Consider the following 553,069-nt stretch of genomic DNA (forward strand, 5'->3'; position numbering starts at 1 on the left):
AACACCCAGTGCTGAGAGGATGTGGGGCAAAAGGAGCCTATGACACTGCAGGTGGCAATATAAATGAGGGCAGCTAGTACAGAAAACAGTCTGGATTTATCTTTAAAAACTGAAGATGCAAATCTAGCAATCCCACCCTCGGGCATCTACCTAAAGAGACAAAACCATCAATGTGAAAAATGAATGTTCTGCTTTGTTCACAGCAGCAGTAACAAAAGCTGGGACACAGAAGTCACCTAGATGCCGATGGAGGATGGATCAAGAACACGTGTCATGTCCACACTATGGAATACTATTTAGCCATAAGGAAAGATGAAATAAACCATTTTCAGCAAGGTGGGAGTTTGAGAGAATTGTGTGTAGTAAGGCAAATGAGAATGATGCAAATAAATACAGGACATTTGCATAGCAGATGATTTGATAAAGTAACACAGTTATAAAAACTAGTGGACTTTAGCAAACACCCTGAGGGCTCTGAGGCTGTGAGGGAGGGGGAGAGAGAGGAACAAGGGGATAGGAAGGATGGTGGTGAGAAAAAATAATACAGACAAAATCATAAGGACAATGGATGCTTTCCACCTTTATGAAAATATAAACAAACTTTGTGGGATGTAGGAGAAGTAGAGATAGAGGGAAATTTAGAACATTAATGTCAATAGACAGAGACTATGATGGTCAAGAGCATACAAATTTGCTGGCCAATGTGGAGTGTACAATTCTTTTTTTTAAAAATTATTTTATTTATACAAGAGCTGGGGTACAGGCCAAGGTAGTGGAAGGATGAGAGGATTCACCAGAGACAGAGCAGGGAGCAGAACAGGGCATTAACTGAAATACACTGCTGAGGGAGCGGTGGGGCAAGACAGTAGAGGTCTGCTGCACCAGGTGGGTTATCACCCTGGCTGGGTGCAGCATCAGGAAGGCACAGAGCAGGTTTCAGTGATTGGAGCAGCTGGGTGAAAGAGGAGTCCTGGAGCCCTCAGTGGCTTTTTCAAGCTTTTATTGGGTTTATCGGGTACACAGCAGACAGGAGTGCTAGGGGCCCAGGAGGCTGGCAGGCCTCCTAGTCCCCAGCGAATCTTCACTCTTTTTGGGCTCTCTGGCATTCTCTTGTGGCCTCTGCTTCTCTGCTGGTTCTATTCTCTTTCTCGTTTCCTCCTCTGGTCTTTCTTTCGTTCTCTGATGCTGCCCTTATAAGCCCAGTCTCTCACCCCAGGTGTACCCACCTATGCATGCCCACAACCTGCTCCAGGTGCCTGCCATCAGGCATTCAGGACCGCAGGGATCCATCGTCAATCCTAATGACGGGATGGCAGAAAAGCCTGACAACCATTTACCCTACACTACAAGAGTTTATCAAACTCTTGTAGCAGTGGCTGGCCATAGCTTGATAGCACTGAGACTTTAACCCCTGTGCCACCAGGGAGGTCCCATTTTTATGTTTCGAGAAACCTCAACATTATTTTTCATGGGGCCTGGAAAAGTCTCCATTCTTGGGTGCTATTTTTTTAAAAAAACAAACAAACATTATTTTAGGATAATTTGTAATTTGTGGAAAACTTGTGAAACTCATACAGTTTCTGTAATTCCTATATTTGTATGTCCTGTTGTTAGCCCTTTTTATCACTGTTTTATTTGTACGGCCAATGAAGGAACATTGATATGTTATTACTAAACTCCATGCTTGATTTGGATGTCACTAGTTTGTTTTTCTGTTCCAGGCTCCCTCGTGATACCACACTAAGTCCTAATCATGTCTCCTAAGGCTGCTCTGGCTGAGTCAGTATTTCAGACATTATCTGTTTTTGATGGTCTTCACATTTGGGGAGCACTGCTCAGGTGTATTGTAGAAGGCCACTCAATTTGAGTTTGGTTGTCTGGGCTGACAGGTTTGGGAAAGATCACAGAGATGAAATGCCACTCTCAACAACACAGGAAGGGAGAATAAAATGCACTTGTTCTTGAACAACTGATGATGTTCACCTTTTCCAGCTGGGATTTCTCCCTGTGAAGGTGTTTCTTTACTATGTCCCTTTCCAGTCTTTACACAATGTGCTACCCATAGTTAAGGAGTGGTATGCTACAAACATTTATGTGTAAACAAAAGTTTTCAAGTGAGTTGGGTAAATACCCAGGAGAATGATCAGGGAAGTTGTGTTTAGCCTTATAAGAAACTGCCAAATCTCTTCCATAGTGGCTGTGCTATTTGTATACCTGCGAGCAGTGGCTGGGGGTCTGCAGTGCAAGCAGGCACAGGGCAGGTTCACTATGGCTTCGGGCAGACATATAAAGAGAGTCCCACAGCATTAGGTGGATTTTACAGGCTTTAATGCTTTTCCAGGGAACCAGGCAGGGAGGATGACATGCAAGGAAGCAGGCAAGGGCCAGAGTAGGGGTGGGGGTGTCCTCGAAGGTAGGGGGCAGGCAGGCAACCAAGCCTCCCAGCCCCCCACAACACTTTTTGCTCTTTCTCTGGCCTCCCTCTGGCATTCTCAGTCTCCTGCAGTCTTGTGGCCTTGCCTCTTCTGTAGTTACCTGGCTACTGAGTGGGCCTCCTCCTGTCGCTTGTATCCCAGCCTCTAGACTCAGGTATGCACATTTACTCATGTGCACGTCCATGTTTTTTGGACCCAGGTGTAGAGGCAGGACAGGACACAGTGCAGGTTTCTGATCCAGCAGACCGGGTCAAGGAGGAGTCAGAGTCCTCAGTGGCTTTTTGCAGGTCTTTTATTTAGATTTACCAGGCATATGGCAGGCAAAGGTGCTGGGGGGCCGGGAGGTGGCAGTCCTCCCAGCCCCCAGCAAATCCTCACTCTATCTGGGCTCTCTGGTGTTCTCTCTACTTCTCTTCTCTCAGTTTCCGTTCGTTCTTGGCTTCTGCTGGTGTCCCCGTGACGCCGCCCTTAAAAGCCCAATCTCTCAGCCCAGGTGTACCCACTTCAGGTGCCCGCCATCAGGCATGGATTCAGGACCACAGGGTTCCCTCATTTATCCTAATGGCGGGAGGGCAGAAAAGCCTGATATTTTTACCTTACCCTACACCAGGTGTCCACAAGCAGGCACGAGTGCCCCTCACCTACACTCCAAGTGCCCCTTGTATTGGTCGCAGGTGGTAGCCACAGAGGTTAGTGGCATAAAAAATCCTGATTATCTCATTTACCCTGCAGGGTCTCTGTTGTTCCTAATCCTGGTCCATACCTGTGCACAGTGTCCTCCCTTTATCTGAGGTCTCACTTTCCAAGGTTTCAGTTTCCCACAATCATCCTGCATCAAAACTTTTATATGTGATGAAATATTTAGAGAGAGATCACAATCACATAACTTTTATACAGTATATTACTATAATTGTCTCTTTCCCCCAAATAGATAAACATACATAATTTTAAAAGTCCAATCCTTGTACAGAGCTTGTTGTGAAGACAGCGGTCCCAGTCTTCCATGTTTCCATTTCTTAAATCTGAGACAAGCTGTTTTACTTCTTTTAGCTCATTTTCTACTTGTCACTTTTCTGACTCCAAATACCATCTACCAGGACTCTGTTGAGTTTTGATTCATCTTTAGTGAATTGACTCCTCTTTCACACAAACTTTTTCTCCCAACATAGTAACATTATGTTGATTAGCTCAGCTGCAGTGCTTGCATTGTTTTTTTGAATATCTTGTAATTTAATTTCTACCACAAAAATGTCTAATCATTTGAACAAAACTGATAATTCCCATGGGTGAAGGGACAGTGAAGAGACAGGACAGTGAAGAGACACCAGGATCATGGGGGTGAAAGAATTCATCACAGACAGCACAGAAAGCTAAAAAGGTGCATTTATTGGATTACTGTGGGGAAGAGCAGTGAGAGGAGAAATTTTTCCTCAGGCCACTGAAAAAAAAAGTTTGGCTCTTTTTTATGCTTTGTTTGTAGGCTCTCTCTAAGATTTAAGACACAGGCCTGAGCTAGCTGCTGTCTGCTAGAGTGTCACACCCTAATTAGCTCTTATTTGCTTTAGATTTGTATTAGTGGCCACACTTGGGCTTTATGGCCCTGTCTCTATAGCAATCAGATGGTTCCATGTTGGCCAAGGGTTTTTACAGCCTCGTTCCCATGGTAACTTTTCAGCTCCCCAGTCTTTTTAAAAGTTCTTATCCCTGTCTACCAGGTGCCAAATAGACAGAGATTTTAACCCTATAAACTCCAACAATAATAGCTCTCAGGAGCCAGCAGAGGGAAAGCATTTTCAGACCAGGAGAGAGTAAAAAACATTGTCAGCTGTTGCTAACAATGAGAAACAGCGAAGTGTTGACTAACATGTGGCCACAAGTTTGGTGATGACCAGTCATTGTCAACCTCCTTCAGGACAGGAAGGGACAGAGCAGGTTCTCTATGATCTGAGCACATGGGGTAAAGGAGAGAGTCTTGGTAGCTTTTTCAGGGTTTTATTGAGTTTACCATGTACATGGCAGGCAGGGATGCCCAGGGGCCGGGAGGCTGCTAGGCCTCCCAGCCCCTGGTGAATCTTCACTCTTCCTGGGCTCTCTGGTGTTCTCTAGTGGTCTCGTTCTCTTCTGCTCTTTCTTTCTCTTCTGCTAGTTCTGTGCTTGCTTGTTCACTTCTGGTCTGCTCCATTTGGCGCTGCTGCCCTTATAAACCCCATCTTAGCCCAGGTGAATCCAACCTAAGTATGCCCACGCCCTAATCCAGGTGCCCGCCATCAGGCGTGCATTCAGGATCTCAAGGATCCATTATCAATCCTAATGGCGGAAGGGCAGAAAAGGCGGAAGGGCAGAGAAGGCGGAAGGGCAGAAAAGGCGGAAGGGCAGAGAAGGCGGAAGGGCAGAAAAGGCGGAAGGGCAGAAAAGCCTGACAATCATTTACCCCACATTTCCACAGGCAGGTCCAGCACTTGAGCCCAGAGGAGAAGGGCTGAACAGGAGGGGTCGACAGGGAGGGAGCAGGGATGTGGACAGAGACCACCCTGTCCAGTATGAAGAGCTGTGGGGCCCTGGACAGGGAGGCTCAGGAAAGCAGGGAGCATCTCCTCAGGCCTGAGAGAAAGAATTTGCCTGAGAGGAACAAAGTAAGCTCAATACATATAAATCACTCCTGCTACAATCTAATACTATGTTCCAAGAAAAACAATTTGTATGAGCTTAAATAGACTCATTTTTTAGGCAATACCATCTTTATTTGAAGGAGTGAATGACAAAACTATCATTATATAGATTTAGTTATCTTGTAGGCACTTTCTAGAAATTGAATGTGAGTCTGTCCCCCACTGACAGAGGCCTCCCTGGTCGTGCAAGGGGTTAAGCATCAGCACTACTGTCTGCAACTACTGTCTGCAACTACTGCAGCCAGAGTTTGATCCCCAGCCAGGGAGGTGACCCAGATGGGGAAGCAAACCTCTCCTGTCTTGCCTGCTGCTCCCCAGAGCTGCGTACTTTGGTCAATCTGTCTGTTCTACTTTCCACTCTGTCTCTTGTGAATCATCTCACCACCCTCCCCCACCCCTGCACCTCTGGCTTGTACCCCAGTACTTGTATACATAAATAAATAAATCTTAAAAAAAAAGAAAATCTACTGACAGTTGACAATTGGTAGTAATTAATTGCCTTGATGAAATGCAAACCCAAGGGAAGACCAGGTATTAGAAAATTGTGTCCCATCACTATAAGCTTGGCCACTTCCTGTACCAACTCATTTTTCCTTTGGGATCTTTGGAATATAAAATATATTTGATTTTTAAAATTTGATTCTAGAATAATGAACACAGTGATCATATAGCCTAGTGAAACAATGCATTACTTTTAAAAATCATATTAGTTAAGAGCCATTAATATACAAGCAAGGTCTACAGAATTAATGTAATAGAATAGAAAATATTCAGTGATAGTGTATCAGGTTTCTATTTGCAAATAACATGTGAAAAACTACCACTTGTACAGTTTCAGTTTATTTCAAAGTTGTAACAAAATTGAATACTCACAATTATCCTAAAAGATTATAAAATGCTATTCCTACATATTTCTTTCAGGCTGTATATTATTGTGTTGACTGACCAACAGCCTAAATGCAAAAGAAATTATGACAATCCAACTTTTAATGAGAAAGAGAAGACATTTGCAAAACTATAACTGTAAAAGATCCACATCTCACTACCATGATGATTTTCAGAAAGTTATTTGTCTTTAAAACAGTTGACATGCATTGGATTATTAATAATCTTCTGAATGAAATAAAAACATATTTAAATGATTTTATTTCTTGTATGGTGAAGATCGACAGTTTTATCTGCATAAAATTACACTTGGGGGTCCTTGGGAATTTGTAAGACTGAAAGGAAAATGTTTGAGAATGGGTGAGGCAGTCCCAGGGCCAGGAAAAGTTCTGGGTGCAGAGGGGAGGGTGTAGGGCAAAGTCCCAGGTCCCGGGTGTGACTCTCAGGTCTTGGACCCCAGGGCAGTGTCTCAGGCATGAAGGTTACTGTTGAGGGTTCCCCAACTCCCTGCAGTTTCACTCCTCCCTCTCACCTGAGTGGGGCCCTCATGCTAAGACTCATGACTTACCCCCAGTTCTCACTCCCCATTGCCTGGAGGGTTTTCAGAGCAGCCAATCAGCATCTCAGTGACTCCAGTTACACAGTCTGCACCCACATGCCCGGACTCCTGGCCTCTCAGGCCGGGTAGGTGAGGGCCATGGGGCCGCCGCCTCTCCTGCTGCTGCTTTTGGGGGCCCTGGCCCTGAGGAAGACCTGGGCAGGTGAGTGCGGGTCGCGAGGGAACCCGCCGCTGAGGAGGGGGGAGGAAGGGGACGCCCAGTGGCTGCAGCTGCGGCGCTGGACCCGGTAAAGGCGTGTTTTTGCCATTGCCAGCCCCGGTGTCCCCCCTCAACCCGACCTGTCCTGGCCCCTTTCTGTCCCTTCCAGCCCCCGCCTTCTCTTGCCCCCGGAGTCTCGGCCCTTCTCATCCCGCCGCCCCTTAACAATCTCGGGAGCCCCCTCGCGCCCTCCCCGCCCCGCCCTGTCTCCCCAGCCCGGGTCTCCCTCCCGCCCCCAGGCTCCCACTCCCTGAGGTATTTCTACACCGGGATGTCCCGGCCCGGCCTCGGGGAGCCCCGCTTCATCGCCGTGGGCTACGTGGACGACACGCAGTTCGTGCGGTTCGACAGCGACTCCCCGGCTCCGAGGATGGAGCCGCGGGCGCCCTGGATGGAGCAGGAGGGGCCGGAGTACTGGGAGGAGGAGACGCGGACCGCGAGGGCCACCGCACAGGCGTTCCGAGTCAGCCTGAACAACCTGCGCGGCTACTACAACCAGAGCGCGGCCGGTGAGCGGGGCGGGCCCGGGGCGCTCACGACCCCACTTTGTTCCCTACGGTTTCATCGTCGATTAAGTTTATTCCCGGCGGGGGTGGGCGGGGTGACCAGTGGGTGACGCGGGGTGACGCGGGTGGGGACAGGGTCTCACACCCTCCAGGTGATGTCTGGCTGCGACGTGGGGCCCGACGGGCGCCTCCTCCGCGGGTACGATCAGGGCGCCTATGACGGCGCCGATTACCTGGCCCTGAACCGGGACCTGCGCTCCTGGACCGCGGCGGACACGGCCGCTCAGATCTCCCGGCGCAAGTTGGTGGCAACCGGAGACGCGGAGCGCCTGAGGAACTATCTGGAGGGCCTGTGCGTGGAGGGGCTGAGCAGATACCTGGAGATTGGGAAGGAGACGCTGCAGCGCTCAGGTTAGGTGCTGCAAATCCCCCATGGCTTCAGATCTCCCTCAGGCTGACACCCCAGGAGAAATGAAGTAAATATCAGAACACAGACCACTTTCTGGTCAGAGAGGGAGGAGACCTCCTGGGTTTCCTGTTCTGTATTAGAGAGAGACTCAGAAATCCAGTCTCTCCTGAGCTGGAGAGGAGACCATCCCTGAAATCACCCTTCATTGGATCCTTTTTATCTGGCAGCCCTCTTGGGAACCATCAGTTTCTCACTATGTCTTGTTTTCGGTAAAATTAACATTTTCAGATCTGACTCCAGCTTTTCTGAGTCCCCAAATCAGGAGCATAAGTCTCTGTTGTCCTCCTTGGAGACATGCATTCCTATCCTTACCCTGATTTACCCATTCTAAGAAACAGATTATCCCAGACTCCCCTGGTCAGGCTGATTTATAGGTTTTGTGCTTCTTCCAGACGCATTTCCCTGTCCATTCTCAGGATGGTCACCTGAGGCTGCTTCAGTCTCCATGAAGGAAAGTCCCAAAGTGTGAATGTTCTGACCCTTGTCCTCAGATCCCCCAAACACAAACTTGACCCACCACCCCACCTCTGAGTATGAGGTCACCCTGAGGTGCTGGGCCCTGGGCTTCTACCCTGCGGACATCACCCTGACCTGGCAGCGAGATGGGGAGGACCTGATCCAGAACATGGAGCTGGTGGAGACCAGGCCTGGGGGGGATGGAACCTTTCAGAAGTGGGCAGCTGTGGTGGTACCTTCTGGAGAGGAGCAGAGATACACGTGCCATGTACACCACGAGGGGCTGCTGGAGCCCCGAGTCCTGACTTGGGGTAAGGAGGGAATATGGGCACAGAGGAATCAGGACCCCTTCTGGAGAACCTCAACTGGCTCAGGATGGAGGCCTGAGTGACAGGGTCTCACCTTCACTTTCCCTTCCAGTGCCCCCATCTCAGTCCTCCATCCCCACCGTGGGCATCATTGCTGGCCTAGTTCTCCTTGGAGATGTGCTCACTGGAGCTGCGGTGGCTGCAGCTGTGAGGTGGAGGAAGAAGCGCTCAGGTAGGGAAGGGAGTGGAGATCTTGTCCACTGGGGGTTTTCAAGTCCCAAGAACTTGCCCTACCTGGTTAATGGGAAGTACCATCCACACACTTGTGTGTCGCCCAAATTAGAGCTGATTGCTAACCTTCTTTTGTAAAGCAATTATGAAAGTGAATCACAGACTGTTCACCTTGATAATTCTGGTGATGGGCCCTGACTCCCAGCAAATGGCAGAGGGGAAGGTCCCTGCTGAGGACAGACTCCAGGAGGTGGTTGCTCCAGTCTCCCCTCATCTCCTTTCCTCATATTTCCTGGCTCTGCCCAGAGCCTTCAGTCACATTTCTGGAACATTCCTTGTGGCCCAGATTAGGGGATTCATTTAAGACTTCATGGCCCAATTCATTTGTGGTCTTACAGGATGTTTCTTCCCACAGGTGGAAAAGGAGGAAGCTACACTCAGACTGCAGGTAAGTGTGAATCAGGGGTTTGGTCCCTGAACCCCTGGGGACAGTGTAGATGGAGCCCATGGGGGAGTCACCCACATCAGTCCCTCCTGTGGTCTCATCTCTCATGGCTCTGACCAGGTTCTGTTTTGTTCTCCTCCAGTCAGTGATAGTTCTCTGGATTTTGATGATTCTCTGATAGCCCCTAAAGGTGAGACCCTGGGACCTGCAGTGGGAGGGGTTGGGGCAGAGAGGATGGGATCAGGTGATGGGGAAACTGTGAGGGGGACATTCTGAGGATGCGGTGGGCTATGGAGAATGTCGACACTTCCCTAACATTGTTCATGATCACTTTCCTTCACAGTGTGAGACAGCTGTGGGGACCAAATGATGCAGGATTTCTTCTCATCTTCACTTCGTGCCTTCAACATCCATTGGTTTTCTTGTTGCAAACAGCCTGTGAATTATTCTGTCTTTTAATTGATAGTGTGAAGAGGTGGGGGGGAGACTGGGCTGCTCATGTCCACCATGACACTCCCCACACTGACCTGTGTTCTGTCTCTGATGACTTTATTGCTCCAGCAGGGGCGGGGCTGACTCCCACCTGCCTGTACTTTGTGTTTTCCTGAGAAATAATGTCCACTTCCCAATTGAAAATACTATTACAGCTTTGAAGTTATTTTTCTTACCTTGTCATGTGGGATTGATGGGTTCAATAGTGGAGTTACTAAAATTTGTGATTACATAAATCAGGGGCATGAGGACCAGCCCGAACTGCAGGTTTGCTGTGCTGAGTCTGTGCAGGTGGGGGTGGGAGAGGCTGTGGGGAGCCGAGGGGGACGGGGCCTGTGTCCAGTTGGTGCTCAGTCCAGTCAGTGCGTCGTGAGCTTTGACGTGGTCACTCCTCAGGGGTCATCTCTCTGCTCCTTTGTCCTTGTCCTTCAATAGCACCTGTCCCAGGAGGCCCTGTGATTACAGGGACTCAGACCCCTTGTGGGCCTGTCCTGTCTCCAGGATGTGGGTGGAGGCTCTGTAGGAAAATAAAGTGTTAATGTCGTTTTGCCGGGGACATTGGAAGATGTGCGACCACCTTTTGGCCCCCTGATCCGGGAGCCTGGCCAGCGCCCAGACCAGGAGTGTTCGCAATGTCCGGGACCACCAAGAAATGGGTTGGTTATGTAACTCCGGAGCGTCGTGCACTGAAACATGACCAGCCCACCATGAATCCCTGGGTTTGGATACTGGCCATATCTGACCTTGGGAGATAAAAACATAGTGGTCGCCCAGCTGCTGCTGCTTGCAGCTGCTGGATGTGGATATGTCTCCCATGCTGTTCGGAGTGCTGACTTTTTTGCCTCCGTGATGCTGTTCTCCGGAGTGCTGACTTTTTGCCTCCGTGATGCTGATTTCTGAGGAAACTGTACAGTATGTATGCATGATTATCAGTTTGGTCGGGTTTGGGGCACTGTTTATAATTTTGCTTGTGCATCGCCTGTGTTGCTCACAATAAATCCTTTTTCCTTTAATACAGTGTGGTCATTGAATCCTACGGAATCGAGCCTCCCTTAAACACCTGTGCACAGGGCTAGCAATTATATTTTATTGCTAGTTACAGGCTCATGCGTCCAGGTCTCCCCAGGCACAGTTAGGGCCTCAGTCCTCACACTCTGTGTGTATATATTTTACTTGTTTGGTTTAATTACTTTATGCCTGTTCTTTTTCATGTTTTGAGATCAGGCCTCATGTCCTCTGTGTGTCCCTGTCTCTAAAAGCAACAGGAGGCATCCATCATTGTCTCCACAAGACACAGGTGGCCCCTAAACACAGGAGTATCTGGTGGTAGAGATGATTTTACAGACTCATTTAGTCTGGGGTCTCCTGTTAGGGCTGTTTTCTGTGTGGGGTGGGGGGTGCGGGCAGGAGAGAGCAGCACTTGGGAGAGAAGCAGAGGGGGCATTGTTGTCATTATGAGTGGAGGTGTGTGTGGCATGTGGCCTGAGCCTGGGAACCTGCTATTATGACATGGAGACTGGGCTCTTGCATGAGGCCTATGTCCATAGTCACTCACTAGGGAGGAAGTTTTGTTATAGGGCAGCCCCAATACAAAACGGGTGCCTGACTGTGTGTCCTCACCCGCACGCTTAAAAGGACTTATCAATACTCTACTGCAGGCACATATGAAAGGTTAATAAAAGGTTTATTTACAAGGGAAGGGGAAATGAGGAAATGTACAGCTCAGGGAGAAAAGTGGGAGAAAAAGTTTTAAATGCATCCTACCCTATCCACCGATCTGGAATCCCAAATGACACTCTGAGAGCTGGCCACAGCCAGGAGCCATGAAGCCAGGAGGTGAGCGACAGAGTGAGAGACCCCAAGGCCCACGTGTTTGGTTTTTATACCCAACCTGGCTGCTTAACTCCACCCTTAGGTCCCAGCCACCTTCCCTTTGATGGTGATGGGATTTGTCTTTCCCAATGTCTTGATGGCTTTGGTCTGGAGTGGGGGTGGAGTCCACAAAGCCTGTATGGGATTAGCTCAGAACATCCTTTCCCCCTAACAGTTTGAGGACCTCTAACTTGACAGTGGACCTTGTCCTGCCTCTGGGAGCCCAGGGAGCCTGGGGAGGGCCTGGCTGAGCAGGAGAAAGGGCAGCTCTGGTCTCCTGTGCTCAGCCCTGTGGCCACACGGGGGCGCTGCCGCGCTGCTCCGGATTCTGATGGAGCCGCCAGGACCGGACGGGGCCTGAGGTGGACAGACTTGGGGGTCCTGGAGGGAGGCGTCCTGGGGATGACATGCTCTGTGAGGAGTCAGAGAAGCAGGGTTGAGAGGAGAGGAGACTCCGGAGCCTGTCGTAGGAGTGAGGTTTCCAGCTTTTCCCCGGGACTCCTCTCTCCAATCCCTTCATGGCATTTCCGGGAAAAGTAGATAGTAGATCACTTTTTCCTTCTACAACCTATAACTTTGTTAACAGTATTTTAAAAGATACTGGTAAATTTACAGAAAAGTTGCAAAGGTAGTAGAGTTGCTATATAACCCACATTACTTCCAAACTGTTAACATCTCACACGACTACTAAGTCATTTGTGAAGCTAAGGAAACGATGTTGATGCAGTTTCAATAAACTCCACACATTATTTGGGTTTCTTTAATGTTTCCTATTGTCCTTTTTATGCTCTGACATCCCATCCTAGACACCACATGAAGTCCTAGACCCACCTGGTGTCCTTAACGTGCTTCTGGCTCACAGTTTCTCAGACATGCCTGCATTTGAGGACACAGTGAGGAGCTGCTTGGGAGCAATGGCTCAGTTTAAGGTCTTTGCCCGGGGCCGGTGGGTTTGGGGGAAGAGACCACAGAGGTGATGGTTGTTCAATGCATCAAGTTTACAAATATGCAATTTTTTCCATTTATTTAGTAGTTACTGTTGTGTTTGGAAAGACGTCACCATGGGCAGCTCACACTTAGTGGGTGTTTTGCTGTAAACATTTACTTCCATACAGGGTTTTTTTTTTCCTAATACAAGTTTTCAAATAAGTTGGGTAAACAGCTGGACTATATAGCCTGTCTATAATTGTCTTTAAAAGAAACTTTCAAAAATCTTCCCTGGTATCTGGTTTTGGGTAGGCTACCTGGCTCACTGCAGGGTTATGGTGAGTGTGTGTGTGTTTATGTATATTCTTGAATGTAAAATTTTCCTTTGTGTGCACGTTGTCTTTGGAAGGAAGACTTGTGAAACATTTCACACAGCACATCTGTCACATGATGAACCTTCACATCATCTCTCATGGTCCTTGGCTTCCCTTAATGGTTCTCTCCTGGCGGTGTCCACGCTATGGGGTTCAGACAAATATACAATGGTGTGGACACCATATTGTGTCCTACAGACTAGATTCACTGCCCTCGATATCTTCTGTGCTGCAAGGAAACAAAAGCAAAAATAGGCCAGCGGAACCACATCAAACTAACAAGTTCTTTCTCAGTGAAGGAAACTGTCATTAAATGTAAACACATCATACTGAGTGGAAGAAAATATTTGTACATCATACATCCAAATTACATAAATAACACACATAACAACCAGAACAATTAACCCAACCAAAACCTGGGGAGAGAAGCTAAGTAGAAACATCTCCAAAGAAGATGCATATGACACATGCATCTTCCACAGGCACATGGAAAATGCATATTCACATCATCAGGGGATGCAGATCAGAACAACAACGAGATAACACCTCACACCTGTGATATGGCTCATATTAAAGACAAAAAAAAAAAAACAAGTGTTGGCAAGGGTGTGGGGAAAAGAACCCTCATACGTTGGTGGGAATTGGTCCAGCCCTACCAGCCCTGTGGAGAAAAGTTTGGAGTTTCCTTAAAATATTAACATACACATCTGCCAGGTGACCCAGATTTCCACTCCTTGGTATTTATCCAAAGAATGTAAAACCTAATTTGAAGGGCTATATGAGCTCTGTCTTCAGCTCCTGTGAACAATGTTCACAATAGCTAAATTATGGAAACAACCAATGTGCTTAATCATAGATGAGTGTGTAACAGGGTGGTCCCCAGGAGAAGGGGAGGTTCCAGGTTCCCTGCCCCACCCAAGGGAGGGAGGAGCTGAGCAGGGAGGAGAAGCAGCAGCAAATAACATGTGGTATAATATACACAATGGACTGCTACTAGCTGTGAAAAAAGACGAAATCTTGAATTTACAACACTGTGGATGGAACTGGAAGAAATCACACTAAGTGAAATCAGGAGAACAACAAATACCAGATGATATTCATATGTATAATATAAAGAAACAATGCAAAGGGGGAGATAATACCAAGCCAAATCCTTGGAGTCTGGCTGCAGAACTGAGGCTACCAGAGTTGGGTGAGACTGGGCAGTAGAAGGAGTAAGAAGGTCCGGAGGACTAGGGCTGGAGATTTGGGTACCTTGAAGGTGGGAGTGGTGAGGTAACACCTGAAGAGGTGTGAACCTGTCCCTCTGAGTGATGTACAGGGTGTAAATGGATCTTACCTCAAAAAATACATAATAAAATGAAACTCTTAAATCAAGAGAAAAAATAAATTGTCTCCTCCATCCATCACTGACCTGAAGACTCTGCCTTCTCCTCCTCACTGTCATGCAGGGTGAGGGGCTGGTTTCCCACAAGGGCAGAGGCAGGAGGTGCAGGGACTCCTGGGGCTGCTCAGACACTGCTGAGTAGAGACACTGCAGAGAGGGCAGCCCTGAGGGGGACCAGAAATGGGGTCAGAAAAACCCCAGTGTTGAGGATCTGGTTCCCAGTGTGAGAGGAATGAGTGTGTGTGTGTCACAGTAGAGACAGGGCACACCATATAAGACAGTGGAAGGACAATTACAGGTCAAGCAGGTTGGAGCAGGATCTGAGGCAGCAGAGGATCTGGAGACAGGAGGGGGTTGGGGACTATTCTCATGTTAGATGTAAGGATCTGGGTGGGGCCCTGCTGGGCTGTGGGGGCAGCCCCCCCTGACAGCTCCCTCTCCCCTCCTCTAATGTTCACTCCAAGCTCATCTCCTTTGGGGTCAGGGAGCTCCAGCCTGGCAGCCCCTCTGTTTCCCAGAGGTCACTGCCTCCATGGGCTGCAGCTACTTTCTCTCTAGACCAGAGCTGGAGGGAGTCCCACAGGGGGAGGGAGGAGTGTGTGCCCTGCTGGCCTGGCCCAGGGGCAGGATTAGCCCAGGTCACCCCAGTTCCTGAGCTGAGCCTTTGTCTACAGTCCAGGAAGGGAGGGAGAGATGGAGCAGGGTCTGCCTCAGCTCCTGGAGGAAGGTGTAATGTGGGAGTGGGTGAAATGATTGTTTCTCATTTCCAGGGTTTTCCCTTCTCTCCAGGGTCACCCTCCCAGTGCATCAGGGAGAAAATCTCAGATAAACTCAGACTAGTGCCCCCGCCTCTCTCCCTTCTTTCATCAGGAAGGATGTGTTTAGGAGGAATGTCGTAGAACTGATGGTCCACACTGGAATGATGTATGGAAAAAGACATTGGATTATGGTGTTAGCTTCTGGGATTTGAGGTAAGATTTTTTGTTTTTACTGTAAAATTTATTTTGTTTTTGTTGTCACTATAATGATGTGCAAACTGAAAAATACTGGAAGTGGGAGAAAGTGTTGAATTGAATTTTCAGAGTGCAGATGAAAAAGGGAACAAGAAGCCAACAAAGACGATGAGACAGACATTTGCACAGAGTGTCCAGTTTAACCCATGTATGATCCCCTTAACCCAAGACTATGACCAATTTTGATCTCTGCTCAACAGAATCAGGATGCTTTTTTTCACGTAATGGCCCTTGACATATCTGAAACCCCTGTGTGCATAAACAGGGCAAATCCCAACAAAACACATGGTTGTTTGCAGTGTGTTGGTTGGTGTGAAAGTCCGAACCCGCCATTACTAGAAACGAGAGTCCTCCTGAGCTGCTTTTTATGTCACTTTATTGATTACTTAATTCAAATGACATATATTTAGGGTACCATCCACCAGACATTGGGGTTACAGAGTGAGCAGTCCCAGGACTCTGTGTTTGTAACTAAGAGTCCAGCTGAGGAGGTGACAGGTGCCCTGAGCCCCAGGGGAAACGAGTTGACAGGGAGGTGAGTCACCCCAAGGAGACAGCAGGGAGGGTCCTGGGTGTTGGGCGCGGGGCGGGTCCAGGGCTGGGCATGGGCAGAAGCTGGAGCCGCTGCAGCGGGTTCTGAGGGGCGTGGGCCTTGCCCTGGGCCTGGCTGGACTCCAGCCTGTCCCCGCAGCATGCAGGTGGGACCCACACAGGGACTCACCCCCCAGCCTCAGTTTCCTCACCTGTGTGTGGTGAGGTTAGGGACGCGGTGAGGGCGGTGAGCTGATGCCTGTGAGTCTCAGCTCAGGGCCTGGCACCTCGTGGACGCTCAGCCCCTGTCTGCTCTCCTGGCTGCAGGGAAAGGGGGTGGGGGAGAAAGTGGAGGTGATGCCAGGCCCTGTGAGCCCTCCCTGCCTGGTGTGGGGAGCAGAGAAGGCAGGTGAGGGTCCATGTTGAGAAAGGCCTGGGGCCGTGTGGGGAGCAGAGACTGGAGAGGGTGAGAGTGTGCGGGGCAGGGAGGAGGCTCCAGTGGCCTGACCAGGGCAGGTGTGGTCACCTCCACCCTGGTTGTCTCCTCTTCTCTCCATTTATTCACCTTCCTCCCCTACCTTGCAGCATAGTCATGACCTCGTAGCCACAACTGGACCCTCCTGGCAGAGGGCACCTGCAGCATCTACCTGAATTCATGTGCCCCTGGGAGTATCTCCTATGGCCACAGCTTCTGCCAGGCCGGTCACAGCCGAGTCACACTCACACCCACCAATAGGACATGCGCTGACCACACTGCCAATAGTGACTGCAAGAGGAGACAGCAGCCCCCCTGGGTCCTGATGTGCTTGTGTTATGATCCCCAATACTAGAGCCCTGGGGTGAAAATCCAGCTAGGATATTGGAGTTTGGGAGTGGTACAAGTCAAAGGGTATTTTTCTATCTCTAGGACAACCAGGAGGATGTGGTTTGTAAAGATCTCAAGTACAAATGTCACCCAGTGCTGCAGAAGCAGAATATTCTAGGTCTCATAAAGTGGGTAACCTCTTACTGACATACTGAACTTCTGACAAATCTTTGGTGACTTGCTCCACTAGGACTAATCATTACTATTCTTTTTTTTTTTTTTAAGATTTATTTATTTATTTATTTATTTATACAAGCACCAGGGTACAGGCCAGATTTGCGGGAGGGTGACAAGATTCACCAGAGCCAGAGTGGGGAACAGAACAGGCAGACTGACAAAATACACTGCTGAGGGGAGCAGCGGGCACGGCAGGAGAGGTCTGTGTGCCATGTGAGGTCCTTGCCAGCGGCTGGGGTTTGAGCTGGCACTACAGAGGCTGTGGGCAGCAGCTTCGCAGCCCAGCGCCCAACCGCTGCTCTACCAGGGTAGGCCCTAATCAGCACTATCCTAGAAAGAGAAACTCCTGCATTTTTAACTCAACACGGCATGCAGCACTAGCATCTCCGTCACTCCTGGATCATGTTGGTAAAAAAGACTGGTGGATGCAGATGACATCCCTGCTAAAACTCTAGCATCAGAAGGCTTCGCAATTGCTCCACCTGCAGGACAGAGGAGTTTCAGAGTTGCTCTGAGATGTCGCACACACTCCAAGATCATCTTGAGATTTCTGGGGGTGAAGGATGCATCATTGGACAGATAAGGAAAAGGATAAAATAGCCCTGAGGAGATAGGGCTTTACATGAGCACATGAAAACACCATGTTATTTCTAGAGTATGTGTGACCTGGTATATTCATCAGGTATTGTTTGGCTGAAGATGGCAAATCTCAGTCTTGTCAAAATGGGGATTCACTTACTTATTGAATAAACCAAAGGCAAAGCAGGGGTGCAGGTGCCCCTGCACAGAGCCCGTGGCCCCTGCTCCTCCTGCTGGACGCCGGGACCAGCCTATCCAGGGAGGACTGTCCTGGGCCAGAGTGGTCCCGATGGGAGCTGGCTCTGGGTCAGTATCAAGAAGCCACTTGGCTCTGCTTTCAGCCCTGCCCTCAGTGTCCAGCTGTCGGTTCTAGAAATGACCCCAAGTCTTCTGTCTCCCTCATCCTATTTCCTCATCTTGTCAGGGAGGAGGGTCGGTGCATCAAAGGCCCTTCCAAGGTGACAGCAGGAGGGTCTCTCAGGCTTGGGGACCCTTTGACCCTGACGGGGTGTGTAGGGGTCACCGATCACTGACTATTCTTTCCCTCAGGTGGAAGGGAGTGCAGTTTCTAGTCCCATAGCTGTGTCTTCAATATGCTCACATGACTTATTACCCCCCCATCCATGTACTTATGATAAAACTGAGCTTGGACAAATTATGTGGTTTATTGAAGGTTGCACAAGGAGGAGCAGAGTCAGGAATCCAACACAGTTTTTGTTCATTTGCGAGATCATGCTTTTTGCTGCATCACACTCTACAACTTTCCAAAATGATCTTTGAAGGACAAGGACAATAAAATCAGTAACTCTATGAGCTTAGTGAGCAGGAAGCTGCCTTACTAGGCTCACTAAAGGCAGGTCACTGAGGGCACGTTTCTGCCCCTTGTCCTTCTTTTCAGTGACTCTCCCTCTGCAGTGACCAACCCTCTGTTTCTTCTTCAAGAGGCCACATCGGTTGACTGGGAGCAACACCAGGAAAATCTAGGAGCAGTGTCACAGCAGGAACAAGCACCAGGACCCCAAGGTGAAGCTCCTTGTAAGCTAAAGAGCGTGAGTCACACCCAGGCCATAACCTGAGGAGGGGCTTCTCCTCCCCCTGAGTGATGGTCCTGGGAGCTGTTCAGCCCCCCCCCCCCCCACTCTGTGGAGGCTTCCTGGTGCTGGGATCCCCACAGGCCCAGGAGAGAGGAGCCTCCAGAGGTCCCGAAGTGTCCCTAGGGGTCATTCTCAGAGTCTACAGGCTACTAGACTTGCAATAATGTACTGATCTTGAGAAAAAGACATCTTCGCTACTTCTATGGATTTTGGTTATGTAGGTTTTTAACTTCAGTAGGATTAGAAAATTACAAGTTTGTAATTTTCAGAGCCCCCAAACCTGCCTGCTCTAAGTAAGTTCTGCCATCTGCCGCATCAACACAAAACATATGAGACTTTAATGGGAAGGAACTTTAATACAATTAGGAAACAATACAAGAAAGGCAAAGAATCTAGTTTCTAAATTAAGTACCCAAAGTTACCCATCCCCTCGTAGGTAAAAGTCCACCCAAATGGGATTGGCCCAGAGCAAGGCCCTAAAGTCTGCCCCAAATCCCCCACCTTCTGGTGGGGGCCCACAGAAAAGGATCAGAAATAAGCATACAAGTCTGGGAGGAAAAGAGAAAAATCAAAATCAAGACAAAAACAGCCATTGTCACCTCCCCACGGGTCTCATCCACATCTGTGTCACCCAGTCCACGACCAAAAGGCAAGCGCAGTTTCTTCACGCATCTCTCGACTCCAAGTGCCTCCTTCAGGTCTCCTTCTGGCTCCATCCTGCTTCCTTCCTTCCTCAGTCTCCTCTGCAGCTTCTTAACTTCTCTCTTTAGCTCCACCCTTCTTTGCGTGGGGCAGGGAACCTGTAACTTCCCCTTTTCCCGGGGACCACCCTGTTACAACATTACTAAACTCAGCCTCTTCCTGAAATATTGTCCAGAATTTCCAACCATAACATGTGGAATTCTCACCTGGCAAAACAATTAAGGAGTCTTGACAATAAGCCAGCCTAGGAAATTTCTAAGTATAGTAAATGACACCAAGGTCAAAGTAAGAGAATCAAAAAAGAAGAACTTCAAGGAGAAAATTAGAATTTTATGGAGATTATAAATATGCTGAACTAAATACTCCCTCATGTGTCCAACGGGGTGAATTACAATGTACTGTGGGTCAGGGAATCTTCTGTGGGTCAGGGCCTTTTGTAACAAAGTCTCTTGCTTCATTTCCAGCTGCTGGTTTTCTTTTTTTTCTCCTTGGTCAGCAGGTGTTTTCCTCCAATAACGACTTTGATCTGGGGTCTCTGCCCGCGGAAACCTGCCGCGCTTATCTACTTCCCGTCTCAGAACCAGTGGCAGCGCGCATGGCGCACAGCGCCCCCTCGCGGTGATGCTACCTCCAGTGTTTCTAGCACCACCCACAGGCACCACCCACAGGCACAGGCTGCCTGAGCCTGTCAGTCCACAGCGCATCGGAGGTAACCCAGCGTTGAAGACCGCGCCACTAGGTGAAAAGAATTTCCGAAACACCATAATGAATCCAGGAACGGAGGTCGTTAGGCAGCTTTAGAACAGAACCTCGAGAGGCCATGGGCAGAGTCAGGGAGGCAGGAGAACTGCTCAGGGTGGTAAAGCAGGAGGGTTTTAAAAGTAGTTTCACTTCTGGGCGGGGAGGGGTCCGTCTTAATTATGCAGACCTTGCTCCCATTATGCCGATTTGGAGAGGTGTTGGGTCAGAGAGCGGGGTCCTGGGGTCACCTCTGAGGAAAGTTTCATCAGCGCTCCCCTTTCAGCAGCACAAAGGGATTTTAGCCAGAAGGGCAGGTTTTTTATATAAAAAAGGAAAGGAAGGACACTTGCACTGACAAAAGCGGGCAAAAAGAGATGCCTCTGAAAGTGACAGTTTGTGAAAAGAAACACCTGCATAGTCCCAGGGCAGGGGAACTGCATTTTTGAAATGGGTAAGTGTTATGGGAGAAACACCTTGGTGAAGCCAGAGGCAGGGGGGCGGGTGGTGGTGAATGAATTCACCAGAGACAGAGTGAAGAACAGAAAAGACGCTTTTATTGAAATACACTATTAAGAGAAGCACTGGGCGAGATGGGAAATGCCCCAAGGATTCGGGACTTCCTTTTATAACTTTTTTGTTTGGTGGGGTCTTCGTGACTGGGGGAGTTCTCTCTGCCAGTTTTTATCTGCCGGGACATCAGGTGGAGGTGGCCCTTCTGCACAGGAGATGTCCTCCTGGGGTCTGTTTGCCCAGAACTCTGGCTAGCCCCTGTGTTGCCTGGACCCAGGGCCGGGTGCTATTGCAATTCTTTTGGTTCCCCTTTTCTAGTTTGTGTCCCCCAGCATTGTTTAGCTGAGCAAAATGCAGAAACTAAGTTTTAAATTTATTAAATGGCACCCTGACAGTAAAAATAAGAAGCCTGCATAGTCATAGGCCAGCAGTCTTGGGAGCAGAGCTGCGTCCTCCCTCTGCAGAAATTGAACTGATTCAGTGTTCTTTTGGGGAGGGGTTCACTTCTTTGTGAAATTATTATCTAACATTAAAATACTGCTAAGGTGTGACTCCTTTGTTTCCTGAGGACCAGCAATTGTCTACAATGCTCCTGACCTCCATATCCCACCTCTGGAATGAGCCTCAGGATACTCTCTAGAGCATCTGACTCCCCTGGCCCCCTCCTGTTTCTGGTCTGGTGATGCCTCTATCCTAAATTTTCTACTCTTAGCCTCTATCACCATCACACCTGCCTACTAGTTGGAACTACACATCCATCTTTCTCTCCCTCTCTCTTTTTGAGTCTGTAGAAACTGTATTTAGGGCCTCCCCTGGCGGCGCAGTGCCGCGAACCAGCCGCAGCAGCCTGGATGTTAGGGGTTCCAGAAGGATGGGATGGCATCAGCGCAATTGTGGGAAAAGAGGGGGAGGAGGAGTGAGGAGTGAGGAGACGCAAACACTTGATCAGGGTGCAGACATCATCCTGCTGAGGGTCTCAGCAGCCCTTTATTTATACATTATAAGGTACATAAACATATGTTTTGGAGTAGTAAGATAACAATCATCACATCTTTTTCAAGAACAGCCAAGGCTCTATTTGCCCTTCAGCAGAGGTTGTAACATTTTTTATTTTAAAGCTACCTTACCAATTGTCACTGAAAGGGAACTGTTAAGGAAAGGGGAACTGTTAAGGAAGTGAAAGGGAACTGTTAAGGAAAAAGGGAACTCTTGATGAAAAGGAACTCTTTCCCTGCTAAAGGGCCATAGACATGGAAATGTAAGTACAAGACAAGTTTGCTTCCTTAATCAGCATATCTAAACAAGGCCTGGCAGCCCCTAGGCTGGTTGTTCTCCCGGCCATTCTCTAAGAGCTGCATCCTTCCCTTTTACCTGTGTCAAGAATTTGTATGCTAATTAAGCAATGTTATCAATGAATCACGCAGTGCCCTGTACCCTCAAATTGGTTATTCAGTAATTGATCAAACAGCATTTGCAGTTTTACTTTACTTTTTTGGAGGGGGGCGGAGCAACATGGCGGCGAGGAGACGCTGCGAGTAAGATCTCCCATTAAAAAAAGTTAATAGGGAGGAAAAGCGGCAGGTCCCAGTGAGAACCGGGACACGGAAGAAGAAAATTGCCATAAAAGAGGACCAGAAGGGAGGGAAGCGCAGAACCCTGCTCCCCTCCCCCGCCCACAGAGGCGGCACTCTCCGACCGGCAGAGAGGAGGAAAACAACACACTAAAATGACCAACAAGAACAAACTACGCAGCAAGCGGGACTGGGAGTGGAAAGGAACTATTGCAGCCACCACACCCCGTGAACAGGAGCTGAGGAGAAGTCTGCAGGATTCGCCATGGAGGTGAGCTCCAGGCGCCATTAAAGAGAAACCCCGCCCCCGGGGAGGAGGCCAGCACCAGCACACAGCCCTGGGCCCCCAGGTAAGCATGCGGCAAAGCGGCGCGCTGGAAAAGCAGACGCGGATTGGGATCGGGATCGGGATTGCGCGGAAAGGCGGCGCGGAGCGGAAACGGGATCGCGCGGAAAAGCAGAGCGGTTGAAAAAGCAGTGCGGTTGAAAAGCAAACGCGGATCCGGATCGGGTCGCAACTGCCCAGGTCCCTGCGCCTGCGACCTAGGCTTGCGGGGTGACGCGCGGAGGCCCTCCCTGAGTGAGCAGGAACCAGGCGCCCAGGCACGGGAGCGGGATTCAAAAGGCGCCATTCCCGCGCCACTGAACTGGGCTACAGCCCGCGTCCTGGAACTGAGGGCTTTGGAACTGAGACTCGGGGCACGAAATTAGGGGCGTGCGTTCCCCACGACAGTGGGGCACAAGGCAGACACAGCACCCCAAAGCCGTTGAGGTGTACCCTACCATCCCCGCTCTGTTCCCTGTCCCACGGGGTGGATAATCAGCTCCCCAAGGGCTCTAGGAGAGATCTGTGGCACCACCTAGCGACTTGAAACCAGCAGAGGCTCCTGAAGGAGCTAGTGGCCAGCTGGGGAGTTAGCCCACGCCGGGCCCCTTCCGACCAGTAGTCTGAGCCCACAGGGGGAGCGAGCACCCACAGCCGGGGCAGACCAGGCGCGCAGAAGAGTGTGCCTGAGACTGGACGCGCAGGGAGTGTGTCCCACATCACCATTTTAGAACAGGGACATTTCTTCAGTAAAGACTACCTACAGAAGGCTTCCTCAGGAGCCAGAGGTGAGCGGGGGAAGTTCGCCCATGCCAGACCCCCTCTGGCCTGCAGTCCAAGCCCAGAGGGGGAGCAGGAACCCACCGCCGGGGCAGACCAGGCGCACAGGGGAGTGTGTCCCCACATCGGCATTCTAGAACAGGGACCTTTCTCCAGTAAAAACTGCTTGAAACTGACAGATGACTCCTGGAGGAACCAGAGGGGAGAGGAGAAGCTCACCCAAGATGCCGGCCAGTCCCAACTACACAGTGTCCCAATGCATACGGCAAATTAGAAAACAGACAGTAGGGAGGAGAAGAACCACACGCAACCTAGCTACTCCCCAGGGAAAAAGCACACCACAAAAAGAAAACCAGCCCCCAGATTGCAACGACAGTAACTTGGAAGAACTTCTGAGCCTTCCAGAAAGAGAATTTAAAATTGCCGTGATTAAAAAACTAAGGGAAGTCATAAAGGAAAACAATGATAAGGGAAAAATAATCAACAATCAGAAGAATGAAATTGATTCCCTAAAGAGGGAAAACAATGGTCAGAAGAATGAAATTGAGTCCCTAAAGAGGGAAGTAAAAGAAATGCAGGAGATCAAAGAATTAATGGAGGAACTAAAGAATTCTGGGAAAAGCAATGAAAGCAGAATAGATGAAATGGAAGAACGAATAAGTTCTCTTGAAGACACAGAAATAAAAAGAACCAAAACAGAAAAGGAAAGAGAAGTACGAAGGAAAAAGAACGAAGAAAGACTACGGGAACTATCTGACTCCATGAGGAAAGGAAATATAAGAGTTATAGGAATACCAGAAGGAGAGGAGAGAGAAGTAGGAACAGAGAAAATTTTCAAAGAGATAATTGAAGAGAACTTCCCAAATGTGAAGAAGGAGCTGAAAATTGATATACAAGAAGCAAGAAGAACACCAAACTTCCACGACGAAAGGAAAAATACAGCAAGACACATAATAGTAAAGCTCCCAAGAATCCAGGACAAGGAAAAAATAATGAAGCTGGCAAGAGGGAAGAAACAGATAACATTCAAAGGAAAGCCAATCAGGCTGACATCAGACTTCTCCGAAGAAACACTACGGGCAAGGAGAGAGTGGAGGGACATAGTCAACAGACTCCAAGAAAACAGATGCCAACCAAGAATACTCTATCCCGCAAAGCTCTCCTTCCTCTTTGAAGAAAGAATATGGACCTACTCAGACAAACAGAAACTCCGGAATTTCATAACAACTAAACCCCCACTCCAAAAAATACTACAAGGAGTCCTAAAGCCAGAACCTCAGAGGGATGAATAACAATGAAAGAAGGCCAAAAAAAAAAAAAAAAGGTTATTAAAAGAATAAATAAATAAAATCAAAGGAAAGACAAACACAATGGCAAATACAGATGTTAACATATCAATATTAACTCTAAATGTAAATGGACTAAACTCTTCAATAAAAAGACACAGAGTTGCAGCCTGGATTAAGAAACAAAATCCAACCTTTTGCTGTCTCCAGGAAACACATTTAGCTACAAAAGATAAAAATAGGCTCAAAGTTAAAGGATGGAAAACAATCCTACAAGCAAATGGACCAAAAAAGAAAGCAGGAACAGCTATACATATATCAGATAAAACAGATTTCAAACTCAAAAAGATAAAAAGAGACCCCAATGGTCACTACATTATGATCAAGGGGACAATACTTCAAGAAGAAATAACACTCATTAACATATACTCACCAAACGAAGGAGCACCAAAATATATCAGACAACTATTGGCATCTCTGAAAACAGACATCAGAGAAAACACATATGTAGTGGGAGACTTCAACACACCACTATCAACAATGGATAGATCAACAAGACAAAAAATAAGTAAAGAAACCAAAGCTCTAAATAAGGACCTAGAGCAATTGGGCTTAACAGACATCTATAGAACACTAAACCCCAAAAAAACGGAGTACACATTTTTCTCAAGCACACACGGATCATTCTCCAGGATCGATCACATACTGGGGCACAAGACAAACATCAACAGATACACCAAGATTGAAATCATATCAACCATCTTTTCTGACCATGAAGGCATCAAACTAGAAATAAACCATAAAAAGAAGGCAAGGAACTTTCCTACCTCATGGAGATTAAAAACCACACTACTGGAAGACCACTGGACTAATGAGGAGATCAAAGAAGAAATTAAAAAATTTTTTGAATTGAACGACAAGGAGGACACCAATATCCTAAATGTATGGGATGCAGCAAAAGCAGTAATAAGAGGAAAATATATAGCAATAGAAGCTCACATCAAGAAACAAGAAAGAACTCAAAGAAACAACCTAATCTCGAAGCTCAAAGATCTAGAAAAAGAACAACAAAAAAACCCCAAAACCAGTAGAAGAAAAGAAATAATAAAAACCAAAGCAGAAATAAATGAAATTGAAACTAAAAAAACAATCCAAAAGATCAATGAAACCAAGAGCTGGTTCTTTGAAAAAATCAATAAAATAGACAAACCCCTAGCCAGGCTCACAAAGGAAAAAAGGGAGAAAGCACAAATAAACAGGATCATCAATGAAAGAGGAGAAATCACAACGGACACAGCAGAAATCAAAAGAATAATCAGTAACTACTATGAACAGTTATATGTAAACAAGTTTAACAATCTAGAGGAGATGGACAAATTCCTACAACTCTACAATCACCTAAAGCTAGATAAAGAAGAAATAGAACACCTAAACAGACCAATTACAAGCAGCGAAATTGAAATGGTAATTAAAAACCTCCCCCCAAAAAAAAGCCCAGGACCTGATGGATTTACAAATGAATTCTACCAAACATTCAGAGACGAATTAGTGCCTATCCTTCACAAACTCTTCCAAAAAATTGAGAAGGAAGGGACAATACCAAACACGTTCTATGAAGCCAACATTACACTAATACCAAAACCGAACAAGGACAACACAAAAAAGGAAAACTACAGGCCAATCTCCCTAATGAACACTGATGCAAAAATCCTCAATAAAATTTTAGCTATCAGAATCCAACAATGTATCCATAAGATAATTCACCACGACCAAGTAGGATTCATTCCAGGGACACAAGGATGGTTTAACATCCGAAAATCAATCAACGTTATCCAGCACATCAACAAAAAGAAATATAAAAACCATATGATAATATCAATAGATGCTGAGAAAGCTTTCGACAAAGTGCAACACCCATTCATGATAAAAGCCCTTGAAATTCTTGGGATACAAGGAACATACCTCAACATCATAAAGGCCATCTATGACAAGCCAACAGCCAGTATAATTCTCAATGGTGAAAAGCTGAAAGCAATTCCATTAAGATCTGGAACAAGACAAGGATGCCCACTCTCACCACTGCTTTTCAATATAATACTGGAAGTCCTAGCCAGAGCAATAAGACAAGAGAAAGACATCCAAGGAATCCAAATAGGAAAAGAAGAAGTCAAACTATCACTATTTGCAGATGATATGATATTATACATAGAGAACCCCAAAAACTCCACAGAAAAACTAATTCAACTCATCAGTCAGTTCAGTAAAGTGGCAGGATACAAAATCAACACGCAAAAGTCAGTAGCCTTCCTATACACAAACAATAAATCTGAAGAAGAAGAAATCAAAAAAACCATCCCTTTTGTTATTGAAACAAAAAAAATCAAATATTTGGGGATAAATCTAACAAAAGAGGTAAAGGACCTATACAAAGAAAACTATAAAACACTGTTAAAAGAAATAGAAGAAGACACAAAGAAATGGAAAGACATCCCCTGCTCATGGATTGGAAGAATAAACATTATTAAAATGGCCATCCTTCCAAAAGCAATATACAGATTCAATGCTATTCCAATCAAAATTTCAATGTCATTCTTCAAAGAAATAGAACAATTATTGATGAAATTCATATGGAATCACAAAAAACCCCGAATAGCCAAAGCTCTCCTGAAAAAAAAAGAAGGGAATGGAGGCATCACACTCCCAGACTTCAAACTATACTACAAAGCCATAATCATCAAAACTGCATGGTATTGGAACAAGAACAGACATACAGACCAATGGAATCGAATAGAAAATCCAGAAATAAACCCACAGATTTATGGTCAACTAATCTTTGACAAAGGAGCAAAGACTATGCATTGGAGCAAAGAAAATTTGTTCAATAAATGGTGCTGGGAAAACTGGGTCGCTACATGCAAAAGAATGAAGCTTGACCACTACCTCACACCATACACAAAAATCAACTCAAAATGGATTAAAGAACTAGACATAAGACCTGAAACCATAAAATATATAGAAGGAAATATAGGCGAAACACTACGTGATTTGCACATCAAAGACATCTTTACAGACACATCACCCAAAGCAGTGATAGTGAAGGCAAAGATAAACAGCTGGGACTACATCAAATTAAAGAGCTTCTGCACAGCAAAAGAGACAATAACAAAAACAAAGAGAAACCCCACCAACTGGGAGAACATTTTTGCACCCAACACTAATGATAAACGACTGATCCCAAAAATCTGCAAAGAGCTGATGAGACTCAACAACAACAAAGAAAATAATCCAGTCAAAAAATGGGCAGAAGAGCTTAAAAGAAACTTCTCTGAAGAGGAAATGCAAATGGCCAACAGGCATATGAAAAAATGTTCAACATCACTTGTCATCAGGGAAATGCAAATCAAAACTACCATGAGATACCATCTTACACCAGTGAGAATGGCACATATTAAAAAAACTAGCAACAACAAATGTTGGCGAGGGTGTGGAGAAAAAGGAACTCTTCTGCACTGTTGGTGGGAGTGCAAACTGGTCCAACCACTGTGGAAAGCTGTGTGGAGATTTCTGGACCTACTAAACATAGAGCTTCCATATGACCCAGCAATTCCACTCCTAGGTATTTACCCAAAAGACACAGAAACATCAATTCCAAAGAGCACCTGCACCCCTATGTTTACAGCAGCACTGTTTACAATAGCTAAGCTTTGGAAACAACCCAAATGCCCAAAAATAGATGACTGGATCAAGAAGATGTGGTACATATATACCATGGGATATTACTCAGCATTCAAAAAAGATAAACACATGCAATTTGCAGCAACATGGATGGCGCTGGAAGGGATCATGCTCAGCGAAATAAGCCAAAAAGAAAAAGAAAAATACCGGATGGTCTCACTCATAACAGGAATCTAGAAAACTTAAATAAGGGACCAGGAAAATGAATAACTTTAAGAAAGTGAAAATCAAAATCAACAAAAAACTATGAACCAGAGACACTTTTAGGGGGGCGGGGGCGGGAGGGGAGGGATTGGGGTCAGAATGGGGGGGCTGCAATTGTATGGGGAATATAACAATAAAATTTATTATTTAAAAAAAAATGCAGATTTTAACAATGGTAGAAACTAGCCATAAACAAATGAGGAGAACCTAGCAGGAGTCAGCTAATGAGATTCCTGACTTTTCAGGAATCTGCCCTGTGCCAGGACCCTTGTCATATGACATGAGTAGCATGGCTCCCAGCAGCACAGGTGGTTGAGCGCAGTGCTGTGAAGCTGTCCACAGCCTCTGCAGCGCTGGTTCGATTCTGGCCAGGCAGTGAGGGTCCCACATGGCGCAGCAGAACTCTCCTGTGGCACCCGCTGCTCCCCTCAGCAGTGTATTTCGTCAGTCTGCCTTTTCTGTTCCCTGCTCTGGCTCCAGTGAATCCTCTCACACTCCCATGCATCTGGCCTGTCCCCCGTTTCTTGTATAAATAAAGAAATAAATCTTAGAAAGAAAGAAAGAGAGAGAGAGAGAGAGAGAGAGAGAGAGAGAGAGAGAGAAAGAAAGAAAGAAAGAAAGAAAGAAAGAAAGAAAGAAAGAAAGAAAGAAAGAAAGAAAGAAAGAAAGAAAGAAAGAAAGAAAGAAAGAAAGAAAGAAAGAAAGAAAGAAAGAAAGAAAGAAAGAAAGAAAGAAAGAAAGAAAGAAAGAAAGAAAGAAAGAAAGAAAGAAAGAAAGAAAGAAAGAAAGAAAGAAAGAAAGAGAGAGAGAGAAAGAGAGAGAGAGAGAGAGAGAGAGAGAGAGAGAGAGAGAGAGAGAAAGAAAGAGAGTGTCCGGGCCAGCCGGGCAGATCAAAGGGGTACCTGGGGGAGGAAGCAGGGGCTTGGTATGGGACAGGGGTACGCGAGGAGTGGAGACAAAGCCAGGATCATCGCCAGTCTCATTTATTCAGGAATGTGTACAATGTTATATAGGGTTCAGAGGAGGAGGTCTCTCCTTATCTCTAGCAAGGACAGACCACCAATGCAAACAAGCCACAGTAGCAAGCAGGGGGAAAGGTTCAGTCGTCACAATAGGAAACTTGAAACCTTCCCTGGAGCTAACATTCAGTACCTGCTTCAGGCAAGAACCCGGATGTTCAGGTCTGGGCCTCAGGTCTGGGCCCCGACAGCTGCTCTGCCGGTTTTTCTTTATGGGGTCGTGATATCATGGAATCAATGGAAGTACTGTTAATTACCCCTGACTCAATAGATGAGCAGGCTTTTTATAGGGGCCATTGAAGAACATTTACATGCTGATAAAATTGCTTGGAAAACAGAGGATCCTGTCTGGATCGATCAGTGGCCCCTGACTTCAGAAAAAATCCAGGCTATACAAACTATAGTACAAAAACAAATGCAAAAAGGACATTTAGAACCATCCACTAGTCCATGGAACACTCCAGTTTTTGTTATAAAGAAAAAATCTGGAAAGTGGAGACTGCTTCAGGATTTAAGAGCAATAAATGCCACTATGCAAGATATGGGTGCTTTGCAACCTGGCTTGCCTTCCCCTGTTGCTGTCCCTAAAGAAAATCACATTATTATTAATGATTTACAGGACTGTTTCTTTACTATAAAATTGCATCCAAATGATTGCCCAAAATTTGCATTTAGTGTACCATCTAGTAATTTTCAGAAACCCTGGCAGAGATATCAATGGAAAGTTTTGCCGCAAGGGATGAAAAATTCACCCACTTTGTGTCAAAAATTTGTGGATCAGGCTTTGCAAGCTACAAGAACTCAGTTTCCTGAGGCTTATATTATTCATTATATGGATGACATTTTACTAACTTATAAGTCTAAAGACTTACTTGAGCAAATTTTACAACATTTAATTCAAGATTTAACGGCTTTTGGCCTTGTTATAGCTCCAGATAAGATTCAAAGAAATAGACCTCTAAATTATTTGGGTAAAATTATTCATGATGATTTTATCATGACTCAGAATATTCAGATTGGAGTAGACAAACTCACAACCTTAAATGACTTCCAAAAATTGTTGGGAAATATAAATTGGATTCGGCCTTATTTAAAAATCACTACTGGAGATTTACATCCTTTGTTTGAAGTTCTTCAGGGAGATCCTAACCCACGATCTCCTAGAAGCTTAACTCCTGAAGCGTTGCTGAAATTAAATCTGGTTGAGCAAAAAAATATCAGAGGCTAAAGTTGTTTAACATTCTTAAAACTGTCTACACTCCTACAGCCTGCTTATGGCAGGAGGGCATAATTGAATGGGTGTATCTAGCACATTCACAGACTCACGTGGTTACTGCTTATGCAACCATGTGTGCTTTTCTTATTATAAAAGGTCTCAGTAGATCAAAAAAATTATTTGGCAAAAGTCCTTCAAATATTGTTATTCCTTACAACAGGACTCAGTTTGATTATTTACTACAAAATGATAATAATTGGGGGATTGCTCTATTAAATTTTACAGGACAAATTAAATTTCATTTGCCTCAACATCCATTATTAAAATTTGCAGAAAAAAACTAAACTTATTTTTCCAAAAATTATTAATTCTGAACCTGTACCCAATACAAAGGTCATTTTCACTGATGGCTCTTCGTCTGGAGTCTCTGCAGTTTATAGTCTTGGAGATAAACCTTTACAAAAAGTCTCTAAAAATGTCTCTGCTCAGCAGGCTGAAATAATTACAGTCATTATGGCACTTGAGCATTTTGCTCAGCCTTTAACTTTGTTTTCTGATTCTAAGTATGTGGTCTTTTTATGGTTTCCCCTTCCAAAGTTTTGCCATTTATTCTTTTAAAATAAATAAATAAGGTATTTCTAAATAATAATATTTAAAGTTCATTTACTATTACTAAGGTAATAAAAAATGGTTAAATATAACTATATAACTAAAGGTTTTTATAAAAATATTATAAACCCACTGCAGCAAATGGGTGGGGGCTGCCCCTGGTCTCAACAAGCAGCTGCCTGGACTTTTTCTCCAGTGTTGGGATCACTGGCAAGTCTCTACTGCCTTCCTGCTGTGGGGGACTGAACTGTTTTGGTTCATTCTAAAAAAAAAAAAAAAGTTTGATTTCCCTATGTTTTTTCTGAATTTTAAAGTCTAAATTGTCTAAGGTAAAAACTACTGAGTTACTTTGAATTTGCCTACAAGTTATACAAAATGCTTATTGGTTAAATAAAAATTTTTAATCTACTTATTGGACCTGTAAAAAATTAAGTTTCTTATTAAAATTAATTTATAATAATAATACAAACATATCTGAGCTAAATTCTAACCTCAAATTTTAATAAAAGCCTAAAAACAGACAGACTATAAAAATTTCCCTCTTCTCCTGTTATCAAAATAACAGTGTTCCTTTTTGTTTTAATATATACTTGCTCTCAGTATAATAAAACATTGACAACCTAAAGCCAAAAAATCACTTCTTAAAAATATAAACTCAAAAAATATTCTCTTATCTAAAAATGTTAGTAAAACTGCCTGACTGTTGTGGTCTCGAGCCCAAGGTCTTTGGTAATAATTAATATTCTCTGCACAGTTTTTAGCTTTTAACTCATTAAAAAACGTCAGTGGCATCACAAACATTAATAAAATTACTATCTCTTAAAATATATGCATATGGCCAAAATTTTAAATGTATATCAAGAGATCTCTGTATCTGTTTGTCTTTGTGTTTTGTTTTGTTTTGTGTTGTTTTATTTTGTTTTGTTTTTTATCTCTAGAGAAATAATTATAAACGGCGCCTATATAAATTTTCATAAAAACAAATCTTATAATCACAATCATTTTTGGTAAACAAGAACTAGTTCAAATTTTATAATTCAAAGCATATATGCCTTAAAATTATGTTAAGTATTAATAATTTGCTTTGTTTAGATGTGTTTATTTCAAAAGTCTGGTATAAAAGGTATTTTTGTCTTTCCTATTAAGTCACCTGTATGTAAAAAGGGTACAAAGCTCTAATTTTTTTTGTTTCTTTTTATTAATTTATTTAATGCTTGTTTAATAATGCTAATTCACCCATCTGGTCCCTGATAAATTAAACCAACACCTTGGTTCCTCCTCTTCACTGACTGAAACCTGCAAAGTCACAGATCACCCACTTCTTCACCACTTCCAATGGGACTCATGCTTACTTGAACTTTTTCGTCTTTTCGCTGCTGTAAATACTATCAAACTTTTTAGCACCAGACAAGATATCTACGCCGAATGGAAAGACAATCTTCGTGCCTGCGTTGGATACCCCTATGCATTGCTTTTTGGATCTGCCAACACAATGAACATTTCCCGTCATGGAAATTCCTATTCTGTCACCTGTTCTCAATGTGTGTTGTCTAATTGCCTAACTCCTAATATTGTTCATAATTTTTCTACTATGGTTATGTTGAAAAGACCTTCTTATGTTACCTGTTGATTTACAAAATACCCCTTGGTTTAACAATTCTGCTTTGCAAATTATTCACTAAGTCAATGCCTTAATTCGTCCTAAACGTTTTGTTGCTGCACTTTTTCTAGGTATTTTAGCTTTAATTGCAATTGTAACTTCTCTTACTGTTTCTTCAGTTGCTCTGGTACAGGAAGTTCATACTGCTCATCATGTTAATGATCTCACTAGAAATGTATCTCTGGCTTTAGCCACTCAAAGGGATATGGATCAGAAAATAGAACAAAAATTGGGCCTCCCCTGTGGCGCAGCGGTTGAGCGCTGGTTTGCGAAGCTGCCCGCAGCCTCTGTGGCGCCGGTTCGATCCCCGGCAGATCCCCGGCCACCGGAGGAGGGTCCCACATGGCGCGCAGACCTCTCCTGCCGCCCGCTGCTCCCCTCAGCAGTGTACTTCGGTCGCTCTGCCTGTTCTGCTCTCCGCTCTGGCTCTGGTGAATTCTCTCACCCTCCCGTGCTTCTGACTGTACCCAGTGCATGTATAAACAAAAAACAAACAAATAAAGAAAGAAAGAAAACATGCCTCTATAAAATAAATAAATAAATAAATAAATAAATAAATAAATAAATAAATAAATAAATAAAAGAAAATAGAACAAAAATTAAATGCCTTGGAAGAAACGGTCTTGGCTCTTGGTGAGGAAGTTCAACTTATTAAGAGACAGATGTCAACCCGTTGCCATGTTCAATTTCGTTTTATCTGTGTGACCCCTAAGGTCTACAATTCTTCCCTTAATTGTAATCTTACTAAAAATCATTTATTAGGCAGGACAATGATCTTTCTCATGATATTTCCACTTTGCAATCTGAGATCTCTGTTATCAGTCATTCTCATCTCTCTGAACCTTCGATTTCTTCCTTTACTCAATCTTTTGCTGAGTCCCTGCAGTCTCTCACTCCGTCACACTGGCTTCACTTTCTGATTTCTTTTGGCATTCTTGCTCTAATGGTTCTTGTTCTTTGTGCCTGTCTTCCCATCATTTCTCGCCTTTTGGTGAAGATGATTTTTGGAATAAAACGTGACATGCATGCCATTTAGCTTAAACTTAAAAACAAAGGGGGAACTGCGGCAGCCTCTGCCGCTGAACGCCAGTGAACTTACTGTAAAGAGGGAGGCTTTCACTCAGACACATCCGAGTGAGTAAGACCCCCTTCCCCTGTGCGCTGGACTGGACAGTCAATGACGGGTAAGATCGGGGGCAGACTAAAGAAGACACTGGCCAGCCTCATGTCTGTGACTCCTGACGACCTAAGACAGGCGCAGTCCCCGAGGGGCTTCATCATGATAAACTTTGGCGTTCACATCAAACAAGGCCTACATGCCTATAAGCCTAATTTAGGCAACAAGCCCGCAGTAAATAACCCCTCTTTTGATGGAAACAAGGCTGCTAAGAGCGTCACCTGCAAACAAGCCTGATGGAATTACCTACAAAGCAGTCTAACCATTAACCAGATAGTCATTGTTTCAGAAATAGTAACAACTTAGCAACCTGTCTATAATCATACTACTTTTTCACTTACTTTGCTTTTTCTTTATATGTGTGCAATCAGTTTCAGGAAATGCATGATAAAGAAAATAGTGTGTGGCAATAGTAGTTTTAAAATAATCATAATACTTCTCACATGAGACAACACCATAAAAATTAAAATGCTTACGTAGAGAATATATTGCTCGTGATCACTAAAAGTAAAAGGTGCCAGTAGATAAATATCAATGCTTTCTGATCATTGTGGTTTTGGGAAATGAGTCAAGAAAAGCTAACTTAAAGAATGCTGTTCTGTGTAAACAAAACTGATTGTGTAGATTCAGTACCTTGAGATTGTTTGATGTGCCATGCCATGGAACATCGATCACATGAACATGAATAACAAAGCAGATGTCTTATGCCTTACAAAGTATTTTATGCTGAGAAAGAATTAAATTGTATGAAATCATCTATTGTTAGAAAAGGTATAAAAGTCTATGATGATTTTGAGCAAATTACATTCAGATCTTCACTCTTGAAGTGTGTCTGTCTGTCATTCAATTCTGTGCTGAATCCTTGACCGCCTAGCTCAGCCTCTCATCCCTGGGTCAGCCTTGCTGCTCTGCCACTGCGCAGGTCGGCGGCAGCATGCCATCTAGTGCCTACTGGCACAAAGAACATCCTACTTCATAAATGCTTTGGTGACATTTTTCCCAGAGTTAACCCAAGGATCCTGCTCTCTGAACTCTCTCCAGACATCCTAAGAAGTGAGTTTTCCTGTAGATGCCTAAGTAACTGAGAACTAAGGCTTGTTTCATTTTACCAATTTATTTAGATCGACTGGCTACATTTTTCCAAGTTACTAATCAATCTTTTAACTACTCTATGTTTTTTAATATGTAGACTTACATTTTAACATCTGGGTAAGAACAGAGGCTAAGACCTGCCCAGGGCTGTAAACTCACTAAGGGGGAGGTGAGTCTGTCTGGACCGGCAGGGGCGTGGCTGACTGGCCAGGTGTGGCCTTGGTCATATGGGGCTGGAGCTGTTTTCGTTATAGGACAGGGAGAGGGGCAGCCCAAACCCCGCAAACCTGCCTATTCTAAATGGGTTTTGCCATCTGCCGCATCAACACAAAATATATGAGACTTTAATGGGAAGGAACTTTAATTAGGAAACAATACCGGAAAGGCAAAGAATTTAGTTTTTAAATCAAGCACCCAAAGTTACCTGTCCCCTCGTGGGTAAAAGTCCATCCATATGGGATTGGCCCAGAACAAGGCCCCAAAGCCTGCCACAAGTCTAAAGCATCTTCCAGTGGGGACCCACAGAAAAGGGTCAGAAACAACCAGACAAGCCCGGAAGGAAAAGAGCAAAATCAACATCAAGATAAAAGCTGCCATGGTCACCTCCCCACGGGTCTCACCCACATCTGTGTCACCCAGTCCACGACCAAAAGACAAGCGCAGTTTTTTTACGTGTCTCTAGGCTCCATGCGCCTCCTCCAGGTCTCCTGGCTCCATCCTGCTTCCTTCCTCAGTCTCTTCTGCAGCTTTTCCTCTTCCTACTCAGCTCCACCCTCCCTTGGGTGAGACAGGAAACCTCCCCCTTTCCTGGGGACCACCCTGTTACATTTTCTGTTCACCTGGGATCTTTCATCTGGGTAAACCAATCCCAGGAATTTTCTGGCCAGCATTTGTGCAGCGCCTCTCTCTGGCCATATGGCCCTGTGATTGCCTCTGCCCAAAGCCCCAGGAGTTTTTCTGTGGTGCTTCTATTATGGATAGAAAAGGGCTCTCACATACTCCCCCAGAGGAGCATAGCTGCATTTCTGCCACCCCACAGTCCTCCTTCCTTCCTTCCTTCCTTCCTTCCTTCCTTCCTTCCTTCCTTCCTTCCTTCCTTCCTTCCTTCCTTCCTTCCTCCCTCCCTCCCTCCCTCCCTCCCTCTCTCTCTCTCTTGTCGGGGCCCAGACCTGAGGCCCAGACCTGAACATCCGGGTTCTTGCCTGAAGCAGGTACTGAATGTTAGCTCCAGGGAAGGTTTCAAGTTTCCTATTGTGACGACTGAACCTTTCCCCCTGCTTGCTACTGTGGCTTGTTTGCATTGGTGGTCTGTCCTTGCTAGAGATAAGGAGAGACCTCCTCCTCTGAACCCTATATAACATTGTACACATTCCTGAATAAATGAGACTGGCGATGATCCTGGCTTTGTCTCCACTCCTCGCGTACCCCTGTCCCATACCAAGCCCCTGCTTCCTCCCCCGGGTACCCCGTTGATCTGCCCGGCTGGCCCGGACAAGCAGCAATCACATATGGTTGAAAGCTGCCTGATCTATCGCCCATCTGCCAATTAAGCAATTGAGAGCTCTGTGCCACATTGTTAGCCATACCCAAGCCAATCAATGTGGAAGAAGTTTTAGTAACGGGCCATGTTGAAGGCCAATCTTTTCCTGCAATGCAGGAGCGGTCAGCCCCAGTATCCAACAGGCCCATAATAGGGCGGCCATTTATGAAAATTTTTTGTAGAGGTCTGTCTTTAGTAATTAATTGAGCCCATGTTATTACATTAGTGGAACCAAATCCACCTTCACCTCGGTTGTCCTTTAGGACTGGATTGGGTAAATTTACATAATTTAGAACTAGAATTTGAGCAATACGCTGATCTTTGTGAATTTGAATTGTTTCTTTTAATGATCTAATCATAACTTTTACTTGACCCATAAAGTCAGCATCAATTATTCCTGGTAACACCTCAAAATTTTTCTTATAATTACGTTCAATTATCAATCCTACAGTGCCTTGTGGTAAGGGTCCTTTTAAGTAGGTGTCCACTTATTGGACACTGTCCATAGAAGAAAGTATTACATCTTTAATAGCAGCTAAATCTAATCCAGCACTGCCAGGAGTTGCTCTAGGTAAAGCATTAATATCCACTAAGGTTTGCTTAGCCGGAGCTGGCTCTTCATTATTGCTAGATGGCAGCATCCCTCCTTCTTTTACGGGGCTGAGGGCTCACCCCTCTTCTCGTTTTTTGGGGCAGTGTTCCTGACACTGCTGGAGGTTAGGGGATGATCATCCCTATGCCACTTAGAATGACATTCATTTGCCCAATGATTACCTTTGCCACAGCGTGGACAGGGGCCAGGAGCCGAATTATAGCGTTTGCGAACAATTTTCTGTGATTTATTTCTACATGCCTTACTAAAATGACCAGGTTGATGGCATGAAAAACAAAGTGGACGGGAATTGTACCCTTGTCGTCCTTGGGTATAGATTGAACAAATGAATTAAATGATTGCCCTTTCATGGCTGCTGCATACGCTAGGCCTTGAATAACTGCTGGAGAGGCATCTAAACAAGCCTTTATATAGTCTTGAATAGTGCCAGTCTTTCTGATAGGCCGAATATATTCTTTACAAAGGGAGTTAGCATTTTCCCAAGCCAATTGTTTTAATAACATATCTCGGGGTTCCAAAGCAGGGAGCATTCTATTTAAAGCTTCCTCAAGTCTGGCCACAAAGTCCTGATAAGGCTCATCTTGGCATTGATGAATGCCTGCCAAGACTGTAGATCCACCTTCCTGAGAAGGAAGACGTCTCCAAGCAGCCATAGCCAATTTGGAAATTTATGTTAATATTTCTGAAGGTATGTCCAATTGTTGTTCATTAGTTGCATAATCATACTTCCCAAGGAGCATAGACATAGTGGGCTTAGGCCCCTGATGTAAAAGAGTTCTTTTAAAATCTTTTCTAGACTGATTCTCATATTCAGTCCTCCAGAGAACATAAGCTCCAGGGGAGAGAACAGGCTTAGCAGTTTGATACCAATCATAAGGAGTTAACCACATGGATCCCAACATCTCTACAATTTGAATAGTATAAGGAGAGTTGGGGCCAGAAGTTTGAACCGCTGCCTGTAACTCCTTTAAAGTTTTAAGAGGAATAGCTTCCCATGCAGAGTAATTATCATATTTAATCACAGGAAGAGATAAAGTAAAATCTCCACTTTTTTTAGCCTCTTCTGCAGCAGCCATGAAACCCCTTGAAGGAGAGGCATGTGGATGGCACGGATCAATACCTACATGGGTGATACAAGGTGGCATTCCATCAGTTGGTAATTGTTTAAGTGGCTTCATCACAAAAAAAAATTTTTAATTACAAGTTGATGGTCTCTGGATCCAGCTATTTGATTATTAACTGCTGGGTCCTCCAGATTAGATTGATCTGTATGCTCTAAAATCTCCTTATAATTTTGATTTGGGGGAGAATCATACTGTTCAAAGTCTATTAAATCATTTACTAATGCTGAAGGAGGTGCACTGGCCATATATTGATTTGTAGAGGAAGAGGCAAATGGCACAGCCTTATGTTCACTAAGAGTTTCCTCCTTCCATAAGTCTGCCTCAGTGTTGTCTACCAATAGGTCTCGAATTTGGACCCAAAGGGAAAATGCCTGAGGGGGGACCTCTCTGGGTCCCTGCTGGTCATAAAATTTTTTTATTTCTTTTCCTACTTTTTTCCAGTTTTTTAAAGACAAACTTCCTTCTTCAGGAAACCATGGACTTACCTTTAAAATGAACTCATATAATTCCACAAGTGATTTTTTACTTGCCTTCATTCCTCTTCCTTCGAGCATATGGCCCAAGATGGAGAGAAAGAGGTTTCTATTCTTTGTTTGAGATTGTCCCATGATGCTGGGAATAAATGCACTGGGCCACTCACTGGCGCTGTCCGACTCGCGTCCCTCGCGGGGACTTAGGGACGTCTTAGCTAAGGTCTGTCCGTATCAACCCCGGACCAGGCTGTTCCAAGGAACAGATGACTGTTATGCCATATGACGTTCCGCGAAAATCCGGGAGCAGCTCACTCAGATTCCGTAGCTAAGGCTGTGGAGCCAACAATGACATTCACACACACATGCACACTCACAAGTCTGCTCTCCTGGCCATCTTTAACTGATCATCCTTTATCAGCGAGCCCGCGGCGCTCCGGCGAGGAGCCTATCCTTGACTGATTATTATGAGAAAAAGAAAGAAAGAGAAGATAGCTCGCCAGTGCTCAGAATCGAATTTACCTTCTCTCAGGTCCAGCGTCTACAAACGTCTCAAAAAATTGTGAGCCGAGCCCCGCGTTGGGCGCCACCTGCCGCCGACCGGCGCAGTGGCAGAGCAGCAAGGCTGACCCAGGGATGAGAGGCTGAGCTAGGCGGTCAAGGATTCAGCACAGAATTGAATGACAGACAGACACACTTCAAGAGTGAAGATCTGAATGTAATTTGCTCAAAATCATCATAGACTTTTATACCTTTTCTAACAATAGATGATTTCATACAATTTAATTCTTTCTCAGCATAAAATACTTTGTAAGGCATAAGACATCTGCTTTGTTATTCATGTTCATGTGATCGATGTTCCATGGCATGGCACATCAAACAATCTCAAGGTACTGAATCTACACAATCAGTTTTGTTTACACAGAACAGCATTCTTTAAGTTAGCTTTTCTTGACTCATTTCCCAAAACCACAATGATCAGAAAGCATTGATATTTATCTACTGGCACCTTTTACTTTTAGTGATCACGAGCAATATATTCTCTACGTAAGCATTTTAATTTTTATGGTGTTGTCTCATGTGAGAAGTATTATGATTATTTTAAAACTACTATTGCCACACACTATTTTCTTTATCATGCATTTCCTGAAACTGATTGCACACATATAAAGAAAAAGCAAAGTAAGTGAAAAAGTAGTATGATTATAGACAGGTTGCTAAGTTGTTACTATTTCTGAAACAATGACTATCTGGTTAATGGTTAGACTGCTTTGTAGGTAATTCCATCAGGCTTGTTTGCAGGTGACGCTCTTAGCAGCCTTGTTTCCATCAAAAGAGGGGTTATTTACTGCGGGCTTGTTGCCTAAATTAGGCTTATAGGCATGTAGGCCTTGTTTGATGTGAACGCCAAAGTTTATCATGATGAAGCCCCTCGGGGACTGCGCCTGTCTTAGGTCGTCAGGAGTCACAGACATGAGGCTGGCCAGTGTCTTCTTTAGTCTGCCCCCGATCTTACCTGTCATTGACTGTCCAGTCCAGCGCACAGGGGAAGGGGGTCTTACTCACTCGGATGTGTCTGAGTGAAAGCCTCCCTCTTTACAGTAAGTTCACTGGCGTTCAGCGGCAGAGGCTGCCGCACCATGCCAAATTCAGGATACAAAATCAACACACAAAAATTGTTAGGGGGAAAAGGATGTCCTAAAGCTAATTCCATACAGGCTTTGTGGACTCCACCCCCACCCCAGGCCAAAGCCAAAGACACTGGGAACTCCAAATCCCATCACCACCAAAGGGAAGGTGGCTGGGACCTGAGGGTGGGGTTAAGCAGCCAGGTTGGTATAAAGGCAGACACGTGGGCTTTGGAGGGGTCCCCCATTTTGGCTCTCCACCAGCTAGCATCGTCCGGCCAGCTCTGAGAGTGCCTTTGGGTTTCCAGTTCGGCGGATCGGGTAGGATGCATTAAAGACTTTATTTCCCTATTTTCTCCCTGAGTTATACATTTTCCTTATTTCCTTTTCCCTTGTAAATAAACCTTTTATTAACCGTTTGTGTGTGCCTGTAGTGGAGTATTAATAAGTCCCTTGTAAGCGCGGGGGTGAGGACCCACAGCCAGGCAACCCATTTAATATCGGGGCTGCCCTATAACACTGCAAGAGAATTTGGTTAAGAAATGTCTAATCTATAGATATTGAAAAGCAAATCAGATTTATTCCCTTTTTTATCGAAATACCATGAGCTTTGTTTAGTAAACAACATTTAGACAAATTATTAATATACAACATTATAACTTTTTTTAAAGATTTATGCATGCAAGAACTGGGGTACAGGCCAGAGGTATGGGGGGTGAGATTGTTAGGGGGAAAAGGTTGTCCTAAAGCTAATTCCATACAGGTTTTGTGGACTCCACCCCTACTCCAGACCAAAGCCATCAGGACATTGGGAAAGACAAATCCCATCACCACCAAAGGGAGGGCTGCTAGGACCTGAGGGTGGGGTTAAACAGCCAGGTTTGGTATAAAAACCAGACTCATGGGCTTTGGGGGGCCCTTTTGGCTCTACTGCCATCTCACAGCGCTCGGCCAGCTCTGAGAGTGCCTTTGGATTTCCAGGTCGGCGTATCGGGTAGGACGCATTAAAGACTTTATGTCCCTATTTTCTCCCTGAGTTGTACATTTCCTCATTTCTTTTTTTTTCCCTTGTAAATAAGCCTTTTATTAACCTTTTTGTGTGTGCCTGTAGTGGAGTATTAATAAGTCACTTGTTAAGCGCCCAGGTAAGGACCCACAGCCAGGCAACCCATTTTATATCGGGGTTGCTCTGTAACAAGAGGATTCACCAGAGAAAGAGTGGGGAACAAAACAGCAGATTGACTGAAATACACTGCTGAGGGTGTTACAGGGCAGGGAGAGAGGCAGCCCAAACCCTGCAAACCTGCCTACTCTAAATGGGTTCTGCCGTCCGCTGCATCAACACAAAACATGAGACTTTAATGGGAATGAACTTTAATACAACTAGGAAACAATACAGGAAAGGCAAAGAATCTAGTTTCTAAATCAAGCACCCAAAGTTACCCATCTCCTCGTGGGTAAAACTCCATCCATATGGGATTGGCCCCGAGCAAGGCCCCAAAGCCTGCCACTAGTCCAAAGCATCTTCCAGTGGGTACCCACAGAAAAGGGTCAGAAACAACCAGACAAGCCCGGAAGGAAAAAAGCAAAAGCAAAATCAAGATAAAAGCTGCCATTGTCACCTCCCCACGGGTCTTACCCACATCTGTGTCACCCAGTCCACGACCAAAAGACAAGTGTAATTTCTTCACGTGTCTCTAGGCTCCATGTGTCTCCTTCTTGCTCTCCAGCCTGCTTTTTTTTTTTTTTTTAACTATTTTGGACTGGTTCCTCTTGCCTTTCCCCCCCCCCCGCCCCAGATTTATTTATTTATTTATTTATACAAGCACTGGGTACAGTCAGAAGCGCAGGAGGGTAAGAGAATTCACCAGAGCCAGAGCGGGGAGCAGAGCAGGCAGAAGGACCGAAGCACACTGCTGAGGGGAGCAGCGGGCGGCAGGAGAGGTCTGCGCGCCATGTGGGACCCTCCTCCGGTGGCCGGGGAGCAGCTGGGGATTGAACCGGTGCTGCAGAGGCTGCGGGCAGCTTCGCAACCCAGCGCTCAACCGCTGCGCCACAGGGGAGGTCCACCATCCTGCTTTCTTCCTTCCTCAGTCTCCTCTGCAGCTTCTTCTCTCCCTGCTCAGCTCCACTCTCCCTTGGGTGGGGCAGGGAACCTGGAACCTCCTCCTTTCCTGGGGACCACCCTGTTACAAGGGGAGCAGCCCCTAGTCAGGACAGGTCTGCTGCACCAAGTGAGTAGGGTAGCTCTCTGGCAAGGGATCATACTAGTGCTGCAGCTTCATTGGTTACATTTTAACCCCTTGTGCCACTAGGGAGGCCCAACATTATAACTTTAAGGCATGTTTTGAATCATTAGATTTTCCACTAGTTTCCAAAAATCTTAGATCATGATCTCAAAATATGTTTTTGTCAGAATTTATATAGGTGCCAGTTTATAATTAAACCCCCGGAGGTAAAATAAGAGGAGATTTCTTGATTTGTACTTAAAAGTTTTGGCCAAGTGTACCAATTTTAAGAGATAGTTATTTTATCAGTATTTGTGAAGACACTGATGAGCCTGTTGTTGACTTAATCTTAGTTATTTAGCAACTCCTTTTAATGAAACTTTTAAATTTGCATTTTTAAGATTGGCTTTTTGGCTTTACAGAAGCTGTAAAGAGAATTTACATTATGTTTTTAAGGTCAGAAAAAAATTTCTTTTTAAATCTCAGGAGAGGCTTAGAACACCTTAAACAATCTAATTTTGAAATAACATAGGTTTTAGTTTGATACACCCGTTTAGCTATGTTTTTGATACACATTTTGATAAACCAAGCTTTCCAATGAGATAGAAGTTAAAATCCTTACATAAGAAAAGTATCTAATTTTAACCATTACATAAAACCTAGATGTGAAAACAAAAATTTTAAAGCTAAGCAGAGAAAAAAAACCCTGGGATTGTGTAAGTTTCTGTTTTTGTCCAAACCCGGCAGGGAACCACTTTCCTTAAGACAGAAGAACACCTTTTTACAGACCAAGAGGACAAGAGAGGCAATAGATTAACCAATAAAGTATCCTACATATCCTGTTAGTAAGACCAAAGTATTTTGACAGTTTTTTTCCTAAGATTTATTTATGCATACAGGAACTGGGGTACAGGCCAGAGGTGTGTGTGGCAGGGGTGGAGGGTGGGGAGTGAGAGGATTCACCAGAGACAGAGTTGGGAGCAGAACCGGCAGATGGACTGAAATACACTGCTGAAGGGAGCAGCGGGCGAGTCAGGAGAGGTCTGCTGTACCATGTGGGTATCTCCTTGGCTGGGGATTGAACCCCTACTGCAGTGGCTGAGGATTGCTTCATAGGTTGCGTCTTAACCCCTTGCACCACCAGGGAGGCCCCAGTTTGTATTTTTTTTTTTTTAACAGACCAAACATCTCAAAAGTGGAGGGCATGGCAGAAATAGAAATTTCTCCCTATGGAACAGGCCAGAAGAGATGTCAGGATGAAAAGGAGAAACCTGGTCCCCCAAGGCTGGGTGGTAGGGGACATACCAGTGATCTCAGCATGAACCAAAGGTCCTGACAGCTGCTAGTTGAGAACAATAGGGCGCTCCACACATGTCAGCCAGGGTGGTGTTCCCCACTTTATTTTCCAGCTTTTTTTATCTTTTGTCTCATCCAAAGCAAAGGTGTAGAGAATGCTGTTATAGCTGAGGGTAGTTATGCATTTTGGGTTAATAATGCAAAGATGTCAGGCTTTGTAAGAGAGAATTCAGACTAGAGTCCGCAGGAATGGAGGGAGCAGACTCTAGCACATGAGTGCCTGAAAGAGAGTTTGAACCTGTCCCAGACAGATTACAGTGGGGGCAGCCAGGGGCGTACCCCCATGGGGTGGGGAATAGTCAGGGCATACTCCCCAGGAGATTAGTCCTATTTTTGTGGGTGCCCCCACATTGAGGAGGAACTCCCCTATGCCTGAGCGTCCCCAGGCCTCCCAATTCTCTGTCCCTGCCACTCTCTCTTCTCTGGGTGGAAAGGGAGGCTGTCTCAGGCTCTTTTTCTATTTAGAAATGTTTTTAAAAAGACAGCTTGTACTTGGCCCATGTATGCCTGATCGTAATACCAGTTAACAAGGAAACCTTTTGGCATTTAATAAGATGATTTACAAAGTAGGACCACAGGCCTAGCTCTGAGACTGTAGGATCTAAAATAGCTGCCTGCAGTTGTCTTAGTCCCTCACGAGTCTTAAAGTTAAGGCAGATATAACAAGAACGTTTAACCAAGGAGGAAATCTGGGCTCCATAGCAAGGGACAGAGACTATCTAGAGTACCTGTGATGTAAGAAGGCACCTAAAAGACAAGGACTCAGAGACGGGGAGCTCTGAAGAAGGCACTCTACCCCAGCAAGAAAAAGGCAGGATGGGTTACTGGCTACTTATAGTTTGTTGACTTGCAGTTGATTAAGATAAAAAGGAAGCAGTGAAATGTTGTAGTTGAGTTAGGGAGGAGCAGTAGATAAGAGGTTGTAAAAAGCACCTCCAGGTCTCCTTTTTACAATTCTAAGAGGTGGAGAGCTGTGGGATGGGACATATGGGTATTTATCATGAGTTCCTGCATTCCTTCTCTTGTGGTTGGCGGGACTAGAGCTAACCCGGGGTGCACACCAACTTCTCCTTTCACGGGAGTCTTCTAGAAAGAGGCAGCTGACCCTAGTGGCCTCTTACATGGCTGACCTGTGCCCACTATTTTTTTTTGCGGCTAGAGCGAGACCTGGTTTGAAGACAGAACTCAGGAGCCAGCCCTTTTCCCGAGGTGGAGAGGGAATGGCAGCTCCACTGGGATAGATTAGCAAAGCAGTGAGGCAAAGAGAGAGGCACAAGGCGCTCACCCCGTCAGGTCTAGGGCAACTGGAAGGCCGTTCCCCCACATTTTAGGGCCCGCCAAAGAGTAGCTTTGGCCTGAGCCCCTCAGTCCATGTAGGACAGCCAGGCAGTGACCAAACACCACCTCCTCTCAAAAAAGGAGAGCTTGTATGGAGAGATTGAGTCAGAGAAGTTGGAGAAATATTATCGATGCCATGAAAAACCCCATGTTGGGAGCCATATATTGGGCACCAGATGACATGAAAAGCCCTGCACTGGGTGCCATATGATGTCGTTTTGGAGTCAGTGGGTTTGGAGTGCCTGGTCCTTGGGTTCATTCTGTTGTAGAGCAACCCCGATACAAAACGGGGTGCCTGACTGTGGGTCCTCACCCGCGCGCTTAAAAGGACTTATCAATGCTCTACTGCAGGCACACGCGAAAGGTTAATAAAAGGTTTATTTACAAGGGAAGGGGAAATGAGGAAATGTACAGCTCAGGGAGAAAAGTGGGAGACAAAGTTTTAAATGAGTCCTACCCGATCCGCCGATCAGGAATCCCAAAATGGCGCTCTCAGAGTTGGCCGCCAGCCAGGAGCGGTGAAGCCAGGAGGCGAGCGATCGCGAGCCAGAGAGCGAGCAAGGCCCATGTGTTTGGTTTTTATATCCAGCCTGGCTGCCCAACTCCACCCTCAGGTCCCAGCCACCCTCCCCTTGGTGGTGATGGGATTTGTCTTTCCCAATGTCCTGATGACTTTAGTCTGGAGTGGGGGTGGAGTCCACAAAGCCTGTATGAGATTATCTCAGGACATCCTTTCCCCCTAACAATTCTGGGAAAGGTTTCATCAGAGCTCCTGTTTCAGTGACACGGGGCAACTTTCCTGGGCAAGTTTCCTAGGTGAGTTTCTCCAGGAGACAGAGGTTATTTTTTTTTTAAATTATTATTTTTTTAAGATTTATTTATGCATACAAGAACTGGGGTACAGGCCAGAGGTATGTGGGTGGGGATGGGGTGAGAGAATTCACCAAACTGGGGAGTAGAACAGGAAGACTGACTGAAATACACTGCTGAGGGGAGCAGCGGGTGAGTCAGGAGAGGTCTGCTGTGCCGTGTGGGTATCTCCCTGGCTGGGGATCGAAATGCTGTAGTGGCTGCGGACCGCCTCATAGGCAGTGTCTCAACCCCTTGCACCACCAGGGAGGCGTGTTAGTTTTATTTATTTATTTATTTATTCTTTTTATGTTGTGATTTTATTATTTTCTTATATTGTTGTTAGTTTTTAGACATTATTTGATTTCTCCCCTCAGGTGTTGTCCCCATAGTCCATCTCCTCTGTGTCTTTTTTTTTTTTAATTTTTAAAATTTTTTTACAGCATTGTTCATTTTTAAACAATATTTCCTCCCCTTACCCCCTCAGGTACAGTCCCCACAGAGTTTCCTTCACCAATGCACCCACGTACCATCACCTCAGTCCCCTGTGCTCCTCTCTCTCTTCCTCCCTCTGATCCCTCTCCCTCCTCCTCCCCTGCAGTGTATCTCTAATTTATAATTGTCTGGTTTTACTTTGTTGTGTTTTGTACTGTTATTATTTTTTTACACTGATATCTGATTAGGTTTCCCTATATTCCTGCTATAAGTGAAACCATCCGATATTTTTTTTTCTGGCTTATTTCACTGAGCATAATTCTTTCTAGTTCCATCCACATTGCTGTGAATGGCATGAGTTTATCTTTTTTGATTGCTGAATAATACTCCATTGTGCATATGCCACATCTTTTTTTTTTTTTAAATGTTGACTCTATTTGCTTTTTTTTCCTTTAAGATTTATTTATTTATTTATTTATACAAGCATTGGGTACAGTCAGAAGTGCGGGAGGGTGAGAGAATTCACCAGAGCCAGAGGGGAGAGCAGAGAAGACAGACTGATGAAGTACACTGCTGAGGGGAGCAGCGGGCGGCAGCTCGCCATGTGGGACCCTCAGCCGGTGGCCGGGATTGAACCGGCACTGCAGAGGCTGCAGGCAGCTTCGCAACCCAGCGCTCAACCGCTGCGCCACCCGGGGGGGGGGGGCATATGCCACATCTTCTTGATCCAGTCATCTATTGTTGGGCATTTGGGTTGTTTCCAGGTTTTATCTATTTAAATAGTGCTGCGATAAACATAGGGGTACAGGTCTTCTTTTGAATCAATGTTCTTGTGTCCTTTTGTAACAGGGTGGTCCCCAGGAAAGGGGGAGGTTCCAGGTTCCCTGCCCCACCCAAGGAAGGGTGGAGCTGAGCAGGAAGAGGAGAAGCTGCAGAAGAGACTGAGGAAGGAGGCAGGATGGAGCCTAGAGACTCGTGAAGCAGCTGAGCTTGTCTTTTGGTTGTGGACGGGGTGACACAGATGTGGGTGAGACCCACGGGGAGGTGACAATGGCAGCTTTTATCTTGATGTTGATTTTGCTCTTTTCCTTCCGGGCTTGTCTGGTTGTTTGTGACCCTTTTCTGTGGGTCCCCACTGGAAGATGCTTTAGGCTTGTGGCAGGCTTTGGGGCCTTGCTCTGGGCCGATCCCATATGGATGGACTTTTACCCACGAGGGGACGGGTAACTTTGGGTGCTTGATTTAGAAACTAGACTCTTTGCCTTACCTGTATTGTTTCCTAGTTTTATTAAAGTTCCTTCCTGCCGCAGACCAGCACAGCAGTAGACGATGAGGCCGTCTCAGGGTTGAGAGACTGCGCAGGGTGGTCAGGGATTCGGCTAAAGAAATGACAAACAGACACACTTCAAGAGAGAGTGTAAATCTGAGTGCGTCTTTATTAAGCTAGTGGTCAGTATATATATGTTTTTCTAAAAGCATAGGAACAGTGAACATCAAAGAGATCAGTTTGCTCATAGACTTAGCTTAATTGACAGGGCAGTGATTTATGTCCGAAGTTACATCTGGACCTAGCCTCATTCCTAATTGGACAGGCTATAAATTCTTTCTACTGTTTTATATAATTATTTTCTAGTTGCACTAACTATCATTTTTACTCATAATTAATTATCATGGGTGAATTTATTTTATAATGCAGTTAATATCAAAGGTACTAAAGTTAAGCACATAATAGAAAGATTATTAAACTAACAATTCTATTATAACACAGTGTTTAGTAATGTTTCATTTGCATTAACCTAATTATTAAATTAGGTATGTTTTTTAATTAGCAATCAATGACCAGAAAAAAGGAAAGATTTTAGAAAGACAGTTGTAGCAGAATAAAGTTTGTGGGCCTTGAGAAAGCGAGATAAGGTTCCAGGTGGTCAGCATTTCTTTTAATCATCTTTGTGGCAGCTTCTGGTGGTCATTATTTCTTGGCAGGCATTCGGCTTCTCTGCATCTTAGGGAGTTTGCTGTTCTCCCCCTGCGCGCATGGTTCCTTGCCCACGCCTGACCTCAGGGACCATGGCAACAGCCATTAGCCCTGAGGGTCACTGCAGGGGGGCGTGCAGCACCTTCCCATTAAAGTTTCATGTGTTTTGTGTTGATGCTCGGATGGCAGAACCCATAGACAATAGGCAGGTTTGCGGGGTTTGGGCTGCCCCTCTCCCTGTCCTATAACACTTTGGGTAAGTCCCTAGTAGTTTAATGGCCAGGTCATATGGTAGCTCCATTTTTAGTAAACTGATGAACTCCAGACAGCTTTACATAGTGGTTGGACCAGTTTGCACTCCCACCAGCAATGTAGGAGAATTTCTTTTTTACCACATCCTCGCCAACATTTGTTGTTGCTAGTTTTTTTAATATGTGCCATTCTTACTGGTGTAAGGTGGTATCTCAGTGTGGTTTTGATTTGCATTTCGCTGATGATAAGGGATTTTGAACATTTTTTCATATGCCTGTTGGCCATTTGCATTTCCTCTTTGGAGAAATGTCTTTTAAGTTCTTCTGCCCATTTCTTGACTGGATTGTTTACTTTGTTTTTGTTGAGTGCTGTGAGTTCTTTGTATATCTTTGTGATCAGTCCCTTATCAGTTGTATGGAGTGCAAAGATTTTTCCCCCCATCAGTGGGGTGTCTCTTTGTTTTGGGTAATGTCTCTTTTGCTGTCCAGAAGCTTTTCAGTTTGATGTAATCCTGGGTGTTTATCTTTTCCTTGACTTTCTTTGCTTTGCTGATGAGTATTTGAATATGTTTTTGAGATGTATGTCTTGTAGAGTTTTGCCTGTATTTTCTTCTATATATTTTATGGCTTCAGGTCTTATGTCCAGTTCTTTTAACCATGTTGAGGTGACTTTTGTGCACGGTGAGAGGTAGTGGTCTAGTTTCGTTTTTTTGCATATGCTTGTACAGTTTTCCCAGCACCATTTATTGAACAAACTATCCATGTTCATTGCATATTCTTTGCTCCTTTGTCAAAGATCAGTTGTCCATATAAGGGTGACTTTATTCCTGGGCTCTCTATTTGGTTCCATTGGTCTGTGTGTCTATTTTTGTTTCAATACATAGAGAACCCTAAAAACTCCACAGAAAAACTACTCAAAATAATCAACCAGTTTAGTAAAGTAGCAAGATACAAAATCAACACACAAAAACCAGTAGCTTTCCTATACACAATCAATCTGGAAAAGAAATCAAGAAAACCATCCCTTTTATGATTAAAACAACAAAAATCAAATACTTGGGAATAAACCTAACAAAAGAGGTGAAGGACCTATACAAAGAAAATTATAAAACACTGTTAAAAGAAATTGAAGAAGACACAAAGAAATGGAAAGACATTCCCTGCTCATGGATTGGAAGAATTAACATTATTAAAATGGCCATCCTACCGAAGGCAATATACAGATTCAACACTATTCCAATAAAAATCTCAATGACATTCTTCAAAGAAATAGAACAAATGCTGATGAAATTCATATGGAACCACAAAAAAACGTGAATAGCCAAAGTCCTACTGATAAAAACAAAGGAGAAAGGAGGTATCACACTTCCAAACTTCAAGCTATACTACAAATCCATAATAATTAAAACCGTTAGTTATATTTAAAGAGCAGATTTATTAGGAAAAGGAATGGAGGAATAAAGTAAACTTGCCTAGACACAAGCAGGCAGGAAGAGCTGCCCGGAAAGGGACAGGTTTGCTAAGAGAGGCCTGCATAGTCGCAGGTGGGCGGCCTTGAGGAGAGCTGCCTCTGCTGAGGGAGGTCTGTGAAGAGAAGTCCAGCTTGGTGCAGTTCCAGACAGGCAGGAAGCTGCTGCCCTGCAGAGGGAGAGAGTTGGTGCAGAGGCACCTGCACAGGGACAGGTGGGCAGAGGAAGTGCTGCCCCTGATCTGTGCAGAGACTGCACTGACATAGTCTTCTGTTTGGGAGGGGTCACTCCTTGTGAGCCTTAAGGTTAGTTGCTGAGTTTGTATAACTATGCAAAATCTGAAAGGGACAGGAGATTCCACAAGGGCACAATCTCCATATCTTTACCCTTGGGCCTGTGCTGTAGATACCCCCTACAGCATTCTGATCCCTGCTTGGGTATTATGCTTTGTAATCTAGGCATTGGCTCCTAAGGATCTTGGTTTCCATAGCTGTGTAAATCTGTGCTAATCTCTTCTACCCCCACCTCCTTGTGTGAGGCAGTTTTCCGGTCTTGTGGTGCCTCCTTTTCAGTGTTTTTTTTTTCCGATTCTTCCATCACTCCATCACTTACAGTAAGGAGCAAAAAGTAGACCTAAAAGTTGTTTACCTACAATAATGAAAATAAAGTTAGTTTAGATATTTAAAGTTATCATTAGTTTTTTGGCAGATAATGAAGAAAAGGACAGATTAAAGATTGAGTCACTAGTTGCAGTTTTAGTTATTTTTTAGGACTGATATTCCAAATTGCAGGGCTGTTACTGGAACAATTATATACACCAAGGTTTTTCCAGGGTAAAAGCAAGAAAAATCAGAGATTTAACGTGACTCAGTATGACTGGGTAGTTTGTCCACTTGGCTTTATTTATTTATTTATTTATTTATTTTTGGTGCTGAAACCCAGGACCACTTGGCTTTAGATGTCATCTGTATTTTGGTTAGGACCAGGGGGAAGAAAGTTAAACCTTTTTTTTTTTTTTGAGGAAAAACAAAAGTTCCTTTTAAAGGGATAAGCTGATTTGTGTTCCTGGAAGATAACTTGGTTAAGAAATGTCTAGGTATAGACAGTGAAAAGCAAACCAGATTTATTATATATATATTTTTTTTGAATACCATGAGTTTTGTTTACTAAATGACATTTAGGCAAAGTATTGTAACCTGGTGGTCCCCAGGAAAAGGGGAAGTTCCAGGTTCCCTGCCCCACCCAAGGGAGGGAGGAGCTAAAGAGAGAAGACAACAATTTTAAAGATAAACAGAAAAAAAAAACAACCTAGAATTGCTTTTTAAGTTTATATTTTTGTCCAAACCAGGCAGGGAACCAGTTTCCTTAAGACAAGAGAGCACCTTATTTACAGACCTTGAGAACAGGAGAGGCAAACAGATTAAGATTGCTTATGTTATCTCTTAAGAAATAAAGCACCCTACATAGCCTGTTAGGAGGACCAAAGTAATTTCATAGTTAAGTTTTTTAAACTGACCAAACAGACCTAAAAGTGGAAGGCATGGCAGAAATAGAAATTTCTACCTATGGAACTGGCCAGAAGAGATATCAAGATGAAAAGGAGAAACCCGTTCCCCCATGGCTGGGTGGTGGGGGACATACCAGTGATCTCAGCACAGAGCAAAGGTCCAGGCAGCTGCTAGCTGAGAACAATGGGGCGCCCCATACGTGTTAGCCAGGGTGGTGTTCCCCACTTTATTTTCTAGCATTTTAATCTTTTGCCTCAGCCAATGTGACCAGGATTGAACAGGGATTGAATTTGTGCTGCAGTGGCTGCTGATAGCTTCATCTTGCTGAGACTTAACCCCTTGCGCAACTGGGGTATGTGGAGAGGGGGGCAGTGATGAGTACTGTTTTGATAAGGACTTTCCTATCCCATGCAGTCATTTCGTACCCGTTTTCTATGCTTCAAAAATTTCTTTTGTAAATGAACTTTGAATATTAATGTCAGAAATAGTTTTTCTGAATGCTTTAAAAACAGCAAATGGTAAAGTTTCATGTTAGGGACACTGGCCTCCTCAAAGAATATTTCTCCCTTTGATTGTCATCCTTCATGAAAACATATTTCCTATGAGGGGCTCAACATTTGCTGGAGATGGTGGAGGACCAAGTAGAGTTGGGGCAGAAAGCCCTGGACCATCTGGATGTAATCTGTCTCTCTTTTAAAGATTTATTTATTTATGCATACACAAGCTGGGTTTCAGGCAGAGGTGTGGGGGTGGGAGGGTGGAGGATTCACCAGAGACAAAATGGGGAACAGAAAGGCAGATTGACCAAGGTACACTGCTGAGGGGAGCAATAGGCGAGTCAGGAGAGGTCTGCTGCGCCATATGGGTAGCTCCGAGGTCAGGCATTGAACTCGTGCTGCAGAGACTGCGGATAGCTTCATAGGTTGCCTTTTAACCCCTTGTGCCACCGGGAAGGCCCCTGGATGTAAGCTCTTTTTATCCCCTTGAACAGGTCTCAGTGCTGATCGGCAGAGATTCCGAAGGGGAGACACTGTCACAGGTCCTGCTGATTGCCTCAGCTGCTGCCCTGCCTTCTCCCAGGCTTCCAGATCTAAACTCCCTTCTTTAGGGGACCTAACCATTAGAAGTAATTTATGGAGCTCGCACTTTTTTACTTTGTATCCTCCTGTTTTTAAAAGTTTCTGTAATTGTAATTTATGCTGTTGCTCTTCATGTGCCATTGTGTTACAGGGCAACCCCAATATAAAATGGGTTGCCTGACTGTGAGTCCTCAGCCGCACACTTAAAAGGGACTTATTGATACTCCACTGCAGGCACACACAAAAGCTTAATAAAAGGTTTATTTACAAGGGAAGGGGAAATGAGGAAATGTACAACTCAGGGAGAAAAGAGGGAAATAAAGTCTTAAATGTGTCCTACCTGATCTGCCGACCTGGAATCCCAGTGGCACGCTGAGAGCTGGTGGAGAGCCGAGAGCCATGAAGCCAAGCCAGAGAGACCCAAGGCCCATCCATGTGTCTAGTTTTATACCAAGCCTGGCGGCTTAACTCTGCCCTTAGGTCTCAGCAACCCTCCCTTTGGTGGTGATGGGATTTGTCATTTGCAGTATCTTGATGGCTTTGGTCTGGAGTGGGGGTGGAGTCCACAAAACCTGTATGGAATTTATTCAGGACATCCTTTCCCCCTAACAATTATATTCCCCATAGTTTAAAACCAAAGCAAAACTCAGTTACTCAAGCAGAGAAAAGAAAAAAACCTCCAGGTGAAATACCTAACTTGGCCTCCCTGCAGGCCTGCAGACCAGGCCTTTGCTGCCTGTGCTCCTAACCGGAGTGAAATGATGTCCTTCACCTGTGACCGGCTTCCCTTTTGTTGGGGTCGAGCTTGGAGAGGTCGTCTCAGTTCCCACACTGGATTCCTCACATGGGGCACCTACTGTCTCCTTAGAACGTGTGTGTGGGGGGATTGTTACCGGAACCAGCCATCTCAGCGGTGGGAGCGGCAGGACAGTGATGTCCTTTCCACCTGCTGCTCCACCACAGGCAGTTGTGGCAGCTGCTCCTGAGAGCCCAGTAACTGTCGTTTGTAATGGGCCAGTCAAGGGTGAGCTGGTTGGTGCTAACTGGTCCCCTCAGACTTGTGGGTGACAGGATAAAAGCTTGGGTTGGGGGGAGCTGAGAAAGGCCCCGAAGAGAGAAGAGGACAAGGGAGCTCCCAAAGGAAAGGAGATGATGACCGGAGCCCCCGGAGAAAGAAGACGAGGACCCCAGCCCTGAGAGAAGAGGACAAGGGAGCCCCGAAGAAGGACAGACGACGCCAGAAGCCCCTGAAGAAAAGAAGACGGTTCCAGCCTCTGAAGAGAGAGGAAAAGCAGCACCAGTAGCTGCTCCCCAAGGAGGGAGAGAAGCCAAAGGACTCTGTCACAGACTGGGCCTCGGTTCTTTCCCTGACATCACCTGAGAGGAGCCCAAAGGCCCTGGGCCTGGCGTCTCAAAGAGCTGTTTGTTGGTACCCGGGTGAGCAGCCACCACATATGGGTACAGTGAGCTCTTTGTTCTCCTGTTTCTAAATAACCCCCTGGTTGTTTTTCCTGGAGCCTGAGATCTCTTGCAATTGTGCACACAGGTGAGACCGACAGACAGTGCCCTATCCTCTTGGGCAGTGTCCTTTGTTGGTCTGTAGCTCTTGGTTTTGGTTTTTGGCCATTTGGCCTTTGGGGGCTTTTTGGTGGCTCCCTGGTCTCAGAGACCCTGTGGCCTGTTTAATGACCCTTTCCTTCCCTGTTTCAGGATGAAAAAGGATTACTCAATGAGAAGCTTAGACCGACCACACCACGAAGGTGCAGCCTAGCGCCAAGGGTCGTCTCGTTTATATTTAGAATCAAACAGAAAATAAATAAAAGATCAAAGAAGCAAGCAGGCAAACAGGGAATGCAGAAGTGTGTGGGGGACGGGTCACCAGCTGGCCTCAGCCAAGGTTGGGAAAAAATCAAGGAAGAAAGGGAGAAAGTCAAGGAAAGTTGCAGTGTTTATGCTGCTCTCACCATAACCCCTATTGCTGTTTCTGCACACGCTGTTTTCAGCCTTGATGACCCCACACTCACCCCCATTCTCTCTCCCCATTTCCTGGGGGTGTCCAGGGAAGACAATCAGCATCATCCTGCTCCAGTGACAAAGTCTCCAAGGACCCTCCTGGACTCCTTCTCCCCAGGCCCCTGGATGGGGTGTGATGCCCCTCACCCTCCTGCTGCTGCTCTGGGGGCCCCTGGCCCTGATGGAGACCCGGGCGGGTGAGTGCGTGTCCAGCTGGACACTGTTGCTCCAGGAGGGAGGAGCCAGGAGCCCCCTGCGGGTGCAGGACCCCAGGAAAGGCTCATCTCCCCCCAACCTCTTGTACCCCTTCAGGCCCGTTGTGTTCTGGCCACTTCTGTCCCGCCCTCTTCCCCTGAGTGCTCTGGGCCCCTGAGTCTGGGCCCTTCTTGGCCCCCCACCCTTTTCACTCTCCCGGCCCTGCCCCTTTCTCCCCTCCAGGCCCATCTCCCTGGGCCCTGCGCCCGCGCTGAGAGGAGGGTCAGCCTGGGTCTCCCCGCCCCCAGGCCCTCACTCCCTGAGGTGTTTCTACACCACACTGTCCTACAACGGCAAAGGCAACGTGGAGCCCCGCTACATCCCCGTGGGCTACGCGGACGACACGCAGTTCGTGCGGTTCGACAGCGACTCCCAGGGTCAGAGTGTGGAGACGTGGGCGCCCTGGGCGGAGCAGGTGGGCAAGAGGCTCTGATCCAAAGGAACAACGCACAGCAGTTCGAAGTGCTCCTGAGGGACCTGCGCGGCCGCTACAACCAGAGCGAGGACGGTGAGCTTCGCGGAGCGGGGCGAGGGTCAGGTCACCCCCCATTCCCACCCTAAGGCCGGGGTGTCCCGAGTCTCAGGGTCCACTGACCCCTCGAGGCTGGTGGATCTGCCAGGACCCTCCCCCGGGAAGGGACTGTCCTGCCGGCCTTTCATTTTCAATTTTTGGTTTATTCAGGGTGAGGGTTGGGGGTGACTGTGGGGTGACCTCAGGGCTGACCACTGGACGGGGCTCAGGGTCTCACACTCTCCAGAGCATGTTTGGCTGTGAAGTGGGGCCAGACCTGAGTCTCCTCGGCGGTTATGAAAAGTTCGCCTACGACGGCGCGGATTTCATCTCCCTGAGCGAGGACCTGCGCTCCTGGACCCGCTACTCGGGGGCTCAGATCACCCAGCGCGAGTGGGAGGCGCAGGGGAGGGCCGAGCGCGTCAGGAACAGTATACAGGGCAGGTGCTTCCCGTGGCTCCGCAGACTCCTGGAGATGGGGAAGGCGGTGCTGCATTGCACAGGTAAGAGGGGCCACAAGGCCTCCGACCTCCCCTCTCCTGGCGCCCCACAGGGAAAAGGGAATAATGGGCAGAACAGCAGCTGCTTTCTGGGCAGAGAGGGAGAGTCCCCTGGGTTTCATGTTCTGTGCTAGAGAGAGACTCTCCCAGAAGACACCACTTTTCTGGACAGTTAAGGAGTCCAGTCTCTCCTGAGGGAGGGAGGCCATCCTGAAATAACTTCCCTGGATCCTTGTGACCCGCAGCCATCCTGGGAACCATGAGTTTCTCTTTCAAGGTCTTGTTTTTGGTCTGAGAACATTTCTGATCTGACTCCTGCCTTTCTGTGTCCTTCACCCTCCACCCAGGTCAGGAGCAAAAGTCTGTGTTCTCCTTAGAGACCTGCATCCTCCTACCCTGGGCTCTCACCTGATTATCCCAGATTCTCCAGACCAGGCTGGTTTCTGGGCTTTGTGCTTCCTCCCTCCAAACCAATTGTCATGTCCATTCTGAGGATGGTCAGTGAGGCTGCTTCAGTGTCCAGGAAGGAAAAGCCCAAAGTGTGAATTTTTTGACCCTTCTCCTCAGATCCCCCAAAGACACAGGTGACCCACCACCCCACCTCTGAGCATGAGGTCACCCTGAGATGCTGGGCCCTGGGCTACTACCCTGCTGTCATCACCCTGACCTGGCAGCGAGATGGGGAGGACCTGACCCAGGCCATGGAGCTGGTGGACACCAGGCCTGGGGGGGACGGAACCTTCCAGAAGTGGGCATCTGTGGAGGTGCTTTCTGGAGAGGAGCAGAGATACACATGCAGTGTGCAGCATGAGGGGCTGAAGGAGCCCCGAGTCCTGAGATGGGGTGAGAAGGGGAACGTGGGCATTGAGCTTCTGCTCACAGGTATCAGGAGCCCATCTAGAGACCTTCAGAGGGTCAAGATGGAGGCCTGGGGCTCAGGGTCTAACCTTCCCTTCCCTTCTAGTGGCCCCTCCTCAGTCCTCCATCCCCACCGGGGGCATCATTGCTGGTCTAGTTCTCCTTCAAGCTGTGCTCACCGGAGCTGCAGTGGCTGCATTTGTGATGTGGAGGAAGAAGCGCTCAGGTAGGGAAGGGAGTGGGGGGTCTTGTCCACTAGGGACTTTCAAGTCAGGGGCAACTTGCCCTACCTGGTTAATGGGAAGTACCATCCACACTGGTATTGCCCAGGGGGCATTTGGTCCAGTCCTCCCTTACCTCCTTTCTTCGTTTTTCCCAGCCCTGACCTGGGTCTTTTAGTCACAGTTCTGGAAACTTCCCTGTCCTGCAGGATTAGAAGATTAGGAGTTCTGACTTGACTCCTCCATGGTCTCACATGATTTTTCTTCCCACAGGTGAGTAAGGAAGAAGCTACACTCAGGCTCCAGGTAAGTGTGGATCAAGAATTTGATCCCTGAGCCCCTGGAGACAGTGTAGAGGGAGCCCATGGGGGTGTCATCCTCATCATTTCCTCCTGTGGCCTCATCTCTGACCACGTTTAGTTGTGTTCTCTCCTGGGCAGCAGCAGTGCTCAGGGCTCTGAAGTGTATCTCAGCCCCTAAAGGTGAGACACTTGAGGACTGTAGCAGGGGCTGAAGGGTTCAGGCAGAGAGGCTTCGACTAGATTATGGGGACGCTTTCAGAAGGGCATCTTGAGAGTGCAGTGGACCATTGATATTGTTAACACTCAGGTCATTCACCTGAATTTCTTCATGATTATTTTCTTTCATGGTGAGAAACAGCCTTCTTGGCCTGGGTGTTACAAGATGTATTTTGCCCACATTTTGTGGCTTTATGATCCCCTGGTTTAAACTACTCCAGACCTACGAGAATGGCCAATATCCAAAAGACCAGAAACAAGTGCTGGCAAGGATATGGAAGAAAGGGGACAGTCCTGCGTTTTTTTGTGGATATAGACTGAGCCAGCCCTATGGAAACAGAATTGAGGTTTCCTAAAAGAGTAAATGTGGTTCTGCCATTGGACCCAGCAATTCTACTCACAGAGGATAAATACTCTACTGTGAAAGGACCTGCACTCCCGTCACCACTCAGCAATATTTACAGTAGCCAAGCAACGGAAATACCCTAAATGCCCCAAACAGGTGACAAATCAAGTAGAAGCTGGGATTACATGTATACATCTATGTACATGTATGGGTGATGTGTGTCCCTGTATAATGAAATAGCATCCCCGGTCAGAAAACATAACTCATGCCACTGCGGCAACATGGATGGAAGAGGGAAAAGTCAAAAGGAAAAAGAGAAATACTTATATATGGATGTAGAGAAAGCAAACGAAGGGCCAGATTAAGCCAAAGTTCAAAACTAACCCTTGAGCCCCGCCAGGCCACACCTATTGCTGACCAGGGCTGCAGACCAGCCCAGGCTTCCTGGCTGGATGGTGGACTGACCCTCTCTAGTTTGGCATCAGGCTCATTTGTCAACAAAGCCTGACTCCCGCTGACTGAGTCCCCCATTGTGTCTTGTTGCACCTGCACCACTACTGGATCCCCAGCCTCTGCTGTTTGCTGGGTCTGAGATGGGTCTTGTACTTGATGCTGCAGATTATGACTTTTCAACACCACTTATATATCCCCCGCATGGCCAGAAGGTGACATCTTCTGACATTCTCCTGATAGTAAGAAATCTTGGAGCTTTTATCCTTTATTTCCTCATTGCAACACTGAGTTATTATTTGTCTATAGTTCCCTAGTTCCCTAATGAAACATCCACATTTTTTTAGAGATTTAAAAAAATTTTTGTGTAGTAGAACTGGGTGAAGGCCAGAGATGTCAAGGGCTGGTGGTGAGAGGATTCACCGGAAACAGAGTGGGGAGCAGAACAGGCGGATATACTGAAATACACTGCTAAGGGGAGTGGTAGAAAGATAGGAGAGGTCTGCTGCACCATGTGGATCCAACTCAGGCTGTTGCAGTGGGCCTTCTCAGTGGTAGTGCTGAGACTTAACCCTAGGCCACCAGAGAGGCCCAAAACCCACAATTTTTAAAGAATCAAGTCTTGCAAGAAATTGTTTACTGTTATGTCATTACCATGGATTAAGTATTCCCACCATCTCACTGTTCCTGCTGGAGCTGAGAGGATACAGCAAACTATATGTCAATGTACGAGAGTTTCCAAATGGCTGGATTAGCTCATTATAAGTGCATGGTCCACAAGCTGGCTTTTTTTGGTTGTACATCTTTGTCAATATCTAGATAGTTTCCATTCATGATGGTGATGTTTGTATCTTCAAATCTTAAGACCACTTATTAATGGCTCAGCTCACCATACACACTTTCTCCTCTTCTTTGACTACAACTGTGGACAATATTTTACATTGTGGGATAGAATTGGAGGCTCATTCAAATATTCTTCCTCCTTGGAAGGGAAAGGACCACAGTTATGTGAAGAAGGGGACAGAAGAAAAGCAGAGCAGCCAGCAGGGAATGGTAAAAATGAAAAGTTACTTGATGGAGAAGTTACAAAGGCTGAGCAGATTATTGCCAAATTATTAAATGTTTTTAATGAGGGAAAATAATCAACATCCAGCCAGGACACACAGCAATGGTAGCATTTGAAACTCCGCATTGAGGGCCCTGCTGAGGGATGGTCATGCTGAGAGACCAAGAGAAATCAACCTGAGTGAACACCAGGGGAGACCTAAGAGGTGACTGTGTCTTTCCAGCCAGTGAACCTGTAACTTATATTTTCTCAGCAATAATCTTTAAAAAGGTGGAGAGAAAGTAAATTATGGAGAAGACCAGGTTATATCCTTTTGCTTTAACCCACCACATTCATTAAGAAAAACTCATTGCGTTTATTAACACCAAGGCTCAGCGCCATCAAGGAAACACAAATACAGGATTCAGGTGGTGCCTGGTGTCAGGAGTGAGCTCCGTCTTCCATGCGGATCCAGCAATGACCACTTATACATTGTTCAAGGGGAAGCCTCAGCATGGCAGGTGGTCTGATAGAGTCTAGTAGTGACTCTGCAGTGTTATAACACTTTCATCTCCCTTAACACAGGAAGCTTTTTCTCTGGGGACATTGTTAAATGTTACATGTTACTAATCAGTAAATAAGCTGGAATTTCTAAAAAATATCCATACTACCATGATTCAATACAGATGTGGGATTATTTAACTAAAGATTTTGATGGTTTTTATTTAAAACCATTATGTAATAAGCATAAAATTATGTGAATCTAAATGTATTTAGAAAGGGAAACTTGATGTCCAAGTAGTATATTTGGCTGCTGGATTTTTTTTTAGATGTATTTATTTATGTATACAATAACTGGGGTACAGGTCAGATGTGTGGGGGGTTAGATGATTGACTAGAGACAGAATGGGGAACTGAACAAGTAAACTGACTGAAATACACCACTGAGGGGAATAGTGGGCGAGACAGGAGAGGTCTGCTGCCCCATGTGTGTAGCTCCCTGGCTGGCCAGGGATCAAACTCATGCTCTAGAGGCTGTGGATAGCTTCATAGTGCTGTACTTAGCCCCTTGCGCCACCAGGGAGGCCCCTGGCTGCTGGATTTTTAACTAAACTGATACACTGCACTTTTGCTATGTTTCAAAGTGAAAAACCTATACTTTTCTATAAAAGGAAATAGTTGCCAAATATTTAGGCTTGTCACTGAAGATTGGTTTGGAATGCATAATCTTTTCTCTGAGTAAAATTTGGGATTAACAGACCTTTCTGGACAGAGAGTGACATGCTGCAACTTCTCTTTAGAAGCCCCAGTCTGGCTGCTGTGCAGAATCAAGAAGTGAAGGGTGAGAGGTAGGAGGATAAATGTAGGAAACTAGCACAGATTCTAGGATGGAAAATTTGGTAGCTTTATGGGGTGTGATCAGGAAATAACGGGAAGTGTTTGGATCTGGATATCTTTAGAGATGGACTTTACAGCATTTCCTAATGTAACATGTGGGTTGTGAGAAAGGGGTCAAGATGCCACCCAACATCTCAGACTGAAGTAAAGATGTGGAGCCCGCAGTGACACGGGAAGGCTTCAGAAGTAGCACATTTGTGGAAATGGCATCCGAGGTGTTCATTAGGAGAGTTGAAGCTGAGGTGTATTGGAAATGCAGCGATGGTGGCAGTTGGACAGATGTTGGCAGCCTGCTGCCCTAACGGGAGCCGAAGCTCTCTGGGAGGACCTGTTCACTCTGCACATGGAGTTCCAGGAGGTAGAAGTTCTGCAAACAGAAGGTCTTTCCAGAACTGACTCCTCTTCCCTGAGGAAGTGCTGGCTTGTGTGCATGTTCCTTGCTAATCAGCAAAGCTTGTCCCAGCAGTAACTTATTAATTTGTATAAGCAAAAATACAACTGCATGCTATTTTTCTGTTTAAAAAAGATTTATGCATACAAGAGCTGGGGAGTAGGCCAGAGGTGCGGAGGATGAGAAGATTAAACAGAAAGAGAATGGGGAGCAGAACAGGCAGACTGACTGAAACACATTTCTGAGGGGAGCAGCTGGCGAGACAGGAGAGGTCTGCCACACAATGTGGGTAGCTCCCTGGCCAGGGATCAACTGAGGCCTCACTGGCTGCGAGTAGCTTCATAGTGCTGAGACTTAACCCTTTGTCCCACCAGGGAGGCCCTGCATGCTATTTTCTTGCCCCTTTGTTCATATCTTTAATAAAAGCTTTGGCTGGGAGAATGAGAGGCAGAGTTGCTGTCGATGGCTCTCCCCAGCCTCCCCCTGCTGCAAATTCAATTTAGACTCTGAGTCTTCCATCATAGCTGAGAACTTATCATCTGTCTGCAGCAGACGGACAAGCCAGGAGCACAGGTGAAATACGTGAACTGAGAAATAGATCTGGGAGGTGACGTAAATGATATTTGAAGTCTTGAGTATGATGCACCTCCCAGGGAGTGATGACTAAGGGAAAGAAAGGAGCAGGACTGAACCCCTGAACCCCCTGTGTTAAGACCACCCCCCAGAGCCAACTGCATATTCTGACACCATGTGGAGAAGGCAGGGATACCAGGGAGCCCCCACTTAAGTGAAAACAGGAGTCACCAGGACACTCACGAAGACTCAGAAGGTCTAGAACAGAGCCTGAGAGTCTGTGTGTATAACAACATTGGTGCTGACCACACTTTTAGCAGAAGAACAAGACCAGATTCCTGGCTGTGCGTCAGCCTCCCCTGTAGGGCGTGTTGAGGAAGTGATTCCCAGTTCCCTGCTCATCTCTCTGAGCTGTTGGGTCTGGGAGAGACCTGAGTGTTTGTGACAGGCCCACATGCATCCTGGGGCTCAGCCAGATTGGGGCCCATGATGTCAGGGATCAGGTCGCTGTGAGGACCTGGGAGGGAGGAAAAGACAAGACATGCGCTGGGAGGGGGTCTGTTTTGCTTTCCTTCCTAGGAGGCATATCCAGGTGGACACCAGGAAGTGGTTCAGCTCAGCATAAAGAAATCTGTCACTGTCCCTGGATGGATTTCTTACTCATTTGATACAAATGTACAGCACAAATTTTTCAAGTAAAATTTACTAAAGGCATGAGTAGATACATGTGAATGTATATGTTTGTATATAATAGTTTAGTATGTGACACTGACTCCAGATCCCAGGGGCTTACCCAGCTCTTTCCTGCCCCGAGTGGTGGGACATGCGGGCTTTGTTGGTGCGGCTGCCCCAGTGGGCACAGCCAGAGGCCACTGGGAGCAGGAGTCTGAAAGGGCTGGCAGCAGCAGTGGTGGTTCTAGCCCTGGCACCCTGTGTGTGCGGGTCGGAGCTGGTGGGCACAGCTGTAGAGGTGATGGCAGAGGGCGAGTTTCCTACCAGGGTGCAGGCAGACTTCAGCGGGCCCCTCCCCCAGAGCAAGCCAGGGTTAAGCAAAGGAGGCCCTGAGGCTTAGGCTCCCCCTCCCCTGCTCCCCAGAGGAGCTGCCTCTGGATAGCACCAAGGCCACCCTGCAGTGGGTGCCACAGGACAGCTTTGCTGAGCCCAACTCACTGGGCTAGGGATGAGAGCTGGGGGGCATCAGCTGGGTTTGAATGGACCCCCACTTGCCCCGGCAGGCTCCAGGAGGCCACTGCTTGAGGACGGGGCCCAGGCCCCCCTGACAGCTGTGCTCACTGCACCCAGCAGCGGGAGTGGCGGTGGGTGACAGTAGGTGGGCACTTTACCACCAGCCACCGTCAGTGTCATGGACAAAGGCAGCAGCCAACCTGGCAGCAGAGGCTCTCTGTCCCCCCACCACTGCCCCAGGGCATGCAGCCCACTGGGGTACAGCAGCAAGGTCCCCTTTGAGACCTGTCATTGCTGCTGACTGTCCGGTACCACCTCCTGGTGCTGTTGCCTCCTTCCAGTCTGGCCCTGCGTTCAGACTGTGGCTATGCCTGTTGGGGTGTCTTCTCAGAGGGGAGCACCCCCTGGAAGGACCTTCCGCTGCCAGCGTGAGTTGGATCCTAGCCCAGGGCTTGCGACTGTGCCACCAGCTCCAGGCCCTCCCTGGCGGGACTGTACCACCTTGCACGGGCAATCTTAGTTTGGGACTATTGGACACTGTGGACACTATCTGGGGTGACACAGCCGGCCACTGAGGCTTTAGAGAATCTTTATTTCCCTGCTTTCCTGTTAGCTAAAGAAACTTCTTTGCTCTTCCCTGAGCCTGAGTGGCTGCAACTGAGCACATGGATTTCGAGAACCCTCAGACAGTGCCCTGTCCTCTACCTTAGCTCTGTCCTGAGAGGCGGCCAGGGAGGAAGGGCCCATACCTAGTACAGGAACCTACACACACACACACACACACACACGCACACACGGTGCACGTACATGCTACATGACTCACTATCTGTTTTTCTTGAACGAAAGCTCTTGTTTTAAACTGTGATCCTGCCCTGCTGATGCCCCAAAGAGTGCCGGACACTGACGCCCTCTGATGTACCAGGGGCAGGATACCCAGGAGGCTGACGGCAAGTTCTGGGGCTGAATGTGATGTACACCAGGAGTGTCAGCTGTGACGAGCTGTTCTGATGGACAATTTGCTGAGAACATAAAGGTTTGTCAGCACAGAGAGCACCGGGGGACACACAGGAGAGAGACGTGTGGAGAAGCTGCCTTGCTTCTTGGCTTTGGTTTTGAACCAGAAACTTAGAGACTTGGAAGGTGACACTAGAAAGGACACCGTGATGGCTGAGTTGGATCCCTAGCCAGGGAGTTAACCCACATGGTGCAGCAGACCTCTCCTGTCTCGCCTGGTGCTCCCCTCAGCAGTGTATTTCAGTAGATCTGCCTTTTCTGTTCCCTACTCTGTCTCTGGTGAATCCTCTTACCACTCACCCCACCACCTCTGACCTGTACCCCAGCTCTTCTACGCATAAATAAATAAATCTTTTAAAAAAATGTTTGCATAAATCCAGTAAAGTTCTTTTCCCCCTTCTCTTTGTTTAATAGATAATTGGAAATACGGATATTTTACCAAGGCTTTGTCTGGAATGTTGTGCTTGCAGAAACCAGGCTGATCTCAGAGCCAGTAAAGACATAATAACGGCACCTGTTTTAGGGCTACAAGGGTCTGTCATTAGGGTAAAGAAGGCAACCCCTTAGCAGATCCAGAAACCCCAGATGTCTTGGGAGCCTGGAGAGGAATTTCCCTGAAGGTACAGGTACCGCAGGCCAAGTCTGATGACGAGACCTTGGCGTGGTCCTGAGCCCTGGCTCTTGGCTTTTAGGAGCTTAGTATGAGGGTTCTTATATGAAGTTCAAACAAAGCAAAATTAAAAGGCCTGCATAATAATTTCTGTTCCTGTTGACTGTGGCAGTTAAGTGTGTGGGTGAGGCCAGAGGCTGATAACAAGTTCTGGGGCTGAATGTGCTGGATGCCAGGAGCAGCAGCTGTGACGGGGGCTGTTCTCATGGGCTGTTTGCTGTGACTATCTGTGTGTAACTGATTACAACAAGGCCACCTGGATATGAGATGGGGGAACGGCCGCACCCCATTCTCTCAGATCAATGGCCAGTGATCTGAAAAGTGAAAGAGCTTATAGTTTCAATTCCTGGCTCTGCTTATGACTTTCTGGTGTGACGGGCAGCAGCGCCCAGGCCTCTCCCACCAACAGTTGTAGATATTTGCTGTCTGCCCCTTTTGTTTTATATTCCCTTTTGTTCTCCTTGCTGCAGGGGACAGATCCACAAAGATATCACTGAAATGTGTGTCATGGTGTGTTCTGTCCTTGTTTTCTTCCGTGTATCTTATGGCTTCCGGTCTTACACCCCACCCTATTGTCCATTTTGAGTTGATTTTTGTGTGAGGTGGGAGACGGTGTCCAGTTTCATTTTTTTACACATTGCTGTCCAGTCTCCCCAGCACTGTTTATCAAAGTCGCTTTCCTTGTGAACCCCTCATCTTAACGTTGTCAACATAAACTTTACTGGATTGAACAGTGGAGAAGGGGTTTACTTCTTCCCATCAGTAGTTGTATTTTAAAATCACAATTTGGGCCTCGCTGGTGGCGCAAGGGGTTAAGATGCAACCTACAAGCTATTCACAGCCACTGCAGCAAGAGTTCGATCCCAGGCCAGGGAGAATCCCACATGATGCAGCAGACCTCTCCTGAATGGCCTGTTGCTCCCCTCAGCAGTGTATTTCAGTCAGTCTGCCTGTTCTGTTCCTTGCTCTGTCTCTGGTGAATCCCCTCACCTCCCACACCTCTGTCCTGTACCTCAGTTCTTGTATGCATAAATAAATCTTTAAAAGAATAAAATCAGGGCCTCCCGTGGTGGCGCAGCAGTTGAGCGCTGGGCTTGAAGCTGTCCACAGCCTCTGTAGCACCTGTTTGATCCCCGGCAGCCAGTGAGGGTCCTACATGGCACAACAGACCTCTCCTGCCACGCCCGCTGCTCCCCTCAGCAGTGTATTTCGTCAGTCTGCCTGTTCTGTTCCCCCCTCTGGCTCTGGTGAATTCTCTCACCCTCCTGCGCTTCTGACTGTACCCAGTGCTTGTATAAATAAATAAATAAATAAATAAATAAATAAATCTTTAAAAAAATGTGAAAATACCTTTCTCCTCATTTTATGCTTTTCATTTATTTGTATCAGAAACATTTGTCAGTTACTAATTTATTTTACTCCACCAATACGTGTGCTATGTGCTGTGAATAAAACCGACAAATTCACTGTATTCAGTAAGCTACTTTCATGCAGGAAGCAGTGAATAATAAAGACAAGAAACCCGTCATACCCCACACCTGTAGAGGGGCTGAGAGGAGGGACAGGCAGGGAGCAGGTGGGGCAGCAGGGGAGGGAGGGATGTGGGGGAAGCTGTGTCCATGAAGGGGGTCAGTGTGATGGTGGGATGGGAGCAAAGCCCTGGGGAGGGGGTGTTGCGGGTGAAGGTCCCATGGAGGGAACAGCCTGTAGGGGCCTGGTTGGTGCCAGGTGAGCAAGGACAGAGAGGGTGGCCCTGCTCTGTGCTTACCAAAAGGACATGAGAGGTGAACCTTCAACAGGTGATTTAATGGTCGTAAGTTATATCTCAATAAAATTGCTCTAAAACATTTAAAAATGGGTCTACGAGTTGCCCTGTGTCTGTCCTCCCCTGTATCCACATGAAGGGCTTGTGGGGCAGGAAACTGCCTCAGCCCACGAGGAGCTGAGCACAGACGGCTTCACTGCACAGATGCTCTCAAGGAGCCTCCTCTGCGTGATCCTGAGTCACGTGATGAGATGCTGACGTCACGCTGCTTCTGTGATGGAAGAGACTTTTAGGGGCCTTGGGTGGGAGGGAGTTTATTTTTCATGTGGCCAGAATGGAAATAATTAGTGTCCAGATGGTGATTTGTGTTGATTTTCAATTATCTAAAAATTCTGTGATACACAGGAGGGGAGACAGTTCCCCCCGTGAGTGTGTCTGACTCGCTGGCTCTTCCTCGTGAGGAGAATGGAGCAGAAGGGACGTGCCATGTCACAGAGTCAGGCTCACAGGGGCTGAGACTTCCCGCCCGGGCTATCCCCGGGTCCCTCTCTGGGGTGACTCCCTGCATACGGTGGAACCTCCACTAAGGGCACACCCCCAGAACAAGGACCTGAGGGTTTTCTCCAGGAGCCACATGCATGAGCTCTGAGGCAGGTCCTTCCATGCTGATCATGGCTGTTCAGATGTGATTTGGTACAAACCATTAAAAAACTAAGGTATAAAGTGATCAGTGGCTGTTTTCTCAGAAGAAACAGGTGCACCAGAGTTTCTCACAGGACAGTCAAGGTCCTGTTAGCAATGCGTTGTCAGACAAGGATTCCATGTCCCCTGAAGTGTCCTTCAAAATATGTGATTTTAAAAAATTATTTCTGCTGTTTTTAGATTCCCATTTAATTTTGCTGTTTTGTTTTGTTTTCTTCACACTGTCCCAGAGCGGTGTCTGTAGGGTCACGGCACAGATGGGCTGTCAGCAGCCTGGAGCTGTGAGCGGGACTGACTCTGACCTGCCTGCAGAGAGTGGGGCCCTGGAGCCCTAGAATCAGCCCCCAGGGTGGTCCTCCAGGGCAGCCCAGGCCTTGCTCTGCCCTCCTCTTGGCTCCCTGAATCTGCCTGATACCTCAGCATTGGGGAGTTGGGGTGGATGTTCTGAAACAGGAGGGGGCCTCCTCCTAACCATCTATTGTCTCTTTGTCTCTCTTCATCAACCTGAGTGTGTGTGTTTGAGTCACACCAGCCCTGCAAGGAAAGGAAAGGCCCTAAACTTAAGTAGTTCCCTAGTCAGCTACAGCGCCAACCCCTGAGCAATCCCACCAGGTGAGAACAGAGACTCCCAGCCCCCAGCCAGAGCCCATGTCACCAGCACAGACCTTCCAGCTCAGTGTCCCCCATGCTGCCCCTTCCTGGCCCATCCTCTCTGGTGCCCTCGCCACTCCTTTTGGGCCCCATCCCTTAGTCCCCATTTCCATCTTCTGTTCCATTTCCAGGAGCCTCCCCATCTTCCTAGCCATGCCCTAGGTACGCTCCTCAGCCCCTCCCCTCATTCAAGGATGGAGAATTTTTAAAAGATACATTTATTTATTTGTTTTATTATATGGGTAATCTTTTATTATGTGGTTCCTTTTAGTGCAGCCTTCCCACCAATGATCCACTCCCCTCCCCCACCTCTGCAAGATGTGGATGGATGGTCGCCCACTGGTCTTGGCGGTTTCCTGGTCTTGTCCTTTTCCTGGGTGAGGACCTGGGCTCCTGGGTAGAATTTAATGTTAATTCCCAGGAGGAGGGGCTTTTACACCCTTGGAAGCAGAAGCAGAAACAAATTACAGAGACTCTGGAGTCCAAGGATCCATTCCAAGACTGAAGGAACCTCTCTATTTGGGGGATCTTCCCATAATCTGGGAATCAGCTGTTTTCACTGGAAACCTGCTTTTGTGCTTTGTCCACAGGACTAAGAAAATTTGAGGACTTCTGACCTGACACAGGACTTGGGCGCCCCCTTGTGTGCAGATCCCTGTCCTGCCGCTGGGAGCCCAGGGGGCCTGGGGAGGGCCTGGCTGAGCAGGAGAAAGGGCAGCTCTGGGCTCCTGTGCTCAGCCCTGTGGCCACACGGGGGCGCTGCCGCGCTGCTCCGGATTCTGGTGGAGCCGCCAGGACGGGGCGGGGGCTGAGGTGGGCAGAGTTGGGGGTCCTGGAGGGCGGTGTCCTGGGGTGAGATGCTCTGTGAGGAGTCAGAGAAGCAGGGCTCAGAGGAGAGGAGACTCCGGAGCCCGCCCAGGGTGTGAGGTTTCCAGCTTTTCTCACAGAACCCCTCTCCAGTCCCTGAACAGTGATACCTGGGAAAACTGGAAAAGAAATTTTTTTTTCCTTCTATAACCTATTAAATATTGACAGCATTAAAAAAAAAATAACATTTAAAGAATACTGTTCGATTTACAGAAAAGTTGCAAAGGCAGTACAGGTCTTGTTATCCCACACCATTTCCATTTTGTGAACATCCTACATGAGTACAGTTTGTTTTTTACAACTAATGAAGCAGTGTTGACATAATAACTAAACACCATACTTTCATTTCAGTATTTGCTAATGTCCATTTTATGCTCCATAATCCCACCCAGTTTGCCTGGATGGCAGTTTCTCTGACTTTCCTTTTTTTTTTTTTTTAATAACATTGACATTGGTGAGGAGTGATGTTTGGGTGAGGAATTGGGGTCACACATGGGGGTTCTTGGGTCAACTCTGAGAATAGCTTCACCAGAGTCTTCCTTTCAGTGGCGCGGGCACACACACACACACACACACACACAAGGAAAGAAGATGCTTGCACAGACACAATTGGCAGGTACTGTGGCACCTGAAGAGGGCAGGTGTGTTAGGAGAAGCCTGCAGGCCCAGTGGCAGCCTTGGGATCAGAGCGGCATCTTCCCAGGGCAGAAAGTGCACTGATGTGGTGTTCTTGTTGGGAGGGCTTCATACCTTTGTGCAATTGTTATCTGTCATTAAATTAATTACTTCTATGGTGTGACTAGGCTGATTTGTCAGGAGCAGCGATTCTCTGCCTCATCCCCATATCCCAGCTCTGGTCTGCACCTCCTCATATTTCCTGTAGCATCTGATACTTGCTATAGCAGCTGGCATGAAGCATTTTTCTTTGCTATAGTTCGTTTAATAACTGTGTTAATCACTTCTACCCCCACCTCCAGTTTCTGGTCATGTGACCCCTCCACCCTAAATTTTGTGCTGTTAGCCTCTATCAAGGAGTCCTGCTCAGGAATAGTGTCCTAACAACAACAATTTAGGTTGTTTTGTTTTTGTTTTTGTTTTTTTAGTGGGTCTGTGGGTTTGGGGAAGCAGACCCCAGGGGTTCAGGGCCATGGTCCACTCAACACGTTAGTGCTCATCATGTCCACCTGACTCATCACTGATGGTGTTAACCTGCAACACCAGGCTAAGGCAGAATTTCCCAGATTTCTTCCTGAAAAGCTTCTTTTTTCCATTTCTTCAGATGCTGTTGTCTTTGGGAGGAAGTCACTATGGGCAGCTCACACTTACAGATTTTGTGTTATAATCATTTGCATGCATGCAGGGTTTTAGTACAAATATAAGTTTCAAATTAGTTGGTGACTAGCTGGGGCAGTGATCACTGGGCTTTAGTCAAGCTTTTGGGTTTTCAAAGAAACTGTCAAATATCTTACACAGTGACCAGCCATTTTGCTTTCCTGTCGGCAGCGATGAGGCTCTTTTTTTTAAAGATTTATTTATTTATTTATTTATTTATTTATTTATTTATTTATTTTAAATAATAAATTTTATTTTTATATTCCCCATACAATTGCAGCCCCCCCATTCTGACCCCAATCCCTCCCCTCCCGCCCCCCACTCCCCAAAAACTGTCTCTGGTTCATAGTTTTTTGTTGATTTTGGTTTTCACTTTCTTATAGTTATTCATTTTCCTGGTCCCTTATTTAAGTTTTCTAGATTCCTGCTATGAGTGAGACCATCTGGTATTTTTCTTTTTCTTTCTGGCTTATTTCGCTGAGCATGATCCCTTCCAGCGCCATCCATGTTGCTGCAAATTGCATGTGTTTATCTTTTTTGAATGCTGAGTAATATTCCAGGATATATATGTACCACATCTTCTTGATCCAGTCATCTATTTTTGGGCATTTGGGCTGTTTCCAAAGCTTAGCTATTGTAAATAGTGCTGCTATAAACATAGGGGTGCAGGTGTTCTTTGGAATGGATGTTTCTGTGTCCTTTGGGTAAATACCTAGGAGTGGAATTGCTGGATCATATGGAAGCTCTATGTTTAGTAGGTCCAGAAATCTCCACACAGCTCTCCATAGTGGTTGGACCAGTTTGCACTCCCACCAACAGTGCAGAAGAGTTCCTTTTTCTCCACAACCTCGCCAACATTTGTTGTTGCTAGTTTTTTTAATATGTGCCATTCTCACTGGTGTAAGATGGTATCTCATGGTAGTTTTGATTTGCATTTCCCTGATGACAAGTGATGTTGAACATTTTTTCATATGCCTGTTGGCCATTTGCATTTCCTCTTCAGAGAAGTTTCTTTTTAGCTTTTCTGCCCATTTTTTGACTGGATTATTTTCTTTGTTTGTGCTGCGTCTCATCAGCTCTTTGCAGATTTTTGTGATCAGTCCTTTATCATTAGTGTTGTGTGCAAAAATGTTGTCCCAGTTGGTGGGGTTTCTCTTTGTTTTTGTTATTGTCTCTTTTGCTGTGCAGAAGCTCTTTAATTTGATGTAGTCCCAGCTGTTTATCTTTGCCTTCACTATCACTGCATTGGGTGATGTGTCTGTAAAGATGTCTTTGATGTGCAAATCATGTAGTGTTTTGCCTATATTTCCTTCTATATATTTTATGGTTTCAGGTCTTATGTCTAGTTCTTTAATCCATTTTGAGTTGATTTTTGTGTATGGTGTGAGGTAGTGGTCAAGCTTCATTCTTTTGCATGTAGCGACCCAGTTTTCCCAGCACCATTTATTGAACAAACTTTCTTTGCTCCAATGCATAGTCTTTGCTCCTTTGTCAAAGATTAGTTAACCATAAATCTGTGGGTTTATTTCTGGATTTTCTATTCGATTCCATTGGTCTGTATGTCTGTTCTTGTTCCAATGCCATGCAGTTTTGATGATTATGGCTTTGTAGTATAGTTTGAAGTCTGGGAGTGTGATGCCTCCATTCCCTTTTTTTTTCAGGAGAGCTTTGGCTATTTGGGGTTTTTGGTGATTCCATATGAATTAGCGATGAGGCTCTTGTTGTCCACATCTGTAGCACCTGTGCAGGTTTTGCACTTTTCTGAGCCTACTAGGTGTGATGGAATCACTGTTGTTCTTTTTGTCTTTCTCTAGTGCCCTGGAAGCTGAGCATCTGTTCATGTTCTTCCTTGTTGTCTGTGTCTCTTCTTGGTGAAAAGTCTGTTAGTCTTTAGCCATTTTTTCAAATGAGGCACCATTTACAACACTGTTTTTGTCCTTTTTAAAATTGAGTTATTTCTTTCTGATCATAGTTGCCAAAGTCATGGTTTCTCTGAAGGTTCACTCTGGTGTTGTCAATTCTGTGGGTGTTGGACAAATGTACAATGACCTGTGTCCATCATGTGAATATCATGCAGAGTATTTTCACTGCCCCTAATGTCTTCTGTGCTCCAAGGAAACAAAAGCAAAAAGAAATCAATGGAATCACATCAGACTAAAAAGCTTCTACATAGTGAAGGAAACTATCATTAAAATGAAAAGACAATATTGAGTTAGAGAAAATATGTGGACATCATCAATCCAACAAGGTGTTCCTATTCAAGATCTACAAAGGACTCCAAAGCAAGAAAAAAACCCAAGCAAAATAGGGGCTGAGGGGCCTCCCTGGTGGTGCAGTGGGTTGAGTGCAGCGCTCTGAAGCTGTGTGCAGCCTCTGCAGAACAGGTTTGATTCCCAGCCTGCCAGGGAGATACCCACATGGTGCAGCAGACCTCTCCTGTCTCTCCTGCTGCTCCCCTCAGCAGAGCTTTCCTCAGTCTGCCTGTTCTCCTCCCCACTCTGTCTCTGGTGAAACCTCTCACCCTCCTGCACCTCTGGCCTATACCCCAGCTCTTATATAAATAAATAAATCTTAAAAAAAAAAACAAAATAGGGGCAGAGGAGCTAAATACCTATTTTTCTCAAGAAGACATACATGTGACCATTAGGTACATGGATAAATGTTTATCATCATGTGCTTTCAGGAAAATGACAATTAAGACCACACTAAGTTACACCCTCACACCTGTGAGAATGACCCATTGAAGGGTGAGGAGGAAAAGGAACTCTGGTACATGGTGGGTGGGAATGGAGACTGGACCTGTTAGTGGGCTGAATCATGGATTCCCCGGACCCTCAAACCTGCATACTCTACATGAGATCCGTCATCAGCTGAATAAAGACAAAACATACTCTAATGCGTAAGACCTTCAATAGAAAAGAACTTTAATACATTTAGTGTGCAATAGAGAATTAGTGGGCAATAGAGAGAGAGAAGAGAAAATATAGTTAGAATAGTTCCCAAGAGAGGCGCCCAAAGTCACCCATCCCCAAGTGGGTAAATGCCCTGCTAAACAGGCTAGGCCCAAAGCAGGCCCCCTGAGGCCTGAAAGCCTGCTAAAGGCTAAGGCACCTGCTGGTAGAGACCCATGGGACAGGGGCAGGAGGAGCCAGGCAAGTCTGGAAGGAAAAGAGCAAAGTCAAAATCCACATCAAGATAACAGCTGCCATAGTCAGCCTCCCCTGGGCCTCTCACCCACGTCTTTGTCTCTTTCACGTGTCTCTTTCCATGTCCCCCAACTCCCTGGCACAAGTTCAAGCCTGAGGAACAAGCCTGGCTTCTTCACATGTCTCTCTGCTCCATGTGCCTCCTCTAGTTTTCTCTCCCCATCTTGCTCCATGTCTTCCTCCTCTTCCTTAGCTTCTCATCCCTGCTCAGCCCCACCTTTCCCTGGGCGGGGCAGGACACCTGGAATCTCCCTTTTCTTTTTTTTTTTTTTTAAAGATTTATTTATTTATACAAGAACTGGGGTACAGGCCAGAGGTGCGGGAGGGTGAGAGGATTCCCCAGAGACAGTGTGGGGAGCAGAACAGGGGGATGGACAGAAAACACTGCTGAGGGGAGCAGTGGGGGAGACAGAAGAAGTCTGCCATGCCATGTAGGACCTTTGCTGGCCTGCGGAGATCAAACCAGCGCTACAGAGGCTGCGGACAGCTTTGCAGCGCTGCGCTCAATCGCCTGGGCCACCAGGGGAGGCCCTGGAATCTCCCTTTTCTATGGATACCACATGGGCACAGTCCTGCCCCTGTGGAGAACAAATGAAGGCTCCTCAAAATATTCTAAGTAGACCTGTCCCATGGTCAAGCACTCCATTCCTTGGTATTTGTCCAAAGAGGGTAAAACACTAATTCCAAGGAATAGGCACCTCCTATGGTCACTGCAGCACTGTCGACCATAACCAAGCAATGGAGACAATCTAAGTGTCTAACGGCAGATGAATGGACAAAGAATACAAGCTATATACACAACGGAATACTACCCGGCTGTGAAAAAGATGAAATATTGAATTTGCAACAACATGGATAGATATGGATGGGATGATGCTAAATGAAATAAGTCTGAAGGAGAAAGTTAAATACTGGATGATTTCATTCATATGTGGAATATAAGGAAACAAAGCAGAGACATATGAAACTAAACCAAAACAAACTCTAGAAATATGACTGTAGAATTGAAACTATGGGGTGGGGGTAAGAGCACCAAACAAGGTAGGAAGAGAGCCCAGTGGTGGAGGACTGTGGGGGGCCCTTAGGTGGGTGGGAAGTGGTAACAAACATGTGAAGAGGGGTGACCTGGTGCCTCTGCACACATACAGTGTTGTACACCGATGTTACCTCAATTGAATAATGAGATGAGGGAAAAAAGAAAATGTTTTAAGAAAAAGAAAAGAAGTAAACTGTCTTCTCCATCAGTCACTGACTGGTGGGAGCCTGCTGCCCTAAAGGGAGCTGGAGTGTTTGAAGAGCACCTGTTTTCTCTGCATATGGAGCTCCAGGACATTGGAAGTTCTGCCAACAGAGCTTCACCCCAGAACTGACTCCTGTTCTCTGAGGACATGCTGGCTTGTGTGCATGTTCCCTGCTAACCAGGAAAACTTGTTCCAGCAGTAACTTACTCATCTGTATAAGGACAAACACAATTGCATGCTATTTTCTTGTTCCTTTGTCCATGTCTTTAATAAAAATTTGGGCCAGAGAGTGAAAGGCAGAGCTGCTCTCGATGGCTCTCCCCAGCCTCCCCTGCTGCAAATTCATTTAGACTGTGAGTCTTCGTTCATGGCAGAGAACTTCATCGGCTGTCCTGACTGCAGCAAGTAACTTCAGGATTTTGCCTTCGCCTCCTCACTGTCATGCAGGGTGAGGGGCTGGTTTCCCACAAGGGCAGAGGCAGGAGGTGCAGTGACTCCTGGGGCTGCTCAGACCCCGCTGAGTAGAGACACTGCAGAGAGGGCAGCTCTGAGGGGACCAGAGACAGAGGGTCAGAGTAACCCCCAGTGCTGAGTGAGGATCTGGTTCCCAAGGAGAGGGGAGAGTGTGTGTGTGTGTGTGTGTGTGTGTGTGTGTGTGTGTAACAGTAACGACAGGATACACAACGTAAGGTGATGGGGAGACATCAAGCCCCTGAATAAATGAATTCAAATCGCACACAGAGTGTCAGAATACATCAATAAATACATTTCTATGCAGAAGCAGTTTTTTTGAGCAGGACTGAAAAAGCATTGGACCTGAAGAAGAGAAGGAGGTTTAGAAATAACTCATGGTTGGCTTGAGGTGTAAGGAGCTGGCAGAACCCCGCTCCAGGCCCCTGCTAGGATGTGGTGGCACCTTCACTTCTGACAGCTGCCTCCTCCAGTCCCCAACATTCATCTCCTTTGGAGTCACCATAGAAAACCCACTGGCCTCAGGGTCATGGAGCTCCATGAGTTTCAGCTACTTTCTCTCTAGACCAGAGCTGGAGGGAGTCCCACAGCGGGGGGGAGGAGTGTTTCCTGCTGGCCTGGCTCAGGGGCAGGATTAGCCCAGGTCACCCCAGTTCCTGAGCTGAGCCTTTGTCTACAGTCTAGAGAGGGAGGGAGAGATGGGGCAGGGTCTACGTTGCTTCTAGGGGAAGATATAATATTAGGTGGGTGAACTTGTGTTTCTTTCTCATTCTAGGGTTCTCCCATCTCTCCAGGGTCACCCTCCATGTGCAGCAGGGAGAGGATCTCAGATAAACCCAGACTGGTTCCCCCACCTCCCTCCCCACTATAGTGTTCAGGATGAATCTCCTTGTATTCATGGTGACACTGGAGAAGAACACAGAAAGGTAAGTATCATTACGGTATTTGCTACTGGAATTGGAGGTAAGATTTTTCACTGTGAAGGTTTTTAATTTTTGTTGTTGCTGTAACAATGCTGTGCAATCAGGAAAAAAACCTGGGAGAGAAAGTGTTGAATTGCCTTTTCATAACGCAAACAAATAAATAAAAAGCAATAAAAGCCAACAATGAAAATAAGACAAACAGTTGCATGACACCCTGTGAGTTGTCAGATAACATGATCCCAGCGTAGCTAATGACTGTGGGGAGTGAGACTCAGAAGCACAGCACAGGCTCTGCAGCAGGGGACCCAGGGCTCTGACCTGTCCAGGGCCCCCCTGCTGTGGCAGCAGCAGTGAGGAAGGGTCTCTGAGCAGAGGTGAAGGCTTCAGTGTGGTCAAATCCACTGGAAACATCCAGATTGGGCCCTCTTAGTGACGGGCGCCTCACTATCTGCCCAGGCCTTCTTACTGTTGATAAGGCGAATTAAAAAAATTCCTCCTGATGTTGCTCTGGTGCTGGAGGCATTGATGTGGGAGAGAAAGTAGAGGTGATGACAGGCCCTGTGAGCCCTCCCTGCCTGGTGTGGAGAGCAGAGAAGGCAGGTGAGGGTCCATGTTGAGAAAGGCCTGGGGCCCTGTGGGGAGCAGAGACTGGAGACGGTGAGAGTGTGCGGGCCAGGGAGGAGACTCCTGCGGCCTGACCAGGGCAGGTGTGGTCACCTTCTCCCTGAGCATCTCCTCTGCCCTCCCTTGTTCACTTTCCTCAACCACTTGCAGGTCAGTCATGACTTCGGGGTCACTCCTGGACCTCCCTAGAAGAAGTGACCTGCAGTGTCTGCCTAGAGACAGGGGCTTCCTGGGAGCACCTCCTGTGGCCACAGCTTCTGCGAGGCCTGTCACAGCCGAGTCACTCTCAGAGACACCAAGGGGCCACGTGCTGTCCACGCTGCCAGGAGCCACCCAAGAGGGGACAGCAGCCCCAGTGGGTTCTTGCCAGTTTGTCACGTGGGGGCAGAATTGGCCAGTGATCATTTTCCAGTAGCTATGTTAAATGAGGATCCCTGCAACCTGGTGCACTCAGTGGGGTGTGCCTGGCTTTGCTGAGGCCACTTCAGCAGCAAGGTTTGACACAAGCCACGGGGAGAGAGACCCATGTTGTGCCAGGCCCCAAGGTCAGGGTGTAGCCTGTGGGCCTCCCTGAGCTCTGGCAGCGCTGGCCTGTGCTGTGCTGTGGCAGGTGGTAGACCGGTCTGGTGGGCTATGATAAAGGGGTGCCTGGGTGCTCAGGTGAGCAACTGGCCCTGCTGAAGCCCACTCCCACTGTGATCTCTGATGCAGTGGGGAGAGGGGACCTTACTGTGTGCAGCCTGTGGGCCTGTCTGATGGGCTCTGAGTGACAGCGGCCTGCACTCCCAGGGTGAGACTACCTGACCTCAGGCATCTGGACACACTGGCAAGTGTTTAATTTTTTAATACAGTGCCAGAATTGTAAGTGGACCAATTATATTTGAGCTCTCACCATTCAAGGTGCCATTCAAGGTTTCTGAGAACATTCAGGGCTCTAAAAGGACCAATCTGATTGGAGCTCCACTGGCACCAACCAAAGAGCTGGCATTATAAAGGGGCCAAATCAGGCTTGAAAGGCGGCACCCTGAAGAGGATACAAGCCAGAGCTGCAGCCAGCTTGAGCCACATGATAGACAGCTGCAGGTCATATTTCTAAGTATTCCTAGAAAGATCTTTGCAAAGACCTCCGCAGACTTCAAGACCTTTCCCGAGACCTGATCATCACACCTGCCTCTGGCCTTGCCTCTAACATCACCTGCAGAGAGCATCGTCGGCCTGTCCCTGGTGTTTCTAAGGGAGCTGTTTGCTGGTGGCTTATGCCCAGCCTCTCTAAGGCTGTTTGCTGATGGTACGGTGGCATCTCTACGAGCTGTAACATTGGCATCTCTGACACTATTGTCTGCTGACCAGTGCTGACCAACACTGCTGACCTCTGAGATCTGTGCACCACTTCTGATCCTCTAGCACCATCTCCTGGTACTATTGCATCTGTCACTGCCCAGTCCAGTCCCGGCTGCTGGTGTCAGCCTGGGCTTCGGACAGCTGTTGTTGGCTGCTGCAGCATCACCTGAGCAGCCCCACCTGGGATCACCTCCAGCTGCCACCGGGAGTTGGCTCCTGCTCCACTCCTTACCTATTGTCACCAGCTCTAGGCTGTCCTCGAAGGGACAGAACCACAAAGACATGAATAGCCTTTGTTTTGGGCAGCTGGACACTGGGGACAGTGTCTGAGGTAGGACGGATGGCCATTTGTGGCCTTAGACACTCCTCCCTTTTTGCAGCCTCCCCTGATTTTAATAAACCCTGTTGCTTTTACCCCTGAGCCTGAGTGTTGTTTTGCAGTTATGAGCACATGGATGAGGACCCAGAGACAGTGACTGCCCCCAATATTGCCCTGTTTTAACAAAACCTGAGATTGAAACTGGTACATGTCCCACTGCAGGGTGTGGTGTCCTGTACCCACCTGACCCCCCTTCTCTGTTCAGGCCTGAGAAAGTGACAAGTAAAGCTGCAAAAGTTCATGACTGCCAGGGTGTTAGGATTTGAGCTAAAAAGAACTTCAGATTTATTCTTATTATATAGATGAGGGTTAATCAGAGACCATCAGGACCAGTGATGGCAGAACATGGACACAGACCAGGACCCTGACTGCATGTCCCTGCTCGTGCCCTGACGAACTGAGGGTTCCAGGGGATGAGCTGGAGACTCGCCTCCTCCTGCTCTTTCCTATGGAAAAAGAAGGACCCAAATGATGAGAAAAGTGCAGGTCACAGGAAAATGTAAGTCTGTCTCTTAACCAGTCCCTTACCCGGGGAGGGGTGTGCGTTAGATTTGAGCATAAGGCTGTGAGCCCTGATGACAATATCATCTAGGAGGGGGAGCATGTAGCAGAGGGTTTCTTTTTTCTTTTTTTTTTTTTTAACAGAGGCATGTTTTATTTATTTGTTTGTTTGCTTGTTTGTTTTGTTTATACATGCACTGGGTACAGTCAGAAGCGTGGAAGGGTGAGAGAATTCACCAGAGCCAGAGCGGGGAGCAGAGCAGGCAGAAGGACCGAAGTACACTGCTGAGGGGAGCAGCGGGCGGCAGGAGAGGTCTGCGCGCCATGTGGGACCCTCCTCTGGTGGCCAGGGAGCAGCCGGGGATCGAACCCAGATTCCCCACCAACTAAAGTGGTTCTGAAACTTTAGGTTTCAGAAAATTTAGGATGATTGTAAAAAATGCGGATTCCTGGACCTACCCAACCAGATGCAGCACCTCTGGACAGAGCTTGAGAATCTTCTCTCTGAGATGAGCTCAGGTGTCTGCGGATCCCACTTTAGAGAATCATGGTCCTAGAGCAGAGCTTCTGAAATTCCAGCAGGTAAGCAGATGCGAGAGGGTCTTGTTAAAATGCAGACCCTGATCCTGTCATTCTGGGGCTGGTCCTGAAATCTATTCTCACAGGCTGGAAGGGATTATGCTCAGAGAAATAAGGCAGAAGGAAAAAAGAAAAATAACAGCTGGTCTCACTTAGAAAGGAACATAGGGAAATCACACCAGGTATCAGGAAAAAAGGAGACAAAACTACCAGACAAACTATAAATTGGAGACATTCATTCGGGGAGAGGAAGGGAGAGGGATCAAAACGAGAGGGAAGAGCACAAGAGTCTGTGGTGATGGTTCACGGGTGTCTTGGTGGGAATTTTATGGGGACAACCCCTGAGAGGAGAAATCAAACATTGTACAAAAATGAAGAACAATGTAAAAATATATCAATAAATAATTTCAAAAAAACAAATGTAAAGGTGCAGGAGACATTTTAGGATGAGGGGACTGTGCTGTCCGTGCTCTATGGTCGTTCCAGGATTCTAAATATTTACTTATATTTGTCTATCTAAAATTGGTGAATTTTATTTCATGTAAAGATCTTAAGAAATAAAAGCAGGGAGAAAGAAGACAAAATAAATACACTATAGATAATTAAAAACAGAGAATTTATTGCTAACAGTTCGGTCCTAAGGAACGTTAAAGGGAGTCTTCTAGGCCCAGGGAAATGACACTAGATAATAACTGACACATTTATTGCAATAACTAGAAAAAGAAACACACAGAATACTCTTTTTTGTAGCCGTGTATTAATTTATTGAACAGATATGACTGCTTAAATTTTTTGTATTATAAAGATTTATTTGACTTAAATGTATTTTGGTTTAATAACTTTATAATAATAACATTAAGGTGGTTAAACATACCTATATTGCTGTAAATTTCCTGTATTTTATGGGATATAGTTCAATTAAGTAGATTTCAAAAAATTAAAGATACAGATTTAAATACTTACCACAATAAAAAGTACTGAAATAAATATGTCTAAACCCACAGAAAGAATTAATCTCACAGAAAAAAAAATTGCTTGAATGAAAGAAAGGTAGAAAAAGATGAAATGGAATAAAAAAAGATGTGAGACAATTAAAAAATAAAGATCAGAATGATAGACTCAAATCTGAACCTATCAAAAATCATGTTAAAAATAAATTAACTAAAATTCCAGTCAAAAGCCTGAGATTCTCAGACTGGATAATATCAAGGCAGACTTGTCATCTCTGTGTGCTAGAAAGACTTTCTATACAAGCAAAAATAGGTTAAAAGTGAAAGGGTGAAAGGCCATGCCAAGGAAATAGAAAGTAGGGCAAACTTTCACTTTCATTGCAGGAGGTGGCAGGGGCGAGGCCTGAGGGACCCAGACAGCAGGTCCCTGCCTCTTTGTCCAGGAGGGAGAAGAGACAGGACCCCAGGCCTGGGCTCGCAGGGCTAGGGAGGGGGAAGGGCCACCCTCCAGGCTCCAGGGGTGGGTGGTCTCACCCTGGGCAGGAGGGTCCATCCTTGGTGTCTTGATTATGGGGTGCAGACACCTGACCCTGGAAGGGGGGCACATTTTGTTCTGGGGAAAAGTCAGTAATCTAGGACCCGACTAGTGGCTGATCTTGTGGCCACCTCAGACCCCAGCTCCTCCCACCCCTGCCCTCTGTGCTCCAGGAACATGGAGTCTAAGGCCTGGGCCCCTCCTGGTACAGGGGCTCCTGGTGTCTGGACAGTGCCCAGGGGCTGAGTACTGTGAGTCTGACTTTTAAATCATTTGCTCTACAGTCAATCTCAGACTCCCCTGGGTTTTGATGGTCTTGACATTCAGGGGAGTCCTGCTCAAGCAGATTGTAGAAGCGCCCTGAAATTGGTTTTGGTTGGCTGGGGTGATGGGTTTGGAAGACCACAGAGATGGAGCATCATTCTCAAGAACATATTGATAGTTGGGTTAATAATCTGCACCTGATCCTCATTGATATGTCACCTCCTCCACCTGGCTGAGGTCGGGTCTCCACTTCCTCCCTGTGAAGTTCTTTCTTTTCTATGTCCCTTCCCACAGGGCAGTCTTTGGAAAGATCACCATGTGCAGCCCACACTTACGGGCTGTTGTGCTATAAGCATTTTTGTGCAGGTTTTGTGCAAACATGTTCTCAAATGAGTTGGGTAAATACCCAAAAGAATGGTTAGCAGGTTTTAGGTTAAATCTGTGTTTAGCTTTATGAGAAACTGCCAAATATCCTCCACAGTGACTATGCTGATTTGCATTTCTCCCATTAGTGAGTGGCGGGGGCGGGGGGGGGTCCCTATTGCTCCACATCTGGTCACCACTTAGTACAAGTGTCCCCCCTTTATCTGTGGTTTCACTTTCCAAGGTATCAGTTCCTGCAATCAACTGGGTCCAAAACTTTAATGTATAATGAGCTATTTGGAGGAGATCACATTCACATAACTTTTACACAGTACATTGTTTTAATTTTCCTATTTTATTTTTTTCAAATAGGCATATGTACATAATTTTAGAAGTCCAATATGTGAACAAAGCTTGTGAAGACAGAGGCTTCCCCAGGCTTCCATCTCCCCATGTCTTGTATCTCTGACACATCCTGTTTTTCTTCTTTCAGCTGATTCTCTGCTTGTTGTTTCTGTGCCTCCAAATACCATCTACCAGGACTCTTAGCGGGGTTTATGCCTCATCTTTAGTGAACTGACTTCTTTTTCACATAACCTCATCCTCCCAATCCGACTGGGGTTATAGCGAGAGCAAGAATTGTTTGAAGTCTGGTGCTCAAGGATGAGGTGAGCAGGGAACTCGTCCAAGTGGCTAAGGGCTCAGCCCCATGAGGTGCAGTGATACTGCCAGTTCCCTGACAGAATGGACCCATGAGCCCGGCGAACATAGTAGGCAGTGGTCTGAAGGTGCCCTCAAAGGAGAAAGACTCACAGCTGTACAGGGTGGGTTGGTTACCCCAGGTTGATCCCCCGGTACCCAGATAACCGTGTCAGTGAGGTCACAGAGGTCAACCTGAAAGACCGCCTGCCCCGGTGTCTCGACAGACTGAATGACCTGCCCCGTGGTGATTTCTCTAAGTTCCCACCAATAGGATTTTGGTACTTGAGGGTTAACCCCTGTATTAGCTGAGGAAAAGTGAAACAGTAAGTAAATTATAATTAACATTTTGAATGAGTCAGTCTTATTAACGAATCCCCTCTGGGCCCTTGGAGATAGTCCAATGTTCCAGCTCTGGCGGCAAAGCTGAAGTGTCGGTTTGCTTTTTGACTTGCGTGTGAGGGATCTGTTACAGGGCAACCCAGATATAATACTCCACTGCAGGCACACACAAAAGGTTAATAAAAGGTTTATTTACAAGGGAAGGGGAATTGAGGAAATGTACAACTCAGGGAGAAAAGAGGGAGATAAAGTCTTAAATGCTCCCTACCCCTTCTGCTGACCTGGAATCACAATAGCACACTGAGAGCTGGTGAAAAGCCAAGAGCTGTGAAGCCAAGAGAGAGCCTCAAGGCCCCCATGTCTGATTTTTTACCAAACCTGGCTGCTTAACTCCACCCTCAGGTCCCAGCCACCTTCCCTTTGGTGGTGACGGGATTTGTCTTTCCCAATGTCCTCAAGGCTTTGGTCTGGAGTTGGGGTGGAGTCCACAAAGCCTGAATGGAATTAGCTCAGGACATCCTTTCCCCCTAACAGACCCCGTGGCTTTTCCAGCCACTTTTACAGCCGTGGGTGTCAGGAGAACCACTGGGTAGGGGCTGGTCCAGCAGGGCTCCAGGGATGCTGGATGATGTCTCTTGACCCACACCAAGTCTCCCAGTTTGTAGGGCTGTCGAGTCAGGTCAATGGATTCACCAGTCTTGGGAGGGTGACGCGTCTCTCTGACAACAGGATGTGTGTGTCTGAGTACCTGTTGGAGAGCCTGGAGGGAATACATTGGTGTTAGGGTCCCAAAGGGGTCGGGTGGTCTGGAAAGCTCGGTCTGTTGAACAGGATCATCCGTAGACAGTCCATTGGGACCCACAATAGTCTTTTGTGCCTCCTGCTGGAGGCGTTTGTGCTCCTCAGAGGTGAAGAGCATCTGGAGTAATTGCTGACAATCATCCCAAGTGGGCTGGTGTGTGAAGAAAATTGTGTCCAAAAGAACAGATTAGACCCTGGGGCTTTTCAGAGAAAGGTGGCTTTTGATGTTTCCAATTGTAAAGATCGTTGGTGGAAAAGGGCACATAAACCATAAGTGGTCCCTGATCCAGGGCCGCCCAGGCCCGCAGTGGGGCCTGCCTCAAGGGGAGAATTGATGCTGGGAGGGGCGAGGGTGGTGGACTACCTGCTTCTGGTATGAGAAGGGCTGAGGGGGTCCCCCGCCCAGGGGGAAGGAGAAAAGGGAGGGGGAGAGGAAAAGAAAGAGGTTGAAGAAGCTGGAGGGATGGGGTCTGGTGGGGCAGAGAGAAGCTGGTAGGTTGGGGGGAGGTCTGTGTCCCTAGACTTGGGGTCTTCCTGGAGGACTGGTGGGGCCGTTGGTCAGCGCCATAGGCCAGTGATCGTGGGAGGGGGCCTGAGCTAAAAGGATGGTAGGAGATTTTTGTTTGAAACTAGTCTTGAACCAGGGAGGTCTCTCAGTGAGGATCTCAATCCAGACCTGAATATAAACAATTTGGTCAGGATGTCCCAGCTTTCCGAAGATTACTTGACGGAGCTTATAGGCTGTGGGGAGGTCAAGTGAGCCTGTGGAGGACCATCCACCATTGAAACTGGGCCAGTCAATCTCACAGAATTTTTGAAGATCATCCCGGTTAACAGAGGTTCTGTAGTCACCTTGTCCTGAAAGAACCTAAAATGGGTCAATAAACAATTGCAGGAGTAGTGGGAGTGGAGGATGACTGTCCCGTGGTTTCCACCTATAAAGCATAGGGAGTTAGACAACTAAGGACAAGAACAAAGTAAAGGGTAAGAGAGGAAAGACTGAGACAAGAGGCCACACTGACACAGGTAATTACCAACTGCTCAGCCAACAGAGCTGTTGAACCACAGAAGGCCCAGGAGGGTCTTCCACTCCAGGAGATAATGACATCTCGTTACCATCCCTGGACTCTGGAGGTAATGCTGCATCCAGCCTTCCCGTAAGTCCCCAATACAAGAGAGCTCTCGAACACAAACTCACCTCCGGAGGACACTGAGCCTCAAGAGAGTCAGATCTGCCGATCGAAAGGTGCAGTTTTGATCTCACTTCCCCTAGGAGGGGTGTCTAAAACCCCTCTGGGGGAAAGCTGACTCAGCTGTGTGCTAGGAAGCAATCTCATGGGCCCCCAAAAATGTTGTAGAGTCTCCCCCTAAACACAGAAGAGAGTCTGAATCAGATTCAGAAAAAGCCTTCATTAGCCAGCAAGCAACTGTCCCTCTCATAGGGAGCAGCCCTGAGCAGGGGGTGATAAGGTTGTTTTTTTCCTGAGATGGGGTGAGAAAGGGACCACGGGCACAGAGGCTCTTCTCCAGGGGATTAGGAGCCCTTCTGGAGACCTTTAGAAGGTCAGGATGAGGCCTGAGGCTCAGAATCTGACCTTCCCTTCTCTTCCAGTGCCCCCTCCTCAGTCCTCCATCCCCACCGCGGGCATCATTGCTGGCCTGGTTCTCCTTGGAGCTGTGCTCACTGGAGCTGAGGTGGCTGCAGCTGTGATGTGGAGGAAGAAGGTAGGGAAGGGAGTGGGGGGTCTTGTCCACTGGGGCTTTCATGTCCCGGGGAGAACTTGCCCTGCCTAGTAATGGGAGGTACCATCCGCATGCTATGTTGCCTAATCTGGAGGTGATTGCTCACACTCACTCTTTATAAACTGCTTATGAAAATGAATCACCACTTGCTCACCTTGATAAGTCTGGTGATAGGATCCTGATTCCCAGCAAATATCAGAGGGGAGATGGTTGCTTCAGGTTCCCCTCATCTCCTTTATTCATATTTCCTGGTCCTGCCCTGAGTCCTCAGGCACAGTTTTGGAAACTTCCCTGTGGTCCAGACTAGGGGATTCATTTAGGACTTCATGGCCCGACTCCTTTGTGGTCTTACAGGATGTTTCTTCCCTATGGAGGACAAGGAGGAAGCTATACTCAGGATGCAGGTAAGTGTGGATCAGGGGTTTATCCCTGATCCCCTGGGGACAGTGTAGATGGAGCCCATGGGAGAGTCAACCTCATTAGTCCCTCCTGTGGTCTCACCTCTGGGCTCTGACCAGGTTTCAGTTTTGTTCTCCCCTAAGTGACGACAGTGTCCAGGACTCTGATGTGTCTCTCAGCTGCTAAAGGTGAGATCCTGGAGGCCTGCGGGGTGAGGGGCTGGGGCAGAGAGGATGGAACCTGGGGAAGTTGTGAGGGGGACACTCTGAGGAGCGGTGGACTATGGAGAATGTCGATACTTCCCTGACTTTGTTCATGATCATTTTCCTTCACAGTGTGAGTCAGCTGCCCTTTTGAGGACTGAGTGATGGAGGATTTCTTCTCACCTCCACTTTGTGACTTCAACATCCACTGGTTTTTCTTGTTGCAAAAGGCATATGGATGATTCTATCTTTTAACTGATAATGTAGGGAGGTGCAGAGACTGGCCCAGCCCTGCCCACCAGGCCCCTTCCCACACTGACCTGTGTCTCTCCCTGATGAATTTCCTGCTGCAGCAGAGGCGGGGCTGACTCCACCCCTGCCTGTACTTTGTGTTTTCCTGAAGAATAGTGTCTACTTGCCTATTGAAAATAATCAGATATGAAATTATTGTTCTTCCCTGGTCATGTGGGATTGTGTTGGGAGCCTGCTGCCCTAAAGGAGCTGGAGTTTTCTGAGAGCACCTGTTTGCTCTACTTAAGGTGTTCCAGGAGTGGTTGGCTATTCAAATGAACCCATTCAAGAATTGCCAAACCAGGGTGAATTGTGTAAGTCATCCTGTGGGCAGCTGTGAAGTAGTTAAAACAAAGGCCAGTAGCCACTGGGGTTCCAGTTCAACTCCAGGAACCGTGGCAAGAGGCTTCTTCTATGGCCTTCATGCAGCAGTTGCTGCATCACTTAAAACACTGCACAGAAGCAGCATAGGGTAGGTGACTGCAGGTATTGCTAGCCTTGCCAGCATCATTGCTGCTGCAGCTACAGCTGCCACTGCCCTGCATAAGCAGAAACACGCCTCTGAGTACCTGGGAAAGTTTCAAAAAAAATTTACACAAACTTGGGAAAACCAAATCCATGTTGACAAGGAAATCTTAGACAAAATACAGCAATTACAGAATTCTATTATTTGGTTGGGTGAACAGGCTTTGCCAAAGCTAGTTATACTTACTCTGCTTCAGAAACAAAAAGAGGGATATGTTGGGAGCCTGCTCCTGTTCTCTGAGGACGTGCTGGCGTGTGTGCATGATCCCCACTAACTGGAAAAACATGATCCAAAAGTAACTGATTAATCTGTATAAGCATAAACAGAATTGCATGTTAGTTTCTTGTTTGTTTGTTCTTTTCTTTAATAAAAGCTTGGGCTGGGAGAGTAAAAGGCAGAGCTGCTGTGGATGGCTCTCCCCAGCCTCCCCTGCTGCAAATTCATTTAGACTCTGAGTCTTCGTTAATAGCTGAGAACTTCTCACTGGCTGTCTGTGGCAGCAGTGATGGGTTAATTAGCAGGATTCATAAAATTTGAGATGAAATAAAGAGGAGCCATGAGGCCCAGGCAGAACTGCAGGTTTGCTGTGCTGAGTCCATGCAGGTGAGGGTGGGAGAGTCTGTGAGGGGGCCTGTGTCCAGTCAGGGTTCAGTGTGTCGTGGGCTTTGACGTGGTCACTCGTCAGGCATCATCTCTCTGCTCCTTTGTCCTTTTCCTTGAGTAGCACCTGTCCCAGCAGGGACACAGACATCACCTTGGCCTGTCCTGTCTCCAGAAATGTGGATGGAGGCTTCATGTGGCCGGGTCAGCCTGGGGTCAGGCCAGGGTTGGGTCCTCAGTCTTCATATTCTGTGTGTCTATATTTTATTTTGGTTTTTATTTTTCTGTTCACATTTAGAGACCAGGTCTCATGTCCTCTGGGTGTCCCTGTTTCTGATGGCAGCAGGAGGCATCTGTCATTGTCCCCAGTAGGGCCAGGGCAATCCCTACACACAGGTTTCTGGTATTAGAGATTGATTTCCAGACTCATCCAGTTTTTTACTTCATTTTAGACTGTGTTGTGGATTATTCTTTCCATCTTTTCCACATCTTTTTTAAAGAACCAAATTCTGGTTTTAGTAGAGAGGAGGATTAGGTAATTTTTCATCTTAATGTCCTGTTGGGTTTCTTTTCCTCTGTATCTTCTCCCTCTAACCTTACCTTTAAGTAACCCTGCCCTGAGCGTGGACAGGGAGGGTGGCTGCTCCCTAGCGTGGTCAGTGTGGGCCTCACTTAAGTGACCTTTGAGAAAAAGTTTCTGAACATGTTGCCCACAAGGATGTGCAGGGAAGTACTGTCCAGGAAGGACAACCTCCACTGCACATGCACGAGGCAGGAATCTGTGAGGCTGAGGTAAAGGCTGCTGAACCAGAGGATAATTGAGATGAGATCTGTGTGCACCCAGATATTCAGGCCTCATGGATGTTGGGTTGACTTTCTGAGTAAGTGGTGGGGTGACGAGCTTCTGAACAGAGATCGACCTGTGTGACTTCTCTTTGGGAGCCTCAGTCTGGCTGCTGTGCAACATCAAGGGGTGCCAGGTGGGAAGAAAAACACAGGAAACCAGTGCAGGTCCAAGGACAGAGAGTTTGGTGGTTTTGTTGGGGGAGGGGGAGGAGAGCAGGAAAATAATAGGCAGTGATAGGCTCTGTGTGTATTTAGACACGGACTTTACGATGTTTCCTACTGCTGGGTTGTGAGGAAAATTTCAAGGATGACATTCAGTGTCTCAGACTTTGCAAGCATAGAGGTGGAGCCTCAGTGACATGGGGAAGACTCTGGAGGAACCATATGTGGGCATCCTAGGCATTGAATTTAGGAAAGTTGAATCAGACCTATTAGAAATAAAAGTGAGGCTGGCAACTGGACAGACAAGTCTGGAGTAGAGATGAAATATCTGAGCTAAGAATTAGACTTGGGAGGTGATAGGATGTGAATGATATTTGAAGTCTTGAGCTTGGAAAGGTCCAAGCTTGGAAAGGTCCCCCAGGGAGTGATGACTAAGGAAAAGAAGGGAGCAGGTTAAACCCCAGACCCCCTAGTGATGAGCAATCTGAGCAGACACTCCCTAGAGGCTACTACACTGTCTGACACCATGTGGAGAAAACACAGAGACCAGGGAGCCGCCCTTCAGTGAGCAGGGGAGTCACCTGGATGCTGGAAGGTCTGGAACAGAGTCTGAGATTCTATTATTCAACTTCTTTCCTCGCCCTAGGGATGGAGAATTTAGGGTTGATGCCCAGGAGAAGACACTTCAATCCTGGAAGCAGGAACAAATAACAGGGACCTGGGAGTCCAAGGTTTCATCCAAGGAGACTGAGGGAAATTGTACACATGAGGGACTCCCCCAGAACCTGGGAATCAGCTATTATGACCTGGAGACATGGCCTTTCTTGAGGTCTATGTCCATAGTCACTCCCTAGGGAGGAATTTTGAGGACCACTAACTTGCAGTGGACCTTGTCCTGCTGCTGGGGGCCCAGGGAGCCTGGGGAGGGCCTGGCTGAGCAGGAGAAAGGGCAGCTCCGGTCTCCTGTGCTCAGCCCTGTGGCCACACGGGGGCGCTGCCGCGCTGTTCCGGATTCTGGTGGAGCCGCCAGGACGGGGCGGGGGCTGAGGTGGGCAGAGTTGGGGGTCCTGGAGGGCGGCGTCCTGGGGTGAGATGCTCTGTGAGGAGTCAGAGAAGCAGGGCTGAGAGGAGAGGAGACTCCGGAGCCTGCCCTGTGTGTGAGGTTTCCAGCTTTTTCCCGGGACCCCTCTCTCCAGTCCCTTCATGGCGAAACTTGGGAAATCTGGAAAGTAGATCATTTTTCCTTCTACAACGTAGAGCTTTGTTAACAGTATTTTAAAAGATACTGCCAGATTTACAGAAAAGTTGCAAAGGTGGTAGAATTGCTGTATAATCCACATCACTTCCAATCTGTTAACATCTCACGTGACTACTAAGTGAATTGTGACGCTAAGGAAATGATACTGATGCAGTTTCAATAAACTCCACAATTTATTTGGGTTTCATTAATTTTTCCTATTGTCCTTCTTATGCTCTGACATCCCATCCAGGACACCACATGAAGTCCCCACCTGGTGTCCTTAAGGAGCCTCTGGCTTCCAGTTTCTCAAACCTTTGTTGCTTTTGATGACAATGACATCTGTGAGGAGCTGCTCAGGAGTAATGGCCTCATTTTGAGTTCCTTTGATTGGGGCAATGGGTTTGGGGAAAGAGACCACAGTGGCAAAGAGCTGTTCTCCATCAACACATCAAGTGTACAAATATGCACTATTTTATTTTCATGTGTTTAGTAGTTTCTGTTGTCTTTGGAAGGAAGTCACTATGAGCAACTCACACTTAGTGGACGTTCTGCTATAAACATTTACTTCCATGCAGGTTTTTTTTTTTAATATAAGTTTTCAAATTAGTTGGGTAAATAGTTGGGACAGTCATCACTGGACTGTATGGTCCATCAGTGTTTGACTTTAAAAGAAACTTTCAAAAATCTTCCCTAGTGACTGTGCCATCTCATATCCTGCCAGTAGTGAGGGTCCTGTTGCTCAGTCAGCAGTTGGTATTACCTTTTTTTTTTTTTTTCACTTCTGGTAAGTGTGTAATTGTATCACTCTTGTTTTAATGCCTTTCCCTAATAACCTGTATTATTGAGCATCATTCATGTAGATATTTGGGGTAAGAGTGGAAAAAAAGTAAATATACAAATAAATAATTAAAAATGAAATCACAATGAAAATTGGGATGCTTTTGAATTTATGAAAATATAAATAAAATTTGTAGGATGTAGGAAAATCAGAATTGCAGGGAAATACAGAATTTGAAGTGTTGTAACAGGACATTAAATTAAACAACTCAAGCAACTAAATTTGATGCCTGATGTGAAATGTACAAGTCCTTTGATGACACAAGTAACCAAATTGAATTAAGATTAGGAACCCTAAATAATCCTGAATAAGCTAACGAAATGAAATTCATTTAAAAAATATTCCCCAAAGAAAACTCAGGCACAGATGTTTTCACAGTGCATCTATCAAACATTTAAGTATTAACAGGAGACCCCCCAACCTGTTGCAGAAAACAGAGGAGGAAGAAACACCCTCCAAATCATTTAAGAGGCTGTTTAACTTTATACCAAAATCAGATAAAGATATCAAAAGGTAATTTCAAACCAATGTCTCTCCTGATTTCTTAGGACATATCAGCAAATCTAAGTCAATATATTATGTCCTACTAGGTTTTATCTCAAGCTGCAGTTTTGAATAAATATATAGATATCAGTCTAATACAGTATAGTCATATAATAAAGAATAGTAATGACAAAAAGAAATACTGGACATTTACATAGCAGACACTTTGATCAGCATACTTTGATCATGCAGAAAAAGATGTTAAGTATTTAATAGTTATTTATGGTAAAATCTCCCAGGAAAGCAGGAATAAAATATAATTTCTTCAATTTGAAAAAGACTGTCTATGAAAAACAAACAGTTGATTGACATCATACTTTATGGTGAAACTCAATACTTCCTACTTAAAGATTTATTTATTTATTTATTTATGCATACAAGAACTGGGATACAGGCCAGAAGTGGGGGGGTAGGGGGCCACGGGAGTGGTGGAGAGGATTCATCAGAGAAAGAGTGGGAAGCAGAACAGAGAGATGTACTGAAATGGAGCGGGCCAGTCAGCAGAGGTCTGCTGTGCCATGTGGGTCACCTCCCTGGCCTGGGATCAAACTCATGCTGCAGTGGCTGTGGATTGTTTCATAGTGCTGACGCTTAACCCCTTGCACCACCAGGGAGGCCCCAATACTTTCTACTTAAAGAACAAGGCAGGGATGTTGGTTTTCAATTCTAGTACACATTACACTACAGATCTTAGTGTGTTATGCAAGAAAAAGAAACAAAAGGGCTATAAATTATAAAGAAAAAGTAAGTAAAGTGCATAATATGTAGCTGATGTCCATAGAAAATCCTTAGGCAAAGGATCAACTTAACAGGAGAGTTCAACAGAACTGAGAAGCACCAGGTCAACTATATTTCAATGCAGCAGTAGTGTAGAATTAGGAAAATGGATAATTCTGAATTCCACTTATAACAGCATCAAAATAAAATATTTGACATCAAGTTGAAGAAAGTGTCTAAGATTTGTACACTGATTCACTTACATGTGGAATATAAGGAAACCAACGAAAGGTCAGAGGAGGATAAAGCTTGAAAACTGACCACAGAGGGTAGGAGGGAGTGGGGAAGTGAGGGGGAGGAACAGGAGGGGGAGGAGCATAGGCCCTGTGAGGAAGGCTATCAGAAGGGGAGAGTGACAGGGTGGGAGCAAAGGCTGGAGGCGGGGCCAATGCAGGATTACTGGGGCTTTGGCAGTGGGTGTGGGGAAATCACATGTATTTGTGGAGGAGTAGACCCCCTAAGACATACACTGAGATGTAAATCAACATAACGTAAATACAGACAAACAAACAAACAAGCAAACAAATAAATAAATAACATCCATATAGTTTGTGAAACCTAAGGAAAAAAAGGAATTGTAAACTGACATCTACATAGCACCACTGAGACAAAGTGAAGAAAAAGGAAATAAATGGAGAGAAAGGCCACATTCAAGACTGGAATACTCCATATTCTTAAACTTGATATTTTTTTAAAGATTTATTTATTCATGCATACAAGAATCAGGGTACAGGCCACATGTGCGGGAGGGTGAAAGGATTCACCAGAGACAGAGTGGGGAGCAGAACAGAAGATTGACTGAAATACACTGCTGAGGGGAGGAGCGGACAAGACAGGAGAGGTCTGCCCAGCCATGTGGGACCCTCAAGGGCTGGCAGGTCGGGATCGAACCGGCCTGCAGAGGTTGCGGACAGCTTCACAGTGCTATGCTCAAATGCCTACCCCACCAGGGGAGGCCCTAAACTTGATTTTTAAATTAAAATCGATTCAATCGTGAATCCTAAATGCCAATCAAAATTTTGGACACTGTTTTTAAAAGACATTGACAAATTTCCCCCCACAACCTTATGCAACTACAAAACACTTAGCAAAATGCTTTTTTAAAAAGAATATGGAAGAGGCGCAGCACCTGGTTTCAAGACTTAGTATAAGCTCAGGTGATGAAAACGATGTGGTGTTGGCACAGGGATGGTCTAGGTCGCAGGTGATTCTAGAACACTCTTCCTCACACAGGGAAGTCTCCCCTGAAGATAGTACTTCGATTTATAACGGGCTCCCTCAGCTCCCCAACCTTGGCTAATTCTCAAAGTCACTCTTTACTGGCTGACCCTGATCACTGACTGAATTTGCTTTGCTGTTTACTGTCCAGCGCCCCATCAGCATGAGGCTCCCAGAGGAGCAAGAGGACAGGGGATTCACCTGAAATATCCCAAATAGCCTAGCATCTGGCACACAGTAGGTACCAAATAAATATGTTAATGAAAGAGTAAGTGTGGGACTCCTTGGAGCTGAGGCTAGAATGGGAAAGGTAGAGAGATCCCTGGTATGTGATGGGGTGGGCATGTCCTTTTGTTTAGAGGGGGAGGAGAAACCCACCAGCTCATATGGGCCAGGAACCAAGCAGGAAGCAAGAACTCAGTGCCCCTCCTCACTGGCCACGCAGCCCAGAGTGCACGGGGTCAATCTAAGCCAGGTCATCCACTGACTCTGAGACTCTGGCACTTGGGTGAAGGCAGTCCTGGTCAAATTGCAGGGTTGTTACTCACTGAAGTCCTGGTCACAGACTTATGTACAGAATCCACTCATTCTGCCCAGCTGCAAGGTTTGACTCAGTTACAATATATTGGCCCTGGAGAGTGTTAGCGTGAAACATAACCCCCAGGACACCTAGGCCATCATGCAGGGCCAAAATGTCACTGTGGGTTCAGGACAACGGGCCTTTATTTCAGGAGCAGGAGGGGGCATGGAGTGAGGCCTGAGGGACCCAGACAGCAGGCCCCTCTCCTTTTGGTCCAGGAGGAAGAAGGAGAGACAGGACACCAGGGCTGGGCTCTGAGGTCATATGGGAGGGGAAAGGGCCACCTCCCAGGCTCCACAGGTGGGTGGTTGACCCTAGACAGGAAGGTCCACCTTTGCAGCTTGGGTTTGGTGTGTAGACACCTGGCCCTTGAGGTCTGGGGATGGGCGGATGCATTGTTTTGGGGAAAAGCTAGTCAGCAGTTGAAGCCTCAACTCCTGGCTGATCTGTGGCCACCTCAGACTCCAGGTCCTCCCACCCCTGCCCTCTGTGCTCCAGAACATGGAGTCCAAGGCCTGGGGACTTCTCCTGGTGCCTGAGAAGGTGTCCAGGGACTGAGGGTTGTGAGCTGAGATGGACTCAGACTGGCCTGTGAGGTCCCAGGGCAGGGAGGGGCTCTGGAACCCATGTCAGGGCCCAGGGCTGCCCCCAGCAGGCAGCACAGGCCTTGTCTCCCCCTCTCAGGGCTCCTTGATTTTCCCTGTCACCTCAGCATAAGGGGGGCCTGCTTTGGAAGAGGGGAATCCCCCTTTATCTTCTTTTCCCTTTCTTCCCTGTGTGCTTGAATATTATCTTAATTCTAAGTGTGGAAAATTCTTTAAACTTAAGTATAGTATCCCAGCCAATTAAACAGCTGACCCTTAATAGTTACCACGTAGGTGAAAACAGAAACTCCCAGCCCCAGCCAGAGCACCTGGGCCTCTCCCCACACAGACCATCCCTCCCACCAGTGTCCCCTAAGCTGACCCTTCCCTGCCCCCATCCTCTGGCTCCTCCCCCTCCACTCCTGATGACCTCCCTCCCCTAAAGCCCCTCCCCTCTCCTCACTCCTCCAGGAGCCTCAGCCCTTTCTTGCCCATGAGAGTCTTTCCTACTCTTCTTCCAACCCATCCTAGGGATGGAGAGTTTAGAGTTGATTCCCTAGAGGGGGAGCCTCCATCTCCGGAACTGACAGGGGTTAGGAACGGGATGGGAGTTAGGTAAAAGACCACGCAGGGTATAGGAGGAAACCTGCACACACATTGCTTATGGTCTGTCTGCTCTGAGTTAATCTTCAGCCCAAGCACACGTCTGGAGGCTGCGGGGAGCAGCGCTACCTGAAGACCAGCCTCAGCACAGGGGGATGAGCCCGAGGACAGGTGTGCTGGAGGGTGATAAGGAGCTCCAGGGGCTGCACATCATGGGGTCCTGGCAGCGGCGAAGGCCTGCTCACTGCCCAACTGTCTGTGTTCATCTCACTATAAAAAGGCAGCTGGAAATGAAAAGGGAAGGCGGTTTCTTTAGGGTGTTAACCCCTGTCCTCAGATTGCCGCTGTCTGATTAAAATGCAACTTGAAGATTCAATTCCTTTTCTACTCTATTGGGATTTGGTGGTGACAGGTGGCCCGAGCTTTGGTCTTCAAAATCAGCAGCTGGAACACGTGACAGGGCCTCTGGGTCCAGGTATCATCCCAAGAGCCTGAGGAGACCTGGTATGTTTGTGGGACCCACCCTGGTGCTGGTATTAGCTGTTGTGGCCTGGGGATCCGCTCCTGTCTGATCCAAAGTCTGGTTATTAATGGAGAGGGGCCTTCATGTCAGCGTGTGTTTGGTGAAACAATTTAGATAACTGAACCTGACTCTTTATGGGGACTCCCCTTTCTGTGCACAGTTCTGTTTCTCGGGAGGCCAAAGGGTTCTAGGTCTTCTTTGTTCGAGCATGTGACCACACGGGGCGCTTCCCCATTCTGCGGAGCCCAGGGAGAGGCTGGGTGTGTGTGACTCAGGCTGAGAGGGTGAGCTGGGGCTGAGCATCACTGGGGGGAAGAGGGTGACGATGCCCTGTGAGCAGCGCTGGCTCCAGGCTGGGGTGGGGGGAGTGGGGGAGAGGAGAGGAGGCTCTGGAGCTGCCCTGTGTCCGAGGCGCCATCTTCTCTCCCCACAGCCTCTCTCTGCAGCCCCTTGATGACCACACCCTGGAGACTGCAAAGCAGATGCTTTCCCTTCCACTCCCTGTGCCTTTCCTGAGGGCTATTTTTAATTTTTTTTTTAATTGAAGCAACACTGATTTACAGTACTGTGTGTGATTTAGGGGAATAATTTCACATCTCTTCGGATCTGTGTGACCACACCACGCCCTTCAAGGCAGCACCCAGAGTCCTTCACCAGAGTCCACTGTGCCCCCCACACTCTGCTCTTTCCCTCCCTCCACATCAAGTAGCCTCATTTCTTCAGTCAAATGTCTGGGGTTTGTTTTGTTTTCTGACTTTTTTTTTTTTTTTTTTTAGTTTCTTGATATTTTGCATATGAGTTAAATCATCTGATATATGATTTTTTCCTTCTGACTTATTTCTGTTAGCCTAATCCCCTCCGGTTCTATCCATGGTGTTGCAAATGGAAAGATTTTATATTTTTTATAGCTGAGTATTATTCCACCAAGTATATATACCACATCTTCTTATCCCACTCCTCTGCTATTGGGCACTTAGGTTGTTCCCATAACTGGGCTACTGATCACGGTGCTGCAGGATGCGTGCATCTTTTCAGGTTGGTGTTTTTGCATCTTTGGCTAGATAGCAAAGAGTGGAATTGCTGGATAAAATGCTCTATCGTTTTTAATGTTTTGAGAAATCTCAACATTATTTTCCATAAGGACTAGATCAGTCTACATTCTTGAGGGCTATTTTTCTAAATAAACATTATTTTAGGATAATTTATAATTTATAGAAAATCTGTAAAATGAGCACAGAATTCCTGTAACTCCCACACTCATGTCCCCTGTTGTTAACAACTTATATCACTACCATGATGAATAGGGCCTGGGGGCCTGGGGACTCCTGGGGGGTCTCTTAGTTCTTTTGTAGTTAAACAGGAAAGCAAGAAGTTTGCTGACAGATAAAAAGGACAGGAAAGCTCTCTGTGCAGAAAGGGATCCTCAGGGGATCCTGAAATTATGTAATTATGCTGAGGAGCCTAAAAGCAGGAGTTTATAAGGGTATAGTGGGCAAGGAATGCGGGTGTTTGGCCACTGGTTGTCTCCACATTGTGTGTCTTGCTGATTGGTTGGGGTCCATGGGTCTCCTAGGTCCCTGAGGTCCACTGAATTGTCCTCATTCCCTGGCCTGTCTCCCCAGAACCAGCTTTGGTCTATGGCCTCAGCGTCCTGTCAGTGTCAGTGTCCTGCACATTCCATTGTTAACTGGGTTGGTGGCCCCTGACGCCCATCCACGCTTTCCCATTTAGTTTGATAAATGAGTTTGAGACATCTGGGCTTGGGGGACCCCTCTGGGTTCCCACTGATTGTTCAGCTTGAGAAATGGGCTTGAGGCTGGGGGTCTCCTGCTCCTAACCCACTGCTTGTTCCCATTTCCTATTTTCCTCATTCAGTGTTTGCACAGCTAATGACGTGGTACGAATATATTATTACTAAACCCCACGCTTATTTGGATGTCATTAGTGTTGTTTTTTTTTTTCCTTTTTCTGTCCCAGGCTCCCATCCCGATACCACATTAAGCAAAGTCCCAGCCGTGTCTCCTGAGGCTCCTCTGGCTGAGTCAGTCTCTCAGACTCTTCTTGGTTTGGATGGTCTTGGCTTTAGGGGAGCACTGCTCAGGGGTTGTTTAGCATTTACTGCTTGACTGGGGTGATAGGTTCAAAGAAGAGACCACACACAGGAACTTCCATTTTCAACAACACAATAAGGGGGAATAAAATGCTCTTGACCTTAACTGATGGTGTCACTTCACCACCACCACCCCCCTCCCCCTCTTCCCTGGCTGATGTCCGGTCTCCTTCTTCCTCCCTGGGAAGTTCTTTCTTTCCTATGTCCATTTCCATGCTGCAGTCTTTGGAAGATGCCACTATGTGGAGCCCACACTTAAGGGGTGCTCTGCTATAAATATTCATGTGCAGGTTTTGTGCAAACATAACTTTTCAGATGAGTTGAGTAAACACCTAGGAGAGTGATCAGCAGGTTCTAGGATAAGTCTATACTTAATTTTATGAGAAGCTGTCAGATAGCTTCTGCAGAGACTGTGCTATTTGGTGTTCCTGCCAGCAGTGAGTGGGGGTCCCTGTTGCTCCACATCATGGTCACCCCTATGCAGGAGGTACAGTTTCACTTTCCAAGGTGTCAGTTTCCCACAATCAGCTGGGGTCAAAACTTTTATGTATAATGAGATACTGAAAGGGAGATCACATTCACAGAACTTTTATATTGTTATAATTGTCCTATTTTATTTTTTAATAGATGAATGTACTTAATAATACAAGTCCAGTACTTGTACAGAGTTTGTTAAGAAGATAGATGTCCCCACTCTTCTCATTGCCTGACTTTTTTCATAATAGTTTTTTTTTTGTTAAGAATAATTCCTGTTAGGGCCTCCCCTCGGTTGAGCGCTGGGTTGCGAAGCTGCCCACAGCCTCTGCAGCACCGTTCCATCCCCGGCTGCCAGGGAGGGTCCCACATGGCATGGCAGACCTTTCCTGCCATGCCTGCTGCTCCCCTCAGCAGTGTGTTTCATCAGTCTGCCTGCTCTGCTCCCCACTCTGGCTCTGGTGAATTCTCTCACCCTCCCATGCTTCTGACTGCCCCAGTGCTTGTATAAATAAAGAAATAAATCTTAAAAAAAAAGAATAATTCCTGTTAACATGCATTGGCTTATTAATGCCATTCTAAATTAAATGTAACATTTTAATTTTTTTCGTTTTAAGAAAAATTATTTTTATTGAATTTTATTGATTTGTAATTCATTTCCATAATTACATAATTTCAGGAGTAACATATCACATCTTAACACGTACACACGCTTCACTTACCTTCTGACAAAGCTATTGCACCACAACACTATCACTTATCCCGCCCTAGTCTCCTCTCCCTCCCTGCTTCCCATCTGGGAACCACCATATTTTTCACAATGTCAGAGAAATAGTAACATTTTTTAAAGTGGTTTATTCCCAGTGTGATAATACTGATAGCTATAACCTAATAAACAAAATTATACCTGGGGTTCTGGCTAGTTTGTAAGACTGTGCATGGATCCTGACAGGAAAATGTTTGAGAAATGGTGACCCAGACCCGGGCCTGACTCAGGGAGACGGTGTGATAAAGGTGTTCTTGAGGAGAGGAGCCGGCAGGGCAAAGTCCCAAGTCCCACATCCCAAGTCCCACGGTGTGGCCTCAAGTGCCTGCAGAGGTATCTGGGAGAAGGATTCTTCTTTCCCCTCAGTTTCACATCTCTCTCTCACTGTTTCGGGTCCTCCAGCCTGTGTATTCCATACTCGTCCCCTGTTCTCACTGCCCAATGCTTGGGGGGTTTCCGGGGAAGCCGATGGGCACCACCGCGATCCAGTTACAGTCTCCACCTTAGCGCCAGAACTCAGATTCTCCAGAGATGGGGCAGATGCGAGTCTGGAAGCCCCTACCCTTCCTGCTGCTGCTTTCGGGGAACCTGACCCTGGCGGTGAACTGTACAACGGGAGGCTGGACTGGGAGCCAGGACTGGTTTGGGGAGAGGACGGTCAGTAGGGCCAACTGCAGCATATCGCGCCCTTCCTGGCTGATCTGTGGCCACCTCAGACTCCTGGCACCATTCTACGCAGCACTCATTTCCCCACAGGCACCGCACTCACCCGTAAGCCCCCAATACAAGAGAGCTCTCGAACACAAACTCACCTCCGAAGGACACTGAGACTCAAGAGAGTCAGATCTGCAGATCAAAAGGCGCAGTTTTGATCTCACTTCCCCCTGGATGGGTGTCTAAAACCCCTCTGGGGGAAAGCTGACTCAGCTGTGTGCTAGGAAGCAATCTCATGGGCCCCCCAAAAATGTTGTAGAGTCTCCCCCTAAACACAGAACAGAGTCTGAATCAGATTCAGAAAAAGCCTTCATTAGCCAGCAAGCAACTGTCCCTCTCATAGGGAGCAGCCCTGAGCAGGGGGTGATAAGGGTGTTTTTTTTCTTTTTTTCTTGGTGAATTATTCCCTTGATCATTATACAGTGTCCATCTTTGTGTTTGATCACCTTTTTCAGTTGAACATCTGGTTTATTGGATATGAGAATAACTGTTCCTAATTTACTTTTTGAGTTATTAGCATGTATGACCTATTCCAGCCTATTAATTTTAGTTTGTTTAGTCTTTTGCTTTAAATGGGTCTCTGGTGACTGGAATTTTTCACCCACACATTGTTATCCTCTGTTTTACAGTGATCTTTTCATATACTGCATTTCCATCATTTTCTTATTTAAATTTTCAATTTTGATCTGTTCATTAACTGTGTTTCTCCTAACATTACTTGCTTTTCTGAGTCTTCTTGATTATCTCTGAAATGATCTTTTTTGTTCTAATTCTTTGATTTTTTAATTATGGCAACTTTGAATTCTCTGTCTCATATAAAGAAAAGCTCTTCCATGTCTTTGTGGTTGGGTGATGGAGATTTGCAATCTCTCTCTGGTGTGTTGTGCCCCCAAGGACTTGCTTGGGCATTTATATGTTTCTTTCTCCCCATTTTTTGCCTTGGGTTTGCTCTGTTGTATTCAGGGCTTCTATTGCGTATGGGTCCTCTTCTGCCACTGATCTAGGCATTTAGTGTATGGGGGCCACCACAGTTTGGTCCTTTTGGGCTCTGGGTTTGCGCTGGGGCCACCACCAAAGCAGTTCTGGGTTTGGGGCTTTGTGTTTTTCTTAGTAGTTTTTCACCTTAGGGCCATGTTTAGGGAATTCTTCATTCTGAAGTTATAAAAATGTCATGTTTATTTTCATCTAGCTAGAAATGTTGAGAAGAGAGGGGCCCAAGGGTGAAGGGAAACAAAGTATGTTTGAATTTGGGGGAGCAGAATAGGAAGAAGTAGTAAGAAAATAATTCTATGTTGGTGAACTTCTAAGGTTTACATCGTCTGCTTTACAATTTTATAAGTATGCTTTCAAAGAAGACAAAACTTTGATGTATGTTGTGTCAATAAATATTTCTGTTGGGCTAAGTGAGGACTCATGTACTTGCTTATATTTACCAGATTAATAAACAACACCAATAGGCCCCATGTAATAAAAACAAGGATTAGCTTTACAATGGGCATTTTTGAACAGTTATTATTTTGGCGTAATAAATCATTTTTGTTAAATATCTCTACGATCCATTTGTTAAAATTCATATTAATTAAACTTTTTGTTATATTTTAAGAATATGCCACTGACCCATACAGATAAATCCATGACCTTTATGACCATATGGAGATAATTTTAATACACATCCACCTATGAGTCATGCAGAGTTTGGAAGAGGGCAGAGACTGAAAACTAAGAACATTTTAGATCAGCACTGTCCAATATGATAGCCACATATGACTTTCTATGTTTAAATAAAGTAAAATATGCAACAGCTCAGTTCATTAGTTACACCTCAAGTGTTCAATAGCCCCATGAGTTAGAGGCACCATATGGGTCAGTAAACATATAGAACAATTCCTTCATCTCAGAACAATCTGTTGGCTAGCACAGCTCTTCATGCTTTATGGACATCAAATCAAATGTATCAGACATAGGAAAAATGAAAGGGTCAACATTATTTGTCTTAAAGAATACATCAGGTAACTGGATGGGAATCTATTGTAAGCTGGTGTAAAGCAAAACCAAAACAGATCATGACTAAGTCTGGTGCCTCCAGGTACAAACTGTTCCTCCTCCCAAAGGGAAACACTTGTCCCTCCACTTACCTTCTCATACTGAGGAAACTCCCTGTCATCAAATTTCTGGGGGGGGGGGTGAGTTCTGTCCTAGAAAAGCCCAAGGGCAAAGCTCTAAGATAAGCTTTGGAAAGCAAGGAGTCCAACCCAGGGAGAAGAATTCTGGGAATGAAAAGAAGGTAATGGCAGGATCCACTTGGGGATCTGTCCCCAGTTTTCTAAGAAAAGAATTTCTCAAAATGTGTTCTGTGGAACCCTTGAAGTTACCCGGAACCTTTCATGGGATCCATGAGGTCAAAGTTATTTTCCTAACATCACTTAAACATCATTTGTCTTTTCTCTGTTTTAACACCTGCTAAGGTAGAACTTGGTAAGAATGGAGATTATAGTACCAGCTGCAACAGTAGTTGTTTTTCACCACCACGTACTTGCAGAAAAAGAAGTCCAAACCGGATTCACTTTAAAATGATCTTGTTGAACCATAAAGGTATTTTTTCCATTCTATTCATCCTCTAATCTACATTTTAAAAATATCTGATATTGTTACTGAGCAACCCCGATATAAAACGGGTTGCCTGGCTGTGGGTCCTCACCCACGTGCTTAAAAGGGACTTACCAATACTCCACTGCAGGCACACACAAAAGGTTAATGAAAGGTTTATTTACAAGGGAAGGGGAATGAGGAAATGTACAACTCAGGGAGAAAAGAGGGAGATAAAGTCTTAAATGCATCCTACCCATTCCACCGACCTGGACCTGGAATCTCAATGGCACGCTGTGAGCTGGCGGAGAGCCAAGAGCCGTGAAGCCAAGAGAGAGACCCCAAGGCCCACTTGTCTGGTTTTATACCAAACCTGGCAGCTTAATTCCGCCCTCAGGTCCCAGCAACCCTCCCTTTGGTGGTGACGGGATTTGTCTTTCCCAATGTCTTGATGACTTTGGTCTGGAGTGGGGGTGGCGTCCACAAAGCCTGTATGGAATTAGCTCAGGGCATCCTTTCCCCTTAATAATTCCCCCCTTTCACTTTTTGCCACCATTTCCATGGTGATGAAGATCAAAGATCTGAGGCTGGGGTACAGCCTCGGATGAAAATTTTTCAGGGTTCCAGTGTGAAAGAAAACCAGTCCCTTCAGGTATTGTCCATTGTGGAAAGCAAAAGTCCTCCATTCCTGGAAAAACAGTTTATCAGTCCAAGAATCCTCATTAGCTCCTTGTTCAAGTTGTAATATATTGTTAAAATTTTTTTGTTTGGGGATTCCCTGCTGCAGTCCTACCAATAAACATTTTTTATATAGTTCTAACATTGCCATTCCTCCATTGTTGGGGTCCCATTCAGGATCTACCACTGGGACAACCATCTCTGGCTCTAGGGAGTCTCTGTCCTATTGGTGGAGATGGTCAGCCTCCTCCCTGGCTTTCCTGAATACCATTCTCTGCTCATCCAGAGTCAGTAAAGTTTGTAGCATGGACTATATGACTGCCCAGTTAGGGCGGTGTGAGAGGAAGAAAGAGGCAAGAAGTTTGCCATCCTGGGCCTCCCCTGTGGCGTAGCAGTTGAGCGCTGGGTTGCGAAGCTGCCCGCAGCCTCTGCAGCACCTGTTGGATCCCCAGCCACCAGGTGAGGGTCCCACATGGCGAGGCAGACTTTTCCTGCCACCCGCTGCTCCCCTCAGCAGTGTACTTCATCAGTCTGCCTGTTCTGTTCCCCGCTCTGACTCTGGTGAATTCTTTCACCCTCCTGCACTTCTGACTGTACCCAGTGCTTGCATAAATAAATAAATAAATCTTTAAAAAAAAATTCGCCATCCTCTTAGCAGCCTGCCGGTTTGAGGGGACAGAGCTCCTCCAATTTAGGAGGTCTGCAGTGCTAAAAGGATGGTGTGACCAAAAGTACCCAGCAGATCGTCCATGTTCATTTAAGCCACCCATCAGCATCTGTCTGAGAGAAAACTGTCCTGCCTCCGGGTGACCCTTCCTGACAAAGTGGGAACCACATCTGGTGTGGGGAGGAGATGCCATTTTAGTTTCCTCCCCAGAGGGCAATGGAGGTTGTGAAGCCTCAGGAGTCTGCGCAGAAGGGCCTTTCACAAGGAGGACTTTGTCCTGATGTATTTAAGGTATTTAACAAATGATGCTCCTCCTCTTCTAACTCTGCCCTCTTGCAGTCCTCATGGGAAGGGGAAGGTTTATCCCTTCTCTGTGCCATCAGCCGAGCCTCCACCTTATCCAGTTTATGGAGGGCATCCTGTAATTGGTCCTGCGTACTTTTAAAAGCTTGATCTTGTATGCCTTTAAAAGCTGTCTCAAAAATGGTATGGTTTTCACCCCTCATACTCTTAATAGTTAAATCAAGAACCGGAATTTGTTGTTGCATAGCAAAGTTAAGAGCCTGAATGTGTTGTTTCACATTCTCAGTATGTGAAGTAGAACATCTACCTCTCATAGAACCAGGAATGTAGCAAATGGCTCTTACACACATTACCAAAGAAATACCCAGAAGCACAGACTGTAAAGGGATGGCTTGCAAACCACCCATGTATGTATACAGAAGTAAAATCATGTGCCATATACCAGGTTTTATCAAATCATTTACATTTATAAAACTGGTGGTAATATTTAACGGAAAAAGGCTACTAAAACACAAGGCCGGGAAAAAACTGAAAGAACTCAAGCTAGGGATGAAACTGTGTAAGCTCATGGTTGAGGCCATGTTTGTGTTAAAAGCACACCCACAAAAGAGAACTGTACACAAGGGAAAAAAGCAGAGTTTTCAAGACTTGAGACAAAGATTACACTGTGCATCCTGCAGACCTAGTGCGCTTATGGTGACCAGCGCAAGGAAAGTTACTTTGGGCTGGGCAACCACGGGTGTAACTTGGAAACCATGCTGGGTGCCAAACTGTTACAGGGCAGCCCCGATATAAAACAGGTTGCCTGACTGTGGGTCCTCACCCTCACGCTTAAAAGAGACTTATTAATACTCTACTGCAGGCACACACAAAAGGTTAATAAAAGGTTTATTTACAAGGGAAGGGGAAATGAGGAAATGTACAACTCAGGGAGAAAAGAGGGAGATAAAGTCTTAAATGCATCCTACCTGTTCCTCCGACCTGGAATCCCAATGGCACGCTGAGAGCTGGTGGAGAGCCAAGAACCATGAAGTCAAGAGAGAGCCCCAAGGCCCACGTGTCTGATTTTTTACCAAACGTGGCAGCTTAACTCCACCCTCAGGTCCCAGCAAGACTCCCTTTGGTGATGACGGGATTTGTCTTTCCCAATGTCCTGATGGCTTTGGTCTGGAGTGGGGGTGGGGTCCACAAAGCCTGTATGGAATTAGCTCAGGACATCCTTTTCCCCTAACAATATGATGTTCTGATAATTTGAACACAGTGTAATTAACACTATGTAAGATCTACATAGGATCTACATAACCAAGTGAAACAATGCATTACCTATAAGAATCATGCATTAATACAAGATCAGTTCAATGTACAAGAGAGGCCTATGAAAACATAATAGAATAGAAAATATTCAATGATACTGTTTCAGGTTTCTCTTTCCAAAATATTACCTTTGAGAAATTACCATTTATATAGTTTAAATTTAGTGTCAAAGTTGCATCTAAGTTGAATAGTCACCATTATCTGAAAAGGTTATTCAAATGCTACTCCTACATATTTGTATGAGGTATTATATATAATTTTTTCATAGACTTCACCCAAAACAGCAGATTGAATGCAGAAGAAAATATGAAAATTCAGCGGTCTCCTAATGAGACCAACAAGAAAATATAAAATGTAAAAAAAGTTTCTTAAAAACTTTCTGATTACATACAGTGGTTTACTAATAGTATTTGAAATAAAGCAGCAACATCTTTAAAAACGGTTTTATTCCTAGTATGTTAAATATTGATAACCCACATAAACAAAATTATACTTGGAGTCCTCTCTAATTTGTAAGAAACTAAAATGTTTGCCAATCACAGACTCAGTCCCTGGGCCTGGACTCAGGGAGACAGTGTGGCAAAGGTGTCTGTGCAGGAGAGGAGGGTCAGGGCAAAGTCCCAGGTTCCTGGGTGAGGTTGTCAGGATCTGAGCACCCAGGTTATGCCTGGTGGGGCATCTACTTGCTGGCGATTCCCCATCTCCCTTCAGTCACACTTCTCGCCCCAAAAACCTGTGCCAGCCGTCCTTCTTGGATACTCTTGCCTCAGGCACAGTTCTCAGTTCCCATTGCCTGGAGGGTTTTTAGAGGAGCCAATCAGCGTCACCGTGGAGAGTTTATAAATTCTCCACCTGGATTAGTCTTCCCAGACTCAGGGGATTCGAATCATGAGGCCTCCAACTCTCCTGCTGCTGCTCTCGGTGACCCTGGCCCTGAAGGAGACCTGGGCTGGTGAGTGCGGGCTCAGAAGGGAAAAGGCTGCTGAGGAGCAAGGAGCCTAGTGGGCCCTCGGCGCGCTGGAAAGACGCTTCTCCCCAGCCATCCGCCCCGTTTGCCCCCCTCGGTCCCGCCTTGTCCTGGTCCCTTTCTGTCCCTCCTAGCCTCCATCCTCCTGCCCTGTGCGTCTCGGCCCTTCTTGTCCCACCGCACTTTTTCACTCTCACATGCCCCTAGCCCTCCTTCCCTTCGGGCCGTCTCCCTGGGACTCGCCATCCGTGCCTGGCGGAGGTTCAGCCCGGGTCTCCCTCCCGCCCCCAGGCTCCCACTCCCTGAGGTTTTTCTACACCTCGATGTCCCGGCCCGGCCTCGGGGAGCCCCGCTTCCTCGCCGTGGGCTACGTGGACGACACGCAGTTCGGGCGGTTCGACAGCGACTCTCCAGGTGGGAGAGTGGAGACTCGGGCGCCCTGGATGGAGCAGGTGGGGCAGGAGGATCGCGACGCGGAGACGAAGATCCAAAGGGAAAACGCACAGCGGTACCGATTGCACCTGCAGGAACTGCGCAATCACTACAACCAGAGCGAGGCGGGTGAGCAATGCGATACTGGGGCCAGGTGATGATTCCCACCCTTATTGAAAGTCCGGCGGGTCCCATCACCCTCGGGTGCCAAAGGCACTTCGAGGCTGTGAGACCCGCCTGGACCCGTGAACCGGGAAGAGCCCGCGGGACGTTCACCCATGGGGTTTCATTTTCAGTTTAGTTTTATTCCTAGAGGGAGGTTGGGGGTGCAGGCGGAGTGACTGAGGGACTGACCTTGGGCTGGGGCTCAGGGTCTCACACCTTCCAGAGGATGTTTGGCTGCAAAGTGGGACATGACAAGCGCCTCCTCCGCGGGTATAGCCAGTACGCCTACGATGGCAACGATTATCTTTCTCTGAATGAGGACCTGCGCTCCTGGACTGCAGCGGACACTGCGGCTCAGCTCACCAGGCTGGAGTGGGAGATCGTGGCAAAGCAGTTCAAAGAGTATGCAGAGGGCAGGTGCTTGACGTGGCTGCGCACATTCCTGGAGTACGGGAAGGAGACTCTGCAGCGGGCAGGTAAGAGGGGCCTGGAGGACTCCCGACCTCCCTCTGACTGGCACCCTGCGGGGAAAATGGAATAATGGTCAGAACACCGCCCACTTCCGGTCAGAAAGATGGACTTCGCCTGGGTTTCATGTTCTTTACTAGAGACCTGACCACAGGCTCCTACATTTTATGGATAATTAAGGAGTCTAGTCCCTTGAGACAGAGGGGAGACCTTCCATGCTATAGCCTTTCACTGATCCATTCGACTGGATGCCCATCTTGGAAACCATGAATTTCTCTGTCAAGTTTTTGCTTTTGGTCTGAGAACATATCTGGAGATCCAGTTCCTCATTCATCATTCACCCAGAGAAGCAAAAGTCTGTGTTCTCCTTAGAGACCTGCTTCTTCTTACCATGGGTTCTAACCCTGATTCTAGGATCTCAGAAGAGTAAAGATCATCCCACTTTCCCCAGACTAGGCTGGTTTTGAAATTTTCTCTTCCTCTTCCAAAGTAATTGTCCTGCCCATTTTGAGGATGGTCAGTCAGTGTGGTGGCTTCAGTGTCCATGCAAGAAACACAAAGTGTGAATTTTCTGATTTTTTTCCCCTCAGATCCCCCAAAGACATGTGTGACCCACCACCCCACTGCTGAGTATGAGGTCACACTGAGGTGCTGGGCCCTGGGCTTCTACCCTGCGGACATCACCCTGACCTGGCAGCGAGATGGGGAAGATCTGACCCAGGAGATGGAGATGGTGGAGACCCGGCCTGGGGGGGACGGAACCTTCCAGAAGTGGGCAGCTGTGATGGTGCCTTCTGGAGAGGAGCAGAGATACACATGCCATGTGCAGCATGAGGGGCTTCTGGAGCCCTGAGTCCTGAGATGGGGTAAGGAGGGGGATGTGGGCACTGAGCTTCTGCTCAGAGGACTCAGGAGCCCTTCTGGAGACCTTTAGAGGGTCAGGATGAGGCCTGGGGCTCAGGATCTCACCTTCCCTTCCCTTCCAGTGCCCCCTCCTCAGTCCTCCATCCTCACCGCGGGCATCATTGCTGGCCTGGTTCTCCTTGGAGCTGTGCTCACTGGAGCTGCGGTGGCTGTGATGTGGAGGAAGAAGTGCTCACGTAGGGAAGGGAGTGGGGGATCTTGTCCACTGGGGGCTTTCATGTCCAGGGAGAACTTGCCCTACCTGGTTAATGGGAAGTACCATCCACACACGTGTGTTGCCTAGTCTGGAGCTGATAGCTAACTCTCTTATAAAACATTCATGAAAATGAATCACCAATTGTATACCTTGATAGTTCTGGTGATGGGCTCTGATTCTCAGCAAATGAGAGAGGGGAAGATCCCTGCAGCAAACAGACTTCAGGAAGTGGGAGGTCCAGTTTCCCCTCATCTCCTTTCTTCATATTTCATGGTCCTACCCTGGGTCATCAGTCAGTTCTCGAAAAATTCCCTATGGTCCAGACTAGGGGATTTCTCTAGGACTTCAGGGGCAGACCACTCCCTGGTCTTACAGGATGTCTCTTCTACAGGTGGAAAAGGAGGAAGCTACACTCAGGCTGCAGGTAAGTGTGGATCAGGGGTTTGGTTCCTGAGCCCCTGGTGACAGTGTAGAAGGAGCCCATTAGGGAGTCACCCTCATCAGTTTCTCCTGTGGTCTCATCTCTCGTGGCTCTGACCAGGCTCTGTTTTGTTCTCCTCCAGACAACAACAGTTCCCAGGGCTCTGATGTGTCTCTCAGCCCCTAAAGGTGAGACCCTGGGACCTGCAGTGGGAGGGGCTGGAGCAGAGAGGATGGGACCAGGTTTTGGGGAAGCTGTGAGGGGGACACTCTGAGGGTGTGGTGGACTATGGAGAATGTCCACACTTATGTGATTCCCTGACTTTTTATTCATGATATTTTCACACTATGAGACAGCTGCCTTGTGGGAACGAGGTAAACTGATTTCTTCTTATCCACAGGTCATGACTTCAAGGCCCTCTGGTTTCTCTGGCTGCAAAGGGTGTCCTCATATGTCTGTGCTCCTATTAGCATAATGTAAGGTGGTGGGGAAACTGGCCCACCCCTGCCTAGCCAGACACCCCCCCACCACACACACACACACACACACACACACACTGACCTGTGTTCTCTCCCTGGTGACTTTCTTATTTCAGCACAGGCAGGACTGGCTGTACTTTGTTGTTCTGATGAATAATGTCTACTTCCTTATTGAACATATTAGTACAGTTTGAAATTATTTTCCAATCTTGTCAACTGGAGTTGATAGGTTAATCAAGAAGTTCCCTAAAATATGAGAATGGAAATAATGGGAAACAATGGTACCTCCAGAATCAACTTTTTGCCTGCTTTTAGTGTTATTTCCTGGATTGTTTTTTCCATCTTTTCACAACTTTTTAAATTAATCAAAATCAGATTAGTAGGGAAGAGGATCTCATAATTTCTCCTCTTAGATAAGTTCCTGTTGGATATCTGTTTTCTCAGTTGCCCCCCAGTCCTGCCCTAAAATGTAGTTATCCCAGTGCTCGTTCTGATCTAAATTCATGGTTGGTAGATTAGAGTCAAAGTTATACTCACAGTTGGTTGAAAAATCAGAACCATAAAACCACAATTATCCTTTCTGAAGATATATGCTTCCCGTGTGTGTAGAAGGGAGAAGTGGAGGAGAAGAGAAGAGCAGCGCTTGTGAGGGAAGCAGAGGCAGCATTAATGTCACTGTGAGTAGAGGTTGTGCTTAGCAAGTGGGCTGAAGCCACATTACAAAAGATATTCTTTCTAGAATAAGGAGGTGCTCTACATATATACGTCTTCATTCACTGTTGTTTGCCAATTAGGTGACAGGCTGTTTTTGCATCTAGGAAACCTCAATCAACTACAACATCCCCAACTTGCTGGTCTGTGGACAGGTGTCCTAGTGGGAAAGGAGACTGGAGACTGTGATAGTAAATAAGGGACTTGTCTGGTTAGAAGTGGGTAAGGGAAGTGGGAAGGTGACCCAGAGTCAGTGTGTGGGGACAGGGAGGGTGGCTGTCTTCACAGTGTTGTCAGTATGGGCCTCACTAAGGTGACTTTTGAGAAAAAGTTTGATGGACACACTGCCCACAAGAATGTGCAGGGAAGTTCTGTCCAGGCAGGGAAGCTTCCAGTGCAGATATATTTAGAGATGGACTTGACAACATTTCCTAATGGAATGTCTGTGTTGTAAGAAACAGGGTCACGGAGGGCCTACAACATTTCAGATTGTACAGCAGTGAAATGCAGAAGACTCCAAAAGAACCATATCTAAGGGAATGGCATCCTGGGTATTAAATTCAGGAATATTGAAGCTGAGATATATTAGAAATGCAGTGATGGTGACAATTGTACAGACAAGTCTAGAACACAGGTGAAATGTCTGAGCTGAGAAATAGACCTGGAGGTGACATCCTGTAAATGATATTTGAGGTCTTGCTCATGAAAAGATCACCCAGGGAGTGATGACTAAGGAAGAGAAAGGAGGCGGGCTGAACCTCAGCCTCCACAATTTGAGCAATGTGAGCAGACACCCCCCAGAGCCAACTGCACAGTCTGATCCCACGTGGGCAAGGCACAGAGACCAGGGAGCCCCCACTTCAGGAGCACAGGAGTCACCTGGATGCTCATGAAGACTCAGAAGGTCTAGAGCAGAGTTGACATTATATTATGTGACCCCTCTCCTCATCCAAGGGTTGGGGAATTTGGGGTTGAATACAAGGAGGAGGCACCTTCCTAAGAGCATTCTCACATATATTCTTCTGTGCAAACACATTTCTTGTGGTTTAGAGTTTGCTTTGTCCACGTAGAGAAAGTCCTTTACAATGTGGTGACTTTCCTCCAGGTCCCAGAACTAGGTTTGCTGATCACGTCAGATCCCTGACCCCTCACACCGAGTATAGGAGAGAGTGAGCACAGACATGGCCGAGGTGGACCCCTCAGGGCTTCCCCAACAGAGTCAGGACTGTGCAGAGGGTGATTCTAGAACACTCTCCTCCCAGTGACACAGGGCTCACTCATCTACTTCAGGACTTAGCTCAACTGTCATGTACAAGAAAGTCTTCCCTGAAGATAGCATTTTATATGACAGCTGGCTCCCTCATCTCCCCTACCTTGGTTAGTTCTCTTTATCAGTCTTTTATTATTTGACCCTGATATTAACAATTGCTTTCTTGTTTATTGTCAGGTATTCAATCAGTATGTAAACTCTGGGAGGGGAGGGATTTTACTTCCTTTGTTGAAATATCCCAAATTGCCCAGACAGTGCCTGGCACACAGCAGGTGTGGAATAAGTATGCTAATGAGTGAGTAAGTGTCTGTCTGGAGCAGAACCCCTTAAAGCTGAGTGTGGCGGGGCCAGGAAGAGAGGCAGTTCTCTGGTATGGGATGGGGTTGAGGGTGCCTTGGTTCTTGGAGGGGAGGGAGCAACTCACTAGCCTACTCCAGATGAGGAGCCAAGCAGAAAGCCCCCAGCAGCCCCTCAGCATGGGGCACACAGCCAAAAGTGCTTGGGGTCAGAACACCTGCTGCAGACTCTACACTGGAGGATGCCCAGGTGGCAGGGTCCCAGATTTGTTTCCAGAATACACTGACGATGCCCAACTAAAGGTATGACTCAGCTACAGTGTATGGGGCCCTGGGAGTCCTTCTGTGCCCTTGACCCCTATGGTCAAGCTCCTGAGACTGTCCAGGGCCTGAGGGCTGTGAGCTGAGATGGAATCAGACTGGACTGTGAGGTCCCAGCATAGGGAGGGGCTCTGGAATCTGGGATCAGGGCCCAGGACTGCCCACTCCAGGGGTCACAGGCCTTGGGCTTCCCCCTCTCTGGGCTCTTTAATTCTCCCTGTCACCCCAGCATAAGGGGGGTCTGCTCTGGAAGAGGGGAATTTACTAAATTACTTCTTTTTCCTTTGTTCCACATGGTATATTATGAATTATACCACAGCTCTAGGCATGGAGAAACTCTTAAACTTAAGTATTGTTTACCATCAATATAGAGCTAAACCCTTTGTAATTATCATTCAAGTTATAGTAGAGACTCTCCCAGCCCCAGCCAGAGCCCCTGGCCTCTCCCCACACAGACCATCCTTCTTACCCAGGTATCCATTAAACTGACACTTCCCTGCCCTCATCCTCTCTGGTTCCTCCCTTTTTACTCCTCTTGGCCTCCATCCCTTAAGAGTCCTATTTCCTCCCTCTCCTCACTCCTCCAGGAGCCTCCCTATTCCAAGCGCATAACCCTGGGGCTCTCTCCTCCTGCCCCTCTTTCAGCACAAGCTAGGAGTAGAGAATTTAGAGTTGATTCCCTGGAGGAGGAGCCTTCAACCATGAAGTCAGCAGCAGGAACAAGTGATAGGGACTCTGGGTGGAGATCTCATCCCAGGAGACTGAGGAGGCCTGCTGTTTTGTGGGGCCCACCCTGGTCCTGGGAACCAGCTGTTATCGCCTGGGGATCTTCTCCCAGAACCAAAGAGAATGATTATTGATGGAGAGGGACCATCTGTTTCTGTGTATAATTTAGGAAACAATTTGGACATAGAACATGAGAGGTATAGGGGATCCCACTCATGCACAACTCATTCCTGCTGGGAGACCCTGAGAACCTGTGAGATCAGAGGGTTCTTGCCCTCTGCACTCAGCCCTGTGGCAACACGGGGGCGCTGCGGCACTGTCCTAGTCTAGCAGGGGGAGAGGCTGGGTGTGTGTGACTCAGGCTGAGAGGGTGAGCTGGGGCTGAGCATCACTGCCGGGAGGGGGTAAGATGCCCTGTGAGCAGCCCTGGCACCAGGCTGGGGTGGGGGAGTGGAGGAGAGGAGAGGAGGCTCTGCAGCTGCCTGTGTCTGAGGTGCCATCTTCTCTCCCCACAGCCTCTCTCTGCAGCCCCTTGGTGACAACACCCTGGAGATTGCAAAGCAGATGCTTTTCCCTTCCACTCCCTGTGCCTTTTTTTTTTTTTTGAAGCCCTTTGATTTGTAATTACATTTTATTGACTTAGTTTTGATTTTTAAATTATTTTATTGAGCTAACATTGGTTTACAGTGTTGTGTTTTAGAGGTGTAGGATCTCCTGCCTAGGGAGAGTTCCCACCAGCAGAGTTCCCACAGTCCTTCACTGTAGTCCATTCTGTCCCCTTTCCACTTTGTCCAAATCCCCCCTCCTCTCCCACTAATAGTCTCTGAGCTCGTCTTGTACCTAGGGTTTGTGGTTTGCTTGGCTTTATCTGACCCTTTGTTTTCTCTCTCTATAGTCCACATATGAGTGACACCACTTAGTATTGTCTTTCCTTCTGACTTACCTCATTTAGCATAATCCCCTCCAGCCCACCCACACTGCTGCAAATGACAAGAGTCTGTCTTTTTTGGTCACTAAGGAGTATTCCCTTGTGTATAGATCCACCTTCTTGGTCCACTCATCTAGTTGGGTGCTCTTAGGTTGGATCCATAACTTGGCTCTTGTAAACAGTGCTGCAATTAACATAGGAGAGCACATGTCCCCCCAAATAAGTGTTTTTGCATTTTTTGTATTAAAAACCAAAGGGTGGAATTGCTGGATTATATGCTATGTCATTTTTAATACTCTGTGAAAACACATTATTATTTTTTTCCACGGGGAACGGACCAGTCTACATTACTGGGGGCTGTTTTTTAAGTAGACATCATTATTTTCAAAAGTTTATAATTATGGAAATGTAATTTCAGTACAGAGTCCCTGTGTTTCCCACACTCATGTCCCCTGTTGCTAACATCTTATATCACTATTTAATTTGTGCAGCTAATGAAGAAATGGTGACACGTTATTACTAAACTCCATGTTTTATTTGTATGTCATGGTTTTTCTGTTTTCTGCCCCAGCATCCTATCCTGATACCACATTTAGCCCCAATCATGTCTCCTGAGACTCCTCTGGCTGAGTCAGTCTCTCAGGCTCTCCTTGATTTTTGATGGTCTTGATAATTAGGGGAGCACTGCTCAGGTATGTTGTAGGAGGGCCCTCAATTTGAGGTTGATTGACTGTGGTGGTTGGGGTGGGGAAGAGATCACACACATGAAGTGCCCTTCTCAGCACAGCGCCCTAGAGAGTCACCTGCACCTGCTCCTCACTGGTGATGTCACCTTCCCCCCCTGAGGTTGGGTCTCCACTTCCTCCCTGGGAAGGTCTTTCTTCCCTGTGTCTTCTCTCAGCACTGTAGCCTGTGGAAGGAATGACCATGCAGAGCCCACGGTTAAGGGGTATGCTCTCTAGACACTGTGTGTAGTTTTTGTGTAAATGTGAGTTTTCTGATGAGTTGGGGAAATAGCTAAGAAAGTGAGCAGCAGGTTTTAGGGTAAGTGCGTATTTAGCTTTATGGGAAACTGCCAAATCTCTTCCATAGTGAATGCGCTATTTCCTATTCCTGCCAGCAGTGAATGGGGGTCCCTGTTGCTCCCCATCCTGGTTGGCACCTGGTGCACAATGTCCCCCCTTTTCTGAAGTTTCACTTTCCAAAGTTTCAGTTTCCCTCAATCAAATGGGCTCCAAAGCTTTTGTAAGGTATGCAGCAAATTATTATTGTTATTGTTAATGTTATTATTATATATTACATATATTTTACATATACAATTATTACAATAATTTGTTATAATTGTCCTATTTTATTAGTTGATATTATTATTAATCTTTCACTCTGCCTAATTTATGAATTAAGCTTTAGCCTATTTGCATGAGGAAAATCTTATTATGGACAGGGTTTGGTGCTGCCAGTGTTTCAGGCACCCACTGGGGTCTAGGATTCTATTCCACGCGGATAAAGAGACTGAAGTGCAATTTTTGGGATCTAAACCATCCAGCAGGTGTGTAATAGCATCTGCTTGTTGTTTTCTTTGCCATTTCCCTACAGACAAGATGTCAAGTATCTTCTCATATATTTGCCACCACTGTAGCTGCCTTGGTGTCTGTTTAGAGTTTTGTAAGTTTTTAAAAGTTATTTGTTTCCTCATTGTTGAATCTAAGGCTTCCATGCATGCTCTAAAACATGTCTTTCATCAGTTATGTAATTTTCAAATCTTTTCTCCCAGTCTGTGACCTGAGCTCTTTCATAGCCCTAACACTGATATCCAGGCATAAGCTGCAGTGGTTTCTGAGTGGAGAGGACTTGGGTGACTGGAGATGATGTGACTCATTATTTTTGTTTATTCTTAAGTTGCTTTTGAATTCTCTTGTCTGGGCATGAATATTAATTATTATTAAAGTAGCTTATTATGAAAAATTAATTACACAAGAATCCCTGACATTATGAAACACTTGGCAGATCCCCCTCAGTCACGTGTTCTCAGGCTCTGAGCCTCTACTCTAGAAACTGCCATCTTGTCACTGAATGATTTTGCCTTAGAATTTCCACCTGACAAAGGTGGGCTGGATGGATGGACACACCTTCCCACTGAAAAAATGCTAAAAATGTCATTTTCTTAAAAGCATCAGAATTTACAATGTAATAAAGGCCAATACTCAGAAGAGAAGGGCGAGACCCTGAGTGGACCCTACAGAGAACAGCATCCTGAGGAGGGAGGAAGGGCTGGAAGGGCCCTGCCCAGAGCAGACACGGAGCCCAGTCCTTCAGCTCTGTGCTGAGCCTGAGGACCAATACCGACTGTCCCCTTCAAAATTTAGGAAGACCTGCCTTATTCTGGTTAGATGTATATGCATAATGTAGAATTTATGTGCTATAATGTACATTCCTTCTAAAAAAATATGAAATGTTACAAATGGGAAAGTAAAAGTAACTGTAGTCCTCACACATGAAGAGGACATGTTTTCTTTTCCTCAGCTGTTGCTAAGGTGCTTGGTCCTTCCGAGGAAGCTAAGGCCGCGTTGGGGTGAGCCCCTCACTTCATCCGGCGACTAGCACCGCGCCTGACAGCGTCTGTCCAGCCCTCGCCCGCACCATGGCTTCGGTCTCGGAGCTCGCCTGCATCTACTCGGCTCTCATCTTGCACGACGACGAGGTGACGGTCACGGTCACGGTCACGGTCAGGTCACGGAGGATAAGATCAATGCGCTCATTAAAGCAGCAGGTGTAAATGTTGAACCTTTCTGGCCTGGCTTGTTTGCAAAGGCCCTGGCCAATGTCAACATTGGAAGTCTCATCTGCAATGTAGGGGCTGGTGGGCCTGCCCCAGCTGCAGGGGCTGCCCCTGCAGGTGGTCCTGCTCCTTCCACTGCTGCTGCTCCAGCTGAGGAGAAGAAAGTAGAGGCAAAGAAAGAAGAATCTGAGGAGTCTGATGATGACATGGGCTTTGGTCTTTTTGACTAAATGTCTTTTGTAACACGTTCAATAAAAATTTGAACTCTTAAAAAAAAAAAAAAGACGACATGTTTTAATGTCTTTCCCTAATAACCTGTTTTATTGAGCAGCATCATTCATGTAGTTATTCGAGGTAAGAGTGGGAAAAATAAATATATAAAAAATAATAAAAATGAAATAACAATGAAAATTGGGATGCTTTTGAATTTATGAAAATATAAATAAAATTTGTAGGATATAGGAAAAGCAGAATTGCAGGGAAATACAGAATTTGATGTGGGTAACAGGAGATTAAATTGAACAACTTAAGCAAGTAAATTTGATGACTGATGTGAAATGTACAAGTCCTTTGATGACACAAATAACCAAACTGAATTAAGATTAGGAACCCTAAATAATCCTGAATAAGCTAACGAAATGAAATTCATTTCAAAAATATTCCCCAAAGAAAACCCAGGCACAGATAGCTTCACAGTGTGTCTATCAAACATTTAAGTATTAACAGGAGACCTACCCAAACTGTTGCAGAAAACAGAGGAGGAAGAAACACCCTCCAAATCATTTAGGAAGCTTTGTAACTTTACATCAAAACCAGAGAAAAATATCAAAAGGTAATTTCAAACCAATGTCTCTCCTGATTTCATAGGAAATATCAGCAAATCTAAGTCAATACATCATGCCCTACTAGGTTTTATCTCAAGCTTCAGTTTTGAATAAATATATAAATATCAGTCTAATATAGTATAGTCATATAATAGAGAACAGTAATGACAAAAATAAATACTGGACATTTACATAGCAGATATTTTGATCATCTCCATGCAGAAAAAGATTTTAAGTGTTAAATACCTATTTATGGTAAAATCTCCCAGGAAAGTAGGAATAACATATCATTTCTTCAATTTGAAAAAGACTGTCTATGAAAAATCAACAATTGATTGACATCGTACTTCATGGTGAAAACTCAATACTTCCTACTTAAAGATTTATTTATCTATTTATGCATACAAGAACTAGGGTACAGGCCAGAATTTCGGGGGAAGGGGAGTGTGTGTGTGAGAGGATCACCAGAGACAGAGTGGGAAGCAGAACAGACAGATGTACTGAAATGGAGCAGGTGAGTCAGCAGAGGTCTGCTGTGCCATGTGGGTCACCTCCCTGGCCAGGGATAGAACTCATGCTGCAGTAGCTGTGGATTGCTTCATAGTGCTGACGCATAACCCCTTGTACCCCCAGGGAGGCCCCAATATTTCCTACTTAAAGAACAAGGCAGGGATGGGCCTCCCCGGTGGCGCAGTGGTTGAGCGCTGGGTTGCGAAGCTGCCCGTGACCTCTGCGGCGCCGGTTCAATCCCCGGCTGCTCCCCGGCCACTGGAGGAGGGTCCCACATGGCGCGCAGACCTCTCCTGCCGCCCGCTGCTCCCCTCAGCAGTGTACTTCGGTCCTTCTGCCTGCTCTGCTCCCCGCTCTGGCTCTGGTGAATTCTCTCACCCTCCCGCACTTCTGACTGTACCCAGTGCATGTGTAAACAAACAAACAAACAAGTAAATAAATAAAAAAATAAACATGCCTCTATAAAAAAAAAAAAAAAAAAAGAACAAGGCAGGGATGTTGCTTTTCAATTCTAGTACGCATTATACTACAGATCTTACATAGAGTGTTATGCAAGAAAAAGAAACAAAAGGGCTATAAATTATAAAGAAAAAGTAAAGTGCATAATATGTAGCTGATGTGATCATGTCCACAGAAAATCCTTAGGCAAAGGATCGACTTAACAGGTGAGTTCAACAGAACTGAGAAGCACCAGGTCAACTGTATTTCAATGCAGCAGTAATGTAAAATTAGGAAAATGGCTAATTCTAAATTCCACTTATAACAGTATCAAAATAAAATACTTGACATCAAGTTAAAGAAAGTGTCTAAGATTTGTACACTGATTCACTTACATGTGGAATATAAGGAAACCAACAAAAGGTCAGACAAGGATAAAGCTTGAAAACTGACCACAGATTTGAGACTTCCAGAGGGCAAGAGAGGGTGGGGGAGGGAGGGGTAGGAACAGGAGGGGGGAGGAGCACCTGCACTGTGAGGAAGGCTATCAGAAGGGGAGCATGACAGGATGGGAGCAAAGGCAGGAGGTCCAGCCAGAGCAGGATTACTGGGGCTTTGGCAGTGGGTGTGGTGAAATCACATGTATTTGTAGAGGCATAGACCCCTAAGACGTACACTGCGATGTAAATCAACATCAATAAAAATAAATCAATCAATAAATGAATAAAATCCATATAGTTTGTGAAACCTAAGGAAAAAAAAAGAATTGTAAACTGATACCTACATAGCACCACTAATACAAAGTGAAGGAAGAGGAAATATATGGAGAGAAAGGCCACATTCAGGACTGGAATACTCATTAATCTTAAACTTGATCTTTAGATTAAAGTCAATTCAATCATGAATCCTAAATGCCAATCAAAATTTTGGTCACTGTTTTTAAAAGACATTGACAAATTTTCCCCCACAACCTTATGCAACTACAAAAATCTTAGCAAAATGCTTTTTTTTTAAAGAAGAAATATGGAGGAGGCGCAGCACCTAGTTTCAAGGCTTAGTATAAGCTCAGGTGATGAAAACGATGTGGTGTTGGCACAGGGATGGCCTAGGTTGTGGGTGATTCTAGAACACTTTTCCTCACAGCAGCACAGGGAGGACCTCCTTCAGGTCTGAGCTCAGATGTCACCTACAGGAAAGTCTCTCCTGAAGATAGTACTTAGATTTATAATCGACTCCCTCATCTTTCCGACCTTGGCTGCTTCTCAAAGTCACTCTTTACTGGCTGGCCCTGATCACTGACTGAATTTGCTTTGCTGTTTACTGTCCAGCGCCCCATCAGCATGAGGCTCCCAGAAGTACAAGAGGACAAGGGTTTCACCTGAAATATCCCAAATAGCCTAGCATCTGGCACACACTAGGTACCAAAAAAATATGTTGATGAAAGAATAAGTGTGGGACTCCTTGGAGGTGAGGCTGAGATGGGAAAGGTTGAGAGATCCTTGGTATGTGGTGGGATGGGCTTGTCCTTTTGTTTGGAGGGGGAGGAGAAACCCACTAGCTCATATGGGCCAGGAGCCAAGCAAGGAGCAAGAACTCAATGCCCCTCCTCACTGGCCACACAGCCTAGAGTACATGGGGTCAGTCTAAGCCAGACCACCCCATCCACTGCCTCTGAGACTCTGGCACTTGGGCGAGGGGAGTCCTGGTCAAATGGCAGGGTTGTTACTTACTGAAGTCCTGGTGGTCCCAGAATTACATCCAGAATTCACTCATTCTGCCCAGCTGCAAGGCTTGACTCAGTTACAGTTTATTGGGGTCCTGGAGAGTCTTAGCATGAAACATAACCCCCAGGACTCCTAGGCCATCATGCAGGGCCAAAATGTCACTGTGGGTTCAGGACAACGGGGCCTTTATTTCAGGGTCGGGAGGGGCAGGGAGTGAGGCCTGAGGGACCCAGGCAGCAGGCTCCTCTCCCTTTGGTTCAGGAGGGGGAAGGAGAGACAGGACACCAGGGCTGGGCTCTGAGGTCAAAGGGGAGTGGAAAGGGCCATCTTCCAGGCTCCATATGTGGGTGGTCTGACCCTAGACAGGAAGGTCCACCTTTGCATCTTGGGTTTGGTGTGTAGACACCTGGCCCTTGAGGTCTGGGGATGGGGGGACACATTCTGTTTTGGGGAAAAGCTAGTCAGCAGCTGAAGCCTCAACTCCTGGCTGATATGTGGCCACTGCAGAACCCAGGTTCCTCCCATCCCTTCCCTCTGTGCTCCAGAATATAGAGGCCAAGGGCTGGGCCACTCCTCCTGGTGCAGTGGCTCCTGGTGCCTGGATGGTGTCCAGGGGCTGAGGGCTGTGAGCTGAGATGGACTCAGACTGGACTGTGAGGTCCCAGCTCAGGGATGGGCTCTGAAACCCAGGTTATGGCCCAGGGCTGCCCCCAGAAGGCATCACAGGCCCTGTCTCTCCCCTCTGGGCTCCTTGATTCTCCCTGTCACCCCAGAATAAGGGGGGCTTGCTCTGGAAGAGCGGAAACCCACTTTATCTTCTTTTCCCTTTCTTCCCTGTGTGCTTGAATATTAGCATAAGTCTAAGTGTGGAAAATTCTTTAAACTTAAGTACAGTTTCCCAGCCAATTAAACAGCTGACCCCTAATAGTTACCATGTAGGTGAAAATAGACTCTCCCAGCTCTAGCCAGAGCCCCTGGGCCTCTCCCACACAGACCATCCCTCCCACCAGTGTCCCCTAAGCTGACCCTTCCCTGTCCCCATCCTCTGGCTCCTCCCCCTCCACTCCTGTTGGCCTCCCTCCCCTAAAGCCCCTATTTCCTCCCTCTTCTCACTCCTCCAGGACCCTCAGCCTTTCCTTGCCCTTGAGGGTCTTTCCTGCTCCTCTTCCAGCCCATCCTAGGGATGGAGAGTTTAGAGTTGATTCCCTAGAGGGGGAGCCTCCATCTCTGGAACTGACAGGGGTTAGGAACGGGATGGGGGACAGATAAGGGACCCCACACTGTATAGGAGGAAACCTGCACACACATTGCTTATGGTCTGTCTGCTCTGAGTTAATCTTCAGCCCAAGCACACGTCTGGAGGCAGCGGGGAGCAGCACTACCTGAAGACCAGCCTCAGCACAGGGGGATGAGCCCAAGGCCAGGTATGCAAGAAGGTGATAAGGAGCTCCGGGGGCTGCACATTATGGGGTCCTGGCAGCGGTGAAGGCCTGCTCACTGCCCAACTGTCTGTGTTCATCTCACTATAAAGAGGCAGCTGGAAACGAAATGGGAAGGTGGTTTCTTTAGGGTGTTAACCCCCATCCTCAGATTGCCGCTGTCTGATTAAAGCACAACTTGAAGATTCAATTCCTGTCTCTACGTTATTGGCATTGGGTGGTGACAGGTGGCCCAGCTCTGGTCTTCAAAATGAGCAGCAGGAACACGTGGCAGGGCCTCTGGGTCAAGGTCTCATCCCAAGAGCCTGAGGAGACCTGGTATGTTTGTGGGGCCCACCCTGGTGCTGGTATTACCTGTTGTGGGCTGGGGATCTGCTCCTGCCTGATACAAGTCTGGTTATTAATGGGGAGAAATCACCATGTCAGCGTGTATTTGGTGAAACAATTTAGATACCGAACCTGACTCTTTATGGGGGCTCCCCATTGTGTGCAGTTCTGTTCCTCTGGGAGGCCAAAGGGCTCTGGGTCTTCTGTGTTCGACCCTGTGGCCACACGGGGGCGCTGCGGCGCCGTCCTAGTCTGGCAGCCAGGGGAGAGGTTGGGTGTGTGTGACTTGGGCTGAGAGGGTGAGCTGGGGCTGAGCATCCGTGGGGGGAGGTGGTGACGATGCCCTGTGAGCTGCCCTGGCACCAGGGGAGGGGTGGAGGGAGTGGAGGAGGGGAGAGGAGGCTCTGGGGCTTCCCTGTGGCTGAGGCGCCATCCTCTATCCCCAGAGCCTCCCTCTGCAGCCCCTTGATGACAACACCCTGGAGACTGCAAAGCAGATGCTTTTCCCTTCCACTCCCTCTTCCTTTCCTGAGGGCTATTTTTAATTTTTTCTTAATTGAAGCAACACTGATTTACAGTACCATGTGTGATTTAGGGGAATAATTTCACATCTCTTTGGATCTGTGTGACCACTGAATTGCCCACGTTCCCTGGCCTGTCTTCCCAGAACCAACTTTGGTCTGTGGTCTCAGCATCCTGTCATTGTCAGTGTCCTGCACATTCCATTGTTAACTGAGTTGGTGGTCCTGATGCCAATCCACAGTTTCCCATTTAGTATGATAAATGAGTTTGAGACATCTGTGTTTGGGGGATCCCTCTGGGTTCCCACTGATTGTTCAACTTGAGAAATGGGCTTGAGGCTGGGGGCCTTCTGCTCCTAACCCACTGCTTGTTCCCATTTCCTATTTTCTTCCTTCAATGTTTGCACAGCTAATGACGTGACACAGATATGTTATTACTAAACTCCACGCTTATTTGGATGTAATTAGTGTTTGTTTGTTTGTTTGTTTGTTTTTTTCCTTTTTCTGTTCCAGGCTCCCATCCTGATACCACATTAAGCAAAGTCCCAGCCATGTCTCCTGAGGCTCCTCTGGCAGGCTCCTCCTGAGTCAGTCTCTCAGACTCTTCTTGGTTTGGATGGTCTTGGCATTAGGGGAGCGCTGCTCAGGGGTTGTGTAGAATGTACTGCTTGACTGGGGTGATTGGTTCAAAGAAGAGACCACACACAGGAACTTCCATTTTCAACAACAGAGTAAGGGGGAATAAAATGCTCTTGGCCTTAACTAATGGTATCACCTTCCCCCCTGGCTGAGGTCCAGTCTCCCACTATCCTCCCTGGGAAGTTCTTTCTTTTCTATGTCCCTCCCTTTCCACGCTGCAGTCTTGGAAGGCGTCACTATGTGGCGTCCACACTTAAGGGGTGCTCTTCTATGAATGTTCATGTGCAGATTTTGTGCAAACATAACTTTTCAGATGAGTTGAGTGAACACCTAGGAGGGTGATCAGCAGGTTCTAGAGTAAGTCTGTACTTCACTTTATAAGAAGCTGTCAGATAGCTTCCACAGAGACCGTGCTATTTGGTGTTCCTGCCAGCAGTGAGTGGGAGTCCCAGTTGTTCCACATCCTGGTCACCCCTATGCAGGTGGTGCAGTTTCTCTTTCCAAGGTGTCAGTTTCCCACAATCAACTGGGGGTCAAAACTTTTATGTATAATGAGATACTGAAAGGGAGATCACATTCCCAGAACTTCTATGCACTATACTGTTATAATTGTCCTACTTTATTTTTTTAATAGATGGATGTACTTAATAATACAAGTCCAGTACTTGTACAGAGTTTGTTAAGAAGATAGATGTCCCCACTCTTCTCATTGTCTGATTATTTTCATAATAGTTGTTTTTCTTAAAAATAGTTCCTGTTGGGCCTCCCCAGTGGCGCAGCGGTTGAGCGCTGGGTTGCCAAGCTGCCCGCAGCCTCTGCAGCGCCAGTTGGATCCCTGGGCACAGAGCGAGGGTCCCACATGGCGCCCAGACCTCTCCTGCCTCCCGTTGCTCCCCTCAGCAGTGTACTTCCTCAGTCTGCCTGTTCTGTTCCTTGCTCTGGCTCTGGTGAATTCTCTCACCCTCCCGCACTTCTGACTGTACCCAGTGCTTGTATGTTAACATGCATTGGCTTATGAATGCCATTCTAAATGAAATGGTAACATTTTATTTTTTTTCAGATTTAAGAAAAATTATTTTTATTGGATTTTATTGATTTGTAATTCATTTCCACAATTACATAATTTCAGGAGTAACATTTCACATCTCAACACGTGCACATGCTTCACTTACCTTCTCACAAAGCTATTGCACCACGACACTATCCCATATCCCTCTCTAGTCTCCTCTTCCTCCAGCTTCCCGCCTGGGAACCACCATATTTTTCACAATCTCAGAGAAATAGTAACATTTTTAAAAATGGTTTATTCCCAGTGTGATAATACTGATAGCTATAACCTAATAAACAAAGTTATACCTGGGGTTCTGGCTAGTTTGCAAGACTGTACGCGGATCCTAAAAGGAAAATGTTTGAGAAATGCTGACCCAGTCCCCGGGCCTGACTCAGGGAGACAGAGTCATAAAAGTGTACTTGGAGGAGGGGAACCCACAGGGTAAAGTCCCAAGTCCCAGGGTGTGGCCTCAAGTGCCTGCACAGGTATCTGGGTGAAGGATTCTTCTTTCCCCTCAGTTTCACATCTCCCTCTCACCTGTTTCACCCTGGGTATTCCTTACTAGTCCCCTGTTCTCACTCCCCATTGCCTGGAGGGTTTCCGGAGAAACCAATGGGCACCACCGCGGTCCAGTTACAGTCTCCACCTTAGCGCCAGGACTCAGACTCTCCGGAGACAGGTCAGATGTTAGTTTGGAAGCCCCTACCCTTCCTGCTGCTGCTGTCGCGGGCCCTGACCCTGGCGGTGAACTGGACGGGTGAGTGCGGTGCCTGCGGGGAAATGAGCGCTGCGTAGAGGGAGCCAGGGGACCCGGGCGAGGGCGCAGGACCCCGGGAAAGGCGCGATATGCCCCGCAGTTGGCTCTATTGACCTTCCTCTCCCCAAACCAGTCCTGGCTTCCAGCCTCCCGTTGTCTGCCTGCCCCCCCCCCCCCACCCAGTCCTGGCCCTTCTCCCGCCGCCCCTTGTCAATCTCTCTAGACCTCCAGCCTCCTTCTATGTCCCAGTCAGACAAGGACTCAGGCACCGCTGCAGGAAGGGTGTTTAGCCCGGGTCTCCCTCCCGCCCCCAGGCCCCCACTCCCTGAGGCTTTTCTACACCGCTACATCCCGCCCTGGCCTCGGGGAGCCCCGCTTCATCGCCGTGGGCTCCGTGGACGACACGCAGTTGGGGCGGTTCGACAGCGACTCTCCGGGCCAGAGTGTGGAGCTGCGGGCGCCCTGGGCGGGGCAGGTGGGGCAGGAGGCCCTGGACAAGGAGACTCAGAACCAAAGGAACAACGCAAAGAAGTTCAAAGCCCTCCTGAGGGACCTGCGCGGCCGCTACAACCAGAGCGAGGACGGTGAGCTACGAGGGCCCAGGATCAGGTCACACCCGCATGCCCAATCGGGTCGCCCCGAGTCCAAGCGACACCCCAAGGCTGTAGGGGCCACCTAGACCCTCAACCCGGGAAGACCCCCAGGACTGTCTTCTGCGCGGTTTCATTTTCAGTTTAGGTTTATTTAGGGTGTGAGATCCGGTAAGACTGATGCTGACGCGTGGTCGGGGTTCAGGGTCTCACACCCTCCAGAGGATGTTTGGCTGCGAATCGGGGACCGACGGGCACCTCCTCCGAGGGTACAGTCAGTTCGCCTACGAGGGCGCGGATTACATCTCCCTGGACAAGGACCTGCGCTCCTGGACCGCGGCAGACTCGGCCGCTCAGATCACCCTGCGCGAGTGGGAGGCCAGCGGGGAGGCGGAGCGCATCAGGAACAATGTAGAGGGCAGGTGCATGAAGTGGCTGCACAAATTCCTAGAGATGGGGAAGGAGGTGCTGCAGCGCACAGGTGAGAGGGGCCTAGAGGACTCCTGACCTCCCCTTTCCTGGCCCCCACAGGGAAAATGGGATAATGCTCAGAAGAGGCCTTCTTTCTGCTTGGAGAGGGAGGAGACCCCCAGGCTTTCATTTTCTGTACTAGAGAGAGACTCGCCCACAGGGCCCTTCTGTAACTCAAGGCCAGTGAAGGAATCCAGTCTCTCCCGAGATGGAGGGGAGAGCACCTGTCACTGGCTCCATTTGCCTAGGCAGCCAATTTGGGAACAATTAATTTCTCTGTCAATTTGGGAACGATTAGTTTCTCTAACAAGGTTTTGTTTTTGGTGTGAGATATAATTCCTCATTCACCCTCCACCCACATCAAGAGAAAAGTCTGTTCTCCTTAGAGACCTGCATCTCCCTACCTCAGGCTCTTAACCCAATTCTAAAACTTTCTAATTAGTGAAAGATTATCTTACATTCCCCACACTAGGCTTTCAGGGTTTTCTGCTTCCTCCTTCCAAACTCATTGCCTTGTCCATTTTGAGGATGGTCAGTGAGGCTGCTTCAGTGTTTGTGGAAGAAATCCCAAGTGTGAATGTTCTCACCCTTCTCCACAGTTCCCCCAAACACAAATGTGACGCATCACCTTACCTCTGAGCATGAGGTCACCCTGAAGTGCTGGGCCCTGGGCTTCTACCCTGCAGACATCACCCTGACCTGGCAGCGAGATGGGGAGGACCTGACCCAGAATGTGCAACTGGTGGAGACCAGGCCTGGGGGGGATGGAACCTTCCAGAAGTGGGTGGCTGTGGTGGTGCCTTCTGGAGAGGAGCAAAGATACACTTGCCATGTCCAGCACCAGGGGCTGCTGGAACCCCGAGTCCTGAGTTGGGGTAAGGAGGGGGATGTGGGCACAGAGGCTCTTCTCAAGGGGATCAAAAGCCCTTCTGGAGATCTTCATAGAGTCAAGAGGAGGCCTTGGGGTCAAGGTCTGACTTCCCCTTCCCTTCCAGTGCCCCCTCCTCAGTCCTCCATCCCCACCGCGGGCATCATTGCTGGCCTGGCTCTCCTTGTAGCTGTGCTCACTGGAGCTGCGGTGGCTGCAGCTGTGATGTGGAGGAAGAAGCGCTCAGGTAGGGAAGGGAGTGGGGGGTCTTGTCCACTGGGGCTTTCATGTCCCAGGGAGAACTTGCCTATTTAGTGAATGGAAATACTGTACACATACATGTGTTGCCCAGTCTGGAGCTGATTGCTAATCCCCACTATTTTGTACAACCCTTATGAAAATAAATCACCTATTGTTCACCTTGGCTGTTCATTCTGGTGACGGGGACCTGGTTCCCAGCAAATGTCAAGGGAAGGTCCCTGCTGAAGACAGACTCTAAGAGATGGCTGTTCCACTTCATCTCTTATCTCTTTTCCTCATATTTCCCAGTCCTGCCGTGGGTCCTCAGTCACAGTTCTGGAAACTTCCCTGTGGTCCAGGACTCGGGGATGCCTTTAGGATTTCATGGGCTGACTCCTCCCTGGTCTCACATGATGTTTCTTCCCACAGGAGGACAAGGAAGAAGCTACACTCTGGCTGCAGTTAAGTGTGGTTCAGGGGTTTATCCCTGAGGCCCTGGGGACAGTGTAGGTGGAGCCCTTGGGGGAGTCATCCCCATCAGTCCCTCCTGTGGTCTCATCTCTCATGGCTCTAAGTAGGTTTTCTGTTTTGTTCTCCCCCAGGCGGCAACAGTGCCCAGGGCTCTGATGTGCCTCACAGATGCTAAAGATGAGACCGTGGAGGCCTGCAGTGGCAGAGATGATGGGACAGGTTATGGGGAAGCTGTGAGGGGGACATTCTGAGGATGCAGTGGACCATTGACAATATCAACACATATGAGGGGCCTCCCCGGTGGCGCAGCGGTTGAGCGCTGGGTTGCGAAACTGCGCGCGGCCTCTGCGGCGCCGGTTCGATCCCCGGCTGCTCCCCGGCCACCAGAGGAGGGTCCCACATGGCGTGCAGACCTCTCCTGCCGCCCACTGCTCCCCTCAGCAGTGTACTTCGGTCCTTCTGCCTGCTCTGCTCCCCGCTCTGGCTCTGGTGAATTCTCTCACCCTCCCGCGCTTCTGACTGTACCCAGTGCATGTATAAACAAAAACAAACAAACAAACCAGCAAACAAATAAATAAAGCATGCCTCTATAAAAAAAAAAAAAAAAAACAAAAAAAAAAAAACACATATGAGATTCCAGAGTTTGTGATATTTTCTTTTATAGTGTGAAATAACTGCATTCTGGGGACTGAATGATGCAGGATTTCTCTTCTACCCATCATGACTTCAAGATCCCCTGGTTTCTTACGCTGCAAAGGGCATCCTCATGTGTCTGTGTTTCTATTAGCATAACGTGAGGAGGTGGGGAGACTGGCCCAGCCCTGCCCACCACGCCCCTCCCCACACTGACCTGTGTCTCTCCCTGCTGGACTTGCCTGCCCCAGCAGAGGCCCAGCTGACTCCACCCCTGCCTGGACTTTGTGTTTCCTGAGGAATAATGATGCTATAGGACAGGTGACAGTAGGACAGCTCTCTCTTCCTGCTGGCACCAGATGGGCAGCCTTATCTCCTGCATTTAACAAGTTTGTTTATTTCCTTCTCCTCAAATGGTTTCCTTTTATTGGCTGAGGGAAACTGAGGCCAGTGTTGAGTATCAATTTGGCAAGGCAGAGCCAAGAGCTGGACACTACCCTGGCTTTCCCAATCCCAACTCCGACTTCCAACTGATGGAGCAGTTGCCCCTGGCGGCACGCCTGGGCTTACCAGTCCAGCTGTCAGAGAGGGGCCTGGCATCCTAACCCTCCTGCTGAAAGGGAGCACCCTCCTTCCAGGAGGATGAGGGAGTGTACCTGTAGCTGCCGACTTTTTCCTCTTGGGAACTTCCCATGTCCTCAGGAGAGGCACAGCTTGGCTCAGCCCCATGGATTCACCTTTGAGAAGGAAACTAAATGGAAAACTGCGGTCCCCCGGTGTTTGGTGTAAGTTCCCCCAGTGTGCACGCTGAGACATTTGCCTTCACACATTTGGGAGGGATCTGAGTCTCCCTCAATTTGGGAAGCTGTTAGTGTGTTAGGCTCGGTTGAGTGGGAATTGGGAAACATTTGGTATCTGTATTTGGTATTTGAGTTTCCCATTTATTTTTGGAAGCCAGGGATTTGGTTAAAAAAATTATGGGAGGTGCCATATTTGTTTCATCTGAAAGCACCACTGAGTGGTGGACCTCTAGCTACAAACCTATGTTTAGGAAGCAGCTCCTGTCACTGTTTCCCTGCAGGAGCAGCAGGTGAGTTAAGAGAGGTATGCTGTGCCATGTGGATCAGCTCCCTGGCCTGGGTCTAACTGCAGTGACTGGGCACAGCTTCGTAGTGTTGATACTTTACTGCCTGTGCCACCAAGGAGGCCCTGTTTCTATGATGTATTTTTCCTTCACTTTGTGCAAATAGCTTTGTGGATCTGATCTTTGCGTCTGTGTAAGGAATTCCAGCAAGTATCTGGAATCAGGTCTTGGATAATTTAGCTATTGGTATTTTCTTCTTTTTGTATGTTTAATCAGACAACTAATTCAGCATCTACCAGTCACTGTAAAAATCGGATGCGGAATAAGCTGTAGAGATTGTTCTCCACTTCAAGGAGGCCTTTCCTTCCTCCTCTAAATTTGCTGGCCTCTTCTCCTGATCTCACTCTTCAGTTGAGACTTCTGCGATCAGACTCCATGGGTTTTGCCAAAATTACTTTGGACTTTCTAGACAGCTATAGAGGAAGTTTACTGGTTGGTTGGGAAAATTTCTAAGCTGCTTATTGGTCAGTAGAAAATTAGAGGTTGGAGAAGGGAGCGGAGGTTTCGCGAGGTGGGTGCTTTCCGGGCCGTTGTGTCCCCCACGAGTGCAGAGACTTGGGGCAGCTGGGGCTCGCAGTGGGCGTCATGCTTCTCACCTCCCTCCTCTGCTGCAATCATTCCAGGCACCAGTGGATCGGGAAACAAGGGTGGCAGCGTGTGCCATGTCTTTTGTGGCGTTAGCAGGCCATGATCCAGTGCCTGGAGATGGTGGCGAAGAACCATTACTGGCTGAACTTGTCTTACCTCCCCACTGAGCAGGAGCACAGCTACCCCGCAGCCCGCAGAACAGTGGCCTGGGAGGCCATCAAAGCGGCAGGCACCTCCAAGTTTCCCGCACATGGACTGGTGACATCCCAATGTCACCAAGAAGTGGGCCTAATCCTGAGCCACTGCCCTTGGATCCCAGGACTGCCCTCTCTACTTGATCCTGAAATGGAAAATCTAGCCCAGAAAAATAGCCTTTAGACCAGAGTCTTCCTGAACAGCAAACATGAGCGGAGTGTCTGCATAGAGAGACTCTGGGCTATGGGCTCTCACACTTCAACGTCTAACCTCTATTTGGTTGTGTTTTCTTCCTCTCCTGGCCTCCTAGATAAATAGGAGGAATTTCCTGGGTCACAGATGATAAATATTTTGAGTTAAAGGTGCAATAAATCTACACAATGGTTTGGAAAATAAATAAATAAATAAATAAATAAATAAATAAATAAATAAATAAATGCATGAATAAAATTAGAGGTGTCTTTAAAAATGTAAGCTTCTTATTTAAATCAATTTAGTAAGGGAAAACTACATAGTAGGTTTCTGTGAACACTATTCATTATCAGATTTCTGATAAAAGTCTAAGAACAGGCAAATTGCAAAGTAAGATCTTAATTGATCTCTTCTCCTGTCCTCCTCATGGCCCATGTATAAGGCACCTTTTGCCTCTCCTGATGATGTCATTTTTGGAGTCAGTGAGTTTGGAGTGCAGGGTCCTTGGGTTCACTCTGGGAAAGATTCACCAGAGCTCCCCTTTCAGCAGCACTTGGTGAGTTTCCAGGTGAGTTTCTCCAGGAGACAGAGACATTAGTTACATTTAAAGAGCAGTTTTACACTCCTAGGGATCTACCCAAAGGACACGAAAACATTGATTCAAAAGAACACCTGTACCCTTATGTTTATTGCAGCACTATTTACAATAGATAAAACCTGGAAACAACCCAAATGCCCAAAAACAAGAAGATGTGGCTTATATACACAATGGAGTATTATTCAGCAATCAAAAAAGATAAACTCATGCCAATCGCAGCAACATGGATGGAGCTAGAAAGATTTATGCTCAGTGAAATAAGCCAGAAGGAAAAAGAAAAATACCGTATGGTTTCACTTATAATAGGAATATAGGGGAACCCAGTAAGACATCAGTGTAAAAAAATAACAACTGTACAAAACACAACAAAGCAAAAACAGGCAATCATAAATCAGAGCCATCCTGCAGGGGAGGAGGGAGAGGGATCAGAGGGAGGGAGGGAGGAGCACAGGGGACTGAGGTGATGGTTCATTGGTGAAGGTAATTCTATGGGGACTCAACCTGAGGGGGTGGGGGAAAGCAAATATTGTTTTAAAATGAACGATGATGTAAAAAATAAAAAAAAAATTAATGTTAAAGAAAAATAAAGAGCAGGTTTATTAGAAATGGGGCAGAAGAGTAAAGGATACTTGCATAGACACAAGTGGGCAGGAAGAGCTGCCCCAGAAGGGACAGGTTTGCTGAGAGAGGCCTGCATGGTTGCAGGCGGGCAGTCTTGAGGAGAGCAGCCTCCGCTGAGGGAGGTCAGTGAGGAGAAGTCCCAGCTGGTTCAGGTCACAGGCAGGCAGGAAGCTGCTGCCCTGCAGAGGGAGAGTGGGTGAAAGGAAGCACTGCATAGTCACAGGTGGGCAGAGGAACTGCTGCCTCTTGGTGGAGGCAGCATTAGGTTTTATCATCTTCAGGGAGGGGCTCATCTTTGTGGGTAGATGGTCTGGGCCCCTGACACTTCCCTATGGCAATCTCATAGTTTCTGGGTGTCGTGCCTCCTGATCTGGGCGTTGATGCCTAAGAGTCTTGGTTTCTTTTTTCTTTTTTTTTAAGATTTATTTATTTATACAAGCACTGGGTACAGTCAGAAGTGCGGGAGGGTGAGAGAATTCACCAGAGCAAGGAGCAGAACAGGCAGAAGGACCCAGGTACACTGCTGAGGGGAGCAGCGGGCGTGGCAGGAGAGGTCTGCGTCAGGAGAGGTCTGCGTGCCAACCGGTGCTGCAGAGGCTGCGGGCAGCTTTGCAGCCCAGCGCTCAACCGCTGCACAACTAGGGAGGCCCCTAAGGGTCTTGGTTTCTATAACTGGGTTAATGGCTTACTCTAATCCCCTCCTTGTGTGAGTTAGGTTCTTGACCCTGTATCTCCTTTCCAGTTTTCTTATTCTTATCTTCCATCACTAGGAAGAGGCCTAATCTGTGAGATCTAACAGAAACCAGGTCTTTGTGAAACAATTTGAATTTTCTATGCTTGTCTTTAAAATGGTTCCAGTCTTGGTGCCTGGAGGTTTTAAAAATGATTAAAATGGCCATTTACTCTAACATTTAAGGATATGAGTTTCCATTCATATTGGAAACATCCTTGATATAAAAGTATATTAGAAGAGAACTTTGATAAATTGATATATCGAACTTAACTTAGAAAACTTAAATCGTTTTGTTAGGGGGAAAGGATGTCCTGAGCTAATTCCATGCGGGCTTTGTGGACTCCACCCCCACTCCAGACCAAAGCCATGAAGACATTGGGAAAGACAAATCCTGTCACCACCAAAGGGAAGGTGGCTGGGACCTGAGGGTAGAGTTAAGCAGCCAGGTTTGGTGTAAATACAGACGCAAGGGCCTTAGGACTCTCTCTTGGCTTCACAGCTCTTGGCTCTCCACCAACTCTCAGAAGCCACTGGGATTCCAGGTCGGCGGATTGGGTAGGATGCATTTATGACTTTATCTCCCTCTTTTCTCCTGGAGTTGTGCATTTCCTCATTTCCCTTTCCCTTGTAAATAAACCTTTTATTAACCTTTTGTGTGTGCCTGTAGTGGAGTATTAATAAGTCCCTTTTAGCTCATGGTGAGGACCCACAGTCAGGCAACCCATTTTATTTCGGGGTTGCCCTGTAACAGTTTGAGGAATTAAGCTATCTTTGTCTTTAAAAAGGATATAATTTTGGTGAAAATGTCCACCCATCTAAAATCTTTGCTAGGAATTTAAGGGAAAATGTGGCCTTAGAAAATGGATAGGGAATTTGTTGTCCCACTTTCTTTAGAACCTATGGAGCATTCCTAGAATATAAACTTGAAAAATGTTTTCTTATCTGAAGGAGTTAGTGTAACAGGGTGGTGTCCAAGAAAAGGGTGGTGTCCAAGTTCCAGGTTCCCTGCCCCACCCAAGGTGGAGGTGGAGCTGAGCAGGGAGGAGAGGAAGCTGGAGAGGAGACTGGAGAAGGAAGGAAGCAGGATGGGGAACAAGGAGACCTGGAGGAGGCAAATGGAGGCAGAGAGATACGTGCAGAAACTGTGCTTGCTTCTTGGTCGTGGACTGGGTGACACAGATGTGGGCGAGAGACCCGTGGGGAGGTGACAATGGCAGTTTTTATCTTGATTTTGGTTTTGCTCTTTTTCTTTTTTTGCTCTTTCTCTCTTGTCTGGTTGTTTCTGATCCTTTTCCGTGGGTGCCTGCTGGAAGTAGCTTTAGACCTGTGGCAGGCTTTGGGGCCTTGCTCTGGGTCAGTCCTGCTTGGGTGGACTTTCACCCACGAGGGCTGGTAACCTTGGGTGCTTGATTTAGAAACTACATTCTTTGCCTTTCATGTATTGTTTCCTAATTGTATTAAAGTTCCCTTCCATTAAAGTCTCATATGTTTTGTGTTGATGTGGCAGATGGCAGAACCTATTTAAGCAGGCAGGTTTGCAGGGTCTGGGGTGCCCCTCTCCCTGCCCTTAACATTAGTTATAAAGGAATATTTAAAAATCGAATTAATAATAATTGTTCTTAGAGTTGTCACAAATATTAGTAAAATAACTACTCTAAAAGCTGTGCAAATGATAGAGAAAAATCCAAATTTTGATATATCTATCTAGAATTTTTGGTAACAAAATCTATTTCAAAATGTAATGGTTTAATTAAAGCATTCATGCCTTAAATTTATAATGTTGGGTGTTAATACTTTTATTGTATGTTTCAATGTGTTTAATTTGAAAAAGAAGTTCCTGGTAGTCGAAAATAGTAATTGACCTGGTCTATGTTAATAGAGATAAATATGGTTTTGTTTATACCTAAACTTCTATTTATTTTTTTTTAAGATTTATTTATTTAAAGAAGAACCAGGGTACAGGTCAGAGGCGCCGGAGGGTGAGAGAATTCACCAGAGACAGAGCCAGGTGCAGAACAGGCAGTTGGACTGAAGACACTGCTGAGGGGAGCAGAGGGCATGACAGGAGAGGTCTGCCATGTGATGTGGGTTTCTCCCTGGCTGGCAATTGAGCCTGCGTTGCAGAGGCTGGACAACTTCACAGCCCTGTGCTCAACCCACTGTGCCACCAGGGAGGACCTCTACCTAAACTTCTTTTGATGAAATTCCTTTCTAAAAAGATTAATCCATTGCTTCTTCCCTTTGAAGAAGTATCTTTATTCCCCAGGTAAGCACCTTAATTGACTTTTTCCTTCCCTAGTACTAGCCAAAAAAATTCAAAGGGCATCTAAAGTCATGTGGAGGAGTTACTAAAACTCTCACAATTATACAGGAAATGTATATGGTATTAAGTTTCTCTGATTTTTCTTGCTTTTATCATTCTATCTAGTGCTTGCCTAAAAAGAACCCTGGTGTATGGAATTGTTTCATTTATACTCTATAATTTGAATTTCCAGTCCTAAGAAAAACTAAAGCTATAATTGGTATCTCTATCTTAAATCTGTTCTTTTTATCATTCTTTAAATGGTGGTCTATTTCTCCTATAAAACTAAGGATCTACTGAGTTAAATAATGAAAATTTTTTGACTACGTAATGAGCTTTTAGGTTTACTTTTTGCTTCTTATCGTAAGGAAACTAAAATTTAACATCATGTCACCTAATTGAAAAATTAAAGCCTGTGTTTATGTATGAGTTATCCAGTTTGAAGGAATGATAGCATAACAGCTCCTACATGTCAGGTTTTATAACAAACCTGGCACCTTAACTCCATCCTCAGGTCCTAGCAACCCTCCCTTTGGTGATGATGGGAGTTGTCATTCCCAGTGTCTTGATGGCTTTGGTCTGGAGTCGTGGTGGAGTCCACAAAGCCTGTATGGAATTAGCTCAGCACATCCTTTCCCCCTAACAGTATAAGAAAAGTATTTTAGGAAAAGAAATATTAGGTCCTCAAATGACTTGCTATAGAAATATTTGATTTTACAATGTTGAAAAGCTGAAGGCCTTTCCTTTAAGATCAGGAACAAGACAAGGATGTCCTGTCTCACCACTGCTCTTCAATATAATATTGGAGGCCCAGAGCAATAAGACAAGAGAAAGACATACAAGGAATCCAAATAGGGAAAGATGAAGTTAAACTATCACTATTTGCAGATGATATGATACTACACATAGCAAACCCTAAGAACTCCACAGAAAAACTACTCAAAATAATCAACCAGATTAGTAAAAAGTAGCAGGATGCAAAAATCAGCACACAAAAGTCAGTAGTCTTCCTGTACACAAACAATCAATCTGAAGAAGAAGAAATCAAGAAAACCATCCCTTTTATAATTGAAACAAAAAAATTCAAATCTTTGGGAATAAACCTAACAAAAAAGGTGAAGGACCTATATAAAGAAAATTATAAAACACTGTTAAAAGAAATAGAAGAAGACACAAAGAAATGGAAAGACATCCCCTGCTCATGGATTGGAAGAATTAATATTAAAATGGCCATCCTACCAAAAACCATTTATGGATTCAATGCTATTCCAATAGAAATCTCAATGACATTCTTCAAAGAAACAAAACAAATACTGGGCCTCCCTGGTGGTGCAAGGTGTTAAGATGCAGCCTATTGAAGCTATCTGCAGCCACTGCAGCACAAATTCAATCCCTGGCCAGGGAGGTACTCACATGGTGCAGCAGGCCTTTCCTGTCTTGCCTGCTGCTCCCCTCTAGTGTATTTCAGTAGATCTGCCTGTTCTGTTCCCCACTCTGTCTCTGGTGAATTCTCTCACCCCCCACACCTCTGGCCTGTGCCCCAGTTCTTTTATGCATAAATAAATAAATCTTAAAAAAGAAATGGGACAAATACTAATGAAATTCATATGAAACCACAAAACAAAACAAAACAAAACAAAAAACCACAAATGCCACGGACCAGCACAGCAGTAGACAATGAGGCCGTCTCAGGGTTGAGAGACTGCGCAGGGTGGTCAGGGATTCGGTTAAAGAAATGACAAACAGACATACTTCAAGAGAGAGTGTAAATCTGAGTGTAATTTTCTTTGGGTTTGTGGCCAGTATTTATATGTTCTCTAAAAGCATAGGAACAGTGAATATATTTTTCACAAAGTAATATTTTTATCATAAAAGCTAACAAAGCCAAGGACACAACAGAGAAATCATTAAACTAACAATTCTATTGTTACACAGAGTTTAGTAATGTTTCATTTGTATCAGCCTTTTTATATTTTTATTTTTTAATTAGCAACTAATGACCAGAAAAGGGAAAGATTTTAGAAAGACAGTTGTAGCAGAATAAAGTTTGTAGATCTGAGACAGTGAGATAAGGTTCCAGGTGGTCAGCATTTCTTTTAATCATCTCTGTGGCGGCTTCTGGTGGTCATTATCTCTTGGCAGGCATTCTGCTTCTCTGCAACTTAGGGAGTTTGCTGTTCTCCCCCTGCGCGCATGGTTCCTTGCCCATGCCGGACCTCAGGGACCATGGCAACAGCCATTAGCCCTGAGGGTCACTGCAGGGGGAGGTGCAGCACACAAATAGCCACAGCCCTAACTGACAAAAACAAAGAAGAATGGAAGTATCACACTTCCAAACTTCAAACTATACCGCAAAGCCATAATAATTTAATCAGTATGGTATTGGAACAAAACAGACACACAGACCAATGGAACTGAATACATAACCAGAAATAAAGTCACATTTATATGGACAACTAATCTTTGACAAAGGAGTAAAGAATATGCAATGGAACATGGACAGTTTGTTCAATAAATGGTGCTGGGAAAACTGCACCTCCACATACAAAGAATGAAACTAGACCACTACCTCTCACCGTTCACAAAAATTAACTCAAAATGGATAAAAGAACTGGACATAAGACTTGAAACCATTAAATATATGGAAGAAAATACAGGCAAAACACTACAAGACACATCTCAGTAACATCTTTAATGACTCATCACCCAAAGCAAAGAAACTCAAGGAGAAGATGAATAGCTGGGATTACATCAAACTGAAAAGCTTCTGTACAAAAAAGAGACATTAACCAAAACAAAGAAACACCCCACTGCTTGGGAAAAAATCTTTGCATTCCATACAACTGATAAGGGACTGATCACAAAGATATACAAAGAACTCACACAACTCAACAAAAACAAAGGAAACAATCCAGTCAAGAAATGGCAGAAAAACTTAAAAGATACTTCTCCAAAAAAGGAAATGTAAATGGTCAACAGACATATGAAAAAATGTTCAACATTCCTTATCATCAGGGAAATGCAAATCACAACCACAATGAAATACCACCTTACACCAGTGAGAATGGCACATATCAAAAAAACTAGCAACAACAAATGTTGGAGAGGATGTGGTGAAAAAGGAACTCTCCTACATGCTGGTGGGCGTGCAAACTGGTCCAACCACCATGGAAAGCTGTCTGGAGGTTCCTCACTCTACTAAATATGGAGCTACCATATGACCCAGCAATTCCACTCCTCAGGACAGAAAAATATTGATTCAAAAGAACACCTGTACCCCTATATTTATTGGAGCACTATTTATAATAGGTAAAACCTGGAAGCAACCCAAATGCCCCAAAATAGATGACTGGATCAAGAGAATGTGGTATGTATACACAGTGGAATACTATTCAGCAATCAAAAAAATAAACCATGCCATTCACAGCAATGTGGATTGAGCTAAAAGGAATTATGCTCAGTGAAATAAATCAGAAAGAAAAAGAAAAATATTAGATGGTATCACTTATAGGAGGAATATAGGGGGACCACTGTAAAAAAATAACAATATAGTGTAAAAAATAATAACAATACAAAACACAACAACACAAAAACAGGCAATTATAAATCAGAGACATACTGCAGGGAGGAGGAGGGAGAGGGATCAGAGGGAGGAAGGAGTACAGGGGACTGAGGTGATGGTGCACGGGTACACTGGTGAAGGAAATTCTATGGGGACTACACCTGAGGTGAGGGGGAGAGCAAACATTGTTTAAAAATGAACAATGATATAAAAAATAAATTATAAAATATAAAAATAATGGCCATTGAAAAAAGAAAAAAAAAGAATTATTTTAGTTTAAAATCAATAGTGTACTAATGTAAAACCAATCTCTAGGGCCTCCCTGGTGGTGCAGGGTTTAAGTCTCATCACTATCAAGCTATATTCAGTCACTGAAGCTTGAGTTTGATCCCAGGTCAACTCAAGGTTAACCCACATGGCTCAGCAGACCTCTCTTGTCCAGCTGCTGTGCTCCCTTCAGACTCCCCTCAGCAGCATATTTCAGTGGATCTGCCTGATCTGCTCCCCACTCTCTGGTGAATCCTCTTGTCATCCCCACCCCCTCACCTCTTGCCTACACCCCCATTCTTGTATGCATAAGTAAATAAAAAGTAAATTAAAAAAAAAAAAACCCAAACTATAATTTTTCGTCTGCAATAAGGACTCAGGTATTAAACCGATCTTACTAGTTTTTGATGACAAATTAAAGACTGTTTAAAATCTTGGTTCTCTTTTACCCTTATGCTTGTTTAACTGAAAGATATAGTCCTGTTGCTACAGGGTAACCCCTATAGGAAATGGGTTGCCTGACTGTGGGTCCTCACCCATGCACTTGATTTTTTTTTTTTTTTTTTTGTATAGAGGCATGCTTTATTTATTTGTTTGCTGGTCTGTTTGTTTGTTTTGTTTATACATGCACTGGGTACAGTCAGAAGCGCGGGAGGGTGAGAGAATTCACCAGAGCCAGAGCGGGGAGCAGAGCAGGCAGAAGGACCGAAGTACACTGCTGAGGGGAGCAGCGGGCGGCAGGAGAGGTCTGCGCGCCATGTGGGACCCTCCTCTGGTGGCCGGGGAGCAGCCGGGGATCGAACCGGCGCCGCAGAGGCCGCGGGCAGCTTCGCAACCCAGCGCTCAACCGCTGCGCCACCGGGGAGGCCCACCCATGCACTTGAAAGGGACTTATAGTGAGACTCAACGGCAGGCACACACAAAAAGGTTAATAAAGGGTTTATTTACAAAAGAGGGGAAATGAAAAAAATGAATGACTCAGGGTGAAAGGGAGGGAGACAAATTGGTGAGTGCGTCCTACCAGTTCCGCTGACCTGGAATCCCAATGGCACTCTGAGAGCGGGAGAAAAGCCAAGAGCCCAAAGCCAAGAGCCAGGAAACCCCCAAGGCCCACATGTCTGGTTATATACCAGACCTGGCTGCTTAACTCCACCCTCAGTGCCCAGCAGCCCTTTCTTCTGTGATGAGAACATAATGCGATATATATAGTTCTTGGTGTCTTGAATCTACTTGGTCTGGAGTGAGGGTGGAGAACACAAAACCTGTGTTTGTGGAGTTCGTGCAGGGCATCCTTTCCTCCCAACACTGTCAGCATTGTTGAGCATTGTAAAAAAAAAAAAAAAAAAAAAAAAAGATATATTTTTAAAAAGCCCTAGTTGTCACTCTGGGTAATTTAGTGTTTTATAAAAATCCATTTATGTTTATGCCTGTGACAAAATTTTGTGGCTACCAAATTTCAGAAATTGTAAAGTTTTTGATAAGTAAAAAGATATGAGATGTCTTAGTGATGTAGTTTTGGAGTTGATGGGTTTAGAGAGCGGGGTTTAGGTTCACTCTGCGAAAGGTTTCACCAGAGCTCCCCTTTCAGCGGCACACTGCAAGTTTCCCAGGTGAGTTTCTCCACAAGACAGAGACGTTAGTTATGTTTAAAAGAACAGGTTTAGGGGCCTCCCTGGTGGCGCAAGAGGTTGAGCATAGCACCATGAAGCTATCTACAGCCTCTGCAGCAGAAGTTTGATCCCTGGTGGCCAGGGAGCTACCCACATGGTGCAGCAGACCTCTCCTCTCTCTCCTGCTGCTCCCCTCAGCAGCGTATTTCAGTCAATCCACCTGTTCTGTTCCCCGCTCTGTCTTTGGTGAATCCTCTCACCCCTCGCAACTCTGGCCTGTACCCCAGTTCTTGTATGCATAAATAAACAAATCTTTAAAAAAAGAGCAGGTTTATTAGATAAAGGGACAGAAAAGTGAAGGACACTTGCATAGACACAAGTGGGCAGAAATGGCCTCCCTGGACAGGTTTGCTGAGATAGACCTGCATGGTTGCAAGCGGGCAGCATTGGAGAGAGCTGCCTCTGCTGAGGGAGGTCGGTGAGGAGAAGCCCAGGCATAGTACAGGTCATGGGCAGGGAGGAGACTGCTGCCCTGCAGAGGGACAGAGAGTTGGTGAAAAGAAGCAGCTGCATAGGCAGGGGTGGGCAGAGGGAGTGCTGCCCCTGCCAGTTCAGAGACTGCACTGATCTAGTCTTCTCTTTTGGGGAGGTGGGGTGTCACTCCTTCATGGAGTGGTTTGTTTGCTGCTGATTTTGGATAACTATGTAGAATTTGAAAGGGACAAGAGATTCTATGATGGTCCTCAATCTCCATGGCTTTACCTCTGGTCTGCACCCTAAGGCATTAACAGTATCTGACACTTTGCTTGGGTCAGGGCCTTGGTGTTTGAGGGCTTAGTTCCTCTAGCTGGGTTAATGGCTATATTAATCACTTCAAACCCCACCTCCTGCTCTTGGCATTGTGGGAGCCAGGTTTCTGATCTTGTGGCACCTCCTTTCCAGTTCCTACCCTTGTCCTCTATCATTCCCTCCTGACCATATCCGTAGCCCAAACTCTTTTGGAGGAGCTGAAGGGAGGCGATCCATTTTCTGTTGCTGCTTCCTGCTGGAGTAGGACTGAGCAATGACCCTACCTAATGGGCCTGGAATATGGTTTCCCTAATGCTAGTCCCAGAGTTAACTAATATGGTTGGTATTGGGAGGAGGCATACAGAGGCCAAGGGGTAGGGCGTCTGGACAGGCTTTTCCTTTTGTATGGGTCAGCAGTTTTTCGATCCCTAGCCAGGGAGCTGACCGACATGGCGCAGCAGACCTCTCCTGTCTCGCCCACTGCTCCCCTCAGCAGTAGATCTGCTGTTCTGCTCCTCACTCTGTCTCTGGTGAATCCTCTCACTCCAGTTCTTCTATGCATTGATACGTAAATCTTTAAAAAATAATAATAATTTCTTTAATTGGCTTGACTAGGTGGATTCAAAAAGACCAGTGATTTTTTTTTACAATGGCCCCCCACTTTTATACCCCTTCTGCCAATCTGTGCTCTGGATATTTTCTACAGCTAGTTTACCAACTACGTTAATCACTTTTAACCCCCACCTCCAGCTTTTGGCCCTGAGTGAGCCAGTTTCTTCTCTTGTGATACCTCCTTTCCAAATTATCTACTCTTAGCCTCCATTCGTATCATTATGTATCATCAGGAAAATGCCAATTAAAACCACAGTGAGATAACATCTCACACCTATGACAATGACCTGTGCTAAAAAGACCAGAAACAAAAAGCATCTCAAGGGTGTGGAGAAAAGGAACTCTGGTACATTGTGGGTGGGAATGAAGACTGGTCCTGTTATCCGAGTGAATGAGGGGCACCCGGACCCTCAAACTTGTGCACTCCAAATGAGTTCTGCCACCCGTTGCATAAAGACAAAACATACTCTAAGGTGTAAGATCCTCAATAGAAAATAATACAATTAGTGTGCAATAAAGAGAAGAGAAAGAATATAGTTATAGTTACCAAAGTTACTATCCTCTTGGGTTTAAATGCCCAGCCAAACAGGATAGACCCAGAGCAGGATCACTGAGGCCCAAAAGCCTGCCATGAATCTAAGTCACCTTCTGGTGGAGACCCATCGAAAGGGGCAGAAGGGGTCAGGCTGGTCTGGAAGGAAAAGAACAAAATCAAAATGATACCAGGCAGGAGGGGTACTACAAGTGGCCATGGACAAGACCCAAATAGTCACTGTCTGAGTGTCCTGTTTACAGGTCACTGTCTGAGTTCTTTACCCACGGGCACAATTTCAAGACCACTCAGGTTCAGAGAACAATAATGGGATTTACTTAACAAACGGGAGAAAACCAAGAGTCACTGAAGTCACAAGTTGCCGTTTATCTCACCCCAAGCAGTGTCCAGTGTTTTGAGTCCTAAACAAAAGGTGTGTAAGATGGCGTCCACTTTCCACTGAATATGTCGAACACGTATCCTGAAACACGTATCCTGAAAAAGAGGCATCGCTCCCAAAAGAGCATCTTTCCGCCACTGAGGGCCTGGAGCCTGTGGCAGCCAGACACTAGGCCAGGATCCAACGCAGGAGGACAGCAGAAGACATAACAGGAGATGCTCACTGGAGCTGCCGAGATGCCCCAGCGCAGCACCAGACAAGCGATGTTGGAAACAGCAGCAGCAGCATCTGAAGGACCCAACAATGCGCCCACACTCACACAACTTAGTCAGGCACCCAGCTCTGGGTCTTTGCCCTCACCTTTGCTCTAACAGCAGCAAAGCTGGGAACAGATTCAGTCACTGGGCCACCTGCAAAGCCTCTGAACTATTGTTCTCTGAGGGTGGCTGCTGGAAGCATCTCCAATTCCTTCGGAGGACTGCAACAGCCTTCTGGAAGATCGATGTGGTGGGGACAGGATCGTGGCCCTGGAATGTTGAATCCTGGATAATAGTGAAATCCTGAAAACCATGAATAATCCCTGAAGATGCTGACTCTCAGGGCCTGCTTTGCAGTTCCTTATATTTCCTATCAGAGTCTCCACGTGCACCAATACTTTGCTGAATTTTATCTGGGGCTATTCATCCTTACCTGCATTCCCCTCTGGGGGTGCCACCTGTAACAGCCTTTGGCTTCAGCCCCTGTTTCAAAAAGACAAGTCAAGGGCCTCCGTGGTGGCAGAAGGTGTTAAGAGGCAATGTATGAAGCTCTGCAGTTGAGTTCAATCCTGGGCCAGGGAGCTACCCACATGGCGCAGCAGACCTCTCCTGTCTCGCCCACTGCTCCCCTCAGCAGTGTGTTTCAGTACATCTGCCTGTTCTGTTCCGCACTCTGTCTCTGGTGAATCCTCTCACCCCCACACCTCTGGCCTATACCCCAGCTCTTGTATGGATAAAAATAAATCTTAAAAAAAATACAAGTCAAGATAAAGGCTGCCATTGTCAGCCTCCCCATGGGTCTGTCACCCATGTGTCTGTCTCTTTCAAGTATCTCTTTCTGTGTCCTCCAGGTCCCTGGCACAAGTCAAGGCTGAGAAGCACGCATGGCTTCTTCACATGTGTTTCTGCTCCAGTGCCTCCTCCAGTCTTCTTTCCCATCTCCCTCCACTTCTTCCTCTGCGGGGGACCAGCCTCCGGCAAAATGTCGTCTCAGGGGTTCCTGAAAGGAACGGTCTAGGCAACACACACATGTTAAGGGGCTGAGGGGAAGGGGATGAGGCAGTGAGGACACTGACACTGGATGAGGTGCAAGTATCTCCTGCCGAGAGACTCTGCAGGTCTTTATTTATTCATTTTCAGTAAGCAGGAAAAAAATACATCATGTGCAAAGCAGAAACAATTAGTGTATTTTATTCCCACGGACTACTGGCTCCTATGGGTCTCAGCTAGACGGTAGCCTTCAAGGTTAATAGATAAAAAACCAAATCTTACACTGAAACTTATTGAAAGGTGGATGCAGGGGCCAGGAATGAGGAAGCCCACATAGAAAGACAAGATGACCCTGACACCAGGACCACTGATACCATCAAGCCTAAACTGAAGCCATAAACAGGAGAAAACAACTCGGCTCCACCCAAAACAACTTTGTTCTCCCTAAACCTGTTTCCCCCCTGCCAACCCAGTTTCCTGCCTGACCTCTCCTCACCCTGTAAAAGGGACATCTCTCTCCTCGCAACGGGTGCGGCTTCACCGACCCCCACCTTGGGTCCCTGAGGTCCACCTGGGTGCAATAAATTTTCCCTTCCTTTGAGAAATTTAGCCTGGCTCTCCTTTTCTTCACCGCTCCGAACCTTTCATCTGGTGCGTTGGCTGGTAACGGGGTTCAATCCCGCGTGGGGACCCTGCCCTGTCCAGAACCCTCCACTCTCCCTCTCGTTCACTTTCTCTCTTTCTACCTCTCCCCGTGGAACTGGAAGCCAGGAACCCCTCCGAGCTCACGAAGGCTTAACGGGGGCCAGTATGCCACCCGGGGCACCCTCCCTGCGGGAGAACAGGCCCTAGCTGTCTCTCATGCCACGTGAGCGGAACCGGGACTTGATCTAGTCCCTTATTGGGCTTCCCTGGTAGCTCCAATCCATGTGGCCACTTCCGCCTAAACAACTTCTTCTTCCCATCTCCCTTGGAGGGGCCATCCTCCTCGTCCTCCTGTTGGCCCACCTTCTCTTCCTGCTGCACTTCGCCAAATAATCGCGAAGAACGAAAAGACTCGGCCGGCCTGTGGACCACCAGCGCTTGGCTCTTGACTCTCCCAGGGTGAGCTGTTGCCTCTAGGGTTCCTTGGATCACGGAGGTCACTTCATTTTTCAGCGATTGCTACCTCCTCCTGATCCTCTGAGGTGAGACGTCTCCTCAGGGGAACAACCCGACCTGTCCTATTTCTTGGAGGTAAAGAGGATCGCGGGACGCTGCCTTCCCCTTTCACTCTCCCACTCGACTTCCTGAGGATCCGGCCAGGGACGCTGGGACGCCGGCCTTCCTCCTGACCCTCCATTTGAGATCCTAAGAGGGACATGGAAGAAATAGATGTAGGTGAGAAATAGATGTAGGTGAGACACCCATGGGAGGTTAACAATAACAACGCTTATATTGATTTTGATTTTGGTCTTTTCCTTCCAGACCTGTCTGGCCCCTACTACCCCTTTTCTATTGGTCCCCACCAGAAGGTGCCTTAGACTTGTGGCAGGTTGTTGGGCCTCAGTGTCCCTGCTTTGGGCCAACCTTGTTAGGCTGGACATTTACCCACAAAGGGATGGGTAACTTTGGGTGTTTGATTTGGAAACCATATTCTCTATTCTTTCCCTTCTCTTCTTTTTATTGTACACTAATTGTATCAAAGTTCCCTTCCCTTAAAGGCCTTATGTTTAGTTTTGATGCTGTGATGGTAGAACCCATGTAGAGTGGGCAGGTTTGGGGGTTCTGGTGATGCAGTGAAACAGGACAGGTGTCTCTTCCTGCCCCATCAGGTAAGCATTCCTATCTGCTACATTTAACAGCTTGTCTTCTTGCATTCCAAGGAAAAGGAAGGACACCCCTAAGAGGATAATAAGGAAGTTAAACATCTAAGGAAATTAATCAGGTGTTAACAAAGCAAGCTGGTGCCCTCCTGAAATCTCCGCATACCTGCATCAACAGAATATGCTGACCCTTTACATTGAATATTGTTTCACTCCTTTGTATAAATATCCCTGCCCTCTGCCAAAGAGCAGGACAGTGGTCTTTGGGACATGAGTCTGCTGCCCTCCTCAGTTTGTAGACAAATCAAACTACTTTCTTTCTTATCAAACTCTGTATCCTTTTATTGGCTGAGGGAAACTGAGGCCGGTGCTCAGTATCACTGGGTTTCCCCTTACTCTACCTGGTAGCAGAACCTCCCTTTTCTATGGATAGCACACTGTTACAGTCCTGCCCCTGTGCAAAGCAAAGTGAAGATTCCTCAAAATATTCAAAATGCACCTGACACATGGTCAAGCATCCCATTCCTTGGTGTTTATCCAGAGAAGGTAAAAACACTAATTCCCAGGGATATGTGCCTGTTTTGTTCACTGCAGCACTGTGTACAATAATCAAGCTATGGAAACAACCTTAGTGGCCAATGAGAGATGAGTGGAATACTATGCAGCTGTGAAAAGTTGAAATCTTAAATTTGCAATATCATGGATGGATGTGGAGGGATGATGATAAGTGAAATATGTGAGAAGGAGAAAGGCAAATACTGGATGATTTCATTCATATGTGGGATGTAAAGAAACAAAGCAGGGACAGATGAAATTAAACCACAACAAACTCTAGAACTATGATGGCAGAATTGAGCCTATGGCGGGGTGGTGGCAGGGTGAGAGCAGGAAATAAAGTGGGAAGAGGGCCGAATGGACTGTGGTGGGGACTATGGGTGCCCTTAGGGTGGGTATGAAGTGGTAACAAACATCTGAAGAGATATCACCCTGAATCATATCCAGTGTTGTGAACCGGTGTTACCTCAATAGAAATACACAATGATGAGGGGGAAAGGAAACTATTTAGAGTAAGAGAAAGAAAAATTATTCTCTCCATCAATCACTGAACTGAGGACTTTGCCTTTCCTCCTCACTGTCATGCAGGGTGAGGGGCTGTTTTCCCACAAGGGCAGAGGCAGGAGGTGCAGGGACTCCTGGGGCTGCTCAGACCCCGCTGAGTAGAGACACTGCAGAGAGGGCGGCTCTGAGGGAAACCAGAGACAGAAGGTTAGAGTAACCCCCAGTGCTGAGTGAGGATCTGGTTCCCAAGGAGAAGGGAGTGTGTGTGTGTGTGTGTGTGTCTGTGTACAGGAGAGACAGGGCACACAACATAAGAAAGTGGGAGGACAATTATACATTAAGCTCCAGAATAATTGAATTCAAATCCCACACAGAGTGAGGAGTGTCAGTACAACACCCAAATAAGAAAAGTTCCATGAAGAAGCTATTTTTGAGCAGGACTTGAAGCAGAGGATATGGAGAGAAGGAGGAGGTATAGAATTAGTCTCATGGTTGGATTGAGCCTCGAAGCCCCTGCTAGGATGTGGTTGCACCTGACAGCTCCCTCCCCCAGTCCCCAACGTTCACTTCAAACTCATCTCCTTTGGGGTCTCTCTAGAAAACCCACAGGCCTCAGAGTCAGAGAGCTCCAGCCTGGCAGCCCCTCTGTTTTCCAGGGTTCACTGCCTCTGTGGGCTGCAGTTAATTCCTCTCCAGGCCAGAGCTGGAGGGAGTCCCACAGGGGGAGGGAGGAGTGTGTGCCCTGCTGGCCTGGCCCAAGGGCAGGATTAGCCCAGGTCACCCCAGTTACTGAGCTGAGCCTTTGTCCACAGTCCAGGAAGGGAGGGGGAGATGGAGCAGGGTCAGCCTCAGCTCCTGGAGGAAGGTGTAATGTAAGAGTAGATGAAATTGTTGTTTCTTGTTTTGGGGCTCTCCCTTCTCTTCAGGGTAACACTTCAAGTGCATCAGGGAGAGGATCTCAGATAAATCCAGGCTGGTTCCCCCACCTTCCTTCCCCCAATAGTGTACAGGATGAATCTCCTTGTATTCATGGTCACACTGGAAGAGAACACAGAAAGATAAGTGTTATTAATGTCTTTGCTGGCAGGATGGAGGTAAGATTTTTTTACTGAATCATTTATTTTAGTTGTTGCTGTAATGCTGTGTGGGTTCTTATGAGCTGGCTACTAGCTGGCCACTAATGGGCAACTGTGACCTATTAGCTATCTGCAAATCACAGCAGGGAATCTCTTGACTACATGTGGAGCACAGCCCATACCATGAGGCAGCCCTGAGGACGCCTAGGCCACTGTTGACCTGATTGTGTGACTCTCTCCACGGTGGTCTCAGGATCACTCTGCCCATGATAACATCAAATACTTTGCTGCGGCAAATGTCTCTTGATGTGTGGTCACGATGTCCCCTTCCCTGTCCCTCGGAAAACTTTGTCCCCCACTCCTCTCCCACCCTCTGGACCTTACACCTCATATCATTGTGGCATGACCACCTTTTACTAGCCTGTGTGCTTTCAATAAATGATACAAAAACTTCTGCTCAAGCAGCAGAGTCTTGCCTTGCAAACCTGCTCCTCGACTGCTGTGTCCCTCAGAGTGCTCCTGCTGCAAAGCAGCAACAAAACTCCTGTTGCAACAAAGTGTACAATTTGGAAAAAACTGGGAGAGGGAGAAAACTTGGACCTGAGTTTCCACAATGCAAACAGCAAAATGGAACAAAAAGCCAACAATGAAAATGAGTCAGACATTGCATGGAGGGTCTACTTTAACCCACAACACCCTGGAAGTTGTCAGATGGCATGATTCCAGCGTAACTAATCACTGTGGGGTGAGAGACTCAGAAGTGCACCCTAGGTCACACAGCCTGGAGCAGGGGGCAGGGCTCTGATTTGCCAAGGGCGCCCCCCTGCTGTGGCAGCTGCAATGGGTAAGGGTCTCTGAGCAGAGGAGGCTGAGCCCTTAACGTGGTCAAATCCATTGGAAACATCCAGAGTGAGGCTTGGGTCCTCCTATTGATGGGCACCCACTACCTGCCCAGGCAGCCCTTCTTTGGTAAGTCAATTTTAAAGATTCCTCCTGATGTTGATCCCATGATGGAGGGAGACGAGGAGGGGAGAGAGAGGAGAAGTAATAATGAAGGCTGGACCTGAAACTTCTACAGAAAGACCAATTTTAATCTGTGTTCAAACAGAATAAGGATACTTTTCACATAAATAGGCCCTCAAATATTTGAAATCTCTGTGTTCATAGTCAGGGTAAAGCACAGCAAAATACATGGTTGTCTTCAGTATGTAGGTCGGTAGGAAGGTTCTAGTCCATATTAACAACAAAAAAGTCCTCACTGACTTCTTTGTGTAGAACTGAGTTTGTTACAGGGCAGGGAGTGGGGCACCCCAGATCCCCCAAACCTGCCTGCTCTAAATAGGTTCTGCCATTGGCCGTATCAACACAAAACATCTAAGACTTTAATGGAAAGGAACTTTAATGCAATTAGGGAACAATATAGAAAAGACAAAGAATATAGTTTCTAAATCAAGCACCCAAAGTTACCCGTCCCCAAAGGGGACTGGCCCAGAGCAAGGCCCCAAGCCTGCCCCAAGTCTAAAGCCCCTTTCAGTGGGGACCCACCGAAAAGGATCAGAAACAACCAGACAAGTTTGGGAGGAAAAGAACAAAATGAAAACCAAGATAAAAGCTGCCATTGTCACCTCCCCATGAGTCTCTCACCCACATCTGTGTCACCCAGTCCACGACCAAAAGGCAAGAGCAGTTTCGTCACGTGTCTCTCTGCTCCATGTGCCTCCTCCAGGTCTCCTCTTGTATTTATGCATACAAGAACTGGGGTACAGGCCAGAGATATGGGGGTGAGAGGATTCACCAGAGACAGAGTGGGGAGCAGAACAGGCAGATTGAAATACACTGCAGAGGGGAGCAGCAGGCGAGTCAGGAGAGGTCTGCTGCACCATGTGGGTCACCTCCCTGGCCAGGGATGGAACTTGTGCTGCAGTGGCTGCAGATGGATTCATAGTGCTGAAACTTAACCCCTTGCACTACCAGAGAGGCCCCAAGACATTTTAGACAATTAAACAGAGACTTCATTGCTAGCAGTTTTGTCCTAAGGATTTTTTTTTAAGATTTATTTTTATTTATTTATGCATGCAAAAACTGGGATGTAGGGCCTTTCCGGTGGTGCAAGGGGTTAAGCACAGCACTAAGAAGCTCACTCCCCCTGCACATCTGGCCTGTAAACCAGTTCCTGTATGCATAAATAAATAAATCTTAAAAAAAAAAAAAAAAGAACTGGGATGTAGGACAGAGTTGGTGGAGGGGGAGGAGAGGATTCACCAGAGACAGAGTGGGGAGCAGAACAGGCAGATCCACTAAAATACACTGCTGAGGGAGTGATAGTGAAGGCAAAGATAAACAGCTGGGACAACATCAAATTAAAGAGCTTCTGCACAGCAAAAGAGACAATAACAAAAACAAAGAGAAACCCCACCAACTGGGAGAACACTTTTGCACACAACACTAATGATAAAGGACTGATCACAAAAATCTGCAAAGAGCTGATGAGACTCAACAACAACAAAGAAAATAATCCAGTCAAAAATTGGGCAGAAGAGCTAAAAAGAAACTTCTCTGAAGAGGAAATGCAAATGGCCAACAGGCATATGAAAAAATGTTCAACATCACTTGTCATCAGGGAAATGCAAATCAAAACTACCATGAGATACCATCTTACACCAGTGAGAATGGCACATATTAAAAAAACTAGCAACAACAAATGTTGGCGAGGGTGTGGAGAAAAAGGAACTCTCCTGCACTGCTGGTGGGAGTGCAAACTGGTCCAACCACTGTGGAGAGCTGTGTGGAGATTTCTGGACCTACTAAACATAGAGCTTCCATATGATCCAGCAATTCCACTCCTAGGTATTTACCCAAAGGACACAGAAACATCAATTCCAAAGAACACCTGCACCCCTATGTTTATAGCAGCACTGTTTACAATAGCTAAGCTTTGGAAACAGCCCAAATGCCCAAAAATAGATGACTGGATCAAGAAGATGTGGTACATATACACCATGGAATATTACTTGGCATTCAAAAAAGATAAACACATGCAATTTGCAGCAACATGGATGGCGCTGGAAGGGATCATGCTCAGCGAAATAAGCCAGAAAGAAAAAGAAAAATAGCGGATGGTCTCACTCATAGCAGAAATCTAGAAAACTTAAATAAGGGACCAGGAAAAAGAATAACTATAAGAAAGTGAAAATCAAAATCAACAAAAACTATGAACCAGAGACACTTTTTGGGGGGTGGGGGGTGGGAGGGGAGGGATTGGGGTCAAAATGGGGGGGTTGCAATTGTATGGGGAATATAAAAATAAAATTTATTATTAAAAAAATGGGAGTTTGAGAGAATTGTGTGTAGTAAGGCAAGTGAGAATGATACAAATAAATACTGGACATTTACATAGCAGATGATTTGACAAATTAACACACTTATAAAAACTAGTGGATTTAGCAAACACCCTGAGGGCTCTGAGGCTGAGAGGGAGGGGAGGGAGAGGAACAAAGAGATAGAAAGGATGGTGGTGAGAAAAAAATAATAAAGACAAAATCATAAGGACAATGGATGCTTTCTACCTTTATGAGAAAATAAAGTCAGAATTTATGGGATGTAGGAGAAGTAGAGCTACAGGGAAATTTAGAACATTAATGTCGATAGAGACTATGATGGACAGGAGCATATAAATTTGCTAGCCAATGTGAAGTGTACATTCTTAAAGGCACAAATTACCAAAGTGAATTAATTACCAAAGGATTAGGGACCCTAAATAATCCCATATGAACTAACAAAATTAAATACATTTAAAAATATTCCCCAGGCCTCCCTGGTGGCACAAGGGCTTAAGCACAGCACTGTGAAGCTATCAGTAGCCACTGCAGCATGAGATCCATCCCTGTGGTCAGGTACAGCAGAGCTCTCCTGTCTTACCTGCTCCCCTCAGCAGTGTATTTCAGTAGATCCACCTGTTCTACTCCTTACTCTGACTCAGGTGATTCCTCTCACCCCCGGCACCTCTGGCCTACACCCCAGGTCTTGTATGTATAAATAAACAAAAATAATTCTTTTTAAAAAAGAATATCCTTAGGCAAAGAACATTTCTAGAATTAATAGGTGAGTATACCAAAATTATAGGGCATCAAGTAAATTGTATTTCAATGTGGCAGTAATAAAAAAATTTGAAAATATTCTAAATTCTACTTTTAATAACAATAAAATAAAATATTTGACATCAATTTAAGGAAAGTGTATAGGATCTGTACACTAAAATCTCGGGCCTTCCTGATGGTGCAAGGAGTGGAGTCTCAGCACTATGAAGCCCCCTCCAGAGAGCTAACCCACATGGGGCAGCAGACCTCTTCTGTCTCACCTGCTCCCTCCTGTCTCTCACCCCCAGCACCTCTAGCCTATACCCCGGCTCTTGTATGTATAAATAAATAAAATAAATCTTTAGAAAGAGAAAAAAAATGTATTTTGACTCTTCAAAGTCTTTTGCATAGTGGAAATGGCTTATCAATGTCTTTAAAAAAAAAAACTGCCAACATTTTGACTGGCATGTAGGGTTCAGGATTGACTTGCTTTTAACCTATTGATCATTTTTGAAAGAATTGATGCCTTAACAGTATGGAGTATTCCAGGTCTTGAGTATGGCCTTTCTCACCATTTACTTTTCCTTCACTTTCCACAGTGCTATGTAAATTTCAGTGTACAAAGCTTTTTTTTTTAAGATTTGTTTTATTTATTTATGCATATAAGAGCTTGGTGAAGGCCAGAGGTGCAGGAGGGGGTGTATGAGAGGATTCGTCAGAAACAGAATGGGGAGCAGGCAGATCTACTGAAATACACTGCTGAGGGGAACACTGAGGGAAGACAAGAGAACTCTGCTGCATTGTGTTGGTTATCTCCCCCTGCCTAGGAATCAAACTCTTGCAGCACTGGCTTCCCATAGCTTGATAGCACTGAGACTTTAAAATGTGTGACACCAGGGAGGCCCCATTTTTATGTTTTTTTAATGTAAATTTTATTTATTTGTTTTTTAAAGATTTATTTAGTTTTATACAAGAGCTGGGGTACAGGCCAGAGGTGCGGGAGAGTGAGAGGATTCACCAGAAGCAGAGCAGGGAGCAGAACAGGCAGATGACAGAAATACACTTCTGAGGGGAGCAGTGGGCACGACAGGAGAGGTCTGCTGCGCCATGTGGCCAGCCGGAATCGAACCCGCACTGCCTAGGCTGTGTAGAGCTCCACAGCCTGGCACTCAACCCACTGCACCACTGGCGAGGCCCCCACTTTAATGTTTTGAGAAACCCCAACATTATTTTTCATGGGGCCTGGAACAGTCTCTATTCCTGAAGGCTATTTTTTTTAAAAAACAAACATTATTTTAGGATAGTTTGTAATATGTGCAAAACTTGTGAAACTTGTTCACTTTCCATAGTTCCCATATTTGTATCTCTTGTTGTTAGCCTCTTATCATTGTTTTATTTGTGCGGCCAATGAAGGAATATTGAGATTTTTTTTTTTAGATTTATTTATTTATTTATACAAACACTGAGTACAGACAGAAGTGCGGGAGGGTGAGAGAATTCACCAGAGCCAGAGCGGGGAGCAGAGCAGGCAGAAGGATCGAGGTACACTGCCGGGGACCAGCCTCCGGCAAAATGTTGTGTCAGGGGTTCCTGAAAGGATGAGACAGCGTCAGCGAAAACGAAAGGGCTGAGGGGAAGGGGAAGAGGTAGAATGAGGAGACACTGACACTTGGTGAGGTGCTAGTATCTTCTGCCGAGAGACTGAGCAGGCCTTTATTTATTTATTATTAGTAATAAAAAAATTACATTATCATGTGTAAAGCAGAAACAATTAGTGTATTATGTTCTCATAGACTACTGGCTCCTACAGATCCCAGCTAGATGGTAGCCTTCAAGGTTAGATAGATAAAAAACTAGACTTAACACTAAAACTTATTATTTCAACTAGACAATTACCTAAGACAGTGGATAGCCGCCAGTGCATCCCTATTAGCTAAAACCTAAGCATCAAGAGACTATTTTATTTACATGGCCTTCAGCCGGAGACCAGGTGCTGCTTAGTTATTAGAACTTTTTTTATTTAGAAACTTCTAAGTTAAATAGCTACATTTAAAAACTTTCCCAAGAAACTTCAAGGGAAGGCAAAAGAAGGACCTACTATAATAGTTGTATTGTAATGCTTGTTAGGCATGTTTAATAACTTGTCTTTCATTGTCAAGTGGGCCAAATTGTTTAATAATTAGTTTTTAACAGATAATTTTTTATGTCGTTTATTTGCAGTATACTGATGCATATAATGTAGTGCCTAATGTACTTTTTGGGAATTTTTTTTTTTTTTATGACCAAGAACAAAAAGTGAAGGAATGTTAGATCTTCAGCCCCACGGTGTGAGGCACAAGGAATCTTTGGCCCCACGGTGTGAGGCCCTTTACCTTCGTTGCTGGCCAGTGTCTTATCTGGCTGGGGCAACAAGGCCTCCTGCAGCATCTCCCCCTTTTTTGTTTTTGGCCATTATTTGCATAATTTGTAATTTAATTTGTATTTGATTGATAGCATGGAAAAGCAATTTAGTAAACAATGGGAAGAGAATCAAAACAATCATGGCAACAAGCAAAACAATACCCAACGTAATAAATGATGGGAACCAGGCAGCCTTAGTGGTATAACTTTGCAAGGAAGCCAGGAACGAAGCAGCAACTTTTGCAGGGGTGGAGGAAGGGACATGAGCTAAATTAATTGTCTTAATATCTTTTTGCAGAGCAGTAAGGTCCAGTGAAACATTTGTGTTATCCCAAACTCCCAACAAATGATTTTTAACATTATTTTAAGAAACAGAAGAAGAGTTATAAACATGTGGAGTGACACAAATTCATTTGTAATTAGAATGACATTTGGTAGTCAAATGTGTTTTGATGTGTTGAATTTGATTGTCAATATGCAGAAGTGATTCCTCAAGAACATTTAAACGAGCTTCAAATTTGTTATCAATGTGGTTTTGGATGATCAAAGCATGTGTGATTGTCGGGGCCCAGACCTGGGGCCCAGACCTGAACATCCGGGTTCTTGCCTGAAGCAGGTACTGAATGTTAGCTCCAGGGAAGGTTTCAAATTTCCTATTGTGACGACTGACCCCTTCCCCCTGCTTGCTCCTTGTGGTTTGTTTGCATTGGTGGTCTCTCCTTGTTCGAGATAACGAGAGACCTCCCCCTCTGAACCCTATATAACCTTGTACACGTTCCTGAATAAATGAGACTGGCAATGATCCTGGCTTTGTCTCCACTCCTCGCGTACCCCTGTCCCATACCAAGCCCCTGCTTCCTCCCCCGGGTACCCCGTTGATCTGCCCGGCTGGCCCGGACATTTGGCGCCCAACGTGGGGCCCGGGTACGAGGAAGAACTACAGAGGGAGAAGACGCCCAAAAAGGAAGCTAGCTAGCTCAGGAGGAAGCCTTACCGACGTGGGACCCTGCCGCGTCGTGGATAAGGTAAGCTCAGGTACAGCATCTGAATCATGGGACAGGAAATAAGCCAGCAGGAAATATATGTGAAGCAATTAAAAGAGGCACTCAGGACACGAGGAGTCAGGGTCACAAAAAAGGATATACTCCACTTTTTTGATTTTGTTCAAGACCTGTGTCCTTGGTTCCCTCAATGATGTTACGAGACAAGTCATGAACATGGGAGGCAGTGTGAACTTGTTGTACGAGAGCAGTAGTAGAAACAGTAACAGAACTAATAACAGCAATAAGTGCCGTAATACCCAGTATAAGCACCACTACAAATCTTTTGGAGTGACGCAGACCCTGTTTCACAAGCTGAAGAGTATACAGTCCAATGTCACCATACCACGGCTGTTGTAAGCTTACAGGGAGCATGACATAAGGAGGTTGATGTAAGATAACAAAAGTCACTTTAGACAATGAGCTAACAGAGGTAATACAGTTGGTAAGGATGCAGCCAGTACAATTAACATGAAAAGTATGGTGATGAGAAGTAATGGTTAAATGTCCAGGGCCCTCAATGAGGAGGGCATGAGGGGGCCCCCCACAAGCCCGTATGGTGAAAGCATGAACAGAATTTCCAGGTCGGCGAAAAAGCACAGGTGAAGTGGCGGCAAGGAGGCGAAATAAGTCCGGGTATGCACGGGAACCATTTGAAGTGTTGACGATGTAGGTGGGAGTAATCCATTCAGCTGAATACCACCGAGTGACAGGTTCCAGAGGTGGGATGAGGCGATTTGACTGGTTGTAGACGAGAGCATCCTGCAGGAGAAACCTATAATCCTTGGGGACATTAGTGGCGGATGTAACTGCTCCAAGAACTGAAAAATCATAAATAGAAAGATTAGTCTGGTAAGGCTGGTAGCGAAGTCCTGCAGAGGGAAACATACAAGTATGCCAACTGGGAAATCCATGATCTGTGTCAATAGAATTTCGGGAAACATTTGAGTTACAAATTGAACAGGCTGGAAGAGTGGAGGACACTGAAACACGAACTATGTTTTCATTAGTGCTGCGAGGACCAAGGAGAGATAAAAGCAGTACCCATAAATTACGGTTAGGTCCGAAGGAGGAAGGCTTTGGAGATTTTGTCAAGAAATATTTGTCGTTAACAGGTAGGCAGCCAGGCAGTTGAGACTTTATATAGTCAGGATCAGACGTAAAACACATAGGAGGAGAATCCACTCGCCCTTGAAAAGAAAAGTTATTAGTGCTTTTAAACAAAACAAAAGAGTCTGAATCGCCACCTAGTAAATTAGAATAATTAGTGAATACACGGGGCGAGGGAAATCCCCAAGGAGTGGGGTGGAAAAAAGGGGGATTCGGGATGTAAGCCCAATAGGAAACAGAAGGCATGAGAGGAACAGGAGAAGCTGGTGATACTCTGCATGATAAGATTGCTAGCATGGCAAGGAACATAGTCTTCAGGGTGATGCGTGTACCTTGCTGTACAAGTAGCTGTCGAGCATTGGAGGCCAGGTTCCTGAGCAGATCCCAGTTGTCATGATGAGACGTTTCACGAATCCGAAGGTGGTGCGGGGAAGAGGACAATCTTCCAACAGGGAATCTGAAGCGATGACTTCTTGGCGGAGGGGGATAGGGTCCCGGAGGACTGCGCCTATGCATTCTAGGGCGACGGTTCTCCAACGGCGGGGGGGGGGGGGGGGGGGGCGTGTCGGTGAAGGCTTTTGAGACATGATGTCGGATCAGTCTATCAGGAATTCAAATTGGGCTGTCTGAATCCTGTGGAAAGACACAAGCATAGCCTCTCCCATTTGCTAATAACACATCAGGGCCTTTCCATGTTCCGGAAAGGAGATTTTTCCACATAACTTGAGGTTTAGGGGCCAGTTGGTCAGGGTCCCAATGTCCATTAACTGGAGACAATCCTTGAGAATTACAATTTAAATAATTGATGACAAACATTGCATGAGTTAAAATATGATGAGCCGAACTATGTTTAAAATTAGATTGTTGTAGTTTATATATCTGAGACTTTTAAAGCCTGGTGGGCTCTTTTAACAATAGTTTGCCCTTGTGGATTATAAGGAATTTCTGTAGAATGAGCAATTTGAAACGAAGCACAAAATTTTTTAAAGGCAGAGGATGCATATACAGGAGCATTGTCAGTTTTAATAGCACGAGGTTTGCCAGCGTAGGCAAAACAAAACATTAGGTGTTGAGAGACATTTTTAAAAGCCTCTTCAGTTTGGGCAGTAGCCATAATAACATGAGAAAATGTGTCTATGGAGACATGGACAAAACTGAGTCTCCCAAAACTAGTAACATGAGTGACATTCATTTGCCAGAGGTCATTTGGTCTAAGGCCTCGTGGGTTTACCCCCATCGGAAGCGAAGGGTGAACAGTGGGGCAAACCGAGCATTTGCGAACAATTTTTTGGGCTGTTTTATGAGCCAGATGAAATTGCTTCCGCAGTGAAGCAGCATTTTGGTGATGAAGGGCATGATTATTATTATTATTATTATTATTATTATTGCCTCCTGTACTGTGAATGTCACTGATCGAGTCAACAAATTAGCCAATTCATTTCCACGAGCTAGAGGACCTGGTAATTTTGAATGACCACAAATATGGCCAACATACACCCTGTAGGTCCTAGATCTTATCAAAGTCTGTAGCTTTAATAGCTGTGGAGCAATGGTGGTTTTAGCATCAGCAATTACAGTAGTTTTAATATCAGGAAATAATTTGGTTACATATTGGGAATTAGTAAAAAGGTTAAATGGCTGATTTTGTAAAATTTTAAAAACTGTGAGAACTGTAAATAATTCAGTTTTTTGGGCTGAGGTTTTAGTTGTCTGGATGGACTCTGGTTTGTCATTGATAACGAAAGCAGTTCTACCATTGGAAGAGCCATCCATAAACACAAGTGCAGCAGGTTCTGGCAAAGGCACAGCACTGACAATGGTTGGAAAAATAAAAGCCTGTTTCTTAAAGAAATGAAGCACAGGGTCGGGAGGCAAATGAAAATTTATTTCACCCGAAAAAGATTGCAGGGCTATCTGCCAGTCATCACTTAAACTAAGCAAGTCATTAAGTTGTTTTTTCTTGTAAAGTAAAACAAGAATAGGAAATTCTCAGCCAAAAAGCTCAATGCTCCCGTGTCTTCCTTTAACAATTAATACAGCCACTTGGGAAGCATAGGGACAAATAACCTTCTTTGCAGTAACTGGTAAATGTAACCATTCCAGTGGCCCCTTTTGCCACAAAACACTGGTTGGCGTGTGTGGGGTGGCCAAAATTATGAACTCCCAAGGCTTAGTATAATTTAGCCGCAACAGTTGTTGATTGTTGAGTGCATCATTGACCTTTTGTAAGGCTAGTATAGCCTCAGGTGTTAATTGTCTAGGGGAGTTAGGATTAGAATTACCTTTTAACACATTAAATAGTGGACGTAAATCAGTAGTGGTTAACTGCAGATGAGCTCTTATTCAATTTATGTCACCAAGTAGTTTTTGAAAATTATTTAATGTCTGTAAAGAGTCTGTTTGTAGCTGCAATTTTTGTGGTGACATAGTTAAAGAACGGACAATCCTTCCTAAATAATTAATTGGCGGAGAAGTTTGAATTTTTTTTGGTGCCACAACAAGTCCATAACTTTGCAGCAAAGTTACCAGATGGGTCAAGGCCTGATTTAACAAGTCCACTTGGGCATTACTTATTAAAATATTATTCATATAATGAACACAGTAAATGGAAGGGTACTCATTCCTAAAGGATGACAAAACCATATCTACAAATTTTTGACATAGAGTTGGACTGTTTTTTATGCCCTGAGGGAGAACTTTCCATTCATACCGTTGAAATGGCCTTTTTAAATTTACTGATGGGACACTAAATGCAAATCTTTTACAGTCTTGGGGATGTAAAGGGATGGTAAAAAAGCAATTTTGCAAATCAATAACAATAACATGCTCATTTTTAGGGATGGCCACAGGTGATGGCAAACCTGGTTGTAAGCATCCCATATCTTGTATAGTAACATTTATTGCTCTCAAATTCTGTAACAGTTTTTATTTTTTTGATTTTATTTTATTACAAATATAGGAGTATTCCATGGGCTAGTGGTAGGGCGAATATGCCCTTCCATCAATTGTTCTTGAACCAGATTTGTTACAGCCTGGATTTTTTCCTCTGTCAGGGGCCATTGCTCTACCCATATTGGATCATTATTTTTCCACACAATTGGGTCGGCTGTAACCTCTGCAATGGCCCTCTTCATAAATTTGATTCATATCCCAGGCCTTGTCGTGGCTCTCTTTGAGCAACCTCAATGGGAAATACTCGTCCCTCCAACCTTTTTCCTAAGCCTTGATTTGGGTTAAAGCCCATTTGTAGCATTTGAGCGGTCACCTTATTATTGGGGCTAAACAGGAGCACTTTCATTTTAGAGAGAATGTCTCTTCCCCATAATGTCATAGGAAGAGATGGAACAATATAAGGTTGAAAAGTCCCGGACACCTCTCCATCATTTCAATTTAAAATTTGAGAGCTTTTTGCCACATTGTGTGCTGATCCCAATCCGACCAAAGTAGAAGGCGTAGCTTTTGTGGGCCAGGCATTAGGCCAATCATGCCCTGCTATGCAAGTAACATCAGCACCAGTATCTAGCAATCCTTCAATTGTTTTTTTTTTTTAATTTTTGTAACTTTGGTCAGTCTACTATTTTTAATTTGTTGGACCCAAAAAGCCATGTCACTGGATTCAAAACTGGAATCACTTTGTGGCTCATTGGATGCAGTTTTATCACCAACTGACACCAGAGGCAGCAAAAGTAATTGAGCAATTTTTTGTCCTGGATGAATTTGTATAGTTTGTATTGGAGGCTCCAGCATAAATTTTATTTCACCAGTAAAATTAGAATCAACAACAACCGGTATTACTTTTATGCCTTGCAGAGACGCAGAACCTCGGCCATAAACAAGCCCCATGGTGCCCGGGGGGGAGGGGCCATGCACCCCTGTTGCCAGCATGGTATAGGATTGATCAGAAGTTAATATTGCGGCGGAGGTGGAATGCAAGTCCAAGTCCGAGCTGCCTGTGGCTCTGCGGAGGAGATCAGAGATTGTTCGCCGCTCTGGTCGTTTAGGTCCCCAATTATTTGAGGGGCCTGGGTGGGGCCCCCTACCCAGTTTCCCGACTGTGAAGCATTATTTGAGAAAACAGTCAGAGTGGTGCCAACAGCAAATTGTCCATTAGGTAGTAACAATGCACCATTTTTATGATATCTAGATCGACATTTCTTTGCCCAATGAAATTCTTTATTACAACGCGGGCAAAAAGTTTTGGGAGGCATTATTTGAGAAGGAATTACTCTGTTATTTGTTGTGAAAGGCATGTCAGATTGTTGAGAAAAAGTAGGAGGCGGCATAGAGACTATTTTATTTGGGCAACTCCCGCTGTAATGCCCCGGTTGCCCGCAAGAGAAACAATTTCCAAAATTTCTAGGGCCACTGGAGCCATTATTTATTCGCTTACCCTTCTGTTGATTAAGGGAGGCGAACCACCGGCTACTGGTCTGTCCCTTTAAGGCAGACGCAATAGCCACACCTTGAAGGTACGAGGGTGTTACCTCTGAACAGATTCGAACATATTCGTTAATGTCACCTGTTCGTACAATGGGTCTTAGCAATGCCTGACATGGTGCTGAAGCATTTTCAAAAGCCAGCTGTTTAGTTATAATGTGAGCCGCCTCGGCATTGCTAGTAATAAAATACCTGTTAGATTGTTTAAAGTAAATAACTATTTTGAAAACATTAGTTTAGCAACTGTGCCTTCTTTAAGACAAAGAATAATAAATGTTACACCTCTGCCGGAAGGCAAACAGACCCTTGGCAGGCTCCTGAAAAAGGACATGTGATGATTGTTATCTTCCTACCTTATGCTTGTGTACTCACGATTTGCTTAGTATAAATAAAGGGCTGTTGAGACCCTCAGCAGGATGATGTCAGCACCCTGATCAAGTGTCTGCGTCTCCTCATTCCCTCTCCCCCTTCCCTTACCATTTTCTCTACAATTGCGCCGACGCCTTCCCATCCTTCAGGAACCCCTGACACCCAGACTGCTGTGGCTGGCTCGCAACACAGAAAGAAAAAGAAAAATACCGGATGGTCTCACTCATAGCAGGAATCTAGAAAACTTAAATAAGGGACCAGGAAAAAGAATAACTATAAGAAAGTGAAAATCAAAATCAACAAACAACTATGAGCCAGAGACACTCTCTGGAGGGGACCTAGGAGGGGAGGGATTGGGGTCAAAATAAGGGGGTTGCAATTGTATGGGGAATATAAAAATAATATTTATTTAGAAAAAAAAAACTGACTTCAAAAAGTCAAACATGAAAAAAAATAAAATAAAAAAAGAAAAAGTAAAAAAGAAAAAATAATTAAAAAAAATAAAAGTTCTTAGCCGTGTCTACCAGGTGCCAAAGAGACAGAGATTTTAACCTTATAAACTCCAACAACAGTAGCTCTCCGGAGCCAGAGAAGGAAAGCATTTTCAGACCAGGAGAGAGTAAAAAACATTGCTAGCTGTTGCTAACAATGAGAAACAGTAAAGTGTTGACTAACATGTGGCCACAAGTTTGGTGATGACCAGTCATTGTCAACCTCCTGTAGGACAGGAAGGGACGGAGCAGATTCTCTATGACCCAAGCTGACAGAGTAAAGGAGAGAGTCCTGAAGCTCTTGGTAGCTTTTTCAGGGTTTTATTGAGTTTACCATGTACATGGCAGGTAGGGGTGCCCAGCGGCCAGGAGGCTGGTAGGCTTCCTATCCCCTTGTGAATCTTCCCTCTTCCTGGGCTCTGTGGGTATAGCAGCAGGAGGGGACACAGAGCAGGTTTCTATGATCCCAGTGGACGGGTAAAGGAGGGAGTCCTGAAGCTCTCGGTGATTGGCAGACTTTTATTGGGGTTTACTGGGTATGAGGCACCCTTGACTGCTGTGTACCTGGCAAATCCCTATAAAAGCCTGAAAAATCCACTGAGGGCTCCAGGACTCCCTCCTCCTTCACTGGTTTGCATAGAATCATAGAGAACCTCCTCTGAGCCCTTCCTGCCACTACAATTGGCATAAGTCAGCAAGATGATTCAATGTAAATGGGTGTGGAGCCCTCAGAAGACCTCAGGAGGGACTGTGGAGTAGCAGGCTGAGCCTGTGACAACGCTGGAGGTGTCATGGCAGCACAGGAAGTGGACAAGGTCCGGGAGTAGTGGGACTGAGACCTCGCATGGATGAGGAGACAGTGAGAGGATCAGCCAATAACCCCTGAGGCAGCAGAATTGTCAGGGAAGAAAGGACCACGATACGGATCTCGCCAGTGTTAAGGCAAGGAAAAAACAGATGGACTTGGACTAATGGACTTGGACCGACAATCCCGCCAGAGGAGCAGGAACCTTAGCAAGTTGATGTTATGACTTTGGGGACCCTGGGAGTGAATGGAATCGTTTGTAAACCCCAGGAGATGAAAATCAAGGCACGGCTGGTGGGCCTTGGTAGAAGAGCCCACAGTTGGTGAAGGAGGAAGCCCTCGCCAAGTTCTCTGCAGCCAGGCAGAGAAAAAGCCAACTTAGAAATGAAAAAGCTGGTGCTAAGATTGGGAAGCCTTGAGTGGCTGTTGAGCAGCCTGAGTATGTTGAAGAAGGCCAGTGAGTCTCTTACAAGCACCTGTGGGTGATGCCCAATTTGTCGTTGAGAGAGGGTGAGGAGCTGAGGAACCCATCGTTGGTGGACGGGTGGGAAACGTGGCTTGTGGTGGAGCCCACAGCCAAAGAGGGGACCCAAGAGAGGTTGCATGTGGAGCTTGTATCCACGGATCCCTGACCCATGTGCAGTGCAGTGGGTTGGCCTGAGTACAGGGGTCTGCGTGTCACATTGGTGGCTATGAAAGCCGAGTGTTGGAGTGACCGCAGACAGAAACCCTGAGGATTGGGTGATTACCCCCAAAGAGTACAGAATCACCAATCCAAGAGTGAGAGCATCCTAGGGGTGGATGGGATGTGTGGCTTGAGGCTGAGACCACAGTCAGAGAAGGCCAGGAAGCCTGATGGTTCCTGGCATGTGACAGCAGATGCCTGAGTGGTTCCTCTCCCTTATATAAGCAGTGCCTTCGGGAGCAGAAGTGGTGGATCAACTGCTGGTGCCAATAATCTTGTCTTTTGCCATTAGGTTGGTGCCCTGACTGGACTTATTTGTGTTCTGTTGTATTTTGTTATTATATTGTGATGTATACTATTTACTTTTATGGGTCATGGCTGCAGTGTTCATAGCCACCAAGAGAAACATGTATATAATTTGTATAGACTGTCTGGCAGAAAACCCTGCGGGGGTGGATTGTAGGGTAAGTGAAAAAGTGTCAGACTTTTCTGACATCCCACCATTAGGATTGATGATGGTTCCCTGTGGTCCTGAATGCATGCCTGATGGCGGGCACCTGGAGTAGGGTGTGGGCATGTGTAGGTGGGTACACCTGGGCTGAGAGACTGGGCTTGTAAGGCAGTGTCACAGGGAAGAGCAGAGCAAAAGGAGCAGAGAAACAAAAGCCATGAGAGAATAATGGAGTGCCCAGAAACAGTAAAGATTTGCCTGGGGCTAGGAAGCCTGCCAGCCTTCTGGCACCCATGCCTGCTGTGTACCTGGTAAATCCCAATAAAAGTCTTCAAAAGCCACCAAGGGCTCCAGGACCTTCCTTACCCTGTCTGCTCCAAACATAGAGAACCTGCACTGTGCCCATCCTGTCCCTACAGGGCACCTGGACAGGGAGGCTCAGGAAAGCATCTCCTCAAGCCTGAGAGAAAGAATTTGCCTGAGAGAAAAAAGTAAGCTTGGTACATATAAATTCCTTTTGCTACACCCTAAAGTACTATGTTCCAAGAAAAACAATTTGTATGAGATTAAATAGACTCTTTTTAGACTCTTTTTTTTTTTTTTTTAGGCAATACCATCTTTATTTGAAGGACCGAATGACAAACCATTATATAGATTTAGTTAACTTGTAGGCACTTTCTAGAAATTGAATGTGAATCTGTCCCCCACTGACAGGGGCCTCCCTGGTGGCACAAGGGGTTAAGCATCAGCACTATGAAGCTGTCTGCAACTACTGCAGCCAGAGTTTGATGCCCAGCCGGGCCGGTGACCCACATGGAGCAGCAGACCTCTCCTGTCTTGCCTGCTGCTCCTCTCAGCAGTGTATTTTGGTCAATCTGCCTGTTCTGCTCCCCACTCTGTCTCTGGTGAATTCTCTCACACATACCCCCCCCCCATACCTCTGGCCTGGTCCCCAGTACTTGTCTGCATAAATAAATCTTAAAAAAAAAGAAAATCTACTACTGACAATTGACAACTGATAGTAATTAATTGCCTTGATGAAATGCAAACCCAAGTATTAGAAAATTGTGTCCCATCACTATAAGCTTGACCACTTCCTGTTCTAACTAATTTTTCCTTTGGGATCTTTAGAATATAAAATAGATTTGATTTTTAAAATTTGATACTGCAATAATAAACACAGTGTCATATAGCCTAGTGAAAAAAATGCATTACTTTTAAAAAATCATGTTAGTTAAGAGCCATTAATATGCAAGAAGGTCTACAGAATTAATGTAATATAATAGAAAATATTCAGTGGTAGCGTATAAGGTTTGTCTTTGCAAATAACATGTGAAAAACTACCACTTGTACAGTTTCAGTTTATAATCAAAGTTGTAACAAAGTTGAATACTCACAATTGTGCTAAAAAATTATAAAATGCTATTCCTACATATTTCTTTCAGGCTGTATAATTTTTGCGTTGACTGACCAAAACAACAGACTAAATGCAAAAGAAAATATGACAATCCAACTTCCAATGAGACAGAGAAGACACTTGCAAAACTATAAAAGGCCCACTTGTCACTACCATGATGATTTTCAGAAAGTTGTCTTTAAAACAGTTAACATGCAATGGATTATTAATAATCTGTTAATATGAAATAAAAAGATGTTTAAATGATTTTATTCCTTGTATGGTGAAGACTGGTAGTTTTATCTGCATAAAATTATACCTGGTGGTCCTTGGGAATTTGTAAGACTGAAAGGAAAATGTTTGAGAATGGTTGAGGCAGTCCCAGGGCCAGGAAAAGGTCTGGGTGCAGAGGGGAGGGTGCAGGTCAAAGTCCCAGGTCCCGGGTGTGACTCTCAGGTCTTGGACTCAAGGGCGGTGTCCCAGGCATGAAGGTTACTGTTGAGAATTCCCCAGCTCCCTGCAGTTCCAATCCTCCCTCTCACCCGAGTTAGGCCCTCAAGCTCGAACTCATGACTCACCCCAGTTCTCTCTCCCCACTGCCTGGAGGTCTCCAGAGCAGCCAATCAGGATCCCCGCGGCTCCGGTTACAAAGTCTATACTCGCCAGCCCGGACACCCAGAGTTTCTGGCCGAGTAGGTGGGGGCCATGGGACCCCCGCCCCTCCTGCTGCTGCTCTTGGGGGCCCTGGCCCCGGGGGAGACCTGGGCAGGTGAGTGCCGGTCGGGAGGGAACCTGCCGCTGAGGAGGGAGGAGCCCCGGGTGAAGGCAGCGGCACCTCTGGACCCGGTAGAGGCTCGTTTCCGCCGTCGCCCGCCCGGGTGTCCCCCTCAACCCCGCCCTGGCCCCTTTCTGCCCCTCCCCGCCCCCCGCCTCTTCTTGCCCCCCGAGTCCCGGCCCTTCTTGTCCCGCCGCTCCTTAACTCTCTCGGAAGCCCCCTCGCCCCCTCCCCCACCCCCGCCCCATCCCCCAGCCCGGGTCTCCCTCCCGCCCCCAGGCTCCCACTCCCTGAGGTATTTCTGCACCACGATGTCCCGGCCGGGCCCTGGGGAGCCCCGCTTCATCGCCGTGGGCTACGTGGACGACACGCAGTTCGTGGGGTTCGACAGCGACTCTCCCGGCCAGAGAGTGGAGCCGCGGGCGCCCTGGGCGGGGCAGGAGGGGCCGGAGCACTGGGCGCGGGAGACGCGGAGAGTGAAGCGCAACGCACAGACTCTGCGAGCGAACTTGCGCCACCTGCGCGGCTACAACCTGAGCGAGGCGGGTGAGCGGCCCGGGCCTGAGGGGGTAACTCCAGACTCCATGTCGGAGCGACGCCCTGAGGGTGGTGGACCCGCCCGCCCCTCCACCGGGGACGAGCCCGCGGGACGTTTTCAGTTGAGGGTTATTCCCCGCGGGGGGCGGGCGCGGCGACGGCCACGGTGAGGCTGACGCGGGCGGGGACAGGCTCTCACACCCTCCAGGAGATGTACGGCTGCGAAGTAGGACCGGATGGGCGCCTCCTCCGCGGGTACGATCAGGGCGCCTACGACGGCGCCGATTACCTGGCTCTGAACCGGGACCCGCGCTCCTGGACCGCGGCGGGCGCGGCCGCTCAGATCACCCGGCGCCAGTGGGAGGAGAACGGAGTGGCGGAGTACTGCAGGAGCTTCCTACGGGGGGAGTGCGTGGAGTCGCTGCGCAGATACCTGGAGAAGGGAAAGGAGACGCTGCAGCGCTCAGGTAAGAGGGGCCAGGCAAGGCCTCCAAGGCTTCAGCTCTCCCTCAGGCTGACACCCCAGGGGAAAATGGAGTAATGGTCAGAACACAGACCTCTTTCTGGGGCCTCCCTGGCGGCCTAACCTGTACCCTCCCCACCGCTGGCCTGTGCCCAGGTTCTTGTGTGCATAAATAAATAAATCTTTAAAAAACAACAAACAAACAAACAAACAGACCTTTTCTAGTCAGAGAGGAGGAGACCTCATGGGTTTCCTCTTCTGTGCTGGAAAGACACCCACAGTCGGGCATCCCCGGTGGCGCAGCGGTTGAGCGCTGGCTTGAGAAGCTGCCCGCAGCCTCTGCAGTGCCGGTTCAATCCCCGGCTGCTCCCCGGCCACCAGAGGAGGGTCCCGCATGGTGCTCAGACCTCTCCTGCCGCCCGCTGCTCCCCTCAGCAGTGTACTTCGGTCCTTCTGCCTGTTCTGCTCCCCGCTCTGGCTCTGGCGAATTCTCTCACCCTCCCGCACTACTGACTGTACTCAGTGCTTGTATAAATACATAAATGAATAAATCTTAAAAAAAAAAAAAGACTCACCCACGGGGCCCTACTTTTTGTGAAGAACAGTTAAGGAATCCAGTCTCTCCTGAGCTGCAGGGGAGACCATCCCTGAAATCACCCTTCATTGGATCCTTTTAATCTGGTGACAATCTTGGGGACAATCAGTTTTTCACTATTTCTTGTTTTTGGTCTAATTAACATTTTTCAGATCTGCTTTTTTGAGTCCCCAGGTCAAGAGCATAAGTCTGTGTTCTCCGCCTTGGACACCTGCTTCTTCCTATCCAGACTCCCCAGATCAGGCTGGTTTATAGGTTTTGTGCTTCCTCTTCAAACCCATTACCCTGTCCATTCTGAGGATGGTGATATGAGACTCTTCAGTCTCCGTGAAGGAAAAACCCAAGATGTGAATGTTCTCACCCTTCTTCTCAGATACCCCAAAGACACACGTGACCCACCACCCCACCTCTAACCAGAACGTCACCTTGAGATGCTGGGCCCTGGACTTCTACCCTGCAGACATCACCCTGACCTGGCAGCGAGATGGGGAGAACCTGACCCAGAATGTGCAATTGATGGAGACCAGGCCTGGGGGGATGGAACCTTCCAGAAGTGGGCTGCTGTGGAGGTGCCTTCTGGAGAGGAGTAGAGATACACGTGCCATGTGCAGCATGAGGGGCTACTGGAGCCCCGAGTTCTGAGATGTGGTAAGGAGGGAACGTGGGCACCGAGGAATCAGGAGCCCTTCTGGAGAACCTCACCTGGCTCTGCATGGAGGCCTAGGTGACAGGATCTCACTCTCCCTTCCCTTCCAGTGCCCTCTCCTCAGCCCTCCATCCCCACCGTGGGCAGCATTGCTGGCCTGGTTCTCCTTGGAGCTGTGGTTGTGGTGGCTGCAGCTGTGATGTGCAGAAAGAAGTGCTCAGGTAGCGAAGGGAGTGGGGGGTCTCATCCACTGGGGGCTTTCATGTCCCTGGGAGAACTTGCCCTGCCTAGTAAATGGGAATTACCTTCTACATCCTGTGTTGTCTAGTCTGGAGCTGATTGCTAACATCATGCTTTTGTAAAGCATTTATGAAAATCAATCACCACCTGTTCACCTTGATAATTCTGGTAATGGGGCCCTGATTCCAGCAAATGGCAGAGGGGAAGGTCCCTGCTGAGGACAGACTCCAGGAGGTGGTTGCTCCAGCCTCCCCTCATCTCCTTTCCTCATATTTCCTGGCCTTGCCCAGGGTCTTCAGTCACATTTCTAGAACATTCCTTGTGGCCCAGATTAGGGGATTCATTTAAGACTTAATGGCCTGGGGCCTCCCCGGTGGCGCAGCGGTTGAGCGCTGGGTTGCGAAGCTGCCCGCAGCCTCTGCGGCGCCGGTTCGATCCCTGGCTGCTCCCCGGCCACCGGAGGAGGGTCCCACATGGCGCGCAGACCTCTCCTGCCGCCCGCTGCTCCCCTCAGCAGTGTACTTCGGTCCTTCTGCCTGCTCTGCTCCCCGCTCTGGCTCTGGTGAATTCTCTCACCCTCCTGCGCTTCTGACTGTACCCAGTGCATGTATAAACAAAACAAACAAACAAACAAATAAAGAAAGAAAGAAAAACATGCCTCTATAAAAAAAAAAAAAAAAGACTTAATGGCCTGACTCCTTTGTGGTCTCACAGGATGTTTCTTCCTGCAGGTAGACAAGGAGGAAGCGCCACTCAAGCTGCAGGTAAGTGTGGATCAAGGGTTTATCCCTGAGCCTGTGGGGACAGTATAGACGGAGCCCATGGGGGAGTCACCCCCATCAGTCCCTCCTGTGGTCTCATCTCTCATGGCTCTGACCAGGTTCTGTTTTGTTCTCCTCCAGGCAGTGATAGTTCTCTGGATTCTGATGATTCTCTGCTAGCCCTAAAGGTGAGACCCTGGGACCTGCAGTGGGAGGGGCTGGGGCAGAGAAGATGGGACCAGGTGATGGGGAAGCTGTGAGGGGGACATTCTGAGGATGCGGTAGACTATTGAGAATGTTGACACTTCCCTAACATTGTTCATGATCATTTTCTTTCACAGTGTGAGACAGCTGTGGGGACCAAGTGATGCAGGATTTCTTCTCATCTTCACTTCATGCCTTCAACATCCATTGGTTTTCTTGTTGCAAACGGCCTATGAATGATTCTGTCTTTTAATTGATAGTGTGAAGAGGTGGGGAGACTGGGCTGCTCACGTCCACCAGGACCCTCCCCACACTGACCTGTGTTCTGTCTCTGATGACTTTATTGCTCCAGCAGGGGTGGGGCTGACTCCCACCTGCCTGTACTTTGTGTTTTCCTGAGGAATAATGTCCACTTCCCAATTGAAAATACTATTACAGCTTTGAAGTTATTTTTCTTACCTTGTCATGTGGGATTGATGGGTTCAGTAGTGGGGTTACTAAAATTTATGATTACATAAATCAGAGGCATGAGGACTAGCCCGAACTGCAGGTTTGCTGTGCAGAGCTTGTGTAGGTGGGGCCGGGAGAGGCTGTGAGGAGCCGAGGGGGACGGGGCCTGTGTCCAGTTGGTGCTCAGTGTGTTGTGGGCTTTGACATGGTCACTTCTTAGGGTCATCTCTCTGCTCCTTTGTCCTTGTCCTTCAATAGCACCTGTCCCAGCAGGGCCTGTGATTACAGGGACTCAGACCCCATCTGGGCCTGTCCTGTCTCCAGGATGTGGGTGGAGGCTCGGCGTCCAGGCAGCCCCAGGCACAGTTAGGGCCTCGGTACTCATACTCTGTGTGTATATATTTTACTTGTTTGGTTTAATTACTTTATGCCTATTCTTTTTCATGTTTTGAGATCAGGCCTCATGTCCTCTGTGTGTCCCTGTCTCTAATAGCAACAGGAGGCATCCATCATTGTCCCCACAAGACACAGGTGGCCCCTAAACACAGGAGTATCTGGTGGTAGAGATGATTTTACAGACTCATTTAGCCTGGGGTCTCCTGTTAGGGCTGTTTTCTGCGTGGGGCTGGGGGTGCGGGCAGGAGAGAGCAGCACTTGGGAAAGAAGCAGAGGGGGCACTGTTGTCACTATGAGTGGAGGTGTGTGTGGCATGTGGCCTGAGCCTGGGAACCTGCTATTATGACATGGAGACCGGGTTCTTCCATGAGGCCTGTGTCCATAGTCACTCGCTAGGGAGGAAGTTTGAGGACCTCTAACGTGACAGCGGACCTCGTCCTGAGGCTGGGAGCCCAGGGAGCCTGGGGAGGGCCTGGCTGAGCAGGAGAAAGGGCCGCTCTGGGCTCCTGTGCTCAGCCCTGTGGCCACACGGGGGCGCTGCCGCGCTGCTCCGGATTCTGGTGGAGCCGCCAGGACGGGGCGGGGGCTGAGGTGGGCAGAGTTGGGGGTCCTGGAGGGTGGCGTCCTGGGGTGAGATGCTCTGTGAGGAGTCGGAGAAGCAGGGCTCAGAGGAGAGGAGACTCCGGAGCCTGTCGTAGGTGTGAGGTTTCCAGCTTTTCCCGGGGGGCCCTCTCTCCAGTCCCTTCATGGCAAAATCCGGGAAAAGTAGATAGTAGATCACTTTTTCCTTCTACAACCTAACTTTGTTAACGGTATAAAAGATACTGGTAAATTTACAGAAAAATTGTGAAGGTAGTAGAGTTGCTATATAACCCACCTCACTTCCAAACTGTTAACATCTCACACGACTACTAAGTCATTTGTGAAGCTAAGGAAACGTTGATGCAGTTTCAATAAGCTCCACCCTTTATTTGGGTTTCTATAATGTTTCCTATTGTCCTTTTTATGCTCTGACATCCCATCCTAGACACCACATGAAGTCCTAGACCCACCTGGTGTCCTTAACATGCCTCTGGCTCACAGTTTCTCAGACATGCCTGCATTTGACGACACAGTGAGGAGCTGCTTGGGAGTGATGGCTCAGTTTAAGGTCTTTGTCCAGGCCGGTGGGTTTTGGGGAAGAGACCATAGAGGTGACGGTTGTTCAGTGCATCAAGTTTACAAATAGGCAATTTTTTCCATTTATTTAGTAGTTACTGTTGTATTTGGAAGGACGTCACCATGGGCAGCTCACACTTAGTGGGTGTTTTGCTGTAAACATTTACTTCCATACGGGTTTTTTTTTTTTTCCTAATACAAGTTTTAAAATAAGTTGGGTAAACAGCTGGACTATATAGCCTGTCTACGATTGTCTTTAAAAGAAACTTTCAAAAATCTTCCCTGGTATCTGGTTTTGGGTAGGCTACCTGGCTCACTGCAAGGTTATGGTGAGTGTGTGCGTGTTTATGTATTTTCTCGAATGTGAAATTTTCTTTTGTGTGCACGTTGTCTTTGGAAGGAAGACTTGTGAAACATTTCACATGGCACGTCTGTCACATGATAAACCTTCACATCATCTCTCATGGCCCTTGGCTTCCCTTAACGGTTCTCTCCTGGTGGTGTCCATGCTGTGGGGTTCAGACAAATATACAATGGTGTGGACACCATATTGTGTCCTACAGACTAGATTCACTGCCCTCAATATCTTCTGTGCTGCAAGGAAACAAAAGCAAAAATAGGCCAGCGTAACCACATCAAACTAACAAGTTCTTTCTCATTGAAGGAAACTGTCATTAAATGTAAACACATCATACTGAGTGGAAGAAAATATTTGCACATCATACATCAAATTACATAAATAACACACATAACAACCAGAACAATTAACCCAATCAAAACATGGGGAGGGGAGCTAAGTAGAAACATCTCCAAAGAAGATGCATATGACACATGCATCTTCCACAGGCACATGGAAAATGCACATCTCACATCATCAGGGGATGCAGATCAGAACAACAATGAGACACCACCTCACACCTGTGAGATGGCTCATATTAAAGACAAAAAAGTGTTGGCAAGGGTTTGGGGAAAAGAACCCTCATACATTGGTGGGAATTGGTCCAGCCCTACCAGCCCTGTGGAGAAAATTTGGAGTTTCCTGAAAATATTAACAAATACATCTGCCAGGTGACCCAGATTTCCACTCCTTGGTATTTATCCAAAGAATGTAAAAACTAATTTGAAGGGCTATATGAGCTCTTTCTTCAGCTCCTGTGAACAATGTTCACAATAGCTAAATTATGGAAACAACCAATGTGCTTAACAATAGATGAGTGTGTAACAGGGTGGTCCCCAGGAGAAGGGGAGGTTCCAGGTTCCCTGCCCCACCCAAGGGAGGGTGGAGCTGAGCAGGGAGGAGAAGCAGCAGCAAAGAACATGTGGTATAATATACACAATGGACTGCTACTAGCTGTGAAAAAAGATGAAATCTTGAATTTACAACACTGTGGATGGAACTGGAAGAAATCACACTAAGTGAAATCAGGAGAACAACAAATACCAGATGATATTCATATGTGTGATATAAAGAAACAATGCAAAGGGGGAGATAATACCAAGCCAAACCCTTGGAGTCTGGCTGCAGAACTGAGGCTACCAGAGTAGGATGAGACTAGGCAGTAGAAGGAGTAAGAAGGTCCGGAGGACTAGGGCTGGAGATTTGGGTACCTTGAAGGTGGGAGTGGTGAGGTAACACCTGAAAAGGTGTGAACCTGTCCCTCTGAGTGATGTACAGGGTGTAAATGAATCTTACTTCAAAAAATACAATAATAAAATGAAACTCTTAAATCAAGAGAAAAAGTAAATTGTCTCCTCCATCCATCACTGACCTGAGGACTTTGCCTTCTCCTCCTCACTGTCATGCAGGGTGAGGGGCTGGTTTCCCACAAGGTCAGGGGCAGGAGGTGCAGGGACTCCTGGGGCTGCTCAGACACCACTGAGTAGAGACACTGCAGAGAGGGTGGCTCTGAGGGGGACCAGAAACGGGGTCAGAAAAACTCCAGTGTTGAGGATCTTGTTCCCAGTGTGAGAAGAATGAGTGTGTGTGTGTGTGTGACAGGAGAGACGGCACACCATATAAGACAGTGGGGGACAATTACACATCAAGCAGGTTTGGAGCATGTCTTGAGGCAGCAGAGGATCTGGAGACAGGAGGGGTTGGGACTCTTCCCAGGATCTGGGTGGGGCCCTGCTGGGCTGTGGGAGCAGCTCCCCCTGACAGCTCCCTCTCTCCTCCTCTAATGCTCATTCCAGGCTCATCTCTTTTGGGATCAGAGAGCTCCAGCCAGGCAGCCCCTCTGTTTCCCAGGGGTCACTTCCTCTGTGGGCTGCAGCTACTCTTTCTCTAGACCAGAGCTGGAGGGAGTCCCACAGAGGGAGGGGGGAGTGTGTGCCCTGCTGGTCTGGCCCAGGGGCAGGATTAGCCCAGGTCACACCAGTTCCTGAGCTGCGCTTTTGTCTACAGTCCAGGAAGGGAGGGGGAGATGGAGCAGGGTCAGCCTCAGCTCCTGGAGGAAAGTGTAACGTTCGTTCACGTGGGTGAAATTATTGTTTCTCATTTCCAGGGTTTTCCCTTCTCTCCAGGGTCACCCTCCAAGTACATCAGGGAGAAAATCTCAGATAAACCCAGACTACTGGACCCACCTCTTTCCCTTCTTTTGTCAGGAAGGATGTGTTCAGGAGGAATGTCCTGGAACTGATGGTCCACACTGGAATGATGTATGGAAAAAGACGTTGGATTATGGTGTTAGCTTCTGGGATTTGAGGTAAGATTTTTCTTTTTACTGTAAAATTTATTTTGTTTTTGTTGTCACTATAATGATGTGCAAACTGAAAAATACTGGGAGTGAGAGAAAGTGTTGAATTGAGTGTTCATAGTGCAGATGAAAAAGGGAACAAGAAGCCAGCAATGAACATGAGACAGACATTTGCACAGAGTGTCCAGTTTAACCCATGTATGATCCCCTTAACCCAAGACTATGACCAATTTTGATCTCTGTTCAAACAGAATCAGCATGCTTTTCCACATTATGACCCTTGACACGTCTGAAACTCCTGTGTGCGTAAGCAGGGCAAATCCCAACAAAACACATGGTTGTTTGCAGTATGTTGGTTGGTGTGAAAGTCCGAACCTGTCATTACCAGAAACAAGAGTCCTCCTGAGCTGCTTTTTATGTTACTTTATTGATTAATTAATTAAAATGACATATATTTAGGGTTCCATCCACCAGGCATTGGGGTTGTGGAGTGAACAGTCCCAGGACTCTGTGTGTTTGTAACTAAGAGTCCAGCTGAGGAGGTGACAGGTGCCCTGAGACCCAGGGGGAGCAGGAGGTGACAGGGAGGTGAGTAACCCTGAGGAGACAGCGGGGAGGGTCCTGGGTGTGGGTGCGGGGCGGGTCCAGGGCTAGGCGTGGGCAGAAGCTGGAGCTGCTTCAGCGGGTGCTGAGGGGCGTGGGCCTCGCCCTGGGCCTGGACTCCAGCCCGTCCCCATAGCACGCGGGTGGGACCCACACAGGGACTCACTCCCTGAGCCTCAGTATCCTCACCTGTGTGAGGTGAGGTTAGGGACGTGGTGAGGATGGTGAGCTGATGCCTGTGAGTCTCAGCTCAGGGCCTGGCACCTCGTGGGCGCTCAGCCCCTGTCTGCTCTCCTGGCTGCAGAGAAAGGGGGTGGGGGAGAAAGTGGAGGTATTGCCAGGCCCTGTGAGCCCTCCCTGCCTGGTGTGGGGAGCAGAGAAGGCAGGTGAGGGTCCATGTTGAGAAAGGCCTGGAGTGCCATGGGGAGCAGAGACTGGAGAGGGTGAGCATGTAGGAGGTCAGGGAGGAGGCTCCTGTAGCCTGACCAGGTTGGTGTGGTCACCTCCACCCTGACCGTCTCTTCTTTCCATTTATTCACCTTCCTCCCCACCTTGCAGGAAAGTCATGACCTCGTAGCCATGACTGGACCCTCGTGGCAGAGAGGACCTGCAGCGTCTACCTGGATTCAGGTGCCCCTGGGAGTATCTCCTATGGCCACAGCTTCTGCCAGGCCTGTCACAGCCGAGTCACTCTCAGACCCACCAACCGGACATGTGATGGCCACACTGACAGCAGTGACTGCAAGAGGAGACAGCAGCCCCCCTGGTGTGCTTTTGTTCTGATCCCCAATACTAGAGCCCTGGGGTGAAAATCCAGGAAGTTTGAGTTTGGGAGTGGCACAAGTAAAAGGGTGTTTTTCTATCTCTAGGATGACCAGGAGGGTGTGGTTTGAAAAGATCTCAAGTACAAATGTCACCCAGTGCTGCAGAAGCTGACGATTCTAGGTCTCATAAGGTGGGTAACCTCTTACTGAGTTCTGAACTTCTGACAAATCTTTGGTGACTTGCTACACTAGGACTCATCAGCACTATTCTAGAAAGAGAAACTCCTGCATTTTTAACTCAACACTGCATGCAACACTAGCATCTCCGTCACTCCTGGAAAATGTTGGTAAAAATGACTGGTGGATGCAGATGACTTCCCAGCTAAAACTCTAGCATCAGAAGGCTTCTCAATTGCTCCACCTGCAGGACAGAGGAGCTTCAGGGTTGCTCTGAGATGTCGCACATACCCCAAGATCATCTTGAGATTTCTGGGGGTGAAGGACGCATCGTTGGACAGATAAGGAAAAGGACAAAATAGCCCTGAGGAGATAGGGCTTCACATGAGCACATGAAAACACCATGTTATTTCTAGAGTGTGTGTGACCTGGTATATTCATCAGGTATTGTTTGGCTGAAGATGGCAAATCTAACTCAGTCTTGTCAAAATGGGGATTCACTTACTTATTGAATAAACCAAAAGCTAAGCAGGGGTGCAGGCGCCCCTGCACAGAGCCCGTGGCCCCTGCAGCTCCTGCTGGACGCCGGGACCAGCCTGTCCAGGGAGGACTGTCCTGGGCCGGAGTGGCCCTATAGGGGCTGGCTCTGGGTCAGTATCAAGAAGCAACTTGGCTCTGCTCTCAGCCCTGCCCTCAGTGTCCTGCTGTCGGTTCTAGAAATGACCCCAAGTCTTCTGTCTCCCTCATCCTATTTCCTCAACTTGTCAGGGAGGAGGGTCTGTGCATCAAAGGCCCTTCCAAGGTGACAGCAGGAGGGTCTCTCAGGCTTGGGGACCCTCTGACCCTGACAGGGGGTTAGTAGGGGGTCACCGATCACTGACCTTTCTTTCCCTCAGGTGGAAGGAAGTGCAGTTTCTAGTCCCATAGCTGTGTCCTCAATATGCTCACATGACTTAATATCCCCCCACCCATGTACTTATGATAAAACTGAGCTTGGAGAAATTATGTGGTTTATTGAAGGCTGCACAAGGAGGAGCAGAGTCAGGAATCCAACACAGTTTTTGTCCATTTGCGAGATCATGCTTTTTGCTGGATCACACACTACAACTTTCCAAAATGATCTTGAAGGACAAAGACAATAAAATCAGTCAACAACATGAGATTAGTGAGCAGGAAGCTGCCTTACTAGGCTCACTAAAGGCAGGTCACTGAAGGCACATTTCCGCTCCTTCTCCTTCTTTTCAGTGAATCTCCCTCTGCAGCGACCGACCCTCTGTTTCTTCTTCAAGAGGCCACATCGGTTGACTGGGGGCAACACCAGGAAAATCTAGGAGCAGTGTCACCAGCAGGAACAAGCACCAGGACCCTGAGGTGAAGCCCCTGCTGAGCTAAAGAGCGTGAGTCACACCCGGGCCATAACCTGAGGAGGGGCTTCTCCTCCCCCTGAGTGATGGCCCTGGGAGCTGGTCAGCATCTCCCTCCCCACTCTGTGGAGGCTTCCTGGTGCTGGGATCCCCACAGGCCCGGGAGAGTGGAGCCTCCAAAGGTCCTGAAGTGTCCCTGGGGGTCATTCTCGGAGTCTACAGGCTATTAGACTTGCAATAATGTACTGATCTTGAGAAAAAGACATTTTTGCTACTTCTGTGGATTTTGATTATGTAGGTTTTTAACTTCAGTAGGATTAGAAAATTACAAGTTTGTAATTTTCAGAGCCCCCAAACCTTCCTGCTCTAAGAAAGTTCTGCCATCCGCCACATCAACACAAAACATATGCGACTTTCATGGGAAGGAACTTTAATACAATTAGGAAACAATACAAGGAAGGCAAAGAATCTAGTTTCTAAATCAAGCACCCAAAGTTATCTGTCCCATCCTGGGTAAAAGTCCACCCAAACAGAACTGGCCCAGAGCAAGGCCCTAAAGTCTGCCCCAAGTCCGCCACCTTCTGGTGGGGACCCACAGAAAAGGATCAGAAATAAGGAGATAATTCTGAGAGGAAAAGAGAAAAATCAAAATCAAGACAAAAACTGCCATTGTCACCTCCCCACGGGTCTCACCCACATCTGTGTCACCCAGTCCACGACCAAAAGGCAAACACAGTTTCTTCACGTGTCTCTAGGCTCCATGTGCCTCCTCCAGGTCTCCTTCTGGCTTCATCCTGCTTCCTTCCTTCCTCAGTTTTCTCTGCAGCTTCTTACCTTCTCTCTTTAGCTCCACCCTCCTTTGCGTGGGGCAGGGAACCTGGAACTTCCCCTTTTCCTGGGGACCACCTGTTACAACCTCACTAAACTCAGTCTCTACCTGAAATAGTGTCCAGAATTTCCAACCATAACATGTGGAATTCCCACCTGGCAAAACAATTAAGGATCTTGACAATAAGCCAGCCTAGGAAATTTCTAAGTGTAATAAATGACACCAAGGTCAAATTAAGAGAATCAAAAAAGAACTTCAAGGAGAAAATTAGAATTTTATGGAGATTATAAATATGCTGAACTAAATACTCCACATGTGTCCAACGGGGTGAATTACAATGTACTGGGAACCTTCTGTGGGTCAGGCCCTTTTGTAACAAAGTCTCTTGCTTCATTTCTTGCTGCTGGTTTTCTTTTTTTTCTTCTTGGTCAGCAGGTGTTTTCCTCCAATAACGACTTTGATCTGGGGTCTCTGCCGGCGGAAACCTGCCAGCGCTTACCTATTTCTTCCAGCTTGGGGCCAAGGAAGGAAGTTTGGGAGCCCAGAAACTGGAGAATATGAGTTTTAGTGAGATCGAAAAACAAGCCCAAGCTGTGGATAAAATGAAGGAACAGGAAGACCTGGCCAGGGCGGCTCCTAAGGAAGAATCAATGTAAGTGGTTTTGGTTACAGTAGTGTATTTTGTGAATAAAGTTATTAATTAAATAACTCTAAAATTTACTTTCCAAACACCATTTATTTTTGCATATGTGTGCAAGGAGTTTCAAGAACACTAGCCTCGCGTTGAAATGCAGGTTGGAAGGGGGAGACAGAGGCAGGCGAACAGGGCAGCTCCCAGGCGAGGCTGTGAGGGCAGGGTTGGGATGGCGTCACCAGGGAGAAGCAATCGCCAAGCAGGCTATGTGCACATGCACACGTGCATGTGCATGTGAGTGTGTGTGAGTGTGCAGGGGAGATGCTCAGCACCGCTAGGGAAACGCAAATCAGCACCACACTGAGGCCCTCCTCGCTCACTGCAGTGACTGTGCTCAGAGGACAGTGGCAGGTGCCGGCGGGAGCCCAGAGGCGCGGAGCCCTACGACAACAGTGGGAAACAGTCAGCAGTTTCTTGGAAAGTCCACCATAAAGTTGCCACATGGCCCAGCAGTTCTACTGCTCAGTATATCCTCGGAGAAGCTAAAGTGCACCCCACCCCGCCTCAGTGCCACACTCACGTGTGCAGGATGCCCCCGGCAGCATCCCCTTGGCAAGAGGCAGAAGCAGCCCAGAACCCCGTCAGCTGGCGAGCAGCTCACGAGCATGGCCTCTTCGTGCGCAGTCACTCAGCTTTGCAGGCCCGGTCATGGCGGCCTCGTGTTGTGTGGTCCCACACAGGAAATGTCCAGACTAATACTGGAGACAGAACAGAGGCCGCTGGTGTCAGGGCCAGGGCAGAGGAGGGCGGAGAGCCACTGCTGGTGGGGCTTGGTGATGGCACTTCTTTGGGACCACTGGAAGTTTCTGGAACAAGATGGCAGTGATGGTCGTGTAATCTGGGACTACGAAAATCCTGGTGTGTGAATTATAGCTCCACATTGTGAATTATAGCTCCCCGTTGAAAAGTGCACTCCAGTGTGGAAGCTGCTGGTCTGGGGCTGAGTTCTGAGGTGTGGTGGGAGGGTTAGAGGCGGTGGCATCTCCAGAGAGCATGAGCCTGGCTCGTGAAGGGGTCTCAGAATCACGCTGTGCACAGAGGAGGCGCCAGGAGCGTCTGAGAGAACGACTCAGGGCACCAGGACCTCAGACAGGGGGACCCGCCTGAGGGGAGAGGTGGGGATGACGGTTTGGACCTTGTCAGGCCGGGAGTTACTGTGTCGTCTGAGGGGGGCCAGGCAGAAGGGGATGTCCACACAGAAAAATTGGGGGAGAAACTGGAAGGCAGGGGCCGGTCAGGAGACAGTGTGAAGCAGATGCCTGAGGCTCTCGAGAGTTTTCCTCTGTGCTGAGAGCAGAGGAGAACTGAGGCCCCCTGGAGGTGCGAGGGCTATGGGGAAGTGGTGGGAGCATGAGCAGGGCACGCACCAGGGAGGGGAGGCAGCATGAAGGCTCTTCCATGCAGTGTCTTCTTGCTTGTGGGGACCTCGTCCTCTCCGGCAGCGCACGGGGAAGATACTCCTCACGCCTGGGCCTGTTCTGAGATAGCTTCGTGTGTGCTCACTGGGTGATGGTGCCAGGCCTGGAGCTGGCCAGGGTCACGTCCACTCCTTGCTGTCCTTGCTTTGTGGCCCTCCTCGAGGGTCCAGCTGCTGCTCCTTGTCATCCAACTCGCAGCACACAGGGGCAGCACTCCCTGCAGTTGGCTCCATGGGGCTTGAAGTACCTTCCGGGGAGCTTACTTTGTTGTTTTCTAAGATTTATTTTGCATAGAAGGCCAGAGGTGGGGGCAGGGGTAAGAGGATTCACCAGAGACAGAGTGGGGAGCAGAACAGGTGGATCCACTGAAATACACTGCTGAGGGGAGCAGCAGGGAGACAGGAGAGGTCTGCTGTGCCATGTGGGTAGCTCCGTAGCCGGGGAGCAAACTCATGCTGCAGTGGCAGCCAATAGCTTCACAGTGCTGAGATTTAACCCCTGCGCTACCAGGGAGGCCCAAGCAGAGCTCACTTTGAGTTGCCTCAGTCTTGGCTTTGTTTTCCCTTAGTGCAGGGTGTCTGGCCGGGCCGGAGGTGGGGTGAGGGTGCAGCGGCATCTGTGGGGAGTAGGCTCTGTCGCGTGCTTGGGCCTGTCCTCTTCCCAGGCCTGGTCAGAAGGGAGCCAGGAGTGCAAAAGGCCCCGTGCCCTCCCTGACGGTCAGGGGCCCCCAACCCCCGCCCTGCAGCCCTCACCAGCCTGCCTTGGGCCATTTCGTGCAGCACGAGCATGCAGGACCGTGGATTTTGGTTGGAAAGGAGAGGAAAGGAGACAAGAGGTTGTTTTTGCCTAGTGAGGAATTGTGCTCTCGTTCCCTGTTACTACACAAAAATGCGTTTATGGAGCACCTTTCTTAGAACATTCCCTGCAGTTCCATAAAGCAGATGATAGCTTAGGAGTCCTTCACTTTTCAGGATTCTGAAATCTGGTTATTAATATGATACAGTTTGTTATTGCTAACAGGTACTTCTTGATGGGAAATTAAGTGTTGAGAGCACTTTTAGAAATCTGAGGGCAAGGAACACTGTTTTGTGCGTCTCCTGGCGCCTCTGGTGCGTTGTTCGCGACAAGTTTTTGACTGGCCGAGAACCAGTGTCTGACTGTGGTGTCAAAGAAACTCTTGGCTGAGGAACCCAGCTCTGTGTTAAATGCTCACAGAACCTGAATCTATGAGGACACCCAAGGGACAGCTTGGAAACTGAAGAGTGCGTTTGTGCTGAAATAATCCCACCTTAATTTATCCATATGTAAAGTCAAATGTATATGTGTGTGACTTTATCTTAAACCAAAACAAATCAATGACAGGAAAACCCAGTATTTTTGACATGTAGTGTGGAAGGGTAATGAAATGCTAGCCCATGTCAGAAGTCCTGCCTCTTCCTATCCTATGTGGAAATGCTGGATTTGATGTAAGTCAGCTTAGCGCACGGTCACGGAGCAGAACATGTGCATACACTGGGGCAGGTGCAGGCTCTGCTCACCCCAAAGTGGCTGTAAATTCATTCACATTTTCTTGCACATCTCCTCAAAAAAATACCTTTAGAGGGAAAAAAGACCATCTTGCCTTCATCGTTGTTAATTATGGACAGAGGCACAAAGTTAGAGTCTAAGTGTTTGACCTTGCTTAGTTTGATGTTTAATTTTGCTTAGTATTTCAACTGAGAGATGCAGCCTTGAAGCTAAATTGAGGAGCACTTGCTTTCCCTGGCAGAGTCTCATCATTGCGATTACTTTATAAAGATCTTGAAATCTAAATAAAGAAAGATGAAAAGATGACCCTGAGTGGCAAAAATAAGATCGAGTTGGAGAGACTTGGCATGGGGTTTGGAAACTGCAGAAGGTATGTGTGACTCACTCTCTTGGGTTCCAGAATTTATTTATTGATTTATTTTTGCATAGAAGAACTGGGGTACAGGCCAGAGGTGTGGGGGTGAGAGGATTCGCCAGAGACAGAGTGGGGAGAACACGCGCATCTACTGAAATCCACTGCTAAGGGGAGCAGCGGGCGCTGCTGCGCCGTGTGGGTAGCTCCTTGGCTAGGGATTGGGGATGGAACTCAGGCCCTAGCAGTGACAGCCTGAGGCTCAACCCCGAGGCCACTGGGAGGCCTGGATTCCAGAATTTAAACCAGCTTGCTAACCATAGACAGCCTTTCCTTATCAATGTCAGCTTTAGAGGCGCTGCTTCATTGTTCTTCTCTTCTTCAGTTGTGTTTGCTTTACTATTCAGTATAGCACGAAAAATTCCAAACCTGTGGTTCTTAGAAAGATGGAAACGGGGTGGGGGGGGCGCCCACTGAGCGGCACCCACGGGCGTAGGAGACCGTCAGCCTTGGCTGCAGTCCTCCCAGAGCCTGGTATTTCCCAGTGCTTAACCCCCCAACACACTGCCTTATCGCTCGTGTTTTTAACCCCGCCATGGAGCTCACGGGCCGAGAGACTCTAGTCCTCCTTCAGTGAAGTGTCTTCGGGAACTCACATGGCGTCCCCCGCCCCTCGTTTTCCCCAGTGGCGTCTCACACTCGGTGGCCTCAGACCTGCAGACCATTGAGCAGGTCTGTGACCCCAGTCACAGCCAAGTACAGCAGCGACAGTGAGGACCTCTACTTTACCTCCAGCTCCAGGTGACGGTCCTCGAGGGCCGGCGGGCTGGGGAGGGCAGGGGCCGGCTCACCGGGGTCTGCAATGGCAGCAAGTACAGGCTCTTTCTGGCTGGAGCCGAGGTGTCCTTTGGAGTAAAAGGTGGGAGCCCTTCCTAAGTTGGCCATGTTGGCTAATACTCCAATATGGATCATAAGGTCGGCGCTAAGGGCTGGCATCGGGGTTGGGAGGTTGTGTTTCCCTGAAAGTGGGCGCTGGAGACGGGGCGTGTCCCGAAGGATGGGTCAGTTGTTTCATCTTGTTCCTGCGCTGAGCCTTCCCCGCCTGGCCTTCATGCTCAGGGACTACAGGTGGCAGGACACAGTATTAGATACGTTTGCGGGTGGCCTGCACTCTCGGGGTGCCCAGGATTCGTGGGCGCTGGCTATCCATTAGGACCATCGCCCCTTCTGTGTGAAGCTGACCGCAGAGAGGGCCTGGGGTGTGGGCGCAGGGAAAAGGAGTTTAAACTTGACCCTGTCTGTAAGGTTCCTCTGGGACCTATGTAGCCTGGCCCAAGAGGCGCCAGGCAGCCCGGGGTGTGGCTGGAGCAGGCAGGGTATGAAGGAAGGCCCAGGGCCGGATGCTGGGGCTGCGCCACTTAGGGACCAGGGCCTCTCAGTGCCCGGCGTCCGCATCTGTATCTTAGGGATCCCCAGCTGAGTCTACGTCCCAGAGTGGTGTGAGCATGAGATGCGTTAAGACAGCCAGAACAGTCCTCGTAGCTGCTGTTGTATGGAGACAGAGCGCCAGAGACGTTGACTCAGTCTGAACATGTAATCACTGTTGTTAGATACTTAGCCACGCTGACGGCCACCTGCAGGTTTGGCGTTCATGCTTCTCATACATGTGTGGTGCCCACAAGGAGGCGCTCATGTCTGAAAGAGTCCCCTGAAGGTTGTCCAGGTGCCAGGCATCCTCGTGTTCAGAACAGACTGCTCATGGCTATAGCAGACAGGGTTATGACAACATGTGAAATCTAATTGTGAGGCTATATAGTCTCCTACCAAAATTCGTACATAAGGAATGGTACCAGAGCAGATCCTTAAGAAGTCTCTTAGCATAGCTTCAAATTAGCTGAAGCCCGGATATTTTTCCAAAAGAAGTCAGCAGTTTAGTGGTGCTCCTGGTCAACTTTCAGAGCCAGGCGTAGGTTTCCACTTCCGTGTGAGTGGCCTGCATCACACTGCAGGCTTCAGTCTACTAAGGGGTAACATCCAAATCGTGTCTTTTTGTAAATACATGTAAATACATTTTGTGCAGAATACAATTACATTTTTAACTGGATTTGAAAGCTGTGTCAGGTCAGATCATTTGAGGCATGTGCACTGACTGAGGGAGGGGTCTGGTGGGAAGACCCGCTCAGCCTCACGGGGTCCAGAGCACCCATGCGGCATGTCCCCTCCCACCCACTACACTGCTCATGAGCAGCCCCCGCAGATGCGGCCTTGGGGAGTTAGGACAGTGAGTCTCACGTTAAGTCGAAACTGCAGCTTGGGAGTCGAGGGGGAAGGAGAAGCAACTCCAGAGAGCCCCTGCCCTAGCACCCGGCAGGTGCCTCTGGGTTCCACCTGCCTGCAGGAGCTTCAGGAACCCCCAGGCGTCCCCTGTGCAAAACTCTGTCAAGAGAGTCAGCCCTAAAGGCCTTTGTTGCTAGGAAACAATTATGTGTGTTTTGCAACCCGGGAGCAAATGGTGTTTTGCTGGAGACCACATTCTCTGGGCACCCCCAGAGCTTGGTGCGCGTCTCCAGTCACCTGCAGGTCCTCTGACAGGACCAGAAGCACCTTTGCTGGTCCCCCCGTCAGTGGCCATTGTCAGTAGGACAAGGGTCCCGTCAGTACTTTGGCCACGGAGGTCAAAAAAACATGGACGCTGTGAAGGCCAGCATTTCAGTCCCAAATTATCCATTAGCCCATTAGCTCTTGGAGCCTATGAATTATGAAAGAGTGCTGTTTCTCTGAAAAATAGGGTCAACCATATCTTTGGTTCCTGTTTTTATTGAATTCCATTATCTCCAGCATGAAAACAGTGAGCCTGGAACAACCGCTCAGCCTCACGAGTCAGTGTGGTTCCAGGACCGACGCCTGCCTGGGGCTGGTCCTCAGGGAGGATGTGGCTTTAGGGTGCGCTCGTCAAGGACTGTTCTGGGGCTGGAGGAGGCTGGGACAGGAGGGCGGAATTGAACGTGGAAAGTACCGAGAAATGGGATCCAGAAATCTGAACAGGAGGACGTGGATCAGGACATGGATCCAAATGCGGAGGTGGGGCCCGCCGCTCTTTCTCAGGAGAGGGGTGCTGCCCGCCCGGAGCCCATCCGTCCCTGTGCTCCCAGCGGCAGCCAGAGGCCTGGCCGGCGTCTGTCCCCAGCAAGTTGCTGCGCCTCCCAGGCCAACACGTGTCTTTGGAACCTCACTCTCGTGTGACCCCAGGCTCTCCCTGTCCTGGTCTCTCCGCTGAACAAGGATGGCCATCTGTTCTTCCGAGCAGAGCCGGCCCCGGGCTCCTCCGCTGGCTGCCTCCTGCCACGGGGACAGCCTGCTCATTTTCCAGCTGACATCCACACATGCCTGACCCTGCGTGCTTTCCTTCTCGGAGAGAGAAGTCGAGTGTAATGAGATTTGTCCTTAATGGCCTCTTGCCAGAGCTGCAGAAGCCACGTCCGGAGAGCTTGCCTTCCCCCCGTGGCCCCGGAGTCGCCTCCCGTGATGCCAGCTGGCCCCTGTGCTTCTGCTCTGACTCTGCAGAAAGCCTGGTGACATGCAGAGGCCTCTGCTCCGTTCTCTGCCCTTGCTGAGACCCGAGCCTTGGAATTTGCCTCCACCTCTTGACCTCTGTGAACCCCACCTCATTATGAGCATGCACCTGATGGCTATTATCCCCCTGAGCTGCGGTGAACCCCGAGGTGGCGTCTTCACGTCTCATGACCACCCCTGCCGTCAGCTCACCCCTCAGCCCCTCTCCTCCTGCAACGCTCTGCTCTCGGTCAATTTCTCCCACTGTACAGGACCGGACGCTGCTGTCAGATGCTGGCCAATGAAGGTGTGAACTGGCCCTAAGGGCCAGCCTCTGCCTGAGATGCACACCGGCCACACCCTCCTCACACTCGGGACTGAGAAGCCCCCGGAGCTGGCGGCAGCCATGTGGCCCCGGCTCTGGCTCCGGGAGCCAGCCAGTTAGCACTGTCTACACTGTGTGGCCATCAATGCTAGGCTCGGTGCCCTGTGCAACTGTCTCTGCGGGGGTGCCAGGGAGGAACTCCATGATGGGGTCAGTCGTGCTGGCCCAGCTGTGCGATTGCAGCCACCTGCCTGGGCAAGACCAGGCTGCCAGGAAGTGACGTTCTCCACTGCGGAGCAGATGTGATGCCGACACGTGCTGTGCAGACAGACACCCCGGCTCTCCAGTCTCCACACCACGACGGGCTTTCTTTTCATTTCTTTTTTTTTTTTTTTAAGATTTATTTATTTGTTTATACAAGCACTGGATACAGTCAGAAGCGCAGGAGGGTGAGAGAATTCATCAGAGCCAGAGCGGGGAACAGAACAGGCAGACTGACGAAACACACTACTGAGGGGAGCAGTGGGCAGCAGGAGAGGTCTGCGCGCCATGTGTGGAACCCTCGCCGGGGGCCGGGGATTGAACCGGTGCTGCAGAGGCTTCGCAACCCAGCTCTCAACTGCTGTGCCACCGGGGAGGCCGGCGACGGGCTTTCTTATTGCTAGAAAGTCTCTTTGCATAGCATAGAGTCAGCTGAGAGGCAAGTGACTGTCCAGATGGCCTGTCCTCCGGTGGCAATGACATTGTCCAGGTGGATGGAGATTGTCCCTGCCTGCAGCAAGGGACGCGCGGCCTGGGTGTGTGGGCATGGCAGTGCCGAGGCCTCCTGTCTGCTCCTGCGTGGGGGCCAGGTCTGGCCACGTGATGCCCCCCAACTTCGAGGGGCTGGGACACACCGTCCCCACGTACCTGTGGGGCGGACGTCAGTAAGGCCTCCAAAGTCACCTTCCTACTCTGTCCTGCAGGTACTTTGAGGAGCCAATGGAGTTTAGGACCAGTTCTTTTTCCAGCTGGGATGACAGTTCAGACTCCTATTGGAAAAAGGAGACCATCAAAGACAGGGACCCGGTTCTGAAGACCCTGGGCCACCCAGACAGGTGGGTTCAGCACATTGCGGGCCCCTGACACACCCAAACCCCAGCTGCTGCATCTCCAGCTCCTCCCAGCCCCTAAGCCACACAGATCCCCTCAATATTCTTGATGGACAGGGCCAGTATCCCCTGCCCTTGGGAAACCAAGCCCCCAAATCTCACCCTCCCCCGTGGGAGAAGTTTCAGGCCAAGAGACTTTCGTGGTGCTGAGCTGCCCCACCTGTGGGGTGAGTGACACGGGCACATGGCACGTCCCCCTCACCTTCTTCAGTGAACCCAACCTCGGATGGAGGGATGGAGGGATGGGTGGGTAGGTGGGTGGGTGGCACCTCCTTGTGGGCCCCTGGACTCCCACAAAGGCAGCCTCATCTGTGGGTGATTTCTGTTGGGGGGTTGAAAGCTCCAGCTCAGCATCTTGCTGACGCTCTCCCTCTGGGCCGGTTCTGCTCTCAGGCCTGCTGCTCGCCACAAGCCAGACTACGAGCCCGCTGTGAGCACTGATGAGGCCCAGAAGAAGCTTGGCAATGTCAAAGCCATTTCATCAGACATATACTTTGGGAGACAAGCCCAAGCTGACGTAAGTGTCCGGAGAGCGTCTCTGGGCCCCACAGCAGCCAACAGGTGGCGTGAGCAGTGTGGGCAGGGGCGAGGGGCACCCACTGGCGGGGACTGCCAGGCCTCTGGGCCAGTGCTGAGCCAAGCTTCACACCCGGGTGCTTGGCTCACCAGCCCCTCGGCCCAGGGAGTGTCGGGGCGTGAGGCGGGGCACCCCTGCTCCTCTCACTCCTTTCCCAGCGCTTTGAATAGTCTTCCCTTTGCCCTTTGGGATGCATTTCAGGGAGTTTTCTGCTGTGTTGTGTTTTACATGATGTTTAAGTGTTGACGTGTGTCTGCAAGTTTTGGGGGCGGAAACCTGCATTTTCAGGTTGTCGCTTCTTGTCTCAGAAACGGTGATGAGTCCATCTCAGTGGGGCTTGCTGAGCAGAAGACTCCAGGGCACGTGTCTCAGCCCCTCCTAACCCCAGGCCCTGGGTCCCCAGAGACACTCGCGGTTGGCAGTTGCTGGGCCAGTCGTGGGGTTCCGAGCCCAGGGGAGCCTGTGGTTCGTGGCAGAGAATTGTCCCTTAGTTCTGAGGGTGCCGGCCTCCCCGGTGGCACAGCAGTTGAGAGCTGGGTTGCGAAGCCTCTGCAGTGCTGGTTCAACCCCCGGCCCCCAGCGAGGGTTCCACATGGTGCGCAGACCTCTCCTGCTGCCCACTGCTCCACTCAGCAGTGTGTTTCGTCATTCTGCCTGTTCTGTTCCCCACTTTGGCTGCCCCCAAGTCGGCCTCATGTGGAGCCGAGTTTGGCCGCCCCGTGTGAGGCCTGGGGGGACTGGCCGCCGTCCCCACTGGGTGTGTGCAGCTGCACAGCCACCTCACTCTCTGGCCCTCTGGTGTCCCCTCCACGGCTGTCGCTGGCCGCTGGCCGGGGGTGCGTGGCAGCTGTGAGCTGCAGGACGCCAGGCCTGGCTGTGGGGGCCACAGGGAGCCAGGATACATGCAGATGGTGGCCCCTCCATGGTCCTGTGCATGACAGGAGCTGATGTCTCCTTGTCCTTGTCTTCTCTAGTACGAGACCAGGGCCCGGCTGGAGAGGCTTTCGGGGAGCTCCTCCATCACTTCCGCAGACCTGTTCGAGGAACAGAGGAAGCAAGCAGAAGGTAACGGGCCGCGGGTCAATGGGCCTCTCCAGGTGTGTGCTGCACAGAATCTTCCATGCCCCTAGGCAGCCACACCTGACACACCCCGCCCTCCTGGTCCAGAGCAGGCTTTCCAGCCGAGGGGTCAGGCCTGAGGCTTCGGCCTGTCCCCCAGTTCCCAGAGCCTCTCCCATCCCCAGAGCCTCTCCCGTCTGGGTGTGGGTAGAGTCTGCTGCAGGTGGGAGCTGGGTGGCCTGGGCTCTGGTGTGACGCCCCCATCCTCAGCGATGACGCCTTGGTGGCCCCTCATGGTGTGTAGCCCCGACCGCCTCTTCTGGGAAGGCTGCCCTTCAGTGGCTGTCCTGGGTTAAGTAAGGTCCTGCTTGCACAGTGCCACCTGGGTGTCTCTACCCCAGCAGGCAGCTAGACTGTCTTTCCCGCGGGGAGCTGCCCCAGGGAGTGGGCCTCAGCTGTCACCACCCCGAGGGGCAGTGTCCCTGAGGTCATGGCTGGAACCTGCTCCAAGTAGGAGACTCCGGGGAGGTGGATCTCCAGCATCCAGTGGCCGCCACTCCTCGTTTCCAAGCCTGGAGGAGCTGGGCACGGGGTGGGGGCACCAACACCAGCAGCTACTGGGCCCACCAGACATAAGGCTCTAGAACAGACCAGAGAGCCTGGGGGTGGCCACCAGGGTGCAGTGGCCCCGCGGCTGCTGTCAGTGCCGGGTCATGGGCAGGAGCCCTGGCCCAACAGACAGTGCAGCCCAGAGAACCTGAGGTGTTGAAAATCTCTCTGGCTGTGTGTGTTTTTATAATTCAAGTTGCTGGAAGTGTTCGTTAAAACAGGGCGCTTGGAGATCACGTGAGAGCCGCCTTCTGTCTGCTGGAGGGAAGCTGTGCCGGCTCATGTTCACCTCCCGCCCCCTTTCAGAGAACAAAGTCCATTAGTTGTTGGAGTCTGTGGGTCCCAGACACACTAGGCCCTGGGAACTTGCAGCCACGGTGAAGTGCACCTGGGGTGCCAGGCCCCCCAAGGCCCCCCTCCCCCAGACAGCACCCTGGCCCTCCCCCAGCCCAGATGGTTCGGACAGTGGTCATCCTCCCTCTGCATCTTCCAGCAAGCTCGTCGTAAACACTGCCGTAATAACCGCCCTAACCATAAGCGCATTGAACAGTTCTTATTAAATATTTACTTTTTGATTAGAGCACATATCAGCGAGGAACAAAGGTTGGTTTTAGAAGACCATTCTGTGTTCCTTATCTTGGCACGTTTCCCCACCTGTGAAAGGTCGGAGTCTCTGGTAGATCCTCTTACCTCAACTGTGGTTTCACTGGGGTGGGGGAAGGGCAGCTCCACATGTGAGCCCCTCCAGGTAAGGGAGATGTGCCTCCTTGGGCGGCCTTCTCCTGGCTGTACCTGTGCCTGCACGGGGGACCCCAGGAGTGAGCCAGCACCCCAGGAATGAACTGAGCCCTGCTCAGGCCCACAGTCAGCCCGGCACGGCACTGTGGTCACTCTCAGCGCAGGGTTACGGCAGGATAGGCACTGCCCAGAACAGGAGCCATGCAGGGCACTGGCTGCACCCACCCCAGCTCCTCCTGATGATGTGGGTCTTGTCACCGGACAAGGGAGCGGATCCAGGTTCCCTCAGCCCGACCTTACCCTCAGCATCACAGGTGCATAAGCTGGAAGCAAGCCAGCTGCCGTTGCTGCTCTGCCCGTGGGGATCAGAGGGAGGGGTCGGGCCTGCTCCCAAACACGGGAAAGGGCTCTTGAGACCCACTGGTCAATTGAAAGAGAACCCGCGGGTGAGGGGGCAGGCAAGGAGTGGGGGTCACTGATCAACAAAAGGCCGGGGGATGCGCTCCCAGGAGACCTGTCTGGGCACAAGAGATCCTCTGTGGTGCTATAGGAAGGCGTCTGCATGGGTCGTTTTTTTTTTTTTTTTTTTAAGATTTTTAATTTATTTTTATGTAGAGGAACTGGGGTGCAGGCCAGAAGTGTGGAGGGTGAGAGGATTCCCCAGAGACAGAGTCGGGGAGCAGAACAGGCAGATCTACTGAAATCCACTGCTGAGGGGAGCAGCAGGCAAGATAGGAGAGGTCTGCTGCGCCGTGTGGGTAGCTCCCTGGCCGGGGATTGAACTCGTGCTGCAGAGGCTGTGGCTAGCTTGAGAGCGCTGAGACTTAACCTCTGTGCCCTGCATGGGTTTTAGGGCTGTGGTGGCTCAAGTGCCCTCGTCCATCTGAGTGTGTCCACTCTCAGTGCTGACTGTGAGCGCCAGTCCCGTGGCGTGAGCGTGCCGGGCGTGTAAGGTCTGAAGATTTAACCCGGCGTGGAGGCCCCAGGGTCTGTAACTCCTTTGATCCGTAACAGCCACTTGATAAGTGGTAACGGTGTGGGAGCGCGACCTCAGTAATGGAAACCGCGGACTGAGGTGCTGGTGGCAGCTGTGCCAGGCCTCTTGGTCGAGTCCCACGGGCCCCTTGCTGTTCCGTCTGAGCCTGCCCACCCAGAGTGAGGTGCCGCGGCCGCCTCCCTTCAGCCCCATACGTGCCCACCCGAGCCCCAAGTGCCTTCTGTGGCTTCTTGTTCATTCGTGTCGCTGGACCTCGGGCTCCCGAGACCTTGGCCAGTCTCTTCTTTTCCTCCTTGCTCTGACCCAGAGTCCAGCAGTGGGGCCTTTGGGGCCCACGAGCCTCAGAAGCTCTGACTTCGGCCTGGCCAGGAGCTACTGGTGATTTGCGGGTGTGTCTGTCCCACACCAAGGCTATGGGGCGCTGTGGCCCAGACTCCATGCCACCAACAGGGTCCCTCTGTCGCCACCAGTGTCTGCTGGGCCGGCCTTGCTTCCACATCTGGCTCGTCGGCCCTGCCCTCTCAGTTCATTTTCTCTTGACTTGTTTTCATTTCAGGGAGATTAGTACACGATGGTCTACTGAAAATTCGTTGTTTGGATGAAGTGCCGAGAGCCGTACTAGGCACCTTCAGTGTGCGGCCCCGCGGTCCAGCCCAGGCCGGCCTCCCTGTGCCCCTGGCCACAGCCACAGCCCTGCCTGGGCCTCCCCTCCTGCCTCTGGGCATCCTCCCACATCCTTCCAGAGGCCAGTCTAGTCATCCTTTGTTTCAAATCCCGCCCCTGGCTTCTGGCATGGCCCCGCCACCAGGTCATCATCTACCCTCAGGGCTGTGGCTCCTGTCCCCTTTACCACTGGCCTGGCTACCCCTGGCCCCCCAGGGCCTCTCCCTCCTCACCCGCCACCCCTGGTGTCCACAGGCCTGGCAAGGGAGCCTTCACTCAGGTGAACGAATGGACAGTAACGTGGGAGCTGTGCAGCTGGGGGCCCCACAGCTAGTCCTCATCCTTCCGCCCACAGTGGCATGGCCTGGCATGACAGGCACACAGCCTGATGTGTCCCCTCCAGCTCCACGAGCCAGGGAGAGCCCCCACCTAGCTGGCTGCTCTAGCTGGAAACCTGGGAGACCCCTAGTTCATGTCCCTTCTAGTCCCCACGGCCAGCGGGTCAGTGGCCTCCTCAGGACAAATCTCCATATGCCCAGGGTCCCACTGTCCAGCCTAGGCTGCCCACAGGCCCCTTGGCGGACCCCACGTACCTTCTGCCCTCACTGCGCATTGTCCGTGGGGGAGCAGGGCTGGGCCCAGCCGGCCCATGGCAGGTGTCAGGGACTGAGAGCAGAGAGCGGGGCCAGACGAGTCCGCGGGCCCAGGATCCCCTTCCTGAGGAAGCACCTGCACTGCTGTTTCCTGAGCCCATTGTGCGACCAAGACAGCGTCGGTGACCGGCGGTGGCCAGCCCAGCCCGCCGCCCTGGGGGCCCTCAGAGTCGCATTGAGTCTGGAGGAGGCTTTGGGGCACTCAGGCTCTGCCGTCAGGCTCCACTGCATCTGCCGCTGCCATGGGGTGGCCCTCTGCTCAGACAGGGGAAGGCCTCCAAGGCTTTGAGGTCAGCGGGGCTGAGGAGCGGAGGACCCTGCCCAGCGTGCGGGGTTGGGGCCGGCGTGCACCAGCCCAGTTGATCCTGGGAGAGGGGCCTGGGGCTCTTGCTTCCAGGCAAGGCGGTGTCCGGGTGTGTGTGGGCCTGCGGGGCAGCTACGCTTGGCTCCCCAAAGGGCTGCTTGGCTCACTCCCATCCCCCCACAAGCATCTTATTACAGCTACAAGACCTATTACAAAAGTTAACCTCAAGCCCCGCCTGGCAGCTCTGGGGGCCCGTGAGGTGTGGCCACGCTGCCGGCTTCCCCGGGCTGGGATAAGTGTGTTGATGTTTGCATCGGGGCGACCAAGACGTGAGCGATGGGGCTGCGGTCACTGGCTCAGCAGGAAAGGGCGGATGGGCTCTGGCCATGGGGGCCAGCCATGAGCTGGGCTGCAGGTCAGGCAGAAAGGGGCGCCGGGCAGGCTCACCCACGCGGCCCCTCTGGGGTGCTGGGCTGTGTGCGAACGGGTGTGTAACGAAACCAGGGCCTGGTAGTGTCGTTTCTGGGATTTCTTCCCCCTCAACATCCCACGGAAATGCAGCTGGGGGAGACAGTGTTGCTTCAGGGCCCGCTGTGCTGGGGCCGCTCCCCCCAGGAGCAAGCGGGAGGGCGGCCGTGCCTTACCCCGGTCACCCCACAGCCAGCACCGCTCCTCTCTGAGGCCGAGGACCCCAGAAAGGCTCTCATCGGCCAGGCCTGGTCACAGCATCCAGAGAAGGGCCAGGGCCTCTGCAGAAGGGAACATGGGCAGCTGCGCTCAAGGCCGCGCCTCTCTGGTCTGGGGTCACCCCCTGGAGGGAACAGCCCAGAGACTGAGGCGGAGGCGCTCATGCTGCTGGACTGAAGCCCCAGGGCCTGGCTGCCCTCGGGTGGGTCTTGCAGCTGGTTCACGGGGACAGCGCCCAGCCACGCCACTTCCCCCTAAACCTGTGAGCTTCCCGAGGGAGGGGTCCCAGCGGCTCACTGTCCCCAGCCCTGGGCGCCTGGGCCATCTGCTGAAGCCCCGTGACCAGCGTCTGCTCTGCGCAGGAAACTACACCCTGAGGAGCGTGCTGCCCGCCACGCCACACATGGCCCAGCTGAAGCAGGGCGTGCGCACCGTGGCCGGGAAGCTCTCCGTCTTTGCCAACGGGGTCATGACTTCCATCCAGGTCAGTGGGGCCGGGCAGAGCGCGGCGCGGGGCCAGGGCTCCGAAGTCAGGTCTGGACCAGGCTTCAGTGGTCAGAAAAGTAGATTTCCCGTCACTGATGTCTGTGTTCCCTGCAGCGTGGCCTGCGGCATTCTGGAAAGCGCGGGCCTTCCCTCTGGCCGGTTTTCAGATTCTTGGCTCAAGGGGAACGGGCACAGGAAGTGCCAGGGCTGCCCCCCACTTTCTCCTGCTCTGAACAGGGAAATTAAGAAGGAACGTGAAGTGACCCGAAACCCCACGGGGCCCGGCACTCAGCCTCTTCAGGGCTGGGTTTTGGGCTGGGTTTCTGGGCGTCCTTTTCTGCGCACATCTTTTTGAAGTGAGAAGGGACAGTTGTGTGGCCGGCTTTGTCCCGTTTTTCTCCACCACGTTTTGTTGCAAGCATTTCCATGTAATTAAAATTCCTTCAGAAGCCACTCTGTGGAGTGAACATAATGCCATTTGTTCAGCTGGCCTGTTGCTGGCGACCCTAGCCCAGCGAGGGGGTGCAAATGCCTGTGGGGGGGTGGGGGGTGCTGGTCGGCTGTGCCGCAGGCTTGTTCCCTGTTGCTCTTCGGGCTGTTTGGGAGGGAGTTAGAGGACGTAGGGCCTGATGGAGTGGGGGCCCTGTTCCCTCCAAGGGGGTCCCCAGGATAGGAGGGTGGGATACCCCTCAGGTGGAGGGGCCTTGGGCCCTGCGCATTTTGTTTTCCCTCCGGCCAGCTGTACTCACATTGTTCCTTGCCCCCGGGGACACCCCTGTTTGACAGATGGTCACCCCCATTTCATAGGTTGAGACACAGTCACAAAGAGGTTAAGTCACTTCTGCGGGACCTCTCCGCTGGCCAGAATTTCAGGGTTCAGGCTCCCAGCATATGCCCTGCTCCCTGGAGGTGCCTGCCAGCCCCCACCCCCTGCCCAGGGCTCAGCATTCCTGGCCTCACTACCCCACCCCCTGCCCCCAGCCCAGGGGCCCACCAGAGACCCTGTCAGCCTCCATGAGAGGTGCAAACACCTGTGCTCTCCCTCCAGGACCGCTATGGCTCTTAGGCCGTCCGAGCCCCCTGCAGGAGCTTCCTTCCTCAGGCCAGGGCTGGCCAGGCCGCCACGGAAGGAGCCACTTAGGCGGATGGTTTTGCTACTTTTCACATCCTACACGCACTTGATCTAATCTTGCCTTTGAGAAACCCTGTTCTGATGCAGAGCTGACGGTAACGTCTGGTGTCACCCGCACGAGCGCTCCCGCCTACCCAAGCCTGCCCCTGCTTTCATTTGGAACCTTTAGCTCTAACTGCGGGGAGCTGGAGACCCCTCCCTCCGCTCTCCCTGCACCGGGAGCCCCATGTGCAGCCTGTGACCATGGCCCAGAGGCCCCAGTGCCGACCAGGCCGGAGTCAGGAGACCCACAGTGCATGCAGCCTTCAGAAGAGGGAGCCCAGAATAAAAACAGAAGACCGAAAATGACCCTTGTCCGGTGCGACAAACTGCTTCACCTGTGTTTCACAAATTAAGGTGATTTCAAAATAATGTTTCCAGTCATCTGACCCTTTGTAAATTGTTTATTTTGTATGGTCTACAAATTGAAACATAATTTTCAGTGAGTGCTTCTTAACACAACTAAGCTTCAGCACAGCCAGGGGAATTAATTTTCTCTTCTGACACGGTGTTGCTGTTTGAACTTTAGAGAAATGTAAGACGAGACCCCCTGGGCGTGCTTATAAATTGGCATGGTATGCAGAGTTAAAAAGAGTAAGGTAAGCAGGTACGCCCACAGAGAATGCCTCACTGTAGGGGAAAATATCACTGAGTAGTTTTGTTAATATTTTTTATTTTAATCTTGGGTTTTGCAAAAATTACAGAATATGTGTAAATGAATAAAGAAAAATAATTCTAATGCTGTGTTTTAGACAGCATTAGAATATATTGTTCAGCACAGTAAAATATATTTGAAATTTGAACCAGAGATGTGGTTTCAGCTGAATATTTTGTGAATCTTTCTTAAAACCTAAAATTTGTAGCCTTCTAAACGGAATAAAGAGTTACAGCAGATGTCCTGTCTTCCTGGGGGCACCGTGCGGGGCTGGGCCGGCCTCTCCCCACCTGCTCTCCCTTCCTGATGCAGCGGGGCCCGGGTGTTCCCGGGGTGGGGGTCCTGCTGAAGTGAGGGTGTGCATGTGCAAGCGAGCGCGTGTGTCTCAAGCTCTGAGTGCTGGGGACACCCCCATGCAGAAAAGAGCGCTCTCTTCCTGCTCCGGCCAGAGTCCAGGGCAAAGAGTCTGCAGGGCTGGTTTCTGGAGAGGCTGCCCTCCTGCGCGGGGCAGGCAGGCTGCCCTCTCCTCTGTGTCCTTCCTCACATGGTCTTCCCCAGAAGGAGCCAGACATGGGGTGTTGCTTACCCCCCAAAAGGACTCCAGTCCTCTGGGGCCGGTCCCGCCTGTGTGCTCGGTTACCTCACCTCCTCCCGCTGGGGCCAGGGCGTGGGCACACTGAGGGGGCGTGACTTCCCTCTGCCCTTCAAGGTTCTTGGCTGTGAGGCCCCCTGTAGTCAAGGGCAGATTAACAGCCCTAAGTCACACACATGGGTAGCTGGTGTGGGGGACGGGGTGTAGGGAGCTCTTCAGGGGCCGGTCTGGGGGGTACCTTGAGAAGGGATTCACAGAGAAGGCCACAAGCCAGTGAGTACAGGAGGTGTCCCCAGCCCCCGGGGAGTCAGAGGCCACACAGCCTGAAAGACCAGTCGCTCTGCAGAGGGAGAGGAAATCCTCCAGAAAGAGGAGCAGAGTTGGGCTACCCTTTCTGATAAAAGGTGAGGACTCAGGGATAAAGGGGAGGAGGGTGGAAGGAGAGATGGGCAGAGGGGCTGGCGCTGTCTCCCCGCTGGCCAGGACCCTCCCACATCCGGCTCGCAGCCCCACAGAAATGCCTCCTTTCCCGGGCATCCGGGGAGGCCAATGGATACATGCCAGATGCCAGGAAAGGATGAGGGGAGAGGACAAATGGAGGGGGCAAAGAGAGACGGGGCACTTTATATGGGGGCTAGGGAAGGCAGCACTGGTGGTGACATTTGAGCAGACTCAGTTGACGTGAAAGAGTAACGAGGAGAGGGGCTGCAAGTGCAAAGGCCCTGAGGCATGCAAGGAGCCCTGGGAAGGCCAGACCAACAAGCAGGGTCAGCTGGGGTCAGAGATGGTGCTGGCCAGTCACTGTGGGGTCTTTGCCATTTTATTTTGCACAAAATGAGATGCCCCAGGAGGTTCTGAGCGCAGCAGCACGACCTGACCTTTAACTGGCAATGCTGAGAATGTGTGGGCACAGGCGGGCATGGAAAGACTGCAAGGAGGCCGCTGTGCAGTCAAGGCCTGGGGATATGGCTTTAGGATTTAACTGGGGTAAAGGCAGAGCTGGGCTTTGCTGAGGCTTTACAATGGAGTGTGAGAGCAAGTCAGGGATGGGGACTCTGGCAGCTGGGAAGGGGCCCGATGAGGGGTTGTGGGCTCCGGGGGAGGCAACGGAGAGGTTGGTTTGGGGTGTGTTCATCTGAGATGCAGTTGGATTCCCAGGCTGGCTCTGTGAGTCTGGAGCTTAGGGACCGGGTGGGGCTAGGAGCCCTCAGTCTAGACAGAAATGGCTTTCAAAACCGGAGTTTGCGTGTGGCTGCTATTAGCAGGAACCCCCAAACAGTGTCCGCATTCAAATAGGCTTGTTTTCCTTTCCTCAAAGCATGACCCTAGTGAGCAGCCTAGGGGTAGAGTAGCATGACCACTGGCCAGGGCCTGGCAGCCACTCATTTCTCTGCTAACCTCCTGGTGTGTCCTTCACCCCATGAGCTCAACACGGCTGCCTCGCTCCAGCCATCGAGTGTGTGTTTCAGGCAGAAAGGGAAGGACAAATGGGTTGGATGCCCCCTGTCTGCCTCCCCCCTACACCTTAATGGCCAGAAACGGTCACAGGCCCACCCTGAGCTGCAGCTAGAGGTGCGGGAGGAGAGGCTCAGGGAGGCCTGCAGAGGCCCGGGAGGAAGGACCTGGTGGCCAGGAGGGGCGCGAGTGTCCCAGCCATGCCGGCACTGGCCTTGGGAGTGAGCAGTGAGCAAGACACCTGCGTGTCTGCATTTACTGACCAGACCTCACAGAGAGGGCCGGGCCCCGCGATGCCTGCTCATGTCACCCCCACAGCAACCATGTGCAGCGCATATCCCCTCTGCCCTTATAAATGGGGAAACTGAGGTGCAGGGCAATGTCCTAGGACAGGCAGCTGGAAGGCAGTGGAACCAGGACCAGCCGTTTGCATCTGGGCCTCCGGCATCCTGGGGGATTCCACTGTAGTGCCACAGGATGTTACCTGGGTGTCTGTGTTTGGGGGCACCTGTGGCAAGTGTGAACCAAGACATGTTTCCACTCCCCCCAAACCAAATGCACCCCTGACTCTACTTCCCTCTGGCTGGATTTCCAAAACCCCATGGCCAGGCCCAGCAAAAAGCACCACCCTGGCCATGGGAGTAGGAGAGGAGGTGGAGGCGCCGACCGGAGAGAGACCCCCAGCAGCCCTGGGCTTGCCTCTCCTCCCCTCCGCCCCAACCCCACCTGCTCCAGCTTAAATAAAGCTCCAGAAGGGGCCTGATGGGCTTTGTGCAGGCAGGAGCCGCCCGCAACAACCAAGCAGCCTGAGAGGGTGTCAAGCAAGAACTAGAGCTTCTGTCACCCCACGCAATGGGTGTGGTGTTCCTAGGAGAGGGGGGTTCAGGGCAGCAGAATAGGGTGATGGGGGAGAAACACACGCCTGCTCCCCAGGTCGGACATTGCCAAGGTCAGCTCTGGCACCTGTAAAACATCCTCGGCTTTACCCGCAGGCAGGGAGAACCCTGAGGCCCAGCAGCGGCACCGCTAGTAGCGGGAAGAGCTGGGAACGGGGCGCCCCAGTCTCCACCTCGCACACGGAGGTGAGGCCTTGCGTCTTTCCTTCCCCAGCCAGACGCAGGTTTCTCCACGCCGGGCCCGGCACGGCCCTTTTGGTTTCTCTGGGGGTCCCCAGAGAGTTTGGCTGATGGTACAAAGAACAAGGCCTGCGCCCCCTGATCCTCACCAACTTGCCAGGCGTGGCCGTGATGGGATGCAACAGACGCTGACTCCTCTGTAGCTCTAGGGCCTCAAAGGCCAGGCCAGGTGCGCCAGGCACCCACCTCCAGCCCCCAGCAGGTACATTTGCCTGTGTTTGCCAGTTCGGGCTTCCCTGGGTGAATTTGCATTTGCTCTGTTACTATGGTGTCGCGTTCCGCCATGAGGACTCTGCAAGAGGGAAGCCAGGTGCAGACACCCAACCTCTTCCCGCTGCGACTCCATTTTACCAACAGCAGCACAGCTGAGGAGGTGTCGGGCAAAGCCCCCCTTCCCAGCAGCCAGGTCATCTTTAAGCACCTGCTGCTGCCGCTGCTTCCACCTGACGGTGTTTGAGGAGGAGCTAGCACCCGGCTGTCCAGGAGGGGCAGAGGTGGGGGCATGTGCTTCGGGAACAGCGCCCATCCCGGCTCCTCCTCACCGTGGTTACAGGCCGAGGGGCACCCACGCCCGCTGCTCAGAGGGTCCCAGCTGACCCACAAGGAGCTCTCCCAACAAACACCCCGAGAGAGGCTTTGGGCTCTGCTCACCGAGACACCCCAGGACCAGAGGCCCGCACTGCAGGCCACTGTGGGGATGTGTTCCCAGCTTCTGAGTTCAGTTTCACCCAAACACCCTGAGGATGCGAACTGGGGTCTGGGAGGAGTGGGCAGACCAGCTGGAGAATGGGCCAGAAACTAGAGCTGAACAGACACTGCCCAGGCCGCCGCTGCGGGGTCCCCCTGGGAAACCCCAACTTGGCTCCACTTTCTCACCAGCGTGGTGCAGGGCCTGTGGTCAGCCTGCTGATGGTGGGTGGCGCCAGGGAAGGTGCCAGCTCTGGCTCGTTTCCCAGCGGCCCCTGCCCACCACCTCCAGACCCTCTTCTGTGCAGCCATCCGCCCCGTGTCAACTCTCTTCGTCATGTCCACCCGCAGGCATGCCCGTATCCCAGACACCTCCACGGTGGACTGACGTTGCAATTGTCTTCTTCACTCTACGGGTTCCCCATCTTCTCTCTTAATAAACAGAAATTCCTGGGGCCTCCCTGGTGGCGCAGGGGTTAAAGATAACGCTATCAAGCCATCGCCAGCCACTGAGGCACAAGTTCGATCCCCGGCCAGGGAGGTGACCCACATGGCGCAGCAGACCTCTCCTGTCTCCCCGCTGCTCCCCTCAGCAGTGTGTTTCAGTCAGTCTGCCTGTTCTGCTCCCCACTCTGTCTCTGGGGAATCCTCTCACCCCCGCACCTCTGGCCTGCACCCCAGTCCTTGTATGCATAAATTAATCTGTAAAAAAATAAACGGGCCTCCCTGGTGGCACAGCGGTTGAGTGCTGGGCTGACTGCAGCCTCTGCGGCGCCGGTTCGATCCCCAGCTGCTTCCCGGCCACCAGAGGAGGGTCCCACATGGCGCACAGACCTCTCCTGCCGCCCACTGCTCCCCTCAGCAGTGTACTTTGGTCCTTCTGCCTGCTCTGCTCCCCGCTCTGGCTCTGGTGAGTTCTCTCACCCTCCCATGCTTCTCACTGTGCCCAGTGCTTGCACACATAAATAAATCTTAAAAAAAAAAAAATACTGTTAAAAAAAAAAAAAAAGAAACTGAGAAGAAAAGAAGCAGAACAAAAAAGCCGAGAGAAACAGAACCACAAGAGCAGCAGAGATCACCAGAGAGCCCAGAAAGAGTGAAGACTTGCTGGGGGCTGGGAGGCCTGCCAGCCTACCTGCCATGTGCCCAGTAAAAGCCGATAAAAGCCTGAGAAGCCACTGAGGGCTCCAGGACACCTCCTTTACCTGGTCTGCTGGATCAGAAAACCTGCCCTGTGTCATTCCTGTCCCCTACAGGTTTTGATTTGCATTTCCCTGATTATAAGGGATGTTGAACATTTTTTCATATGCCTGCTGGTGAATTGGTGAAGGAAATTGTATGGGGACTACACCTGGGGGGATGGGGGAAAGCAAACATTCTTGAAAAATGAACAATGGTGTAAAATATATATATAAATAAAAAAAATAAAAGCGGGGAAAAAAATAAAACCTTAAATGGCATCTCCCTTGGCCCCAGAGGCTCACATCCAGCAAACAGACCAGGGAAATAATGGGGCTGGGCGCTGAGGTGGGGCATTGGCATGGACACAGAACCACGTCTCCTCTGGTCAGGATGGGAGAGGGGCAAGCACAGCGGACAGCTGGAGCCGCCCTGGGGAGAGATCCCCAGGGGCCAGGAAACCTGTATCAAAGGAATACAAAAGAAGCTTTGTGCTGGTGTGTTTCACACACCCTGCGCAGATAGCTCCAGCAGCTTTAGAAAATGTGTGTAGTTGTGTGGCCACCGGCACCCGCTGGATAGAATACAGGCCGCAACTAATTTTTAAGTGAAAAATAAACAAGGGGTGGAACCGCCCATGTAACAGGATCTGCTTTTGTGAGTCTCCTGGAAGTGATGGTATCTCCATGGCTCCCTGTGAGTGGAGGCAACAGAAAAGGATCAGAGAGAATACACCAGAAGGCCAGCAGTTACCCTCTGTCCACAGCAACTGGCGTGTCCCAGGGCCGGTATGACTTTGAGATGAGTAGCAGGCGTCCCTGTAGGGATGACAGGTGCCCCCCTTGGAGCAGGTAGGCCCCAGCACTGGCTCATGTTCCTGTGTGTGTCCTGGAGCTACAGAGACAACACGCACAGACATGAAGACAGCTCAGTAACACTAGCCCTTACTGCTGGCATTAGGGCCCCTACTGCGGGAAGACCTACAGCGTGTTGGAGAGTTCTTGGCAAATGCCCACTCTGCATCCCTACTATAGTTAGGAAGCTGCGGGGCATTGGGGACGTCGAGGGACATTTTAGGAAAGGAAACCCCATGTGGCAGAAGCGGGATTCTCAGGGCCTGGTGGGGCTGAGCTGGGCTGGCGAGGCGATGGCCACCCTTCCGAGTCTTGAGCATCATTGTCAAAGGCATCATCGGTGAGGCTTTCCTTATGCCCCCCCCATGCCGTGGCGTGCCTGCTGGTGCCAAGCCCTCCCTAATTCAATGTCACTGACAGTGAAAGCAGGGTGGGCAGCATCTGGCTCCCAGCTCACTCCCAAGACAGTCACCTGGTCATTCCCAAGAGGACTCACTGGAGCATTAGGCTGTGGGTATGGCCTACAGTTTGGGGTAAGTGTTGCTCATGCCCTCCCATTTGGCAGGTAGCCACAAGCTCCTACTGTGTATGAGCACGAGGACCCCACTGATGGACCACAGTGAGGACTATGCTGAAATCCAGGTGGCTTCCTGGAGTTGGCTGCTCTGCTCACCTAAGTCAGGAGAGACTCAGAGAGGAAGAGGGTCTGAGAGTTGGGGGCAGACCTAGCCAGGTCCAGGTGCAAGTCCCACCTCCCACACTGTCTGCCTACACAAGCTAGGAGGCCCACCTCTCCTTTCTGCGGCTGAGCTTGGGGCCCTCATGGCGACGTGAGCATGATGTCTAGTAAAGAATAGAGTTCTTGGCAGGGCTCCTGGCACATGGAGAGTCTTTGGTGGCTCTTCCTGCACATAATTAGGCTGTTCCTGGGCAGGGAGGATGAGAAACATTCAGGAAGAGAATGAGCATATTGCAGAAGGTAGAAATCCCCAGAGTTTGGTGGCTGCAGCAGTCAGTAGAGGTCAGCTTGCTGGTCTGAAAGCTGTGCAGCCTGGAAAGGTGTGGTGTGGTTACCTGGTGGGATCGAGGGAACTAGGAAGTCATGGACGTGCTGGGACGAAAGGTCCCCAGGCAGAGACAGGAGGCAGCCTGGCACCAAAGGACAGGTCAGGGGTCTGACTGCAGGACTGAGCTCTGTCTTCACACCTTTGAGTGTTGCCTCTGAAGTTCCAGCTTTTGACTGAGACTGCCTTTGGAAAGCTGCCTCTGATGGAATGGACCAGATCTGGATCCAGAGACCACATTAGAAAATCTTTCTAGAAGGATCCTTAGGGCTTGTCTTTTACACACTCTTTATATCACAGATGAAGAAATTGGATGAGAATTGGGTTGGTCCCTTGTTCAGGCAATATCCAGTTAGCAAAGACCATTCAGAAGAATACCCAGTGCAGACCCCCCTGGGATCCAGGGGAAACAGGGGCTAGGTCCCCCCAAATCCTCAGGTGCTCAAGCCCCTTATAAAATGGCATAGCACTTGCATCTGACTTACACACATCCTCCCCTGTATTTTAAATCACCTCAGGTTACTCCTAACAGTGAATGCAAAGCGAGTGCTATGGAAATAGCTGTTGTCCCTGGCAGCCCAGACAAGCCAGGGCACGCTGCCCGTGGACGCAGCAGGCCAGCTCCCACCCAGCCAAGATTTTCATATGACAGTCTGTGCTCCTTGGGGGAGGTGGGGCGGGCTGGCCTTCTCTTTCACTGCCAAGTATTTCTGATCTTTTATGTAGTTCAGAAAAAGGAGGATGTGGGACAGCAGAGGAATGTTCTTCTAGTTAGCTTTGGGTAAACGCCTCAGCTCGGCACCACCTTGCACCCAGCTCGTGGGCAGTTTAGGGGTCATTTACTCATCCCCTCTGCCACATGCACCTGCAGTGTGCTAGGGCTGGGCTGACCAGATTGTAGGATGGAACAATTGGTAAAGCACCCTCAGCCCCTGCCTTGTGTGTCCTGACTTGTTCTCTGTGGTATTGGTGTGCCCTTGTGTATTTTATCAGTCCCTTCCAGAAGGACTTTGGGTAGGGCCTCCCTGGTGGTGCAAGGGGTTAAGTCTCAGCACTGTGGACTTATCTGCAGCCACAGCAGCATGAGTTTGATCCCCATGCAGGGAGCTACCCACAAGGTGCAGCAGACCTCTCCTGGCTCACCCACTGCTCACCTCAGCAGTGTATTTCAGTAGATCTGCCTGTTCTGCTCCCCTCTCTGTCTCTGGTGAATTCCCCACCCCCACATCTCTGGCCTGTACCCCAGCTCTTGTATGTATAAATAAATAAAATAAATCTTAAAAAAAAAGGACCTTGGGGAGTGTCTTAGTGTCTTGTCTTAGCCATGGCAAACAAATCTGTCCCCTGTGCAAGTGTCACCTCTCTATAGGGCACATTTCGGGGTGGGAGGGTTGCATGGTGAGAAGGTGATGGTGTGTGGTTTTCACAGTGGCCATTCCTGTGCCCAATGCCTCAGCAGGGCACGCTGCTGTCGGCCCGGGGCACGGCTTGCCCACCCAGTCTGTTCAGGAGAGTGTGTTGCCAACCTTTGGGATTTTACAGTCAGTGTTATGAGTAACCTGAGGTGATTTAAAATGCAGGGAAGTATGTGTGTAAGTCAGATGCAAATGCTATGCCATTTTATAAGGAGCTTGAGCACCTGAGGATGTGGGGGGACCTAGCACCAGTTTCCCCTGCATCCCAGGGATGGAGGCACTAGGACTCCAAAGTTGAGTATCCAAAGTCTACAGAAACCCACCATTCCCCGAAAAGTCCTCAGCTGTTTCTGTGCAGCTGGAGGGCTGAGTTTGAGGATGACTTCCTTTCTCTCGTGGGACAGATATTTAACCTTTTCAGAGGTAATCTGAGCTTTTGACCGAGACAGTTGGTATCCTCTCTGTCCTGGGAAATTTAGTACCTGAATAGTATTTAGGTACGATTACCTAAAGCTCCTTTGGAAGCTCCTTTGGAAGGACTGCAGGAAAGGAGGTCATCCACAGCTGTTGGATGACAGCTCCCCCTGAGAGAGTTAAGTCTCTCAAGCCCCTTCCCAAGGCATTTCCAAGAAGATGGGGACTGTCCCTGAACCCCCTGGGGAAGAACAGTCCAAGTATTTGGCGAGAAAGGTTTGTGTCAGGAGCCTTCCACTCGAAGGCAAGAAGGTTCTGTGACTCCGGGTGGAGGGGATGCAGAAGAATGCATGTTTTAAATCAAGGACAGTAAACCACTTGGTGTGCCCAAGGATCTGAGTGGGAAGAGTGTACGGATTTGGGACTAGAGGGTGCCGGGGAACCACGGCCTTATTTAGAAGGCGCAGGTCCCGCACCAATCAGTACTCACCATTAAATTTCTTTTCCAGGCAGTATGGGAGCGTTGCACAGAGACTGGCAGACTTTCGCAGGCCACGCGGGAGACCAGCAGGCTGTCCCAGGCCGTGCTTCAGGAACTGAGCAGTGCGAGGCCGGAGTCCTCAGCAAGCATCAGGTTTGATAGGGTGTTGTTTCCTGTTTGGGTAAGTTTCAGGGTTTTTTTTTTTTTGTGGGTTTGTGTGTGTGTGTGTGGGGGGGACCCTCGCTGGCAGCAGGGTATCGAACTGGCGCTGCAGAGGCTGCGGGCAGACTCGCAACCCAGCTCTCAACCGCTGCACCACGAGGGGAGGCCCCTAAGTTTCAGGGTTTTTAAGTTGGATTTTTACTGGAATTGCATTTATAGCATTTCCAGGTACCTTTGATCCCAAACTAAGGGATCTATTTTATTCCACTTTTCTCTGGGTGTGGGACAAATCTGATCTGATTCGACGGTGGCTCGGGCAAAAAGGCTGGCGAGGGCCGGCATCTCCATGGAGGAAAACTGCGTGCCCAGCCTCATCATTAAATCTATCCTTGATAGGGCCTCCCCCGGTGGCACAGAGGTAGAGTGCTGCGCTGCGAAGCTGCCCACAGCCTCTGCAGTGCAGGTTCCATCCCCTGCCACCGGGGAGGGTCCCACATGGCGTGCAGACCTCTCCTGCCACCCGCTACTCCATCAGCAGTGTATTTTGTCATTCTCCCTGTTCTGCTCCCCGCTCTGGCTCTGGTGAATTCTCTCACCCTCCTGCACTTCTGACTGTACCCAGTGCTTGTATAAATAAACAAATTTTTTTTAAAAATCCCTCCCTGATAAGGGAGTTGGGCAGCTGGGGTAATAAGGAAGTGTTAGGGGGAAAGGATGTCCTGAGCAAATTCTATACAGGCTTTGTAGACACTACCCCCACTGCAGACCAAAGCCATGAGGACACTGGGAAAGACAAATCCCATCACCACCAAACGGAAGGTGGCTGGGACCTGAGGGTGAGGTTAAGCAGCCAGGTTGGTATAAAACCAAACAGGGTCTCTCTCTTGCTCGCTCCTGGCTTCACAGCTGGTGGCTCGTGGCCAGCTCTGAGAGTGCCATTTGGGATTCTAGGTCGGCAGATCTGGTAGGACGCATTTAAGACTTTATGTCCCACTTTTCTCCTGAGTTGTACTTTTCCTCATTTGCCCTTCCCTTTTATTAACCTTTCGTGTGTGCCTGCAGTACAGTATTAATAAGTCCCTTTAAGCCTACAGGTGAGGACCCACAGTCAGGCACCCCGTTTTGTATCGGGGCTGCCCTGGAACAGAAGGAATGAGAGAATATAGAGTTGGAATAAGAACAGGGTAGAGGTTGGGTGGATGGATATTTTTGTGGTTTTCCATCTACTCCTACTATATTTTGTGAGGAAGGGAAGGAAGGTCCAGAATGCTGGGTGAGTACAGAGTAAGTGGCTCCAATATCAGTCAGAAAATTAATATTCTTTTTTTTAATTTAAATTTTATTTTTATATTCCCCCATACAATTACAACCCCCTTATTTTTACCCCAAGCCCTCCTTTCCCCGCCCCCCACCCCCCATAGAGTGTCTCTTGTTCATAGTTGTTTGTTGATTTTGATATTTTCCTTCTCACAGTTATTCTTTTTCCTGGCCCCTTATTTAAGTTGTCTAGATTCCTGCTATGAGTGAGACCATCTGGCATTTTTCTTTTTCTTTCTGGCTTATTTCGCTGAGCATGATCCCTTCCAGCTCCATCCATGTTGCTGCAAATTGCATGTGTTTATCTTTTTTGAATGCTGAGTAATATTCCATGGTGTATATGTACCACATCTTCTTGATCCAGTCATCTGTTTTTGGGCATTTGGGTTGTTAACAAAGCTTAGCTATTGTAAATAGTGCTGCTATAAACATAGGGGTGCAGGTGTTCTTTGGAATGGATGTTTCTGTGTCCTTTGGGTAAATACCTAGGAGTGGAATTGCTGGATCATATGGAAGCTCTATGTTTAGTAGGTCCAGAAATCTCCACACAGCTCTTCATAGTGGTTGGACCAGTTTGCACTCCCACCAACAGTGCAGGAGAGTTCCTTTTTCTCCACATCCTCGGCAACATTTGTAGTTGCTAGTTTTTTTAATATGTGCCATTCTCTCTGGTGTGAGAGGGTAGCTCATTGTAGTTTTGATTTGCATTTCCCTGATTACAAGTGATGTTGAACATTTAGAAAATTAATATTCTTACCTGCAACATCCAGGGTTACCCCAGGCTCAGCCATGGAGACAGTCAGCTGGGGAGCCGGCATCGTCCTTGGGCCCTGTCACTCATTGTCCAGGAAGCAGGCTGGCAGCTGAGAGACCGGTCCCTCCTCCCTTCGGAGAAGGGGGCAATCCCTTTTCCAGTGGCCTTCCTTTTTGCAGGAGGGGCACGGCCCAGGTGGATTTCTGGGTTGTGTACGGTTTGTGCTGCTCAGTCCAGTCTTGTTGTACCTGCAGCACGGGGCCGTCGAAGCTCCTCTGTTCTTTCTTCCAGGCAGGTCAGTCTTCTGTCTTGCTGTGCCTGGGGAAGCCTGGTCTGCAGGGCGCCGGCAATGGCGGCGCCTGTTGATTGAGCTGCCTTTTCTCACTCACCACAGCCTTCATTTCCTTCTCCAACCCTGCACTTTGGTCCCTGTTATTAAAGATTTTAAAAGCCACTTCTAAAAGCTCGTGTGGCAGAGTTTGGGGTCCCATGGCTAGTTTTTGGAGTTTTCTGCGAATATCTGGTACAGACTGACTAATAAAATGAGTCCCTATAATCACCTCGCCCTCTCCCGTATTAGGATCCCTGTCGTTTCTTCTTCCTGAAAATTGCTGCAGGACCATTGTGAATTCTCCCATTTAGCGTGATAACTACCTCTCCTTGGCTCACTTAGTGGTATTTAGCCTGAAATCTCATTGTCTGGTGTTAAGATTATGACTCCAGCATTGTTTTGTTTGTAATTTTCTTTATACTTCTGCCCATTCTTTTACTTGAAACCATTTAAAAATCACTGTTTGAGGGCTTCCCCAGTGGCGCAGTAGTTGACCGCTGGTTTGCAAAGCTGCCCGCAGCCTCTGCAGTGTCAGCTTGATCCCTGGCCGCCAGGCAAGTGTCCCACATGGTGCGCAGACCTCTCCTGCCGTGCCTGCTGCTCCCCTCAGCAGTGTCTTTCATCAGTCTGCCTGTTCTGTTCCCCGCTCTGGTTCTGGTGGATTCTCTCACCCTCCCGCACCTCTGACTCTACCCAGTGCTTATATAAATAAATAAATAAATCTTAAAAAAAATCACTGTTTGAGGTATACTCTTTCAGACCTTGTTTTTCCTTAGGATCTAAACTAAAAATCTTTTGTCAAATATAATGGAGTGTAACCGTTTATATTTCTGAAATAGAACAGCCTCTTCTGCCTTGTCCCCTCGTGCAGGCTTTGGAGGGACTATATTCTTTTCTTTTTCCCAAATGAGGTTTTTTTTTAAGATTTTTTTATTTATGCATACAAGAACTGGGGTACAGGCCAGAGGTGTTGGGGGGTGGGAGGATCCACCAGAGACAGAGTGGGGAGAAAAACAGACTGAGTGAATGAAGTACACTACTGCAGGGAGCAGCAGGAGAGTCAGGAGAGGTCTACTGCACCATGTGGATAGCTCCCTGGCCTGGGATCCAGCTTGTGCTGCAGTGGTTGTGGATAGCTTTATAGGTTTTGTCTTAATGAATTCCTTGCACCCCCAGGGGATGGGTAACCATCCACCCAAAGGGGACTGGCCCAGAGCAAGGCCCGAAAGCTGCCCCAAGTCCAAAGCACCTCTCAGTGGGGACCCACAGAAAAGGATCAGAAACAGCCAGACAAGTCTGGGAGGAAAAGAGCAAAATGAAAACCGATATAAAAGCTGCCATTGTCACCTCCCCATGGGTCTCACCCACATCTGTGTCACCCAGTCCACGACCAAAAGGCAAGTGCAGTTTCTTCACTTGTCTCTTGGCTCCATATGCCTCCTCCAGGTCTCCTTCTGGCTCCATCCTGCTTCCTTCCTTTCCAGTCTCCTCTGCAGCCTCTTCTCCCTGCTCAGCTCCACCCTCCTGGGGGCAGGGGGGTGGCCAGGGAACCTGGACCTTCCCCTTTCCTGGGGACCCCCCTGCTTCAAGACCTCTTTCACATGTTATCTGTTTTTGCTTCTGAAATCCTTTGAGATCTAATTCTTTCAGCAATGTGTGCTCACTTTTCTCTTGAAATCTCTTCCTATTGGTGGAGTCTGTTCCTTGTCTGTTCCTTGTAAGTTGGCCTTCCCTTCTGAAATGCTTTAGTCTATTTTAGTTCTTTCTTTCTCATACACCACCCTCATGTCCGCCCGCCCTTTATCTGTTCCTTTCTTTCTTTTTTTTGTTTAATTACATCTGTTGTTTTTTTTTTAAGATTTATTTATTTATACAAGCTCTGGGTACAGTCAGAAGAACGGGAGGGTGAGAGAATTCACCAGAGCCAGAGCGGGGAGCAGAGCAGGCAGAAGGACCGAAGTACACTGCTGAGGGGAGCAGCGGGCGGCAGGAGAGGTCTGCGCGCCATGTGGGACCCTCCTCTGGTGGCCGGGGAGCAGCCAGGGATCGAACTGGCACTGAAGAGGCTGCGGGCAGCTTCACAACCCAGCGCTCAACCACTGTGCCACAGGGTAGGCCCTTTATCTTTTTCTTTCTAACCTAGTTCTTGTATTTCTGCTTTTGACTCTTCAACTAGAATTTCATTTCCATTTTTTTTTTGTCAATTCATGCTGTAGTTTGGATTAATTTTTGTTTTGTTTTGTGACAATATTCTGTAGTGAATTTTCCTCATATATAAGGGAGTATTAGTGTTCCTTTCCCCTGTCTGTCTTGTAACATCTTTGCATGCATAGTATATTTAGTGTTTTAAAAAAAGGGCTTTTTTCTGTATTTGAATTACTTGGATTTTCCTGGACCAGCAGTTAGCAGGAAGTTTTGGTGGAAATTGGGAGAGAGGCCAGATATTTCTGGAGGCTTCTCTGCTGAAAGCTCTCTCTTATTCCTTTGGTAAGGGCTCTTCCCCCTGTCCACACCTCTTTTGCTTTCCAGAACCCAACCTGGCTGCCTTCTAACTTGTCAACTTCTTTTTAGAAGGGGTTGCTTCTGAGACATTCCACTGCTGGGCTGCTCTGCACCCCATTCTCCCCACCTCACTGCCAAAGCTGCTGGCATGCTGGGCTTTGGGCCATGCTTACATGTGATTTTCCCCTGGCCCTGGTCTCCCGAAAGCTGTAGGTTGTGGTATATTTTTGCTTGTCCCTGCTGCTCCCTAGGACATCAGGGGAAGGAAAAGATTCAACCCGAGAATCTGCCTTATTCCTAACAGTAAAAGAAATGTCTGTCTCCCCAACTTTACTATTTGTATAGCCCCCGAAGAGCAAACACTGCCTCCCTGATTCCTGGCTTTGAAGGAGGAACAGATTGTAAAAACAGGCATTCTTACAAAGATCACCACTTGCTGGTCACTGTCACACTTACTTCTTGCATAGAAATCATAATTTATGCCCTAAAAGATCGGCGGGTATGGGGAGGTGGCCAGGGGACAGAACAGTGAGCCCTCCAGCAGGATTTAAAAGCTCTAGACATTCACTTTATTTTATATTGAACAGCGTCTGAATTTCATGACCAAAAAGCTCCCCCACCCCTCAATTTTATGGATGAAGAATCTGAGATGCAGGCATGGGCGCAGGTCATGTGGGTTATTAGTGGCAGATCTACTGCTGTCAGGAGGAAGCTGCCTTTCTGGCCCAGTGACCTTCCTCAGATATGTCACACTTCTCTGAGCCTCAGGTATCTGCTCATTTGAACTTATCAAGGAGCTGATCAGCCCTTGCCCTGTGTCTCCAGGTCAGAACTTTCGGTTGCTCCCACCCTCCCCTCACCCTCTTCCTTTGTGTAGAAGGAATCCGAGGCCCAGAAAAGAAAAATGACTTGCCCAAGATCAAACGGCCAGCTGCGAGCAGGTTTGGGCAGAGCCAGAAGCAAACGCCAGCCCCAGCACCTCTGGCCGCCTCTGACAAGTCACTTTTCTGAAAATTGAACAAGAGCTGCCGTTGGCTGGAAAAGCGCCACCCATCCTCCCCGGCGCTCAATGTGAACTCAGATGACATGGCCGGGCCAGGGCCTCCTGGCTGCAGTGGGTCTTTGTGGCCAAGTGCAAGAGCACAGCAGGCCCCACCACCCCATCAGCACGAAGATGCCACCACCGAGTTACCCAGCTCTGAGCCTTGCGGGTTTCCTCTCCCTGGCATGGGGTGCTGGTGCCCTTCAGAGACAAGTGCTCACCCGTGGCTTGGGGAGCAGCTTCCTTGAGGTGTACAGACAATGTGGCCATGCCTCTTTCCCCCCATCTCCTGCCCTGCTAGCCCCCGGGCCAGCTATCCTCTCGGGAGGTTCTGCCCCCACCCCTCACCCCCCTCTCACGTCTTAGCCCCCTGGGAAGGGGCATATCTGCCTGGCTGATGCGCCCATCGTGATGGTCAGTGGCCAGAATTGAATCATATGCCCACCCCAGAGCTAGAGAGTAGGGTCTGTGGGGTACAGGGGTTCCCTAAGGAGTGAGGATGCTGTTATGAAGGGAAGGGGGTGGGCGCAGGTAGCCTCACACAGGAGCCTTGCACACAGTGCTCTCGTCTGCTGAGTCATCGCACCTCCCCCATATTCACAGGCCAGGTAACATAGCCATGTACTGTTCTGGATGCCTCTCCTCATGGGGTTATACTCCCAGTAAACCCTAGAACGCGACACCCGACACGCAATGCGAAATGTCACTGCTGTGGCATGAGCTCTAGAGGGGAGACTGGGTCTTGGGCTCCAGCACCAAATACGGAGCTACCCAAGTCTGCTCCCTTGGCTTAGGTGGAAGCAACAGCCGCACCACGAGACCCCACCCTGCACCATGGCTGCGTCGGGTCAGCCCATACCAGGCCACAGCCAGGGCCATCCAGCTGTGTGTCCACTCCTGGGTATGCTTCACCTTGGTTTAAAAATGCCCCAAACTGGGCCTCCCTGGTGGTCTAGGTATTAAGTCAGCACTGTCACCGCTATGGCCTGAATTTGATCCGTGGCCAGGGAGCTACCCACATGGTGCAGCAGCCCTCTCTTGTCTCCCCACTGCTCCCCTCAGCAGTGTGTTTCAATGGATCTGCCTGTTCTGGTCCCCACTCTGTCTCTGGTGAGTCCTCTCATCCCCTGCACCTCTGGCCTGTATTTCAGTGCTTCTACACACACACAAAAACAATGCTCAGAACCATCTAAAAATGCTCAGGGCCAAAATAATGTGTCTCCCCATAGAGGAGAACTGGGGCTGGGTACCCAGGTTTATAGCACAGCTGTGCCCCTCCCAACCCCCGCTCACCCAGTTTCCTCACTCACTTGCTCAATAGCTCACTTGTTCACTCAATGGTTTGCTTGTTCACTGACTCACGCAGTCGTTGGTTTACCCGTTGATGTGCTGCTTCACCGCTCACTCCTACCTCACACAGGAGCTTCACGCAGGATCCTCACGCAGGTGCTCTCGTGTGCTGAGTCATCGCACCTCACTCCATACTCACAGGCCAGGTAACATAGCCACACACTGTTCTGGATGCCTGTCTTCATGAGGTTATGCTCCCAGTAAATCCCAGAAGTGTACACCCAGACATGTGGTGTGTAGTGTCACTGCTGTGGCAGAGCTCAGAGGAGGCTGTGACGCGAAGGGGGTTGGCATTTATGGGAGCTGGAGTGGGCCCTGGCAGAAATATGATTTTTTCAGGAGCTGCCAAGATCCCAGCCCCCCTTCTGGGGAGGCCCTTCCTATACCCCTAGCTCTGCACCTAAGCATGACCCTGCTCCAGACCCCAGTCTGGAACCTGAGTCCCTGCTCCTTTGGGAGATGATTTTTTGAATGAAGACATGCGGTCAGGGGCAGCCTGGAGGCCTGAGACAGCAGCCGGGGTGGGTTTGAGAAAGAGCAGGAGGCTGGGAGACGGGGCAGAGAAGAGGCCAGGGGAAAAGTGGGGTGTGTGGACACAGGACCTGGGAACCGGCGCCCCACGCCCTCGGGGTCTGCAGAGGAGTGGCTCGGCCTCGCTTGTACTTTAGATTCATGTCTCTGACTACTGAGTGAGTCGATGAGAAGAAGCCCGTTCCCTGTGTGCCTACTGTGTGCCAGGCACTGAGCTGAGCAGCAGGGAGGGGGGTCCCTCTGGCGAAGCCCCTCTCAGCATCCCACAGAGGTGCCTCCCTGGAAGGCACCTTCTCCCGGCCACCGGTCCTTTGCTCACTTGTGTGTTCCAGGCAGTCAGGGGACAGGCCCCAAACCTGTCTTATTCTCTTAAGACACCTGGGCTGTTGGCCCAGTAGGCATCACCCTAAGGACAAAACAGGGTCATGGGCAGTCTCCCTGTTCTCTTCCTTCCAGACCTTTGTCTGTGAGAAGCAAAGTCTAGGCCAAGGGCTGGGGAAACCAGCCTGGGCAAGGCTTCTGGACCGGGTAGGCATCCCCAAGTAGCTGGAACACACCACCCTGATTGTCAGTGAGCTTGCCATGCTGGTGCCTTGGCCATGCGGTGCCTAGGCTGGCCCGAGCCCTGGGCCATGCTGGAGGTTCTCCCGGCTGCCGGGAAGTGGGCCCTCTGGGGGCAGTCGCAGGCCTGGTTGGAACTGTGGGCCCTGGGACCACAGTCTGTCCGCCTGGTTCTGACAGCCTCTCACGCACCTGGCTGGCCTGGGCCGTGATGACTGCACTTTGTAGGTGGCACTTGGGAAACTCACAGGGGAGTCCTGCCCAGACCTCGGCCCACTGCCCACTGCCCCCGCTTACAGGAGAGGGAGGACACAGAGTTCTGACACAGGGGTGCAGGGCCCACAGTCACTGTTGGCTCTGGCTGGTCTTGGTGGGCTTCTTGGGTCGTGGAGGCCAGCAGCCTGTCTGAATGTGGTGCCCGTCTCTTGCAGACTGGCCAGTTCCTGCAGGAGGCTCCTGGTGTCTTGGGAAGAGACCATGTCCACGTCCCCCCACTGTCTGCCCCGGCAGCTCTGGGGAACCCGACGGGAGTGGGTTTGCACCCTGTTCATGAGCTTCATGTTCATGTTTTTCATCTCCATCATGATCTACTGGCACATTATGGAAGAGCCCAGGAACCCGAGACAGCTCTCTAGCCTGCCCTTCGACGTGCCCTGCCCCCGCCTCCAGCCCTCCGCCCCGTCCTCCAGCAGCCCCCCTCCCCGCAACATCTTCTTCGTGGAGACTTCCGACCGCACCGACCCCACCTTCCTGTTCCTGTGCTCGGTGGAGTCAGCAGCGCGCGCGCACCCTGAGGCCAGCGTGCAGGTCCTGATGCAGGGGCTGCGGGGCGGCGACGCCTCCCTGCCCCAGCACCAGGGCCTGTCGCTGCTGCGCAGCTTCCCCAACGTGCAGCTGCGGGCGCTGGACCTGCCTGAGCTGCTCCAGGGCACACCTCTGGCGGCCTGGCACGCGGCGGCCCAGCAACGCTGGGAGCCCTACCGGCTGGCGGTGCTATCTGACGCCACGCGCCTCGCGCTCCTGTGGAAGTTCGGCGGCATCTACCTGGACACCGACTTCATTGTCCTCAAGAGCCTCCTGAACCTGACCAACGTGCTGGGCAAGCAGTCCCGCGACGAGCTCAACGGCGCCTTCCTGGCCTTTGAACGCCACCACGAGTTCCTGGCGCTGTGCATGCACGACTTCGTGGCGCACTACAACGGCTGGGTCTGGGGCCAGCAGGGCCCGGAGCTGCTCACGCGCGTCTTCAAGAAGTGGTGTGCCATGCGCAGCCTGGGCGATAACAGCACCTGCCACAGCAACACCACCTGCCGCGGCGTCAGCGTGATACCCTGTGATGCCTTCTACCCCATCCCCTGGCCGGACTGGCAGAAGTACTTCAAGGACATCAGCCCCACGGAGCTGCCGCGCCTCTTCCACGCCACCTACGCCGTGCACGTGTGGAACAAGATGAACGAGGGCAAGCACCTCAAGGCCACCTCCCGGTCACTGCTGGGCCAGCTCCAGGCGCGCTACTGCCCCACCACCCACGCAGCCATGAGGATCGGTGTCTGATGGTAGCGCGGCACCCCACCCCAAGGGAAAAGGTGCTGCACCTCCCCCTGCAGTGACCTTTAGGGCTAACCGTCCCTAGGTCCGGCTGGGCAACCAGCGCGCAGGGGGAGAACAGCAAAACCCTACCTGCTGCACCTCCCCCCGCAGTGATCTTTAGGAATGGCTTTCGCCAAGGTCCCTAGATCCGGCTGGGCAACCAGCGCGCGGGGGGAGAACAGCCTGAAGCAGAGAAAGTGCAGCAGAAGTTCCCTGAAAAGGCAGAAGCTTATCAAAAGATAACTAACGACCACCAAGAACCACTACAAGAATGCTAAAAATCTTATCCTGTCTTTCTAGAACTACAAACTTTAATCCCTTATCTGTCTTTCTAAACTTCCTCCTTTCTTCTATAATGGTCATTGCTTGTTATGTAGATCACCTCCCTGATAGTGATAGACTGAGCCCAGGAGCAAGCTAATTTCTTTGATATTCATTCCTGTGCTTTTAGAAAACATATATATACTAGTCACAAACTTAAAGAAAATTACACTCAGATTTTCACTCTTGAAGTGTGTCTGTTTGTCATTTCTTTCGCCGACGCCCTGACCACCCTGCACGCTTCTCTCAACCCTGAGGTGGCCTCATCGTCTACTGCTGTGCTGGTCTGCGGCAGGTGGCGCCCGAACGTGGGGCCCCGACATTTCATTTCATTTCATTGTGTCTTCCACCCAAAGAAGAGGTGAGTAACGGAGAGATCGTGTTGGGTAAGCTATCTCCTTTCTTGTGTGTGTGAGTGTGAATGTGATTCCCTTAAAATACCCTCTTTTAAACAGTCAGGGATAGGATCCTCACTGGAGCGTCCGGAGCTCGCTGATAAAGGAAGATCAGTTCAAGATAGTGAGAAGTTTTTCTAAGAGTGAATGCTCGTGGTGCTGTGTGTGTGTGAGAGTGTATGATTACGGCTCCACGGCCTCGTGGCTACGGAGTCTGAGTGGGCTGCACCCGCGATTCCCGTGGAGGACGTCATAAGGCATAACGGTCATCTGCTCTTCGGAGCAGCCTGGTCCGGGACTTATACGGACAGACCTTAGCTAAGACGCCTCCGCAAGTTCCCGTGAGGGACACGGGCCGGACAGCACAGTTGAAAGAAATCTTTGCTTAAGTGAACAAAAGCACCACGAGACCAAAAACAAAAATCTTTTTCTATCTATATTAAAAAATATGATGGAAACACGAGGTATTAAAGTAAATAAGAAAGCTCTACTGCAACTTTATAAATTTATATTACGGGTATGCCCGTGGTTTCCAGAAGAAGGTAGTTTGTCACTGGAAACTTGGAAGAAAGTAGGAAAAGAAGTGAAAGAGTTTTATGCCCTTCATGGACCATCTCAGGTTCCGAGACAGGCTCTGTCCTTGTGGGTACAAATTAGAGATTTGTTGGTTGATGCCACTGAGGCAGAATTGTGGTAAGGCCAACAGAATGAAGTTCAGGATAATCCTAAAAACAATACTGATCCAAACACATCATTATTCGCTCAAGCCTCTGCTCCTGTATTAAAAGAATCCCTTTCCCAGTCAGAGGATGAGTTTAATGATCATGAATATACTGAAATGCTAGATAAATTAACTTTCAAAAATGATAAACCCTCCCCACCCGCTAACCTTTTTCCAGTTGTTACCAAACCTAAAATTGCATTACATAATAATCCTAATCATATCAAAGCCCATCAAGGGCCCCTAGGTGGCATTTTAGGATTAGCAAAAAAAAGCCAGTAAGGAGATTTTTCATTTACTTTTCCCGTTGCCGGACCTCCGGCTTTGTCTCGCGCTGATTAAGGCCCTGCATGGGAGGCCATCCCCATAAAAACTCTTAAAAAATTACAGTTAGCTGTTCAGACAACAGGTCATAACTCCCCTTATATTTATCAAATTATTGACATGTTATCAGCCACCTGGATGACCCCTTATGACTGGCATAATCTTGCCAAGGCTGTTTTTCCTTCAGCAATGTATGTATTATTTCACATGGAATATGAGGACCAAGTACATGCCTTCCTTAAGAATCATGATGAGGTTAGGGATGAGAAAATTTCCCTTTCTATGTTCATGGGAACAGACAAATATGCTTGAAAGGTCCATGCAGCAGGCCGGAATGCAGGAGCCAACCAGGAAGCCCACCTGGGGGGCAGGAATGGGGATACCTGCCTGGAGGACTCAGACAATGAGCCTCCCCCCTCCCACTATGAGTCTCATCTCAGACAAAGAACCTCTACCTGCCCTACAAACTTTTCCCGCCTTAGGAGCCCAACTACCCACCTGACCTCTCCTCACCCTACAAAACCCTGCTTCCCCCTAACAACGGGCGCGGCTTCACTGACCCCCACCTTGGGTCTGTGAGGTCCGCCCGGGGCGCAATAAACTTTCCCTCCCTTTGAGAAATGTAGCCTGGCTCTCCTTGTCTTTACCGCGCCGAACCTTTCAATGCTGAGGTACGCAGACAAGCTGCCCTTCCAAAAGACGTCCTAGTTGAAATTAATAAACTATCAGTTGCCTCATGGAAAAATCTTCCTTCACCTGAGTACAAACCCACTAATCTCACTGATATACACCAACGCCAGGATGAAATGTACCAGGATTTTGTGGCTAGATTAGAAACTGCTCTGGATAAGTTTCTTCCATCCTCCCGGAGCACGAGATTTATTGTTTAACAACTTGCATGTAAAATACTAATTCCCTCTGTAAAGAACTTACTAGACCTATAAGAAAAACTGGTATGCTTCAACATTACATTAAAGTTTGCTTAAATAATGCTTCCCCCGCGACACTAGATCAAGGGTCTGAATTAGAGAAAACAAATAAAAAAAACTCAAAAACTTATGGCTGTCTGTATCCCTAAATAACATCAAAGAGGACTCAGCTGACAGCCCCGTATTAATAAAATAATTGCCTAAACAGATAGGTCGTTTTTGCCTGGCTAGAGACAAAATTAAATATGCAAAACAAAAGGTAAAATAAAAAATAGCCTGCAGTATTACAGAAAGTGATCAGGATTCTTGGGATAGTAAAATTGTTTTTCAAAAGCCAAAAGTTGATTCTAGAGCCAATGCTGACCTCTTTGCAGAGGCATCGGTTCCCAATTATGAGACCATTCCAAAATCCAGCCCAAATTTCCAGCTCGGACTTGGCTAAAATTGTTGATAAAAATAAAAACTCAAAAACAAATAAAAGATAATGTGTCATAATCTTAAATAAAACAAAACAAAACAAAAATGCTCCAATCTTTTCCTGTTAATTATTTGGGGAAGAGACTAGGTTCCCCCCAGTGAAGTTTTTTGCTATTTGTTTCTTTTAAAATAAATAAATAAATAAAGCATTTTTAAATAATAGTATTCAAAGTTAATTCACAATTGTTAAAGTTTATTATAAAAAATGGTTAAATATGAATGTATAAGACTATATGACTATAAATAAAAGGTTTTTATTAAAATAGTATGAACCCACTGCAGTGGGCTGGTGGAGGCTGCCCTTGATCTCAACAAGCAGCTGCCTGGACTTTTTCTCCAGTGTTGGGATCACTGACAGGTCTCTACTACCTAACTGCTGTGGAGGACTGAACCTTTCTATTATCCACCTTAAATAACTATTTTGGTTCATTCTACAAAAAAAAAAAAAAAAAAAAAAAAAATTCCATTTCCCTGTGTTTCTCTGATTTTAAAGTCTAAACTGTCTTAGGCAAAAACTGTTGAGTTACTTTTGACCTGCTAACAACCTATACAAAATGCTTATTGGTTGAATAAAAGCTTTTAATTTTACTTATTGGACCTGTAAAAGATTAAGTTTCTTGTTAAAACAAACTAACCTGGTAAAACATAAAGTGATGGTACACACATTTTTTAGCTAAATTCTAAACCTCAAATTTTACAGGCAGACTGTAAAAAATTTACCTCTTCTCCTGTTCTCAAGATAACAGTGTACTTTTATGTTTTAAAATATGACCGTTCCCAGTGAGATAATATGTTAACAACCTAAAGCCATATAATCATTTCTTAAAAATGTAAACTCCAAAAATATTTTCTTTTTTTTCAATAAATGTTTTATTAAAGATAACAATGAATTTGTAATAAATATTTTTTCACAATTATACTTTTGATTTTGTTAAATTTGTAAATATAGCACTTTCCATTTATTCTTTTTTTTTTAATTTCTAATATATTTTAATTTCTTATAAAAAAAAATAATAGTAAAAACTGCCGTGACTACTGTGGTCTCGAGCCCAAGGTCTTTGGTAATAATTAAGATTAGACACTTATTCTGTGTACAGATTTTAGCTGTTAACTCATTAAAAACCTCAGTATCTTCACACATTGCTAAAATAACTGTTTCAAAATATATACACATGGCCAAAATTTTAAATGTTATCAAGAGATCTCTGTATCTGTTTGTCTGTCTTTGTGTTTGTTTTGTTTTTTACCTCCGGAGGACTAATTATAAATGGCGCCTTTAAATTATCATAAAACAAATCTTAAGATCTTAATCAAACAATTTTTTAATAAACAAAAACTAGTTTAAGTTTTATAATATAATTCAAACCATATATGCCTTAAAGTTATAAATACTTTGTTTAAATGTGTTTCAAAAAGAAATTTCTAGTATAAAAAGTACTTTTCTCCTTCCTACTGAGTCACATGTATGTGAAAAATGTACATAGTATCTATATGGTGCTCTGATTTTTTTTTTGTTTTTATTAATTTGCCTAATTGCTTCTTTATTAGCTAGCCTACAAAAACCTAGGTATGTGCCATTATATTATTAACAGCCATGCAAAATGGAATTCCAGTCATAACAAACTAAAACTACAACTAAACTTTCAGGTTTACTTTTTGCACCTATTTGTGAAACCTAAAAATTCTAATGTCATATTACCTTGTGTGTTCACATTTAAGTCATCTAGTACAAACAGATAACAGTATTATAATGCCTTACTGCTAATGAAAGATGTGACAATCCTAAATGGATGTAATGTAAAATGTGTGTTTACAAAGAAAAACATGTATTAAAAATAGATATTTTAATGGTCCTAAAAGTAAAGTGATAAGTGTTAAAGCGAATATTGAAGGTCTAAAATAATTAAAAAGTAACAAGGCTAAGGAAAGTGTTAAATCTCAAAAAGAAATTTTACAAAAACAAATTTTGTATACTCAAATGATTTATATTATTTTAGTATTTTGGGAACACATTAGCTAAAAAATAATTTTCGGTTAATAATAACTGAGTTTTAATCTAATGGGTTGTTTCAAAACATGTACTTATACACTAACATTGGGTATAATCTTGGCCCTTGTCTAGGTTAATGATTTCGGGTACATAATGTCTTTTAGTGTCTGAAAAACTAAGATTTTTGAGATGACAATTAAAGGTTATGATTTGATTGTCAATATTATACTCAGGGCTAGAATTTTTATAAAAATTAAATATGGTTGTTTTTGCTGTTTTCTAAGTATTTATGACACAGCTTCCCAAAAATCTAAATTAAAGTAAAATTTGGTAGCCTGTCATTTAATCAATTAAAGGAAATTTTGTGAAACCTCAGCAGAGCTTTAGAGATACTCCACAAACTTTCTCCTTTTCCTCCTGGGAAGGACATTAGATAAATTTATCCTATCTGGTTTACCTGGTAAAGTTACACTACAAGGAAACCATGTCACTTCAAAAAATGGTGAAACTCTAATATGTACAAAAATGTTAACATTGGTTTTCTAAAACAAAATCTTTCAATACCTGATATATGTAAATTGTCAATGATTATTGTTGCCTTGCAATATTATACTTCAATGATTTAATGTCTGCAGCACTTGTTTCTACACAATATAAGAAGAAAAGGCCTCAATTGATTCAAAATGATAAACTTTTGAGAGTAAAAATCTTTCTACAAAGGACTGTATAGACTGTTGGATATAAACCTGATTTTTACTGTTTTGTTTGGCATAACATTGAAAATGTTTTTACATTTTGCCTTAATTCAACAAAGTTTTCTTGTTTTGACTGACCACACTCTACACCAATGTTATGTATGTATATTTTTCTTTTTCTAGCAGAGCTAACCTTTTGTGTGGCTTTGAGTACAATTCTTCCAGGGAGTTGACATAGAGCTAAACTAAAATGTGGAGAAACTGCTGCTTTGTTCGTAGGGTTCCAGACACCTCTGAAAATGATGAGAAAGTTTGCCTCCATTGGCAGGACTGAATAACCCGGTTCCCTGAACAGAAAGCTCTGTCATAAAGCCTGAACTCTTTCGTCTTTTCGCTGCCTTTGATGTACACTTCAAACAACCTGGACAGGACACCACTAAGATCCCAGTGCGTGCCTACGTTGGATACCCCTTCGCTATACTTCTGGGGAATGCCTCAGCTACACGCATTCAATCGCATGGGACTTCTTACTCCATTCATTGTTCCAGTTGCATTGTTACTAATTGTATTATCCCCTCTCTTGTTCGTCTATATCCTGTGGTGGTCTTGCTCAAAAGACCCTCCTATGTTATGTTACCTGTTGATTTACATGACATGCCTTGGTATGATAACATTGCCATGCAAGTTTTAGATGAGGTACATGCTCTTCTTCGTCCTAAACGTTTTACTCTTATTTTAGGCATTGCGGCCCTGATTTCCCTGGTTACTTCATTAGCTGCTTCCTCTGTTGCTTTAATTCAGGAAGCTAAGACAGCTTCTTTTGTAAATGACCTTACCAAAAACGTGTCCATGGCGCTCGCAATACAGCGGGACATTGATTATAAGTTAGAAAGAAAGTTAAATGCTCTAGAAAAAATTGTTATTGCTATTGGCAATGAGGTTCAACTTCTCAAACAACAACTGTCTACTCGTTGCCATGTTCAGTTTCGTTTCATTTGTGTTACGCCTTTACATTATAACTCTTCCTTACATTGGAATCTTACCAAACATCACCTATTAGACATCTGCAAGACAATGACCTTTCTCATGACCTTTCGTCTCTCCAAGCTGAAATTTCTGCTGTCACTAAGTCTCATCTGTACACTTCACTCTCTTCCTTTGCTCATTCTCTAGCTTCCACTCTCCAATCTTTGACTCCTACTCACTGGTATCATCTCATTCTCTTTTATTGTTCTTTCCCTACTGTTGTTTACTCCTTCCCCTCTGTGCCCGCTTACTTCACAGGTCCATTCATCATCTTCAACGAGATATGTACACCTTCCAGCTCCGTTCTAAAAACAAAGGGGGACCTGCTGCACCTCCCCCTGCAGTGACCTTTAGGGCTAACCGTCCCTAGGTCCGGCTGGGCAACCAGCGCGCAGGGGGAGAACAGCAAAACCCTACCTGCTGCACCTCCCCCCGCAGTGATCTTTAGGAATGGCTTTCGCCACGGTCCCTAGATCCGGCTGGGCAACCAGCGCGCGGGGGGGGGGGGGGGGGGGGGGGAGAACAGCCTGAAGCAGAGAAAGTGCAGCAGAAGTTCCCTGAAAAGGCAGAAGCTTATCAAAAGATAACTAACGACCACCAAGAACCACTACAAGAATGCTAAAAATCTTATCCTGTCTTTCTAGAACTACAAACTTTAATCCCTTATCTGTCTTTCTAAACTTCCTCCTTTCTTCTATAATGGTCATTGCTTGTTATGTAGATCACCTCCCTGATAGTGATAGACTGAGCCCAGGAGCAAGCTAATTTCTTTGATATTCATTCCTGTGCTTTTAGAAAACATATATATACTAGTCACAAACTTAAAGAAAATTACACTCAGATTTTCACTCTTGAAGTGTGTCTGTTTGTCATTTCTTTCGCCGACTCCCTGACCACCCTGCACGCTTCTCTCAACCCTGAGGTGGCCTCATCGTCTACTGCTGTGCTGGTCTGCGGCAAAAAGGGTCTCCACCTTTCTTACTGGGGACATGGAGATGAGGCCAGGCAGTTGTCAGTGCCCTGGACAGGACACACGATGAAGTTCTCTGCCATTAATGGAGACCCAAGTCTAAATGAAGCTGCAGCACGAGGAGGCTGGGGAGAGCCATGGAGAGCAGCGCTGCCTCCCACTCTCCCAGCCCACGCTTTTATTAAAGACATGAACAAAGGAACAATAAGGTAGCACACACTTGTGCTTTTGCTTATACAGATTAATAAGTTAGGGCCTCCCCAGTGGCGCAGCTTGCGAAGCTGCCCGCAGCCTCTGCAGTGCCGTTTCAATCCCCAGCCTACAGGGCAAGGGTCCCACATGGCGTGCAGACATCTCCTGCCACCCCTGCTGCTCCCCTCAGCAGTGTACTTCATCAGTCTGCCTGTTCTGTTCCCCGCTCTGGCTCTGGTGAATCCTCTCACCCTCCCACCCTTCTGACTATACCCAGTGCTTGTATAAATAACTAGATAAATCTTTAAAAAAAAGATTAATAAGTTACTGATGAAAACAAGTTTACCAGGTTCGTAGGGAGCACACGCCAGCACATCCTTAGAGAACAGGAGTCAGTTCTGGGAAGAAGTTCTGTTTTCAGAACTTCCAACATCCTGCAACTCCATATGTGAGTAAACAGGTGTTCTCCAAAGGCTCCAGTTCCCCCAACGCAGCAGGGTCCCGACATGTCAGCCCAAGGAGTATTCTTGAAGGCACCCTGGGACCTGCTCCTACAAGCCAGTGTGAGACTTGTGGGATGCCCCCTGGGCCAGCAACGCTCTCAGTGGAGGTGACAAGTATGGGGAGGGCCCCCTAACCAGAATCAGCAGGAGTGAACTGGGGGCACATGAGGCTAACATGTCAGTGTAGTTGCTATGTTCTGGCACCTCCTCTGGGCAGGGAGGGGCCCAGAGATGCCTCCTGGGTTGTGCCTCTTGCCTCTTTTGCCTCGTGGCATCATCTTTGCCACCAGATGAGCCAGCCTGGCAGCTGGCACTTAGCGAGTTACATGCAACTCACAGGGAATAGGCTCGGCAAGAACCGGGGTTTGAGCCCTTAGCTGGCTGAGGCTGAGCTCAGCGCGGGAAGGAAGTTGGCCTGGGGAGCTGTCTGGAGGAGCTGAGTCCGCCAGCCAGTGGTGGGGGTGCGGAGGAGCTTCGACTTCCACCACAGTCCAGACTCCTCCCCGGACCCCCCACTTGAACCCCCTGCCCCCCTCAAGCTCGCAGTCACCTTTGCTCCCACAGCCCAGCTGTCCCCTCATTAGGACACCATTTCTTTGACTGAGTCAGCAGGAACCCCGTGGTTTCATCTGAGTCACGCCCTGAGTCTTCAGAACACCACGCCCCTTCCCGCTGGGCCAGATTTCTCTGGGTATCCTGGCATCTGGGCGACCCCCGTGTCATGAAGACCCGCTGGGCAGGAGGCCACTGAGGGCCGGCAGCCATGCTTCCTCCGGCCACTAGGCGCAGCGCCGGTGGCGTCAGCCTTGATGCCCGCCTGGGGAAGTCGGGGTGCGGTCCCCTCCAAGCGAACATACTCAAGAAGCGCTCATCTTACTGGGAGGAAACAACAGGGAGAGATGATCATGGAGGCTTAGAGAGAAATGAAGGCCCCCCCCAAGTGCCTACGTGATCTTATTCTATTCAAAATGGTGATGGGCCCAAACAACGGGTGCTTCATGCGGCTGCAACACTCACCAATGGTCTTGAGGATCCATTTTGTGTTATGTGTATTTTACCACAATCATTTTAAAAATAATAATAATAAAGAGATAGGATGTGAGAGGCAAGGTCAGGAAACAGACGGGCAAGTCCGTGACTGAACTTGAAATCCACCCAAAGGAGAAGTCTCCATGGGGACAGGAATCCCCAACCTAAATTTCCTCTAGTTTCAGGGAAGTTGAAGCACCTTCCTTTTTTGCTGGCTACCTCCGCTGTTTTAATACCATGAAGCATTCTAAGGACCGACCTTTCTTGGTCACGCAGGACCACGCTGGCTCCAGGGCATACGTGTCAGTTTAACGGGAAATGGCAGTGACTGACGGCCGGGCTGCAGGCACTCTCCTTTATGTCACTCAGTCCTCACTCACTCCGCAGCAGAGGGCTAATCCTCACTCTACTTTGCAAGGTCTCAAAACACCTTCTTATCAGAAAGACTTATCTGTGGTCAATGTCATGTTGACCTGGCCCCTGCCTTACACCTCTGTCCCTGTGGGGACTGCCCTGCCACACTCGTCTCCAATTCTGTCTTGTAGCTGGGACACCAGGCCCCATTCCCTCCATTCCCTCCCTCCATCCCAGTCTGCTTTTGTCTCTCCTAGCCCCATGTTCCCTGTTCCCCGCCTCAGGGAAGCCCCTGCTTGCCTCAGATGAGCTGATATTCCCGGAATCTTTCAGGAAATCTTAGAAATGAGGTGAATTCAAACCTGGATATTTCTTTACCAGGAAACTCCAATCCTACCCATTCTAGGAAAACAAATAAATATATATATATATTTTAAATTAGAGTCAATAAAACCCCCAAATGGTTCTGTGATGCTTTGGTAGAAAACCAACAACAACAGAGACAGCTTTTCACAGAATGGATTTCTGGTCATTGCAAAATGATCATAAACTGCGCCAACTTCCCACAGAGACTGAAAGGAAAAGGAAAATTCATTGGCAAACAGATGAATTATTATTTATGCATACAAGAATTATTGTATTATTTAATTAAATTATTAAATTATTTATTTATGCATACAAGAACTGGGGTATAGGCCAGAAGTGGTTGGGGGGTGGGTGGGTGAAAGGATTCACCAGAGACAGAGTGGGGAACAGAAGAGGCAGACTGACGAAATACACTGCTGAGGGGAGCAGTGGGCGAGGCAGGAGAGGTCTGCCGCGCCATGTGGGTTGCTCCCTGGCCTGCCGGGGATTGAACTCTTGATGCAGAGGTTGCGGACTGCTTCCTAGTGTGGAGCCTAACCCCCTGCACCACCAGGGAGGTCCCAGATGGGCTTTTAAAGCAGTCCAACCCTCAATTCCATTATAGAAAGTCAGAACCGAGGTTGAAGGAATAAAAAGTTCACATGAAGGAAGGGAGGAAAAGATCAACCTCCAGTTCAAGGCCTAGAAATTGCTGGAAACCCCAAGCCAGTCCAAACCTTTCCCAGCACAGAGCACAGACTTTCAGGACTGGGAAGGATGACAAAGCCACCGGGCCAGCAGCTTACCCTTCATCTGAAGGTAGTTTTTAAGTCATGATACATCGTCCACTGCAGAAACCCTGAAATTCACAGTGGCTTAGAGAAGGTTGTTTTTTCTTTCTCTCAGGTAAGAGGCCAGAGATGGGCAGTCAGGGCTCAAAGGTTTAGCTACTTCCTGAGTCATCCAAACATCCCAGGGTCTTGCTCCCCTGCTCTACCCCATGACACTCAACTTTCACCTCATGATCCAAAATAGCTGCTCTAGCTCCTGCCATTGCCCCCAAACTCGACAGCAGACCTATCCCAGATTGCTCCTATCATTTTTATCCCACTGTCTAGACCTAGTTACAAGGGGAGCCAGGGGTTCAACTAAAAAGTCTGTGCTGCATAGGACAGAAAATTGGTCTTGGAGAGAAACTGGCCACGTCCACAGCGAGTGTTCTTGTGAGAATATGCTGGTCCTTCCATGACACACTTTTCCAGAATACACCCACTGAAGCAGGAAGAATGTTGCGTTTTGCTTTATTTGGAACTTGCTGGTATCTTGGGCGCAGTTTCACTTTGTTGTTAATGCCAGAACCATGTCCCAAGACAAAAATGTAATGGTTTTTTACTTTGCTGCTGGTTCAGAGGGTGGGGCCTGGAGTTGGACCAGACAAAAACCATCAGGTTTTATTCTGAACTTTCTTCCTACAAGCTGTACAGCCTTGGGCAAATTACCTATCTGCTTGTGACAGCTGTCCCAGGTGATGACTATGAGATTGCAGGTGGGGTACACGTCTCTCCTGGCACTCGTGAAAACTAGACCGGTGCTGCCGTTTCTGTTAATACTCTGCCCCTGAGCCTCCCATCCTGTCTGTGAAACTCATTTTCCCCAGTTGTAAAATCAGGATGTGGTAGTTAGTGTCCAAAAATGGCTCCAAATGGTTGCTTCCCTCTTCGGACACACCTGCCAGCCCTCCTGTCAAGATGTGGTGATTTCCATCTGACCCCTTGAGCCTGAGTGGGCCGAGGTCTCCACACAGGTGATGGCGCTGGAGTGCGCACCCGGCGGAGCCAGGCTGGGGAGCACCAAGAGGGTGGGTGTCTCTGGCTCCACGGGTAGGTGTGATAAGCTTGTTTGGATAACTCCACAGGCTACCAGGGCCTTAAGGATCTGCTCTGGTACCACTCTTTATGTACGAATTTTGGTAGGAGACTATATAGTCTCAGGTACTACGCTCAGGGACTACAGGTGGCAGGACACAGTATTAGATACGTTTGTGGGCACCCTGCACTCTCAGGGTACCCAGGATCCGTGGGCACTGGCATCCATTAGGACTGTCGCTCCTTCTGTATGAAGCTGACCGCAGAGAGGGGTTGGGGTGTGGGTGCAGGGAGAAGGAGTTTAAACTTGACCCTCTCTGTAAGTTTCCTCAGGGACCTATGTAGCCTGCCCAAGAGGCACCAGACAGCCGAGGGTTTGGCTGGAGCAGGCAGGGTATGAAGGAAGGCCCAGGGCCGGATGCTGGGGCTGTACCACTTAGGGACCATGGCCGGGACGGGGCCTCTCGGTGCCTGGCGTCCGCGTCTGAACCTTAGGGACCCCCAGGCAAGTCTACGTCCCAGGGTGGTGTGAGCGTGAGATGAGTTAAGACAGCCAGAACAGTCCTCGTAGATGCTGTTGTATGGGGACAGAGTGCCAGAGACGTGTGACTCAGTCTGAACATGTAATCACTGTTGTTAGATACTTAGCCACGCTGACGGCCACCTGCAGGTTTGGCGTTCATGCTTCTCATACATGTGTGGTGCCCACAAGGAGGCGCTCATGCCTGGAAGAGTCCCCTGGAGGTTGTCCAGGTGCCAGGCATCCTCGTGTTCAGAACAGACTGCTCATGGCTATAGCAGACAGGGTTATGACAACGTGTGAAATCTAATTGTGAGACTACATAGTCTCCCACCAAAATTCGTACATAAGGAGTGGTACCAGAGCAGATCTTTAAGAAGTCTCTTAGCATAGCTTCAAATTAGCTGAAGCCCGGATATTTTTCCAAAAGAAGTCAGCAGTTTAGTGGTGCTCCCGGTCAACTTTCAGAGCCAGGCGTAGGTTTCCACTTCGGTGTGAGTGGCCTGCATCACACTGCAGGCTTCAGTCTACTTAGGGGTAACATCCAAATCGTGTCTTTCTGTAAATACATGTAAATATATTTTGTGCAGAATACAATTACATTTTGAACTGGATTTGAAAGCTGCATCAGGTCAGATCATTTGAGGCATGTGTACTGACTGAGGGAGGGCTCTGGTGGGAAGACCCGCTCAGCCTCACGGGGTCCAGAGCACCCATGTGGCACGTCCCCTCCCACCCACTACACTGCTCATGAGCAGCCCCCGCAGATGCGGCCTCGGGGAGTTAGGACAGTGAGTCTCACGTTAAGTCGAAACTGCAGCTTGGGAGCCTAGGGGAAAGGAGAAGCAACTCCAGAGAGCCCCTGCCCCAGCACCCGGCAGGTGCCTCTGGGTTCCACCTGCCTGCAAGAGCTTCAGGAACCCCCAGGCGTCCCCTGTGCGAAACTTGGTCAAGAGAGTCAGCCCTAAAGGCCTTTGTTGCTATGAAACAATTATGTGTGGTTTGCAAGTGGTGTTTAGCTGGAGACCACTCTCTCTGGGCACCTCCAGAGCTCGGTGCGCATCTCCAGTCAACTGCAGGTCCTCTGACAGAACCAGAAGTACATTTGCTGCTCCCCCCCGTCGGTGGCCATTGTCAGTAGGACAAGGGTCCCGTCAGTACTTTGGCCACGGAGGTCAAAAAAACATGGACGCTGTGAAGGCCAGCATTTCAGTCCCAAATTATCCATTAGCCCATTAGCTCTTGGAGCCTATGAATTATGAAAGAGTGCTGTTTTTCTGAAAAATAGGGTCAGCCATATCTTTGGTTCCTGTTTTTATTGAATTCCATTATTTCCAGCATGAAAATGGTGAGCCTGGAACAACGGCTCAGCCTCACGAGTCAGTGTGGTTCCAGGACCGACGCCTGCCTGGGGCTGGTCCTCAGGGAGGATGTGGCTTGAGGGTGCGCTAATCAAGGACTGTTCTGGGGCTGGAGGAGGCTGGGACGGGAGGGTGGAAGTGAACGTGGAAAGTACCGAGAACTGGGATCCAGAAATCTGAACAGGAGGAAGTGGATCCAGACGTGGAGGTGGGGCCCACCGCTCTTTCTCAGGAGAGGGGCGCTGCCCGCCGGGAGCAGGTCCATCCCTGTGCTCCCAGCGGCAGCCAGAGGCCCGGCCGGCGTCTGTCCCCAGCGAGTTGCTGAGCCTCCCAGGCCAACACGTGTCTTTGAAACCTCACTCTCGTGTGACCCCAGGCTCTCCCTGTCCTGGTCTCTCCCCTGAACAAGGATCGCCATCTGTTCTTCCGAGCAGAGCCGGCCCCGGGCTCCTCCGCTGGCTGCCTCCTGCCACGGGGACAGCCTGATCATTTTCCAGCTGACATCCACACATGCCTGACCCTGCGTGCTTTCCTTCTCGGAGAGAGAAGGCGAGTGTAATGAGATTTGTCCTTAATGGCCTCTTGCCAGAGCTGCAGAAGCCACGTCCGGAGACCTTGCCTTCCCCCCGTGGCCGCGGAGTCGCCTCCCGTGACGCCAGCTGGCCCCTGTGCTTCTGCTCTGACTCTGCAGAAAGCCTGGTGACATGCAGAGGCCTCTGCTCCATTCTCTGCCCTTGCTGAGACCTGAGCCTTGGATTTGCCCCCAGCTCTTGACCTCCGTGAACCCCACCTCATTAGGAGCATGCACCTGATGACTGTTATCCCCCTGAGCTGTGGTGAACCCCGAGGTGGCGTCTTCACGTCTCATGACCACCCCTGCCATCAGCTTGCCCCTCATCCCCTCTCCTGCTGCAATGCTCTGCTCTCGGTCAGTTTCTCCCACTGTACAGGACCGGACGCTGCTGTCGGATGCTGGCCAATGAAGATGTGAACTGGCCCTGAGGGCCAGCCTTTGCCTGAGATGCACACCGGCCACACCCTCCTCACACTGGGGACTGAGAAGCCCCCGGAACTGGCGGCAGCCATGTGGCCCCAGCTCTGGCTCCGGGAGCCAGCCAATTAGCACTGTCTACACTGCATGGTCATCACTGGTAGGCTCGGTGCCCCGTGCAACTGTCCCTGCGGGGGTGCCAGGGAGGAACTCCATGATGGGGTCAGTCGTGCTGGCCCAGCTGTGCGATTGCAGCCACCTGCCTGGGCAAGACCAGGCCGCCAGGAAGTGACGTTCTCCACTGCGGAGCAGATGTGATGCTGACACGTGCTGTGCAGACAGACACCCCGGCTCTCCAGTCTCCATACCACGACGGGATTTGTTTTCATTTCTTTCTTTTTTTTTTTTTTTAAGATTTATTTATTTATTTATACAAGCACTGGGTACAGTCAGAAGCGTGGGAGGGTGAGAGAATTCACCAGAGCCAGAGCGGGGAACAGAACAGGCAGACTGACACAACACATTGCTGAGGGGAGCAGCAGGCAGCAGGAGAGGTCTGCACGCCATGTGGAACCCTCGCGGGGGGCTGGGGATTGAACCGGCGCTAAGAGGCTTCGCAACCCAGCTCTCAACCGCTGTGCCACCGGGGAGGCCGGCGACAGGCTTTCTTGTTGCTAGAAAGTCTCTTTGCATAGCATAGAGTCAAGTGAGAGGCGGTTGACCGTCCAGATGGCCTGTCCTCCAGTGGCAACAACATTGTCCAGGTGGATGGAGATTGTCCCTGCCTGCAGCAAGGGACGCGCGGCCTGGGTGTGTGGCACGGCAGTGCCGAGGCCTCCTGTCTGCTCCTGCGTGGGGGCCAGTTCTGGCCACGTGATGCCCCCCAACTTTGAGGGGCTGGGACACACCGTCCCCACGTACCTGTGGGGCAGACGTCAGTAAGGCCTCCAAAGTCACCTTCCTACTCTGTCCTGCAGGTACTTTGAGGAACCGATGGAGTTCAGGACCAGTTCTTTTTCCAGCTGGGGTGACGCCTGTTGGAAAAAGGAGAACATCAAAGACAGGGACCCGGTTCTGAAGACCCTGGGCCACCCAGACAGGTGGGTTCAGCACATTGCGGGCCCCCAACACACCCAAACCCCAGCTGCTACGTCTCCAGCTCCTCCCAACCCCTAAGCCACGCAGATTCCCCTCAATATTCTTGATGGACAGGGCCGGCGTCCCCTGCCCTGGGGAAACCTAGCCCCCACTTCTTACCCTCCCCCGTGGGAGAAGTTTCAGGCCAAGAGACTTTCGTGGTGCTGAGCTGCCCCACCTGTGGGGCGAGTGACACAGGCACATTGCACGTCCCCCTCACCCTCTTCAGTGAACCCACCTCGGATGGAGGGATGGAGGGATGGGTGGGTAGGTGGGTGGGTGGCACCTCCTTGTGGGCCCCGGGACTCCCACAGAGGCAGCCTCATCTGTGGGTGATTTCTGTTGGGGGGTTGAAAGCTCCAGCTCAGCGTCTTGCTGACACTCTCCCTCTGGGCCGGTTCTGCTCTCAGGCCTGCTGCTCGCCACAAGCCAGACTACGAGCCTGCTGTGAGGACCGATGAGACCCAGAAGAAGTTTGGCAACTCAAAGCCATTTCATCAGACGTGTACTTTGGGAGACAAGCCCAAGCCGACTTAAGTGTCCGGAGTGCGTCTCTGGGCCCCACAGCAGCCAACAGGTGGCGTGAGCAATGCGGGCGGGAGCAAGGGGCACCCACTGGCGGGGATGCAGGCTGCCAGGTCTCTGGGCCAGCGCTGAGCCAAGCTTCACACCCGGGTGCTTGGCTCACCAGCCCCTCGACCTGGGGAGTGTCGGGCCGTGAGGCGGGGCGCCCCTGTTCCCCTTACTCCTTTCCCAGCGCTTTGAATAGTCTTCCCTTTGCGCTTTGGGATGCATTTCACGCAGCCATTGTTTTCTGCTGTGTTGTGTTTTACATGATGTTTAAGAGTTGACGTGTGTCTGCACAGTTTTGGGGGCGAACACCTGTGTTTTCAGGTTGTCGCTTCTTGTCTCAGAAACGGTGGAGTCCATCTCAGTGGGGCTTGCTGAGCAGAAGACTCCAGGGCAAGTGTCTCGGCCCCTCCTGACCCCAGGCCCTGGGTCCCCAGAGACACGATTGACAGCTGCTGAGCCTGTCGCGGGGCTCTGAGCCCAGGGGAGCCTGTGGTTCGTGGCAGAGAACTGTCCCTTGGTTCTGAGGGTGCTTGGCGCTCCTTGGTGCTTTGACTCCCCAAGTCGGCCTCATGTGGAGCCGAGTTTGGCCACCCCGTGTGAGGCCTGGGGGAACTGGCAGCCGTTGCCGCTGGGTGAGTGCAGCTGCACAGCCACCTCGCTCTCTGGCCCTTTGGTGTCCCCTCCACGGCTGTCACTGGCCGCTGGCCGGGGGTCCCAGACACACTAGGCCGTGGGAACTTGCAGCCATGTTAAAGTACACCTGGGGTGCCAAGTCCCCCAGGGCCCCTCTCCCCCAGAGAGCACCCTGGCCCTCCCCCAGCCCAGATGGTTCGGGCAGTGGTCATCCTCCCTCTGCATCTTCCAGCAAGCTCATCGTAAACACTGCCGTAATAACCGCCCTAACTATAAGCGCATTGAACAGCTCTTATTAAATATTTACTTTTTGATTAGAGCACATATCAGCAAGGAACAAAGGTTGGTTTTAGAAGACCATTCTGTGTTCCTTATCTTGGCACGTTTCCCCACCTGTGAAAGGTCGGAGTCTCTGGTAGATCCTCTTACCTCAACTGTGGTTTCACTGGGGTGGGGGAAGGGCAGCTCCACATGTGAGTCCCTCCAGGTAAGGGAGATGCGCCTCCTGGGGCGGCCTTCTCCTGGCTGTACCTGTGCCTGCACGGGGGACCCCAGGAGTGAGCCAGCACCCCAGGAATGAACTGAGCCTGGCTCAGGCCCACAGTCAGCCCGGCACGGCACTGTGGTCACTCTCAGCGCAGGGTCACGGCAGGATGGGCACTGCCCAGCACAGGAGCCATGCAGGGCACTGGCTGCACTCACCCCGGCTCCTCCTGATGATGTGGGTCTTGTCACCGGACAAGGGAGTGGATCCAGGTTCCCTAAGCCCGACCTTACCCTCAGCATCACAGGTGCTTAAGCTGGAAGCAAGCCAGCTGCCGTCGCTGCTCTGCCCGTGGGGATCAGAGGGAGGGGTCGGGCCTGCTCCCAAACATGGGAAAGGGCTCTTGAGACCCACTGGTCAAGACTGAAAGAGAACCCACGACTGAGGGGGCAGGCAAGGAGTGGGGGTCACTGATCAGCAAAAGGCCGGGGGATGCGCTCCCAGGAGACCTGTCTGGGCACGAGAGACCCTCTGTGGTGCTGTAGGAAGGCATCTGCGTGGGTCGGTTTTTTTATTTTTTTAAGATTTTTAATTTATTTTTATGTAGAGGAACTGGGGTGCAGGCCAGAAGTGTGGAGGGTGAGAGGATTCCCCAGAGACAGAGTGGGGGAGCAGAACAGGCAGATCTACTGAAATCCACTGCTGAGGGGATTTAGGAGAGGCAAGATAGGAGAGGTCTGCTGTGCCGTGCGGGTAGCTCCCTGGCCGGGGATTGAACTCGTGCTGCAGAGGCTGTGGCTAGCTTGAGAGCGCTGAGACTTAACCTCTGTGCCCTGCATGGGTTTTAGGGCTGGGGTGGCTCAAGTGCCCTCGTCCATCTGAGTATGTCCACTCTCAGTGCTGACTGTGAGCGCCAGTCCCGTGGCGTGAGCGTGCCGGGCGTGTAAGGTCTGAAGATTTAACCCGGCGTGGAGGCCCCAGGGTCTGTAACTCCTTTGATCCATAACAGCCACTTGATAAGTGGTAACGGCGCGCGGGAGCGTGACCTCAGTGATGGAAACCACTGACCGAGGTGCTGGTGGCAGCTGTGCCAGGCCTCTTGGTCGAGTCCCACGGGCCCCTTGCTGTTCCGTCTGAGCCTGCCCACCCAGAGTGAGGTGCTGCGGCCGCCGGCCTTCAGCCCCACAAGTGCCCACCCGAGCCCCGAGTGCCTTCTGTGGCTTCTTGTTCGCTCGTGTTGCTGGACCTCGGGCTCCCGAGACCTTGGCCAGTCTCTTCTTTCCTTCTTGCTCTGACCCAGAGTCCAGCAGTGGGGACTTTGGGGCCCACGAGCCTCAGAAGCTCTGACCTCGGCCTGGCCAGGAGCTGCTGGTGATTTGCGGGTGTGTCTGTCCCGCACCGAGGCTGGGGGGCGCTGTGGCCCAGGCTCCATGCCACCAGCCGGGTCCCTCTGTAGCCCTCAGTTTCCGCTGGGCCGGCCTTGCTTCCACATCTGGCTCGTCGGCCCTGCCCTCTCAGTTCATTTTCTCTTGACTTGTTTTCATTTCAGGGAGATTAGTACACGATGGTCTACTGAAAATTCGTTGTTTGGATGAAGTGCCGGGAGCCGTACTGGGCACCTTCAGTGTGCGGCCCCGCGGTCCCGCCCAGGCCAGCCTCTCTGTGCCCCTGGCCACAGCCACAGCCCTGCCTGGGCCTCCCCTCCTGCCTCTGGGCTTGGCGTCCTCCCACGTCCCCCCAGAGGCCAGTCTAGTCATCCTTTGTTTCAAATCCCGCCCCTGGCTTCGGGCATGGCCCCGCCACCAAGTCATCCACCCTCAGGGCTGTGGCTCCTGTCCCCTTTACCACTGGTCTGACTACCCCTGGCCCCCCAGGGCCTCTCCCTCCTCACCCGCTACCCCTAGTGTCCGCAGGCCTGGCGAGGGAGCCCTCACTCGGGTGAACGAATGGATGGTAACGCGGGAGCTGTGCAGCAGGGTTCTGTCTCCACAGCTAGTCCTCTTCCTTCCGCCCACAGTGGCATGGCCTGGTGTGACAGGCACAGAGCCTGGTGTGTCCCCTCCAGCTCCACGAGCCAGGAAGAGCCCCCACCTAGCTGGCTGCTCTAGCTGGAAACCTGGGTGTCCCCTAGTTCATGTCCTTCCTAGTCCCCACAGCCAGCGGGTCAGTGGCCTCCTCAGGACACAGCCCCATATGCCCAGGGTCCCACCGTCCAGCCTAGGCTGCCCACAGGCCCCTTGGCAGACCCCATGTACCTTCTGCCCTCACTGCGCATTGTCCTTGGGGGAGCAGGGCTGGGCCCAGCCGGCCCGCGGCAGGTGTCAGGGACTGAGAGCAGAGGGCGGGGCTGGACGAGTCCACGGGCCCAAGAGCCCCTTCCTGAGGAAGCGCCTGCACTGCTGTTTCCTGAGCCCATTGTGTGACCAAGACAGCATCTGTGACCCACGGTGGTCAGCCCAGCCCGCCGCCCTGGGGGCCCTCAGAGTCGCATCGAGTCTGGAGGAGGCTTTGGGGCACTCAGGCTCTGCAGTCAGGCTCCACCTGCTGAGCTGGGACCCTCATCCGCCGCTGCCATGGGGTGGCCCTCTGCTCAGACAGGGGAAGGCCTCCAAGGCTTTGAGGTCAGCGGGGCTGAGGAGCGGAGGACCCTGCCTGGCGTGCGGGGTTGGGGCCGGCGTGCACCAGCCCAGTTCATCCTGGGAGAGGGGCCTGGGGCTCGTGCTTCCGGGCACGGTGGTGTCCAGGTGCGTGTGGGCCTGCGGGGCAGCTAGGCTTGGCTCCCCAAAGGGCTGCTTGGCTTACTCGCATCCCCCCACAAGCACTTATTACAGCTGCAAGACCTATTACAAAAGTTAACCCCAAGCCCCGCCTGGCAGCTCCGGGGGCCCGTGAGGTGTGGCCACGCTGCCAGCTTCCCCGGGCTGGGATAAGTGTGTTGATGTTTGCATCGGGGCGGCCAAGACGTGAGCGATGGGGCTGCGGTCACTGGCTCAGCGGGAAAGGGCGGATGGGCTCTGGCCGTGGGGGCCAGCCATGACCTGGGCTGCAGGTCAGGCAGAAAGTGGCGCCGGGCTGGCTCACCCATGCGGCCCCTCTGGGGTGCTGGGCTGTGTGTGAACGGGTGTGTAACAGAACCAGGGCCTGGTAGTTTCGTTTCTGGGATTTCTTCCCCCTCGACATCCCACCGAAAGGCAGCTGGGGGAGACAGTGTCGCCTCAGGGCCCGCTGTGCTGGGGCCGCTCCCCCCAGGAGCAAACGGGAGGGTGGCCGTGCCTTACCCCCGTCACCCCACAGCCAGCACCGCTCCTCTCTGAGGCCGAGGACCCCAGAAAGGCTCTCATCGGCCAGGCCTGGTCACGGCATCCAGAGAAGGGCCAGGGCGTCTGCAGAAGTGAACATGGGCAGCTGCACTCAAGGCCGCGCCTCTCTGGTCTGGGGTCACCCCCTGGAGGGAATAGCCCAGAGATTGAGGCTGCCTCTCGGAGGCGCACACGCTGCTGGCCTGAAGCCCCAGGGCCTGGCTGCCCTTGGGTGGGTCTTGCAGCTGGTTCACGGAGACAGCGCCCAGCCCCCCTCTTCCCCCTAAACCTGTGAGCTCCCGGAGGGAGGCGTCCCAGAGGCTCAAGGTCCCCAGCCCGGGGCGCCTGAGCCATCTCCAGCGTCTGCTCTGAGCAGGAAACTACACCCTGAGGAGCGTGCTGCCCGCCGCGCCAGACATGGCCCAGCTGAAGCAGGGCGTGCGCACCGTGGCCAGGAAGCTCTCCGTCTTTGCCAACGGGGTCATGACTTCCATCCAGGTCAGTGGGGCTGGGCAGAGCGCGGCGCGGGCCCAGGTCTCCGAAGTCAGGTCTGGACCAGGCTTCAGTGGCCGGAAAATTAGATTTCCTGTCACTGATGTCTGTGTTCGCTGCAGGGTGGCCTGCGGCATTCTGGAAACCAAGTGTGGGCATTCCCTCCGGCCAGTTTTCAGATTCCTGGCTTGAGGGGAACGGGCACAGGAAGTGCCGGGGCTGCCCCCCCCTTTCTCCTGCTCTGTACAGGGAAATTAAGAAAGAATGTGCAGTGACCTGTAACCCCACCGGGGCCAGCACTCAGCCTCTTCAGGGTTGGGTTTCGGGCTGGGTTTCTGGGCATCATTTTCTGAGCACATCTTTTTGAAGTGAGAAGGGACTGTTGCGTGGCCGGCTTTGTCCCGTTTTTTTCTCCACCACGTTTTGTTGCGAGCATTTCCATGTAATTAAAATTCCTTCAGAAGCCACTCTGTGGAGTGAACATAATGCCATTTGTTCAGCTGGCCTGTTGCTGGCGACCCTAGCCCAGCGAGGGGGTGCAAATGCCTGTGGGGGGGTGGGGGGTGCTGGTCGGCTGTGCCGCAGGTTTGTACCCTGTTGCTCTTCGGGCTGTTTGGGAGGGAGTTAGAGGATGTACGGCCTGATGGAGGGGGGCCCTGTTCCCTCCAAGGGGGTCCCCAGGATAGGAGGGTGGGATACCCCTCAGGTGGAGGGGCCTTGGGCCCTGCGCATTTTGCTGTCCCTGCGGCCAGCTGTACTCACATCATTCCTCCCCCTGGGGATACCCCTGTTTGACATATGGTCACCCCCATTTCATAGGTAGAGACACAGGCACAGAGAGGTTAAGTCACTTCTGCGGGACCCCTCCGCTGGCCAGAATTTCAGGGTTCAGACTCCCAGCATATGCCCTGCTCCTTGGAGGTGCCTGTCCGCCCCCACCCCCTGCCCAGGGCTCAGCATTCCTGGCCTCACTGCCCCTCCCCCTGCCCCCAGCCCAGGGGCCCACCAGAGTCCCTGTCAACCTCCATGAGAGGTGCAAACGCCTGTGCTCTCCCTCCAGGACCACTATGGCTCCTGGGCCGACCGAGCCCCTTGCAGGAGCTTCCTTCCTCGGGCCAGGGCTGGCCAGGCCGCCACAGAAGGAGCCACTTAGGCGGATCGTTTTGCTACTTTTCACATCCTACACGCACTTGATCTAATATTGCCTTTGAGAAACCCTGTTCCGATGCAGAGCTGATGGTAAGTCTGGTGTCACCTGAGCATGCGCTCCCACCTGCCCGAGCCTGCCCCTGCTTTCATCTTGGAACCTTTAGCTTTAACCCCAGGGAGCTGGAGACCCCTCCCTCCGCTCTCCCTGCACCAGGAGCCCCACGTGCGGCCTGTGACCATGGCCCAGCGGCCCCAGTGCCCACTGCCAACCGGGCTGGAGTCAGGAGACCTGCAGTGCACGCAGCCTTCAGAAGAGGGAGCCCAGAATAAAAACAAAAGACAGTGGGCCTCCCCGGTGGCACAGCGGTTGAGCGCTGGGTTGTGAAGCTGCCCGCGGCCTCTGCGGTGCTGGTTCGATCCCCGGCTGTTCCCCGGCCACCGGAGGAGGGTCCCACATGGCGCGCAGACCTCTCCTGCCGCCCGCTGCTCCCCTCAGCAGTGTACTTCGGTCCTTCTGTCTGTTCGGTCCTTCTGTCTGCTCTGCTCCCCGCTCTGGCTCTGGTGAATTCTCTCACCCTCCCGCGCTTCTGACTGTACCCAGTGCATGTATAAACAAAACAAACAAATAAATAAATAAAAATGCATAAATAAATAAAACATGCCTCTATTAAAAAAAAAAAAAAAGACTGAAAATGACCTTGTCAGGTGCGACAAACTGCTTCACCTGTGTTTCACATATTAAGGTGATTTCAAAATAATGTTTCCAGTCGTCTGTCTCTTTGTAAATTGTTTATTTTGTATGGTCTATAAATAATTTTCAGTGAGTGCTTCTTAACACAACTAAGCTTCAGCACAGCCACGGGAATTAATTTTCTCTTCTGACAAGGTGTTGCTGTTTGAACTTTAGAAAAATGTAAGAGGAGACCCCCTGGGCGTGCTTATAAATTGGCATGGTATGCAGAGTTAAAAAGAGAAAGGTAAGCAGGTACGCCCACAGAGAATGCCTCACTGTAGGGGAAAATATCACTGAGTAGTTTTGTTAATATTTTTTATCTTAATCTTGGGTTTGCAAAAATTACAGAATATGTGTAAATGAATAAAGAAAAATAATTTGGCTGTGTTTTAGACAGCATTAGCATATATTGTTCAGCACAGTAAAATATATTTGAAATTTGAACCAGAGATGTGGTTTCAGCTGAATATTTTGCAAATCTTTCTTAAAACCTAAAATTTGTAGCCTTCTAAACGGAATAAAGAGTTACAGCAGATGTCCTGTCTTCCTGCTGGTGCCGTGTGGGGCTGGGCCGGCCTCTCCCCACCTGCTCTCCCTTCCAGATGCAGCGGGGCCGGGTGTTCCCGGGGTGGGGTACCTGCTGAAATGAGGGTGTGCATGTGCAAGCGAGCATGTGAGTCTCAAGCTCTGAGCGCTGGGGACACCCCCATGCAGAAAAGAGCGCCCTCTTCCTGCTCCGGCCAGAGACCAGGGCGAAGAGGCTGCAGGGCTGGTTTCTGGAGAGGCTGCCCTCCTGCGCGGGGCAGGCAGGCTGCCCTCTCCTCTGTGTCCTTCCTCACATGGTCTTCCCCAGAAGGAGCCAGACATGGGGTGTCGCTCCCCCTGCAAAAGGACTCCCGTCCTCTGGGGCTGGTCCCGCCTGTGTGCTCGGTTACCTCACCTGCTCCCGCTGGGGCCAGGGCGTGGGCACACTGAGGGGGGATGGCTTCCCTCTGCCCTTCAAGGTTCTTGGCTGTGAGGCCCCCTGTAGTCAAGGGCAGATTAACAGCCCTAAGTCACACACACATGGGTAGCTGGTGTGGGGGACGGGGTGTAGGGAGCTCTTCAGGGGCTGGTCTGGGGGGTACCTTGAGAAGGGGTTCACAGAAAAGGCCACAGGCCAGTGAGCACAGGAGGTGTCCCCAGGCCCTGGGGAGGCAGAAGCCACACAACCTGAAAGACCAGTCGCTCTGCAGAGGGAGAGGAAATCCTCCAGAAAGTCCAGCAGAGTTGGGCTACCCTTTCTGATAAAAGGTGAGGACTCAGGGCTAGAGGGGAGGAGGGTGGAGGGAGAGATGGGCAGCGGGGCTGGCTCTGTCTCCCCGCTGGCCAGGACCCTCCCACGTCCCGCTCGCAGCCCCACAGAAATGCCTCCTTTCCCGGGCATCCGGGGAGGCCAATGGATACATGCCAGATGCCAGGAAAGGGTGAGGGGAGAGGACAAATGGAGGGGACAAAGAGAGACGGGGCACTTTATATGGGGGCTAGGGAAGGCGGCTCTGGTGGTGACATTTGAGCAGACTCAGTTGACGTGAAGGAGTAACGAGGAGAGGGGCTGCAAGTGCAAAGGCATGCAAGGAGCCCTGGGAAGGCCAGAGCAACAAGCAGGGTCAGCTGGGGTCAGAGATGGTGCTGGCCAGTCACTGTGGGGTCTTTGCCATTTTATTTTGCACAAAATGAGATGCCCCAGGATCTTCTGAGCGCAGCAGCACGACCTGACCTTTAACTGGCAATGCTGAGAATGTGTGGGCACGGGCGGGCGTGGGAAGACTGCGAGGAGGTCGCTGTGCAGTCAAGGCCTGGGGATATGGCTTTAGGATTTAACTGGGGAAAAGGCAGAGCTGGGCTTTGCTGAGGCTTTACAATGGAGTGTGAGAGCAAGTCAGGGATGGGGACTCTGGCAGCTGGGAAGGGGCCCGATGAGGGGTTGTGGGCTCTGGGGGAGGCAACGGAGAGGTTGGTTTGGGGTGTGCTCATCCGAGATGCAGTTGGATTCCCAGGCTGGCTCTGTGAGTCTGGAGTTTAGGGACCGGGTGGGGCTAGGAGCCCTCAGGCTAGACAGAAATGGCTTTCAAAACCGGAGTTTGCATGTGGCTGCTATTAGCAGGAACCCCCAAACAGTGTCCGCATTCAAATAGGCTTGTTTTCCTTTCCTAAAGCATGACCCTAGTGAGCAGCCTAGGGGTAGAGTGGCATGACCACTGGCCAGGGCCTGGCAGCCACTCATTTCTCTGCTAACCTCCTGGTGTGTCCTTCACCCCATGAGCTCAACACGGCTGCCTCGCTCCAGCCATTGAGTGTGCGTTTCAGGCAGAAAGGGAAGGACAAATGGGTTGGATGCCCCCTGTCTGCCTCCCCCCTACACCTTAATGGCCAGAAACGGTCACAGGCCCACCCTGAGCTGCAGCTAGAGGTGCGGGAGGAGAGGCTCAGGGAGGCCTGCAGAGGCCCGGGAGGAAGGACCTGGTGGCCAGGAGGGGCGCGAGTGTCCCAGCCATGCCGGCACTGGCCTTGGGAGTGAGCGGTGAGCAAGACACCTGCGTGTCTGCATTTACTGACCAGACCTCACAGAGAGGGCCGGGCCCCGCGATGCCTGCTCATGTCACCCCCACAGCAACCATGTGCGGCGCACATCCCCTCTGCCCTTATAAATGGGGAAACTGAGGTGCAGGGCAATGTCCTAGGACAGGCAGCTGGAAGGCAGTGGAACCAGGACCAGCCATTTGCATCTGGGCCTCCGGCATCCTGGGGGATTCCACTGTAGTGCCACAGGATGTTACCTGGGTGTCTGTGTTTGGGGGCACCTGTGGCAAGTGTGAACCAAGACATGTTTCCACTCCCCCCAAACCAAATGCACCCCTGACTCTACTTCCCTCTGGCTGGATTTCCAAAACCCCATGGCCAGGCCCAGCAAAAAGCACCACCCTGGCCATGGGAGTAGGAGAGGAGGTGGAGGCGCCGACCGGAGAGAGACCCCCAGCAGCCCTGGGCTTGCCTCTCCTCCCCTCCGCCCCAACCCCACCTGCTCCAGCTTAAATAAAGCTCCAGAAGGGGCCTGATGGGCTTTGTGCAGGCAGGAGCCGCCCGCAACAACCAAGCAGCCTGAGAGGGTGTCAAGCAAGAACTAGAGCTTCTGTCACCCCACGCAATGGGTGTGGTGTTCCTAGGAGAGGGGGGTTCAGGGCAGCAGAATAGGGTGATGGGGGAGAAACACACGCCTGCTCCCCAGGTCGGACATTGCCAAGGTCAGCTCTGGCACCTGTAAAACATCCTCGGCTTTACCCGCAGGCAGGGAGAACCCTGAGGCCCAGCAGCGGCACCGCTAGTAGCGGGAAGAGCTGGGAACGGGGCGCCCCAGTCTCCACCTCGCACACGGAGGTGAGGCCTTGCGTCTTTCCTTCCCCAGCCAGACGCAGGTTTCTCCACGCCGGGCCCGGCACGTCCCTTTTGGTTTCTCTGGGGGTCCCCAGAGAGTTTGGCTGATGGTACAAAGAACAAGGCCTGCGCCCCCTGATCCTCACCAACTTGCCAGGCGTGGTCGTGATGGGACGCAATGGACGCTGACTCCTCTGTAGCTCTAGGGCCTCAAAGGCCAGGCCAGGTGCGCCAGGCACCCACCTCCAGCCCCCAGCAGGTACATTTGCCTGTGTTTGCAAGTTCGGGCTTCCCTGGGTGAATTTGCATTTGCTCTGTTACTATGGTGTCGCGTTCCGCCATGAGGACTCTGCAAGAGGGAAGCCAGGTGCAGACACCCAACCTCTTCCCGCTGCGACTCCATTTTACCAACAGCAGCACAGCTGAGGAGGTGTCGGGCAAAGCCCCCCTTCCCAGCAGCCAGGTCATCTTTAAGCACCTGCTGCTGCCGCTGCTTCCACCTGACGGTGTTTGAGGAGGAGCTAGCACCCGGCTGTCCAGGAGGGGCAGAGGTGGGGGCATGTGCTTCGGGAACAGCGCCCATCCCGGCTCCTCCTCACCGTGGTTACAGGCCGAGGGGCACCCACGCCCGCTGCTCAGAGGGTCCCAGCTGACCTACAAGGAGCTCTCCCAACAAACACCCCGAGAGAGGCTTTGGGCTCTGCTCACCGAGACACCCCAGGACCAGAGGCCCGCACTGCAGGCCACTGTGGGGATGTGTTCCCAGCTTCTGAGTTCAGTTTCACCCAAACACCCTGAGGATGCGAACTGGGGTCTGGGAGGAGTGGGCAGACCAGCTGGAGAATGGGCCAGAAACTAGAGCTGAACAGACACTGCCCAGGCCGCCGCTGCGGTGTCCCCCTGGGAAACCCCAACTTGGCTCCACTTTCTCACCAGCGTGGTGCAGGGCCTGTGGTCAGCCTGCTGATGGTGGGTGGCGCCAGGGAAGGTGCCAGCTCTGGCTCGTTTCCCAGCGGCCCCTGCCCACCACCTCCAGACCCTCTTCTGTGCAGCCATCCGCCCCGTGTCAACTCTCTTCGTCATGTCCACCCGCAGGCATGCCCGTATCCCAGATGCCTCCACGGTGGACTGACGTTGCAATTGTCTTCTTCACTCTACGGGTTCCCCATCTTCTCTCTTAATAAACAGAAATTCCTGGGGCCTCCCTGGTGGCGCAGGGGTTAAAGATAACGCTATCAAGCCATCGCCAGCCACTGAGGCACAAGTTCGATCCCCGGCCAGGGAGGTGACCCACATGGCGCAGCAGACCTCTCCTGTCTCCCCGCTGCTCCCCTCAGCAGTGTGTTTCAGTCAGTCTGCCTGTTCTGCTCCCCACTCTGTCTCTGGGGAATCCTCTCACCCCCGCACCTCTGGCCTGCACCCCAGTTCTTGTATGCATAAATTAATCTGTAAAAAAATAAACGGGCCTCCCTGGTGGCACAGCGGTTGAGTGCTGGGCTGACTGCAGCCTCTGCAGCACCAGTTCGATCCCCGGCTGCTCCCCGGGCACCGGAGGAGGGTCCCACATGGCGCACAGACCTCTCCTGCCGCCCACTGCTCCCCTCAGCAGTGTACTTTGGTCCTTCTTCCTGCTCTGCTCCCCGCTCTGGCTCTGGTGAGTTCTCTCACCCTCCCATGCTTCTCACTGTGCCCAGTGCTTGCACACATAAATAAATCTTAAAAAAAAAAAAATACTGTTAAAAAAAAAAAAAGAAACTGAGAAGAAAAGAAGCAGAACAAAAAAGCCGAGAGAAACAGAACCACGAGAGCAGCAGAGATCACCAGAGAGCCCAGAAAGAGTGAAGACTTGCTGGGGGCTGGGAGGCCTGCCAGCCTACCTGCCATGTGCCCAGTAAAAGCCGATAAAAGCCTGAGAAGCCACTGAGGGCTCCAGGACACCTCCTTTACCTGGTCTGCTGGATCAGAAAACCTGCCCTGTGTCATTCCTGTCCCCTACAGGTTTTGATTTGCATTTCCCTGATTATAAGGGATGTTGAACATTTTTTCATATGCCTGCTGGTGAATTGGTGAAGGAAATTCTATGGGGACTACGCCTGGGGGGATGGGGGAAAGCAAACATTCTTGAAAAATGAACAATGGTGTAAAATATATATATAAATAAAAAAAATAAAAGTGGGGAAAAAAATAAAACCTTAAATGGCATCTCCCTTGGCCCCAGAGGCTCACATCCAGCAAACAGACCAGGGAAATAATGGGGCTAGGCGCTGAGGTGGGGCGTTGGCATGGACACAGAACCACGTCTCCTCTGGTCAGGATGGGAGAGGGGCGAGCAGAGCGGACAGCTGGAGCCGCCCTGGGGAGAGATCCCCAGGGGCCAGGAAACCTGCATCAAAGGAATACAAAAGAAGCTTTGTGCTGGTGTGTTTCACACACCCTGCGCAGATAGCTACAGCAGCTTTAGAAAATGTGTGTAGTTGTGTGGCCACCGGCACCCGCTGGATAGAATACAGGCCGCAACTATTTTTTAAGTGAAAAATAAACAAGGGGTGGAACCGCCCATGTAACAGGATCTGCTTTTGTGAGTCTCCTGGAAGTGACGGTATCTCCATGGCTCCCTGTGAGTGGAGGCAACAGAAAAGGATCAGAGAGAATACACCAGAAGGCCAGCAGGTACCCTCTGTCCACAGCAACTGGCGTGTCCCAGGGCCGGTATGACTTTGAGATGAGTAGCAGGCGTCCCTGTAGGGATGACAGGTGCCCCCCTTGGAGCAGGTGGGCCCCAGCACTGGCTCATGTTCCTGTGTGTGTCCTGGAGCTACAGAGACAACACGCACAGGCATGAAGACAGCTCAGTAACACTAGCCCTTACTGCTGGCATTAGGGCCCCTACTGCGGGAAGACCTGCAGCGTGTTGGAGAGTTTTTGGCAAATGCCCACTCTGCATCCATACTATAGTTAGGAAGCTGCGGGGCATTGGGGACGTCGAGGGACATTTTAGGAAAGGAAACCCCATGTGGCAGAAGCGGGATTCTCAGGGCCTGGTGGGGCTGAGCTGGGCTGGCGAGGCGATGGCCACCCTTCCGAGTCTTGAGCATCATTGTCAAAGGCATCATCGGTGAGGCTTTCCTTATGCCCCCCCATGCCGTGGCGTGCCTGCTGGTGCCAAGCCCTCCCTAATTCAATGTCACTGACAGTGAAAGCAGGGTGGGCAGCATCTGGCTCCCAGCTCACTCCCAAGACAGTCACCTGGTCATTCCCAAGAGGACTCACTGGAGCATTAGGCTGTGGGTATGGCCTACAGTTTGGGGTAAGTGTTGCTCATGCCCTCCCATTCGGCAAGTAGCCACAAGCTCCTACTGTGTACGAGCACGGGGACCCCACTGATGGACCACAGTGAGGACTATGCTGAAATCCAGGTGGCTTCCTGGAGTTGGCTGCTCTGCTCACCTAAGTCTGGAGAGACTCAGGGAGGAAGAGGGTCTGAGACTTGGGGGCAGACCTAGCCAGGCCAGGGTGCAAGTCCCACCTCCCACACTGTCTGCCTACACAAGCTAGGAGGCCCACCTCTCCTTTCTGCGGCTGAGCTTGGGGCCCTCATGGCGACGTGAGCATGATGTCTAGTAAAGAATAGAGTTCTTGGCAGGGCTCCTGGCACATGGAGAGTCTTTGGTGGCTCTTCCTGCACATAATTAGGCTGTTCCTGGGCAGGGAGGATGAGAAACATTCAGGAAGAGAATGAGCATATTGCAGAAGGTAGAAATCCCCAGAGTTTGGTGGCTGCAGCAGTCAGTAGAGGTCAGCTTGCTGGTCTGAAAGCTGTGCAGCCTGGAAATGTGTGGTGTGATTACCTGGTGGGGTCGAGGGAACTAGGAAGTCATGGACGTGCTGGGACGAAAGGTCCCCAGGCAGAGACAGGAGGCAGCCTGGCACCAAAGGACAGGTCAGGGGTCTGACTGCAGGACTGAGCTCTGTCTTCACAACTTTGAGTGTTGCCTCTGAAGTTCCAGCTTTTGACCAAGACTGCCTTTGGAAAGCTGCCTCTGATGGAATGGACCAGATCTGGATCCAGAGACCACATTAGAAAATCTTTCTAGAAGGCTCCTTAGGGCTTGTCTTTTACACACTCTTTATATCACAGATGAAGAAATTGGATGAGAATTGGGTTGGTCCCTTGTTCGGGCAATATCCAGTTAGCAAAGACCATTCAGAAGAATACCCAGTGCAGACCCCCCTGGGATCCAGGGGAAACAGGGGCTAGGTCCCCCCAAATCCTCAGGTGCTCAAGCCCCTTATAAAATGGCATAGCACTTGCATCTGACTTACACACATCCTCCCCTGTATTTTAAATCACCTCAGGTTACTCCTAACAGTGAATGCAAAGCGAGTGCTATGGAAATAGCTGTTGTCCCTGGCAGCCCAGACGAGCCAGGGCACGCTGCCCGTGGACGTGGCAGGCCAGCTCCCACCCAACCCAGATTTTCATATGACAGTCTGTGCTCCTTGTGGGAGGTGGGGTGGGCTAGCCTTCTCTTTCACTGCCAAGTATTTCTGATCTTTTATATAGTTCAGAAAAAGGAGGATGTGGGACAGCAGAGGAATGTTCTTCTAGTTAGCTTTGAGTAAATGCCTCAGCTCGGCACCTCCTTGCACCCAGCTCGTGGGCAGTTTAGGGGTCATTTACTCATCCCCTCATCCCCTCTGCCACATGCACCTGCTGTGTGCTAGCGCTAGGCTGGCCAGGTGGTAGGATGGAACAATGGGTAGAGCAGCCTCAGCCCCTGCCTTGTGGGTCCTGACTTGTTCTCTGTGGTATTGGTGTGCCTTGTGTATTTTATCAGTCCCTTCCAGAAGGACTTTGGGTAGGGCCTCCCTGGTGGTGCAAGGGGTTAAAGTCTCAGCACTGTGGACTTATCTACAGCCACTGCAGCACGAGTTTGATCCCCAGCCAGGGAGCTACCCACAAGGTGCAGCAGACCTCTCCTGGCTCGCCCACTGCTCCCCTCAGCAGTGTATTTCAGTAGATCTGCCTGTTCTGCTCCCCACTTTGTCTCTGGTGAATACCCCACCCCCACACGTCTGGCCTATACCCCAGCTCTTGTATGCATAAATAAATAAAATAAATCTTTAAAAAAAAGGACCTTGAGTAGTGTCTTAGTGTCTCGTCTTTGCCATGGCAAACAAATCTGTCCCCTGTGCAAGTGTCACCTCTCTATAGGGCACATTTCGGGGTGGGGGGCCTGCATGGAGGGAAGGTGATGGTGTGTGATTTTCACAGGGGCCATTCCCATGCCCTCTGCCTCAGCAGGGCACGCTGCTGTCGGCCCGGGGCACGGCTTGCCCACCCAGTCTGTTCAGGAGAGTGTGTTGCCAACTTTTGGGATTTTACATTCAGTGTTATGAGTAACCTGAGGTGATTTAAAATGCAGGGAAGGATGTGTGTAAGTCAGATGCAAATGCCATGCCATTTTATAAGGAGCTTGAGCACCTGAGGATATGGGGGGACCTAGCACCAGTTTCCCCTGGATCCCAGGGATGGCGGCACTAGGACTCCAAAGTTGAGTATCCAAAGTCTACAGAAACCCGCCATTCCCAGAAAAGTCCTCAGCTGTTTCTGAGTAGCTGGAGGGCTGAGGTTGAGGATGACATCCTTTCTCTCATGGGACAGATATTTAAACTTTTCGGAGGAAATCTGAGCTTTTGACCGAGACAGTTGGTATCCTCTCTGTCCTAGGAAATTTAGTAAGGACCTAAAGCTCCTTTGGAAGCTCCTTTGGAAGGACTGCAGGAAAGGAGGTCATCCACAGCTGTTGGATGACAGCTCCCCCTGAGAGAGTTAAGTCTCTCAAGCCCCTTCCCAAGGCATTTCCAAGAAGATGGGGACTGTCCCTGAACCCCCTGGGGAAGAACAGTCCAAGTATTTGGCGAGAAAGGTTTGTGTCAGGAGCCTTCCACTCGAAGGCAAGAAGGTTCTGTGACTCCGGGTGGAGGGGATGCAGAAGAATGCATGTTTTAAATCAAGGACAGTAAACCACTTGGTGTGCCCAAGGATCTGAGTGGGAAGAGTGTACGGATTTGGGACTAGAGGGTGCCGGGGAACCACGGCCTTATTTAGAAGGCGCAGGTCCCGCACCAATCGGTACTCACCATTAAATTTCTTTTCCAGGCAGTATGGGAGCGTTGCACAGAGACTGGCAGACTTTCGCAGGCCACGCGGGAGACCAGCAGGCTGTCCCAGGCCGTGCTTCAGGAACTGAGCAGTGCGAGGCCGGAGTCCTCAGCGAGCGTCAGGTTTGGTAGGGTGTTGTTTCCTGTTTGGGTAAGTTTCAGGGGGTTTTTTTGTGGGTTTTTTGTGTGTGTGTGTGTGCGTGGGACCCTTGCCGGCAGCCTGGTATCGAACTGGCGCTGCAGAGACTGCGGGCATACTCGCAACCCAGCACTCAACCGCTGCTCCACGAGGGGAGGCCCCTAAGATTCAGGGTTTTTAAGTTGGATTTTTACTGGAATTGCATTTATAGCATTTCCAGGTACCTTTGATCCCAAACCAAGGGATCTATTTTTTTCCTCTTTTCTCTGGGTGTGGGACAAATCTGATCTGATTCGACGGTGGCTCGGGCAAAAAGGCTGGCGAGGGCCGGCATCTCCATGGAGGAAAACTGTGTGCCCAGCCTCATCATTAAATCTATCCTTGAAAGGGCCTCCCCCGGTGGCACGGAGGTAGAGTGCTGGGCTGCAAAGCTGCCCACAGCCTCTGCAGCACAAGTTCGATCCCCTGCCACTGGGGAGGGTCCCACATGGCGCGCAGACCTCTCCTGCCGCCCGCTGCTCCCCTCAGCAGTGTACTTCGGTCCTTCTGCCTGCTCTGCTCCCTGCTCTGGCTCTGGTGAATTCTCTCACCCTCCCGCGCTTCTGACTATACCCAGTGCTCGTATAAATAAACAAATTTTTTTAAAAATCCCTCCCTGATAAGGGAGTTGGGCAGGTGGGGTAATAAGGAAGTGTTAGGGGGAAAGGATGTCCTGAGCAAATTCCATACAGGCTTTGTGGACTCCACCCCCACTGCAGACCAAAGCCATCAGGACATTGGGAAAGACAAATCCCGTCACCACCAAAGGGAAGGTGGCTGGGACCTGAGGGTGGGGTTAAGCAGCCAGGTTGGTATAAAACCAAACAGGGTCTCTCTCTTGCTCGCCTCCTGGCTTCACAGCTGGTGGCTCGTGGCCAGCTCTGAGAGTGCCATTTGGGATTCTAGGTCGGCAGATCTGGTAGGACGCATTTAAGACTTTATGTCCCACTTTTCTCCTGAGTTGTACATTTCCTCATTTGCCCTTCCCTTTTATTAACCTTTCGTGTGTGCCTGCAGTAGAGTATTAATAAGTCCCTTTAAGCGTGCGGGTGAGGACCCACAGTCAGGCACCCCGTTTTGTATCAAGGCTGCCCTGGAACAGAAGGAATGAGAGAATATAGAGTTGGAATAAGAACAGGGTAGAGGTTGGGTGGATGGATATTTTTGTGGTTTTCCATCTACTCCTACTATATTTTGTGAGGAAGGGAAGGGAGGTCCAGAATGCTGGGTGAGTACAGAGTAAGTGGCTCCTATATCAGTCAGAAAATTAATATTCTTTTTTTAATTTAAATTTTATTTTTATATTCCCCCATACAATTACAACCCCCTTATTTTGACCCCAATCCCTCCTTTCCCCGCCCCCCACCCCCCCATAGAGTGTCTCTTGTTCATAGTTGTTTGTTGATTTTGATATTTTCTTTCTTATAGTTATTCTTTTTCCTGGTCCCTTATTTAAGTTTTCTAGATTCCTGCTATGAGTGAGACCATCTGGTATTTTTCTTTTTCTTTCTGGTTTATTTTGCTGAGCATGATCCCTTCCAGCTCGATCCATGTTGCTGCAAATTGCATGTGTTTATCTTTTTTGAATGGTGAGTAATATTCCATGGTGTATATGTACTACATCTTCTTGATCCAGTCATCTATTTTTGGGCATTTGGGTTGTTAACAAAGCTTAGCTATTGTAAATAGTGCTGCTATAAACATAGGGGTGCAGGTGCTCTTTGGAATTGATGTTTCTGTGTCCTTTGGGTAAATAGCTAGGAGTGGAATTGCTGGATCATATGGAAGCTCTATGTTTATTAGGTCCAGAAATCTCCACACAGCTCTCCATAGTGGTTGGACCAGTTTGCACTCCCACCAGCAGTGCAGGAGAGTTCCTTTTTCTCCACAACCTCGCCAACATTTGTTGTTGCTAGTTTTTATAATATGTGCCATTCTCACTGGTGTATGATGGTATCTCATGGTAGTTTTGATTTGCATTTCCCTGATTACAAGTGATGTTGAACATTTAGAAAATTAATATTCTTACCTGCAACATCCAGGGTTACCCCAGGCTCAGTCATGGAGACCGTCAGCTGGTTAGCCGACATCGTCCTTGGACCCTGTCACTCATTGTCCAGGAGGCGGGCTGGCAGCTGAGAGACTGGTCCCTCCTCCCTTCGGAGAAGGGGGCAATCCCTTTTCCAGTGGCCTTCCTTTTTGCAGGAGGGGCACGGCCCAGGTGGATTTCTGGGTTGTGTACAGTTTGTGCTGCGGTGTCCAGTCTTGTTGTACCTGCAGCACGGGGCCGTCGAAGCTCCTCTGTTCTCTCTTCCAGGCAGGTCAGTCTTCTGTCTTGCTGTGCCTGGGGAAGCCTGGTCTGCAGGGCGCCGGCAATGGCGGCGCCTGTTGATTGAGCTGCCTTTTCTCACTCACCACAGCCTTCATTTCCTTCTCCAACCCTGCACTTTGGTCCCTGTTATTAAAGATTTTAAAAGCCACTTCTAAAAGCTCGTGTGGCAGAGTTTGGGGTCCCATGGCTAGTTTTTGGAGTTTTCTGCGAATATCTGGTAGACTGACTAATAAAATGAGTCCCCAGAATCACCTCGCCCTCTCCCGTATTAGGATCCCTGTCGTTTCTTCTTCCTGAAAATTGCTGCAGGACCATTGTGAATTCTCCCATTTAGCGTGATAACTAGCTCTCCTTGGCTCACTTAGTGGTATTTAGCCTGAAATCTCATTGTCTGATGTTAAGATTATGACTCCAGCATTGTTTTGTTTGTAATTTTCTTTATACTTCTGCCCATTCTTTTACTTGAAACCATTTAAAAATCACTGTTTGAGGGCCTCCCCAGTGGCGCAGTAGTTGAGCGCTGGGTTGCAAAGCTGCCCGCAGCCTCTGCAGTGCCAGCTTGATCCCTGGCTGCCAGGCAAGGGTCCCACATGGCGCACAGACCTCTCCTGCTGTGCCTGCTGCTCCCCTCAGCAGTTTATTTTGTCAGTCTGCCTGTTCTGTTCCCCGCTCTGGCTCTGGTGGATTCTCTCACCCTCCGCGCCTCTGACTCTACCAAGTGCTTATATAAATAAATAAATAAATCTTAAAAAAAATCACTGTTTGAGGTATAACTCTTTCAGAGCTAGTTTTTGCTTAGGATCTAAACTAAAAATCTTTTGTCAAAGATAATGGAGTGTAACCATTTATATTTCTGAATAGAACAGCCTCTTCTGCCTTGTCCCCTCATGCAGGCTTTGGAGGGACTATATTCTTTTTTTTTTTTTTCCCAAAGGAGTTTTTTTTTTTCAAGATTTATTTATTTATGCATACAAGTACTGGGGTACAGGCCAGAGGCGTTGGGGGGTGGGAGGATCCACCAAGACAGAGTGGGGAGAAGAACAGAGTGAATGAAGTACACTACTGCAGGGAGCAGCAGGAGAGTCAAGAGAGGTCTGCTGCACCATGTGGATAGCTCCCTGGCCTGGGATCCAGCTTGTGCTGCAGTGGTTGTGGATAGCTTCATAGGTTGTGTCTTAATGAATCCCTTGCACCCCCAGGGGATGGGTAACCATCCACCCAAAGGGGACTGGCCCAGAGCAAGGCCCGAAAGCTGCCCCAAGTCCAAAGCACCTCTCAGTGGGGACCCACAGAAAAGGATCAGAAACACCCAGACAAGTCTGGGAGGAAAAGAGCAAAATGAAAACCAATATAAAAGCTTCCATTGTCACCTCCCCATGGGTCTCACCCATATCTGTGTCACCCAGTCCATGACCAAAAGGCAAGTGCAGTTTCTTCACTTGTCTCTTGGCTCCATGTGCCTCCTCCAGGTCTCCTTCTGGTTCCATCCTGCTTCCTTCCTTTCCAGTCTCCTCTGCAGCCTCTTCTCCCTGCTCAGCTCCACCCTCCTGGGGGCGGGGGGGCGGCAGGGAACCTGGACCTTTCCCTTTCCTGGGGAACCCCCCTGCTTCAAGACCTCTTTCACATGTTATCTGTTTTTGCTTCTGAAATCCTTTGAGATCTAATTCTTTCAGCAATGTGTGCTCACTTTTCTCTTGAAATCTCTTCCTGTTGGTGGAGTCTGTTCCTTGTCTGTTCCTTGTAAGTTGGCCTTCCCTTCTGAAATGCTTTAGTCTTTTTTAGTTCTTTCTTTCTCACACACCACCCTCATGTCCGCCCGCCCTTTATCTGTTCCTTTCTTTCTTTTTTTTTTTAAATACATCTGTTTTTTTTTTTAAGATTTATTTATTTATACAAGCACTGGGTACAGTCAGAAGAACAGGAGGGTGAGAGAATTCACCAGAGCCAGAGCGGGGAGTAGAACAGGCAGAGGGACCGAAGTACACTGCTGAGGGGAGGAGCAGGCGGCAGGAGAGGTCTGCGCGCCATGTGGGACCCTCCTCTGGTGGCTGGGGAGCAGCTGGGGATTGAACCAGCGCTGCAGAGGCTGCGGGCAGCTTCGCAACCCAGCACTCAACCGCTGCGCCACCAGATAGGCCCTTTATCTGTTTCTTTCTAACCTAATTCTTATATTTCTGCTTTTGGCTCTTCAACTAGAATTTCATTTCCATTTTTTTTTTTTGTCAATTCATGCTGTAGTTTGGATTATTTTTTGTTTTGTTTTGTGACAATGTTTTGTAGTGAATTTTCCTCACATATAAGGGAGTATTAGTGTTCCTTTCCCCTGTCTGTCTTGTAACATCTTTGCATGCATAGTATATTTAGTGCTTTAAAGAAAGGGCTTTTTTCTGTATTTGAATTACTTGGATTTTCCTGGACCAGCAGTTAGCAGGAAGTTTTGGTGGAAATTGGGAGAGAGGCCAGGATAGTTCTAGAGGCATCTCTGCTGAAAGCTCTCTCTTATTCCTTTGATAAGGGCTCTTCCCCCTGTCCACACCTCTTTTGCTTTCCAGAACCCAACCTGGCTGCCTTCTAACCTGTCAACTTCTTTTTAAGGGGTTGCTTCTGAGACATTCCACTGCTGGGCTGCTCTGCACCCCATTCTCCCCACCTCACTGCCAAAGCTGCTGGCATGCTGGGCTTTGGGCCATGCTTACGTGTGATTTGTCCCCTGGCCCTGGTCTCCCGAAAGCTGTAGCTTGTGGTTTATTTTTGCTTGTCCCTGCTGCTCCCTAGGACATCAGTGGAAGAGAAAAGATTCAACCCGAGAATCTGCCTTATTCCTAACAGTAAAAGAAATGTCTGTCTCCCCAACTTTTCTGTTTGTAGTAGCCCCCGAAAAGCAAACACTACCTCCCTGATTTCTGGCTTTGAAGGAAGTACAGATTGTAAAAACAGGCATTCTTACAAAGATCACCACTTGCTGGTCACTGTCACACTTACTTCTTGCATAGAAATCATAATTTATGCCCTAAAAGATCGGAGGGTGTGGGGAGGTGGCCAGGGGACAGGACAGTGAGCCCTCCAGCAGGATTTAAAAGCTCTAGACATTCACTTTATTTTATATTGAACAGCGTCTGAATTTCATGACCAAAAAGCTCCCCCACCCCTCAATTTTATGGATGAAGAAGCTGAGATGCAGGCATGGGCGCAGGTCATGTGGGTTATTAGTGGCAGATCTACTGCTGTCAGGAGGAAGCTGCCTTTCTGGCCCAGTGACCTTCCTCAGATAAGTCACACTTCTCTGAGCCTCAGGTATCTGCTCGTTTGAACTTATCAAGGAGTTGATCAGCCCTTGCCCTGTGTCTCCAGGTCAGAACTTTCAGTTGCTCCCACCCTCTCCTCACCCTCTTCCTTTGTGTAGAAGGAATCTGAGGCCCATAAAAGAAAAATGACTTGCCCAAGGTCACGCGGCCAGCTGCGAGCAGGTTTGGGCAGAGCCAGAAGCAAACGCCAGCCCCAGCACCTCTGGCCGCCTCTGACAAGTCACTTTTCTGAAAATTGAACAAGAGCTGCCGTTGGCTGGAAAAGTGCCACCCACCCTCCCCGGCGCTCAATGTGAACTCAGATGGCATGGCCGGGCCAGGGCCTCCTGGCTGCAGTGGGGCTTTGTGGCCAAGTGCAAGAGCACAGCGGGCCCCACCACCCCATCAGCACGAAGATGCCACCACCAAGTCACCCAGCTCCAAGCCTTGCGGGTTTCCTCTCCCTGGCATGGGGTGCTGGTGCCCTTCAGAGGCAAGTGCTCACCCCTGGCTTGGGGAGCAGCTTCCTTGGGGTGTACAGACAATATGGCCATGCCTCTTTCCCCCCCATCTCCTGGCCCTGCTAGCCCCCGGGACCGCTGCCTCTCAGGAGGCTCTCCCCTACCCCTCACCCCCGCTCATGTCTTAGCCCCCTGTGAAGGGGCATATCTGCCTGGCTGATGCCCCCATCGTGATGGTCAGTGGCCAGAACTGAATCACATGCCCACCCCAGAGCTAGAGAGTAGGGTCTGTGGGGTACAGGGGTTCCCCAAGGAGTCAGGATGCTGTTATGAAGGGAAGGGGGTGGATGTAGGTAGCCTCACGCAGGAGCCTCGCACAGGTGTTCTCGCGTGCTGAGTCATTGCACCTCACCCCATACTCACAGGCCAGGTAACGCAGCCACGCACTGTTTTGGATGCCTGTCCTCATGGGGTTATGCTCCCAGTAAACCCCAGAAGTGCATACCCAGACACACGGTGCATAGCGTCACTGCTGTGGCGTGAGCTCTAGGGGGGAGGTTGGTAGACATAACAGAGCATGACCCCCCTGCACTGGGAACCCTTTTTCCTGCCCAGCAAAGGCCACCAGCACATTCCCCATGAACTGCCTTGTCAGGGATGTTCAGGGCAATATGTGACCCCGGGGTCACCAGACCAGAGAGGAGGGGCCCCAGAGGAGGTGCTGGGAGACACATCCACAGGCCCTTGTGCCTGTGTCCAAATCCCAACTTAGCCTCTGTCCCGGGCTCTGTGCTGGGGGCTCGGAAGGACTACCTCTGGTCCTCCGGGAGCCACTAGGCCAGCCCCCAGCCCAGCAGCAGGGTTCTGGGTAGGCTGGGCCTGACTAGCACTGAGACTGTTGTTAGGATTGTTGTCAGCTAGGACTGGGATAAACCGGGCTGGACATGGGGGCCCACAGAAAGTCAGAGGTGCAGCTCCCCCACAGTGGAAGCTGAGGTGGGTGCAGGCTTTGAAGGGGTGACATGCACCAGGTTGTGGAGCCTTTTCCCGGCACCTACACCTGCTGCCTGAGGCCCTGTTCCCCAGTGGGGTGCCACTGGCCGGACCAGCAAGGTTTGGTCAGGCCCTGGGCCCTGTCTCCACCAGCCATGAATTTCTCCCCTTTCATTTCCTGCCTGTGATGGACTGGGGTTCCTGAGATTCAGGAGACACGGAAGCGTGTAGAGCAGGGTGTGACCGAGTCACAGGCTAACTGGCGCTGTCTGCCAGGTGTGGGGCTAGAACTGGGGGGTGGGAGGCAGCAGTGGTACGAGCCTCTGATGAGAGCCAGGGCTTGGACGGCAGCTGTGAGGCCCACCCAGGGGGCAGGAGCATGCTTTGGGCCTGAGGTCACAGGGGTATTGGACTGTGACCAACTTGGCTGCATACACACTTTCTATTCCTGGGTCTCGGGCTCCAGCACCAAACATGGAGCTACCCAAGTCTGCTCCCTCGGCTTAGGCAGAAGCACTGGCGGCACCATGAGACCCCACCCTGCACCATGGCTGCTCCAGATCAGCCCGCACCAGCCCACAGGCAGGGCCATCCAACTGTGTGTCCAGTCCTGGGTGTGCTTCACCTTGGTTTAAAAATGCTCAGAACTGGGCCTCCCTGGTGGTCTAGGGATTAAGTCAGCGCTGTCACCACTATGGCCCGAGTTCAGTCCCCGGCCAGGGAGCTAACCACACGGCGTAGCAGCCCTCTCTTGTCTCCCCGCTGCTCCCCTCACAGTGTGTTTCAATGGATCTGCCTGTTCTGCTCCCCACTCTGTCTCTGGTGAGTTCTCTCATCCCCTGCACCTCTGGCCTGTACTTCAGTGCTTCTACGCACACACACACAAAATGCTCAGAACCATCCAAAAATGCTCAGGGCCAAAATAATGTGTCTCCCCATAGAGGAAAACTGGGGTGGGCTACCCAGAGTTACAGCACAGCTGTGCCCCTCCCAACCCCCACTCACCCAGTTTCCTCACTCACTTATTCACTAGCTCACTTTTTCACTCAATGGTTTGCTTGTTCACTGACTCACGCAGTCGTTGATTTACCCGCTGATGCGCTGCTTCACCCCTCACTCCTATCTCACACAGGAGCTTCACGCAGGAGCCTCATGCAGGTAGCCTCATGCAGGTAGCCTCACGCAGGTGCTCTTGTGTGCTGAGTCATCGCACCTCACCCCATACTCACAGGCCAGGAACGCAGCCATGCACTGTTCTGGATACCTGTCTTCATGGGGTTATGCTCCCAGTAAATCCCAGAAGTGTACACCCAGACACGTGGTGCATAGCGTCACTGCTGTGGCGTGAGCTCAGAGGAGGCTGTGACGAGATGGGGGTTGGCATTTTAGGGGAGCTGGAGTGGGCCCTAGCAAAAATATGATTTTTTTAGGGGCTACCCAGATCCCAGCCCTCTTTCTGGGGAGCCCCTACCTATACTTAGCTCTGTGCCTAAGCATGACCCTGCCTCAGACCCCAGTCTGGAACCCCAGTCTCTGCTCCTTCGGGAGATGATTTTTGAATGAAGGCATGCGGTCAGGGGCAGTGTGGAGGCCTGAGACAGCAGCCGGGGTGGATTTGCGAAAGAGGAGGAGGCTGGGGGATGGGGCAGAGAAGAGGCCAGGGGAAAAGTGGGGTGTGTGGACACAGGACCTGGGAACCGGCGCCCCACGCCCTCGGGGTCTGCAGAGGAGTGGCACGGCCTTGCTTGCACTTTAGATGCATGTCTCTGACTACTGAGTGAGTCAATGAGAGGAAGCCCGTTCCCTGTGTGCCTACTGTGTGCCAGGCACTGAGCTGAGCAGCAGGGAGGGGGGTCCCTATGGAGAAGCCCCTCTCAACATCCCACAGCTGCGCCTCCCCGGAAGGCACCTTCTCCCGGCCACCGGCCCTTTGCTCGCTTGTGTGTTCCAGGCAGTCAGGGGACAGGCCCCAAGCCTGTCTTATTCTCTTAAGACACCTGTGGGCTATTGACCCAGTAGGCATCACCCTAAGGACAAAACAGGGTCATGGGCAGTCTCCCTGTTCTCTTCCTTCCAGACCTTTGTCTGTGAGAAGCAAAGTCCAGGGCAAGGGCTGGGGAAACCAGCCTGGGCAAGGCTTCTGGACTGGGTAGGCATCCCCACGTAGCTGGAACACACCACCCTGACTGTCAGTGAGCTTGCCATGCTGGCGCCTTGGCCATGCGGTGCCTAGGCTGGCCCAAGCCCTGGGCCATGCTGGAAGTTCTCCCTGCTGCCAGGCAGCCGGCCCTCTGGGGGAAGTCCCAGGCCTGGTTGGAACTGTGGGCCCAGGGACCACAGTCTATCCGCCTGGTTCTGACAGCCTCTCACGCACCTGGCTGGCCTGGGCCGTGATGACTGCACTTTGTAGGTGCCACTTGGGAAACTCACAGGGGAGTCCTGCCCAGACCTCCGCCCACGGCCCACTGCCCCCGCTTACAGGAGAGGGAGGACACAGAACTCTGACCCAGGGGTGGAGGGTCCACAGTCACTGTTGGCTCTGGCTGGTCTTGGTGGGGTTCTTGGGTCGTGGAGGCCAGCAGCCTTCCTGAATGTGGTGGCCGTCTCTTGCAGATTGGCCAGTTCCTACAGGAGGTTCCTGGTGTCTTGGGAAGAGACCATGTCCACGTCCCCCCACTGTCTGCCCCGGCAGCTCTGGGGCACCAGGCGGAAGCGGGTTTGCACCCTGTTCATCATCAGCTTCAAGTTCATGTTTTTCATCTCCATCGTGATCTACTGGCACATTGTGGAAGAGCCCAGGAACCCGAGACAGCTCTCTAGCCTGCCCTTCGACGTGCCCTGCCCCCGCCTCCAGCCCTCCGCCCCGTCCCCCAGCAGCACCCCTCCCCGCAACATCTTCTTCCTGGAGACTTCCGACCGCACTGACCCCACCTTCCTGTTCCTGTGCTCGGTGGAGTCAGCAGCGCGCGAGCACCCCGAGGCCAGCGTGCAGGTCCTGATGCAGGGGCTGCGGGGCGGCGACGCCTCCCTGCCGCGGCGCCATGGCCTGTCGCTGCTACGCTGCTTCCCCAACGTGTGGCTGCGGCCACTGGACCTGCCCGAGCTGCTCCAGGGCACGCCCCTGGCGGCCTGGCACGCGTTGGCCTGGAGGCGCTGGGAGCCCTACCGGCTGGCGGTGCTGTCCGACGCCGCGCGCCTCGCGCTCCTGTGGAAGTTCGGAGGCGTCTACCTGGACACCGACTTCATCGTCCTCAAGAGCCTGCAGAACCTGACCAATGTGCTGGGCAAGCAGTCCCGCGACGAGCTCAACGGCGCCTTCCTGGCCTTTGAACGCCACCACGAGTTCCTGGCGCTGTGCATGCGCGACTTCGTGGCGCACTACAACGGCTGGGTCTGGGGCCGCCAGGGCCCGGAGCTGCTCACGCGCGTCTTCAAAAAGTGGTGCGCCATGCGCAGCCTGGGCGACAACAGCATCTGCCACGACAACACCACCTGCCGCGGCGTCAGCGCGCTGCCCTGCGAGGCCTTCTACCCCATCCCCTGGCCGGACTGGCAGAGGTACTTCGAAGATGTCAGCCCCGCCGAGCTGCCGCGCCTCCTCCATGCCACCTACGCCGTGCACGTGTGGAACAAGATGAGCCAGGGCACGCGCCTCGAGGCCACCTCCCGGACCCTGCTGGGCCAGCTCCAGGCGCGCTACTGCCCCACCACCCACGCAGCCATGAAGATGGTCTCCTGACGGCCGCGGGGCCCCCCACCCCAAGGGAAAAGGGTCTCCGCCTTTCTTACTGGGGACATGGAGATGAGGCCAGGCAACTGTCAGTGCCCTGGAGAGGACAGACGATGAAGTTCTCTGCCATAAATGGAGACCCGGAGTATAAATGAAGCTGCAGCAGGAGGAGGCTGGGGAGAGCCGTCGAGAGCAGCGCTGCCTCCCACTCTCCCAGCCCAAGCTTTTATTAAAGACATGAACAAAGGAACAAGAAGATAGCACACACTTGTGTTTTTGCTTATACAGATTAATAAGTTACTGCCGAAAACAAGTTTACCAGGCACACGCCAGCACGTCCTCAGAGAACAAGAGTCAGTTCTGGGAAGAAGTTCTGTTTGCAGAACTTCCAACGTCCTGGAACTCCATATGTGAGTAAACAGGTGCTCTCCAAAGACTCCAGCTCCCCGCAGGGCAGCAGGCTCCCGACATGTCAGCCCAAGGAGTATTCTTTTTTTATATATATAATAAATTTTATTTTTATATTGCCTATACAATTGCAACCCCCTTTTTTTGACCCCAATCCCTCCCCTCCCTGCCCCCCACCCCCCATAGAGTGTCTCTGGTTCATAGTTTTTTGTTGATTTTGATTTTCACTTTTTATAGTTACTCATTTTCCTGGTCCATTATTTAAGTTTTCTAGATTCCTGCTATGAGTGAGACCATCCGGTATTTTTCTTTTTCTTTCTGGCTTATTTTGCTGAGCATGATCCCTTCCAGCGCCATCCATGTTGCTGCAAATTGCAAGTGTTTATCTTTTTTGAATGCTGAGTAATATTCCCTGGTGTATATGTACCACATCTTCTTGATCCAGTCATCTATTTTTGGGCATTTGGGTTGTTAACAAAGCTTAGCTATTGTAAACAGTGCTGCTATAAACATAGGGGTGCAGGTGTTCTTTGGAGTTGATGTTTCTGTGTCCTTTGGGTAAATACCTAGGAGTGGAATTACTGGATCATATGGAAGCTCTATGTTTAGTAGGTCAAAAAACCTCCACACAGCTCTCCATAGTGGTTGGACCAGTTTGCACTCCCACCAGCAGTGCTGGAGAGTTCCTTTTTCTCCACATCCTCGCCAACATTTGTTGTTGCTAGTTTTTTTAATATGTGCCATTCTCACTGGTGTAAGATGGTATCTCATGGTAGTTTTGATTTGCATTTCCATGATGACAAGTGATGTTGAACATTTCTTCATATGCCTGTTGGCCATTTGCATTTCCTCTTCAGAGAAGTTTCTTTTTAGCTCTTCTGCCCATTTTTTGACAGGATTATTTTCTTTGTTGTTGTTGAGTCTCATCAGCTTTTTGTAGATTTTTGTGATCAGTCCTTTATCATTAGTGTTGTGTGCAAAAATGTTCTCCCAGTTGGTGGGGTTTCTCTTTGTTTTTGTTACTGTCTCTTTGCTGTGCAAAAGCTCTTTAATTTGATGTAGTCCCAGCTGTTTATCTTTGCCTTCACTATCACTGCTTTGGGCGATGTGTCTGTAAAGATGTCTTTGATGTGCATATCATGTAGTGTTACGCCTATATTTCCTTCTATGTATTTTATGGTTTCAGGTCTTATGTCTAGTCCTTTAATCCATTTTGAGTTGATTTTTGTGTATGGTGTGAGGTAGTGGTCAAGCTTCATTCTTTTGCATGTAGCGACCCAGTTTTCCCAGCACCATTTATTGAACAAACTTCCTTTGCTCCAATGCATAGTCTTTGCTCCTTTGTCAAAGATTAGTTGACCATAAATCTGTGGGTTTATTTCTGGATTTTCTATTCAATTCCATTGGTCTGTGTGTCTGTTCTTGTTCCAATGCCATGCAGTTTTGATGATTATGGTTTTGTAGTATAGGTTGAAGTCTGGGAGTGTGATGCCTCCATTCCCTTCTTTTTTTTTTTTTTCAGGAGAGCTTTGGCTATTCGGGGTTTTTGGTGATTCCATATGAATTTCATCAATAATTGTTCTATTTCTTTGAAGAATGACATTGAATTTTTTATTGGAATAGCATTGAATCTGTATATTGCTTTTGGTAGGATGGCCATTTTAATAATGTTTATTCTTCCAATCCATGAGCAGGGGATGTCTTTCCATTTCTTTGTGTCTTCTTCTATTTCTTTTAACAGTGTTTTATAGTTTTCTTTGTATAGGCCCTTTACCTCTTTTGTTAGATTTATTCCCAAGTATTTGATTTTTTTGTTTTCGATAATAAAAGGGATGATTTTTTTTTTATTTCTTCTTCTTCAGATTTATTGTTTGTGTATAGGAAGGCTACAGACTTTTGCATGTTGATTTTGTATCCTGCCACTTTACTGAACTGATTGATGAGTTGAATTAGTTTTTCTGTGGAGTTTTTGGGGTTCTCTATGTATATTATCATATCATCTCCAAATAGTGATAGTTTGACTTCTTTTCCTGTTTGGATTCCTTGTATGTCTTTCTCTTGTCTTATTGCTCTGGCTAGGACTTCCAGTATTATATTGAAAAGCAGTGGTGAGAGTGGACATCCTTGTCTTGTTCCAGATCTTAATGGAAATGCTTTCAGCTTTTCACCATTGAGAATGATACTGGCTGTTGGCTTGCATAGATGGCCTTTATGATATTGAGGTATGTTCCTTGTATCCCAAGAATTTCAAGGGCTTTTATCATGAATGGGTGTTGCACTTTGTCGAATGCTTTCTCAGCATCTACTGATATTATCATATGGATTTTATATTTCTTTTTGTTGATGTGTTGGATAACATTGATTGATTTTCGGATGTTGAACCATCCTTGTGTCCCTGGCATGAATCCTAATTGGTCGTGGTGAATTATCTTATGGATACATTGTTGGATTCTGATAGCTAAAATTTTATTGAGGATTTTTGCATCAGTGTTCATTAGGGAGATTGGCCTGTAGTTTTCTTTTTTTGTGTTGTCCTTGTTCGGTTTTGGTATTAGTGTAATGTTGGCTTCTTAGAACGTGTTTAGTATTAACCCTTCCTTCTCAAATTTTTGGAAGAGTTTGTGAAGGATAGGCACTATTTCATTTCTGAATGTTTGGTAGAATTCATTTGTAAATCCATCAGGTCCTGGGCTTTTGTTTTTGGGGAGGTTTTTGATTACCATTTCAATTTCGCTGCTTGTAATTGGTCTGTTTAGGTGTTCTATTTCTTCTTTATCTAGCTTTGGGTGATTGTAGAGTTGTAGGAATTTGTCCATCTCCTGTAGATCGTTGAACTTGTTTCCATATAACTGTTCATAGTAGTTACTGATTATTTTTTTGATTTCTGCTGTGTACGTTGTGATTTCTCCTCTTTCATTTATGATCCTGTTTATTTGTGTTTTCTCCCTCTTTTCCTTTGTGAGCCTGGCTAGGGGATTGTCTATTTTATTGATTTTTTCGAAGAACCAGCTCTTGGTTTCATTGATCTTTTGGATTGTTTTTTTAGTTTCAATTTTGTTTATTTGTGCTTTGGTTTTTATTATTTCTTTTCTTCTACTGGTTTTGGGGGTTTTTTGTTGTTCTTTTTCTAGATCTTTGAGCTTTGAGATTAGGTTGTTTCTTTGAGTTCTTTCTTGTTTCTTGATGTGAGCCTCTATTGCTATATATTTTCCTCTTATTACTGCTTTTGCTGCATCCCATACATTTAGTAAATTGGTGTCCTCCTTGTCATTCAATTCAAAGAATTTTTTAATTTCTTCTTTGATATCCTCATTAGTCCAGTGGTCTTCCAGTAGTGTAGGTTTCAATCTCCATGAGGTAGGAGAGTACCTTGCCTTCTTTTTATGGTTTATTTCTAGTTTGATGCCTTCATGGTCAAAAAAGATGGTTGGTATGATTTCAATCTTAGAGTATCTGTTGATGTTTGTCTTGTGTCCCAGTATGTGATCGATCCTGGAGAATGATCCGTGTGCGCTTGAGAAACATGTGCACTCAGATTTTTTTGGGTTTAGTGTTCTGTTGATGTCTGTTAAGCCCAAGTGCTCTAGATCCTTATTTAGAGCTTTACTGTCTTTACTTGTTTTTTGTCTCGTTGATCTATCCATTGTTGATAGTGGTGTGTTGAAGTCTCCCACTACGTATGTGTTTTCTCTAATGTCTGTTTTCAAAGATGACAATAGTTGTCTGATATATTTTGGTGTCCTTCATTTGGTGAATATATGTTAATGAGTGTTATTTCTTCTTGAAGTATTGTCCCCTTGATCATAATGTAGTGACCATTGGGGTCTCTTTTTATCTTTTTTAGTTTGAAATATGTTTTATCTGATATAAGTATAGCTGTTCCTGCTTTCTTTTTTGGTCCATTTGCTTGTAGGATTGTTTTCCATCCTTTAACTTTGAGTCTATTTTTATCTTTTGTATCTAAATGTGTTTCCTGGAGACAGCAAAAGGTTGGGTTTTGTTTCTTAATCCAGCCTGTGACTCTGTTTTTTTATTGAAGAGTTTAGTCCATTTACATTTAGAGTTAATATTGATATGTTAGCATCTGTATTTGCCATTGTGTTTGTCTTCCTTTGATTTTATTTATTCTTTTAATAACTTTTTTGGGGGCCTTCTTTTTTTGTTATTCGTCCCTCTGAGGCTCTGGCTTTAGGACTCCTTGTAGTATTTTTTGGAATGGGGGTTTAGTCATAATGAAATTCCAGAGTTTCTGTTTGTCTGAGCAGGTCCTTATTCTTTCTTCATAGAGGAAGGAGAGCTTTGCAGGATAGAGTATTCTTGGTTGGCATCTGTTTTCTTAGAGTCTGTTGACTATGTCCCTCCACTCTCTCCTTGCCCGTAGTGTTTCTTCAGAGAAGTCTGATTGGTTTTCCTTTGAATGTTATCTGTTTCTTCCCTGTTGTCAGCTTCATTATTTTTTCCTTGTCTTGGATTCTTGGGAGCTTTACTATTATGTGTCTTGGTGTATTTTTCCTCGTCATGGAAGTTTGGTGTTCTTCTTACTCTTGTATATCAATTTTCAGCTCCTTCTTCACGTTTGGGAAGTTCTCTTCAATTATTTCCTTGAATATTTTCTCTGTTCCTACATCTCTCTCCTCTCCTTCTTGGATTCCTATAACTCTTATATTTCCTTTCCCCATGGAGTCAGATATTTCCCGAAGTCTTTCTTCAGTCTTTTTCCTTCGTACTTCTCTTTCTTTTTCTGTTTTGATTCTTTTTATTTCTGTGTCTTCAAGAGTGCTTATTCCTTCTTCCATTTCATCTATTCTGTTTGCATTGCTTTTCCCAGAGTTCTTTAGCTCCTCCATTAATTCTTTGATCTCCTGCATTTCTTTTACTTCCCTCTTTAGGGACTCAATTTCATTCTTCTGATTGTTGATTATTTTTCCCTTATCATTGTTTTCCTTTATGACTTCTGACAGTTTTTTAATCATGGCAATTTTAAATTCTCTTTCTGGAAGGCTCAGAAGTTCTTCCAAGTTACTGTTATTGCATTCTGGTGGGTGTGGGTTTTTTTTGTTTGTTTTTTGTTTTTTTTTTTGTGGTGTGCCTTTTGCCTGAGGAGTTGCTGGGTTGCATGTAGTTTTTCTACTCCTTACTGCCTGTTTTCTAATTTGCTGTATGCCTTGCGACAGTGTGTTGCTGGTACTGGTCGGCATCTTTTTGGTGTGGTTTTTGTGGGGTTCGGGAACTGGCGGTCTAAACGAGTCAAATACTGTTATGCCAGAAGTCTAATGAGGCAGGGGTACTTTGAGTATGTTAATTGTTGCTGTCCCAGAATATTTCCTCCTTCTGTGTTTAATTACAAAGGTGTGTCTTGAAGTCCCACAAACTTCCCTGGAGGTGGGGCAGCTGGATTGCACTCTGGGTTCCAAATCACTGGATCCCTCCCTGGTTTCCAACTTCCTGCCAGGCGGGACCAGGCTTGTGGGGTCCTTCAGCTCACCTCTGACTGCACAGGGAACCTTTCCCTCTGGTTCCACAGGGAGCCTTCTGCTGGTTTCAAGCATTCTTTACTGAAGAAAGGTCCCTGTTCTAAAATGGCGATGCAGGTACGCACTCCCCTGCGCTCCCAGTCTGCCCCGGCCCTGGGTGCCCGCTCCCCCTCTGGTCTCCGACTGCTGGCCAGAAGGGGCCTGGTGTGGGTGAACTTCCCAGCTCACCTCTGACTCCTCCAGGAGCCTTCTGCAGGTTTCAAGCAGTCTGTACTGAAGAAAGGTCCCTATTCTATGGGGTGTTAGTGATTTTTTTTTCTGGTCACAGGGGGCACCAGAGATCTCTCCTAGTGTCCTTGGGGAGCTGTTTTCTTTTTCCCATGGGACTGGGGAACAGAGTGGGAGTGATGGGGAAAGCCTCAACGGCTTTGGGGTGCTGTGTCTGCCTTGTGTCCCATCGTCGTAGGGAACCCACGCCCCAAATTTTGTGCCCCCGGTCTCAGTTCCAAAGCCCTCAAGTCCAGGATGCAGACTGTAGCCCAGTTCAGTGTCTGCAGAAATGGCGCCTTTTGCACCCCGCTCCCGTATCTGGGTGCCTGGTTTCTGATTACTCAGTGAGGGACATTCACCTCAGTGAGGGCCCCCGCGCATCTCCCTGCAAGCCTAGGTCGCAGGCACGGAGACCTGGGCAGCCACGATCTGTGTATCCTTTTCAAGCCACTTTTCCGCACAAGGTTACCAGCTCGTCTTGGGCTGTTTGTAGGTCTCCAAGGAGTATTTTTAAAGGCTCCCTGGGACCTGCTCCTACAAGCCAGTGTGCTCCTACATGCCCCCTGAGCCAGCAACGGTCTCAGTGGAGGTGACAAGTACGGGGAGGGCCCTCCAACCAGAATCAGCAGGAGTGAGCTGGGGGCACATGAGGCTGACATGTCAGTGTAGGTGCCATGTTCTGGCACCTCCTCTGGGCAGGGAGGGGCCCAGAGATGCCTCCTGGGCTGTGCCTCTTGCCTCTTTTGCCTCGTGGCATCATCTTTGCCATCAAATGAGTGAGCCTGGCAGCTGGCACTTAGCGAATTACATGCAACTCACAGGGAATAGGCTTGGCAAGAACGGGGGTTTGAGCCCTTGGCTGGCTGAGGACTGAGCTCAGCGCAGGAAGGAAGCTGGCCCGGGGAGCTGTCTGGAGTAGCTGAGTCTGCCAGCCAGCGGCGGGGGTGCAGGGGAGCTTCAACTTCCACCACAGTCCGGACTCCTCCCCAGAGTCCCCACCTGACACCCGCCCCCCTCAATCTGCCAGTCACCTTTGCTCCCACAGCCCAGCTGTCCCCTCATTGGGACTCCATTTCTTTGACTGAGTCAGCACGAACCCCGAGGTTTCAGCTGAGTCATGCCCTGAGTCTTCAGAACATCATGCCTCTCCCCTCTGGGCCAGATATCTCTGGGTATCCTAGCATCTGGGCGACCCCTGTGTCATGAAGGCCCCTGGGCAGGAGGCCACTGAGGGCCGGCTGCCACGCTTCCTCCCGCCACTAGACGTGGCACCAGTGGCGTCAGCTTCGATGCCTGCCTGGGGAAGTCGGGGTACAGTCCCCTCCAACCGAACATACTCAAGAAGCGCTCATCTTACTGGGAGGAAACAACAGGGAGAGATGATCATGGAGGCTTAGAGAGAAATGAAGGCCCCTCCAAGTGCCTACGTGATCTTATTCTATTCAAAATGGTGATGGGCCCAAACAACGGGTGCTTCATGAGGCTGCAACACTCACCAATGGTCCTGAGGATCCATTTTGTGTTATGTGTATTTTACCACAATCATTTTAAAAATAATAATAATAATAAAGAGATAGGATGTGAGAGGCGAGGTCAGGAAGCAGACAGGCAAGTCCGTGACTGAACTTAAAATCCACCCAAAGGAGAAGTCTCCATGGGGACAGGAATCCCCAACCTAAATTTCCTCTAGTTTCAGGGAAGTTGAAGCACCTTCCTTTTTTGCTGGCTACCTCCGCTCTTTTAATACCATGAAACATTCTAAGGACCAACCTTTCTTGGTCACGCAGGACCATGCTGGCTTCAGGGCATGTGTCAGTTTAACGGGAAATGGCAGTGACTGACGGCCGGGCTGCAGGCACTCTCCTTTATGTCACTCAGTCCTCACTCACTCCGCAGCAGAGGGCTAATCCTCACTCTACTTTGCAAGGTCTCAAAACACCTTCTTATCAGAAAGAATTACCTGTGGTCAATGTCATGTTGACCTGGCCCCTGCCTTCCACCTCTGTGCCTGCGGGGACTGCCCTGCCACACGCGTCTCCATTTCTGTCCTGTAGCTGGGACACCAGGCCCCATTCCCGCCATTCCCTCCCTCCATCCCAGTTCTGCTTTTGTCTCTCCTAGCCCCATGTTCCCTGTTCCCCGCCTCAGGGAAGCCCCTGCTTGCCTCAGATGAGCTGATATTCCTGGAATCTTTCAGGAAATCTTAGAAATGAGATGAATTCAAACCTGGATATTTCTTTACCAGGAAACTCCAATCCTACCCATTCTAGGAAAACAAATAAATATATATTTTTTAAATTAGAGTCAATAAAACCCCCAAATGGTTCTGTGATGCTTTGGTAGAAAACCAACAACAACAGAGACAGCTTTTCACAGAATGGATTTCTGGTCATTGCAAAATGATCATAAACCGAGCCAACTTCCCAGAGACTGAAAGGAAAAGGAAAATTCATTGGCAAACAGATGGGCTTCTTTTTAAAATTATTTATTTATGCATACAAGAATTGGGGTACAGGCCAGAGGTGTGGGGGGGTGGGGATGAAAGGATTCACCAGAGACAGAGTGGGGAACAGAAGAGGCAGACTGACGAAATACACTGCTGAGGGGAGCAGTGGGTGAGGCAGGAGAGGTCTGCGGCGCCATGTGGGTTGCTCCCTGGCCTGCAGGGGATAGAACTCATGCTGCAGAGGCTGCGGACTGCTTCCTAGTGTGGTACCTAACCCCCTGCGCCACCAGGGAGGCCCCAGATGGGCTTTTAAAGCAGTCCAACCCTCAATTCCATTATAGAAGGTCAGAACCGAGGTTGAAGGAGTAAAAAGTTCACATGAAGGAAGGGAGGAAAAGATCAACTTCCAGTTCAAGGCCTAGAAATTGCTGGAAACCCCAAGCCAGTCCAAACCTTTCCCAGCACAGAGCACAGACTTTCAGGACTGGTAAGGACACAGAGCCACCTGGCCAGCTGCTTACCCTTCATCCGAAGGTAGTTTTTAAGTCATAATACATCATCCACTGCAGAAACCTTATTATTCACAGTGGCTTAGAGAAGGTTGGTTTTTCTTTCTCTCAGGTAAGAGACCAGAGATGTGCAGTCACGGCTCAAAGGTTTAGCTACTTCCCGAGTCATCCAAACATCCCAGGGTCTTGCTCCCCTGCTCCACCCCATGACACTCAACTTTCACCTCGTGATCCAAAATAGCTGCTCTAGCTCCTGCCATTGCCCCCAAACTCAACAGCAGACCTCTCCCAGATTGCTCCCATCGTTTTTATCCCACTGGCTGACCTTACTCTCCTAGTTACAAGGGGAGCCAGGGGCCCAACTAAAAAGTCTGTGCTGCATAGGACAGAAAATTGGTCTTGGAGAGAAACTGGCCACGTCTGCAGCGAGGGTTCCTGTGGGAACATGCTGGTCCTTCCATGACACACTTTTCCAGAATACACCCACTGAAGTAGGAGGAATGTTGCATTTTGCTTTATTTGGAACTTGCTGGCATCTTGGGCGCAGTTTCACTTTGTTGTTAATGCCAGAACCACGTCCCAAGACAAAAAAGTAATGGTTTTTGACTTTGCTGCTGGTTCAGAGGGTGGGGCCTGGAGTCGGACCCATCAGGTTTTATTCTGAACTTTCTTCCTACAAGCTGTACAGTCTTGGGCGAGTTACCTATCTGCTTGTGACAGCTGCCCCAGGTGATGACTATGAGATTGTAGGTGGGGCACCCATCACTCCTGGCACTCGTGAAAACTAGACTGGTGCTGCCATTTCTGTTATTACTCTGCCCCTGAGCCTCCCGTCCTGTCATTGAAACTCATTTTCCCCAGTTGAAAAATCAGGATGTGGTAGTTAGTGTCAAAAAATGCCTCCAAATGGTTGCTTCCCTCTTTGGACACACCTGCCAGCCCTCCTGTCAAGATGTGGTGCTTCCATCTGGCCCCTTGAGCCTGGAGTGGGCCAAGGTCCCCACACAGGTGATGGCGGGCTGCTCAGCCTGACTTGAAGAGAACAGGCAGCTTCCACTTCCTCCCTCACAGATCCCACACGCCATGCCGGGGGAACCCAAGCCGCTGCGTGGATGGGCCCTCGTGGAGCAGGGTGAGGTTCCAAGCTCGCCAAGAGCCCCCAGAGCTCCCAGCCAGGGAGGAAGCCTACTGGAAAGCAGGTCTTCCCTGCTGTCAACTCCCCTGCTCAGTGGCCGGCCAGAGCAGCAGACTGTGAGCCAGGAAATGACTGTTGCCTCAAGCTGCTAGATTGGGGCTGTTCCGTTATGCGGGAGGAGAGGCTCTGAAGGCAATCTGCTGTGAAGCCAAATGCTCTCGAGGCAAAAATCTTAACCGTGTGACATTGGTTTGGGGACCAGATGGAAGGGTCTTGTGGAAAATGTTCCACAAAATTCAAGTGATTGAATTTTAAAGATCTCGTTTCTTCATTCGGGGATCCACGAATCGGGCAGCATCCAGTCTAGAAGGACTGAGGGTAGAAGGGAGCAAGATCAAGGGGTAACACTAGCGGGGTGGGGGGGGCGCTGTACAAGGCCAGCATCCTTGAGGGGCTGGCAGGGGCCCAGCAGGCACCTGCCCGGACCAGTGCTAATCCGGCGTCCCCTGACTGACTGCGAGGAGAGGCCACTTCCCGAATAGGCTGGAGCTTGAATCAAGTTCAGTCTCAGTCTGGAGATGTGGGGCTTGGCATACGTGACTCCATTTGGGCCTGTTGTCTTATTTTTAATAAAACTGTGAGTGAAAAGCTTCAAGCACAAGGGAGCTGTATCGACTGCTGAAGGGAATGGGACCCCAGTTACGTTACCCAAGTTAGATGGGAGCAGACACTTGCTTTCGTCTCCTCGCGGGTGAGAGAGGGATCCCACCTCAGGGTGACGGGGATGGCACGAGCATGACACCCAACACTGGGCAGAGGGACGGACAACAGTTTATGCCCCCCAGGGCCCCGTTCAGCAAGCAGGCCCACCTGAGGCTGGCACTCCACGCTGGAGCGCGCCCTGGCGGGAGCCAGGCTAGGGAGCGCCAAAAGGGTGGGTGTCTCTGGCTCCACGGGAAGATGCCATGAGCTTGTTTGGATAACTCCACAGGCTCCCAGGGCTGTGAAGCCAGCTACGCCTGGCAGGTGGACACTGCCCCAGGTCCAGGGGCTAGGGAGGACCTGTGAGCCAGGGGACCTCATCCACAGGAGCAGAGCTGGGCTGGGGTCTTGCCATGAGGCCACGTGAAGGCCTCCTGATGCCAGCAGAAGCCGACGAATCTAGCTGACCTGCAGATCCAGTGGTGGGAGACCCAAGCCCCATGCTGACGCACCAGCTGCCTGCAATCAGAGAGGGAGAGGCGCCCAGGAAGGAGCTTCAGGTTTGAGGTAGAATGAGGAGGAAATCGGAGCCGACACACCGGGCACATCAAGCAATGGTTTTATTTCCTTCTTGAACAACAAGGTTGATTTCTTTGATGATAAAATTAACCTCAGAATGAAAGTTGAAAAATCTCGGCTGTCTTGGTGCCGAGGACAGAGCGCATCGTGGTGCTGTCTGTGGGAGCAGCTCAGTAAACGCGAGGCAACCAGCCAACAGCCTGGGGCCCCAAGGCCTTCGTGGGATCCCAGAGCAAGCAACCCCTGCCACAAACAGGGTCCCAGGAGCTGAGATGACCACCAGCTGCCACGAAGGTATTTTCCAGCAACTGCGCTTTTTTTTCTGGTACCACATCAACAGCCACCACATTGCTTTCCAGAGAAAATGGCCTGTAATGGTGTGGCTCCTCCTGGGCCATCCATGGAGGGGGTGGGCAGGTCCAGCCCCGTTCACTTCGCAGGTGTTCCCACCTACACCTTCTCGGTCAACTCACATATCCCCTCATGAAGTTGTTAACTTTCCCATTCTAGAGATGATGCCTCTGAGGCTCAGAGGTGGTCGCACAGTCAAGCTTCGAACGCCCGTCCCGGAGGACAAACTGCTCTGAGCCATGAGCTGTCTCCCAAAGACGGGGGGCAGTTACCTGGGGGACCCATAGAAGTCCCAGATCACAGAGGGGGTGAAAATACCTGGTGCTGCCAATTCTGTGCATATTGCCATGCAAAAGCCTACAAGTTCACCTGGGACCATGAGCAGGGTGGGGGCAGATGCCCCAACCCTCTAAAATGGGAATGCCGACAACTTCGTAAGGGGATATGTGAATTGACCCAGTCTGAGGGGGTCAGATGGTCAGACCCTCTCTCCACAGGGCCCTTTCACGGCGTCATAGGCATAACCACTGTGCTCTGCGAGCCACCCCGCAGCAGCCCCCCAGGCCGCGGGCCAGGCGCCTGGGTCTCTCTCACACCTGCTACGTGACACTGCGTGAGTCAGTGGCCTCCATCTTCTCACCTGTGAGATGACGGGAATAGACATCAGCCTCCCCGAGCTGTCGGGAGCCGCCAAGCAGTTGAGGCAGGAGCCCAGTGCCAGGCATCAGGCCGGCACACTCCTTTCTTATTAGGTGATTATTATTTGATAAATAGATGGGTGGATGTAATAGCAAAATTATAAAGTAGACAGCAGAGGCTGTGATTAACCCCGCCTTACATATGACTAATGGAGACTTAGGGCATTCAGAAGGTTGCCAGAGACAGGAGGGGGGTAATTATGCTCATTTTACAGCTGAGAAGACTGAGGCTCACGATGGACACAAGCTCAAAGTCCGTGTCTAAGCCGGGCCCCTCTGGCAGCCCCCGCCCTTGGTAGTGTCCCTCTTTGGAACCATAAGTAAGGACACAGGACTTCCCAGCAGCTGCAGGTGACCCTGGCCCAGCTTGGTTCCTCTAGCTGAGCCTGCCCAGGCCTCCCCACCCAGGCCTCCCCACCCAGGCCTCCCCGCCCAGGCCTCCCCACCCAGGCCTTCCCTGCCCAGACCTCCCCGCCCAGGCCTCCCTACCTAGGCCTCCCTGCCTAGGCCTCCCCACCCAGGCCTCCCTACCCAGGCCTCCCCGCCCAGGCCTCCCTGCCCAGGCGTCCCTCCCCAAGCCTCCCTACCCAGGCTCTGCAGCAAGTCCCCTGGGAAATGACTCTGGCACACCCTCCCCTGTCTCCCACATAGCTCAGCACCTGTGCCTGACTGGATGGAAGGAAAGGCGGGCTGGGCCCACAGATCTTGGATCCCATCTTCACCTGGCTAGATTAGAGGGCCTGGCTCATGCCTGAAATTCCTCCGTGACCGTTCCCTTGGGTCTACCTATAGCAGGTGCTTTCTCGTAAAACAGAAGATTCACCTGAGGGAGGACTATTATGAGGGAGGACTATGCAACTCTTATTGCATAGAAGACAGAGAGGGAGGGGCTGGGCCCTTTTTTCTTGATTTTTAGTGAAAGGAATCAATTGGTTTTGAAAGGAGGGAAATGGAAAGGTATGGAAGACTGAAGAGTGAAAATTTCAGGGAGGGGTTGAAGGCACCTGAGGGGGCTGGGGGGCTGCTATTAGGAAGTGCTGGTATTTACCAACCCCTTCACTGCACCTGGCCTGTCCTCAGCACCCCAGGGCACAGCTTCCTCCAGCCCTCCAGGTGGGGTCACCAGGGCCTGGCCCTGCTTCACAGACCCAAACAGGGCCTCCAACATTGGGAGTCCTCGGGGTGCAAGAGAACTAGGGGGCAGGGAGAGAACTAGGAGCCCTGGTGGGGTGGATAATAAATGGAATGAAGAGGATGGAGGGAAGGAGCAGGAGCGGGGTTGGGGTGCGGGAAGGGTGCGGGGTGGGGGCGCGGGAAGGGTGCGGGGTGGGGGCACAAGCCGATTGGCTCCTTCTTACCCAGGGCTCCCCAACACCCCCCCTCCATGCTCCAGCCGCTTCCAACTCTCCCGCCTCCTGGCCTTTGCTCAAGCTGCGCCAGCTGCCCAGAACACCTTCACCTGATAAGCCCTGCTGTCTCCCAGGCCCCAGGCGGGCCTCCCACCCTGGCACAGCGTCTGCCCAACACCTGAGAGATCCCCGGGGGTCCGCCTTCTCCCCAGCAACCCCCTCAGGGTCTGCCCCATTCCTCCCCAGCGGGGGGTCTGCGGGGTTATCAGAGGGGAATGAACTGGAACATCTCCTGGAGCAGCGGAGATGGGGGCGCTCTGGATAAGCCTCAGGGACTCACACCCCAGAGAGGGGTGGGGGGGCCCTATTTTGCCTGGAAGGCTGGGCCGCGCGGGTGCAGGGAGTCTTTCCCTGACTCGGGGGTGCCCCCTGGAGGCCGGAGCCTGCCAGCAGGACCGCATCCCCCGTTTTGTGTGCCAGCATTTCTGATCTCAGTCAGGCGCCTCTGAGACCCCTCTAGGCCCGGGCTCCCCTATTCCGCCCTCTCTCCCCACCTCCCCTCCACATCTTCGCGTTCCTGGAGATCCGAGCGGCCGGCAGGGGAGGTCCCGCGGGTCCCTCCCCCCCCCACCAGGCCTCTGGGTCCGGGGGACGCGGGGTGACAGAGCACCCCGAGGGCGCGCACACCTGCGGGACGCTCTGGCGCAGCAGACCCGCGCAGATGTGCACCCGCGGGCACCCCGGGCACTGCGTGAGCTTTTGCCCTGAGCGTGCGGGTTCTGTGTGGACACAGGCTGTCAGGTCAGCCGGCCGAAGACGAGCAGGGTGATTTCTGGGTCACACCGTGGAGCCAGGCTAGGCCTGGTGAGAAACCTTCCAGCCGGGAACTGGCGCTCCCAACCGCAGGAGAGCGGGTTTCTGTGGCTTGGTGCTGGCAGGTGCTGGGCTGGGTTTTGGAATTTGGGGGGCTTTAGTTGTTGTTTTCTTTCTTTCTTTCTCTCTTTCTGTCTCCCCCTCCCCCCCATTCTTTCTTTTGCCATTTGGATTTTTTTTTTTTTACTTCAACAGATTAATTTTTTAAAAGATTTTATTTATTTATGCATACAAGAGCTGGGGTACAGGCCAGAGATGCAGGAGGGTGAGAGGAGTCACCAGAGACAGAGTGGGGAGCAGAACAGGCAGACTGACTGAAATACACTGCTGAGGGGCGCAGCGGACGAGTTAGCAGAGGTCTGCTGTGCCATGTGGGTAGCTCCCTGGCTGGGATCAAACTCGTGCTGCAGTGGCTGCAGATAGCTTCAAAGGTGCTTCTTAACCCTTTGCGCCACCAGGGAGGCCCTAATTCTATTCTATTTTTTAAAAGATTTATTTATTTATTTGTTTGTTTGTTTGTTTGTTTGTTTGTTTGTTTATACAAGAACTGGTGTACAGGCCAGATGCACGGGAGGGTGAGAGGATTGACCAGAGACAGAGCGGGGAGCAGAACAGGCAGATCTACCAGGGGAGGCCCCAGATAAATTATTTTTTTAAGCAGTGTATTTTTTTTTAATTTTATTTTTATATTCCCCATACAATTGCAACCCTCTTATTTTGAACCCAATCCCTCCTTTCCCCGTTCCCCTCCACCCCCCAAGCAGTGGATTTTGAGGAGAAAAAACAGGGCAGAGATGTATGGCATAGAAAATAAATGCCAATGCGCTAACTGGTTTATAACCACACCTCTGTGGGCTGGGACAGGGGGTGCTGTCCCTTGGGCCAGCTGAGGATCCAGGCGCTGGCTTGGGGGGGGCATAGCCCCAGGCTCCTGGGATTTGAGGGCTCACTGGGTGGAAGGGGCACACCCAGGCTTTAACCCGAGCTGAGCAGAAGGTAGGCCCGTTCAGCCAGGAGGCCCGCAGTGTGGACTGGAGGAAGTGTGTTCTTCACGTTCATCCAAACACCCACATTCCCCGCCAGCACGGGCTGATGGGGCCCCTTGTCAGGCTCCCTCTTACTGTGACCTGTCCTAGTGGCATTTGGTGATTTAACTTGCCTAATATAGAGGGTGTTGGCTGTCTTTTCATTGGCTTATTTGAAACCTCTATATCTCCCCCCCTCAGCACACTCCCCCAGCATGAAACCTCTCTATCTTTTCTGATGAGGTGTCTGGTTCCAATTTTTACCCCTTTTTGGGTACATTTTAAAATTGGGTAGTTCCTTCTGCGGCGCCAGTTCGATCCCGGCTACTTCCCGGCCACCGGAGGAGGGTCCCGCATGGCGTGCAGACCTCTCCTGCCGCCCGCTGCTCCCCTCAGCAGTGTACTTCGGTCCCACTGCCTGTTCTGATCCCTGCTCTGGCTCTGGTGAATTCTCTCACCCTCCCGGGCTTCTGACTGTATCCAGTGCATGTATAAACAAACAAACAAACAAACAAAGAAAGAAAACATGCCTCTATAAAAAATAAATAAATAAATAAATAAAATTGGGTAGTTCTTTTGTTTTCTTCTGGTTGAGCTGAGTTCCTCACATATTTTGGACAAGTTATTTCTGACATGTATTTAAAAAATATTTTCTGCATATCTGGCTGTCTTTTCATTCTCTTGTTAGAGGTTTTTTTTTAAAGATTTATTTATGTATGCATACAAGAACTGGGGTACAGGCCAGAGATGCAGGGGGTGAGAAGATTCACCAGAGACAGAGTGGGGAACAGAATAGGCAGACTGACTGAAATACACTGCTGAGGGGAGCAGCAGGGAGACAGGAGAGGTCTGCTGCGCCATGTGGGTTTCTCCCTGGCCGGGGATCGAACTCGTGCTACAGAGGCTGACTGATAGCTTCATAGCTCTGCGTCTTAACCCCTTGCCCCACCAGGGAGGCCTTCTCTTGGTGGAGTTTTAAGGCCCACATTGCCCTGCTTATACCCAGCCTCTAATGCAGCTTCTATCAGCAATCAAGAGGATTTGTTGATTTCCATGGACCTGATCTGTCTTCTCTGTCATTTTGAACTTGGGAGGGAGGAGGGACGAGGGAAGGGAGAGTACTCCTATTGAACCCTTAAAACCCTAGTTCTTTTGCCTCAAGTGCTGTGATGAAGATCAGATGAGTGAGTTTCTATAAAGCCCTTGAAACTGAGTGTGGAACATACTGATGCGTAATTAGCTTGGATAATTAGAATTACAAGCATTACATCTCTTAATAGCTAATGAAATCAGTCCTTCCTAGCTATTTTCACATTTTGCTCTCCTAGAGAAATCATATGGTTTTCTTTAATATCCTGTTTGGATTTATTAAATGCATAATTAAATTAGGGGAAAAAAGACATTTAAATGGTGTTGGGTTTCTCGGTCAAGAGTAAATAAAGTCTGCCTTTCCTTCACTCTTCTCTTATGCCCTTGCCCTTCGTTTTACTTTTTTTCTCCCCTTCGAGCTATTATGGATAAGGTCTTTCCTTCCGAGACCTAATGGATCACTACAAATCTATAGCTGCATCGAGGCAATTGATTGTTCTAAATAGACTACTGGGGGCGGGGGGGCAGTTTTAGGCTCATAGCAAGACTGAGCAAAAGGTGCAGAGCTTTCCCATACAGTCCTGCCCCGACACATGCACAGCCCCCACTCACGTCTCCCCCCCCCCCAGGTGGACGCACCACGACCACCTAAAGCCCCACACCTTTTGCTCTAGGCGCGGACCCTTCCATGAGTTTCGACAGATGTCCGATGAGCCGTACCCACCATGGTGTCACGCAAAGGAGCCTCACTTGACTTTTAACGATGAACTTTTTTCTAATCTCCTTAAAGTTTCATATTTAAATTGATTCTCTTAGCTCTTCCAAGTGACCATCTAAAAACAGTGGTGTTTTGCCCAGCATTCCCCACACATCACGCTTGTCCTCGATGCAGTAGCTCGTCCAGACCAGTGTTAAATGGTGACAGGGCGTCCTTGCCTTTTCATGGACATAAAATCTATTCTTATTTTAATCATCATTTTCTAAAATTAAGAATGGATGTTGGATTCCACCAAATGCCTCCTTAGAATCTATCAAGATGCTCAGCTGACGTTTCTCCTATAATCAGTGGTAGATAGGATTCTCTACAATTCAGCAAACAAGGCTCAGAGAGGTCAAGTCGCTTGCACACAGGGCCACACAGCAGGCAGGTTGCAGAGCTAGGGTCTCTTTCCTTGAGTCCCTGCTCCTTTTCCCTGGCCCTGGTGCTTGGAAGTCTTGGGGTCCTGCAGTCCCTGGGACATCCTGTATCCCTGTGAACTGGGATGAGCACCACAACAGGGGCAGGATAGAAGCCCAGAGTGCTTCCTGGAGGAAGTGGTGGGGAGCAAGGCTGAGGGAGCCAAGCAGTTTGGTGAGAGGACTGTGTTTGGACAGGTGTGTTCAAGGCTCCTGTGGACACTTGATTTAATAGAAGCCACTCAGGAAATGACCAATGTATCCAACAATCTAGTGGAACAAGTGAGATTCTAATCACAGAATGGGGCTGCAGGTAACTAATACAAGGACAGGCAGCCTTCACATGCTGTTGGTCTAGATAAATGGCCTTGTGTGCAAAGGGATTGCTGCACATTTTATTCATTTAAAATATTTGGTTTCATTTTCGGTGAATTTGCACTGACACCCCAGTTCCAGCCCAACATCCAAGGGTTTGTTCAGATGAGAAGGCTGAATATATTTACATATTTGCTTGATCCTCTATGCATATCCCAAGCTCTCCCCGTGTAGACACCCTCCGTACCCCACTGTAGCCCCAAATCCTTTCCTGGGTCACTTTCCCTTGGACACCCCCCATCACACCACTAGTTCCAACAAGCAACTCCAGGAGCTGTCTTCCTGCACATCGGTCCTCCTGACCCCTTCTGGTCAGTGCCCCCTCACCCCCACACTGGGAGTCACTCACATGATGCCCACCTGCCTGGTTCAGCTCCACTGCACCTTTGGGACTGAGTTGTTCAGGGAGGCAGCATCACTGGGGTGGGGTGGGGGGAAGGACGGTGGGCAGGAAGGGGCCTCCAGTTAGCTGAGGGCTCCTGGGATGGAACCCCATTTTACATATGACAATGCTGGGTGTATGAGTGACCTGCTGAAGTCCCGGAGCATGTAGGCAGTGGAAGCTGGAATAGATGGGGTCGCCCTCATCCACATCTGAGGTAGGATCCTGCAATTTCCTTTCTCCTCTTGTGGACAGCCTAGAATTGGCCACCAGGGGGCGCAGGAGGCCTTCGTGGGGTCTTGAAGTAGGATGGGGAGCCTGTGACTTGAGTTTTGCAGAGAGATCTCTGACCCAGCTGGCCTGGGATGTCTCTCTGGGGAACCCATGCGCCTCCTCCTGGTGGCAGCCAAGCTCCCGGCCTCTCCCTCCCTTGCCCTCCTCCCCGCCCCACCCCCACCCCAGTCACCATCTTGCCCAGAGCTGCACTCAAGCTTACAGGCCTGCCCGGGTCAGGACTTGGGAGCCGGGCATCCCACCCTGCTGACCTCTCCCCAAGCCAGCCCAGCTGTCGGCCAAGCCCCCTGCCTCTTCCAGCCCCTCAAGGCCTCCTTTTGCGTCTCCATCTGCCCTCTGAAGCCCGCCCTCATCTCTCTGCAACCACCTGTTCTGGGCCTCAGGTCGGAGGAGCACTTCCTGTGGGCTCTGAGTGCCCCTGCGGGCGAGGGGTGTTTCCACAAAGGACAGGGCTGCTGGGGGTGGGACGGAGGCTGGCGGTAGCCCCATCCAGGACCACGGGACCCAGAGGACAGGCCCCCTCTGCTCTGCTAATGGGACTCCAAAGGACTGAGTGAGGACCCGAGTGTCAGGGTCCTGGTTTACACAGCTGGACACGCATGGGTGGCATCCGGGGGAGCAGCTGAGGGCTGCTGGAGGCCTGCAGCAGGGCACCACTGCAGGGAGTCCCCTGGCTGCCCCAGTAAGCCCTTCCCAGCCCCGCTGAGTGGGCGTGACCCTCTGTGGGCAGGGCAGGGGTGGGGGTGCGGTGCCTGGGTTGCTTAGTACTCTGTGGACTGACTTAGACTCACTAACGTGGCTTCCCTGGGGAGAAAGTTCTCTTTCCGGCCCTCTGATGGGGCTGAGGAGCAGCCACCATGGGTCCGCGGGCCCCAGCAGCCCCTGCGACCGGGTCCTGGCACACAGGCTCTCTGGAGGCGAGGCTGGCCAGACTGGCGGTGCAGTGGCTAGAAATCAATCATATTTCTATGGCACTTACCTTTCTGGTCACTTTCTATTTCTGGCAAGTGATCCTTGTTCTCTGTTTAAAATGACATAAAGTTTCCTTTCATAAGAAAAAAAGTGAATCGGTTTAAGGATGTAACAAAAGGGGTGAGGCCTTGGGGGACAGAGCTCTGAAGTGCCCTGGCATGACTGGTGCTGGGAGTGGAAAACAAGCCCCCGGGACCCCCACACCAACTAGGGTCGCTGACCCCCTTGCATAGGTGAGGAGCTGAGGCCCTGAGCAGGTCACGATGCAGAAAACCCCTTGGCTGGGCAGGGGGAGCCGCCACCAGCCGGGCAAGACCTGGGCCGGGACCCTGGGCCTGGGGACTGGGCTCAAGTGCCAGGGCCTGAGCAGCACTTCAGTCTCCCATGCAGCCCTGCCAGGTACCCGTCCGCGGAGACCCCCTGATGGAGGAGGGAGCCCAGGCCCACAGGAGGGGTGTGTGCAACACAGGCATCCTCCTCTCCACTCTTCAAGTGGGAAAACAGACTCCAGCCAGGATGTGCCTGAAGCCACACAGCTGGTGGGCAGGAAGGGCCATGCCTTGATCCGGTGTCCTCTGACTCAGGAGCCCGCTGTTCCTTCCTTTGTGCAACTCCCAGCTGTGTAGGGATCTGAACCCTGAGGCCCACCCTCAGGGACGCACTCAGGGCAATCCCTGGCCTTGTTCCTTTCTTCCAGGCTCTCTCCATGACACAGAAGAGCACGGAGAGCCTGGGGGGCAGCACCACCCACGGCCCTGGGTGGCCACTCCCTCCTCCCAGTCTCCATGGTGGCCTCTGGGAATTGGAGCCCTTCACCTTGGCCACCTCCAGCTCAGGGATGCTGCGTGCACCCCAGGAACTGAGACCATGCCCTGAGTGCATGGACCCCCGCTCTCCGGACAGCCCCCCATCCCCTGGAATGCAGGAGCCCATCGTGTGGTCCAGGCCTTTTGTCCTATGCAGCTGGCCAGGGGACAGGCAGTGCCTGCAGGTCACTGACTGGTGTGACTGTAATAGGGTGGTCTCCAGGAAATGGGGTGGTTCCAGGTTCCCTGCCCCACCCAAAAGGAGGATGGAGCTGAGCAGGGAGAGAAGAAGCTGAAAAGGAGACTGAGAAAGGAAGGAAGCAGGATGGAGCCAGAAGGAGACCTGGAGGAGGCACGTGGAGCCTAGAGACACGTGAAGAAACTATTAGGGGGAAAGGATGTTCTGAGCTAATCCCATACAGGCTTTGTGGTCGCCACCCCCACTCCAGACCAAAGTCATCAAGACATTGAGAAAGATAAATCCTGTCACCACCAAAGGGAAGGTGGCTGGGACCTGAGGGTGGAGTTAAGCAGCCAGGGTTGGTATAAAAACCAAACACGTGGGCCTTGGGGTCTATCACTCTGTCACTCTCTTGCTCACCTCCTGGCTTCATGGCTCCTGGCTCGTGGCCAGCTCTCAGAGTGCCATTTGGGATTCCAGATCAGTGGATCAGGTAGGACGCATTTAAAACTTTGTCTCCCACTTTCTCCCTGAGCTGTACATTTCCTCATTTCCCCTTCCCTTGTAAATAAACCTTTTATTAACCTTTCGCATGTGCCTGCAGTAGAGCATTGATAAGTCCTTTTAAGCGCGCGGGTGAGGACCCACAGTCAGGCACCCCGTTTTGTATCGGGGCTGCCCTATAACAAAAAGAATGAGCCTTTTTCCGATTTCCTCTTTTGCTTAGAGGATGCTGTTGAAAAACAGGTACAGGGCCCAGACATTCAACAATTGTTGACTCAGCTGGCTTATGATAATGCTAATAAGGACTGCCAGAATGCTGTACGCCAGGTTAGGGATACTATTAACATCATAAAATATTTGCGGGTTTGCCGCGATATTGGGTCAATAGAGCATAGAGTATATGTGGTTGCTCGCTACAAAAGTGGTAACGTGCCACGAACAAACAAAAAAAATGCTTCAATTGTGGCAAAACGGGGCATTTTAAAAGACTACAAGGCGGCGTTTCACAATAAATCAAGCAAGAGTTACGCCACTTTCTCCCTGTGCCCCAGGTGCGCCATAGGGTACCATTATGCCCACGATTGCCGGTCTCAAGTTCATAGAAATGAAAATTTTTTTCTGTCCGGGCCAGCGAGAAACGGAAGGAGGGGTCAGCCCTGGGCCCAGATAATAACAGGGCAATCCCCGATGATGATGATGCAGGGCCCCAATCAAGGATGCCCCGCTCTGCTAGTACCCAACCAGCCAATGCCACAACCTCCATCCTGTCTCTCCGGAAGTGCAGCCATAGATTTGCCTGCCGCAGTGCACCTCATAATAATGGCCAAATGTGTCCGCGCTGGGTTCCTACTGGCTACTATGGACCCCTGTCCCCCAAAACTGTAGGGTTACTTTTAGGAAAATCTAGTTCAACTGCCAAAGGATTACAAATTTTTCCCGGAGTAATAGACTCCGATTATGAGGGCAAATTACAGGTTGTGCTTCAGTCCCTGCCACTTGGAGCATCAAAAGGGGAGACGGAATAGCTCAATTTCTGCTGTTGCCCCATGTGCCCATTGGCCAGTCTAAAAGTAAAAGGACCAGGGGCTTTGGTAGTGCCGGAGGTTCTGCCTCAGGTATATTGGACAGAATTACTATCTAAAATAAACAGGCCAATTTTGGAGTTAAAGATTGAGGACAGATGTTTTAGGGGATTGGTCGACTCTGGCGTGGATGTTACAGTTTTGTCAACTTCAGAGTGGCCTCCCTCGTGGAAGACTAAATTCTCCACCACAGATATGGCCAGAATAGGCACTGTATCCACCCAACAGATTCAACAAAGTGCTCGAGTGAGTCTTACAGTGTCAAGGGCCCAAGCGACAGATGGCTGCCATTCAGCCCTGTGTACTAGATATACCACTAAATTTATGGGGAAAGGATTTATTATAACAACGGGGTGCACCATTATTACAAATACCAGCTAATAATCCAGTGGTTCAAAATATAATGTTACAGATGGGCTACATCCTAGGTAGGGGATTAGGCAAAAATTTACAAGACAATAGGCTGCACACAGCCAGTCATCTTTTCCATAGGGGCCTTGATGGAGCAAATACAACATGTGCCTAAGATACAGTGGAAAATGGAAAAGCCTGTCTGGGTAGGTCAATGGCCCCTTACTAGAGAAAAGACCCAGGCATTAGAACAATTAATTCAAGAACAATTGGCTGCTGGCCATATTGAACCCTTGATTTCCTCTTGGAACTCCCCTATCTTTGTAATTAAAAAAAAAATTAGGAAAATGGAGATTGCTTACAGATTTAAGACAGATGAATGCTGTGATGCAACCCATGGGAGCTTTGCAGCCCAGGGTGCCTACACCAGCGGCTATCCCAGCCAGATGGCCTCTTATAGTTATAGATCTCAAGGACAATTTTTTTTCTATCCCGGTCCATCCAGAGGATGCGTTAAGGTTTGCTTTTAGTGTACCTGGTTTAAATAATAAAGAACCTATGAAGGGCCTCCCCGGTGGCGCAGCGGTTGAGCGCTGGGTTGCGAAGCTGCCCGCAGCCTCTGCAGCGCCGGTTCGATCCCCAGCTGCTCCCCGGCCACCGAAGGAGGATCCCACATGGCGCGCAGACCTCTCCTGCCGCCCGCTGCTCCCCTCAGCAGTGTACTTCGGTCCTTCTGCCTGCTCTGCTCCCCGCTCTGGCTCTGGTGAATTCTCTCACCCTCCCGTGCTCTGACTGTACCCAGTGCTTGTACAAATAAATAAATACATCTTAAAAAAAAAAAAAAAAGAAGAAGAGAGCAGGACCTGCTCTTCTCAAAAAAAAAAAAAATTAAAAAAAAAAAAAGAACCTATGAAAAGATATCAGTGGAGAGTCTTTCCTCAGGGGATGGCTAATTCCCCCACTATGTGTCAATTTTTTTGTGGCACAAGCACTTAAGGCTGTTAGGCAGCAATATCCTCAAGCCTACATTCGTCACTATATGTATGACATTCTTATAGCGTCCTCTGATGGCTCACAATTAAAATTGGTTTTTCATGCTATTTCTGATGAACTCCCTAGGTTTGGCCTTCTTATTGCCCCCGATAAAATACAACAAACAACTCCCGTTAAATATTTAGGTTCTGTGGTCGATTGCTTAACTGTCAGGCCTCAGACCATACAAATTCGCACAAACCCCAAACATTGAACGATTTTCAGATGCTATTAGGACATATTAATTGGATATGCCCTCATTTGGGAATTCCTAATTAACAACTGCAACATTTATTTAAAACTTTGGAAGGAGAGCCTGCCTTGGCTACCCCTAGACATTTAACAGAGGAAGCTGAACAGGAGTTACAATTTGCTAATCAACAAATAAAAAGTCAATTTGTGTATAGGTATGACCCAGATTTACCATTCACTCTTTTGATATTCAATACTCTGTATTCTCCAACTGGTGTCACAGCCCAGCAGGACAAACCTTTGGAATGGGTCTATTTAAAACATAAAAACAACAAAACAGTGACCCCCTATGTAGACTATTTAGCTAATCTTACTACAAAGGGCATCTGAGAGTGAGATCCATTTGGGGCTATGACCATCATTTAATAGTCCTTCCCCTAACAACCCAGCAATTTGTTAAATCTCTCTCTCTCTCTCTCTCTCTCTCTCTCTCTCTCTCTCTCTCTCTCTCTGATACCTTGCAATTGGCACTGTCAGATTTTCCAAATGTTGTTGGCTGTCACTACCCTGCTGGAAAGCTGTGGGATTTTTTAAAAAGAACTCAGTGAGTTATTTCGGATGTGGTGTTAGCCGAGCCGATTCCTTCTGTGCCCACATATTTTGTTGATGGTTCTGTAACAGGGTGGTCCCCAGGAAAGGGGAGAAGATTCCCCCATTTTGGCTCTCCGCCAGCTCGCAGGGAGACTGGCCAGCTCTGAGCGTGCCTTTGGGTTTCTAAGTCGGCGGATAGGGTAGGATGCATTTAAGACTTTATTTCGCTATTTTCTCCCTGAGTTGTACATTTCCTCATTTCCCCTTCCCTTGTAAATAAACCTTTTATTAACCTTTTATGTGTGCCTGTAGTGGAGTATTAATAAGTCCCTTTTAAGCGCGCGGGTGGGGACCCACAGCCAGGGAACCTGTTTTATATCAGGTTGCTCCATAACAGTATCAGTGGTCCTGGTGTCAGGGTCATCTTGTCTTTTTCTATGTGGGCTTCCTCATTCCTGGCCCCTGCATCCACCTTTCACGAATGGGGTTTAAACGACGGGAAAAAAGTGGTGTCCATTTGCCAAATTTGATTAGCCGTCAGACCTTGGGAATTAACCCCAGAAACGTGAGGTTTGCGGAGGACGGGAGCACAAGCAGTGCACCGCTGGACTATAAGTCTAGTTTGCTGCAACGGAATTGAATATCCACTATGCAAACGAAGGGCTTTAGTGTGCAAATGGGCGTGCTCATCCTCTGGGGAGCTAAAACTAGGGAAGGCTTTTCACTTTAAATTTTTTGAATTTACCTACTCTTGGGCAGATAAACATTTTGCGAAGGAACAACCCTCCGCGCAGCCAATTTCAGTATAGGTTCGTGTTCCGAGCCGGAACAATTGGCCGGCCGCCCTTTTAATCTCGTTAGGGAGAGGATATGCTTCTGCTGTGTTTTTTTTTTTTTTTCAAGATTGACTGATTGACTGATTATTTATCTATTTATTTGTGTTACATTCTAAAGTACAATGTTGCAAGAAAAACAATTTGTATGAAGTTAAACTCTTTTTTGGCAATATCATCTGAAGGACCAATGACAAAACTATCATTATATTCATTTAGGTAACCTTTAGGCACTTCTAGAAATTGAATGTCTGTCCTTTTAAGAAAATCTACTGGCAATTGACAACTGATGGTAGTTAATTGCCTTGATAAAATGCAAACTCCAAGGGAAAACCAGGTTTTAAAAATTGTGTCCCATCACTATGAGCTTGACAACTTTCTGCACCAACTAATTTTTCCTTTGGGATATTTGGAATATAAAACAAATATGATTTTTAAAATTTGCTTCTAGAATAATAAACACAATGATCACATAACCTACTGAAATGCTTTACTTTTAAAAATCATTTATTAGTTCAAGATCTATTAATATGCAGGAGAGGTCTATGGAATTAATGTAACAGATTAGAAACATTCAGTGGTAGTGTTTCAGGCTTTTCTTTGTGAAAAACTACTGTAGGGGTAGGAAGGACCACTGAGCAGGTTTTCTAAGATCCCCTGCAGATGGGGTAAAGGAGGGAAGAGTCATGGAGACCTCAATGGATTTTGCAGGTCTTTTATTTAGATTTACCAGGCATATGGCAGGCAGGGGTGCTGGGGGGCCAGGAGGCTGGCAGTCCCCCGGGGCCCCAGCAAATCCTCACTCTACCTGGGCTCTCTGGTGTTCTCTCTGTTTCTCTTCTTCTTCTCTCGGCTTCTGTTCTTTCTCAGCTTCTACTGGCGTCCCCATGATGCCACCCTTATAAACTCAGTCTTTCAGCCCAGGTGTACCCACTTGCGCATGCCCACATTCTATTCCAGGTGCCCACCATCAGGCATGCATTCAAGGACCACAGGGTTCCCTCATCTATCCTAATGGCAGGAGGGCAGAAAAGCCTGATACTCTTTCCTTACCCTACAACTACCAATTGTATAGTTTCAACTTATTATCAAAGTAGTGACAAAGTTGAATACTCACATTTATCCTAAAAGATTATAAAATGCAACTCCTACATGTTTCTTTAAGGCTGTATTTTTTTATTGACCAACCAAAACAAGAGACTAAATGCAGAAGAAAATATGAAAATTCAACTTCTAATGAGACAGAGAGGACTCTTGCAAAACTGTAAACTGTAAAAGGTCCACTTCTCACTAACATGATTATTTTCTCAAAGCTATATTTTTTTAAAACAGTTATCATGCAATGGATTATTAATAATATTCTAAATGAAATAAAACCATGTTTAAAATATTTTATTCCGTGTATGGTAAAGATTAATAACCACATAAATTTATATTTGGGGCCCCTCCGGTGGCGCAGCGGGTTGAGCACAGCGCTGTGAAGCTGTCTCCAGCCTCTGCAGTGCAGGTTCGATTCCCGGCTGCCCAGAGCGGGTCCCACATGGCGCAGCAGACCTCTCCTGTCTCACCTGCTGCTCCCCTCAGCAGTGTTCAGTCCTTCTGCCTGTTCCGCTCCCCACTCTGTCTCTGGTGAATCCTCTCACCCTGCCGCGCCTCTGGCCTGTACCCCAGCTCTTGTATAAATAAAATAAATCTTTGTTAAAAAATTATACTTGGCGGTCCTTGGGAATTTGTAAGACTGCGCGTGCAGAGATCCTGAGACGAAAATGTTTGAGAATCAGTGGCGAAGTCCCAAGGACTGACAAAGGTCTTGGTGCAGAAGAGGAGGGGGGGGGCAAAGTCCCAGGTCCCGGGTGAGGCCCTCAAGTCTGGGTCCCAGGCCCGAGTCCCGGGGTGGCGTGAGGGTAGGCACTGAGGATTCCACAGCTCCCCGCAGCTTCACTTCCGCGCCTCACTGGGCCCTCCTGGGCTCTGACTCACCCCAGTTCTTTCTCCCCACTGCCTGGAGGTCTCCAGAGCAGCCAATCAGCAGCCCCGCGGCCCCGGTTACACAGTCTACACTCGCCAGCCCGGACACCCAGAGTTTCTGGCCGCGTAGGTGAGGGCCATGGGGCCCGCGCCCCTCCTGCTGCTGCTCTTGGGGGCCCTGGCTCCGGGGGAGACCTGGGCAGGTGAGTGCGGGTCGGGAGGGAACCCGCCGCTGAGGAGCCCGGGGGCCCCGGGTGGCGGCTGCCGCGGCGCTGGACCCGGTAGAGGCTCGTTTCCGCCATCGCCGCCCCTTGTCCCCCCTCAACCCCGCCCTGGCCCCTTTCTGTCCCTCCCAGCCCCCGTCTCCTCTGGCCCCCAGATTCCCGGCCCTTCTGGTCCCGCCACCCCTTAACACTCTCAGGAGCCCCCTCGGCCCAGTCCCTCCCGCCCCGTGTCCCCAGCCCGGGTCTCCCTCCCGCCCCCAGGCTCCCACTCCCTGAGGCTTTTCTCCACCGCGATGTCCCGGCCCGGCCTCGGGGAGCCCCGCTTCATCGCCGTGGGCTACGTGGACGACACGCAGTTCGGGCGGTTCGACAGCGACGCGGCGGGGCCGAGGATGGAGCCGCGGGCGCCCTGGGCGGGGCAGGAGGGGCTGGGGTGCTGGGCGCGGGAGACGCGGGCCGCGAAGGCAACGCACAGACTTTATGAGCGAAGCTGCGCGCTGCGATCCGCTACCACAACCAGAGCGAGGCGGGTGAGCGGCACGGCCCGAGGGGACACCCACACCCCCAAGTACTGGGGAGTAACCCCAGACCCCGCGTCGGAGCGACGCCGTGAGGCTGGTGGACCCGCCCGACCCTCGACCGGGGACGAGCCCGCGGGACGTGGCTCCCTGCGGTCGTTTTCAGTTGAGGTTATTCCCTGCGGGGGGCGGGCGCGGTGAGGCTGACGCGGGCGGGGACAGACTCTCACCCCTCCAGGGGATGTAGGGCTGCTCTGATTACCTGGCCCTGAGCGGGGACCTGCGCTCCTGGACCGCGGCGGACACGGCCGCTCAGATCACCTGGCGCAAGTAGGAGGCGGCCAGAGAGGCCAAGCACTGCAGGAACTACCTACTGGTGGAGTGCATGGAGTCGCTGCTCAGATACCTGGAAAACTGGAGGGAGAAGATGCAGCTTTCAAGTAAGAGAGACCTTGCAAGGCCTCCATGGCTTCAGCTCTCCCTCAGGCTGACACCCCAGGGGAAAATGGAGTAATGGTCAGAACACTCTGGGGCCTCTCTGGCGGCCTAAAGGGTTAAGCAGAGCACTGGGGTCTGCCAGGGAGGCGACCCACATGGCCCAGCAGACCTCTCCTGTCTTGCGGGCTGCTCCCCTCAGCAGTGTATTTCAGTCAATCCACCTGTCTATTCTCCACTCTGTCTCTGGTGAGTCCTCCTACCACCCCTTGCCCCCCCCATCTCTAGCCTGTACCCAGGTTCTTGTGTGCATGCATGCATTTATTACAAACAAACAAACAAACAAATAAATAAATATAAACTTTAAAAAACAAACAAACAGACCTCTTTCTGGTCAGAGAGGAAGGAGACCTCGTAGGTTTTCTGTTCTGCGCTAGCAAGACTCACCCACAGGGCCCTACTTTTCTGAAGGACAGTTAAGGAATCCAGCCTCTCCTGAGCTGGAGGGAAGGCCATCCCTGAAATCACCCTTCATTGGATGACCTGGTGACTATCTTGGGGATCTTCAGTTTTTCACTGTGTCTTGTTTTTGGTCTAATTAACATTTTTTCAGATCTGACTCCTGCTTGTTTGAGTCCCTAAGTCAGGAGCATAAGTCTGTGTTCTCCTCCTTGGAGACCTGCATCTTCCTATTCTGAGCTTTTACCCTGATTCTGGAACATTCTGAGAAACACATTATCCCACACTCCCCAGATCAGGCTGTTTATAGGTTTTGTGCTTCCTATTCCAAACCCATTTCCCTGTCCATTCTCAGGATGGTCACATGAGGCTGCTTCAGTCTTCATGAAGGAAAGTCCCAAAGTGTGAATGTTCTGACCTTCTCCTCAGATCCCCCAAACACAAACTTGACCCACCACCCCACCTCTGAGCATGTGGTCACCCTGAAGTGCTGGGCCCTGGGCTTCTACCCTGCGGACATCACCCTGACCTGGCAGAGAGATGGGGAGGACCTGACCCAGGACACAGAGCTGGTGGAGACCAGGCCTGAGGGGAATGGAACCTTCCAGAAGTGGGCAGCTGTGGAGGTACCTTCTGGAGAGGAGCAGAGATACACGTGCCATGTGCAGCATGAGGGGCTGCTGGAGCCCCGAGTCCTGAGATGGGGTAAGCAGGACATGTGGGCACAGAGGAATCAGGAGCCCTTCTGGAAAACCGCAGCTGGCTCCAGATGGGGGCCTGGGACTCAGGGTCTGACCTTCCCTTCCCTCCTCCCAGTGCCCCTCCTCAGTCCCCCTCCTCAGTGGGGATCACTATGGACAAAATTGTTGGCTGGGTCCTTGTACCTGTGTTCACTGGAATTGTGGCGGCTCTAGCTTTTGTGGCTGTACAGCGGTGGCTGTCGTAGTAACTGGATGAAGAAGCGCTCAGGTAGGGAAGGGAGTGGGGGATCTTGTCCACGGGGGGCTTTCATGTCCCAGGGAAAACTTGCCCTGCCTGGTTAATGGGAAGTACCATCCACAAACTCTGTTGCCCAGTCTGCAGCTGATTGCTACTCCTCCCTCTTTGTAAACCACTTACAAAAATGAATCACCACTTGTTCACCTTGATAATTCTGCTGATGGGTCCCTGATTCCCAGCAAATGTCAGAGGGGAAGGTCCCTGCTGAGGACAGACTCCAGGAGATGGTTGCTCCAATCTCCCCTCATCTTCTTTCTTCATATTTCCTGGTTCTTCCAGGGGTCTTCAGGCACAGTTCTGAAACATACCTTGTGGCCCAGATTAGGGGATTCATTTAAGACTTCATGGCCCAACTCCTTTGTGGTCTTACAGGATGTTTCTTCCCACAGGTGGAAAAGGAGGAAGCTACACTCAGGCTGCAGGTAAGTGTGGATCAGGGGTTTATTCCTGATCCCCTGGAGACAATGTAGATGGAGCCCGTGGGGGAGTCACCCAGCTCAGTTCCACCTATGGTCTCATCTCTCATGGCTCTGACCAGGTTCTGTTTGTTCTCCCCCAGGCAGCAAGAGTGCCCAGGGCTCTAAAGGTGAGAACCTGGGACCTGCAGTGGGAGGTTCTGGGGCAGAAAGGATGGGACCAGGTGATGGAGAAGCTGTGACGGGGACATTTTGAGGATGCGGTGGACTGTGGAGAATGTCGACACTTCCCTAACTTTGTTCATGATCATTTTCCTTCACAGTATGAGACGACTGCCTTTGGGGACCGAGTGATGCAGTATTTCTTCTCATCTTCACTTTTTGTCTCCATCCCTGCATGTACTTTGTTTTTTCCTGAGGAATAATATTCACTTCCCTATTGAAAGTAATAATCCAGATATGTAATTTTTTTCCTTAGCTTGTCATGTGGAATTGATGGATTAAGTTGAAAGATTCCAAAATTTGAGAATAAATAAAGAGACCTCAGGACTAGCCAGAACTATAAGTTTGCTGTGTTGAGTCTCAGGGAGGGGGGCGGGAGAGGCTGTGAGGGGCCGGGGCCAGGGAGGGTGGGGCCGGGGCCTGTGTCCAGTTGGTGCTCAGTGCGTTGTGGTCTTTGACGTGGTCACTCCTCAGAGATCATCTCACTGCTCCTTTATCCTTGTCCTTCAGTAGCACCTGTCCCAGCAGGACCTGTGATCACAGAGACTTAGACACCATCTAGGCCTGTCCTGTCTCCAGGAATGTGGGTGGAGGCTGCGTGTGGCTGGGTCAGTCTAGGCTCAGGCCAGGGTTTGGTCCTCAGTCTTTATACTCTGTGTGTTTGTATTTTATTTTGGTTTTTATTTTTTACATCTGTTCGTATTTAGAGACCAGGCCTCATGTCCTCTGGGTGTCCCTGTCTCTGACAGCAGCAGGAGGCATCTGTCATTGTCCCAAGAAGGCCCAGGGTGTCCCTGCACACAGGAGAATCTGGTGTTAGAGATTGATTTGCAGACTCATCCTGTTTTGGGCCTCATTTTAGAACTGTGTTCTGGATTATTTTTTCCATCTTTTCCACATCTTTTTATTTTTTTTAAGACTTATTTATTTATGCTTACAAGAACTGGGGTACAGGCCAGAGGTGCAGCAGGTAAGGATTCATAGAGACAGTGGGGAGCAGAACAGGCAGACTGACTGAAATACACTGCTGAGGGGAGCAGCGGGAGAGACAGGAGAGGCCTGCTGCACCATGTGGATAACCTCCCTGCCCAGGGATGGAACTCGTGCTGGAGTAGCTGCAGATTGCCTCATAGTGCAGATGTTTAACCCCTTGGGCCACCAAGGAAGCCCTCCACATCTTTTTTAAAGAACTAGTATTACTGGTATTAGTAAAGAGGAGGATTCATTTTTCATCTTAAATAAATCTTTTTGGATTTCTATTTCCTCTACAGTGTCTCCTTCTAACATTACCCTTAACTAACCCTGTCCAGAGTGTGTTGGAACAGGGAGGATGGCTGCTACCCAGCATGGTCAGTGTGGGCCTCACTCAAGTGACCCTTGAGAAAAAGTTTGATGGACATGTTCCCCACAAGGATGTGCAGGGAATTTCTTTCCAGGCAGGGCAACCTCCAGTGAGGATGCCTGAGGCAAAAATTTCTGTGGCTGAGATAAAGGCTGTTGGACCAAAAGGCAACTGAGATGGGATCTGTGTGCACCCAGATCATTCGAGCCTGGAGGATGTTGGGTCTGACTCTCTGAGTAAGATGTGATGTGACAAGACCTCCTGAACTGAGACCAACCTTTGTGACTACTCTCTAGTAGCCTCTGTCTGGCTGTTGTGTAGCATCAAAGGGTACAAGGTGGGAAGATAAATGTTGGAAACCAGTGCAGGTTCTAGACCAGAGAGGTTGGTGGCTTCGTTGCGGGAGGGGGAGGTGAATAGGAAAATAATAGGAATTGATTGGATCTGTGTGTATTTAAACATGGACTTTGCAGCATTTCCTACTGCTGGGGTGAGAAAGGGGTCAAGTATGACACCCAGTGTTTCAGACTCTGCAGACAGTGGTAGAGCCTGCAGTGACATGGGGAAGACCCCAGAAGAACCATATGTGGGCATCCTAGGCATTCAATTTGGGAAAGTTGAAGCTGAGATCTATTAGAAATGAAAGTGATGTTGAAACTGGACAGAAAAGTCTGGAGTCTAGATGAAATATCTGAGTTAAGGAAATAGACTTGGGAGATGATAGGATGTGAATGTTGTTTGCAGTCTTGAACTGGGAAGGGTGCCCCAGGTAGTAATGACTAAGGAAAAGAAAGAAGCAGGTTAAATTCCAGAACCCCAGGGATGAGTGATCTCAGCAGACACCCCCTAGAGCTGACTGCACAGTCTGGCACCATGTGGAGAAGACAAGGAGATCAAGGAGCCTCTACTTCAGTCAGCACAGGAGTCTCCTGGATGCTAGAAGTTCTAGATCAGAGCCTGAGATTCTATTATTGACTCCTTTCCTCACCTTAGGGATGGAGTATTGGGGTTGATTCAGAGGACAAGCTTTCATCCCTGGAAGCAGGAACAAATAACAGGGACTTTTCAATCCAAGGTTTCATCGAAAGAGACTGAGGGAAACTGTATTCTTGGGGGGCCTGGGAACTTGGAGACGTGGCTCTTCCCTGAGGCCTGTGTTCACCGTCACTCACTAGGGAGGAAATTTGAGGACCGCTAACATGACAGTGGACCTTGTCCTGTAGTTGCGAGCCCAGGAATCCCTGGGAAGGGCCTGGTGGAGCAGGAAAAAGGGCAGCTCTGGTCTCCTGTGCTCAGCCCTGTGGCCACACGGGGGCGCTGCCGCGCTGCTCCGGATTCTGGTGGAGCCGCCAGGACGGGGCGGGGGCTGCGGTGGGCAGAGTTGGGGGTCCTGGAGGGCGGCGTCCTGGGGTGAGATGCTCTGTGAGGAGTCAGAGAAGCAGGGCTCAGAGGAGAGGAGACTCCGGAGCCTGCCCTGGGTGTGAGGTTTCCTTCTTTTTCACGGAGACCCTCTCTCCAGTCCCTTCCTGGCAAAACCTGGGAAAACTGGACAGTAGATCATTTTTTCCTTCTACAACCTATAATCTTATTAGCAGTATTTAAAAGATACTAGTAAAATTATAGAAAAGTTGCAAAGGTAGTAGAGATGCTATATAACATACATCATTTCCAAACTGTTAACATCTCACATGACTAGTAAGTTATTTGTGAAACTAAGGAAATGATATTGATGCAGTTTCAATAAATCCACACTTTATTTGGGTTTCATTTTATGCTCCGACATCCCATCCAGGATAGCACATAAAGTCCCCACCAGGTCTCCTTAACATGCTTCTGGCTCACACTTTCTCAGACTTTCCTGCTTTTGTTGACATTGACATCTGTGAGGAGAACTGATGAGGAGAGCTGCTCTGGAGTAATGGCCTCAGTTTGAGTTCTTTTGCTCGGGACAATAGGTTTGAGGAAATAAGACCACAGAGGTGAAGTGCTGTTCTCCATCAATGCATCAAGTGTACAAATATTTTTTCCCCATTTATTTAGTAGTTACTGTTGTCTTTGGAAGGACGTCACTATGGGCAGCTGGCACTAGTGGGTGTTTTGCTGTAAACATTTACTTCTGTACAGGGTTAGTTTTCGAATATAAGTTTTCAAGTAAGTTGGTGAATAGCTGGGACTGTGCTCACTGGACTGCATGGCCAGTCTGTGATTGTCTTTAAAAGAAACTTTTAAAAATCTTCCCTGGTAACTGGCTTTGGATAGACCACCTGGCTCACTGGAGGGCTATGGTGTGTGTATGTGTGGTTATGTATATTCTTGACTGTAAAATTTTCTTTTGTGTGCATGTTGTCTAGGGAAGGACAACTTGTAAGACATTTCACAGATTATATCCAAATCATGTTAGGACCACCGTGGCACGTCTGTCACATGATGAACCTGCACATCATCATCTCTCATGGCCCTTGGCTTCCCTTACAGTTCACTCCTGGTGGTGTCTATGCTGGGGGTTTCAGACAAAGGTACCATGAGGTGGACACCATATTGTGTCCTGCAGAGTAGACCCACTGCCCTCAATATCTTCTGTTTTCTGAGGAAACAAAAGCAAAAATATGCCAGTGGAACCACATCAAACTAACAAGCTCCTACACAGCAAAGGAAACTGTCATTAAATGTAAACACATCATATTGAGTGGAAGAAAATATTTGCACATCATACATCCAAATTATATAAATAACACACATAACTCAACAACCAGAACACGATTAGCCCAATCAAAACATGGAAAGAAGAGCTAAGTAGAAACTTCTCCAATGATACATATTGCCAGTCACATGGAAAATGCAGATCACAAATGATCAGGGGAATACAGATCAGAATCACAATGAGACACCACCTCACACCTATGAGATGGCTCATATTAAAGACAAGAAACAAGTATTGGCAAGGGTGTGGGGAGAAGGAACCCTCATGCATTGGTGGGAATTGGTCCAGCCCTACCAGCCCCATGGAGAAAAGTTTGGAGTTTCCTTAAAATATTAAAAATACACCTGCCAGATGACTCAGATTTCTACTCCTTGGTATTTATCCAAAGAATGTAAAAACTAACTTGAAGGGATATATGAGCTCTATGTTCATTGCAACAATGTCTACAAGAGCCAAATTATGGAAACAACCAAGGTGCTTAACAACAGATGAGTGTGTAACAGGGTGGTCCCCAGGAGAAGGGGAGGTTCCAGGTTCCCTGCCCCAACCAAGGGAGGGTGGAGCTGAGCAGAGAGAAGAAGCTGGAAAGAATATTTGGTATAATATACACAATGGAATATTACTCAGCTGTGAAAAAAGATGAAATCTTGAATTTACAACACCGTGGATGGGACCAGAAGAAATCACGCTAAGTGAAACGAGGAGAGCAACAAATACCAGATGATTTCATTAATATGAGTAACATAAAGAAACAATGCAAAGGGGGAGATAATACCAAGCCAAATCCTTGGAGTCTGGCTGCACAACTGAGGCTACCAGAGCGGGTGAGAGTGGACAGTAAAAGGAGTAAGAGGGTCCGGAGGACTAGGGCTAGAGACTTGGGTACCTTGAAGGTGGGAGTGGTGAGGTAACACCTGAAGTGGTGTGAACCTGTCCCTCTGAATCATGTACAGTGTGTAAATGGATCTTACCTCAAAAAATACAATAATAAAATGAAACTCTTAAGAGAAAAAATAAATTGTCTCCTCCATCAATCACTGAACTAACTCTGCACTTCGCCTTCCTCTCCTCACTGTCATGCAGGGTGAGGGGCTGGATTCCCACAAGGTCAGAGGCAGGAGGTGCAGGGACTCCTGGGGCTGCTCAGACTCCGCTGAGTAGAGACACTGCAGAGAGAGGGCGGCTCTGAGGGGACCAGAGACAGAGGGTCAGAGTAACCCCCAGTGATGAGTGAGGATCTGGTTCCCAGTGTGAGGAATGAGTGTGTGTGTGTGTGTGTGTGTGTGTGTGTGTGTGACAGGAGAGATGGGCACACCATATAAGACAGTGGAAGGACAATTACACATCAAGCAGGTTGGAGCAGGACTTGAGGCACCAGAGGATCTGGAGACAGGAAGAGGTTGGGACTATTCCCATGGTTAGATGTAAGGAGCCTGGGTGGGGCCCCGCTAGGCTGTGGGGGCAGCTCCCCCTCACAGCTCCCTCTCTCCTCCTCTAATGCTCACTCCAGGCTCATCTCCTTTGGAGTCAGGGAGCTCCAGCCTGGCATTGCACTGTTTCCCAGGGCGTCACTTCCTTTGTGGGCTGCAGCTACTTTCTCTCTAGACCAGAGCTGGAGGGAGGAGTGTGTGCCCTGCAGGCCTGGCCCAGGAGCAGGATCACCACAGAAAAAAATGTTCCCATTCTTTAGTCTCCCTTGGCCCAGAACAGCTGACCCTGTGAGCCTGACAGGGACATGATTTCCTACGGCCTCTCCTGAGAACCTGCTCAGAAGTGAGTTAATCACCAGAGTCAGGGGACCTGCCAAGTGGGGTCCAATGGCCGCCTCCGGGGGTATAAGCAGTATGCTTACGACGGCGCCGATTACCATGCCCGGAACGGGGACTTGCGCTTCTGGATCGCGGCGCACACCGCGGCTCAGATCACCCGGGGCAAGTGGGAGGTGTCTGGAGTGGCAGAGCAGGAGAGGAACTACCTGGAGGACACGTGCGTGCAGTAGCTGCGCAGACACCTGGAGATGGGGAAGGAGACGCTGCAGCGCTCAGGTGAGAGGGGCCCAGAGGTCTCCCAACCTCCCTCCGGCCGGCTCCGCGTGGAGGGTGGAGTTAGGGTCACAGCAGCTCCCCCTCTCTGGTCAGGGGAGGAGGAGCCCCCTGGGTTTCCTGACTCCCCAGAGGACCCCACTTTTCCTCAGAGCAGTTAAGGAATCCAGTCCCTCCTGAGCCTGAGGGGAGACCAGCCCTGAAATCTCCCTTCACTGGATCCTTTTGACCCCGCAACCATTTGGGGAACCATCAGTGTTTCTCTTAGGGTCTTGTTATTGGTCAGGAAACACTTTCCTTTTTTCTTTTTCTTTTTTTAAATTAAATTTTCTTTTTTTAATTGTTTACATCATTGTTCACTTTAAAACAATATTTGCTTCCCTCCCACCCCCTCAGGTGTAGTCCCCATAGAGTTTCCTTCACCAATGCACCCATGCACCATCACCTCAGTCCCTTGTGCTCCTCCCTACCTCCCTGTGATCCCTCTCCCTCCTCCTCCTCTGCAGTATGTCTCTGATTTATAATTGTCCGTTTTTGCTTTGTTGTGTTTTGTACTGTTAATATTTTTTTACACTGATGTCTTATTTGGTTCCCCTATATTCCTGCTATAAGTGAAACTTTTTCTTTTTCCTTCTGGCTTATTTCATTGAGCATAATTCCTTCTAGCTCCATCCAGGTTGCTGCAAATGGCATGAGTTTATCTTCAAACTGCAAATGGTATGAGTTTATATTATTTTGCTGAATAATATGCCATTGTGTATATGTACCACATCTTCCTGATCCAGTCATCTATTTTTGGACATTTGGGTTGTTGCCAGGTTTTGCCTAATGTAAATAGTGCTGCAATAAACATAGGGGTACAGGTGGCTTTTTTTGGATCAATGTTTCTGTGTCCTTTGGGTAGATCTTTAGGAGTGGAATTGCTGGGTCATATGGTAGCTCAATTTTTAGTAGACTGAGGAACCTCCAGACAGCTCTCCATAATGGTTGGACTAGTTTGCATTCCCACCAGCAGTGTGGGAGGGTTCCTTTTTCACCACATCCTCACCAACATTTGTTGTTACTAGTTTTTTTGATATGTGCCATTCTTACTGGTGTAAGGTGGTATCTCAGTGTGGTTTTGATTTACATTTCCCTAATGATAAGGGATGATGAACATTTTTTCATATGTCTGTTGGCCATTTGCATTTCCTCTTTGGAGAACTGTCTTTTAAGTTCTTTTGCCCATTTATTGACTGGATTGTTTACTTTGTTTTTGTTGAGTCCTGTGAGTTCTTTGTATATCTCTGTGATCAGTCCCTTATCAGTTGTGTGGGATGCAAAAATTTTTTCCCAGTCAGTGGGGTGTCTCTCTGTTTTTGTTAATGTCTCTTTTGATGTACAGAAGGTTTTCAGTTTGATGTAATCCCAGGTGTTTATCTTTTCCTTGACTTTCTTTGCTTTGAGTGATGAGTATTTAAATATGTTACTGAGATGTATGTCTTATAGTGTTTTACTTATACTTTATATATTTTATGGTTTCAGGACTTATGTCCAGTTCTTTTATCCATTTTGAATTGATTTTTGTGCATGGTGAGAGTAGTGGTCTATTTTCATTTTTTTGCATGTGGTGGTCCAGTTTTCCCAGCACCATTTATTAAACCATTGCATGTTCTTTGCTCCATTGTCAAAGATCAGTTGTCCATGTAAGTGTGTCTTTATATCTGGGCTCTCTATTTGGTTCCGTTGGTCTGTGTGTCTGTTTTTATTCCAATACCAAACTGTTTTAATTATTATGGCTTTGTAGTATAGCTTAAAGTTTGGAAGTGTGATACTTCTATTCTCCTTTGTTTTCATCAGTAGGGCTTTGGCTATTTGTAGTTTTTTGTGGTTCCATATGTATTTCAGAATCAGTTCTATTTCTTTGAAGAATGCCATTGAGATTTTTATTGGAATAGTGTTGAATCTGTATATTGCTTTTGGGTGGATGGCCATTTTAATAACGTTTATTCTTCCAATCCATGAGCAGGGGATGTCTTCCCATTTCTTTATGTCTTCTTCTATTTCTTTTAACAGTGTTTTATAATTTTTTTGTATTGGTCCTTCACCTCTTTTATTAGGTTTATTCACAAGTATTTGATTTTTTTTGTTTTACTTGTAAAAGGGATGGTTTTCTTGATTTCTTCTTCTTCAGATTGATTGTTTCTGTATAGGAAGGTTACTGATTTTTGTGTGTTGATTTTGTATCCTGCTACTTTACTAAACTGCTTGATTATTTTGAGTAGTTTTTCTGTGGCGTTTTTAGGGGTCTCTATGTATATTATCATATCATCTGCAAATTGTCATAGTTTTACTTCTTCTTCCCCCATTTGGATTCCTTGTATGTCTTTCTTTTGTCTTATTGCTCTGGCTAGGACCTCCAGTGTTATATTGAAGAGCAGTGGTGAGAGAGGATATCCTTGTCTTGTTCCTGATCTTAAAGGAAAGGACTTCAACTTTTCACCATTGAGGATAATATTGTCAGTGGGTTTGTCATATATGGCTTTATCATGTTAAGGTATGTTCCTTCTATGCCAAGACTTTCAAGGACCTTCATCATAAATGGATGCTGGACTTTGTTGAATGCTTTCTCAGCATCTATTGATATGATCATATGGTTTTTATTTTTCTTTTTGTTGATGTGTTGGCTTACACTGATCGATTTTCATATGTTGAACCATTCTTGTGCCCCTGGGATGAATCCCACTTTATCGTGGTGTATTATTCCTTTGATGCATTGTTGGATTCTGTAGGCAAGGATTTTGTTGAGGATTTTTACATCAGTGTTCATTAGGGAGATTGACCTATAATTTTCTTTTTTGGTGTTGTCTTTGTTTGGTTTTGGTATTAGTGTAATATTGGCTTCGTAGAACATATTTGGTAGTATTCCTTCTTTTTCAATTTTTTGAAAGAGTTTGTGTAGGATAGGCACTAATTCACTGCTGAACTTTGGTAGAATTCATTTGTGAAGCCATCTGGGCCTGAGCTTTTGTTTTTGGGGAGTGCTTTGATCACTGCTTCAATTTCACTGCTTGTAATTGGTCTGTTTAGGTGCTCTATTTTATCTTTATCCAGCTTTGGATGATTATATCATTCTAGGAATTTGTCCATCTCTTCTAGATTGTTGAATTTGTTTGCATATAAGTGTTCATACTAATCTCTCATTATTCTTTTGATTTCTACTGAATCTGTTGTGATTTCTCCTTTTTCATTTATAATCCTAATTATATGTGTTTTCTCCCATTTTTTCTTTGTGAGCCTGGCTTGAGGTTTGTCTATTTTGTTTGTTTTTTCAAGGAATCAACTTTTGGTTTCGTTGATCTTTTGGAGTGTTTTTAAAATTTCTATTTCATTTATTTCTGCTTTAATTTTTATTATTTCCTCTCTTCCACTGGCTTTAGGGTTTTTTGGTTGTTCTTTTTCTAGTTCTTTGAGATGTGAGATTAGGTTTTTTCCTTTGAGTTCTTTCTTGTTTCTTGATGAGCCTGTATTGCTATATATTTTCCTCTTATTACTGCCTTTGCTGCAACCATACATTCTGGAAAGTGGTATCCTCCTTGTTGTTCAACTCAAAGTATTTTTTTTTTTAAATAAAGATTTATTTATTTATGCATGCAAGAACTGGGGTACAGGCAAAAGGTGTGGGAGGGTGCGAGGATTCACCAGAGTGGGGAACAGAACAGGCAGAATGATGAAGTACACTGCTGAGGGGAGCAGCGGGTGGCAGGAGAGGTCTGCACGCCATGTGGGACCCTCACAGGTGGCCAGGGATCAACTGGCGCTGCAGAGGCTGCGGGCAGCCTGGCAGCCCAGTGCTCAACTGCTGCACCACGGGGGAGGCCCTCAAAGTATTTTTTAATTTCTTCTTTGATCTCCTCATTAGTCCAGTGGTCTACCAGTAGTGTGGATTTCAGTCTTCATGAAGTGGGAGAGTTCCTTTTCATGATTTATTTCCAGTTTAATGCCCTTATGATTAGAGAAAATCATTGGAATGATTTTGATCTTTCTTTATCTGTTGATGTTTGTCTTGTGGCCCAATTCTGGAGAAAGTGATTGATTCTGGAGAATGATCCATGTGCACTTGAGAAAAATGTGTACTCAGATTTTTTTGGGTGCAATGTCCTATAGATGTCTGTTAAGTCCATGCATTCTATGTCTTTATTTAGGGCTCTAGGGTCTTTATTTGTTGTCTCATTGATCTGTCCATTGGTGAAAGTGGGGTGTTGAAATCTCCCACTATATATGTATTTTCTTTAATGTCTGTTTTCAGAGCTGATAATAATTGTCTAATATATTTTGGTGCCCCTTCCTTTGGTGAATATAAGTTGCTGAGTGTTATAGCTTCCTGATGTACTGTCCCCTTGATCATAATGTAGTGTCTGTCTATGTCTCTTTTTACCTTTTTTTAATTTGAAGTCTATTTCATCTGATATAAGTATAGCTGTTCCTGCCTTCTTTTTCGGTCCATTTGCTTGTAGGATTGTTTTCCATCCTTTTACTTCCTCTATGTTTACCTTTTGTGGTTAAATGTGTTTCCTGGAGACAGCAGAAGGTTGGATTTTGTTTATTAATCCAGCCAGCTACTTTGTGTCTTTTTATTGATAAGTTTAGTTCATTTACATTTAAAGTTAATATTGATATGTTGGCATCTGTATTTGCCATTTTGTTTGTCTTTTTTGTGATTTTTATTCCTTGCTTTATCCTGTTCTTGGTCATTCCTCTGTTGGTTTTGGCTTTATAACTTCTTGTAAGATTTTTTGGCGTGGGGGTTTAGTTGTAATGAATTTCTGGAGTTTCTGTTTCTGTGAGAAGGTCCATATTTTTTCTTCATAGAGGAAGGAGAGCTTTGCAGGGTTAAGTATTTTTGGATCACATTTCCTGTCTTGAAGTTTTTTGAAAATGTTACTCCATTCTCTTCTTGCCCATAGTGTTTCTTAGGAGAAATCTGAGGTTAACCTGATTGATTTTCCCTTATAAGTTATCTGTTTCTTCCCCCTTGCCAGTTTCATTATTTTTTCCTTGTCTTGGACTCTTGCAAGCTTTACTATTGTGTGTCTTGCTGTAGTTTTCTTTTCATTGTGGTAACTGAGATTTCTTCTGGCTTCTTGTATGTCTATATTCATCTCCTTTTTCATGCTTGGGAAGTTTTCTTCAATTATCTCCTTGAGTAATTTCTCAGTTCCTTTGTCTCTCTCCTCACCTTCTGGAACGCCTGTAACTCTTACATTTCCTCTCTTCATGGAGTCTGTGGTTGTCTAAGGTTATCCTCATTCTTCCTCCTTTGTACTTCTCTTTTTTCTCTTTTACGTCTTTTTATTTCTGTGTCTTCAAGAGTACTGATCCGCTCTTCTATTTCATGGATTCTGTTTTCAATGTTTTTCCAAGAGCTCTTTGTCTCCTCCAGTAATCTTTTAAACACCTCCTTTTTTTTACTTCCTTTCTTAAGGTCTCCTTTTCATGCTGCAGTTCATTGATTATTTGTCTCATATCATTATACTTTTTAATCATGCTGATTCTAAATTCTCTATATGAGAGGCAGAGTTCTTCCATGTCATTATTGTTGAGTTCTGGTGACTCATTTTCTTTTTGTGGTGTGTCCTTCCCCTGCAAGCTTGCTCGGTTATTTGTATTTTTCCTTCTCCCTGCTGTTTGCTTTCTAATTCTTTGTATTGAGACATTGTGCCACTGGTGTTGGTGGTCATCTCTTTGGATTGCTCCTTCAGGGGTGTTGGAAACTGTTTACCAGACTGAGACCAGCGCTGTTAGGCCAAAACTCCACCAGGGTGTTGGTGCTGTGTCTGTGTTGCTAGGCGCTATTACAGTTCCCTCCCTCTGTATTTACTCAGTTCCTGCAGGGATCAGCTAGTTGGTGATTTTTCTCTGGTCACTAGGTGGCGCCAGAGACCTGTACTTGCTGACCTATGCTTTTCCCCTGTAGTTCTTTGAGAAATGGTGGGGGCGGGGAGCAACTTGACACAGGGGCTATTGCTCACTCTGGGTGCTGTGTCTGCCCTATGTTCACCTTGTGCTATGACCCTGACTGTGTGGATCCCACGCCCTGAATTCTCCTCTCTAGTTCTCAATCCAAAAGGCCATCTGTCGCCCTGTGCAGTGCCCACTGTTATGGCACGTCCCATACCCCAGATCCGGCGTCTGGCTCTCAATTTCAGAATGGGCCTTGCTCAAAGCCTTGTTTCCTGTTTGCATGGCCCACCCCCTTTCAGAGCCTGAGGGTGGTTTTGGAAACCCTGGTTTCCAACTATCAGGAAGTTGATCACTGGGTGGCGCCAGAGATCTTTCCTAGTGTCCTTCCAGAGCTCTGCTTCCTGCCTCCCCACCCCCCATCCATTGGTCTCTGGGGAACTGAGTGGGGGTTAAGTGGAATGGCTCAATGGCATGGTGGTGCTGTCTCTGCCCTGCGCCCCGCCGTCGTGGGGATCGCACACTCAAATTTTGTGCCCTGGTTCTCAGCTCTGAAGCACTCAGATCCTGCATGTGGGTGGTAGCCCAGATCAGTGTGTGCAGTAATGGCGCCTTTTATACCCTGCTGCTGTTACCGGGTGCCTGATTTTTGATTACCCAGTGAGGGTTATTCACCTCAGTGAGGGGTCCCGGCATGTCTCCCCACAAACCTAGGTCGCGAGTGTGGGGAACTGGGCAGCCATGATCTGTGTATGCTTTTTGGGTGCACCTGTGCTTTTCCGCACAAGCTTACTAGCTGGCCTTTGGCTGTTTACAGGCCTCTCTTTGGAGTCCTTAGAGGACGTTTTTCTGATCTGACTCCAGCTTTTCTTAGTTCCCAGGTCAGGAGCAAAAGTCTGTGCTCTCCTCCTTAAATAACTGCTTCCTCCTATCCAGAACTGTCACTTTAATTCCAGAAGTTTCTCTTTTTTTGTTAAGATTTATTTATTTATGCATACAAGAGCTGGGATACAGACCAGAGGACTCACCAGAGACAGAATGGGGAACAGAACAGGCAGATTGACCGAAGTACACTACTGAGGGGAGCAGTGGGCGAGTCAGGTGAGGTCTGCTGCGCCATGTGGGTTGCTCCCTGGCAGGCCAGGAATGGAACTCGTGCTGCAGATTGCTTACTAGGTTACATCTTAACCCTTGTCCCACCAAGAGGCCCAATTCTAGAACTTTCTAAGGAATAGGAGATTGTTCCAGACTCCCCTGACTAGGCTGGTTTCTAGATTTTGTGCTTCCTCTTCTAAACGCATTGTCCTGTCCATTCTGAGAATGGTCACAGGAGGCTTTTTCAGGGTCCATGAGGTTTAAAAACTCAAAGTGTGAAATTTCTCATCCTTCTTCTCAGATGCCCCAAAGACACACGTAACCCACCACCCCACCTCTGACCAGAAGGTCACCCTGAGGTGCTGGGCCCTGGGCTTCTACCCTGCAGACATCAGCCTGACCTGGCAGTGAGATGGGGAAGACCTGACCCAGGAGATGGACCTGGTGGAGACCAGGCCTGGGGGGATGGAAACTTCCAGAAGTGGGTGGCTGTGGAGGTGCCTTCTGGAGAGAATCAGAGATACACGTGCCATGTGTAGCATGAGGGGCTGCTGGAGCCCCGAGTCCTGACTTGGAGTAAGGAGGGAATATGGGCTCAGAGCTTCAAAGGGGCATCAAGAGCCCTCTGGAGACCTTCAGAGGGTCAAGATTGAGGCCTGGGTCTCAGGTTCTCACCTTCCCTTCCCTTCCCTTCCCTTCCAGTGCCTTCATCTGATGCTCCATCCCTATCTGATGCTCCATTGCTGGCCTGGTTCTCCTTGGAGCTGTGCTTGCTAGAGCTGTGTTGGCTGCAGCTGTGATGTGGAGGAAAAGCTCCCAGGTAGGGAAGGGAGTTGCTGGGATCTTGTCCACTGGGGGCTTGCAGGCCACAGGTAGAACTTGCCCTACCTGGTAATGGGAAGTACCACCCACACACTTGTGTTGCCCAGTCTGGAGCTGATTGCTGACCCTCTTTTTAAAGCATTTTTGAAAATGAATCACAAACTGTTTACCTTGATAATTCTGGTGATGGGGCCCTGATGCCAACAAATGGCAGAGGGGAGGACCCTGCTGAAGGTAGACCCAGGAAGAAGTTGGTCCAGTCCCCCCTCCTTTCCTTCTTCATCTTTCCTGGTCCTGCCCTAAGTGTCCAGTCATGGTTCTGGAAACTCCCCAGTGGTCCAGACTTGGGGATTCCTTTAGGACTTCATGGGCTGATTCCTTCCTGGTCTCACATGAATTTTCTTCCCATAGGAGGACAAGGAGGAAGCTACACTCAGGCTGCAGGTAAATGTGGATCAGGGGTTGGTCCCTGAGCCCCTGGGGATAGCATGGATGGAGCCCATGGGGGAGTCACCCTCATCAGTCCCTCTTGTGGCCTCATCTCTGTGGCTCTGACCAGATTCTGTTTTGTTGTCCCCCAGACGGCGACAGTGCCCAGGGCTCTAATGTGTCTCTCAGCCCCTAAAGGTGAGACCCTGAAGGCCTGTGGTGGAAGGGGCTGGGCAGAGAGGATAGGACCAGGTTATGGGGAAGCTGTGAGGGGGATATACTGAGGATGAGGTAGACAATGGAAAATGTTGACACTTACGTGTTTCTTTGAATTTTTTTATGATCATTTTCCTTCACAGTGTGAGCCAGCTGCCTTGTAGGGGCTGAATGATGCAGGATTTCTTCTCACCCCCACATTGTGACTTCAGCTGTGCTGGTTTCCTTTGCTGCAAAAGACATAGGAATGTGTTTATTCTTACCAGATAATGTGAGGAGGTGGGGAGACTGCCCAGCCCTGCCTACCATGCCCACCTGTGTCTCTCCTTGATGACTTTCCTGCTCCAGAAGAGGCAGCTTAGTCTGCATCTACCCATCTTTGTGTTTTCCTCAAGAATAGTAACTACTTCCCCATTGAAATAATAGAGTTCTAAAATTACTTTTTGTAAGCTTGCCCGATGGGTTTGGTGGGCTAATAAAAATGATTTCCAAAATTTGAGATGAAATAAATAGAAAATCTTCCAGAATCACGTGTTTGTTGTGCTGAGTCTGTGCAGGTGGGGGCGGGAGAGGCTGTGAGGAGCCGAGGGGGACGGGGCCTGTGTCCAGTTGGTGCTCAGTGCATCGTGGGCTTTGATGTGGTCACTCTTCAGGGGTCATCTCTCTGCTCCTTTGTCCTTGTCCTTCAGGAGCACCTGTCCCAGCAGGGCCTGTGATCACAGGGACTCAGACCCCACCTGGCCTTGTGCTGTCATGTCTGGGCAGGGAGTGCTTGTGTGGCCAGGTCAGCCCAGGCTCAGCTCAGGGTCTAGCCTTCTGCCCTCAAATTTCTATGTATTTCTATCTTGCTGATTTTGGTGGGTTTTTTGTTTTTGTTTTTTTTTTTTTTTGCTTTATGCCTATTCTTTTTCATGTTTAGAGACCAGGCCTCATGTGCTGTTAGTCCCTGTCTGACAGCAACAGGAGCATCTGTCATTGTCCCTACAAGGCCCAGGGTGTCCCCTGCACACAGGAGTCCAGTGAGATGAATTTCCAGACTCATCTGATTTTTGGCCTCATTTTAGGACTGTTTTCTGGATTATCTCTTCCATCATTTCCAACTCTCTTATTAAAGAACAAAATCCTGTCATTACTAGAGAGGAGGGTTTGATAATTTCTGATGGATTGAGATATGTTCCTGATAGATTTCTGTTTTTCTCTACAGCTTCTCCCTGTAACCCTGCCCTTAAATGTGGTAACCCCAGTGCTGGTGCTAATTGAGACCCATGGGTTGATGGAGTCAGTTACCTTCATAGTTGACAAAAAAATGGGACCCATAAGCCTAGGAACCCGGGCCTCCCTGGTGGCCCAGGGGTTAAGTCTTAGTGCTATCACCTCTACACCCCAAGTTAGATCCCTAGCCAGGGAGCTAACCCACATATAGTGCAGCAGACCTCTCCTGTTTCGCCTGCTACTCCCCTTAGCAGTGATTTTCAGTAAATTTGCCTGTTTTGCTCCCTACTTTGTCTCTGGTGAATCCTCACACCTATACCACCCCCGCACTTCTGACCTAGGAACCTCTTTCCAAAAGAAATAGACCTGTGCAATGTGCCACATAGGCAAAAAGACACTCTCTAGAACAGAGAGGCCCTACACTGATGACACAGTGATAATTGTTGCACCAGATGTGTGACTCACTGCTTTTGCATCTAGGAAAACTTAATGAACTAAAAACATGCACAACTTGCCGCCTGCAGAGAGTGTGTCCTAGTGGGGAGGGGAGACTGGGGACTCTGTGACAGTAGACCAGCCAGTAAACCACACAAGTCTGGTTAGAAGTGGGTAGAGGATGTGGAAAGGTGACCAGAGTCAGTGTGTTGGGACAAGATGGTTTTCTTCCCAGTGTAGTCAGTGTGGGTCTCACTGAAGTGACCTTTGAGAAGTCTGATGGCCACATTGCCCACAAAGATGTGATGTGCAGGAAAGTTCAGTCCAGGCAGGACAACCTCCAGTGTAGATGCCCGAGCAGGAATGTGACTGTGTGACTGACATGAGCAAAGAGGCCAAGGGCTGAGCAGAGGCCAAATGAGATGGGATCTGTGTGCACGCAGATCATCCAGGCCTCGAGGATGTTGGGAAGGTTTGACTCTGTGAGTAAGATGTGGGGTGACAAGACCTTCTGAACAGATATGCACTTCTCTCTGGTAGCCTCAGTCTGGCTGCTGTGCAGCATGGAAGGGTGAGAGGTGGGAAGAGAAATGGAGGAAGGCAGTGCAGGTCCCAGGAGGTTGGTGGCAGTGACAGGACTGTGCATATGTAGACCTGGACTTCACGGTGTTTCCTACCAGCTGGGTTGTGAGAAAGGGGTCAAGGATGACATTCAGTGTTTCAGACTGTGCAGGTAGACTGGTGGAGCCTCAGTGACATGGGGAAAACTCCAGAAGACCCATATGTGGGCATCCCAGGCGTTCACTTTAGGAAAGTTGAATCAGATCTATTAGAATTGAAAGTGATGTTGGCAATTGGACAGAGAAGTCTGGGGCACAGGTGAAATATCTGAGGTAAGAAATAGATCTGGGAGGTGATGTGATGTCAATGATATTTAAAGTCTTGAGTATGTAAGGGTCACCCAGGAAGTGATGACTCAGGGAGAGAAAGGAGCAGAATTAAACCCCAGATTCCACAGTGATGAGCAATCAGAGCAGACACCCCCCAGAGCTGCCTGCACAGTCTGACCCCACATGGAGAAGACACGGAGACCAGGGACCCTTCACTTCAGTGAGCACAGGAGTCACCTGGACGCTCATGAAGACTCAGAAGGTCTAGAACAGAGCCTGAGAGTCTATTACTTGGCCCCTTCCCTCACCCTATGGATGGAGAATTTGGGGCTAATGTTCATGAAGAGGCACTTTCTTCCCTGGAAGCAGGAACAAGTAACAAGAACTCTGGAGTCCAAGTTCTCATCCAAAGAGATTGAGGGAAACTGTATAATTTGGGGACCCAGAACGGGGGAAGCAACTGTTATGACCTAGACACTTGGCTCTTTCCTGAGACCTGTACCCATAATAACTCACTAGGGGGTCAATTTGAGGGCCCCTAACCTGATAGTAGGCCTGTCCTGCCACTGGGAGCCCAGGGAGCCTGGGGAGGGCCTGGCTGAGCAGGAGAAAGGGCAGCTCTGGTCTCCTGCGCTCAGCCCTGTGGCCACACGGGGGCGCTGCCGCGCTGCTCCGGATTCTGGTGGAGCCGCCAGGACGGGGCGGGGGCTGAGGTGGGCAGAGTTGGGGGTCCTGGAGGGCGGCGTCCTGGGGGTGAGATGCTCTGTGAGGAGTCAGAGAAGCAGGGCTCAGAGGAGAGGAGACTCCGAAGCCTGCCCTGGGTGTGAGGTTTCCAGCTTTTCTCCCCTGTACCCCTCTCTCCAGTCTTTTACAGCAATACCTGGGAAAACTGCAAAGTAGACCATTTTTCCTTTCTACAACCTATTACTTTATTGAGGGCTATTTTTAAAAATTACATTAAAACTTGTATTTGCAGAGAATTTTCTTTTTTTTTTTTTTTTAGAAAGTTTCTTTTTTTTTTTTTTGGTTTAATTTATTTATTTATACAAGCACGGGGTACAGTCAGAGGCGCGGGAGGGTGAGAGGATTCACCAGAGCCAGAGCGGGGAGCAGAGCAGGCAGAAGGACCGAAGGACACTGCTGAGGGGAGCAGCGGGCGGCAGGAGAGGTCTGCGCGCCATGTGGGACCCTCCTCCGGTGGCCGGGGAGCAGCCGGGGATCGAACCGGCGCCTCAGAGGCCGCGGGCAGCTTCGCAACCCAGCGCTCAACCGCTGCGCCACCGGGGAGGCCCTGCAGAGAAATTTTCAAAGGTAGCTTTCCTTTATTTCCTTTATATCCCACACTCTTTCCCCACATAGTTAACATCTTACATGGCTACAGTGTTTCTGTGCAGCTAATGACAATACTGACTCACGTTTACTAAACTCCATGCCCTATTTGCAGTTCATTAATTTTACTTTTCATGTGTATGATCTCATCCAGGATCTCAGTAAGTTCCAGCTATGTCTCCTTCAGGCGCCTCTAGCTCAAGCAGTTTTTCAGACTTTCCATTTTTTGGTTGAGTACCGTCAGGAATAATGTCCCTGAATTTGAGTTTTTTCCCTGGGCAGCTCACACATAGTGAGCTATAAACATTTAGATGTTGTTCTGCTATAAACATTTAGATACATGTACGGTTTTTGTACAAATACAAGTTTTCAGATCAGTTGGGTAAATAGCTGGGCCAGTGCTCCCTGTACTGTATGGTGGGTCTGTGTTTGGCTTTAAAAGACACTTTCAAACCTCTTCCCTAGTGACAGTGCCACTTTGTATATTGCCACAATGAATGAGGGTTCCTGTTGCTCCTGGTCAGGACTTGTTTCTATGAGGTTTTTGATATTTTCCTGCTAGTAATTTTGTGATGACACATCGTTGTTTGTATTTGTCTTTCCCAAAACTCTTGACTCTGTCACCTAGATGTGGGCACCTCTTTGGGCCTTGAGATGTGAACCCCTGCCCCTCCCTCACATTCCTTCACCCCTTGTACATCCCAGCACGCCTCCATCCAGGGAGTGAGTTGTTTGGGGTGCCGATTCCCCTGACTCCGTTGAGAGCCTCCTAGAACAAAGTCTTCTGTGCAAAGACATTTCTCGTGGCTTAGAGTTTGGCTTTGTCCACTCCAGGGAGAGGCCTGGTTGTGTCCTTTACAATGTGGTGACTTTGCTCCAGATCCAGGGACTCGGATTTGCTGACCACGTCAGATCCCTGACCCCTCACACTGGGTGCAGGAGAGGGTGAACACAGACATGACTGGGTGGACCCTTCAGCCTCCCCTCCACTCACAGTCCCTTCATCTCCCCCAGTGTTTGGATTTCATATTGTCCCAGCACAACTTTACTCTCCTGACCCCACAGCTCCTCAGCAGGAGATGCTTCCTGAAGTCTGTCCCCTATCACCCCCTCCCTTCCACTCCTACGTCAGCCTCAGGGCTTCTCCATCAGAGCCAGCACTGTGCAAAGGTTGATTCTAGAACACTCTCTCTTCCAGTGACAGGACTCACTGCTATAAATCCCAGCATTCCCCTCTCAGGTCTGAGCTCTAATGTCACCTACAGGAAAGTCTTCCCTGAAGATAGCATTTTATATCACACCTGGCTCCCTCATCTCCCCTACCTTGTTGGTTCTCTAAATCTCCCTTTACTGTTTGACCCTGATTACTGACAGTTGCTTTATTGTTTATTGTCAGGTGTTCAATTTGTGTGTTAACTCTGGGAGGGGAGGGATCTTACTTCCTTTGTTGAAATATCCCAAATTGCCCAGATAGTGCCTGGCACACAGCAGGTGTGGAGTAAGTATGCTAATGAGTGAGTGTCTGGAGCAGAACCCCTTAAAGCTGAGTGTGGCTGGGGCAGGAAGAGAGACAGTTCTCTGGTATGGGATGGGACTGGGGGTGCCTTGGTGCTTGGATGGGAGGGAGCAACTCACTGGCTCACTCCAGATGAGGAGCCAAGCAGCCTCTCAGAAAGGGGCACACCACCAAAAGTGCTTGGGGTCAGAGCACCTGCTGCCTCTGCAGATCTGCACCAGAGGGTGCTCTGGCCAGATGGCAGGATTTCAGGCCCTGAAGTCCTTCTGGTCCCAGACTTAGGTCCAGAATCCACTATTCTGCCCAAGTAAAGGTATTGTTACAGGGCAACCCCGATATAAAATGGGTTGCCTGACTGTGGGCCCTCACCCTTGCACTTAAAAGGGACTTATTAATACTCCACTGCAGGCGCACACAAAAAGTTAATAAAAGGTTTATTTACAAGGGAAGGGGAATGAGGAAATGTACAACTCAGGGAGAAAATAGGGAGATAAAGTCTTAAATGTGTCCTACCCATTCCACTGACCTGGAATCCCAAAGGCATGCTGATAGTTGGCGGCAAGCCAAGAGCCGTGAAGTGAAGAGAGAGAGAGACCTCCAAGGCCCAGGTGTCTGGTTTTATACCAAACCTGGCTGCTTAACTCCACCCTCAGGTTCCAGCAACCCTCCCTTTGGTGATGATGGGGTTTGTCTTTCCCAATGTCTTGATGGCTTTGGTCTGGAGTGGGGGTGGAGTCCACAAAGCCTGTATGGAATTAGCTCAGGACATCCCTTCCCCCTAACAGTATGACTCAGCCATAATATACGGGGTCCTGTGACCCTGGACCCTTATGGTCAAGCTCCTGAGACTGTCCAGGGGGGTGATGGCTGTGAGCTGAGATGGACTCAGACCTGGCTGTGAGGGCCCAGCACAGGGAGGGGCTCTGGAATCAGGGGTGAGGGCACAGGGCCACCCCATTCAGGTGGCACAGGCCTTGAGCTCCCCGTCTGTGGGCAGCTTGACTCCCCTTCTCTGGGCAACTTGATTCAGCATAAGGGGGGCTTGCTCTGGAAGAAGGGAATGCCCTAAATTAACCCCTCTTCTTTTCCCTTTTTTCCACGTGTATTTGAATTACACCACAGCTCTAAGTATGCAGAAACCCTTAAACCTAAGTATAGAGCTAAACCTTGTGCAACTGTCACTCAAGGTAGAGACTCCCCCAGGCCCCAGTTAGAAACCCCTGAGCCTCTCCCCACACAGACCATTCCTCCCACCCAGGTGACCACTTAGCTGATCCTTCCCTGCCCCCACCTTGTGGCTCCTCCATTTTCTTTCTTTTTTTTAAGATTTATTTATTTATTTTTTATTAATTAATTAATTTATTTATTTATACAAGCACTGGGTACTTAATAAAAGGTTTATTTACAAGGGAAGGGGAATGAGGAAATGTACAATTTATACTTATTTATACAAGCACTGGGTCAGAAGCATGGGAGGGTGAGAGAATTCACCAGAGCAAGAGCGGGGAACAGAACAGACAGACTGAAGAAATACACTGCTGAGGGGAGCAGCGGGCTGCAGGAGAGGCCTAGACGCGCGCCATGTGGGACCCTCGCCTGGCGGCCAGGGATCAAACTGGAGCTGCAGAGGCTGTGGGCAGCTTCACAAACCAGTGCTCAACTGCTGCGCCACTGGAGAGGCCCTATTTATTTATTTATACAAGAACTGGGGTACAGGCCAGATCAGAGGGAGGGTGAGAAGATTCACCAGAAACAGAGCGGGAAACAGAAGAGGCAGACTGATGAAATTCACTGCTTAGGGGAGCAGCAAGCAAGACAGGAGAGGTCTGCCACACCATGTAGGACCCCCACTGGCTGGCTGGGATTGGACTGGTGCTGCAGAGGCTGCAGCCAGCTTCAGAGCACTGTGCTCAACTGCCTGCGCCACCAGGGGAGGCCCTGGTTCCTCCATTTTCACTCCTTTTGACCTCTGTCCCCTAAATCCCTACATCCTTCCTCTCCTCACTCCTCCAGGAGCCTGTTACAGGTGGAGTCCCCTAGAGGAAGGTGCTAGCGAGGATGGATAGCCCCAGGTGAAATTTGAACTAAGTATGGGTTGGGGTGGAGATTCTGACAAGAAATATAAGGAGTTGAGATGTATGTCTTGGAGGGTTTTGCCTATATTTTCTCCTATATATTTTATGTTTTCAGGTCTTATGTCCAGATCTTTTATCCATTTTGAGTTGATTTTTGTGCATGGTGTGAGGTAGTGGTCTAGATTAATTCTCTTGCTTATGTTGGCCCAGTTTTCCCAGCACCATTTATTGAACAAACTGTCCTTGTTCCATTGCATATTCTTTGCTCCTTTGTCAAAGATTAGTTGTCCATATATGTGTGGCTTTATTTCTGGAGACTCATTACCCAAACCAAAGAAAGTGAAGGAAAAGATGAGCAGCTGGGATTACATCAAAAGGAAAGCTTCTGTACAGCAAAAGAGACATTAACCAAAACAGAGACACCTACTGTGTGGGAAAAAAATCTTTGCACCCCATACAACTGATAAGGGACTGATCACAAAGAACTCACATGACTCAACAAAGTAAACAATCTAGTCAAGAAAAGGACAGAAGAACTTAATTAGACACTGCTCCAAAAAGGAAATGCAAGTGGCCAACAGGCATATGAAAAAATGTTCAACATTCCTTATCATCAGGGAAATGCAAATCAAAACCATGATAAGATAACACCTTATACCAGTAGGAATGGCACATATCAAAAAGACTAGCAACAACAAATGTTGGGGAGGATGTGGTGAAAAAGGAACTCTCCTACATTGCTGGTGAGAGTGCAAACTGGCCCAACTGTTACAGGGCAGGGAGAGGGGCAGCCCAGACCCCGCAAACCTGCCTGCTCGAAGTAGGTTCTGCCATCTGCCACATCAACAGAAAACATGAGACTTTAATGGGAAGGAACTTTAATACAATTAGGAAACAATACCGAAAAGACAATGAATATAGTTTCTAAATCAAGCACCCAATGTTACCTGTCCCCTTGTGGGTAAAAGTCCACCCAAGCAGAATTGGCCCAGAGCAAGGCCCCAAAGCCTGTCTCAAGTCTAAAGCACCTTCCAGTGGGGACCAACAGAAAAGGATCAGAAACAACCAGACAAGTCTGGGAGGAAAAGAGCAAAACCAAAATCATGACAAAAACCGCCATTGTCACCTCCTCACAGGTCTCTCACCCACATCTGTGTCACTCAGTCCACAACGTCACAGCATCAGGCCTGGTCTCCCCTCCTGGTCACTTTCTGGGGTGACTCCCTGCACACAGTGGACCCTCATGTAAGGGGATGCCCACAGGACAAGGAACTGAGGGTTTTCTCCAGGAGCCACACGCATGAGCTCTGAGGCAGGTCATTCCATGCTGATCACGACTGCTCAGATCTGCCAACATCTCATTCCCATCACAGCCTCGTGGGACCCACAGCTGGAGTCTCTGAGTGAGGCCCCTCCTGATGCTTCCCTGCTAGACACTGTGCCAGATGCCAGATCCTTGTGGTTTAGCTACTCACTATAAAGTGATTTGATACAAACCAGTAAAAAATTAAGGAAATGAAGTGATTAGTGGCTGTTTTCTCACAAGAAACAGTGGAGTCCAGGGCAGCTGGAGTGACATAATCAAGGAAGGTCCTGATAGAAAAGAGCTGTCAGACAAGAATTCTACATGTCCTGAAAGTATTCTTCAAAATACAGGTGACTTATACAGACACACACACTCACACACACACCACTGGATGCTGTTTTTATGTCAGCATTATGCCGTGAACTTTTCATGAGACATTGGAAATCCTGTTTTTAAATGTTTTCCGTATTGGGAATATTTTCAAATATTGAAAAGTTTGAAAGAATAGTGTTGGGCTTCCCCTGGTGGCATAGCAGTTGAGCGCTGGGCTGCAAAGCTGCCTGCAGCCTCTGCAGCGCTGGTTTTAAGGTCATAAGATGAGCTAATTATTCTCCCAACGTCAGATTTCATATCTGGTTTTTGGAAAAAATTTCACTTCTTATTTGTAAATACCATTGCAATGCCTGATCCACTGGCATGGGATTGCTCTTAGCCCTGCACCCAGCCAGGAACACACTTCATAGGAAGGAGGAGCGGGATGGGCATGAGCATGGGATCCACTGGGCACATTGCAGTCTGCACCGTTCAGGGGTTGCCGGTCACACAACACTGGACGGGCCTTCTGAGGGGGCACCTTAAGGGCCTGCTTTGAGAAATGCCATCAACAGGTAGAGTCCCAGCTTTCAGAAAAAAGAGGATTTACTGAGTCACAGTTCTCTATGTGGTGCTATCAGGAAGAGTACAGCCCGCTGACAAGTCCAAGACCAAGATCAAGTCCATGGAGGCCCTGCTTGCCATCATTTCCATCATCTACTGAGGGATTTTGTGTTTCTTGTCTCTGCAACTATGGGTTTGGTAGGGCAGGTGGTCCTGTCTCTCAAAAGGGGGACACAATAAAGGTTCATTGAACTACACTTCTACAAACTAGAGTTGTTGCCAGGGAAGTGTAGACTCCATGTGCCCAGCAGGTGAGAAAGAGGGGTCTCCCTTTCTCTGGGCAGCAGTAATTGATGCTGATCCAAGGGTGGGGCTGCTGTCACACACATGGGCAGGATAAGCCGGTGATAGACTGGGGTTCCTTCCTTGCTCCCTGTAATTGTGATTGCACATGTGTAGTCATCCACACTGAGAAAGGCTCTTCAAAATGTGATTGGTTGGGTGACTTAAAAAAAAAAATATTGCTTACAGTTCTGGTGATTGAAGTCCAAGATCAAAGTGATCCAGCGGTTAGTTCTTCCTGACTGCCATGGCTTGGGGGTGGATACGATCAGTCCATAACTGAAGGGCCTACACTGATCAGGTAGGAAGGTCTGGGTCCTCAGGTAAGCCCCAAGGACTCCTGCTCCTGTGTGCTGAAGTCCATGCAGCTTTGGTGCAGAAACCCTGTGCCCCTGTGCTGTTTCCAGATGGTGACTGTCTCAGCAGAGACACTGAGGCAGCCCGCTCCTGGCACGCAGGGATCCCTCTGATGGCTGGCTGTGCAGAGGACTTCCTGTGGCCTGCTCAACTTCACAAAATTTTCTGCTGGTCTAGGACAGTTCAACAAACCTTCTCTTCTCACCATCACTTGGGTCAGACTTGCATCTTGGTCTGCTGGTTCTCCCAGTTTTCTGGCTCCCTCTCCATGTTCTCTGACAGGTGTTTTCTCTAATAAAATACAGCTGTTTTTACCCCCATCTTGGCATCTGGCTCTTGTGGGACTTTAACTAACAAAATCATTTCCATCTCTTCACCAATAACCCCTTATTCCATCTTGCAAAATCTTTCTCTTTATCCAGTTTCTCTCATTGGCACCTACTCCATGTTGCTTATCTTTATATCATCTCTTTGAGTGAACAGATGTTTGTTATTTTAAGATGTTTGTTACTTAAATATTAGGCTAATTTGTTGCAGAACAATAATTAATCAGGATCTCTTAAGCTTTTATTTTCTATACGTGTTGCTTACATCTCTTTTATCTCCTGAACCTCCAAAATGTTATCTAGTTTCCAATTTCTCTCCTCTGCTTCTTTTGTTATTTTCTATTATTTATTCTTCCTTTTTCATTCCTTCTTTTATTCTAATTATCAGATATTTCAAACTTATAAAATAATACTATGCTAAGAGAAAGCATTATCTATGTGTACATGTTAAAAGTATAATGCTAACTTTTGAATTAAAAAAAGTGGAGGCAGTGCCTCACTGGTGGCGCAGGGGTTAAAAACACAGCGCTATCAAGCTATCGCCAGCCATTATAGCACGAGTTGGATCCCTGACCAGGAAGCTACCCACATGGCACAGCAGACCCCTCCTGTCTCACCCGTTGCTCCCCTCAGCAGTGTATTTCAGTAGATCTGCCTGTTCTGCTCCCCACTCTGTCTCTGGTGAATCCTCTCACCCCCCACACCTCTGGCTTACACTTCCATTTCTTATATCCATAAATAAATAAATCTTTAAAAAATAAGTAAATAAAAGTAGAGGAAGTAATAGTCTGAAAAGAAAATTCTGGTTACTTTGCAATAAAAAATGTGACCTTCAGTCCTTATTTTTTACCATCAGCTGAGTTTGCTTTATTTTCAGAATAAACACAGGAGCAAATTGAACTCTCAACACTTTCCTCATAAAGTTTTATTTGTACACAAATCTTGGGTCAAATTAGTATGGCTTGGGTTCCCCTGTGGAGCCCAGTAGTCCTATTTCTCATCTTCTACTCTGGGGAAGTTCTTGCCTATGTGCCCCAGCAGACATCTGCACTAAAGTTTATGACAAAATCTGGAATCAATCACAGATATGTCAATAGGAAGATAGCAAAATTGTGTATATTCATAAAATGCGAAATGTCAGCAGTAAATATAATGAACTTGACCTCATCCAGAGAGATAATTCCCCTCCATGGAATGCAGAATCACATAAGAATACACACCTTGTTGCACTGTAAATGAACTTTTTTTTTGAAGATTTATTAATTTATGCATACAAGGTGCTGCAGGGGGCTTTGATGCCCCAACCAGATAAGACACTGGCAAGCAGCTAAGAAAAAGGGCCTCACACTGTGGGGCTGAAGATTCCTTGTGCCTCACACCGTGGGGCTGAAGATTTAACATCCCTTTGTTTTTTGTTCTTGGTCATAAAAAGAGAAAAATTTATCAAAAAGTACATTAGACAATAAATTATATGTATCAGCAGACTGTAAATAAATGGCATGGAAAATTATCTGTTTAGAAATTAGTTATTAAACAATTTGGCCCACCTGACAATGGAAAAGAGTTTGTTATACATGAGCATACCTGACAAGCAAGCCAAGACAACAATCATAGTAAGTACTCTTTTTGCTTTTTTTAGAAGTTTCTTAGGCAAGTTTTTTAAATGAAGTTAACTGTGTTAAGGAGTTTCTAGGTAGAAAAAGTTCTGATAGCTGAGAAGCAGCTGGTCCCTGGCTGAAGGCCATGTGAATGGAAGAGTCTTTTGATGCTTAGGCTTTAGCTGATAGGAGTGTACTGGCGGCTATCCACTGTCTTAGGTAATTGTCTAGACGAAATAATAAGTTTTAGTGTAAGGCTTAGTTTTTTATCTATTAACCTTGAAGGTTGCCTTCTTGCTGAGAGCACATAGCAGCCAAAAGTCTATGGGAAAAGAATGCACTGATTGTTTCTGCTTTGCTTCTATGCATATGATGATGTCATCTCATTGCTTGTTAAAAGTGAATAAATAAAAACCTGCTGAGTCCCTCAGTAGAAGACACTTGCACCTCACCAAGTGTCAGTGTCTCCTCATCTACCTCATCCCCTTCCCTTCAGCCCTTAACATTTTGCCGATGCCATCTCATCCTTTTGGGAACCCCTGACACGACATTTTGCCGAAAGCTGGTCTGCGGCAACAAGGACTGGGGTACAGGCCAGAGGTGTGTGTGTGGAGGTTTGAGAGCTTTCACCAGAGACAGAGTGGAGAACAGAACAGGTAGATTGACCAAAATACACTGTTGAGGGGCTCAGTGGGCAAGTGAGGAGAGGTCTGCTGCACCATGTGGGTAGCTCCCTGGCCGGGGATCGAACTCGTGCTGCAGAGGCTGCGGACAGTTTCACAGTGCTGTGCTTCACCCCTTGCGCCACCAGGGAGGCCCTTTACATGAACTTTAAAAACAGACATTAAAATACTATATGGAGTAAGGATATATATATATATATATATTTACTGTAAAATTATTTAGAGGAACACAAGAGAGTAGTACACATGCGTCTCAAGATGGAGGTTTCATTGGGGATGGGATCAGGAGAGGTGCCAATGGTGGCTTCATAGGTAAGTGTCCATTCTCTTCTGCAGGTATTTACTTAATCACAACTCCTTAAATTTTCTTGTCTACAGTGGCCAAGGCAAGTCTACCTGGTGAAGGATTTCATGCATTGTTTACATTTAACCTCACAGGATTAAATACATATACAGAACTGGAAAAGCACATCAGTAATATCTTATTTTGGAAAAATTTTTAAGTTACTAGTTCTAGGACAGAAATTATGAATGGAAACAATAGAGATGCTTTAATTTTTTTTCACTTTTTAAAGATTTGATTGGGAAATGCACATTCTTATTTGAAACACTGAAAATCTTCACAAAAGAGATACCTACAATTGTTTCCTTTTAGAGAAGTCAAAAACGAAAGTTTAAATGTTTTAAAATGACTGAATCATTAAGAAAGGCTAAAAATAGCATGTTATTATTTATTCATGAAGTATCTTTTGTTATTTTTTTCACAATATAGGTTTTCTCTCCTTAGGTTCAGTCACCATAGTTTTCCCACCACCAAAGTGCCCGCACTGCAGCACACTCTCCCGCCCTTTCTCTCTTCTCTTCATTTGCAAGAAAAGCTCAGAAATATTTTGTGTCCTCTTTCTCTGTTTCAAAGTGATCATTAATCATAAAACAAATAATCAGATCAAAGAAACACTTGACTCACAAAATCCTGAAATAATATTGAATTTTGATTTTGTTTTTAAACATGTGTGTCCATTCCCAGATAGGCCTCCCTTCCAGAGGTGGAGCTTAATTCCTTTCTCTTGAGTACAGACTCACCTCTGAGAGTAAGGTTGATGTACTGGTGTTGACTCTGCAGCTGCCATCTGGGTAGCTCTCTCTCAGATTGCTTGCTCTGGGGAAGCCAGGGGCTGGGTCATCAACAGCCCATGTGGAAAGGTCCATGTGGCTGGAAATGGAGGTTTCTTCCAATAGAGCTATGAGTGAGTCATTTTCCCTGCAAATCCTCCAGCCCCAGTCAAGCCTTCAGTGATGCAGTCTTGGCTACAATTTGACTGCAGTCTTGAGAGAGACTCTGAGCCACAAACACCCAGGTAACTCTCCTGGATTCCTGACTCTGGGAAACTGGGAGATATTACTCACTTACTGTTTTTAGCTGCTTTTTTAGGGGTAAATTGTTATGGGTGGCACACAACTAATACAGTATCCAAAGAGAGAAGTGTTGCACTTTGATTTTGATTTGCTCTATATTAACAATGATTTTCTCTCTATTAAACATATCACTTGATTTTAAGATTTAAGAATTTTCATAGCTAATAAGATATATTTTATCATTTAAGCCATCTTCTTACTTGAACTTGAACTTCAGTTCCCAACTGTGATGCAATTGAACCAGGTCAGCCAGACAGAGGCTATGATGGGCCACAATAACTACCCTCTAGTTATTACCTGCCTCCCCCCATTCAAACACTGATGTAGGCGCTGTTGTGAAGGGATTTTGTAGTTGTAATTAAGGTCTTCAACCAGTTGACCTTAACATAGGAAGAGCACCCTAAGTTCAACTGTCCTAATCAGGTGAGTGTTTAAAATGTCTGTGCTCTCCCTGAGCAAGGGTCTCAGTGGGAGAGACAGTCAACTTGAAGAGGATACTTCACATTGCTGATGCTGAAAATGGAGGGCAGAGCGCAAAGAACGCACTTGGCTACTAGAAGGTGGGACCAGCGGTGTGGCCTTCCTGGGGGTGAGTTTTCTACAAGAATCCAGGGATATGGGGTAGGCAGGGATTCAGGTTCAGTGTCAGTGAGACTTATTCTAGAAAGGGAAGTGGAGGGAAGAGGGACTGAGCCCCAATCCATGGGTCTCTATCTGGTTCCCTCAGACCGCTTGGGTTCAGGGTTCTGGGAGACAGTGTGAGAGTCCCCCCTGCTGGAGAACAGGAATCCACGCAAAATCCCAGGTCAGGGCAACCGGGGCAGGGAGGCTCAGTTTTACGTGGAACCCATCTCCCACTTTCACTCTTCATTCTGTCTCGGGTCTGCCTGGATACTCACGACGATGCCCAGTTCCTACTCCCAGTGGCTGTAAGTTTCTGGAGACGCCAATCGGCGACACCGCGCTTCCCGGTTACAAAATTCTTCAAGGCAAGAAGCATCTGCTTAATGGGGGCCCTAGCACTCCTCCTGCTGCTCTTGGGGTTCCCGGGCCCCAAGCGAGGCCTCGGACGGTGAGTGTGGACTCGGGAGGAAGGGGCTTCTGCGGAGGAAGGAGCAAAGGGAGGAAGGGGTGTCCCGGAGCGTACCCCTCGACCCGGGCTCGGAGACCTCGCCCCCTCCACACCCTGACCCTCCCCTCCCTGCCCACCCAACGCCCGCACCCTTCTCGTACCTCCTTCCCAAGTTTCCCGACCTTATCTCGCCGCTCCTGTTCTCTCTTAGGGGATCCTTCCCGGGGCCCCATCGCCGTCTGCGCGCGGGGCGGAGGGTCAGCCCGGGTCCCCCTCCCGCCCCCAGGCGCCCACTCCCTGAGCTATTTCTACACCGCGATGTCCGATGTCCCGGCCCGGCCCCGGGGAGCCCCGCTTCATGGCCGTGGGGTACGTGGACGACACGCAGTTCGCGCGGTTAGACAAGGACTCCCTGGGTCCGAGGGAGGAGCCGCGGGCGCCCTGGGCGGAGCAGTTGGGGCAGCAGTACCGGGACCAGAACACCAGGATCTACCAGGACACCGCACGGGCTTTCCGCGCGGGTCTGGGCGCCCTGCGCGGCTGCTACAACCAGAGCGCGGCGGGTGAGCTCCGCGGGCCTGGCCGGGTCCAGTTCTGCGGTCCCCTAGGGTTGCCCCGAGGCTCCGGGTCTCAGCATCACCGGGGTCTCCCAACAGGACACCCCCCCCCCCAAGAAGTGGCGCGCACGTTCTTTTCCAGTGGGCGAAAACTGATGGGAGGGCCTCTCCGTGGGCGGGGCTGACGCCGGGCAGGGCTGAGCGCGCGGGGCTAACCGCGGGGCGCGGCGTCCAGGTTCCCACACCTACCAGTGGATGTGCGGCTGCTACAAGGGGCCCGACGGGCTCCTGCTCCGCGGATACTGTCAGTTCGCCTACGACGGCGCCGAGTACATCGCCCTGAACCCGGACCTGCGCTCCTGGACCGTGGCGGGCCCAGCGGCTCAGATCACCAGGAACAAGTGGGAGGTGCACCCTGGTGGCGCAGTGGTTGAGCGCTGGGTTGCGAAGCTGCCCGCAGCCTCTGCAGTGCCGGTTCGATCCCCGGCTGCTCCCCGGCCACCGGACGAGGGTCCCACATGGCGCGCAGACCTCTCCTGCCGCCCGCTGCTCCCCTCAGCAGTGTACTTCGGTCCTTCTGCCTGCTCTGTTCCCCGCTCTGGCTCTGGTGAATTCTCTCACCCTCCTGCGCTTCTGACTGTACCCAATGCTTGTATAAATAAATAAATAAATCTTAAAAAAAAAAAAAAAACATTTATAAAAAAAAAAAAAAAAAAACAAGTGGGAGGTGCAGAGTCAGGCGGAGCACTTCAGGGCCTGCCTGGGCGGGGAATGTGTGCAGTGGCTTCTCAAATACCTGGAGAAGGGGGAGATTCTGCTGCGCGCAGGCATGAGGGGCCATGGGGTGCCTTCTTGATTGCCCCAGTGGCTGGAGCAGGCATCCCTCTATGAGAGATGAAAAATAGGGTCAGCACCATCCCTACAGTGGGTCACAAGATGGAGGAATCTACCTGAGTGTTCAAACTGGGTACCGGAGAGCGACTTGCCCAGAGTGCCCGTCTTTCTGGACAAGGAAGGGATCCAGTCTTTCAAGGAATGGAGGAGACATCCCCGAAAAAACGGGTCGGAGTCCCCTTGACTCTGGAGTGCCTTTGGGAACCCTGGGGGACTTTCTCAGGCCATGTGATTGGTCTTTCACCCAATATGTTTAAGGTCCCAGTACAGTTTTTCTGGGTCACTGGGCCTCCAGTAGGCCAGGACCAGAAATGCCGGTCTCCCTCTCGGAGACCTGCTTCCTACACTACAATCTCTCATTCTAATTTAGAAATTTCCAAAGAATAGGAATTATCCTTGATGCCTATGTCCAGGCTGTTGCCTGGGTTTTGTGCTCACTTTCCCTATCCCAGTTGTCCCGTCCACTCTCAGGATGGTCACACGTAAGCTCTGCTTCAAGTGGTCCAAGACATATAAAGTTCCTAAATTTTCTAACCCTTCTCTTCAGATCCTCCAGTGACTCGTGTGACCCATCACCCCACCTCTGACCATGAGGTCACCCTGAGGTGCAGGGCCCTGGGCTTCTACCCTGAGGACATCACCCTGACCTGGCAGCGAGATGGGGAGGACCTGACCCAGGAGACAGAGCTCGTGGAGACCAGGCCTGGGGGGACGGAACCTTCCAGAAGTGGGTGGCTGTTGTGGTGCCTTCCGGAGAGGAGCAGAGATATGTGTGCCATGTGCAGCATGAGGGGCTGCTGGAGCTTGGAGTCCTGAAATGGGGTAAGGAGGGGATGTGAACACTGAGCTTCTGTTCAGGGGCATCAGGAGCCCTTCTTGAGAACTTCAGAGGGTCAGGCTCAGGGTCTCACCTTCCCTTCCAGTACCAACTCCACAGTCCTCCATCCTCACCACGGGCATCATTGCTGGCCTGGTCCTTGGAGCTGTGCTCACTGGAGCTGCTGTGGCTGCAGCTGTGATGTGGAGGAAGAAGCACTCAGGTAGGGAAGGGGGTGGATAGACCTGAGTTTTCTTGCCTCACTAGGGTATTTCAACCCAGACAGAATTTGTCATTTTTTTTTTAAGAAAAAAATTACAAATTAAACCACACTGTGAACACAGGGCAATATGAGTACTCTGTTTACTTTAGGCCAAAAAAATTAGAATTGATCTCTCTTTTTTTGAAGAAGAATGTGATTTTTATTTGCATGCCTAACAAGAGGGCAGATCTTTTGTGCTCATGAGCATAGGGCTTATCATTTGCCCAGGGGGCCATGATTTGGGATATACTTGACCCCACAGCCATCTGGGGTGAACCTCTTTTCCGCTACCATGTTTCAAAACTCATCTGTGTTAACTTAGAAAAGCCTTATTTCTTGGAAATATGGATTTTCTGGAGACCAGGAAACTTCAACATGGCCCTACGTAGAGCCTCCATGGTCTGTATCTCCTTGTTCTGCAGCTTGGTGTAGATGGAGATAGTGACTTGGCCATTGTGGATCCTGGCCACGGGGCCTTCCCAAAAGCATCCCGCATATCTGTCTGGAGTCTTACATCAGGGACAGCATGAAGTCAGACATGAAGGACCCCGAAAAAGACTGTCTTAAAGGTCCCTTAGAGCAACCCATATAAGGAACAGGTCACATACACGACCAAAGAGAGAATTTGTCATTAATGGGAAGAACCATATAAACACAGGTGCTTTCTTAGCCGGAGCCTTATTTGCTAATACTCCTTCTTAGAGCAAGCGTAAAAATGAAGGATGGATTTATCTCTCAATGAATCTGGTCATGGGGACCTGATCCCAGCAGTCGCAGTTCAGAGGCGACGGTCTCTGCTGAGGACAGACTCCAGGACAGTAGTTAGTGCAGTTTCCTACATTTGTTTTCTGGATCCTGCCTGGATCTGTAATCACAGTTCTGGAAACTTCCTTGTATAGCATGACTAGGCAGCTCCTTTAGGATCTCATGACTCTCTCTTTTCCGTGGCCTCTCATAAGATGCTTTATTCCTACAGATGGAACAGGCGAGAGCTACACTGAGGATGCAGGTAAATAAGGCAGGAGGGGAATCTATCCCTGAGCCCCTTGGCATAGTATAGATGGGAACCCAGGAGGAGAGTTCACACACTCAGCCCCTCTGCTCTCACTTCTGGGCTCTGACCATGTCCTGTTTTGTTCTCCTCCAGGCAGTGACAATGCTCAGGACTCTGGTGTGTCTCCCCCTTCTCCTAGAGGTGAGACCCTGGAGGGCTGCGATGGGAAGGGCAAAGTCCCCAGGACTGGGTTCTGGGGGGTTTTGAGTGGGACTTCTTGAGCATGTCGTGGGCTGTTCAGAATGTCACCATTTATATGACTGACCTGAATTTGTTCATTACTGTTTTCTTTCATGTGCGAGACAGTTTTATTTTGGAGCAATGGAAGATTTATTCCGGTCTCATGTGATGACTGCCAAGAACCTCTGACTTTGTGTCCTGTATGTAGACTCTGCCTGTGTCTGCGTTTCCAATAGCATAAAATGAGGAGGTGGGAGACTGGCCCACCAGGACCTTCCCCACACCGACCTTCCCTGATGGACTTTCTTGTTATAGAGAAGGCGAGGCTGGGCCATCTACATCCCTGCCTTAACTTCCCATTGTGCTGAGCTGCACTTTGTTACTTTCTTATTGAACATGGTGCGAATTTGTTTTTTTTTTTTTACTGGGAAATATGTGACTGAAAGGTTAATAAAGGAGAAGACTCCTGAATAAAATTCTAAAGAATGCAGATGAAGGGAACACAAGAGCTTTCCTGTGTTTGCTGTGCTGAGTCTGCAGGTGGGGGCGGGAGAGGCTATGAGGAGCCGAAGGATACAGAGCCTGTGTCCAGAAGGTGCTTTGACATGGTAACTCCTCAGGGGTCATGTCTCTGCTCCTTTGTCCTTGTACTTCAGTAGCGCCTGTCCCAGCAGGACCTGTGATCACAGGGACTCAGACCCCACATGGGCCTGTCCTGTCTCCAGGGTTGTAGGCAGTGAGGGCTTCATGTGGGCAAGTCAGCCTAGATCAGGCCTGGGTGTGGCACTCAGTACCCATACTTTGGGAGTTTCTTTATGGTATCTTTGTTTCTGTGTGCCCTTATTTTTGTTTATGTTTAGAGTTCTGGTCTCATTCTTCTCTGGGTGTCCTCATTTTAGACAATGCTGTAGTCATTTTGCCTGTTATTGTCCCACAAGACCTAGGGCAGCTCCTGCACACAATTTCTGAGGTAATGAGATGAATTATCAGACTCCTCCAGCTCTTGCCCTCCTTCTAGGGCTTGATTGTTCTTTTCAACTTTTCTCCACCATCCTCAAAGGAACCAGATTCAGGAATAAGCAGAGAGGACCGACCCCATAATTTCTCATCTTAGATAAGTTTCTGGTGGAATTCTTCTGGTCCACTCACTCACCTCTCTGTCCTCTGCTCCTAAATCCTGCTGGGCTGGAAAATAACCTGTTAGTCCAGGATCATTGCTTTCTGAAGAAATATACTTGTGTATTGTGGTTGGTGCAGGAGGGTTGTGGCGTGGGAGTGAGAGAGGGAGCGAGGAAGGGAGCGGGAGGAAGAGAGGGAAAAGGAACATCACTTGTGAGGAAAATAGAGGCAGCATTGATGTCCATGTGGGTGGAGCTTGGCCTGTAGCTGCCACAGAACTTGGTCTGCAGCTCCATGAACAAGACGTGCTGCCCTGTTGTGCAGGTTGCTGCTCTACACTGATCGCTCAACGGATGGTGGTTGAGTGTGGGATAATGTGACACCGCTTTTGTATCCAACATCATTGGAGTAAAGATAGAAACATTGCTGGCCTTGTGGAGCATGTGCTCTGGTGGGAAGAGATGGACCATATCCTAGAAGCATAGCTAATAAGGAAATGTTCATGTTGAAAGGGTAAGTGCTGTGGAAAAAATGTCATGGGGAAGGGGATCCAGAGAGTGGGGGTGGGGATAAGGAAGACAGCTGCTTTTTTTTGTTGTTTGTTTTGTTTTGCTTTTGGTTTTAGTCCAAATCTGCCTTTCAGCATACATTGACACTCCTTCCTGCCCACCTTTACCTGATTTACCCACCACCCTTCTCCCTTCCTTTGTGGTAATCACTAATTGGGCTTATAGTCTAAAGGTTATCTTTTATTTGTTTATTTATTTTTAAAGATTTATTTATTTATACAAGAGCTGGGGTACAGGCCAGAGGTGTAGGAGGATGAGAGAATTTACCAGAGACAGAGCAGGGAGCAGAACAGGTAGACTGTCTGAAATACACTGCTGAGGGGAGCTGTGGGCATGACAGGAGAAGTCTGTTGTGCCATGTGGGTAGCTCCCTCACCGGGTATTGAACTCATGGTGAAGAAGCTGCAGATAGCTTCATAGTGCTGTGCCTAACCTGTTGTACCACTAAGGAGGCCCTTGGAAAGCCTTTACCCTCATATTGGAAGGAGGGCTTAGCAGGACATAGTATTGGTTGGTAGTTTTACCTCTAAATATTGTGAATATGTCCTTCCATTCTCTCTGCCCTGGAAAATTTATGCTGAAAATTCTGATAATAACCTGAAGGCAGAGATTTATAAATCACTTTTCCTCCCCCTAGGGACATTTCATATTTTTTTTTTATCTTGGCTTTTTCATAGTTTTATATCTTGGTGTAAATCTCTGTATTTAGATCACTAAGCATTCTTTTTTTTTCATGAACATGTATTTTTAGTTCTTTACCCAGGTTCAGAAAATTTTCAGCTATTATTTTTTGAATAAAGCTCTCTGTTCTCTTCTCTCTCTCTTCACCTTCTGAGATACCCATTATCCTTATGCTGCCTTTCTTATGGAGGGATAGTTTTTGTAGAATTTCTTTACATTTTAATATTTTATTTCTCTTTCACTCTCCATCTGGTCGATTTCCAGTTTTTCTTCATGCTTGCCGATTCATTTCTTTTTTAGGTCTATTTTATTTCCGCTGCTATCTAAAACAATCTTGATCTCATTTATTGAGTTCTTCACATCTTGAATCTATTAGTTTTAAATTTAAAGTTTCAATTTCTGCCTTCTGCTTCTTAATTTTATTCTTGAGCTCATTGACTTGCCTTTCTGGTTTGTCCCTTTTAGGTACCTTTCTGAGTGTTAGTATATCACTTTGGGTTTCTTTATGATAACTATTTTTAATTCTTTATGTATTTGGAAGATATAATCTTCCATGCATTTGAGTTTGAATTCTGGAGAGTAGTCGTATTTCCTTGAGGTCTCAAATGATCTGAAATTGTATTTTTCTGCCTGCCATTGGGAATCTGGATTAAGCAACTTAAAAGTGAGGTGCTTATTTTTTTACTTTTCCAGCAGGTGGTACTTATTTTATTTATTTGTTTATATATTTTAAAATTTTTCTCTAGTAGGAGTTCTTGGTGCCAGAGGATCAGAGTGGACATTGTTCTTAATACTAGTGATTTTCTGTTTTGATCTGTCATATCCCTGAAAGACAAATACAAATTATTTAATGTAACTTATAACTCTCTAAGGGCAGAGAGGAGCTAGGCAAAGGACATTTGTCAAAAATACTTACATGACAATGAACCAGCAACTATCACTTGGGAAGAAACATCAGTTTTGGGGAAAAAATAGACATACAGAAAATCCTGGCAGTGAAAACTGAGGAAAGGGATGATTTTGGCAATAAAGACAGTGAAAAGCTTCCGTTATTCCTGGGACCCTGGATAGAATGTGCATCCACGAGGAGAATGTGAGATCACCCCACTGATTGATGATTCTCTGCACAAGTAGGAAGTAAGAAGGGAAGGCAAAGACAGGCATGCAAACTGCCTACAGTGTTGAAGGCATGTCTCAACACACACGCATGTGCACTCACAAATACATATACACACTTGCACACACATACATATACACAGAACCAGCTCCAAAGGCAAGTGTTTTTTTTTTTGTTTTTGCTCCTAACATTTAAGGAAATCTCTGTCAAATCATCACTATCTCACCACTAAACTAACAGAACAGAGACTTCAGTGACCACAGACAAGCAAGGACACAGTCTATACAAAAATAGTTTGGGAAGGTCACTAGAAAAATTACAAAATTACAACACACAATGAACAATGGAAACAAACCTCTGGGAGGATGAAATTCGGTTTTAAGAGTTTTATCCCCTGACTTTCTAAATGTGTAGTTTCCAACAAAATTATAAGGTATTCACTTAAGCCAGAAAGTATGACTAATTTACAGGAAAAACAGAAATTAACAAAAGTATTCCTGAGAAAGCCCAAATTTTGGATATACTAGTGAAAGAATTGAAGTCAGCTATGTTAATTGAGTGGCTAATGATGATGTGGTATATAGAAACAATGGAATATGACTCAGCTATAAGAAAGATGAAATATTGACATTTGTGACAACCTGGAGGGAACTAGAGGGGATAATGCTAAGATAAATAAATCAAAAGGATTATAGGAACAATATAAGGGAACCAAGTAAGACATCAAGGGAAAAAATAATAACAGTACAAGACACAACAAAACAAAAGCAAACAATTATAAATCAGAGACATCCTGCAGGGGAGGAGGAGGGAGAGGGATCAGAGGGAGGGAGGGAGGGAGGAGCACAGAGGACTGAGGTGATGGTGCATGGGTGCATTGGGGAAGGAATTTCTATGGGAAATACACCTGGGGCGGGGGGAACAAACATTGTTTAAAAATGAACAATGATGTAAAAATATTTATAAAAAATAAATGAATTAATAAAATAAAATAATAAAAGGATATCAAATCTGGAAAAAATAAATCAAAAGGAGAAAGAAAAATATAAAATAATTTCACTTATAAAATAATTTCTTTTTTCAATAATAAATTTTATTTTTATATTCCCCATACAATTGCAACCCCCTTATTTTGACCCCAATCCCTCCCCTCCCGCCCACTACCCCCCAAAGTGTGTCTCTGGTTCATAGTTTTTTGTTGATTTTGATTTTCACTTTCTTATAGTTATTCATTTTCCTGGTCCCTTATTTAAGTTTTCTAGATTCCTGCTATGAGTGAGACCATCCGGTATTTTTCTTTTTCTTTCTGGCTTATTTTGCTGAGCATGATCCCTTCCAGCGCCATCCATGTTGCTGCAAATTGCATGTGTTTATCTTTTTTGAATGCTGAGTAATATTCCATGGTGTATATGTACCACATCTTCTTGATCCAGTCATCTATTTTTGGGCATTTGGGTTGTTTCCATAGCTTAACTATTGTAAATAGTGCTGCTATAAACATAGGGGTGCAGGTGCTCTTTGGAATTGATGTTTCTGTGTCCTTTGGGTAAATACCTAGGAGTGGAATTGCTGGATCATATGGAAGCTCTATGTTTAGTAGGTCCAGAAATCTCCACACAGCTCTCCATAGTGGTTGGACCAGTTTGCACTCCCACCAACAGTGCAGAAGAGTTCCTTTTTCTCCACACCCTCGCCAACATTTGTTGTTGCTAGTTTTTTTTAATATGTGCCATTCTCACTGGTGTAAGATGGTATCTCATGGTAGTTTTGATTTGCATTTCCCTGATTACAAGTGATGTTGAACATTTTTTCATATGCCTGTTGGCCATTTGCATTTCCTCTTCAGAGAAGTTTCTTTTTAGCTCTTCTGCCCATTTTTTGACTGGATTATTTTATTTGTTGTTGTTGAGTTTCTATAAAATAATTTCACTTAGACTTCATTTCATACTTAGAGCTCATCCTTGACTTTCTGTTTTTAGAAAGCTGCTTTTCATAATATCTTCCTAGGTCAGTAGGCCTAAACCACAAGAGGACCTCCTGCTTTGAATTAAAATTCTCTGAGGCTAATTTTCAGTGGGGTTTGGAGAGTTCCTGACTAGGAGAATTCACTGTGAGGCGCAGGGTTAGATGTTCATGTAGGGGGTATCATGCTTGCATTTCTGAAGGGAAAGAATCCAGAAACCAGCTCACAAATGAATGTGTAGTTTCAGTATGTCAGGGTGGGGTCCTCAGTGCAGGAGCTAACGCTAGTTCTAGTAACCCCAGGCACCTAGTTGGTGGCTGATGACTTGCCCTCCACCACCCACCACTGAACAAACATCAGAATTCTTGCCTTGGCCCTTCCATCAATTAGCTTGACGCACTGGGTGTGAACAGCCTAGGAGTGTGATGGATCCTCAGATCTCAGTTACTCCTCTCGCTATTGCGGAGCTTCCATTCATATGACTCATGACCAGGTGGGCTCGCCAGGATGCTGGTATCTTCACTCTCAAGGTCAACATCTTCTGGGAACCCAGGCCAAACCTTCAGGTTCTTGGGGACTGACATTCTGAAGCTCTGAAAGGGAAGTATCCATGTACTCTCACAGGTGTGGTGGATAAAAAACATACATTCATGGATTCATGTATATACATACTTACATATGTATATATATTCTCATATGTGTGATAATTTTTAATCTATACTGCCGGGGACCAGCCTCGGCAAAATGTTGTGTCAGGGGTTCCTGAAAGGATGAGACGGTGTCCGCGAAAATGAAAGGACTTGAGGGGAAGGGGATGAGGTAGAATGAGGAGACACCGACACTTGGTGAGGTGCTAGTATCTTCTGCTGAGAGGCTCAGCAGGTTCTTTATTTATACATTTTTTGCAAGCAGTGAGATGACATTATCATGTGCATAGAAACAAAGCAGAAACAATCAGTGCATCCCTTTTTCTATAGGCTTTTGGCCACTACATGCTCTCAGTAAGAAGGCAACCTTCAAGGTTAATAAAAAACTAAGCCTTACACTAGAACTCATTGTTTCAGCTAAACAATAACCTAAGACAGTAGATAGCTGCCAGCACATCCTTATCAGCTAAAGCCTAAGAAGGCAAAAGAAAGACCCACTACAACTGTTGTGCTGGATTGCTTCTCAGGCATGCACAACAAACTGCCTCCCATTGTCAAGTGGGCCAAACTGCCCAACAATTAATTTCTAAACAGACAATTTTCTGTGCCATTTACTGAAAGTCTGCTGATACATATAATTTATTGCCTGATAAATTTTTCTCTCTCTATGACTAAGAACAAAAAGCAAAGGGATGCCAGATCTTCAGCCCCACTGTGTGAGGCCCTTTCTCTTAGCTGCTTGTCAGTATCCTATCTGGCTGGGGCAACAAGGCCTCCTGCAGCACTATACATTGATAGTATTTTTAAAAAAGATTTATTTATTCATTTTACATAATAACCAGGGTACAGGCCAGATGTGCGGGAGGGTGAGAGGATTCACCAGAGACAGAGTGGGGAACAGAACAGGCAGACTGACGAAATACACTGCTGAAGGGAGCAATGGGCATGACAGGAGAGGTGTGCTGTGCCATGTGGGACCCTCTCCAGGTAGCTGGGATCAAACCGGCGCTGCAAAGGCTCTGGACACCTTCACAGCGTGGCGCTCAACCATCTGCACACCAGGGGAGGCCCTAAATTGATAGTATTTTTAATGTTGCTTGCATTGGCCACCTGTACCCTCTAACCAAAGGATGGACCAAAGCTTGTGGAGGAAGAGTTCAGTTCTTCTCTCTGAGGATCCATCAGTGGGGATTTTTACCCTGTAGACACCAAATGAGAGATTTTGTGCCAGGCTGAGATAATAAGGAGGCCTGGACTTCTTTTAATTGCTTCTAATACTATATTTTGAAAGTTAAGATATTTTTTATATTAGTAAATGAAAATCTGTTCAATCATGAAAAACTAAAATGCATGTAAGAAATAAAGACCTGTGATCTCTCCTCAGACATCATTGCTGACTGTGAAATTGTTGAAATGACAGTGTTAGTAGTGCTCCCTGGAGCTGTGCTTTGTAGCAGTCCTGATGTTCAGTCTGTGGTTTTCAATGTGCTTACATATATTAATGATGTATACAATAAAAAATATTATATCTACTATACATAATCATATATACTGTTTTTATACTATATGTAAAGTATGATTATAAAATTTTATGAAATAATAATACATACATGTGTGTTTATTTTACAAAGTTGGATTCCTATGTTGTAGATTGTTTACAGTGATACTTTTTGGAATGTGTTAACAGCAAGTAGTTTTCTATGGTTGTAAACTCTGCATAAATTTTACACCACTTTTACAAGCTGAGTGTCCTTTAGAAGAAGATTTATAACCAGCTCCCTTTCATATTTACCTCCTTTCATCATCTCTTCTTGCAAATAATGATTTGACAAGCATCATTGTGCATAAAGATGCATATAGTTGGGACTTAAAAAATTCATAAATTATTCTGGTAAATATTAGGTCAAAGTCTTAAATATTTTCATGTACATGGTCAAATTTCTCTAAATTGTGGACATATTCATTCATTTAACACAGTTATTAGACCCCTACCACATGCTGGGGCTGATGCTGGGGACAGAGTGGTACAGAAGCAGACAGACCCTTTGCTCAAGGACATATATTTCAGTGATACTGAGAATAAACAACTAAAATCTTCTATAAGTGAGAGGGAATAGCTATGGAGAAAATATGCCTGGGAAGATTTCAGACTGAAATGCTGGGCATAATGTTTCTTTTTGTAAAAACAAAATTTTATTGATTTTTCTATTCAATTACATAGTTATATAATTTGGAGAGCAGGACTTCATACCTCACACGTGCCCATGCTGCACTTCCCCCCAACAAAATCTCTGTGTAAATGAGATACCAAGTTACACCCCCCTCTCCTTCCAACATCCCCACCACCCCTCTGGTAACCCTTTGTTTGTTGTGTACATGATATTTCTGAGGACATTACCATGTGGGACAAGAGCAGACATTGGCGAGGGTGTGAGAAGCAGCCATATGGGTCCCCGTATGGCCTCGGCGAAAACGAATGATCTGAAACTTAGGGGCTGAGGGGAAGGGAATGAGAAGACACTGACACTTGGTGAGGTGTTAGTATCTTCTGCTGAAAGGCTCAGCAGGTTCTTTATTTATACATTTTTTGCAAGCATTGAGATTACATTATCAAGTGCATAGAAACAAAGCAGAAACAATTAGTGCATCTCCTTTTCCGTGCTCTCAGCAAGAAGGCAACCTTCAAGGTTAATAAAAAACTAAGTCTTACACTAAAATTCATTGTTTCAGCTAAACAATAACCTAAGACAGTTGATAGCTGCCAGTACATCCCTATCAGCTAAAGCCTAAGCAAGAAAAGACTTTTTTTATTCTCATGGCCTTCAGCTGGGGACCGGCTGCTACTCAGCTATCAGAACTTTTTTTTTTTTATTTAGAAACTCCTAACTCAAATAGCTTTATTTAAAAACTTTCCCAAGAAACTTTGAGAGAAGGCAAAAGAAGGACCCACTACAATTGTTGTGCTGGATTGCTTGTCAGGCATGCACAACAAATCATCTGCCATTGTCAAGTGGGCCAAACTGCCCAACAACTAATTTCTAAACAGACAATTTTCCATGCTATTTACTTATAGTATGCTGATACATATAATTTATTGCCTAATGTACTTTTTTGATAAATTTTTCTCTCTCTATGACCAAGAACAAAAAGCAAAGGGATGCCAGATCTTCAGCCCCACGGTGTGAGGTCTTTTCTCTTAGCTGCTTGTCAGTATCCTATCTGGCTGGAGCAACAAGGCCTCCTGCAGCAGATGAACTTGTCCTTCACTTTCACATTTGCTTTATTTATTTATTTATTTATTTTTTGTGGGTAAAAGTATGGTTTATTTTTCTTTTTCATTTTTACATGGCTATCTTTTCTTTTGTACTAAGAATAGTTAACAGGCATAGGAATACCATACAAAGTAGTTCAAGAACTGAACTTAATTTACCCTTAAATGCGATCATAACATCTCTAACCAAATATTTTAAGTTGCAGCATTATATATTTTTTTAAATAATAAATTTTATTTTTCTATTCCCCATACAATTGCAACCCCCCCATTCTGACCCCAATACCTCCCCTCCTGCCCCTCACCCCCCCAAAAGTGTCTCTGGTTCATAGTTTTTTGTTGATTTTGATTTTCGCTTTCTTATATTTATTCATTTTTCTGGTCCCTTATTTAAGTTTTCTAGATTCCTGCTATGAGTGAGACCATCCGGTATTTTTCTTTTTCTTTTTGGCTTATTTCGCTGAGCATGATCCCTTCCAGCATCATCCATGTTGCTGCAAATTGCATGTGTTTATCTTTTTTGAATGCTGAGTAATATTCCATGGTATATATGTACCACATCTTCTTGATCCAGTCATCTATTTTTGAGCATTTGGGCTGTTTCCAAAGCTTAGCTATTGTAAACAGTGCTGCTATAAACATAGGGGTGCAGGTGCTCTTTGGAATTGATGTTTCTGTGTCCTTTGGGTAAATACCTAGGAGTGGAATTGCTGGATCATATGGAAGCTCTATGTTTAGTAGGTCCAGAAATCTCCACACAGCTCTCCATAGTGGTTGGACCAGTTTGCACTCCCACCAACAGTGCAGAAGAGTTCCTTTTTCTCCACACCCTCGCCAACACTTGTTGTTGCTAGTTTTTTTAATATGTGCCATTCTCAAAGACATCTTCACATTTGCTTTAAAAGGAGGAGCACTTAGGGCCTCCCCGGTGGCACAGAGGTTGAGCACTGGGTTGTGAAGCTGCCCACAGTCTCTGCATTGCGGGGGAGGGGGGGGCCGCGGAGGGGGTTGATCCCTGGCTGCTCCCAGGCCACTGTAGGAGGGTCCCACATGGTGCGCAGACCTCTCCTGGCGCCTGCTGCTCCCCTCAGCAGTGTACTTTGGTCTTTCTTCCTGCTCTGCTCCCTGCTCTGGCTCTGGTGAATTCTCTCACCCTCCCACACTTCTGACTGTACCCAGTGCTTCTATAAATAAATAAACAAATAAATAAATAAATAAATCTTAAAAAAAAAAGGAGGAGGAGTTAACACATAGAGCTCCAGAATGAGTGAGTACATGTCTGTGATACTTCCTATTAAGAATTCAGGTCAAGGGCCTCCCCGGTGGCGCAGTGGTTGAGTGCTGGGTTGCGAAGCTGCCCGTGGCCTCTGCGGCGCCGGTTCGATCCCCGGCTGCTCCCAGGCCACCGGAGGAGGGTCACACATGGCGTGCAGACCTCTCCTGCCGCCCGCTGCTCCCCTCAGCAGTGTACTTCGGTCCTTCTGCCTGCTCTGCTCCCCGGTCTGGCTCTGGTGAATTCTCTCACCCTCCCGCGCTCCTGACTGTACCCAGTGCATGTATAAACAAAACAAACAAGCAAACAAATAAATAAATAAAACATGCCTCTATTAAAAAAAAAAAAAAAGAATTCAGGTCAAACTTCTACCTGGGCTTGAATTCCTCCCACCCTCCCATCAGTCAAGAAAACTAAGACCACATCCCTTCCCTACCTGAGTGCCTCTTCTTCCACATCACAGCTGCAGCTACCTCAGCTCCAGTGAGCACAGCTCCAAGGAGAACCAGGCCAGCAATGAGGCCCCCGGTGGGGATGGAGAACAGAGGAGGGGTCACTGGAAGGGAAGAGAAGCATAGACCCTGAGCCCCAGGCCTCCATCTGATGCTCTGAAGGGCTCCAGAAGGGCTCCTAATGCCCCTGAGAAGCTCTGTGCCCACGTCCCCCTCCTTACCCCATCTCAGGACTCGGGGCTCCAGCAGCCCCTCATGCTGCACATGGCACGTGTATCTCTGCTCCTCTCCAGAGGGCACCTCCACAGCTGCCCACTTCTGGAAGGTTCCGTCCCCCCAGGCCTGGTCTCCACCAGCTCCATGTCATGGGTCAGTTCCTCCCCATCTCGTTGCCAGGTCATGGTGATGTCCGCAGGGTAGAAGCCCAGGGCCCAGCACCTCAGGATGACCTTCTGGTCAGACATGAGGTGGTGGGTGATGTTTGTGTTTGGAGGTTCTGAAAGGGGAAAGAAATAGACAATCACACTTTATGTTTCCTCCTTGGACAGCGAAGCAGCCTCATATGACCACACTCAGAATGGGTATTACAAAGTGTTTGGAAAGAGGGAGCACAAATCCAGATAACAGTCTGGTCCAGGGACTCTGGGATAATCTGTTTCTTAGAAGGTTTGAGAATCGGGGTGAAGCCCAAGATATGAGGATGCTGGTTTCTAAGAAGAATTCAAACTTATTCTCTTGAACCGGGTGGAGGTGAATGACTTAGAAAAGCAGGAGTCAGTTCTTCATAATGTTCTCAGACTGAAAGAAGACCTGTAGTGAGAAAGGCATGGTTTACAACTTGGTTGCCAGGTGGAAAGTATCCTTTGAAGGGGTTTTCAGGGATGGTCTCACCTTTATCTCAGGAAAGATGAGTTCCTTAGCTGTGCCTATTGGGTGAGTCACGTTTTAATCAAAACCCCTATGGGCTCTTCTCTCTCCCTACCAGAAAATGGATGGTGCTATGTAGCCCTAGACTAAATGTTAGATATAAGTAGAATTAAGCTCTACCCACCCTTTTGTTTTCCTTCTCCGGGATTAACGATTTACTTACTAAATTGCATTCTCTCTCTGGGATTAACTGTTTAACACACTAAATTTCACTCCTATTCCCTCCTTATGAGTAATCATAAACTGGCTTCACCTGCATCCTGGAAACTTGGAAAACTGATGGTGTTACATCCCTAATAAAATTCTCTGTGTCTCTGAGATGAATAATGGCCTCCGGAAAAAACATCTGCTGATTGAGGAGAAAACCTCCCGTGGGGAAGTCACACTGCTTGACTCCTGTCACTCAGATGTCAGGCACCTCCTTGGGCCTGGAAATGTGAAGCCCTGACTTCCCTCACATTTCCCTGCCCCTTATGAAAGTCCCAGCACCCTGTCATTGAGGGAGTTGGTTATTTTGTGGTGCCTATCACAGCGACTCCCTTGATGGCCATGTTGAATAAAACTCTTTAATGTAAAGACAATTCTGATTCAGTTTGGCTTTTTGGATACAAACAAAAGACCTGGCTTGAATGTTTACAAATTTGGGGCTCATCCAGGGTTTCCTTCACTTGGAGCTCAGAGGCCAGTTTGGTGGGACACAGGGCCATCACTCACATTTAAAGCTGCTAAAAACTACTCAAGATAATCAACCAGTTTAGTAAAGTATCAGTATACAAAATCAACACACAAAAATCAGTAGCCTTCCTATACACAAACAATAAAGCTGCAGAAGACGAAATCAAGAAAAACATCCCTTTTATTATTGAAACAAAAAAAATCAAATACTTGGAAATAAACCTAACATAAGAGGTGAAGGATTTATACAAAGAAAATTATAAAATACTGTTTAAAGAAATAGAAGAAGACACAAAGAAATGGAAAGACACTGCTCATGGATTAGAAGAATTAACATTATCAAAACGGTAATTAACATTACCAAAAGCAATTTACAGACACAATGCTATTCCGGTAAAAAGTTCAATGACATTCTTCAATGAAATAGAACAAATATTGATGAAATTCATATGGAGCCACAAAAAACCTCCAATAGCCAAAGCTCTCCTCACTAAAAAGATGGAGAATGGAGGTATCATACTTCCAGACTTCAAACTATACTACAAATCCATGGAAATTTAAACTGTATTGTACTGGAACAAAAAAAGATATACAGACCAATGGCATTGAATAGAAAACCCAGAACTAAACCCACATATTTATGGACAACTCATTTTTGACAAAGAGTAAATAATATGCAATGGAACAAGGACAGCTTGTTCAATAAATGGTGCTGGGAAAACTGGCTGCTACATGCAAATGAATGAAACTAGATCACTACCTCTCACCATGCACAAATACCAACTCAAAATGGATTAAAGAATTAGACATAAGAACTGAAGCCATAAAATATATAGAAGAAAATATAGGCAAAACACTACATGACATACATCTCAGTAACATCTTTAAAGACACATCTCCCAAAGCAAAGAAAGTGAAGGAAAAGTGAACAGCTTGGAGTACATTAAACAAAAAAGCTTCTGTGCAGCAAAAGTCATAAACCAAACAAAGAGACAACCTACTGACTGGGAGAAATTTTTGCACACAATACAACTGATAAAGGACTGATCACAAAGATCTACAAAGAGCTCATACAACTCAACAAAAACAAAGTAAACCATTGTGTGAAAAAATGGGCAGAAGAGCTAAAAAGACATTTCTCCAAAGAGGAAATGCAAATAGCCAATAGGTATATAAAAAAAATGTTCAACATCACTTGTAATCAGGGAAATGCAAATCAAAACCACAATGAGATACCACCTGACACCAGTGAGAATGGCACACATTAAAATAACAGGAAAATGTTGGTGAGGATGCAAAGAAAAAGGAAGTCTCCTACACTGCTGGTTTGAATGCACACTGTCCAACCGCTATGGAAAGCTGTATGTAGGTTCCTCAAACTACTAAAAATGGAGCTTCCATATGACCCAGCAATTCAGCTCCTAGAAATCTACCCAAAGGACACAAAAACATTAATTCAAAAGGATACCTATATCCCTATGTTTATTGCAGCACCATTTGTAACACATAAGATATGGAAAGAACCCAAATGCCCAAAAATAGATGACTGGATCAAGAAGATGTGGTATATGTACACAATGGACTATTACTCAACAAACAGAAAAGATAAGCTCATGTCATTCACAGCAACATGAATGAAGCTGGAAGGGATTATGCTCAGTGAAATAAGTCAGAAAAAAAAAAGAAAAATATTGGATGGTTTCACTTATAGAAAAATATTGGTAGGACAACCAAATAAGGGATCAGGAAAAATAATTATAATAAATTTAAAAACAAAATTAACAAGCTACTATAAATCAGAGACATTCTGCAGGGTAGGAGGAGGGAGAGGGATCAAAACAGGGGAGGGAAGAGCACAAGGGACTATGGTGATGGTGCATGGGTGAATGGTGGTGGGAATTTTGCAGGGATTACACCTCAGAGGAGAAAGCATACATTGTACAAAAAGGAAGAGTGATGTAAAAAAAAAAAAAATATATATATATATATATTTTAAACAATCAAAAGGGAAAAGAGGAAAATTGTGTCTTTTGTCTCTGAATAATACTGAAATAAGCTTTTATACAATAGGAATATAAGGCCTCCCTGGTGGCGCAAGGGGCTAAGCACAGCACTATGAAGCTATCTGCAGCCTCTGCAGCATGAGTCCAATCCATGGCTGGTCAGGAAACAACCCACAAGGCGCAGCAGACCTCTCCTGTTTCACCCACTGCTCTCCTCAGCAGTGTATCAGTAGATCTGCCTGTTCTGCTCCCCACTCTGTCTCTGGTGAATCCTCTCACCCCCTCACCTCTGGCCTGTACTCCAGATCTTATATGCATAAATAAATAAATCTTTTAAAAAAAAGAAATATAAATGGCACCTATATAAAATTCAGGAAAGTAATGTAAGTTAATCCAAAATATTTTCAGAGGTCACAGTCTAAGATTTTGTTAAATAAAAACTAATTCAAAATTAAGGGTTTAATATTTGAAATATGCATGGCTTTAAAATTATACTAGTAGGTGTTGATATTTTATTACATGATTAAATGTGTTCAAACCAGAGTTACCTCATAGTATCCAACAAGGAAAAACAGCTGACTTGCTTTCAGAAGGTTTTATATTTAATGTCAATCTCTCTGATCCTTGGGTTGATTTTTTGCCAGCCTAGGGGAACACAGAGGGGCACAGCAAAATACAGGAAACCAATGTAGGATTGAACATGGGCTTGAAAGTGGACAAATTTGATTGGAGCTTGACCAGCACCAAACAAACACCTGGGTTTGGAGTTCCCCTACCTGACCAACACCCGTCCCTCTGGCCCCCCACTAACATGTTCAGTTTTGAAGCCCAAGCCCGTTATAGGTCAGGTTGGACACTGGTGCAGTTCAACTTGTAAAAATCAAATTGGTAGGATTGCAAAAGGACAAATCTGGAGCTCCCACAGGTGCCAGTCAACTGAAAAATGGACCAATCAGGATTGAAAGGCAGGCACCTAGAAGAGTTTTTAAATCAGGCTCCAGCCAGCTTCATTGGTCAGATTTATCTGGAGTCTACCTAGGAAGACCTTCACAGAGCTGGAACCGTGAGGCCTGTGCTCTGGCAACTCCTCCCAGACCTCACCTCTGCCTCTGCTCCAACATCATCTCCTAAATGATACCAGTGGCCCTGTGCAAGGTGTCTCTGAAAGAGCTGTTAGAGTTAGTTTTAAGCCCAGTGTCTCTAAGAGCTATTACCCTGGTCCCTGCCTCTGACACATCTGGCACTGTTACGGCAATTTCCCAGAGAAATCAGTGGCACTCAGAGAGGTGGAGAGAGAGATTTACTTGTCATACAGGTGGGTTCTGTGGGATCGCTCCCAAAAGGCTGAACCTCCAAGAGTAAAAATGGCAAGATTTTATACAGTTTGTATGAGGAAACTTGCTATACCATCCACCATAGCATAAGCATTCTTTGTGGTTCGGGAAGGGGGTCAAGGTAGCCATGGCTACCCATGTGAACAAGCAGTGCAGTACACCCAGCAACTCCTCGCTCCAGCAAGCAGCAGAATCTAAGGAGCAGACTCCCCCAAGCAGCTGGCTTGGGAAACTTCCTGCTTCAGCACCACTCCCTGGTGCTGTTGCCTTTGGCACTGACCATTTGGGTGTGAGGTGCTGCCTTGCCTAGGCTTCAAATTGCTGTTGTTGACTGCTATGGTGCCACCTCTAGAGAGACCGTCCATATCTTTGATTTCATAACCTTTGACCTTTGAGGCCTTTGCATTTGATTTCTGCTTCAAATCTCAGCTTAACAGTTGCTACTTCCTCTGGTTCTGTCTCTAACCCACACCTCTCTCCCAACTTCTCTCTCCCTTTTGTAAAAAAACTCTGTAGTTGTTGAACCCTAGCCTGAGGTGGGTCCTGTTTGTAAATACACAGGTGAGACTCCACCAACCAAGACTTTCAGGCTCCCCAATGTTCGCACCATTTTTTAAAAAATATTTTATTTTATATAATTGTTACATCATTTTTCATTGTTACACTATGTATGTATTTTCATTTTAGTTATATTCCCCATACAATTGCACCCCCTCTTATTTTGACGCTAATATTTCTTTCCCCCTCCCCCCCAGTAATGTCTCTGGTTTATAGTTGCTTGTTGTTGATTTTGATTTTTACTTTGTATTAATTAGTCTTTATCCTGGTCCTTTATTAGGTTTTCTAAATTCCTGCTATGAGTGAGCCCATCCGGTATTTTTCTTTTTCTTTCTGACTTATTTCGCTGACCATGATTCCTTCTAGCTCCATCCATGTTGCTGCAAACTGCATGTGTTTATCTTTTTTGATTGTTGAGTAATATTCCATTGTGTGTATATATCACATCTTCTTGATCCAGTCATCTATTTCATCTATTTTTGGGCATTTGGGTTGCTTCCAGAGCTTAGCTATTGTAAATAGTGCTGCTATAAACATAGGGGTGCAGGTGCCCTTTGGAATTATTTTTTCTGTGTCATTTGGGTAAATACCTAGGAGTGGAATTGCTGGATCACCCACGCACCATTTCAAAGCTAATAACTGTAAGTATTAAGTGACATGTTATAGGGACTTTAAGATTAATTTTTTATCAGTAATATACTTCTGTGAAACTAAGTTTTAATTTCTTCCATGTGCTGAAGGGGAAAAAAAAAATTCTGTGACTGTGGTCAGCTTTTTGGTAGATTATTTAAATGACCAAAATATCTAATAATCTAAAGGTGAGAGAGAGGGGGAGAGAGAAAGAGAGAGAGAACAGAGGAAGGCGGGAAAGAGAGACAGCTTCCCTGTCAGTAATACTGAGTTTTTCCAGGGAAATATTTTACATTTAAAATCTTCATCACTCTGCGTAATAAATTGTTTTATACAAACTGCAAATATTTCTTAAGCCTGTAACAAAACCCTGATAATCAACATTCTAAGGATTAAAACAAATCAGGCTATTTGGGTATTTAAAACTTCATGGGGGGCCTCCACAGTGGCCAGCGGTTGAGCGCTGGGCTGCGAAGCTGCCCTCAGCCTCTGCAGCACCGGTTCGATCCCCAGCCGCAGGCGAGGGTCCCACACGGTGCGCAGACCTCGCCCGCTGCTCCCCTCAGCAGTGTACCTCGGTCCTTCTGCCTGTTCTGATCCCCGCTCTGGCTCTGGTGAATTCTCTCACCCTCCTGCGCTTCTGACTGTACCCAGTGCTTGTATAAATAAATAAATAAATCTTTAAAAAAAAAAAACAAAAAAACTTCATGGGAACCACTGTCACGGGGAAAAAAGAAGTTATACCTTTCCAGCATATATATAAATAAAAAGGAGTTTCTAAAATATATGACTTCGTAAAACCCAACAGATTCTGGTATAATATTACTGGTCAATTCTAATTATTCTAAAATATGTACCTCACAAAATAGAGTGGAATCTGGCTGCATTCTGATCATCAGCAAGCACAGGGGAGGTCAGGCGGCCTTGCAGCCCCTCACTTGTGAGCAGCGCCTCCTTCCCTTTCTCCAGGTATCTGCGCAGGGACTCCAGGTAGTTCCTAAAATGCGCAGCCTCTCTGTCCGCCTCCCACTTGCGCCAGGTGATCTGAGCGGCCGTTTCGCAGTGGTCCAGGAGCGCAGGTCCGGGTTCAGGGCGATGTAATTGGCGCGGTAGTAGGCGAACTGATGGTGTCCGAGGAGGAGGAGCCCGTCGGGGCCCAACGTCGCAGCCAGACATCCCCTGGAGGGTGTGAGAGCCTGTCCCCGCCCCGTCACCCCGCGGTCACCCGGAGCATCCCAACCTCCCACGGTATAAACCTAAACTGAAAATGGAACCATGTGACTGTCCCACTGGCTCTTTTGGGGTCGAGGGTCGCGGCAAGTCCCCTAGTCTGAATTGACACTTGGACCCCGAGAGACTCCGGGACACCCTGGCCTATGGGGATGGGGTTCCTGGCATGGCCCTGGCCAGAGTAGCTCACCGGCCTTGCTCTGGTTGTAGTAGCCGCGCAGGTTTGCAGGCTGCTTCTGAATGAAGGTGAGGTGGCCTTGGCGGTTCGCGTCTCCTCCTCCCAGTACTCCGGCCCCTCCTGCCCCGCCCAGGACGCCCGCGGCTCCATCCTCGGCCCCGCCGCGTCACTGTCGAACCGCGCGAACTGCGTGTCGTCCACGTAGCCCACGGCGATGAAGTGGGGCTCCCCGGGCCGGGCCAGGACATTGAGGTGTAGAAATACCTCAGGGAGTAGGAACCTGGGGGCGGGAGGGGAGACCCGGGCTGACCCTCCTCATCACTCAGGTTTCAGGTTCCAGAGAGATTGAGCAAGAAAGGAGAAAGGATCCGATATTTTTCTATTTTCCTACTGACTTATTTCACTGAGCATAATCCCTTCTAGCTCCATCCATGTTACTGTGAATGGCATGAGTTTATTTTTTGATAGCTGTATAGTATTCCACTCTAGGATAAACGATATTCAGGCTTTTCTGCCTTTTGGCCATTAGGATTGTTCTATCTGATGGTGGCACCTGCGTTTTGTTATATTGTTATATTTAGTTGTGTTGTTTACTTCTGTGGGCCATGGCTGCAGTATTGATAAATTTGCCAAGAGAAGGAGAGACAGGAGAGAGAACAAGAGAGAGAAAAGAAAGAGACCCAGAGAGCCCAGAAGACTTGCCTGGGGCTTGGAGGCCTACTGGCCACCATTCTCTCTCTCTCTCTCTCTCTCTCTCTCTCTCTCTCTCACACACACACACACACACACACACATACTGACCCACCAACCGTTTGCTGCACTACATGTAAAATCTCAATAAAACCCTGAAAAAGCCACCGAGGGCTCCAGGACTCTTCTTTACCCATCTGCTTGGATCAAAGAGAACCAGCTCTGTGCCTTCCTGGCACTATATCCATTGTGTATATATACCACATCTTCTTGATCTAGGCATCTCATCTATTTTAGGGCATTTGGGTTGTTTCCAGGTTTTACCTATTGTAAATAGTGCTGCAATAAACACAAGGGGTACAGGTGTTCTTTTGAATCAAAGTTTTTGTGTCCTTTGGGTAGATCCCTAGGAGTGAAATTGCTGTGCCATAAGTCAGAAGGAAAAAGAAAAATATCGGATGGTTTCACTTATGGGAGGAACATAGGGTAACCAAATAAGACATTAGGGGAAAAAAATAATGTAGGATAAATGATTTTCAGGCTTTTCTGCCCTCCTGCCATTAGGATTGCATGCTTGATTATGGGCACCTTCACTTTGTTACATTGTTATTTTCAGTTGTGTTGTTTACTCTTGTGAGCCACTGCTACAGTATTTATATTCGCCAAGAGAAGCAGAAGAGAAGAGAGGGCGCCAGAGGGTCCAGAACGGGAAAGAGTGAAGACTTGCAGGCTGGGAGGCCTGCCAGCCTTGGGCTCCTCCAGCGCAGCTGCCTGCCTTGTACCTGGTTGCATGTAAAAGCTCAATAAACACCTGAAGAAGCCACCAAGGACACCAGGACTCTCATTTACCCTTCTGCTCCCATAATGGAAAACTTGCTCTGTGCCCTTCCTTGCACTACAAATAATAATACAAAACACAACAAAAACAAAAACAAACACAATTATAAAACAGAGACATCCTGCAGGGGAGGGTGAGGGAGAGGGATCAGAGGGAGGGAGGGAGGAGCACAGGGGACTGAGGTGATGGTGCACCGGTGCATTGGTGAAGGAAATTTTATGGGGACTACACCTGGGGGTTTGGGAAGCAAACATTATTTAAAAATGAACAATGATGTAAAATATATATAAAGAAAAATTTAAAAAACAGGAGAAAGGGACTATGGCGCTGTTGAGATTGAAGAGGGCAGAGGGCAAGGAGGGCTGAGACCTAGGGAGACTAGAAGATGGGCAGGATGCTGGGAGGGTCAGAAAGGGGCCAGGATGGAGCAGGGCTGAGAGGGGGACAACAGGATCTGCAAGGGCAGAGTCAGGAGCCTTTCCTGGGGTTCTGCACCCCAGCTGAGCAGTCCCCTAGCGTCTTTCTCTCGGGATCGACCCCCACACTCACCTGCACAAGTCTCGTTCAGGGCCATGGCCCCCAAGAGCAGCATCAAGAAGGTTGGGGGCTTCAGGCCACTCATGCTGGGGGCCTGGAGAGAATCTGAGTCCTGGCAGGAAGACTCAGCTTTTTGTTACTGGAGGCGGTGATGCTGATTGGTTTCTAGACCCTCCAGGCAATGGGGAGTGAGACTGGAGTTGAGTCACCTGTATCTAGGCTTGAGGACCCTGCACAGGGTGTCAGAAGGAGAAGGGAAACTAAGGGGAGGTGGAGAATCCCCAACAGTCTCTGGCCCAAGCAAGACACCACAGCCCTTGGGCCTGAGACCCTGAGAACCCCACAAGAAGACAGGGTTCTTCACCCTGCCCCCTCCTCTCCTGCACGAAGACCTTTGTCACACTGTCTCCCTGAGTCCAGGCAAGGGACTGGGACAGAAGTCTCAAACATTTTCATCTCAGCATCTCTGTAGCCTTATAAATTAGTGCAGGCTGAAGGCATAATTTTGTTTCTGTGGGTTACAGCTACCAATATTTACCACAGAAGGATTAAAACTTTTAAAAGATGTTACTGTTCCATTTAGAATACTAATAGCCCACTGCATGTTAAAGGGATGTTAAGAGAAATAACTTCCAGAATATACTCAGGATATTGACATGGGGGACCTTTTACATATTATTGCAAAACAAACCAACACCTCCTCCAACTCAAGGGCCCTAACATCTCTTTCCAACACAGAATCAGAGTGAATGCAGCCTCTCCTCTAATTCAGGACCATGCAAAGAAGGCGCCTTGAGAGCACATACATCCTGGTGGGCTGAGGGCTGTGATGTGAGGGGACGGATTCCTGCCCCACAGGGCCTCCGTGTGGATACGGTGGAGGAACAGGCGTGAGGTAACTCGTAGGCACATTTAAATAAGAGAAATGGAGGCTCAAAGTGTCACTGGTCATCACAATGTTCAAAGTCAAGAAACCAACTTGAAATTTGTCATTTAAAAAATATGCTCCCCCCAACCTCTGTCCCCAGAATGTTCCCTTTGCCCACAGTCGGCGAATTCCACATTTGTAGGAGGCAGAGACCCCACCTTTCATACAGAGGAAGACTTGATTTCCCCAACATTCTTCAGGTGACATGACCTGAGGCTCCCCAGACAGGTTACCACAAGCAGGAATCTGACAAGGACGAGAGGACACACAGAGACTAGACACAGCAGAAAGGATGTGGCAAAGGTGGCGAGGGTAGCAATGACCACACCCTGTGTTCTGGGGTGGCAGGGGCAGCCTCCAAGCCACAGGGTCCAGTGTGCATTCGCAGGGGTGGTGGTGGTGTGAGCAGGGACGTGGTGCCCAGTGGAGGGGACATACCTCCTGCATGAGCCCTGACCTGGTGTGGGTGGGTGGGGTTCTGTTCCTGTGTGTGTGACTCAGGTATGGCTCTCCCTGAAATAAAATACCCCCCTCCACATGGCCACATCCCATGCTTTATCTGCTCATACATATACATCCATATGAACACAGACACACACCTCACATCTGTTACGCTTACAGTAGTATTCTATTGTATAGTATTATACACACACATGCACATTTCATATGTATCAATATATTAATTTATTTATTAAATTTCTAGAGAAACTTGGATCCTAATATTTATGAAGAAGTGAGAAGTCCATCCAGGGATAGTTGTGGAGATTTTCTTTATCCTGAGCTGATCACCCCTTGCTCATGTCCACTGGCTGTACCTCATGGGACAGAAAGCAAAGTGAACTTCCTAGCATATGTCTTGACTTTCTCTTCCCAGTAAGAAAAACATTTAAATGTGGATTTTGGGTAGAGGGGAATGACCCCTATTCCTACATTCTCCCACGATGTCATGGGGTGGGGGACAGCCTCATCAGCAGGAAATTCCAGAAGAGAAGGCAGGTCCCCAGAGCCACCCGCATCCTGCTAGTCCTCCCCACATGCGGGAAAGCTTTGTTGGGGAGGAAATGACAGTGACCATATCAGTCACTAACATCAGTGACAGTTCACATTTGTCACTCTGTCTTGGCACCCTGAGCATTATGGGCAGCCCACCCTTACACCCTAACCCAAGGATCCTCTACAGCCCAAAGTTGACCCCACTGCTTCAAGTCCTTAAGTGCTGCTGGTGTTGGGACCCATAGGGTCATATTTCAGGAAGCTGGGAGCCATGCATTGGGGTTGGTCCCCATCACCTGGGGATTAACAGGAGAGGGCAATAGCTAAGGCAGAATCATGGGGTGGATGAGGTGCATGACTTTGGCTCCATCCTCCGTATTCTGGGGGTGTAGAGTTCTCACCTGTCCCCCTTCTCTGCTGGCATTTGTAGGTGGGTCACTCCAGAAGTTCCTATGAGGACAGGGGCGCTGCCATGGTGGCCCCGGGGAGTGCAGTTAGTGAACAACTGGTTCATGGTGCTACCCAGCAGAAACTAGGAATGCTAAGCCCCAGAAAAAGAAGCTGTCTTGGGGGTGTGGGACCAGGCAACCTCCTCTCCTGGCTGTGTGTCTGCAGAACCAGGTCTTCCTTTGGGGGTGTAAGGCACCTAGAATCATTGCTCCGAGGCACCTCCTGGTCCCATCTGTGAATGGGGCTTGACCTCTTTCCCTCCAAAATAAGCAACTGGAGGGTGGGGATCCTCCTTCTACATATGCCTGCTGCCTACACATCAGTTAACCCTATAGAACTATTTGGTTTAATATTTGATACCTTGTAAGAAATGAGCCAAGTGGGAGGATATGTTTTTAGTAAATGTTACAGGTGATAGGAGAATCAGGTTCCTGTGCCCTGGGACCTTATCTCACTGCTAGAATCCTCCTAGCAGATCAGGGGAATGCAGGCCCCAGAGAAGGCACAAGGACAAAGCTCTCTGGCAAAAAGGACCTCACCTGGGACCCTGGGGCTCAGGGAAGAATAGACTTGCCAGGCTTCCATGGTGCCAAGCTTCAGACCAAGACCAGGAAATAGCAACTTCATCTTAGATATCGTTTTTTTGTTTTGTTTTGTTTTGTTTTGTTTTGTTTTGTTTTGTTTTGTTTTGTTTTGTTTTTGGCAGATTCGAAACATCCAATCACAAGGGAATTTTCCTGAAGGGTGTAAAATTGGTTTGAATTTTTTTTTTCAGTCATAGATCACCCTGTTCTATGAAGAAACAGGGGTATCTCCTATTAGACCCTCCACATGATCAAGATCTGGGCATCCGGGCCTCCCCTGGTGGCGCAGCGGTTGAGCACTGGGCTGCTAATCTGCCCGCAGCCTCTGCAGTGCCGGTTCGATCCCTGGCCACCGGGTGAGGGCCCCACATGGCACTACAGACCTCACCTGCCTCGCCCGCTGCTCCCCTCAGCAGTCTACTTTGTCAGTATGCTTGTTCTGTTCCCTGCTCTGTCTCTGGTGAATTCTCTCAACCTTCTGCTTGTTCCCAGTGCTTGTATAAATAAATAAATAAAATAAATAAAGAAATATATTTTTTAAAAAAGATCTGGGCATCCCCTCTTATCTACTACAACTCAGTTGGTTGAAACAGACCAAAAGGTGGTCTATGGTGAGTGAACCTGAAATTTCGCAGCACTGAGCCTGAGAAAATCAGTGCTATGATTTTCTGAAATCAGCAATTATACTCAAAATAAAAGCAACTTTCCCCACTAAGTTCCTGAATCATTTATATTTTACCTTAATGATTATGCTGCTTGCTTATTCATTTTCTGCTTGCTTCTATCATTTTTCACCCTGTGTTCCCTCTTTGCTTCTAAAACTGGACTGGGCTCACACCAGTCAAAGTGAGAGAGAGAGTGTGACCCATGAAGGGTGCTACACTCCGAGACAATGACTTGACTGTTCTCACTTATAGGCAGAAATATGGGGAATGTGTGTGGGAATGAGGGCAAGAGGGGTGGTTAATGGCAGAAGGGACACTAAGTTGAGTCAGTCTGATTAGAGCTTCTGAAATTAGTGTAGCCACTTGGGGAGTTAGAAAGGCCACACAGCATTAAATCAGTGAAGGTTGAAAATCATATGGTTATCATAAACAATATAGAAAAGAGATCTGACACAATTAAACATCCACTTCTGACAAATACTCTCAACAAACTGGGCAGACAGTGGGAACATACCTCTATGTAATAAAGGCCAGGCATGAGAAGCCCACCGCTAAAGTAATACAGAATGATGAAAAATTAAGTTTTTCCTCTAAAATGAGGAACAATACAAAACGCTCACTCACTCCATCTTTCTTCAACTTCGTCTTGAAAGTGCTAGTCAGAGAATTAGGCAAGAAAAACAAAGCATCCAAATCAGAAAGGAAAAAGTAAAACTGCCACAATTTGCAGATGGCATACTATGTATAGAAATCACTAAGAATGTCTTCCCCAAACTATTAGAACTAATAAATGAATTCAGTAAAGTTGCAGGACACAGGGTTAGAGGGCTGGGACTTTCAGTCCTCTGGGAGAGGAGCTTTCCAACCTCTGGGAGGGGTTTGGGGGCTGAGCTGCATCACCAATTTCCAATGACTCAATCAAGCATACTCACATAATGAAACTGCCAATAAAACTTTTATTTTATTTTATTTTATTTTTTTTAAGATTTATTTATTTATTTATACAAGCACTGGGTACAGTCAGAAGTGCGGGAGGGTGAGAGAATTCACCAGCCAGAGCAGGGAGCAGAACAGGCAGAATGACGAAATACACTGCTGAGGGGAGCAGCAGGCGTGGCAGGAGAGGTCTGCGCGCCATGTGGAACCCTCGCCGGTGGCCAGGGATTGAACCGGTGCTGCAGAGGCTGTGGGCAGCTTCGCAGCCCAGCGCTCAACCGCTGCGCCACCAGGGGAGGCCCCAATAAAACTTTTAAACCATGTAGTTTGCAGATTGTGGGTTTGGGGAGGTGGAAGGGGTTGTGGTGGAAGAATGGGAAAAGGTGGGGAGAAGGCACTCACTTCCAGTTAAACATAGAAGTGTTCAGAGATGTTCTGCACAGCATAATGACTATAGTTAGTAGTAATGTATATTCGAGAGATACTGAGAAAATAAATCTGAAAGATTGTCATCACAAGAAAAAAATTGTACCTATGTGCTGATGGGTGTTAACTAGACCCATGGCAGTGATCATGTTGTAATACAAAGAGATGTCAGTTCATAATTTTGTACACCTGAATTGAATACTGTGCCACATGTCAATTACATCTTAATAAAAAAAGGATTTTCACACTTTGCAAAACAAACAAAAAACCCCCCCAAAACAAAGGACTTTTAGATCATGGGGTTCAGAGAGCTTCAGAATTAGTGGAATATGCAAAGTAACCATGGTGATAGAGACTCTTGCTCCTGGATCCTTCCAGACCTCCTCAGTCCCCCACCACCTGCTCATTCAAGCAAAGCATTCTCCAAAGTTCTATGAATTGCTCTAGCAAACTATCAAACTTGGGTGCACCTTCAATTTGTAGACAAATTGAATGGTGTGCAAGTGTTGACTGAGAGGATCGTCACTATGAGAAAGGGTTCAAAACAGGAGCTTATTTTAAGTGTCAAAAGTGAGGCTGTCTCGGGAGTGGGGCCAGCAGCACCCACTCTCTTGAGTTACCCGTGTAACTGATAATCCACTGTGAGCCAGGCCGCGTATAATAAAAACATCACCTGCCTTGTTCTACAGCAAAGTGTCTGTTTTAGAAGCCAGTGTCTAGTAATTTTCTAACATCTGTATGTAAGAGCTAAGTGAGTGCATTGTGTATATATATTAAATTATCTCGGTGAGCAGATGCAATTACGTGTGAGAAATGCAAGAATTGGGTCATAAGATCTATATATTTTTTTTATAAATTTTATTGTTATATTCCCCATACAAATGCAGCCCCCCCCATTCTGACCCCAATCCCTCCCCTCCCGCCCCCGCCCCCCTAAAAGTGTCTCTGGTTCATAGTTTTTTGTTGATTTTGATTTTCACTTTCTTATAGTTATTCATTTTCCTGGTCCCTTATTTAAGTTTTCTAGATTCCTGCTATGAGTGAGACCATCCGGTATTTTTCTTTTTCTTTCTGGCTTATTTCGCTGAGCATGATCCCTTCCAGCGCCATCCATGTTGCTGCAAATTGCATGTGTTTATCTTTTTGAATGCTGAGTAATATTCCATGGTATATATGTACCACATCTTCTTGATCCAGTCATCTATTTTTGGGCATTTGGGTTGTTTCCAAAGCTTAGCTATTGTAAACAGTGCTGCTATAAACATAGGGGTGCAGGTGTTCTTTGGAATTGATGTTTCTGTGTCCTTTGGGTAAATACCTAGGAGTGGAATTGCTGGATCATATATGGAAGCTCTATGTTTAGTAGGTCCAGAAATCTCCACACAGCTCTCCATAGTGGTTGGACAGGTTTGCACTCCCACCAACAGTGCAGAAGAGTTCCTTTTTCTCCACAGCCTCGCCAGCATTTGTTGTTGCTAGTTTTTTTAATATGTGCCATTCTCACTGGTGTAAGATGGTATCTCATGGTAGTTTTGCTTTGCATTTCCCTGATGGCAAGTGATGTTGAACATTTTTTCATATGCCTGTTGGCCATTTGCATTTCCTCTTCAGAGAAGTTTCTTTTTAGCTCTTCTGCCCATTTTTTGACTGGATTATTTTCTTTGTTGTTGTTGAGTCTCATCAGCTCTTTGCAGATTTTTGTGATCAGTCCTTTATCATTAGTGTTGGGTGCAAAAATGTTCTCCCAGTTGGTGGGGTTTCTCTTTGTTTTTGTTATTGTCTCTTTTGCTGTGCAGAAGCTCTTTAATTTGATGTAGTCCCAGCTGTTTATCTTTGCCTTCACTATCACTGCTTTGGGTGATGTGTCTGTAAAGATGTCTTTGATGTGCAGATCACGTAGTGTTTCGCCTATATTTCCTTCTATATATTTTATGGTTTCAGGTCTTATGTCTAGTTCTTTAATCCATTTTGAGTTGATTTTTGTGTATGGTGTGAGGTAGTGGTCAAGCTTCATTATTTTGCATGTAGCGACCCAGTTTTCCCAGCACCATTTAGTGAACAAACTTTCTTTGCTCCAATGCATAGTCTTTGCTCCTTTGTCAAAGATTAGTTGACCATAAATCTGTGGGTTTATTTCTGGATTTTCTATTCAATTCCATTGGTCTGTATGTCTGTTCTTGTTCCAATACCATGCAGTTTTGATGATTATGGCTTTGTAGTATAGTTTGAAGTCTGGGAGTGTAATGCCTCCATTCCCTTCTTTTTTTTTCAGGAGAGCTTTGGCTATTCGGGGTTTTTTGTGATTCCATATGAATTTCATCAATAATTGTTCTATTTCTTTGAATAATGACATTGAAATTTTGATTGGAATAGCATTGAATCTGTATATTGCTTTTGGAAGGATGGCCATTTTAATAATGTTTATTCTTCCAATCCACGAGCAGGGGATGTCTCTCCATTTCTTTGTGTCTTCTTCTATTTCTTTTAACAGTGTTTTATAGTTTTCTTTGTATAGGTCCTTTACCTCTTTTGTTAGATTTATTCCCAAATATTTGATTTTTTTTGTTTCAATAACAAAAGGGATGGTTTTTTTGATTTCTTCTTCTTCAGATTTATTGTTTGTGTATAGGAAGGCTACTGACTTTTGCGTGTTGATTTTGTATCCTGCCACTTTACTGAACTGATTGATGAGTTGAATTAGCTTTTCTGTGGAGTTTTTGGGGTTCTCTATGTATAATATCATATCGTCTGCAAATAGTAATAGTTTGACTTCTTCTTTTCCTATTTGGATTCCTTGGATGTCTTTCTCTTGTCTTATTGCCCTGGCTAGGACTTCCAGTATTATATTGAAAAGCAATGGTGAGAGTGGACATCCTTGTCTTGTTCCAGATCTTAATGGAATTGCTTTCAGCTTTTCACCATTGAGAATGATACTGGCTGTTGGCTTGTCATAGATGGCCTTTATGATGTTGAGGTATGTTCCTTGTATCCCAAGAATTTCAAGGGCTTTTATCATGAATGGGTGTTGCACTTTGTCGAAAGCTTTCTCAGCATCTATTGATATTATCATATGGTTTTTATATTTCTTTTTGTTGATGTGTTGGATAACATTGATTGATTTTCGGATGTTAAACCATCCTTGTGCCCCTGGAATGAATCCTACTTGGTCGTGGTGAATTATCTTATGGATACATTGTTGGATTCTGATGGCTAAAATTTTATTGAGGATTTTTGCATCAGTGTTCATTAGGGAGATTGGCCTGTAGTTTTCCTTTTTTGTGTTGTCCTTGTTCGGTTTTGGTATTAGTGTAATGTTGGCTTCATAGAACGTGTTTGGTATTGTCCCTTCCTTCTCAATTTTTTGGAAGAGTTTGTGAAGGATAGGCACTAATTCGTTTTTGAATGTTTGGTAGAATTCATTTGTAAATCCATCAGGTCCTGGGCTTTTGTTTTTGGGGAGGTTTTTGATTACCATTTCAATTTCGCTAATTGTAATTGGTCTGTTCAGGTGTTCTATTTCTTCTTTATCTAGCTTTGGGTGATTGTAGAGTTGTAGGAATTTGTCCATCTCCTCTAGATTATTAAACTTGTTTCCATATAACTGTTCATAGTAGTTACTGATTATTCTTTTGATTTCTGCTGTGTCCGTTGTGATTTCTCCACTTTCATTGATGATCCTGTTTATTTGTGCTTTCTCCCTTTTTTCCTTTGTGAGCCTGGCTAGGGGTTTGTCTATTTTATTGATTTTTTCAAAGAACCAGCTCTTGGTTTCATTGATCTTTTGGATTGTTTTTTTAGTTTCAATTTCATTTATTTCTGCTTTGGTTTTTATTATTTCTTTTCTTCTACTGGTTTTGGGGTTTTTTTGTTGTTCTTTTATTAGATCTTTGAGCTTCGAGATTAGGTTGTTTCTTTGAGTTCTTTCTTGTTTCTTGATGTGAGCTTCTATTGCTATATATTTTCCTCTTATTACTGCTTTTGCTGCATCCCATACATTTAGGATATTGGTGTCCTCCTTGTCGTTCAATTCAAAGAATTTTTTAATTTCTTCTTTGATCTCCTCATTAGTCCAGTGGTCTTCCAGTAGTGTGATTTTTAATCTCCATGAGGTAGGAAAGTTCCTTGCCTTCTTTTTATGGTTTATTTCTAGTTTGATGCCTTCATGGTCAGAAAAGATGGTTGGTATGATTTCAATCTTGGTGTATCTGTTGATGTTTGTCTTGTTCCCCAGTATGTGATCGATCCTGGAGAATGATCCGTGTGCGCTTGAGAAAAATGTGTACTCCGTTTTTTTGGGGTTTAGTGTTCTATAGATGTCTGTTAAGCCCAATTGCTCTAGGTCCTTATTTAGAGCTTTGGTTTCTTTACTTATTTTTTGTCTTGTTGATCTATCCATTGTTGATAGTGGTGTGTTGAAGTTTCCCACTACGTATGTGTTTTCTCTGATGTCTGTTTTCAGAGAGGACAACAGTTGTCTGATATATTTTGGTGCTCCTTCGTTTGGTGAGTATATGTTAATGAGTGTTATTTCTTCTTGAAGTATTGTCCCCTTGATCATAATGTAGTGACCATTGGGGTCTGTTTTTATCTTTTTGAGTTTGAAATCTGTTTTATCTGATATAAGTATAGCTGTTCCTGCTTTCTTTTTTGGTCCATTTGCTTGTAGGATTGTTTTCCATCCTTTAACTTTGAGCCTATTTTTATCTTTTGTAGCTAAATGTGTTTCCTGGAGACAGCAAAAGGTTGGGTTTTGTTTCTTAATCCAGGCTGCAACTCTGTGTCTTTTTATTGAAGAGTTTAGTCCATTTACATTTAGAGTTAATATTGATATGTTAACATCTGTATTTGCCATTGTGTTTGTCTTTCCTTTGATTTTATTTATTTATTCTTTTAATAACTTTTTTTTTTTGGCCTTCTTTCATTGTTATTCGTCCCTCTGAGGTTCTGGCTTTAGGACTCCTTGTAGTATTTTTTGGAGTGGGGGTTTAGTTGCAATGAAATTCCGGAGTTTCTGTTTGTCTGGGAAGGTCCATATTCTTTCTTCAAAGAGGAAGGAGAGCTTTGCGGGATAGAGTATTCTTGGTTGGCATCTGTTTTCTTGGAGTCTGTTGACTATGTCCCTCCACTCTCTCCTTGCCCGTAGTGTTTCTTCGGAGAAGTCTGATGTCAGCCTGATTGGCTTTCCTTGGAATGTTATCTGTTTCTTCCCTCTTGCCAGCTTCATTATTTTTTCCTTGTCCTGGATTCTTGGGAGCTTTACTATTATGTGTCTTGCTGTATTTTTTCTTTCGTCGTGGAAGTTTGGTGTTCTTCTTGCTTCTTGTATATCAATTTTCAGCTCCTTCTTCATATTTGGGAAGTTCTCTTCAATTATCTCTTTGAATATTTTCTCTGTTCCTACTTCTCTCTCCTCTCCTTCTGGTATTCCTATAACTCTTATATTTCCTTTCCTCATGGAGTCAGATAGTTCCCGAAGTCTTTCTTCATTCTTTTTCCTTCGTAATTCTCTTTCCTTTTCTGTTTTGGTTCTTTTTATTTCTGTGTCTTCAAGAGCACTTATTCGTTCTTCCATTTCATCAATTCTGCTTTCATTGCTTTTCCCAGAATTCTTTAGTTCTTCCACTAATTCTTTGATCTCCTGCATTTCTTTTACTTCCCTCTTTAGGGACTCAATTTCATTCTTCTGATCGTTGATTATTTTTCCCTTATCATTGTTTTCCTTTATGACTTCTGTCAGTTTTTTAATCACGGCAATTTTAAATTCTCTTTCTGGAAGGCTCAGAAGTTCTTCCAAGTTACTGTCGTTGCAATCTGGGGGCTGGTTTTCTTTTTGTGGTGTGCTTTTTCTCTGGAGAGTTGCTAGGTTGCGTGTGGTTCTTCTCCTCCCTACTGTCTGTTTTCTAATTTGCCGTATGCGTTGGGACACTGTGTTGTTGGGACTGGCCGGCATCTTGGGTGGGCTTCTCTTCTCCCCTCTGGTTCCTCCAGGAGTCATCTGTCAGTTTCAAGCAGTGTTTATTGGAGAAAGGTCCCTGTCCTAAAATGTTGATGTGGGGACACACTCCCCTGTGCGCCTGGTCTGCCCCGGCGGTGGGTTCCTGCTCCCCCTCTGGGCTTGGACTGCAGGCCAGAGGGGGTCTGGCGTGGGCGAACTTCCCCCGCTCACCTCTGGCTCCTGAGGAAGCCTTCTGCAGGTAGTCTTTACTGAAGAAATGTCCCTGTTCTAAAATGGTGATGTGGGACACACTCCCTGCGCGTCCGGTGTCAGGCACACTCTTCTGCGTGCCTGGTCTGCCCTGGCTGTGGGTGCTCGCTCTCCCTGTGGGCTCAGACTACTTGTTCGGAAGGGGCCGGGTGTGGGCTAACTCCCCAGCTGGTCACTAGCTCCTTCAGGAGCCTGTGCTGGCTACAAGTCGCTAGGTGGCGCCAAAGATCTCTCCTAGAGCCCTTGGGGAGCTGATTTTCCACCCCTTGGGACAGGGAGCAAAGCAGGGATGGTAGGGTACACCTCAACGGCTTTGGCGTGCTGTGTCTGCCTTGTGCCCCACCGTCGTGGGGAACCCACGCCCCTAATTTCGTGCCCCGGGTCTCAGTTCCAAAGCCCTCAGTTCCAGGACGCAGGCTGTAGCCCAGTTCAGTGGCGCGGGAATGGCGCCTTTTGCACCGCTCCAGTGCCTGGGCGCCTGGTTCCTGTTTACTCAGGGAGGGACCTTCACCTCAGTGAGGACCTCCACGTGTCTCCCCGCAAGCCTAGGTCGTCTCCCAAGCCTAGGTCGCAGGCGCGGGGACCTGGGCAGCTGCGATCCTGGTCTGCACTTGCTTTTCAAGCGCGCCGAGCGCGCCGCTATCCGCGCAAGCTTACCGGCAGCCTGGGCTGTGTGCGTGTCTCCCGGGGTCTTTGTTCTTCTCTAATGGCGCCCGGAGCCATTCGCTCACCGCCGCGGCGAATCCTGCAGGGTTCGCCTCAGCTCCCGTTCACGGGGTGTGGTGGCTGCAATAGTTCCTTTCCACTCACAGTCCCGCTTGCTGCGTCCTTTGTTCTTGTTGGCCGTTTTGGTTTGTTGTTTTCCTCCTCTCTGCGGGTCGGAGAGTGCCGCCTCTGTGGGCGGGGGAGGGGAGCAGGGTTCTGCGCTTCCCTCCCTTCTAGTCCTCTTTTATGGCCACTTTCTTCTTTGGGTAGTTTGCTGGAGTCACCCGTTTATCTTCCGTGTCCCAGTTCTCACTGGGACCTGCCGCTTTTCCTCCCTATTAACTTTTTTTAATTGGAGATCTTACTCGCAGCGTCTCCTCGCCGCCATGTTGCATAAGATCTATATTTTAAAATAGGTTTTTTTTCACAGATATCAATGATTTCACTCACCTGTGGAATATTAAATAACCAGTAGTCAAACATAGTCAAAACATAGTAAGAATACATCTTGAACTGAGTGAATTAATGCAATGGTCACCAGAGAGAACAGGAAGGAAGAGGAGGCGGGAGAGGGAGGCAGGCGGGGTGTGGGCACAACTGGTTTGGCAGTGGGTGAGAGGAACATGTGCACATCTGGGAGAGCAAAAATGTAACCTCCAAAATTAAAATAAATAAATCCAAAAAATAAAATACAATGTCTTTTGTGGTCCTGCGGTTCTGGCCAACCATCATTTTTTTTCTTTTTTTTAAAGATTTATTTATTTATGCATACAAGAACTGGGGTGCAGGCCAGAGGTGTGGGGGTGAGAGGATTCACCAGAGACAGAGTGGGGAACAAGACTGACTGAAATACACTGCTGAGAGGAGTAGTGGGCAAGACAGGAGAGGTCTGCTGTGCCATGTGTGTAGCTCGCTGGCTGGCTGGGGTTCAAACTCATGCTGCAGTGGCTGTGGATAGCTTTATAGTGCTGTGCTTAACCCCTTGCACCATCAGGGAGGCCCCCAACATCCCATTGTTTATCCTTCCAGCAGCAACATAGGGATTTGGAAATTACAGTGTGCTGGGTCTTCAAGGCTGCCTATGGGTGATTGTCACAGCTGGACTGCCCTGTTCAGGCTGACTTTGGCCTCTAGGTTTTTCTGTACTCAAGACTGCATTTCTGTTTATTTTCTTCCATGAGGTGACATGAAGACCTGATCCATAGGACATACATCTGAAGTGAGCGCAGTTTTGTGGATGGAGCCCTCGACTTGTTGGACCTGATGCATACTCCAGGGAGTTGGTGTCAGAGCTGAGTTGAATTCCAGTACTGCAGGGAGTATCAGAGAATTGATTGGAACAACTCTTGCCATCCCACAAAGAGAAACTGAGTCAAAGTTAGCAAGTAAACCCTACCTCATCTCATCCCAAGCTAAAGAGGAGCAAAATGTAAGCGTTTACATCACATCTTTGGGTCTGCTGCCAGCTGTTCTTGGTCCTGACTTTGAGCGACACCACATCTAACTGAGGAGTGTAGGGTGGTGGGGTTTTCCTTGTTTCTTTAGCCCTTTATGGGAATCACATAAAAGCTGGTGATACATTCTCATCTCTCTAGAATAGTGCTCAAGTTAATCATAGAGCAAGTCATCAAAGATTTGTCCTAAATGTAGACAAGACAGTAAGAGACTTTACATATCTCCTAAGATCTAGAATGTTCAGCTTTTACAGCACTGGATGACATTTATGCTTGAGATCTTTGCAAAACGCTTTCGGGAATTACTGGTCGTCCTGGAAATAGAAAAATACCTTTTCCCATGCTACTTACAGAACTACAAAACTGACCAGAACCCAATGGGGATGCAGTTCCCTCTTGGGTGGCTCCTGGCAGCGTGGACAGCACGTGGCCCCTCGGTGGGTCTGAGAGTGACTCGGCTGTGACAGTCCTGGCAGAAGCTGTGGCCACAGGAGATGCTCCCCACGCCTCTGTCTCCAGGCAGACGTTGTAGGTCACCTCTGCCAGGAGGGTCCAGTCGTGGCCCCAAGGTCATGACTGTCCCGCAAGGTAGGTGACGAGAGGAACAAACGGAGGGCAGAGGAGACGCTCAGGGTGAAGGTGACCACACATGCCCTGTCAGGCCTCAGGGGCCGCCTCCCTGCCCCCCCACCCATGCTCACCCTCTCCAGTCTCTGCTCCCCATGGCGCCCCAGGCCTTTCTCAACATGGACCCTCATCTGCCTTCTCTTTCTCCCCACACCAGGCAGGGAGGGCTCACAGGACCTGTCATCAACTCCACTGTCTCCCCACCTCACCTGCCTCCATCACCAGAGCAACATCAGGAGGAATTTTTTAAATTTGACTTATCAATAGAAGGGCTGCCTGGGCAGGTAGTAGATGCCCATCATGAAGAGGACCCAAATAAACTCTGCATGTTTCCAGTAGATTTGACCACACCGAGGCCTCAGCCTCCTCAGCTCCCAGACTCTTCCTCACTGCAGCTGCCACAGCAGGGAGGTCCTGGGCTGAAATGTTTATTTTGTTTGATTTTTGTGTTTTTGTTCTGTTTTTATTGTTTGCTTGGCTCAACATTTTCTACCTCTCCCACAATTTTCTATTTCACATAATTATAACCACAACAAAAATAACAGAACTTTCACAGTAAAAAGGAAAACACTTACCTCCATTCCTGGTGGCTAATGTGGTAACAACACTCTTTCTGCCTCCTTTTCCAGTGGGGACCAGGACAGTCATCCTGAGCACAGCGGTGAGGAAGGGAGGGAGGGAGGTGGGGGAACCAGCCTGGGTTTATTTGAGATCCTCTCCCTGCTGCACATGGAGGTGACCCTGGGGAGGTGGGAGAGCCCCAGAAATGAAAAACAATCATTTAATCACTCTAACATTTCCCCTCCCTCCAGGAGCTGAGGCTGACCCTGCTTTGTCTCTCCCTTCTTTCCTGGACTGTGGACAAAGGCTCAGCTCAGGAACTGGGGTGACCTGGGCTAATCCTGCCCCTGGGCCAGGCCAGCAGGGCACACACTCCTCCCTCCCTCTGTGGGACTCCCTCCAGCTCTGGTCTAGAGAGAAAGTAGCTGCAGCCCATGGAGGCAGTGACCCCCTGGGAAACAGAGGGGCTGCCAGGCTGGAGCTCCCTGACTCCAAAGGAGATGAGCCTGGAGTGAACATTAGAGGAGGAGAGAGGGATCTCTCAGGGGGAGCTGCCCCCACAGTCCAGCAGGGCCCCACCCAGGCTCCTTACATCTGACCATGGGAATAGTCCCCAACCTTCTCCTGTCTCCAGATCCTCTGCTGCCTCAAGTCCTGCTCCAAACCTGCTTCTCCATGGAACCGTACTTATTGGGGTGTTGCCTGACACTTCACTCTGTGGGATTTGAATTCATTTATGCTGGAGCTTGATGTGCAATTGTCCTCCCATTGCCTTGTGTTGTGTGCCCTGTCTCTCCTCTTACACACACACACACACACACACACACACACACACACCCCTCTCTTTGGGAACCAGATCCTCACTCAGCACTGGGGGTTACTCTGATTCTCTGTCTCTGGTCCCCCTCAGAGCCGCCCTCTCTGCAGTGTTTCTACTCAGTGGTGACTGAGCAGCCCCAGGAGTCCCTGCACCTCCTGCCTCTGCCCTTGTGGGAAACCAGCCCCTCACCCTGCATGACAGTGAGGAGGCGAAGGCGAAGTGCGGAGGTCAGTGACTTATGGAGAAGACGAGTTATTTTTCTCTCTTGGATTAAAATAGTATTTTTATTACTGTATTTTTGAGGTAACACGTGTTTACACACTGCACCTGACTCAAAGTCGGAGACTCACCTCCTCAGATGCAGGTTCCCTCACCCGCCACCTCCAATGAACCCGGAGTCCTCCCCTTTGTTCCTCTGGACCTTCTTACTCCTTTAGCTCCCCACCCTCAACCCCCTCTGGTAGCCTCAGTTCTGCAGCCAGACTCCAAGGGTTTGGTTTGGTTTTATCAGTTACTTTGCTTGGTTCGTGTATATTATATATTTGAGTCATGTCATCTGGTATTTGTGGTTCTCGTGATTTATTTCATTGAGCATACTTTTACCCATTTCCATTCATGTTGTTGTAAATTCAAGATTTCATCATTTTTCACAGCTGAGTAGTATTCCATTGTGTATGTGCCACAATAGTTCCACTCATCTCTTTTGTGCATATAGATTGTTTCCATAATTTGGCTATTGTAAATATTGTTGCAATGAACACAAGAGTGCACATAGCCCTTGAAATGAGTTTGCATTCTTTGGGTAAATGTCAAGGAGTGGAATGCTGGGCCCTCTGGTCCTATGTTTAATATTTTGAGGAGACTCCATACTGTTTTCCGTAGGGGCTGGACCAGTTCCCACAATAGTGTATGAAGGTTCCGTGTCCCCCCACACCTTGCCAACACTTGTTGTCTCTGGTCTTGTTAGTATGAGTCACCTCACAGGTGCGAGGTGGGGTCTCATTGTGGTTCTGATCTGCATTCCCTGATGACGTGTGATGGGAGCATTTTCCATGTGCCTGTGGCCATCTGTGTCTTCTTTGGAGAAGTGTCCACTTAGCTCCTCTCCCCATTTTTGATTGGGTTGTTTTCTGGGTGTTGAGTTATATGTATTTTCTTACATCTTGTATATATGATGTGCAAATTATTTCTTCCCCTCCCCCCATAGGGTGTCTTTACATTAATGACAATGTCCTTCACTGGTTAGGAGCTTGCAGTTTGATGTGTCTCCACTGGTGTCTCTTTGCTTCTGTCTTCTTGGAGCACAGAAGACATCGAGGGCAGTCAGTCTACTAGGTAGGACACAATATGGTGTCTACATATTTGTACATTTCTCTAAAATCCACAGCATGGACACTGCCAAGAGTGACCCCAACATGCAGTCAAGGGCTGTGAGAGATGATAATGAGCACGTTCTTCATGTGACAGACATGCCACCCTGGGCTTAGCAAGTGATTAGGATAGAATCTGTGAAGTGTTATACAGTTGAAGGGATTGCAGTAGGATTTAATTTTCAAAGTATTTCATGAGCACAGAAGAAAATTTTAAACTCAAGAATTTATGTAGCTAAATAAATAATACCCCCTTCCCACCATAGCCCTCCACCAACCCAGATCACCTGCTCAAAACCAGTTAACAATTTATCATTTCTCTTTCCAGAAAAATATACCTATGCCTATATCTAGTCACTAGCATATATTACCATATAAGTACAAGAGTGTAAGACACAGCGGGAGAAATGATTGCAAATCAAATCATGTATCTTATAAAGGACTTATATCTAGAAGTTATGTTATAAATGAAGTGACACCTTGTAAGGGACAGGAACGGACCCAGTGCAGGTTTTCTGATCCCATGCAGACCGGGTAAAGGAGCAGTCAGAGTCCTCAGTGGTTTTTTGCAGGTCTTTTATTGGGGTTCACCAGGCATATGGGAGGCTGGCAAGCCTCCCAGCCCCCAGCAAGTCTTCACTCTATCTGGGCTCTCTGGCCTTCGTTCTGCTGCTTCTCAGCTTCTCTTTCGGCTTCTTCTGGTGTCCCCGTGATGCTGCCCTTAAAAAGCACAGTCTTAGCCCAGGTGTACCCACTCCAGGTGCCCGCCATCAGGCATGCATTCAGGATCACAGGGTTCCCTCATCTATCCTGATGGCGGGAGGGCAGAAAATCCTGATATTTTTCCTTACCCTACACCCCTTGTCACTGCTGGCAGGATATGATAACCCAGTCACGAGGGAGGATTTGACAGTTTCTTTTAAGTCAAACACAGACTGACCATACAGTCCAGGGAGCAGTGTTCCTGCTGTTTACCCAACTAATCTGAACTTGTATTTGCAAAACAAACAAAACCAAAAACCCTGCATGGAAGTAAATGTTTATAGCAGAACCCTCACTGAGTGAGAGCTGTGTCCATAGTGACTTCCTTCCAAAGACAACAGTAACTACAGAAAGGAAAAATGAAAGTGCAAGTGTGTGCACCTGATGTGCTGCTGGAGAACGGCCTCAAATGGAGGCCATTGTGTCTGAGCAGCTCTGCTCACAGGTGTCATCACCAGAGGAAAGTCTGAGGAACTGTCAGCCAGAGGCACTTAGGACACGTGGTTGGAACTTCATGTGGTGTCCTGGGTGGGCTGTCGGAGCATGAAAAGAATATCAGGAAAATTAATGAAATCCAAATACAGCGCAGAGTTTAGTGAAAGTGCATCATTATTGCTTCCTTAGCTGCTCAAATGCACTGTGGTCACGTGAGATGTTAACAATTTGGAAATGATGTGGGTTGTATAGGAACTGTACTAGCTTTGCCACTTTACGGTAAACCTAACAGAATTTTTAGAAATGTTGTTTAAAATTAAAATAACATTAAAAAAATAGCCCTCAACAAAGTTACGGGTTTGTAAAAGTAAAAATGATAAACTTCCCAGTTCTCCCAGGTATCGCTGTCCAGGGACTGGAGACAGAAGTCCTGGGGAGAAAACCTGGAAACCTCACACCCAGGGCAGGCTCCGGAGTCTCCTCTTCCCTGAGCCCTGTGCTTCTCTGACTCCTCACAGAGCTTCTCACCCCAAGACGCCGCACTCCAGCACCCCCAACTCTGCCCACCTCAGCCCCCCGCCCTGTCCTGGCGGCTCATGAAGACTCAGAAGTCTTCATGAGTGTTCAGGCGACTCCTGTGCTCACTGAAGTGGGAGCTCCTTAGTCTCATGTCTTCTCCATGTGGGGTCAGACTGTGCAATTGGCTCTGGGGTGTGTCTGCTCTGATTGCTCATTACTGTGGAATCTGGGGTTCAATTCTGCTCCTTTCTCTTGCTTAGTCATCACTTTCTGGGTGACCCTTACATGCTCAAGACCTTAAATATCATTCACAACACATCATCTCCCAGATCTATTTCTTACCTCAGACATTTCACCTGTGCCCCAGACTTCTCTGTCCAATTGCCAACATCACTTTCTTTTTTTTCTTAATATATTTTATTTTATAAAATTCTTACATCATTTTTCATTTTTGCAAAATGTATGCATTTTCATTTTTGTTATATTCTCCATATAGTTCCGCTCCCCTTATTTTGTCCCTAATCACTCCTCTCCTTCCCCCATCCCCGTAGTTTGTCTCTGGTTTATAGTTACTTGTTGATTTTGATTTTTTCTTTATTATAGTTAGTCTTTTTCCTGGTCCCTTATTTAGCTTTTCTAAATTCCCGCTATGAGTGAGACCATCCGGTATTTTTCTTTTTCTTTCTGCCTTATTTCCCTGAGCATGATCCCTTCCAGCTCCACCATGTTGCTGCAAATGGCATGAGTTTATCTTTTTTGATTGCTGAGTAATATTCCATTGTGTATATGCACCACATCTTCTTGATCCAGTCATCTATTTTTGGGCATTTGGGTTGTTTCCATAGCTTAGCTATTGTAAATAGTGCTGCTATAAACATAGTGGTGCAGGTGCCCTTTGGAATAAATGTTTCTGTGTCCTTTGGGTAAATACCTAGGAGTGGAATTGCTGGATCATATAGAAGCTCTATGTTTAGTAGGTCCAGAAATCTCCACACAGCTCTCCATAATGGTTGGACCATTTTGCACTCCCACCAGCAGTGCAGGAAAGTACCTTTCTCTCCACATCCTTGCCAACATTTGCCAACATCACTTTCAATTCTAATAGGTGATTCAAATTTCCTATATTGAATGCCTAGGATGCCCACATACGGTTCGTTTAGGGTCTTCCCCATGTCACTGAGGCTCCACCTCTCTGCCTGCACAGTCTGAAACACTGAGTGTCACCTTTGACCCCTTTCTTATAACCCAGCAGTAGGAAACGCTGTAAAGTCCATTTCTACATATGTGCAGACCTATCACTGCCTATTATTTCTCTGCGCAACTCCAAGTGAGCCACCAACCTCTCTGTTCTGGGACCTGCTCTGGTTTCCTCCATTTCTCTTCCTACCTCTTGCTCTTCCATGCTGCACAGCAGCCAGACTGAGGCTACCAGAGAGAAGTTCCACAGGTGTATCTGCTCAGAAGGTCTTGTCACCCCATATTTTACTCAGAGAGTCAAACCCTCCCAACATCATCAAGGACTGAATGACCTGGGTGCACACAGATCCCATCTCCATTAGCCTCTGCTCAGCTCTTGGCCTCCTTGCTCATGTCAGTCACAAGACACACTCCCGCTCAGGCATTTGCACTAGAGGGTGTCCTGCCTGGACTGAACTTCTCTGCACATCCTTGTTGGTAACGTGTCCATCAAACTTCTTCTCAAAGGTCACTTCAGTGAGACCCACACTGACCATCCTGTTAAGAAAACCATCATGTCCCCGCACAGACTCTGGTCAACTTCCCACATCCCTTACGCACTTCTAACCAGACACGTGTGGTTTGCTGTCTGATCTACCGTCACGAAGTCCCCAGTCTCCCCTCCCCACTAGGACACACTCTCCACAGGCTGCAAGTTGTGCATGTTTTTACTTCATTGAGGTTTCCTAGTTGCATAAACAGTCAGTCACACATCTGGTTATCAGTTGTGTCATCAGTGTAGAGCACCTCCCTGTTCTAGAGACAGTGTCTTTAGTAATGTGGCACATTACAAGGGTCTTTCGAAAAGAGGTCCCTAGATTTTTTTTTTTTTGTAAGATTTATTTTTGCATAGAAGAACTGGGGTGTAGGTCAGAAGTGCAGGGGTGGGGTTGGTGAGAGGATTCACCAGAGAGAGTGGGGAGCAGAATAGGCGAATTTACTGAAATACACTGCTAAGGGGAGCAGCAAGTGAAACAGGAGAGGTCTGTGGGACATATGTGGGTTATTTCCCTGGCTAGGGATCGAACTTGGCGTATAGAGGTGATAGCGCTGAGACTTAACCCCTGGGCCACCAGGGAGGTCCAGGTACCTAGGCTTATGGGTCCTATTTTTCAGTCAACTATGAAGATAACTGACTCCATCAACCCATGGGTCTTGATTAGCACCAGCACTGGGGTTACTACATTTAAGGGCTGGGTTACAGGGAGAAGCTGTAAAGAAAAATAGAAATCTATCAGGCACATCTCTAAATCCATCAGGAAATTATCAAATCCTCCTTTCTAGTAATACCAAGATTTTGTTCTTTCAAAAAGAGTGGAAAAGGTGGAACGAATAATCTAGAAAACATTCCTAAAATGAGGCCAAAAATTACATGAGTCTGGGAATTCATCTCTTACCATACTCCTGTGTGCAGGAGTCACTCTGGGCCTTGTGGGGACAATGACAGATGCTCCTGCTGCTGTCAGAGACAGGGACAAAGGGACATGAGGCCTGGTCTCTACACATCAAGGAGAACAGGCAAAAAGCAAAATAAAAACTAAAGAATCAAAATAGAAATACATAGAAATTTGAGAGTAGGCTAGACCCTGAGCTGAGCCTAGGCTGACCTGGCCACACAAGCACTCCCTGTCCAGACAGGACAGCACAAGGCCAGGAGGTGTCTGAGTCTCTGTGATCACAGGCCCTACTGGGACAGGTGCTCCTGAAGGACAAGGACAAAGGAGCAGAGTCATAACCCCTGAGGAGTGACCATGTCAAAGCCCACAATGCACTGAGCACCAACTGGACACAGGCCCATCACCCTTGGTTCCTCATAGCCTCTCCCGCTCCCACCCGCACAGACTGAGCACAGCAAATGCTTGGTTCTGAAAGGTTTTGCATTTATTTCATCTCAAATTTTAGGAATCATTTTTATTAGCCCTCAAACCCATCAGCCAAGATCACACAAATTAATTTCAGAACTCTATTATTTCAAGAGGGAAGTAGTTACTGTTCTTGAGAAAAACACACAAAGACGGGATAAAAGCAGACCAAGCTGCCTTTGCTGGAGCAGAAAAGTCATCAAGAGGAGACACAGGTCAGTGTGGGGAGGGGCCTGGTGGGCAGGGCTGGACCAGGCTCCCCAAACTCCTCTCATGATCTAGTAAGAACAGAGACACATTCCAATGCCTTTTGCAGCAAAAGACACTGGCAGATCTTCAAGTTACAAAGTGGCGGTAAGAAGAAATCCTGCATCACTCAGCCCTGACAAGGCAAGGGGCTCACACTGTGAAGGAAAAGGATCATAAAAAATTCAAAGAAAGAAAGAAACAAACAAACAAACAAAATTCAAAGAAACACATAAGTGTCGACATTCTCCATAGTCTACCGCATCCTCAGAATGTCCCCCTCACAGTTTCCCCATCACCTGGTCCCATCCTCTCTGCCCCAGTCCCTCCCAACGCAGGCCTCCAGGGTCTTACTTTTAGCAGCTGTGAGACACATTAGAGCCCTGGGCACTGTTGCTGCCTGGGGGAGAACAAAACAGAACCTGGTCAGAGCCCTGAGAGATGAGACCATAGAAGGAACTGAGCTGGGTGACTCCCCCACGGGCTCCACCTACACTGTCCCCAGGGCCTCAGGGATAAACCCCTGATCCACACTTACCTGAAGCCTGAGTGTAGCTTCTTCCTTTTCCACCTGGGGGAAGAAATATTATATGAGACCAGGGAGGAGTCAGGCCATGAACTCCTAAAGAAATTCCCAAGTCTGGACCACAGGGAAGTTTCCAGAACTGTGACTGGACACTTAGGGCAAGACCAGGAAATATGAAGAGAAGAGATGAGGGGGGACTGGACCAACTGCCTCCTGGGTCTTCCCTCAGAGGGACCATGCCCTCTGTAATTTGCTGGCATCAGGGCCCCATCACCAGAATTATCAAGATCAACAACCTGTGATTCATTTTCAAAAATGCTTTACAAAAGAGGGTTAGCAATCAGCTCCAGCCTGGGCAACACAAGTGTGTGGGCGGTACTTCCCATTACCAGGCAGGGCAAGATTTTTATCTGTGGCCTGAAAGTCCCCAGCAGACAAGCTCTCCCATTCCCTTCCCTACCTGAGTGCTTCTTCCTCCTCATAACAGCTGCAGCCACTGCAGATCCAGTGAGCACAGCTCCAAGGACCAGGCCAGCAATGATGCCCATGGTGGGAATGGAGGACTGAAGAGGGGGCACTGGAAGGGAAGGGGAGACCCTGAGCCCCAGGCCTCAATCTGAAGCTCTGAAAGTCTCCAGAAGGGTCCTGATGCCTCTGAGTAGAGCCTCTGTGCTCACAAACCCCCTCCTTACCCCATCTCACGACTTGGGGCTCCAGCAGCCCCTCATGCTGCACACGGCATGTGTATCTCTGCTCCTCTCCAGAAGGCACCTCCACAGCTGCCCACTTCTGGAAGGTTCCATACCCCCCAGGCCTGGTCTCCACCAGCTCCATCTCCTGGGTCAAGTCTTCCCCATCTCGTTGCCAGGTCAGGGTGATGTCCGCAGGGTAGAACCCCTGGACCCAGCACCTCAGGGTGACCTCATGGTCAGAGGTGGGGTGGTGGGTCACGTGGGTCTTTGGGGCCTCTGAGGAGAAGGGTAGGCACGTTCACACTCTGGGTTTTTCCCTCATGGATCCTGAAAAAGCCTCCTGTTACCATCCTCAGAATGGACAGGGCAGTGTGTTTAGAAGAGAAAGCACAAAATCTAGAAACCTGCCTGGTCTGGGATAATCTCTTATGTCTTAGAAAGATCTAGAATTAGGGCCTCCCTGGTGGCTCAGGCGGTTGAGCACTGCACTGTGAGGCCTTCTGCAGCCTCTGCAGTGCGGGTTCCCATCCCAGCCCCACATGGCGCGGCAAACCTCTCCTGTCTCACCCGCTGCTCCCCTCAGCAGTGTATTTCGTCAGTCTGCCTGTTCTGTTCCCCGCCCTGTCTCTGGTGAATCCTCTCACCGTCCAGCGCACATGGCCTGTACCCGGTTCTTGTATAAAAAAAAATAAAAGAAAGAAAGCTCTAGAATTAGGGCGACAGCTCTGGATAGGAGGATGTAGTTCTCTAAGGAGGAGAGCACGGACTTGAGGAGACAGACCTAAGCACTCAGAAAAACAGCAGTCAGATTCCCCGCTCTGTCTCTGGTCAATTCTCTTGTCCCTCGCACCTCTGGCCTGTACCCCAGTTCTTGTATGCATAAATAAATAAATCTTAAAAAAGAAAAATTTCCTCTGACCAATAGCAAGACCCTGAGAGAAAAATTGATGGTTTCCAAAACGGCTGCCCAGTCAAAAGGATCCGGTAAAGGGAGATTTCAGAGCTGGTCTCCCCTCAGGTTCCGGAGAGACCAAGGGGACTCAAGAAACCCAGAGGGGCTCCCCCTCCCCTGACCAGAGAGAGGGCGCTGCTGTGGACATGACTCCATCCTCCCCGCGGAGCCGGCCTGAGGGAGGTTGGGAGACCTCGCGGGCCCTCTCACCAGAGCGGGGCAGGGTCTCCTTCCGGTTCTCCAGGTGTCTGCGCAGCCCCTCCGCGCACCTGCCCTCCAGGTAGTTCCTCCACTGCTCTGCCACTCCAGCCGCCTCCCACTTGCGCCGGGTGATCTGAGCGGCCGTGTCCGCCGCGGTCCAGGAGCGCAGGTCCCCGTTCAGGGCCAGGTAATCGGCGCCGTCGTAGGCGAACTGATAGTACCCGCGGAGGAGGCGCCCGTCGGGCCCCACGTCGCAGCCGTGCATCCTCTGGAGGGTGTGAGAGCCTGTCCCCGCCCCGTCACCCCGCGGTCACCCCGCCCGTCCCCGCCAGGAATAAACCGAAACTGACGCGGGAACCTCGCGGGGAACGTCCCGGGGCTCGTCCCGGGTCGAGGGTCCGGCGGGTCCCCCTGCCTCGGGGGACGCTCGGGCCGGGGTCTGGGGTCCCGCCCGCCCGCGGGGGTGGGGTCGTGAGCGCCCCGGGCCCGCCCCGCTCACCCGACTCGCTCTGGTTGTAGTAGCCGCGCAGGGTGCGCAAGTTCTCGCCGTACACCGGTATGGAGCCCCTGAGGGCCAGCGTCTGCTCCTCCCAGTACTGCGGCTCCACCTGCTCCATCCAGGGCGCCCGCGGCTCTGCCCTCCGACCCGGGGAGTCGCTGTCGAACCGCATGAACTGCGTGTCGTCCACGTACCCCACGGCGATGAAGCGGGGCTCCCCGAGGCCGGGCCGGGACATCGCGGTGTCGAAATACCTCAGGGAGTGGGAGCCTGGGGGCGGGAGGGGTGACCCGGGCTGACCCTTCTCTCCCAGAGAGTTCCCGGGGAGATGGGGCGGGAGGGGAGGGGGGCAAGGGGGCTCCTGAGATTGATAAGGGGCTGTGGACGTGAAGGATGAGACTCAGGGACCAAGAGGAGGAGGGGCTGGGAGGGACAGAAAGGCACCAGGATAGGGTGGGGTCACGGGGGACAACAGGCCAGGTGGTGGGGACTGGCCTTTCCAGGGGTCCTGCGCTCCCCACCCCCCAACCCCGGGGTTCCACAAGTTCCTCCCTCCTTTGAGGCCTTTTCCTTCCTGAGCCCGCACTTACCAGCCCAGGTCTCAGTCAGGGCCAGGGCCCCTGAGAGCAGCAGCAGGAGGGTTGGGGGCCTCATGACCTGAGCTCATGAGTCTGGGGAGACTGAGTCCTGGGGTGTAGGTGGAGACTTTGTACCTGGAGCCGCAGAGATGCTGATTGGCTGCTCTGGAGACCTCCAGGCAATGGGGAGTGAGAACTGGGGTGAGTTACCAATCCAGGAAGGCAGGGCCCAACACAGGTTATGAGAAAAAGCGAAAGTGGGGAGAGGGGAGCTCTCCAACAGTAACCTTCCAGCCCCAATCGCAGCCCTGGGTGCGGAGACCCTGAGACCCGCACCCAACACCTGGGACTTAGCCCACCTTCTCTCCTGCTCCAAGGCCTTTGTCACATCCTGTCCCTGAGGCCAGGCCAGGGACTGGGTCAGTGGTTTTCATTTCAGGATCTCGGCACAGTTTTACAAATTAGCAAGGACCCCAGTATAATTTTAGAATGTCTTATCTCTCAATATTAACTACATGAGGAATAAAACCAATTTAAAGATGTTTTTATTTAATTTAAAGTAATATTCATACACATTGCATGTTCACAAAGTGTCTTAAAGAAATATAGATATTTATGAAAATAATCATAGCAATGAGTGGATCTTTTACAGCTTGTGTTTTTGTGATTGTTTTTCTACTCTGTCTCATTAGAAGAATGTTGGATTGTCATATTTTCTCCTGCATTTATTCTGTTTTTGTTGTTGTTGTTGTTGTTGTTGGTCAGTAAAAAACTACAGCCTCACTGAAATATGTGACAATAGCATTTGAATTACCTTTCAGATAATTGTGGCTATTCAACTTTGTTATACGTGCACAATAAATTGAAACTGTATAGTTGAAAGGTTGGGCGCTGTAAAGAAAAGGAGAGCCAGGCTAAATTTCTCAAAGGAAGGGAAAATTTATTGCGCCCCAGGTGGACCTCGGACCCAAGGTGGGGGTCCATAAAGCCGCGCCCGTTGTGGGGGGAGATGTCTCTTTTATAGGGTGAGGAGAGGTCAGGCAGGAAAACTGGGTTGGCAGGGGGGGAAACAGATTTAGGCAGAACAAAGTTGTTTTGGGTGGAGATGAGTTGTCTTCTGTTTATGGCTTCAGTTTCGGTTTGATGGAATCAGGGGTACTGGTGTCAGGGTCATCTTGTCTTTTTCTATGTGGGCTTCATCAGTGCTGGCCCCTGCCACAACCTTTCATTCCAGCCTTTTGTTGATAGGAAAAAGGGCAAAATTTCTTTCTTTGCTACTTCCTGCTGGAAGGGGGCAAAGACCAGGATGGGGGCTCAAGCCTGGTTATGAGGGTCTTCTGCAGGGACGCAAGAATATGGGTGGAGAAGGAGTTTGTTAAAAGTGGTATGAGACATTTCCCGAATGCAAGCCTGTGTGAACTTTAGGAGGCAAGGAGCGAAAAAAAGAAAAAAAATAAGGTTATCATTAATATTGGCCCTAAGAGTGGGAGGAGCCATGACACTATAGGATTTTGAAACCATGTCAGTGGAGACTTGGAGCCCCCGCTTTCCCTTTCCATGTCTTTGCATAGTTTCATTTAAGGCTTCCGCATTTTGTTCTATAATCCCTGACTCATTGATATAATAACATTCTTCCCTAAGGAACAAGTAGGTACCCCCTTATCAGCCGTTAACAAGTCCAGAGCCCGCCGGTTTTGGAACGTGGCTGTGCCAGGGAGGTGAGCTGTCTTTGTAATAATGTTAAAGACACAGAGGTTTTTCTAAGGAGGTATCTATTGGAGTTCCATAGAGGGCACTGAGAGTTGGGAAGTCTGGTGTGGGGCAAAAAGAAAAAATAAGGAGATTAGGATCAAAGGCCCTGTGAGTGGTAATACCTTGCCCGAGGCTGCTCTGATCTGGAATTGCCAGACATAGACAGAAGAACAGGAAGTGGCTTTAAGAGATAGGATTAGAAACGGAGGAAGGAGAGTCAGAGGTCCTCTACTCTGCAGGCTGAGTGGAACCTGGACGAGGGGCGCAGTGATGCATACCCGAGTTGGGCCAAGCGCTCGCATACACACTGCTTGTCCACAGGGACCCTGTTGCTCATCTGTCAATAACAGGAATGGCTTTTCCGGGTCTGGGAGAGCTAAGGCTCGTCTCAGAGATTTTTGCCTGGATAAAGTGGAGAAAAGAGGGTGTAGAAACAAAGAAAAACATGATCATGATCACCGGTCCTACTAGGGACAGGATCCATGTAAGTAAGGGAGAGCTGGTCCAAGTCTGGTAATCTTGGCCCCAGCTTTGGCTGAGGAAGAGTCAGTCAGAGGGGGTTTTGCTGGTCAGATGAGCAAGTCCATGAATGTGTTATAGGAGGTGGAGACATCTGAGTACATGATTTCTCACCAAAATCTCTCTCAGACCTTCAGCACTTTCTTTTGCTTTCTTCCTTTTTAATACCATTTACCCATCCTGCTTTATATTATCTTAAGGACCTTCAGAATATCCATCTTTAATACATTTCTTTTTTCAAACACACATACCTCACCTCACTTTCATTTACCAGACTTAGCAAAACCTTTAGTTTTATAAGGGAATTTAACACCATCTAAACAATGATGAAAAAATACACATTTAAGGTAGATAGCCCCTGTAGCTTTTCGTTCCTGTCCCCAGTGATTTAATTGGCAGAGAATGGTGTTCAAAGCCTGCATCTGTTGGGCAATATTAATGTTTCCAATTGGGCTAAGGTCACCCTGTAGGGTTTGAATCGGGGGAGAAGAAGGGGTGAGTGGCCACCTGGAGAGGATTTTTAAAAGGGGAAATTCCAGCTGGGCTGACAATGTGTAAGAATCCCAAGCTGCAAAACTCTCCAGGTGACACTGGACACCTAGGCATGCTCGCTGCCGGACTGAGATTGATCATAGCCTAGGGCTGCCTGGAGTGGGAAGATGTGTGGATTTTCCAGCTGAGCAGGTCCGTCCGTGGAGTAGGGCTAATCTGTGAATAACCTTTGTCCACCTCGGAGAGTCCAGTTTGGATACTAATATACTAGTCCCCGAGTCTTTCTTAAGGGGAGCTAGAGAGCCTCTCTATTTGTTCCTTGCAACCTACACGTTTTACCACCTGAGGTGGAAGAACCAATGACTCTGGAGAGTCAAGACTAGCAGGAGACAGCTGAGACTCAGTTCCAGATGGAGTAAGTAGATGGGGCTCACTCAAGTGGGATTCCTGGGAGGCCGGTAGAGGAGGATACAAGGGGGGCCTCCAGGGTGCCCAGGCATATGGTTGTGGTTGCTTTTTTTCTATCGTTAGTGGATGAAAAGACTCATTTTGATTTAAGAGGTTGCAGATGAGGTGGTAAAACAGAAGGAGGTTGTACTGCAACTTTTAACCAAGGTGGCTGGGAAAGGACTATAGTAAGCCAGGAGGCGCTATATAGAAACTGGTCTGGGTGACTTGGGTTGCCCATGACCACTCTGTAGGGAGTGGTGAGTGGCCACAACTGGGGTAGAGGTATGCCAGACCACGGGGTTGACAGTGGAAGGAGACAGCGGGTAGTCCTGAGAAGGGTTAGGAGATGTTTGGAGCAGTGGGATGGTGAGAGCAACACTGGGTCTTGGAACCATGAGAGAATAGCCCTGAATTTGGTTAGGAGATCATGTACCAGGAGTGGTGTGGGGCAAGAAGGCACGACTAGGAAAGAGTGGACCAGTGGTCCTGGGCTGAGAAGGAAGGCCGCCAACACCCGTAACCGAGGCCTGAGAAGGATAAACTTGACCAGAATAGGAGGGGAGGACAGAGAAGGTAGCCCCTGGGTCAACCAGAAAGAAGATGGACTTACCTGTACCTTGACCGTTACCCTGGGCTCCTCGAAGTTTATCAGAGTCAATGAGTCTGGGCCTCTTCAGTCCTCAGCCGCCAAACCCAAGACCGCCAGTGGAAGTGTAGCAGGGGATGGAAGGACTGGCCCACCAAGGCCAGGCATCGAGGGACAGTTACTTTTCCAGTGACCCCAGACAGTCCTGGTGGAGGGTGGGGGTTGGGGCATTGTCTGGACCAGTGACCTTCCAGGCCACACTTGAAGCAGGCTCCGGGCGGTGGTCGGTTGGTTGGTCGGGGCCCATATGGCCCATCGGGGGCAGGCACTGCAGTCATTGGAGGAGCAGGGCCTGGCGGTCTCAAGGCAGCTACTAGGGCCTGAGTTTGAAGCTCAGCCTTCTGACGACTACAGAGTTCCCTCTCTGCCCTGTCCTGTTCTTCCCAGTTGTTAAATACTGTAAAGGCCATATTCAGCAGATCCCACATAGGGGTTTGAGGAATGTCCTCAGCCTTCTTAAGCTGTTTTTTAATGTCTGGGGCTGACTGAGATATAAAATGGGTAGCCAGAACTGTGGTGCCTCCAGGCAAGTCAGGGTCAAGCCTGGAGCGCCTCCGGCAGGCAGCGACTAATAAAGGTAGCAGGGTTTTTTGAGGCAGACTGGGTAATTTTTCTAAGCTTAGCAAAACTTATAGGTTTAGGCGCTGCTGGTTGGAGACCAGCTAGGAGATAGGTAATAAAACGGTCTAGGTGAGCCCTGCCCTGGGGGCCCGTGCCTGGTCAGTCGGCTCTGGGTGGGGAACTGTTGCAGAGCTTGGGGGCATGGTTGTGTCAGTCAAATGGACCTGATCTGCATGGTCCTGGGCAGGCCCAAAAACACATTCCCTTTTATTAGAGGTCAGGGTGGAAGAGAGGACAGTATGTTAATCATGACACACAAGGTCATAGGCTTGGGCAAGATAACGAAATTCTTTGGTGTAGGTAGTGGGATAGTTAGTGAAAGAGCCCAGACGCTTTTCAAACTGGGAGAGATCAGACAGAAAGAAAGGAACATGGACTCTACCTACTCCTTCAGTCCCACCCACTCCCCTGAGGGGATGGGGAAGAGGAGAGTGGGTGTGGTGGCTAGGAGGTAAAAAAGGGGGGGGGCACTGGATTGGGGAGCTGGAGAAGATAGAGAATTTAGAGGATCAGAGAATGCAGAAGAGGGGTTCGGAAAGGGTGAAGAGTAAGAGGAGTCTCGAGACTTTGAAAGTATGGCAGGTTTTCAGGAGGGAGGGAAGGGGCTGAGCACAAGAGAAAGACAGCCTGGCCCTAAGGGAATTTCGGGCCACTTTTTCTGCCTATGGCAAAGGTTGTCTAAGTCAGTTAGAATTTGGAGGTCAAAAGAGCCCATTTCCTGGCCACCTAGAGCCATTGTCCAATTCATATTTGGGCCAGGCTGTGGAGCAATAAAAATGAATCACTTAGGTTTCACATACAGCTTTAAATCTAGAGGGCCAAGGGCCTTTAGGAGGCACCCCAAGGGGGTGTCTGCTGGAATGAGGAATTGCGTTGATCCCATAGTGAGTGTCCCTCTTAGGATCTCAAACGGAGGGTCGGGGAGAGAGGCCAGCGTCCCAGCATCCCTGGGCCGATCTTCAGGGAATTGAGAGGGAGAGTGAAAGGGGAAGGTGGTGTCCCACTGTCCTCTTTACCTCCAGGAAATAGGACGGGTCGTTCCCCTGAAGAGATGTCTCACCTCAGGGGGAGTCCCAAATGGAAAGTGCGGATCAGGAGGGGGTAGTGATCACTGAATAAGATCACTGAATAAAAAGATGAGACCTCTGCAATCCGAGGGACCCTAGAGGCAACAACTCACCCTGGGAGAGTCAAGAGCCAAGTGCTGGTGGCCCACAGGCCGGCTGAGTCTTTTTGTTCTTCGGGATTATTTGGCGAAGTGCCATAGTGTTAGGGGGAAAGGATGTCCTGAGATAATCTCATACAGGCTTTGTGGACCCCACCCCCACTCCAGACTAAAGCCATCAGGACATTGGGAAAGACAAATCCCATCACCACCAAGGGGAGGGTGGCTGGGACCTGAGGGTGGAGTTGGGCAGCCAGGTTGGATATAAAAACCAAACACGTGGGCCTTGGGCTCTCTCTGGCTCACGATCGCTCGCCTCCTGGCTTCACAGCTCCTGGTTGGCGGCCAACTCTGAGAGCGCCATTTTGGGATTCCTGATCGGCGGATCGGGTAGGACGCATTTAAAACTTTGTCTCCCACTTTTCTCCCAGAGCTGTACATTTCCTCATTTCCCCTTCCCTTGTAAATAAACCTTTTATTAACCTTTCACGTGTGCCTGCAGTAGAGCATTGATAAGTCCTTTTAAGCGCGCGGGTGAGGACCCACAGTCAGGCACCCCGTTTTGTATCTGGGTTGCTCTACAACAATAGGAAGAGAAGGTGGGCCAACAGGAAGACGTGGAGGATGACCCCTCCAAGGGAGATGAGAAGAAGTTGTTGAGGCGGAAGTGGCCACATGGATTGGAGTTACCAGGGAAGCCCGATAAGGGACTTGAGCAAGTCCCTGTGTTAAGGGGAAAGGATGTCCTGAGCTAATCCCATGCAGGCTTTGTGGACTCCACCCCGACTCCAGACCAAAGCCATCAAGACACTGGGAAAGACAAATCCCATCATCACCAAAGGGAAGGTAGCTGGGACCTGAGGGTGGGGTTAAGCAGCCAGGTTTGGTATAAAAACCAGACACGTGGGCCTTGGGGGCTGGCTCTCTGGCTCGCCTCCTGGCTTCATGGCTCCTGGCTGGCGGCCAGCTCTCAGAGTACCATTTGGGATTCCAGATTGGCGGATCGGGTAGGACGCATTTAAAACTTTGTCTCCCACTTTTCTCCCTGAGCTGTACATTTCCTCATTTCCCCTTCCCTTGTAAATAAACCTTTTATTAACCTTTCACGTGTGCCTGCAGTAGAGTATTGATAAGCCCTTTTAAGCGCGCAGGTGAGGACCCACAGTCAGGTACTCCGTTTGGTATCGGGGCTGCCCTGTAATACCTGCTCCGCTCACATGGCATTAGAGGCAGCGAGGGCCCGTTCTCCCGCAGGGAGGGGTGCCCCAGGTCGCACACCAGGCTGTTGAGCCTTAGTGAGCTTGGAGCGGTTCCGAGGGAGAGAGAGAGAGAGAGAGAGAGAGAGAGAGAGAGAGAGAGAGAGAACAAGAGGGAGAGGGGAGGGTTCCTGCTGGGGCAGGGTCCCCACGCGGGATTGAACGGGGCAGGGTCCCCACGCGGGATTGAACCCCGTTCCCGGCCCATGCACCAGATGAAAGGGATTGAACCCCGTTCCCGGCCCATGCACCAGATGAAAGGTTCAGAGCAGTAAAGAGAAGGAGAGCCAGGCTAAATTTCTCAAAGGAAGGGAAAATTTATTGTGCCCTGAGCGGACCTCATGGACCCAAGGTGGGGGTTGTGAAGCTGTGCCCGTTGTGAGGAGAGATGTCCCTCTTATAGGGTGAGGAGAGATCAGGCAGGAAAACTGGGTTGGCAGGGGGAAACAGGTTTAGGCGGAACAAAGTTATTTTGAGTGGAGCCGAGTTGTTTTCTCCTGTTTATGGCTTCAGTTTCATTTGATGGTATCAGTGGTCCTGGTGTCAGGGCCATCTTGTTTTTTTCTGTTTGCTTCTTCATTCCTGGCCCCTGCCTCAACCTTTCATTAATTTCAATGGTAAAAGTGGTTTTTCAAATGTTATTTGCAAAGGAAACATTATCATTGAATATTTTCTATTCTGTTACATTAATTCCATAGGCCTCTCTTGATTACTAATCTTGAACTACCACATGATTTTAAAAACTGATGCATTGTTTTACTAGGTTATATAAGGTCAAGGCCGGGGCAGTGATGAGGCAGAGGGAGGCACTTGAAACTGAGCCACCTGCATCCCAGGAGGTGGCTCTACCCGGTTTGCACCACGCCTGATAAGCAGCAGTGAAAGAACAATAAGCTGCAAGAGATAACAACTTCTTTGAAAAGCAACCTCACTCCACCTCCCACCAAGGCCAGACCCCAGTCATCCTCAGTCCTATAAAAGATTGCCATCATCTGCTGAGAGTCTGGACTTCTCCGACCCCTGAGGGGGTCTGTGAACTTCGCTGGGGCCAATAAACTTTTTGTCTGTGAGAAATTTAGCCTGGCTTTCTTTTTCTTTACCTCGCCAACCCTTTCAGATTATATAATCTTTGTTAATTATTCTGGAATCAAATTTTGAAAATCATGTATTTTTTTATGTTCTAAAGTTCCCAAAAGAAAAGTAAATGTGGGCCTCGCATCGTGGCGCAGGCAGTTGAGTGCTGCCCTGTGGAGTTGTCCACAGCCTCTGCAGTGCCAGTTCGATCCCCGGCCGCCGGTGAGGGTCCCACATGGCGCGCAGACCTCTCCTGTCTCGCCTGCTGCTCCCCTCAGCAGTGTACTTAGTCAGTCTGCCTGTTCTGCTCCCTGGTCTGTCTCTGGTGAATCCTCTCACCCTCCCACGCATCTGGCCTGTACCCCTGTTCTTGTATAAATAAATAAATAAATCTTTTAAAAAAAAGGACAGTGAGTGGCTACTGGAAGTTGTCAAGTCTATAGTGATGGGACACAATTTTCCAGTACCTAGTTTTCACTTGGAACTTTTATCTTATCAGGCAGTTAATTAATAATCAGTTGCCAACTGTCAGTTGATTTTCTTAAAGGGACAGCTCACATTCATTTTCTAGAAAGTGTGTACAGGTTAACCAAATCTAAATACTGATAGTTTTTGTCATTCATCCCTTCAAGTCAATATGGTAGTACCCCCTTGCCCCGCAAAATGTCTAATTCACCTCAGACAAATTATTTCCTTGGGTCACAGCACTTTGGATTGTGGCAGAAGTGACTTACATGTGCTCTATGTCATCAGAAACTGGGTTTCCTTTGTCTCCAGATTCTCTCTCTCAGGCTTGAGGAGATGCTCCCTGCTTTCCTGAGCCTCCCTGTCCAGGACCCCACAGCTCTTCATACTGGGCAGTGTGGTCTCTGTCCACGTCCCTGCTCCCTCCCTCCTGCTCCCTCCTGGGCAGCCCTTCTCCTCTGGGCTCAGGTGCTGGCCCTGCCTGTGGGAGGTTGACAATGATGGTCATCTCCAAACTTCTCTGTTTCTCATTGTTAACAACAGGCAACAATGTTTTCATTCTTTCCTGGTCTGAAAATGCTTTCCCTCCCTGGCTCCTGAGAGGTATTATCAGTTTTCTTTAAAGGTAAAGAACTAAAATCATAAGATGACCTGAAAAAAAGATGCACATGTCACACATTGAGCTCATCATAATTATAATGTTACTATGTGGGAGGATGAGGTTGTGTGAAAGAAGAATCAGTTCACTAAAGATGACATATAAAACTCAGAAGCAAGGAGAACAATTAGCATCATATTTGGAGACACAGAAGTAACAACTAGTGACTCAGTTAAAAAGAAAACCAGGTTGTCTCTGAGATTCAGGAAGTGAGGCCCATAGAAGATGGGGACATCTACCTCCCTAAAAAGTCTTGTGCTGCAGAGGGCCTTGTTGCCCCAGCCAGATAAGGTACTAGCAAGCAGCTAAGAAAAAGGGCCTCACACTGTGGGGCTGAAGATATCTAACATCCCTTTGCTTTTTGTTGTTGGTCATAAAAAGAGAAAAAATTTATCAGAAAGTATATTAGGCAATAAATTATACATATCAGCATATTGTAAGTGAATGGCACAGAAAATTATCTGTTTAGAAATTAGTTATTAAACAATTTGTCCCACTTGACAATGGGAGACAATTTATTGAACATGCCTGACAAGCATTACAACACAATAATTATAGTAGGTCCTTCTTTTGCCTACTCTTGACGTTTCTTGGGAAAGTTTTTAAATAAAGCTATTTGAGTTAAGGCGTTTCTAGGTAGAAAAAGTTCTGATAGCTGAGTAGCAGCCCGTCCCCAGCTGAAGGCCATGAGAATAAGAAAAGTCTTTTCTTGCTTAGGCTTTAGCTGATAGGGGTGTACTGGTGGCTATGGACTGTCTTAGGTTATTGTTTAGCTGAAACAATGAGTTCTAGTGTAAGGTTTAGTTGTTTATTAACCTTGAAGGTTGCCTTCTTGCTGAGAGCACATAGTGGCCAAAAGTCTATGGGAAAAGGAATGCACTGATTGTTTCTGCTTTGCTTCTATGTATATGATGATGTCGTCTCTCGGCTTGCTAAAAAAGTATAAATAAAGAATCTGCTGAGTCCCTCAGTAGAAGATACTTGCACCTCATCCAGTGTCAGTGTCTCCTCACTACCGCATCCTATTCCCCTCAGGCCCTTCATGTGTCGCCTAGGCCATCTCATCCTTTCAGGAACCCCTGACACGACATTTTACCAGAGGCTGGTCCCCGGCAAGTGGCACCTGAAGCAGGGACTTGAAAGGTAAGATTTTACCAGAGGCTGGTCCCCGGCAAGTGGTGCCTGAAGCAGGGACTTGAAAGGTAAGATTTCTTTCCCTGGCGGGGATGGCTAAGCTCTGCTCCATAGGGTAGGGGGCATACCGCCCTGTAGAGAAAGCAGGATTGGGGGAGTAGTAATTCAGAACCGTAATAAGGAGAGTGGGTGTCTTATTAAGTGATAAGGTAAGTGGGTGTCTTATCGTCGAGAAGTCATGGGCCATATTGAGTCTAGGGAAAGAGGACTCTTTATTGATATAATTAAGTATACACTTGCTAAGAGAGGCCGAAAGACCTCTAATGCACAATTGGCTAGTTTCCTAAATTTTGTTGAAATGTGTTGTCCTTGGTTTCCAAGGGACGCTATTCTGGATGCAAGAACTTGGGCCAGAGTAGGAGACGAAATGACAACCCATTATACTCTCCATGGACCTGAGAAGGTCCCCATAGATGCCTTTTCATTGTGGGGTCTGCTACAGGATATGCTAGATCAAGGGTCCGAATTGGAAAAAATAGATAAAAAACTCAGAGAATTATGGCTGCCTGCTCCTGCTGTTTCTTTATCCTTGGAGGACATCAAAGGGTTCTGGGCTGTCAGCCCGGTATTAACAAAACAATTGCCTGAACAAATAGATCGCTTTAGCCAGGCTGGAGGCAAAGGGAGAGATGCAAAACCAAAAGTAAAACAGAAATTGGCCAGCAGCATTAGAGAAAGTGATTTGGATTCTTTGGATGATGAAATTGTTTTTCAAAAGCCAAAATCTGATTCTAGAGCCAAAGTTGACCTCTCTACTGAAGCGTCGGCTCCTAATCATGAATCTATTCCTAAATCTAATCCAATTTCCAGCCCAGACTTGGCTGAGATTGTTAAGAGATATATCAGTGATTTGGCTACAGCTAAGACTGATCTCAAGCCTCTTTATGCAGATATACAATCAGACCCCTTTGAAAATGCACAGCCTGTGTCCAGGTCAATGCCACAGATGTTGTCCAGTGATTTGATTCATAAACCCAGAGCTGGTTTTGCTGGTGCAGTGAGACAAGCAGAAGAGAAAGGTGATTTTACCTTTCAGTGTTTTCCTGTGCTCAATGTAGATAATGACCATAAACAACCTCAATGGGAACCCCTTCCCTTTGAGCTGTTAAAGGAATTAAAAAGAGCAACCGCTTATTACTGGGCTACATCTCCTTACACCTTGCAGCTCTTAGAATCAGTGGCCAGCCGCTTTCTCACACCTCTTGATTGGCAGGTGATGGCTAGATCTAGTTTATCTGGTGGAGCTTATTTGTTGTGGAAGGCAAATTATGAGGAGGAGGCACGGAGACTGGTAAAGAAATACAATGATAGAGGAATGAGAAAGAGAGATGATGATAGGAAAAAGGCTGGAGGGACGAGTGTTTCCCATTGAGGTTGCTCAAAGAGAGGGACAACAAGGCCTGGGATATGAATCAAATTTATGAAGGGGGCCATTGCAGAGGTTACAGCCGACCCAAATGTGTTAAAAAATGATGATCCAGGATGGGTAGAGAAATGGCCCCTGACAGAGGTAAAAATCCAGGCTGTAACAACTCTGGTTCAGAAACAATTGACGAAAGGGCATATTGGCCCTACCACCAGCCCATGGAATACTCCCATATTTGTTATAAAAAAGAAATCAGGAAAATGAAGACTGTTACAGGATTTAAGAGCAATAAATGTTACTATGCAAGATATGGTATGCTTGCAATCAGGTTTGCCATCACCTGTGGCCATCCCTAAAGATGAACATGTTATTGTTATTGATTTACAAGATTGCTTTTTTACCATCCCTTTACATCCCCAAGACTGCAAAAGATTTGCATTTAGTGTCCCATCAGTGAATTTAAAAAGGCCATTTCAATGGTATGAATGGAAAATTCTCCCTCAGGGCATGAAAAATAATCCGACTTTATGTCAAAAATTTGTAGATATGGTTTTGTCATCCTTTAGGGATGGGTACCCGTCCATTTACTGTGTTCACTATATGGATGACATTCTAATAAGTAATGCTCAAGTGGACTTGTTGAATCAGGCCTTGGACTGTCTGGTACCTTTGCTGCAAAGTTATGGACTTGTGGTGGCACCAGAAAAAATTCAAACTTCTCCGCCAATTAATTATTTGGGAAGGATTGTTCCTTCTTTAACTGTGTCACCACAAAAACTGCAGTTATGAACAGTCTCCTTACAGACATTGAATGATTTTCAAAAACTACTTGGAGACATAAATTGGACTAGAGCCCACTTGCAGTTTACCACTGCTAATTTACTCCCACTGTTTGATGTGTTAAAGGGTGATTCTAATCCAAACTCCTCTAGGCAATTAACACCTGAGGCTACACCAGCCTTACAAAAGGTCAATGATGCACTTAACAATCAACAACTGTTATGACTAGATTATACTAAGCCTTGGGAGTTCATAATTTTAGCCACCTCACACATGCCTACCGGTGTTTTGTGGCAAAAGGGGCCACTGGAATGGTTACATTTACCAGTTACAGCAAAGAAGGTTGTTTGTCCCTTTACTTCCCAAGCGGCTATATTAATTATTAAAGGAAGGCATAGGAGTGTTGAGCTCTTTGCCGAGAATTTCCTGTTCTTGTTTTACCTTACAAGAAAGAACAACTTAATGACTTGCTTAGTTTAAGTGATGACTGGCAAATAGCCCTGCAATCTTTCTCGGTGAAAGATTTGGTCATTCGTCTCCTGACCCTGTGCTTCATTTCTTTAAGAAAGAGGCTTTTATTTTTTCCAACTATTGTTAGTGCTTTGCCTTTGCCAGAACCAGCTGCGCTTGTGTTTACGGATGGTTCCTCCAATGGTAGAGCTGCTTTCATTATTAATGACAAACAAGTGTCCAGCCAGACAACTGAAACCTTGGCCCAAAAAACTGAATTATTTGCAGTTCTCATGTTATAGGGCAGCCCCGATACAAAACGGGGTGCCTGACTGTGGGTCCTCACCCGCACGCTTAAAAGGACTTATCAATACTCTACTGCAGGCACACACGAAAGGTTAATAAAAGGTTTATTTACAAGGGAAGGGGAAATGAGGAGATGTACAACTCAGGGAGACAAGTGGGAGACAAAGTTTTGAATGCGTCCTACCCTATCCGCGATCTGGAATCCCAAATGGTACTCTGAGAGCTGGCCGCCAGCCAGGAGCCATGAAGCCAGGAGGCTAGCAAGAGAGCCAGCCCCCCAAGGCAAGGCCCATGTGTTTGGTTTTTATACCAAACCTGGCTGCTTAACTACCCTCAGGTCCCAGCCACCTTCCCTTTGGTGATGATGGGATTTGTCTTTCCCAATGTCTTGATGGCTTTGGTCTGGAGTGGGGGTGGAGTCCACAAAGCCTGCATGGAATTAGCTCAGGAAATCCTTTCCCCCTAACAATTCCCCACTTTCACTTTTTGCCACCATTTCCATGGTGATGAAGATCAAACATATGGATGCTGGGATACAGTCTCAGATGAAAATTTTCCAGGGTTCCAGTCTGAAAGAAAACGAATCCCTCCAGGTAGTGTCCATTGTGGAAAGCAAAAGTCCTCCATTCCTGGAAAAACAGTTCATCAGTCCAAGCCAAAAAAAAAAAAAAAAATCTGGAGGCATTCGCCAAAACAGGACAGCAAATACGTCAAAATCACAGGGAAAAAAATCTTAAAATGGTTCAACTTATATAAAAACAAATTCTCTCAACCTTGATCCCAAATTTTTGAACAGCATAGCAAAATCTTGCAAACTAAATATACTTTTAACCAATATTACCTATTTTTACATAAAATCACATAAAATGCATAGAATAACTAAACAGCAATTTTAGCTGGCTTTGTTGGAATACTCCATATAGGATCAGAGCAAACCATTGGCATCTGGTCCATGTAGGCTTCAGGAACAAAGTTGGTCTCATCAGACTCCACCTGGGCATCCTCTTCTCGAGCGTACAAGGGACTTTTCGTTGGCCGGGTTGTCCAGTCCAGCCAATGGAGCAAGCTTCCTCACCTTCTTTGGAGGTCTCTGGAACCCTATGAACAAAGCAAACAGGTTCTCCTCTTCTTGATTCAGCTCTGTTTCAACTTTCTGGAAGAACCCCACACAAAGCCACACAATGAAAGTCATGTCCAATTTTTAGTTTAAGCAGACAAAAATCCCTATGGAAGTTATGCAAAAACAGACTCTGAGCTAAGTAGTAAAAGATTACTACCACTATTTTTATGCTGTGTTGGTATCAAGGGGAGAGAAAATGCAAACACAAGTCAGCTTTTCTGGAAAAAAAAAATTGCAACGTTGCTGCAGATCCTGGTCACCAAAACAAGAAAACTTTGTGGATTCAGAACAAAATGCAAAAAAAAATTACCAGTATTATGTCAAAGAAAACTTAGTAAATATCAGGTGTATTTCCAGGTCTATTCAGTACTTTGTAGGAAAGTTTTACTCTCAACAGTTCCATCAATAGGAATCTCTTGAGACCTTTTTGCCCTATATTTCCAGAAACAATTTCTGTAGATATTAAACAATTGAAGTATACAATATTACAAGGTAACAATCACCATTGACAATTTACATTCATATCAAGTCAAGGTGTTACCTGTTTTCCCAAGTGACAATGATTCCCTTCTAGTTTTACTCTACTAGGTAAGCCAAATAGAACAAATTTATCTAATGCCTTTCCCAGGAGGAAAGGGAAAAACTTTGTGGAGTGTCTCAGGAGCTCTACTGAGGTTCCACAAAATTTCCTTGCATCAGCCAAATGACAGGCTACCAAATTTGTACTTGAATTTAGATTTCTGGGAAGCTTTGCCTTAAATATCAGAAAAATAACAGAAACAACAATGTTCAGTCTCTATGAAGGCACCGGCTTAGTTCAGTAGTATATGTTGACAATGAAACCATAACCTTTGTGTTTCCTCATAACTTGAGACTCATTTTTTTTTTCTTCAATGTCTATGGGCACCATGTATACCAGTTTGTCAACCACTGGAGGCCAAGATAAGGACACAAGGAAAAGACATACAGACATACAACATATAGACACAAAGAGCTCTTTAGTTACCATTTATCACACATGGGATATTTCATACAACTGCAGTTTTACTCATAGGCCAAAGTAACAAAAACAAGCAGAGAAAAGAAAAAAGAAAAAAAAATCTCAGTTAAAACCAAAAAGGTAAAAGGAAATACCAAAATCAAGATTGAAAGCCTTTCCGTGTAAAAAAAAAAAAAATACTGGCAGCATATGCGTGATCTTAGATGTTATTTCACGTCTCCTAAACTTTGAAAGGAAGAAAATTGGTTAGAGCATGTTAGTTTTCTCAGAGTTTCTTCAGAAAAAGTGAGTCCTTGGGTATCCTGCAACAATAACTGGAAAAGAAGTCAGTAACATTCAAGTTTTTGTCTGTTTCTTAAACAAATATCTCAAGTCCTCAATGGGTTCACAAGACCAATGGGACTTCGTCTCTGGGTCAGTTCCTTCTTGGCTTTTTGATCTAGTGGAGCCCCTGGGCTCCCTATTCTTCATCTGACCCTTCTCCATGAACTATCATTTGTCTCCTTTCCTCTGCACTTGGCTCTAGATTCCTTCTACTCTGTCTATATTCCCTCCTATCTTCACCTGAGGCTCTACTCTGTGCTATCATTTGTCTCCTGTCCTCTGTACTGGGCTCTCGATTCCTTCTCTGTCTGTATTCCCTGTCATCATCTGAGCCTCCACTCTGTGCTAACATTTGTCTTCTTTCCTCTCTCCTTGGTTCCTGGTTCTGTGTACTCCTCCTATAGTCCCTCCTGTAACCCCTACATGAATCATCATATCGTGGTGTTCTCTGTCTTCTATCCTGCCTTCTGTAATTATTGCGTCTGCCACTTCCCTGTAACCTGGGAGAACTGTGCTTCCAATGTCCCTCTTCCCTACAGAAAGCACACTGATTTCTTCCTAGGGGTTCATGTCTCTGTCCATTACTATTTCCCTGAAACCCTGTTCTGTGCTCTCTTTGTAGGAAAACAGTCGCTGGTTTCGGTCTCCTGTCCTCTCTATTATTATAAACCCTAAATGCTAAGTCCACTACCTGGGACGGACTCATCTCTGTGATGCCATCCACCTTAGCTAACTTTTTCTTTATGTCTGGGGCACTATGGGTAATGAACGCCATAGTGATCAGACGAGCATTTTCTGGGGCATCTGGGTTTATATCCGTGTGGTTAGTGCACGTTTGAATAATCCCCTCAAGGAACTCTGATGAATCCTCATTAGCTCTTTGTTTGGGTTGTAATATTTTGTTAAAGTTTTTTTTTGTTTGGGGATTCCCTGCTGCAGTCCTACCAATAAACATTTTTTTATACAGATCCAACATTGCCATTCCTCCATTGTTAGGGTCCCATCCAGGATCTTTCTCTGGGACAACAACCTCTGGCTCTGGGGATTGTCTATCCTGTTGGTGGAGACGGTCAGCCTCCTCCCTGACTTTCCTGAATACCATCCTCTGCTCATCCAGAGTTAATAAAGTATGCAGCATGGACTGTATATCTGCCCAGTTAGGGCGGTGGGAGATGAAGATAGAGGCAAACAAATTTGCCATCCTCTTAGGAGCCTGCCGGTATGAGGAAACAGAGCTCCTCCAATTTAGGAGGTCCGCAGTACCGAAAGGATGGTGCGACCAAAATTACCCAGCAGGTTGCCCATGTTCATTCTGGTTCATTTTTATTAACCTTGAAGGTTGCCTTCTTACTAAGAGCATGTAGTGGCCAAAAGTCTGTGGGAAAAGGGATGCACTGATTGTTTCTGCTTTGGTTCTATGCACATGATGATGTCATCTCTTGGCTTGCTAAAAAAGTATAAATAAAGAAACTGCTGAGCCCCTCAGTAGAAGATACTTGCACCTCATCCAGTGTCAGTGTCTCCTCACTACCTCATCCCCTTCCCCTCAGCCCCTTCACATGTCGCCTAGGTCGTCTCCTCCTTTCAGGAACCCCTGACACAACATTTTGCCAGAGGCTCGTCCTCAGCAGTCTTGTAGGAGTGTGGGCTTTTAAAACTATGTGCATATGTCTATTTGCAAAAAATTAAAAGACGATCTAGTCGTTGAGAGAATGGACTCACTGAGGATCTGACCCTACAGAGTGTCATAGACACGGGGCAGTGGAGGATGAAGACATGGGGTTGGGTGGCGTATTTGATGGGGGGAGTTTGAACTGGTTTAATTGTATGTTTTGAATGGGAGCTATTACGGCATGTGTGTGTGGCAGAAAGAATGACCAGAGGAGAGTGGGATCTGATGACCCAGGCGACAGAGGGGCCTGATCCTGCTCCCAAGCTGAGGGGTGATCTAGACAGGAGGGGACCTTCTACTTTCACTGGGGTGAGGGCAGAGTATCCAGGTACAGGTGTAGGGGTGATGGTGCCATTCTCACCTGAGTGCTTCATATTTTAAAAGTGAAAAAAGAAATGAACTGATCACATAAGAGTGGAGGGAGGGGAGTTGCTGAGGGGCTGAGGTGGGGGAGGAAGTGAGAAGTAGCCCTCTCAGGAGGGGTGAGAGTGAGCTGACCTGGGAAATGGCATCTGGAGGTGACAGGGCTGAGGCTACTGGGCCCTGTGCTCATTGAGAGAGAGAGAGAGAAAGAGAGAGAGAGAGAGAGAGAGAGAGAGAGAGACATTCAGGAAGCAGCAGCAGGATCTACAACAGACAAGGAAAGAATGAAACACAGTCTCTCCAAGTGTAAGGACTACAGTTATTTTTACTGTCCCATTTGTAACATTATATATACATATATTTAAGTTTTATTTTTATTATTTATGCATGAGAGAACTGGGGTGCAGGCCAGAGGTGCCAGGGGTGAGAGGATTCACCAGAGACAGAGTGGGGCAACAGAACAGGCAGGCTGACTGATACACTGTTGAGGGGAGCAGCGGGGGAGGCAGGAGAGGTCTGCCATGCCATGTGTGTCAGCTCCTGGCTGGAGATTGAACTCAGGCTGCAGTGCTGAGACTTAACCTCTATACCACCAGGGAGGCCCCACGATTTATATATTTTTTACAATGGATGTACATTATAGCACATAAATTCTTCATTTTATATATATATATACATCAAATCAGAATAAAACATCTTTTCCTAAATTTGAAAAAGGTAGTTGTCTATTGACCAGCTCAGCGCAGAGCTGAAGGGCTGGCCTCCATGTCTGCTCTGGGCAGGCCCCTTCCTCCTCCTCAAGACGCTATTCTCTATGGACCCACGCAGGGAGGGTCTTCCACTTCTCATCTGGGTGTGAGCATTTATTACTATATTGTAAGTTCTGATGCTTTTAAGAAAATGGCATGTTTGGGGCCTCCCTGGTGGTGCAGGCAGTTGAGCACAGTGCTGTGACGTTGTCTGCAGCCTCTGCAGTGCTGGTTCGATCCCCGCCAGCCTTGGAGCAACCCACATGGCAACAGACCTCTCCTGTCTCGCCAGCTGCTCCCCTCAGCAGTGTGTTTTGTCAGTCTACCTGTTCTGCTCTCCCACTCTGTCTCTGGTGAATCCTCTCATCCTCCTGCACATCTGGCCTGTACCCTGATTCTTGTATAAATAAAATAAATCTTAAAAAAAAAAAGTGGCATGTTTTAGCTATTTTCAGTGTTTAGCTATTTCCAGCCCAAATTTGTCAGGTGGAAATTCTAAGGCAAAACGGTTCAGTGACAAGATGGCGGGTCTTAGAGCAGACCCTCAGAGCCTGAGAACACGGCTGAGGGGATATGTGGTGTGTTTCATAGTGTCAGGGATTGTCATCTAATTTATTTTTGGTAATAGTAATAACACTTTGTAGTATGGTTTGGAATCTGGCGTGTAATGCCTTTATTCTCTCCATTTCTAGTCAGGAGAGCTTTTGCTATTCGAGGATTTTTGTGGTTCTTTATGAATTTAATCAATATTTGTTCCATTTCTTTGAAGAAAGTCATAGAGATTTTTATTGGAATTGCATTGAACCTGTAAATTGCTTTTGGTCGAGTGATCCTATTTCTTTTAAAAGCATCTTGTAGTTTTCCTTGTAAAGGTTTTTCACCTCCTTTGTTAGGTTTATTCCCAGGTATTTAATTTTTGGTGGTACAATTGTAGATGAGATGATTTTCTTAATTTCTTCTTCTTGAGCTCTGATCCTATATGGAGTATTCCAACAAAGCCAGCTGAAATTGCTATTTAGTTATTCTGTCCTGTGATTTTATGCAAAAATAGGTAATATGGTTTAAAAGTTGAAACAATTTGGAATCAAGGTTGAGAGAACCTGTTTTTGCATAAGTTGAATCAATTTTAATATTTTTCCTGTGATTTGATATCTTTGCTGTTTTATTTTGGTTAATGCCTCCAGACTTTTTTTTCTCTTTTTTTGGCTTGGACTGATAAACTATTTCCCAGAAATGGAAGACTTTTGCTTTCCACAATGGACAATACTTGGAGAGACTGGTTTGCTTTCCAGTGGGAACCCTGAGAAAAATTTTCATCTGAGACTGTACCCCAGCATCCATACATTTGATCTTCAATACCATGGAAATGGTGGCAAAAAGTGAAAAGGGGGAATTTTTTTGGGAAAGGATGTCCTGAGCTAATTCCATACAGGCTTTGTGGATGCCAACCCCACTCCATCAAAACACCGGAAACTACAAATCCCAGAATCCCCAAAAGGAAGTTGTGAGGATCTAAGGGTGGAGTTATGCAGCCATTTTCTCTGTTTTTAAATAAAAACCAGCCATGTTAGTGGGGTCGGGCACACTTGGCTCCAGCTCTTGGCCAGGCAGGTTTGGTCTTGGCGGGTCATTTGGGATTCCAGGTCGTCGGAATGGGTAGTGCTGCAGGGGGTCTTGTTGCCCCAGACAGATAAGACACTGGCAAGCAGCTAAGAAAAAGGCCTTACACTGTGGGGCCGAAGCTCAAAGAGACTCACACTGTGGGGCTGAAGAAAAAGGGCCTCACACGGTGGGGCCGAAGATTCCTTGTGCCTCACACCATGGGGCTGAAGACTTAACATCACTTTGTTTTTTGTTCTTGGTAATAAAAATAGAAAAAATTTCTCAGAAAGTACGTTAGGCAATAAATCATACATATCAGCATACTGTAAGTAAATGGCACGGAAAATTATCTATTTAAAAATTAGTTGTTAAACAATTTGGCCCACCTGACAATGGGAGACAATTTATTGTACATGCCTGACAAGCAATCCAGCACAACAATTATAGCAAGTCCTTCTTTTGCTTTTTTAGAAGTTTCTTAGGAAAGTTTTAAAATGAAGTTAATTGTGTTAAGGGGTTTCTAGGTAGAAAAAGTTCTGATAGCTGAGAAGCAGCTGGTCTCCAGCTGAAGGCCATATGAATAGAAGAGTCTTTTGATGCTTAGGCTTTAGCTGATGGGGTGTACTGGCGGCTATCAACTGTCTTAGGTAATTGTCTAGCTGAAATAATGAGTTTTAGTGTAAGGCTTAGTTTTTTATCTATTAACCTTGAAGGTTGCTTTCTTGTGGAAGGCACATAGCAACAAAAAATCTAAGGGATGCACTGATTGTTTCTGCTTTGTTTCTACGCACATGATAATGTAATCTCACGGCTTGCTAAAAATGTATAAATAAAGGACCTGCTGAGCACCTCAGTAGAAGATACTTGCATGTCATCGAGTGTCAGTGTCTCCTCACTGCCTCATTCCCTTCCCTTCAGCCCTTAACGTGTCGCCTAGGCCGTCTCATCCTTTCAGGGTAGGAAATATTTAAGAATTTATCTCCTACTTTTCTCCCTGAGTTGTACATTTCCTCATTCCCCTTCCCTTATAAATAAACCTTTTATTAACCTTTAAAAAATAAATTAATTAAATAATAAAAAAATTCTTCTTGAGATTGTATAAAGTAGGCTAATGATTTTTGCGTGTTGATTTTGTAACATGCTACTTTACTAAACTGGTTTATTGTTTTTAAAAAATTTTTTAATATTCTATTTTATTTTATATAATTCTTACATCATTTTTCATTTTTGCGCAATGTATACATTTTCATTTTGGTAATATTCCCCGTATAATTCCCACCCCTCTTATTTTGGCCCTAATCCCGCCTCTCCTCCCACCCCCGCCCCCGCCCCTGTTAGCATGTCTCTGGTTTATAGTTGCTTGTTGATTTTGATTTTTTTCTTTATTATAATTAGTCTTTTTCTTGGTCCCTTATTTAGCTTTTCTTTTTTTTTTTTTTAAATAATGAATTTTATTTTTATATTCCCCCATACAATTGCAAACACCCCATTCTGACCCCAATCCCTCCCCTCCCGCCCCCCACCCCCCAAAAAGTGTCTCTGGTTCATAGTTTTTTGTTGATTTTGATTTTCACTTTCTTATATTCATTTTCCTGGTCCCTTATTTAAGTTTTCTAGATTCCTGCTATGAGTGAGCCCATCCGATATTTTTCTTTTTCTTTCTGGCTTATTTTGCTAAGCATGATCCCATCCAGCTCATCCATGTTGCTGCAAATTGCATGAGTTTATCTGAGTAATATTCCATTGTATATATATACCACATCTTCCCGATCAAGTCATCTAGTTTTGGGCATTTGGGTTGTTTCCAGGTTTTACCTATTGTTAATAGTGCCGCAATAAACAGGCGTACAGGTGTTCTTTTGAATTAGTGTTTTTTTTTTTAATCATTGTTCATTTGTAAACAATATTTGCTTCCCTCCCCCCCCTCAGGTGTAGTCCCCATAGAGTTTTCTTCACCAATGCACCCATGCACCATCATCTCAGTCCCCTGTGCTCCTCCCTCCCTCCCTCTGATCTCTCTCCCTCCTCCTCCCCTGCAGTATGTCTCTGATTTATAATTGTCTGTTTTTGCTTTGTTGTGTTTTGTACTGTTATTATTTTTTTATGCTGATGTTTTATTGGGTTCCCCTATATTCCAGCTCTAAGTGAAACCATCTGATTTTTTTTTCCTTCTGGCTTATTTCCCTGAGCATAATTCCTTCTAGTTCCATTCATGTTGCTGTGAATGGCATGAGTTTATCTTTTTTGATTGCTGAATAATATTCCATTGTGTATATGTGCCACATCTTCTTGATCTAGTCATCTATTTTTGGGCATTTGGGTTGTTTTCAGGTTTTACCTGTTGTTAATAGTGCTGCAATAAACATAGGTGTACAGGTGTTCTTTTCAATCAAAGTTTTTTTGTCCTTTGGGTAGATCCCTAGTAGTAGAATTGCTGGGTCATATGGCAGCTGCATTTTTAGCAGGTTGAGGCATCTCCAGACTGCCTTCCATAGTGGTTGGACCAGTTTGCACTCCCACCAGCAGTTAGGAGAGTTCCTTTTCACCACATCCTTGCCAACATTTGTTGTTGCTTGTTTTTTTTGATATGTGCCATTCTTACTGGTGTAAGGTGGTATTTCAGTGTGGCTTTGATTTGCATTTCCCTGATTATCAGGGATATTGAACATTTTTTTATATGCTTGTTGGCCATTTGCATTTCCTCATTGGAGAAATGTCTTCTAAGTTCTTCTACCCATTTCTTGATTGGATTGTTGTAGGGTAAATGGTTTTCAGGCTTTTCTGCCCTCCCACCATTAGGATTGCCCTGCCTGATGGGGCACCTGCGGTTGTTACATTGATGCAAACTGTCTTGTTTACTTATGTGGGCCCTGGAAGGAGTATTGAGATAGTCACCGAGACACAGAAGCAGAAGAGTCAGGAGAGAGAAGGGGAGAACGAAGCCAGGGAATCCAGAGTGAAGACTTGCTGGGGGCTTGGAGGCCTGGTCGCCTCCTGGTCCCCCAGCACCCCTGCCTGCCATGTATCTGGTTGCTGCAATGCATGTAAAGCTCAATAAAAGCCTGAGAAAGCCACCAAGGGCTCCAGGACTCCTTCTTTACCCGTCTGCTGGATCATAGAAAACCTGCTCTGTGCCTGTCCTGGCACTATGATTTTTTATTTTGTTTTTTGTTGAGTCCTGTGAGTTCTTTGTATATCTTTGTGATCAGTCCCTTATAAAGTTGACTGTGCAAAGATTTTTTCCCAATCAGTGGGGTGTCTCTCTGTTTTGGTTAATGACTCTTTTGCTGTGCAGAAACTTTTCAGTTTGATGTAATCCCAGGTGTTTATCTTTTCCTTCACTTTCTTTGCTTTGAGTGATGAGTCTTGAAAGATGTTATTGCAATGTATGCCTTGTAGTGTTTTACCTATATTGTCTTCTATACATTTTATGGCTTCAGGTCTTATGTCTAGTTCTTTTATCCATTTTGAGTTAATTTTTGTGCACAGTGAGAGGTAGTGATCTAGTTTCATTTTTTTGCATGTGGAGGTCCAGTTTTCCCAGCACCATTTATTGAACAAACTGTCCATGTTCCATTGAATAGTCTTTGTTCCTTTGTCAAAGATCAGTTGTCCATCTAAGTGTGGCTTTATTTCTGGGCTCTCTGTACGGTTCCATTGGTCTGTTTGTCTGTTTTTGTTCCAATACCAACTGTTTTAATTATGGCTTTGTAGTATAGCTTGAAGTTTGGAAGTGTCCTTTCTCCTTTGTTTTTACCAATAGTGCTTTGGCTATTCGTGATTTTTTGTGGTTCCATATGAATTTCATCAGTATTTGTTCTATTTCTTTAAAGAATGTCATTGAGTTTTTTTTTTTTAAGATTTATTTATCCATTTATACAAGAACTAGGGCACAGGCCAGATGCGCAGGAGGGTGACAGGATTCGCCAGAGACAGAGCGGGGAATAGAACAGGCAGACTGACTGAAATACACTGCTGAGGAGAGCAGTAGGCAAGACAGGAGAAGTCTGCGGTGCCATGTGGGACCCTTGCAGGCCAGCCAGGATCAAACCGGCGCTGCAGAAGCTGCGGACAGCTTCACAGCATGGTGCTCAACTGCCAGCGCCACCAGGGGAGGCCCTGTCATTGAGATTTGTATTGGAATAACATTGAATCTGTATATTGCTTTTGGGAGGATGGCCATTTTAATAATGTTAATTCTTCCAATCCATGAGCAGGGGATGTCTTTTCATTTCTTTGTGTCTTCTTCTATTTCTTTTAACAGTATTTTATAATTTTCTTTGTATAGGTCTTTCACCTCTTTTGTTAGGTTTATTCCCAAGTATTTGATTTTTTTTTGTTTCAATTATAAAAGGGATGGTTTTCTTGATTTCTTCTTCTTCCGATTGATTGTGTATAGGAGGGCTACTGATTTTTGTGTGTTGGTTTTGTATCATGCTACTTTACTGAACTGTTTGATTATTCTGAGTAGTTTTTCTGTGGAGTTTTTAGGGTTCTCTATGTATATTATCATATTGTCTGCAAATAGTAATACTTTTACATCTTCTTTCCCTATCTGGATTCATTTTATGTCTTTCTCTTGTCTTATTGCCCTGGCTGGGACTTCCAGTATCATATTGAAGACCAGTGGTGAGAAAGGACATCCTTGTCTTGTTGCTGATCTTGAAAGAAAGGCCTGCAGCTTTTCACCACTGAGAATAATATTGGCAGTGGGTTTGTTGTATATGGCTTTTATCATGTTGAGGTATGTTCCTTCTATCCCGAAAATTTCAAGGGCCTTCATCATAAATGGATGTTGGACTTTGTCGAATGCTTTTTCAGTATCTATTGATATGATCATATGGTTTTTATTTTTCTTTTTGTTGATATATTGGATTACACTGATCGATTTTTATATGTTGAACCATCCTTGTGACCCTGGGATGAATTCCACTTGATTGTGGTGTATTATCCCTTTGATACATTGTTGGATTCTGTTGGCAAGGATTTTGTTGAAGATTTTTGCATCAGTGTTCATTAGGGAGATTGGCCTGTAATTTTCCTTTTTGTGCTGTCTCTGTTTGGTTTTGGTATTAGTGTAATGTTGGCTTCATAGAACATATATGGTAGTATTCCTTCCTTTTCAAAGTTTTGAAAGACTTTGTGTAGGATAGGCACTAATTCACTGCTGAACGTTTGGTAGAATTCATTTGTGAAGCCATCTGGACCTGGGCTTTTGTTTTTGGGGAGTGCTTTGATTACTGCCTCAATTTTGCTGCTTGTAATTGGCCTGTTTAGGTGTTCTGTTTCTTCTTTGTCCAGCTTTGGATGATTATATCATTCTAGGAATTTGTCCATCTCTTCTAGGTGGTTGAATTTGTTTGCATATAAGTGTTCATAGTAATCTCTGATTATTCTTTTGATTTCTACTGAGTCTGTTGTGATTTCTCCTCTTTCATTTATAATCCTAGTTATATGTGTTTTCTCCCAGTTTTTCTTTGTGAGCCTGGCTAGAGGTTTGTCTATTTTGTTTATTTTTTCAAAGAACCAAGTTTTGGTTTCATTGATCTTTTGGATTTTTTTTTAATCTCTATTTTGTTTATTTCTGCTTTGATTTTTATTATTTCCTTTTTTCTACTGGCTTTAAGGTTTTATTGTTATTCTTTTTTTAGCTCTTTGAGATGTGAGATTAGGTTGTTTCTTTGAGTTCTTTATTGTTTGTTGATGTGAGCCTGTATTGCTATATATGTTCCTCTTATTACTGCTTTTGCTGTATCCCATACATTCTGGAAAATGGTGTCCTCCTTGTCATTCAACTCAAAGTATTTTTTAATTTCTTCTTTGATCTCCTCATTAGTCTAGTGGTCTTCCAATAGTGTGGATTTCAATCTCTATGAAGTGGAGTGTTCCTTGTTTTATTTTCATGATTTATTTCTAGCTTAATGACTTTATGGTCAGAGAAGATAATTGGAATGATTTTGATCTTCATATATATGTTGATGTTTTTCTTGTGGCCCAGTATGTGATCAATTCTGGAGAATGATCCATGCATGCTTGAGAAAAATGTGTACTTGGATATATTTTTGGTGCAGTGTCCTATAGATGTCTGTTAAGTCCATGAGTTCTATGTCTTTATTTAGGGATATAGTGTCTTTATTTATTTTTTGTCTTGTTGATCTGTCCATTGGTGAGAGTGGGGTGTTGAAGTCTCCAACTATATATGTATTTTCTTTAATGTCCATTTTCAGAGCTGATAATAACTGTCTAATATATTTTGGTGCTCCTTCATTTGGTGAGTATATGTTGATGAGTGTTATATCTTCCTGATGTATTGTCCCCTTGATCATAATGTAGTGTCCATCTATGTCTCTTTTTACTTTTTTTAATTTGAAGTCTATTTCATCTGATATAAGGATAACTGTTCCTGACTTCTTTTTTGGTCCATTTGCTTGTAGGATTGTTTTCAACCTTTTACTTTCAGTCTGTGTTATCTTTTGTGGTTAAATGTGTTTCCTGGAGAAGGATGGATTTTGTTTTTTAATCCAGCATGCTAGTCTGTGTCTTTTTATTGATGAGTTTAATCCATTTACGTTTAGAGTTAATATCGATATGTTGGCATCTGTATTTGCCATTTTTTGTCTTTTTTGTGATTTTATTCCTCACTTTTTCTGTTCTTGATCATTCCTCTGTTGGTTTTGGCTTTAGGACTTCTTGTAGAATTTTTTGGAGTGGGGATTTAGTTGTAATGAATTTCTGGAGTTTCTGTTTATCTGAGAAGGTCCATATTTTTTCTTCATAGAGGAAGGAGAGCTTTCAGGGTAAAGTATTCTTGGTTGGCATTTGCTGTCTTAAGGTTTGTTGAATAAGTTACTCCATTCTCTTCTTGCCTGTAGTGTACCTTCTGAGAAGTCTGCGGTTAATCTGGTTAATTTTCCCTTATAGGTTATCTGTTTCTTACCCCTTGCCAGTTTCATTATTTTTACTTTGTCTTGGACTTTTGCAAGCTTTACTATTATGTGTCTTGCTGTAGTTTTCTTTTCATTGTGGTAATTGGGTGTACTTCTTGCTTCTTGTATGTCCACATTCATCTCCATTTTCACACTTGGGAAATTTTCTTCAATTATCTCTTTGAATAATTTCCCAGATCCTTTGTCTCTTTCCTCACCCTCTGGAATGCCTATAACTCTTATATTACATCTTTTCATGGAGTCTGATAATTGTCTAAGGGTATTCTCATTCTTCTTCCTTTGTACCTCTCTCTCTTTTTCTCTTTTGGTTCTTTCTATTTCGGTATCTTCGAGAGTACTGATCTGTTCTTCCATTTCCTCAGTCCTGTTTTCAATGGTTTTCCAAGAGCTCTCTGTCTCCTCTAGTGATCTTTTAGTCTCCTCCCTTTCTTTTATTTCCTTTCTTATGGTCTCATTTTTGTTCTTCAGTTCATTGATTGTCTTTTCTCATCATACTTTTTAATCATGATGATTATTAATTCTCTCTCTGGCAGGCAGGGAAGTTCTTCCATCTTGTTGAGCTCTGGTGACTGATTTTCTTTTTGTGGTGTGTCCTTTTCCTGCGGGCTTGCTTGGTTATTTGTATTTTTCCTTTCCCTGCTGTTTTCTTTCTAATTTGTTCTATGCATTGGGATGTTGTGGTGTTGGTGGGCATCTCTTTGGATTGCTCCTTCAGGGGTGTAGAAAACTGTTTACGAGACTGAGACCAGTACTGTTAGGCCAAAACTCCACCAGAGTGTTGATGCTGTGGCTGCTTTGCTGGGCACTGTCTCTTCCAGTTCCCTCCCCCCATATTTACTTAGTTCCAGCAGGGAATCAATTAGTTGGTGATTTTATTCTGGTCAGTAGGTGGCGCTAGAGACCTCTACTTGGAGACCTGTACTTGACCTGTGCTTTTTCCCTGTAGTCCTCTGAGAAATGGAGTGGGGAGGGGAGCACCTCCACACAGTGGCTATGTGTGCCCCATGTTCACCCGGGCTGTGCTGGTGGCTGTGTGGATCCTGTGCCCTGAATTTTGCGCTCTAGTTCTCAATCTCAGGGTCTTAGATCCAAAATGATGGCTGTCACCCTGTGCAGTGCCCACTGTTATGGCACGTCCCAGGCCCAAATCCTGTGCCTAGATCTCAGTTCCAGAGTGGGGTCTTGCTCCACGCCTTGTTTCCCTTCTTACTCCCATTTGTGTGGCCCACCCTCTCTCACAGCCTGAGGGTGGTTTTGGAATCCTTGGCTTCCACCTATCAGGAAATTGGTGATTTTGTTCTGATCACTAGGTGGCACCAGAGATCTTTCCTAGTATCCTTCCAGAGCTATGCGATTTTCCCCATGGGTCTCTGGGGAACTAAGTGGGGGTGGCGTGGAATGGCTCAACAGCATGGGGTGCTGTGTCTGCCCCCTGTGCTGCACATTGTGGGGATCCCACACCCTGAATTTCAAGTCCTGGGTCTCAGTTCTGAAGCCCTCAGATCTGGGACATGGGTGGTATGCAGTTCAGCATCATACCACGTTGGAATGTATGCAAAAATGGTGCCTTTTGCACTCTGCTCCCATACCCGATTACTCAGTGAGGGTCATTCACCTCAGTGACGGTTCCCATCTGTCTCCACATGAACCTAGGTCATGGGCACAGGGACCTTGGCAGCTGTGATCCATGTATGCTTTTTGAGTGTGCACAAGCTTACTGGCTGGCCTTTGCCTATTTTCAGGTGTCTCTGTGAAGTTCTTATCTTCCTCTAATGGTGACCCAGAGCTGTTTACTCACCACAGTGGTGATTCCCGCATAGTTTTCCACAGTTCCCATTCCCGGGCTGGAGTGCCTGCAATAGTTGTTCCTTTCTACTCACAGTCCTGCTTGATCTGTAGTTTCTTCTCATTGTCATCATTTTTTATTCTTTCTGTTGGTCGGAGTGTGCCAGCTTTGTGGGTAGGGGAGGGTAGCAGTGTTCTCTGGTTAATTGTTTTATTTATTTTTTCTGTGGAATTTTTAGAATGCTCTCTATATATTATATCATTTGAATATAGTGATAGTTTCATTTCTTATTTCATTATTTGGACTCCTTTTATTTCTTTCTTTTGCCTAATTGCCCTAGCTAGGACTTCTAGTATTACATTGAAAAGCAGTGGTGAGAGTATAAATCCTTGTCTTGTTCCAGATCTTAATGGGAAGGTGAATGTGGGTCTGCTACTCCTAGGCAGCCTATTCGGCCGCCATTTTGTCACCTAAACAAGGTGACATGGCCCAGCCAGTTAAGTACAGGAGCCCAATCTTTCAGCCCTTCAAATCAAACAAGAGCACAAAGCTGGGATCACACTGGGAAGGTTATGCATCACAAGGTATGTCTGGAACGCCTGGGGGGCTGAGGACCTACGCATAACATGTGCATCACAAGGTATGTCTGGAATGCCCGGGGGGGGGGGTGCTGAGGATCGATGCATAACACGTACTCCCAACTTATATATCAGGAGGTATGACCGGGAACACCAGGGGGGCCGAGGACCTATGTATGACAAGGGAACCCAGAAGCTGATCAGTGGAGAGCCTTGTTGATAAGATTAGAACCATGGCTGGGGATTAGGGTGTGTCATCAAGTAGATAAGAAGTGCCTGGAGGGCAGACTCACAATCCCTAATCTTCTACACCCTTCCCCTGTCTTTAATTTCCTTCCCCTTAATCTCATTTTGCTCCTCCCCCTTACAACCAATTGCGTGTGTCAATAAAAGGGCTAGGATCTTGCTCTTCAGCAGCATCCTGCATTGTGCAGCCTGCTCCACAACTCTTGTTTGTCAGTGTGTAGTTGTCTGATGCCACAGGTGAAAGTTTCTGTGCTGTTAAGAAAAGGAGAGCCAGGCTAAACTTTCTCGAAGGAAGGGAAAATTAAATCACCCCAGGTGGAATTCATGGGCCCAAGGAGGGGGTCAGTGAAGTTGCGCATGTTGCTAGGGGGAGGCAGGCCTTTATAGAGTGAGGAGAGGTCAGGTGGGAGACTGGGTTTGCATGGCAGGAAAAATTTTGTAGGGCGAAAAGATTTGTATGGCAGGGAGAGGCTTATTGTCTGAATTTTCTGGCCCCAGGTGGTCTTCCTGGTGGGCTTTTGCATTCAGGTCTCCTGCATAGACCTTCCATACCAGCCTTTTGTTGAAAAGAAAAGGGGCAGTTTCTTTCTTTGGCTACTTGCTGCTGGAAGGGGGCAAAGACCAAGGGGGGTTACTCAGGCCTGGTTATGACAGTCTTCTGCAGGGATGCGAGACTATGGGTGGAGAAGGAGTTGGTTAAAGGTGGTAGAGACATTTCCTGAATGCCAGCCTGTATGAATTCTAGGAGGCAAGGAGCAAAAAGAAAAAATAAGGTTATCATTAATATTGGCCCTAAGAGTGGGAGGAGCCATGACACTAGGATTTTGAAACCATGTCAGCGGAGAGTTGGAACCCCCACTTTTCCTAGTAATAACATTCTTCCCTGAGGAACAGGCTGGTACCCTCCTTATCAGCCATTAACAAGTCCAAATCCTGCCGGTTTTGGAGCGTGGCCTGTGCCAGGGAGGTGAGATGTCTTTGTAATGATGCTATAGACACAGGGGTTTTTCTAAGGTATCTATTTATTAACTGAAATGTTAGAAGTGCAGGAATGAAAGCCGACAAGGGCGTTAGTTTGCTAGCAGGTGTAGCTGTGATTGGAGTCCCATAGGGGGACTGAGAATTGGGGAGTCTGGCAAGCAGCATCCGTTATCTTGGTCATAGTGGTATTGAGATTAATTGGAGCTGCTGCCAGTAGAGACCTCTGAAGGGAAATGCAGAGGAAACAAGAGGAGGTATTAGTTCTAAAAGAGTCATTTAGGAAGGGTATAGCATTTTGGATTATATGAATCCAGGTTGAGGGTGTCTTAGTCTTTTCTGATGATGTTAGCTGATTTTGTAGGACTTGCTCCGAATGGAGGAAGTCCTGGGAGACTTGGACTGTGGCATTTTGTGTCGGGACATATTCCCTTGAGATGGACAATGTTGCCACTGGGTAGGAATGCCAGTCAGTGTACACTTGGACTGGATTCCCTTGGACTTGGACTCCCTGTCCCCGACGTTGGTCCCAAGGATCTGAAAAAGATATTGAAACCCGTATTATGATGGACTGGAGAGGACATTCGGCCTTTGTCTGGAAAGTGCACTGTACATGACTGGTAATGGCAACCCCATATTCTTTGTAGGTATTCTTGCAGTGATCTAAGGTTTGATCATAAAAGAAACAAAACAAGGTGTTCATAGGGTTGTTAATCGATGAAAGAATTAGGGTGAGAGTGATAGGTGCTGTGTATCCGGCCTGTGGACACTCGGCAGTACCCACCAAGTGGGTAGTCTCAGTGGATCCTGAGACAAAGGTCTCCCTAACTTTGAATTTCCATACACAGGACACTCAGCTAGGGGAGATTTTGACAAGAAATACGCATCCTAGTAGGACCCAGGTTACGACATGCATACTGTTTGTCTTGGGGGCACGTTTGACCCGAGAGAGATGGTGCCAGGAGGGGTCTCTCAGAAGTGTTACCACTGTAGGTGTGGTGAGAATGACCATGTGTGGACCAGTCCACGGAGGCTGCAGTGGCTTTGGTTGAAATGATTTGAGCAGGACTTGTCTCCTGGATGCAGTGGTGGGGAAGGTCAGTTGAGGAGGTCGGGATCCAAGGCAGGACTGGTAAGTACTGGTCTGCATGTTCCCAGAGCGGTTGCAGAGCTCTAACGAGAGTTTAGTCAGGTGATCCTTGATTAGCCCATTGGTGCACTCCACTTTCCCTGAGGATTGTGGGCGGTGGGGAATGTGAAGCTTCCAGGTGATATCCAGAGCCGAGGAGATCTGCTGAGTAATCTTTCAGATAAAAGCTGGACCATTGTCAGATTGGAGAGAGGTGGGGAGGCCAAAGCATGGGATAATGTGGTAAAGAAGAGCCTTGGTTACTCTAGCTGCGGGGAAGGGCTCGACCCAACCTGTCATTGTATCAACCATTGTTAGCACATATTTAACCTTTTTGTGAGTAGGGAGCTGAGTAAAATCAACCTGCCAATCCTGTCAGGGTAAGAGTCCACGCAGTTGGTGAGCTGCAAAAGAAGAAGGTGGGCAACTCCCCCTTGAGGTGACGCGCGAGCACAGGTTTGACAACGGAAACATATCTGCCAGACTTCTGCACTCAAGGAGGGGTGGAAGAGCAGACGCAGGAACTGGCATTCATTAGGCTCCTAAGTCGGAGTATAGAGGGGACAGATAGAGAGAGAATAAGACCAGGGTCTGCAGCAGAGTCAGTTGTGGGAGCCCTCACTGCTGCATCAGCCTTGTTATTACCTGTGGTCACATAAGAATTGGCATTATCCTTTACAGTGGATAATGGCGACTTCAGTTGGAAGCTGCAAGGCCACTAGAAGCTTAAGGATAAGTTTCGTGTTAATGATGGGGGACCCCTTGGTGGAGAGGAACCCCCTTTCCAGCCAAATCGCAGCATGACTGTGAGCCATAAGGAAGGCATATGTTGAATCCATATAGATGGTGACTTTCTTATGGTTGCTGAGGGTCAGGACCCTGGTAAGTGCTCTGAGTTCTGCCTTTTGGGAGGTGGTTCCTCTGGGCAGCTTTCCTGCCTTGATTACCTGATCGAGGGTAACAGTGGCCTGGGCAGCCCTCCGCTGACCTCGTGCACCTTCACAAGAACCGCCAGTGTACAGAGTCCAGTAGACATCTGACAAAGGGGAGTCAGCCAAACCCAGTCTGGAGGTTTGCATTTCATCCAGGATTTCAGGACACAAATGGGTGGCAGAAGGGGGCCCAAAGACAGGCAGAAGAGTGGCTGGGTTGAGAGAATTTGACTGAGTAAAACTCACCAGGGGGTTTTCGATAAGGAGCACATGGAAGTCCTGTGAGCGGGCAGGAGTGAGAATGGAGAGCGAGCGGGGAGACAGGAGGTCTTGAAGGTGGTGCGGGGAATGTGCTTGGACAGGTCTTCCCAGAGTAAGTTTGAGGGGTTCCCGGGTGAGTAGAGCTGCCGCCGCCAGGGCTCTAAGGCAGGGTTGCCAGCTCCTGACAGTGGGATTCATCTGCTTGGAGAGAGATAAGCGACAAGACGCAGGGCTGGGCCCTGAGGCCGGGAAAGGCTGCTTGCCGGAATGCCCCGACGTGCGTCTGTGCACAGGAGGAAAGGCTTTTCTGGGTCAGGAAGGGCAAGGGCAGGTGCCCTAAGGAGGATATGTGTGAGGAAAAGGAAGGCCCTGAGGACCTCCCTGGGGGATTGGAGACGTCCTTCAGGGGAAGCTTTTGCTGAGTCAGTGGCTTGGCTAGGGAAGCAAAATTAGGGATCCAGTGACGGAAGAATCAGACCAAACCTAGGAAGGAAAGGATTTGATCTGCCAATTCAGGGGAGGGAAGGTCCTGGATGGCCTGTGTGCGGTCCACCGTCAGCTGTTTGGAGGAAGGAGTTAGTGGAAGACCCAGATAGACAGCTGTGGGAACTGAAAGTTGAACTTTGGATGGGGAGACACAGTATCCTTTTGAGCACAGGAAGGGGAGGAGTTGTGCAGTGTGTTGCTGAGATTGTGGCGGAGAAGGACTGCAGAGGAGGAGGTCAGCAACATCCTGGAGGAGAGAGCTGGGCCGAGATCACTAGGTAATGCTTGACCAAACAAATGAGGGCTATCCTGGAAACCCTGTGGTAGGACTGTCCAGGCAAGTTGCTGGGAAGTGTGCCTGGATCTTCCCAAGTAAAAGCAAATAGGAAGTAACCTTGAGGATCCAGAGGGAAGGTAAAGAAAACCATTTTTGAAGTGAAGAGGTGAAGTACAGAGAAGCGTGTGGTAGAAGATGATATATGAGATCGCAGGGTGTAGGGGTTTGGCACTCTGGGATGGATAGCAGCCACCACCTCATTGATGAGGCGAAGGTCTTGAACTAGATGAGAACCATCGGGCTTTTTAACGGGGAGGATGGGAGTATTACAAGGCGGGTTGTTAGGAGTAAGGAGTCCCTTTCCCAGGAGTCGTTGGATGATGGTTTAAGACCCTGAATGGTGAGTGAGGGAGATTGGAAACCGGGGGCGAAAGGGAAAAGAAGAGGGATCTTAAAGCAAATGAGGACTGGGGTATGATAGGTGGCAACAGCTGGGGTAGAGACATCCCATACTACCGAGTCCACAGTAGGAGACAGCGGGGAGTCCTGAGGAGCTTAGGGGATGTTTGGAGCAGTGGGAGGATGAGAACAGTGCTAGGGTCTTGGAACCATGAGAGAGTAGCCCCGAATTTGGTCAGGAGGTCATGACCCAGGAGTGGTGTGAGGCAAGAAGGCATGACTAGGAAGGAGTGAACTAAGGGCTTGTTGTTAAGCTGACAATGAAGGGCCCAGTGGTCCTGGGCTGAGAAGGAAGGCTGTCAACACCCGTAACCAAGGCCTGAAAAGGAAGCTTGACTGGAATAGGAGGGGAGGGCAGAGAAGGTACCCCCTGTGTCAACCAGAAAGGAGATGGACTTACCTGCTACCTTGACCATTACCCAGGCTCCTCGAAGTTTATGGGGGTCCGGGCCTCTTCAGTCCTCAGCCACCAAACCCAAGTCCGCTGGTGGCAAGAGTTGCTGGGGCCGGAAGGACTGGCCCACCACAGCCAGGTGTGGAGCACAGTCACTTTTCCGGTGACCCTGGACATTGCAGATGGGGCATGGTCCTGGCGGAGGGTGGGGGTTGGGGCATTGTCTGGATCAGTGGCCTTCTCAGCCACATTTGAAGCAGGCTCCTGGAGGCCCACTGTTGTCCTCTGTCAGGCGGCAGGTGCTACAGTCATTGGAGGAGCAGGGCCTGGCCATCTCAAGGCAGCTACTAGGGCCTGAGCTTAAAGCTAAGCCTCCTGGCAACTACAGAGTTCCCTCTGCCCTGTCCTGTCCCTCCTGGTTGTTAAATACTTTAAAGGCCATGTTCAGCAGATCCCAGATAGGGGTTTGAGCACGGCCCTCAGCCTTCTTAAGCTTTTTTCTATTGTCAGGGGCTGACTGAGATATAAAATGGGTAGCCAGAACTGTGGCGCCTCTAGGCAAGTCAGGTTCAAGCCTGGTATGGCGCTGGAGCGCCTCAGTCAGGCGGCTAAGGAAGGCAGCAGGGTTTTCTGAGGCAAACTAGGTAATCTCCCTGAGCTAAGCAAAGGTTACAGCTTTTTACACTGACCACAGCTTCGAGACCAGCTAGGAGACAGGTAATTAAATGGTCTAGGTGAGCCCTGCCCCCAGGGCCCGTGTCTGTGGCAGTCTGGCAGTCCCACCCCAGCTCTGGGTGGGGAACTGCGGGAGAGCCTGGGGGCATGGTTGTGTCAGTCAAGTGGGCCTGATCTGTATGGTCTTGGGCAGACCTAAAACACATTCCCTTTTGTCAGGTCAGGGTGGAAGAGAAGATAACATGTAATCATGACACATGACACTTTAAGGTCATAGGCTTGGGTAAGATAACGAAATTCTTTGGAGTAGGTAGTGGGATTATTAGTGAAAGAGCTGAGATGCTTTTCAAGTTGGGAGAGATCAGACAGAGAGAAAGGAACATGGACTCTAACTCCTCCTTCAGTCCCTGTCACTTCACTAAGGGGACCGAGAAGAGGACCACCAGAGTGGGTGTGGCGTCTAGGAGGTGGAAAAAAGAGGGGGGGGATTGGATTGGGGAGCTGAAGGAGGTGAAGACTGAGTAGAGGATCAGAGAATATTGAAGAGGGGTCTGGAGAGGGTGAAGAGTGAGAGGAGTCTGGAGATTTAGAAAGTATGGCAGATTTTCAGGAGGGAGGAGGGAGGGAGGGAGGAAGGGAAGTGGGGAACAAGAGAAAGAAGGCCTGGACATAAGGGATCCTGACTATTTTCCATTATGGTGACAGAATTGTTTAGGTCTATAAAGACTGAGAAGTTAAAAGTGCCATGCTTGGGCCAGTGGGAGCCATTGTCCAATTGATATTAAGGCCATGCAGTGTTGCAGTAAAAGACGAGATGCTTAGGGTGTATATCTGGCCTAAGTTCCACTGATCCGGGGTTTGAGAGCAGGCATCCCAGTGGGGTGGCCAGGCTAGGCTTAGAATTGGGAGACCCCATGACTAAGTCGGCTTCTCTACCCAACTAATGGGGGTACAGAGTCAGGAAAGCAGGGTCCCACAACCTGCTCTGACCTATGGGGGGCACAGACCCCAAATAGACCCAGTCCTGGCCTTTGAAATGGGGGCAGAAAAGCGAGGGGGACGTCTCCACCTCTTGGTTATCACCTGGACTGGGACACCTGGTAGGGATGGGGGTGCCCAAATCCAGAACCAGGTACAATGGGGGTTGACTGACGCAGGCCCACCGTTTATGGAACAGTCGACTAGGATAGGGGGTTAGGAGAGGAGACGGGTTAGGTGAGGGCCTCCCAAGAAGGAGGGTCAGATAGACAACTTACCCTAAGAATCAAGGCCGGTGATGGATGCGAGGCATCTGCAATGGAGAGGAGAGGTTCCAGGGATGAGAAGGTGGCCCCGGCGCCAGGGGACACAGCCTTCCCAGGTTTCGGGCACCAAGATGAAAGGTTTGGCATGGTAAAGGAAAGAAGAGCCAGATGACATTTCTCAAAGGATGGGAAAATTTATTGTGCCCCAGGTGGAATTCATGGGACCAAGGCGGGGGTCAGTGAAGTAGCCTTGTTGCCAGGGGGAGGCAGGCTTTTCTAGGGTGAGGAGAGGTCAGGTGGGAGACGGGGTTTGCATGGTGGGAAAAAGTTTGTAGGGCGTGAAAAGATTTTTAGGGCAGGGAGAGGCTTATTGTCTGAATTTTCTGGGTGGTCTCCTGCATTCCTGGTCCCAGGTGGGCTCCTGGTGGGTTTTTGCATTCCTGCCTCCTGCATCGACCTTTCAGAGGGCTTTCAATTTTTCACCATTGAGAATGATATTAGCTGTGGGTTTGTCACATATGGCTTTTATTATGTTAAGATCTGTTCCTTTTAACCTGAGTTTTTTGAAGGCCTTCATCATAAATGGATGTTGGACATTATCAAAAGCTTTCTCTTCATCTATTGATATGATCAAATGGTTTTACTTTTTCTTTTTGTTGATGTGGTGAAGTACATTAATTGATTTTTGGATGTTGAATCATCCTTGTGTCCCTGGGATACATTCCACTTGGTCATGATGTATAATCCTTTTGATGCATTTTTGGTTTCAATTTGCTAAGATTTATTGAGGATTTTTGTGTCTGTGCGCATTAGGGAGATTGGCCTATAGTTTTTTATTTTTGTGTTGTCTTTGTTTGCTTCTGGTATTAGTGTAATGTTGGCCTCATAAAATGAATTTGGTAGTTTTCTTCCTTTCCTGATTTTTTGTAGGATAAACATTAATTCATCTTTGTATGTTTGGTAGAACTTGTTTGTGAAACCATCTGATCCTGGGCTTTTGTGTTTTGGGAGGTTTTCATTACTGTTTCAGTTTAGCTGCTTGTAATTGGGTTTTTGTTTTTTTTTTTTTAAAGTTTTCAGCGTCTTCTTTGTTCAGCTTTGGGTGATTGTATAGTTCTAAGAATTTGTCCAGCTCATCTACATTGCAGAACTTGTTTGTATATAAATATTCACGGTAGCCTCTAATTTTCCTCTGGATTTCTACTGTGTTTATTGTAATTTCTCCTTTTTCATTTATAATCCTACTTATTTGGGTTTTCTTTTTTTTTTCTTTTGCACCTTGCTAGGAGTTTGTCTATTTCAGTAATTATTATTGAAGAGCCAGTTTTTGATTTTATTGATCTTTTGGGTTGTCTTTTTTATTTTTATTGCATATATTTCTGCTTGAATTTTTATTATTTCATATTTTTCTACTGGTTTTTGGATTTTTTTTGTTCTTTCTTTAGTTCCTCAATATGGGAGATAAGGTTGTTTCTTTGGATTATTTCTTGCTTTTTGATATGGGCCTGTATTGCTATATACTTTCCGTTAATAGTAATTTTGCTGAATCCAATCGTTCTGGAATGTGGTGTTGTCTTTGTCATTTGTCTCAAGGTAATTTTTAATTTCTTCTTGATTTCTTCATTTCTTCTGTCTCCATGTCTTGGGCAATCTCCTTGATTTCTTTTATAGTTTATTTCTAGTTTGATGCTTTTATCATCTGAGAAGAGACTTGGTATGATTTCAGTCTTCATGTATTTGTTGATATTTGTGTTGTGACCCAGTATGGAATGATACATTTGTACTTGAGAAAAATGTGTAGTTTTTTTTGGGGGGGGGCAGTGTCTTGTAAATGTTTACTAGTTCCATGTGATCTAGAGCTTCATTTAGGGATATTGTGTCCTTGTTTATTTTTTGTCTTGCTGCTCTATCCCTGGTGAGAGTGCAATGTTCAAGTCTCCTACCACATATATATTTTCTTCAATGTTTATTTCCAGAGCTGATAATCAATGTCTAATGTATTTTGGTGCCCCCTCATTTGGTGAGTATATACTGATGAGTGTTATGTCTTTCTGGTGTTTTGTCCCCTCACCATTATATAGTGTCCTTTGGTGTTTCTTGCCACATTTTTTAGTTTGATGTCTGATTTAGCTGCTGTGAGTATGGCTACCCCTGCCTTCTTTTGGGGCCATTTGTTTGTAGAATTGTTTTTCCAACCATTTACTTTCAATCTATGTTTATCTTTAGAGCTTAGGTGTGTTCTCTGGAGGCAGCATAAGTTTGAGTTTTGTTCTTTAGCCCAGCATGCTACTGTGTCTGTTTACTGGTGAGCTTACTCCATTAACACTTAGGGTGATTAGTGATACACGGAGTCTGTTATTGCCATTTTGGTGATTATTTTGTGGTTCTATTCACTGCCTTGTTCAGTTCTTCCTGTTCATTTTGCTGTTGGTTTAGATTTTATGGTTTCTTGTAACATTTCTTAGAGTGGGGGTTTAATCATAGTGCAATTGTAAAGATTGTGTTTGTATAAGAAGATTCTTGGGCCTCCCCTGGTGGCGCAGCGGTTGAGCGCTGGGCTGCGAAGCTGCACACGGCCTCAGCAGCACCGGTTCGATCCCCAGCTGCCGGGCTAGGGTCCCACATGGCACGCAGACCTCTCCTGCCGCCCGCTGCTCCCCTCAGCAGTGTACTTCGTCACTCTGCCTGTTCTGCTCTCCGCTCTGGCTCTGGTGAATTCTCTCACCCTCCCGCGCTTCTGACTGTACCCAGTGCTTGTATGAATAAATAAATAAATCTTTAAAAAAAAAAAAAAGAAGATTCTTATTTTTCCCACAAAAAGGAAGGAGAGCTTTGAAGTATAAAGTATTCTTGGCTAGAGTCTGTTGCCTTGGAGTTTTTTGGAATATGTTGCTCAGTTCTCACTTGCCTGTAGTGTTTCTTCAGAGAAGTCTGCTTGTTGGTTTTCCTTTACATTATATTACATTACATTACATTACACCATATCATATCATACCATACCATATCATATCATATCATACCATATCATATCATACCATATCATATCATATCATATTTTCCTTTTCCCTCATCAGTTTCATTATTTCTTCTTTGTCTTGTGCTCTTGGAAGCTTTCCAATTATATGTCTTGCTGTAGTTTTCTTTTCATTATGGTAGTTTGGGTTCTTTTAGCTTCCTGTCTGTCTATTTTCCTTTCCATCTTCAGGTTTGGGAAGTTCTCTTCCATTATTTTCTTGAGTAGTTTCTCAGTCCCCTCATCTCTCGCTTCTTCTGGGATTCCTATAATTCTTATATTTCCTTTTCTCCTTGTGTCAAATAATTCTTGGAATGTTTCTTCATTCTTTGTCCTTTTTAGTTCTTTTTATATCATTCATAGTACTGATTCATTCTGCCATTTCACCTGTTCTATTTTTTGTGGCTTTTCCCAGAAATTTTTAGCTTCTCTGTTGATCTTTTAACTTGCTCAATTTAGATTCAGCCTCATTCTTCTGTTCCTTGATTATGTGTTTCATAGCATTGTTTCTTTTCTACTTTTGTTTTTTTTTTTTTTTTAAATTAAGATGATTCTGAATTCTTTGTCAGGTAGAGGAATTCTTCCATATCAGTGTTGGGTACTGGAAGCTGATTTTCTTTCTGTGGTGTGTTGTTCCCAGGAGGGCTTGCTTGATCACTTGTATATTTCTTTTTCCTCGTTGTTTGCTGTCATGTTTGTTCTTGGTGTAGGGCCATGTGGCCACTGATGCTCACTGACATGACTTCTGTGTGCTTTTACCAGGGCGTAATTGGATCTGCCTGGGGCTTGGGCCGCTCTGGGTGGCAGGTGGGTGCCAATGCTCCTGCTGCTCTGCCTTCAGCTCCCACCTACTGGGCCTCTCTGATGGCCGTGGACAGGTCTACATGCTGCCTGAGCTGCTGTTACAGCTGAGTAGCTTTGGGGTGGGGTTCCCATGGTATCTGTTGACTAGACTGCTGCTGCTGGAAGGTGGGATATCCCAGGGCTCTCACCTTGGTGTGGGTGGATCTACAGAGTTTGGGTCTCTGTGGCAGCTGGGCAGGTAGATCCCGTGGCTTCCTTTGACCAGACAGCTTGGGGTATCCAAAGACCCCTGATAAAGGGCCCAGCACTATGAGTCTCAGCTGTGGGCCTGTCTGCTGGGGGGTGCACTTCCTGGTATAGCTGGGGAAGCTGAGGGTCCCTGGTGCAGGGCAAGGCAACTGCGAGGTTCTGGTTTGGGCCTGTTCCACTTGGAAGTGTGGGCTGGTTGAGTGGTGCGGCTGGCACTTGGTCTTTCAAGTTTGGGGCTAAGGGCTCAATAAGCACTGGTGGCTGGTGTTTTGGCCCCATTCAGTAGGTGGTGCCAAAAGGATGATGGTATGCGCCTCCCAGCAGGCATTTACTTCTTAGTTGAGTCACAGGTAAAAGAAGGAAAAATTAAGTTCTGACCACTCCTGTGGAGCTGACAACTGTTCCTGATTCCCGGGTTGCTGGCCTGTGGGTGTCTGAGGGTTCCAGCTCTAGTAGGGTGGGATACTGGAGGTTCCAGGCTGGAACCCAGTACAGACTTTAAGATGTTGGCTGGCTTGGTGGCTGGGGCCTCCCATTTAGCAGGTGCCTGTGGAGAATGGTCTCCTTATTTTTTGCCCCCCTTTTTGGTTCTTGGGTATCCTGGGTAATTGCTGCTGTCATATTGCTGGTTCAGTGTATCTGGGTTTTGCTGAAGGCTCATTATCAATCCTGTTTTTAGTTATTTTTAGGAGAGAGGTTGATCCCAGCCTCTCTATTCTGCCATATTGTTGACTTCAGGGCAGGAAATTCAATAACTAAAAGAAATATGGGAAACTCACCAATATGTGAAAAATGCAGTTCTACATAACCAAAAGATCAAAAAGATATCAAAAGGGAAATTAGAAAATACTTTGAGAATAATGAAAATGAAGAAACAGCATGACAAAATTTATTGGATGTCACTAAAATGGGGCTTAGAGTGGAGTTTATAGCTGTAAGTGAATACATTAATAAAGAAAATTCTTTAATCAATTACCAAAAGGTCCTCTTTAAATCAAAGGAAAAAGAGGAGCAGGCTAAACCTAAAACAGGCAAAGGAAGGAAAAAATTAAATTAAATAGATTACAAGATAAGGAAATAGAGAAAAGAGAAACAATACTTTAAAACAACTAAGTGAAATGTGTTCCTTTGAAAGTTCAATGAAACTGACAAATTTCCAAGTAGATACACTAAAAAAAGAAAAAAATGACTCAAATTTCTCAAATCTGCAGGGAAAGAGGGACTTTATGGTACCATACAAAATAGAGAATTATAAAAGAACTCTGAAAAATGATATGCCAAGAATTAGAGAACTTAAATACAAAGGCAGATTCATAGAAAAATATGAACTACTAAAGTAGTTCAAGATGAAACAGGCAATCTGAACATATCTATAATAAGTTACAAGATTGATCAGTTATTAACAGCTATCCACATATAAAGCTCTAGCCCAAATGTCCAACTGGTGACCAAATGTTTAAAGAATAAATAGTAATTCTTTACAAATACTTCCAAATAGTAGAGGAGGTAACACTACCCAATTCATTTCATGAGGTCAATATTATTCAGATACCAGAATAGACCAAGTTATCTCAAGAAAAGAAAACTGCAGGCCAATATCTATTGGGATATATGCTCAGGAAATACTCAACAAAGCACAGCAAATCCAAACCAGCAACATATAAAAAGAATTATGCAGAATAACTAAGTAGAATTTATTCCAATAAGTCAAACCTGAGTTAATATACAATTCAATTACTGTGATACACCAAACTAATATGATAAAAACAAAAACCTCAAGCTTATCTCAGGATGTGTTGTAAAGGATTTGACAAGAAGAGCCTGGCAAGTTGACAGCAGAGTGAAGATACTGGGCTTACCTCGTTATCTATATTCACACTAAATTACAGCTGAACAAACTCATATCCCCTGAAAGTTAAACCAACATCTGCAGCATGCAACAGGAGCAAAAGTCCAGCACAATAGAGTGGGGGAAATCTTTAATTGAACTGTGTATGCAGTGATACAGGGGATACAACTGATGAGGGGTGTCAGCTGCTGTACAGGGACCCTCCAAGGGGCTTAACCACTCTAGGGATATTGGAGATCAAGCTCTGGGGACTTTAGAGGGGGTGCCCAGAGTTTCCCCCCAGGACAGGGGGTGCACTGTTGGAGAACCACAGGGGCAGGGTGCAGAGTGATGACTGATGACACTGATGCTCCCAATATAAAACAGCTAGAGCCCAAACTAGGGAAAAGCCAAATGGGATCACCTGTCTCTTCCATAAGAGGCTGTTATTTTTAGTGAGAGGTTGTGATACTCTAAACATCTGCCATCACACAATCTCCTTACTCCCCTATCCTTTCACTCTCCACCTTTCCATGCCCCCACCTACGAAACACCATCCCACCTGTCTCACACAGGGTCAAAACACAACTAAACACATCTGCTAACTGGTATTTAATATCAAATGGATTTAACCCCAGGAGAAAGCAACCCAGGAGAAAGCTGTGCCCTGGAAAGCCCAGTACGTGTCCAGTGCTAAATTATGTTCTCAAACTTAGCCTAGAGGTTGAACCTTACAATATATTTAGGGTGAGGAGGTGACCTAGAGGAGGGGGTCGCTGTGGACCCCTCCCCACTTATATCACAGGAGGTACTTGTATCACAGGAGGAAGCTTGAGTCCTTGACACTCACTGGAGCTGATCTTTCAGTCCTCCTCCCCTGGGTCCTTCCCCCCCCACCCATTACTCTTTGTCTGTAACAGTTCTCCCATCACCCGAGCAGGTACAAAGGGGGCAGTCTGCAGGTTAGCCCTGGTGCCTGCTATAAACACTACAATGAAGAGACAGAAGAACAAATCACAAATGATGGAACAACCTGAGAGAAGCCTCAGTCCAGCAGACTGTGGCATCTGCCTGAGGAGGAGTTCAAGTGAACAGTTTTAACAACACCACTGAACTTAAAAAGTGGATGATGTAAAACAGGAAGAGAATAAAGATTGAGAAAATATGAGACTGTTATATTATACTTGGAACCAGTGGATCAAAGATTAATATCTTTGATTAATATTAATATTAATATTAGCACCAACTTAAAAATTCAGGGCTTCAATAACAGACAATCATAAGTAATGGAGAAAATGAATGAACTCAAAAAGCACAAATAAATAAACTAGTATAAAATAAGCACAAATAAAATAACTAGTAAAAAAAAATTAAATGAAAATAGTGTAAAAATGCCTTGGGGGTCCCAGAAGGAAAGAGAAAGACTAAGGTGTAGAACATTATTTATTTATTTATTTATTTTATTAAAAGATTTATTTATCCATACATACAAAAACTGAGGTACAGGGCAGATGCGTGGGAGGGTGAGAGGATTCACCAGAGATAGAGCGGGGAACAGAACAGGCAGACTGATGAAATACACTGCTGAGGGGAGCAGCGGGCATGACAGGAGAGGTCTGCTCACTATGTGGGACCCTCAAAGGCTGCCTGAGATTGAACCAGCCCTGCAGAGGCTGCGGACAGTTTCATAGCGTGGTGCTCAACCACCTGCACCACCAGGGGAGGCCCTAGAACATTTATTTAAAGAAATAATTGCTGAGAACTTTCTCAATTTGGAAAACAGATGTTCTGATGAAACAAAATAATATGAAACCAACACACACCAATAAACAACAAAACTTGAAAACCAGTGATGACAATACTGATAACACTGAGAGTAAAACAAGGTAAAACTGATCAGACTGTCAGGATTTCAATAGAAATATTACAACTGAAAGGAAACACCAGGAGATATTTAAAGTACTCAAAGATAAAGATATTTATTTAGAACACTTTACCCTGCAAGATTAAAGTTCAAGACAAACAAATAAGGAGCTTCAGTGAGAAGAAACAGCTCGATTTATTGACACCACCTGCATACAAGACAACTGTGAAAGGGATTATAATAAAGAAACAACATCAAATACAGAAGTCCCGGAGCCCTAAAATATATAACAGGAGGAGATGGAGAGAGACAACACGGCCCATCAGAATGCACTGAGACCAGACAGACCAACAGGCTACACAAATATCCACCATAAATTAACCTCAGTAGGACCTAAAACAAAATCAACAGAAGTAACACATAAGACAATGTGGCGCGAGCCATGCTACCCATGCTGTCTGACAAGGTCTGGGCATGGGGGAAATTTCTGAAAAGTCAGAAACTCCATAGCTGGCTCCTACTACTTCCTTTCATTTGTTTGTGGCAGTTATTGAAACCGTGGAAATTTTCTATAAACTTTAGAATAACACAATGAGTGTCGGCATCAATGCCAGTTTCGGTAATGCTCGCTTCAGTAGTTTGAAAAAATATACCTTCCAACATGATAGATAATGGAATGATTCTCAATAATTCTCCACGTCCTCCAATTTGTAATTCAGTTACTATGAGTAACATTGAGTTTTCTAACAAGCCACACTTGATAGAACTGATGAACTGAGCCCGGTAAAAGTCCCCACTAGAGAAGGCTCTGAGGTGCCCCGGGAGGCGAAATGGTCTGAGAAAAAACACACCACATACTGTTCCCATGGTACCGGGACCCCTTGGTTCTATATAGGAAATAGAAAGCTGCCCTCAATTTTACTATGCCTGTTTAGCCTTGTTTTAGTGATCTAATTTGACTGCATAAATCACATTGCATATAGCACTTGTTTCTATTTTCTGAATAACATACATCACCTAGGGAAATATGTAACCAAGTTAACGTAAACAAGTAACCAAGTTAATCATAGACTAGGAAAATTAGAAAAATGACTGTGCACTGTTAATGATCATTAATAATTTCTGAAACAATGTAAAAGTGAAATCACATGATTGCATGATGTAATGATCACATAAAGAATTTCTGATGTATAAATAAAGGCCCGCTGAGACCCTCAGCAGGAGATACTTGCACCCTGATCAAGTATCGGTGTCTCCTCACTACCTCATCTACCTCATTCCCCCCTCCTTTCATCCTTCCACTTCACCTATGCCATCGTGTCCTTGTGGAAACCCGGCCCCGGTCAGAGCTAGGCCTCCGGCAACAATGGAAGTGAAACCTAAAGAAACATAAAAAGAAGCCAACAAGTAAAAAAGAAGAGATGAAACAAAAACACAAACAAAAATAAACTGGCAATAAACACTTAATCAAATAACCATCTTAAATGTAAGCAGCCAGGCACAGGTTGGTGGAGTGGATTTCAATGAAGTACGAACTTCAGCTGCTTACAGGAAACCATTTTACCAACAACGTTAAACACAAACTTAAAGGCAGGAAGACAAGTCTACAAGCAAATAATAACCAGAAAAAGTTAGGAACCATGGACAGATCAAAAAGACGTAAGAAATCAACAGCCCTAAATGAGGAGCTCGACGTAATAGGCTAAATGGACATCTACAGAACACACCACCCAAAGACAGCTGTGTGCACATTTTTTTTCAAGTGTACTTTGGCACATTTTCAATAATAGATCATATTCTGGGATGCAAATTTATTGTCAACAAAATGACAAAGTTGGGATTTGGACCTAGTACTCTTGGGCCATAGGCCATAAAGCTAGAAATCAACCATAAAAAAGGAGAAACTGTAAAAACACAGAGACTAAGCAATATGCTGCTTAGTAGTTATTGGATAAAAGCAGAATTTAAAACAGAAATCAGTCATACCTTGAGACTAATGAAAATGAGGACATGAGCTACCAGATACTAAAGGGTGCAACAAAAACTGCTTGAAAAGGGAAGATAATTGCAGTACAGACCTACATTAATAAGCAGAAAAATCCCAAAATCAAACTTTAATACAAGATATAAAGCAACTTCAAAAAAGGAAAAAGGAAGACCTTTGGGTTATTAGAAAGAAGGAAATAGCAAAATTAAGAGCAGATATAAACTAAATAGAGCTCAAAAAGACTACACAAAAACCAACAAAACTAGGAGTTGATCCTTCCATAGATAAACAAAATAGGAAAAACCTCTAGCTAGGAGAAAAAGGAGGAGAAGTGATAAAACATTAATAAACAGAATGGAAGAGGTGAAATTACCACAGCACAGAAATACAAAAGATTATAAGAGATCACAATTAACAAGCATATGGCAAATTTTTTGATAATCTAGAATAAATGGACACATTTCTAGATCAATATAGTTTACCAAGATTAAATAAGGAATAAACAGATGATTTAAATAAACTTATCATAAGCATGTGAAATTGAAACCAAAATTTCACAAAAGTTCCCAAAATTAAAAGTCCCAGGTCAGACAGCATTGCTGATAGTCTGGGGGTTCCCTTGTATATAAAAATGGTGTTTTTTTTGTTCTGTTGCTTTTTTGTTATTCTCTTCTTATCTTTAACTTTGACAATTTCACTATCTTATGTCTTCATGTGGGACTCCTTGGAAATCTCTTAGCTTCCTGGTTCTAGATGTCTTTATCTTTTCCCAGGTCAGGAGGTTTTCATTTCTTTAAATAAACTTTCTTCCCCTCTCTCGTCCTTTCTTCTTCTGAGACCCGGATGATGTGACTGTTGTCCACATGATGGTTCCATAAGTCCCTTAATTTATCTTTCATCTTTTTCAATCTCTTCTTTTTTGCTGGGTACACTGTAGTTTATTGATGGTACATGACAAGGCAGAGTGCCCTAAGCCCTTTCCCTTCTCCAGGGGGTCTGGATGAGTGATGAGTCAGGAGGTTCTCAGTGTGTTGGGTGAGTGGGGGGTGGGGCAGGACTCCCCAGTAGCTGAGGGCCTCTCTCTTCTTCTTGTGCTGTAGCTGGGGCTGGTGGTTCAGGGATTCTTATTCCTTGGAGGCCATGTGCACTAGGAGGTCCACCACCCTGTTGCTATAGACAAATTCATTGTTATACCAGGAAATGAGTCTGACAAAGTGGTCATTGAGGCCAGCACCAGCCCCAGCATCAAAGGTGGAGGAGTGGGTGACACTGTTAACATTGCTTGGACCACCCGGTCTCCAGTGTAGTCCAGAATACCCTTTAGGGGGTTCTGAGATGCCTGCTTCACCACTTTCTTGATGTCATCATATACGGCAGCTTTCTCCAGCTGTAGGTCCGATCCCCAAACAACATGTTAGAGGTGGAGACATGGACAGTCCTGCCAGTCAGCTTCCTGTTCTGCTCAGAGATGGCTTTGCCCACAGTCTTTGTGGCACCAGTAGAATCAGGGATGATGTCCTGGGGCATTTAGCCATCACATCACATCTTCCTAGAAGGGCTATCCATAGTTTTATGGGTGGCAGTGGTTCATGGATCATGGTCATGAGTCCTTCCAAGATACCAAAGTTGTGGGTGAGCTTGGTTGGGGGGCCAGTAGCTGGTGGGGCTGAAGGCATTGAAGGAGGTGCTGTACTTCTCATGGTTCCTGTCCATGACAAACATGGAGGCATCAGCAAAAGGGGCAGAGTTGATGATCCTTTTGGCCCCACCCTTTAGGTGAGCCCTGGCCTTCTCCAGGTGTCATGCAACCATCCCAGGTTGGGCAGGTTTGCTTTTGCTTTGGACAAATGGAAGAAGAATCTTGGGACCGTAGGTGTGTCTGACTTACCTTTAATGCTGAAACAGGGGACCAAATACCCAGGCAAGCAGGCAGGGAGGGAGAGACAGAAAGACCAAATACAAATTGAGCCTCCTAGCCCCTTTTTACTGTTATGTGCCCATAGTCACATTAACTGACACATTGCTGCAACAAGGCCCATCTGTTGTTCACTGAATGTGGGGGTGGGGGTGTGGGGGGAAAGAGCCTGAGTTAATTCAAGGTCCTTACACCAGGATAGTGAAGACAGCAGTGGAATATCCAACATACTCCTCACAAGTAACACCCATTTGATGTTGGAAGGATGTCACTCTGGAAGATAGAGATGGGCTTTCTGTTGATGACAAGTCTAGGTGCAGGCATGCACAGGGTAAGTTCACTGTCAGTTTGGGCAGATGGATAAAGAGAGTCCTGCTTCTCTGGAGGCTTTAATGCTCTCTCAGGGTACCAAGTACACAGGCACACCAGGCAGAGAGGCTGGCATGCCAGGAGGCAGGTGTGGACTGGGCTGGAGTCCAGGAGGCAGGCAGCTTCCCAGAGTGAATTTCACACACTTTCTCTCTCACCTCTCTCTGGCATTCTCAGTCTCCTGTGGTCTCATGGTCTTGTAACTGAAAGACCAGATTCGGGCGACCTGTCACCACCGAATACCAATAGAGTAAAGACAGGGATTGAATCTTTAAAGTGAGCTTTAATCAGACAGCCGACAATGTGGAAGATGGAGGGTTAACACCCTAAAGAAACTGCCTTCACGGCTGCTAGGAGATTGTGATGTCCAGTCCCCAGAGCTCCTTATTGCTGTCCTGGACACATGGCCTCAGGCTCATTCCCCTGTGCTGAGGCTGGTCTTCAGGTAGTGCTGCTCCCCGCAGCCTCCAGATGTGACCTTGGGCTGGAAAATTAACTGAGAGCAGACGGGCCATAAACAATATGTGTGCGCAGACTTCCTACTCTACCAGCTTAGTGTCTCACCCATTTTCTCCCCCTCCCTAGCCCCTATCAGTCTTGCCTCAGAGTGATCCTCTCACAAGGCTGCTGCTGTGCTTCCACTGCTTTTATTCCCCTCCTCTAGGCCCAGGTGTGCGCATTTACACATGTGCATGCCCAGTGCTCTATTGAGGTCAAAGTGATAACCCCAGCAGACAGCTTCCCTGTCCTCTTTCATACACTCTAGGTCACCCTTCTCACAACACTGACCACCTTCTAATATGAACACTTCCTTACTTACTATTGTAAGGAAAATGAGTAGGTCAGACTATATTCCAGCTTTCACAGAACAGACAGCCTATACCCTGAAAGGCTGTTTTCTACCACTTGAATATCTAGCAAGCAACAGATGGACCTTGTGACACAGGGCAGCAAGGGGCACTAAAACTGGCCAAGGACACTGTTCAAATAGTTTATTGGTCACGGTCACCATCTGAGTTCTTCACCCATATGTACAATTGCAATACTATTCAGGTTCAAAGAACAACAATGATGGGATTTATTTGACAAGCCAGGGAAAAACAGTTACTGAGGCCAAAAATGGTCATTTATCACACCCAAAGCAGTGTCTAGTGTTTTAAAGCACTAAACACAAATGCTCCCAAGATGGTGTCTTCCCACCACTGAGAATGAGAGCTCCCCTCTTGCACAAAAAGCCATGCTCTGAAGATGGTGTTTTCCCGGAGCACGTGGCAGCCACACTATAGGCCAGGTTCCAACTCATGTAGACAGCAGGAGACACAACAGGAAATGCTCACCTGAGCTGCCAGCACAGCACCAGACAAGTGACACTCAAAGCAGCAGTTGCAGCAGCCAAACAACCTGACAAATAGCCACACTCACGCAGCTCAGTGAGGCGGCTGGTTTCAGGCCTTGGCCTTCCCTGCCAGACTGTAACAGCAGCAAAATGGAGCTGTTTCAGTCACTTGGCTTCCTACAAAGCCTCTGAATTTTTCTTCTCTGAGGTTGGCTGCTGAAAGCCTCTCCACATCCTTCAGAGGCCCACAATAGCCTTCTGGGAGATGGGCATGATGGGAACAGAAATCCCTGACCCCAGAATTGCTGAAGATCTGACAATGCTGAAATCCCAAGCTGAATAATTGGGGTCTGTTTCTGCAGTCACTTATATTTCTTATCAGAATCCCACTCCCACAGACACTTAGTTTGCATTTTTCCTGGGGCTGTCCATCCTGACCAGCACCCCCACACCAGGGGGTGCGAGTTATTAACTATGGTCATTTCCCTTCAGCCTGGAAGACTTCCTTGAAAATTCCTCAAGACAGGCTTGCTAGCAATGAGTTCTCTGCTTTTAATTATCTAAAGTGTTTTCACTGTGTTTTCTTTTTCCACATTTTTATTTCTTAAGGACTTTGTGTGAAATGAAATTCACCAATTTTACTTGGACGGTTAGAGGAATATCAATAATTAATTTTTTTAATTTAAATTTTATTTTTAGGGCCTCCCCGGTGGCGCAGCGGTTGAGCGCTGGGTTGCGGGGCTGCCCGCGGCCTCTGCGGCGCCGGTTCCAACCCCGGCTGCTCCCCGGCCGCCGGCGAGGGTCCCACATGGTGCGCAGACCTCTCCTGCCGCCCGCTGCTCCCCTCAGCAGTGTCCTTCGGTCCTTCTGCCTGCTCTGCTCCCCGCTCTGGCTCTGGTGAGTTCTCTCGCCCTCCCGTGCTTCTGACTGTGCCCAGTGCATGTATGAACAAAACAAACAAACAAACCAGCAAAACAAATAGGTGAAGCATGCCTCTATAAAAAAAAAAAAAAAAAAAAAAAATTTATTTTTATATTCCCCATACAATTACAACCCCCTTATTTTTACCCCAAACCCTCCTTTCCCTGCCCCCCACCCCCCATAGAGTGTCTCTGGTTCATAGTTGTTTGTTGATTTTGATATTTTCTTTCTTATAGTTATTCTTTTTCCTGGTCCCTTATTTCAGTTTTCTAGATTCCTGCTATGAGTGAGACCATTCGGTATTTTTCTTTTCTTTCTGGCTTATTTCACTGAACATGATCCCTTCCAGCTCCATCCATGTTGCTGCAAATTGCATGTGTTTATCTTTTTTGATTGCTGAGTAATATTCCATGGTATATATGTACCACATCTTCTTGATCCAGTCATCTATTTTTGGGCATTGGGGTTGCTTCCAAAACTTAGCTATTGTAAATAGTGCTGCTATAAACATAGGGGTGCAGGTGCTCTTTGGAATTGATGTTTCTGTGTCCTTTGGGTAAATACCTAGGAGTGGAATTGCTGGATCATATGGAAGCTCTATGTTTAGTAGGTCCAGAAATCTCCACACAGCTCTCCATAGTGGTTGGACCAGTTTGCACTCCCACCAACAGTGCAGGACAGTGCCTTTTTCTCCACAACCTCGCCAACATTTGTTGTTGCTAGTTTTTTTAATATGTGCCATTCTCACTGGTGTAAGATGGTATCTCATGGTAGTTTTGATTTGCATTTCCCTGATTACAAGTGATGTTGAATATTTTTTCATATGCCTGTTGGCCATTTGCATTTCCTCTTCAGAGAAATTTCTTTTTAGCTCTTCTGCCCATTTTTTGACTGGATTATTTTCTTTGTTTTTGTTGAGTCTCATCAGCTCTTTGTAGATTTTTGTCATCAGTCCTTTATCATTAGTGTTGTGTGCAAAAATGTTCTCCCAGTTGGTGGGGTTTCTCTTTGTTTTTGTTATTGTCTCTTTTGCTGTGCAGAAGCTCTTTAATTTGATGTAGTCCCAGCTGTTTATCTTTGCCTTCACTATCACTGCTTTGGGTGATGTGTCTGTAAAGATGTCTTTGAGGTGCATGTCATATAGTGTTTTGCCTATATTTCCTTCTATGTATTTTATGGTTTCATGTCTTATGTCTAGTTCTTTAATCCATTTTGAGTTGATTTTTGTGTATGGTGTGAGGTAGTGGTCAAGCTTCATTCTTTTGCATGTAGCAACCCAGTTTTCCCAGCACCATTTATTGAACAAACTTTCTTTGCTCCAATGTATATTCTTTGCTCCTTTGTCAAAGATTAGTTGACCATAAATCTGTGGGTTTATTTTTGAATTTTCTATTCGATTCAATTGGTCTGTCTGTTCTTGTTCCAATACCATGCAATTTTGATGATTATGGCTTTGTAGAAAAGTTTGAAGTCTGGGAGTGTGATGCCTCCATTCCCTTCTTTTCTTTTTCAGGAGGGTTTTGACTATTCGGGGTTTTTGGTGGCTCCCAATGAATTTCATCAATAATTGTTCTATTTCTTTGAAGAATGACATTGAAATTTTGATTGGAATAGCATTGAATCTGTATATTGCTTTTGGTAGGATGGCCATTTTAATAATGTTTATTCTTCCAATCCATGAGCAGAGGATGTTTTTCCATTTCCTTGTGTCTTCTTCTATTTCTTTTAACAGTGTTTTATAGTTTTCTTTGTATAGGTCCTTTACCTCTTTTGTTAGATTTATTCCCAAGTATTTGATTTTTTTTTGTTTTGATAATAAAGGGATTTTTTTTTAATTTCTTCTTCTTCAGATTTATTGTTGGTGCATAGGAAGGCTACAAATTTTTGCATGTTGATTTTGTATCCTGCCACTTTACTGAGCTGATTGATTAGTTGGATTAGTTTTTCTGTGGAGTTTTTGGGGTTCTCTATGTATATTATCATATCATCTGTAAATAGTGATAGTTTGACTTCTTCTTTTCCTATTTGGATTCCTTGTATGTCTTTCTCTTGTCTTATCGCTCTGGCTAGGACTTCCAATATTATATTGAAAAACAGTGGTGAGAGTGGACATCCTTGTCTTTTTTCCAGATCTTAATGGAAATGCTTTCAGCTTTTCCCCATTGAGAATGATATTGGCTGTTGGCTTGTCATAGATGGCCTTTATGATGTTGAGGTATGTTCCTTGTATCCCAAGGATTTCAAGTGTTTTTATCATGAATGGGTGTTGCACTTTGTCAAAAGCTTTCTCAGCATCTATTGATATTATCATATGGTTTTTATATTTCTTTTTGTTGATGTGTTGGATGATGTTGATTGATTTTTGGATGTTGAACCATCCTTGTGTTCCTGGAATGAATCCTACTTGGTCGTGGTAAATTATCTTATGGATACATTGTTGGATTCTGATAGCTAAAATTTTATTGAGGATTTTTGCATAAGTGTTCATTAGGGAGATTGGCCTGTAGTTTGCTTTTTTTTGTATTGTCCTTGTTCGGTTTTGGTATTAGTGTAATGTTGGCTTCATAGAATGTGTTTGGTATTATCCCTTCCTTCTCAATTTTTTGGAAGAGTTTGTGAAGGATAGGCACTAATTCGTTTCTGAATGTTTGGTAGAATTCATTTGTAAATCCATCAGGTCCAGGGCTTTTGTTTTTGGGGAGGTTTTTGATTACCATTTCAATTTTGCTGCTTGTAAGTGGTCTGTTTAGGTGTTCTATTCCTTCTTTATCTAGCTTTGGGTTATTGTAGAGTTGTAGGATTTGTCCATCTTCCTCTAGATTGTTGAACTTGCTTCCATATAACTGTTCATAGTAGTTTCTGATTATTCTTTTGATTTGTGCTGTGTCCGTTGTGATTTCTCCTCTTTCATTTATGATGTTGTTTATTTGTGCTTTCTCCCTTTTTTCCTTTGTGAGCCTGGCTAGGGGTTTGTCTATTTTATTTATTTATTTATTTATTTATTTATTTATTTATTTATTTATGAAGATTTATTTATTTATTTATGCAAGCACTGGGTACAGTCAGAAGCACAGGAGGGTGAGAGAATTCACCAGAGCCAGAGCGGGGAGCAGAGCAACAGAAGGACTGAAGTACACTGCTGAGGGGAGCAGCGGGCGGCAGGAGAGGTCTGCTCGCCATGTGGAACCCTCCTCCTGTGGCCAGGGAGCAGCCGGGGATCAAACCAGCGCTGCAGAGACTACGGGCAGCTTCGCAACCCAGCGCTAAGCTGCTGCACCACCGGGGAGGCCCTATTTTATTTATTTTTTCAAAGAACCAGCTCTTGGTTTCATTGATCTTTTGGATTGTTTTTTTAGTTTCAATTTCATTTATTTCTGCTTTGGTTTTTGTTATTTCTTTTCTCCTCTGGTTTTGGAGTTTTTTTGTTGTTCTTTTTCTAGTCTTTGAGCTTCGAGATTTGGTTGTTTCTTTGAGTTTCTTGTTTCTTGATGTGACCTCTATTGCTATGTATTTTCCTCTTATTACTGCTTTTGCTGCATCCTATTCATTTAAGAAATTGGTGTCCTCCTTGTCATTCAATTCAAAGAATTTTTTAATTTCTTCTTTAATATCCTCATTAGTCCAGTGGTCTTCCAGTAGTGTGGTTTTCAATCTCCATGAGGTAGGATAGTTCCTTGCCTTCTTTTATTGGTTTATTTCTAGTTTGATGCCTTCATGGTCAGAAAAGATGGTTGGTATGATTTCAATCTTGGTGAATCTGTTGATGTTTGTCTTGGGTCCCAGTATGTGATCAATCCTGGAGAATGATCCGTGTGCACTTGAGAAAAATGTGTACTCAGATTTTTTTGGGTTTAGTGTTCTATATATGTCTGTTAAGCCCAAGCACTCTAGATCCTTATTTAGAGCTTTAGTGTCTTCACTTATTTTTTATCTCATTGATCTATCCATTGTTGGTAGTGGTGTGTTGAAATCTCCCACTACGTATGTATTTTCTCTGGTGTCTGTTTTCAAAGATGATAATAGTTGTCTGATATATTTTGGTGCTCCTTCGTTTGGTGAATATATGTTAATGAGTGTTATTTCTTCTTGAGGTATTGTCCCCTTGATCATAATGTAGTGACCGTTGGGGTCTCTTTTTACCTTTTTGAGTTTGAAATCTGTTTTTATCTGATATAAGTATAGCTGTTCCTGCTTTCTTTTTTGGTCCATTTGTGTGTAGGATTGTTTTCCATCCTTTAACTTTGAGTCTATTTTTATCTTTTGTAGCTAAATGTGTTTCCTGGAGACAGCAAAAGGTTGGATTTTGTTTCTTAATCCCTGTGACTCTGTGTCTTTTTATTGAAGAGTTTAGTCCATTTACATTTAGAGTTAATATTGATATGTTGGCATCTGTATTTGCCATTGTGTTTGTCTTTCCTTTGATTTTATTTATTTATTCTTTTAATAACTTTTTTTTTGACCTTTCTTTGTTATTTGTCCCTCTGAGGTTCTGGCTTTAGGACTCCTTGTAGTATTTTTTTGGAATGGGGGTTTAGTCATAATGAAATTCCAGAATTTCTGTTTGTCTGGGCAGGTCCTCATTCTTTCTTCATAGAGGAAGGAGAGCTTTGCAGGATAGAGTATTCTTGGTTGGCATCTGTTTTCTTGGAGTCTGTTGACTATGTCCCTCCACTCTCTCCTTGCCCATAGTGTTTCTTCAGAGAAGTCTGATGTCAGTCTGATTGGTTTTCCTTTGAATGTTATCTGTTTCTTCTCTCTTGTCCGCTTCATTATTTTTTCCTTGTCTTGGATTCTTGGGACCTTTACTATTATGTGTCTTGCTGTATTTTTCCTTTTGTCATGGAAGTTTGGTGTTCTTCTTGATTCTTGTATATCAATTTTTAAAAAAGATTTATTTATTTATACAAGCACTGGGCACAGTCAGAATTGTGGGAGGGTGAGAGAATTCACCAGAGCCAGAGCGGGGAGCAGAGCAGGCAGAAGGACCGAAGCACACTGCTGAGGGGAGCAGTGGGCGGCAGGAGAAGTCTGCTCGCCATGTGGGACCCTCCTCCAGTGGCTGGAGAGCAGCCGGGGATTGAACTGGGCTGCAGAAGCTGCGTGCAGCTTCACAACCCAGCACTCAACTGCTGTGCCACTGGGGAGGCCCTATATATCAATTTTCAGCTTTCTTCATGTTTGGGAAGTTTTCTTCAAATATTTCCTTGAATATTTTCTCTGTTCCTACATCTCTCTCCTCTCCTTCTGGGATTCCTATAACTCTTATATTTCCTTTCCTCATGGAATCAGATAGTTCCCAAAGTCTTTCTTCAGTCTTTTTCCTTCATACTTCTCTTTCCTTTTCTGTTTTGGTTCTTTTTATTTCTGTGTCTTCAAGAGTACTTATTCATTCTTCCATTTCATCTATTCAGCTTGCATTGCTTTTCCCAGAGTTCTTTAGTGTCTCCATTAATTCTTTGATCTCCTGCCTTTCTTTTACTTCCCTCTTTAGGGATTCAATTTCATTCTTCTGAGCGTTTTTTCCTTAATGATTTCTATCAGTTTTTCCATCATGACAATTTGAAATTCTTTTTCTGGAAGGCTCAGAAGTTCTTCCAAGTCACCGTAGTTGCAAGCTGGTGGGTGTTTTTTTTTTTTTGTGTGTGTGTGTGGTGTGTCTTTTTTCTGAGGCATTGCTACTTTGCTTGTAGTTTTTCTTTTCCCTGCTGCCTGTCTTCTAATTTGCCTTATGCGTTGGGACATTGTACCGCTGGTACTGGCTGGCATCTTTCGGTGTGTTCTTTCGGGTGTGTCAGAAACTGGCAATCCAAACAAGTCAAAAACTGTTATGCCAGAAGTCTAGTGAGGCAGTGGTACTTTGAGTATGTTAATGGTCACTGTCACAGAATCTCTCCTCCTTCTGTGTTTAGTTACAAATGTGCGTCTTGAAGTTACACAGACTTCCCTGCAGGTGGGGCAGCTGGAATGCACTCTGTCTTCCAAATCTCTGGATCCTCCTCTGGGATCCAACTTCCTGCCAGGTGGGACCAGGCTTGTGGGGGCCTTCAGCTCACCTCTGACTGTGCAGGGAACCTTCTCACTTTGGCTCCACGGGGAGCCTTCTGCCAGATTCAAGCAGTCTTTATTGAAGAAAGGTCCCTGTTCTAAAATGACACTTTGGAGAAAGGCACAGTCTTCTGCACACCCGGTCTGCCCTGGCCGTGGGTGCCCGCTCCCCCTCTGGGTTCAGATTGCTGGCCAGAAGGGGCCTGGTCTGGGTGAACTTCCCAGCTCACCTCTGGCTCCTCCAGGAGCCTTCTGCCAGTTTCAAGCAGTCTTTATTGAAGAAAGGTCCCTATTCTAAAATGGCAATTCGGAGACAGACACTCTCTCCTGCGCACCCGGTCGGCCCTGGCTGTGGGTGCCCACTCCCTCTCTGGGCTCCGACTGCTGGCCAGAAGGGGCCTGGCACGGGCAAACTTCCCAGCTCACCTCTGGCTCCTCCAGGAGCCTTCTGACGGTTTCAAACAGTCTTTATTGAAGAAAGGTCCCTGTTCTAAAAAGGCGATGCGGGTACACACTCCCCTGCGTGCGCGGTCTGCCCTGGCCTTGGGTGCCCTCTCCCCCTCTGGGTTTGGACTGCTGGCCAGAAGGGGTCTGGCACGGGCAAACTTCCCAGCTCACCTCTGGCTTCTCCGGGAGCCTTCTGCTGGTTTCAAGCAGTCTTTACTGAAGAAAGGTCCCTATTCTATGGGGTGTTGGTGATTTTTTTTCTGGCCGCTAGGTGGCGCCAGAGATCTCTCCTAGTGTCCTTGGCAAGCTGTTTTTTTTTTACCCTGTGGGATAGGGGAAGAGAGTGGGAATGGTGGGGAAAGCCTCAGTGGCTTTGGGGTGCTGTGTCTGCCTTGTGCCCCACCGTCGTGGGGAACCCACGCCCTGAATTTTGTGCTCCGGGTCTCAGTTCCAAAGCCCTCAAGTCCAGGACGCAGGCTGTAGCCCAATTCAGTGTCCGCAGAAATGGCGCCTTTTGCGCCCCGCTCCCGTGTCCGGGTGCCTGGTTTCTGATTACTCAGTGAGGGACATTCACCTCAGTGAGGGCCCCCGTGCGTCTCCCCGCAAGCCTAGGTCACAGGCTCGGGGACCTGGGCAGCCACAATCTGCTCCGGGAGTCTTTGTTTTTCTCTAGTGGCACCTGGAGCCATTCTCTCACCTCTGCGGTGAATCCTGCAGGGTTCTGCACAGCTCCTGTTCACTGGGTGTGGTGGCTGAAATAGTTCCTTTCCACTCACAGTCCCACTTGATGCGTAGTTTGTTCTTGTTGGTTGTTTCAGTTTTTTGTTTTTTCCTCCTTTTTGTTGGTCAGAGAGTGCCGACTTTGTGGGTGGGGGAGGGTAGCAGGGTTCTGAGCTTTCCTCCCTTCTAGTCCTCTTTTATGGCAACTTTCTTCTTCAGTTAGTTTGCTGGAATCATGCGTTTATCTTCCATGTCCCAGTTCTCATTGGGACCTGCTGCTTTTCCTCCCTATTAACTTTTTTAATGGGAGATCTTACTCGCAGCATTTCCTAGCTGCCATGTTTCTCTTCAATATCAATAATTATTAAGGATCATGGAACTCCTCCCATAATGAGCACACAGCACAGCCTCCTCTCCTAAAATGTTTCCTCTTGCATCTTTATATTTCAGCCTCTCTTCCAACCCCTGCCCAGGCAACTATGGTATCCTTCCTGTCTGTAATTGTGAACTTTCTATTTCTATTTTGAAATCTTTTTTCCCCTGCGGTATTGATAGAACCACTCCAATCTCCTTATGATTTCTATCTTCATAGCATATCTGTTTCCATCAATTTTCTTTTAATGTATCTTTGTATTTATAGCTCAGCTCTTGTAAGCAGTATATAATCAGGGTTTTTCTCAAACTATTTTGATAAATTCTGTCTTTTTTTTTTCAATTAAAGAATCATAATTGGGGGACCTACCTGGTGGCACAAGGGATTAAGACACAACCTATGAAGTGATTCGCAGCCACTGCAGTAGGAGTTCGATCCCTGAGCAACCCACATAGTGCAGCAGACGTCTCCTGACTCGCCTGCTTCTCCTCTCAGAAGTGTGTTTCAGTCGCTCAGCCTTTTCTGTTCCCCACTGTGTCTCTGGTGAATCCTCTCAACCCCCCGCCCCACACCTCTGGCCCCCACACCTCTACCCCAGTTTTGAATACATAAATAAATAAATCTTTTAAAAAATAAAGAATCATAACTGGGGTAGGCGCATCAATATGGTGGCAAAGAAATGCTATGAGTAAGTTCTTCCATAAAAACAGTTAATAGAGAGAAAAAGAGGCAGGTCCCTGGGAGAACTGGGACAGGTAAGCGAAACCAGAAACACTGGCAAACTGCCAGAAGAGGAAAGTTGCAATAACAGAGGAGAAGAGAGGAAAGAAGCAGAAACCTGTGTCCCTACCCCACCCACAAAGTGGGCTCACTCTGACCTACAGAGAGGAGAAAAAAACAAGAACAAACTAGAGATCAAGCAGGACAGTGAGCAGAAAAAAGCTACTTCAGGCACCTCACTCCATGACCATGAGGAACCATGGAGAACCATGAGGGAATCACCATGGAGGTGAGCAAATGGCACTGGGTAATTGAAAACTCGGTGCCATTAGAGGAAGATAAACACTTCCCAGAAAGACCTGCAAATAGCCAAAGGCCAGCCGGTAAGCTTGTGTTGCTCAAAAAGCACATGGAGGTCACGGATGCCCAGGTCCCTGTACCTGCAACCTAGGATTGTGGGGAGATGCATGGGAGCCATCACTGCAGTGAATGACCCTTACTGGGTAATCAAAAACTAGGATCCCGGGCACAGGATCAGGGTGCAAAAGGCACCATATCTGTGGCACTGAACTGGGCTACAACTGGTGACCCTGATCTGAGGTCTTTGGAACTGAGAATCTGGGCATGAAATTCAGGGCATGGGATCCCCATGACAGTGGGGCACATGGAAGACACAGCACCCCATGCCATTGAGACACTCCATGCCACCCACATTCTGTGCCCCAGAGACCTACACAAAAAAAAACCAGTTCTGGAAGGATACTATGAAGGATCTCTTGCGCCACCTAGTGATCAGAACAAAATCACCAAAACCTGATAGTTGGAAGCCAGGAATTTCAAAACCACCTTCAGGCTCTGAGAAGGGGTAGGCCACACAAATGGAGAAGAGAAGGGAAACAGCATGGAGCAAGACATTGAAGTTCCCACGCGACAGCCCGCATTCTGGAACAGAGAGCCGGGCACGGGATCTGGTGTGTAGAACACTGCACAGGGTGACAGCCAGTGTTTTGGATCGCCCTGGAACTGAGACCTAGAATGTAGAATTCAGGGCATGGGACCCACACAGCTGTGGGCACAGCACCAGGTGAACACGGGGGCAGACACAGCATGAGCAATAGCCACTGTGTTGAAATACTCCCCTCAGTCCTCTCATTTCCCAGAGAAATACTGGGAAAAAGCACAGGTCAGAAAGTTCAGGTCTCTGTCGCCACCTAGTGACCAGAAGAAAAAACACCAACTAGCTGATAGTTGGAAGTCAGGGAGGGACACCTTGCTGGACTCCTTGCTGCAACTGAGTAAATACAGAGGGAGGGAACTGTAAGGGACAGTGCACAGCAACACAGCCACAGCATCAACACCCTGGTGGATTTTTGGCCTAACAGTGCTAGTCTCAGTCTGGTAAACAGTTTCTAATACCCCTGAAGGAGCACCCCAAAGAGATGCCTGCCAACACCAGTGGCACAACATCCCAATGCATAGAACTAATTAGAAAGCAAACAGCAGGGAGAAGGAAAAATATAAATAACCAAGCAAGCCTGCAGGGGAAGGACCCACCACAAAAAGCAAAACAGTCACCAGATCTCAACAATGACATGGAAAAACTTGTCTTCTTGTCAGATAGAGAATTAATAAAAATCATGATTAAAAAGCATAAAGAAAATGAAAAAGAAAAAAATATATGAGACAAATAATCAATGAACTGAAGAATGAAAATCAGACTTTGTGAAAGGAAATAAAAGAAACATAGGAGATTAAAAGATTACTGGAAGCAAAAAAAAAAAAAAACCAACAACAACTGGGAAAAGCAATGAAAATAGAATTGATGAAATGGAAGAATGGATCAGTACTCTCGAAGATACAGAAATAAAAAAATCCAAAGAGATAAAGAGAGAGAAGTACAAAACAAAAGGAATGAGGAAACTTTTCAGCAATTATCAGACTCCACGAAGAAAGGAAATATAAGAGTTACAGGCATTTCAGAAGGCACAGAGAGAGACAAAGGAACTGAGAAATTATTCAAGGAGATAATTGAAGAAAAATTCCCAAGCATGAAAAAAGAGATGAATATAAACATACAAGAAGAAAATAGACATACAAGACATACAAGAGAAGAACACCCAATTACCACAATGAAAAGAAAACTACAGCAAGACACATATAATAAAGCTTGCAAGAGTCCAGGACAAGGAAAATATAATAAAACTAGCAAGGGGGAAGAAACAGATATCTTGTAAAGGGAAAACCAATCAGGTTGACATCAGATCTCTCTGAAGAAACACTACAGGCAAGGAGAGAATAGAGTAACATATTCAACAAACTTCAAGACAGCAAATGCCAACTAAGAATACTTTGCCCTGAAAGCTCTCCTTCCTCTATGAAGAAAAAATAAGGACCTCTCAAACAAATGGAAACTCCAGAAATTTATTACAAATAAACCCCCACTCCAAAAAATCCTACAAGGTGTCCTAAAACCCAAACCAACAGAGAATGAATAAGAAGAATAGACTAAAGCAAGGAACAAAATCACGAAAAGACAAACAAAATGGCAAATACAGATGCCAACATATCAATATTAACTCTAAATGTAGATGGACTAAACTCATCACCGAAAAGACACAGAGTAACAGGCTGGATGGAAAAACAAACATCCAACCTTCTGCTGTCTCCAGGAAACACATTAACTACAAAAGAAAAAGATAGACTGAAAGTAAAAGGTTGGAAAACACTCCTACAAGCAAATGAACCAAAAAAGAAGGCAGGAACAGCTCTATAATTATATCAGATGAAGAGACTTCAAACTAAAAAAGGTAAAGAGAGGCATAGACGGACACTACATTATGATCAAGGGGACAATACATCAGGAAGATATAACACTCATCAACAAATACTCACCAAATGAAGGAGCACCAAAATATATAAGACAATTATTCAGACAATTATGTCTGAAAACAGACATTAAAGAAAATGCATATATAGTAGGAGACTTCAACACCAAACTCTCAACAATGGACAAATCAATGAGTCAAAAAAATAAACAAAGATACTAGAGCCCTAAATAAAGACATAGAACTCATGGACTTAACAGACATCTATAGGACACTGCACCTCAAAAAATCTGAGTACACATTTTTCTCAAGGACACATGCACCATTCTCCAGAATCAATCACATACTGGAACACAAGACAAACATCACAAATACATGAAGATCAAAATTATCCCAACTATCTTCTCTGATCACAAAGGCAACAAACTAGAAATAAACCATGAAAAAAAAATAAGGACCCTCCCACTTCATGGATATTGAAATCCACATGACTGGAAAACCATGGACTAATGAGGAGATCAAAGAAGAAATTGAAAAATACTTTGAGTTGAATGAAAATGAGGACACCAATTTCCAGACTGTCTGGGATGCAGCAAAAGGAGTAATAAGAGGAAAATACATAGCAATAAGGCTCACATCAAAAAACAAGAAAGAACTCAAAGAAACAACCTAATCTCACATCACAAAAAAACTGGAAAAAGAACAACAAAACCCCCCTAAAACTGGTAAAAGAAAGGAAATAATAAAAATCAAAGCAGAAATAAACAAAATAGAAATTTAAAAAACAAAACAATCCAAAAGATCAATGAAACCAAAAGTTGGTTCTTTGAAAAAATAAACAAAATAGACAAACCTCTAGCCAGACTCACAGAGAAAAAAGGGAGAAAACACATATAAATAGGATTATAAACAACAGAAATCACAACAGACTCCAGTGAAATCAGAAGAATAGAGATTACTATGTACACTTATATGCAAACAAATTCAACAACCTAGATGGACAAATTCCTAGAATGATATCATCCGAAGCTAGATAAAGAAGAAATAGAATGTCTAAACAGACCAATTACAAGCAGCAATATTGAAGCAGTAATCAAAACACTCCCCCAAAACAGAAGCCAAGGCCCAGATGGCTTCACAAATGAATTCTACCAAACGTTCAGCATGAATTGGTGCTTATCCTACACAAACTCTTTCAAACATACCAAATATGTTCTAGGAAGCCAACATTACACTAATACCCAAACCAAACAAAGACAACACAAAAAGAGAAAATTACAGGCCAATCTCCCTAATGAACAGTGATGCAAAAATCCTCAACAAAATCCTTGCTGAAGGAATCAAACAATGTATCAAAAGGATAATACACCACAATCAAGTGGGATTTATCCCAGGGCTTCAAGGATGGGTTCAGCATATGAAAATCGATCAGTGTTATCCAATACGTCAACAAAAAGAAAGATAAAAACCATATGATCATATCAATAGATGCTGAGAAAACATTCGACAAAGTTCAACATCCATTTATGATGAAGGCTCTTGAAATTCTCGGGATAGAAGAAACACACCTTAACATGATAAAAGTCATATACAACAAACCCACACCCAGTATTATTCTCAATGGCAAAAAGCTGAAGGCCTTTCCTTTAAGATCAGGAACAAGACAAGGATGTCCTCTCTCACCACTGCTCTTCAATATAAGAGGTCTTCTTCAATCCTGGAGGTCCTAGCCAGAACAATAAGACAAGAGAAAGACATACAAGAAATCCAAATAGGGAAAGAAGAAGTAAAACTATCATTATTTGCAGACGATATAATATACATAGAGAACCCTAAAAGCGCCACAGAAAAACTGCTCAAAACAATCAACCAGTTTAGTCAAGTGGCAGGATACAAAATCAACACACAAAAATTAGTAGCCTTCCTACACACAAACAATCAATCTGAAGGTAAAGAAATCAAGGAAATCATCTTTTTTTTTAAAGGTTTATTTATTTATTTATACAAGCACTGGGTACAGTCAGAAGCACGGGAGGGCAAGAGAATTCACCAGAGCCAGAGTGGGGAGCAGAACAGGTAGAATGATGAAATACACTGCTGAGGGGAGCAGCAGGCATGGCAGGAGAGTTCTGTTGCACTATGTGGGACCCTCGCTGGTGGCCGGGGATCAAACCAGCACTGTAGAGGCTGCGGGCAGCCTCACAGTCCAGCGCTCAATCGCTGTGCCACCAGGGGAGGCCCAGAAACCATCCTTTTTATAATGGAAACAAAAAAAATATCAAATACTTGGGAATAAACGTAACAAAAGGTGAAGGACCTATAGAAAGAAAATTATAAAGCACCGTTAAAAGAAATAGAAGAAGACACAGAGAAATGGAAAGATATCTCCTGCTCATGGATTGGAAGAATTAACATTTTAAAATGGCCATCCTACCAAAAGCAATTCAAAGATTCAATGCTATTTCAATAAAAATCTCAATGACATTTTTCAAAGAAATAGAATAAATTCTGATGAAACTCATATGGAACCACAAAAAACCACGAATAACTAAAGCTGTACTGACAAAAACAAAGGAGAATGGAGGTATCACACTTTCAAACTTCTTTCTATGCTACAGAGCCATAATAATTAAGACAGTATGGTATTGGAAAAAAAACAGACATGCAGACTAATGGAACCAAATAGAAAGCCCAGAAATAAAGCCACACTTATATGGACAACTAATCTTTGACAAAGGAGCAAAGAATATGCAATGAACAGGGACAGTTTGTTCAATAAATGGTGCTGGGAAAACTGGACCACCACATGCAAAAGAATGAAACTAGACCACTACCTCTCACCATACACAAAAATCAATGAAAATGGATAAAAGAACTGGACATAAGACCTGAAACCATAAAATATATAGAAGAAAATATAGGTAAAACACTACATGACATACATCTCAGTAACACCTTTAAAGATTCATCACCCAGAGCAAAGAAAGTTAAGGAAAAGATAAACACCTGGGATTACATCAAACAAAAAAGTTTCTGTACAACAAAAGATACATTAGCCAAAACAAAGAGACACCCCCCCGATTGGGAAAAAATCTTTGCACTCGATACAAGTGATAAGGGACTGATCATAAAGATATACAAAGAACTCACTCAACTCAACAAGAACAAGGTAAACAATCCAATCAAAAATTGTGCAGAAGGACTTAAAAGAAAAGACACTTCTCCAAAGAGGAAATGCAAATGGCCAACATGCATATGAAAAAATGTTCAACATCCTTTATAATCAGGCACATATAAAAAAAAAAAAACTAGCAACAGCAAATGTTGGTGAGGATGTGGTGAAAAGGGGGCTCTCCTACACTGCTGGTAGGAGTGCAAACTGCTCCAGCCACTATGGAAAGCTGTGTGGAGCTTCCTCAGTCTACTAAAAATGGAACTAATATATGACCCAGCAATTCCACTCCTAGGGATCTACCCAAAAAACACAAAAACATTGATTCAAAAAGATACCCATACCCCTATATTTATTGCAGCACTATTTATAATAGGTGAAACCTGGAAACAACCCAAATGCCCCAAAATAGATGACTGGATCAAGAAGATGTGATGTATATACACAATGCAATACTATTCAGCAATCAAAAAAGATAAACTCATGCCATTCACAGGAACATGGATGGAGCTAGAAGGAATTATGCTCAGGGAAATAAGTCATAAGGAAAAAGAAAAATATCAGATGGTTTCACTTATAGGAGGAATATAGGGGAACCAAATAAGACATCAGGGGAAAAACATAATAACAATACAAAACATAACAAAACAAAAGCAGAAAATTATAAATTAGAGACATCCTGCAGGGGAAGGGGAGGGAGAGGGATCAGAGGGAGAGAGGGAGGAGCAAAGGGGACTATGGTGATGGTGCGCAGGGGCATTGGGGAAGGAAATTCTGTGGGGACTACCCTTGAGGGGGTGGGGGAAGCAAACGTTTAAAAATGAACAATGACATAAAAAATATATAAAATAAATAAATTTTTAAAAGAAAGGCTATTGGTGAGCTTTGCTACTTCACAGGAGATGGAATGAGAGGATATTTGCAAGGTCAGGCCTGGTGACCCTGAGTGTCAGGATGTCCTCACAGAAGGCGCTTGGGTCCTGAGAGAACCTATGCATACCCGAACTCCCAAGTGAAAACGGGTGTGTGAGTGTGTTGAGCAAGGAAAGGAATTTCCCTGCTCATAGAGCCAAGAACAGATGAAAATCCTGAGCTAGGGACAAGGAGTAAGTCAACGTGAAGATAAGCTAAGGAAACCACCAGATATACTTAGAGTTGGTCTCCTCTGAGTGTTATAAAAGCTGTTGTGAGAGTTAGAGCATGGACTCACAGCTGAGGCAGCTGAGTACTATTTTTAGATTCTCATTTCTAATTATATTTCAAATATATTTTTTAAGATTTCTTTATTTATGTATACAAGAACTGGGGTACAGGCCAGAGGTGTGTGTGTGTGGCGGGGGGAGTGAGAGGATTCACAAGAAACACAGTAGGAAACAGAACAGGCAAACAGACCGAAATTCACTGCTGAGGGGAGCAGAGTGCAAGACAGGAGAGGTCTACTGCAACATGTGGGTAGCTCCCAGTAGGAGCTGGGGATAAAGGATAGAACTCGTACTGCAGAGGCTGTGGAGAGTTTCACAGTGCTGTGCTTAACCCCTTCACAACCAGGGAGGCCCCAATAATTGTATTCCAAGTTCTTTCCCAGAAAACGTTCTAGGAGCCCTCAGGTTCAACTATGCCCTGTGCTTGGTCCCATGCTGTCTGCACACGTGCTCAGGGGCTCCCTCCCCACATTCATCCCAGGAGGGAAGACGTGACAGGGCAGGTCTCCCTCCTCCGTGATGTGAGTCCTCTGCTTACTAGAGGAGGCAGCAGAGACCCCTGAGGAAACACTTGGGGATTCTCCTTGGGCCAGCCTGTGAGGGAAGGGCCTGCAGGGACACCACCACTTTTCCTCTGGCAATGTCCCTCCAGTTTCTTTTTTTTTTTTTAAGATTTTTATTTATTTATATAAGAACTGGGGTACAGGCCAGATGCATGGGAGGGTGAGAGGATTCACCAGAGACAGAGCGGGGAGCAGAACAGGCAGAAGGACCAAAATACACTGCTGAGGGGAGCAGCGGGCGTGGCAGGAGAGGTCTGCTGAGCCATGTGGCATTCTCACTGGCTGGGATCAAACCTACGCTACAAAGGCTGCAGACAGCTTCATAGCATGGCGCTCAACCTGCTGCGCCACCAGGGAGGCCCATCCCCCAGTTTCAGAAGATAACAAAAAATAATCCATGTCCAAATAAGAAGAAAATGGTTCCCCCCGAAAAAACCCAAAACACGTTTTTTTTTTGTATAGAGGCATGCTTTATTTATTTGTTTGCTGGTCTGTTTGTTTGTTTTGTTTATACATGCACTGGGTACAGTCAGAGGCGCGGGAGGGTGAGAGAATTCACCAGAGCCTGAGCGGGGAGCAGAGCAGGCAGAAGGACCGAAGTACACTGCTGAGGGGAGCAGCGGGCGGCAGGGGAGGTCTGCGCGCCATGTGGGACCCTCCTCCGGTGGCCGGGGAGCAGCCGGGGATCGAACCGGCGCCGCAGAGGCCGCGGGCAGCTTCGCAACCCAGCGCTCAACCGCTGCGCCACCGGGGAGGCCCCCAAAACACGTTTTCAATGCAGTGTGCTCAAATATTCTGGATTTAGCTGAGCTGCTGGATGAGCTGATGGAAGCAGCCACCTCGATAGCCTGAAGCCCTTTTCCTTCTGGGAGTCTGCAGTGCAAGAGTGAGTCAAGAACCCTGACATCTTCTGGATAAACTTGACCAGGAAGACAAATTCAGGAATGAGATCTTCCAAGAAAATGACCCCAGACCCCACCCCCCAGGTGCTCCCCTGTCACAGTGCTGCCTCTCAGGGCATGGGCTTGTTACTGACCTTGCTTGTCCACTTTTCAACACGATTCCCAGACAGACGTCAGGTTCGGAAATCCCCAGGTCACAGGAGATTCCATGGAGGAAGCATTTTTAGGGGTTGAGGGATAACTTGACAAAGACACCACTGATGATTTTTTTCAGTGAAGTTTCACCCTGATCACCTGCACTAGTAAACATTAACCCTTTGGACAACAACAGAGCAAGGATGGCCCTCCAGAGTGCTGCAGTGTCACATCCAGTCGTCTGAGACACACTCAGTCACATTGTTCCAGGAACCATGTAGGAACTCTTTTTCATCATTTAAATCTGTGGGTTTAAATAAATGGAGGCGAGAAAATTGAGTTTATTAAAGAATCAAAACCAGGACTTGAACATGGTATAGCTCCAGGTAGCACTGGGAAGCTGTCTCAATTCTGAACCTCACAATGAGAATTTCATACAGTCTGCAAGGAAAACATTTCACATTTTCAAGGATTTTTACTGAGAAAGTCTGGCTAGGTGTCCAGTTAATATATCTTAAAATCAGCCATATCTACTTAGAGCCTTATCTTCTGACAACTGGGAGTTCAGCAAACCACAAACTTCGAAGTCTGTCTTTCTTTGAAGTTACTGATTTGCCAACACAGCTTCTTAGCAAGGCGGGTCCAGCTGTGGCTTACCTCTTATCTTGTGTCCCTCAGTTGAGACCACGGAGAGGATGTCCTTTCAATTGCTGACTGTAATTTACAAACCTGAGCTCTGCTCCTTTTCTCTGCTCCTTCTTTTATAAAAGCACCTGTTTTGCCTGGGGGCCTTGAGGACCACTACATCCTTGCAAGCCTCCCTCTATTTCAGGAGGTTTCCTGGAACCAAAGGGATCCTCTTCCTTTCCTCTTGCCCTGCCTTCTTCTTAACACTGCAACTGCTTATGCTCCACCCCCTCTGCCTTTTAATTGGATTGATCATGAGGTATATAGTAGTTGTTGATAGGACAGATATTTTCTCCATCATGAATGATATCTTCTGCTCTTCCTTTCCTGTCTGATGCCTTCTCATCAGAAAACAGGGGGCCAGAAGAAAATGGAATAACACCTCTCCTGAAAGACACAATGTTCATCCATTATGCTATATTTACCAAAAATGTCCTTCAAGAATGGAGGCAAGGTAGTTTTTCACATAAAAGGAAATAAACAGGATTTACCACCAACATCCACACTACAAGAAATGGTAAAGGACATTCTTCAGGCTGAAGGGAAATGATGCAAGCTGGCAATTCAGAATCTCAGAAAAGAGGAAGAATATCAGAAATGCAAATATTTCACTAAATGCAAAATGCCATCTCCTTTCTTCTCTTTGGGTGCCTTTCTCATTACTTAGTAGACATACAATGGTTTAAAATTGAAGCATCCCAGGGCAGATCGCAGGCAGAGGAACGTGCACTTCCACTTCGCCATTTTAGAATAGGGACCTTTGCTTCAATTAAGACTGCTTGAAACTGGGAGAAGACTCCCCCCACAGCCAGAGGTGAGCTGGGAAGCCCCTCACATCAGGCCCCTTCTGGCCAGCAGTCTGAGCCCAGAGGGGGAGTGGGCAGCCCCTGCAGGGGCAGACCATGGGTGCAGGAAAGTGTGCTTCCGACTTGCCATTTTAGAATAGGGACCTTCACTTCAATAAAGACTGCTTGAAACTGGGAGCAGACTCCCCCCACAGTCAGAGGTGAGCCAAAGGCCCTCACAAACAGGTCCCACCTGGCAGGGAGTTGGAGCCCTGAGGGGGATCCAGTGATTTGGAGCCCAGAGAGCAATCCAGCCACCCCACCTCCAGGGAAGTCTGTGGGACTGCAAAACACACCTTTGGAATTAAACAATCACAGAAAGAGGAGATATTCTGTGACAGCGACCAATTACATACTCATAGTACCGCTGCCTTACTGGACTTCTGGCATAACAGTATTTGACTCGATTTGACCACCAGTTTCTGAAATCCCAGAAAGAGCACACCAAAAAGATGCTGGCCAGTACCAGTGACACAATGTCCCAATGCATAGGGCAAATTAGAAAACAGGCAGCAGGGAGAAGAAAAACTACATGCAACCTAGCAACTCCTCAGGAAAAAGACACACCACAAAAAGAAAACCACACACCAGATTGCAATGACAGTGACTTGGAAGAATTTCTGAGCCTTCCAGAAAGAGAATTTAAAATTGCTGTGATTAAAAAACTGACAAAAGTCATTAAGGAAAACAACAATCAGAAGAATGAAATTGAGTCCCTAAAGAGGGAAGTGAAAGAAATGCAGGAGATCAAAGAATTAATGGAAGAGCTAAAAAACTCTGTGATAAGTGGTGATAACAGAATAGATGAAATGGAAGAATGAATAATCACTCTCAAAGACACAGAAATTAAAAGAACCAAAACAGAGAAAGAGAAGTACGAACGAAAAAGACTGAAGAAAGACTTCGGGAACTATCTGACTCCACGAGGAAAGGAAATATAAGAGTTATAGGAATACCAGAAGGAGAGGAGAGTGCCAGGAACCAGCCTCAGCAAAATGTCGTGTCAGGGGTTCCTGAAAGGATGAGATGGCCTAGGCGAAAATTTAAGGGCTGAGGGGAAGGGGATGAGGTAGTGAGGAGACACTGACACTGGATGAGGTGCATGTCTCTTCTGCCAAGAGGTTCAGCAGGTTTTTTATTTATACTTTTTTAGCAAGCCATGAGATGACATTATCATGTGCATAGAAACAAAGCAGAAACAATCAGTGCATCCCTTTTTCCATAGACTTTTGGCCACTGCATGCTCTCAGAAAGAAGGCAACCTTCCAGGTTAATAAAATAATAAGTCTTACACTAAAACTCATTGTTTCAGCTAAACAATAACCTAAGACAGTCGATAGGCGCCAGTACACCCCTATCAGCTAAAGCCTAAGCAAGAAAAGACTTTTCTTATTCACATGGCCTTCAGCCAGGAACTAGCTGCTACTCAGCTATCAGAACTTTTTCTTCCTAGAAACTCCTTAATTCAAATAGCTTCATTTAAAAACTTTCCCAACAAACTTCAAAAGAAGGCAAAAGAAGGACTTACTATAATTATTGTGTTGTAATGCTTATCAGGCATGTTCAATAAATTGTCTCCCATTGCCAAGTGGGCCAAATTGTTTAATAACTAATTTCTAAACAGATAATTTTCCATGCCATTTACTTACAGTCTGCTGATATGTATAATTTATTGCCTAATATACTTTCTAATATTTTTTTCTCTTTTTATAACCAAGAACAAAAAGCAAAGGGATGCAGATCTTCAGCACCATGGTGTGAGGCCCTTTCTCTTAGCTGCTTGTCAGTATCCTATCTGGCTGGGGCAGCAAGGCCCCCCTGCAGCATCTCCCCCTTTTTTTGTTTTTGGTTATCATTTCCATGATGATGAAGATTGAATATATGGATGTTGGAATGCAGTCTTAGATGAAAATTTTACCAGGTTCCAGTGTGAAAGAAAACCAGTCTCTCCAGGTATTGTCCACTGTGGAAAGCAAAAGTCCTCTATTCCTGGAAAAACAGTTCATCAGTCCAAGCCAAAAAAAATCTGGAGGCATTAGCCAGAACAAGACAGCAAATATGTCAAAATCTCAGCAAAAAATATCTTAAAATGGTTTAATTTATGTAAAACACAAATTCCCCCAACCTTGATCCCAAACTTTAATAACATAGCAAAAGTTTGTAAATTAAATCTACTTTTAAACCATTTTACCTATTTTTGCATACAATCACAGGACAGAATAACTAAACAGCAATTTTAGCTGGCTTTGTTGGAATACTCCATATAGGATCAGAGTGAACCATTGGCATCTGGTCCATGTAGGCTTCAGGAACAAGGTTGGTCTCTTCAGACTCCACCTGGGCTTTCCTCTTGTCAAGGGTACAAGACTTTTTCGTTGGCTGGGTTGTCCAGTCCTGCCAATGGAGGCAAGCTTCCTCACCTTCTTTGGAGGTCTCTGGAACCCTATGGAACAAAGCAAATAGGTTCTCCTCTTCTTGGTTCAGCTCTGTTTCAACTTTCTGGAAGAACTCCACACAAAGCCACACAATTAAACTCATGTCCAAATATTTTTTTTAAGCAGATAAAATCCCTATGGACATTATGCAAAAACAGACTCTGAGCTAAGTAGTAAAAGGTTACTACCACTAATTTTATGCTGCGTTGGCATCAAGGGTAAGAAAATGCAAACACAAGTTAGCTTTGCTGGAAAAAAATTGCAACCTTGCTGCAGATCTTGGTCACCAAAACAAGAAAACTTTATGGATTCAGAACAAAATGCAAAAAAAAAAAAAATTACCAGTATTATGTCAAAGAAAACTTAGTAAATATCAGGTGTATTTCCAGGTCTATTCAGTCCTTTGTAGAAAAGTTTTACTCTCAACAGTTCCAGCAATAGGAATCTGTTGAGATTTATTTCCAGAAACATTTTTTGTAGATATTAAACAATTGAAGTATGCAATATTACAAGGCAACAATCACCATTGACAATTGACATACATATCAGGTACTGAGAGGTTTTATACTCATTTTTGAAAAACCAGTGAACATTTCTGTACATGCCAAAGTTTAACCATTTTCCCAAGTGACAATGCTTCCTTTCAGTTTTGCTTCATTAGGTAAGCCAAATAGAACAAATTCATCTAATGCCTTTCCCAGGAGGAAAGGGAGAAACTTTGTGGAGTGTCTCAGAAGCTCTACTGAGGTTCCACAAAATTTCCTTGCATCTGCCAAATGCAGGCTACCAAATTTACTTGAATTCAGATTTCTGAGAAGCTTTGCCATAAATATCAGAAAAATAACAATATTAAAACTCTGTGAAGGCACTGGCTTAGTTCAATATTACAATCTTGAAACAATTTTACTGAATTGGCCTGTGTGGCCACATGAAAGCAAGCTTTAGTATTAATTTTTATGTGAATAAATTGATTAAATAATGCAATACAGTCAAATTACCAACACATATTATTGTTTCTCTTTAAACCTATTATTTGCAGGTTTTATAAACCAAGGCAAATAAAATTTACTTCCCTCAAACCTTCTACAACTTACTACATACCCTCAATTTTAGCTTTTTCTCTATTCTTCCACATTCTGGCACAATCAGACATTTTAATTTTAAGACAAAACTACTCTCCCTTTCCTTCTTTTTTTACTTACCATCAGTCATCAATTGCTCTTTCTTTTTTCTTTAGACACCACTAAAACTTTCAACAAATTATAATGGTGGTTTCCTTTCAGTAGTCCAGAACACAAGAAGGTGCTTTGTGTGTTTGCCACCCCAAAATGTTACTTTAAACATTGCAATTTTTAAAATTGGCTTAAAAACAGTATAGCTTGATTTTACTTGGTAAAGTTAATATGACAAAAAATTTACATATACATATATATATGTATACATTTTTAGTCAAAGAAAGAAAAATACTTTAAAGATACACTTACACAGAGTAGATTATTAATATTTAACATTATAACTTGAAGGCATATATGCTTTGAATTATATCATAAAATTTGAAATAATTTTTGTTTATCAAAAATTTTGGATCATGATCTCAAAATTGGTTTTTATGAGAACTTATATAGGCTCCATTTATGATTAGCCCTCCGGAGGTAAAAAACAAAACAAAACAAAAACAGACAAACAGACACAGAGATCTCTTGATATACATTTAAAATTTTGGCCATGTGTGTATATATTTTAAGACATAGTTATTTTACCAATATATGTGAAGATACTGAGGTTTTTAATGAGTTAACAGCTAAAATCTGTACACAGAATAAGTGTCTAATCTTAATTATTACCAAAGACCTTGGGCTTGAGACCACAGCAGTCATGGCAGTTTTTACTAACCTTTTTTAGATAAGAAAATATTTTTTGAGTTTATATTTTCAAGAAATGATTCTTTGGCTTTAGGTTGTCAACGCTTTGTCTTACTGACAACAAGCATATTTTAAAACATAAAAGAATACTGTTATCCTGAGAACAGGAGAAGAGGTAAATTTTTACCTCTGCCTGTTTTTAGGTTTTTATCAAAATTTGAGGTTTAGAATTTAGCTCAAAAATGACTGTATTACCACTTTATATTTTATCAGCTTAATTAGTTTTAACAAGAAAATTAACCTTTTACAGGTCCAATAAGTAATTTAAAAGCTTTTATTTAACCAATAAGCATTTTGTATAGTTTGTTAGCAAGTTCAAAGTAACTCAGCAGTTTTTTACCTTAGACAATGTAGACTTTAAAATCAGACAGACACAGGGAAATAGAACTTTCTTTTCCTAGAATGAACCAAAATAGTTTTTTTAAGGTGGACAATAGAAGAGTTCAGTCCCACACAGCAGGAAGGCAGTAGAGACCTGCCAGTGATCTCAACACTGGAGAAAAAGTCCAGGCAGCTGCTTGTTGAGACCAAGGGCAGCCCTCACCAGCCCACTGCAGTGGGTTTATACTATTTTAATAAAAACCTTTTAGTCATAGTCATATAGTCTCATATAGTCATATTTAACCATTATCTATTACTTTAGCAATTGTGAATGAACTTTGAATACTATTATTTAGAAATACCTTATTTATCTATTTATTTATTTTAAAAGAAACAAATGGCAAAACTCCACCGGGGGAACCTAGCCTCCTCCCCAAATAATTAACAGGAAAAGCTTGAAGAATTTCTTCTTTTATTTATAAGATAATGTCATATTATCTCTTACTTGTTTTTGAGTTTTTATTTTAATCTCTTAACAATTTTAGACAAGTCTGGGCTGGAAATTTGGGCTGGATTTTGGAATGGTCTCATAATTGGGAGGTGATGCCTCTGCAGAGAGGTCAGTACTGGCTCTGGGATTGATTTTTGATTTTTGAAAAATAATTTCATCATCTGATGAATCTTGATCACTTTCCCTAGTACTGCAGGCTATCTTTTCTTTTACTTTTGGTTTTGCATCTTTTGTTTTGCCTCCAGCCAGGCAAAAACGACCAATCTGTTCAGGCAATTGTTTTGTTAAAACGGGGCTGTCAGCCGAGGACTCTTTGATGTCCTCTAAGGATAAAGAAATACCAGGTGCAGGCAGCTGTGCCGGGGACCAGCCTCCAGCAAAATGTCGTGTCAGGGGTTCCTGAAAGGATGAGACGGCCTAGGCGACATGTTAAGGGCTGAGGGGAACAGGATGAGGTAGGGAGGAGACACTGATACCAGGTGAGGTGCAAGTATCTTCTGCTGAGAGACTCAGCAGGTCTTTATTTATTCATTTTTAGTAATCAGAAAAAAATGCATTATCATGTGTAAAGCAGAGACAATCAGAGTATTCTATTCCCATGGACTACTGTCTCCTACAGGTCTCAGCTAGACGGTAGACTTCAAGGTTAATAGTTAAAAAACCAAACCTAACACTAACTTATTATTTCAGCTACACAATTACCTAAGACAATGGATAGCCGTCAGTACATCCCTATCAGCTAAAGCCTAAGCATCAAAAGACTATTCTATTCATATGGCCTTTAGCCAGAAACCATCTGCTACTCAGCTATCAGAACTTTTTCTACCTAGAAACTTCTTAACACAGTTAACTTCATTTAAAAACTTTCCTAAGAAACTTCTAAATAAAAAGGAACTTCTAAAAAAGCAAAAGAAGGACTTACTATAATAGTTGTGCTGATATGCTTATCAGATATGTACAATAAATTGTCTCCCATTGTCAAGTGGGCCAAATTGTGTAGTAACTAATTTCTAAACAGGTAATTTTCCGTGCCAATTGCTTGAAGTCTACTGATACATATAATTTATTGCCTAATGTACTTTTCTGATAAATTTTTCTCCTTTTATGACCAAGAACAAAAAATAAAGGGATGTTAAATCTTTAGCCCCACGGTGTGAGGCACAAAGAATCTTTGGCCCCACAGTGTGAGGCCCTTTAGCTTTGGCCCCATGGTGTAAGACCCTTTGAGCTTCACTGCTTGCCAGTGTCTTATCAGGCTCGGGAATCAAGGCCTCCTGCAGCAAAGCTGTAATTCTCTGAGTTTTTTATTTATTGTCTGTAATTCAGACCCTTGATCTACCCTATCCTGTAGCAGATCCCACAGTGAAAAGGCATCTATGGGGACGTTCTCGGGTCCATGGAGAGTATAATAGGTTGTCATTTCCTCTCCTACTCTGGCCCAAGTTCTTACATCCAGAGTACTATCCCTTGGAAACCAAGGACAATACATTTCAACAAAATTTAGGAAACTAGCCAATTGTGCATGAGAAGTATTAAGGCCTCTCCTAGCAAATGTATACTTAACTATATCAATAAAGAGTCCTCTTTCCCTAGACTCAATATGGCCTATAACTTCTCAATACTAATAAGACACCCACTAGCCTTATTAGGTTCTGAATTACTGCTCTTCTAAACCCTGCTTAGTCTCTCCAGAGGGGTATGCTCATTACCCACGAGCAGATACTAGCCATCCCATAAAAGGAAAGAAGGATTACCTTTCAAGTCCCTGTTCGGGCACCAATTGCCAGGGACCAGCCTTGCAAAATGTCATGTCAGGGGTTCCTGAAAGGATGAGAAGTAGTCAGCGAAAACTTAAGGGCTGAGGGGAGGGGATGAAGTAGTGAGGAGACACTGACACTGGATGAGGTGCAAGTATCTTCTGCCGAGAGGCTCAGCAGTTTCTTTATTTATACTTTTTTAGCAAGCCATGAGATGACATTATCATGTGCATAGAAACAAAGCAGAAACAATCAGTGCATCCCTTTTTCCATAGACTTTTGGCCACTACATGCTCTCAGCAAGAAGGCAACCTTCAAGGTTAATAAAAACTGAGCCTTACACTAGAACTCATTGTTTCAGCTAAACAATAACCTAAGACAGTCGATAGCCGCCAGTATATCCCTATCAGCTAAAGCCTAAGCAAGAAAAGACTTTTCTTATTCACATGGCCTTCAGCCAGGAACTAGCTGCTACTCAGCTATCAGAACTTTTTCTACCTAGAAACTCCTTAATTCAAATAGCTTCATTTAAAAACTTTCCCAACAAACTTCAAAAGAAGGCAAAAGAAGGACTTACTATAATTATTGTGTTGTAATTCTTATCCGGTTTGTTCAATAAATTGTCTCCCATTGCCAAGTGGGCCAAATTGTTTAATAACTAATTTCTAAACAGATAATTTTCCATGCCATTTACTTACAGTCTGCTGATATGTATAATTTATTGCCTAATATACTTTCTAATAAATTTTTCTCTTTTTATAACCAAGAACAAAAAGCAAAGGGATGCCAGATATTCAGCCCCATGGTGTGAGGCCCTTTCTCTTAGCTGCTTGTCAGTATCCTATCTGGCTGAGGCAGCAAGGCCCCCTGCAGCAGTAGACAGACATAGGAACAGAGAAAATATTCGAGGAAATAATTGAAGAGAACTTCCCAAACGTGAAGAAGGAGCTGAAAATAGACACACAAGAAGCAAAAAGACCACCAAATTTCCGTGATGAAAGAAAAATACTGCAAGATACAAAATAGTAAACTTGCCAAGAATCCAAGACAAGGAAAAAAATAATGAAGATGGCAAGAGGGAAGAAACAGATAACATACAAAGGAATACCAACAAAGCTGACATCAGACTTCTCTGAAGAAACACTACGGGCAAGGAGAGAGTGGAGGGACGTAGTCAACAGACTCCATGACAACAAATGCCAACCAAGAATAATCTAACCCGCAAAGCTTTCCTTCCTCTATGAAGAAAGAATGAGGACCTTCCCCGACAAACAGAAACTTCAGAATTTCATTACAACTAAACCCCCACTCCAAAAAAATACCACAAAGAGTCCTAAAGCCAGAACCAACAGAGGGATGAATAAGAATGAAACAAGACCAAAAAAAATTACTAAAAACATAAATAAATAAAACCAGAGAAAAGTCAAACATAATGGCAAATACAGAGGCTAAGATATCAATATTAACCCTAAATGTAAATGGACTAAACTCTTCAATAAAAAGACACAGAGTCGCAGCCTGGATTAAGAAATAGAACCCGGGCCTCCCCGGTGGCGCAGCGGTTGAGCGCTGGGTTGCGAAGCTGCCCGCAACCTCTGCAGTGCCGGTTCGATCCCCGGCTGCCGGGCGAGGGTCCCACATGGCGCGCAGACCTCTCCTGCCGCCCGCTGCTCCCCTCAGCAGTGTACTTCGGTCCTTCTGCCTGCTCTGCTCCCCGCTCTGGCTCTGGTGAATTCTCTCACCCTCCCGTGCCTCTGACTGTACCCAGTGCTTGTATAAATAAATAAATCTTAAAAAAAAAAATTAAAAAAAAAAAAAGAAATAGAACCCAACCTTTTGCTATCTCCAGGAAACTCACTTAACTACAAAAGATAAAATAGACTGAAAGTAAAAGGATGGAAAACAATCCTACAAGCAAATGGACCAAAAAAGAAGGCAAGCACAGCTACACTTATGTCAGATAAAACAGATTTCAAACTCAAAAAGGTAAAAAGAGACCCAACGGGCACTACTTTATGATCAAGGGGACAATACTTCAAGAAGAAATAACACTCTTAACATATACTCACCAAACGAAGAAGCACCAAAATATATCAGACAACTATTATCATCTCTGAAAACAGACATCAGAGAAAACACATATGTAGTAGGAGACTTCAACACACCACTATCAACAATGGATTGATCAACGAGACAAAAAATAAGTAAGGACACTAAAGCTCTAAATGAGGATCTAGAACTCATGGGCTTAACAGACATCTATAGAACACTAAACCCCCCAAAAAATTCTGAGTACACATTTTTCTCAAGTGCACATGGATCATTCTCCAGGATCAATCACATACTGGGACACAAGACAAACATCAACAGATACACCAAGATGGAAATCATACCAATCATCTTCTCTGACCATGAAGGCATCAAACAAGAAGCAAACCATAAAAAGAAGGCAAGAACTGTCCAATCTCATGGAGATTGAAACCCACACTACTAGAAGACCACTGGACTAATGAGGACACCAAAGAAGAAATTAAAAAATACTTTGACTTAAACAAGGAGGACACCAATTTCCTATTTCCTAAATGTATGGGATGCAGCAAAATCAGTATTAAGTGGAAAATATATAGTAATACAGGCTCACATCAAGAAACAAGAAAGAACTCAAAGAAACAACCTAATCTCAAACCTCAAAAAACTAGAAAAAGTACAACAAAACCCCAAAACCAGTAGAAGAAATAATAAAAATCAAAAGTAGAAATAAATGAAATAGAAACTGAAAAATCTATCCAAAAGATCAACGAAACCAAAAGTTGGTTCTTCAAAAAAATTAATAAAATAGACAAACCCCTAGCCAGGCTCACAAAGCAAAAATGTGAGAAAGCACAAATAAATAGGATCACAAATGAAAGAGGAGAAAACACAACAGACACAACAGAAATCAAAAGAATAATCAGAAACTGCTATGATCAGTTATATGCAAACAAGCTCAACAATCTAGAAGACATGGACAAATTCCTACAACTCTATATTCACCCAAAGTTAGATGAAGAAGACATAAAACACCTAAAACAGACCAATTACAAGCAGTGAAATTGAAATGGTAATCAAAACCCTCCCCCAAAACAAAAGCCCAGGACCAGATGGATTCACAAGTGAATTCTATCAAACATTCAAAATGAACTAATGCTTATCCTTCACAAACTCTTTCAAAAATTTGAGAAGGAAGGGATAATACCAAACACATTCTATGAAGCCAACATTACACTAATACCAAAACCAAATATGGACAACACAAAAAAAGAAAACTATAGGCCAACATCTCTAATGAACACAGATGCAAAAATCCTCAATAAAATTTTAGCTATCATAATCCAGCAATGTATCCATAAGATAACTGACCACAACCAAGTAGGATTTATTCCAGGGACACAAGGATGGTTCAACATCTGAAAATCAATCAGTGTAATCCATCACATCAACAAAAAGAAATATAAAAACCATATGATAATATCAATAGATGCTGAGAAAGCTTTTGACAAAGTACTCACCCATTTATGATATAGGCCGTTGAAATTCTTGGGATACAAAGAACATACCTCAACATCATAAAGGCAATATATGACAAGCCCACAGCCAATATCATTCTCAATGGGGAAAAGCTGAAAGCATTTACATTAAGATCTGGAACAAGACAAGGATGTCCATTCTCACCACTGCTTTTCAATATAATACTGGAAGTCCTAGCCAGAGAAATAAGACAAGACAAAGACATACAAGATATACAAGGAATCCAAATAGGGAAGGAAGAAGTTAAACTATCACTAGTCGCAGATGATATGATAAAATACATAGAGAACCCCAAAAACTATACAGAAAAACTAATTCGGCTAATCAATCAGTTTAGTAAAGTGGCAGGATGAAAATCAACACGCAAAAATCAGTAGCCTTCCTATACACAAACAATAAATCTGAAAAATAAGAAATCAAGAAAATCATCCCTTTTATTATTGGAACAAAAATATCAAATACTTGGAAATAAACCTAACAAAAGAAATAAAGGGCCTATACAAAGAAAACTATAAAACACTGTTAAAAGAAATAGAAGTCACAAAGAAATGAAAGACATCCCTTGCTCATGGATTGGAAGAATTAACATTTTCAAAATGACCATCCTACCAAAAGCAATCTACAGATTCAATGCTATTCCAATTAAAAATTTCAATGTCATTCATCAAAGAAATAGAACAAATATTGATGAAATTCATTGGGAGCCACCAAAAACCCTGAATAGCCAAAACCCTCCTGAAAAAAAAAAGAAGGGAATAGAGGCGTCACTCTCCCAGATTTCAAACTGTACTACAAAGACATAATAATCAAAACTGCATGGTATTAGAAACAGAACAGACACACGGACCAATGGAACTGAATAGAAAACCCAGAAATAAACCCACAGATTTATGGTCAACTAATCTTTGACAAAGGAACAAAGAATATGCACTGGAGCAAAGAAAGTTTGTTCAATAAATGGTGCTGGGAAAACTGGGTCGCTGCATGCAAAAGAATGAAACTTGACTACGACCTCACACCATGCACAAAAAACCAACTCAAAATGGATTAAAGAACTAGACATGAAGAAGAAAGTGGCCATAAAAGAGGACTAGAAGGGAGGGAAGCGCAGAACCCTGCTCCCCTCCCCGCCCACAGAGGCGGCACTCTCCGACCAGCAGAGAGGAGGAAAAAAACAAACAAAAACGACCAACAAGAACAAACGACACAGCAAGCGGGACTGGGAGTGGAAAGGAACTATTGCAGCCACCACACCCCGTGAACGGGAGCTGTGGAGAACCCTGCAGGATTCGCCTCGGCGGTGAGCGAACGGCTCCGGGCGCCATTAGAGAAGAACAAAGACCCCAGGAGACGCACACCCAGCCCGGGCTGCCGGTAAGCTTGCGTGGGAAAAGTGGTGTGCTTGGCGCACTTGAAAAGCAAACGCAGACCGGGATCGCGGCTGCCCAGGTCTCCGCGCCTGCGACCTAGGCTTGCGGGGAGATGCGCGGAGACCCTCACGGGGGTGAAAGCCCCTCACTGAGTAAGCAGGAACCAGGCACCCAGGCACGGGAGCGAGGTGCAAAAGGCGCCATTCCCGCACCACTGAACTGGGCTACAGCCCGTGTCCTGGACCTGAGGGCTTTGAACTGAGACCTGGGGCACGAAATTCTGGGCGTGGGTTCTCCACGACGGTGGTGCACAAGGCAGACACAGCACCCCAAAGCCGTTGAGGTTTACCCTACCATTCTCGCTCTCTGTTCCCTGTCTCACGGGGGTGGGGGGTTGAAAAACAGCCCCCCAAGAACAATAGGAGAGATCTCTGGCGCCACCTAGCGACCAGAAAAAAAGTCACTAACACCCCATAGAACAGGGAAATTTCTTAAGACTTCTTGAAAAGAGCAGAAGGCTTCTGGGGGACCCAGTGGCCAGCTGGGAAGTTAGCCCACGCCAGGCCCCTTCCAACCAGCAGTCTGAGCCCACAGAGGGAGCAGGCACCCACGTCCGGGGCAGACCGGGCACGCAGAAGTGTGTGCCTGAGACCAGATGTGCAGGGACTGTGTCCCGCTTCGCCAGTTTAGAAAAGGGACATTTCTTCAGTAAAGACTTCCTGAAACCAGCAGAAAGCCCCCCCAGAAGCCAGAAATGGTTCCTGGAGGAGCCAGAGGGGAGCGGAGAAGTTCACCCAAGATGACGGCCAGTCCGAGCAACACAGTGTCCCAATGCATACGACAAATTAGAAAACAGACAGTAGGGAGTAGAAGAACCATACGCAACCTAACAACGCCTCAGGAAAGAAGCACACCACAAAAAGAAAACCACCCTCCAGATTGCAACGACAGTAACTTGGAAGAACTTCTGAGCCTTCCAGAAAGAGAATTTAAAATTGCCCTGATTAAAAAAGTGGCAGAAGTCATAAAGGAAAACAAAGATCAGAAGAAGGAAATTGAGTCCCTAAAGAGGGAAAACAATGGTCAGAAGAATGAAATTGAGTCCCTAAAAAGGGAAAACAATGGTCAGAAGAATGAAATTGAGTCCCTAAAGAGGGAAGTAAAAGAAATGCAAGAGATCAAAGAATTAATGGAGGAACTAAAGAACTCTGGGAAAAGCAATGAAAGCAGAATAGATGAAATGGAAGAACGAATAAGTACACTTGAAGACACAGAAATAAAAAGAACCAAAACAGAAAAGGAAAGAGAAGTACGAAGGAAAAAGAATGAAGAAAGACTTCGGGAACTATCTGACTCCATGAGGAAAGGAAATATAAGAGTTATAGGAATTACAGAAGGAGAGGAGAGAGATGTAGGAACAGAGAAAATATTCCAGGAGATAATTGAAGAGAACTTCCCAAATGCGAAGAAGGAGCTGAAAGTTGATATACAAGAAGCAAGAAGAACACCAAACTTCCACGACGAAAGGAAAAACACAGCAAGACACATAATAGTAAAGCTCCCAAGAATCCAGGACAAGGAAAAAATAATGAAGCTGACAAGAGGGAAGAAACAGATAACATTCAAAGGAAAACCAATCAGGCTGACATCAGACTTCTCTGAAGAAACACTACGGGCAAGGAGAGAGTGGAGGGACATAGTCAACAGACTCCAAGAAAACAGATGCCAACCAAGAATACTCTATCCCACAAAGCTCTCCTTCCTCTTTGAAGAAAGAATATGGACCTTCCCAGACAAAGAGAAACTCTGGAATTTCATTACGACTAAACCCCCACTCCAAAAAATACTACAAGGAATCCTAAAACCAGAACCTCAGAGGGATGAATAACAACGAAAGAAGACCAAAAAAAAAAAAGTTATTAAAAGAATAAATAAATAAAATCAAAGGAAAGACAAACACAATGGCAAATACAGATGCTAACATATCAATATTAACTCTAAATGTAAATGGACTAAACTCTTCAATAAAAAGACACAGAGTTGCAGCCTGGATTAAGAAACAAAACCCAACCTTTTGCTGTCTCCAGGAAACATATTTAGCTACAAAAGATAAAAATAGGCTTAAAGTTAAAGGATGGAAAACAATCCTACAAGCAAATGGACCAAAAAAGAAAGCAGGAACAGCTATACTTATATCAGATAAAACAGACTTCAAACTCAAAAAAATAAAAAGAGACCCCAGTGGTCACTACATTATGATCAAGGGGACAATACTTCAAGAAGAAATAACACTCATTAACATATACTCACAAAACGAAGGAGCACCAAAATATATCAGACAACTGTTGTCCTCTTTGAAACAGACATCAGAGAAAACACATACGTAGTGGGAGACTTCAACACACCACTATCAACAATGGATAGATCAACAAGACAAAAAATAAGTAAAGAAACTAAAGCTCTAAATAAGGACCTAGAGCATTTGGGCTTAACAGACATCTATAGAACACTAAACCCAAAAAAAACGGAGTACACATTTTTCTCAAGCGCACATGGATCATTCTCCAGGATCGATCACATACTGGGCCACAAGACAAACATCAACAGATACACCAAGATTGAAATCATACCAACCATTTTTTCTGACCATGAAGGCATCAAACTAGAAATAAACCATAAAAAGAAGGCAAGGAACTATCCTACCTCATGGAGATTAAAAACCACACTACTGGAAGACCACTGGACTAACGAGGAGATCAAAGAAGAAATTAAAAAATTTTTTGAATTGAATGACAAGGAGGACACTAATATCCTAAATGTATGGGATGCAGCAAAAGCAGTAATAAGAGGAAAATATATATCAATAGAAGCTCACATCAAAAAACAAGAAAGAACTCAAAGAAACAACCTAATCTCGAAGCTCAGAGATCTAGAAAAAGAACAACAAAAAAACCCCAAAACCAGTAGAAGAAAAGAAATAATAAAAACCAAAGCAGAAATAAATGAAATTGAAACTAAAAAAACAATCCAAAAGATCAATGAAACCAAGAGCTGGTTCTTTGAAAAAAATCAATAAAATAGACAAACCCGTATCCAGGCTCACAAAGGAAAAAAGGGAGAAAGCACAAATAAACAGGATCATAAATGAAAGAGGAGAAATCACAACGGACACAGCAGAAATCAAAAGAATAATCAGTAACTACTATGAACAGTTATATGGAAACAAGTTCAACAATCTAGAGGAGATGGACAAATTCCTACAACTCTACAATCACCCAAAGCTAGATAAAGAAGAATTAGAACACCTAAACAGACCAATTACAAGCAGCGAAATTGAAATGGTAATCAAAAACCTCCCCAAAAACAAAAGCCCAGGACCTGATGGATTTACAAATGAATTCTACCAAACATTCAGAAATGAAATAGTGCCTATCCTTCACAAACTCTTCCAAAAATTTGAGAAGGAAGGGTTAATACCAAACACGTTCTAAGAAGCCAACGTTACACTAATACCAAAACCGAACAAGGACAACACAAAACAAGAAAACTACAGGCCAATCTCCCTAATGAACACTGATGCAAAAATCCTCAATAAAATTTTAGCTATCAGAATCCAACACTATATCCATAAGATAATTCACCACGACCAAGTAGGATTCATTCCAGGGACACAAGGATGGTTTAACATCAGAAAATCAATCAACGTTATCCAACACATCAACAAAAAGAAATATAAAAACCATATGATAACATCAATAGATGCTGAGAAAGCTTTCGACAAAGTGCAACACCCATTCATGATAAAAGCCCTTGAAATTCTTAGGATACAAGGAACATACCTCAACATCATAAAGGCCATCTATGACAAGCCAACAGCCAGTATCATCCTCAATGGTGAAAAGCTGAAAGCAATTCCATTAAGATCTGGAACAAGACAAGGATGTCCACTCTCACCACTGCTTTTCAATATAATACTGGAAGTCCTAGCCAGAGCAATAAGACAAGAGAAAGACATACAAGGAATCCAAATAGGAAAAGAAGAAGTCAAACTATCACTATTTGCAGATGATATGATAATATACATAGAGAACCCCAAAAACTCCACAGAAAAACTAATTCAACTCATCAATCAATTCAGTAAAGTGGCAGGATACAAAATCAACACGCAAAACTCAGTAGCCTTCCTATACACAAACAATAAATCTGAAGAAGAAGAAATAAAAAAAAAATCCCTTTTATTATCTAAACAAAAAAAATCAAATATTTGGGAATAAATCTAACAAAAGAGGTAAAGGACCTATACAAAGAAAATTATAAAACACTGTTAAAGGAAATAGAAGAAGACACAAAGAAATGGAAAGACATCCCCTGCTCATGGATTGGAAGAATAAACATTATTAAAATGGCCATCCTACCAAAAGCAATCTACAGATTCAATGCTATTCCAATCAAAATTTCAATGTCATTCTTCAAAGAAATAGAACAATTACTGATGAAATTCATATGGAATCACCAAAAACCCCGAATAGCCAAAGCTCTACTGAAAAAAAAAGAAGGAAATGGAGGCATCACACTCCCAGACTTCAAACTATACTACAAAGCCATAATCATCAAAACTGCATGGTATTGGAACAAGAACAGACATACAGACCAATGGAATCAAATAGAAAATCCAGAAATAAACCTACATATTTATGGTCAACTAATCTTTGACAAAGGAGCAAAGACTATGCATTGGAGCAAAGAAAGTTTGTTCAATAAATGGTGCTGGGAAAACTGGGTCGCTACATGCAAAAGAATGAAGCTTGACCACTTCCTCACACCATACACAAAAATCAACTCAAAATGGATTAAAGAACTAGACATAAGACCTGAAACCATAAAATATATAGAAGGAAATATAGGCGAAACACTACGTGATTTGCACATCAAAGACATCTTTACAGACACATCACCCAAAGCAGTGATAGTGAAGGCAAAGATAAACAGCTGGGACTACATCAAATTAAAGAGCTTCTGCACAGCAAAAGAGACAATAACCAAAACAAAGAGAAACCCCACCAACTGGGAGAACATTTTTGCACCCAACACTAATGATAAAGGGCTGGTCACAAAAATCTGCAAATTGCTGATGAGACTCAACAACAACAAAGAAAATAATCCAGTCAAAAAATGGGCAGAAGAGCTAAAAAGAAACTTCTCTGAAGAGGAAATGCAAATGGCCAACAGGCATATGAAAAAATGTTCAACATCACTTGTCATCAGGGAAATGCAAATCAAAACTACCATGAGATACCATCTTACGCCAGTGAGAATGGCACATATTAAAAAAACTAGCAACAACAAATGTTGGCGAGGGTGTGGAGAAAAAGGAACTCTTCTGCACTGTTGGTGGGAGTGCAAACTGGTCCAACCACTGTGGAGAGCTGTGTGGAGATTTCTGGACCTACTAAACATAGAGCTTCCATATGATCCAGCAATTCCACTCCTAGGTATTTACCCAAAGGACACAGAAACATCAATTCCAAAGAGCACCTGCACCCCTATGTTTATAGCAGCACTGTTTACAATAGCTAAGCTTTGGAAACAACCCAAATGTCCAAAAATAGATGACTGGATCAAGAAGATGTGGTACATATATACCATGGAATATTACTCAGCATTCAAAAAAGATAAACACATGCAATTTGCAGCAACATGGATGGCGCTGGAAGGGATCATGCTCAGCGAAATAAGCCAGAAAGAAAAAGAAAAATACCGGATGGTCTTACTCATAGCAGGAATCTAGAAAACTTAAATAAGGGACCAGGAAAATGAATAACTATAAGAAAGTGAAAATCAAAATCAACAGAAAACTATGAACCAGAGCCATTTTTAGGGGGGCGGGTGCGGGAGGGGAGGGATTGGGGTCAGAATGGGGGGGGGGCTGCAATTGTATGGGGAATATAAAACTAAAATTTATTATTTAAAAAAATATAAATAAAATATCAAAAATAAAATACAATCAATAAAAAAAAGAACTAGACATAATAAAATACAATCAATAAAAAAAAAAGAACTAGACATAAGACCTGAAACTATAAATACATAGAAGGAAACATAGGCAAAACACTACATGACCTGCACCTCAAAGACATCTTTACAGACGCATCACCCAAAGCAGTGATAGTGAAGGCAAAGATGAACAGCTGGGACTATGTCCAATTAAAGAGCTTCTGCACAGCAAAGGAGACAATAACCAAAACAAAGAGAAACCCCACTGACTGGGAGAACATTTTTGCACACAACACTAATGATAAAGGACTGATGACAAAAATCTACAAAGAGCTGATTAGACTCAACAAAAACAAAGAAAATAATCCAGCCAAATGGGCAGAAGAGCTAAAAAGAAACTTCTCTGAAGAGGAAATGCAAATGGCCAACAGGCATATGAAAAAATGTTCAACATCACTTGTAATCAGGGAAATGCAAATCAAAACTACCATGAGATACCATCTCACACCAGTGAGAATAGCACATATTAAAAAAACTAGCAACAACAAATGTTGGCGAGGGTGTGGAGAAAAAGGAACTCCTCTGCTCTGTTGGTGGGAGTGCAAACTGGTCCAACCACTATGGAGAGCTGTGTGGAGATTTCTTGAACTACTAAACATGGAGCTTCCACATGATCCAGCAATTCCACTCCTAGGTATTTACCCAAATGACACAGAAACAGTAATTCCAAAGGGTACCTGCGCCCCTATGTTTATAGCAGCACCATTTACAATAGCTAAGCTATGGAAGCAACCCAAATGCCCAAAAAAGATGACTGGATCAATAAGATGTGGTACATATACACCATGGAATATTACTCAGCATTCAAAAAAGATAAACATATGCCATTTGCAGCAACATGGATGGAGCTAGAAGGATCATGTTCAGCGAAATAAGTCAGAAAGAAAAAGAAAAATACCGGATGGTCTCACTCATAGCAGGAATTTAGAAAACCTAAATAAGAGACCAGGAAAAAGACTAATCAATACAAAGTAAAAATCGAAATCAATAAACAACTATACACCAGAGACACACTACTGGGGGGGGGGTGTGGGGAGGGAGGGGCTGGGAAAGGAAGGACTAGAGTCAAAATAAGGGGGGAGGTGCAGTTGTGTGGGGAATATAACCAAAATGAAAATGCATACATTGTGCAAAGATGAAAAAAGATGTAAGAATTATATAAAATAAAATATTTAAATAATTTAAAAAAGAGATGTAAAGCGAAATAACTTTCAGAAAATACTCAGGATATTGAAATGGGGGACTTTTTACATATTATATTATTGCAAAACAAACAAACACCTCCTCCCACTCAAGGGCCCTAACATCTCTTTCCAACACAGAATCAGAGTGAATGCAGCCTCTCCTCTAATTCAGGACAGTACAGAGGCGGCGCCTTGAGAGCACATACATCCTCGTCAGTTCAGGGCTGTGATGTGAAGGGACAGATTCCTGCCCCACAGGGCCTTCGTATGGATACGGTAGATGAACAGGCATGAGGTAACTTGTAGGCACATTTAAATAAGAGAAATGGAGGAGCAAAGTGTCACACAATGGTCATCACAATGTTCCAAGTCAAGAAACCAACTTGAAATTTGTCATTTAAAAAATATGCTCCCCCCAACCTCTGTCCCCAGAATGTTCCCTTTGCCCACAGTTGGTGAATTCCACGTTTGTAGGAGGCAGAGACCCCACCTTTCATACAGAGGAAGACTTGATTTCCCCAACATTCTTCAGGTGACATGACCTGAGGCTCCACAGCAGGTTACCACGAGCAGGAACCTGACAAGAACGAGAGGACACACAGAGACTAGACAGAGCAGAAAGGATGTGGCAAAGGTGGCGAGGGTGGCAATGACCACACCCTGTGTTCTGAGGTGGCAGGGGCAGCCTCCAAACCGCAGGGCCCAGTGTGCATTCGCAGTGGTAGCAGTGGTGTGAGCAGGGACGTGGTGCCCAGTGGAGGGGACATGGCTCCTGCGTGAGCCCCAACCTGGTGTGGGTTGGGGGTTCTGTTCCTTTGTGTGTGACTCAGGTGTGTTCTGTGGCTCTCCCTGAAACAAAATACCCCCCTCCACATGGCCACATCCCATGCTTTATCTGCACATACCTATACATCCATATGAACACAGACACACACCTCACATCTGCTACGTTTACGTAGTATTCTATTGTATAGTATTATATACACACATGCACATTTCATATGTATCAATATGTTAATTTATTTATTAAATTTCTAGAGAAACTTGGATCCCAATATTTATGAAGAAGTGAGAAGTCCATCCAGGGATAGTTGTGGAGATTTTCTTTATGCTGAGCTGATCACCCCTTGCTCATGTCCACTGGCTGTACCTCATGGGACAGAAAGCAAAGTGAACTTCCTAGCATATGTCTTGACTTTCTCTTCCCAGTAAGAAAAACATTTAAATGTGGATTTTGGGTAGAGGGGAATGACCCCTATTCCTACATTCTCCCACGATGTCATGGGGTGGGGGACAGCCTCATCAACTGGAAATTCCAGAAGAGAAGACAGGTCCCCAGAGTCACCCGCATCCTGCTAGTCCTCCCCACATGCGGTAAAGCTTTGTTGGGGAGGAAATGACAGTGACCATATCAGTCACTAACATCAGTGACAGTTCACATTTGTCACTCTGTCTTGGCACCCTGAGCATTATGGGCAGCCCACCCCTACACCCTAACCCAAGGATCCTCTACAGCCCAAAGTTGACCCCACTGCTTCAAGTCCTTAAGTGCTGCTGGTGTTGGGACCCATAGGGTCATATTTCAGGAAGCTGGGAGCCATGCATTGGGGTTGGTCCCCATCACCTGGAGATTAACAGGAGAGGGCAATAGCTAAGGCAGGATCATGGGGTGGATGAAGTGCATGACTTGGCTCCATCCTGCCTATTCTGGGGGTGTAGAGTTCTCGCCTGCCCCCCCTTCCCTGCTGGCATTTGTAGGTGGGTCCCTCCAGGAGTTTCTATGAGGACAGAGATGCTGGCTGCCATGGTGGCCCCGGGGAGCACGGTTTGTGAACATCTTGTTCATGGTGCTACCCAACAGAAACTAGGAATTCTAAGCCCCAGAAAAAGAAGCTGGCTTAGGGGTATGGGACCAGGCAACCTCCTCTCCTGGCTGTGTGTCTGCAGAACCAGGTCTTCCATTGGGGGTGGAAGGCACCTAGAATCATTGCTCTGAGGCACCTCCTGGTCCCATGTGTGAATGGGGCTTGACCTCTTTCCCTCCAAAATAATCAACTGGAGGGTGGGGATCCCCTTTCTACATATGCCTGCTGCCTACACATCAGTTAATCCTGTAGAACTATTTGGTTTAATATTTGATACCTTGTAAGAAATGAGCCAAGTGGAAAGATATGTTTTTAGTAAATGTAACAGGTGATAGGAGAATCAGATTCCTGTGCCCTGGGACCTTATCTCACTGCTAGAATTCTCCTAGCAGATCAGGGGGATGGGGCCCCAGAGAAGGCACAAGGACAAAGCTCCCTGGTAAAAAGGACCTCACCTGGGACCCTGGGGTTCAGGGAAGAATAGACTTGCCAGACTTCCATGTTGCTAAGCTTCAGCCCAAGACCAGGAAAAAGTAGCTTTCATATCTTAGATACCGTTTTTTGTTTTTTGTTTTGCTTGTTATTATTTTTTTTTTTTGGCCGATTCGAAATATCCAATCACAAGGAAATTTTCCTGAAGGGTGTAAAATTGGTTTGAATTTTTTTTTCAGTCATAGAGCACCCTGTTCTATGAAGAAACAGGGGTCTCTCCTATTAGACCCTCCACATGATCAAGATCTGGGCATCCCTTCTTACCTACTACAATTCAATTGGTTGAAACATAGACCAAAAAGGTGGTCTGTGGTAAGTGAACTTGAAATTTCGCAGCACTGAGCCTGAGAAAATCAGTGCTATGATTTTCTGAAATCGGCAATTATACTCAAAATAAAAGCAACTTTCCCTGCTAAGTTCCTGAATCATTTATATTTCATTAGTGATTATTCTGCTTGTTGATTCATTTTCTGCTTGCTTCTATCATTTTTCACCCTGCCATCCCTCTTTGCTTCTAAAACTGGACTGGGCTCAGACCAGTCAAAATGAGAGTGAGTGTGACCCATGAAGGGTGCTACACTCCAAGACAATGACTTGACTGTTCCACTTATAGGCAGAAATACAGGGAACGTGTCTGGGAATGAGGACAAGAGGAGGGGTAATGGCAGAAGGGACACTAAAGTTGAGTCAGGCTGAGCAGAGCCTCTGAAATTAGTGTAGCCACTTGGGGAGTAGAAAGGCCACACAGCATTAAATCAGTGAAGGTTGAAAATCATATGGTTATCATAAACAATACAGAAAAGAGATCTGACACAATTCAACATCCACTTCTGACAAAAAACTCTCAACAAACTGGGCAGACAGGGGAACATACCTCTATGTAATAAAGGCCAGGCATGAGAAGCCCACCGCTAAAGTAATACAGAATGATGAAAAATTAAGTTTTTCCTCTAAAATGAGGAACAATACAAAACACCCACTCACTCCATCTTTCTTCAACTTAGTCTTGAAAGTGCTAGTCAGAGAATTAGGCAAGAAAAACAAAGCATCCAAATCAGAAAGGAAAAAGTAAAACTGCCACAATTCGCAGATGGCATACTATGTATAGAAATCACTAAGAATGTCTTCCCCAAACTATTAGAAGTAATAAATGAATTCAGTAAAGTTGCAGGACACAGGGTTAGAGGGCAGGAACTTTCAGTCCTCTGGGAGAGGAGCTTTCCAACCTCTGGGGGGGGTTTGGGGGCTGAGCTGCATCACCAATGTCCAATGATTTCAATCAAGCATACTCACATAATGAAACTGCCAATAAAACTTTTAAACCATGCAGTTGGCAGATTGTGGGTTTGGGGGGTTGGAAGGGGTTAGTGGTGGTAGAATGGGAAAAGGTGGGGAGAAGACACTCACTTCAAGTTAAACACAGAAGTGATCAGAGATGTTCTGCACAGCATAGTGACTATAGTTACTAATATATCAAACTTAGTTACTATAGTTACTAATATATCAAACTTGGGTGCCCCCTCAATTTATAGACAAATTGAATGGTGTGCAAGTGTTGACTGAGAGGATCATTGCTATGAGAAAGGGTTCAATAAAGGAGCTTATTTTTAGTGTCAAAAGCGAGGCTGCCTCAGGAGTGGGGCCAGCAACACCCACTCTCCTGAGTTACCCATGTAACTTATAAGCCACTGCAAGCCAGGCCACATACAATAAAAACATCACCTGCCTTGTTCTACAGCAAAGTGTTTGTTTTAGAAGACAGTGTCTGGTAATTTTCTAACATCTGTAGGTAAGAGCTAGGTGGTGCATTGTGTGTATACATTAAATTATCTCTGTGAGCAGATGCAATTACGTGTGAGAAATGCAAGAATTGGGTCATAAGATCTATATTTTAAAATAGGCTTTTTTTAAAACAAATATCAATGGTTTCACTCACCTGTGGAATATAAAATAACCAATAGTCAAACACAGTCACAACATAGTAAGAATACATCTTGAACTGAGTGAATTAATGCAATGGTCACCAGAGAGAACAGGAAGGAAGAGGAGGCGGGAGAGGGAGGCAGGCGGGGTGTGGGCACAACTGGTTTGGCAGTGGGTGAGAGGAACATGTGCACATCTGGGAGAGCAAAAATGTAAACTCCAAAATTAAAATAAATAAATCCAAAAAATAAAATACAATGTCTTTTGTGGTCCTACGGTTCTGGCCAAACATCAATTTTTTTTCTTTTTTTAAAGATTTATTTATTTATACATACAAGAATTGGGGTGCAGGCCAGAGGTGTGGGGGTGAGAGGATTCACCAGAGACAGAATGGGGAACAGAACGGGAAGACTGACTGAAATACACTGCCGAGGGGAGCAGCGGGCAAGTCAGGAGAGGTCTGCTGTGCCATGTGTGTAGCTCGCTGGCTGGCTCGGGTTCAAACTCATGCTGCAGTGGCTGTGGATAGCTTTATAGTGCTGTGCTTAACCCCTTGCACCACCAGGGAGGCCCCCAACATCCCATTGTCTATCCTTCCAGCAGCAACATAGGGATTTGGAAATTACAGTGTGCTGGGTCTTCAAGGCTGCCTATGGGTGATCGTCACAGCTGGACTGCCCTGTTCAGGCTGACTTTGGCCTCTAGGTTTTTCTGTACTCAAGACTGCATTTCTGCTTATTTTCTTCCATGAGGTGACATGAGGACCTGATCCATAGGACATACATCTGAAGTGAGCGCAGTTTTGTGGATGGAGCCCTCGACTTGTTGGACCTGATGCACACTCCAGGAAGTTGGAGTCAGAGCTGAGTTGAATTCCAGTACTGCAGGGAGTATCAGAGAATTGATTGGAACAACTCTTGCCATCCCACAAAGAGAAACTGAGTCAAAGTTAGCAAGTAAACCCTACCTCATCTCATCCCAAGCTAAAGAGGAGCAAAATGTAAACATTTACATCACATCTTTGGGTCTCCTGCCAGATATTCTTGGTCCCGACTTTGAGCGACACCACATCTAACTGAGGAGTATAGGGTGGTGGGGTTTTCCTTGTTTCTTTAGCCCTTTATGGGAATCACATCAAAACTGATGAGTGTTAGAGATTCTCAGCCCTGATGCATTCTCATGTACACGGAAATATAAATACTGAACTAGAACACCAGTGCTGATGGACCTGGGGTTTCTGATCCTAGTAAGAGATGACAGGGAGATGACATCTGAGTGATCATCTCACCATCCCTCAGTGATGAGATGTGTGTATAAACTGGAGAGACCAAGGTAGGACCCAATAAATAGAATCAAGGGAATGAGTGGGAAGAAAGTCTTTCATTTATTACTTGTTCCCCCAGATGAGCTTGAGAGCCTGTCAGTTACCAGGGAAAGTTCCAGTCTCACATCATTTCTCCAAACATTGAAATTGTTGTTCTTGTAGCGAACCTCATCCCCTGCACCTGAGCTCTCTTCCTACGTTAGAAAATTCTATGCATAGAGTCTTGGGAGGAGGCAGAGGCCACCTTCCTCCATAAGAGAAGGAAACCTATTTTCTCAGTCTTGCAGGTGGACACTACTCAAGGCTCTACCAGCTGGACCACCTGCTGGACATGGTGGCACAGAGAGGCTGGGACTGTGCAGGATGCATTGGGCAAGGGTAGTGTCGGCAGCGACAATGTCCAGTTGTCAATATCAGCAGTGATGGCGCCTGAGCTGCAGGGCCCTTGGTGATCACAGCCGTGTCTGTGGTGACATCTGTGTCCAGTAGCTGGGGCAGCTGTTCCTTGTGGAACTCACCCAGGTAGACTGTGGTGGATTCTGTTCCTGGCTGTGTAGCCTCAACTGTATCCTGTGACTTTGCCCAATATAATATTAGACCCCAATACTGTAGACAAGTTTTGGATTCCATTGTTTGTTCCAAGAAGTCAATCTGGCAACAATTTCGGACAGCAGGCATTCCAGGTTTTTGTTATGCTGAACTGTTGACTATTCCCAGCTAAGTCCCAACATCACATCTCATAATTGACAATAGAATCTCTACTTCCCTTTTCTTTCTGAGGGAGAAAAATAAACAATTTTCAACATAGGTGTAGATCCCTCCCCATCAGGGCACTGTCTGATCACTGTCCACCATGGCTCCAAATCTAGTTGAGCACCAGTGTGATTTGGAGAACTTCTTGAAATACTCAGGCATCTCCAGACCATCAGCTGAGAGTATCAACTACAAAACCAAGGACTCGGGTATTTAATAAGCTCTGCAGCTGAGATGATGCACAGCCATGCGGGACACCTAAATTGTCTTTGCTACCAAACGTGTGTGATCAAGCCAGCACATCAGTAGCATGCTATGAACACAGAATCTCAGGCTCCAAACTCTGTGAGATTTAAAAAAATCCTTGGTGATTCCTGTGCACACTAGAATTTTGGACTTCCTGGTCTACCTGCCTCCCAGACAATGATGAGCCAGTCAGCTCCCGGCATGGGCTGATGGGACTGCTCAGCAAGGGTAACCCTCCACACCCTCGCCTTGTTCCTTCCCTTTTTAGTCTCTTCGACAGTCATCACTCCTGTGGCAACTTCATTCATTCTTAAGGCTATAAATATCAATTAATGGCATCATGTCCCATCTCCTGGCATCATCCAACCCAGACATTTCTTTTTTTTTTAATGTTTTATTTATTTATTTTTTTATATATCAATGTGTTTATTTACTTTTTTTAAAGAATAAATTTTATTTTTATATTCCCCATACAATTGTAACCCCCCCCATTCTGACCCCAATCCCTCCCCTCCTGCCCCCCACCCCCCAAAAAGTGTCTCTGGTTCATAGTTTTTTGTTGATTTTGATTTTCACTTTCTTATAGTTATTCATTTTCCTGGTCCCTTATTTAAGTTTTCTAGATTCCTGCTATGAGTGAGACCATTCGGTATTTTTCTTTTTCTTTCTGGCTTATTTCGCTGAGCATGATCCCTTCCAGTGCCATCCATGTTGCTGCAAATTGCATGTGTTTATCTTTTTTGAATGCTGAGTAATATTCCATGGTATATATGTACCACATCTTCTTGATCCAGTCATCTATTTTTGGACATTTGGGCTGTTTCCAAAGCTTAGCTATTGTAAACAGTGCTGCTATAAACATAGGGGTGCAGGTGTTCTTTGGAATTGGTGTTTCTGTGTCCTTTGGGTAAACACCTAGGAGTGGAATTGCTGGATCATATGGAAGCTCTATGTTTAGTAGGTCCAGAAATCTCCACACAGCTCTCCATAATGGTTGGACCAGTTTGCACTCCCACCAGCAGTGCAGGAGAGTTCCTTTTTCTCCACACCCTCGCCAACATTTGTTGATGCTGGTTTTTTTTAATATGTGCCATTCTCACTGGTGTAAGATGGTATCTCATGGTAGTTTTGATTTGCATTTCCCTGATTGCAAGTGATGTTGAATATTTTTTCATATGCCTGTTGGACATTTGCATTTCCTCTTCAGAGAAGTTTCTTTTTTAGCTCTTCTGCCCATTTTTTGACTGGATTATTTTTTTTGTTTGTGCTGTGTCTCATCAGCTCTTTGCAGATTTTTGTGATCAGTCCTTTATCATTAGTGTTGTGTGAAAAAATGTTCTGCCAGTCGGTGGGGTTTCTTTTTGTTTTGGTTATTGTCTCTTTTGCTGTGCAGGAGATCTTTAATTTGTTGTAGTCCCAGCTGTTTATCTTTGCCTTCACTATCACTGCTTTGGGTGATGTGTCTGTAAAGATGTCTTTGATGTGCATATCACGTAGTGTTTCGCCTATATTTCCTTCTATGTATTTTATGGTTTCAGGTCTTATGTCTAGTTCTTTAATCCATTTTGAGTTGATTTTTGTGTATGGTGTGAGGTAGTGGTCAAGCTTCATTCTTTTACATGTAGTGACCCAGTTTTCCCAGCACCATTTATTGAACAAACTTTCTTTGCTCCAACGCATAGTCTTTGCTCCTTTGTCAAAGATTAGTTGATCATAAATCTGTGGGTTTATTTCTGGATTTTCTATTTGATTCCATTGGTCTGTATGTTTGGTCTTGTTGCAATACCATGCAGTTTTGATGATTATGGCTTTGTAGTATAGTTTGAAGTCTGGGCGTGTGATGCCTCCATTCCCTTCTTTTTTTTTCAGGAGAGCTTTGGCTATTTGGGGTTTTTTTGTGATTCCATATGAATTTCATCAATAATTGTTCTATTTCTTTGAAGAATGACATTGAAATTTTGATTGGAATAGCATTGAATCTGTATATTGCTTTTGGTAGGATGGCCATTTTAATAATGTTTATTCTTCCAATCCATGAGCAGGGGATGTCTTTCCATTTCCTTGTGTCTTCTTCTATTTCTTTTAACAGTGTTTTATAGTTTTCTTTGTATAGGTCCTTTACCTCTTTTGTTAGATTTATTCCCAAATATTTTATTTTTTTTGTTTCAATAATAAAAGGGATGTTTTTCTTTTATTTCTTCTTCTTCAGATTTATTGTTTGTGTATTGGAAAGCTACTGAGTTTTGCGTGTTGATTTTGTATCCTGCCACTTTACTGAATTGATTGATGAGTTGAATTAGTTTTTCTGTGGAGTTTTTGGGGTTCTCTATGTATATAATCATATCATCTGTAAATAGTGATAGTTTGACTTCTTCTTTTCCTATTTGGATTCCTTGTATGTCTTTCTCTTGTCTTATTGCCCTGGCTAGGACTTCCAGTATTATATTGAAAAGCAGTGGTGAGAGTGGACATCCTTGTCTTGTTCCAGATCTTAATGGAATTGCTTTCAGCTTTTCACCATTGAGAATGATACTGGCTTTTGGCTTGTCATAGATGGCCTTTATGATGTTGAGGTATGTTCCTTGTATCCCAAGAATTTCAAGGGCTTTTATCATGAATGGGTGTTGCACTTTGTCGAAAGCTTTCTCAGCATCTATTGATGTTATCATATGGTTTTATATTTCTTTTTGTTGATGTGTTGGATAACGTTGATTGATTTTCTGATGTTAAACCATTCTTGTGTCCCTGGAATGAATCCTACTTGGTCGTGGTGAATTATCTTATGGATACATTGTTGGATTCTGATAGCTAAAATTTTATTGAGGATTTTTGCATCAGTGTTCATTAGGGAGATTGGCCTGTAGTTTTCCTTTTTTGTGTTGTCCTTGTTTGGTTTTGGTATTAGTGTAATGTTGGCTTCAAAGAACGTGTTTGGTATTGTCCCTTCCTTCTCAATTTTTTGGAAGAGTTTGTGAAGGATAGGCACTAATTCGTTTCTGAATGTTTGGTAGAATTCATTTGTAAATCCATCAGGTCCTGGGCTTTTGTTTTTGGGGAGGTTTTTGATTACCATTTCAATTTCGCTGCTTGTAATTGGTCTGTTTAGGTGTTCTATTTCTTCTTTATCTAGCTCTATTTAGAACCTTATTTCTGGGAATTGGGAGTTTAAGCAATGCCATGAATCTTGAATTCTGTCTTTCTCTGAAGTTACTTATTTGCTGGGAGGCAACATTTTGTTGTTGCTGATGCAGCTTCTTAGCAAAGTGGTCCATCTGTGTCCTGGTACTTTTGCTTGTGCCCCTAAGCCCAAGGAAAGGGGTACCCTTTTATTGATGATTTTACTCTACAAACTGACTTCTTTTCCTTTCCTCTGTTCCTTCTTTTCCAAAAGTGCCTGCTTTGCCTGGGTGGCTCTGAAGGTCTGATAAGCCTTCCTCTTTTTCAGGAGGTGTTCTGAAACCAAGGGGATCCTCTTTGTTTGTCTTGCTGTGTCCTCTTTTTACCACAGTGACTACTGCTCATGTGCAGCCTTGTCTGCCTTTTAATTGGAGAGAGTATGAGATTCATCATAGTGGTTGGTGTGGTAGATATTTCCTCCATCATGATATTTTCTTGTTTTGGCACCTCTGTTCCTCCTTTCCTCTCTGATGACTTCTCATCAGAAAACACAAGACCAGAAAAAAGTACAAAATAACTCTACTAAAAGAAATAAATTGTTCACCTAGAATTCTATATTCACCAAAATGTCCTTTAAGAATGAAGGCAAATAGGTTTTCAGATAAAAGAAAAGTAACAGGATTTTGCCATCAAAGGCCTGCACTGTAAGAAATATCAAAGGAAGTTCTTTAGGCTGAGGACAAATGATATGAAGTAGAAACTCAGAATCTCAGAAAAGAGGAAGAGCATCAGATATGCAAATATCTCACTAAACGCAAAAAACTCTCTCTCCTTTTTTGGCCCCCTTCTCATTCTCAATAAACATATAATGTTTTAAACTGAAATTTAAACATTGGTAGGTTGGTAACATATAAATATATCACATGTAACAACAACATAAAAGACGCACAGGTTATAAATCTCTAAATGGTTACAAGATTTCTATATTTGTGTAAACTATTAATTTAGTAATCGGAAGTAGACTTTTAAAAGTCAACAACGTGTATTATAATCCTTATGATTATAAAATAAAAATAATACTGGGACCTCCCTGGTGGCGCAAGGGGATACGACGTACCCTATGAAGCTGGCCGCAGCCACTGCAGCATGAGTTCGATAACCTGGCTGGGGAGCTACCCACATGGCACAGCAGACCTCTCCTGACTCACCCACTGATCCCCTCAGCAGTATATTTCAGTCAGTCTGCCTGTTTTGTTCCCCACTCTGTCTCTGGTGAATCCTCTTACCCCCCACAACTCTGGCCTGTACAGCAGCTCTTGTACGCATAAATAAATAAATCTTTAAAAAAGAATACAAAAATGATAGGAAAATTAAAATGTTATGCTAAAACACAATTACTACTTTTAAGTCACTTAATTTTGAAGGCCTCCTTCAGGGGATATAGAATTCATGTTTGGCAGCTTTTTTCTAGAGGACCTAGACTGTGTCCCTCCATTTTCTTCCCACCTCCTCTGATCTAATGAAAAACAAGCCATTCATCACCTTGTTGCTCCCTGTGCATTAGTCACCTACATGTTTTTTTTTCAGGATTTTACTTATTTATAAAAGAACTGGGGTACAGACCAGAGGTGTGGGCGGGTGAGAGGATTCACCAGAGACAGAGTGGGAGCAGAACAGTCAGACAGACTGAAAACACTGCTGATAGGAGCAGTGGGTGAGATAGAAGAGGTCTGCTGTGCCATGTGGGCATCTCCCTGGCCGGCCAGGAATTGAACCCCCGCTGCAGAGGCTGCAGACAGCTTCACAGTACTGCGTTCAACCACCTGCGCCACAGGAGAGGCCCAGTCACCTACATGTTCTTAACAATTACTCTAAAGTTAGGCAGTTTAAAACAGGAAAGATTTGGTATTTCACACATTTTCTGTGGTTGAGGGACCAGGAGTAGCTTTACCTGGTGGTTCCAGATCTGAGTCTCACAAGGCTGCTATCAAGATGTCAGCCAGGCAAAGTCTTGATGGACAGGCAAAGATGTATTAATACATCAAAGCTTATGCACATGGCTGTTAGGAAAAGCCTCGGTGCTTTGTCATGTGGGTGCCCCTTAGCCTAGTGTCCACCCAATGTGGCAGGTGAGTAACAGAGAGCCCAGGCAGGCAATCACATGCTGTCTTGGCCTAGTTCATTAAAACTGTTTGTTGCTTCTGCTTATTCTGTCGGTGAGGAGTAAGTCCACCCACACTCGTGGGAGGGGAGTTGTCTCTACCTCTTGAATACGGAGGAATTTGTAGACAACCGAAAACCACCACAGTCCACCTTCTGGACACTAATTATTTGCATTTCTCACACATATAAACTCACTCTCATTCAAGGCCGTGAAATATCTGTTTCCATCACAGCATCAGTGTGCGGTCCAACATCGCATCAACAAAATCATCTATGCTCCAGATTTGCCTGTCCAGTTGCCACCATCAGTGCATTTCTTTTAGGTCTCAGCTTCAACTTTCCTAAAAAGAATACCTAGGATGCCATTTCCTTAAATGTGCTACTTCGAGAGTCTTCCCCATTTCAGTGCAGGCCCTCCGTATCTCTACATGCATTCTGAAATGTTAGGTCTCTTCCTTGGCCCCTTTTTCTTATAACCCAAATTTATCCATTAAGAAATGCTGTCAAGTCCATCTCTAAATATATCCAGATCAATAACATTCTATCATTTTCCTGCTCACTCCCCCACAAAGCTACCTACCTTTCTATTCTGGAATCTACATTAGTTTCCTACATTTATCTTCCCACTGCTCACCTTCACCTCTTGAGTGGTGCACGGCAACTAGATTGAGGCTTCTAAAGAGAAGTCATATGGGTTGAACTTTGTTCAGAAAGGTTGTGTAAACCACATCTTTCTCCGAGAAAAGACAAAACCCTTACAACATACTCGAGATTTCCCATAGGACACACACTCCACAGCACGGATCCCATCTCAATTACCTCCAGTCTAGCCACACTGGCCTCCTTGCTCTTCCCAGACACACTGATATGTACCCACCCTCATGCATCTGGCTGGAGGTTGCTCTACCTGGACAGAACATTCCCCAGGCATTCTCATGGGTGATTCATGTCCTTCAGATTTTTCTCAGAGGTACCTTTCTGAGTGAGGTGACTCTGACCACATTAGGAAGGCAGCCATCTTTCCTGTCCCCCCACACTGACTCTGGATCACGTTACCACACTTCTAGTCAGACACATCCCTTATTACTATCACAAGTCTCCAATCTCCCTTTCCCACTAAGACACATGTTCCACAGGCCAGCAAGTTTTGCCAGTTCTTAGTTCACTGAGGTTGCCTAGATATAAACAGCCTGTCACACATCTGTCACAATTATCAGATTATGAATGATCAGTGTAGAGTACCCCCCCTGTTCTAGAGACAGTGTCTTTACAAGTGTGGCCTCAGGCTACATGTACACACACCTCCACTCACGTGACATCAGTGCCCCCTCTGTTCTCCCAAGTGCTGCTGTCCCCTCCCCCACCAACCCTCCTGCACACCACAGCACATGAGCACATTTATCACTTCAGAAAAGAAGATCCTAGGCTTATGGGTCCTATTCTTCACCAACAGTGAATGTAACTTAGATTTTACTTTATCATCCCATGAGTTGGGACCAGAGCAGCACTGGAATAACCAGACCTGATGACAGAGAGAGGGGGCAGCCACAGAGAAGACAGAAACCCAACAGGAACTGATCTAAGAGGAGGAATTATCTGATCTTCCTCTCCACTAATACCTAAATTTGTTTCATTAAAAAAGTTGAAGAGGCTTATTCTTAAGAAAAATATTGGATGGTCTCACTCATAGCAGGAATCTAGAAAACTTAAATAAGGGACCAGGAAAATGAATAACTATAAGAAAGTGAAAATCAAAAAAAAACAAGAAACTATGAACCAGAGACACTTTTTGGGGGGTGGGGGGCGGGAGGGGAGGGATTGGGGTCAGAATGGGGGGGTTGCAATTGTATGGGGAATATAAAAATAAAATTTATTATTTAAAAAAAGAAAAGAAAAAAAGAAAAGAAAAAAAAAAGTTGAAGAGGGCCTCCCTGGTGGCGCAGTGGGTTGAGCACAGTGCTATGAAACTGTCTGCAGCCTCTGCAGCATGGGTTTGATTCCCAGCCGGCCAGGGAGATTCCCACATAGCATGGCAGACCTCTCCTGTCACGCCCACTGCTCACCTCAGCAGTGTATTTCAGTTAGTCTGCTTGTTCTGTTCCCCACTCTGTCTCTGGTGAATCCTCTCATCCTCCTGCTCCTCTGGCTTATACCCCAGTTCTTGTATAAAAATAAATAAATCTTTAAAAAAAATTTATTAAAAAAAAAGTTGAAGAGAAGATGGAATTAATAATTCAGAAAAAAGGCCTAAAAAGAAGCCAAAAACTGGATGGGCCTGAAAATTCATCTCTAACTCCTGTGTGCAGGGGCTGTCCTGGGCCTTTTGTGAATGTGACAAATGTTTCCTGCTGCTGTCAGAAACAGGGACACCCAGAGGAGAATAAGGTCTGATCTCTAAACATGAAAAAGAGCAAGAATAAGCCAATGAAAACCAAGGAAGTAAAATGCAGAGTAGGAGGCCTGAGGGCCCAATATCTGAGTGAGTATAGGTTGACCCAGCCACACATAGCCTCCACCCACATTCCTGAAGACAGGAAAAGCTCAGGTGATGTCTGAGTCCCTGTGGTCACAAAACCTGGTAGAAACAATAGTCTAAGGAAGGTCTCATCTCAACGTTTTTCTGTCCCCAGAATAAACACAAACACAGCATAGCAAAAACATTATTTTAGAAGGTCCTCGGAACTTCCATTTATTTCTTATAAAATTTTAGGAACCTTTTTTTTTTAACCTAACAACTCAACACAACAAGATTAGAAAAAAATAATTTCATGTCAGGATGGTTATTTTCGATAGGAAAGTAGACATTATTCCTCAGAAAAATAAAGTACAGGCAGGGATGGAGTCAGCCCCACCTCTGCTGGAGCAGGAAAGTCATCAGGGAGAGACACAGGTCAGTGTGGGGAGGGACCGGGTAGGCAGGGCTGGGCCAGTCTCCTCACCTCCTCACATTATGCTAATAGGAACACAGACACATGCAGATGCCCTTTGGAGCAAGAGAGACCAGAAGATCTTGAAGGCACAAAGTGGGGATGAGAAGAAATACTGCAGCAGTCACAAGGCAACTGTCTCACACTGTGAAGGAAAATAATCAGGAACAAAGTCAGGTGCACCACTAAGTGTCAACATTCTCTATAGTCCACTGCATCCTCAGACTGTCCCCCTTGCAGCTTCCCCATAACCTGGTCCCATCCTCTCTGCTCCAGCCCCTCCCACCAAAGGCCTCCGGGGCCTCACCTTTAGCAGCTGAGAGACACATCAGGGCCCTGGGCACTGTTGCTGCCTGGGGGAGAACAAAACAGGACCTGGTCAGAGCCACACAGAGATGAGACCACAGGAGGGACTGATGAGGGTGACTACCCCATGGGCTCCATCTACACTGTCCACACTTACCTGCAGCCTGAGTGTAGCTTCCTCCTTGTCCACCTTTGGGAAGAAACATCATGTGAGACCAGGGAGATGTCAGGTCAGAGGTTCTAAAGGAATGCCCAAGTCCTGGACCACAGGGAAGTTTCTAGACTGTGACTGAAGACCCAGGGCAGAACCAGGAAATATGAAGAGAAGGACATGAGGGGGGACTGGACCAACTGCCTCTTGGAATCTGTCCTTAGCAGGGACCTTTCCTTCTGCCATTTGCTGGAACTTGGGTTCCCACATCAGCAGAAATATCAGGGTGAACATTTCACTTTGTGATTCATTTTCATAATTCTTTACAAAAGAATGAGTGTTAAAAATCAGCCCCAGACTGTGTGTGGATGGTACTTACTGTTAACCAGGTAGGGGAAGTTCTACTTGACATTTGAAAGCCCCCAGTGGACAAGATCCCCCACTCCCTTCCTTACCGGAGTGCTTCTTCCACCAGATCACAGCTGCAGACACCACAGCTGCAGACACCACAGCTCCAATGAGCACAGCTCCAAGGAGAACCAGGCTAGCAATGATGCCCACGGTAGGGATGGAGGACTGAGGAGGGCCACGGGAAGGGAAGGGAAGGTGAGACCCTGCGCCCCAGGCCTCCATCTAAAAGTTCTCAGAAAGGCTCCTGATCCCCTGAGCAGAGCCTCTGTGCCCACATCCCCCTCCTTCTTCCTCCACATCACAGCTGCAGCCACCGCAGCTCCAGTGAGCACAGCTCCAAGGAGAACCAGGCCAGCAATGATCCCCACGGTGGGGATGGAGGACCGAGGAGGGGGCACTGGAAGAGAAGGGAAATTTCCAGCAAGGCTCCTAATTCCCCTGAGAAGCTCTGTACCCATGTCCCCCTCCTTACCCCAATTCAGGACTCGGGGCTCCAGCAGCCCCTCATGCTGCACATGGCACGTGTATCTCTGTTCCTCTCCAGAAGGCACCACCACAGCCGCCCACTTCTGGAAGTTTCCATCCTCTCCAGGCCTGGTCTCCACCAGCTCCACGTCCTGGGTCAGGTTCTCCCCATCTCGCTGCCAGGTCAGGGTGATGTCCACAGGGTAGAAGTCCAGGGCCCAGCACCTCAGGGTGACCTCATGGTTAGAGATGGGGTGGTGGGTGATGTGTGTCTTTGGGGGATCTGTGGAGAAGGGTGAGATCATTCACACTTTGTGTTTTCTCCATGCACACTGAAGCAGCACTAGCGTACCATCCTCAAAATGCGCAGACAACAATGGGTTTGGGAAAAGGAAGCACAAAACCTGATACCAGCCTGACCTGGGGAATCTGAGATTATCTCCTATTCTCTCGAGTCAGGGTGAGAGACCTAGGTAGGAAGATGCATATCTCTAAAGAGGAAAACAGAGACTTTTGCTCCTCAACAGGGTTGTGCTTAAATGGGGAGTCCACATTTCCAAAAACGTTCTCATTTCCCATTGAAATGAAGACCCTGAAACAAGACCTTGAGAGAAAGGCATGGTTCCCAAGATGGTTGCGGGGCAAATTGGGTGAAGGATGATTTCAGGGATGCCCCCTTCCCCCCCTCACCTTTCATCTCTGGAGAAAATGGATTTCTTAACTGGTCTTCAAACAAACAAACAAACAAACAAACAAAACCCAGACCCTCTGGGAAGTTCTCTCACCCAGAGGGCCAGTCTCTCTCTAGCTTTGAATATGAAAATCTCTGGGTTCACCTCCCTCTCCAACCAGAAACGGGAGGTGTTCTCACCGTTATTCCATTTTACTCTCGATATTCCAGCCAGAGGGGAGTTTGGGAGGCTTCCCTAGAGCCTCTCACCTGCACATTGCAGCATCTCCTTCCAGTTCTCCAGAAACCTGAGGAGAGACTCTACGCAAATGCCCTCCAAGTAGTTCTTTAATTCCTCAACCCAACTGGACTCCTCCCACTTGCACTTGGTATTTTGAGCCTAGGTGTGCACCGCGGTCCAGGAGCGCAGGTCCTCGCTCAGGGCCAGATAATCCTCATCGTTGTAGGCCCACTGACTGAACCCACGGAGGAAGCGCCCGTTGGGCCTCACTTCACAGAGACCCTGTACCCGCCCTGTCACCAAGGCCCGCACCTGCCCTCCCGCCAGGAATAAACCGAAACAGAATGAAATAGTTCATGAAAGCCCCGCGGGCTCTCCGCTGGTGAGTTTCCAGGCAGGATCTATAGTCTCAGGGTGGCCCCTCCAATCCGGAGCCTTGGGGCAGTCCTGACCAATGTGAGGATGGGGATGGTGACCTGGCCGGGGGCCGCATTACTCACTCTGGTTGTAGACTCCCCGCAGGGTGTCTGGGCACGTTGGGAATGTCTGTGCTCTGGCCTCCTCATTCCTGTCTCCTGCTCCCAATACTCCTGTCCCGCCTACTCCCCCAGGGTGCAGCAGCTCAGTCCTCAGACTCGCTGCATCACTGTCGAACAGTGTCCCCACGGAGCCTATGGCTATGTACCTGGGCTCCCCTATACCCGGCCAGGACATCTGGGAACCTGGGGCTGGGGAAGGGGAGACTCTGGCTGACCCTCCTCTAGGAGGGAAAACTGGAGTGATGCGTTCAGGAGGGGGAAAGGGGACAAGGAGGAGTTTGTGAGATTGATAAGGAGTGGCAGGATGAGAAGGCCTGAGACTTAAGGACCAAGAGGACAGTGGGAGGCTGGGAGGGACAGAAATGGACCGGGACAGGGTGGGGCTGAGAGGGCACAAAGAGGACCCGGGGAGAAGCCTTTTCCTGGGTCCTGTGCCTTCCTCTCCCGCCTGAGGTCTTCATGCTCTTTCAGGCAGGGGCCTTTTCCCTCCCAACCCCATTCTCACCTGCCCTGGCTTCTGACAGGGCCAGGGCCCCAGAGACCGGCAGGAATAGCATTTGTGGCATCATGACCTGCTTCCTTCCAGTTTGTGTGTGGTGGCATTTCATGGAGACTTTTTTACCCAGAAGGCGGTGATGCTGACTGGCTTCTATGGAAACTCTACACACAATGAGACCTGCTTGAGTGAAGAGTATGCACCAGGAGGACCACTATGTGAGAGAGGACCTAGGAAATCCCCACCAGAACTTTCCCACCACAGAGAGACACACCCCAGGTGTTGAAACTCTGAGTACTACACCAGGGACCTGGGACTATTCCCTGGCCCCTCCTCTCCTGCACCAAGTCCTTTGTCACACTGTCTCCCTGAGGCCAGGCCCAGGGACTGGATCAGTGACAGGACCCCAAAGCAGACACAGTGTGAAACAATAACAGAATACTCTGGAGGGAGGGAGGGAGAGAAAGAGGAGAGAGACAGAAAGAGAGAGAGAGAGAGTAAGAGAGCGTGAGAGAGAGTGAGAGAGAGAGAAAGAAAACTGGCACATGGCCAGATGCTACCTGTCCTACCCCTGCTAGAGTCCACTGAGCAGAGACTGAGTTCTAAGCCAAAGCTGATTGTGGCAAACTGGTGGGTTCTCCACAGATAGCTCTCACCAGAGGTTTCACTGGCAAAGCCCCAGCTGTACAATTATCAAAGTGCCTACAGCAAGACTGCCAAAGTCCAGCAGTTAACTGGTCAAAAGCCTCAACTCTGCCCTATTTCCCATCAACCCCCACTGAGGAGCTGGAGTTTGGAAGGTTCCACCTTCTACCATCAGTTACCTGAAGGGATAGAGTCTAGAAAACTCTACCTTCTACCATCCAGCTGCCTGTGCATGCCACCCACTGGCTCAAATATTGCTCCTCACTGTTCCTCTGACAATTTCCCACTTGCAATTTTTGTGACCATGTTTATGATGATGAAAGTCAGGTGTCTGAATGTTGGGATTTGGCCTCAGAAGACAGTTTTCTCTGCAGTGTGTTCAATAAAAATAGCAATCCGCCAAGAGACATTGTCTAAACATAACTGGCATGATAAAGGCCCACATTTCTAGAAAACAATCAATCGATACTAGCCAAAAAAATAAAAAACCTCAACAGAGGTTCCTATTAAAGGAGATGGTGATGGGGCTTTTCAGGTGGTAGGGCCAGTGGAGAGAGGTTACTATTAAAATCATTTTCTTTCCACCTTCATCCCAGTTTGATCAAATACTACAGCAAAGTGCATTTGTGAACTAAATCCAATTCCAACCTATTTTTTTAAGATTTATTTATTTATTTATACAAGCACTGGGTACAGTCAGAAGTATGCGAGGGTGAGAGAATTCACCAGAGCCAGAGCAGGGAACAGAACAGGCAGACTGACGAAATACACTGCTGAGGGAAGCAGCAGGCAGCAGGAGAGGTCTGCGCACCATGTGGGACCCTCTCCGGTGGCCGGGGATCGAACCAGTGCCGCAGAGGCTGGGGGCAGCTTCCCAGCTCAGTGCTCAACAGCTGCACCACCAGGGGAGGCCCTAATTCCATCCTATTTTACCTATTTTTTCATAAACTCATAGGACAGCATAACCAAGTAGTATTTCTGTTGACTTTGTTTGAACTTTTCATAGGGGATCTTAGCTTGAGCTCTCAACATTCCATCTGCACAGGCCTCAGAAACTAGGCCACTGGACGGTCTTGCCTGACTCCACCTGCAATGTTTGTACCTTTGGGTAGATTTCCTCCTTTTAAGGTCCCCAAGACTTTTTTCCTCTGGGGTCTCCAGACCTGCCAATGGAAGTAAGCTTCCTGCTCTTCTGGGGGTCTCTGAACCCTAAAGGCCAGGTGGCAGGCACTTTTCTTCTTGGTTCTGCTCAATCTCAACTCAGAAGATCTCACTTGTGACATTTTGTCAAAATCTGGTAATGGAATCATATTTCCAATTCTCTACTTAAGGGGAAACAAATAAAATTCCTTCTTGAAATTGCACAAACATTGTCACCAATGTTAACAATGTTTATTACCATTTTCCTTATTATGATATAAAGAACACAGGAAATGCAAACATCATTTAGTTCTTTTTTTTCCCATATCCATTTTATTTTATTTCTTTTCAATTATTTAAAAATATTTTTTAAAATTTGCAACTCTTTTTTTAAAATAAATTTTATTTTCATATTCCCCATACAGTTACTACCCTCTTATTTTGACCCCAATCCCTCCCCTCCCCACTGCCCACCCCCCATAAAGTGTCTCTGGTTCACTCCCCCCCAGTGCATATTCTTTGCTCCTTTGTCAAAGATTAGTTGACCATAAATCTGTGGGTTTATTTCTGGATTATCTATTTGATTCCATTGGTCTGTGTGTCTGTTCTGGTTCCAATACCATGCAATTTTGATGATTATGGCTTTGTAGTATAGTTTGAAGTCTGGGAGTGTGATGCCTCCATTCCCTTCTTTATTTTTCAGGAGAGCTATGGCTATTCAGGGTTTTTGGTGATTCCATATGAATTTCATCAATAATTGTTCTATTTCTTTGAAGAATGACATTGAAATTTTGATTGGAATAGCATTGAATCTGTATATTGCTTTTGGTAGGATGGCCATTTTAATAATGTTTATTCTTCCAATCCATGAGCAGGGGATGTCTTTCCATTTCTTTGTGTCTTCTTCTATTTCTTTTAAGTGTTTTATAGTTTTCTTTGTATAGGTCCTTTACCTCTTTTGTTAGATTTATTCCCAAGTATTTGATTTTTTTTTGTCTCGATAATAAAAGGGATTTTTTTTTTTTATTTCTTCTTCTTCAGATTTATTGTTTGTGTATAGGTAGGCTACTGACTTTTGCAGCCAGGGGTGCCTGGCAGGCCTCCCAGCCCCTGGTGAATCTTCACTCTTCCTGGGCTCTCTGGCGTTCTCTAGTGGTCTCGTTCTCTTCTGCTAGTTCTTTCTGTTCTGCTTGTTCCGTTCTTGCTTGTACTCTTCTGGTCTGCTCACTTTGGTGCTGCTGCCCTTATAAACCCCATCTCAGCCCAGGTGAATCCCACCTAAGTGCCCACACCCTAATCTAGGTGCCCGCCATCAGGCATGCATTCAGGACCTCAAGGATCCATTATCAATCCTAATGGCGGAAAGGTAGAAAAGCCTGACAATCATTTAGCCTACACTTCCCCAGGCAGGGCCAGCACCTGAGCCCAGAGGAGAGGGGCTGCACAGGAGGGAGCAGGAGGGAGGGAGCAGGGATGTGGACAGAGACCACCCTGTCCAGTATGAAGAGCTGTGGGGCCCTGGACAGGGAGGTCAGGAAAGCAGGGAGCATCTCCTCAAGCCTGAGAGAAAGAATTTGCCTGAGGAAACAAAGTAAGTTCAGTACATATAAATCACGTCTGCTACTATCTAAAGTACTATGTTCAAGAAAAATAATTTGTATGAGGTTAAATAGACTCATTTTTTAGGCAACACCATCTTTATTTGAAGGAATGAATGACAAAACTATGATTATATAGACTTAGTTACCTTGTAGGCACTTTCTAGAAATTGAATGTGTGTCTGTCCCCCACTTACAGGAGCCTCCCTGGTGGCACAAGGGGTTAAGCATCAGCATTATGAAGCTGTCTGTAACTAGTGCAGCCAGAGTTTGATCCCCAGCCAGGGAGGTGACCCACATGGGGCAGCAGACCTCTCCTGTCTTTCCTGCTGCTCCCCTGAGCAGTGTACTTCGGTCAATCTGCCTGTTCTGCTCCCTACTCTGTCTCTTGTGAATCCTCTCATCCCCCTCTCCCACACCCCACCCCCGCACGCCAGTACTTGTATGCATAAATAAATAAATCTTTAAAAGAAAAGAAAATCTACTGACAGTTGACAATTGATAGTAATTAATTGCCTTGATGAAATGCAACCCCAAGGGAAAACCAGGTATTAGAAAATTGTGTCCCATCACTATAAGCTTGACAACTACCTGTACCAACTCATTTTTCCTTTGGGATCTGTGTTTTATATATATATATATATATATATATATATATATAATATATATATTTCTTTTTTCTTTTTTTTTATATTCCCCATATAATTGCACCCCCCTTATTTTGACAGCAATCCCTCCTCCCCCGCTCTGCCCTGGTAGTGTGTCTCTGGTTTATAGTTGCTTGTTGATTTTGATTTTTTCTTTATTGTAGTTATTCTTTTTCCTGTTCCCTTATTTTGGTTTTCTAAATTCATGTTATGAGTGAGACCATCTGGTATTTTTCTTTTTCTTTCTGGCTTATTTCGCTGAGCACGATCCCTTCCAGCACCATCCATGTTGCTGCAAATAGCATGAGTTTATCTTTTTTGATTGCTGAGTAATATTCCATTGTGTATATGTACCACATCTTCTTGATCCAGTCATTCATTTTTGGGCATTTGGGTTGTTTCCAAGGCTTATCTATTGTAAATAGTGCTGCTATAAACATAGGGGTGCAGGTGCCCTTTTGAATTAATGTTTCTGTGCCATTTGGGTAAATACTTAGGAGTGGGATTGCTGGATCATATGGAAGCTCTATCTTTAGTAGGTTGAGGAATCTCCACACAGCTTTCCATAGCAGTTGGACCAGTTTGCACTCCCACCAGCAGTGCAGGAGCATTCCTTTTTCTCCACATCCTTGCCCACTAGCATCCTCATTGCTAGTTTTTTTAATATGTGCCATTCTCACTGGTGAAAGGTGGTATCTCATTGTCATTTTGATTTGCATTTCTGTGATTACAAGTGATGTTGAACATTTTTTCATATGCCTGTTGGCCATTTGTATTTCCTCTTTGGAGAACTGTCTTTTTAGCTCTTCTGCCCATTTTTTTTTTCAAAGTTTTGCTGACTTTTATATATATATATATATATATATATATATATATATATATATATATATACAAGCACTGGGTATAGTCAGAAGCGCTGGAGGGTGAGAGAATTCACCAGAGCCAGATCAGGGAGAACAGGCAGAGGGACCAAAGTACACTGCTGAGGGGAGTAGTAGGCACGGCAGGAGAGGTCTGTGTGCCATGTGGGACCCTCGCAGGCAACCCGTGCTACAGAGGCTGCGGGCAGCTTCCCAACCCAGTGCCCAACCGCTGTGCCACCAGGGGAGGCCCATTCTGCCCATTTTTTGACTGGATTATTTTCTTTGTTTTGTTGAGTCTCATCAGCTCTTTGTAGGTTGTTGTGATCAGTCCTTTATCATCAGTGTTGTGTGCAAAATTGTTCTCCCAGTTGGTGGGGATTCCTCTTTGTTTTGGTTATTGTCTCTTTTGCTGTACAGAAGCTCTTTAATTTGATGTAGTCCCAGCTATTTATCTTTACCTTCACTATCACTGCTTTGGGTGATATGTCTGTAAAGATGTCTTTGAGGTGCATGTCATGTAGTGTTTCGCCTATATATTTCCCTATGTATTTTATGGTTTCAGGTCTTATGTCTAGTTCTTTAATCCATTTTGAGTTGGTTTTTGTACATAATGTGAGGTAGTACTCAAGCTTCATTCTTTTGCATGTAGCGACCCAGTTTTCCCAGCACCATTTATTGAACAAACTTTGTTTGCTCCAGTGCATATTCTTTATTCCTTTGTCAAAGATTAGTTGACCATAAATCTGTGGGTTTATTTCTGGGTTTTCTATTCAGTTCCCTTGGTCCGTGTGTCTGTTCTGGTTCCAATACCATGCAGTTTTGATTATTATGGCTTTGTAGTATAGTTTGAAATCAGGGTCCTTTAGGATCTTTGGAATATAAAATATATTTGATTTTTAAAATTTGATTCTAGAATAATAAACACAATGATCACACAGCCTAGTGAAACAATGCATTATTTTTAAAAATCATATATTAGTAAGAGCCATTAATATGTAAGAGAGGTCTACAGAAATAATGTAATAGAATAGAAAATATTCAGTGATAGCGTATCAGGTTTGTCTTTGCAAATAACATGTGAAAGACTACCACTTGCACAGTTTCAGTTTGTTATCAATGTTGTAACAAAGTTGAATACTCACAATTATCCTAAAAGATTATAAAATTTATTCCTACATATTTCTTTCAGGCTGTATATTTTTGCATTGACTGACCAAAACAACAGACTAAATGCAAAAGAAAATATGACAATCCTACTTGTAATGAGACAGAGAAGACACTTGCAAAACTGTAACTGTAAAAGATCCACTTCTCACTACCATGATGGTTTTCAGAAAGTTATTTGTCTTTAAAATAGTTAACATGCATTGGATTATTAATAATCTTCTAAATGAAATAAAAACATGTTTAAATGATTTTATTCCTTGTGTGGTGAAGATTGACAGTTTTATCTGCATAAAATTATACTTGGGGGTCCTTGGGAATTTGTAAGACTGAAAAAAAAAATGTTTGAGAATGGGTGAGGCAGTTCCAGGGCCAGGACAAAGGTCTGGGTGCAGAGGGGAGGGTGCAGGGCAAAGTCCCAGGTCCCGGGTGTGACTCTCAGGTCTTGGACCCCAGGGCGGTGTCCTGGGCATGAAGGTTACTGTTGAGGATTCCCCAGCTCCCTGCAGTTCCACTCCTCCCTCTCACCTGAGTGGGGCCCTGGAGCCTGGACTCAAGACTCACCTCCAGTTCTCACTCCCCATTCATTGCCTGGAGGGTTTGCAGAGCAGCCAGTCAGCATCTCAGTGACTCCCGTTACACAGTCTGCACCCACATGCCTGGACTCCTGGCCTCCCAGGCCGGCTAGGTGAGAGTCATGGGACTGCCGCCCCTCCTGCTGCTGCTCTTGGGGGCACTGGCACTGACTGCCACCTGGGCAGATGAGTGCTGGTCAGGAGGAAAGCCACCGCGGAGGAGGGGGGAGGGAGGGGACCCCTGGTGGCTGCAGCGACGGCGCTGGACCCGGTAAAGGCATGTTTTTGCCTTGCCAGCCCCGGTGTCCCCCCTCAAACTCGACCTGTCCTGGCCCTTTTCTGTCCCTCCCAGGCCCCTCCTCCTCTTGCCCCCGGAGTCTCGGCCCTTTTCATTCCGCCGCCCCTAAACAATCTCAGGAGCCCCCTCGCGCCCTCCCCTCCCGCCCCGTCTCCCCAGCCCCGGTCTCCCTCCCGCCCCCAGGCTCCCACTCCCTGAGGTATTTCTACACCGCGATGTCCCGGCCCGGCCCCGGGGAGCCCCGCTTCATCGCCGTGGGCTCCGTGGACGACACGCTGTTCGTGCGGTTCGACAACGACTCCCCGGGCCAGAGGATGGAGCCGCGGGCGCCCTGGGTGGAGCAGGAGGGGCCGGAGTACTGGGCGCGGGAGACGCGGACCGCGAAGGGCGCCGCACAGACGTTCCGAGAGAACCTGCGCGCCCTGCGCGGCTACTACAACCAGAGCGCGGCCGGTGAGCGAACCTGGGCTCCGGGCGTGACCCCCATCCCCACTGACGGCGGGTAACCCCAAACTCCACGTCTGAGCAACACCCGAAGCTGGTGGGCACCCCCGTACCTCGACCGGGAAGAGCCCGCGGGACTTTGTTCAGGGGCTTTAGTTTCATTGGCGGGGTTCGGGGGCGGGCGGGGTGACCGAGGGGTGACGGGGCGGCAACAGGCTCTCACACCTTCCAGAGGATGTCTAGCTGCGAAGTGGGGGCCGACGGGCGCCTCCTCCACTGGTACGATCAATCCGCCTACGACGGCGCCCATTACATCGCCCTGAACCGGGACCTGCGCTCCTGGACCGCGGCGGACACGGGCGCTCGGATCACCCGGCGCGAGTGGGAGGCGGCCGCGGAGGCGGATCACCTGAGGAGCTACCTGGAGGGGGCGTGCGTGGAGTGGCTGCTCAGACACCTGGAGAACGGGAAGGAGACGCTGCAGGGCTCGAGTAAGGTGCTGCAAATCCTCCAAGGGCTTCAGCTCTTCCTCAGGGTGACACCCCAGGGGAAAATGGAGTAATGGTCAGAACACACACCTCTTTCTGGTCAGAGAGGGAGGAGACCTCCTGGGTTTCCTCTTCTGTGCTAGAGACTCGCCCCAGAGCCCTACTTTTACGAAGGACAGTTAAGGAATCCAGCCTCTCCTGAGCTGGAGGGGATGGACCATCCCTGAACTCACCTTCATCTGATCCCGGTGGCCCCGCAACCATCTTGGAAACACTCAATTTTTCACTGTGTCTTGTTTTCGGAAAAATTAACATTTTCAGATCTGACTCTAGCTTTTCTGAGTCCCCAGGTCAGGAGCATAAGACCATGTTGTCCACCTTGGAGACCTGCATCTTCCTATCCTGAGCTCTTACCCTGATTTACCCGTTCTAAAAAACAGATTATCCCAGACTCCCCCGGTCAGGATGGTTTATAGGTTTTGTGCTTCCTCTTCCAAACCCACTTCCCTGTCTATTCTGAGGATGGTCACATGAGGCTGCTTCAGTCTCCATGAAGGAAAAATCCAAAGCGTGAGTGTTCTGACCCTTCTCCTCAGATGCCCCAAAGACACAGGTGACCCACCACCCCACCTCTGAGCTTGAGGTCACCCTGAGGTGCTGGGCCCTGGGTTTCTACCCTGCGGACATCACCCTGACCTGGCAGTGAGACGGGGGAACTTGATCCAGGACACTGAGCTGGTGGAGACCAAGCCTACTGGAGATGGAACCTTCCAGAAGTGGGCTGCTGTGGTGGTGCTTTCTGGAGAGGAACAGAGATACACATACCATGTACACCATGAGGGGCTGATGGAGCCCCGAGTCCTGACTTGGGGTAAGGAGGGAACATGGACAGAGAGGAATCAAGAGCCTTTCTGGAGAACCTCAACTGGCTCAGGACGGAGGCCTGAGTGATAGGTTCTCACCTTTACTTTCCATTCCAGTGCCCCCTCTTCAGCTCACTGTCCCTACTGACCCCACCATGGGCCTCATTGCTGGCCTGGTCCTCCTTGGAGCTGTGCTCACTGGAGCAGCAGTGGCTGCAGTTGTGATGTGGAGGAAGAAGCACTCAGGTAGGGAAAGGAGTGGGGGGTTTTGTCCACTGGGGTCTTTCATGTCCCAGAGAGAACTTGTCCTACCTGGTAATGGGAAGTACCATCCACACAGTGTGTGACCAGTATGGAGTAAATTGCTACTCCTCGCTCTTTGTAAACCATTTATGAAAATGAATCACCACTTGTTCACCTTGATAATTCTGGTGATGGGGTTCTGACTCCCAGCAAATGTCAGAGGGGAAGGTACCTGCTGAGGACAGACTCCAGGAGGTGGTTGCTCCAGCCTCCTCTCATCTCCTTTCCTCATATTTCCTGGCCCTGCCCAGGGTCTTCAGTCACATTTCTGGAACATTCCTTGTGGCCCAGATTAGGGGATTCATTTAAGACTTCATGGCCTGACTCCTTTGTGGTCTCACAGGATATTTCTTCCTCCAGGTAGACAAAGAGGAAGCTACACTCAGGCTGCAGGTAAGTGTGGATCAAGGGTTTATCCCTGAGCCTGTGGGGACAGTGTAGACGGAGCCCATGGGGGAGTCACCCCCATCAGTCCCTCCTGTGGTCTCATCTCTCATGGCTCTGACCAGGTTCTGTTTTGTTCTCCTCCAGGCAGTGATAGTTCTCTGGATTCTCATGATTCTCTGCTAGCCCCTAAAGGTGAGACCCTGGGACCTGCAGTGGGAGGGGCTGGGGCAGAGAGGATGGGACCAGGTGATGGGGAAGCTCTGAGGGGGACATTCTGAGAATGCGGTGGACTATCGAGAATGTCGACACTTCCCTAACGTTGTTCATGATCATTTTCCTTCACAGTGTGAGACAGCTGTGGGGACCAAGTGATGCAGGATTTCTTCTCATCTTCACTTCATGCCTTCAACATCCATTGGTTTTCTTGTTGCAAATGGTCTATGAATGATTCTGTCTTTTAATTGATAATGTGAAGAGGTGGGGAGACTGGGCTGCTCATGTCCACCAGGACCCTCCCCACACTGACCTGTGTTCTGTCTCTGATGACTTTATTGCTCCAGCAGGGGCGGGGCTGACTCCCACCTGCCTGTACTTTGTGTTTTCCTGAGGAATAATGTCCACTTCCCAATTGAAAATACTATTACAGCTTTGAAGTTATTTTTATTACCTTGTCATGTGGGATTGATGGGTTCAGTAGTGGGGTTACTAAAATTTGTGATTACATAAATCAGAGGCATGAGGACCAGCCCGAACTGCAGGTTTGATGTGCTGAGCCTGTGTAGGTGGGGCTGGGAGAGGCTGTAAGGAGCCGAGGGGGACGGGGCCTGTATCCAGTTGGTGCTCAGTGCGTCATGGGCTTTGACATGGTCACTTCTTAGGGTTATCTCTCTGCTCCTTTGTCCTTGTCCTTCAATAGCACCTGTCCTATGATTACAGCAGGGCCTATGATTACAGGGACTCAGACCCCATCTGGGCCTGTCCTGTCTCCAGGATGTGGGTGGAGGCTCGGCGTCCAGGTCGCCCCAGGCACAGTTAGGGCCTCGGTCCTCATACTCTGTGTGTATATATTTTACTTGTTTGGTTTAATTACTTTATGCCTGTTCTTTTTCATGTTTTGAGATCAGGCCTTATGTTCTCTGTGTGTCCCTGTCTCTAATAGCAACAGGAGGCATCCATCATTGTCCCCACAAGACACAGGTGGCCCCTAAACACAGGAGTATCTGGTGGTAGAGATGATTTTACCGACTCATTTAGCCTGGGGTCTCCTGTTTTCTGTGGGGCTGGGGGTGGGGGCAGGAGAGAGCTGCACTTGGGAGAGAAGTAGAGGGGGCATTGTTGTCACTATGAGTGGAGGTGTGTGTGGCATGTGGCCTGAGCCTGGGAACCTGCTATTATGACATGGAGACCGGGCTCTTCCATGAGTCCTGTGTCCATAGTCACTCGCTAGGGAGGAAGTTTGAGGACCTCTAACATGACAGTGGACCTCTTCCTGCCTTTGGGAGCCCAGGGAGCCTGGGGAGGGCCTGACTCAGCAGGACAAAGGGCACCTCTGGTCTCCTGTGCTCAGCCCTGTGGCCACACGGGGGCGCTGCCGCGCTGTTCCGGATTCTGGTGGCGCCGCCAGGACGGGGCGGGGGCTGAGGTGGGCAGAGTTGGGGGTCCTGGAGGTCTGCGTCCTGGAGGTGACATGCTCTGTGAGGTGTCACAGAAGCAGGGCTCAGAGGAGAGGCGACTCCGGAGCCTGTCCTAGGTGTGAGGTTTCCAGCTTTTCCCTGGGGCCCCTCTCTCCAGTCCCTTCATGGCAAAATCTGGGAAAAGCAGATAGTAGATCACTTTTTCTTTCTACAACCTATAACGTTGTTAACGGTATTTTAAAGGATACTGGTAAATTTACAGAAAAGTTGCGAAGGTAGTAGATTTGCTATATAACCCACATCACTTGCAAACTGTTAACATCTCACACGACTACTAAGTCGTTTGTGAAGCTAAGGAAACGATGTTGATGCAGTTTCAATAAACTCCACACTTGATTTGGGTTTCTTTAATGTTTCCTGTTGTCCTTTTTATGCTCTGACATCCCATCCTAGACACCGCATGAAGTCCTAGACCCACCTGGTGTCCTTAACATGCCTCTGGCTCACAGTTTCTCAGACATGCCTGCATTTGACGACACAGTGAGGAGCTGCTTGAGAGTGATGGCTCAGTTTAAGGTCTTTGCCCGGGTCCTGTGGGTTTGGGGGAAGAGACCATAGAGGTGACGGTTGTTCAGTGCATCAAGTTTACAAATATGCAATTTTTCCATTTATTTAGTAGTTACTGTTGTATTTGGAAGGATGTCACCATAGGCAGCTCACACTAGTGGGTGTTTTGCTGTAAACACTTACTTCCATACAGGGTTTTTTTCCTAATACAAGTTTTCAAACAAGTTGGGTAAATAGCTGGACTATGTAGACTGTCTATGATTGTCTTTAAAAGAAACTTTCAAAAATCTTCCCTAGTATCTGGTTTTGGGTAGGCTACCTGGCTCACTGTAGGGTTATGGTGAGTGTGTGTGTGTTTATGTATATTCTTGAACGTAAAATTTTCTTTTGTGTGCACGTTGTCTTTGGAAGGAAGACTTGTGAAACATTTCACACGGCATGTCTGTCACATGATGAACCTTCACATCATCATCTCCCACGGCCCTTGGCTTCCCTTATGGTTCTCTCCTGGCGGTGTCCACGCTGTGGCGTTCAGACAAATATACAATGGTGTAGACACCATAATGTGTCCTACAGACTAGATTCACTGCCCTCGATATCTTCTGTGCTGCAAGGAAACAAAAGCAAAAATAGGCCAGCGGAACCACATCAAATTAACAAATTCTTTCTCAGTGAAGGAAACTGTCATTAAATGTAAACACATCATACTGAGTGGAAGAAAATATTTGCACATCATACATCCAAATTACATAAATAACACACATAACCAGAACAATTAACCCAATCAAAACATGGGGAGGGGAGCTAAGTAGAAACATCTCCAAAGAAGATGCATATGACACATGCATCTTCCACAGGCACGTGGAAAATGCACATCTCACAATACCAGGGGATGCAGATCAGAACAATGAGACACCACCTCACACCAAAACAAGTGTTGGCAAGGGTGTGGGGAAAAGAACCCTCATACATTGGTGGGAATTGGTCCAGCCCTACCAGCCCGGTGGAGAAAAGTTTGGAGTTTCCTTAAAGTATTAACATATACATCTGCCAGGTGACCCAGATTTCCACTCCCTGGTATTTATCCAAAGAATGTAAAAACTAATTTGAAGGGCTATATGAGCTCTGTCTTCAGCTCCTGTGAACAATGTTCCAATAGCTAAATTATGGAAACAACCAATGTGCTTAACAATAGATGAGTGTGTAACAGTGTGGTCCCCAGGAGAAGGGGAGGTTCCAAGTTCCCTGCCGCACCCAAGGGAGGGAGGAGCTGAGCAGGGAGGAGAAGCAGTAGCAAAGAATATGTGGTATAATATACACAATGGACTGCTACTAGCTGTGAAAAAAGATGAAATCTTGAATTTACAACACTGTGTATGGAACTGGAAGAAATCACACTAAGTGAAATCAGGAGAACAACAAATACTAGATGATATTCATATGTGTGATATAAAGAAACAATGCAAAGGGGGAGATAATACCAAGTCAAACCCTTGGAGTCTGGCTGCAGAACGAGGCTACCAGAGTTGGGTGAGACTAGGCAGTAGAAGGAGTAAGAAGGTCCGGAGGACTAGGGCTGGAGATTTGGGTACTTTGAAGGTGGGGGTGGTGAGGTAACACCTGAAGAGGTGTGAACCTGTCCCTCTGAGTGATGTACAGGGTGTAAATGAATCTTACCTCAAAAAATACAATAATAAAACGAAACTCTTTAATCAAGAGAAAAAATAAATTGTCTCCTCCATCCATCACTGACCTCAGGACTTTGCCTTCTCCTCCTCACTGTCATGCAGGGTGAGGGGCTGGTTTCCCACAAGGGCAGAGGCAGGAGGTGCAGGGACTCCTGGGGCTGCTCAGACACTGCTGAGTAGAGACATTGCAGAGAGGGCGGCTCTGAGGGGGACCAGAAACGGGGTCAGAAAAACTCCAGTGTTGAGGATCTTGTTCCCAGTGTGAGAGGAATGAGTGTGTGTGTGTGACAGGAGAGACGGGCACACCATAAAAGACAGTGGGGGACAATTACACATCAAGCAGGTTTGGAGCAGGACTTGAGGCAGCAGAGGATCTGGAGACAGGAGGGGGTTGGGACTCTTCCCATGGTTAGATGTAAGGAGCCTGGGTGGGGCCCTGCTGGGCTGTGGGGGCAGTTCCCCCTGACAGCTCCCTCTCTCCTCCTCTAATGCTCACTCCAGGCTCATCTCCTTTGGGGTCAGAGAGCTCCAGCCAGGCAGCCCCTCTGTTTCCCAGGGGGTCACTGCCTCCATGGGCTGCAGCTACTCTCTAGACCAGAGCTGGAGGGAGTCCCACAGGGGGAGGGGGGAGTGTGTGCCCTGCTGGCCTGGCCCAGGGGCAGGATTAGCCCAGGTCACCCCAGTTCCTGAGCTGAGCCTTTGTCTACAGTCCAGGAAGGGAGGGAGAGATGGAGCAGAGTCTGTCTCAGCTCCTGGAGGAAGGTGTAACATTCGCGTGGTTGAAATTAGTGTTTCTCATTTCCAGGGTTTTCCCTTCTGTCCAGGGTCACCCTCCAAGTACATCAGGGAGAAAATCTCAGATAAACCCAGACTACTGACCCCACCTCTTTCCCTTCTTTCGTCAGGAAGGATGTGTTCAGCAGGCATGTCCTAGAACAGATGGTCCACACTGGAATGATGTATGGAAAAAAACGTTGGATTATGGTATTAGCTTCTGGGATTTGAGGTAAGATTTTTCTTTTTACTGTAAAATTTATTTTGCTTTTGTTGTCACTATAATGATGTGCAAACTGAAAAATACTGGGAGTGAGAGAAAGTGTTGAATTGAGTTTTCAGAATGCAGATGAAAAAGGGAACAAGAAGCCAACAATGAATATGAGACAGACATTTGCGCAGAGTGTCCAGTTTAACCCATGTATGATCCCCTTAACCCATGACTATGACCAATTTTGATCTCTGTTCAAATAGAATAAGGATGCTTTTTTACATAATGGCCCTTGACATATCTGAAATCCCTGTGTGCATAAGCAGGGCAAATCCCAACAAAACACATGGTTGTTTGCAGTATGTTGGTTGGTGTGAAAGTCTGAACCCGCCATTACCAGAAATAAGAGTCCTTCTGAGCTGCTTTTTATGTCACTTTATTGATTAATTAATTCAAATGACATATATTTAGGGTTCCATCCACCAGGCATTGGGGGAGCAGAGTGAACAGTCCCAGGACTCTGTGTGTTTGTAACTGAGAGTCCAGCTGAGGAGGTGACAGGTGCCCTGAGCCCCAGGGGGAGCAGGAGGTGACAGGGAGGTGAGGAACCCGGAGGATACAGCGGGGAGGGTCCTGGGTGTGGGCACAAGGCGGGTTCAGGGCTTGGCTTGGGCAGAAGCTGGAGCTGCTGCAGTGGGTGCTGAGGGGCGTGGGCCTTGCCCTGGGCCTGGACTCCAGCCCGTCCCCATAGCACGTGGGTGAGACCCACACAGGGACTCACTCCCTGAGCCTCAATTTCCTCACCTGTGTGAGGTGAGGTTAGGGACATGGTGAGGATGGTGAGCTGATGCCTGTGAGTCTCCGCTCAGGGCCTGTCACCTCGTGGGCGCTCAGCCCCTGTCTGCTCTCCTGGCTGCAGGGAAAGGGGGTGGGGGAGAAAATGGAGGTGATGACAGGCCCTGTGAGTCCTCCCTGCCTGGTGTGGGGAGCAGAGAAGGCAGGTGAGGGTCCATGTTGAGAAAGGCCTGGAGTGCCATGGGGAGCAGAGACTGGAGAGGGTGAGTGTATGGGGGGCAGGGAGGAGGCTCCTGTGGCCTGACCAGGTTGGTGTGGTCACCTCCACCCTGACCGTCTCTTCTCTCCATTTATTCACTTCCTCCCCACCTTGCAGCATAGTCATGACCTCGTAGCCACGACTGGACCCTCCTGGCAGAGGGGACCTGCAGCGTCTACCTAGATTCAGGTGCCCCTGGGAGTATCTCCTATGGCCACAGCTTCTGCCAGGCCAGTCACAGCTGAGTCACTCTCAGATCCACCAACAGGACATGTGCTGGCCACACTGCCAGTAGTGACTGCAAGAGGAGACAGCAGCCCCCCTGGTGTGCTTGTGTTCTGATCCCCAATACTAGAGCCCTGGGGTGAAAATCCAGCTAGGAAGTTTGAGTTTGGGAGTGGCACAAATAAAAGGGTGTTTTTCTATCTCTAGGACAACCAGGAGGGTGTGGTTTGTAAAGATCTCAAGTACAAATGTCACCCACTGTTGCAGAAGCTGAAGATTCTAGGTCTCATAAGGTGGGTAACCTCTTACTGACGTTCTGAACTTCTGACAAATCTTTGGTGACTTGCTCCACTAGGACTAAGCAGCACTATTCTAGAAAGAGAAACTCCTGCATTTTTAACTCAACACTGCATGCAACACTAGCATATCCATCACTCCTGGAAAATGTTGGTAAATATGATTGGTGGATGCAGATGACTTCCCTGCTAAAACTCTAGCATCAGAAGCCTTCGCAATTGCTCCACCTGCAGGCCAGAGGAGCTTCAGGGTTGCTCTGAGATATCGCACACACCCCAAGATCATCTTAAGATTTCTGGGGGTGAAGGACGCATCATTGGGCAGATAAGGAAAAGCACAAAACAGCCCTGAGGAGATATGGCTTTACATGAGCACATGAAAACACCATGCTATTTCTAGAGTATGTGTGACCTGGTATATTCATCAGGTATTGTTCGGCTGAAGATGGCAAATCTAACTCAGTCTTGTCAAAATGGGGATTCACTTACTTATTGAATAAACCAAAAGCTAAGCAGGGGTGCAGGCACCCCTGCACAGAGCCCGTGGCCCCTGCTGCTCCTGCTGGACGCTGGGACCAGCCTGTCCAGGGAGGACTGTCCTGGGCCAGAGTAGCCCTGATGGGGGCTGGCTCTGGGTCAGTATCAAGAAGCAACTTGGCTCTGCTCTCAGCCCTGCCCTCAGTGTCCTGCTGTCGGTTCTAGAAATGACCCCAAGTCTTCTGTCTCCCTCATCCTATTTCCTCAACTTGTCAGGGAGGAGGGTCTGTGCATCAAAGACCCTTCCAAGGTGACAGCAGGAGGGTCTCTCAGGCTTGGGGACCCTCTGACCCTGACAGGGGGTTTGTAGGGGGTCACCGATCACTGAACTTTCTTTCCCTCAGGTGGAAGGGAGTGCAGTTTCTAGTCCCATAGCTGTGTCCTCAATATGCTCACATGACTTAATATCCCCCCACCCATATACTTAGGATAAAACTGAGCTTGGAGAAATTATGTGGTTTATTGAAGGCTGCACAAGGAGGAGCAGAGTCAGGAATCCAACACAGTTTTTGTCCATTTGCGAGATCATGCTTTTTGCTGGATCACACACTACAACTTTCCAAAATGATCTTGAAGGACAAGGACAATAAAATCAGTCAACTCTACGAGCTTAGTGAGCAGGAAGCTGCCTTACTAGGCTCACTAAAGGCAGGTCACTGAAGGCACATTTCTGCTCCTTCTCCTTCTTTTCAGTGAATCTCCCTCTGCAGCGACCGACCCTCTGTTTCTTCTTCAAGAGGCCATGTCGGTTGACTGGGGGCAACACCAGGAAAATCTAGGAGCAGTGTCATCAGCAGGTACAAGCACCAGGACCCTGAGGTGAAGCCCCTGCTGAGCTAAAGAGCGTGAGTCACACCTGGGTCATAACCTGAGGAGGGGCTTCTCCTCCCCCTGAGTGATGGCCCTGGGAGCTGGTCAGCATCTCCCTCCCCAATCTGTGGAGGCTTCCTGGTGCAGGGATCCCCACAGGCCCAGGAGAGTGGAGCCTCCAAAGGTCCTGAAGTGTCCCTGGGGGTCATTCTCAGAGTCTACAGGCTATTAGACTTGCAATAATGTACTGATCTTGAGAAAAAGACATTTTCGCTACTTCTGTGGATTTTGATTATGTAGGTTTTTAACTTCAGTAGGATTAGAAAATTACAAGTTTGTAATTTTCAGAGCCCCCAAACCCGCCTGCTCTAAGAAAGTTCTGCCATCCGCCGCATCAACACAAAACATATGCGACTTTAATGGGAAGGAACTTTAATACAATTAGGTAACAATACAAGAAAGGCAAAGAATATAGTTTCTAAATCAAGCACCCAAAGTTACCCGTCCCGTCCTGGGTAAAAGTTCACCCAAACAAAATTGACCCAGAGCAAGGCGCTAAAGTCTGCCCCAAGTCCGCCACCTTCTGGTGGGGACCCACAGAAAAGGATCAGAAATAAGGAGGTAATTCTGAAAGGAAAAGAGAAAAATCAAAATCAAGGCAAAAACTGCCATTGTCACCTCCCCACGGGTCTCACCCACATCTGTGTCACCCAGTCCACGACCAAAAGGCAAGGATAGTTTCTTCATGTGTTTCTTGGCTCCATGTGCCTCCTCCAGGTCTCCTTCTGGCTCCATCCTGCTTCCTTCCTTCCTCAGTCTCCTCTGCAGCTTCTTAACTTCTCTCTTTAGCTCCACCCTCCTTTGCGTGGGCAGGGAACCTGGAACTTCCCCTTTTCTTGGGGATCACCTGTTACAACATCACTAAACTCAGTCTCTACCTGAAATAGTGTCCAGAATTTCCAACCATAACATGTGGAATTCCCACCTGGCAAAACAATTAAGGATCTTGACAATAAGCCAGCCTAGGAAATTTCTAAGTGTAATAAATGACACCAAGGTCAAAGTAAGAGAATCAAAAAAGAACTTCAAGGAGAAAATTAGAATTTTATGGAGATTATAAATATGCTGAACTAAATACTCCGCATGTGTCCAACGGGGTGAATTACAATGTACTGGGAACCTTCTGTGGGTCAGGCCCTTTTGTAACAAAGTCTCTTGCTTCATTTCTTGCTACTGGTTTTCTTTTTTTTCTTCTTGGTCAGCAGGTGTTTTCCTCCAATAACGACTTTGATCTGGGGTCTTTGCCTGTGAAAACCTGCCAGCGCTTATCTAGTTCTTCCAGCTTGGGGCCAAGGAAGGAAGTTTGGGAGCCCAGAAACTGGAGAATATGAGTTTTAGTGAGATCGAAAAACAAGCCCAAGCTGTGGATAAAATGAAGGAGCAGCAGGAAGACCTGGCCAGGGCGTCTCCTAAGGAAGAATCAATGTAAGTGGTTTTGGTTACAGTAGTATATTTTGTGAATAAAGTTATCAATTAAATAACTCTAAAATTTACTTTCCAAACACCATTTATTTTTGCATATGTGTGCAAGGAGTTTCAAGAACACTAGCCTCACGTTGAAATGCAGGTTGGAAGGGGGAGACGGAGGCAGGCGAACAGGGCAGCTCCCAGGCGAGGCTGTGAGGGCAGGGTTGGGATGGCATCACCAGGGAGGAGCGATCGCCAAGCAGGCTATGTGCACATGCGCATGTGCGTGTGCATGTGAGTGTGTGTGAGTGTGCAGGGGAGATGCTCAGCACTGCTAGGGAAACGCAAATCAGCAGCACACTGAGGCCCTCCTCGCTCACTGAGGTGACTGTGCTCAGAGGACAGTGGCTGGTGCCGGCGGGAGCCCAGAGGCGCGGAGCCCTACAACAACAGTGGGAAACAGTCAGCAGTTTCTTGGAAAGTCCACCATAAAGTTGCCACATGGCCCAGCAGTTCTACTGCTCAGTATATCCTCAGAGAAGCTAAAGTGCACCCCACTCCGCCTCAGTGCCACACTCATGTGTGCAGGATGTCCCCAGCAGCATCCCCTCTGCAAGAGGCAGAAGCAGCCCAGAACCCCGTCAGCTGGCGAGCAGCTCACGAGCATGGCCTCTCCATGCGCAGTCACTCAGCTTTGCAGGCCCGGTCATGGCGGCCTCGTGTTGTGTGGTCCCACCCAGGAAATGTCCAGACTAATCCTGCAGACGGAACACAGGCCGCTGGTGGCAGGGCCAGGGCAGAGAAGGGTGGAGAGCCACTGTTGGTGGGGCTTGGTGATGGCGCTTCTTTGGGGCCACTGGAAGTTTCTGGAACAAGATGGCAGTGATGATCGTGTAATCTGGGACTACGAAAATCCTGGTGTGTGAATTATAGCTCCACATTGTGAATTATAGCTCCCCATTGAAAAGTGCACTCCAGTGTGGAAGCTGCTGGCCTGGGGCTGAGTTCCGAGGTGTGGTGGGAGGGTTAGAGGCGGTGGCATCTCCAGAGAGCATGAGCCTGATTTGTGAAGGGGTCTCAGAGTCACGCTGGGCACAAAGGAGGTGCCAGGAGCGTCTGAGAGAACGACTCAGGGCACCAGTACCTCAGACAGGGGGACCCGCCTGAGGGGAGAGGTGGGGATGACGGTTTGGACCTTAGTCAGGCCGGGAGTTACTGTGTCATCTGAGGGGGGCCAGGCAGAAGGGGGTGTCCACACAGAATAATGGGGGGAGAAACTGGAAGGCAGGGGCCAGTCAGGAGACAGTGTGAAGCAGATGCCTGAGGCTCTCGAGAGTTTTCCTCTGTGCTGAGAGCAGAGGAGAACTGAGGCCCCCTGGAGGTGCGAGGGCTGCCTGGAAGTGGTGGGAGCACGAGCAGGGCATGCACCGGGGAGGGGAGGCAGCGTGAGGGCTCTTCCATGCAGTGTCTTCTTGCTCGTGGGGACCTCGTCCGCTCCAGCAGCGCATGGGGAAGATACTCCTCACGCCTGGGCCTGTTCTGAGACAGCTTAGTGTGTGCTCACTGGGTGATGGTGCCAGGCCTGGAGCTGGCCTGGGTCACGTCCACTCCTTGCTGTCCTTGCTTTGTGGCCCTCCTCGAGGGTCCAGCTGCTGCTCCTTGTCATCCAACTCGCAGCACACAGGGGCAGCACTCCCTGCAGTTGGCTCCACGGGGGAGGTGGGGGCGGGGTGAGAGGATTCACCAGAGACAGAGTGGGGAGCAGAACAGGTGGATCCACTGAAATACACTGCTGAGGGGAGCAGCAGGGAGACAGGAGAGGTCTGCTGTGCCATGTGGGTAGCTCCGTAGCCGGGGAGCAAACTCATGCTGCAGTGGCAGCTAATAGCTTCACAGTGCTGAGATTTAACCCCTGCACTACCAGGGAGGCCCAAGCAGAGCTCACTTTGAGTTGCCTCAGTCTTGGCTTTGTTTTCCCTTAGTGCAGGGCATCTGGCTGGGCTGGAGGTGGGGTGAGAGTGCAGCGGCGTCTGTGGGGAGTAGGCTCTGTTGCGTGCTTGGGCCTGTCCTCTTCCCAGGCCTGGTCAGAAGGGAGCCAGGAGTGCAAAAGGCCCCGTGCCCTCCCTGACGGTCAGGGGCCCCCAACCCCCGTCCTGCAGCCCTCACCAGCCTGCCTTGGGCCATTTCGTGAAGCACGAGCAGGCAGGACCGTGGATTTTGGTTGGAAAGGAGAGGAAAGGAGACAAGGGGTTGTTTTTGCCTAGTGAGGAATTCTGCTCTCGTTCCCTGTTACTACACAAAAATGCGTTTATGGAGCACCTTTCTTAGAACATTCCCCGCAGTTCCATAAAGCAGACGATAGCTTAGGAGTCCTTCACTTTTCAGGATTCTGAAATCTGGTTATTAATATGATACAGTTTGTTATTGCTAACAGGTGCTTCTTGATGGGAAATTAAGTGTTGACAGCACTTTTAGAAATTTGAGGGCAAGGAACACTGTTTTGTGCGTCTCCTGGCGCCTCTGGTGCGTTGTTCGCGGCAAGTTTTTGGCCGAGAACCAGTGTCTGACTGTGGTGTCAAAGAAACTCTTGGCTGAGGAACCCAGCTCTGTGTTAAATGCTCACAGAACCTGAATCTATGAGGACACCCAAGGGACAGCTTGGAAACTGAAGAGTGCTTTTGTGCTGAAATAATCCCACCTTAATTTATCCATATGTAAAGTCAAATGTATATGTGTGTGTGTCTTTATCTTAAACCAAAACAAATCAATGGCAGGAAAACCAAGTATTTTTGACATGTAGTGTGGAAGGGTAATGAAATGCTAGCCCATGTCAGAAGTCCTGCCTCTTCCTATCCTATGTGGAAATGCCGGATTTGGTGTAAGTCAGCTTAGCGCACGGTCATGGAGCAGAACAGGCGCATACACTGGGGCAGGTGCAGGCTCTGCTCACCCCAAAGTGGCTGTAAATTCATTCACATTTTCTTGCACATCTCCTCAAAAAAATACCTTTAGGGGAAAAAAGGCCATCTTGCCTTCATCGTTGTTAATTATGGACAGAGGCACAAAGCTAGAGTCTAAGTGTTTGACCTTGCTTAGTTTGATGTTTAATTTTGTTTGTATATCAACTGAGAGATGCAGCCTTGAAGCTAAATTAAGGAGCACTTGCTTTCCCTGGCAGAGTCTCATCATTGCGATTACTTTATAAGGATCTTGAAATCCAAATAAAGAAAGATGAAAAGATGACCCTGAGTGGCAAAAATAAGATCGAGTTGGAGAGACTTGGCATGGGGTTTGGAAACTGCAGAAGGTATGTGTGACTCACTCTCTTGGGTTCCAGAATTTATTTATTGATTTATTTTTGCGTAGAAGAACTGGGGTACAGGCCAGAGGTGTGGGGGTGAGAGGATTCGCCAGAGACAGAGTGGGGAGAAGAACACGCGCATCTACTGAAATCCACTGCTAAGGGGAGCAGCGGGCGCTGCTGCGCCTTGTGGGTAGCTCCTTGGCTAGGGATTGGGGATGGAACTCAGGCCCTAGCAGTGACAGCCTGAGGCTCAACCCCGAGGCTACCGGGAGGCCTGGATTCCAGAATTTAAACCAGCTTGCTAACCATAGACAGCCTTTCCTTATCAATGTCAGCTTTAGAGGCGCTGCTTCATTGTTCTTCTCTTCTTCAGTTGTGTTTGCTTTACTATTCAGTATAGCACGAAAAATTCCAACCTGTGGTTCTTAGAAAGATGGAAACGGGGCGGGGGGGGGGCGCCCACTGAGCGGCACCCACGGGCGCAGGAGACAGTCAGCCTTGGCTGCAGTCCTCCCAGAGCCTGGTATTTCCCAGTGCTTAACCCCCCAACACACTGCCTTATCACTCGTGTTTTTAACCCCGCCATGGAGCTCACGGGCCGAGAGACTCTAGTCCTCCTTCAGTGAAGTGTCTTCGGGAACTCACATGGCGTCCCCCGCCCCTCGTTTTCCCCAGTGGCGTCTCACACTCGGTGGCCTCAGACCTGCAGACCATTGAGCAGGTCTGTGACCCCAGTCACAGCCACGCCCAGGAGGATGTACAGCAGCGACAGTGAGGACCTCTACTTCACCTCCAGCTCCAGGTGACGGTCCTCGAGGGCCGGCGGGCTGGGGAGGGCAGGGGCCGGCTCACCGGGGTCTGCAGTGGCAGCAAGTACAGGCTCTTTCTGGCTGGAGCCGAGGTGTCCTTTGGAGTAAAAGCCGGGAGCCCTTCCTAAGTTGGCCATGTTGGCTAATACTCCAATATGGATCATAAGGTCGGCGCTAAGGGCTGGCATCGGGGTTGGGAGGTTGTGTTTCCCTGAAAGTGGGCGCTGGAGACGGGGCGTGGCCCGAAGGATGGGTCAGTTGTTTCATCTTGTTCCTGCGCTGAGCCTTCCCCGCCTGGCCTTCATGCTCAGGGACTACAGGTGGCAGGACACAGTATTAGATACGTTTGCGGGTGGCCTGCACTCTCGGGGTGCCCAGGATTCGTGGGCGCTGGCTATCCATTAGGACCATCGCCCCTTCTGTGTGAAGCTGACCGCAGAGAGGGCCTGGGGTGTGGGCGCAGGGAAAAGGAGTTTAAACTTGACCCTCTCTGTAAGGTTCCTCTGGGACCTATGTAGCCTGGCCCAAGAGGCGCCAGGCAGCCCGGGGTGTGGCTGTAGCCGGCAGGGTATGAAGGAAGGCCCAGGGCCGGATGCTGGGGCTGCGCCACTTAGGGACCATGGCCGGGACAGGGCCTCTCAGTGCCCGGCGTCCGCATCTGTACCTTAGGGATCCCCAGCTGAGTCTACATCCCAGAGTGGTGTGAGCATGAGATGCGTTAAGACAGCCAGAACAGTCCTCGTAGCTGCTGTTGTATGGAGACAGAGTGCCAGAGACGTGTGACTCAGTCTGAACATGTAATCACTGTTGTTAGATACTTAGCCACGCTGATGGCCACCTGCAGGTTTGGCGTTCATGCTTCTCATACATGTGTGGTGCCCACAAGGAGGCGCTCATGCCTGGAAGAGTCCCCTGGAGGTTGTCCAGGTGCCAGGCATCCTCGTGTTCAGAACAGACTGCTCATGGCTATAGCAGACAGGGTTATGACAACGTGTGAAATCTAATTGTGAGGCTATATAGTCTCCCACCAAAATTCGTACATAAGGAGTGGTACCAGAGCAGATCCTTAAGAAGTCTCTTAGTTGGCATAGCTTCAAATTAGCTGAAGCCCGGATATTTTTCCAAAAGAAGTCAGCAGTTTAGCGGTGCTCCCAGTCAACTTTCAGAGCCAGGCGTAGGTTTCCACTTCCGTGTGAGTGGCCTGCATCACACTGCAGGCTTCAGTCTACTTAGGGGTAACATCCAAATCGTGTCTTTTTGTAAATACATGTAAATACATTTTGTGTAGAATACAATTACATTTTTAACTGGATTTGAAAGCTGTGTCAGGTCAGATCATTTGAGGCATGTGCACTAACTGAGGGAGGGGTCTGGTGGGAAGACCCGCTCAGCCTCACGGGGTCCAGAGCACCCATGTGGCACGTCCCCTCTTACCCACTACACTGCTCATGAGCAGCCCCCGCAGATGCGGCCTCGGGGAGTTAGGACAGAGAGTCTCACGTTAAGTCGAAACTGCAGCTTGGGAGCCTAGGGGAAAGGAGAAGCAACTCCAGAGAACCCCTGCCCCAGCACCCGGCAGGTGCCTCTGGGTTCCACCTGCCTGCAAGAGCTTCAGGAACCCCCAGGCGTCCCCTGTGCGAAACTTGGTCAAGAGAGTCAGCCCTAAAGGCCTTTGTTGCTATGAAACAATTATGTATGGTTTGCAACCCGGGAGCAAATGGTGTTTTGCTGGAGACCACACTCTCTGGGCACCCCCAGAACTCGGTGCGCGTCTCCAGTCACCTGCAGGTCCTCTGACAGGACCAGAAGCACCTTTGCTGGTCCCCCCGTCGGTGGCCATTGTCAGTAGGACAAGGGTCCCGTCAGTACTTTGGCCACGGAGGTCAAAAAACATGGACGCTGTGAAGGCCAGCATTTCAGTCCCAAATTATCCATTAGGCCATTACCTCTTGGAGCCTATGAATTATGAAAGAGTGCTGTTTCTCTGAAAAATAGGGTCAGCCATATCTTTGGTTCCTGTTTTTATTGAATTCCATTATTTCCAGCATGAAAATGGTAAGCCTGGAACAACGGCTCAGCCTCACGAGTCAGTGTGGTTCCAGGACCGACGCCTGCCTGGGGCTGGTCCTCAGGGAGGATGTGGCTTGAGGGTGCGCTCGTCAAGGACTGTTCTGGGGCTGGAGGAGGCTAGGACGGGAGGGCGGAAGTGAACGTGGAAAGTACCGAGAACTGGGATCCAGAAATCTGAACAGGAGGACGTGGATCCAGACGCGGAGGTGGGGCCCGCCGCTCTTTCTCAGGAGAGGGGCGCTGCCCGCCGGGAGCAGGTCCGTCCCTGTGCTCCCAGCGGCAGCCAGAGGCCCGGCCGGCGTCTGTCCCCAGCGAGTTGCTGAGCCTCCCAGGCCAACACGTGTCTTTGGAACCTCACTCTCATGTGACGCCAGGCTCTCCCTGTCCTGGTCTCTCCGCTGAACAAGGATGGCCATCTGTTCTTCCGAGCAGAGCCGGCCCCGGGCTCCTCCGCTGGCTGCCTCCTGCCACGGGGACAGCCTGATCATTTTCCAGCTGACATCCACACATGCCTGACCCTGTGTGCTTTCCTTCTCGGAGAGAGAAGTCGAATGTAATGAGATTTGTCCTTAATGGCCTCTTGCCAGAGCTGCAGAAGCCACGTCCGGAGACCTTGCCTTCCCCCCGTTGCCCCGGAGTCGCCTCCCGTGATGCCAGCTGGCCCCTGTGCTTCTGCTCTGACTCTGCAGAAAGCCTGGTGACATGCAGAGGCCTCTGCTCCGTTCTCTGCCCTTGCTGAGATCTGAGCCTTGGAATTTGCCCCCACCTCTTGACCTCTGTGAACCCCACCTCATTATGAGCATGCACCTGATGGCTATTATCCCCCTGAGCTGCGGTGAACCCCGAGGTGGCGTCTTCACGTCTCATGACCACCCCTGCCGTCAGCTCACCCCTCAGCCCCTCTCCTCCTGCAACACTCTGCTCTCGGTCAATTTCTCCCACTGTACAGGACCGGACGCTGCTGTCAGATGCTGGCCAATGAAGGTGTGAACTGGCCCTGAGGGCCAGCCTCTGCCTGAGATGCACACCGGCCACACCCTCCTCACACTCGGGACTGAGAAGCCCCCGGAGCTGGCGGCAGCCATGTGACCCCGGCTCTGGCTCCGGGAGCCAGCCAGTTAGCACTGTCTACACTGCGTGGTCATCACTGTTAGGCTCGGTGCCCCGTGCAACTGTCCCTGCGGGGGTGCCAGGGAGGAACTCCATGATTGGGTCAATTGTGCTGGCTCAGCTGTGCGATTGCAGCCACCTGCCCGGGCAAGACCAGGCTGCCAGGAAGTGACGTTCTCCACTGCGGAGCAGATGTGATGCCAACACGTGCTGTGCAGACAGACACCCCGGCTCTCCAGTCTCCACACCACGACGGGTTTTTTTTTCGTTTCTTTTTTTTTTTAAAGATTTATTTATTTATTTATACAAGCACTGGATACAGTCAGAAGCGCGGGAGGGTGAGAGAATTCATCAGAGCCAGAGCAGGGAGTAGAGCAGGCAGAAGGACCGAAGTACACTGCTAAGGGGAGCAGCGGGCGGCAGGAGAGGTCTGCGCGCCATTTGGAACCCTGCCGGGGGCTGGGGATTGAACCGGTGCTGCAGAGGCTTCGCAACCCAGCTCTCAACTGCTGTGCCACCGGGGAGGCCGGCGACGGGCTTTCTTGTTGCTAGAAAGTGTCTTTGCATAGCATAGAGTCAGCTGAGAGGCAAGTGACTGTCCAGATGGCCTGTCCTCCGGTGGCAATCACATTGTCCAGGTGGATGGAGATTGTCCCTGCCTGCAGCAAGGGACGCGCGGCCTGGGTGTGTGGCATGGCAGTGCCGAGGCCTCCTGTCTGCTCCTGCGTGGGGGCCACGTGATGCCCCCCAACTTCGAGGGGCTGGGACACACCGTCCCCACGTACCTGTGGGGCGGACGTCAGTAAGGCCTCCAAAGTCACCTTCCTACTCTGTCCTGCAGGTACTTTGAGGAGCCAATGGAGTTCAGGACCAGTTCTTTTTCCAGCTGGGGTGACAGTTCAGACTCCTATTGGAAAAAGGAGACCATCAAAGACAGGGACCTGGTTCTGAAGACCCTGGGCCACCCAGACAGGTGGGTTCAGCACATTGCGGGCCCCCGACACACCCAAACCCCAGCTGCTGCGTCTCCAGCTCCTCCCAGCCCCTAAGCCACACAGATCCCCTCAATATTCTTGATGGACAGGGCGGGTATCCCCTGCCCTGGGGAAACCAAGCCCCCACTTCTCACCCTCCCCCATGGGAGAAGTTTCAGGCCAAGAGACTTTCGTGGTGCTGAGCTGCCCCACCTGTGGGGCGAGTGACACGGGCACATGGCACGTCCCCCTCACCTTCAGTGAACCCAACCTCGGATGGAGGGATGGAGGGATTGGTGGGTAGGTGGGTGGGTGGCACCTCCTTGTGGGCCCCTGGACTCCCACAGAGGCAGCCTCATCTGTGGGTGATTTCTGTTGGGGGTTGAAAGCTCCAGCTCAGCATCTTGTTGACGCTCTCCCTCTGGGCCGGTTCTGCTCTCAGGCCTGCTGCTCGCCACAAGCCAGACTACGAGCCCGTTGTGAGCACTGATGAGGCCCAGAAGAAGCTTGGCAATGTCAAAGCCATTTCATCAGACATATACTTTGGGAGACAAGCCCAAGCTGACGTAAGTGTCCGGAGAGCATCTCTGGGCCCCACAGCAGCCAACAGGTGGCGTGAGCAGTGTGGGCAGGGGCGAGGGGCACCCACTGGCGGGGACTGCCAGGCCTCTGTGCCAGTGCTGAGCCAAGCTTCACACCCGGGTGCTTGGCTCACCAGCCCCTCGGCCCAGGGAGTGTCGGGGCGTGAGGCGGGGCGCCCCTGCTCCTCTCACTCCTTTCCCAGCACTTTGAATAGTCTTCCCTTTGCCCTTTGGGATGCATTTCAGGGAGCCTTTGTTTTCTGCTGTGTTGTGTTTTACATGATGTTTAAGAGTTGACGTGTATCTGCAAGTTTTGGGGGCGGACACCTGCATTTTCAGGTTGTCGCTTCTTGTCTCAGAAATGGTGATGAGTCCATCTCAGTGGGGCTTGCTGAGCAGAAGACTCCAGGGCACGTGTCTCGGACCCTCCTAACCCCAGGCCCTGGGTCCCCAGAGACACTCGCGGTTGGCAGTTGCTGGGCCCGTCGTGGGGCTCCGAGCCCAGGGGAGCCTGTGGTTCGTGGCAGAGAACTGTCCCTTGGTTCTGAGGGTGCCGGCCTCCCCGGTGGCACAGCAGTTGAGAGCTGGGTTGCGAAGCCTCTGCAGCGCTGGTTCAACCCCCGGCCCCCAGCGAGGGTTCCACATGGCCCGCAGACCTCTCCTGTCTTGCCTGCTGCTCCCCTCAGCAGTGTGTTTCGTCAGTCTGCCTGTTCTGTTCCCCGCTTTGGCTGCCCCCAAGTCGGCCTCATGTGGAGTCGAGTTTGGCAGCCCCGTGTGAGGCCTGGGGGGACTGGCCGCCGTCCCCACTGGGTGTGTGCAGCTGCACAGCCACCTCACTCTCTGGCCCTCTGGTGTCCCCTCCACGGCTGTCGCTGGCCGCTGGCCGGGGGTGCATGGCAGCTGTGAGCTGCAGGACGCCAGGCCTGGCTGTGGGGGCCACAGGGAGCCAGGATACATGCAGATGGTGGCCCCTCCATGGTCCTGTGCATGACGGGAGCTGATGTCTCCTTGTCCTTGTCTTCTCTAGTACGAGACCAGGGCCCGGCTGGAGAGGTTTTCGGGGAGCTCCTCCATCAGTTCCGCAGACCTGTTCGAGGAACAGAGGAAGCAAGCAGAAGGTAACGGGCCGCGGGTCAATGGGCCTCTCCAGGTGTGTGCTGCACAGAATCTTCCATGCCCCTAGGCAGCCACACCTGACTCTCCCCGCCCTCCTGGTCCAGACCAGGCTTTCCAGCCGAGGGGTCAGGCCTGAGGCTTCGGCCTGTCCCCCAGTTCCCAGAGCCTCTCCCATCCCCAGAGCCTCTCCCGTCTGGGTGTGGGTGGAGTCTGCTGCAGGTGGGAGCTGGGTGGCCTGGGCTCCGGTGTGACGCCCCCATCCTCAGCCATGATGCCTTGGCGGCCCCTCGTGTTGTATAGCCCCGACCGCCTCTTCTGGAAAGGCTGCCCTTCAGTGGCCGTCCTGGGCTAAGTAAGGTCCTGCTTGCACAGTGCCAGCTGGGTGTCTCCACCCCAGCAGGCAGCTAGACTGTCTCTCCCGCGGGGAGCTGCCCCAGGGAGTGGGCCTCGGCTGTCACCACCCCGAGGGGCAGTGTCCCTGAGGTAATGGCAGAAACCTGCTCCAAGTAGGAGACTCCGGGGAGGTGGATCTCCAGCATCCAGTGGCCGCCGCTCCTCGTTTCCAAGCCTGGAGGAGCTGGGCATGGGGTGGGGGCACCAACACCAGCAGCTACTGGGCCCACCAGACATAAGGCTCTAGAACAGACCAGAGAGCCTGGGGGTGGTCACCAGGGTGCAGTGGCCCTGCGGCTGCTGTCAGTGCCGGGTCACGGGCAGGAGCCCTGGCCCAACAGACAGTGCAGCCCAGAGAACCTGAGGTGTTGAAAATCTCTCTGGCTGTGTGTGTTTTTATAATTCAAATTGCTGGAAGTGTTCGTTAAAACAGGGCGCTTGAGATCACATGAGAGCCGCCTTCCGTCTGCTGGAGGGAAGCTGTGCCGGCTCATGTTCACCTCCCGCCCCCTTTCAGAGAACAAAGTCCATTAGTTGTTGGAGTCTGTGGGTCCCAGACACACTAGGCCCTGGGAACTTGCAGCCACGGTGAAGTACACCTGGGGTGCCAGGGCCCCCAAGGCCCTCCTCCCACAGACAGCACCCCGGCCCTCCCCCAGCCCAGATGGTTCGGACAGTGGTCATCCTCCCTCTGCATCTTCAGCAAGCTCGTCGTAAACACTGCCGTAATAACCGCCCTAACTGTAAGAGCATTGAACAGCTTTTATTAAATATTTGCTTTTTGATTAGAGTACACATCAGCGAGGAGCACAGGTTGGTTTTAGAAGACCATTTTGTGTTCCTTATCTTGGCATGTTTCCCCACCTGTGAAAGGTCGGAGTCTCTGGTAGATCCTCTTACCTCAACTGTGGTTTCACTGGGGTGGGGGAAGGGCAGCTCCACATGTGAGCCCCTCCAGGTAAGGGAGATGTGCCTCCTGGGGCGGCCTTCTCCTGGCTGTACCTGTGCCTGCACGGGGGACCCCAGGAGTGAGCCAGCACCCCAGGAATGAACTGAGCCCTGCTCAGGCCCACAGTCAGCCCGGCACGGCACTGTGGTCACTCTCAGCGCAGGGTCACTGCCCATCACAGGAGCCATGCAGGGCACTAGCTGCACCCACCCCAGCTCCTCCTGATGATGTGGGTCTTGTCACCGGACAAGGGAGCGGATCCAGGTTCCTTCAGCCCGACCTTATCCTCCTGCATCACAGGTGCATAAGCTGGGAGCAAGACAGCTGCCGTCTGCTGCTCTGCCCGTGGGGATCAGAGGGAAGGGTCGTGCCCGCTCCTGAACACGGGAAAGGGCTCTTGAGACCCACTGGTCAAGATTGAAAGAGAACCCATGAACTGAGGGGGCAGGCAAGGAGTGGGGGTCACTGATCAGCAAAAGGCCGGGGGATGCGCTCCCAGGAGACCTGTCTGTGCACGAGAGACCCTCTGTGGTGCTGCAGGAAGGCGTCTGCGTGGGTCAGTTTTTTTTTTTTTTTAAGATTTTTAATTTATTTTTATGTAGAGGAACTGGGGTGCAGGCCAGAAGTGTGGAGGGTGAGAGGATTCCCCAGAGACAGAGTGGGGGAGCAGAACAGGCAGATCTACTGAAATCCACTGCTGAGGGGAGCAGAAGGCGAGACAGGAGAGGTCTGCTGCGCCGTGTGGGTAGCTCCCTGGCCGGGGATTGAACTCGTGCTGCAGAGGCTGTGGCTAGCTTGAGAGCGCTGAGACAACCTCTGTGCCCTGCATGGGTTTTAGGGCTGGGGTGGCTCAAGTGCCCTCGTCCATCTGAGTGTGTCCACTCTCAGTGCTGGCTGTGAGCACCAGTCCCGTGGCGTAAGCGTGTCGGGCGTGTGAGGTCTGAAGAGTTAACCCGGCGTGGAGGCCCCAGGGTCTGTAACTCCTTTGATCCGTAACAGCCACTTGATAAGTGGTAACGGCGCGGGAGCGCGGCCTCAGTGATGGAAACCGCGGTCTGAGGTGCTGGTGGCAGCTGTGCCAGGCCCCTTGGTCGAGTCCCACGGGCCCCTTGCTGTTCCATCTGAGCCTGCCCACCCAGAGTGAGGTGCCGCGGCCGCCGGCCTTCAGCCCCACATGTGCCCACCCGAGCCCCGAGTGCCTTCTGTGGCTTCTTGTTCGTTTGTGTCGCTGGACCTCGGGCTCCCGAGACCTTGGCCAGTCTCTTCTTTCCTCCTTGCTCTGACCCAGAGTCCAGCAGTGGGGCCTTTGGGGCCCACGAACCTCAGAAGCTCTGACTTCGGCCTGGCCAGGAGCTGCTGGTGATGCGGGTGTGTCTGTCCCACACCGAGTCTATGGGGCGCTGTGGCCCAGACTCCATGCCACCAACCGGGTCCCTCTGTAGCCCTCAGTGTCCGCTGGGCCGGCCTTGCTTCCGCATCTGGCTCGTCGGCCCTGCCCTCTCAGTTCATTTTCTCTTGACTTGTTTTCATTTCAGGGAGATTAGTACACGATGGTCTACTGAAAATTCGTTGTTTGGATGAAGTGCCGGGAGCCGTACTGGGCACCTTCAGTGTGCGGCCCCGCGGTCCCGCCCAGGCCGGCCTCCCTGTGCCCCTGGCCGCAGCCACAGCCCTGCCTGGGCCTCCCCTCCTGCTTCTGGGCATCCTCCCACGTCCCTCCAGAGACCAGTCTAGTCATCCTTTGTTTCAAATCCCGCCCCTGGCTTCTGGCATGGCCCCGCCACCAGGTCATCTACCCTCAGGGCTGTAGCTCCTGTCCCCTTTACCACTGGCCTGGCTACACCTGGCCCCCAGGGCCTCTCCCTCCTCACCCGCCACCCTTGGTGTCCACAGGCTGGCAAGGGAGCCCTCACTCGGGTGAACAAATGGACAGTAACGCGGGAGCTGTGCAGCTGGGGGCCCCACAGCTAGTCCTCGTCCTTCTGCCCACAGTGGCATGGCCTGGCGTGACAGGCACACAGCCTGATGTGTCCCCTCCAGCTCCACGAGCCAGGGAGAGCCCCCACTTAGCTGGCTGCTCTAGCTGGAAACCTGGGAGACCCCTAGTTCATGTCCCTTCTAGTCCCCATGGCCAGCGGGTCAGTGGCCTCCTCAGGACACAGCTCCATATTCCCAGGGTCCCACCGTCCAGCCTAGGCTGCCCACAGGTCCCTTGGCGGACCCCACGTACCTTCTGCCCTCACTGCGCATTGTCCTTGGGGGAGCAGGGCTGGTCCCAGCCGGCCCGTGGCAGGTGTCAGGGACTGAGAGCAGGGAGCGGGGCCGGACCAGTCCGCGGGCCCAGGATCCCCTTCCTGAGCAAGCACCTGCACTGCTGTTTCCTGAGCCCATTGTGCAACCAAGACAGCATTGGTGACCGGTGGTGGCCAGCCCAGCCCGCCACCCTGGGGGCCCTCAGAGTCGCATTGAGTCCAGAGGAGGCTTTGGGGCACTCGGCTCTGCCGTCAGGCTCCACCGCATCTGCCGATGCCATGGGGTGGCCCTCTGCTCAGACAGGGGAAGACCTCCAAGGCTTTGAAGTCAGCGGGGCTGAGGAGCGGAGGACCCTGCCTGGCGTTCGGGGTTGGGGCCGGCGTGCACCAGCCCAGTTCATTCTGGGAGAGGGGCCTGGTGCTTGTGCTTCCGGGCACAGCGGTGTCCGGGTGTGTGTGGGCCTGCGGGGCAGCTACGCTTGGCTCCCCAAAGGGCTGCTTGGCTCACTCGCATCCCCCCACAAGCATCTTATTACAGCTACAAGACCTATTACAAAAGTTAACCTCAAGCCCTGCCTGGCAGCTCCGGGGGCCCGTGAGGTATGGCCACGCTGCCGGCTTCCCCGGGCTGGGATAAGTGTGTTGATGTTTGCATCGGGGCGGCCAAGACGTGAGCGATGGGGCTGCGGTCACTGGCTCAGCGGGAAAGGGCGGGTGGGCTCTGGCCATGGGGGCCAGCCATGAGCTGGGCTGCAGGTCAGGCAGAAAGGGGTGCTGGGCAGGCTTACCCACGCGGCCCCTCTGGGCTACTGGGCTGTGTGTGGACGGGTGTGTAACGGAACCAGGGCCTGGTAGTGTCGTTTCTGGGATTTCATCCCCCTCGACATCCCACGGAAATGCAGCTGGGGGAGACAGTGTCGCCTCAGGGCCCAATGTGCTGGGGCTGCTCCCCCGAGGAGCAAGCGGGAGGGCGGCCGTGCCTTACCCCCGTCACCCCACAGCCAGCACTGCTCCTCTCTGAGGCCGAGGACCCCAGAAAGGCTCTCATCGGCCAGGCCTGGTCCCGGCATCCAGAGAAGGGCCAGGGCCTCTGCAGAAGGGAACATGGGCAGCTGCGCTCAAGGCCGTGCCTCTCTGGTCTGGGGTCACCCCCTGGAGGGAACAGCCCAGAGACTGAGGTGGAGGCGCTCAGGCTGCTGGCCTGAAGCCCCAGGGCCTGGGTGGGTCTTGCAGCTGGTTCAGGGAGACAGCGCCCAGCCCCGCCACCTCCCCCTAAACCTGTGAGATCCCGGAGGGAGGGGTCCCAGCAGCTCATGGTCCCCAGCCCTGGGTGCCTGGGCCGTCTGCCAAAGCCTCGTGACCAGCATCTGCTCTGAGCAGGAAACTACACCCTGAAGAGCATGCTGCCCACCACGCCAGACATGGCCCAGCTGAAGCAGGGCGTGTGCACCGTGGCCAGGAAGCTCTCCGTCTTTGCCAACGGGGTCATGACTTCCATCCAGGTCAGTGGGGCCGGGCAGAGCGCGGCCGGGGTCAGGTCTCCAAAGTCAGGTCTGCACCAGGCTTCAGTGGCCGGAAAATTAGATTTCCTGTCACTGATGTCTGTGTTCCCTGCAGCGTGGCCTGCGGCATTCTGGAAAGCGCGGGCCTTCCCTCTGGCTGGTTTTCAGATTCTTGGCTCAAGGGGAAAGGGCACAGGAAGTGCCGGGGATGCCCCCCACTTTCTCCTGCTCTGAACAGGGAAATTAAGAAGGAACGTGAAGTGACCCGAAGCCCCACGGGGCCCTGCGCTTAGCCTCTTCAGGGCTGGGTTTTGGGCTGGGTTTCTGGGCGTCATTTTCTGAGCACATCTTTTTGAAGTGAGAAGGGACTGTTGTGTGGCCGGCTTTGTCCCGTTTTTCTCCACCACGTTTTGTTGCGAGCATTTCCATGTAATTAAAATTCCTTCAGAAGCCACTCTGTGGAGTGAACATAATGCCATTTGTTCAGCTGGCCTGTTGCTGGTGACCCTAGCCCAGCGAGGGGGTGCAAATGCCTGTGGGGGGGTGGAGGGTGCTGGTCGGCTGTGCCGCAGGCTTGTTCCCTGTTGCTCTTCGGGCTGTTTGGGAGGGAGTTAGAGGATGTACGGCCTGATGGAGGGGGGCCCTGGTACCTCCAATGGGATCCCCAGGATAGGAAGGTGGGATACCCCTCGGGTGGAGGGGCCTTGGGCCCTGCGCATTTTGCTGTCCCTCTGGCCAGCTGTACTCACATCATTCCTCCCCCCGGGGATACCCCTGTTTGACAGATGGTCACCCCCATTTCATAGGTAGAGACACAGGCACAGAGAGGTTAAGTCACTTCTGCGGGACCCCTCCTCTGGCCAGAATTTCAGGGTTCCGACTCCCAGCATACACCCTGCTCCCTGGAGGTGCCTGCCTGCCCCCACCCCCTGCCCAGGGCTCAGCATTCCTGGCCTCACTGCCCCTCCCCCCGCCCCCAGCTCATGGGCCCACCAGAGTCCTTGTCAACCTCCATGAGAGGTGCAAATGCCTGTGCTCTCCCTCCAGGACCACTATGGCTCCTGGACCGACCGAGCCCCTTGCAGGAGCTTCCTTCCTCGGGCCAGGGCTGGCCAGGCCTCCACAGAAGGAGCCACTTAGGCAGATCGTTTTGCTACTTTTCACATCCCACATGCACTTGATTTAATGTTGCCTTTGAGAAACCCTGTTCCAATGCAGAGCTGACGGTAAAGTCTGGTGTCACCTGAGCATGCGCTCCCACCTGCCCGAGCCTGCCCCTGCTTTCATCTTGGAACCTTTAGCTCTAACCCCAGGGAGCTGGAGACCCCTCCCTCCGCTCTCCCTGCACCGGGAGCCCCACGTGCGGCCTGTGACCATGGCCCAGTGGCCCCAGCGCCCACTGCCAACCAGGCTGGAGTCAGGAGACCTGCAGTGCACGCAGCCTTCAGGAGAGGGAGCCCAGAATAAAAACAAAAGACCGAAAATGACCCTTGTCGGGTGCGACAAACTGCTTCACCTGTGTTTCACATATTAAGGTGATTTCAAAATAATGTTTCCATTCATCTGTCCCTTTGTAAATTGTTTATTTTGTATGGTCTATAAATAATTTTCAGTGAGTGCTTCTTAACACAACTAAGCTTCAGCACAGCCACGGGAATTAATTTTCTCTTCTGACACGGTGTTGCTGTTTGAACTTTAGAAAAATGTAAGAGGAGACCCCCTGGGCGTGCTTATAAATTGGCATGGTATGCAGAGTTAAAAAGAGAAAGGTAAGCAGGTACACCCACAGAGAATGCCTCACTGTAGGGGAAAATATCACTGAGTAGTTTTGTTAATATTTTTTATCTTAATCTTGGGTTTGCAAAAATTACAGAATATGTGTAAATGAATAAAGAAAAATAATTTGGCTGTGTTTTAGACAGCATTAGCATATATTGTTCAGCACAGTAAAATATATTTGAAATTTGAACCAGAGATGTGGATTCAGCTGAATATTTTGTGAATCTTTCTTAAAACCTAAAATTTGTAGCCTTCTAAACGGAATAAAGAGTTACAGCAGATGTCCTGTCTTCCTGCTGGTGCCGTGTGGGACTGGGCCGGCCTCTCCCCACCTGCTCTCCCTTCCCGATGCAGCGGGGCCTGGGTGGTCCCGGGGTGGGGGGCCTGCTGAAGTGAGGGTGTGCATGTGCAAGCGAGCACGTGTGTCTCAAGCTCTGAGCGCTGGGGACACCCCCATGCAGAAAAGAGCCCCCTCTTCCTGCTCCGGCCAGAGTCCAGGGCGAAGAGGCTGCAGGGCTGGTTTCTGGAGAGGCTGCCCTCCTGCGCGGGGCAGGCAGGCTGCCCTCTCCTCTGTGTCCTTCCTCACATGGTCTTCCCCAGAAGGAGCCAGACATAGGGTGTTGCTTCCCCCCCAAAAGGACTCCAGTCCTCTGGGGCCAGTTCCGCCTGTGTGCTCAGTTACCTCACCTGCTCCTGCTGGGGCCAGGGCGTGGGCACACTGAGAGGGGGTGACTTCCCTCTCCCCTTCAAGGTTCTTGGCTGTGAGGCCCCCTGTAGTCAAGGGCAGATTAACAGCCCTAAGTCACACACATGGGTAGCTGGTGTGGGGGACAGGGTGTAGGGAGCTCTTCAGGGCCGGTCTGGGGGGTACCTTGAGAAGGGGTTCACAGAGAAGGCCACAGCCCAGTGAGCACAGGAGGTGTCCCCAGCCCCCGAGGAGTTGGAGGCCACACAGCCTGAAAGTCCAGTCACTCTGCAGAGGGAGAGGAAATCCTCCAGAAAGACGAGCAGGGTTGGGCTACCCTTTCTGGTAAAAGGTGAGGACTCAGGGGTAGAGGGGAGGAGGGTGGAGGGAGAGATGGGCAGTGGGGCTGGCGCTGTCTTCTTGCTGGCCAGGACCCTCCCACGTCCCGCTCGCAGACTTTCCCGGGCATCCGGGGAGGTCGATGGATACATGCCAGATGCCAGGAAAGGGTGAGGGGAGAGGAGAGATGGAGGGGGCAAAGAGAGACGGGGCACTTGATATGGGGGCTAGGGAAGGCGGCACTGCTGGTGACATTTGAGCAGACTCAGTTGATGTGAAGGAGTAATGAGGAGAGGGGCTGTAAGTGCAAAGGCCCTGAGGCATGCAAGGAGTCCGGGGAAGGCCAGAGCAACAAGCAGAGTCAGCTGGGGTCAGAGATGGTGCTGGCCAGTCACTGTATTGTTTACTAATTGTATTAAATTTCCTTCCCAGGGCCTCCTGGCGGCGCAGCAGTTGAGTGCAGCGCTAAGAAGCTGCCCGCAGCCTCTGCAGCGCCGGTTTGATCCCCGGCCACCCGGCAAGGGTCCCACATGGCGCCGCAGACCTCTTCTGCCCCCCACTGCTCCCCTCACCAGTGTACTTCGGTCCTTCTGCCTGCTCTGCTCCCTGTTCTGGCTCTGGTGAGTTCGCTCACCCTCCCGCGCTTCTGACTGTACCCAGTGCTTGTATAAATAAATCCTATTTTAAAAAAAAAAGTTCTTTCCCATTAAAATGGCATATGTTCTGTGTCGATGCGGCGGATGGCAGAACCTATTTAGAGCAGGCAGGTTCGCTCTGCCTCGTAACCCATGGGGCCGCGCGGTCCTGGCGGGAGGAGGCGCTGACCACTCCCCTCTGGACCGGGCGCTCCCGCCGCCTTCCCGGCTCCAGTCGCTGTCAGCTTGATTTGTGCGCCTGGGCTATAGTAATGTGCACCGCTGCTGGGGTGTGTGCTGCACATTTTTAATTTTTTTATTTTAAAAGATTTATTTACTCATGCATATAAGAACCAGGCCAGAGGTGCTGGAGGGTGAGAGGATTCACCAGAGCGGGAAACAGAACAGCACACTGACTGAAATACCCTGCGGAGGGTAGCAGGGGGCGAGACAGGAGAGGTCTGCGGTGCCATGTGGGTATCTTGCCGGCCCAGCCGGGATCAAACCGGCACTGCAGAGGCTGCAGGCAGCTTCACAGCGCTGCACTCAACTGCCTGCACCACCAGGGGAGGCCTTGCACATTTTTATTTTGGTTTTACTTTATCTGTATGCATTTCGATAAGGGGCTTGGCTTCACTTGTGAGCTGATGGGAAAGAGTCTGATGGGAGGGACTGAGATCCCTGGAGACAGAGGGGCAGGCCAGCAGTCTGAGGTCCCCGAGGATGCAGGGGATAGGGAGTCTGGCCCTGGCCAGAGGGCCCTCTGGGCTGGTGAGGGCAGGAGGCCAATGGAGGGGGTGGGCTTGGAGACAGAGGGTCCCCAGCTGTTTTTGCTAGCCTCCCCACCTTGAGTTCTCATGCTTCCTGGGAGGTAACAGGTGTTAGCACTCCCTTGACATACTCTGGAGGGAGGGGCTCGTGCCTGTTCAGGGTCAGCCAGCTGAGGCAAGCTGGGCTGAATTCCAAGTGGGCTCCCGGCACCAACCAGATGATCCTGAGGGAGACTCTGCTCCCACGGCTGCCTCTCCAGGCCACACTGGGGTCACCTCCTCTCTGCCTGCCTGGACCTGCACGAGTGAGTGTCCCTTCCTGTCCCGTCTGCATTGGCTTGTCCTCCCCCTGGACAGACCCCAGTGGATCCAGGTGCTTCCAGTTCTGTGAATGTGCCCATTGACAAGGAGAGCCCCCTTCCCTTCCAGACTGCTGCCCGCACGCTCCTCATGCCGCACTGCTCCACCTGGCGTCGACTCACACAGGTGCACACAGCCTCCGGGGGTCACACCTGTGCCTAATCTGGGCTGGATCTGGGGAGGCTCAGTGGGCAGGCCTGTGAGCATGAGCCAGTGGCCCTCCCTGAACAGGCTGAATTTGAGGGTGTCCCAGATCCAGACACAGCCCAGAGAGGCCTCCCACAACCCCCGTGTTCATGGCTTTTATTTGCCCCTTCCCACGGGGCTCAAGGGGCGGGCTTCCTCGGACTGAGCCCCAGGTGCCAGCTGCTTTGCCCCCTGCCCTGCTCCAGCCCTCTAGCCACCTTGGGCGCTGTTGTCCCCATTCCACAGACTGGCTGACTGGAGTGGTGTCCCCCTTCATCCCATGAGCGCCGTCCCAGAGACTGTGCATCCTCAGCCCTTCAGAAAACACACACAGCTGTGACTATTAAATCAGGGTGCTCCTTGCCCGACAGGGGCTTTTGATTGACGTGAACTCAGCTGCTCCGTGGGCAGAACGTGGGCTCTCGAATACTTTCCCAGAGGCAAGTTGACAGCATGCATCCCAAACCTTAGATGGTTTTTTCCTTGATGTGTGCCCTGCTTGCTGGTGTGAGGCGGTATCTCACTGGGGTTTTGTAGGGTAGGGTAAAAGGTATCAGACTTTTCTGCCCTCCCACCATTAGGATAGATGACGGAACCCTGCGGTCCTGAATGCATGCCTGATGGCAGCACCTGGAGTAGGGTGTGGGCATAGGTAGATTGGATTCACCTGGGCTAAGACTGGTCTTATAAGGCTGGCGTCACAGGGACGCCAGCAGAAGCCAAGAAGGGGCCTCCCCTGGTGGCACAGTGGTTGAGCACTGGGCTGAGCGCTGGGCTGTGAGGCTGCCTGCAGCCTCTGCAGGGCCAGTTCAATCCCCGGTTGCTGGGCAAGGGTCCCACATGGCACGCAGACCTCCCCTGCCACGCCCGCTGCTCCCCTCAGCAGTGTATTTTGTCAGTCTGCCTGTTCTGTGCCCCGCTCTGGCTCTGGTGAATTCTCTCACCCTGCCATGCTTCTGACTGTGCCCAGTGATTGCATACATAAATAAATCTTTAAAAAAGAAAAAAAAAACTATTAAAAAAAAAAATGGAAAGAAACCGAGAAGAAAAGAAGCAGAAGCAGAGTGAACCATGAGAAGACCAGAAAAGCCGAGAGAAGCAAAACCACAAGAGCAGCAGAGACCACCAGAGAGCCCAGAAAGAGTGAAGACTTGCTGGGGGCTGGGAGGCCTGCCAGCCTACCTGCCATGTGCCCGGTAAAAGCTGATAAAAGGCTGAAAAGCCACTGCGGGCTCCAGGACACCTCCTTTACCTGGTCTGCTGGATCAGAAAACCTGCCCTGTGTCATTCCTGTCCCCTACAGGCTTTGATTTGCATTTCCCTGATTATAAGGGATGTTGAGCATTTTTTCATATGCCTGCTGGTGAATTGGTGAAGGAAATTGTATGGGGACTACACCTGGGGGGATGGGGAAACAAACATTCTTGAAAAATTAACAATGGTGTAAAATATATATAAATAAAAAAAATAAAAGCGGGGAAAAAAATAAAACCTTAAATGACATCTCCCTTGGCCCCAGAGGCTCACGTCCACCAAACAAACCAGGGAAATAATGGGGCTGGGCGCTGAGGTGGGGCGTTGGCATGAACACAGAAACATGTCTCCTGTGGTGAGGATGGGAGAGGGGCTAGCAGACAGCTGGGGCCACCCTGGGGAGAGATCCCCGGGGGCCAGGAAACCTGTATCAAAGGAATACAAAAGAAGCTTTGTGCTGGTGTGTTTCACACACCCTGCGCAGATAGCTCCAGCAGCTTTAGAAAATGCATGCATTGTGTGTCCACTGGCACCTGCTGGATAGAATACAGGCCCCAGCTAATTTTTAAGTGAAAGATAAACAAGGTGTGTAACCGCCCATGTAACAGAATCTGCTTTTCTGAGTCTCCTGGAAGTGACTGTGTCTCCATGGCTCCCTGTGAGTGGAGGCAAAGAAAAGGATCAGAGAGAATACACCAGAAGGCCAGCAGGTACCCTCTGTCCACAGCAACTGGCGTGTCTCAGGGCCGGTGTGACCTTGAAATAAGTAGCAGGAGTCCCTGTAGGGATGACAGGTGCCCCCCTTGGAGCAGGTGGGCCCCAGCACTGGCTCACGTTCCTGTGTGTGTCCTGGAGCTACAGAGACAACACGCACAGGCATGAAGACAGCTCAGTAACACTAGCCCTTACTGCTGGCATTAGGGCCCTTACTGCAGGAAGACCCGCAGCGTGTTGGAGAGTTCTTGTCAAATGCCCACTCTCCATCCCTACAATAGTTAAGAAGCTGCGGGGCATTGGGGACGTTGAGGGACATTTTAGGAAAGGAAATCGCATGTGGCAGAAGCAGAATTCCCAGAGCCTGGTGGGGCTGAGCTGGGCTGGCGAGGCGATGGCCACCCTTCCGAGTCTTGAGCACCATTGTCAAAGGCATCATCGGTGAGGCTTTCCTTAGCCCCCCCCCCCCGCCATGCCTTGGCGTGCCTGCTTGTGCCAAGCCCTCCCTAATTCAATGTCACTGACAGTGAAAGCAGGGTGGGCAGCATCTGGCTCCCAGCTCACTCCCAAGACAGTCACCTGGTCATTCCCAAGAGGACTCACTGGAGCATTAGGCTGTGGGTATGGCCTATAGTTTGGGGTAAGTGTACTCATGCCCTCCCATTCGGCAGGTAGCCACAGACTCCTACTGTGTACCAGCACAGGGACCCCACTGATGGACCACAGTGAGGACTGTGCTGAAATCCAGGTGGCTTCCTGGAGTTGGCTGCTCTGCTCACCTAAGTCTGGAGAGACTCAGGGAGGAAGAGGGTCTGAGAGTTGGGGGAAAACCTAGCCAGGCCAGGGTACAAGTCCCACCTCCCACACTGCCTGGCCACACAAGCTAGGAGGCCCACCTCTCCTTTCTGCGACTGAGCTTGGGGCCCTCGTGGCGACGTGAGCATGATGTCTAGTAAAGAATAGAGTTCTTGGCAGGGCTCCTGGCACATGGAGAGTCTTTGGTGGCTCTTCCTGCATATAATTAGGCTGTTCCTGGGCAGGGAGGATGAGGAACATTCAGGAAGAGAATGAGCATATTGCAGAAGGTGGAAATCCCCAGAGTTTGGTGGCTGCAGCAGTCAGTAGAGGTCAGCTTGCTGGTCTGAAAGCTGTGCAGCCTGGAAATGTGTGGTGTGGTTACCTGGTGGGGTCGGGGGAACCAGGAAGTCATGGATGTGCTGGGACGAAAGGTCCTCAGGCAGTGATAGGAGGCAGCCTGGCACCAAAGGACAGGTCAGGGGTCTGACTGCAGGACTGAGCTCTGTCTTCATACCTTTGAATGTTGCCTCTGAAGTTCCAGCTTTTGACCGAGACTGCCTTTGGAAAGCTGCCTCTGATGAAATGGACCAGATCTGGATCCAGAGACCACATTAGAAAATCTTTCTAGAAGGCTCCTTAGGGGTTGTCTTTTACAAGCTCTTTATATCACAGATGAAGAAATTGGATGAGAATTGGGTTGGTCCCTTGTTCAGGCAATATCCAGTTAGCAAAGACCATTCAGAAGAATACCCAGTGCAGACCCCCCTGGGATCCAGGGGAAACAGGGTCTAGGTTCCCCCAAATCCTCAGGTGCTCAAGCCCCTTATAAAATGGCATAGCATTTGCATCTGACTTATACACATCCTCCCCTGTATTTTAAATCACCTCAGGTTACTCTTAACAGTGAATGCAAAGTGAGTGCTATGGAAATAGCTGTTGTCCCTGGCAGCCCAGACAAGCCAGGGCACGCTGCCCGTGGACGCGGCAGGCCAGCTCCCACCCAGCCAAGATTTTCATATGACAGTCTGTGCTCCTTGGGGGAGGTGGGGCGGGCTGGCCTTCTCTTTCACTGCCAAGTATTTCTGATCTTTTATGTAGTTCAGAAAAAGGAGGATGTGGGACAGCAGAGGAATGTTCTTCTAGTTAGCTTTGGGTAAACGCCTCAGCTCGGCACCACCTTGCACCCAGCTCGTGGGCAGTTTAGGGGTCATTTACTCATCCCCTCTGCCACATGCACCTGCAGTGTGCTAGGGCTGGGCTGACCAGATTGTAGGATGGAACAATGGGTAAAGCACCCTCAGCCCCTGCCTTGTGTGTCCTGACTTGTTCTCTGTGGTATTGGTGTGCCCTTGTGTATTTTATCAGTCCCTTCCAGAAGGACTTTGGGTAGGGCCTCCCTGGTGGTGCAAGGGGTTAAGTCTCAGCACTGTGGACTTATCTGCAGCCACAGCAGCATGAGTTTGATCCCCATGCAGGGAGCTACCCACAAGGTGCAGCAGACCTCTCCTGGCTCACCCACTGCTCACCTCAGCAGTGTATTTCAGTAGATCTGCCTGTTCTGCTCCCCTCTCTGTCTCTGGTGAATTCCCCACCCCCACATCTCTGGCCTGTACCCCAGCTCTTGTATGTATAAATAAATAAAATAAATCTTAAAAAAAAAAGGACCTTGGGGAGTATCTTAGTGTCTTGTCTTAGCCATGGCAAACAAATCTGTCCCCTGTGCAAGTGTCACCTCTCTATAGGGCACATTTCGGGGTGGGAGGGTTGCATGGTGAGAAGGTGATGGTGTGTGGTTTTCACAGGGGCCATTCCCGTGCCCAATGCCTCAGCAGGGCACGCTGCTGTCGGCCCGGGGCACGGCTTGCCCACCCAGTCTGTTCAGGAGAGTGTGTTGCCAACCTTTGGGATTTTACAGTCAGTGTTATGAGTAACCTGAGGTGATTTAAAATGCAGGGAAGTATGTGTGTAAGTCAGATGCAAATGCTATGCCATTTTATAAGGAGCTTGTGCACCTGAGGATGTGGGGGGACCTAGCACCAGTTTCCCCTGCATCCCAGGGATGGAGGCACTAGGACTCCAAAGTTGAGTATCCAAAGTCTACAGAAACCCACCATTCCCCGAAAAGTCCTCAGCTGTTTCTGTGCAGCTGGAGGGCTGAGTTTGAGGATGACTTCCTTTCTCTCGTGGGACAGATATTTAACCTTTTCAGAGGTAATCTGAGCTTTTGACTGAGACAGTTGGTATCCTCTCTGTCCTGGGAAATTTAGTACCTGAATAGTATTTAGGTACGATTACCTAAAGCTCCTTTGGAAGCTCCTTTGGAAGGACTGCAGGAAAGGAGGTCATCCACAGCTGTTGGATGACAGCTCCCCCTGAGAGAGTTAAGTCTCTCAAGCCCCTTCCCAAGGCATTTCCAAGAAGATGGGGACTGTCCCTGAACCCCCTGGGGAAGAACAGTCGAAGTATATTAGCAAGAAAGATTTGTGTCAGGAGCCTTCCACTCGAAGGCAAGAAGGTTCTGTGACTCCAGGTGGAGGGGGATGCAGAAGAATGCATGTTTTAAATCAAGGACAGTAAACCACTTGGTGTGCCCAAGGATCTGAGTGGGAAGAGTGTACGGATTTGGGACTAGAGGGTGCCGGGGAACCACTGCCTTATTTAGAAGGCGCAGGTCCCGCACCAATCAGTACTCACCATTAAATTTCTTTTCCAGGCAGTATGGGAGCGTTGCACAGAGACTGGCAGACTTTCGCAGGCCACGCGGGAGACCAGCAGGCTGTCCCAGGCCGTGCTTCAGGAACTGAGCAGTGCGAGGCCAGAGTCCTCAGCAAGCATCAGGTTTGATAGGGTGTTGTTTCCTGTTTGGGTAAGTTTCAGGGTTTTTTTTTTTTGTGGGTTTGTGTGTGTGGGGGGGGGACCCTCGCTGGCAGCAGGGTATCGAACTGGCGCTGCAGAGGCTGTGGGCAGACTCGCAACCCAGCTCTCAACCGCTGCACCACGAGGGGAGGCCCCTAAGTTTCAGGGTTTTTAAGTTGGATTTTTACTGGAATTGCATTTATAGCATTTCCAGGTACCTTTGATCCCAAACCAAGGGATCTATTTTATTCCTCTTTTCTCTGGGTGTGGGACAAATCTGATCTGATTCGACGGTGGCTCGGGCAAAAAGGCTGGCGAGGGCCGGCATCTCCATGGAGGAAAACTGCGTGCCCAGCCTCATCATTAAATCTATCCTTGATAGGGCCTCCCCCGGTGGCACAGAGGTAGAGTGCTGCGCTGCGAAGCTGCCCACAGCCTCTGCAGCGCAGGTTCCATCCCCTGCCACCGGGGAGGGTCCCACATGGCGTGCAGACCTCTCCTGCCACCCGCTACTCCATCAGCAGTGTATTTTGTCATTCTCCCTGTTCTGCTCCCCGCTCTGGCTCTGGTGAATTCTCTCACCCTCCTGCACTTCTGACTGTACCCAGTGCTTGTATAAATAAACAAATTTTTTTTAAAAATCCCTCCCTGATAAGGGAGTTGGGCAGCTGGGGTAATAAGGAAGTGTTAGGGGGAAAGGATGTCCTGAGCAAATTCTATACAGGCTTTGTAGACACTACCCCCACTGCAGACCAAAGCCATCAGGACACTGGGAAAGACAAATCCCATCACCACCAAAGGGAAGGTGGCTGGGACCTGAGGGTGAGGTTAAGCAGCCAGGTTGGTATAAAACCAAACAGGGTCTCTCTCTTGCTCGCTCCTGGCTTCACAGCTGGTGGCTCGTGGCCAGCTCTGAGAGTGCCATTTGGGATTCTAGGTCGGCAGATCTGGTAGGACGCATTTAAGACTTTATGTCCCACTTTTCTCCTGAGTTGTACTTTTCCTCATTTGCCCTTCCCTTTTATTAACCTTTCGTGTGTGCCTGCAGTACAGTATTAATAAGTCCCTTTAAGCCTACAGGTGAGGACCCACAGTCAGGCACCCCGTTTTGTATCGGGGCTGCCCTGGAACAGAAGGAATGAGAGAATATAGAGTTGGAATAAGAACAGGGTAGAGGTTGGGTGGATGGATATTTTTGTGGTTTTCCATCTACTCCTACTATATTTTGTGAGGAAGGAAAGGAAGGTCCAGAATGCTGGGTGAGTACAGAGTAAGTGGCTCCTATATCAGTCAGAAAATTAATATTCTTTTTTTTAATTTAAATTTTATTTTTATATTCCCCCATACAATTACAACCCCCTTATTTTTACCCCAAGCCCTCCTTTCCCCGCCCCCCACCCCCCATAGAGTGTCTCTTGTTCATAGTTGTTTGTTGATTTTGATATTTTCCTTCTCACAGTTATTCTTTTTCCTGGCCCCTTATTTAAGTTGTCTAGATTCCTGCTATGAGTGAGACCATCTGGCATTTTTCTTTTTCTTTCTGGCTTATTTCGCTGAGCATGATCCCTTCCAGCTCCATCCATGTTGCTGCAAATGGCATGTGTTTATCTTTTTTGAATGCTGAGTAATATTCCATGGTGTATATGTACCACATCTTCTTGATCCAGTCATCTGTTTTTGGGCATTTGGGTTGTTAACAAAGCTTAGCTATTGTAAATAGTGCTGCTATAAACATAGGGGTGCAGGTGTTCTTTGGAATGGATGTTTCTGTGTCCTTTGGGTAAATACCTAGGAGTGGAATTGCTGGATCATATGGAAGCTCTATGTTTAGTAGGTCCAGAAATCTCCACACAGCTCTTCATAGTGGTTGGACCAGTTTGCACTCCCACCAACAGTGCAGGAGAGTTCCTTTTTCTCCACATCCTCGGCAACATTTGTAGTTGCTAGTTTTTTTAATATGTGCCATTCTCTCTGGTGTGAGAGGGTAGCTCATTGTAGTTTTGATTTGCATTTCCCTGATTACAAGTGATGTTGAACATTTAGAAAATTAATATTCTTACCTGCAACATCCAGGGTTACCCCAGGCTCAGCCATGGAGACAGTCAGCTGGGGAGCCGGCATCGTCCTTGGGCCCTGTCACTCATTGTCCAGGAAGCAGGCTGGCAGCTGAGAGACCGGTCCCTCCTCCCTTCGGAGAAGGGGGCAATCCCTTTTCCAGTGGCCTTCCTTTTTGCAGGAGGGGCACGGCCCAGGTGGATTTCTGGGTTGTGTACGGTTTGTGCTGCTCAGTCCAGTCTTGTTGTACCTGCAGCACGGGGCCGTCGAAGCTCCTCTGTTCTTTCTTCCAGGCAGGTCAGTCTTCTGTCTTGCTGTGCCTGGGGAAGCCTGGTCTGCAGGGCGCCGGCAATGGCGGCGCCTGTTGATTGAGCTGCCTTTTCTCACTCACCACAGCCTTCATTTCCTTCTCCAACCCTGAACTTTGGTCCCTGTTATTAAAGATTTTAAAAGCCACTTCTAAAAGCTCGTGTGGCAGAGTTTGGGGTCCCATGGCTAGTTTTTGGAGTTTTCTGCGAATATCTGGTACAGACTGACTAATAAAATGAGTCCCTAGAATCACCTCGCCCTCTCCCGTATTAGGATCCCTGTCGTTTCTTCTTCCTGAAAATTGCTGCAGGACCATTGTGAATTCTCCCATTTAGCGTGATAACTACCTCTCCTTGGCTCACTTAGTGGTATTTAGCCTGAAATCTCATTGTCTGGTGTTAAGATTATGACTCCAGCATTGTTTTGTTTGTAATTTTCTTTATACTTCTGCCCATTCTTTTACTTGAAACCATTTAAAAATCACTGTTTGAGGGCTTCCCCAGTGGCGCAGTAGTTGACCGCTGGTTTGCAAAGCTGCCCGCAGCCTCTGCAGTGTCAGCTTGATCCCTGGCCGCCAGGCAAGTGTCCCACATGGTGCGCAGACCTCTCCTGCCGTGCCTGCTGCTCCCCTCAGAAACAGCCAGACAAGTCTGGGAGGAAAAGAGCAAAATGAAAACCGATATAAAAGCTGCCATTGTCACCTCCCCATGGGTCTCACCCACATCTGTGTCACCCAGTCCACGACCAAAAGGCAAGTGCAGTTTCTTCACTTGTCTCTTTCATCAGTCTGCCTGTTCTGTTCCCCGCTCTGGTTCTGGTGGATTCTCTCACCCTCCCGCACCTCTGACTCTACCCAGTGCTTATATAAATAAATAAATAAATCTTAAAAAAATCACTGTTTGAGGTATACTCTTTCAGACCTTGTTTTTCCTTAGGATCTAAACTAAAAATCTTTTGTCAAATATAATGGAGTGTAACCGTTTATATTTCTGAAATAGAACAGCCTCTTCTGCCTTGTCCCCTCGTGCAGGCTTTGGAGGGACTATATTCTTTTTTTTTTCCCAAATGAGGTTTTTTTTTAAGATTTTTTTATTTATGCATACAAGAACTGGGGTACAGGCCAGAGGTGTTGGGGGGTGGGAGGATCCACCAGAGACAGAGTGGGGAGAAAAACAGACTGAGTGAATGAAGTACACTACTGCAGGGAGCAGCAGGAGAGTCAGGAGAGGTCTACTGCACCATGTGGATAGCTCCCTGGCCTGGGATCCAGCTTGTGCTGCAGTGGTTGTGGATAGCTTCATAGGTTTTGTCTTAATGAATTCCTTGCACCCCCAGGGGATGGGTAACCATCCACCCAAAGGGGACTGGCCCAGAGCAAGGCCCGAAAGCTGCCCCAAGTCCAAAGCACCTCTCAGTGGGGACCCACAGAAAAGGATCAGAAACAGCCAGACAAGTCTGGGAGGAAAAGAGCAAAATGAAAACCGATATAAAAGCTGCCATTGTCACCTCCCCATGGGTCTCACCCACATCTGTGTCACCCAGTCCACGACCAAAAGGCAAGTGCAGTTTCTTCACTTGTCTCTTGGCTCCATGTGCCTCCTCCAGGTCTCCTTCTGGCTCCATCCTGCTTCCTTCCTTTCCAGTCTCCTCTGCAGCCTCTTCTCCCTGCTCAGCTCCACCCTCCTGGGGGCGGGGGGGGGGCCAGGGAACCTGGACCTTCCCCTTTCCTGGGGACCCCCCTGCTTCAAGACCTCTTTCACATGTTATCTGTTTTTGCTTCTGAAATCCTTTGAGATCTAATTCTTTCAGCAATGTGTGCTCACTTTTCTCTTGAAATCTCTTCCTATTGGTGGAGTCTGTTCCTTGTCTGTTCCTTGTAAGTTGGCCTTCCCTTCTGAAATGCTTTAGTCTATTTTAGTTCTTTCTTTCTCACACACTACCCTCATGTCCGCCCGCCCTTTATCTGTTCCTTTCTTTCTTTTTTTTGTTTAATTACATCTGTTGTTTTTTTTTTAAGATTTATTTATTTATACAAGCTCTGGGTACAGTCAGAAGAACGGGAGGGTGAGAGAATTCACCAGAGCCAGAGCGGGGAGCAGAGCAGGCAGAAGGACCGAAGTACACTGCTGAGGGGAGCAGCGGGCGGCAGGAGAGGTCTGTGCGCCATGTGGGACCCTCCTCTGGTGGCCGGGGAGCAGCCAGGGATCGAACTGGCACTGAAGAGGCTGCGGGCAGCTTCACAACCCAGCGCTCAACCACTGTGCCACAGGGTAGGCCCTTTATCTTTTTCTTTCTAACCTAGTTCTTGTATTTCTGCTTTTGACTCTTCAACTAGAATTTCATTTCCATTTTTTTTTTTGTCAATTCATGCTGTAGTTTGGATTAATTTTTGTTTTGTTTTGTGACAATATTCTGTAGTGAATTTTCCTCATATATAAGGGAGTATTAGTGTTCCTTTCCCCTGTCTGTCTTGTAACATCTTTGCATGCATAGTATATTTAGTGTTTTAAAAAAAGGGCTTTTTTCTGTATTTGAATTACTTGGATTTTCCTGGACCAGCAGTTAGCAGGAAGTTTTGGTGGAAATTGGGAGAGAGGCCAGATATTTCTGGAGGCTTCTCTGCTGAAAGCTCTCTCTTATTCCTTTGGTAAGGGCTCTTCCCCCTGTCCACACCTCTTTTGCTTTCCAGAACCCAACCTGGCTGCCTTCTAACTTGTCAACTTCTTTTTAGAAGGGGTTGCTTCTGAGACATTCCACTGCTGGGCTGCTCTGCACCCCATTCTCCCCACCTCACTGCCAAAGCTGCTGGCATGCTGGGCTTTGGGCCATGCTTACATGTGATTTTCCCCTGGCCCTGGTCTCCCGAAAGCTGTAGGTTGTGGTTTATTTTTGCTTGTCCCTGCTGCTCCCTAGGACATCAGGGGAAGAGAAAAGATTCAACCCGAGAATCTGCCTTATTCCTAACAGTAAAAGAAATGTCTGTCTCCCCAACTTTACTATTTGTATAGCCCCCGAAGAGCAAACACTGCCTCCCTGATTCCTGGCTTTGAAGGAGGAACAGATTGTAAAAACAGGCATTCTTACAAAGATCACCACTTGCTGGTCACTGTCACACTTACTTCTTGCATAGAAATCATAATTTATGCCCTAAAAGATCGGCGGGTATGGGGAGGTGGCCAGGGGACAGAACAGTGAGCCCTCCAGCAGGATTTAAAAGCTCTAGACATTCACTTTATTTTATATTGAACAGCGTCTGAATTTCATGACCAAAAAGCTCCCCCACCCCTCAATTTTATGGATGAAGAATCTGAGATGCAGGCATGGGCGCAGGTCATGTGGGTTATTAGTGGCAGATCTACTGCTGTCAGGAGGAAGCTGCCTTTCTGGCCCAGTGACCTTCCTCAGATACGTCACACTTCTCTGAGCCTCAGGTATCTGCTCGTTTGAACTTATCAAGGAGCTGATCAGCCCTTGCCCTGTGTCTCCAGGTCAGAACTTTCGGTTGCTCCCACCCTCCCCTCACCCTCTTCCTTTGTGTAGAAGGAATCTGAGGCCCAGAAAAGAAAAATGACTTGCCCAAGATCAAACGGCCAGCTGCGAGCAGGTTTGGGCAGAGCCAGAAGCAAACGCCAGCCCCAGCACCTCTGGCCGCCTCTGACAAGTCACTTTTCTGAAAATTGAACAAGAGCTGCTGTTGGCTGGAAAAGCGCCACCCATCCTCCCCGGCGCTCATTGTGAACTCAGATGACATGGCCGGGCCAGGGCCTCCTGGCTGCAGTGGGGCTTTGTGGCCAAGTGCAAGAGCACAGCAGGCCCCACCACCCCATCAGCACGAAGATGCCACCACCGAGTTACCCAGCTCTGAGCCTTGCGGGTTTCCTCTCCCTGGCATGGGGTGCTGGTGCCCTTCAGAGACAAGTGCTCACCCGTGGCTTGGGGAGCAGCTTCCTTGAGGTGTACAGACAATGTGGCCATACCTCTTTCCCCCCATCTCCTGCCCTGCTAGCCCCCGGGCCAGCTATCCTCTCGGGAGGTTCTGCCCCCACCCCTCACCCCCCTCTCACGTCTTAGCCCCCTGGGAAGGGGCATATCTGCCTGGCTGATGCACCCATCGTGATGGTCAGTGGCCAGAATTGAATCATATGCCCACCCCAGAGCTAGAGAGTAGGGTCTGTGGGGTACAGGGGTTCCCTAAGGAGTGAGGATGCTGTTATGAAGGGAAGGGGGTGGGCGCAGTAGCCTCACACAGGAGCCTCGCACAGGTGCTCTCGTGTGCTGAGTCATCGCACCTCCCCCATATTCACAGGCCAGGTAACATAGCCATGTACTGTTCTGGATGCCTCTCCTCATGGGGTTATGCTCCCAGTAAACCCCAGAACGCGACACCCGACACGCAATGCGAAATGTCACTGCTGTGGCATGAGCTCTAGAGGGGAGACTGGGTCTTGGGCTCCAGCACCAAATACGGAGCTACCCAAGTCTGCTCCCTTGGCTTAGGTGGAAGCAACAGCCGCACCACGAGACCCCACCCTGCACCATGGCTGCGTCGGGTCAGCCCATACCAGGCCACAGCCAGGGCCATCCAGCTGTGTGTCCACTCCTGGGTATGCTTCACCTTGGTTTAAAAATGCCCCAAACTGGGCCTCCCTGGTGGTCTAGGGATTAAGTCAGCACTGTCACCGCTATGGCCTGAATTTGATCCGTGGCCAGGGAGCTACCCACATGGTGCAGCAGCCCTCTCTTGTCTCCCCACTGCTCCCCTCAGCAGTGTGTTTCAATGGATCTGCCTGTTCTGGTCCCCACTCTGTCTCTGGTGAGTCCTCTCATCCCCTGCACCTCTGGCCTGTATTTCAGTGCTTCTACACACACACAAAAACAATGCTCAGAACCATCTAAAAATGCTCAGGGCCAAAATAATGTGTCTCCCCATAGAGGAGAACTGGGGCTGGGTACCCAGGTTTATAGCACAGCTGTGCCCCTCCCAACCCCCGCTCACCCAGTTTCCTCACTCACTTGCTCAATAGCTCACTTGTTCACTCAATGGTTTGCTTGTTCACTGACTCACGCAGTCGTTGGTTTACCCGTTGATGTGCTGCTTCATCCCTCACTCCTACCTCACACAGGAGCTTCACACAGGAGCCTCACGCAGGTGCTCTCGTGTGCTGAGTCATCGCACCTCACTCCATACTCACAGGCCAGGTAACATAGCCACACACTGTTCTGGATGCCTGTCTTCATGAGGTTATGCTCCCAGTAAATCCCAGAAGTACACACCCAGACATGTGGTGTGTAGCGTCACTGCTGTGGCGTGAGCTCAGAGGAGGCTGTGACGCGAAGGGGGTTGGCATTTATGGGAGGTGGAGTGGGCCCTGGCAGAAATATGATTTTTTCAGGGGCTGCCAAGATCCCAGCCCCCCTTCTGGGGAGGCCCTGCCTATACCCCTAGCTCTGCACCTAAGCATGACCCTGCCTCAGACCCCAGTCTGGAACCCGAGTCCCTGCTCCTTCGGGAGATGATTTTTGAATGAAGACATGCGGTCAGGGGCAGCCTGGAGGCCTGAGACAGTAGCCGGGGTGGGTTTGAGAAAGTGCAGGAGGCTGGGAGATGGGGCAGAGAAGAGGCCAGGGGAAAAGTGGGGTGTGTGGACACAGGACCTGGGAACCGGCGCCCCACGCCCTCGGGGTCTGCAGAGGAGTGGCTCGGCCTCGCTTGTACTTTGGATGCATGTCTCTGACTACTGAGTGAGTCGATGAGAAGAAGCCCATTCCCTGTGTGCCTACTGTGTGCCAGGCACTGAGCTGAGCAGCAGGGAGGGGGGTCCCTCTGGCGAAGCCCCTCTCAGCATCCCACAGAGGTGCCTCCCTGGAAGGCACCTTCTCCCGGCCACCGGTCCTTTGCTCGCTTGTGTGTTCCAGGCAGTCAGGGGACAGGCCCCAAGCCTGTCTTATTCTCTTAAGACACCTGGGCTGTTGGCCCAGTAGGGATCACCCTAAGGACAAAACAGGGTCATGGGCAGTCTCCCTGTTCTCTTCCTTCCAGACCTTTGTCTGTGAGAAGCAAAGTCTAGGCCAAGGGCTGGGGAAACCAGCCTGGGCAAGGCTTCTGGACCGGGTAGGCATCCCCACGTAGCTGGAACACACCACCCTGATTGTCAGTGAGCTCGCCATGCTGGTGCCTTGGCCATGCGGTGCCTAGGCTGGCCCGAGCCTTGGGCCATGCTGGAGGTTCTCCCGGCTGCCGGGAAGTGGGCCCTCTGGGGGCAGTCCCAGGCCTGGTTGGAACTGTGGGCCCTGGGACCACAGTCTGTCCGCCTGGTTCTGACAGCCTCTCACGCACCTGGCTGGCCTGGGCCGTGATGACTGCACTTTGTAGGTGCCACTTGGGAAACTCACAGGGGAGTCCTGCCCAGACCTCGGCCCACTGCCCACTGCCCCCGCTTACAGGAGAGGGAGGACACAGAGTTCTGACCCAGGGGTGGAGGGCCCACAGTCACTGTTGGCTCTGGCTGGTCTTGGTGGGGTTCTTGGGTCGTGGAGGCCAGCAGCCTGTCTGAATGTGGTGCCCGTCTCTTGCAGACTGGCCAGTTCCTACAGGAGGCTCCTGGTGTCTTGGGAAGAGACCATGTCCACGTCCCCCCAATGTCTGCCCCGGCAGCTCTGGGGCACCCGACGGGAGTGGGTTTGCACCCTGTTCATGAGCTTCATGTTCATGTTTTTCATCTCCATCATGATCTACTGGCACGTTATGGAAGAGCCCAGGAACCCGAGACAGCTCTCTAGCCTGCCCTTCGACGTGCCCTGCCCCCGCCTCCAGCCCCCCGCCCTGTCCCCCAGCAGCCCCCCTCCCCGCAACATCTTCTTCGTGGAGACTTCCGACCGCACTGACCCCACCTTCCTGTTCCTGTGCTCGGTGGAGTCAGCGGCGCGCGCGCACCCCGAGGCCAGCGTGCAGGTCCTGATGCAGGGGCTGCGGGGCGGCGACGCCTCCCTGCCCCAGCACCAGGGCCTGTCGCTGCTGCGCAGCTTCCCCAACGTGCAGCTGCGGGCGCTGGACCTGCCCGAGCTGCTCCAGGCCACACCTCTGGCGGCCTGGCACGCGGCGGCCCAGCAACGCTGGGAGCCCTACCGGCTGGCGGTGCTGTCCGACGCCGCGCGCCTCGCGCTCCTGTGGAAGTTCGGCGGCGTCTACCTGGACACCGACTTCATTGTCCTCAAGAGCCTCCTGAACCTGACCAACGTGCTGGGCAAGCAGTCCCGCGACGAGCTCAACGGCGCCTTCCTGGCCTTTGAACGCCACCACAAGTTCCTGGCGCTGTGCATGCGCGACTTTGTGGCGCACTACAACGGCTGGGTCTGGGGCCAGCAGGGCCCGGAGCTGCTCACGCGCGTCTTCAAGAAGTGGTGCGCCATGCGCAGCCTGGGCGACAACAGCACCTGCCACAGCAACACCACCTGCCGCGGCGTCAGCGTGATACCCTGTGATGCCTTCTACCCCATCCCCTGGCCGGACTGGCAGAGGTACTTCGAGGATGTCAGCCCCACGGAGCTGCCGCGCCTCTTCCACGCCACCTACGCCGTGCACGTGTGGAACAAGATGAACGAGGGCAAGCACCTCAAGGCCACCTCCCGGTCACTGCTGGGCCAGCTCCAGGCGCGCTACTGCCCCACCACCCACGCAGCCATGAGGATCGGTGTCTGATGGTAGCGCGGCCCCCCACCCCAAGGGAAAAGGGTCTCCGCCTTTCTTACTGGGGACATGGAGATGAGGCCAGGCAATTGTCAGTGCCCTGGACGGGACACACGATGAAGTTCTCTGCCATTAATGGAGACCCGGAGTATAAATGAAGCTGCAGCAGGAGGAGGCTGGGGAGAGCCATCGAGAGCAGCGCTGCCTCCCACTCTCCCAGCCCACGCTTTTATTAAAGACATGAACAAAGGAACAATAAGGTAGCACACACTTGTGCTTTTGCTTATACAGATTAATAAGTTAGGGCCTCCCCAGTGGCGCAGCTTGCGAAGCTGCCCGCAGCCTCTGCAGTGCCGTTTCAATCCCCAGCCTACAGGGCAAGGGTCCCACATGGCGTGCAGACATCTCCTGCCACCCCTGCTGCTCCCCTCAGCAGTGTACTTCATCAGTCTGCCTGTTCTGTTCCCCGCTCTGGCTCTGGTGAATCCTCTCACCCTCCCACCCTTCTGACTATACCCAGTGCTTGTATAAATAACTAGATAAATCTTTAAAAAAAAGATTAATAAGTTACTGCTGAAAACAAGTTTACCAGGTTAGTAGGGAGCACATGCCAGCACATCCTTAGAGAACAGGAGTCAGTTCTGGGAAGAAGTTCTGTTTTCAGAACTTCCAACATCCTGCAACTCCATATGTGAGTAAACAGGTGTTCTCCAAAGGCTCCAGTTCCCCCAAGGCAGCAGGCTCCCGACATGTCAGCCCAAGGAGTATTCTTGAAGGCACCCGGGACCTGCTCCTACAAGCCAGTGTGAGACTTGTGGGATGCCCCCTGGGCCAGCAACGCTCTCAGTGGAGGTGACAAGTATGGGGAGGGCCCCCTAAACAGAATCGGCAGGAGTGAACTGGGGGCACATGAGGCTAACATGTCAGTGTAGTTGCTATGTTCTGGCACCTCCTCTGGGCAGGGAGGGGCCCAGAGATGCCTCCTGGGTTGTGCCTCTTGCCTCTTTTGCCTCGTGGCATCATCTTTGCCACCAGATGAGCCAGCCTGGCAGCTGGCACTTAGCGAGTTACATGCAACTCACAGGGAATAGGCTCGGCAAGAACCGGGGTTTGAGCCCTTAGCTGGCTGAGGCTGAGCTCAGCGCGGGAAGGAAGTTGGCCTGGGGAGCTGTCTGGAGGAGCTGAGTCCGCCAGCCAGTGGTGGGGGTGCGGAGGAGCTTCGACTTCCACCACAGTCCAGACTCCTCCCCGGAACCCCCACCTGAACCCCTTGCCCCCCTCAAGCTCGCAGTCACCTTTGCTCCCACAGCCCAGCTGTCCCCTCATTAGGACACCATTTCTTTGACTGAGTCAGCAGGAACCCCGTGGTTTCATCTGAGTCACGCCCTGAGTCTTCAGAACACCACGCCCCTTCCCGCTGGGCCGGATGTCTCTGGGTATCCTGGCATCTGGGCGACGCCCGTGTCATGAAGACCCGCTGGGCAGGAGGCCACTGAGGGCGGGCAGCCATGCTTCCTCCAGCCACTAGGCGCGGCGCCGGCGGCGTCAGCCTTGATGCCTGCCTGGGGAAGTCGGGGTGCGGTCCCCTCCAAGCGAACATACTCAAGAAGCGCTCATCTTACTGGGAGGAAACAACAGGGAGAGATGATCATGGAGGCTTAGAGAGAAATGAAGGCCCCCCCCAAGTGCCTACGTGATCTTATTCTATTCAAAATGGGAATTTCCTCCAGGTTCAGGGAAGTTGAAGCACCATCCTTTTTTGCTGGCTACCTCCGCTGTTTTAATACCATGAAGCATTCTAAGGACCGACCTTTCTTGGTCACGCAGGACCACGCTGGCTCCAGGGCATACGTGTCAGTTTAACGGGAAATGGTGGTGACTGACAGCCGGGCTGCAGGCACTCTCCTTTATGTCACTCAGTCCTCACTCACTCCGCAGCAGAGGGCTAATCCTCACTCTACTTTGCAAGGTCTCAAAACACCTTCTTATCAGAAAGACTTATCTGTGGTCAATGTCATGTTGACCTGGCCCCTGCCTTACACCTCTGTCCCTGTGGGGACTGCCCTGCCACACTCGTCTCCAATTCTGTCTTGTAGCTGGGACACCAGGCCCCATTCCCTCCATTCCCTCCCTCCATCCCAGTCTGCTTTTGTCTCTCCTAGCCCCATGTTCCCTGTTCCCCGCCTCAGGGAAGCCCCTGCTTGCCTCAGATGAGCTGATACTCCCGGAATCTTTCAGGAAATCTTAGAAATGAGGTGATTTCAAACCTGGATATTTCTTTACCAGGAAACTCCAATCCTACCCATTCTAGGAAAACAAATAAATATATATATATTTTAAATTAGAGTCAATAAAACCCCCAAATGGTTCTGTGATGCTTTGGTAGAAAGCCAACAACAACAGAGACAGCTTTTCACAGAATGGATTTCTGGTCATTGCAAAATGATCATAAACTGCGCCAACTTCCCACAGAGACTGAAAGGAAAAGGAAAATTCATTGGCAAACAGATGGGCTTCTTTCTTAAATTATTTATTTATGCATACAAGAACTGGGGTATAGGCCAGAAGTGGTTGGGGGGTGGGTGGGTGAAAGGATTCACCAGAGACAGAGTGGGGAACAGAAGAGGCAGACTGACAAAATACACTGCTGAGGGGAGCAGTGGGCGAGGCAGGAGAGGTCTGCCGCGCCATGTGGGTTGCTCCCTGGCCTGCCGGGGATTGAACTCTTGCTGCAGATGTTGCGGACTGCTTCCTAGTGTGGAGCCTAACCCCCTGCACCACCAGGGAGGCCCCAGATGGGCTTTTAAAGCAGTCCAACCCTCAATTCCATTATAGAAAGTCAGAACCGAGGTTGAAGGAATAAAAGTTCACATGAAGGAAGGGAGGAAAAGATCAACCTCCAGTTCAAGGCCTAGAAATTGCTGGAAACCCCAAGCCAGTCCAAACCTTTCCCAGCACAGAGCACAGACTTTCAGGACTGGGAAGGATGACAAAGCCACCGGGCCAGCAGCTTACCCTTCATCTGAAGGTAGTTTTTAAGTCATGATACATCGTCCACTGCAGAAACCCTGAAATTCACAGTGGCTTAGAGAAGGTTGTTTTTTCTTTCTCTCAGGTAAGAGGCCAGAGATGGGCAGTCAGGGCTCAAAGGTTTAGCTACTTCCTGAGTCATCCAAACATCCCAGGGTCTTGCTCCCCTGCTCCACCCCATGACACTCAACTTTCACCTCATGATCCAAAATAGCTGCTCTAGCTCCTGCCATTGCCCCCAAACTCGACAGCAGACCTATCCCAGATTGCTCCTATCATTTTTATCCCACTGTCTAGACCTAGTTACAAGGGGAGCCAGGGGTTCAACTAAAAAGTCTGTGCTGCATAGGACAGAAAATTGGTCTTGGAGAGAAACTGGCCACGTCCACAGCGAGGGTTCTTGTGAGAACATGCTGGTCCTTCCATGACACACTTTTCCAGAATACACCCACTGAAGTAGGAAGAATGTTGCGTTTTGCTTTATTTGGAACTTGCTGGTATCTTGGGCGCAGTTTCACTTTGTTGTTAATGCCAGAACCATGTCCCAAGACAAAAATGTAATGGTTTTTGACTTTGCTGCTGGTTCAGAGGGTGGGGCCTGGAGTTGGACCAGACAAAAACCATCAGGTTTTATTCTGAACTTTCTTCCTACAAGCTGTACAGCCTTGGGCAAATTACCTATCTGCTTGTGACAGCTGTCCCAGGTGATGACTATGAGATTGCAGGTGGGGTACACGTCTCTCCTGGCACTCGTGATAACTAGACCGGTGCTGCCGTTTCTGTTAATACTCTGCCCCTGAGCCTCCCATCCTGTCTGTGAAACTCATTTTCCCCAGTTGTAAAATCAGGATGTGGTAGTTAGTGTCCAAAAATGGCTCCAAATGGTTGCTTCCCTCTTCGGACACACCTGCCAGCCCTCTTGTCAAGATGTGGTGATTTCCATCTGACCCCTTGAGCCTGAGTGGGCCGAGGTCTCCACACAGGTGATGGCGCTGGAGTGCGCACCCGGCGGGAGCCAGGCTGAGGAGCCAAGAGGGTGGGTGTCTCTGGCTCCACGGGAAGGTGTGATGAGCTTGTTTGGATAACTCCACAGGCTACCAGGGCCTTAAGGATCTGCTCTGGTACCACTCTTTATGTACGAATTTTGGTAGGAGACTATATAGTCTCAGGTACTACGCTCAGGGACTACAGGTGGCAGTATTAGATACACAGTATTAGATACGTTTGTGGGCACCCTGCACTCTCAGGGTGCCCAGGATCCGTGGGCACTGGCCATCCATTAGGACTGTCGCTCCTTCTGTATGAAGCTGACCGCAGAGAGGGGTTGGGGTGTGGGCGCAGGGAGAAGGAGTTTAAACTTGACCCTCTCTGTAAGTTTCCTCAGGGACCTATGTAGCCTGCCCAAGAGGCACCAGACAGCCGAGGGTGTGGCTGGAGCAGGCAGGGTATGAAGGAAGGCCCAGGGCCGGATGCTGGGGCTGCGCCACTTAGGGACCATGGCCGGGACGGGGCCTCTCGGTGCCTGGCGTCTGCGTCTGTACCTTAGGGACCCCCAGGCAAGTCTACGTCCCAGGGTGGTGTGAGCGTGAGATGAGTTAAGACAGCCAGAACAGTCCTCGTAGCTGCTGTTGTATGGAGACAGAGCGCCAGAGACGTGTGACTCAGTCTGAACATGTAATCACTGTTGTTAGATACTTAGCCACGCTGATGGCCACCTGCAGGTTTGGTGTTCATGCTTCTCATACATGTGTGGTGCCCACAAGGAGGCGCTCATGCCTGGAAGAGTCCCCTGGAGGTTGTCCAGGTGCCAGGCATCCTCGTGTTCAGAACAGACTGCTCATGGCTATAGCAGACAGGGTTATGACAACGTGTGAAATCTAATTGTGAGACTACATAGTCTCCCACCAAAATTCGTACATAAGGAGTGGTACCAGAGCAGATCTTTAAGAAGTCTCTTAGCATAGCTTCAAATTAGCTGAAGCCCGGATATTTTTCCAAAAGAAGTCAGCAGTTTAGTGGTGCTCCCGGTCAACTTTCAGAGCCAGGCGTAGGTTTCTACTTCCGTGTGAGTGGCCTGCATCACACTGCAGGCTTCAGTCTACTTAGGGGTAACATCCAAATCGTGTCTTTCTGTAAATACATGTAAATATATTTTGTGCAGAATACAATTACATTTTGAACTAGATTTGAAAGCTGCATCAGGTCAGATCATTTGAGGCATGTGTACTGACTGAGGGAGGGCTCTGGTGGGAAGACCCGCTCAGCCTCACGGGGTCCAGAGCACCCATGCGGCACGTCCCCTCCCACCCACTACACTGCTCATGAGCAGCCCCCGCAGATGCGGCCTCGGGGAGTTAGGACAGTGAGTCTCACGTTAAGTCGAAACTGCAGCTTGGGAGCCGAGGGGGAAGGAGAAGCAACTCCAGAGAGCCCCTGCCCCAGCACCCGGCAGGTGCCTCTGGGTTCCACCTGCCTGCAAGAGCTTCAGGAACCCCCAGGCGTCCCCTGTGCGAAACTTGGTCAAGAGAGTCAGCCCTAAAGGCCTTTGTTGCTATGAAACAATTATGTGTGGTTTGCAAGTGGTGTTTCGCTGGAGACCACTCTCTCTGGGCACCTCCAGAGCTCGGTGCGCATCTCCAGTCAACTGCAGGTCCTCTGACAGAACCAGAAGTACATTTGCTGGTCCCCCCGTCGGTGGCCATTGTCAGTAGGACAAGGGTCCCGTCAGTACTTTGGCCACGGAAGTCAAAAAAACATGGACGCTGTGAAGGCCAGCATTTCAGTCCCAAATTATCCATTAGCCCATTAGCTCTTGGAGCCTATGAATTATGAAAGAGTGCTGTTTTTCTGAAAAATAGGGTCAGCCATATCTTTGGTTCCTGTTTTTATTGAATTCCATTATTTCCAGCATGAAAATGGTAAGCCTGGAACAACGGCTCAGCCTCACGAGTCAGTGTGGTTCCAGGACCGACGCCTGCCTGGGGCTGGTCCTCAGGGAGGATGTGGCTTGAGGGTGCGCTAATCAAGGACTGTTCTGGGGCAGGAGGAGGCTGGGACGGGAGGGTGGAAGTGAACGTGGAAAGTACCGAGAACTGGGATCCAGAAATCTGAACAGGAGGACGTGGATCCAGACGTGGAGGTGGGGCCTACCGCTCTTTCTCAGGAGAGGGGCGCTGCCCGCCGGGAGCAGGTCCATCCCTGTGCTCCCAGCGGCAGCCAGAGGCTCGGCCGGCGTCTGTCCCCAGCGAGTTGCTGAGCCTCCCAGGCCAACACGTGTCTTTGAAAGCTCACTCTCGTGTGACCCCAGGCTCTCCCTGTCCTGGTCTCTCCGCTGAACAAGGATCGCCATCTGTTCTTCTGAGCAGAGCCGGCCCCGGGCTCCTCCGCTGGCTGCCTCCTGCCACGGGGACAGCCTGCACATTTTCCAGCTGACATCCACACACGCCTGACCCTGCGTGCTTTCCTTCTCGGAGAGAGAAGGCGAGTGTAATGAGATTTGTCCTTAATGGCCTCTTGCCAGAGCTGCAGAAGCCACGTCCGGAGACCTTGCCTTCCCCCCGTGACCCCGGAGTCGCCTCCCGTGACGCCAGCTGGCCCCTGTGCTTCTGCTCTGACACTGCAGAAAGCCTGGTGACATGCAGAGGCCTCTGCTCCATTCTCTGCCCTTGCTGAGACCTGAGCCTTGGAATTTGCCCCCAGCTCTTGACCTCCGTGAACCCCACCTCATTAGGAGCATGCACCTGATGACTGTTATCCCCCTGAGCTGTGGTGAACCCCGAGGTGGCGTCTTCACGTCTCATGACCACCCCTGCCATCAGCTTGCCCCTCAGCCCCTCTCCTGCTGCAATGCTCTGCTCTCGGTCAGTTTCTCCCACTGTACAGGACCGGACGCTACTGTCGGATGCTGGCCAATGAAGGTGTGAACTGGCCCTGAGGGCCAGCCTTTGCCTGAGATGCACACCGGCCACACCCTCCTCACACTCGGGACTGAGAAGCCCCCGGAGCTGGCGGCAGCCATGTGGCCCCAGCTCTGGCTCCGGGAGCCAGCCAATTAGCACTGTCTACACTGCATGGTCATCACTGGTAGGCTCGGTGCCCCGTGCAACTGTCCCTGCAGGGGTGCCAGGGAGGAACTCCATGATGGGGTCAGTCGTGCTGGCCCAGCTGTGCGATTGCAGCCACCTGCCTGGGCAAGACCAGGCCGCCAGGAAGTGACGTTCTCCACTGCGGAGCAGATGTGATGCTGACACATGCTGTGCAGACACCCCGGCTCTCCAGTCTCCATACCACGACGGGATTTGTTTTCATTTCTTTCTTTTTTTTTTTTTAAGATTTATTTATTTATTTATACAAGCACTGGGTACAGTCAGAAGCGTGGGAGGGTGAGAGAATTCACCAGAGCCAGAGCGGGGAACAGAACAGGCAGACTGACACAACACATTGCTGAGGGGAGCAGCGGGCAGCAGGAGAGGTCTGCACGCCATGTGGAACCCTCGCGGGGGGCTGGGGATTGAACCGGCGCTAAGAGGCTTCGCAACCCAGCTCTCAACCGCTGTGCCACCGGGGAGGCCGGCGACAGGCTTTCTTGTTGCTAGAAAGTCTCTTTGCATAGCATAGAGTCAAGTGAGAGGCGGGTGACCGTCCAGATGGCCTGTCCTCCAGTGGCAACAACATTGTCCAGGTGGATGGAGATTGTCCCTGCCTGCAGCAAGGGACGCGCAGCCTGGGTGTGTGGCACGGCAGTGCCGAGGCCTCCTGTCTGCTCCTGCGTGGGGGCCAGTTCTGGCCACGTGATGCCCCCCAACTTTGAGGGGCTGGGACACACCGTCCCCACGTACCTGTGGGGCAGACGTCAGTAAGGCCTCCAAAGTCACCTTCCTACTCTGTCCTGCAGGTACTTTGAGGAACCGATGGAGTTCAGGACCAGTTCTTTTTCCAGCTGGGGTGACAGTTCAGACGCCTGTTGGAAAAAGGAGAACATCAAAGACAGGGATCTGGTTCTGAAGACCCTGGGCCACCCAGACAGGTGGGTTCAGCACATTGTGGGCCCCCAACACACCCAAACCCCAGCTGCTACGTCTCCAGCTCCTCCCAACCCCTAAGCCACGCAGATTCCCCTCAATATTCTTGATGGACAGGGCGGGTATCCCCTGCCCTGGGGAAACCTAGCCCCCACTTCTTACCCTCCCCCGTGGGAGCAGTTTCAGGCCAAGAGACTTTCGTGGTGCTGAGCTGCCCCACCTGTGGGGCGAGTGACACAGGCACATTGCACGTCACCCTCACCCTCTTCAGTGAACCCAACCTCGGATGGAGGGATGGAGGGATGGGTGGGTAGGTGGGTGGGTGGCACCTCCTTGTGGGCCCCTGGATTCCCACAGAGGCAGCCTCATCTGTGGGTGATTTCTGTTGGGGGGTTGAAAGCTCCAGCTCAGCGTCTTGCTGACACTCTCCCTCTGGGCCGGTTCTGCTCTCAGGCCTGCTGCTCTCCACAAGCCAGACTACGAGCCTGCTGTGAGGACCGATGAGGCCCAGAAGAAGTTTGGCAACTCAAAGCCATTTCATCAGACGTGTACTTTGGGAGACAAGCCCAAGCCGACTTAAGTGTCCGGAGTGAGTCTCTGGGCCCCACAGCAGCCAACAGGTGGCGTGAGCAATGCGGGCGGGAGCAAGGGGCACCCACTGGCGGGGATGCAGGCTGCCAGGTCTCTGGGCCAGCGCTGAGCCAAGCTTCACACCCGGGTGCTTGGCTCACCAGCCCCTCGACCTGGGGAGTGTTGGGCCGTGAGGCGGGGCGCCCCTGTTCCCCTTACTCCTTTCCCAGCGCTTTGAATAGTCTTCCCTTTGCGCTTTGGGATGCATTTCAGGGAGCCATTGTTTTCTGCTGTGTTGTGTTTTACATGATGTTTAAGAGTTGACGTGTGTCTGCACAGTTTTGGGGGCGAACACCTGTGTTTTCAGGTTGTCGCTTCTTGTCTCAGAAATGGTGGAGTCCATCTCAGTGGGGCTTGCTGAGCAGAAGACTCCAGGGCAAGTGTCTCGGCCCCTCCTGACCCCAGGCCCTGGGTCCCCAGAGACACGATTGACAGCTGCTGAGCCTGTCGCGGGGCTCTGAGCCCAGGGGAGCCTGTGGTTCGTGGCAGAGAACTGTCCCTTGGTTCTGAGGGTGCTTGGCGCTCCTTGGTGCTTTGACTCCCCAAGTCGGCCTCATGTGGAGCCGAGTTTGGCCACCCCGTGTGAGGCCTGGGGGAACTGGCAGCCGTTGCCGCTGGGTGAGTGCAGCTGCACAGCCACCTCGCTCTCTGGCCCTCTGGTGTCCCCTCCACGGCTGTCACTGGCCACTGGCCGGGGGTCCCAGACACACTAGGCCGTGGGAACTTGCAGCCATGTTAAAGTACACCTGGGTGCCAAGTCCCCCAGGGCCCCTCTCCCCCAGAGAGCACCCTGGCCCTCCCCCAGCCCAGATGGTTCGGGCAGTGGTCATCCTCCCTCTGCATCTTCCAGCAAGCTCATCGTAAACACTGCCGTAATAACCGCCCTAACTATAAGCGCATTGAACAGCTCTTATTAAATATTTACTTTTTGATTAGAGCACATATCAGCAAGGAACAAAGGTTGGTTTTAGAAGACCATTCTGTGTTCCTTATCTTGGCACGTTTCCCCACCTGTGAAAGGTCGGAGTCTCTGGTAGATCCTCTTACCTCAACTGTGGTTTCACTGGGGTGGGGGAAGGGCAGCTCCACATGTGAGTCCCTCCAGGTAAGGGAGATGCGCCTCCTGGGGCGGCCTTCTCCTGGCTGTACCTGTGCCTGCACGGAGGACTGCAGAATGATCCAGCACCCCAGGAATGAACTGAGCCTGGCTCAGGCCCACAGTCAGCCCGGCACGGCACTGTGGTCACTCTCAGCACAGGGTCACGGCAGGATGGGCACTGCCCAGCACAGGAGCCATGCAGGGCACTGGCTGCACTCACCCCGGCTCCTCCTGATGATGTGGGTCTTGTCACCGGACAAGGGAGCGGATCCAGGTTCCCTAAGCCCGACCTTACCCTCAGCATCACAGGTGCTTAAGCTGGAAGCAAGCCAGCTGCCGTCGCTGCTCTGCCCGTGGGGATCAGAGGGAGGGGTCGGGCCTGCTCCCAAACATGGGAAAGGGCTCTTGAGACCCACTGGTCAAGACTGAAAGAGAACCCACGACTGAGGGGGCAGGCAAGGAGTGGGGGTCACTGATCAGCAAAAGGCCGGGGGATGCGCTCCCAGGAGACCTGTCTGTGCACGAGAGACCCTCTGTGGTGCTGCAGGAAGGCGTCTGCGTGGGTCGGTTTTTTTATTTTTTTAAGATTTTTAATTTATTTTTATGTAGAGGAACTAGGGTGCAGGCCAGAAGTGTGGAGGGTGAGAGGATTCCCCAGAGACAGAGTGGGGGAGCAGAACAGGCAGATCTACTGAAATCCACTGCTGAGGGGATTTAGGAGAGGCAAGATAGGAGAGGTCTGCTGTGCCGTGCGGGTAGCTCCCTGGCCGGGGATTGAACTCGTGCTGCAGAGGCTGTGGCTAGCTTAAGAGTGCTGAGACTTAACCTCTGTGCCCTGCATGGGTTTTAGGGCTGGGGTGGCTCAAGTGCCCTCGTCCATCTGAGTGTGTCCACTCTCAGTGCTGACTGTGAACGCCAGTCCCGTGGCATGAGCGTGCCGGGCGTGTAAGGTCTGAAGATTTAACCCGGCGTGGAGGCCCCAGGGTCTGTAACTCCTTTGATCCATAACAGCCACTTGATAAGTGGTAACGGCGCGCGGGAGCGCGACCTCAGTGATGGAAACCACTGACCGAGGTGCTGGTGGCAGCTGTGCCAGGCCTCTTGGTCGAGTCCCACGGGCCCCTTGCTGTTCCGTCTGAGCCTGCCCACCCAGAGTGAGGTGCTGCGGCCGCCGGCCTTCAGCCCCACAAGTGCCCACCCGAGCCCCGAGTGCCTTCTGTGGCTTCTTGTTCGCTCGTGTTGCTGGACCTCGGGCTCCCGAGACCTTGGCCAGTCTCTTCTTTCCTTCTTGCTCTGACCCAGAGTCCAGCAGTGGGGACTTTGGGGCCCACGAGCCTCAGAAGCTCTGACCTCGGCCTGGCCAGGAGCTGCTGGTGATTTGCGGGTGTGTCTGTCCCGCACCGAGGCTGGGGGGCGCTGTGGCCCAGGCTCCATGCCACCAGCCGGGTCCCTCTGTAGCCCTCAGTGTCCGCTGGGCCGGCCTTGCTTCCGCATCTGGCTCGTCGGCCCTGCCCTCTCAGTTCATTTTCTCTTGACTTGTTTTCATTTCAGGGAGATTAGTACACGATGGTCTACTGAAAATTCGTTGTTTGGATGAAGTGCCGGGAGCCGTACTGGGCACCTTCAGTGTGCGGCCCCGCGGTCCCGCCCAGGCCAGCCTCTCTGTGCCCCTGGCCACAGCCACAGCCCTGCCTGGGCCTCCCCTCCTGCCTCTGGGCTTGGCGTCCTCCCACGTCCCCCCAGAGGCCAGTCTAGTCATCCTTTGTTTCAAATCCCGCCCTTGGCTTCGGGCATGGCCCCGTCACCAAGTCATCCACCCTCAGGGCTGTGGCTCCTGTCCCCTTTACCACTGGTCTGACTACCCCTGGCCCCCCAGGGCCTCTCCCTCCTCACCCGCTACCCCTAGTGTCCGCAGGCCTGGCGAGGGAGCCCTCACTCGGGTGAACGAATGGATGGTAACGCGGGAGCTGTGCAGCAGGGTTCTGTCTCCACAGCTAGTCCTCTTCCTTCCGCCCACAGTGGCATGGCCTGGTGTGACAGGCACACAGCCTGGTGTGTCCCCTCCAGCTCCACAAGCCAGGGAGAGCCCCCACCTAGCTGGCTGCTCTAGCTGGAAACCTGGGTGTCCCCTAGTTCATGTCCTTCCTAGTCCCCACGGCCAGCGGGTCAGTGGCCTCCTCAGGACACAGCCCCATATGCCCAGGGTCCCACCGTCCAGCCTAGGCTGCCCACAGGCCCCTTGGCAGACCCCACGTACCTTCTGCCCTCACTGCGCATTGTCCTTGGGGGAGCAGGGCTGGGCCCAGCCGGCCTGCGGCAGGTGTCAGGGACTGAGAGCAGAGAGCGGGGCCGGACGAGTCCACGGGCCCAAGAGCCCCTTCCTGAGGAAGCGCCTGCACTGCTGTTTCCTGAGCCCATTGTGTGACCAAGACAGCATCTGTGACCCACGGTGGTCAGCCCAGCCCGCCGCCCTGGGGGCCCTCAGAGTCGCATCGAGTCTGGAGGAGGCTTTGGGGCACTCAGGCTCTGCAGTCAGGCTCCACCTGCTGAGCTGGGACCCTCATCCGCCGCTGCCATGGGGTGGCCCTCTGCTCAGACAGGGGAAGGCCTCCAAGGCTTTGAGGTCAGCGGGGCTGAGGAGCGGAGGACCCTGCCTGGCGTGCGGGGTTGGGGCCGGCGTGCACCAGCCCAGTTCATCCTGGGAGAGGGGCCTGGGGCTCGTGCTTCCGGGCACAGTGGTGTCCAGGTGCGTGTGGGCCTGCGGGGCAGCTAGGCTTGGCTCCCCAAAGGGCTGCTTGGCTTACTCGCATCCCCCCACAAGCACTTATTACAGCTGCAAGACCTATTACAAAAGTTAACCCCAAGCCCCGCCTGGCAGCTCCGGGGGCCCGTGAGGTGTGGCCACGCTGCCAGCTTCCCCGGGCTGGGATAAGTGTGTTGATGTTTGCATCGGGGCGGCCAAGACATGAGTGATGGGATGCGGTCACTGGCTCAGCGGGAAAGGGCGGATGGGCTCTGGCCGTGGGGCCCAGCCATGACCTGGGCTGCAGGTCAGGCAGAAAGTGGCGCCGGGCTGGCTCACCCATGCGGCCCCTCTGGGGTGCTGGGCTGTGTGTGAACGGGTGTGTAACAGAACCAGGGCCTGGTAGTTTCGTTTCTGGGATTTCTTCCCCCTCGACATCCCACCGAAAGGCAGCTGGGGGAGACAGTGTCGCCTCAGGGCCCGCTGTGCTGGGGCCGCTCCCCCCAGGAGCAAACGGGAGGGTGGCCGTGCCTTACCCCCGTCACCCCACAGCCAGCACCGCTCCTCTCTGAGGCCGAGGACCCCAGAAAGGCTCTCATCGGCCAGGCCTGGTCACGGCATCCAGAGAAGGGCCAGGGCGTCTGCAGAAGGGAACATGGGCAGCTGCGCTCAAGGCCGCGCCTCTCTGGTCTGGGGTCACCCCCTGGAGGGAATAGCCCAGAGATTGAGGCTGCCTCTCGGAGGCGCACACGCTGCTGGCCTGAAGCCCCAGGGCCTGGCTGCCCTGGGGTGGGTCTTGCAGCTGGTTCACGGAGACAGCGCCCAGCCCCCCTCTTCCCCCTAAACCTGTGAGCTCCCGGAGGGAGGCGTCCCAGAGGCTCAAGGTCCCCAGCCCGGGGCGCCTGGGCCATCTCCAGCGTCTGCTCTGAGCAGGAAACTACACCCTGAGGAGCGTGCTGCCCGCCGCGCCAGACATGGCCCAGCTGAAGCAGGGCGTGTGCACCGTGGCCAGGAAGCTCTCCGTCTTTGCCAACGGGGTCATGACTTCCATCCAGGTCAGTGGGGCTGGGCAGAGCGCGGCGCGGGGCCAAGTCTCCGAAGTCAGGTCTGGACCAGGCTTCAGTGGCCGGAAAATTAGATTTCCTGTCACTGATGTCTGTGTTCGCTGCAGCGTGGCCTGCGGCATTCTGGAAACCAAGTGTGGGCATTCCCTCCGGCCAGTTTTCAGATTCCTGGCTTGAGGGGAACGGGCACAGGAAGTGCCGGGGCTGCCCCCCCCTTTCTCCTGCTCTGTACAGGGAAATTAAGAAAGAATGTGCAGTGACCTGTAACCCCACCGGGGCCAGCGCTCAGCCTCTTCAGGGTTGGGTTTCGGGCTGGGTTTCTGGGCATCATTTTCTGAGCACATCTTTTTGAAGTGAGAAGGGACTGTTGTGTGGCCGGCTTTGTCCCGTTTTTCTCCACCACGTTTTGTTGCGAGCATTTCCATGTAATTAAAATTCCTTCAGAAGCCACTCTGTGGAGTGAACATAATGCCATTTGTTCAGCTGGCCTGTTGCTGGCGACCCTAGCCCAGCGAGGGGGTGCAAATGCCTGTGGGGGGGTGGGGGGTGCTGGTCGGCTGTGCCGCAGGCTTGTTCCCTGTTGCTCTTCGGGCTGTTTGGGAGGGAGTTAGAGGATGTACGGCCTGATGGAGGGGGGCCCTGGTACCTCCAATGGGATCCCCAGGATAGGAAGGTGGGATACCCCTCGGGTGGAGGGGCCTTGGGCCCTGCGCATTTTGCTGTCCCTCTGGCCAGCTGTACTCACATCATTCCTCCCCCCGGGGATACCCCTGTTTGACAGATGGTCACCCCCATTTCATAGGTAGAGACACAGGCACAGAGAGGTTAAGTCACTTCTGCGGGACCCCTCCGCTGGCCAGAATTTCAGGGTTCAGACTCCCAGCATATGCCCTGCTCCTTGGAGGTGCCTGCCCGCCCCCACCCCCTGCCCAGGGCTCAGAATTCCTGGCCTCACTGCCCCTCCCCCTGCCCCCAGCCCAGGGGCCCACCAGAGTCCCTGTCAACCTCCATGAGAGGTGCAAACGCCTGTGCTCTCCCTCCAGGACCGCTATGGCTCCTGGGCCGACCGAGCCCCTTGCAGGAGCTTCCTTCCTCGGGCCAGGGCTGGCCAGGCCGCCACAGAAGGAGCCACTTAGGCGGATCGTTTTGCTACTTTTCACATCCTACACGCACTTGATCTAATATTGTCTTTGAGAAACCCTGTTCCGATGCAGAGCTGATGGTAAGTCTGGTGTCACCTGAGCATGCGCTCCCACCTGCCCGAGCCTGCCCCTGCTTTCATCTTGGAACCTTTAGCTCTAACCCCAAGTAGCTGGAGACCCCTCCCTCCGCTCTCCCTGCACCAGGAGCCCCACGTGCCGCCTGTGACCATGGCCCAGCGGCCCCAGTGCCCACTGCCAACCGGGCTGGAGTCAGGAGACCTGCAGTGCAGGCAGCCTTCAGAAGAGGGAGCCCAGAATAAAAACAAAAGACAGTGGGCCTCCCCGGTGGCGCAGCGGTTGAGCGCTGGGTTGTGAAGCTGCCCGCGGCCTCTGCGGTGCTGGTTCGATCCCTGGCTGTTCCCCGGCCACCAGAGGAGGGTCCCACATGGCGCAGACCTCTCCTGCCGCCCGCTGCTCCCCTCAGCAGTGCACTTCGGTCCTTCTGCCTGCTCTGCTCCCCGCTCTGGCTCTGGTGAATTCTCTCACCCTCCCGCGCTTCTGACTGTACCCAGTGCATGTATAAACAAAACAAACAAATAAATAAATAAAAATGCATAAATAAATAAAACATGCCTCTATAAAAAAAAAAAAAGACTGAAAATGACCTTGTCAGGTGCGACAAACTGCTTCACCTGTGTTTCACATATTAAGGTGATTTCAAAATAATGTTTCCAGTCGTCTGTCTCTTTGTAAATTGTTTATTTTGTATGGTCTATAAATAATTTTCAGTGAGTGCTTCTTAACACAACTAAGCTTCAGCACAGCCACGGGAATTAATTTTCTCTTCTGACACGGTGTTGCTGTTTGAACTTTAGAAAAATGTAAGAGGAGACCCCCTGGGCGTGCTTATAAATTGGCATGGTATGCAGAGTTAAAAAGAGAAAGGTAAGCAGGTACACCCACAGAGAATGCCTCACTGTAGGGGAAAATATCACTGAGTAGTTTTGTTAATATTTTTTATCTTAATCTTGGGTTTGCAAAAATTACAGAATATGTGTAAATGAATAAAGAAAAATAATTTGGCTGTGTTTTAGACAGCATTAGCATATATTGTTCAGCACAGTAAAATATATTTGAAATTTGAACCAGAGATGTGGATTCAGCTGAATATTTTGTGAATCTTTCTTAAAACCTAAAATTTGTAGCCTTCTAAACGGAATAAAGAGTTATAGCAGATGTCCTGTCTTCCTGCTGGTGCCGTGTGGGGCTGGGCCGGCCTCTCCCCACCTGCTCTCCCTTCCAGATGCAGGGGGCCCGGGTGTTCCCGGGGTGGGGTACCTGCTGAAATGAGGGTGTGCATGTGCAAGCGAGCATGTGAGTCTCAAGCTCTGAGCGCTGGGGACACCCCCATGCAGAAAAGAGCGCCCTCTTCCTGCTCCGGCCAGAGACCAGGGCGAAGAGGCTGCAGGGCTGGTTTCTGGAGAGGCTGCCCTCCTGCGCGGGGCAGGCAGGCTGCCCTCTCCTCTGTGTCCTTCCTCACATGGTCTTCCCCAGAAGGAGCCAGACATGGGGTGTCGCTCCCCCTGCAAAAGGACTCCCGTCCTCTGGGGCCGGTCCCGCCTGTGTGCTCGGTTACCTCACCTGCTCCCGCTGGGGCCAGGGCGTGGGCACACTGAGGGGGGATGGCTTCCCTCTGCCCTTCAAGGTTCTTGGCTGTGAGGCCCCCTGTAGTCAAGGGCAGATTAACAGCCCTAAGTCACACACATGGGTAGCTGGTGTGGGGGACGGGGTGTAGGGAGCTCTTCAGGGGCCGGTCTGGGGGGTACCTTGAGAAGGGGTTCACAGAAAAGGCCACAGGCCAGTGAGCACAGGAGGTGTCCCCAGGCCCCAGGGAGGCAGAGGCCACACAACCTGAAAGACCAGTCGCTCTGCAGAGGGAGAGGAAATCCTCCAGAAAGTCCAGCAGAGTTGGGCTACCCTTTCTGATAAAAGGTGAGGACTCAGGGCTAGAGGGGAGGAGGGTGGAGGGAGAGATGGGCAGCGGGGCTGGCTCTGTCTCCCCGCTGGCCAGGACCCTCCCACGTCCCGCTCGGAGCCCCACAGAAATGCCTCCTTTCCCGGGCATCCGGGGAGGCCAATGGATACATGCCAGATGCCAGGAAAGGATGAGGGGAGAGGACAAATGGAGGGGACAAAGAGAGACGGGGCACTTTATATGGGGGCTAGGGAAGGCAGCTCTGGTGGTGACATTTGAGCAGACTCAGTTGACGTGAAGGAGTAACGAGGAGAGGGGCTGCAAGTGCAAAGGCCCTGAGGCATGCAAGGAGCCCTGGGAAGGCCAGAGCAACAAGCAGGGTCAGCTGGGGTCAGAGATGGTGCTGGCCAGTCACTGTGGGGTCTTTGCCATTTTATTTTGCACAAAATGAGATGCCCCAGGATCTTCTGAGCGCAGCAGCACGACCTGACCTTTAACTGGCAATGCTGAGAATGTGTGGGCACGGGCGGGCGTGGGAAGACTGCGAGGAGGTCGCTGTGCAGTCAAGGCCTGGGGATATGGCTTTAGGATTTAACTGGGGAAAAGGCAGAGCTGGGCTTTGCTGAGGCTTTACAATGGAGTGTGAGAGCAAGTCAGGGATGGGGACTCTGGCAGCTGGGAAGGGGCCCGATGAGGGGTTGTGGGCTCTCGGGGAGGCAACGGAGAGTTTGGTTTGGGGTGTGCTCATCCGAGATGCAGTTGGATTCCCAGGCTGGCTCTGTGAGTCTGGAGCTTAGGGACCGGGTGGGGCTAGGAGCCCTCAGGCTAGACAGAAATGGCTTTCAAAACCGGAGTTTGCGTGTGGCTGCTATTAGTAGGAACCCCCAAACAGTGTCCGCATTCAAATAGGCTTGTTTTCCTTTCCTCAAAGCATGACCCTAGTGAGCAGCCTAGGGGTAGAGTGGCATGACCACTGGCCAGGGCCTGGCAGCCACTCATTTCTCTGCTAACCTCCTGGTGTGTCCTTCACCCCATGAGCTCAACACGGCTGCCTCGCTCCAGCCATTGAGTGTGCGTTTCAGGCAGAAAGGGAAGGACAAATGGGTTGGATGCCCCCTGTCTGCCTCCCCCCTACACCTTAATGGCCAGAAACGGTCACAGGCCCACCCTGAGCTGCAGCTAGAGGTGCGGGAGGAGAGGCTCAGGGAGGCCTGCAGAGGCCCAGGAGGAAGGACCTGGTGGCCAGGAGGGGCGCGAGTGTCCCAGCCATGCCGGCACTGGCCTTGGGAGTGAGCAGTGAGCAAGACACCTGCGTGTCTGCATTTACTGACCAGACCTCACAGAGAGGGCCGGGCCCCGCGATGCCTGCTCATGTCACCCCCACAGCAACCATGTGCAGCGCACATCCCCTCTGCCCTTATAAATGGGGAAACTGAGGTACAGGGCAATGTCCTAGGACAGGCACCTGGAAGGCAGTGGAACCAGGACCAGCCGTTTGCATCTGGGCCTCCGGCATCCTGGGGGATTCCACTATAGTGCCACAGGATGTTACCTGGGTGTCTGTGTTTGGGGGCACCTGTGGCAAGTGTGAACCAAGACATGTTTCCACTCCCCCCAAACCAAATGCGCCCCTGACTCTACTTCACTCTGGCTGGATTTCCAAAACCCCATGGCCAGGCCCAGCAAAAAGCACCACCCTGGCCATGGGAGTAGGAGAGGAGATGGAGGCGCAGGCCGGAGAGAGACCCCCAGCAGCCCTGGGCTTGCCTCTCCTCCCCTCCGCCCCAACCCCACCTGCTCCAGCTTAAATAAAGCTCCAGAAGGGGCCTGATGGGCTTTGTGCAGGCAGGAGCCGTCCGCAACAACCAAGCAGCCTGAGAGGGTGTCAAGCAAGAACTAGAGCTTCTGTCACCCCACGCAATGGGTGTGGTGTTCCTAGGAGAGGGGGGTTCAGGGCAGCAGAATAGGGTGATGGGGGAGAAACACACGCCTGCTCCCCAGGTCGGACATTGCCAAGGTCAGCTCTGGCACCTGTAAAACATCCTCGGCTTTACCCGCAGGCGGGGAGAACCCTGAGGCCCAGCAGCGGCACCGCTAGTAGCGGGGAGAGCTGGGAACGGGGCGCCCCAGTCTCCACCTCGCACACGGAGGTGAGGCCTTGCGTCTTTCCTTCCCCAGCCAGACGCAGGTTTCTCCACGCCGGGCCCGGCATGTCCCTTTTGGTTTCTCTGGGGGTCCCCAGAGATCTGATGGTACAAAGAACAAGGCCTGCGCCCCCTGATCCTCACCATCTTGCCAGGCGTGGTCGTGATGGGACGCAACGGACGCTGACTCCTCTGTAGCTCTAGGGCCTCAAAGGCCAGGCCAGGTGCGCCAGGCACCCACCTCCAGCCCCCAGCAGGTACATTTGCCTGTGTTTGCCAGTTCGGGCTTCCCTGGGTGAATTTGCATTTGCTCTGTTACTATGGTGTCGCGTTCCGCCATGAGGACTCTGCAAGAGGGAAGCCAGGTGCAGACACCCAACCTCTTCCCGCTGCGACTCCATTTTACCAACAGCAGCACAGCTGAGGAGGTGTCAGGCAAAGCCCCCCTTCCCAGCAGCCAGGCCATCTTTAAGCACCTGCTGCTGCCGCTGCTTCCACCTGACGGTGTTTGAGGAGGAGCTAGCACCCGGCTGTCCAGGAGGGGCAGAGGTGGGGGCATGTGCTTCGGGAACAGCGCCCATCCCGGCTCCTCCTCACCGTGGTTACAGGCCGAGGGGCACCCACGCCCGCTGCTCAGAGGGTCCCAGCTGACCTACAAGGAGCTCTCCCAACAAACACCCCGAGAGAGGCTTTGGGCTCTGCTCACCGAGACACCCCAGGACCGGAGGCCCGCACTGCAGGCCACTGCGGGGATGTGTTCCCAGCTTCTGAGTTCAGTTTCACCCAAACACCCTGAGGATGCGAACTGGGGTCTGGGAGGAGTGGGCAGACCAGCTGGAGAATGGGCCAGAAACTAGAACTGAACAGACACTGCCCAGGCCGCCGCTGCGGGGTCCCCCTGGGAAACCCCAACTTGGCTCCACTTTCTCACCAGCGTGGTGCAGGGCCTGTGGTCAGCCTGCTGATGGTGGGTGGCGCCAGGGAAGGTGCCAGCTCTGGCTCGTTTCCCAGCGGCCCCTGCCCACCACCTCCAGACCCTCTTCTGTGCAGCCATCCGCCCCGTGTCAACTCTCTTCGTCATGTCCACCCGCAGGCATGCCCGTATCCCAGACACCTCCACGGTGGACTGACGTTGCAATTGTCTTCTTCACTCTACGGGTTCCCCATCTTCTCTCTTAATAAACAGAAATTCCTGGGGCCTCCCTGGTGGCGCAGGGGTTAAAGATAACGCTATCAAGCCATCGCCAGCCACTGAGGCACAAGTTCGATCCCCGGCCAGGGAGGTGACCCACATGGCGCAGCAGACCTCTCCTGTCTCCCCGCTGCTCCCCTCAGCAGTGTGTTTCAGTCAGTCTGCCTGTTCTGCTCCCCACTCTGTCTCTGGGGAATCCTCTCACCCCCGCACCTCTGGCCTGCACGCCAGTTCTTGTATGCATAAATTAATCTGTAAAAAAATAAACGGGCCTCCCTGGTGGCACAGCGGTTGAGTGCTGGGCTGACTGCAGCCTCTGCAGCACCAGTTCGATCCCCGGCTGCTCCCCGGGCACCAGAGGAGGGTCCCACATGGCGCACAGACCTCTCCTGCCGCCCACTGCTCCCCTCAGCAGTGTACTTTGGTCCTTCTGCCTGCTCTGCTCCCTGCTCTGGCTCTGGTGAGTTCTCTCACCCTCCCATGCTTCTCACTGTGCCCAGTGCTTGCACACATAAATAAATCTTAAAAAAAAAAAAATACTGTTAAAAAAAAAAAAAAAAGAAACTGAGAAGAAAAGAAGCAGAACAAAAAAGCCGAGAGAAACAGAACCACGAGAGCAGCAGAGATCACCAGAGAGCCCAGAAAGAGTGAAGACTTGCTGGGGGCTGGGAGGCCTGCCAGCCTACCTGCCATGTGCCCAGTAAAAGCCGATAAAAGCCTGAGAAGCCACTGAGGGCTCCAGGACACCTCCTTTACCTGGTCTGCTGGATCAGAAAACCTGCCCTGTGTCATTCCTGTCCCCTACAGGTTTTGATTTGCATTTCCCTGATTATAAGGGATGTTGAACATTTTTTCATATGCCTGCTGGTGAATTGGTGAAGGAAATTCTATGGGGACTACACCTGGGGGGATGGGGGAAAGCAAACATTCTTGAAAAATGAACAATGGTGTAAAATATATATATAAATAAAAAAAATAAAAGCGGGGAAAAAAATAAAACCTTAAATTGCATCTCCCTTGGCCCCAGAGGCTCACATCCAGCAAACAGACCAGGGAAATAATGGGGCTAGGCGCTGAGGTGGGGCGTTGGCATGGACACAGAACCACGTCTCCTCTGGTCAGGATGGGAGAGGGGCGAGCAGAGCGGACAGCTGGAGCCGCCCTGGGGAGAGATCCCCAGGGGCCAGGAAACCTGCATCAAAGGAATACAAAAGAAGCTTTGTGCTGGTGTGTTTCACACACCCTGCGCAGATAGCTACAGCAGCTTTAGAAAATGTGTGTAGTTGTGTGGCCACCGGCACCCGCTGGATAGAATACAGGCCACAACTATTTTTTAAGTGAAAAATAAACAAGGGGTGGAACCGCCCATGTAACAGGATCTGCTTTTGTGAGTCTCCTGGAAGTGACGGTATCTCCATGGCTCCCTGTGAGTGGAGGCAACAGAAAAGGATCAGAGAGAATACACCAGAAGGCCAGCAGGTACCCTCTGTCCACAGCAACTGGCGTGTCCCAGGGCCGGTATGACTTTGAGATGAGTAGCAGGCGTCCCTGTAGGGATGACAGGTGCCCCCCTTGGAGCAGGTGGGCCCCAGCACTGGCTCATGTTCCTGTGTGTGTCCTGGAGCTACAGAGACAACACGCACAGGCATGAAGACAGCTCAGTAACACTAGCCCTTACTGCTGGCATTAGGGCCCCTACTGCGGGAAGACCTGCAGCGTGTTGGAGAGTTTTTGGCAAATGCCCACTCTGCATCCATACTATAGTTAGGAAGCTGCGGGGCATTGGGGACGTCGAGGGACATTTTAGGAAAGGAAACCCCATGTGGCAGAAGCGGGATTCTCAGGGCCTGGTGGGGCTGAGCTGGGCTGGCGAGGCGATGGCCACCCTTCCGAGTCTTGAGCATCATTGTCAAAGGCATCATCGGTGAGGCTTTCCTTATGCCCCCCCATGCCGTGGCGTGCCTGCTGGTGCCAAGCCCTCCCTAATTCAATGTCACTGACAGTGAAAGCAGGGTGGGCAGCATCTGGCTCCCAGCTCACTCCCAAGACAGTCACCTGGTCATTCCCAAGAGGACTCACTGGAGCATTAGTCTGTGGGTATGGCCTACAGTTTGGGGTAAGTGTTGCTCATGCCCTCCCATTCGGCAAGTAGCCACAAGCTCCTACTGTGTACGAGCACGGGGACCCCACTGATGGACCACAGTGAGGACTATGCTGAAATCCAGGTGGCTTCCTGGAGTTGGCTGCTCTGCTCACCTAAGTCTGGAGAGACTCAGGGAGGAAGAGGGTCTGAGACTTGGGGGCAGACCTAGCCAGGCCAGGGTGCAAGTCCCACCTCCCACACTGTCTGCCTACACAAGCTAGGAGGCCCACCTCTCCTTTCTGCGGCTGAGCTTGGGGCCCTCATGGTGACGTGAGCATGATGTCTAGTAAAGAATAGAGTTCTTGGCAGGGCTCCTGGCACATGGAGAGTCTTTGGTGGCTCTTCCTGCACATAATTAGGCTGTTCCTGGGCAGGGAGGATGAGAAACATTCAGGAAGAGAATGAGCATATTGCAGAAGGTAGAAATCCCCAGAGTTTGGTGGCTGCAGCAGTCAGTAGAGGTCAGCTTGCTGGTCTGAAAGCTGTGCAGCCTGGAAATGTGTGGTGTGATTACCTGGTGGGGTCGAGGGAACTAGGAAGTCATGGACGTGCTGGGACGAAAGGTCCCCAGGCAGAGACAGGAGGCAGCCTGGCACCAAAGGACAGGTCAGGGGTCTGACTGCAGGACTGAGCTCTGTCTTCACAACTTTGAGTGTTGCCTCTGAAGTTCCAGCTTTTGACTGAGACTGCCTTTGGAAAGCTGCCTCTGATGGAATGGACCAGATCTGGATCCAGAGACCACATTAGAAAATCTTTCTAGAAGGCTCCTTAGGGCTTGTCTTTTACACACTCTTTATATCACAGATGAAGAAATTGGATGAGAATTGGGTTGGTCCCTTGTTCGGGCAATATCCAGTTAGCAAAGACCATTCAGAAGAATACCCAGTGCAGACCCCCCTGGGATCCAGGGGAAACAGGGTCTAGGTCCCCCCAAATCCTCAGGTGCTCAAGCCCCTTATAAAATGGCATAGCACTTGCATCTGACTTACACACATCCTCCCCTGTATTTTAAATCACCTCAGGTTACTCCTAACAGTGAATGCAAAGCGAGTGCTATGGAAATAGCTGTTGTCCCTGGCAGCCCAGACGAGCCAGGGCACGCTGCCCGTGGACGTGGCAGGCCAGCTCCCACCCAACCCAGATTTTCATATGACAGTCTGTGCTCCTTGTGGGAGGTGGGGTGGGCTAGCCTTCTCTTTCACTGCCAAGTATTTCTGATCTTTTATATAGTTCAGAAAAAGGAGGATGTGGGACAGCAGAGGAATGTTCTTCTAGTTAGCTTTGAGTAAATGCCTCAGCTCGGCACCTCCTTGCACCCAGCTCGTGGGCAGTTTAGGGGTCATTTACTCATCCCCTCTGCCACATGCACCTGCTGTGTGCTAGCGCTGGGCTGGCCAGGTGGTAGGATGGAACAATGGGTAGAGCAGCCTCAGCCCCTGCCTTGTGGGTCCTGACTTGTTCTCTGTGGTATTGGTGTGCCTTGTGTATTTTATCAGTCCCTTCCAGAAGGACTTTGGGTAGGGCCTCCCTGGTGGTGCAAGGGGTTAAAGTCTCAGCACTGTGGACTTATCTACAGCCACTGCAGCACGAGTTTGATCCCCAGCCAGGGAGCTACCCACAAGGTGCAGCAGACCTCTCCTGGCTCGCCCACTGCTCCCCTCAGCAGTGTATTTCAGTAGATCTGCCTGTTCTGCTCCCCACTTTGTCTCTGGTGAATACCCCACCCCCACACGTCTGGCCTATACCCCAGCTCTTGTATGCATAAATAAATAAAATAAATCTTTAAAAAAAAGGACCTTGAGTAGTGTCTTAGT

The 553,069-nt window shown here is 48.1% G+C and overlaps 7 protein-coding genes and 2 pseudogenes across 9 annotated transcripts; 8 read left to right on the forward strand and 1 right to left on the reverse strand.

The window, feature by feature from the left end:
* Positions 1-6,686: 6,686 nt before the first annotated feature.
* On the forward strand, positions 6,687-303,218 carry LOC311188223 (saoe class I histocompatibility antigen, A alpha chain-like; the record flags this gene model as incomplete). Its single annotated transcript, XM_084259373.1, has 7 exons — positions 6,687-6,750; positions 7,047-7,316; positions 7,449-7,724; positions 8,274-8,549; positions 8,659-8,778; positions 288,403-288,435; positions 303,175-303,218. 7 exons carry the CDS (start codon positions 6,687-6,689, stop codon positions 303,216-303,218), a joined length of 1,083 nt encoding a protein of 360 aa, XP_084115499.1.
* On the forward strand, positions 105,684-107,761 carry LOC311167624 (patr class I histocompatibility antigen, B-2 alpha chain-like; annotated as a pseudogene). Its single transcript has 4 exons — positions 105,684-105,747; positions 106,054-106,323; positions 106,566-106,835; positions 107,418-107,761. The product of its transcript is annotated as a patr class I histocompatibility antigen, B-2 alpha chain-like (transcript).
* LOC311167867 (large ribosomal subunit protein P1-like) lies at positions 115,741-116,383 on the forward strand (the record flags this gene model as incomplete). Its single annotated transcript, XM_084229012.1, has 2 exons — positions 115,741-115,812; positions 115,911-116,383. 2 exons carry the CDS (start codon positions 115,741-115,743, stop codon positions 116,106-116,108), a joined length of 270 nt encoding a protein of 89 aa, XP_084085138.1. The 3' UTR covers positions 116,109-116,383.
* LOC311167625 (ADP-ribosylation factor GTPase-activating protein 3-like) lies at positions 124,036-193,489 on the forward strand (the record flags this gene model as incomplete). Its single annotated transcript, XM_084228700.1, is given in 16 exon segments — positions 124,036-124,108; positions 124,904-125,179; positions 126,917-126,981; positions 165,156-165,317; positions 165,494-165,752; positions 167,944-167,993; positions 177,144-177,283; positions 180,512-180,551; positions 180,555-180,640; positions 181,309-181,353; positions 181,355-181,423; positions 185,465-185,596; positions 186,044-186,167; positions 187,202-187,292; positions 192,300-192,421; positions 193,472-193,489. Coding segments are annotated over 16 exon segments (1,752 nt in total).
* On the forward strand, positions 212,554-213,630 carry LOC311167847 (lactosylceramide 4-alpha-galactosyltransferase-like; the record flags this gene model as incomplete). Its single annotated transcript, XM_084228981.1, has 1 exon — positions 212,554-213,630. The coding sequence occupies one exon, from the start codon at positions 212,554-212,556 to the stop codon at positions 213,628-213,630; it is 1,077 nt and encodes a 358-aa protein (XP_084085107.1).
* Positions 256,661-257,740, forward strand: LOC311167626 (lactosylceramide 4-alpha-galactosyltransferase-like; the record flags this gene model as incomplete). The annotated part of the gene is made up of 1 exon (XM_084228701.1): positions 256,661-257,740. The coding sequence occupies one exon, from the start codon at positions 256,661-256,663 to the stop codon at positions 257,738-257,740; it is 1,080 nt and encodes a 359-aa protein (XP_084084827.1).
* Positions 303,219-332,900: 29,682 nt separating the features above from the next.
* On the reverse strand, positions 332,901-368,435 carry LOC311167855 (popy Class I histocompatibility antigen, A-1 alpha chain-like; annotated as a pseudogene). The gene is made up of 5 exons: positions 368,372-368,435; positions 367,782-368,051; positions 367,292-367,567; positions 333,749-334,023; positions 332,901-333,631 (listed from the first exon to the last, which is right to left on the reverse strand). The product of its transcript is annotated as a popy Class I histocompatibility antigen, A-1 alpha chain-like (transcript).
* A 114,081-nt stretch (positions 368,436-482,516) lies between these two features.
* On the forward strand, positions 482,517-509,785 carry LOC311188224 (ADP-ribosylation factor GTPase-activating protein 3-like; the record flags this gene model as incomplete). The annotated part of the gene is given in 12 exon segments (XM_084259374.1): positions 482,517-482,772; positions 483,473-483,640; positions 484,279-484,328; positions 493,461-493,603; positions 496,764-496,892; positions 497,565-497,610; positions 497,612-497,691; positions 501,720-501,851; positions 502,295-502,418; positions 503,461-503,551; positions 508,524-508,645; positions 509,693-509,785. Coding segments are annotated over 12 exon segments (1,434 nt in total).
* Positions 509,786-528,007: 18,222 nt separating this feature from the next.
* Positions 528,008-529,084, forward strand: LOC311167848 (lactosylceramide 4-alpha-galactosyltransferase-like; the record flags this gene model as incomplete). The annotated part of the gene is made up of 1 exon (XM_084228982.1): positions 528,008-529,084. The coding sequence occupies one exon, from the start codon at positions 528,008-528,010 to the stop codon at positions 529,082-529,084; it is 1,077 nt and encodes a 358-aa protein (XP_084085108.1).
* Between the last annotated feature and the right edge of the window lie 23,985 nt (positions 529,085-553,069).

This window comes from Talpa europaea, assembly GCF_964194135.1.
Source record: "Talpa europaea genome assembly, chromosome: 2".
Taxonomy (NCBI): Eukaryota; Metazoa; Chordata; class Mammalia; order Eulipotyphla; family Talpidae; genus Talpa; species Talpa europaea.